At 53.2% G+C, this 463,030-nt stretch overlaps 2 protein-coding genes across 3 annotated transcripts; both read left to right on the forward strand.

Annotated features, from left to right (window-relative positions):
• The first annotated feature begins 16,485 nt into the window (after window positions 1–16,485).
• LOC138522041 (class II histocompatibility antigen, M beta 1 chain) lies at window positions 16,486–373,357 on the forward strand. 2 transcript variants are annotated; one of them, XM_069635265.1, is made up of 6 exons: window positions 16,486–16,849; window positions 192,949–193,245; window positions 201,437–201,668; window positions 356,878–356,994; window positions 367,105–367,140; window positions 367,900–373,357. In XM_069635265.1, exons 1-5 carry the CDS (start codon window positions 16,612–16,614, stop codon window positions 367,109–367,111), a joined length of 891 nt encoding a protein of 296 aa, XP_069491366.1. In that variant the 5' UTR covers window positions 16,486–16,611; the 3' UTR covers window positions 367,112–367,140; window positions 367,900–373,357. The 2 variants fall into 2 exon arrangements, with proteins under 2 accessions (XP_069491366.1, XP_069491365.1); XM_069635264.1 differs by having other exon boundaries at window positions 16,490–16,849; window positions 201,437–201,724.
• A 14,200-nt stretch (window positions 373,358–387,557) lies between these two features.
• On the forward strand, window positions 387,558–389,234 carry LOC138520586 (skin secretory protein xP2-like). Its single transcript, XM_069632917.1, has one exon. It carries the CDS (start codon window positions 387,558–387,560, stop codon window positions 389,232–389,234), a length of 1,677 nt encoding a protein of 558 aa, XP_069489018.1.
• Window positions 389,235–463,030: the final 73,796 nt, after the last annotated feature.

Here is a 463,030-nt window from a genome sequence, read left to right on the forward strand (position 1 = left end):
CCCTGCGCCTATTCAACGCTAACCCGAACCGCGGAAACTACGACAACTATGACGCAGCCAAAACCACGCTCACTAACATGTTCGAACCCGACCTCAACCCAGATTACGAGCGTTTCCATTTCTGCATGGCAAGGCAACGGGAGAAAGAAACAGTAGACAAATTTCACGCTCGCCTTCGTGAAATGGCGGTAGGCTGTGAATTCCCAGACGAAGAATTTGCGATCCGTCTCCAGATCATCAACGGGATATCCTCTGAAAAACTAAGAAGGGCCACACTATCTGAGAGAAACATACGCCTGTCCCGTATCCTCGAGATGGCGCGACTCCGCGAACAAACGGATGACCAGGTAGCGATTATGAAAGCAGCGATCCAAAGACTGCCAATGGATAGCCCCGGGCCCACAGAAGATGTTGCAGCCATCTCCAGACACCAGAGAAATCGCACGAAACAAGGCCAGAAACCCCACCCATCACAGGGGCGAGACAGGAACTGCAAATGGTGCGGAGGTCAAGGGCACAGAGGCGAATCCTGCCCCGCATGGGGATCCACGTGCAGAAAATGCAATCGCCTCAACCACTACGCTGCGGTCTGCCTAAACCCGCCGAACCAGAGCGATAAAGACACGGCCCCATGACCAACACAAGAGCGCCGGAAGAAGTTTGCACCCAGAGAATCTTCTTCCCAACATGCACGAAAAGGGAAAGCCAGAGCCGTTGATGACTCCCAAAGGTCCCCAGACACGAGCGACAGTGACGACAGCGACAGTAGCGCATCCCCCGAAAAGAGAGACAAGGGAAGACGGAAGAAAGGAAGTAGACAAGTACATCGTGTACACCTAATATCAGCTGTTGACCCACATCGGTCTCGACGGAGGAAGAGACCATCGTGCACAGTCCTCTCCAACGGGGAACCGCTAAAAGTAGTCATTGACACTGGCGCAACTGTGAACGTTATGCCAGTAGTAGCATTCAACAGACTTCAACCGAAACCCAATCTCCACAAGAAGAAAGTCAGGCTGTATGCCTACGGAAGTAAGAGACCCCTGCCCATGCAAGGATCCTTCAAGTCAGACTTTGCCCACAAGAACACCAACTGCCGTGCACGCATCTACGTAGTGGATGCCGGATGCGAGACGCTACTGAGCTGCAAAACAGCAGAGAAGCTGAAACTAATACACTTCTCTTTCGACCTCAAACACGACGAACTCAGCAACCTACTACAACAGCACAGAAAACTATTCCAGGGCATTGGATGCCTAAAGGGGAGAACCATCAAGCTCCACATAGACCCCACCATTGAACCGAAGGCAGTGCGACATCGACAGATTCCATTTCACCTGAGAGGCGCTGTGGAGAAAGAACTAGCCAAGCTCGAGGAAGCAGGAATCATAGAACGGACATCTGGACCGACCCTGTGGGTCTCGCCCATGGTAGTAGCCCAGAAACCCAAACAGCCAGACGCGGTAAGAATATGCATAGATATGAGGCTCCCTAACGTAGCCATCGGAAGAGAATGCCACGTAACCCCCACAATAGATGAGCTCATCGTAGACCTCACCGGGGCAACAGTCTTTAGTAAGCTTGACCTCAGATCAGGCTATCACCAGCTAAGATTATCCAGAGAATCAAGGTACATCACTACTTTTTCTTCTCACCTCGGCCTGATGAGGTACAAAAGACTCAATTTTGGGATATCATCTGCTGCGGAGGTGTTCCAGCACGAAATCCGCAAGGTCATCGCAGGATTAGAAGGCACCACCAACATCAGTGATGATATCCTTGTATACGCACCGAACAAGAAAGAACACTACAGGCGACTAGCGGCAGTCCTGAAGAGGCTAGAAGAAGCAGGCCTAACCCTCAACGCAGAAAAGTGCGAATTCGACAAAGATGAACTATATTTCTTTGGCTACATTTTCAGCGCAGAAGGTGTGTCCCCTGACCCGTCTAAAGTACAAGACATAAAAGACACCAAGGCACCACAATCAGCCTCAGAGGTGAGGAGCTTCATGGGGATGGCGACCTACTGCGCACGGTTCATTCCTGACCTCGCCAGCATTGCAAGTCCACTCAGAGATTTAACAAAGAAAGACCAGACGTGGGAATGGACCGCGACTCATCAACAAGCGTTCCAACAAATTAAAGACACTCTGTCCACCTCCACCACCATGGCTTTCTTCAACATAGAAAGGCAGACTGAACTCCTCGTTGATGCCAGCCCAGTTGGCCTGGGAGCAGTGTTAACACAAACTGACAATGAAGGGAAGGTGTTCCCCATCGCGTTTGCCAGTCGAGCTCTCACAAAACCCGAACAGAACTATGCACACATAGAGAAGGAAGCCCTAGCCATCTTGTGGGGGTGCCGTCATTTCAAAGTGTACCTGCTAGGCAAGCAGGCGAAAGTCTTTTCAGATCACAAACCTCTGATACCAATCTTCCAAGGCTCTGCCCCTCATCCGCCTGCACGCATAGAAAAATGGATGCTGCAGCTACAGCCCTACAATATCGAAGTTGAATATCGCCCGGATCAGACAAACCGGCAGACTACCTGTCCTGACACCCGAGGCCCGCTACAAACAATGAACAACGCCATGCGAAAGAGACTGAGGAGCACGTCTGTCAGGTAGTCGCCTGCGCGAGACCGCGAGCCCTAACTCTGCACGAAGTGGCGTGTGAGACAGAGGCGGACACCATCCTACAGCACACAACTGCCGCTGCCCAATCAAGGAATTGGAAGAACTACCTCACGTCGATGGCCCAACGCACAACACCGGCACAGGTCAAACTCAGAGCTCTGTTCGGGATCAGGCACGAACTCTTGGTGGCCCCGGAAGGGCTACTGCTAAAAGGACACCGAATCATATTACCTGAGTCCCTTGAGGAGAGAGCCCTCCGACTTGCTCACAGTGGACACCAAGGCATCGTCAAGACCACTGCGTACCTTAAGTCCAGGATGTGGATGCCGAACATGCAGCAAAGGGTAGTAGAGCTAGTGGAGTCCTGCGCGGCCTGTCAAGCATCCAGAAGACCAGAAAACCCTGAACCGATTAGCAGTGTCCCTAGAAGCTGCAGACACTGGGATGCAGTTAGCATGGACCACTGCACAATCGCCAGCGAAGAATACCTACTCGTGGTGATCGACGAGTTTAGCAGATATCCCGAAGTGGAACACGTGGCATCCACTAACGCCGAAACCACTATCCTCACGCTAGAAAAGATATTCGCCACACATGGAATTCCGAGAAAGGTGAAGAGCGACAACGGACCATCATTCACCAGTCAGGAACTACGCGAATACTTCAAAGAAGCAAACGGCAAACACCAGCGAATTACCCCAAGATGGCCCCAAGCAAATGGAGATGCTGAACGATTCATGGGGTCACTCAAAAAAGTCATCAGGATCGCCAAGGAGCAAGGGCGCCCGTGGTTGAAAGCAGTATATCGGTTTCTGAGAACACACAGGCAAACCCCGCACTCCGCCACGGGAATCAGCCCAGCCGCTCTCATGCTCGGAGTACCCATACAAGCGGAACTTCCTATACACCCCCAGTGGACAGCCCCAGAACCGGACATCCCAGCAATGGATGCCACGAGGCTGAGGCGAAATGAACAGGAAAGCGTTGCCAGACGAGCTTGCCACAGGGAAGTGACCCCAGGGGACACCGTCATCGTCAGAAACCGAGCACCGCCTAAGAAAATGTCGCTCAACTTCGAGCTTCAACCATGGACAGTTAGTACCACCAATCACAGCATGGTCACCGCTACCCGAGGGGGAGAGACAGTAACAAGAAACATATCACACTTCCGGAAAGTACCCCCGAACTGTGGGAAGAACATCCAACGACTCCGAGGGGTGAAGCGGGAACAACACACACACCCCGAATGCCAACACCACCGGGTAGTCTTGTCACACCAAGAATCTCAGACGGACCACACCCGCAAGAAGAGAGAGCTGAAGCAGAGATTCCCGAGGGAGACACACCAAGGGAGAGAAGCACTCGGTACCGTCTGAGAGAAAAGCCCAAACCATCGTCCCGCCTCCAAGGATACGTAGTAGACGGGATCTACCGTCAGAAACTCACACCAAGATGAACCCTGAATGCAGTAAGCGAGACCATGTGCATATAAAGTGTGTCTCAGTTCATATGTAACACCAGCCCGAAATGTTTGTTGCTAACAGCAATAGAAAATATCTCCAAGTTGGGGAGGAATGTGGTGTCACGTGGCCGGCTACGGCAAGGTCACGTGACACGGTGTAAAAATAAAGGATTCACCGGAACTGGTGGTATGACGCCAGTCCGGGTTTAAGCACCACCCGAATGAGTCGTGTCTCTTCTGTGCTGCGACCCGCCCCTGCGCAGCGTCATTGGGCAGGCCTGCCCAAGCTTCAGCGCCATGCGGGGAACCGCCGCACATAACATCACACCGTGGGCCCTCCTGCTCTGTCTTTCCCCTTCTCCTGACTCCCGTGTGCCCCCTGCTGTGGCTTCTCTTTTCCCCTCAGCCCCCCTCCTTGCTGGGGCCCTTCCACGCACCCAATCACCTCCTCCCGTGGGCCCTCCTGCTCTGTCTTTCCCCTTCTCCTGACTCCCGTGCGCCCCCTGCTGTGGCTTCTCTTTTCCACTCAGCCCCCCCTTGCTGTGGCTCTTCCCCCACTCCTCCCGCCCCTCGCGCACCCAATGTGTTCATGAAACAACTAATGACTTTGCTTTTTACTGAAAAATGTATAAATAAATAAATAAATATGACTCCAGTAACGTTTCCTTAAAAAGTAAATGTACTTTTTTTGTACATCAATATTCATATAGAAAATATTCATTCATATTACATATTTCCAATTACATTTGTTTGTTCGGAACGAATTAAATGCTCAAAGAAAAGAATATGTTTTTTTCATAAGTGTATCTTCAGAATCTAGGAAACACAATAGATGGTCTAGCCATACACAAATGAATCCTGCACAATTTCACTAATTGACGTATTCATAGTAAGTGTAGTTTCCCGGTATCTTGCACTTCTGCTCTACGCGTTTCGGGAAACATTCCCTTCTTCAGGAGCTGCTATTTCACTGTGATCCTTATTCTTTCTGTTCTAGAATTAATCATATAGCATCATATATTAGTGTCCATTCTGTTGTCCGATTATCTACAATAATTCAGTCTGTGGTATACTCTTAGAGATCAATATTCACCTGGATGATGCTGCGTTGATCAGGAGTGTAATTCAATATGTATAATTTTCTCTTGTTCAAACTTCTTAAAGTAAATCTGTTTCCTACTATAGATAGTGGCGGTGTGATTAATAAAAAGAAGAGGCTGTTTCCTGCCTATTCAAAAGAAGCTACGTGCTGATAAAATTAGCTCCAGGTTATAGAGAATATACCTGTCGTTAGTGGCCAAAAGATCCCGCTGTCTGTTTGTAAAGTTTGGCTTAGTCTTTTGTGTATCTTCCACTATCACAATCCATACGTTAAGTTTTGTATCCAGTTTCTTTCTATAGATCAGGCAAATAAACTTTGTCATAGATATTTATAGCCTATTATTGGATATACCAAATTACAATGTCCAATTTTATACAACAATTCTTCCCTACTGGTGGTATTAATATCTGGAGTTCCTACTTTTGTGTCTATAATTGTCCACTAGTCTGGGCGGTATAGTCTGCATTCTGCAATAAGATTGAAGGTAAGGTAATATACTAAGGTCCCCCATCTGACCTATTACCCCAGAGTGGTTTTCTAACTGGTTAGTGCCTTAACTCACCCTTACGCATCTTGTTTGTGTGGCAAATGCTTTATTTTGCAACCGCGAGAGGCGCGAGTTGCAAAATGGCCGCTTTTTATTGATGCACGTCATCACGCCACAACGTGGTGATGTCATAAGTTTGTTTAAAATAGTCACATCTGTTTTTTTGATACGTTATCATCAATGCGTACATTGTCCCATGGAGAGACATAAATGCTTATCCCCTGATTGGTACATTATTCATGATTTAATACATTTGAATGCTTAGTTAGTGTGTGGGTCCATTTTAAGAACTCCATTCATGGGTCTGTATTTACTCCTCCACTCCTGATGGTATTCAAAATCTCCTGTTTCCAGGATTACTCAACTACGATGCTTATTGATACTAGATACCCAATATTTTTGTTGGTGGATATATACATGTGATACTCCCTAATGACGTGGACGTTCAACTATATCAGTTATATTAGACGGTTGGACTAAATCATAGTGTTGTATTGATAATATAGAAACCCAGGTTTAACCTTACCTATTGCATCATCCTGATGATCATTGTCAAGGATATGCTCACAATCGCATGGGATAGCCCCTCTGTCAATGAGAATTCATTATGTGTTTAATGGTTATGCCAACAGTTGTTCCTAACGGTAAATAATATTGACATATTAGTGGTCTCAACATTGAAAAGTACAATGAATCGTGTTGTCAACATTTACCAAATTCATGTCATTGTTATTAGTTCACTCCTTTGTTTCTTTGGTATGAAATGTATAATCAAAACTGAATGAAAAATTAATTACAAGGTATACCAGCTATTAGTAATCTCTCAGATACATGCAGTATATTGAATGACAATCATGGTTTCGTAAATGGTTGCCCAGAGGGAACCTGTCAGTCGCTTTCCTTGAGGTATGTCCCACATATAAGATTCTGCACGGGCAGCTCAAGCCATATATAATTGATTTAGTGTCACAATTCGCAAAATCCTTCAATTTGATTGTATTTCCTTTTTTAGGGTGTCTGACATACCCACCTCTCATGACAATATTGCAAATATTGCAATTTAAGCAGGGGTATGTCCCTGTTTTCTTCGTGCTTAGTGTTTGTTGTTTTTCTTTTGGTTGTCTCTCTACTTTTACCAACTCATCTTCCCGATTCCGTCCCCTTTTGTAAGCTATGATTGGTGCTCTTGGGAATAGTTGGTGAAGCTGTGGACCCAGTTCAATGAGTCGCCAATTTTTCTTAATTAGTCTGGTCACATGAATATCTTAATGCATACAAGAAGGGAATCTCTTTGGATTAAGTCTTTACAATTTCCAGATTTCACTTTGTGTGGGATAGCCCCTCTTTATGTCCCTTTCAATTTTTCAATCTCAATTTCCAATGTATCCTCCGATGAAATTATCCTTTTTAGGCGACAAAATTGACTATAAGGTAGATTGTGTTTTAAGTGTTGTGGGTGATGACTCTGAAGGTGTAATGCATTGTTCACATCTGTTTTTTTATGGTAAATATTGGTTATTATTTCGTTGCCCTTAATCTCTAGTTCCACATCCAGAAAGTGCAATGTTTGTGTGCCCACTTCCATGGTGAACCTAATCCGTTCATGGATCGAGTTTATATCCTCACGAAATGTGTCCAAATCCGTTCGATTCCCCCTCCAGATGACAAACACGTTGTCAATATACCTTTTCCAGGTGACGATATTCAGAGTCCACTTCTCATAGGACACAATGGTTGTAGTTTCCAAGTGATTCATGAATAAGTTTGCATAAGCTGGTGCCATTGATGACCCCATGAATGTTCCCGAAGCTTGTAGGTAGAATTGTGTTTTATATCTGAAGAAATTGTTCACTAATATTATTTTGCTTAATTCCAAAATGAAAATGTTATTGAATTCACAGCGGTTTCCTCTCAGTAAGGCCCATTCAAGGGCATCCAGACCATCCTTGTGTTGAATCGAGGTATAAAGACTTTGCACATCAAATGATACTAACTGGTCTGTCTCTCGTATATCTGTCAATTCCCGCATTGAATTAAGAAAATCAGTAGTGTCCCTTATGTACGTGTCCGTTGCCTCCGCCCAGCCCCGTTTCTTGGCCCGGGTGAAGCGGACGATTGCCCGGGGCGCAATCAGATCCCTGTGCTGGCTTCCTCTCCTTCCTACCCGGGGCAGATCAGAGGGAACCTACACTGTCTGGGCGAAACCAGAACCAGTGGCAGTATTCGTCCCATACGGTCTGGTGCCTTCTATCAACTCTGAATGACTAGGTTCTGCATACCAAACTTCTGTTTGTAGTCTGGGATCATGTTTACACCCAGGGCCGGTTTGTCTCCTGAGTTGGTGTGTTTCGTAGCAGCGACAGTCCACACTGGGCCATTCTTTCTACCAGGGTCGATGCACCATATTAACATTCACTTCCTGTGTTTCCAAAAGGAAAGGGAACTCGGGAAACTGCAGCGATGCATGTCCATTAGTACTTTTTATGACCTGGGCATCTATTAGCAGTACCTGGCAAATGCCTAAAACGTATACACAAGCCAACAACTGTTAGCTTTGCCAATGATTTTTATTTACAGGACTTCACTGATGGACATGAACAGTGCTTATAAATCGATTGACTAAAGGCAGGCCTGGTTAAGACATGTTTACTACATCAGTAGAGTTTATAGCTCAAATTAAGTCATTAACTTTCAGAAGACTGCTTTGAAAAAACACTGGCATGTACTTCAAGTGCAAACTTTGATGTTAAGGCTTGAATAAAGAGAGCTGAAAGAGTTTCCTTCTTGCTCAGTACATTGACAGGCCAACTCTAGCGTGAACCAGACAACTGGATCCTTTCGCCAGTACTGCCATAGCACCTGGCACTTGCCTTGTTCACTTGGGGGAATACAAGTGGATGCTTTGTAAACACTTTATTCCTCCCTTATTTCACCAAAAATGATCCTCGGTAACCACCCAGGTAATTTATGATTACATCAAAATGTGAGGAGTTATGAACTAGAGGAGCAACTCATGAGGGAGCCAATGACCAGAGAGGTGATGGGCCATATGAACCAAGGACCAGAGGAGGGAGATCAACCAGGTTGCCCAAGACCAGAAGGGCGACTGAGCAGAGAAGTGTGACTCACAAGGGAGTCAAGGACCAGAGGGGTGACAGAAAAGCAGAGCAACTCACAAGGGCCTTGCTGCCAAGTGGGGGGCCCATGCCATGCGTGACGCCATGAGCCAGTCCTGGGTTTTCACTTTGCATGGTAGTCTTTCTAGGCCCAAACTTATAATGGGAAGAACACAAATACCAGTCCTAGCATTTAACAGGAGGTGCACTGGCTCAGCGTCACGAAGGACATGGCACTGCCTGGCAGGTATGCAAGGGAGCCAAGGACCAGAGGAGAGTGACGAATTGAGAACCAGTTGGATGATGGACCAGAAAGGATGCAAAAAGTAAATGATCTGCTTTTATAAGTCACACATACAAGAAATTAAAATAGACACTAATTGTTAGAAAATTAAAAAGCAATTTTAATAAAAAGTTCTTGAATAACAATGTAATCAAACCTGTTTCATGTGTATAACAGTGATTTCTTGACGTTGGGTAGGAGCTACTTAACCGCAGGTTATAGTTTGGGAGAGGCGCGATTGCCGAGCGCGAGGGGGAGGCGCAATTTAGTGTTTCGCCCGGGGCACCAAATGGACTAGAAACTGCCCTGCCTCCACCAATGGTTGAAGAGCTTTGTCCACATATATGGCTAGCGGGTTAACAATACTTTCCGTGCCCGCTACAACGGGTCTGAGTGGGGGTTTGTTCGAATATTTATGAATTTTTGGTAATCCCTAGAATAACAGAGTGATTGGGTAATTGTTAGTTAAAAATGTCATTGTTTTTTTCAGATATCCAGTCATACTCTTGCGCTTTCACCAGGGTATCTTATATACTCTTGGCTACCTCCTTGGTTGAATCCTGGTCTATTTTAATGTATGTGTTCTCTTCATCTAATAATGCTCTAATCTGGATGTCATAAAATTCAGTGTCCATGATAACAATGGCTCCCCCTTTATCCGCAGGTTTTAGGGTTAGGGTCGGGTCATCAGCTAGATGTCTGATTAATTGGCTTTGGTGTCATCTGATGTTGTATCCCTTATCCTTGGTAAAGTTCACTGCTCTCAACTCTTTGAGCATCTGACTTTCAAACATCTTTATGGCTAAATTGTTGATCTGGGGATAAAAATATCTTTTAGCTTTAATTTCCAAATAGTCATGTTCATTCATTCATGATATGATATGATATGATATGGCATTTATAACGCACCTATACACAAGTGTTTCGAGGCGCGACGAGGCAGGGGAGGGGAACAAAGGGAGGACAGACAACGATCCTACTTGGCCAGGTGTAATTCAGATCGCGCAAGTGCGTGCGTCCTTCGAATGATGGTTGGGTATCAAAAAATACCTTCAATTTAATTTTCCTCGTCAATCTCTGTAGGTTTATTTTTTCTTCCAGAAGGTTCGAGTTCTGTGATGGAATGAAAGATAATCCTAAATGTAGCATATCTAGTTGGGTTTTTGTGAGCATTTTTGAAGAAATAGTGAATACTAACTGTTCGGTTTGTTTCTCGATCTTAGGTTTCTTGTTGCCTCTTCGTGTTATCTTCTGTCTAAAAAAGGTGTAGACTGGTGGCCATTAGATGTTGATGCCTCCTGTGATGTGTGTAAGTTTGATGTTGGTGTTGGTCCAATGTTGGTATTTCTGGTTTCCTCCCCACTTGTTGGAGCTTCACTGCTAGGATCGCTTTCCTCTTGACCAGATGGTTTTGGTTTCGATGGTGGTCTTCTATGGGGAGTCGGTCTCATTTGGCCATAATGTTCCTGCCATGTATAGGCAATGTCTTGAGAGTAATCTAAGGTGTCCCTTCAAAATGTTCTTACTTTTTCTCTGTCCGATGTCTTTCTTGTAACTCTCAAGGGTGTTGTTGACATCCTCTCATATTGTTTTCAGATCTTCAGTACTTTTGAAGGTGGCTAAAGATTCGCTCAGTTTTTCTATCTCTTTGTAAAGACCATTCACTGATTTTGATAATTCCTCTATAGTCAGGAGGAGTAGATCTAATGAACATTTATTTAGAATATGTTCCCACCTTTTTACAAAGTCGGGGTTATCCTTGAAGAGTGTGGGTGTGAGGTATACCCATAAGCCTTGTGGGATCCTTTGCGCCCGATAGTTTAGTTCAGTTTAGTTTAGTTTATTATTTGTATTGCGCTCCAGACCCGAGGGTATTCAGGCGCAAGGCATAAGGATATTCAAAGCTTGGTTACAACATGTAAAATACAATTATGTGCAAGTGCCGCTTGGTTACATGTTGGCACAATGAAGTTACGATATATACAGGCGGGTACATTGATGGCATGCATAGTTTTACACAGTGGTTGGTGCATGCGGTGTAGAGAGAGGTGCCAGGCAAAGTCAGCAAGGTATATGCCTAGATGTCTGCATCTTTGAGCCAACTGGTGATGCTTTGACGGAACTTGTGATAGCATTGATTGATTCTTAGAGGGGAAGGTAGTGAGTTCCATAGGAGTGCTGCCTTGACCTGGAAGCTGCTGCCTCCTATTTTGACATGTTTGTATCTGGGGATCCAGAGGTAGTTGGTGTTGGCGAGTCTGGTGATTCTTGTGGTAGGCTTCAAAGTGAATCTGTCGGATAGGTAGCGGGGTGCTGCATTGTTCAAGCATTTGTGCGTGAGGGAGGCAGTTTTTAGTTTTATTTTGTCGTGAGTGGAGAGCCAGTTGTTGGCTCTTCTGGTGTTAGAGATATGTTCTCTCTTGGGGATTCCTAGGGCTGCTCTTAGCGCATTATTTTGTAGGAGTTGGATTTTTTTGATGGTTTGTTTATTGGCTCCTATGTATAGCGCGTTGCAGTAGTCCAGCCTGGATAAGATGAGGGCTCTGGCTAGGGTGATGCAACTGTCCTGAGACAGGAAGGCCTTGCCTGCTCTGATCAACTTGCATGTGTATGCCGTGGCCGAGGCCAAGGCATTGACCTGCTTGCTGAGGGAGAGAGTGGAGTCCAGATAGAAACCCAGTGTTTTGACCTCCTTGGCGACAGTAATAATATTATTGTCTATGTTGAATGCTGAGTATTCGGGGCTGAGTTTTTTGAGGGTCGAGGGAGTGCCCAGGATGATGATCTCTGTTTTGTCATCATTCAGGCATAGACCGTGGGTGGCCATCCATGCCTGGATGATGAGATATATCCTGTTCACCAATGCCAAATCCTTGTCGTAATCACCGGTAAGCGGTAGGAGAATCTGAGTGTCATCTGCATAGTTAGTGTAGGTGACACCCAGAAGGTCCAGATTGTCGAACAGGGGCCTGGTAAAGATATTGTAGAGGGTGGGTGAGACGCAAGATCCCAGGGGCACTCCGCAAGTTATGGGGATGGGGTTGGCTGCTGCCATAGGAGAGAAGACTCTCATAGTCCTGTTGGTTAGGAATGATTGTATCCATGCAGTGGCTTCTTCGGAGAAATGAGCTGCCGAATCCAGATGGCTGCATAGGACCCTGTGGTCGACCAGGTCGAAGGCAGCTGATAAATCTAGGAGCAGAAGGAGGGCTGATTTTCCTTCATCCCGGAGTTCATCTATCTGTGACTTGAGGTCTATGAGAGCTGTTTCTGTCCCATGTTGGGGCCGGAAGCCTGATTGCCTAGTTCCTAGTAGAGAGTTGGTTTCCAAGTATTTTTGTATCTGGGAGTATGCCATTTTATCTAGGATCTTTAGGAGAAACGGCACTGTAGTAATCGGGCGGTAATTGGTGGGTATTAGTGGGTCTAGGGACTGCTTTTTCAGTAGAGGAAGCACCCATGATTCTTTGAGGTTGGATGGGATGGTATTGGTGGAGAAGGATGAGTTGATATGTTTCGTGATAAAGGGGGCCAGAACTCTGGCTGCATCCTTTAGAAGTTGAGCGGGGCATAAGTCTCCTTGACAGTTGGTGGGTTTGAGAGATAGTATGGTATTTTCTGTTTCTTTTATGGTGACTTTGGAAAACTTGAATCTGGGGTGATTGGTAGAGTTACTTGGCTGCTCTAGGTTGACGCTAATGGGTTTGTTGCCGGCAAGTGTGGCTTTTTTCTTGGCTATTTTTATTTGAAGGGTAGTGACTTTGTTGGCTAGAGATTGCTGTATGCAGTTGTCTGGCACAGGGATGTTGGAGCACCAGAGTTGGTCTTTGATGCAGTTGTCTGGCACCGGGATGTTGGAGCACCAGAGTTGGTCTTTGATGCAGTTGTCTGGCACCAGGATGTTGGAGCACCAGAGTTGGTCTTTGATGCAGTTGTCTGGCACCGGGATGTTGGAGCACCAGAGTTGGTCTTTGATGCAGTTGTCTGGCACAGGGATGTTGGAGCACCAGAGTTGGTCTTTGATGCAGTTGTCTGGCACAGGGATGTTGGAGCACCAGAGTTGGTCTTTGATGCAGTTGTCTGGCACAGGGGTGGGCGCTTCTAGCTCCTTGAGGATGACAAAGAGTTATTTTGTGCTAGAGTTGGCTTGGGCAATTCTAGCGTTGTAGGATTCGCGTTTAGCTAGGATGATTTCTTTTTTGTATAGGGCTGTGATGGAGCAGAGGTTGGCTTTGTTTTCGTCAGAAGGTTGTGCTCGCCAGGATGTCTCACAGTGCCTTTTTTGTTTGCACAATGATTTTAGGTATGGGGTGTACCATGAATTGAGATGGGCTTTGGGTTTGCTTTGTCTAAGTTTGAGTGGTGCAATAGAGTCTAGAGATGTGGTCATGATGTGGTTAAATTTCTTAACCATAGCTTTGGGGTCCAGGTTTTCCGGGATGGCGTTGAGTGTAGGGAGGATGAGGGGTAGCAGTTTGTCACAGGTGATGTTTTTCTTGTTCCGGGTGGGAATGGACGGAGCTAGGGGTGTGGGAGCCAAGGTAGGTTTGGCGGCAGTTAGGGTAAAGGTTATGAGGTGGTGATCTGTCCAGATCTGGGGGGATATGGAGGCTATCGTGCCGTTGTAGTTGTAGTCTGCTACCCAGTCCAGGGTTCTGCCTTTGTTGTGTGAGGGGGTGAGCACTCTTTGGGTAAATCCTTGTTCCTCTAGGATACTAGCCACATTGGATGCATGTGTGTCTTTGGGGTCGTTATAACCTAAGTTCAAGTCGCCTAGTAGTAGGACTTGAGATGAGTTTTTTAGATTATTCGAGATGATATTTGATATGTCATCTTCAAAGGTCCCAATGGGGCCTGGAGGTCTATAGACCAAGTATATTGTGAGAGTCTGGGTGTTATTTATGCTTAGTTTGGCTGTCAAGAGCTCACATGAGTTGATGACTGGGGATGGCACTAGTCTGCAAGGTAGATTGTTTCTTATTATGAGTGCAGTGCCTCCACCTCGAGTGTCGGTTCTGTCTGATCGCAGTATGGTGTATCCGTTTGGTATGGCCAGTGAGAGGCCGGGTCCTGCTGCGGCGTGTAGCCAAGATTCGGTGACTGCTAGGAAGTCTAGATGTTCAGAGTGGATGATGTCTGCTATATCTGAAGCGTGTGCAACTAGCGATCTAGAGTTTATTAGGCCACCCATGAGGTTAGGTTTGTTTATCTTTGGAAAGGTGGGACTAGTTGTAGTTTGGGTCTTGGAGGGGGGGTTGTTGGTGGTGGTCGGATTGGGCCAGTGTTCTGTTGTTCGTTTGTTAGAGGATGTCAGGGTTCTAGCTAGTGGTTCATAGAGTTTTGCAAGTCTTGAGCGGAGTCTGCCCTTCCTCTCGATGGTATTGCAGGGTAGAGTGTTATGTGGTTGGGCGTTGCAGGTGGCAATCAGTTGGCCAGGGTTTGTTAGCGTGGTTGAGAGGTAGTGACATGGTGTTGTAGTGAGTGGTGTGGTATTGGTACGTTGCTAGTACTAGGAGCAGGATGTGTATGATACTTGTTGTGTGGGAGGTGGGGAGCAGGATGCACAGGGGTGTGTGCATTGTTGGTATGGGTGCTGTAGGCGGGAGAGCCTGTATCCAATTCTGAGTTGATGTACTGACTACTGAATACAGATAGTACTGTGCCAATGTAGTAGCGTGGAGTTTCTGTGATAGTTCTCTCCTGATGACTCTTTCTAGTTGTAATGTCAGTTTCTCCGGGTTTGTCGCTGTAGGTCTATTACTTTCAATCTCTTTTATCAGCCCTAGAATACGATTCGCTTCCTTTTCATCAAACGCAAGCGTTATCGCGCGTTTACCCGTTATCCTATTGATCTTTGAAGAAGACGTAGCCTGCCTTCTTCCGAAGTGGGTGCTGCCTAGGTTATTCTGTCACCCCCTGCTGCTAGGGGATATTCAGCAGACCTAGTCACTGAGAAACTAGGAGCACGCCTTTGGTGTTTGATGAATGTTTAGGTTTTTAGGATAGATAGTGGGGTGCAAGGGAGATAAACCAGCCCTGACACCGGGTGGTATCGACGATAAAGAACCATCAGATGCCCACAAACTTGTGGAGCCCTCCCGCCCCCACATACACCCAATGATTGCTTTTTACTGAAAAAATAAAAAATAAATAAATATCACTCCAGTAACGTTTCCTTAAAAAGAAAATGTACTTATTTTGTATTTCAATATTCATATAGAAAATATATGAATTCATAGTACATGTGTCCAATTACATTTGATCATTAAAGCGCAAAGAAAAGAAACATTTGCTGTGTCTTTCCCCTTCTCCTGACTCCTGTGCTCCCCCTGCCGTGGCCTCTCTTTCCCCCTCAGCACCCCCCAGGCCCCTGCTGTGGCCCTTCCCCACTCCCCCATCACCCCCTCCCGTGGGCCCTCCTTCTGTCCCCTTCTCCTGACTCCTGTGCGCCCCCTGCCGTGGCTTCTCTTTCCCCCTCAGCACCCCCCCCACCCCCCTGCTGTGGCCCTTCCCCCCTCCCCTCCTCCCGTGGGCCCTCCTTCTGTCCCCTTCTCCTGACTCCTGTGCGCCCCCTGCCGTGGCTTCTCTTTCCCCCTCAGCACCCCCCCACCCCCCTGCTGTGGCCCTTCCCCCCTCCCCTCCTCCCGTGGGCCCTCCTTCTGTCCCCTTCTCCTGACTCCTGTGCGCCCCCTGCTGTGGCTTCTCTTTCCCCCTCAGCACCCCCCCCACCCCCCTGCTGTGGCCCTTCCCCCCTCCCCTCCTCCCGTGGGCCCTCCTTCTGTCCCCTTCTCCTGACTCCTGTGCGCCCCCTGCCGTGGCTTCTCTTTCCCCCTCAGCACCCCCCACCCCCCTGCTGTGGCCCTTCCCCCCTCCCCTCCTCCCGTGGGCCCTCCTTCTGTCCCCATCTCCTGACTCCTGTGCGCCCCCTGCCGTGGCCTCTCTTTCCCCCTCAGCACCCCCCAGGCCCCTGCTGTGGCCCTTCCCCCCTCCCCTCCTCCCGTGGGCCCTCCTTCTGTCCCCATCTCCTGACTCCTGTGCGCCCCCTGCCGTGGCTTCTCTTTCCCCCTCAGCTCCCCCCCCCCCCCCCTGTTATGGCCCTCCCCTCCTCCCGTGGGCCCTCCTTCTGTCCCCATCTCCTGACTCCTGTGCGCCCCCTGCCGTGGCCTCTCTTTCCCCCTCAGCACCCCCCAGGCCCCTGCTGTGGCCCTTCCCCCCTCCCCTCCTCCCGTGGGCCCTCCTTCTGTCCCCATCTCCTGACTCCTGTGCGCCCCCTGCCGTGGCTTCTCTTTCCCCCTCAGCTCCCCCCCCCCCCTGTTATGGCCCTCCCCTCCTCCCGTGGGCCCTCCTTCTGTCCCCTTCTCCTGACTCCCCTGCTGTGGCCCCTCCTCCCCCGAGCTGCCAGTCCCCTCTGGGTGGTTGCAGCCCGGCAGGGCTCCTCGCACTCTCAGGCTTCACCCAGTGACTGATGACGGGCAGAGCCCGGCCGCCCATTGGCTGGCACCACCCATTGTGGGGGAGGCCCAGGGAGCAGGGCGCCACCCCGGACTGGAGAGAGCGAGCATTGCTGGAGCTGTGTGGACACCCCTGGGACCGGAGGTTAGAGAGCGGCAGACACCCCCTGTGTGAGCCCTCTGAAGCCATGTACCTGAGCAGGGCCACCCTGCTGCCCTTCCTGTTCGTCATCATTTGCCCCATCGCTTCAGGTGCGTGTACCCTGTACTCCGAACTGGTGGGATACCTCAGTGAGTAAATGCATCTGCGGTGTAATCTTCAGTGTAACGTCTTCTTCTTCTTCTTAATTATCGGAAGCGTGGGCGGACCCACGCAGGCGCTTCCCCATCCTATAACGTCAAATCGCAGCTTTTAGTCCTAGTGGGATAGCTCTGCAGGCTGAAGGGGTGGCTGCGGTGATTTCTAAGTAACTTGTAGTGCATAGCTTTTAGTCCTAGTGGGATAGCTCAGCAGGCTCAAGGAGTGGCTGCGGTGACTTGTAAGTAACCCGTAGTGCATAGATTTGCCCTAGTGGGATAGCTCAGCAGGCTGAAGGAGTGGCTGCGGTGACTTGTAAGTAACCCGTAGTGCATAGATTTGCCCTAGTGGGATAGCTCAGCAGGTTGAAGGGGTGGGTGCGGTGACTTGTAAGTAACCCGTAGTGCATAGATTTGCCCTAGTGGGATAGCTCAGCAGGTTGAAGGGGTGGGTGCGGTGACTTGTAAGTAACCCGTAGTGCATAGATTTGCCCTAGTGGGATAGCTCAGCAGGCTGAAGGAGTGGCTGCGGTGACTTGTAAGTAACCCGTAGTGCATAGATTTGCCCTAGTGGGATAGCTCAGCAGGTTGAAGGGGTGGGTGCGGTGACTTGAAAGTAACCCGTAGTGCATAGATTTGCCCTAGTGGGATAGCTCAGCAGGCTGAAGGAGTGGCTGCGGTGACTTGTAAGTAACCCGTAGTGCACAGATTTGCCCTAGTGGGATAGCTCAGCAGGTTGAAGGGGTGGGTGCGGTGATTTTTAAGTAACTCGTAGAGCACAGATTTGCTTCCGGAGATAGTTGAAGTGCAGCCTGCATGTGACAGGTTCCATTTTAGTTCTGAACTGACCGCCACCCAGAGAGGTCAAAGCCAAGACTCCAGGAGCACGCGGCTGTGGTGCAGTTCTCCACTGACATGCCGTGTGATTTTAGGCAGCTGACTTTATGGTCGGCAGCCCCAACTCTCTATTCCTACCATGGGCTCATGAGGTCAGGATAATATGAGCGCACGTAGATCAGCGGGTCTGCTTCACCGCTGACATGACGTGTGATCCTCGGCAAGGTTCGCTGTCTCTATTGAATGAAGGTGAGAGGGGCACTGGGCAGTCTCTTCAGATGGGCGCTTATGGGGACCCGGCCGCTGTATTATAGTGCTCCTTGGATGTGGGCCAGATTAGTTCAGAGCAATCACCCCTGTCCAGAGGCGCGAGCCGTGGCTCACACCGAGTAACCGTACCCTTCCAGACCAGGGATTCGCGGACGTTTTCCTGCTGGTGGTTCCGATAGGAGGCTCTAACTTGACCCACAGTCAGCAGGGGGCGCTCTCGGCATTCCGAGGCTGCCGTGGGGACTTTCCTCAGTCTCGGGAAGCCCCGGGAAGTGAAAGTGTCTAGAGGTTTGTGTCACGGCCAGGATCTCCGACCCTGTGGAGACATGCGGGGGCGTATGCAACGTATGGACCCTGGGGGGCGCTCAGCATCATATACTCCAGGCACACTTAAACAGCAAGAAACCGAAAGCGCAACAGCTGCAGAATCTGAGCCCTGCGCTGCTGCAGCAGGACCAGAGCACTGCGCTGCTGCAGGACCCGAGCACTGCGCTGCTGCAGGACCCGAGTACTGCGCTGCTGCAGGACCCGAGCACTGCGCTGCTGCAGGACCCGAGCACTGCGCTGCTGCAGGACCCGAGCACTGCGCTGCTGCAGGACCCGAGCACTGCGCTGCTGCAGGACCCGAGTACTGCGCTGCTGCAGAACCCGAGCACTGCGCTGCTGCAGGACCCGAGCACTGCGCTGCTGCAGGACCCAAGGACTGCGCTGCTGCAGGACCCGAGCACTGCGCTGCTGCAGGACCCGAGCACTGCGCTGCTGCAGGACCCGAGCACTGCGCTGCTGCAGGACCCGAGCACTGCGTTGCTGCAGGACCCGAGCACTGCGCTGCTGCAGGACCCGAGCACTGCGCTGCTGTAGGACCCGATTACTGCGCTGCTGCAGGACCCGAGAACCGCGCTGCTGCAGGACCCGATTACCGCGCTGCTGCAGGACCCGAGAACCGCGCTGCTGCAGGACCCGAGTACTGCGCTGCTGCAGGACCCGAGCACCGCGCTGCTGCAGAACCCGAGTACTGCGCTGCTGCAGGACCCGAGCACCGCGCTGCTGCAGGACCCGAGTACCGCGCTGCTGCAGAACCCGAGCACCGCGCTGCTGCAGGACCCGAGCACCGCGCTGCTGCAGAACCCGAGCACCGCACTGCTGTAGGACCCGATTACTGCGCTGCTGCAGGACCCGAGAACCGCGCTGCTGCAGGACCCGAGAACCGTGCTGCTGCAGGACCCGAGTACTGCGCTGCTGCAGGACCCGAGAACCGTGCTGCTGCAGGACCCGAGTACTGCGCTGCTGCAGGACCCGAGCACTGCACTGCTGCAGGACCCGAGCACTGCGCTGCTGCAGGACCCGAGCACTGCGCTGCTGCAGGACCCGAGCACTGCGCTGCTGTAGGACCCGAGTACTGCGCTGCTGCAGGACCCGAGCACTGCGCTGCTGCAGGACCCGAGTACTGCGCTGCTGCAGACCCCGAGCACTGCGCTGCTGCAGGACCCGAGCACTGCGCTGCTGCAGGACTCGAGGACTGCTTGTAGGACCCGAGCACTGCGCTGCTGCAGGACCCGAGTACTGCGCTGCTGCAGGACCCGAGAACCGCGCTGCTGCAGGACCCGAGTACTGCGCTGCTGCAGGACCCGAGCACCGCGCTGCTGCAGGACCCGAGTACTGCGCTGCTGCAGGACCCGAGCACCGTGCTGCTGCAGGACCCGAGTACCGCGCTGCTGCAGAACCCGAGCACCGCGCTGCTGCAGGACCCGAGCACTGCTGCAGGACCCGAGAACCGCGCTGCTGCAGGACCCGAGTACTGCGCTGCTGCAGGACCCGAGCACCGCGCTGCTGCAGGACCCGAGTACTGCGCTGCTGCAGAACCCGAGCACCGCGCTGCTGCAGAACCCGAGCACCGCGCTGCTGCAGGACCCGAGCACTGCGCTGCTGCAGGACCCGAGCACCGCGCTGCTGTAGGACCCGAGTACTGCACTGCGCTGCTGTAGGACCCGAGTACTGCGCTGCTGCAGAACCCGAGGACTACACAGCTGCCTCAAAACCGTTTAAAACAACAAGAAAACCATAACGTAAAACTATTTATTAAAGTTAGAACTATGCGCCGATTTCCTTAAATGTATACTATTTTTTGCGGAGCTGCAATTAGAAATGAGCGCAAAACAAATGAAATGATGTATGCCAGCTCCTTCCGACGTCATACAATGAATGCATGGGCAGAGCAGAGGCCTGGACTCTGAGAGTCAGGCAGGGGCCCGACTTCTGCTCACCCTCAAGTCCAGGGCTTGCAGTATTCTTTCAGGGAGTTGGGAGGGCCCCAGTATAAGCAGGTCAACCACATAAAGCAGTCTTTTGATATCTGCGACATGCATGCATTCTGTGTCATGCATCAGAACATGACGTATCACCATATCAAAGAATAGCTAAGGCTCCGCAACTAAGAACGCAGAAGAGAGTATAAGACATTTTGATTTGACCCCTACCTAGTGTGCTTTGCTCAGTCAGTCCTTGCTTTAAGGCTCACAGCACATTGCATTCTGGTACTTGTAGTCTTGTATTTTCTGGCAGGAAAATAAAAACAAAAATAGTGTAGAGGGGTGAAGAATGACACCTGCTAAAAAGCTGGAACATGAAGAACATGCCAAGCTCTACCCAGGACCACCTGCGAGCTTTGCTGCTGCACTTGTGTGATGCAGTGTGTGTGCGTATGCTGCACTTTCAGTGTGACTGTCTTGAGCTCCCCCTTTTCCAGACCCCAAGGATACTTGCAACTTACAGAATTGAGGTCCAGAGCGCATTCTTATGCCCAATCTGAAAAGGGACGCGTCTGAAATGCAGACAGGCATTCCATGCAGGGTGGCGGTGCCCTGGCATGAAAAAAGACCCGTCTGAAATGCAGACGGGCATTCCATGCAGGGTGGCAGGCCTGGCATGAAAACCGACCTGCCTGAAATACAGACACATCAAGTCATCATAGAGGCCAGCTATAAGAAGTGAATAGAATGCAGGCGGAGCCGCCATTGCACAGAAACTGGACATTGGCATCATGAAATAGTCAGCCAAAGAATCATTGAGAAAGAATGAAAAGCTGTGTCGCAGTAGACGAGCAGGCTTCTGGAGCTGCGTTGGGAGGCTGTCTGGCCTGAAGTCAAGAACTGAGAAGTCGAGGTCAGCAATCTACGCTGAAGAAGAAGGAGTGTGCGGAGGATGAATACTCTTGCGGTAAGGTGCAAGAAAGAACACAAAGGATGCCAAGTCTTAATTCATTTAAAGCAATTAAAAGCTTGCAGAATAAGCAGCATCCTGGTCTCTTGTCACGTGAGTCAAGGATGGAAATAGAGTTTGAACTTGGAGTTCCAGGCACGATAGCGAGTGCCCTCACTCCCATGCATTCCCAGGACGAGGATACTCTGCAAGGCCAAGTACAAAGACAATTTCATGGCAGAAGACATGGGTGATGAGAGATGTTGGGCTAATTGGGTGGTGAGGTAGCTTCATGTCCTATCTCCCTGCACCTGGGTTTTGGCTTAGATGCTGCTAATTGAACGGAATGTTCCAGACAAGGCACAAGCGTGCCAAACTAATTGTATTAGTCCGTATAACGAAGGACCCTATAGCTTGAGAAACCAATGAAACACTGTGTAACTGATTTGTCTTAAAATGGCATGTATGAAGAGGTAGGCATAAGTTGTCCACCTGATATTGGATAGCCAATAACAACCCTAGCTCCTATATGATTGTATATCTAGATGTGTCCCTTCACCAATCCCGACCCTTGATAGGTTTTTCACTATTGCCACGTAGTATGATGTCACTGTGACGCATAAAGAAGTATATCATTGTATTTTTTGTGGAAATCACTGAGAGAATGAGTCTACGTCCGTCGATGTTCGTTGTACACTCCCTATTTTAGATTATGTATTTATTTATTTATTCATTTATATAGCGCATAAAACCCAGAGGTATCTAGGTGCTTATACTTAAGAGATTAGTTGCAGTGCTTCAGGTTACAGCAAGGAAGCGCAAGAGGTGAATACATCAAAGAGGAACCTACATAAGTGATAGATCACACGCAAAGTGCAGAAGAGAGCTCAGATGCGCAGATACATGATGCTAACCCCACGTTGCAGGGCGGCAGCAGCGCACAAATGCACAAGTCAATTAGGCGGCAGATACATGATGCTAACCCCACGTTGCAGGGCGGCAGCAGCGCACAAATGCACAAGTCAATTAGGCGGCAGATACATGGAGCCTAGACCCACGTTGCAGGGTGGCAGCAGCACACAAATGCAAAAGTCAATTAGGCGGCAGATACATGATGCTAACCCCACGTTGCAGGGCGGCAGCAGCACACAAATGCACAAGTCAGTTAGGCGGCAGATACATGATGCTAACCCCACGTTGCAGGGCGGCAGCAGCACACAAATGCACAAGTCAATTAGGCGGCAGATACATGAGGCCTAACCCCATGTTGCAGGGCGGCAGCAGCACACAAATGCACAAGTCAATTAGGAGGCAGATACATGGAGCCTAGCTCCACGTTGCAGGGCGGCAGCAGCACACAAATGCACAAGTCAATTAGGCGGCAGATACATGAGGCCTAGCCCCATGTTGCAGGGCGGCAGCAGCACACAAATGCACAAGTCAATTAGGCGGCAGATACATGAGGCCTAGCCCCATGTTGCAGGGCGGCAGTAGCATACAAATGCACAAGTCAATTAGGCGGCAGATACATGGAGCCTAGCCCCATGTTGCAGGGCGGCAGCAGCACACAAATGCACAAGTCAATTAGGCGGCAGATACATGGAGCCTAACTCCATGTTGCAGGGCGGCAGCAGCACACAAATGCACAAGTCAATTAGGTGGCAGATACATGGAGCCTAACTCCATGTTGCAGGGCGGCAGCAGCACACAAATGCAAAAGTCAATTAGGCGGCAGATACATGATGCTAACCCCACGTTGCAGGGCGGCAGCAGCACACAAATGCACAAGTCAATTAGGCGGCAGATACATGGAGCCTAACCCCACGTTGCAGGGCGGCAGCAGCATACAAATGCAAAAGTCAATTAGGCGGCAGATACATGGAGCCTAACTCCATGTTGCAGGGCGGCAGCAGCACACAAATGCAAAAGTCAATTAGGCGGCAGATACATGATGCTAACCCCACGTTGCAGGGCGGCAGCAGCACACAAATGCACAAGTCAATTAGGCGGCAGATACATGGAGCCTAACCCCACGTTGCAGGGCGGCAGCAGCACACAAATGCAAAAGTCAATTAGGCGGCAGATATATGATGCTAACCCCACGTTGCAGGGCGGCAGCAGCACACAAATGCACAAGTCAATTAGGTGGCAGATACATGAGGCCTAGCCCCACGTTGCAGGGCGGCAGCAGCACACAAATGCAAAAGTCAATTAGGCGGCAGATACATGGAGCCTAGCCCCATGTTGCAGGGCGGCAGCAGCATACAAATGCACAAGTCAATTAGGCGGCAGATACATGGAGTCTAACTCCATGTTGCAGGGCGGCAGCAGCACACAAATGCACAAGTCAATTAGGCGGCAGATACATGAGGCCTAGCCCCATGTTGCAGGGTGGCAGCAGCATACAAATGCAAAAGTCAATTAGGCGGCAGATACATGGAGCCTAACTCCATGTTGCAGGGCGGCAGCAGCACACAAATGCACAAGTCAATTAGGCGGCAGATACATGGAGCCTAACTCCATGTTGCAGGGCGGCAGCAGCACACAAATGCACAAGTCAATTAGGCGGCAGATACATGGAGCCTAACTCCATGTTGCAGGGCGGCAGCAGCACACAAAAGCAAAAGTCAATTAGGCGGCAGATACATGATGCTAACCCCACATTGCAGGGCGGCAGCAGCACACAAATGCACAAGTCAATTAGGCGGTAGATACATGGAGCCTAACCCCACGTTGCAGGGCGGCAGCAGCATACAAATGCAAAAGTCAATTAGGCGGCAGATACATGGAGCCTAACTCCATGTTGCAGGGCGGCAGCAGCACACAAATGCAAAAGTCAATTAGGCGGCAGATACATGATGCTAACCCCACGTTGCATTGCGGAAGCAGCATACAAATGCACAAGTCAATTAGGCGGCAGATACATGGAGCCTAACCCCACGTTGCAGGGCGGCAGCAGCACACAAATGCAAAAGTCAATTAGGCGGCAGATACATGATGCTAACCCCACGTTGCAGGGCGGCAGCAGCACACAAATGCACAAGTCAATTAGGTGACAGATACATGAGGCCTAGCCCCACGTTGCAGGGCGGCAGCAGCACACAAATGCAAAAGTCAATTAGGCGGCAGATACATGGAGCCTAACCCCACGTTGCAGGGCGGCAGCAGCACACAAATGCAAAAGTCAATTAGGCGACAGATACATGGAGCCTAGCCCCATGTTGCAGGGCGGCAGCAGCATACAAATGCACAAGTCAATTAGGCGGCAGATACATGGAGCCTAGCCCCATGTTGCAGGGCGGCAGCAGCATACAAATGCACAAGTCAATTAGGCGGCAGATACATGGAGTCTAACTCCATGTTGCAGGGCGGCAGCAGCACACAAATGCACAAGTCAATTAGGCGGCAGATACATGGAGCCTAGCCCTATGTTGCAGGGCGGCAGCAGTGTACAAATGCACAAGTCAATTAGGCGGCAGATACATGGAGCCTAGCCCCATGTTGCAGGGCGGCAGCAGCATACAAATGCAAAAGTCAATTAAGTGACAGATACATGGAGCCTAGCCCCATGGTGCAGGCGGCAGCAGCATACAAATGCAAAAGTCAATTTGGCGGCAGATACATAGAGCCTAACCCCATGGTGCAGGGCGGCAGCAGCATACAAATGCACAAGTCAATTAGGCGGCAGATACATGGAGTCTAACTCCATGGTGCAGGGCGGCAGCAGCATACAAATGCACAAGTCAATTAGGTGGCAGATACATGGAGCCAAGCCCCATGGTGCAGGGCGGCAGCAGCACACAAATTCACAAGTCAATTAGGTGGCAGATACATGGAGCCAAGCCCCATGGTGCAGGGCGGCAGCAGCATACAAATTCACAAGTCAATTAGGCGGGTACTATTGGGCATGGAAGAATAAGAAAAGGGGAGGGGTAGGGGGAGAGGAAATCAGGGAGGGCAGGGGGGAGGACATTAAGGGGCCAGAAGGCGGGGGCAGGGCACACAACAGCATCACGGTGGACCAGAGGGTTGTGGGGGGCACACAGAAGCATCACAGGGGACCAGAGGGTGTGGGGGGCACACAGCAGCATCACGGGGGGCTGGGGTGGTGCTGGGGGGCACACAGCAGCATCACGGGGGACCCAGGCAGTGGGGAAGGGGCACACAGCAGCATCAGAGGGGACCGGGGGGTGGGGGCACACACAGCAGCATCACGGGGGACCGGGGGGTGGGGACACACACAGCAGAATCATGGGGGACCAGGGGGGATGGGGGGCACACACAGCAGCATCACGGGGGACCAGGGGGGATGGGGGACACACAAAGCAGCATCACAGGGGACCAAGTGGGGGTGGGAAGCGTACCTGAAGCAGACAGGGCCTTTTTCGCAGGCCTTTGTCTGTGGGCTGGCTCCTGCCTGCCGGCGGTTACAATTGGTTAAGGAGGACGGCTGTTGCTAGGCGATGGTCAACAATGGCTTTGCCTTGTTAATAAAACAGAAACTTGCCATCTTCTTGAGTTTGTCCTGTTATTTGGACTCAGAATTGTTCTGGTGTAATCCCATCCAGTAACAGATGCACATTCCAAGGGCCATAAGCTCAAAAGCAATCAATAATAATAAGATTAATAATAATCCCTGTTCTCTGGCTCCATGTCCTACCTGCCCCCATGCTACCCCCCCCAACCCCATCTCACCACTGTGTTCTCTTTCTGTGCCTGGGTCCAGGCCCGGTCCCACCTCCGTTCTATCACTCCCCTCCCATCCTTCCACTGTGTTCTCTTTCTTTGCCTGGCTCCATGCCTGGTCCCACCCCCATGCCATATCTCTCCCCTCCCCCAACCCATTTCTCCACTGTGTTTTCTTTCTGTGCCTGGCTCCATGCCTGGTCCCACCTCTATGCCATCTCTCTCCCCTCCCCCATACCCTTTCTCCACTGTGTTCTCTTTCTGTGCCTGGCTCCATGCCTGGACCTACCTCTATGCCATCTCTCCCCCTCCCCATACCCTTTCTCCACTGTGTTCTCTTTCTGTGCCTGGCTCCAGGCCTGGTCCCACCTCTATGCCATCTCTCTCCCCTCCCCCATCCTGCACATACAGTATATGCAATGACTGTACATACAGTATATATGCAATGACTGTTCATATAATACATGGTAAGCCTGCACATACAATACATGCTAAACCTGCCCTGTAACAATATGTGTTGAGGACCGCTATTAATACGGGAAGGACCGTCTCCCCCCAGTTAAAGCGCCACACCAAATACTGTTATTCCTGTAATATTTAGTTTGCTTAGCCCTGTCTGAACCGCATATAATATCACCAAGGCTTTTCTCACCCTGTGCCACACTAAGCCTAGTACCAGGTCGGGGTATTGAGAAAATAGATATTTTTTTATTAACAAATGGTTTTAATAGATCTCAAGAAAACACTTAATTTACACACGTCACTTTCTCTGTGGCCTCCAAATCAAAACACAACAGATGGGACACTTTTTGTTTTGAATCGGTACCGAATCCGAATCAGGTTTACTCTTTTTATCTCCTGTCCCACGAACTCCAAATTAATAAATCGCACAATGCTTTGCAATATCACAGAACCATCAGGCACACAACGCGTTGCAATATCACAGAACCATCAGGCGCACAACGCGTTGCAATATCACAGAACCATCAGGCGCACAATGCGTTGCAATATCCCAGTACAATCAGGCGCACAATGCGTTGCAATATCACAGTACCATCAGGCACACAATGCGTTGCAATATCACAGTACAATCAGGCACACAATGCGTTGCAATATCACAGAATGCAATATCACAGAACCATCAGGCACACAAAGCGTTGCAATATCACAGAACCATCAGGCGCACAATGCGTTGCAATATCACAGAACCATCCGGCACACAACGCGTTGCAATATCACAGTACAATCAGGCGCACAATGCGTTGCAATATCACAGAATGCAATATCACAGAACCATCAGGCACACAAAGCGTTGCAATATCACAGAACCATCAGGCGCACAATGCGTTGCAATATCACAGAACCATCAGGCACACAACGCGTTGCAATATCACAGAACCATCAGGCGCACAATGCTTTGCAATATCAAAGAACCATCAGGCACACAATGCTTTGCAATATCACAGAACCATCAGGCACACAACGCGTTGCAATATCACAGAACCATCAGGCGCACAACGCGTTGCAATATCACAGAACCATCAGGCGCACAATGCGTTGCAATATCACAGAACCATCAGGCACACAATGCGTTGCAATATCACAGTACAATCAGGCACACAACGCGTTGCAATATCACAGTACAATCAGGCGCACAATGCGTTGCAATATCACAGAATGCAATATCACAGAACCATCAGGCACACAAAGCGTTGCAATATCACAGAACCATCAGGCGCACAATGCGTTGCAATATCACAGAACCATCAGGCACACAACGCGTTGCAATATCACAGAACCATCAGGCGCACAATGCTTTGCAATATCAAAGAACCATCAGGCACACAATGCTTTGCAATATCACAGAACCATCAGGCGCACAATGCGTTGCAATATCACAGTACAATCAGGCGCACAATTGAACACAATGCGTTGCAATATCACAGAACCATCAGGCGCACAATGCGTTGCAATATCACAGAACCATCAGGCGCACAATGTGTTGCAATATCACAGTACAATCAGGCACACAACGCGTTGCAATATCACAGTACAATCAGGCGCACAATGCGTTGCAATATCACAGAATGCAATATCACAGAACCATCAGGCACACAAAGCGTTGCAATATCACAGAACCATCAGGCGCACAATGCGTTGCAATATCACAGAACCATCAGGCACACAACGCGTTGCAATATCACAGAACCATCAGGCACACAATGCGTTGCAATATCACAGAACCATCAGGCGCACAATGCGTTGCAATATCACAGAACCATCAGGCGCACAATGCTTTGCAATATCAAAGAACCATCAGGCACACAATGCTTTGCAATATCACAGAACCATCAGGCGCACAATGCGTTGCAATATCACAGTACAATCAGGCGCACAATTGAACACAATGCGTTGCAATATCACAGAACCATCAGGCGCACAATGCGTTGCAATATCACAGAACCATCAGGCGCACAATGCTTTGCAATATCAAAGAACCATCAGGCACACAATGCTTTGCAATATCACAGAACCATCAGGCGCACAATGCGTTGCAATATCACAGTACAATCAGGCGCACAATTGAACACAATGCGTTGCAATATCACAGAACCATCAGGCACACAACGCGTTGCAATATCACAGAACCATCAGGCGCACAATGCGTTGCAATATCACAGAACCATCAGGCACACAACGCGTTGCAATATCACAGAACCATCAGGCGCACAATGCGTTGCAATATCACAGAACCATCAGGCACACAATGCTTTGCAATATCACAGAACCATCAGGCGCACAATGCGTTGCAATATCACAGAATGCAATATCACAGAACCATCCGGCACACAATGCGTTGCAATATCACAGAACCATCAGGCGCACAATGCTTTGCAATATCAAAGAACCATCAGGCACACAATGCTTTGCAATATCACAGAACCATCAGGCACACAATGCTTTGCAATATCAAAGAACCATCAGGCACACAATGCGTTGCAATATCACAGAACCATCAGGCGCACAATGCGTTGCAATATCACAGAACCATCAGGCGCACAATGCGTTGCAATATCAAAGAACCATCAGGCACACAATGCTTTGCAATATCACAGAACCATCAGGCGCACAATGCGTTGCAATATCACAGTACAATCAGGCGCACAATTGAACACAATGCGTTGCAATATCACAGAACCATCAGGCACACAACGCGTTGCAATATCACAGAACCATCAGGCGCACAATGCGTTGCAATATCACAGAACCATCAGGCACACAACGCGTTGCAATATCACAGAACCATCAGGCGCACAATGCGTTGCAATATCACAGAACCATCAGGCGCACAATGCGTTGCAATATCACAGAACCATCAGGCACACAACGCGTTGCAATATCACAGTACAATCAGGCGCACAATTGAACACAATGCGTTGCAATATCACAGAACCATCAGGCACACAACACGTTGCAATATCACAGAACCATCAGGCGCACAATGCGTTGCAATATCACAGAACCATCAGGCACACAATGCGTTGCAATATCACAGAACCATCAGGCGCACAATGCTTTGCAATATCAAAGAACCATCAGGCACACAATGCTTTGCAATATCACAGAACCATCAGGCACACAATGCTTTGCAATATCACAGAACCATCAGGCGCACAATGCGTTGCAATATCACAGAACCATCAGGCGCACAATGCGTTGCAATATCACAGAACCATCAGGCGCACAATGCGTTGCAATATCACAGAACCATCAGGCACACAATGCTTTGCAATATCAAAGAACCATCAGGCACACAATGCTTTGCAATATCACAGAACCATCAGGCACACAATGCTTTGCAATATCAAAGAACCATCAGGCACACAATGCTTTGCAATATCAAAGAACCATCAGGCGCACAATGCGTTGCAATATCACAGAACCATCAGGCGCACAATGCGTTGCAATATCACAGAACCATCAGGCGCACAATGCGTTGCAATATCACAGAACCATCAGGCACACAATGCTTTGCAATATCAAAGAACCATCAGGCACACAATGCTTTGCAATATCACAGAACCATCAGGCACACAATGCTTTGCAATATCAAAGAACCATCAGGCACACAATGCTTTGCAATATCAAAGAACCATCAGGCACACAATGCTTTGCAATATCACAGAACCATCAGGCACACAATGCGTTGCAATATCACAGTACAATCAGGCGCACAATTGAACACAATGCGTTGCAATATCACAGAACCATCAGGCACACAACGCGTTGCAATATCACAGAACCATCAGGCGCACAATGCGTTGCAATATCACAGAACCATCAGGCACACAACGCGTTGCAATATCACAGAACCATCAGGCGCACAATGCGTTGCAATATCACAGAACCATCAGGCGCACAATGCGTTGCAATATCACAGAACCATCAGGCACACAACGCGTTGCAATATCACAGAACCATCAGGCGCACAATGCGTTGCAATATCACAGAACCATCAGGCGCACAATGCGTTGCAATATCACAGAACCATCAGGCACACAACGCGTTGCAATATCACAGAACCATCAGGCGCACAATGCGTTGCAATATCACAGAACCATCAGGCACACAACGCATTGCAATATCACAGAACCATCAGGCGCACAATGCGTTGCAATATCACAGAACCATCAGGCGCACAATGCGTTGCAATATCACAGTACAATCAGGCGCACAATGCATTGCAATATCAAAGAACCATCAGGCGCACAATGCGTTGCAATATCACAGAACCATCAGGCACGCAACGCGTTGCAATATCACAGAACCATCAGGCGCACAACGCGTTGCAATATCACAGAACCATCAGGCGCACAGCGCGTTGCAATATCACAGAACCATCAGGCGCACAATGCGTTGCAATATCACAGAACCGTCAGGCGCACAATGCGTTGCAATATCACAGAACCATCAGGCACACAATGCGTTGCAATATCACAGAACCATCAGGCACACAATGCGTTGCAATATCACAGAACCATCAGGCACACAACGCGTTGCAATATCACAGAACCATCAGGTGCACAACGCGTTGCAATATCACAGAACCATCAGGCGCACAATGCGTTGCAATATCACAGAATGCAATATCACAGAACCATCCGGCACACAATGCGTTGCAATATCACAGAACCATCAGGCACACAATGCATTGCAATATCACAGAACCATCAGGCACACAACGCGTTGCAATATCACAGAACCATCAGGTGCACAACGCGTTGCAATATCACAGAACCATCAGGCGCACAACGCGTTGCAATATCACAGAACCATCAGGCACACAATGCGTTGCAATATCACAGAACCATCAGGCGCACAATGTGTTGCAATATCACAGAACCATCAGGCGCACAATGCGTTGCAATATCCCAGTACCATCAGGCGCACAATGCGTTGCAATATCACAGAATGCAATATCACAGAACCATCAGGCACACAATGCGTTGCAATATCACAGAACCATCAGGCCCACAATGCGTTGCAATATCACAGAATGCAATATCACAGAACCATCAGGCACACAATGCGTTGCAATATCACAGAACCATCAGGCACACAACGCGTTGCAATATCACAGTACAATCAGGCGCACAATGCGTTGCAATATCACAGAACCATCAGGCACACAATGCGTTGCAATATCACAGAACCATCAGGCACACAATGCGTTGCAATATCACAGAACCATCAGGCGCACAACGCGTTGCAATATCACAGTACAATCAGGCGCACAACGCGTTGCAATATCACAGTACCATCAGGCGCACAATGCGTTGCAATATCACAGTACAATCAGGCGCACAATGCGTTGCAATATCACAGAACGCAATATCACAGAACCATCAGGTGCACAATGTGTTGCAATATCACAGAACCATCAGGCACACAACGCGTTGCAATATCACAGTACAATCAGGCGCACAATGCGTTGCAATATCACAGTACCATCAGGCGCACAATGCGTTGCAATATCACAGAATGCAATATCACAGTACCATCAGGCGCACAATGCGTTGCAATATCACAGAATGCAATATCACAGAACCATCAGGCACACAAAGCGTTGCAATATCACAGTACAATCAGGTGCACAATGTGTTGCAATATTACAGTACCATCAGGCACACAATGCGTTGCAATATCACAGAACCATCAGGCGCACAACGCGTTGCAATATCACAGAACCATCAGGCGCACAATGCGTTGCAATATCCCAGTACCATCAGGCGCACAATGCGTTGCAATATCACAGAACCATCAGGCGCACAATGCGTTGCAATATCACAGAATGCAATATCACAGAACCATCAGGCACACAATGCGTTGCAATATCACAGAACCATCAGGCGCACAATGCGTTGCAATATCACAGAACCATCAGGCGCACAATGCGTTGCAATATCACAGAACCATCAGGCGCACAATGCGTTGCAATATCCCAGTACCATCAGGCGCACAATGCGTTGCAATATCACAGAACCATCAGGCGCACAACGCGTTGCAATATCACAGTACAATCAGGCGCACAACGCGTTGCAATATCACAGTACAATCAGGCACACAACGCGTTGCAATATCACAGTACAATCAGGCGCACAATGCGTTGCAATATCACATAATGCAATATCACAGAACCATCAGGCACACAATGCGTTGCAATATCACAGAACCATCAGGCGCACAACGCGTTGCAATATCACAGAACCATCAGGCGCACAATGCGTTGCAATATCCCAGTACCATCAGGCGCACAATGCGTTGCAATATCACAGAACCATCAGGCGCACAATGCGTTGCAATATCACAGAATGCAATATCACAGAACCATCAGGCACACAATGCGTTGCAATATCACAGAACCATCAGGCGCACAATGCGTTGCAATATCACAGAACCATCAGGCACAAAATGCGTTGCAATATCACAGAACCATCAGGCGCACAATGCGTTGCAATATCACAGAACCATCAGGCGCACAATGCGTTGCAATATCCCAGTACCATCAGGCGCACAATGCGTTGCAATATCACAGAACCATCAGGCGCACAACGCGTTGCAATATCACAGTACAATCAGGCACACAACGCGTTGCAATATCACAGTACAATCAGGCGCACAATGCGTTGCAATATCACAGAATGCAATATCACAGAACCATCAGGCACACAATGCATTGCAATATCACAGAACCATCAGGCGCACAATGCGTTGCAATATCACAGAACCATCAGGCACACAACGCGTTGCAATATCACAGTACAATCAGGCACACAATGCGTTGCAATATCACAGAATGCAATATCACAGAACCATCAGGCACACAATGCGTTGCAATATCACAGTACAATCAGGCGCACAATGCCTTGCAATATCACAGAATGCAATATCACAGTACCATCAGGCGCACAATGCGTTGCAATATCACAGAACCATCAGGCGCACAATGCGTTGCAATATCACAGAATGCAATATCACAGAACCATCAGGCACACAATGCGTTGCAATATCACAGAACCATCAGGCGCACAATGCGTTGCAATATCACAGAACCATCAGGCACACAATGTGTTGCAATATCACAGAACCATCAGGCACACAATGCGTTGCAATATCACAAAACCATCAGGCGCACAATGCGTTGCAATATCCCAGTACCATCAGGCGCACAATGCGTTGCAATATCACAGAACCATCAGGCGCACAACGCGTTGCAATATCACAGTACAATCAGGCACACAACGCGTTGCAATATCACAGAACCATCAGGCGCACAATGCTTTGCAATATCAAAGAACCATCAGGCACACAATGCTTTGCAATATCACAGAACCATCAGGCACACAATGCGTTGCAATATCACAGAACCATCAGGCACACAATGCGTTGCAATATCACAGAACCATCAGGCGCACAATGCGTTGCAATATCACAGAACCATCAGGCACACAATGCGTTGCAATATCACAAAACCATCAGGCGCACAATGCGTTGCAATATCCCAGTACCATCAGGCGCACAATGCGTTGCAATATCACAGAACCATCAGGCGCACAACGCGTTGCAATATCACAGTACAATCAGGCACACAACGCGTTGCAATATCACAGAACCATCAGGCGCACAATGCTTTGCAATATCAAAGAACCATCAGGCACACAATGCTTTGCAATATCACAGAACCATCAGGCACACAATGCGTTGCAATATCACAGAACCATCAGGCACACAATGCGTTGCAATATCACAGAACCATCAGGCACACAAAGCGTTGCAATATCACAGTACAATCAGGTGCACAATGTGTTGCAATATTACAGTACCATCAGGCGCACAATGCGTTGCAATATCACAGAACCATCAGGCGCACAATGCTTTGCAATATCAAAGAACCATCAGGCACACAATGCTTTGCAATATCACAGAACCATCAGGCGCACAATGCGTTGCAATATCACAGTACAATCAGGCGCACAATTGAACACAATGCGTTGCAATATCACAGAACCATCAGGCACACAACGCGTTGCAATATCACAGAACCATCAGGCGCACAATGCGTTGCAATATCACAGAACCATCAGGCACACAACGCGTTGCAATATCACAGAACCATCAGGCGCACAATGCGTTGCAATATCACAGAACCATCAGGCGCACAATGCGTTGCAATATCACAGAACCATCAGGCACACAACGCGTTGCAATATCACAGAACCATCAGGCGCACAATGCGTTGCAATATCACAGTACAATCAGGCGCACAATTGAACACAATGCGTTGCAATATCACAGAACCATCAGGCACACAACACGTTGCAATATCACAGAACCATCAGGCGCACAATGCGTTGCAATATCACAGAACCATCAGGCACACAATGCGTTGCAATATCACAGAACCATCAGGCGCACAATGCTTTGCAATATCAAAGAACCATCAGGCACACAATGCTTTGCAATATCACAGAACCATCAGGCACACAATGCTTTGCAATATCACAGAACCATCAGGCGCACAATGCGTTGCAATATCACAGAACCATCAGGCGCACAATGCGTTGCAATATCACAGAACCATCAGGCGCACAATGCGTTGCAATATCACAGAATGCAATATCACAGTACCATCAGGCGCACAATGCGTTGCAATATCACAGAACCATCCGGCACACAATGCGTTGCAATATCACAGAACCATCAGGCGCACAATGCGTTGCAATATCACAGAATGCAATATCACAGAACCATCCGGCACACAATGCGTTGCAATATCACAGAACCATCAGGCGCACAATGCGTTGCAATATCACAGAACCATCAGGCACACAATGCTTTGCAATATCAAAGAACCATCAGGCACACAATGCTTTGCAATATCACAGAACCATCAGGCACACAATGCTTTGCAATATCAAAGAACCATCAGGCACACAATGCTTTGCAATATCAAAGAACCATCAGGCGCACAATGCGTTGCAATATCACAGTACCATCAGGCGCACAATGCGTTGCAATATCACAGAATGCAATATCACAGTACCATCAGGCGCACAATGCGTTGCAATATCACAGAATGCAATATCACAGAACCATCAGGCACACAAAGCGTTGCAATATCACAGTACAATCAGGTGCACAATGTGTTGCAATATTACAGTACCATCAGGCACACAATGCGTTGCAATATCACAGAACCATCAGGCGCACAACGCGTTGCAATATCACAGAATGCAATATCACAGAACCATCAGGCACACAATGCGTTGCAATATCACAGAATGCAATATCACAGAACCATCAGGCACACAATGCGTTGCAATATCACAGAACCATCAGGCGCACAATGCGTTGCAATATCACAGAACCATCAGGCGCACAATGCGTTGCAATATCACAGAACCATCAGGCGCACAATGCGTTGCAATATCCCAGTACCATCAGGCGCACAATGCGTTGCAATATCACAGAACCATCAGGCGCACAACGCGTTGCAATATCACAGTACAATCAGGCGCACAACGCGTTGCAATATCACAGTACAATCAGGCACACAACGCGTTGCAATATCACAGTACAATCAGGCGCACAATGCGTTGCAATATCACATAATGCAATATCACAGAACCATCAGGCACACAATGCGTTGCAATATCACAGAACCATCAGGCGCACAACGCGTTGCAATATCACAGAACCATCAGGCGCACAATGCGTTGCAATATCCCAGTACCATCAGGCGCACAATGCGTTGCAATATCACAGAACCATCAGGCGCACAATGCGTTGCAATATCACAGAATGCAATATCACAGAACCATCAGGCACACAATGCGTTGCAATATCACAGAACCATCAGGCGCACAATGCGTTGCAATATCACAGAACCATCAGGCACAAAATGCGTTGCAATATCACAGAACCATCAGGCGCACAATGCGTTGCAATATCACAGAACCATCAGGCGCACAATGCGTTGCAATATCCCAGTACCATCAGGCGCACAATGCGTTGCAATATCACAGAACCATCAGGCGCACAACGCGTTGCAATATCACAGTACAATCAGGCACACAACGCGTTGCAATATCACAGTACAATCAGGCGCACAATGCGTTGCAATATCACAGAATGCAATATCACAGAACCATCAGGCACACAATGCATTGCAATATCACAGAACCATCAGGCGCACAATGCGTTGCAATATCACAGAACCATCAGGCACACAACGCGTTGCAATATCACAGTACAATCAGGCACACAATGCGTTGCAATATCACAGAATGCAATATCACAGAACCATCAGGCACACAATGCGTTGCAATATCACAGTACAATCAGGCGCACAATGCCTTGCAATATCACAGAATGCAATATCACAGTACCATCAGGCGCACAATGCGTTGCAATATCACAGAACCATCAGGCGCACAATGCGTTGCAATATCACAGAATGCAATATCACAGAACCATCAGGCACACAATGCGTTGCAATATCACAGAACCATCAGGCGCACAATGCGTTGCAATATCACAGAACCATCAGGCACACAATGTGTTGCAATATCACAGAACCATCAGGCACACAATGCGTTGCAATATCACAAAACCATCAGGCGCACAATGCGTTGCAATATCCCAGTACCATCAGGCGCACAATGCGTTGCAATATCACAGAACCATCAGGCGCACAACGCGTTGCAATATCACAGTACAATCAGGCACACAACGCGTTGCAATATCACAGAACCATCAGGCGCACAATGCTTTGCAATATCAAAGAACCATCAGGCACACAATGCTTTGCAATATCACAGAACCATCAGGCACACAATGCGTTGCAATATCACAGAACCATCAGGCACACAATGCGTTGCAATATCACAGAACCATCAGGCGCACAATGCGTTGCAATATCACAGAACCATCAGGCACACAATGCGTTGCAATATCACAAAACCATCAGGCGCACAATGCGTTGCAATATCCCAGTACCATCAGGCGCACAATGCGTTGCAATATCACAGAACCATCAGGCGCACAACGCGTTGCAATATCACAGTACAATCAGGCACACAACGCGTTGCAATATCACAGAACCATCAGGCGCACAATGCTTTGCAATATCAAAGAACCATCAGGCACACAATGCTTTGCAATATCACAGAACCATCAGGCACACAATGCGTTGCAATATCACAGAACCATCAGGCACACAATGCGTTGCAATATCACAGAACCATCAGGCACACAAAGCGTTGCAATATCACAGTACAATCAGGTGCACAATGTGTTGCAATATTACAGTACCATCAGGCGCACAATGCGTTGCAATATCACAGAACCATCAGGCGCACAATGCTTTGCAATATCAAAGAACCATCAGGCACACAATGCTTTGCAATATCACAGAACCATCAGGCGCACAATGCGTTGCAATATCACAGTACAATCAGGCGCACAATTGAACACAATGCGTTGCAATATCACAGAACCATCAGGCACACAACGCGTTGCAATATCACAGAACCATCAGGCGCACAATGCGTTGCAATATCACAGAACCATCAGGCACACAACGCGTTGCAATATCACAGAACCATCAGGCGCACAATGCGTTGCAATATCACAGAACCATCAGGCGCACAATGCGTTGCAATATCACAGAACCATCAGGCACACAACGCGTTGCAATATCACAGAACCATCAGGCGCACAATGCGTTGCAATATCACAGTACAATCAGGCGCACAATTGAACACAATGCGTTGCAATATCACAGAACCATCAGGCACACAACACGTTGCAATATCACAGAACCATCAGGCGCACAATGCGTTGCAATATCACAGAACCATCAGGCACACAATGCGTTGCAATATCACAGAACCATCAGGCGCACAATGCTTTGCAATATCAAAGAACCATCAGGCACACAATGCTTTGCAATATCACAGAACCATCAGGCACACAATGCTTTGCAATATCACAGAACCATCAGGCGCACAATGCGTTGCAATATCACAGAACCATCAGGCGCACAATGCGTTGCAATATCACAGAACCATCAGGCGCACAATGCGTTGCAATATCACAGAATGCAATATCACAGTACCATCAGGCGCACAATGCGTTGCAATATCACAGAACCATCCGGCACACAATGCGTTGCAATATCACAGAACCATCAGGCGCACAATGCGTTGCAATATCACAGAATGCAATATCACAGAACCATCCGGCACACAATGCGTTGCAATATCACAGAACCATCAGGCGCACAATGCGTTGCAATATCACAGAACCATCAGGCACACAATGCTTTGCAATATCAAAGAACCATCAGGCACACAATGCTTTGCAATATCACAGAACCATCAGGCACACAATGCTTTGCAATATCAAAGAACCATCAGGCACACAATGCTTTGCAATATCAAAGAACCATCAGGCGCACAATGCGTTGCAATATCACAGAACCATCAGGCGCACAATGCGTTGCAATATCACAGAACCATCAGGCGCACAATGCGTTGCAATATCACAGAACCATCAGGCACACAATGCTTTGCAATATCAAAGAACCATCAGGCACACAATGCTTTGCAATATCACAGAACCATCAGGCACACAATGCTTTGCAATATCAAAGAACCATCAGGCACACAATGCTTTGCAATATCAAAGAACCATCAGGCACACAATGCTTTGCAATATCACACACCCATCAGGCACACAATGCGTTGCAATATCACAGTACAATCAGGCGCACAATTGAACACAATGCGTTGCAATATCACAGAACCATCAGGCACACAACGCGTTGCAATATCACAGAACCATCAGGCGCACAATGCGTTGCAATATCACAGAACCATCAGGCACACAACGCGTTGCAATATCACAGAACCATCAGGCGCACAATGCGTTGCAATATCACAGAACCATCAGGCGCACAATGCGTTGCAATATCACAGAACCATCAGGCACACAACGCGTTGCAATATCACAGAACCATCAGGCGCACAATGCTTTGCAATATCAAAGAACCATCAGGCACACAATGCTTTGCAATATCACAGAACCATCAGGCACACAATGCTTTGCAATATCAAAGAACCATCAGGCACACAATGCTTTGCAATATCAAAGAACCATCAGGCACACAATGCTTTGCAATATCACAGAACCATCAGGCACACAATGCGTTGCAATATCACAGTACAATCAGGCGCACAATTGAACACAATGCGTTGCAATATCACAGAACCATCAGGCACACAACGCGTTGCAATATCACAGAACCATCAGGCGCACAATGCGTTGCAATATCACAGAACCATCAGGCGCACAATGCGTTGCAATATCACAGTACAATCAGGCGCACAATGCATTGCAATATCAAAGAACCATCAGGCGCACAATGCGTTGCAATATCACAGAACCATCAGGCACACAACGCGTTGCAATATCACAGAACCATCAGGCGCACAACGCGTTGCAATATCACAGAACCATCAGGCGCACAGCGCGTTGCAATATCACAGAACCATCAGGCGCACAATGCGTTGCAATATCACAGAACCGTCAGGCGCACAATGCGTTGCAATATCACAGAACCATCAGGCACACAATGCGTTGCAATATCACAGAACCATCAGGCACACAATGCGTTGCAATATCACAGAACCATCAGGCACACAACGCGTTGCAATATCACAGAACCATCAGGTGCACAACGCGTTGCAATATCACAGAACCATCAGGCGCACAATGCGTTGCAATATCACAGAACCATCAGGGGCACAATGCATTGCAATATCACAGAACCATCAGGCACACAACGCGTTGCAATATCACAGAACCATCAGGCGCACAATGCGTTGCAATATCACAGAATGCAATATCACAGAACCATCCGGCACACAATGCGTTGCAATATCACAGAACCATCAGGCACACAATGCATTGCAATATCACAGAACCATCAGGCACACAACGCGTTGCAATATCACAGAACCATCAGGCGCACAACGCGTTGCAATATCACAGAACCATCAGGCGCACAACGCGTTGCAATATCACAGAACCATCAGGCGCACAATGCGTTGCAATATCACAGAACCATCAGGCGCACAATGTGTTGCAATATCACAGAACCATCAGGCGCACAATGCGTTGCAATATCCCAGTACCATCAGGCGCACAATGCGTTGCAATATCACAGAATGCAATATCACAGAACCATCAGGCACACAATGCGTTGCAATATCACAGAACCATCAGGCGCACAATGCGTTGCAATATCACAGAATGCAATATCACAGAACCATCAGGCACACAATGCGTTGCAATATCACAGAACCATCAGGCACACAACGCGTTGCAATATCACAGTACAATCAGGCGCACAATGCGTTGCAATATCACAGAACCATCAGGCACACAATGCGTTGCAATATCACAGAACCATCAGGCACACAATGCGTTGCAATATCACAGAACCATCAGGCGCACAACGCGTTGCAATATCACAGTACAATCAGGCGCACAACGCGTTGCAATATCACAGTACCATCAGGCGCACAATGCGTTGCAATATCACAGTACAATCAGGCGCACAATGCGTTGCAATATCACAGAACGCAATATCACAGAACCATCAGGTGCACAATGTGTTGCAATATTACAGTACCATCAGGCACACAATGCGTTGCAATATCACAGAACCATCAGGCACACAACGCGTTGCAATATCACAGAACCATCAGGCACACAATGCATTGCAATATCACAGAACCATCAGGTACACAACGCGTTGCAATATCACAGAACCATCAGGCGCACAACGCGTTGCAATATCACAGAACCATCAGGCGCACAACGCGTTGCAATATCACAGAACCATCAGGCGCACAATGCGTTGCAATATCACAGAACCATCAGGCGCACAATGTGTTGCAATATCACAGAACCATCAGGCGCACAATGCGTTGCAATATCCCAGTACCATCAGGCGCACAATGCGTTGCAATATCACAGAATGCAATATCACAGAACCATCAGGCACACAATGCGTTGCAATATCACAGAACCATCAGGCGCACAATGCGTTGCAATATCACAGAATGCAATATCACAGAACCATCAGGCACACAATGCGTTGCAATATCACAGAACCATCAGGCACACAACGCGTTGCAATATCACAGTACAATCAGGCGCACAATGCGTTGCAATATCACAGAACCATCAGGCACACAATGCGTTGCAATATCACAGAACCATCAGGCACACAATGCGTTGCAATATCACAGAACCATCAGGCGCACAACGCGTTGCAATATCACAGTACAATCAGGCGCACAACGCGTTGCAATATCACAGTACCATCAGGCGCACAATGCGTTGCAATATCACAGTACAATCAGGCGCACAATGCGTTGCAATATCACAGAACGCAATATCACAGAACCATCAGGTGCACAATGTGTTGCAATATTACAGTACCATCAGGCACACAATGCGTTGCAATATCACAGAACCATCAGGCACACAACGCGTTGCAACATCACAGTACAATCAGGCGCACAATGCGTTGCAATATCACAGTACCATCAGGCGCACAATGCGTTGCAATATCACAGAATGCAATATCACAGTACCATCAGGCGCACAATGCGTTGCAATATCACAGAATGCAATATCACAGAACCATCAGGCACACAATGCGTTGCAATATCACAGTACAATCAGGTGCACAATGTGTTGCAATATTACAGTACCATCAGGCACACAATGCGTTGCAATATCACAGAACCATCAGGCGCACAACGCGTTGCAATATCACAGAACCATCAGGCGCACAATGCGTTGCAATATCCCAGTACCATCAGGCGCACAATGCGTTGCAATATCACAGAACCATCAGGCGCACAATGCGTTGCAATATCACAGAATGCAATATCACAGAACCATCAGGCACACAATGCGTTGCAATATCACAGAACCATCAGGCGCACAATGCGTTGCAATATCACAGAACCATCAGGCGCACAATGCGTTGCAATATCACAGAACCATCAGGCGCACAATGCGTTGCAATATCCCAGTACCATCAGGCGCACAATGCGTTGCAATATCACAGAACCATCAGGCGCACAACGCGTTGCAATATCACAGTACAATCAGGCGCACAACGCGTTGCAATATCACAGTACAATCAGGCACACAACGCGTTGCAATATCACAGTACAATCAGGCGCACAATGCGTTGCAATATCACAGAATGCAATATCACAGAACCATCAGGCACACAATGCGTTGCAATATCACAGAACCATCAGGCGCACAACGCGTTGCAATATCACAGAACCATCAGGCGCACAATGCGTTGCAATATCCCAGTACCATCAGGCGCACAATGCGTTGCAATATCACAGAACCATCAGGCGCACAATGCGTTACAATATCACAGAATGCAATATCACAGAACCATCAGGCACACAATGCGTTGCAATATCACAGAACCATCAGGCGCACAATGCGTTGCAATATCACAGAACCATCAAGCACAAAATGCGTTGCAATATCACAGAACCATCAGGCGCACAATGCGTTGCAATATCACAGAACCATCAGGCGCACAATGCGTTGCAATATCCCAGTACCATCAGGCGCACAATGCGTTGCAATATCACAGAACCATCAGGCGCACAACGCGTTGCAATATCACAGTACAATCAGGCACACAACGCGTTGCAATATCACAGTACAATCAGGCACACAACGCGTTGCAATATCACAGTACAATCAGGCGCACAATGCGTTGCAATATCACAGAATGCAATATCACAGAACCATCAGGCACACAATGCATTGCAATATCACAGAACCATCAGGCGCACAATGCGTTGCAATATCACAGAACCATCAGGCACACAACGCGTTGCAATATCACAGTACAATCAGGCACACAATGCGTTGCAATATCACAGAATGCAATATCACAGAACCATCAGGCACACAATGCGTTGCAATATCACAGTACAATCAGGCGCACAATGCCTTGCAATATCACAGAATGCAATATCACAGTACCATCAGGCGCACAATGCGTTGCAATATCACAGAACCATCAGGCGCACAATGCGTTGCAATATCACAGAATGCAATATCACAGAACCATCAGGCACACAATGCGTTGCAATATCACAGAACCATCAGGCGCACAATGCGTTGCAATATCACAGAACCATCAGGCACACAATGCGTTGCAATATCACAGAACCATCAGGCACACAATGCGTTGCAATATCACAGAACCATCAGGCGCACAATGCGTTGCAATATCCCAGTACCATCAGGCGCACAATGCGTTGCAATATCACAGAACCATCAGGCGCACAACGCGTTGCAATATCACAGTACAATCAGGCACACAACGCGTTGCAATATCACAGTACAATCAGGCACACAACGCGTTGCAATATCACAGTACAATCAGGCGCACAATGCGTTGCAATATCACAGAATGCAATATCACAGAACCATCAGGCACACAATGCGTTGCAATATCACAGAACCATCAGGCGCACAACGCGTTGCAATATCACAGAACCATCAGGCGCACAATGCGTTGCAATATCCCAGTACCATCAGGCGCACAATGCGTTGCAATATCACAGAACCATCAGGCGCACAATGTGTTGCAATATCACAGAATGCAATATCACAGAACCATCAGGCACACAATGCGTTGCAATATCACAGAACCATCAGGCGCACAATGCGTTGCAATATCACAGAACCATCAGGCACACAATGCGTTGCAATATCACAGAACCATCAGGCGCACAATGCGTTGCAATATCACAGAACCATCAGGCGCACAATGCGTTGCAATATCCCAGTACCATCAGGCGCACAATGCGTTGCAATATCACAGAACCATCAGGCGCACAACGCGTTGCAATATCACAGTACAATCAGGCACACAACGCGTTGCAATATCACAGTACAATCAGGCACACAACGCGTTGCAATATCACAGTACAATCAGGCGCACAATGCGTTGCAATATCACAGAATGCAATATCACAGAACCATCAGGCACACAATGCGTTGCAATATCACAGAACCATCAGGCGCACAATGCCTTGCAATATCACAGAATGCAATATCACAGAACCATCAGGCACACAACGCGTTGCAATATCACAGTACAATCAGGCGCACAATGCCTTGCAATATCACAGAATGCAATATCACAGAACCATCAGGCGCACAATGCGTTGCAATATCACAGAACCATCAGGCACACAATGCGTTGCAATATCACAGAACCATCAGGCACACAATGCGTTGCAATATCACAGAACCATCAGGCGCACAATGTGTTGCAATATCCCAGTACCATCAGGCGCACAATGCGTTGCAATATCACAGAACCATCAGGCGCACAACGCGTTGCAATATCACAGTACAATCAGGCACACAACGCGTTGCAATATCACAGTACAATCAGGCACACAACGCGTTGCAATATCACAGTACAATCAGGCGCACAATGCGTTGCAATATCACAGAATGCAATATCACAGAACCATCAGGCACACAATGCGTTGCAATATCACAGAACCATCAGGCACACAACGCGTTGCAATATCACAGTACAATCAGGCACACAATGCGTTGCAATATCACAGAATGCAATATCACAGAACCATCCGGCACACAATGCGTTGCAATATCACAGAACCATCAGGCGCACAATGCCTTGCAATATCACAGAACCATCAGGCGCACAATGCCTTGCAATATCACAGAACCATCAGGCGCACAATGCCTTGCAATATCACAGAATGCAATATCACAGAACCATCAGGCACACAACGCGTTGCAATATCACAGTACAATCAGGCGCACAATGCCTTGCAATATCACAGAATGCAATATCACAGTACCATCAGGCACACAATGTGTTGCAATATCCCAGTACAATCAGGCACATTGTCATGTGGTTATCAGCTTGGAAAGTACACAGGCATTTATACATTCAATTTGAATGTGGGCTTCATTTCTCTGCGCCCAAAATACATGCATTTGAGAACACACTTTGTTGGTAAAATGCTTTAAATTAATAGAACACTTTTTGCAAAGCCTGCACATACAGTACACACAATGACTGCACATACAGTATATATGCAATGACTGTACATATAGTACATGCGAAGCCTGCACATGCAGTACATGCTTACTCTACACTTACAGTACCCGCTAGGCCTGCACATACATTACACGCAAAGACTGCACATACAGTATATATGCAATGACTGGACATATAGTACATGCGAAGCCTGCACATACAGTACATGCTTACTCTACACTTACAGTACCCGCTAGGCCTGCACATACATTACACGCAAAGACTGCACATACAGTATATGCAACGACTGTAGATATAGTACATGCTATGCCTGCACATACAGTACATGCTAAGCCTGCACATACAATATATGCAATGACTGTTCATATAGTACATGCTAATCCTGCAAATACATTATATGCTAAGCCTGCACATAAAGTACATGCTAACTCTGCACTTACAGTACATGCAAAGCCTGCACATACAATATATGCAATGTCTGTACATATAGTACATGCTAGGCCTGCTCATACAGTACATGCCATACCTGCACATACCCATGACCAGGGTCTCCTACAGGGCAAATACTATCTTGTAACAAATAAACAGAGTAAGAGTCCATTTCTTTGCTGGTAATCTCTTTTGCAACATGTTCCTGTGTGCAGGTGACATCGGCTTTGGTACCCGCTGCTAAGAGGTTATTTACACATTGAATTGGTAGAATCTCCTATCTCCTTTCTGCCTGACCTTCTTGCTCCCTCCCCCAAGGCTTGCAATCGTGGGGTCCTCATCGATAGCGCCCTCCGACTGCCACAATTCATCACTATCACTGCCTCTGCTGCTCGTATTAACCTCCTCAACATAAGGAACATTTGTCGGGTCCTTACTAACCACCTTACAGACACCCTAATCTCCCAATCCCACCTGCCAACAGCATGCTGGTTGGGTCTCCATGCACAACCACTCCTTCTCGCAGTCTCAGTCTACACAGCTATCAATGGTCTTGCTCCTCAGTGCCTGTGTGAAAGTATCTCAGTTTACTCACTTTCTTGTTCCCTCCGAACCGCCTTTGCACTCATCCTCACCGTCCCGTACCCTCTCTGTACCTCCTCCCGCATCCACTCTTTCTCCCTACTTGCCCCACTCCACTGGAACCCACCGCCCATAGCAATGAAAGCCTGCCTGACTGTGGATTTCTTCAAAGCTCGGCTTAAACTTCACTTACTTACCAAAGAGGGAGCTCTGCCTGCCTCTACCCCGCCACCCTGGGTCTATGAGGAAAGATTTTATCCATTTCAGAGCTGTGCCAGAAATGCATGCCCAACTGTGGCGGTGCTGGATGATGGTCAATGGTCTCATGCTCCTGTCTCAAAGCTGAGCGTTGGTCCTCACCCATCGCTGCCAGTCAGGATGGGTGCTGGGCCTCGTGTGGGCCCTAGGCCTGATGCCAGTCATGGGGGGTGTTATGGTCCATCAGGTTGTGTTAAAGGCATTCACCCTCTCCCCATCTCAGTGATCTTTCCCAGGAAGCACCGATCAGAGATGAGGGTCCGGCACGCGGCGACTGATGGGGAACCCTACACAATGGAAGGAAAACAGGTATGGGAATAAACGGACGTCAGTTCTCCTTAATGGCTGGGGAGTATGCTTAGCAGCGTGCCATCCTTTCACTTGTCTATGCCAACCTCTCTAACGAGCTAGATTAAATAACATTTGAGGGAATGGAATCCCTTCTATTTCCTTCATCACGGTTTGGTGAGTCCTCTGTGTGAGAGGGACATGAAAGCTGCTGTCGCTGCTTCAATAATGCACCTCAGCCATTCCCTAGCAGCTGAATCCTCTTTGATAAGGCCTTTGGACAGCCATTAATGATATATCTTCCATGGTATCTGCAGCTGGTATCAGCAACGTGTTCATGTGATTACATCCGGCTCTCCCCATGATCTCTGATGTATCTTAATATTGAAACAGCGGCACCCCTGACCTCCTTGCTGATGGCCTCCCTATGCACGTGCCAAGACCAAGCTGTTCAATTAAAAGTACTCTAGAACCAATGCTAGTGTCCACTTATGAACTAATATCATATGCCTACGTGCATGTAAGGTAGCCATAGCCTGCAATAAGCCATTGCAAGGACTAGCCAGGCGTGACACTTAGAATTGTGAAGACGAGCCACGCGTCACACTTAGAATTGTGAAGATTAGACACGCATCACATTCAGATAGAATTGTGAAGATTAACCACGCGTCACACTTAGAATTGTGAAGATTAGCCACGTATCACATTTAGATAGAATTGCAAAGACTAGCAGCGTGTCACACTTAGAACTGTGAAGATTAGCCATGCATCACACTTAGATAGAATTGTGAAGATTAACCATGCGTCACACTTAGAACTGTAAAGATTAGACACGCGTCACACTTAGATAGAATTGTGAAGATTAACCACGCGTCACACTTAGAATTGTGAAGAATATCCACATATCACATTTAGAGAGAATTGCAAAGTCTGGCAGCATGTCACACTTAGATAGAATTGTGAAGACTAACCACGCATCACACTTAGAATTGTGAAGATTAGCCACGTATCACATTTAGATAGGATTGCAAAGACTAGCCATGCATCACATTTAGAGACGATTGCAAAGGCTAGCAACGCATCACACTTAGATAGAATTGTGAAGACTAGCCATGCATCACATTTAGAGACAATTGCAAAGACTAGCAACGCATCACACTTAGAATTGTGAAGACTAGCCTCAAGTCACACTTAGATTTGTGAAGACAAGCCAGACGTGACACTTAGATCTGTGAAGATTATTCATGCATCACATTTAGATTGAATTGCAAGGACTAGCCAGGCGTGACGCTTATAATTGTGAAGACTAGCCATGTGTTACACTTAGATTTGTGAACATTAGCCACATATCACATTTAGAGAGAATTGCAAAGTCTGGCAGCGTGTCACACCTAGATAGAATTGTGAAGACTAACCACGCGTCTGTCATGATGCCTACCTCCAAGGAGCCAGGTCCGACTTAGCAACCCCAGAGGCAGGCATCATTTCCCCCAGGGGAGGGCCAGCGGGCCCAAGCTGGGGCCCTTTGGACGCAGTCCTGGCGCCTTAGGCACCAGGCTCATGTTGGACCTCTGTCCTGGCGCCTTAGGCGCCAGGCTCATAAAGCTAGACATGTGTTCAAGTGTTTTAATGTGCACTTACCTGATGCAGACCATGCTGCCACATCCAGGCCCTCTTGAGGCCTGAATAGGAACTACTTTACCTGTGGGACTACTTTCCACCCGGGTGTGGTCGGGGAAGGATACATACCTGATCGGAGGAAGAATACACACTTGGAACTTCTTCCAAAGCTATTTAAACCACACCCGATCAGCAACTCACGCTTCGCGTTGTTCTGCTCCTCGCAGCTGGATGCTCACTGTGTCAGCTCCTGCATCTGGACTTCAGCCACGCCTGTCAGCATCCTGGGTCACCTGCAAAGGGAGACAAGAGACCTACCAGCTAATCTGCACCACGGAGATATCACCGACGATCCTGAAAGGGAAGCCATCATTTTTAAAAGCATTTCGTTACGATCGCTGCAGCGCTGCATTTCACTCACCTTTCCTGGGTTCCTCCATCTTCAGCAGCGATCATCCGGATACACAGCCACTTCCCAGAGCCTAGAGAAAAAGACAAGAATAAGAGGTGAGAGAAGGAAGGGAATAGGAAAAGCTCAGTTTCCTTCTAAGACTTACCTGTTGGGTCATTCCCATTTCATTTCGGGTCTTGCTGCTTCCAAGCAGGACCCAGGCCCCTATGTGGAAAACAGACAAAGACATTAGATGAGCGAATGCAAAAACATTACCTGAGCGCTCATCTAGGACTTACCAGATCTTTACTGGAACTGCACGTTTCACTTCGGGTCGGCGCCATATTTCTGGCATTCCGAACCCCGGCCCCTAGGGGGAAAAGACATCAACATCAGCGCTTTGTTGCAAGAAGTCTCCAAAGGAATCTTCATTCATCACCTGAAAAAAGACAATGAACATTATTATTTAAAGCTTGAACTTTTGAACTTGCAACAGAACTTTTACAGCGCCTTACCAGTATAATCAAGTTTACCTGAACTCCCATCCAACCTCAATCCAGTGAAGTAACTGGGTTCAACGCGCCCCTGCATCAGAAGCAGGATGGAGAGCTCGTCCTTTCAGACCCTAAGGTGAGACTTCACGGGGAATCGTGAAAGGGTATCGTGGAGGGTTGGAAGAGAGTGGGAGGCTTGAGCATAACTCAGTCAGTAGGTAATACTCCCTTTTCACGCACAGGGGAATATTCCTGCGAGCCGGAGAAGCCCGAGTAGAGGGCCCTTCCTGTCCATCTTCAGAGTCCTGCGCTTCACCATTGAAGAAGCATCAGCACTCAAAGCCAGACCTGCGCCTCCGTGGGAATCAGGTGAGCGTTACAGAACGCGAAGCCTACCCACAATTTCCCACCCGGGCGCTATGGAGACTTCCGAGACTGACCAGCTGGCCCAGCTTTTGGGGGAATTACGGGCAGAGGTGCACTCAGCCCGCCAGGAGACTAACGCTCTCAAAAGAGAACTGATCTTATCTAAGGAAAGAACTGATGACCTAGCCAAAAGGTTATTACAGGCCCAGGCAGGCCACACTCCTTTATCTAATTCCGGAGACATTTCCACATCAATGGGTTTGAGTAACCCGGTACAAATTAATCTACCTGGACACATGCCTTTGGCCCCGCCTGAACGTTTTGCGGGGGATCCCAAGAAATATGCCGTCTTTATGAACCAATGTCGTTTACACTTTCTATGCAGACCCGGAGCCTTCCCTAACGACCAGACCAAGGTAGGCTTTATACTATCTTACCTCAGTGGCAGTGCTGCCGATTGGTCTATTCCATTGGTAAATCAGGATGATCCCATTCTCCAGAATTTTCAGGGCTTCCAGGCCAGCATGGAAAGATTGTTCGCTCAACACTCTCAAGGACAGGCCCTTGATAACAAACTGCTATCCTTATGACAAGGTAATCAGGATCTTCTGTCCTACATAGCCACCTTTAACAGACTGGTTGTGGAAACTGGATGGCCAGAAAGCAAAAGGATCACATTGTTTCATCGAGGCCTGCGCGGAGAGCTTAAGGATGTTCTAGCTCAGATAGTAAACCCACCCCAGGTCTGCGCAGACTACATTGACTTGGTGGTTCAACTTGATCACAGACTTCAAAATAGAAAAGCAGATCGGTTCAAGTATGAAAACCGAGCACCGATCAAAACCCACGCTAACTCCAAGAGTACCGACGTATCTGAACCTATGCAAATCGGTGGTGTTAAAGGACCATTAACGCAGAAAGAACGAGAGAGAAGGCGGCAAATGCAACTTTGTCTGTATTGCGGGACTTCCGGTCACTTTCTTCGAAATTGTCCAGTTAAACCACTTAAGAAGGTGGTTGGAGCTACTGATAACGAATTAGTGACACCTGATTCGGGAAACGACCTAGCCCGACAAGCGTAGGGGTCCGCTTGCCGAGCTTGAAAACTAACTCTTTGACCTCGCATTTTGTCATGCCAATGGTGCTCGTGGACCCAAAACAGCCTCAGCAGTTGCATGCTATAAAAGCATACATCGACAGTGGAGCTATTGGAAATTACATAGACCGTGAATTGGCTTCCAGGATTAAGCTTCCTCTCCGCCCGAAAGTAACCCAAGATGTCATTACTACAGTAGATGGAACCGAAATAGCCTCAGGGCCTGTAACGCATTCCACTGTTGAAGTGACACTGGTGGGTCAGGATGGACATCGGGAAGCAATTGTGTTTGATGTGATGAAGGCCCCACAATTTCAAGTAATTCTTGGAATTCCTTGGTTAGAAACACATAATCCCAGAATTGACTGGCGAGCAAAGAAGATAAGTTTTCCTGATTGTGAACCAACTTGTTATCCAAGAAATCCAGCTATGGGTCTAGCCACAGCAACTTCCACCCCTGTACAGTTACCGTCAGAATACCAAGAATTCCAAGACGTTTTTCAGAAAGAACAGGCTAACACGTTACCTCCCCATCGGTCTTATGATTGCCAGATCGATCTGGTACCCAATGCTCAACTACCTTGTAGTAGGATTTATGCTCTTACGGAACCTGAGAACCTGCATTTGCGTCAGTATTTAGATCAGTACCTAGCCAATGGTTTTATTCGCCCGTCCAAGTCACCTGTCTCTTCAGCTCTGTACTTCGTGCCAAAAAAAGAAGGCGACCTTAGAACGTGTATAGATTATCGCGCCCTAAATCAAATAACGATTAAGAATCGTTATCCTTTGCCCTTGATCCCTGAGCTTATCGACCAGGTGAAAGACGCTTGTGTGTACACCAAGTTAGATCTCCAAGGAGCTTATCACCTGGTGCGCATAAAAGAAGGCGACGAATGGAAGACTGCATTCCGCACCAAATTTGGGCTCTTCGAATATCAGGTGATGCCCTTCGGTTTGTGCAATGCACCTGCCGCCTTTCAGTACTTTATGAATGATGTTCTTCAGGAACTTATCGATGTCTGCATCATTGTTTACATTGACGACATCCTGGTGTACTCTTCTTCAGAATCTGATCACAGAAAACATGTTAGGGCAGTTCTTGAGAAACTGTGCCAGCACAGACTATTTGCAAAACTCGAAAAATGCGTTTTTCATACCACAGAAGTTGAGTTTCTCAGATTCATCCTGACACCTCAAGGAGTCCGAATGGACTCGCGAAAGGTGGACGCCATCCTCAAATGGCCATCTCCAAGCTCGGTGAAGGGTGTTCAGAGCATGCTCGGCTTTGCCAATTTCTATCGAAGATTCATCCCGGAATTTTCCCGAACAGTCCAACCCATCACCGCTCTCCTAAAGAAAAACAAACGCTTCGAATGGACTCTTGAAGCCGAACAAGCCTTCCAGGACCTGAAAACCAAATTCACCTCTGCACCTGTATTGAAGCACCCGCACCTAGATCTCCCGTACATAGTGGAAACCGATGCTTCCAGTTTGGCCATGGGAGCTGTCCTGTCGCAAAGAGACCCAAAAACTAACCAACTACACCCAGTGGCCTTTTGGTCCAGAAAATGTTCTCCTCCTGAAATCAACTACACAATTACCGATAAAGAGTTACTGGCCATCAAATCTGCTTTCAAGGCTTGGCGTCACTATCTTCTCGGGGCAAGACACACCATCACCGTAATTACGGACAACAGAAACTTACAGTATTTAAAGACGGCCAAAGCTCAATCTTCACGACAACTCTGATGGGCTCTATTCTTTGCGGAATTTGATTTTGTAATTACCTATCGCCCTGGCTGCAAGAATGGAAAAGCAGACGCCTTATCCCGGATTGGCATGGAAGAACCTAATTCGAGCTTAGAACCTGTTCCCATCATACCTGAGCAAAGAATCTTAGGCTTAACTTCATTGCAATCTATTGAGGATATCCAAATGCAAGTAAAACAACTTCTAGACTCTTCAACCTTACTGGAATGGAGTCAAAAGGGTCCTCATTACACCGTTAAGGATGACTTACCCTACTTCCAGGAGCGATTGTTTCTGCCGAGTAAAGAATTGCAAGAACTTGTTATTGCCCATCATCATGAATCTTTAATGGAAGGACACCCTGGTATCGCTAATACGGAGGAAAAAATCAAACGCCACTTCTGGTGGACTTCTTGGAGAAAAGACATAAAGTCTTTTGTACTGTCTTGTGGAATTTGCGCCCAAAACAAGGCTCAAAAGAAAAGGCCAGCCGGCCTACTTCAACCCTTGGATATTCCACCGGCACCATGGCACACCCTGTCAATGGACTTTATAACAGATCTGCCTCCTTGTGCTGGTTACAACACAATCCTTGTAATTGTGGACCTATTCTCCAAAATGGCCCACTTTATCCCTTTAAAGGGTTTGCCTTCAGCTTCCACCTTGGCCAAGGAATTCCTGGAGAATATAGTTCGCATACATGGTTTCCCTTCCATTTTAGTCTCGGATCGTGGAAGTCAATTTATCTCACATTTTTGGAAGAAGTGTTGCCAACTAGCACAAATAGATGTGCGGTTATCCACGAGCCACCACCCCCAGACCGACGGACAAACCGAGAGAACCAATCAGACTCTCGAGCAATATCTTCGGTGCATGTTACACCAATCCGAGTTAAATTGGAAAGACATCCTTTGGATCGCAGAATATGCATACAACAATTCAATGCATTCTGGAACCGGACAAACCCCCTTTTATACTTTGTATGGTCACCATCCTCGGACCTCTGATCTAGATCCACCTCTGACCCTGGAAATGCCCGCAGTAAATCATCTGCATTCCACAATAACCCGAGCCTTCAAAGAAGCTGCAACTCATTTACAGCAAGCCAAGAAAAAGTATAAAGAAAACGCTGATTTGCACCGAAGTAAAACTCCTCCTTACCAAGTAGGAGACCAGGTATGGCTAGCAACTAAACATTTACCCCTCAAGGGCCCGCGAACCTTCAATCCCAGATTCATAGGACCTTATCCCATCAAAGCTATAATCAACCCAGTGGCCTTTAAACTGGATCTACCGTCCAACATGCGTATTCATCCAGTTTTTCATGCATCACTTTTGAAGCCAGTACAACCAGGAACCCGATTGTCCAAGCCTCCAGATCCAGTTCAAATTGAAGGGGAATTAGAATTCGAAGTTAAAGACATTTTAGACTTTAGGTGGGAAAGTCAAAACTCTTCTATCTTGTTGACTGGAAGGGATATGGACCTCAGGAGAGATCGTGGGAGCCGAATAACCATGTCCACGCACCTCGATTAGTACAAAGGTTTCACCGGAGATTTCCGAACAAGCCCAAACCCCCGGAGGGAAGAACCTTGGGAGGGGCCTTGAGGGGGGGTATTGTCATGATGCCTACCTCCAAGGAGCCAGGTCCGACCCAGCAACCCCAGAGGCAGGCATCATTTCCCCCAGGGGAGTGCCAGCGGACCCAAGCTGGGGCCCTTTGGACGCAGTCCTGGCGCCTTAGGCGCCAGGCTCATGTTGGACCTCTGTCCTGGTGCCTTAGGCGCCAGGCTCATAAAGCTAGACATGTGTTCAAGTGTTTTAATTTGCACTTACCTGATGCAGACCATGCTGCCACATCCAGGCTCTCTTGAGGCCTGAATAGGAACTACTTTACCTGTGGGACTACTTTCCACCCGGGTGTGGTCGGGGAAGGATACATACCTGATCGGAGGAAGAATACACACTTGGAACTTCTTCCAAAGCTATTTAAACCACATCCGATCAGCAACTCACGCTTCGCGTTGTTCTGCTCCTCGCAGCTGGATGCTCACCGTGTCAGCTCCTGCATCTGGACTTCAGCCACGCCTGTCAGCATCCTGGGTCACCTGCAAAGGGAGACAAGAGACCTACCAGCTAATCTGCACCACGGAGACATCACCGACGATCCTGAAAGGGAAGCCATCATTTTTAAAAGCATTTCGTTACGATCGCTGCAGCGCTGCATTTCACTCACCTTTCCTGGGTTCCTCCATCTTCAGCAGCGATCATCCGGATACACAGCCACTTCCCAGAGCCTAGAGAAAAAGACAAGAATAAGAGGTGAGAGAAGGAAGGGAATAGGAAAAGCTCAGTTTCCTTCTAAGACTTACCTGTTGGGTCATTCCCATTTCATTTCGGGTCTTGCTGTTTCCAAGCAGGACCCAGGCCCCTATGTGGAAAAAAGACAAAGACATTAGATGAGCGAATGCAAAAACATTACCTGAGCGCTCATCTAGGACTTACCAGATCTTTACTGGAACTGCACGTTTCACTTCGGGTCGGCGCCATATCTCCGGCATTCCGAACCCAGGCCCCTATGGGGAAAAGACATCAACATCAGCGCTTTGTTGCAAGAAGTCTCCAAAGGAATCTTCATTCATCACCTGAAAAAAGACAATGAACATTATTATTTAAAGCTTGAACTTTTGAACTTGCAACAGAACTTTTACAGCGCCTTACCAGTATAATCAAGCTTACCTGAACTCCCATCCAACCTCAATCCAGTGAAGTAACTGGGTTCAACGCGCCCCTGCGTCAGAAGCAGGATGGAGAGCTCGTCCTTTCAGACCCTAAGGTGAGACTTCACATGGAATCGTGAAAGGGTATCGTGGAGGGTTGGAAGAGAGTGGGAGGCTTGAGCATAACTCAGTCAGTAGGTAATACTCCCTTTTCACGCACAGGGGAATATTCCTGCGAGCCGGAGAAGCCCGAGTAGAGGGCCCTTCCTGTCCATCTTCAGAGTCCTGCGCTTCACCATTGAAGAAGCATCAGCACTCGAAGCCAGACCTGCGCCTCCGTGGGAATCAGGTGAGCGTTACAGCGTCACACTTAGAATTGTGAAGATTAGCCACGTATCACATTTAGATAGAATTGCAAAAGCTAGCAGCGTGTCACACTTAGAACTGTGAAGATTAGCCACGCATCACACTTAGATAAAATTATGAAGATTAACCACGCGTCACACTTAGAATTGTGAAGATTATCCATGTATCACATTTAGAGAGAATTGCATAGTCTGGCAGCGTGTCACACTTAGATAGAACTGTGAAGACTAACCACGCATCACACTTAGATTTGTGAACATTACCATGCGTCACATTTAGATAGAATTGCAAAGACTAGCCATGCATCACATTTAGAGACGATTGCAAAGACTAGCAACGCATCACACTTAGATAGAATTGTGAAGACTAGCCATGCATCACATTTAGAGACGATTGCAAAGACTAGCAATGCATCACACTTAGATAGAATTGTGAAGACTAGCCATGCATCACATTTAGAGACAATTGCAAAGACTAGCAACACATCACACTTAGATAGAATTGTGAAGACTAGCCACAAGTCACACTTAGATTTGTGAAGACAAGCCAGACGTGACACTTAGATCTGTGAAGATTATCCATGCATCACATTTAGATTGAATTGCAAGGACTAACCAGGCGTGACGCTTAGAATTGTGAAGACTAGCCACGTGATACACTTAGATTTGTGAACATTAGCCATGCATCACACTTAGATAGAATTGTGAAGACTAGCCATGCATCACATTTAGAGACAATTGCAAAGACTAGCAACACATCACACTTAGATAGAATTGCAAAGACTAGCAGCACGTCACACTTAGAAAGAATTGTGAAGATTAACCACAGGTCACACTTAGATTTGTGAAGATTAGCCACGAGTAACATTTGGATAGATTGTGAAATTGTGATGCTGGAAATGCATTGGAGGGACAGGACCTCCGTATCCTTGTCCTTTACTGCTTGTTATCATGTGTTCTGTCATGTTTTCCACGCAGGAGTTCATGTGGGACTCCTGGCGGTGCAGCTCTCTCTTTTGGATTGGTGTACAGACCAATGGGATACCCTTATGGCACCCATGGGTGGAGGTACAACCCTGTGCCCCTAGTGTATGTTTTTGGGCACCTGTGTGTGGCCCACAGAGCAGGGTACGGGCTGGTGGCAGCTCTTTGCTGAATTGACTGGTGCCTTGAGCGTCCTCCATTTTGGGATGCCCAGACCCTGTTATTGGAATCGGTAGATTCCTGAAGTAGACAAGATGGCCCCCGTGGCCTCTTGCCTTCCATCGACTGTTACCTTGATCTTCCCGAAGTCCCGGGAAGCCCTGACTCTGTCCCTTCCCCCTGACTGGCTGTTGGGTGGAAGTTCCATATATGGTAATGTGGGGAAGTGCCGACCAGACTGGCTGGAGCCATCCCAACGACTGTATGTTGTGGGTACGCCTGTGGGTGTGACCTGGGTGAATGGAGTGTGTGACGAATCTACACTTCTTGTTGTGCATGTCTGGTTTCTGGTGTTTGACACAATGACTGAGACAGCCCTGCCCGAAACTGGTATGAATGCAGTGTGTAGTGTTGAATGGCGTGATACTTGTCCGAATCCACATTCTGTGTTGTGAGTGTCTGGATGGAGAAGAATGGCCTGAATGCACCGTGCGCCTGATTGGCTGACAGACTGCTGAATGCCCTTCGTAGTGATTGGATGCTTGAGTGTGACCCAGGGGAATGAATGGGAGATCAACAGTATATCTGGGGACCTCTCACTGCTAGGAAGTGTGTTCAGAAGTGTTCAGAAGCTGAAGTCCAAACTACGAAGAGTAACTGGAGTGAAACCGAAGCTTGACCTTGAAGCCCTGCTGGAAGGGGAGAATTGCTGTTGCTGTTCTTCCTCAATCTGAAAGCTGCGTGTCTCCAAGGACTGACCCAGAGAGGACCTGATAAGGCGCCCTCTTCCTGAGCTACAAGGGACCATCGTGCACCTGCTGATCTTGGCCAAAGCTCCCTGGTAGACAGACCTACAAAAAGGCTGCCGACCCGAGACAGGGACTGCCGCGGAATCCCAAAGAGAAGCGCCCGGACTGTTGTCCACCACTGTCGCCGACCGGCGTCGCCAACTGGAGCCGCGTGCTACCATTGCCTAAGAACTCTTGATCCAAGGATGCTCTAGTCTTCATCATCGCCCGTCTTATCCCGCTGGAGGAGGCCTGACTGTCGACGCGCCGAGGAGCATCCGCCGGTGGGTTTCCCGCCACCCAAAGACCACAGAGACACCGACGACTCGATGCCCTCGCTGGGCCACAGCTCTTCAAACTCTTTGCAGTCCAGTACTATCGACATCGAGGTGCCCCGCACGCCTCTTCCTTGCAAGGCGTTTACGCTTCCCCGTCGAGGAGCACCGCTAGGAAAGAAGCTGCCACTTCACCGCCGTAGTTCACCCGGTTCTCCGTCAGACGTTCGATGACCCGTGACTCCTGTTTTAAAGGGAGGGCACTCAAGAAGGGCTGTCGATTTCTCGACGAGGAACGCTACAGCGCCAGGTACTTTGGGGTTGCTGAATTATTGGAAAGACTCTTGTGAACAATATATGGACTGGGCTTGTGATATCTTTATTCTACAGGTTGCCCAGGTGGGGGGATCTCCACACAAAACTGAAGGTATCGGGGCCAGTATTCTGCCAATTGTTCTAACCAACTGCTTTCCTCTTATATCTATTGTTGGTTTCCCTTACAAACTGATTTGTGTGACATTTAACCGTACAATTGATGCATTTTAAAGAGATCTAATAGTAATTGTGGTACCACATAGAACTGTATATTTGCCATTATAGATAACTGAGTACAAAATGAGTTATCGTGATATTGTACATAACCTTGAATATTAATTATATAAAGACTTTATTTTAACTAATACAGTGTGCGGACATTCCTTTGTGGGTGGGGCTACACTGTACTTAAGAACCAGCTCGCATCACCTCTTGAGAAGCTGGGCCTTGATTGCTCGACCACGTACCAATAATAGAGAAACTTGGCAGGGGTCCTCTGTGCCTCTCCTCTACCAAATAGAGAGCAGGAGTACAGAACCGCCCTCCGGTCTTTACAGAAATTAACCATGCTTATCACTAATTGTGAAAATTAGTTGTCCGTTACACTAGATAGAATTGTGTGGACTAGCCCCCTAGAAGAATTTAGAGAGTAGCCAATGTACTAACCACTCCGCTCCTGCTCCCCTCCAACACACCACCCTAATACTATACACACCCACTGGGCTAGCCGAATTTTACACAAACACACACCCGACATAAGTAAGACTTGTATAAAACAAACAATCCCTGACACTGGACCTTACCCCTATGGATACAACAAACCAGTGCACAACAACCACAATCTTAAATACCAGTCAATCTACACATAAAACACACACACACAACTTAACAAACAATCCCTGACACTGGACCTTACCCCTATGGATACAACAAAGCAGTGCACAACAACCACAACCTTAAAACCAGCCAACCTACACATAAAATACACACACACACATACACACACACACACACACCCAACTTAACAAACATTCACATAGAAAACAACCTAAGCATTGGGCTTTACCCATACTGATACAACAAGCCAGTGCACGGAACCAACCATCTTGAAGCCAACACACGCAGACGCCAGTTCTCCAGGTTCTGGACCTATCCTATCCCTCTACCCTCACTAACCAACCCTGTCCTCTTTCTTGCAGAGCCACACGAGCCCCTGGAGACTGCCCCTGGCTGGTAGCGGTGCACTGTATAAATCAACATAACGTAACTTATTAGCCTGTCCCTTCCATCTCTGTGAAATTAGCCAAATGACCCTTAATTTCCATCTTTAGCGACTTCTGGACTCTTAAACCCTTTTCTGGCTGCCTTCCTCTCAGCCCGGGCACCGGCTCTGTAGATGACCTATGCATGGCCATTGATGTCGACAGTATTGCTGCCCTGATTATGCTGGATCTTCTAGCAGAGTTGGATATGGTGGACCGTGACATGCTTCTGGAGTGCACGCGGGGTGTAGTTGTGGTGGCCTTAGACGACCTATGCATGGCCAGCGATGTTGACAGTATTGCCGCCCTGATGATGCCGGATCTTCTAGCAGAGTTGGTTATGGTGGACCTTGACATGCTTCTGGAGTGCACGCGGGGTTCTACTCTTGCTCCAAATGAACCAAACTCTGGGTTGCAACACTTGACAGGTTAGGGAGTGTGTGGAGGTGTAGACTGGGGAGTGGCCCAGAATGTGCTCAAGTTTACCTCAGGTCATGGTCTTGGGTGGCAGGGCTTACCTATGGGGTCCTCCTCAATGCTTCGGCAGCGCAGACCCTGGGGTTTGGGTCTGACCAGGATCTCACTCTTACGTCTGTATGAAGTAACTGTCTCATGGAACGTTCTGAAGATAGTACTGTTCCTACCCTGCCATGATGTCTCTCCATCTCAGTGCGGCACAGCACTCTCCCTCGGCCTCCCGGGCAATCGATCTTGCAGCTCATTCACGACCCTGCTGTTTCTCTGCTCATTGGGCCCCCCCCCCCCAGACTGCCCCTTCACTGGGCAGGCTGCACTGGCTCGCAGTCAGGAAAAGAGCACTTTTAAATCCCACTGTTGGCTACATTTGATCTTTTGCAGCAAAAATCTCTCCTTCATGATTTCAACAACCACAATCACACCCCCTTCCCTCCCTGCACACCTCTGCGAGAGGGCTGGACAGGACCCCCGAGAGGGGAAAAGCCATTACACATCTATAGCACTGCCTCTGTAGTCTGGGTCCAGGCGGGTTGGTTGCCCAATAGGGAGCGTTTCCTCTCTCGCCCGGTCGTTGGGTCGACTGCTGGACCGCGGCAGTGAGTGCAGCCCCATCGTGTTTAGTTACTGGGGCTCCAGACATTGAGGCGGCTTGGGCGTCAACCCTCTCAGAGATTCTCGCAAGTTCACTAACCTCTTCTATCGAGAGGGGCTTTTTCAACAACTGTTTCTTGAGGGTGGGCGACAGGCAGCCCTCAATTATTCACAGTCTGATGGCCTTGTCCAAGGAGAATGCATGGAACTGGCAATGGGCCCCTTTGACCCTTAGTCTGGTAATGAACACATGAACTGTCTCTTCAGGTTTTTGCGTGCACTGATTGTATATATATCTCTGATAGTCTCTGCTCGGTTCAATGATGAGTCATTTGTTCAGGGCAGTGATTAGAGAGGCAAAATCTGGCTGGTCTGCTGCTGGAATGGTTTTTACTATGGTCTAAACCTCACTGCCAACTAGATTGAGGAATACGTCGTGCAGGTGGGGTGAGTCACCTTCCCCCGATCCCCTTACAAAGTGATGGAAGTCCTCCATCCAGTCTCTCCACCGGTGCCCCTCGTTGGCTTGTGGGGTCATTGAAAAAGGAAGGGGCATGCGTAGCATGACAGACTTGGTGCTGCGGGCAGGGGGCGGCGTATTAGGGTTGCTCATGGTAGCTGGTGAGTCTTACAATGCCCTGCTGTGTCTTCTTGTGTTTGTTGGTGCTGCACTCCCTCTTCACGTGGGGTTCATTTGGGGCTGGGCCACGTTTGGGTGCAGTGGCATCCACTGGCTCTGCTGCTGAAATGTGTGTAGGGCCTAGGCGGGAACGTTCCAAACAGAACACACGGAGTGCGCAGACAGTCAAAGGAGGGCCCGGCGGGAGTCACCAGCTGGGAACGTCTGAGGAGCGCGGTGGGATCACCCACTCTGGAGGAGTGCTTTTCTCGTGAGCTGGAGAGGTCCTCGTCGCCAGATGTTGCCCAGTTGGGCCTTCCAATAATAGGACACAGGAGACCGGAGTTCATGGAAACACGTCTAACTTTATTCAAGTACAAACTGGAACTGCCTGTTCCAACTGCACTCCTCCCCTCATGGCTGACGTCGACAGTTACGTCCCAGGGCCCTTCCGCCTTAGCCTTAAAGGGGCAGAGTCAGGCAACACTCCCCAGTGTTGCAATATGCTCACAGGAGGCCAGGGCGGGGGTCGCTCGTGCAGACTCCAGGACTCCAGCGTGCAGTGTGTGAACTTCCCTGCAACATGACGTGGATGGGAGCAGAGGTGCAAAGGCACAAACACATTAATCAAGACTGGTCCCGTCTTTTCCTCCCTCTCCTGTACCCCTGGTATGTAGCCTCCAGCAGGGGCGCCGAGTGCGCGAGATCTCGGCCGCCGGGGCACCCCCCAGGAAGGCAATCTGCACTAGAGCTTCCTATACTTTTAATGCAACGTCCTGAAAATAAATTGAAAAGTTGGGTCTCCTGGCCATCAGTATCCCCTCTCTACGTGCCCCTCCATATGTACCCTCAGTAGACCATACCATTGTATAGAGGCGGCGTGGTCTAAAGGCGCATAGTGAGACAGTACATGTATGACTGTATTATTACACACATGCTTCCAGCTGAGCCTCCGTGTCCTCAGGGCATAATACACGGATTTATATCGGATTGGGCTCAACTTTGCCAGCAGATTCACTCCCTAGAGGATGCCCGTGATCAGAATCCTGTCACACAGGGCCCCCTGCCCGCAGCTCGTCTACAGGGGCTCCTGCTCGTCTGGGTGCAGAGTGAAGGCAGGAGCACAGATGCAGAGTCAGGTCCCTTGAAACACCGGGCGCCCAATCCCCCCAAAAATGGGACATCTAGAAATAGCACAGAGGATCTGTCTCGTTTTGGAAAATATGCAAGTCATTGTATCAAGCAATGGCTCCTCTGTAACACCCGTTCACCCTCCCTAAATCTTCACTGTTTCCCCAGACCCTCCGCTCCCATCCTGCCCTAGACTGGGTGATCAGCTCTTCCCTGTTTCCTCCTCTGGTTGCTAGGTCCCCAGACACTCCACTCCCCACCCTGCCTGAGACTGGGTGATCGGCTCTTCACTGTTTCCTCCTCTGGTCGCTAGGTCAGCAGACCCTCCACTCCCCATCCTGCCCGAGACTGGGTGATCGGCTCTTCACTGTTTCCTCCTCTGGTTGCTAGGTCCCCAGACCCTCCACTCCGCACCCTGCCTGAGACTGGGTGATCGGCTGTTCCCTGTTTCCTCCTCTGGTTGCTAGGTCCGCAGACTCTCCACTCCCCACCCTGCCTGAGACTGGGTGATCGGCTCTTCACTGTTTCCTCCTCTGGTCGCTAGGTCAGCAGACCCTCCACTCCCCATCCTGCCCGAGACTGGGTGATCGGCTCTTCACTGTTTACTCCTCTGGTTGCTAGGTCCCCAGACCCTCCACTCCGCACCCTGCCTGAGACTGGGTGATCGGCTGTTCCCTGTTTCCTCCTCTGGTTGCTAGGTCCGCAGACTCTCCACTCCCCACCCTGCCTGAGACTCTGTGATCGGCTCTTCACTGTTTCCTCCTCTGGTTGCTAGGTCCCCAGACACTCCACTCCCCACCCTGCCTGAGACTGGGTGATCGGCTCTTCACTGTTTCCTCCTCTGGTTGCTAGGTCCCCAGACACTCCACTCCCCACCCTGCATGAGACTGGGTGATCGGCTCTTCACTGCTCCTCCTCTGGTTGCTAGGTCCCCAGACACTCCACTCCCCACCCTGCCTTAGACTGGGTGATCGGCTCTTCACTGTTTCCCCCTCTGGTTGCTAGGTCCCCAGACACTCCACTCCCCACCCTGCCTGAGACTGGGTGATCGGCTCTTCACTGTTTCCTCCTATGGTTGCTAGGTCCCCAGACACTCCACTCCCCACCCTGCCGGAGACTGGGTGATCGGCTCTTCACTGTCTCCTCCTATGGTTGCTAGGTCCGCAGACCCTCCACTCCCCACCCTGCCTGAGGCTGGGTGATCGGCTCTTCACTGTTTCCTCCTCTGGTTGCTAGGTCCGCAGACACTCCACTCCCCACCCTGCCTGAGACTCGGTGATCGGCTCTTCACTGTTTCCTCCTCTGGTCGCTAGGTCCGCACCCTCCACTCCCCACCCTGCCTGAGACTGGGTGATCGGCTCTTCGCTGTTCCTCCTCTGGTCGCTAGGTCCGCAGACCCTCCACTCCTCACCCTGCCTGAGACTGGGTGATCGGCTCTTCGCTGTTTCCTCCTCTGGTCGCTAGGTCCGCAGACCCTCCACTCCCCACCCTGCCTGAGACTGGGTGATCGGCTCTTCGCTGTTTCCTCCTCTGGTTGCTAGGTCCGCAGACCCTCCACTCCCCACCCTGCCTGAGACTCAGTGATCGGCTCTTCACTGTTTCCTCCTCTGGTTGCTAGGTCCACACCTTGCACTCCCCACCCTGCCTGAGACTGGGTGATCGGCTATTCACTGTTTCCTCCTCTGGTTGCTAGGTCCGCAGACCCTCCGCCCCCCACCCTGCCTGAGACTCAGTGATCGGCTCTTCACTGTTTCCTCCTCTGGTTGCTAGGTCCACAACTTGCACTCCCCACCCTGCCTGAGACTGGGTGATAGGCTGTTCCCTGTTTCCTACTCTGGTTGCTAGGTCCGCAGACTCTCCTCTCCCCAACCTGCCTGAGACTCTGTGATCGGCTCTTCACTTTTTCCTCCTCTCGTTGCTAGGTCCCCAGGCCCTCCACTCCCCACCCTGCCTGAGACAGGGTGATCGGCTCTTCGCTGCTTCCTCCTCTGGTTGCTAGGTCCCCAGGCCCTCCACTCCCCACCCTGGCTGAGACTGAGTGATCGGCTCTTCACTGTTTCCTCCTCTGGTTGCTAGGTCCCCACTGGGTGATCGGCTCTTCGCTGTTTCCTCCTCTGGTCGCTAGGTCCGCAGACCCTCCACTCCCCACCCTGCCTGAGACTGGGTGATCGCCTCTTCGCTGTTTCCTCTTCTGGTCGCTAGGTCCGCAGACCCTCCGCTCCCCACCCTGCCTGAGACTCAGTGATCGGCTCTTCACTGTTTCCTCCTCTGGTTGCTAGGTCCGCAGACACTCCACTCCCCACCCTGCCTGAGACTCAGTGATCGGCTCTTCACTGTTTCCTCCTCTGGTTGCTAGGTCCGCACCCTCCACTCCTCACCCTGTCTGAGACTGAGTGATCGGCTGTTCCCTGTTTCCTCCTCTGGTTGCAAGGTCCGCAGACCCTCCGCTCCCCACCCTGCCAGAGACTCAGTGATCTGCTCTTCACTGTTTCCTCCTCTGGTTGCTAGGTGCCCAGACCCTCCACTCCCCACCCTGCCTGAGACTCTGTGATCGGCTCTTCACTTTTTCCTCCTCTGGTTGCTAGGTCCCCAGGCCCTCCACTCCCCACCCTGCCTGAGACTGGGTGATCGGCTCTTCACTGTTTCCTCCTCTGGTTGCTAGGTCCCCACTGGGTGATCGGCTCTTCCCTGTTTCCTCCTCTGGTCGCTAGGTCCGCAGACCCTCCTCTCCCCACCCTGCCTGAGACTGGGTGATAGGCTGTTCCCTGTTTCCTCCTCTGGTTGCTAGGTCCGCAGACTCTCCTCTCCCCAACCTGCCTGAGACTCTGTGATCGGCTCTTCACTTTTTCCTCCTCTGGTTGCTAGGTCCCCAGGCCCTGCACTCCCCACCCTGCCTGAGACTGGGTGATCGGCTCTTCGCTGCTTCCTCCTCTGGTTGCTAGGTCACCCAGGCCCTCCACTCCCCACCCTGGCTGAGACTGGGTGATCGGCTCTTCACTGTTTCCTCCTCTGGTTGCTAGGTCCCCACTGGGTGATCAGCTCTTCGCTGTTTCCTCCTCTGGTCGCTAGGTCCGCAGACCCTCCACTCCCCACCCTGCTTGAGACTGGGTGATCGCCCCTTCACTGTTTCCTCTTCTGGTCGCTAGGTCCGCAGACCCTCCACTCATCACCCTGCCTGAGACTCGGTGATCGGTTCTTCGCTGTTTCCTCCTCTGGTTGCTAGGTCTGCAGACCCTCCACTCCCCACCCTGCCTGAGACTGGGTGATCGGCTCTTCACTGTTTCCTCCTCTGGTTGCTAGGTCCCCAGACCCTCCACTCCCCACCCTGTCTGAGACTAGGTGATCGGCTGTTCCCTGTTTCCTCCTCTGGTTGCTAGGTCCGCAGACCCTCTGCTCCCCACCCTGCCTGAGACTCAGTGATCGGCTCTTCACTGTTTCCTCCTCTGGTTGCTAGGTCCACACCCTCCACTCCCCACCCTGCCTGAGACTGGATGATCGGCTATTCACTGTTTCCTCCTCTGGTTGCTAGGTCCGCAGACCCTCCACTCCCCACCGTGCCTGAGACTGGGTGATCGGCTCTTCACTGTTTCCTCCTCTGGTTGCTAGGTCCCCAGACCCTCCACTCCCCACCCTGTCTGAGACTGGGTGATCGGCTGTTCCCTGTTTCCTCCTCTGGTTGCTAGGTCCGCAGACCCTCTGCTCCCCACCTTGCCTGAGACTCAGTGATCTGCTCTTCCCTGTTTCCTCCTCTGGTTGCTAGGTCCCCAGGCCCTCCACTCCCCACCCTGCCTGAGACTGGGTGATCGGCTCTTCACTGTTTCCTCCTCTGTTTGCTAGGTCCCCAGACCCTCCACTCCCCACCCTGTCTGAGACTGGGTGATCGGCTGTTCCCTGTTTCCTCCTCTGGTTGCTAGGTCTGCAGACCCTCCGCTCCCCACCATGCATGAGACTCAGTGATCTGCTCTTCACTGTTTCCTCCTCTGGTTGCTAGATCCCCAGACCCTCCACTCCCCACCCTGCCTGAGACTGGTTGATAGGCTGTTCCCTGTTTCCTCCTCTGGTTGCTAGGTCCGCAGACTCTCCTCTCCCCAACTTGCCTAAGACTCTGTGATCGGCTCTTCACTTTTTCCTCCTCTGGTTGCTTGGTCCCCAGGCCCTCCACTCCCCACCCTGGCTGAGACTGGGTGATCGGCTCTTCACTGTTTCCTCCTCTGGTTGCTAGGTCCCCACTGGGTGATCGGCTTTTTGCTATTTCCTCCTCTGGTCGCTAGGTCCGCAGACCCTCCACTCCCCACCCTGCCTGAGACTGGGTGATCGCCTCTTCACTGTTTCCTCTTCTGGTCGCTAGGTCTGCAGACCCTCCACTCATCACCCTGCCTGAGACTCGGTGATCGGCTCTTCGCTGTTTCCTCCTCTGGTCGCTAGGTCTGCAGACCCTCCACTCCCCACCCTGCCTGAGACTGGGTGATCGGCTCTTCACTGATTCCTCCTCTGGTTGCTAGGTCCCCAGACCCTCCACTCCCCACCCTGCCTGAGACTGGGTGATCGGCTGTTCCCTGTTTCCTCCTCTGGTTGCTAGGTCCGCAGACCCTCCACTCCCCACCCTGCCTGAGACTGGATGATCGGCTCTTCACTGTTTCCTCCTCTGGTTGCTAGGTCCGCAGACCCTCCACTCCCCACCCTGCCTGAGGTTGGGTGATCGGCTCTTCACTGTTTCCTCCTCTGGTTGCTAGGTCCCCAGACCCTTCGCTCCCCACCCTGTCTGAGACTGGGTGATCGGCTGTTCCCTGTTTCCTCCTCTGGTTGCTAGGTCCGCAGACCCTCCGCTCCCCACCCTGCCTGAGACTCAGTGATCTGCTCTTCCCTGTTTCCTCCTCTGGTTGCTAGGTCCCCAGACCCTCCACTCCCCACCCTGTCTGAGACTGGGTGATCGGCTGTTCCCTGTTTCCTCCTCTGGTTGCTAGGTCCCCAGACCCTCCACTCCCCACCCTGCCTGAGACTGGGTGATCGGCTCTTCCCTGTTTCCTCCTCTGGTTGCTTGTAAATCCCTTGCTGCCAAACTGCCCATCCCTGCTGTTACCTCTCCAGTGCCTTGTATCTCTTGTTCCCTCACTATGTTCCCTGATTCCTATTTACTTCCCGAATCTAGGTCAGCGCTCACCTAATACCCCAATAATAATTATATTAATAATATTTGTATCTAGAAAAGTGACTTCCAGGGAGCTGTTCTGCAGCACAGAGAACCCGCTGGACAGCTAGAAAGCATACCTCTGACCCTACCGTATGACCAGTGCTGGAAATGGGGAACATGTCCTGGGAACCCTCTCATCCTTGGAGGGGTTGGGCTGAGGGACATCATCAGTACAGTATCTCTTCACTGAACCCAGTCCTGGGGATTTGCATACAAGCAAAGAGCATTGTGGGAACATAAGTATGCCCAGAAGTTTACATTTGAAAACGTGTCTTATTGTGATTCAGTAATAACCTGTTTACACACACACACGCACCCAGCACACACCCCTTCTGCCCACCCACCCAGCCGTCTGGGCAGCTACAGCACGCCTGTGAGGCTTTGGCTCTTTCTCCGAGTCTACTGAAAGTGTCTGTTTGTTGAAACGTGGGTTGCTCGCGCATGTGATAACTCGGCTTCAGGACAGATCTCGCTGGGAGTATCCGGTTCTGAAGCCGAGTTGTCACATGGACAAGCAACCCGCGCTTCATGGAAGAGAAGACGCGGCAGTGCTGCGGAGTCTTGCTTGTTGAAGGGTGAGGGTGAGGGTCGTGGGCGAGCCATGTCTTGATGGAGCCCCTCTCTGTCATGTTCTGCCCATTTCCTGTGCTGTCAACTCAACGTGCCCCCACACATTGTACAACCACCGGGCCTGAAAGAGCTTGTCATTGTGAAAGAAGAAGCAAGCATTTCTTTTCTGTTCCAGTTTGAGGTAAATATATGCAAGTGAGACAGCGGGCATTCAAAACGCCATCTCGCATCTGCCTGGGCCTGGTACAAACGAGCGAGGGGGGGGGGGGGGGCTTCTGTGCTTCTGTTCTGCACAACGACCCATCGCGAACTGTGCACAACCTTTGTTTGGCGCAAAATGGCATGCATTGCAGTAAAGGCAGTCTTGAGAATCTGGCGCCGGGTGCTGAGGCCAGATTCACACAAGTATCGAATGATGCCACAGACTCAAACGATGTCAGTACGCCTCTGTCGCACAACGCCTCGTGTAGGCTGTGAGTAAGCACGTGTACCAAGAGAAGGCGGAGTGAAAAACCTACGAGGCGCATTTAAAAGAGCGGAATGAAAAACAGGACATTTTGGTGCGTCTGCTCTGGCGCCGCCATTTGGGCGCAGACTCTTTCCCCTGATTGCGCTGGTAATGCGTACAGGCACGCAGTTCACCAATGAAACATACATATAACCTTAAACAAGTACAGTGCACACATGAATACACCTGCGAGGATATGCATAAACGTACCTATTTTAATATATACACAAACACACTCCATACACATCCAGTGCCCATTTGGCACGAGAGCCTTTTACACAACGGCTACAAAGTCAGCCGCGTCTAAACTTCCCTCGCGCCAAATGGCCGGGGCCGAATTTGCTCTTGCGCTAATTTGGCCGCGCCGAAAGGGTCCCTGCGCCCAAAGTGGTGTGCCCAAATGGTCGGCGCCAAAAAGCCAGAGCCAAAACGTGATGTACCGTACACCCGCTCACAGCCTATCATCAGCCAGCCTCTGCTGACATCTAGCGGCCATTAATGATACATCAATTCGATGGAAGACTGGACGTTTGCCTTCTACCTCTGTCCATGCCAGCAGTTGGTCCTAAAGTGACACCTATGAGCCAAAAACGGCGAATATTTAGTAGTCTGGCAGACATTAGCACTTCACAACAGTTCAGTCTTGATGGCATTGGCCCCCTCCCTTGGAGACGTTCATATTAATGACTTTTGTGGAGGTGTCTGCAGTTTATTCATGTGTATTTCCTATGCAGCTCCTGCATTAGACAGCACGGCCAGCCAGATGGGAAACACCTGTGTATTGTCCCCCTAAACAGACTGTACTCCCCCCTTGATATAATGTCAAAGGTTAAGGGGTAAGAACCAACCTAAATGCTTGGAACAGGGTAACCTCTGGACAAGCCGGGCCAATCAAGGTAGCGATGGCAGGCGGTCAAGCCTAAGGGCCTCATTCCCAGTAGGGCGCAAAGGGATACCGGGCACTGTTAAGGACATCAGTGCCAGTAATCCCTTTGCACCCTACTACGAGTTCCCTTAGCGGGAGCCGCAAAGGGACCAGGGAGCAAATAACGGTACCGCCATTTGCGGTATCGTTATTAGCTCCCTCCCCATTCCCATTTGAGCCCTATGGGGGCTCAAATGGGAATGGGGATTGCCTTTTTCAATATGGACTTACCAGTCCCGCAAAGGTCGGACTACACAGGTAAGTCCCCATTGAACCAGGTCGGAGTCGGTACCGGTATGGGAGGTAGTCATGGCGCAAATAGCGCCATGACTTCCACCATACTCGGAATGAGGCCCAAACTCTCAAGAGGGGTGAGGGTGAATGAAAGACCTCAATGAGCACACAAAGCAAGGACACTTACAAATTACTCCAGACAGGTGTTATATTAAAAATAAAGACACATTTATTACAAGGCCTTTGTAACATAGACCATAGCAAAGAATCACAGTAACACTAAAGTAAACCAATACATCAACATCAACACAATATATATACAAGACCAATGGGGTATAAGGGGTTAAAAGCACAAAATATGTAGACCACCTAGATGGGGAGGAAAACAGGCAGTGCGAGTAATCTTTAGACCCAATTCAACATCCAGAATACACCTAACTAGGAGGCAGTCCAAGCCCTACGAAGAGAGGAGCCTTATGCTCAATAGTACATGCACACGCTTGTGCCAATGGACAAAACAGGGTCTCTTCAAGGGTCTCTAGCAGCTCAGGAATGTGGATTAGGCAATGAAGAACAAGTTCCCACTATTCAAGCAGGACCTCCACTTGAAGGCAGAGGCAGTTTGAGAGTGCAGGATGGAGTTGCTATTTCCCAATAGCTGTGGAAAGGAAAGGGGCCCTCAGGGGCCACTTCGTGCGTAAAAGTGGGCTCCTGCGCTAGGGGCCACCGGTTGGGGTAGGGACTACTCACCGGTCCCCGATGCAGGCAGACCCAAACTTCGCCAGTACAGTCCACTTAGATTGAATGCGACAATCAGAACGTTTCGTCACTGTATAGTTTCCGAGATATAGCGGGGATTCCCAAACGGGACAGTGGCGATTTTTCCGCTCCGGGTGGAGGAATCAGCCCAATTCCACTGCAGCAGGCTTCAGGGTCAAGGGGGTCACAAATGCAGCGAACTTGCACAGGTCGTTGCCACAGCAGGGCAACAAGGAAACTGTGTTTACTCCGGTCCGGGCGCACTCGTCTCACTTCAGACTTGGGAATGCCAAGTGTACCAAATTCGGTGTGAGAGTTCTGTGGACACAGAGCAGGCAGTTTACCAAGTTTCTAGTGCCTCCTCGAAACAGCGGCGGTATCAGAGCAAACGTACCGTGTAACCTGGTCATCCCAGTGGTTGGCCCAGGGACACTTCCGAAGAGGCTTACTTCCAGGGTTTGTTGAAGGTGCCGAGAATAGTTGATCCCACTATTCCAATGGGTCGAAGCGTCTTCGCAGACCTTCTAGGACGATCAGATGCAGAGGGGTCCCATGGGACGACAGCAGGCTCAGGGTGCCAAACCTTCCAGCGGGTCACCAGCGGTTCCTTGACTCGGCTTCTTGTTGCAGGATACTTGGCTCCTTATCCTTTGTTCGTGTGAACTCAGGAGATTAACATGGTAGTGGTGTTTTCAGCCACCTCTTATCCAAAGTTCCCTCCGCGCCAAAACAGAGAGGACCCAATGGGAGATCTGCTCACAAACACACACTCCATACGTGGACCAATCATGGACCACGGTAGTCCCAGGCATTCAGGACACTCCAGACTCTCCGGCACCCAGGATGTGTATTGGGAACAGACATCCCAGCCCACATCCTGGAGGCAAACACACAAGGCATGCAGAAGCTCACGAAAGCTTTGGGTTTCGCGGGAAAGTGCATGACCAAATAAGGACTGACCCGGGTCGGTTCGACCTGGGGAAGGTGAAGGGGCAAGATGGCCAAAGGACAGGACAAAGAACCTCGTGGCATGGCCATTTTGGAGCCAGGCCACCTATTCGTGCAAAACGCGGTAGGTGCGGTTAACATGGCAAGAAAGGGTTAAAAATATAAGAAAACGATAGCTGCCACCAGTCCTGTCCGTGACACATCTGCACAGTTCATAAAAAGTCCAGCAAGAGTTTCTAGGGCCTTTGGAATGACTAGAGACCCAAGTGCACTGTAAGATAAGTTACATTGCACACCTGTTACATGTTGCACAAAAGTTGCAACATGAGGAAAGGACTAAGGGAAACAAAGTCTCCCAGTACTGACTGTCTTAAGGGCATGTCAGTTTCCCCATAAAAAGTGAGCGAAAGCCCAGAGGAGTGCAGCTGAGGGCTGTGCTTCTTTAGTCAAGGGTGCAAAACAGCAGCAAAAAGTTTGGGGGTTGACACATGGAGGGAAAATTACATTCAATTATGAAATATTTCCTAACAGACATCACAGACATGTTACATGTATGCACTACTGCTATCCCCCAGTTTACTGTGTGCCTCACTCCTGTATGGGCAAAACTATACTCTTCTGACAAGCTCTAATGTGAAAGAAACGTTTACATGTGTTTTTACCACAGATTTTTTCATTGCTGTTTCATTTGTGAATTTTCACTACTTTTCAATTCAGTACAACAGCTATATGTGTGGGGAGAATCGCCCATAGCCTCCCATTAGCCCCCAACATTAACCCCCCTAATCCCTTTTCCTACACTTACCATCTGCAGAGTTTTTTCAATGAAATATTGTAGGAATGTGTCAGGTAAATATTCTGCAGTGAAAACACTGGATACCAGAGAAACACGTGCAAGGAGTAACTTTGCAATTTATTCCAGGTACTAATCGTAAAGCTGCAATAGTTTGCATGCAATGTTAAATGCTTATGTAATTTCCTGGCGTAGCACGGATGTTACCAAACAAATCCATGGCTTAACCCTTTAACTGCTGGACTATTATGCATTTCTTTGTAAATAATATGAACATACATAAACACTTGGGGCCTGATTCATGGAATTTTTCAGCACAGAAAATTGGCACTTTGTGCACCAAACCGGGTGCGAAATCCAGTTTGTCGATTCATGGAATCAACTGTGCAGTACTTTTTCGTACTATGCAGGGACCTTCGCGCAGGCTCGGCACGTCTCTGCGAGAGACTGAGTGCCTTACACGCGACACCACGCAGAGTGTGGGCATGGCTTGCACAGAGGGCAGGGTAAGGGGCGGAACTCAAAAAATGAGGAAGAACAATGGTAAATATGGGCATTACGAGGTGCGGCCCGCAGGCAGTCCATCACATGCCCACAAATGCATGGAACAAGACGTATTCATTGTTCCGACCGCGCAACCTCTCGTCAGGTAAAAGGCCACGCACAGCCCTCATTAAATAAATAAATAAAAATAAAATTCGATCCACCACCGGAAGACAGGTATACATACACTTGCACATAGGATTCACCATGCAGAGGTGAGATCACATGTTGCATTCAGGGGTGCCTGTAACCAGCTGCGGTACCGATCTAACTTAGGGGTTCGCATATGCAATGCAGCGGGGTGCAGGAACGGTTTACGGAGGTTTGTACGCAGGCTCATCTGAGTTTCACCTGAGTTATGGAATTTTGTATGCATGTTGACAGGATGCAGATAACAGTTACGGGGGAGCCCGCGCAGTATACCCAAGTTGCAGACCTGGTTGCGGGAAATCCAACGCACTATTTCAAGGGTGCATGTGTTTGTGCCCGAGGAGCATGTAAAGGTAGCTGTTTCTGGCTGTTTTTGCTTTGCGTGTGGACGTGTTGGTGGCGTTCGGGCCGCGACTTGCATTACCTTGCACAAACAATTCCATGAACACATGGAGCACGCAGGAAAACTTCTGCGCACGGGCTCGCGCAGAGTCATTCTCGGCACGCAGGCTTTGCAGGATCTATGCACACTTTTCCATGAATCGGGCCCTTAGCCAGTAAGCAAACATTTGAGCAGGGAGCAAAATACACCTTGAAACACCCTTAGTTGTATAGCCGCCTTACAAATATCCAATAAACACACACGGGGCTCATGTTCATGAGAGCCGTAACATGACTAGACGGCGTAAAAGCCTTGAGCAAGGCTTTAACCTCTCCCGTTCATGCCACGGCTCATTTTCATTCATTTGTGAGGTGTGGCAGAACACAACTTGCTTTTTTGCTGCTCACTTCCTCTCTGTCCTACAAATGCTCCATGGATTTTCATGCTGGTGCCAATGCACTTTCACAGGGATCCATTGTAGACTCTCCCTGCAAATGCCAGCATGCCAGGCAGCGTGCACAGTTACAATTAAACCCTCCCCAACATGCTCGCATGTCGGGCATGGTTTCATTGTATTTGTGAACACTGCTTATCCTGTGCACATGGTAAACAGTGTTCACAATTGAAATTAAACTCTCCTTGACATGGTTAAGTTGTAATTTTGAGTTCCGCTCGCCACATGGCTATCGGTGCTCCCACTGAAAAGTATGCCAGGCAGTGTTCACTCACTTTGCACCGCAGAGTGCAATTGTGAACGGCAATCCCCAGCATACACGCTTGTACGCCACCCTTTGCCCTTTACATTTGCACCCTGCAGTGTAAATCACAAAAATGTGGCGACAGGGACCTGGCTACCCCTGAGTGTAAACGTGGCAGGCCACTGCCGTCAAATTATGCCTGGGAGCAAAATTAACTCCAGGGGGTCCTAGTAAAGCTGTTGGAGTAGCGTAGCAAGGCGTAAAAACGAGGTGTAAAGCTGTTTACACCTTGCTGTATATGGGTGCTGCAGATTTTCCAAAGGTTTTGAAGGCAGAGTGGGAGACGGGAGGGGAAATGCCTTTCCACCTCCTGCTTCCCATTCTGCGTGCAAATCCTGTTTTACGCCTTCGTGTGATTTTCATGCTGGCATAAAACCAAAGGATTCATTTGAAATGCAGGTGGATTCCCTAGGAATCCATATGCAGCTGCCTTCTGACAAACAGAATTTACAAGGAGGAGTTCCTTTTTTACGTGAAGAGGAGAGTGGATTTCTCCTGACTTTACTCTTCAGTAACCCCCTTCATCTTGTCAATGTTTAAAATTGCATGCAGGGGAGCCAGCCGTCTTTAAGAGCTAATGTTAGGGGTCCATCGCATGCAATGATCATTTTTTATATAAAAAAGACCCCCACGGTGGGGCTGGTGTAACTGTTGTGTTTCACTGGAAACTAAAATGGGAAGTTAGCTAGAGCTCGCTTTCTGTTTTGCATTAAAACATTCACCGGTCGCTACTATTTTTTGCACCATCAGTGATGTAACTTCCTGTGATGTCATCATGCTCAAAGGTAATGCTACAGCCCTTACTTTAATGTTGTGTGGGCCAAATGCCATGTGATGTCACTTCCTGTGATATATGCCTAATGGCTGTGCCGCTAGCCCTGGCATGTTGGTAAATGTATGTCACCGCTCTCTGCCTGTCTTTCCACCCTCTCCCATGCGCTGACAGCTCTGTGTCCTATTCCTCTAGGTGCCTTCGTCCTACAGATGTTTGGGGCTGCGATGTCACCGCTCGCTGCCTTGTCTTTCTGCCCTCTCCCAGCCGCTGTCTGACAGCTCTGTGTCCTATTCCTCTAGGTGCCTTCGTCCTACAGATGTTTGGGGGCTGTGATGTCACCGCTCGCTGCCCTGTCTTTCCGCCCTCTCCCATGCGCTGTCTGACAGCTCTGTGTCCTGTTCCTCTAGGTGCCTTCGCCCTACAGATGTTTGGGGGCTGTGATGTCACCGCTCGCTGCCCTGTATTTCCGCCCTCTCCCATGCGCTGTCTGACAGCTCTGTGTCCTATTCCTCTAGGTGCCTTCGTCCTACAGACGTTTGGGGGCTGTGATGTCACCGCTCTCTGCCCTGTATTTCCGCCCTCTCCCATGCGCTGTCTGACAGCTCTGTGTCCTGTTCCTCTAGGTGGCTTCGTCCTACAGATGTTTGGGGGCTGTGATGTCACAGCGCTCTGCCCTGTCTTTCCGCCCTCTGCCATGCGCTGTCTGACAGCTCTGTGTCCCGTTCCTCTAGGTGCCTTCGTCCTACAGATGTTTGGGGGCTGCGATGTCACCGCTCTCTGCCCTGTCTTTCCGCCCTCTCCCATGCGCTGTCTGACAGCTCTGTGTCCCGTTCCTCTAGGTACCTTCGTCCTACAGATGTTTGGGGGCTGCGATGTCACCGCTCTCTGCCCTGTCTTTCCGCCCTCTCCCATGCGCTGTCTGACAGCTCTGTGTCCTATTCCTCTAGGTGCCTTCGTCCTACAGATGTTTGGGGCTGTGATGTCACCGCTCTCTGCCCTGTCTTTCCACCCTCTCCCATGCGCTGTCTGACAGCTCTGTGTCCTATTCCTCTAGGTGCCTTCGTCCTACAGATGTTTGGGGGCTGTGATGTCACCACTCTCTGCCCTGTCTTTCCGCCCTCTCCCATGCTCTGTCTGACAGCTCTGTTTCCTATTCCTCTAGGTGCCTTCGTCCTACAGATGTTTTGGGGCTGTGATGTCACCGCTCTCTGCCCTGTATTTCCGCCCTCTCCCATGCGCTGTCTGACAGCTGTGTGCCCTATTCCTCTAGGTGCCTTCGTCCTACAGATGTTTGGGGGCTGCGATGTCACCGCTCTCTGCCCTGTATTTACGCCCTCTCTGACAGCTCTGTGTCCTATTCCTCTAGGTGCCTTCTTCCTACAGATGTTTGGGGGATGCAATGTCACCGCTCTCTGCCCTGTATTTCCGCCCTCTCCCATGCGCTGTCTGACAGCTCTGTGTCCTATTCCTCTAGGTGCCTTCGTCCTACAGATGTTTGGGGGCTGTGATGTCACCGCTCTCTGCCCTGTCTTTCCGCCCTCTCCCATCCGCTGTCTGACAGCTCTGTGTCCTATTCCAATAGGTGCCTTCGTCCTACAGATGTTTGGGGGCTGTGATGTCACCGCTCTCTGCCCTGTCTTTCCGCCCTCTCCCATGCGCTGTCTGACAGCTCTGTGTCCTATTCCTTTAGGTGCCTTCATCCTACAGATGTTTGGGGGCTGTGATGTCACCGCTCTCTGCCCTGTCTTTCCGCCCTCTCCCATGCGCTGTCTGACAGCTGTGTGCCTTATTCCTCTAGGTGCCTTCGTCCTACAGATGTTTGGGGGCTGTGATGTCACCGCTCTCTGCCCTGTCTTTCCGCCCTCTCCCATGCGCTGTCTGACAGCTCTATGTCCTATTCCAATAGGTGCCTTCGTCCTACAGATGTTTGGGGGCTGTGATGTCACCGCTCTCTGCCCTGTCTTTCCGCCCTCTCCCATGCCCTGTCTGACAGCTCTGTGGCCCATTCCTCTATGTGCCTTCGTCCTACAGATGTTTGGGGGCTGTGATGTCACCGCTCTCTGCCCTCTCCCATGCGTTGTCTGACAGCTCTGTGTCCTATTCCTCTAAGTGCCTCCGTCCTACAGATGTTTGGGGGCTGTGATGTCACCGCTCTCTGCCCTGTCTTTCCGCCCTCTCCCATGCGCTGTCTGACAGCTCTGTGTCCCGTTCCTCTAGGTGCCTTCATCCTACAGATGTTTGGGGGCTGTGATGTCACCGCTCTCTGCCTTGTCTTTCCGCCCTCTTCCTTGCGCTGTCTGACAGCTCTGTGTCCTATTCCTCTAGGTGCCTTCGTCCTACAGATGTTTAGGGGCTGTGATGTCACCGCTCGCTGCCCTGTCTTTCCGCCCTCTCCCATGCGTTGTCTGACAGCTCTGTGTCCTGTTCCTCTAGGTGCCTCCGTCCTACAGATGTTTGGGGGCTGTGATGTCACCGCTCTCTGCCCTGTATTTCCGCCCTCTCCCATGCGCTGTCTGACAGCTCTGTGTCCTATTCCTCTAGGTGCCTTCGTCCTACAGATGTTTGGGGGCTGTGATGTCACCGCTCTCTGCCCTGTCTTTCCACCCTCTCCCATCCGCTGTCTGACAGCTCTGTGTCCTATTCCAATAGGTGCCTTCGTCCTACAGATGTTTGGGGGCTGTGATGTCACCGCTCTCTGCCCTGTCTTTCCGCCCTCTCCCATGCGCTGTCTGACAGCTCTGTGTCCTATTCCTTTAGGTGCCTTCATCCTACAGATGTTTGGGGGCTGTGATGTCACCGCTCTCTGCCCTGTCTTTCCGCCCTCTCCCATGCGCTGTCTGACAGCTGTGTGCCTTATTCCTCTAGGTGCCTTCGTCCTACAGATGTTTGGGGGCTGTGATGTCACCGCTCTCTGCCCTGTCTTTCCGCCCTCTCCCATGCGCTGTCTGACAGCTCTATGTCCTATTCCAATAGGTGCCTTCGTCCTACAGATGTTTGGGGGCTGTGATGTCACCGCTCTCTGCCCTGTCTTTCCGCCCTCTCCCATGCCCTGTCTGACAGCTCTGTGGCCCATTCCTCTATGTGCCTTCGTCCTACAGATGTTTGGGGGCTGTGATGTCACCGCTCTCTGCCCTCTCCCATGTGTTGTCTGACAGCTCTGTGTCCTATTCCTCTAAGTGCCTCCGTCCTACAGATGTTTGGGGGCTGTGATGTCACCGCTCTCTGCCCTGTCTTTCCGCCCTCTCCCATGCGCTGTCTGACAGCTCTGTGTCCCGTTCCTCTAGGTGCCTTCATCCTACAGATGTTTGGGGGCTGTGATGTCACCGCTCTCTGCCTTGTCTTTCCGCCCTCTTCCTTGCGCTGTCTGACAGCTCTGTGTCCTATTCCTCTAGGTGCCTTCGTCCTACAGATGTTTGGGGGCTGCGATGTCACTGCTCTCTGCCCTGTCTTTCCGCCCTCTCCCATGCGCTGTCTGCCAGCTCTGTATCCCATTCCTCTAGGTGCCTTCGTCCGACTGATGTTTGGGGGCTGTGATGCCACCGCTCTCTGCCCTGTCTTTCCGCCATCTCCCATGCGCTGTCTGACAGCTGTGTGTCCTATTCCTCTAGGTGCCTTCGTCCGACAGATGTTTGGGGGCTGTAATGTCACAGCTCTCTGCCCTGTCTTTCCGCCATCTCCCATGCGCTGTCTGACAGCTGTGTGCCCTATTCCTCTAGGTGCCTTCATCCTACAGATGTTTGGGGGCAGTGATGTCACCGCTTTCTGCCCTGTCTTTCCGCCCTCTCCCATGTGCTGTGTGACAGCTGTGTGTCCCATTCCTCTAGGTGCCTTCGTCCTACAGATGTTTGGGGGCTGTGATGTCACCGCTCTCTGCCCTGTCTTTCCGCCCTCTGCCATGCGCTGTCTGACAGCTCTGTGTCCCATTCCTCTAGGTGCCTTCATCCTACAGATGTTTGGGGGCTGTGATGTCACCGCTTTCTGACCTGTCTTTCCGCCCTCTCCCATGTGCTGTGTGACAGCTGTGTGTCCCATTCCTCTAGGTGCCTTTGTCCTACAGATGTTTGGGGGCTGTGATGTCACCGCTCTCTGCCCTGTCTTTCCGCCCTCTCCCATGCGCTGTCTGACAGCTCTGTGTCCTATTCGTCTAGGTGCCTTCGTCCTACAGATGTTTGGGGGCTGTGATGTCACCGCTCACTGCCCTGTCTTTCCGCCCTCTCCCATGCGCTGTCTGACAGGTCTGTGTTCTATTCCTCTAGGTGCCTTCGTCCTACAGATGTTTGGGGGCTGTGATGTCACCGCTCTCTGCCCTGTCTTTCCGCCCTCTCCCATGCGCTGTCTGACAGCTCTGTGTCCTATTCCTCTAGGTGCCTTCGTCCTACAGATGTTTGGGGGCTGTGATGTCACCGCTCTCTGCCCTGTCTTTCCGTCCTCTGCCATGCGCTGTCTGACAGCTCTGTGTCCTATTCCTCTAGGTAGGTGCCTTCGTCCTACAGATGTTTGTGGGCTGTGATGTCACCGCTCTCTGCCCTGTCTTTCTGCCCTCTCCCATGCGCTGTCTGACAGCTCTGTGTGCCCTATTCCTCTAGGTGCCTTCGTCCTACAGATGTTTGGGGGCTGTGATGTCACCGCTCTCTGCCCTGTCTTTCCGCCCTCTCCCATGTGCTATCTGACAGCTCTGTTTCCTATTCCTCTAGGTGCCTTCGTCCTACAGATGTTTGGGGCTGTGATGTCACCGCACGCTGCCCTGTCTTTCCGCCCTCTCCCATGCGCTGTCTGACAGCTCTGTGTCCTATTCCTCTAAGTGACTTCGTCCTACAGATGTTTAGGGGCTGTGATGTCACCGCTCGCTGCCCTGTCTTTCCGCCCTCTCCCATGCGCTGTCTGACAGCTCTGTGTCCTATTCCTCTAGGTGCCTTCGTCCTACAGATGTTTGGGGGCTGTGATGTCACCGCTCGCTGCCCTGTCTTTCCGCCCTCTCCCATGCGCTGTCTGACAGCTCTGTGTCCTATTCCTCTAGGTGCCTTGGTCCTACAGATGTTTGGGGGCTGTGATGTCACCGCTCACTGCCCTGTCTTTCCGCCCTCTCCCATGCGCTGTCTGACAGCACTGTGTCCTATTCCTCTAGGTTCCTTGGTCCTACAGATGTTTGGGGGCTGTGATGTCACCGCTCTCTGCCCTGTCTTTCCGCCCTCTCCCATGCGCTGTTTGACAGCTCTGTTTCCTATTCCTCTAGGTGCCTTCGTCCTACAGATGTTTGGGGGCTGTGATGTCACCGCTCTCTGCCCTGTATTTCCGCCCTCTCCCATGCGCTGTCTGACAGCTCTGTGTCCTTTTCTTCTAGGTGCCTTCGTCCTACAGATGTTTGGGGGCTGTGATGTCACCGCTCTCTGCCCTGTCTTTCTCCCCTCTCCCAGCCGCTGTCTGACAGCTCTGTGTCCTATTCCTCTAGGTGCCTTCGTCCTACAGATGTTTGGGGCTGTGATGTCACCGCTCTCTGCCCTGTCTTTCCGCCCTCTCTCATGCGCTATCTGACAGCTCTGTGTCCTATTCCTCTAGGTAGGTGCCTTCGTCCTACAGATGTTTGTGGGCTGTGATGTCACCGCTCTCTGCCCTGTCTTTCTGCCCTCTCCCATGCGCTGTCTGACATCTCTGTGTCCTAGTCCTCTAGGTGCCTTCGTCCTACAGATGTTTGGGGGCTGTGATGTCACCCCTCTCTGCCCTGTCTTTCCGCCCCCTCCCATGCGCTGTCTGACATCTCTGTGTCCTAGTCCTCTAGTGCCTTCGTCCTACAGATGTTTGGGGGCTCTGATGTCACCGCTCTCTGCCCTGTCTTTCCGCCCTCTCCCATGCGCTGTGTGACAGCTCTGTGTCCTATTTCTCTAGGTGCCTTCGTCCTATAGATGTTTGGGGGCTGTGATGTTACCGCTCTCTGCCCTGTCTTTCCGCCCTCTCCCATGCGCTATCTGACAGCTCTTTGTCCTATTCCTCTAGGTGCCTTCATCCTACAGATGTATGGAGGCTGCGATGTCACCGCTCTGTGCCCTGTCTTTCCGCCCTCTCCCATGCGCTGTCTGACAGCTCTGTGTCCTATTCCTCTAGGTGCCTTCGTCCTACAGATGTTTGGGGGCTGTGATGTCACCGCTCTCTGCCCTGTCTTTCCGCCCTCTCCCATGCGCTGTCTGACAGCTCTGTGTCCTATTCCTCTAGGTGCCTTCGTCCTACAGATGTTTGGGGGCTGTGATGTCACTGCTCTCTGCCCTGTATTTCCGCCCTCTCCCATGCGCTGTCTGACAGCTCTGTGTCCTATTCCTCTAGGTGCCTTCTTCCTACAGATGTTTGGGGGCTGCGATGTCACCGCTCTCTGCCCTGTATTTCCGCCCTCTCCCATGCGCTGTCTGACAGCTCTGTTTCCTATTCCTCTAGGTGCCTTCGTCCTACAGATGTTTGGGGGCTGTGATGTCACCGCTCTCTGCCCTGTATTTCCGCCCTCTCCCATGCGCTGTCTGACAGCTCTGTGTCCTTTTCTTCTAGGTGCCTTCGTCCTACAGATGTTTGGGGGCTGTGATGTCACCGCTCTCTGCCCTGTCTTTCTCCCCTCTCCCAGCTGCTGTCTGACAGCTCTGTGTCCTATTCCTCTAGGTGACTTCGTCCTACAGATGTTTGGGGGCTGTGATGTCACCGCTCTCTGCCCTGTCTTTCCGCCCTCTCTCATGCGCTATCTGACAGCTCTGTGTCCTATTCCTCTAGGTAGGTGCCTTCGTCCTACAGATGTTTGTGGGCTGTGATGTCACCGCTCTCTGCCCTGTCTTTCTGCCCTCTCCCATGCGCTGTCTGACATCTCTGTGTCCTAGTCCTCTAGGTGGCTTCGTCCTACAGATGTTTGGGGGCTGTGATGTCACCCCTCTCTGCCCTGTCTTTCCGCCCTCTCCCATGCGCTGTCTGACATCTCTGTGTCCTAGTCCTCTAGGTGCCTTCGTCCTACAGATGTTTGGGGGCTCTGATGTCACCGCTCTCTGCCCTGTCTTTCCGCCCTCTCCCATGCGCTGTGTGACAGCTCTGTGTCCTATTTCTCTAGGTGCCTTCGTCCTATAGATGTTTGGGGGCTGTGATGTCACCGCTCTCTGCCCTGTCTTTCCGCCCTCTCCCATGCGCTATCTGACAGCTCTGTGTCCTATTCCTCTAGGTGCCTTCATCCTACAGATGTATGGAGGCTGCGATGTCACCGCTCTGTGCCCTGTCTTTCCGCCCTCTCCCATGCGCTGTCTGACAGCTCTGTGTCCTATTCCTCTAGGTGCCTTCGTCCTACAGATGTTTGGGGGCTGTGATGTCACCGCTCTCTGCCCTGTATTTCCGCCCTCTCCCATGTGCTGTCTGACAGCTCTGTGTCCTATTGCTCTAGATGCCTTCGTCCTACAGATGTTTGGGGGCTGCGGTGTCACCGCTCTCTGCCCTGTATTTCCGCCCTCTCCCATGCGCTGTCTGACAGCTCTGTGTCCTATTCCTCTAGGTGCCTTCTTCCTACAGATGTATGGGGGCTGCGATGTCACTGCTCTCTGCCCTGTCTTTCCGCCCTCTCCCATGCGCTGTCTGACAGCTCCGTGTCCTATTCCTCTAGGTGCCTTCGTCCTACAGATGTTTGGGGGCTGCGATGTCACCGCTCTTTGCCCTGCCTTTCCGCCCTCTCCCATGCGCTGTCTGACAGCTCTGTGTCCTATGCCTCTAGGTGCCTTCGTCCTACAGATGTTTGGGGGCTGCGATGTCACCGCTCTCTGCCCTGTCTTTCCGCCCTCTCCCATGCGCTGTCTGACAGCTCTGTGTCCTATTCCAATAGGTGCCTTCGAACTACAGATGTTTGGGGGCTGTGATGTCACCGCTCTCTGCCCTGTCTTTCCGCCCTCTCCCATGCGCTATCTGACAGCTCTGTGTCCTATTCCAATAGGTGCCTTCGTCCTACAGATGTTTGGGGGCTGTGATGTCACCGCTCTCTGCCCTGTCTTTCCGCCCTCTCCCATGCGCTGTCTGACAGCTCTGTGTCCTATTCCAATAGGTGCCTTCGTCCTACAGATGTTTGGGGGCTGTGATGTCACCGCTCTCTGCCCTGTCTTTTCGCCCTCTCCCATGCGCTGTCTGACAGCTCTGTGTCCTATTCCAATAGGTGCCTTCGTCCTACAGATGTTTGGGGGCTGTGATGTCACCGCTCTCTGCCCTGTCTTTCTGCCCTCTCCCATGCGCTGTCTGACAGCTCTGTGTCCTATTCCTCTAGGTGCCTTCGTCCTACAGATGTTTGGGTGCTGTGATGTCACCGCTCGCTGCCCTGTCTTTCCGCCCTCTCCCATGCGCTGTCTGACAGCTCTGAGTCCTATTCCTCTAGGTGCCTTCGTCCTACAGATGTTTGGGGGCTGTGATGTCACCCCTCTCTGCCCTGTCTTTCCGCCCTCTCCCATGCGCTGTCTGACATCTCTGTGTCCTAGTCCTCTAGGTGCCTTCGTCCTACAGATGTTTGGGGGCTGTGATGTCACCGCTCTCTGCCCTGTCTTTCCGCCCTCTCCCATGCGCTATCTGACAGCTCTGTGTCCTATTCCAATAGGTGCCTTCGTCCTACAGATGTTTGGTGGCTGTGATGTCACCGCTCTCTGCCCTGTCTTTCCGCCCTCTCCCATGCGCTGTCTGACAGCTCTGTGTCCTGTTCCTCTAGGTGCCTTCGTCCTACAGATGTTTGGGGGCTATGATGTCACCACTCTCTGCCCTGTCTTTCCGCCCTCTCCCATGCACTGTCTGACAGCTTTGTGTCCTATTCCTCTAGGTGCCTACGTCCTACAGATGTTTGGGGGCTGTGATGTCACCGCTCTCTGCCCTGTCTTTCTCCCCTCTCCCAGCCGCTGTCTGACAGCTCTGTTCCTATTCCTCTAGGTGCCTTCGTCCTACAGATGTTTGGGGGCTATGATGTCACCATTCTCTGCCCTGTCTTTCCGCCCTCTCCCATGCGCTGTCTGACAGCTCTGTGTCCTATTCCTCTAGGTGCCTTCGTCCTACAGATGTTTGGGGGCTGTGATGTCACCGCTCTCTGCGCTGTATTTCCGCCCTCTCCCATGCGCTGTCTGACAGCTCTGTGTCCTATTCCTCTAGGTGCCTTCTTCCTACAGATGTTTGGGGGCTGCGATGTCACCGCTCTCTGCCCTGTATTTCCGCCCTCTCCCATGCGCTGTCTGACAGCTCTGTGTCCTATTCCTCTAGGTGCCTTCGTCCTACAGATGTTTGGGGGCTGTGATGTCACCGCTCTCTGCCCTGTATTTCCGCCCTCTCCCATGCGCTGTCTGACAGCTTTGTGTCCTATTCCTCTAAGTGACTTCGTCCTACAGATGTTTGGGGGCTGCGATGTCACCGCTCTCTGCCCTGTATTTCCGCCCTCTCCCATGTGCTGTCTGACAGCTCTGTGTCCTATTGCTCTAGATGCCTTCGTCCTACAGATGTTTGGGGGCTGCGGTGTCACCGCTCTCTGCCCTGTATTTCCGCCCTCTCCCATGTGCTGTCTGACAGCTCTGTGTCCTATTCCTCTAGGTGCCTTCTTCCTACAGATGTTTTGGGGGCTGCGATGTCACCGCTCTCTGCCCTGTATTTCCGCCCTCTCCCATGCGCTGTCTGACAGCTCTGTGTCCTATTCCTCTAGGTGCCTTCGTCCTACAGATGTATGGGGGCTGCGATGTCACTGCTCTCTGCCCTGTCTTTCCGCCCTCTCCCATGCGCTGTCTGACAGCTCCGTGTCCTATTCCTCTAGGTGCCTTCGTCCTACAGATGTTTGGGGGCTGCGATGTCACCGCTCTTTGCCCTGCCTTTCCGCCCTCTCCCATGCGCTGTCTGACAGCTCTGTGTCCTATGCCTCTAGGTGCCTTCGTCCTACAGATGTTTGGGGGCTGCGATGTCACCGCTCTCTGCCCTGTCTTTCCGCCCTCTCCCATGCGCTGTCTGACAGCTCTGTGTCCTATTCCAATAGGTGCCTTCGTCCTACAGATGTTTGGGGGCTGTGATGTCACCGCTCTCTGCCCTGTCTTTCCGCCCTCTCCCATGCGCTATCTGACAGCTCTGTGTCCTATTCCAATAAGTGCCTTCGTCCTACAGATGTTTGGGGGCTGTGATGTCACCGCTCTCTGCCCTGTCTTTCTGCCCTCTCCCATGCGCTGTCTGACAGCTCTGTGTCCTATTCCTCTAGGTGCCTTCGTCCTACAGATGTTTGGGGGCTGTGATGTCACCGCTCTCTGCCCTGTCTTTCTCCTCTCTCCCAGCCGCTGTCTGACAGCTCTGTTCCTATTCCTCTAGGTGCCTTCGTCCTACAGATGTTTGGGGGCTATGATGTCACCACTCTCTGCCCTGTCTTTCCGCCCTCTCCCATGCGCTGTCTGACAGCTTTGTGTCCTATTCCTCTAGGTGCCTACGTCCTACAGATGTTTGGGGGCTGAGATGTCACCGCTCTCTGCCCTGTCTTTCCGCTCTCTCCCATGCGTTGTCTGACAGCTTTGTGTCCTATTCCTCTAAGTGCCTTCGTCCTACAGATGTTTGGGGGCTGTGATGTCACTGCTCGCTGCCCTGTCTTTCCGCCCTCTCCCACGTGCTGTCTGACAGCTCTGTGTCCCATTCCTCTAGGTGCCTTCGTCCTACAGATGTTTGGGGGCTGTGATGTCACCGCTCTCTGCCTTGTCTTTCCGCCCTCCTTCTTGTGCTGTCTGACAGCTCTGTGTCCTGTTCCTCTAGGTGCCTTCGTCCTACAGATGTTTGGGGGCTGTGATGTCACCGCTCTCTGCCCTGTCTTTCCGCCCTCTCCCATGCGTTGTCTGACAGCTCTGTGTCCTGTTCCTCTAAGTGCCTCCGTCCTACAGATGTTTGGGGGCTGTGATGTCACCGCTCTCTGCCCTGTCTTTCCGCCCTCTCCCATGAGCTGTCTGACAGCTCTGTGTCCCGTTCCTCTAGGTGCCTTCGTCCTACAGATGTTTGGTGGCTGTGATGTCACCACTCTCTGCCCTGTCTTTCCGCCCTCTCCCATGCGCTGTCTGACAGCTCTGTGTCCTATTCCTCTGGGTGCCTTCGTCCTACAGATGTTTGGGGGCTGTGATGTCACCGCTCTCTGCCCTGTCTTTCCGCCCTCTCCTATGCGCTGTCTGACAGCTCTGTGTCTTATTCCTCTAGGTGCCTTCGTCCTATAGATGTTTGGGGGCTGTGATGTCACCGCTCGCTGCCCTGTCTTTCCGCCCTCTGCCATGCGCTGTCTGACAGCTCTGTGTCCTATTCCTCTAGGTGCCTTCGTCCTACAGATGTTTGGGGGCTGTGATGTCACCGCTCTCTGCCCTGTCTTTCCGCCCTCTCCCAGGCGCTGTCTGACAGCTGTGTGCCTTATTCCCCTGGGTGCCTTTGTCCTACAGATGTTTGGGGGCTGTGATGTCACCGCTCTCTGCCCTGTCTTTCCGCCCTCTCCCATGCGCTGTCTGACAGTTCTGTGTCCTATTCCAATAGGTGCCTTCGTCCTACAGATGTTTGGGGGCTGTGATGTCACCGCTCTCTGCCCTGTCTTTCCGCCCTCTCCCATGCGCTGTCTGACAGCTCTGTGACCCATTCCTCTATGTGCCTTCGTCCTACAGATGTTTGGGGGCTATGATGTCACCACTCTCTGCCCTGTCTTTCCGCCCTCTCCCATGCGCTGTCTGACAGCTTTGTGTCCTATTCCTCTAGGTGCCTTCGTCCTACAGATGTTTGGGGGCTGTGATGTCACCGCTCTCTGCCCTGTCTTTCCGCTCTCTCCCATGCGTTGTCTGACAGCTTTGTGTCCTATTCCTCTAAGTGCCTTCGTCCTACAGATGTTTGGGGGCTGTGATGTCACTGCTCTCTGCCCTGTCTTTCCGCCCTCTCCCACATGCTGTCTGACAACTCTGTGTCCCATTCCTCTAGGTGCCTTCGTCCTACAGATGTTTGGGGGCTGTGATGTCACCACTCTCTGCCTTGTCTTTCCGCCCTCTTCCTTGTGCTGTCTGACAGCTCTGTGTCCTGTTCCTCTAGGTGCCTTCGTCCTACACATGTTTGGGGGCTTTGATGTCACCGCTCTCTGCCCTGTCTTTCCGCCCACTCCCATGTGTTGTCTGACAGCTCTGTGTCCTGTTCCTCTAAGTGCCTCCGTCCTACAGATGTTTGGGGGCTGTGATGTCACCGCTCTCTGCCCTGTCTTTCCGCCCTCTCCCATGAGCTGTCTGACAGCTCTGTGTCCCGTTCCTCTAGGTGCCTTCGTCCTACAGATGTTTGGTGGCTGTGATGTCACCGCTCTCTGCCCTGTCTTTCCGCCCTCTCCCATGCGCTGTCTGACAGCTCTGTGTGCCTTATTCCCCTGGGTGCCTTTGTCCTACAGATGTTTGGGGGCTGTGATGTCACCGCTCTCTGCCCTGTCTTTCCGCCCTCTCCCAGGCGCTGTCTGACAGCTGTGTGCCTTATTCCCCTGGGTGCCTTTGTCCTACAGATGTTTGGGGGCTGTGATGTCACCGCTCTCTGCCCTGTCTTTCCGCCCTCTCCCATGCGCTGTCTGACAGTTCTGTGTCCTATTCCAATAGGTGCCTTCGTCCTACAGATGTTTGGGGGCTGTGATGTCACCGCTCTCTGCCCTGTCTTTCCGCCCTCTCCCATGCGCTGTCTGACAGCTCTGTGACCCATTCCTCTATGTGCCTTCGTCCTACAGATGTTTGGGGGCTATGATGTCACCACTCTCTGCCCTGTCTTTCCGCCCTCTCCCATGCGCTGTCTGACAGCTTTGTGTCCTATTCCTCTAGGTGCCTTCGTCCTACAGATGTTTGGGGGCTGTGATGTCACCGCTCTCTGCCCTGTCTTTCCGCTCTCTCCCATGCGTTGTCTGACAGCTTTGTGTCCTATTCCTCTAAGTGCCTTCGTCCTACAGATGTTTGGGGGCTGTGATGTCACTGCTCTCTGCCCTGTCTTTCCGCCCTCTCCCACGTGCTGTCTGACAACTCTGTGTCCCATTCCTCTAGGTGCCTTCGTCCTACAGATGTTTGGGGGCTGTGATGTCACCACTCTCTGCCTTGTCTTTCCGCCCTCTTCCTTGTGCTGTCTGACAGCTCTGTGTCCTGTTCCTCTAGGTGCCTTCGTCCTACACATGTTTGGGGGCTTTGATGTCACCGCTCTCTGCCCTGTCTTTCCGCCCACTCCCATGTGTTGTCTGACAGCTCTGTGTCCTGTTCCTCTAAGTGCCTCCGTCCTACAGATGTTTGGGGGCTGTGATGTCACCGCTCTCTGCCCTGTCTTTCCGCCCTCTCCCATGAGCTGTCTGACAGCTCTGTGTCCCGTTCCTCTAGGTGCCTTCGTCCTACAGATGTTTGGTGGCTGTGATGTCACCGCTCTCTGCCCTGTCTTTCCGCCCTCTCCCATGCGCTGTCTGACAGCTCTGTGTCCTATTCCTCTAGGTGCCTTCGTCCTACAGATGTTTGGGGGCTGTGATGTCACTGCTCTCTGCCCTGTCTTTCCGCCCTCTCCCATGCGCTGTCTGACAGCTCTGTGTCCTATTCCTCTAGGTGCCTTCGTCCTATAGATGTTTGGGGGCTGTGATGTCACCGCTCGCTGCCCTGTCTTTCCGCCCTCTGCCATGCGCTGTCTGACAGCTCTGTGTCCTATTCCTCTAGGTGCCTTCGTCCTACAGATGTTTGAGGGCTGTGATGTCACCGCTCTCTGCCCTGTCTTTCCACCCTCTCCCATGCGCTGTCTGACAACTCTGTGTCCTATTCCTCTAGGTGCCTTCGTCCTACAGATGTTTGGGGGCTGTGATGTCACCGCTCTCTGCCCTGTATTTCCGCCCTCTCCCATGCGCTGTCTGACAGCTCTGTGTCCCATTCCTCTAGGTGCCTTCGTCCGACAGATGTTTAGGGGCTGTGATGTCACCGCTCGCTGCCCTGTCTTTCCGCCCTCTCCCATGCGCTGTCTGACAGCTCTATGTCCTATGCTTCTAGGTGCCTTCGTCCTACAGATGTTTGGCGGCTGCAATGTCACTGCTCGCTGCCCTGTCTTTCCGCCCTCTCCCATGCGCTGTCTGACAGCTCTGTGTCCTATTCCTCTAGGTGCCTTCGTCCTACAGATGTTTGGGGGCTGTGATGTCACCGCTCTCTGCCCTGTCTTTCCGCCTTCTCCCATGCACTGTCTGACAGCTCTGTGTCCTGTTCCTCTAGGAGCCTTCGTCCTACAGATGTTTGGTGCTGTGATGTCACCGCTCGCTGCCCTGTCTTTCCGCCCTCTCCCATGCGCTGTCTGACAGCTCTGTGTCCTATTCCTCTAAGTGACTTCGTCCTACAGATGTTTAGGGGCTGTGATTTCACCGCTCGCTGCCCTGTCTTTCCGCCCTCTCCCATGTGCTGTCTGACAGCTCTGTGTCCTATTCCTCTTGGTGCCTTCGTCCTACAGATGTTTGTGGGCTGTGATGTCACCGCTCGCTGCCCTGTCTTTCCGCCCTCTCCCATGCGCTGTCTGACAGCTCTGTGTCCTATTCCTCTAGGTGCCTTGGTCCTACAGATGTTTGGGGGCTGTGATGTCACCGCTCGCTGCCCTGTCTTTCCGCCCTCTCCCATGCGCTGTCTGACAGCTCTGTGTCCTACTCCTCTAGGTGCCTTGGTCCTACAGATGTTTGGGGGCTGTGATGTCACCGCTCTCTGCCCTGTCTTTCCGCCCTCTCCCATGCGCTGTCTGACAGCTCTGTTTCCTATTCCTCTAGGTGCCTTCGTCCTACAGATGTTTGGGGGCTGTGATGTCACCGCTCTCTGCCCTGTATTTCCGTCCTCTCCCATGCGCTGTCTTACAGCTCTGTGTCCTTTTCCTCTAGGTGCCTTCGTCCTACAGATGTTTGGGGGCTGTGATGTCACCGCTCTCTGCCCTGTCTTTCTCCCCTCTCCCAGCTGCTGTCTGACAGCTCTGTGTCCTATTCCTCTAGGTGCCTTCGTCCTACAGATGTTTGGGGCTGTGATGTCACTGCTCGCTGCCCTGTCTTTCCGCCCTCTCCCATGCGCTGTCTGACAGCTCTGTGTCCTATTCCTCTAAGTGACTTCGTCCTACAGATGTTTAGGGGCTGTGATGTCACCGCTCGCTGCCCTGTCTTTCCGCCCTCTCCCATGCGCTGTCTGACAGCTCTGTGTCCTATTCCTCTAAGTGCCTTCGTCCTACAGATGTTTGGGGGCTGTGATGTCACCGCTCGCTGCCCTGTCTTTCCGCCCTCTCCCATACGCTGTCTGACAGCTCTGTGTCCTATTCCTCTAGGTGCCTTGGTCCTACAGATGTTTGGGGGCTGTGATGTCACCGCTCGCTGCCCTGTCTTTCCGCCCTCTCCCATGCGCTGTCTGACAGCTCTGTGTCCTATTCCTCTAGGTGCCTTGGTCCTACAGATGTTTGGGGGCTGTGATGTCACCGCTCTCTGCCCTGTCTTTCCGCCCTCTCCCAGGCGCTGTCTGACAGCTCTGTTTCCTATTCCTCTAGGTGCCTTCGTCCTACAGATGTTTGGGGGCTGTGATGTCACCGCTCTCTGCCCTGTATTTCCACCCTCTCCCATGCGCTGTCCGACAGCTCTGTGTCCTTTTCCTCTAGGTGCCTTCGTCCTACAGATGTTTGGGGGCTGTGATGTCACCGCTCTCTGCCCTGTCTTTCTCCCCTCTCCCAGCCGCTGTCTGACAGCTCTGTGTCCTATTCCTCTAGGCGCCTTCGTCCTACAGATGTTTGGGGGCTGTGATGTCACCGCTCTCTGCCCTGTCTTTCCGCCCTCTCTCATGCGCTATCTGACAGCTCTGTGTCCTATTCCTCTAGGTAGGTGCCTTCGTCCTACAGATGTTTGTGGGCTGTGATGTCACCGCTCTCTGCCCTGTCTTTCTGCCCTCTCCCATGCGCTGTCTGACATCTCTGTGTCCTAGTCCTCTAGGTGCCTTCGTCCTACAGATGTTTGGGGGCTGTGATGTCACCCCTCTCTGCCCTGTCTTTCCGCCCTCTCCCATGCGCTGTCTGACATCTCTGTGTCCTAGTCCTCTAGGTGCCTTCGTCCTACAGATGTTTGGGGACTCTGATGTCACCGCTCTCTGCCCTGTCTTTCCGCCCTCTCCCATGCGCTGTGTGACAGCTCTGTGTCCTATTTCTCTAGGTGCCTTCGTCCTATAGATGTTTGGGGGCTGTGATGTTACCGCTCTCTGCCCTGTCTTTCCGCCCTCTCCCATGCGCTATCTGACAGCTCTGTGTCCTATTCCTCTAGGTGCCTTCGTCCTACAGATGTATGGAGGCTGCGATGTCACCGCTCTGTGCCCTGTCTTTCCGCCCTCTCCCATGCGCTGTCTGACAGCTCTGTGTCCTATTCCTCTAGGTGCCTTTGTCCTACAGATGTTTGGGGGCTGTGATGTCACAGCTCTCTGCCCTGTCTTTCCGCCCTCTCCCATGCGCTGTCTGACAGCTCTGTGTCCTATTCCTCTAGGTGCCTTCGTCCTACAGATGTTTGGGGGCTGTGATGTCACCGCTCTCTGCCCTGTATTTCCGCCCTCTCCCATGCGCTGTCTGACAGCTCTGTGTCCTATTCCTCTAGGTGCCTTCTTCCTACAGATGTTTGGGGGCTGCGATGTCACCGCTCTCTGCCCTGTATTTCTGCCAACTCCCATGCGCTGTCTGACAGCTCTGTGTCCTATTCCTCTAGGTGCCTTCGTCCTACAGATGTTTGGGGGCTGTGATGTCACCGCTCTCTGCCCTGTATTTCCGCCCTCTCCCATGCGCTGTCTGACAGCTTTGTGTCCTATTCCTCTAAGTGACTTCGTCCTGCAGATGTTTTGGGGCTGCGATGTCACCGCTCTCTGCCCTGTATTTCCGCCCTCTCCCATGCGCTGTCTGACAGCTCTGTGTCCTATTCCTCTAGGTGCCTTCGTCCTACAGATGTTTGGGGGCTGCGGTGTCACTGCTCTCTGCCCTGTATTTCCGCCCTCTCCCATGCGCTGTCTGACAGCTCTGTGTCCTATTCCTCTAGGTGCCTTCTTCCTACAGATGTTTGGGGGCTGCGATGTCACCGCTCTCTGCCCTGTATTTCCGCCCTCTCCCATGCGCTGTCTGACAGCTCTGTGTCCTATTCCTCTAGGTGCCTTCGTCCTACAGATGTTTGGGGGCTGCGATGTCACTGCTCTCTGCCCTGTCTTTCCGCCCTCTCCCATGCGCTGTCTGACAGCTCCGTGTCCTATTCATCTAGGTGCCTTCATCCTACAGATGTTTGGGGGCTGCGATGTCCCCGCTCTCTGCCCTGCCTTTCCACCGTCTCCCATGCGCTGTCTGACAGCTCTGTGTCCTATGCCTCTAGGTGCCTTCGTCCTACAGATGTTTGGGGGCTGCGATGTCACCGCTCTCTGCCCTGTCTTTCCGCCCTCTCCCATGCGCTGTCTGACAGCTCTGTGTCCTATTCCAATAGGTGCCTTCGTCCCACAGATGTTTGGGGGCTGTGATGTCACCGCTCTCTGCCCTGTCTTTCCGCCCTCTCCCATGCGCTGTCTGACAGCTCTGTGTCCTATTCCAATAGGTGCCTTCGTCCTACAGATGTTTGGGGGCTGTGATGTCACCGCTCCCTGCCCTGTCTTTCTGCCCTCTCCCATGCGCTGTCTGACAGCTCTGTGTCCTATTCCTCTAGGTGCCTTCGTCCTACAGATGTTTGGGGGCTGTGATGTCACCGCTCTCTGCCCTGTCTTTCCGCCCTCTCCCATGCGCTGTCTGACAGCTGTGTGCCTTATTCCTCTAGGTGCCTTCGTCCTACAGATGTTTGGGGGCTGTGATGTCACCGCTCTCTGCCCTGTCTTTCCGCCCTCTCCCATGCGCTGTCTGACAGCTCTGTGTCCTATTCCAATAGGTGCCTTCGTCCTACAGATGTATGGGGGCTGCGATGTCACTGCTCTCTGCCCTGTCTTTCCGCCCTCTCCCATGCGCTGTCTGACAGCTCCGTGTCCTATTCCTCTAGGTGCCTTCGTCCTACAGATGTTTGGGGGCTGCGATGTCACCGCTCTTTGCCCTGCCTTTCCGCCCTCTCCCATGCGCTGTCTGACAGCTCTGTGTCCTATGCCTCTAGGTGCCTTCGTCCTACAGATGTTTGGGGGCTGCGATGTCACCGCTCTCTGCCCTGTCTTTCCGCCCTCTCCCATGCGCTGTCTGACAGCTCTGTGTCCTATTCCAATAGGTGCCTTCGTCCTACAGATGTTTGGGGGCTGTGATGTCACCGCTCTCTGCCCTGTCTTTCCGCCCTCTCCCATGCGCTATCTGACAGCTCTGTGTCCTATTCCAATAGGTGCCTTCGTCCTACAGATGTTTGGGGGCTGTGATGTCACCGCTCTCTGCCCTGTCTTTCTGCCCTCTCCCATGCGCTGTCTGACAGCTCTGTGTCCTATTCCTCTAGGTGCCTTCGTCCTACAGATGTTTGGGGGCTGTGATGTCACCGCTCTCTGCCCTGTCTTTCTCCTCTCTCCCAGCCGCTGTCTGACAGCTCTGTTCCTATTCCTCTAGGTGCCTTCGTCCTACAGATGTTTGGGGGCTATGATGTCACCACTCTCTGCCCTGTCTTTCCGCCCTCTCCCATGCGCTGTCTGACAGCTTTGTGTCCTATTCCTCTAGGTGCCTACGTCCTACAGATGTTTGGGGGCTGAGATGTCACCGCTCTCTGCCCTGTCTTTCCGCTCTCTCCCATGCGTTGTCTGACAGCTTTGTGTCCTATTCCTCTAAGTGCCTTCGTCCTACAGATGTTTGGGGGCTGTGATGTCACTGCTCGCTGCCCTGTCTTTCCGCCCTCTCCCACGTGCTGTCTGACAGCTCTGTGTCCCATTCCTCTAGGTGCCTTCGTCCTACAGATGTTTGGGGGCTGTGATGTCACCGCTCTCTGCCTTGTCTTTCCGCCCTCTTCCTTGTGCTGTCTGACAGCTCTGTGTCCTGTTCCTCTAGGTGCCTTCGTCCTACAGATGTTTGGGGGCTGTGATGTCACCGCTCTCTGCCCTGTCTTTCCGCCCTCTCCCATGCGTTGTCTGACAGCTCTGTGTCCTGTTCCTCTAAGTGCCTCCGTCCTACAGATGTTTGGGGGCTGTGATGTCACCGCTCTCTGCCCTGTCTTTCCGCCCTCTCCCATGAGCTGTCTGACAGCTCTGTGTCCCGTTCCTCTAGGTGCCTTCGTCCTACAGATGTTTGGTGGCTGTGATGTCACCACTCTCTGCCCTGTCTTTCCGCCCTCTCCCATGCGCTGTCTGACAGCTCTGTGTCCTATTCCTCTGGGTGCCTTCGTCCTACAGATGTTTGGGGGCTGTGATGTCACCGCTCTCTGCCCTGTCTTTCCGCCCTCTCCTATGCGCTGTCTGACAGCTCTGTGTCTTATTCCTCTAGGTGCCTTCGTCCTATAGATGTTTGGGGGCTGTGATGTCACCGCTCGCTGCCCTGTCTTTCCGCCCTCTGCCATGCGCTGTCTGACAGCTCTGTGTCCTATTCCTCTAGGTGCCTTCGTCCTACAGATGTTTGGGGGCTGTGATGTCACCGCTCTCTGCCCTGTCTTTCCGCCCCCTCCCAGGCGCTGTCTGACAGCTGTGTGCCTTATTCCCCTGGGTGCCTTTGTCCTACAGATGTTTGGGGGCTGTGATGTCACCGCTCTCTGCCCTGTCTTTCCGCCCTCTCCCATGCGCTGTCTGACAGTTCTGTGTCCTATTCCAATAGGTGCCTTCGTCCTACAGATGTTTGGGGGCTGTGATGTCACCGCTCTCTGCCCTGTCTTTCCGCCCTCTCCCATGCGCTGTCTGACAGCTCTGTGACCCATTCCTCTATGTGCCTTCGTCCTACAGATGTTTGGGGGCTATGATGTCACCACTCTCTGCCCTGTCTTTCCGCCCTCTCCCATGCGCTGTCTGACAGCTTTGTGTCCTATTCCTCTAGGTGCCTTCGTCCTACAGATGTTTGGGGGCTGTGATGTCACCGCTCTCTGCCCTGTCTTTCCGCTCTCTCCCATGCGTTGTCTGACAGCTTTGTGTCCTATTCCTCTAAGTGCCTTCGTCCTACAGATGTTTGGGGGCTGTGATGTCACTGCTCTCTGCCCTGTCTTTCCGCCCTCTCCCACGTGCTGTCTGACAGCTCTGTGTCCCATTCCTCTAGGTGCCTTCGTCCTACAGATGTTTGGGGGCTGTGATGTCACCACTCTCTGCCTTGTCTTTCCGCCCTCTTCCTTGTGCTGTCTGACAGCTCTGTGTCCTGTTCCTCTAGGTGCCTTCGTCCTACACATGTTTGGGGGCTTTGATGTCACCGCTCTCTGCCCTGTCTTTCCGCCCACTCCCATGCGTTGTCTGACAGCTCTGTGTCCTGTTCCTCTAAGTGCCTCCGTCCTACAGATGTTTGGGGGCTGTGATGTCACCGCTCTCTGCCCTGTCTTTCCGCCCTCTCCCATGAGCTGTCTGACAGCTCTGTGTCCCGTTCCTCTAGGTGCCTTCGTCCTATAGATGTTTGGGGGCTGTGATGTCACCGCTCGCTGCCCTGTCTTTCCGCCCTCTGCCATGCGCTGTCTGACAGCTCTGTGTCCTATTCCTCTAGGTGCCTTCGTCCTACAGATGTTTGAGGGCTGTGATGTCACCGCTCTCTGCCCTGTCTTTCCACCCTCTCCCATGCGCTGTCTGACAACTCTGTGTCCTATTCCTCTAGGTGCCTTCGTCCTACAGATGTTTGGGGGCTGTGATGTCACCGCTCTCTGCCCTGTATTTCCGCCCTCTCCCATGCGCTGTCTGACAGCTCTGTGTCCCATTCCTCTAGGTGCCTTCGTCCGACAGATGTTTAGGGGCTGTGATGTCACCGCTCGCTGCCCTGTCTTTCCGCCCTCTCCCATGCGCTGTCTGACAGCTCTGTGTCCTATGCTTCTAGGTGCCTTCGTCCTACAGATGTTTGGCGGCTGCAATGTCACTGCTCGCTGCCCTGTCTTTCCGCCCTCTCCCATGCGCTGTCTGACAGCTCTGTGTCCTATTCCTCTAGGTGCCTTCGTCCTACAGATGTTTGGGGGCTGTGATGTCACCGCTCTCTGCCCTGTCTTTCCGCCTTCTCCCATGCACTGTCTGACAGCTCTGTGTCCTGTTCCTCTAGGAGCCTTCGTCCTACAGATGTTTGGTGCTGTGATGTCACCGCTCGCTGCCCTGTCTTTCCGCCCTCTCCCATGCGCTGTCTGACAGCTCTGTGTCCTATTCCTCTAAGTGACTTCGTCCTACAGATGTTTAGGGGCTGTGATGTCACCGCTCGCTGCCCTGTCTTTCCGCCCTCTCCCATGTGCTGTCTGACAGCTCTGTGTCCTATTCCTCTTGGTGCCTTCGTCCTACAGATGTTTGGGGGCTGTGATGTCACCGCTCGCTGCCCTGTCTTTCCGCCCTCTCCCATGCGCTGTCTGACAGCTCTGTGTCCTATTCCTCTAGGTGCCTTGGTCCTAAAGATGTTTGGGGGCTGTGATGTCACCGCTCGCTGCCCTGTCTTTCCGCCCTCTCCCATGCGCTGTCTGACAGCTCTGTGTCCTACTCCTCTAGGTGCCTTGGTCCTACAGATGTTTGGGGGCTGTGATGTCACCGCTCTCTGCCCTGTCTTTCCGCCCTCTCCCATGCGCTGTCTGCCAGCTCTGTTTCCTATTCCTCTAGGTGCCTTCGTCCTACAGATGTTTGGGGGCTGTGATGTCACCGCTCTCTGCCCTGTATTTCCGTCCTCTCCCATGCGCTGTCTTACAGCTCTGTGTCCTTTTCCTCTAGGTGCCTTCGTCCTACAGATGTTTGGGGGCTGTGATGTCACCGCTCTCTGCCCTGTCTTTCTCCCCTCTCCCAGCTGCTGTCTGACAGCTCTGTGTCCTATTCCTCTAGGTGCCTTCGTCCTACAGATGTTTGGGGCTGTGATGTCACTGCTCGCTGCCCTGTCTTTCCGCCCTCTCCCATGCGCTGTCTGACAGCTCTGTGTCCTATTCCTCTAAGTGACTTCGTCCTACAGATGTTTAGGGGCTGTGATGTCACCGCTCGCTGCCCTGTCTTTCCGCCCTCTCCCATGCGCTGTCTGACAGCTCTGTGTCCTATTCCTCTAGGTGCCTTCGTCCTACAGATGTTTGGGGGCTGTGATGTCACCGCTCGCTGCCCTGTCTTTCCGCCCTCTCCCATACGCTGTCTGACAGCTCTGTGTCCTATTCCTCTAGGTGCCTTGGTCCTACAGATGTTTGGGGGCTGTGATGTCACCGCTCGCTGCCCTGTCTTTCCGCCCTCTCCCATGCGCTGTCTGACAGCTCTGTGTCCTATTCCTCTAGGTGCCTTGGTCCTACAGATGTTTGGGGGCTGTGATGTCACCGCTCTCTGCCCTGTCTTTCCGCCCTCTCCCAGGCGCTGTCTGACAGCTCTGTTTCCTATTCCTCTAGGTGCCTTCGTCCTACAGATGTTTGGGGGCTGTGATGTCACCGCTCTCTGCCCTGTATTTCCACCCTCTCCCATGCGCTGTCCGACAGCTCTGTGTCCTTTTCCTCTAGGTGCCTTCGTCCTACAGATGTTTGGGGGCTGTGATGTCACCGCTCTCTGCCCTGTCTTTCTCCCCTCTCCCAGCCGCTGTCTGACAGCTCTGTGTCCTATTCCTCTAGGCGCCTTCGTCCTACAGATGTTTGGGGGCTGTGATGTCACCGCTCTCTGCCCTGTCTTTCCGCCCTCTCTCATGCGCTATCTGACAGCTCTGTGTCCTATTCCTCTAGGTAGGTGCCTTCGTCCTACAGATGTTTGTGGGCTGTGATGTCACCGCTCTCTGCCCTGTCTTTCTGCCCTCTCCCATGCGCTGTCTGACATCTCTGTGTCCTAGTCCTCTAGGTGCCTTCGTCCTACAGATGTTTGGGGGCTGTGATGTCACCCCTCTCTGCCCTGTCTTTCCGCCCTCTCCCATGCGCTGTCTGACATCTCTGTGTCCTAGTCCTCTAGGTGCCTTCGTCCTACAGATGTTTGGGGACTCTGATGTCACCGCTCTCTGCCCTGTCTTTCCGCCCTCTCCCATGCGCTGTCTGACAGCTCTGTGTCCTATTTCTCTAGGTGCCTTCGTCCTATAGATGTTTGGGGGCTGTGATGTTACCGCTCTCTGCCCTGTCTTTCCGCCCTCTCCCATGCGCTATCTGACAGCTCTGTGTCCTATTCCTCTAGTTGCCTTCGTCCTACAGATGTATGGAGGCTGCGATGTCACCGCTCTGTGCCCTGTCTTTCCGCCCTCTCCCATGCGCTGTCTGACAGCTCTGTGTCCTATTCCTCTAGGTGCCTTTGTCCTACAGATGTTTGGGGGCTGTGATGTCACAGCTCTCTGCCCTGTCTTTCCGCCCTCTCCCATGCGCTGTCTGACAGCTCTGTGTCCTATTCCTCTAGGTGCCTTCGTCCTACAGATGTTTGGGGGCTGTGATGTCACCGCTCTCTGCCCTGTATTTCCGCCCTCTCCCATGCGCTGTCTGACAGCTCTGTGTCCTATTCCTCTAGGTGCCTTCTTCCTACAGATGTTTGGGGGCTGCGATGTCACCGCTCTCTGCCCTGTATTTCTGCCAACTCCCATGCGCTGTCTGACAGCTCTGTGTCCTATTCCTCTAGGTGCCTTCGTCCTACAGATGTTTGGGGGCTGTGATGTCACCGCTCTCTGCCCTGTATTTCCGCCCTCTCCCATGCGCTGTCTGACAGCTTTGTGTCCTATTCCTCTAAGTGACTTCGTCCTGCAGATGTTTTGGGGCTGCGATGTCACTGCTCTCTGCCCTGTATTTCCGCCCTCTCCCATGCGCTGTCTGACAGCTCTGTGTCCTATTCCTCTAGGTGCCTTCGTCCTACAGATGTTTGGGGGCTGCGGTGTCACTGCTCTTTGCCCTGTATTTCCGCCCTCTCCCATGCGCTGTCTGACAGCTCTGTGTCCTATTCCTCTAGGTGCCTTCTTCCTACAGATGTTTGGGGGCTGCGATGTCACCGCTCTCTGCCCTGTATTTCCGCCCTCTCCCATGCGCTGTCTGACAGCTCTGTGTCCTATTCCTCTAGGTGCCTTCGTCCTACAGATGTTTGGGGGCTGCGATGTCACTGCTCTCTGCCCTGTCTTTCCGCCCTCTCCCATGCGCTGTCTGACAGCTCCGTGTCCTATTCCTCTAGGTGCCTTCATCCTACAGATGTTTGGGGGCTGCGATGTCCCCGCTCTCTGCCCTGCCTTTCCACCGTCTCCCATGCGCTGTCTGACAGCTCTGTGTCCTATGCCTCTAGGTGCCTTCGTCCTACAGATGTTTGGGGGCTGCGATGTCACCGCTCTCTGCCCTGTCTTTCCGCCCTCTCCCATGCGCTGTCTGACAGCTCTGTGTCCTATTCCAATAGGTGCCTTCGTCCTACAGATGTTTGGGGGCTGTGATGTCACCGCTCTCTGCCCTGTCTTTCCGCCCTCTCCCATGCGCTGTCTGACAGCTCTGTGTCCTATTCCAATAGGTGCCTTCGTCCTACAGATGTTTGGGGGCTGTGATGTCACCGCTCCCTGCCCTGTCTTTCTGCCCTCTCCCATGCGCTGTCTGACAGCTCTGTGTCCTATTCCTCTAGGTGCCTTCGTCCTACAGATGTTTGGGGGCTGTGATGTCACCGCTCTCTGCCCTGTCTTTCTCCCCTCTCCCAGCCGCTGTCTGACAGCTCTGTTCCTATTCCTCTAGGTGCCTTCGTCCTACAGATGTTTGGGGGCTGTGATGTCACCGCTCCCTGCCCTGTCTTTCTGCCCTCTCCCATGCGCTGTCTGACAGCTCTGTGTCCTATTCCTCTAGGTGCCTTCGTCCTACAGATGTTTGGGGGCTATGATGTCACCACTCTCTGCCCTGTCTTTCCGCCCTCTCCCATGCGCTGTCTGACAGCTTTGTGTCCTATTCCTCTAGGTGCCTTCGTCCTACAGATGTTTGGGGGCTGTGATGTCACCGCTCTCTGCCCTGTCTTTCCGCTCTCTCCCATGCGTTGTCTGACAGCTTTGTGTCCTATTCCTCTAAGTGCCTTCGTCCTACAGATGTTTGGGGGCTGTGATGTCACTGCTCTCTGCCCTGTCTTTCCGCCCTCTCCCACGTGCTGTCTGACAGCTCTGTGTCCCATTCCGCTAGGTGCCTTTGTCCTACAGATGTTTGGGGGCTGTGATGTCACCGCTCTCTGCCTTGTCTTTCCGCCCTCTTCCTTGTGCTGTCTGACAGCTCTGTGTCCTGTTCCTCTAGGTGCCTTCGTCCTACAGATGTTTGGGGGCTATGATGTCACCGCTCTCTGCCCTGTCTTTCCGCCCTCTCCCATGAGCTGTCTGACAGCTCTGTGTCCCGTTCCTCTAGGTGCCTTCGTCCTACAGATGTTTGGTGGCTGTGATGTCACCGCTCTCTGCCCTGTCTTTCCTATCTCTCCCATGTGCTGTCTGACAGCTCTGTGTCCTATTCCTCTAGGTGCCTTCGTCCTACAGATGTTTGGGGGCTGTGATGTCACCGCTCTCTGCCCTGTCTTTCCGCCCACTCCCATGCGTTGTCTGACAGCTCTGTGTCCTGTTCCTCTAAGTGCCTCCGTCCTACAGATGTTTGGGGGCTGTGATGTCACCGCTCTCTGCCCTGTCTTTCCGCCCTCTCCCATGAGCTGTCTGACAGCTCTGTGTCCCGTTCCTCTAGGTGCCTTCGTCCTACAGATGTTTGGTGGCTGTGATGTCACCGCTCTCTGCCCTGTCTTTCCGCCCTCTCCCATGCGCTGTCTGACAGCTCTGTGTCCTATTCCTCTAGGTGCCTTCGTCCTACAGATGTTTGGGGGCTGTGATGTCACCGCTCGCTGCCCTGTCTTTCCGCCCTCTGCCATGCGCTGTCTGACAGCTCTGTGTCCTATTCCTCTAGGTGCCTTCGTCCTACAGATGTTTGGGGGCTGTGATGTCACCGCTCTCTGCCCTGTCTTTCCACCCTCTCCCATGCGCTGTCTGACAACTCTGTGTCCTATTCTTCTAGGTGCCTTCGTCCTACAGATGTTTGGGGGCTGTGATGTCACTGCTCTCTGCCCTGTATTTTCGCCCTCTCCCATGCGCTGTCTCACAGCTCTGTGTCCCATTCCTCTAGGTGCCTTCGTCCGACAGATGTTTAGGGGCTGTGATGTCACCGCTCGCTGCCCTGTCTTTCCGCCCTCTCCCATGCGCTGTCTGACAGCTCTGTGTCCTATTCCTCTAGGTGCCTTCGTCCTACAGATGTTTGGGGGCTGTGATGTCACCGCTCGCTGCCCTGTCTTTCCGCCCTCTCCCATGCGCTGTCTGACAGCTCTGTGTCCTATTCCTCTAGGTGCCTTGGTCCTACAGATGTTTGGGGGCTGTGATGTCACCGCTCGCTGCCCTGTCTTTCCGCCCTCTCCCATGCGCTGTCTGACAGCTCTGTGTCCTATTCCTCTAGGTGCCTTGGTCCTACAGATGTTTGGGGGCTGTGATGTCACCGCTCTCTGCCCTGTCTTTCCGCCCTCTCCCATGCGCTGTCTGACAGCTCTGTTTCCTATTCCTCTAGGTGCCTTCGTCCTACAGATGTTTGGGGGCTGCGATGTCACCGCTCTCTGCCCTGTATTTCCGTCCTCTCCCATGCGCTCTTACAGCTCTGTGTCCTTTTCCTCTAGGTGCCTTCGTCCTACAGATGTTTGGGGGCTGTGATGTCACCGCTCTCTGCCCTGTCTTTCTCCCCTCTCCCAGCCGCTGTCTGACAGCTCTGTGTCCTATTCCTCTAGGTGCCTTCGTCCTACAGATGTTTGGGGGCTGTTATGTCACCGCTCTCTGCCCTGTCTTTCCGTCCTCTCTCATGCGCTATTTGACAGCTCTGTGTCCTATTCCTCTAGGTAGGTGCCTTCGTCCTACAGATGTTTGTGGGCTGTGATGTCACCGCTCTCTGCCCTGTCTTTCTGCCCTCTCCCATGCGCTGTCTGACAGCTCTGTGTGCCCTATTCCTCTAGGTGCCTTCGTCCTACAGATGTTTGGGGGCTGTGATGTCACCGCTCTCTGCCCTGTCTTTCCGTCCTCTCTCATGCGCTATCTGACAGCTCTGTGTCCTATTCCTCTAGGTAGGTGCCTTCGTCCTACAGATGTTTGTGGGCTGTGATGTCACCGCTCTCTGTCCTGTCTTTCTGCCCTCTCCCATGCGCTGTCTGACATCTCTGTGTCCTAGTCCTCTAGGTGCCTTCGTCCTACAGATGTTTGGGGGCTGTGATGTCACCCCTCTCTGCCCTGTCTTTCCGCCCTCTCCCATGCGCTGTCTGACATCTCTGTGTCCTAGTCCTCTAGGTGCCTTCGTCCTACAGATGTTTGGGGACTCTGATGTCACCGCTCTCTGCCCTGTCTTTCCGCCCTCTCCCATGCGCTGTGTGACAGCTCTGTGTCCTATTTCTCTAGGTGCCTTCGTCCTATAGATGTTTGGGGGCTGTGATGTTACCGCTCTCTGCCCTGTCTTTCCGCCCTCTCCCATGCGCTATCTGACAGCTCTGTGTCCTATTCCTCTAGGTGCCTTCGTCCTACAGATGTATGGAGGCTGCGATGTCACCGCTCTGTGCCCTGTCTTTCCGCCCTCTCCCATGCGCTGTCTGACAGCTCTGTGTCCTATTCCTCTAGGTGCCTTTGTCCTACAGATGTTTGGGGGCTGTGATGTCACAGCTCTCTGCCCTGTCTTTCCGCCCTCTCCCATGCGCTGTCTGACAGCTCTGTGTCCTATTCCTCTAGGTGCCTTCGTCCTACAGATGTTTGGGGGCTGTGATGTCACCGCTCTCTGCCCTGTATTTCCGCCCTCTCCCATGCGCTGTCTGACAGCTCTGTGTCCTATTCCTCTAGGTGCCTTCTTCCTACAGATGTTTGGGGGCTGCGATGTCACCGCTCTCTGCCCTGTATTTCTGCCAACTCCCATGCGCTGTCTGACAGCTCTGTGTCCTATTCCTCTAGGTGCCTTCGTCCTACAGATGTTTGGGGGCTGTGATGTCACCGCTCTCTGCCCTGTATTTCCGCCCTCTCCCATGCGCTGTCTGACAGCTTTGTGTCCTATTCCTCTAAGTGACTTCGTCCTGCAGATGTTTTGGGGCTGCGATGTCACCGCTCTCTGCCCTGTATTTCCGCCCTCTCCCATGCGCTGTCTGACAGCTCTGTGTCCTATTCCTCTAGGTGCCTTCGTCCTACAGATGTTTGGGGGCTGCGGTGTCACTGCTCTCTGCCCTGTATTTCCGCCCTCTCCCATGCGCTGTCTGACAGCTCTGTGTCCTATTCCTCTAGGTGCCTTCTTCCTACAGATGTTTGGGGTCTGCGATGTCACCGCTCTCTGCCCTGTATTTCCGCCCTCTCCCATGCGCTGTCTGACAGCTCTGTGTCCTATTCCTCTAGGTGCCTTCGTCCTACAGATGTTTGGGGGCTGCGGTGTCACTGCTCTCTGCCCTGTATTTCCGCCCTCTCCCATGCGCTGTCTGACAGCTCTGTGTCCTATTCCTCTAGGTGCCTTCTTCCTACAGATGTTTGGGTGCTGCGATGTCACCGCTCTCTGCCCTGTATTTCCGTCCTCTCCCATGCGCTCTTACAGCTCTGTGTCCTTTTCCTCTAGGTGCCTTCGTCCTACAGATGTTTGGGGGCTGTGATGTCACCGCTCTCTGCCCTGTCTTTCTCCCCTCTCCCAGCCGCTGTCTGACAGCTCTGTGTCCTATTCCTCTAGGTGCCTTCGTCCTACAGATGTTTGGGGGCTGTTATGTCACCGCTCTCTGCCCTGTCTTTCCGTCCTCTCTCATGCGCTATTTGACAGCTCTGTGTCCTATTCCTCTAGGTAGGTGCCTTCGTCCTACAGATGTTTGTGGGCTGTGATGTCACCGCTCTCTGCCCTGTCTTTCTGCCCTCTCCCATGCGCTGTCTGACAGCTCTGTGTGCCCTATTCCTCTAGGTGCCTTCGTCCTACAGATGTTTGGGGGCTGTGATGTCACCGCTCTCTGCCCTGTCTTTCCGTCCTCTCTCATGCGCTATCTGACAGCTCTGTGTCCTATTCCTCTAGGTAGGTGCCTTCGTCCTACAGATGTTTGTGGGCTGTGATGTCACCGCTCTCTGTCCTGTCTTTCTGCCCTCTCCCATGCGCTGTCTGACATCTCTGTGTCCTAGTCCTCTAGGTGCCTTCGTCCTACAGATGTTTGGGGGCTGTGATGTCACCCCTCTCTGCCCTGTCTTTCCGCCCTCTCCCATGCGCTGTCTGACATCTCTGTGTCCTAGTCCTCTAGGTGCCTTCGTCCTACAGATGTTTGGGGACTCTGATGTCACCGCTCTCTGCCCTGTCTTTCCGCCCTCTCCCATGCGCTGTGTGACAGCTCTGTGTCCTATTTCTCTAGGTGCCTTCGTCCTATAGATGTTTGGGGGCTGTGATGTTACCGCTCTCTGCCCTGTCTTTCCGCCCTCTCCCATGCGCTATCTGACAGCTCTGTGTCCTATTCCTCTAGGTGCCTTCGTCCTACAGATGTATGGAGGCTGCGATGTCACCGCTCTGTGCCCTGTCTTTCCGCCCTCTCCCATGCGCTGTCTGACAGCTCTGTGTCCTATTCCTCTAGGTGCCTTTGTCCTACAGATGTTTGGGGGCTGTGATGTCACAGCTCTCTGCCCTGTCTTTCCGCCCTCTCCCATGCGCTGTCTGACAGCTCTGTGTCCTATTCCTCTAGGTGCCTTCGTCCTACAGATGTTTGGGGGCTGTGATGTCACCGCTCTCTGCCCTGTATTTCCGCCCTCTCCCATGCGCTGTCTGACAGCTCTGTGTCCTATTCCTCTAGGTGCCTTCTTCCTACAGATGTTTGGGGGCTGCGATGTCACCGCTCTCTGCCCTGTATTTCTGCCAACTCCCATGCGCTGTCTGACAGCTCTGTGTCCTATTCCTCTAGGTGCCTTCGTCCTACAGATGTTTGGGGGCTGTGATGTCACCGCTCTCTGCCCTGTATTTCCGCCCTCTCCCATGCGCTGTCTGACAGCTTTGTGTCCTATTCCTCTAAGTGACTTCGTCCTGCAGATGTTTTGGGGCTGCGATGTCACCGCTCTCTGCCCTGTATTTCCGCCCTCTCCCATGCGCTGTCTGACAGCTCTGTGTCCTATTCCTCTAGGTGCCTTCGTCCTACAGATGTTTGGGGGCTGCGGTGTCACTGCTCTCTGCCCTGTATTTCCGCCCTCTCCCATGCGCTGTCTGACAGCTCTGTGTCCTATTCCTCTAGGTGCCTTCTTCCTACAGATGTTTGGGGTCTGCGATGTCACCGCTCTCTGCCCTGTATTTCCGCCCTCTCCCATGCGCTGTCTGACAGCTCTGTGTCCTATTCCTCTAGGTGCCTTCGTCCTACAGATGTTTGGGGGCTGCGATGTCACTGCTCTCTGCCCTGTCTTTCCGCCCTCTCCCATGCGCTGTCTGACAGCTCCGTGTCCTATTCCTCTAGGTTCCTTCATCCTACAGATGTTTGGGGGCTGCGATGTCCCCGCTCTCTGCCCTGCCTTTCCACCGTCTCCCATGCGCTGTCTGACAGCTCTGTGTCCTATGCCTCTAGGTGCCTTCGTCCTACAGATGTTTGGGGGCTGCGATGTCACCGCTCTCTGCCCTGTCTTTCCGCCCTCTCCCATGCGCTGTCTGACAGCTCTGTGTCCTATTCCAATAGGTGCCTTCGTCCTACAGATGTTTGGGGGCTGTGATGTCACCGCTCTCTGCCCTGTCTTTCCGCCCTCTCCCATGCGCTGTCTGACAGCTCTGTGTCCTATTCCAATAGGTGCCTTCGTCCTACAGATGTTTGGGGGCTGTGATGTCACCGCTCCCTGCCCTGTCTTTCTGCCCTCTCCCATGCGCTGTCTGACAGCTCTGTGTCCTATTCCTCTAGGTGCCTTCGTCCTACAGATGTTTGGGGGCTGTGATGTCACCGCTCTCTGCCCTGTCTTTCTCCCCTCTCCCAGCCGCTGTCTGACAGCTCTGTTCCTATTCCTCTAGGTGCCTTCGTCCTACAGATGTTTGGGGGCTGTGATGTCACCGCTCCCTGCCCTGTCTTTCTGCCCTCTCCCATGCGCTGTCTGACAGCTCTGTGTCCTATTCCTCTAGGTGCCTTCGTCCTACAGATGTTTGTGGGCTATGATGTCACCACTCTCTGCCCTGTCTTTCCGCCCTCTCCCATGCGCTGTCTGACAGCTTTGTGTCCTATTCCTCTAGGTGCCTTCGTCCTACAGATGTTTGGGGGCTGTGATGTCACCGCTCTCTGCCCTGTCTTTCCGCTCTCTCCCATGCGTTGTCTGACAGCTTTGTGTCCTATTCCTCTAAGTGCCTTCGTCCTACAGATGTTTGGGGGCTGTGATGTCACTGCTCTCTGCCCTGTCTTTCCGCCCTCTCCCACGTGCTGTCTGACAGCTCTGTGTCCCATTCCGCTAGGTGCCTTTGTCCTACAGATGTTTGGGGGCTGTGATGTCACCGCTCTCTGCCTTGTCTTTCCGCCCTCTTCCTTGTGCTGTCTGACAGCTCTGTGTCCTGTTCCTCTGGGTGCCTTCGTCCTACAGATGTTTGGGGGCTGTGATGTCACCGCTCTCTGCCCTGTCTTTCCGCCCTCTCCCATGAGCTGTCTGACAGCTCTGTGTCCCGTTCCTCTAGGTGCCTTCGTCCTACAGATGTTTGGTGGCTGTGATGTCACCGCTCTCTGCCCTGTCTTTCCGCCCTCTCCCATGCGCTGTCTGACAGCTCTGTGTCCTATTCCTCTAGGTAGGTGCCTTCGTCCTACAGATGTTTGTGGGCTGTGATGTCACCGCTCTCTGCCCTGTCTTTCTGCCCTCTCCCATGCGCTGTCTGACATCTCTGTGTCCTAGTCCTCTAGGTGCCTTCGTCCTACAGATGTTTGGGGGCTGTGATGTCACCCCTCTCTGCCCTGTCTTTCCGCCCTCTCCCATGCGCAGTCTGACATCTCTGTGTCCTAGTCCTCTAGGTGCCTTCGTCCTACAGATGTTTGGGGACTCTGATGTCACCGCTCTCTGCCCTGTCTTTCCGCCCTCTCCCATGCGCTGTGTGACAGCTCTGTGTCCTATTTCTCTAGGTGCCTTCGTCCTATAGATGTTTGGGGGCTGTGATGTTACCGCTCTCTGCCCTGTCTTTCCGCCCTCTCCCATGCGCTATCTGACAGCTCTGTGTCCTATTCCTCTAGGTGCCTTCGTCCTACAGATGTATGGAGGCTGCGATGTCACCGCTCTGTGCCCTGTCTTTCCGCCCTCTCCCATGCGCTGTCTGACAGCTCTGTGTCCTATTCCTCTAGGTGCCTTTGTCCTACAGATGTTTGGGGGCTGTGATGTCACAGCTCTCTGCCCTGTCTTTCCGCCCTCTCCCATGCGCTGTCTGACAGCTCTGTGTCCTATTCCTCTAGGTGCCTTCGTCCTACAGATGTTTGGGGGCTGTGATGTCACCGCTCTCTGCCCTGTATTTCCGCCCTCTCCCATGCGCTGTCTGACAGCTCTGTGTCCTATTCCTCTAGGTGCCTTCTTCCTACAGATGTTTGGGGGCTGCGATGTCACCGCTCTCTGCCCTGTATTTCTGCCAACTCCCATGCGCTGTCTGACAGCTCTGTGTCCTATTCCTCTAGGTGCCTTCGTCCTACAGATGTTTGGGGGCTGTGATGTCACCGCTCTCTGCCCTGTATTTCCGCCCTCTCCCATGCGCTGTCTGACAGCTTTGTGTCCTATTCCTCTAAGTGACTTCGTCCTGCAGATGTTTTGGGGCTGCGATGTCACCGCTCTCTGCCCTGTATTTCCGCCCTCTCCCATGCGCTGTCTGACAGCTCTGTGTCCTATTCCTCTAGGTGCCTTCGTCCTACAGATGTTTGGGGGCTGCGGTGTCACTGCTCTCTGCCCTGTATTTCCGCCCTCTCCCATGCGCTGTCTGACAGCTCTGTGTCCTATTCCTCTAGGTGCCTTCTTCCTACAGATGTTTGGGGTCTGCGATGTCACCGCTCTCTGCCCTGTATTTCCGCCCTCTCCCATGCGCTGTCTGACAGCTCTGTGTCCTATTCCTCTAGGTGCCTTCGTCCTACAGATGTTTGGGGGCTGCGATGTCACTGCTCTCTGCCCTGTCTTTCCGCCCTCTCCCATGCGCTGTCTGACAGCTCCGTGTCCTATTCCTCTAGGTGCCTTCATCCTACAGATGTTTGGGGGCTGCGATGTCCCCGCTCTCTGCCCTGCCTTTCCACCGTCTCCCATGCGCTGTCTGACAGCTCTGTGTCCTATGCCTCTAGGTGCCTTCGTCCTACAGATGTTTGGGGGCTGCGATGTCACCGCTCTCTGCCCTGTCTTTCCGCCCTCTCCCATGCGCTGTCTGACAGCTCTGTGTCCTATTCCAATAGGTGCCTTCGTCCTACAGATGTTTGGGGGCTGTGATGTCACCGCTCTCTGCCCTGTCTTTCCGCCCTCTCCCATGCGCTGTCTGACAGCTCTGTGTCCTATTCCAATAGGTGCCTTCGTCCTACAGATGTTTGGGGGCTGTGATGTCACCGCTCCCTGCCCTGTCTTTCTGCCCTCTCCCAGCCGCTGTCTGACAGCTCTGTTCCTATTCCTCTAGGTGCCTTCGTCCTACAGATGTTTGGGGGCTGTGATGTCACCGCTCCCTGCCCTGTCTTTCTGCCCTCTCCCATGCGCTGTCTGACAGCTCTGTGTCCTATTCCTCTAGGTGCCTTCGTCCTACAGATGTTTGGGGGCTATGATGTCACCACTCTCTGCCCTGTCTTTCCGCCCTCTCCCATGCGCTGTCTGACAGCTTTGTGTCCTATTCCTCTAGGTGCCTTCGTCCTACAGATGTTTGGGGGCTGTGATGTCACCGCTCTCTGCCCTGTCTTTCCGCTCTCTCCCATGCGTTGTCTGACAGCTTTGTGTCCTATTCCTCTAAGTGCCTTCGTCCTACAGATGTTTGGGGGCTGTGATGTCACTGCTCTCTGCCCTGTCTTTCCGCCCTCTCCCACGTGCTGTCTGACAGCTCTGTGTCCCATTCCGCTAGGTGCCTTTGTCCTACAGATGTTTGGGGGCTGTGATGTCACCGCTCTCTGCCTTGTCTTTCCGCCCTCTTCCTTGTGCTGTCTGACAGCTCTGTGTCCTGTTCCTCTAGGTGCCTTCGTCCTACAGATGTTTGGGGGCTGTGATGTCACCGCTCTCTGCCCTGTCTTTCCGCCCTCTCCCATGAGCTGTCTGACAGCTCTGTGTCCCGTTCCTCTAGGTGCCTTCGTCCTACAGATGTTTGGTGGCTGTGATGTCACCGCTCTCTGCCCTGTCTTTCCGCCCTCTCCCATGCGCTGTCTGACAGCTCTGTGTCCTATTCCTCTAGGTGCCTTCGTCCTACAGATGTTTGGGGGCTGTGATGTCACCGCTCTCTGCCCTGTCTTTCCGCCCACTCCCATGCGTTGTCTGACAGCTCTGTGTCCTGTTCCTCTAAGTGCCTCCGTCCTACAGATGTTTGGGGGCTGTGATGTCACCGCTCTCTGCCCTGTCTTTCCGCCCTCTCCCATGAGCTGTCTGACAGCTCTGTGTCCCGTTCCTCTAGGTGCCTTCGTCCTACAGATGTTTGGTGGCTGTGATGTCACCGCTCTCTGCCCTGTCTTTCCGCCCTCTCCCATGCGCTGTCTGACAGCTCTGTGTCCTATTCCTCTAGGTGCCTTCGTCCTACAGATGTTTGGGGGCTGTGATGTCACCGCTCGCTGCCCTGTCTTTCCGCCCTCTGCCATGCGCTGTCTGACAGCTCTGTGTCCTATTCCTCTAGGTGCCTTCGTCCTACAGATGTTTGGGGGCTGTGATGTCACCGCTCTCTGCCCTGTCTTTCCACCCTCTCCCATGCGCTGTCTGACAACTCTGTGTCCTATTCTTCTAGGTGCCTTCGTCCTACAGATGTTTGGGGGCTGTGATGTCACTGCTCTCTGCCCTGTATTTTCGCCCTCTCCCATGCGCTGTCTCACAGCTCTGTGTCCCATTCCTCTAGGTGCCTTCGTCCGACAGATGTTTAGGGGCTGTGATGTCACCGCTCGCTGCCCTGTCTTTCCGCCCTCTCCCATGCGCTGTCTGACAGCTCTGTGTCCTATTCCTCTAGGTGCCTTCGTCCTACAGATGTTTGGGGGCTGTGATGTCACCGCTCGCTGCCCTGTCTTTCCGCCCTCTCCCATGCGCTGTCTGACAGCTCTGTGTCCTATTCCTCTAGGTGCCTTGGTCCTACAGATGTTTGGGGGCTGTGATGTCACCGCTCGCTGCCCTGTCTTTCCGCCCTCTCCCATGCGCTGTCTGACAGCTCTGTGTCCTATTCCTCTAGGTGCCTTGGTCCTACAGATGTTTGGGGGCTGTGATGTCACCGCTCTCTGCCCTGTCTTTCCGCCCTCTCCCATGCGCTGTCTGACAGCTCTGTTTCCTATTCCTCTAGGTGCCTTCGTCCTACAGATGTTTGGGGGCTGCGATGTCACCGCTCTCTGCCCTGTATTTCCGTCCTCTCCCATGCGCTCTTACAGCTCTGTGTCCTTTTCCTCTAGGTGCCTTCGTCCTACAGATGTTTGGGGGCTGTGATGTCACCGCTCTCTGCCCTGTCTTTCTCCCCTCTCCCAGCCGCTGTCTGACAGCTCTGTGTCCTATTCCTCTAGGTGCCTTCGTCCTACAGATGTTTGGGGGCTGTTATGTCACCGCTCTCTGCCCTGTCTTTCCGTCCTCTCTCATGCGCTATTTGACAGCTCTGTGTCCTATTCCTCTAGGTAGGTGCCTTCGTCCTACAGATGTTTGTGGGCTGTGATGTCACCGCTCTCTGCCCTGTCTTTCTGCCCTCTCCCATGCGCTGTCTGACAGCTCTGTGTGCCCTATTCCTCTAGGTGCCTTCGTCCTACAGATGTTTGGGGGCTGTGATGTCACCGCTCTCTGCCCTGTCTTTCCCCCCTCTGCCATGCGCTGTCTGACAGCTGTGTGCCTTATTCCTCTAGGTGCCTTCGTCCTACAGGTGTTTGGGGGCTGTGATGTCACCGCTCTCTGCCCTGTCTTTCCGCCCTCTCCCATGCGCTGTCTGACAGCTCTGTGTCCTATTCCTCTAGGTGCCTTCGTCCTACAGATGTTTGGGGGCTGTGATGTCACCGCTCTCTGCCCTGTCTTTCCGCCCTCTCCCATGCGCTGTCTGACAGCTCTGTGTCCTATTCCTCTAGGTGCTTTCGTCCTACAGATGTTTGGGGGCTGTGATGTCACCGCTCTCTGCCCTGTCTTTCCGCCCACTCCCATGCATTGTCTGACAGCTCTGTGTCCTGTTCCTCTAAGTGCCTCCGTCCTACAGATGTTTCGGGGCTGTGATGTCACCGCTCTCTGCCCTGTCTTTCCGCCCTCTCCCATGAGCTGTCTGACAGCTCTGTGTCCCGTTCCTCTAGGTGCCTTCGTCCTACAGATGTTTGGTGGCTGTGATGTCACCGCTCTCTGCCCTGTCTTTCCGCCCTCTCCCATGCGCTGTCTGACAGCTCTGTGTCCTATTCCTCTAGGTGCCTTCGTCCTACAGATGTTTGGGGGCTGTGATGTCACCGCTCGCTGCCCTGTCTTTCCGCCCTCTGCCATGCGCTGTCTGACAGCTCTGTGTCCTATTCCTCTAGGTGCCTTCGTCCTACAGATGTTTGGGGGCTGTGATGTCACCGCTCTCTGCCCTGTCTTTCCACCCTCTCCCATGCGCTGTCTGACAACTCTGTGTCCTATTCTTCTAGGTGCCTTCGTCCTACAGATGTTTGGGGGATGTGATGTCACCGCTCTCTGCCCTGTATTTCCGCCCTCTCCCATGCGCTGTCTCACAGCTCTGTGTCCCATTCCTCTAGGTGCCTTCGTCCGACAGATGTTTAGGGGCTGTGATGTCACCGCTCGCTGCCCTGTCTTTCCGCCCTCTCCCATGCGCTGTCTGACAGCTCTGTGTCCTATGCTTCTAGGTGCCTTCGTCCTACAGATGTTTGGCGGCTGTGATGTCACCGCTCTCTGCCCTGTCTTTCCGCCTTCTCCCATGCGCTGTCTGACAGCTCTGTGTCCTGTTCCTCTAGGTGCATTCGTCCTACAGATGTTTGGGGCTGTGATGTCACCGCTCGCTGCCCTGTCTTTCCGCCCTCTCCCATGCGCTGTCTGACAGCTCTGTGTCCTATTCCTCTAAGTGACTTCGTCCTACAGATGTTTGGGGCTGTGATGTCACCGCTCGCTGCCCTGTCTTTCCGCCCTCTCCCATGCGCTGTCTGACAGCTCTGTGTCCTATTCCTCTAAGTGACTTCGTCCTACAGATGTTTAGGGGCTGTGATGTCACCGCTCGCTGCCCTGTCTTTCCGCCCTCTCCCATGCGCTGTCTGACAGCTCTGTGTCCTATTCCTCTAGGTGCCTTCGTCCTACAGATGTTTGGGGGCTGTGATGTCACCGCTCTCTGCCCTGTCTTTCCGCCCTCTCCCATGCGCTGTCTGACAGCTCTGTGTCCTATTCCTCTAGGTGCCTTCGTCCTACAGATGTTTGGGGGCTGTGATGTCACCGCTCTCTGCCCTGTCTTTCTGCCCTCTCCCATGCTCTGTCTGACAGCTCTGTGTCCTATTCCTCTAGGTGCCTTCGTCCTACAGATGTTTGGGGGCTGTGATGTCACCCCTCTCTGCCCTGTCTTTCCGCCCTCTCCCATGCGCTGTCTGACAGCTCTTTGTCCTATTTCTCTAGGTGCCTTCGTCCTACAGATGTTTGGGGGCTGTGATGTCACCGCTCTCTGCCCTGTCTTTCCGCCCTCTCCCATGCGCTGTCTGACAGCTCTGTGTCCTGTTCCTCTAGGTGCCTTCGTCCTACAGATGTTTGGGGGCTGTGATGTCATCGCTCTCTGCCCTGTTTTTCCGCCCACTCCCATGCGTTGTCTGACAGCTCTGTGTCCTGTTCCTCTAAGTGCCTCCGTCCTACAGATGTTTGGGGGCTGTGATGTCACCGCTCTCTGCCCTGTCTTTCCGCCCTCTCCCATGAGCTGTCTGACAGCTCTGTGTCCCGTTCCTCGAGGTGCCTTCGTCCTACAGATGTTTGGTGGCTGTGATGTCACCGCTCTCTGCCCTGTCTTTCCGCCCTCTCCCATGCGCTGTCTGACAGCCTGTGTCCTATTCCTCTAGGTGCCTTCGTCCTACAGATGTTTGGGGGCTGTGATGTCACCGCTCTCTGCCCTGTCTTTCCGCCCACTCCCATGCGTTGTCTGACAGCTCTGTGTCCTGTTCCTCTAGGTGCCTTCGTCCTACAGATGTTTGGGGGCTGTGATGTCACCGCTCTCTGCCCTGTCTTTCCACCCTCTCCCATGCGCTGTCTGACAACTCTGTGTCCTATTCCTCTAGGTGCCTTCGTCCTACAGATGTTTGGGGGCTGTGATGTCACCGCTCTCTGCCCTGTATTTCCGCCCTCTCCCATGCGCTGTCTCACAGCTCTGTGTCCCATTCCTCTAGGTGCCTTCGTCCGACAGATGTTTAGGGGCTGTGATGTCACCGCTCGCTGCCCTGTCTTTCCGCCCTCTCCCATGCGCTGTCTGACAGCTCTGTGTCCTATGCTTCTAGGTGCCTTCGTCCTACAGATGTTTGGCGGCTGCGATGTCACTGCTCGCTGCCCTGTCTTTCCGCCCTCTCCCATGCGCTGTCTGACAGCTCTGTGTCCTATTCCTCTAGGTGCCTTCGTCCTACAGATGTTTGGGGGCTGCGATGTCACCGCTCTCTGCCCTGTCTTTCCGCCTTCTCCCATGCGCTGTCTGACAGCTCTGAGTCCTGTTCCTCTAGGTGCCTTCGTCCTACAGATGTTTGGGGCTGTGATGTCACCGCTCGCTGCCCTGTCTTTCCGCCCTCTCCCATGCGCTGTCTGACAGCTCTGTGTCCTATTCCTCTAAGTGACTTCGTCCTACAGATGTTTAGGGGCTGTGATGTCACCGCTCGCTGCCCTGTCTTTCCGCCCTCTCCCATGCGCTGTCTGACAGCTCTGTGTCCTATTCCTCTAGGTGCCTTCGTCCTACAGATGTTTGGGGGCTGTGATGTCACCGCTCGCTGCCCTGTCTTTCCGCCCTCTCCCATGCGCTGTCTGACAGCTCTGTGTCCTATTCCTCTAGGTGCCTTGGTCCTACAGATGTTTGGGGGCTGTGATGTCACCGCTCGCTGCCCTGTCTTTCCGCCCTCTCCCATGCGCTGTCTGACAGCTCTGTGTCCTATTCCTCTAGGTGCCTTGGTCCTACAGATGTTTGGGGGCTGTGATGTCACCGCTCTCTGCCCTGTCTTTCCGCCCTCTCCCATGCGCTGTCTGACAGCTCTGTTTCCTATTCCTCTAGGTGCCTTCGTCCTACAGATGTTTGGGGGCTGTGATGTCACCGCTCTCTGCCCTGTATTTCCGTCCTCTCCCATGCGCTCTTACAGCTCTGTGTCCTTTTCCTCTAGGTGCCTTCGTCCTACAGATGTTTGGGGGCTGTGATATCACCGCTCTCTGCCCTGTCTTTCTCCCCTCTCCCAGCCGCTGTCTGACAGCTCTGTGTCCTATTCCTCTAGGTGCCTTCGTCCTACAGATGTTTGGGGGCTGTTATGTCACCGCTCTCTGCCCTGTCTTTCCGCCCTCTCTCATGAGCTATCTGACAGCTCTGTGTCCTATTCCTCTAGGTAGGTGCCTTCGTCCTACAGATGTTTGTGGGCTGTGATGTCACCGCTCTCTGCCCTGTCTTTCTGCCCTCTCCCATGCGCTGTCTGACAGCTCTGTGTGCCCTATTCCTCTAGGTGCCTTCGTCCTACAGATGTTTGGGGGCTGTGATGTCACCGCTCTCTGCCCTGTCTTTCCCCCCTCTCCCATGCGCTGTCTGACAGCTGTGTGCCTTATTCCTCTAGGTGCCTTCGTCCTACAGATGTTTGGGGGCTGTGATGTCACCGCTCTCTGCCCTGTCTTTCCGCCCTCTCCCATGCGCTGTCTGACATCTCTGTGTCCTAGTCCTCTAGGTGCCTTCGTCCTACAGATGTTTGGGGGCTCTGATGTCACCGCTCTCTGCCCTGTCTTTCCGCCCTCTCCCATGCGCTGTGTGACAGCTCTGTGTCCTATTTCTCTAGGTGCCTTCGTCCTACAGATGTTTGGGGGCTGTGATGTCACCGCTCTCTGCCCTGTCTTTCTCCCCTCTCCCAGCGCTGTCTGACAGCTCTGTGTCCTATTCCTCTAGGTGCCTTCGTCCTACGGATGTTTGGGGGCTGTGATGTCACCGCTCTCTGCCCTGTCTTTCCGCCCTCTCCCATGCGCTGTCTGACAGCTGTGTGCCTTATTCCTCTAGGTGCCTTCGTCCTACAGATGTTTGGGGGCTGTGATGTCACCGCTCTCTGCCCTGTCTTTCCGCCCTCTCCCATGCGCTGTCTGACAGCTCTGTGTCCTATTCTAATAGGTGTCTTCGTCCTACAGATGTTTGGGGGCTGTGATGTCACCGCTCTCTGCCCTGTCTTTCCGCCCTCTCCCATGCACTGTCTGACAGCTCTGTGACCCATTCCTCTATGTGCCTTCGTCCTACAGATGTTTGGGGGCTATGATGTCACCACTCTCTGCCCTGTCTTTCCGCCCTCTCCCATGCGCTGTCTGACAGCTTTGTGTCCTATTCCTCTAGGTGCCTTCGTCCTACAGATGTTTGGGGGCTGTGATGTCACCGCTCTCTGCCCTGTCTTTCCGCTCTCTCCCATGCGTTGTCTGACAGCTTTGTGTCCTATTCCTCTAAGTGCCTTCATCCTACAGATGTTTGGGGGCTGTGATGTCACTGCTCTCTGCCCTGTCTTTCCGCCCTCTCCCACGTGCTGTCTGACAGCTCTGTGTCCCATTCCGCTAGGTGCCTTCGTCCTACAGATGTTTGGGGACTCTGATGTCACCGCTCTCTGCCCTGTCTTTCCGCCCTCTCCCATGCGCTGTGTGACAGCTCTGTGTCCTATTTCTCTAGGTGCCTTCGTCCTATAGATGTTTGGGGGCTGTGATGTTACCGCTCTCTGCCCTGTCTTTCCGCCCTCTCCCATGCGCTATCTGACAGCTCTGTGTCCTATTCCTCTAGGTGCCTTCGTCCTACAGATGTATGGAGGCTGCGATGTCACCGCTCTGTGCCCTGTCTTTCCGCCCTCTCCCATGCGCTGTCTGACAGCTCTGTGTCCTATTCCTCTAGGTGCCTTTGTCCTACAGATGTTTGGGGGCTGTGATGTCACAGCTCTCTGCCCTGTCTTTCCGCCCTCTCCCATGCGCTGTCTGACAGCTCTGTGTCCTATTCCTCTAGGTGCCTTCGTCCTACAGATGTTTGGGGGCTGTGATGTCACCGCTCTCTGCCCTGTATTTCCGCCCTCTCCCATGCGCTGTCTGACAGCTCTGTGTCCTATTCCTCTAGGTGCCTTCTTCCTACAGATGTTTGGGGGCTGCGATGTCACCGCTCTCTGCCCTGTATTTCTGCCAACTCCCATGCGCTGTCTGACAGCTCTGTGTCCTATTCCTCTAGGTGCCTTCGTCCTACAGATGTTTGGGGGCTGTGATGTCACCGCTCTCTGCCCTGTATTTCCGCCCTCTCCCATGCGCTGTCTGACAGCTTTGTGTCCTATTCCTCTAAGTGACTTCGTCCTGCAGATGTTTTGGGGCTGCGATGTCACCGCTCTCTGCCCTGTATTTCCGCCCTCTCCCATGCGCTGTCTGACAGCTCTGTGTCCTATTCCTCTAGGTGCCTTCGTCCTACAGATGTTTGGGGGCTGCGGTGTCACTGCTCTCTGCCCTGTATTTCCGCCCTCTCCCATGCGCTGTCTGACAGCTCTGTGTCCTATTCCTCTAGGTGCCTTCTTCCTACAGATGTTTGGGGGCTGCGATGTCACCGCTCTCTGCCCTGTATTTCCGCCCTCTCCCATGCGCTGTCTGACAGCTCTGTGTCCTATTCCTCTAGGTGCCTTCGTCCTACAGATGTTTGGGGGCTGCGATGTCACTGCTCTCTGCCCTGTCTTTCCGCCCTCTCCCATGCGCTGTCTGACAGCTCCGTGTCCTATTCCTCTAGGTGCCTTCATCCTACAGATGTTTGGGGGCTGCGATGTCCCCGCTCTCTGCCCTGCCTTTCCACCGTCTCCCATGCGCTGTCTGACAGCTCTGTGTCCTATGCCTCTAGGTGCCTTCGTCCTACAGATGTTTGGGGGCTGCGATGTCACCGCTCTCTGCCCTGTCTTTCCGCCCTCTCCCATGCGCTGTCTGACAGCTCTGTGTCCTATTCCAATAGGTGCCTTCGTCCTACAGATGTTTGGGGGCTGTGATGTCACCGCTCTCTGCCCTGTCTTTCCGCCCTCTCCCATGCGCTGTCTGACAGCTCTGTGTCCTATTCCAATAGGTGCCTTCGTCCTACAGATGTTTGGGGGCTGTGATGTCACCGCTCCCTGCCCTGTCTTTCTGCCCTCTCCCATGCGCTGTCTGACAGCTCTGTGTCCTATTCCTCTAGGTGCCTTCGTCCTACAGATGTTTGGGGGCTGTGATGTCACCGCTCTCTGCCCTGTCTTTCTCCCCTCTCCCAGCCGCTGTCTGACAGCTCTGTTCCTATTCCTCTAGGTGCCTTCGTCCTACAGATGTTTGGGGGCTGTGATGTCACCGCTCTCTGCCCTGTCTTTCCGCCCTCTCCCATGCGCTGTCTGACAGCTGTGTGCCTTATTCCTCTAGGTGCCTTCGTCCTACAGATGTTTGGGGGCTGTGATGTCACCGCTCTCTGCCCTGTCTTTCCGCCCTCTCCCATGCGCTGTCTGACAGCTCTGTGTCCTATTCCAATAGGTGCCTTCGTCCTACAGATGTTTGGGGGCTGTGATGTCACCGCTCTCTGCCCTGTCTTTCCGCCCTCTCCCATGCGCTGTCTGACAGCTCTGTGACCCATTCCTCTATGTGCCTTCGTCCTACAGATGTTTGGGGGCTATGATGTCACCACTCTCTGCCCTGTCTTTCCGCCCTCTCCCATGCGCTGTCTGACAGCTTTGTGTCCTATTCCTCTAGGTGCCTTCGTCCTACAGATGTTTGGGGGCTGTGATGTCACCGCTCTCTGCCCTGTCTTTCCGCTCTCTCCCATGCGTTGTCTGACAGCTTTGTGTCCTATTCCTCTAAGTGCCTTCGTCCTACAGATGTTTGGGGGCTGTGATGTCACTGCTCTCTGCCCTGTCTTTCCGCCCTCTCCCACGTGCTGTCTGACAGCTCTGTGTCCCATTCCGCTAGGTGCCTTTGTCCTACAGATGTTTGGGGGCTGTGATGTCACCGCTCTCTGCCTTGTCTTTCCGCCCTCTTCCTTGTGCTGTCTGACAGCTCTGTGTCCTGTTCCTCTAGGTGCCTTCGTCCTACAGATGTTTGGGGGCTGTGATGTCACCGCTCTCTGCCCTGTCTTTCCGCCCTCTCCCATGAGCTGTCTGACAGCTCTGTGTCCCGTTCCTCTAGGTGCCTTCGTCCTACAGATGTTTGGTGGCTGTGATGTCACCGCTCTCTGCCCTGTCTTTCCGCCCTCTCCCATGCGCTGTCTGACAGCTCTGTGTCCTATTCCTCTAGGTGCCTTCGTCCTACAGATGTTTGGGGGCTGTGATGTCACCGCTCTCTGCCCTGTCTTTCCGCCCACTCCCATGCGTTGTCTGACAGCTCTGTGTCCTGTTCCTCTAAGTGCCTCCGTCCTACAGATGTTTGGGGGCTGTGATGTCACCGCTCTCTGCCCTGTCTTTCCGCCCTCTCCCATGAGCTGTCTGACAGCTCTGTGTCCCGTTCCTCTAGGTGCCTTCGTCCTACAGATGTTTGGTGGCTGTGATGTCACCGCTCTCTGCCCTGTCTTTCCGCCCTCTCCCATGCGCTGTCTGACAGCTCTGTGTCCTATTCCTCTAGGTGCCTTCGTCCTACAGATGTTTGGGGGCTGTGATGTCACCGCTCGCTGCCCTGTCTTTCCGCCCTCTGCCATGCGCTTTCTGACAGCTCTGTGTCCTATTCCTCTAGGTGCCTTCGTCCTACAGATGTTTGGGGGCTGTGATGTCACCGCTCTCTGCCCTGTCTTTCCACCCTCTCCCATGCGCTGTCTGACAACTCTGTGTCCTATTCTTCTAGGTGCCTTCGTCCTACAGATGTTTGGGGGCTGTGATGTCACTGCTCTCTGCCCTGTATTTTCGCCCTCTCCCATGCGCTGTCTCACAGCTCTGTGTCCCATTCCTCTAGGTGCCTTCGTCCGACAGATGTTTAGGGGCTGTGATGTCACCGCTCGCTGCCCTGTCTTTCCGCCCTCTCCCATGCGCTGTCTGACAGCTCTGTGTCCTATTCCTCTAGGTGCCTTCGTCCTACAGATGTTTGGGGGCTGTGATGTCACCGCTCGCTGCCCTGTCTTTCCGCCCTCTCCCATGCGCTGTCTGACAGCTCTGTGTCCTATTCCTCTAGGTGCCTTGGTCCTACAGATGTTTGGGGGCTGTGATGTCACCGCTCGCTGCCCTGTCTTTCCGCCCTCTCCCATGCGCTGTCTGACAGCTCTGTGTCCTATTCCTCTAGGTGCCTTGGTCCTACAGATGTTTGGGGGCTGTGATGTCACCGCTCTCTGCCCTGTCTTTCCGCCCTCTCCCATGCGCTGTCTGACAGCTGTTTCCTATTCCTCTAGGTGCCTTCGTCCTACAGATGTTTGGGGGCTGCGATGTCACCGCTCTCTGCCCTGTATTTCCGTCCTCTCCCATGCACTCTTACAGCTCTGTGTCCTTTTCCTCTAGGTGCCTTCGTCCTACAGATGTTTGGGGGCTGTGATGTCACCGCTCTCTGCCCTGTCTTTCTCCCCTCTCCCAGCCGCTCTCTGACAGCTCTGTGTCCTATTCCTCTAGGTGCCTTCGTCCTACAGATGTTTGGGGGCTGTTATGTCACCGCTCTCTGCCCTGTCTTTCCGCCCTCTCCCATGCGCTGTCTGACATCTCTGTGTCCTATTCCTCTAGGTGCCTTCGTCCTACAGATGTTTGGGGGCTGTGATGTCACCGCTCGCTGCCCTGTCTTTCTGCCCTCTCCCATGCGCTGTCTGACAGCTCTGTGTGCCCTATTCCTCTAGGTGCCTTCGTCCTACAGATGTTTGGGGGCTGTGATGTCACCGCTCTCTGCCCTGTCTTTCCCCCCTCTGCCATGCGCTGTCTGACAGCTGTGTGCCTTATTCCTCTAGGTGCCTTCGTCCTACAGGTGTTTGGGGGCTGTGATGTCACCGCTCTCTGCCCTGTCTTTCCGCCCTCTCCCATGCGCTGTCTGACAGCTCTGTGTCCTATTCCTCTAGGTGCCTTCGTCCTACAGATGTTTGGGGGCTGTGATGTCACCGCTCTCTGCCCTGTCTTTCCGCCCTCTCCCATGCGCTGTCTGACAGCTCTGTGTCCTATTCCTCTAGGTGCCTTCGTCCTACAGATGTTTGGGGGCTGTGATGTCACCGCTCTCTGCCCTGTCTTTCCGCCCACTCCCATGCATTGTCTGACAGCTCTGTGTCCTGTTCCTCTAAGTGCCTCCGTCCTACAGATGTTTCGGGGCTGTGATGTCACCGCTCTCTGCCCTGTCTTTCCGCCCTCTCCCATGAGCTGTCTGACAGCTCTGTATCCCGTTCCTCTAGGTGCCTTCGTCCTACAGATGTTTGGTGGCTGTGATGTCACCGCTCTCTGCCCTGTCTTTCCGCCCTCTCCCATGCGCTGTCTGACAGCTCTGTGTCCTATTCCTCTAGGTGCCTTCGTCCTACAGATGTTTGGGGGCTGTGATGTCACCGCTCGCTGCCCTGTCTTTCCGCCCTCTGCCATGCGCTGTCTGACAGCTCTGTGTCCTATTCCTCTAGGTGCCTTCGTCCTACAGATGTTTGGGGGCTGTGATGTCACCGCTCTCTGCCCTGTCTTTCCACCCTCTCCCATGCGCTGTCTGACAACTCTGTGTCCTATTCTTCTAGGTGCCTTCGTCCTACAGATGTTTGGGGGATGTGATGTCACCGCTCTCTGCCCTGTATTTCCGCCCTCTCCCATGCGCTGTCTCACAGCTCTGTGTCCCATTCCTCTAGGTGCCTTCGTCCGACAGATGTTTAGGGGCTGTGATGTCACCGCTCGCTGCCCTGTCTTTCCGCCCTCTCCCATGCGCTGTCTGACAGCTCTGTGTCCTATGCTTCTAGGTGCCTTCGTCCTACAGATGTTTGGCGGCTGTGATGTCACCGCTCTCTGCCCTGTCTTTCCGCCTTCTCCCATGCGCTGTCTGACAGCTCTGTGTCCTGTTCCTCTAGGTGCATTCGTCCTACAGATGTTTGGGGCTGTGATGTCACCGCTCGCTGCCCTGTCTTTCCGCCCTCTCCCATGCGCTGTCTGACAGCTCTGTGTCCTATTCCTCTAAGTGACTTCGTCCTACAGATGTTTGGGGCTGTGATGTCACCGCTCGCTGCCCTGTCTTTCCGCCCTCTCCCATGCGCTGTCTGACAGCTCTGTGTCCTATTCCTCTAAGTGACTTCGTCCTACAGATGTTTAGGGGCTGTGATGTCACCGCTCGCTGCCCTGTCTTTCCGCCCTCTCCCATGCGCTGTCTGACAGCTCTGTGTCCTATTCCTCTAGGTGCCTTCGTCCTACAGATGTTTGGGGGCTGTGATGTCACCGCTCTCTGCCCTGTCTTTCCGCCCTCTCCCATGCGCTGTCTGACAGCTCTGTGTCCTATTCCTCTAGGTGCCTTCGTCCTACAGATGTTTGGGGGCTGTGATGTCACCGCTCTCTGCCCTGTCTTTCTGCCCTCTCCCATGCTCTGTCTGACAGCTCTGTGTCCTATTCCTCTAGGTGCCTTCGTCCTACAGATGTTTGGGGGCTGTGATGTCACCCCTCTCTGCCCTGTCTTTCCGCCCTCTCCCATGCGCTGTCTGACAGCTCTTTGTCCTATTTCTCTAGGTGCCTTCGTCCTACAAATGTTTGGGGGCTGTGATGTCACCGCTCTCTGCCCTGTCTTTCCGCCCTCTCCCATGCGCTGTCTGACAGCTCTGTGTCCTGTTCCTCTAGGTGCCTTCGTCCTACAGATGTTTGGGGGCTGTGATGTCATCGCTCTCTGCCCTGTTTTTCCGCCCACTCCCATGCGTTGTCTGACAGCTCTGTGTCCTGTTCCTCTAAGTGCCTCCGTCCTACAGATGTTTGGGGGCTGTGATGTCACCGCTCTCTGCCCTGTCTTTCCGCCCTCTCCCATGAGCTGTCTGACAGCTCTGTGTCCCGTTCCTCTAGGTGCCTTCGTCCTACAGATGTTTGGTGGCTGTGATGTCACCGCTCTCTGCCCTGTCTTTCCGCCCTCTCCCATGCGCTGTCTGACAGCCTGTGTCCTATTCCTCTAGGTGCCTTCGTCCTACAGATGTTTGGGGGCTGTGATGTCACCGCTCTCTGCCCTGTCTTTCCGCCCACTCCCATGCGTTGTCTGACAGCTCTGTGTCCTGTTCCTCTAAGTGCCTCCGTCCTACAGATGTTTGGGGGCTGTGATGTCACCGCTCTCTGCCCTGTCTTTCCGCCCTCTCCCATGCGCTGTCTGACAGCTCTGTGTCCTATTCCTCTAGGTGCCTTCGTCCTACAGATGTTTGGGGGCTGTGATGTCACCGCTCGCTGCCCTGTCTTTCCGCCCTCTGCCATGCGCTGTCTGACAGCTCTGTGTCCTATTCCTCTAGGTGCCTTCGTCCTACAGATGTTTGGGGGCTGTGATGTCACCGCTCTCTGCCCTGTCTTTCCACCCTCTCCCATGCGCTGTCTGACAACTCTGTGTCCTATTCCTCTAGGTGCCTTCGTCCTACAGATGTTTGGGGGCTGTGATGTCACCACTCTCTGCCCTGTATTTCCGCCCTCTCCCATGCGCTGTCTCACAGCTCTGTGTCCCATTCCTCTAGGTGCCTTCGTCCGACAGATGTTTAGGGGCTGTGATGTCACCGCTCGCTGCCCTGTCTTTCCGCCCTCTCCCATGCGCTGTCTGACAGCTCTGTGTCCTATGCTTCTAGGTGCCTTCGTCCTACAGATGTTTGGCGGCTGCGATGTCACTGCTCGCTGCCCTGTCTTTCCGCCCTCTCCCATGCGCTGTCTGACAGCTCTGTGTCCTATTCCTCTAGGTGCCTTCGTCCTACAGATGTTTGGGGGCTGCGATGTCACCGCTCTCTGCCCTGTCTTTCCGCCTTCTCCCATGCGCTGGCTGACAGCTCTGAGTCCTGTTCCTCTAGGTGCCTTCGTCCTACAGATGTTTGGGGCTGTGATGTCACCGCTCGCTGCCCTGTCTTTCCGCCCTCTCCCATGCGCTGTCTGACAGCTCTGTGTCCTATTCCTCTAAGTGACTTCGTCCTACAGATGTTTAGGGGCTGTGATGTCACCGCTCGCTGCCCTGTCTTTCCGCCCTCTCCCATGCGCTGTCTGACAGCTCTGTGTCCTATTCCTCTAGGTGCCTTCGTCCTACAGATGTTTGGGGGCTGTGATGTCACCGCTCGCTGCCCTGTCTTTCCGCCCTCTCCCATGCGCTGTCTGACAGCTCTGTGTCCTATTCCTCTAGGTGCCTTGGTCCTACAGATGTTTGGGGGCTGTGATGTCACCGCTCGCTGCCCTGTCTTTCCGCCCTCTCCCATGCGCTGTCTGACAGCTCTGTGTCCTATTCCTCTAGGTGCCTTGGTCCTACAGATGTTTGGGGGCTGTGATGTCACCGCTCTCTGCCCTGTCTTTCCGCCCTCTCCCATGCGCTGTCTGACAGCTCTGTTTCCTATTCCTCTAGGTGCCTTCGTCCTACAGATGTTTGGGGGCTGTGATGTCACCGCTCTCTGCCCTGTATTTCCGTCCTCTCCCATGCGCTCTTACAGCTCTGTGTCCTTTTCCTCTAGGTGCCTTCGTCCTACAGATGTTTGGGGGCTGTGATATCACCGCTCTCTGCCCTGTCTTTCTCCCCTCTCCCAGCCGCTGTCTGACAGCTCTGTGTCCTATTCCTCTAGGTGCCTTCGTCCTACAGATGTTTGGGGGCTGTTATGTCACCGCTCTCTGCCCTGTCTTTCCGCCCTCTCTCATGAGCTATCTGACAGCTCTGTGTCCTATTCCTCTAGGTAGGTGCCTTCGTCCTACAGATGTTTGTGGGCTGTGATGTCACCGCTCTCTGCCCTGTCTTTCTGCCCTCTCCCATGCGCTGTCTGACAGCTCTGTGTGCCCTATTCCTCTAGGTGCCTTCGTCCTACAGATGTTTGGGGGCTGTGATGTCACCGCTCTCTGCCCTGTCTTTCCCCCCTCTCCCATGCGCTGTCTGACAGCTGTGTGCCTTATTCCTCTAGGTGCCTTCGTCCTACAGATGTTTGGGGGCTATGATGTCACCGCTCTCTGCCCTGTCTTTCCGCCCTCTCCCATGCGCTGTCTGACAGCTCTGTGTCCTATTCCTCTAGGTGCCTTCGTCCTACAGATGTTTGGCGGCTGTGATGTCACCGCTCTCTGCCCTGTCTTTCCGCCCTCTCCCATGCTCTGTCTGACAGCTCTGTGTCCTATTCCTCTAGGTGCCTTCGTCCTACAGATGTTTGGGGGCTGTGATGTCACCCCTCTCTGCCCTGTCTTTCCGCCCTCTCCCATGCGCTGTCTGACATCTCTGTGTCCTAGTCCTCTAGGTGCCTTCGTCCTACAGATGTTTGGGGGCTCTGATGTCACCGCTCTCTGCCCTGTCTTTCCGCCCTCTCCCATGCGCTGTGTGACAGCTCTGTGTCCTATTTCTCTAGGTGCCTTCGTCCTACAGATGTTTGGGGGCTGTGATGTCACCGCTCTCTGCCCTGTCTTTCTCCCCTCTCCCAGCGCTGTCTGACAGCTCTGTGTCCTATTCCTCTAGGTGCCTTCGTCCTACGGATGTTTGGGGGCTGTGATGTCACCGCTCTCTGCCCTGTCTTTCCGCCCTCTCCCATGCGCTGTCTGACAGCTGTGTGCCTTATTCCTCTAGGTGCCTTCGTCCTACAGATGTTTGGGGGCTGTGATGTCACCGCTCTCTGCCCTGTCTTTCCGCCCTCTCCCATGCGCTGTCTGACAGCTCTGTGTCCTATTCTAATAGGTGTCTTCGTCCTACAGATGTTTGGGGGCTGTGATGTCACCGCTCTCTGCCCTGTCTTTCCGCCCTCTCCCATGCGCTGTCTGACAGCTCTGTGACCCATTCCTCTATGTGCCTTCGTCCTACAGATGTTTGGGGGCTATGATGTCACCACTCTCTGCCCTGTCTTTCCGCCCTCTCCCATGCGCTGTCTGACAGCTTTGTGTCCTATTCCTCTAGGTGCCTTCGTCCTACAGATGTTTGGGGGCTGTGATGTCACCGCTCTCTGCCCTGTCTTTCCGCTCTCTCCCATGCGTTGTCTGACAGCTTTGTGTCCTATTCCTCTAAGTGCCTTCATCCTACAGATGTTTGGGGGCTGTGATGTCACTGCTCTCTGCCCTGTCTTTCCGCCCTCTCCCACGTGCTGTCTGACAGCTCTGTGTCCCATTCCGCTAGGTGCCTTCGTCCTACAGATGTTTGGGGGCTGTGATGTCACCGCTCTCTGCCTTGTCTTTCCGCCCTCTTCCTTGTGCTGTCTGACAGCTCTGTGTCCTGTTCCTCTAGGTGCCTTCGTCCTACAGATGTTTGGGGGCTGTGATGTCACCGCTCTCTGCCCTGTCTTTCCGCCCACTCCCATGCGTTGTCTGACAGCTCTGTGTCCTGTTCCTCTAAGTGCCTCCGTCCTACAGATGTTTGGGGGCTGTGATGTCACCGCTCTCTGCCCTGTCTTTCCGCCCTCTCCCATGAGCTGTCTGACAGCTCTGTGTCCCATTCCTCTAGGTGCCTTCGTCCTACAGATGTTTGGTGGCTGTGATGTCACCGCTCTCTGCCCTGTCTTTCCGCCCTCTCCCATGCGCTGTCTGACAGCTCTGTGTCCTATTCCTCTAGGTGCCTTCGTCCTACAGATGTTTGGGGGCTGCGATGTCACCGCTCTCTGCCCTGTCTTTCCGCCCTCTCCCATGCGCTGTCTGACAGCTCTGTGTCCTATTCCAATAGGTGCCTTCGTCCTACAGATGTTTGGGGGCTGTGATGTCACCGCTCTCTGCCCTGTCTTTCCGCCCTCTCCCATGCGCTATCTGACAGCTCTGTGTCCTATTCCAATAGGTGCCTTCGTCCTACAGATGTTTGGGGGCTGTGATGTCACCGCTCTCTGCCCTGTCTTTCTGCCCTCTCCCATGCGCTGTCTGACAGCTCTGTGTCCTATTCCTCTAGGTGCCTTCGTCCTACAGATGTTTGGGGGCTGTGATGTCACCGCTCTCTGCCCTGTCTTTCTCCTCTCTCCCAGCCGCTGTCTGACAGCTCTGTTCCTATTCCTCTAGGTGCCTTCGTCCTACAGATGTTTGGGGGCTATGATGTCACCACTCTCTGCCCTGTCTTTCCGCCCTCTCCCATGCGCTGTCTGACAGCTCTGTGTCCTATTCCAATAGGTGCCTTCGTCCTACAGATGTCTGGGGGCTGTGATGTCACCGCTCTCTGCCCTGTCTTTCCGCCCTCTCCCATGCGCTGTCTGACAGCTTTGTGTCCTATTCCTCTAGGTGCCTACGTCCTACAGATGTTTGGGGGCTGAGATGTCACCGCTCTCTGCCCTGTCTTTCCGCTCTCTCCCATGCGTTGTCTGACAGCTTTGTGTCCTATTCCTCTAAGTGCCTTCGTCCTACAGATGTTTGGGGGCTGTGATGTCACTGCTCGCTGCCCTGTCTTTCCGCCCTCTCCCACGTGCTGTCTGACAGCTCTGTGTCCCATTCCTCTAGGTGCCTTCGTCCTACAGATGTTTGGGGGCTGTGATGTCACCGCTCTCTGCCTTGTCTTTCCGCCCTCTTCCTTGTGCTGTCTGACAGCTCTGTGTCCTGTTCCTCTAGGTGCCTTCGTCCTACAGATGTTTGGGGGCTGTGATGTCACCGCTCTCTGCCCTGTCTTTCCGCCCTCTCCCATGCGTTGTCTGACAGCTCTGTGTCCTGTTCCTCTAAGTGCCTCCGTCCTACAGATGTTTGGGGGCTGTGATGTCACCGCTCTCTGCCCTGTCTTTCCGCCCTCTCCCATGAGCTGTCTGACAGCTCTGTGTCCCGTTCCTCTAGGTGCCTTCGTCCTACAGATGTTTGGTGGCTGTGATGTCACCACTCTCTGCCCTGTCTTTCCGCCCTCTCCCATGCGCTGTCTGACAGCTCTGTGTCCTATTCCTCTGGGTGCCTTCGTCCTACAGATGTTTGGGGGCTGTGATGTCACCGCTCTCTGCCCTGTCTTTCCGCCCTCTCCTATGCGCTGTCTGACAGCTCTGTGTCTTATTCCTCTAGGTGCCTTCGTCCTATAGATGTTTGGGGGCTGTGATGTCACCGCTCGCTGCCCTGTCTTTCCGCCCTCTGCCATGCGCTGTCTGACAGCTCTGTGTCCTATTCCTCTGGGTGCCTTCGTCCTACAGATGTTTGGGGGCTGTGATGTCACCGCTCTCTGCCCTGTCTTTCCGCCCTCTCCCAGGCGCTGTCTGACAGCTGTGTGCCTTATTCCCCTGGGTGCCTTTGTCCTACAGATGTTTGGGGGCTGTGATGTCACCGCTCTCTGCCCTGTCTTTCCGCCCTCTCCCATGCGCTGTCTGACAGTTCTGTGTCCTATTCCAATAGGTGCCTTCGTCCTACAGATGTTTGGGGGCTGTGATGTCACCGCTCTCTGCCCTGTCTTTCCGCCCTCTCCCATGCGCTGTCTGACAGCTCTGTGACCCATTCCTCTATGTGCCTTCGTCCTACAGATGTTTGGGGGCTATGATGTCACCACTCTCTGCCCTGTCTTTCCGCCCTCTCCCATGCGCTGTCTGGCAGCTTTATGTCCTATTCCTCTAGGTGCCTTCGTCCTACAGATGTTTGGGGGCTGTGATGTCACCGCTCTCTGCCCTGTCTTTCCGCTCTCTCCCATGCGTTGTCTGACAGCTTTGTGTCCTATTCCTCTAAGTGCCTTCGTCCTACAGATGTTTGGGGGCTGTGATGTCACTGCTCTCTGCCCTGTCTTTCCGCCCTCTCCCACGTGCTGTCTGACAGCTCTGTGTCCCATTCCTCTAGGTGCCTTCGTCCTACAGATGTTTGGGGGCTGTGATGTCACCACTCTCTGCCTTGTCTTTCCGCCCTCTTCCTTGTGCTGTCTGACAGCTCTGTGTCCTGTTCCTCTAGGTGCCTTCGTCCTACAGATGTTTGGGGGCTTTGATGTCACCGCTCTCTGCCCTGTCTTTCCGCCCACTCCCATGCGTTGTCTGACAGCTCTGTGTCCTGTTCCTCTAAGTGCCTCCGTCCTACAGATGTTTGGGGGCTGTGATGTCACCGCTCTCTGCCCTGTCTTTCCGCCCTCTCCCATGAGCTGTCTGACAGCTCTGTGTCCCGTTCCTCTAGGTGCCTTCGTCCTACAGATGTTTGGTGGCTGTGATGTCACCGCTCTCTGCCCTGTCTTTCCGCCCTCTCCCATGCGTTGTCTGACAGCTCTGTGTCCTATTCCTCTAGGTGCCTTCGTCCTACAGATGTTTGGGGGCTGTGATGTCACCGCTCGCTGCCCTGTCTTTCCGCCCTCTGCCATGCGCTGTCTGACAGCTCTGTGTCCTATTCCTCTAGGTGCCTTCGTCCTACAGATGTTTGAGGGCTGTGATGTCACCGCTCTCTGCCCTGTCTTTCCACCCTCTCCCATGCGCTGTCTGACAACTCTGTGTCCTATTCCTCTAGGTGCCTTCGTCCTACAGATGTTTGGGGGCTGTGATGTCACCGCTCTCTGCCCTGTATTTCCGCCCTCTCCCATGCGCTGTCTGACAGCTCTGTGTCCCATTCCTCTAGGTGCCTTCGTCCGACAGATGTTTAGGGGCTGTGATGTCACCGCTCGCTGCCCTGTCTTTCCGCCCTCTCCCATGCGCTGTCTGACAGCTCTGTGTCCTATGCTTCTAGGTGCCTTCGTCCTACAGATGTTTGGCGGCTGCAATGTCACTGCTCGCTGCCCTGTCTTTCCGCCCTCTCCCATGCGCTGTCTGACAGCTCTGTGTCCTATTCCTCTAGGTGCCTTCGTCCTACAGATGTTTGGGGGCTGTGATGTCACCGCTCTCTGCCCTGTCTTTCCGCCTTCTCCCATGCACTGTCTGACAGCTCTGTGTCCTGTTCCTCTAGGAGCCTTTGTCCTACAGATGTTTGGTGCTGTGATGTCACCGCTCGCTGCCCTGTCTTTCCGCCCTCTCCCATGCGCTGTCTGACAGCTCTGTGTCCTATTCCTCTAAGTGACTTCGTCCTACAGATGTTTAGGGGCTGTGATGTCACCGCTCGCTGCCCTGTCTTTCCGCCCTCTCCCATGTGCTGTCTGACAGCTCTGTGTCCTATTCCTCTTGGTGCCTTCGTCCTACAGATGTTTGGGGGCTGTGATGTCACCGCTCGCTGCCCTGTCTTTCCGCCCTCTCCCATGCGCTGTCTGACAGCTCTGTGTCCTATTCCTCTAGGTGCCTTGGTCCTACAGATGTTTGGGGGCTGTGATGTCACCGCTCGCTGCCCTGTCTTTCCGCCCTCTCCCATGCGCTGTCTGACAGCTCTGTGTCCTACTCCTCTAGGTGCCTTGGTCCTACAGATGTTTGGGGGCTGTGATGTCACCGCTCTCTGCCCTGTCTTTCCGCCCTCTCCCATGCGCTGTCTGACAGCTCTGTTTCCTTTTCCTCTAGGTGCCTTCGTCCTACAGATGTTTGGGGGCTGTGATGTCACCGCTCTCTGCCCTGTCTTTCTCCCCTCTCCCAGCTGCTGTCTGACAGCTCTGTGTCCTATTCCTCTAGGTGCCTTCGTCCTACAGATGTTTGGGGCTGTGATGTCACTGCTCGCTGCCCTGTCTTTCCGCCCTCTCCCATGCGCTGTCTGACAGCTCTGTGTCCTATTCCTCTAAGTGACTTCGTCCTACAGATGTTTAGGGGCTGTGATGTCACCGCTCGCTGCCCTGTCTTTCCGCCCTCTCCCATGCGCTGTCTGACAGCTCTGTGTCCTATTCCTCTAGGTGCCTTCGTCCTACAGATGTTTGGGGGCTGTGATGTCACCGCTCGCTGCCCTGTCTTTCCGCCCTCTCCCATACGCTGTCTGACAGCTCTGTGTCCTATTCCTCTAGGTGCCTTGGTCCTACAGATGTTTGGGGGCTGTGATGTCACCGCTCGCTGCCCTGTCTTTCCGCCCTCTCCCATGCGCTGTCTGACAGCTCTGTGTCCTATTCCTCTAGGTGCCTTGGTCCTACAGATGTTTGGGGGCTGTGATGTCACCGCTCTCTGCCCTGTCTTTCCGCCCTCTCCCAGGCGCTGTCTGACAGCTCTGTTTCCTATTCCTCTAGGTGCCTTCGTCCTACAGATGTTTGGGGGCTGTGATGTCACCACTCTCTGCCCTGTATTTCCACCCTCTCCCATGCGCTGTCTGACAGCTCTGTGTCCTTTTCCTCTAGGTGCCTTCGTCCTACAGATGTTTGGGGGCTGTGATGTCACCGCTCTCTGCCCTGTCTTTCTCCCCTCTCCCAGCCGCTGTCTGACAGCTCTGTGTCCTATTCCTCTAGGCGCCTTCGTCCTACAGATGTTTGGGGGCTGTGATGTCACCGCTCTCTGCCCTGTCTTTCCGCCCTCTCTCATGCGCTATCTGACAGCTCTGTGTCCTATTCCTCTAGGTAGGTGCCTTCGTCCTACAGATGTTTGTGGGCTGTGATGTCACCGCTCTCTGCCCTGTCTTTCTGCCCTCTCCCATGCGCTGTCTGACATCTCTGTGTCCTAGTCCTCTAGGTGCCTTCGTCCTACAGATGTTTGGGGGCTGTGATGTCACCCCTCTCTGCCCTGTCTTTCCGCCCTCTCCCATGCGCTGTCTGACATCTCTGTGTCCTAGTCCTCTAGGTGCCTTCGTCCTACAGATGTTTGGGGACTCTGATGTCACCGCTCTCTGCCCTGTCTTTCCGCCCTCTCCCATGCGCTGTGTGACAGCTCTGTGTCCTATTTCTCTAGGTGCCTTCGTCCTATAGATGTTTGGGGGCTGTGATGTTACCGCTCTCTGCCCTGTCTTTCCGCCCTCTCCCATGCGCTATCTGACAGCTCTGTGTCCTATTCCTCTAGGTGCCTTCGTCCTACAGATGTATGGAGGCTGCGATGTCACCGCTCTGTGCCCTGTCTTTCCGCCCTCTCCCATGCGCTGTCTGACAGCTCTGTGTCCTATTCCTCTAGGTGCCTTTGTCCTACAGATGTTTGGGGGCTGTGATGTCACAGCTCTCTGCCCTGTCTTTCCGCCCTCTCCCATGCGCTGTCTGACAGCTCTGTGTCCTATTCCTCTAGGTGCCTTCGTCCTACAGATGTTTGGGGGCTGTGATGTCACCGCTCTCTGCCCTGTATTTCCGCCCTCTCCCAAGCGCTGTCTGACAGCTCTGTGTCCTATTCCTCTAGGTGCCTTCTTCCTACAGATGTTTGGGGGCTGCGATGTCACCGCTCTCTGCCCTGTATTTCTGCCAACTCCCATGCGCTGTCTGACAGCTCTGTGTCCTATTCCTCTAGGTGCCTTCGTCCTACAGATGTTTGGGGGCTGTGATGTCACCGCTCTCTGCCCTGTATTTCCGCCCTCTCCCATGCGCTGTCTGACAGCTTTGTGTCCTATTCCTCTAAGTGACTTCGTCCTGCAGATGTTTTGGGGCTGCGATGTCACCGCTCTCTGCCCTGTATTTCCGCCCTCTCCCATGCGCTGTCTGACAGCTCTGTGTCCTATTCCTCTAGGTGCCTTCGTCCTACAGATGTTTGGGGGCTGCGGTGTCACTGCTCTCTGCCCTGTATTTCCGCCCTCTCCCATGCGCTGTCTGACAGCTCTGTGTCCTATTCCTCTAGGTGCCTTCTTCCTACAGATGTTTGGGGGCTGCGATGTCACCGCTCTCTGCCCTGTATTTCCGCCCTCTCCCATGCGCTGTCTGACAGCTCTGTGTCCTATTCCTCTAGGTGCCTTCGTCCTACAGATGTTTGGGGGCTGCGATGTCACTGCTCTCTGCCCTGTCTTTCCGCCCTCTCCCATGCGCTGTCTGACAGCTCCGTGTCCTATTCCTCTAGGTGCCTTCATCCTACAGATGTTTGGGGGCTGCGATGTCCCCGCTCTCTGCCCTGCCTTTCCACCGTCTCCCATGCGCTGTCTGACAGCTCTGTGTCCTATGCCTCTAGGTGCCTTCGTCCTACAGATGTTTGGGGGCTGCGATGTCACCGCTCTCTGCCCTGTCTTTCCGCCCTCTCCCATGCGCTGTCTGACAGCTCTGTGTCCTATTCCAATAGGTGCCTTCGTCCTACAGATGTTTGGGGGCTGTGATGTCACCGCTCTCTGCCCTGTCTTTCCGCCCTCTCCCATGCGCTGTCTGACAGCTCTGTGTCCTATTCCAATAGGTGCCTTCGTCCTACAGATGTTTGGGGGCTGTGATGTCACCGCTCCCTGCCCTGTCTTTCTGCCCTCTCCCATGCGCTGTCTGACAGCTCTGTGTCCTATTCCTCTAGGTGCCTTCGTCCTACAGATGTTTGGGGGCTGTGATGTCACCGCTCTCTGCCCTGTCTTTCTCCCCTCTCCCAGCCGCTGTCTGACAGCTCTGTTCCTATTCCTCTAGGTGCCTTCGTCCTACAGATGTTTGGGGGCTGTGATGTCACCGCTCTCTGCCCTGTCTTTCCGCCCTCTCCCATGCGCTGTCTGACAGCTGTGTGCCTTATTCCTCTAGGTGCCTTCGTCCTACAGATGTTTGGGGGCTGTGATGTCACCGCTCTCTGCCCTGTCTTTCCGCCCTCTCCCATGCGCTGTCTGACAGCTCTGTGTCCTATTCCAATAGGTGCCTTCGTCCTACAGATGTTTGGGGGCTGTGATGTCACCGCTCTCTGCCCTGTCTTTCCGACCTCTCCCATGCGCTGTCTGACAGCTCTGTGACCCATTCCTCTATGTGCCTTCGTCCTACAGATGTTTGGGGGCTATGATGTCACCACTCTCTGCCCTGTCTTTCCGCCCTCTCCCATGCGCTGTCTGACAGCTTTGTGTCCTATTCCTCTAGGTGCCTTCGTCCTACAGATGTTTGGGGGCTGTGATGTCACCGCTCTCTGCCCTGTCTTTCCGCTCTCTCCCATGCGTTGTCTGACAGCTTTGTGTCCTATTCCTCTAAGTGCCTTCGTCCTACAGATGTTTGGGTGCTGTGATGTCACCGCTCTCTGCCCTGTCTTTCCGCTCTCTCCCATGCGTTGTCTGACAGCTTTGTGTCCTATTCCTCTAAGTGCCTTCGTCCTACAGATGTTTGGGGGCTGTGATGTCACTGCTCTCTGCCCTGTCTTTCCGCCCTCTCCCACGTGCTGTCTGACAGCTCTGTGTCCCATTCCGCTAGGTGCCTTTGTCCTACAGATGTTTGGGGGCTGTGATGTCACCGCTCTCTGCCTTGTCTTTCCGCCCTCTTCCTTGTGCTGTCTGACAGCTCTGTGTCCTGTTCCTCTAGGTGCCTTCGTCCTACAGATGTTTGGGGGCTGTGATGTCACCGCTCTCTGCCCTGTCTTTCCGCCCTCTCCCATGAGCTGTCTGACAGCTCTGTGTCCCGTTCCTCTAGGTGCCTTCGTCGTACAGATGTTTGGTGGCTGTGATGTCACCGCTCTCTGCCCTGTCTTTCCGCCCTCTCCCATGCGCTGTCTGACAGCTCTGTGTCCTATTCCTCTAGGTGCCTTCGTCCTACAGATGTTTGGGGGCTGTGATGTCACCGCTCTCTGCCCTGTCTTTCCGCCCACTCCCATGCGTTGTCTGACAGCTCTGTGTCCTGTTCCTCTAAGTGCCTCCGTCCTACAGATGTTTGGGGGCTGTGATGTCACCGCTCTCTGCCCTGTCTTTCCGCCCTCTCCCATGAGCTGTCTGACAGCTCTGTGTCCCGTTCCTCTAGGTGCCTTCGTCCTACAGATGTTTGGTGGCTGTGATGTCACCGCTCTCTGCCCTGTCTTTCCGCCCTCTCCCATGCGCTGTCTGACAGCTCTGTGTCCTATTCCTCTAGGTGCCTTTGTCCTACAGATGTTTGGGGGCTGTGATGTCACCGCTCGCTGCCCTGTCTTTCCGCCCTCTGCCATGCGCTGTCTGACAGCTCTGTGTCCTATTCCTCTAGGTGCCTTCGTCCTACAGATGTTTGGGGGCTGTGATGTCACCGCTCTCTGCCCTGTCTTTCCGCCCTCTCCCATGCGCTGTCTGACAACTCTGTGTCCTATTCTTCTAGGTGCCTTCGTCCTACAGATGTTTGGGGGCTGTGATGTCACTGCTCTCTGCCCTGTATTTTCGCCCTCTCCCATGCGCTGTCTCACAGCTCTGTGTCCCATTCCTCTAGGTGCCTTCGTCCGACAGATGTTTAGGGGCTGTGATGTCACCGCTCGCTGCCCTGTCTTTCCGCCCTCTCCCATGCGCTGTCTGACAGCTCTGTGTCCTATTCCTCTAGGTGCCTTCGTCCTACAGATGTTTGGGGGCTGTGATGTCACCGCTCGCTGCCCTGTCTTTCCGCCCTCTCCCATGCGCTGTCTGACAGCTCTGTGTCCTATTCCTCTAGGTGCCTTGGTCCTACAGATGTTTGGGGGCTGTGATGTCACCGCTCGCTGCCCTGTCTTTCCGCCCTCTCCCATGCGCTGTCTGACAGCTCTGTGTCCTATTCCTCTAGGTGCCTTGGTCCTACAGATGTTTGGGGGCTGTGATGTCACCGCTCTCTGCCCTGTCTTTCCGCCCTCTCCCATGCGCTGTCTGACAGCTCTGTTTCCTATTCCTCTAGGTGCCTTCGTCCTACAGATGTTTGGGGGCTGCGATGTCACCGCTCTCTGCCCTGTATTTCCGTCCTCTTCCATGCGCTCTTACAGCTCTGTGTCCTTTTCCTCTAGGTGCCTTCGTCCTACAGATGTTTGGGGGCTGTGATGTCACCGCTCTCTGCCCTGTCTTTCTCCCCTCTCCCAGCCGCTGTCTGACAGCTGTGTCCTATTCCTCTAGGTGCCTTCGTCCTACAGATGTTTGGGGGCTGTTATGTCACCGCTCTCTGCCCTGTCTTTCCGTCCTCTCTCATGCGCTATTTGACAGCTCTGTGTCCTATTCCTCTAGGTAGGTGCCTTCGTCCTACAGATGTTTGTGGGCTGTGATGTCACCGCTCTCTGCCCTGTCTTTCTGCCCTCTCCCATGCGCTGTCTGACAGCTCTGTGTGCCCTATTCCTCTAGGTGCCTTCGTCCTACAGATGTTTGGGGGCTGTGATGTCACCGCTCTCTGCCCTGTCTTTCCCCCCTCTCCCATGCGCTGTCTGACAGCTGTGTGCCTTATTCCTCTAGGTGCCTTCGTCCTACAGGTGTTTGGGGGCTGTGATGTCACCGCTCTCTGCCCTGTCTTTCCGCCCTCTCCCATGCGCTGTCTGACAGCTCTGTGTCCTATTCCTCTAGGTGCCTTCGTCCTACAGATGTTTGGGGGCTGTGATGTCACCGCTCTCTGCCCTGTCTTTCCGCCCTCTCCCATGCGCTGTCTGACAGCTCTGTGTCCTATTCCTCTAGGTGCCTTCGTCCTACAGATGTTTGGGGGCTGTGATGTCACCGCTCTCTGCCCTGTCTTTCCGCCCACTCCCATGCATTGTCTGACAGCTCTGTGTCCTGTTCCTCTAAGTGCCTCCGTCCTACAGATGTTTCGGGGCTGTGATGTCACCGCTCTCTGCCCTGTCTTTCCGCCCTCTCTCATGAGCTGTCTGACAGCTCTGTGTCCCGTTCCTCTAGGTGCCTTCGTCCTACAGATGTTTGGTGGCTGTGATGTCACCGCTCTCTGCCCTGTCTTTCCGCCCTCTCCCATGCGCTGTCTGACAGCTCTGTGTCCTATTCCTCTAGGTGCCTTCGTCCTACAGATGTTTGGGGGCTGTGATGTCACCGCTCTCTGCCCTGTCTTTCCGCCCTCTCCCATGCGCTGTCTGACAGCTCTGTTTCCTATTCCTCTAGGTGCCTTCGTCCTACAGATGTTTGGGGGCTGCGATGTCACCGCTCTCTGCCCTGTATTTCCGTCCTCTTCCATGCGCTCTTACAGCTCTGTGTCCTTTTCCTCTAGGTGCCTTCGTCCTACAGATGTTTGGGGGCTGTGATGTCACCGCTCTCTGCCCTGTCTTTCTCCCCTCTCCCAGCCGCTGTCTGACAGCTGTGTCCTATTCCTCTAGGTGCCTTCGTCCTACAGATGTTTGGGGGCTGTTATGTCACCGCTCTCTGCCCTGTCTTTCCGTCCTCTCTCATGCGCTATTTGACAGCTCTGTGTCCTATTCCTCTAGGTAGGTGCCTTCGTCCTACAGATGTTTGTGGGCTGTGATGTCACCGCTCTCTGCCCTGTCTTTCTGCCCTCTCCCATGCGCTGTCTGACAGCTCTGTGTGCCCTATTCCTCTAGGTGCCTTCGTCCTACAGATGTTTGGGGGCTGTGATGTCACCGCTCTCTGCCCTGTCTTTCCCCCCTCTCCCATGCGCTGTCTGACAGCTGTGTGCCTTATTCCTCTAGGTGCCTTCGTCCTACAGGTGTTTGGGGGCTGTGATGTCACCGCTCTCTGCCCTGTCTTTCCGCCCTCTCCCATGCGCTGTCTGACAGCTCTGTGTCCTATTCCTCTAGGTGCCTTCGTCCTACAGATGTTTGGGGGCTGTGATGTCACCGCTCTCTGCCCTGTCTTTCCGCCCTCTCCCATGCGCTGTCTGACAGCTCTGTGTCCTATTCCTCTAGGTGCCTTCGTCCTACAGATGTTTGGGGGCTGTGATGTCACCGCTCTCTGCCCTGTCTTTCCGCCCACTCCCATGCATTGTCTGACAGCTCTGTGTCCTGTTCCTCTAAGTGCCTCCGTCCTACAGATGTTTCGGGGCTGTGATGTCACCGCTCTCTGCCCTGTCTTTCCGCCCTCTCTCATGAGCTGTCTGACAGCTCTGTGTCCCGTTCCTCTAGGTGCCTTCGTCCTACAGATGTTTGGTGGCTGTGATGTCACCGCTCTCTGCCCTGTCTTTCCGCCCTCTCCCATGCGCTGTCTGACAGCTCTGTGTCCTATTCCTCTAGGTGCCTTCGTCCTACAGATGTTTGGGGGCTGTGATGTCACCGCTCGCTGCCCTGTCTTTCCGCCCTCTGCCATGCGCTGTCTGACAGCTCTGTGTCCTATTCCTCTAGGTGCCTTCGTCCTACAGATGTTTGGGGGCTGTGATGTCACCGCTCTCTGCCCTGTCTTTCCACCCTCTCCCATGCGTTGTCTGACAACTCTGTGTCCTATTCTTCTAGGTGCCTTCGTCCTACAGATGTTTGGGGGCTGTGATGTCACCGCTCTCTGCCCTGTATTTCCGCCCTCTCCCATGCGCTGTCTCACAGCTCTGTGTCCCATTCCTCTAGGTGCCTTCGTCCGACAGATGTTTAGGGGCTGTGATGTCACCGCTCGCTGCCCTGTCTTTCCGCCCTCTCCCATGCGCTGTCTGACAGCTCTGTGTCCTATGCTTCTAGGTGCCTTCGTCCTACAGATGTTTGGCGGCTGTGATGTCACCGCTCTCTGCCCTGTCTTTCCGCCTTCTCCCATGCGCTGTCTGACAGCTCTGTGTCCTGTTCCTCTAGGTGCATTCGTCCTACAGATGTTTGGGGCTGTGATGTCACCGCTCGCTGCCCTGTCTTTCCGCCCTCTCCCATGCGCTGTCTGACAGCTCTGTGTCCTATTCCTCTAAGTGACTTCGTCCTACAGATGTTTGGGGCTGTGATGTCACCGCTCGCTGCCCTGTCTTTCCGCCCTCTCCCATGCGCTGTCTGACAGCTCTGTGTCCTATTCCTCTAAGTGACTTCGTCCTACAGATGTTTAGGGGCTGTGATGTCACCGCTCGCTGCCCTGTCTTTCCGCCCTCTCCCATGCGCTGTCTGACAGCTCTGTGTCCTATTCCTCTAGGTGCCTTCGTCCTACAGATGTTTGGGGGCTGTGATGTCACCGCTCTCTGCCCTGTCTTTCCGCCCTCTCCCATGCGCTGTCTGACAGCTCTGTGTCCTATTCCTCTAGGTGCCTTCGTCCTACAGATGTTTGGGGGCTGTGATGTCACCGCTCTCTGCCCTGTCTTTCTGCCCTCTCCCATGCTCTGTCTGACAGCTCTGTGTCCTATTCCTCTAGGTGCCTTCGTCCTACAGATGTTTGGGGGCTGTGATGTCACCCCTCTCTGCCCTGTCTTTCCGCCCTCTCCCGTGCGCTGTCTGACAGCTCTTTGTCCTATTTCTCTAGGTGCCTTCGTCCTACAGATGTTTGGGGGCTGTGATGTCACCGCTCTCTGCCCTGTCTTTCCGCCCTCTCCCATGCGCTGTCTGACAGCTCTGTGTCCTGTTCCTCTAGGTGCCTTCGTCCTACAGATGTTTGGGGGATGTGATGTCATCGCTCTCTGCCCTGTTTTTCCGCCCACTCCCATGCGTTGTCTGACAGCTCTGTGTCCTGTTCCTCTAAGTGCCTCCGTCCTACAGATGTTTGGGGGCTGTGATGTCACCGCTCTCTGCCCTGTCTTTCCGCCCTCTCCCATGAGCTGTCTGACAGCTCTGTGTCCCGTTCCTCTAGGTGCCTTCGTCCTACAGATGTTTGGTGGCTGTGATGTCACCGCTCTCTGCCCTGTCTTTCCGCCCTCTCCCATGCGCTGTCTGACAGCCTGTGTCCTATTCCTCTAGGTGCCTTCGTCCTACAGATGTTTGGGGGCTGTGATGTCACCGCTCTCTGCCCTGTCTTTCCGCCCACTCCCATGCGTTGTCTGACAGCTCTGTGTCCTGTTCCTCTAGGTGCCTCCGTCCTACAGATGTTTGGGGGCTGTGATGTCACCGCTCTCTGCCCTGTCTTTCCGCCCTCTCCCATGCGCTGTCTGACAGCTCTGTGTCCTATTCCTCTAGGTGCCTTCGTCCTACAGATGTTTGGGGGCTGTGATGTCACCGCTCGCTGCCCTGTCTTTCCGCCCTCTGCCATGCGCTGTCTGACAGCTCTGTGTCCTATTCCTCTAGGTGCCTTCGTCCTACAGATGTTTGGGGGCTGCGATGTCACTGCTCGCTGCCCTGTCTTTCCGCCCTCTCCCATGCGCTGTCTGACAGCTCTGTGTCCTATTCCTCTAGGTGCCTTCGTCCTACAGATGTTTGGGGGCTGCGATGTCACCGCTCTCTGCCCTGTCTTTCCGCCTTCTCCCATGCGCTGTCTGACAGCTCTGTGTCCTGTTCCTCTAGGTGCCTTCGTCCTACAGATGTTTGGGGCTGTGATGTCACCGCTCGCTGCCCTGTCTTTCCGCCCTCTCCCATGCGCTGTCTGACAGCTCTGTGTCCTATTCCTCTAGGTGCCTTCGTCCTACAGATGTTTGGGGGCTGTGATGTCACCGCTCGCTGCCCTGTCTTTCCGCCCTCTCCCATGCGCTGTCTGACAGCTCTGTGTCCTATTCCTCTAGGTGCCTTGGTCCTACAGATGTTTGGGGGCTGTGATGTCACCGCTCGCTGCCCTGTCTTTCCGCCCTCTCCCATGCGCTGTCTGACAGCTCTGTGTCCTATTCCTCTAGGTGCCTTGGTCCTACAGATGTTTAGGGGCTGTGATGTCACCGCTCGCTGCCCTGTCTTTCCGCCCTCTCCCATGCGCTGTCTGACAGCTCTGTGTCCTATTCCTCTAGGTGCCTTCGTCCTACAGATGTTTGGGGGCTGTGATGTCACCGCTCGCTGCCCTGTCTTTCCGCCCTCTCCCATGCGCTGTCTGACAGCTCTGTGTCCTATTCCTCTAGGTGCCTTGGTCCTACAGATGTTTGGGGGCTGTGATGTCACCGCTCGCTGCCCTGTCTTTCCGCCCTCTCCCATGCGCTGTCTGACAGCTCTGTGTCCTATTCCTCTAGGTGCCTTGGTCCTACAGATGTTTGGGGGCTGTGATGTCACCGCTCTCTGCCCTGTCTTCCCGCCCTCTCCCATGCGCTGTCTGACAGCTCTGTTTCCTATTCCTCTAGGTGCCTTCGTCCTACAGATGTTTGGGGGCTGTGATGTCACCGCTCTCTGCCCTGTATTTCCGTCCTCTCCCATGCGCTCTTACAGCTCTGTGTCCTTTTCCTCTAGGTGCCTTCGTCCTACAGATGTTTGGGGGCTGTGATATCACCGCTCTCTGCCCTGTCTTTCTCCCCTCTCCCAGCCGCTGTCTGACAGCTCTGTGTCCTATTCCTCTAGGTGCCTTCGTCCTACAGATGTTTGGGGGCTGTTATGTCACCGCTCTCTGCCCTGTCTTTCCGCCCTCTCTCATGAGCTATCTGACAGCTCTGTGTCCTATTCCTCTAGGTAGGTGCCTTCGTCCTACAGATGTTTGTGGGCTGTGATGTCACCGCTCTCTGCCCTGTCTTTCTGCCCTCTCCCATGCGCTGTCTGACAGCTCTGTGTGCCCTATTCCTCTAGGTGCCTTCGTCCTACAGATGTTTGGGGGCTGTGATGTCACCGCTCTCTGCCCTGTCTTTCCCCCCTCTCCCATGCGCTGTCTGACAGCTGTGTGCCTTATTCCTCTAGGTGCCTTCGTCCTACAGATGTTTGGGGGCTATGATGTCACCGCTCTCTGCCCTGTCTTTCCGCCCTCTCCCATGCGCTGTCTGACAGCTCTGTGTCCTATTCCTCTAGGTGCCTTCGTCCTACAGATGTTTGGGGGCTCTGATGTCACCGCTCTCTGCCCTGTCTTTCCGCCCTCTCCCATGCGCTGTGTGACAGCTCTGTGTCCTATTTCTCTAGGTGCCTTCGTCCTACAGATGTTTGGGGGCTGTGATGTCACCGCTCTCTGCCCTGTCTTTCTCCCCTCTCCCAGCGCTGTCTGACAGCTCTGTGTCCTATTCCTCTAGGTGCCTTCGTCCTACGGATGTTTGGGGGCTGTGATGTCACCGCTCTCTGCCCTGTCTTTCCGCCCTCTCCCATGCGCTGTCTGACAGCTGTGTGCCTTATTCCTCTAGGTGCCTTCGTCCTACAGATGTTTGGGGGCTGTGATGTCACCGCTCTCTGCCCTGTCTTTCCGCCCTCTCCCATGCGCTGTCTGACAGCTCTGTGTCCTATTCTAATAGGTGTCTTCGTCCTACAGATGTTTGGGGGCTGTGATGTCACCGCTCTCTGCCCTGTCTTTCCGCCCTCTCCCATGCGCTGTCTGACAGCTCTGTGACCCATTCCTCTATGTGCCTTCGTCCTACAGATGTTTGGGGGCTATGATGTCACCACTCTCTGCCCTGTCTTTCCGCCCTCTCCCATGCGCTGTCTGACAGCTTTGTGTCCTATTCCTCTAGGTGCCTTCGTCCTACAGATGTTTGGGGGCTGTGATGTCACCGCTCTCTGCCCTGTCTTTCCGCTCTCTCCCATGCGTTGTCTGACAGCTTTGTGTCCTATTCCTCTAAGTGCCTTCATCCTACAGATGTTTGGGGGCTGTGATGTCACTGCTCTCTGCCCTGTCTTTCCTCCCTCTCCCACGTGCTGTCTGACAGCTCTGTGTCCCATTCCGCTAGGTGCCTTCGTCCTACAGATGTTTGGGGGCTGTGATGTCACCGCTCTCTGCCTTGTCTTTCCGCCCTCTTCCTTGGGCTGTCTGACAGCTCTGTGTCCTGTTCCTCTAGGTGCCTTCGTCCTACAGATGTTTGGGGGCTGTGATGTCACCGCTCTCTGCCCTGTCTTTCCGCCCACTCCCATGCGTTGTCTGACAGCTCTGTGTCCTGTTCCTCTAAGTGCCTCCGTCCTACAGATGTTTGGGGGCTGTGATGTCACCGCTCTCTGCCCTGTCTTTCCGCCCTCTCCCATGAGCTGTCTGACAGCTCTGTGTCCCATTCCTCTAGGTGCCTTCGTCCTACAGATGTTTGGTGGCTGTGATGTCACCGCTCTCTGCCCTGTCTTTCCGCCCTCTCCCATGCGCTGTCTGACAGCTCTGTGTCCTATTCCTCTAGGTGCCTTCGTCCTACAGATGTTTGGGGGCTGTGATGTCACCGCTCTCTGCCCTGTCTTTCCGCCCACTCCCATGCGTTGTCTGACAGCTCTGTGTCCTGTTCCTCTAAGTGCCTCCGTCCTACAGATGTTTGGGGGCTGTGATGTCACCGCTCTCTGCCCTGTCTTTCCGCCCTCTCCCATGAGCTGTCTGACAGCTCTGTGTCCCGTTCCTCTAGGTGCCTTCGTCCTACAGATGTTTGGGGGCTGTGATGTCACCGCTCTCTGCCCTGTCTTTCCACCCTCTCCCATGCGCTGTCTGACAACTCTGTGTCCTATTCCTCTAGGTGCCTTCGTCCTACAGATGTTTGGGGGCTGTGATGTCACCGCTCTCTGCCCTGTATTTCCGCCCTCTCCCATGCGCTGTCTCACAGCTCTGTGTCCCATTCCTCTAGGTGCCTTCGTCCGACAGATGTTTAGGGGCTGTGATGTCACCGCTCGCTGCCCTGTCTTTCCGCCCTCTCCCATGCGCTGTCTGACAGCTCTGTGTCCTATGCTTCTAGGTGCCTTCGTCCTACAGATGTTTGGCGGCTGCGATGTCACTGCTCGCTGCCCTGTCTTTCGGCCCTCTCCCATGCGCTGTCTGACAGCTCTGTGTCCTATTCCTCTAGGTGCCTTCGTCCTACAGATGTTTGGGGGCTGTGATGTCACCGCTCTCTGCCCTGTCTTTACGCCTTCTCCCATGCGCTGTCTGACAGCTCTGTGTCCTGTTCTTCTAGGTGCCTTCGTCCTACAGATGTTTGGGGCTGTGATGTCACCGCTCGCTGCCCTGTCTTTCCGCCCTCTCCCATGCACTGTCTGACAGCTCTGTGTCCTATTCCTCTAAGTGACTTCGTCCTACAGATGTTTGGGGCTGTGATGTCACCGCTCGCTGCCCTGTCTTTCCGCCCTCTCCCATGCGCTGTCTGACAGCTCTGTGTCCTATTCCTCTAAGTGACTTCGTCCTACAGATGTTTAGGGGCTGTGATGTCACCGCTCGCTGCCCTGTCTTTCCGCCCTCTCCCATGCGCTGTCTGACAGCTCTGTGTCCTATTCCTCTAGGTGCCTTCGTCCTACAGATGTTTGGGGGCTGTGATGTCACCGCTCGCTGCCCTGTCTTTCCGCCCTCTCCCATGCGCTGTCTGACAGCTCTGTGTCCTATTCCTCTAGGTGCCTTGGTCCTACAGATGTTTGGGGGCTGTGATGTCACTGCTCGCTGCCCTGTCTTTCCGCCCTCTCCCATGCGCTGTCTGACAGCTCTGTGTCCTATTCCTCTAGGTGCCTTCGTCCTACAGATGTTTGGGGGCTGTGATGTCACCGCTCTCTGCCCTGTCTTTCCGCCCTCTCCCATGCGCTGTCTGACAGCTCTGTGTCCTATTCCTCTAGGTGCCTTCGTCCTACAGATGTTTGGGGGCTGTGATGTCACCGCTCTCTGCCCTGTCTTTCCGCCCTCTCCCATGCTCTGTCTGACAGCTCTGTGTCCTATTCCTCTAGGTGCCTTCGTCCTACAGATGTTTGGGGGCTGTGATGTCACCCCTCTCTGCCCTGTCTTTCCGCCCTCTCCCATGCGCTGTCTGACATCTCTGTGTTCTAGTCCTCTAGGTGCCTTCGTCCTACAGATGTTTGGGGGCTCTGATGTCACCGCTCTCTGCCCTGTCTTTCCGCCCTCTCCCATGCGCTGTGTGACAGCTCTGTGTCCTATTTCTCTAGGTGCCTTCGTCCTACAGATGTTTGGGGGCTGTGATGTCACCGCTCTCTGCCCTGTCTTTCCGCCCTCTCCCATGCGCTGTCTGACAGCTCTGTGCCCTATTCCTCTAGGTGCCTTTGTCCTACAGATGTTTGGAGGCTGCGATGTCACCGCTCTGTGCACTTTCTTTCCGCCCTCTCCCATGCGCTGTGTGACAGCTCTGTGTCCTATTTCTCTAAGTGCCTTCGTCCTACAGATGTTTGGGGGCTGTGATGTCACCGCTCTCTGCCCTGTCTTTCCGCCCTCTCCCATGCGCTGTCTGACAGCTCTGTGTCCTATTCCTCTAGGTGCCTTCGTCCTACAGATGTTTGGGGGCTGTGATGTCACCGCTCTCTGCCCTGTCTTTCCGCCCACTCCCATGCGTTGTCTGACAGCTCTGTGTCCTGTTCCTCTAAGTGCCTCCGTCCTACAGATGTTTGGGGGCTGTGATGTCACCGCTCTCTGCCCTGTCTTTCCGCCCTCTCCCATGAGCTGTCTGACAGCTCTGTGTCCCGTTCCTCTAGGTGCCTTCGTCCTACAGATGTTTGGGGGCTGTGATGTCACCGCTCTCTGCCCTGTCTTTCCACCCTCTCCCATGCGCTGTCTGACAACTCTGTGTCCTATTCCTCTAGGTGCCTTCGTCCTACAGATGTTTGGGGGCTGTGATGTCACCGCTCTCTGCCCTGTATTTCCGCCCTCTCCCATGCGCTGTCTCACAGCTCTGTGTCCCATTCCTCTAGGTGCCTTCGTCCGACAGATGTTTAGGGGCTGTGATGTCACCGCTCGCTGCCCTGTCTTTCCGCCCTCTCCCATGCGCTGTCTGACAGCTCTGTGTCCTATGCTTCTAGGTGCCTTCGTCCTACAGATGTTTGGCGGCTGCGATGTCACTGCTCGCTGCCCTGTCTTTCGGCCCTCTCCCATGCGCTGTCTGACAGCTCTGTGTCCTATTCCTCTAGGTGCCTTCGTCCTACAGATGTTTGGGGGCTGTGATGTCACCGCTCTCTGCCCTGTCTTTACGCCTTCTCCCATGCGCTGTCTGACAGCTCTGTGTCCTGTTCTTCTAGGTGCCTTCGTCCTACAGATGTTTGGGGCTGTGATGTCACCGCTCGCTGCCCTGTCTTTCCGCCCTCTCCCATGCACTGTCTGACAGCTCTGTGTCCTATTCCTCTAAGTGACTTCGTCCTACAGATGTTTGGGGCTGTGATGTCACCGCTCGCTGCCCTGTCTTTCCGCCCTCTCCCATGCGCTGTCTGACAGCTCTGTGTCCTATTCCTCTAAGTGACTTCGTCCTACAGATGTTTAGGGGCTGTGATGTCACCGCTCGCTGCCCTGTCTTTCCGCCCTCTCCCATGCGCTGTCTGACAGCTCTGTGTCCTATTCCTCTAGGTGCCTTCGTCCTACAGATGTTTGGGGGCTGTGATGTCACCGCTCGCTGCCCTGTCTTTCCGCCCTCTCCCATGCGCTGTCTGACAGCTCTGTGTCCTATTCCTCTAGGTGCCTTGGTCCTACAGATGTTTGGGGGCTGTGATGTCACTGCTCGCTGCCCTGTCTTTCTGCCCTCTCCCATGCGCTGTCTGACAGCTCTGTGTCCTATTCCTCTAGGTGCCTTCGTCCTACAGATGTTTGGGGGCTGTGATGTCACCGCTCTCTGCCCTGTCTTTCCGCCCTCTCCCATGCGCTGTCTGTCAGCTCTGTGTCCTATTCCTCTAGGTGCCTTCGTCCTACAGATGTTTGGGGGCTGTGATGTCACCGCTCTCTGCCCTGTCTTTCCGCCCTCTCCCATGCTCTGTCTGACAGCTCTGTGTCCTATTCCTCTAGGTGCCTTCGTCCTACAGATGTTTGGGGGCTGTGATGTCACCCCTCTCTGCCCTGTCTTTCCGCCCTCTCCCATGCGCTGTCTGACATCTCTGTGTTCTAGTCCTCTAGGTGCCTTCGTCCTACAGATGTTTGGGGGCTCTGATGTCACCGCTCTCTGCCCTGTCTTTCCGCCCTCTCCCATGCGCTGTGTGACAGCTCTGTGTCCTATTTCTCTAGGTGCCTTCGTCCTACAGATGTTTGGGGGCTGTGATGTCACCGCTCTCTGCCCTGTCTTTCCGCCCTCTCCCATGCGCTGTCTGACAGCTCTGTGCCCTATTCCTCTAGGTGCCTTCGTCCTACAGATGTTTGGAGGCTGCGATGTCACCGCTCTGTGCACTTTCTTTCCGCCCTCTCCCATGCGCTGTGTGACAGCTCTGTGTCCTATTTCTCTAAGTGCCTTCGTCCTACAGATGTTTGGGGGCTGTGATGTCACCGCTCTCTGCCCTGTCTTTCCGCCCTCTCCCATGCGCTGTCTGACAGCTCTGTGCCCTATTCCTCTAGGTGCCTTCGTCCTACAGATGTTTGGAGGCTGCGATGTCACCGCTCTGTGCACTGTCTTTCCGCCCTCTCCCACGTGCTGTCTGACAGCTCTGTGTCCCATTCCGCTAGGTGCCTTCGTCCTACAGATGTTTGGGGGCTGTGATGTCACCGCTCTCTGCCTTGTCTTTCCGCCCTCTTCCTTGTGCTGTCTGACAGCTCTGTGTCCTGTTCCTCTAGGTGCCTTCGTCCTACAGATGTTTGGGGGCTGTGATGTCACCGCTCTCTGCCCTGTCTTTCCGCCCACTCCCATGCGTTGTCTGACAGCTCTGTGTCCTGTTGCTCTAAGTGCCTCCGTCCTACAGATGTTTGGGGGCTGTGATGTCACCGCTCTCTGCCCTGTCTTTCCGCCCTCTCCCATGAGCTGTCTGACAGCTCTGTGTCCCGTTCCTCTAGGTGCCTTCGTCCTACAGATGTTTGGTGGCTGTGATGTCACCGCTCTCTGCTCTGTCTTTCCGCCCTCTCCCATGCGCTGTCTGACAGCTCTGTGTCCTATTCCTCTAGGTGCCTTCGTCCTACAGATGTTTGGGGGCTGTGATGTCAACGCTCTCTGCCCTGTCTTTCCGCCCACTCCCATGCGTTGTCTGACAGCTCTGTGTCCTGTTCCTCTAGGTGCCTCCGTCCTACAGATGTTTGGGGGCTGTGATGTCACCGCTCTCTGCCCTGTCTTTCCGCCCTCTCCCATCAGCTGTCTGACAGCTCTGTGTCCCGTTCCTCTAGGTGCCTTCGTCCTACAGATGTTTGGTGGCTGTGATGTCACCGCTCTCTGCCCTGTCTTTCCGCCCTCTCCCATGCGCTGTCTGACAGCTCTGTGTCCTATTCCTCTAGGTGCCTTCGTCCTACAGATGTTTGGGGGCTGTGATGTCAACGCTCTCTGCCCTGTCTTTCCACCCTCTCCCATGCGCTGTCTGACAACTCTGTGTCCTATTCCTCTAGGTGCCTTCGTCCTACAGATGTTTGGGGGCTGTGATGTCACCGCTCTCTGCCCTGTATTTCCGCCCTCTCCCATGCGCTGTCTCACAGCTCTGTGTCCCATTCCTCTAGGTGCCTTCGTCCGACAGATGTTTAGGGGCTGTGATGTCACCGCTCGCTGCCCTGTCTTTCTGCCCTCTCCCATGCTCTGTCTGACAGCTCTGTGTCCTATGCTTCTAGGTGCCTTCGTCCTACAGATGTTTGGCGGCTGCGATGTCACTGCTCGCTGCCCTGTCTTTCCGCCCTCTCGCATGCGCTGTCTGACAGCTCTGTGTCCTATTCCTCTAGGTGCCTTCGTCCTACAGATGTTTGGGGGCTGCGATGTCACCGCTCTCTGCCCTGTCTTTCCGCCTTCTCCCATGCGCTGTCTGACAGCTCTGTGTCCTGTTCCTCTAGGTGCCTTCGTCCTACAGATGTTTGGGGCTGTGATGTCACCGCTCGCTGCCCTGTCTTTCCGCCCTCTCCCATGCGCTGTCTGACAGCTCTGTGTCCTATTCCTCTAAGTGACTTCGTCCTACAGATGTTTGGGGCTGTGATGTCACCGCTCGCTGCCCTGTCTTTCCTCCCTCTCCCATGCGCTGTCTGACAGCTCTGTGTCCTATTCCTCTAAGTGACTTCGTCCTACAGATGTTTAGGGGCTGTGATGTCACCGCTCGCTGCCCTGTCTTTCCGCCCTCTCCCATGCGCTGTCTGACAGCTCTGTGTCCTATTCCTCTAGGTGCCTTCGTCCTACAGATGTTTGGGGGCTGTGATGTCACCGCTCGCTGCCCTGTCTTTCCGCCCTCTCCCATGCGCTGTCTGACAGCTCTGTGTCCTATTCCTCTAGGTGCCTTGGTCCTACAGATGTTTGGGGGCTGTGATGTCACCACTCGCTGCCCTGTCTTTCCGCCCTCTCCCATGCGCTGTCTGACAGCTCTGTGTCCTATTCCTCTAGGTGCCTTGGTCCTACAGATGTTTGGGGGCTGTGATGTCACCGCTCTCTGCCCTGTCTTTCCGCCCTCTCCCATGCGCTGTCTGACAGCTCTGTTTCCTATTCCTCTAGGTGCCTTCGTCCTACAGATGTTTGGGGGCTGTAATGTCACCGCTCTCTGCCCTGTATTTCCGTCCTCTCCCATGCGCTCTTACAGCTCTGTGTCCTTTTCCTCTAGGTGCCTTCGTCCTACAGATGTTTTGGGCTGTGATGTCACCACTCTCTGCCCTGTCTTTCTCCCCTCTCCCAGCCGCTGTCTGACAGCTCTGTGTCCTATTCCTCTAGGTGCCTTCGTCCTACAGATGTTTGGGGGCTGTTATGTCACCGCTCTCTGCCCTGTCTTTCCGCCCTCTCTCATGCGCTATCTGACAGCTCTGTGTCCTATTCCTCTAGGTAGGTGCCTTCGTCCTACAGATGTTTGTGGGCTGTGATGTCACCGCTCTCTGCCCTGTCTTTCTGCCCTCTCCCATGCGCTGTCTGACAGCTCTGTGTGCCCTATTCCTCTAGGTGCCTTCGTCCTACAGATGTTTGGGGGCTGTGATGTCACCGCTCTCTGCCCTGTCTTTCCCCCCCTCTCCCATGCGCTGTCTGACAGCTCTGTGTCCTATTCCTCTAGGTGCCTTGGTCCTACAGATGTTTGGGGGCTGTGATGTCACCGCTCGCTGCCCTGTCTTTCCGCCCTCTCCCATGCGCTGTCTGACAGCTCTGTGTCCTATTCCTCTAGGTGCCTTGGTCCTACAGATGTTTGGGGGCTGTGATGTCACCGCTCTCTGCCCTGTCTTTCCGCCCTCTCCCATGCGCTGTCTGACAGCTCTGTTTCCTATTCCTCTAGGTGCCTTCGTCCTACAGATGTTTGGGGGCTGTGATGTCACCGCTCTCTGCCCTGTATTTCCGTCCTCTCCCATGCGCTCTTACAGCTCTGTGTCCTTTTCCTCTAGGTGCCTTCGTCCTACAGATGTTTGGGGGCTGTGATGTCACCGCTCTCTGCCCTGTCTTTCTCCCCTCTCCCAGCCGCTGTCTGACAGCTCTGTGTCCTATTCCTCTAGGTGCCTTCGTCCTACAGATGTTTGGGGGCTGTTATGTCACCGCTCTCTGCCCTGTCTTTCCGCTCTCTCCCATGCGTTGTCTGACAGCTTTGTGTCCTATTCCTCTAGGTGCCTTCGTCCTACAGATGTTTGGGGGCTGTGATGTCACCGCTCTCTGCCCTGTCTTTCCGCCCTCTCCCATGCGCTGTCTGACAGCTCTGTGACCCATTCCTCTATGTGCCTTCGTCCTACAGATGTTTGGGGGCTATGATGCCACCGCTCTCTGCCCTGTCTTTCCGCTCTCTCCCATGCGTTGTCTGACAGCTTTGTGTCCTATTCCTCTAGGTGCCTTCGTCCTACAGATGTTTGGGGTCTGTGATGTCACTGCTCTCTGCCCTGTCTTTCCGCCCTCTCCCACGTGCTATCTGACAGCTCTGTGTCCCATTCCGCTAGGTGCCTTCGTCCTACAGATGTTTGGGGGCTGTGATGTCACCGCTCTCTGCCTTGTCTTTCCGCCCTCTTCCTTGTGCTGTCTGACAGCTCTGTGTCCTGTTCCTCTAGGTGCCTTCGTCCTACAGATGTTTGGGGGCTGTGATGTCACCGCTCCCTGCCCTGTCTTTCCGCCCACTCCCATGCGTTGTCTGACAGCTCTGTGTCCTGTTCCTCTAAGTGCCTCCGTCCTACAGATGTTTGGGGGCTGTGATGTCACCGCTCTCTGCCCTGTCTTTCCGCCCTCTCCCATGAGCTGTCTGACAGCTCTGTGTCCCGTTCCTCTAGGTGCCTTCGTCCTACAGATGTTTGGTGGCTGTGATGTCACCGCTCTCTGCCCTGTCTTTCCGCCCTCTCCCATGCGCTGTCTGACAGCTCTGTGTCCTATTCCTCTAGGTGCCTTCGTCCTACAGATGTTTGGGGGCTGTGATGTCACCGCTCTCTGCCCTGTCTTTCCGCCCACTCCCATGCGTTGTCTGACAGCTCTGTGTCCTGTTCCTCTAAGTGCCTCCGTCCTACAGATGTTTGGGGGCTGTGATGTCACCGCTCTCTGCCCTGTCTTTCCGCCCTCTCCCATGAGCTGTCTGACAGCTCTGTGTCCCGTTCCTCTAGGTGCCTTCGTCCTACAGATGTTTGGTGGCTGTGATGTCACCGCTCTCTGCCCTGTCTTTCCGCCCTCTCCCATGCGCTGTCTGACAGCTCTGTGTCCTATTCCTCTAGGTGCCTTCGTCCTACAGATGTTTGGGGGCTGTGATGTCACCGCTCCCTGCCCTGTCTTTCCGCCCACTCCCATGCGTTGTCTGACAGCTCTGTGTCCTGTTCCTCTAAGTGCCTCCGTCCTACAGATGTTTGGGGGCTGTGATGTCACCGCTCTCTGCCCTGTCTTTCCGCCCTCTCCCATGAGCTGTCTGACAGCTCTGTGTCCCGTTCCTCTAGGTGCCTTCGTCCTACAGATGTTTGGTGGCTGTGATGTCACCGCTCTCTGCCCTGTCTTTCCGCCCTCTCCCATGCGCTGTCTGACAGCTCTGTGTCCTATTCCTCTAGGTGCCTTCGTCCTACAGATGTTTGGGGGCTGTGATGTCACCGCTCTCTGCCCTGTCTTTCCGCCCACTCCCATGCGTTGTCTGACAGCTCTGTGTCCTGTTCCTCTAAGTGCCTCCGTCCTACAGATGTTTGGGGGCTGTGATGTCACCGCTCTCTGCCCTGTCTTTCCGCCCTCTCCCATGAGCTGTCTGACAGCTCTGTGTCCCGTTCCTCTAGGTGCCTTCGTCCTACAGATGTTTGGTGGCTGTGATGTCACCGCTCTCTGCCCTGTCTTTCCGCCCTCTCCCATGCGCTGTCTGACAGCTCTGTGTCCTATTCCTCTAGGTGTCTTCGTCCTACAGATGTTTGGGGCTGTGATGTCACCGCTCGCTGCCCTGTCTTTCTGCCCTCTGCCATGCGCTGTCTGACAGCTCTGTGTCCTATTCCTCTAGGTGCCTTCGTCCTACAGATGTTTGGGGGCTGTGATGTCACCGTTCTCTGCCCTGTCTTTCCACCCTCTCCCATGCGCTGTCTGACAACTCTGTGTCCTATTCTTCTAGGTGCCTTCGTCCTACAGATGTTTGGGGGCTGTGATGTCACCGCTCTCTGCCCTGTATTTCCGCCCTCTCCCATGCGCTGTCTCGCAGCTCTGTGTCCCATTCCTCTAGGTGCCTTCGTCCGACAGATGTTTAGGGGCTGTGATGTCACCGCTCGCTGCCCTGTCTTTCCGCCCTCTCCCATGCGCTGTCTGACAGCTCTGTGTCCTATGCTTCTAGGTGCCTTCGTCCTACAGATGTTTGGCGGCTGCGATGTCACTGCTCGCTGCCCTGTCTTTCCGCCCTCTCCCATGCGCTGTCTGACAGCTCTGTGTCCTATTCCTCTAGGTGCCTTCGTCCTACAGATGTTTGGGGGCTGTGATGTCACCGCTCTCTGCCCTGTCTTTCCGCCTTCTCCCATGCGCTGTCTGACAGCTCTGTGTCCTGTTCCTCTAGGTGCCTTCGTCCTACAGATGTTTGGGGCTGTGATGTCACCGCTCGCTGCCCTGTCTTTCCGCCCTCTCCCATGCGCTGTCTGACAGCTCTGTGTCCTATTCCTCTAAGTGACTTCGTCCTACAGATGTTTGGGGCTGTGATGTCACCGCTCGCTGCCCTGTCTTTCCGCCCTCTCCCATGCGCTGTCTGACAGCTCTGTGTAGTATTCCTCTAAGTGACTTCGTCCTACAGATGTTTAGGGGCTGTGATGTCTCCGCTCGCTGCCCTGTCTTTCCGCCCTCTCCCATGCGCTGTCTGACAGCTCTGTGTCCTATTCCTCTAGGTGCCTTCGTCCTACAGATGTTTGGGGGCTGTGATGTCACCGCTCGCTGCCCTGTCTTTCCGCCCTCTCCCATGCGCTGTCTGACAGCTCTGTGTCCTATTCCTCTAGGTGCCTTGGTCCTACAGATGTTTGGGGGCTGTGATGTCACCGCTCGCTGCCCTGTCTTTCCGCCCTCTCCCATGCGCTGTCTGACAGCTCTGTGTCCTATTCCTCTAGGTGCCTTGGTCCTACAGATGTTTGGGGGCTGTGATGTCACCGCTCTCTGCCCTGTCTTTCCGCCCTCTCCCATGCGCTGTCTGACAGCTCTGTTTCCTATTCCTCTAGGTGCCTTCGTCCTACAGATGTTTGGGGGCTGTGATGTCACCGCTCTCTGCCCTGTATTTCCGTCCTCTCCCATGCGCTCTTACAGCTCTGTGTCCTTTTCCTCTAGGTGCCTTCGTCCTACAGATGTTTGGGGGCTGTGATGTCACCGCTCTCTGCCCTGTCTTTCTCCCCTCTCCCAGCCGCTGTCTGACAGCTCTGTGTCCTATTCCTCTAGGTGCCTTCGTCCTACAGATGTTTGGGGGCTGTTATGTCACCGCTCTCTGCCCTGTCTTTCCGCCCTCTCTCATGCGCTATCTGACAGCTCTGTGTCCTATTCCTCTAGGTAGGTGCCTTCGTCCTACAGATGTTTGTGGGCTGTGATGTCACCGCTCTCTGCCCTGTCTTTCTGCCCTCTCCCATGCGCTGTCTGACAGCTCTGTGTGCCCTATTCCTCTAGGTGCCTTCGTCCTACAGATGTTTGGGGGCTGTGATGTCACCGCTCTCTGCCCTGTCTTTCCCCCCTCTCCCATGCGCTGTCTGACAGCTGTGTGCCTTATTCCTCTAGGTGCCTTCGTCCTACAGATGTTTGGGGGCTGTGATGTCACCGCTCTCTGCCCTGTCTTTCCGCCCTCTCCCATGCGCTGTCTGACAGCTCTGTGTCCTATTCCTCTAGGTGCCTTCGTCCTACAGATGTTTGGGGGCTGTGATGTCACCGCTCTCTGCCCTGTCTTTCCGCCCTCTCCCATGCTCTGTCTGACAGCTCTGTGTCCTATTCCTCTAGGTGCCTTCGTCCTACAGATGTTTGGGGGCTGTGATGTCACCCCTCTCTGCCCTGTCTTTCCGCCCTCTCCCATGCGCTGTCTGACATCTCTGTGTCCTAGTCCTCTAGGTGCCTTCGTCCTACAGATGTTTGGGGGCTCTGATGTCACCGCTCTCTGCCCTGTCTTTCCGCCCTCTCCCATGCGCTGTCTGACAGCTCTGTGTCCTATTTCTCTAGGTGCCTTCGTCCTACAGATGTTTGGGGCTGTGATGTCACCGCTCTCTGCCCTGTCTTTCCGCCCTCTCCCATGCGCTGTCTGACAGCTCTGTGCCCTATTCCTCTAGGTGCCTTCGTCCTACAGATGTTTGGAGGCTGCGATGTCACCGCTCTGTGCACTGTCTTTCCGCCCTCTCCCACGTGCTGTCTGACAGCTCTGTGTCCCATTCCGCTAGGTGCCTTCGTCCTACAGATGTTTGGGGGCTGTGATGTCACCGCTCTCTGCCTTGTCTTTCCGCCCTCTTCCTTGTGCTGTCTGACAGCTCTGTGTCCTGTTCCTCTAGGTGCCTTCGTCCTACAGATGTTTGGGGGCTGTGATGTCACCGCTCTCTGCCCTGTCTTTCCGCCCACTCCCATGCGTTGTCTGACAGCTCTGTGTCCTGTTCCTCTAAGTGCCTCCGTCCTACAGATGTTTGGGGGCTGTGATGTCACCGCTCTCTGCCCTGTCTTTCCGCCCTCTCCCATGAGCTGTCTGACAGCTCTGTGTCCCGTTCCTCTAGGTGCCTTCGTCCTACAGATGTTTGGTGGCTGTGATGTCACCGCTCTCTGCCCTGTCTTTCCGCCCTCTCCCATGCGCTGTCTGACAGCTCTGTGTCCTATTCCTCTAGGTGCCTTCGTCCTACAGATGTTTGGGGGCTGTGATGTCACCGCTCTCTGCCCTGTCTTTCCGCCCACTCCCATGCGTTGTCTGACAGCTCTGTGTCCTGTTCCTCTAAGTGCCTCCGTCCTACAGATGTTTGGGGGCTGTGATGTCACCGCTCTCTGCCCTGTCTTTCCGCCCTCTCCCATGAGCTGTCTGACAGCTCTGTGTCCCGTTCCTCTAGGTGCCTTCGTCCTACAGATGTTTGGTGGCTGTGATGTCACCGCTCTCTGCCCTGTCTTTCCGCCCTCTCCCATGCGCTGTCTGACAGCTCTGTGTCCTATTCCTCTAGGTGTCTTCGTCCTACAGATGTTTGGGGCTGTGATGTCACCGCTCGCTGCCCTGTCTTTCTGCCCTCTGCCATGCGCTGTCTGACAGCTCTGTGTCCTATTCCTCTAGGTGCCTTCGTCCTACAGATGTTTGGGGGCTGTGATGTCACCGTTCTCTGCCCTGTCTTTCCACCCTCTCCCATGCGCTGTCTGACAACTCTGTGTCCTATTCTTCTAGGTGCCTTCGTCCTACAGATGTTTGGGGGCTGTGATGTCACCGCTCTCTGCCCTGTATTTCCGCCCTCTCCCATGCGCTGTCTCACAGCTCTGTGTCCCATTCCTCTAGGTGCCTTCGTCCGACAGATGTTTAGGGGCTGTGATGTCACCGCTCGCTGCCCTGTCTTTCCGCCCTCTCCCATGCGCTGTCTGACAGCTCTGTGTCCTATGCTTCTAGGTGCCTTCGTCCTACAGATGTTTGGCGGCTGCGATGTCACTGCTCGCTGCCCTGTCTTTCCGCCCTCTCCCATGCGCTGTCTGACAGCTCTGTGTCCTATTCCTATAGGTGCCTTCGTCCTACAGATGTTTGGGGGCTGTGATGTCACCGCTCTCTGCCCTGTCTTTCCGCCTTCTCCCATGCGCTGTCTGACAGCTCTGTGTCCTGTTCCTCTAGGTGCCTTCGTCCTACAGATGTTTGGGGCTGTGATGTCACCGCTCGCTGCCCTGTCTTTCCGCCCTCTCCCATGCGCTGTCTGACAGCTCTGTGTCCTATTCCTCTAAGTGACTTCGTCCTACAGATGTTTGGGGCTGTGATGTCACCGCTCGCTGCCCTGTCTTTCCGCCCTCTCCCATGCGCTGTCTGACAGCTCTGTGTCCTATTCCTCTAAGTGACTTCGTCCTACAGATGTTTAGGGGCTGTGATGTCACCGCTCGCTGCCCTGTCTTTCCGCCCTCTCCCATGCGCTGTCTGACAGCTCTGTGTCCTATTCCTCTAGGTGCCTTCGTCCTACAGATGTTTGGGGGCTGTGATGTCACCGCTCGCTGCCCTGTCTTTCCGCCCTCTCCCATGCGCTGTCTGACAGCTCTGTGTCCTATTCCTCTAGGTGCCTTGGTCCTACAGATGTTTGGGGGCTGTGATGTCACCGCTCGCTGCCCTGTCTTTCCGCCCTCTCCCATGCGCTGTCTGACAGCTCTGTGTCCTATTCCTCTAGGTGCCTTGGTCCTACAGATGTTTGGGGGCTGTGATGTCACCGCTCTCTGCCCTGTCTTTCCGCCCTCTCCCATGCGCTGTCTGACAGCTCTGTTTCCTATTCCTCTAGGTGCCTTCGTCCTACAGATGTTTGGGGGCTGTGATGTCACCGCTCTCTGCCCTGTATTTCCGTCCTCTCCCATGCGCTCTTACAGCTCTGTGTCCTTTTCCTCTAGGTGCCTTCGTCCTACAGATGTTTGGGGGCTGTGATGTCACCGCTCTCTGCCCTGTCTTTCTCCCCTCTCCCAGCCGCTGTCTGACAGCTCTGTGTCCTATTCCTCTAGGTGCCTTCGTCCTACAGATGTTTGGGGGCTGTTATGTCACCGCTCTCTGCCCTGTCTTTCCGCCCTCTCTCATGCGCTATCTGACAGCTCTGTGTCCTATTCCTCTAGGTAGGTGCCTTCGTCCTACAGATGTTTGTGGGCTGTGATGTCACCGCTCTCTGCCCTGTCTTTCTGCCCTCTCCCATGCGCTGTCTGACAGCTCTGTGTGCCCTATTCCTCTAGGTGCCTTCGTCCTACAGATGTTTGGGGGCTGTGATGTCACCGCTCTCTGCCCTGTCTTTCCCCCCTCTCCCATGCGCTGTCTGACAGCTGTGTGCCTTATTCCTCTAGGTGCCTTCGTCCTACAGATGTTTGGGGGCTGTGATGTCACCGCTCTCTGCCCTGTCTTTCCGCCCTCTCCCATGCGCTGTCTGACAGCTCTGTGTCCTATTCCTCTAGGTGCCTTCGTCCTACAGATGTTTGGGGGCTGTGATGTCACCGCTCTCTGCCCTGTCTTTCCGCCCTCTCCCATGCTCTGTCTGACAGCTCTGTGTCCTATTCCTCTAGGTGCCTTCGTCCTACAGATGTTTGGGGGCTGTGATGTCACCCCTCTCTGCCCTGTCTTTCCGCCCTCTCCCATGCGCTGTCTGACATCTCTGTGTCCTAGTCCTCTAGGTGCCTTCGTCCTACAGATGTTTGGGGGCTGTGATGTCACCGCTCTCTGCCCTGTCTTTCCGCCCTCTCCCATGCGCTGTCTGACAGCTCTGTGCCCTATTCCTCTAGGTGCCTTCGTCCTACAGATGTTTGGAGGCTGCGATGTCACCGCTCTGTGCACTGTCTTTCCGCCCTCTCCCACGTGCTGTCTGACAGCTCTGTGTCCCATTCCGCTAGGTGCCTTCGTCCTACAGATGTTTGGGGGCTGTGATGTCACCGCTCTCTGCCTTGTCTTTCCGCCCTCTTCCTTGTGCTGTCTGACAGCTCTGTGTCCTGTTCCTCTAGGTGCCTTCGTCCTACAGATGTTTGGGGGCTGTGATGTCACCGCTCTCTGCCCTGTCTTTCCGCCCACTCCCATGCGTTGTCTGACAGCTCTGTGTCCTGTTCCTCTAAGTGCCTCCATCCTACAGATGTTTGGGGGCTGTGATGTCACCGCTCTCTGCCCTGTCTTTCCGCCCTCTCCCATGAGCTGTCTGACAGCTCTGTGTCCCGTTCCTCTAGGTGCCTTCGTCCTACAGATGTTTGGTGGCTGTGATGTCACCGCTCTCTGCCCTGTCTTTCCGCCCTCTCCCATGCGCTGTCTGACAGCTCTGTGTCCTATTCCTCTAGGTGCCTTCGTCCTACAGATGTTTGGGGGCTGTGATGTCACCGCTCTCTGCCCTGTCTTTCCGCCCACTCCCATGCGTTGTCTGACAGCTCTGTGTCCTGTTCCTCTAAGTGCCTCCGTCCTACAGATGTTTGGGGGCTGTGATGTCACCGCTCTCTGCCCTGTCTTTCCGCCCTCTCCCATGAGCTGTCTGACAGCTCTGTGTCCCGTTCCTCTAGGTGCCTTCGTCCTACAGATGTTTGGTGGCTGTGATGTCACCGCTCTCTGCCCTGTCTTTCCGCCCTCTCCCATGCGCTGTCTGACAGCTCTGTGTCCTATTCCTCTAGGTGCCTTCGTCCTACAGATGTTTGGGGGCTGTGATGTCACCGCTCGCTGCCCTGTCTTTCCGCCTTCTGCCATGCGCTGTCTGACAACTCTGTGTCCTATTCCTCTAGGTGCCTTCGTCCTACAGATGTTTGGGGGCTGTGATGTCACCGCTCTCTGCCCTGTATTTCCGCCCTCTCCCATGCGCTGTCTGACAGCTCTGTGTCCCATTACTCTAGGTGCCTTCGTCCGACAGACGTTTAGGGGCTGTGATGTCACCGCTCGCTGCCCTGTCTTTCCGCCCTCTCCCATGCGCTGTCTGACAGCTCTGTGTCCTATGCTTCTAGGTGCCTTCGTCCTACAGATGTTTGGCGGCTGCGATGTCACTGCTCGCTGCCCTGTCTTTCCGCCCTCTCCCATGCGCTGTCTGACAGCTCTGTGTCCTATTCCTCTAGGTGCCTTCGTCCTACAGATGTTTGGGGGCTGTGATGTCACCGCTCTCTGCCCTGTCTTTCCGCCTTCTCCCATGCGCTGTCTGACAGCTCTGTGTCCTGTTCCTCTAGGTGCCTTCGTCCTACAGATGTTTGGGGCTGTGATGTCACCGCTCGCTGCCCTGTCTTTCCGCCCTCTCCCATGCGCTGTCTGACAGCTCTGTGTCCTATTCCTCTAAGTGACTTCGTCCTACAGATGTTTGGGGCTGTGATGTCACCGCTCGCTGCCCTGTCTTTCCGCCCTCTCCCATGCGCTGTCTGACAGCTCTGTGTCCTATTCCTCTAAGTGACTTCGTCCTACAGATGTTTAGGGACTGTGATGTCACCGCTCGCTGCCCTGTCTTTCCGCCCTCTCCCATGCGCTGTCTGACAGCTCTGTGTCGTATTCCTCTAGGTGCCTTCGTCCTACAGATGTTTGGGGGCTGTGATGTCACCGCTCGCTGCCCTGTCTTTCCGCCCTCTCCCATGCGCTGTCTGACAGCTCTGTGTCCTATTCCTCTAGGTGCCTTGGTCCTACAGATGTTTGGGGGCTGTGATGTCACCGCTCGCTGCCCTGTCTTTCCGCCCTCTCCCATGCGCTGTCTGACAGCTCTGTGTCCTATTCCTCTAGGTGCCTTGGTCCTACAGATGTTTGGGGGCTGTGATGTCACCGCTCTCTGCCCTGTCTTTCCGCCCTCTCCCATGCGCTGTCTGACAGCTCTGTGTCCTATTCCTCTAGGTGCCTTCGTCCTACAGATGTTTGGGGGCTGTGATGTCACCGCTCTCTACCCTGTCTTTCCGCCCTCTCCCATGCTCTGTCTGACAGCTCTGTGTCCTATTCCTCTAGGTGCCTTCGTCCTACAGATGTTTGGGGGCTGTGATGTCACCCCTCTCTGCCCTGTCTTTCCGCCCTCTCCCATGCGCTGTCTGACATCTCTGTGTCCTAGTCCTCTAGGTGCCTTCGTCCTACAGATGTTTGGGGGCTCTGATGTCACCGCTCTCTGCCCTGTCTTTCCGCCCTCTCCCATGCGCTGTGTGACAGCTCTGTGTCCTATTTCTCTAGGTGCCTTCGTCCTACAGATGTTTGGGGGCTGTGATGTCACCGCTCTCTGCCCTGTCTTTCCGCCCTCTCCCATGCACTGTCTGACAGCTCTGTGCCCTATTCCTCTAGTTGCCTTCGTCCTACAGATGTTTGGAGGCTGCGATGTCACCGCTCTGTGCACTGTCTTTCCGCCCTCTCCCATGCGCTGTGTGACAGCTCTGTGTCCTATTTCTCTAGGTGCCTTCGTCCTACAGATGTTTGGGGGCTGCGATGTCACCGCTCTCTGCCCTGTCTTTCTGCCCTCTCCCATGCGCTGTCTGACAGCTCTGTGCCCTATTCCTCTAGGTGCCTTCGTCCTACAGATGTTTGGAGGCTGCGATGTCACCGCTCTGTGCACTGTCTTTCCGCCCTCTCCCACGTGCTGTCTGACAGCTCTGTGTCCCATTCCGCTAGGTGCCTTCGTCCTACAGATGTTTGGGGGCTGTGATGTCACCGTTCTCTGCCCTGTCTTTCCACCCTCTCCCATGCGCTGTCTGACAACTCTGTGTCCTATTCTTCTAGGTGCCTTCGTCCTACAGATGTTTGGGGGCTGTGATGTCACCGCTCTCTGCCCTGTATTTCCGCCCTCTCCCATGCGCTGTCTCACAGCTCTGTGTCCCATTCCTCTAGGTGCCTTCGTCCGACAGATGTTTAGGGGCTGTGATGTCACCGCTCGCTGCCCTGTCTTTCCGCCCTCTCCCATGCGCTGTCTGACAGCTCTGTGTCCTATGCTTCTAGGTGCCTTCGTCCTACAGATGTTTGGCGGCTGCGATGTCACTGCTCGCTGCCCTGTCTTTCCGCCCTCTCCCATGCGCTGTCTGACAGCTCTGTGTCCTATTCCTCTAGGTGCCTTCGTCCTACAGATGTTTGGGGGCTGTGATGTCACCGCTCTCTGCCCTGTCTTTCCGCCTTCTCCCATGCGCTGTCTGACAGCTCTGTGTCCTGTTCCTCTAGGTGCCTTCGTCCTACAGATGTTTGGGGCTGTGATGTCACCGCTCGCTGCCCTGTCTTTCTGCCCTCTGCCATGCGCTGTCTGACAGCTCTGTGTCCTATTCCTCTAGGTGCCTTCGTCCTACAGATGTTTGGGGGCTGTGATGTCACCGTTCTCTGCCCTGTCTTTCCACCCTCTCCCATGCGCTGTCTGACAACTCTGTGTCCTATTCTTCTAGGTGCCTTCGTCCTACAGATGTTTGGGGGCTGTGATGTCACCGCTCTCTGCCCTGTATTTCCGCCCTCTCCCATGCGCTGTCTCACAGCTCTGTGTCCCATTCCTCTAGGTGCCTTCGTCCGACAGATGTTTAGGGGCTGTGATGTCACCGCTCGCTGCCCTGTCTTTCCGCCCTCTCCCATGCGCTGTCTGACAGCTCTGTGTCCTATGCTTCTAGGTGCCTTCGTCCTACAGATGTTTGGCGGCTGCGATGTCACTGCTCGCTGCCCTGTCTTTCCGCCCTCTCCCATGCGCTGTCTGACAGCTCTGTGTCCTATTCCTCTAGGTGCCTTCGTCCTACAGATGTTTGGGGGCTGTGATGTCACCGCTCTCTGCCCTGTCTTTCCGCCTTCTCCCATGCGCTGTCTGACAGCTCTGTGTCCTGTTCCTCTAGGTGCCTTCGTCCTACAGATGTTTGGGGCTGTGATGTCACCGCTCGCTGCCCTGTCTTTCCGTCCTCTCCCATGCGCTGTCTGACAGCTCTGTGTCCTATTCCTCTAAGTGACTTCGTCCTACAGATGTTTGGGGCTGTGATGTCACCGCTCGCTGCCCTGTCTTTCCGCCCTCTCCCATGCGCTGTCTGACAGCTCTGTGTCCTATTCCTCTAAGTGACTTCGTCCTACAGATGTTTAGGGGCTGTGATGTCACCGCTCGCTGCCCTGTCTTTCCGCCCTCTCCCATGCGCTGTCTGACAGCTCTGTGTCCTATTCCTCTAGGTGCCTTCGTCCTACAGATGTTTGGGGGCTGTGATGTCACCGCTCGCTGCCCTGTCTTTCCGCCCTCTCCCATGCGCTGTCTGACAGCTCTGTGTCCTATTCCTCTAGGTGCCTTGGTCCTACAGATGTTTGGGGGCTGTGATGTCACCGCTCGCTGCCCTGTCTTTCCGCCCTCTCCCATGCGCTGTCTGACAGCTCTGTGTCCTATTCCTCTAGGTGCCTTGGTCCTACAGATGTTTGGGGGCTGTGATGTCACCGCTCTCTGCCCTGTCTTTCCGCCCTCTCCCATGCGCTGTCTGACAGCTCTGTTTCCTATTCCTCTAGGTGCCTTCGTCCTACAGATGTTTGGGGGCTGTGATGTCACCGCTCTCTGCCCTGTATTTCCGTCCTCTCCCATGCGCTCTTACAGCTCTGTGTCCTTTTCCTCTAGGTGCCTTCGTCCTACAGATGTTTGGGGGCTGTGATGTCACCGCTCTCTGCCCTGTCTTTCTCCCCTCTCCCAGCCGCTGTCTGACAGCTCTGTGTCCTATTCCTCTAGGTGCCTTCGTCCTACAGATGTTTGGGGGCTGTTATGTCACCGCTCTCTGCCCTGTCTTTCCGCCCTCTCTCATGCGCTATCTGACAGCTCTGTGTCCTATTCCTCTAGGTAGGTGCCTTCGTCCTACAGATGTTTGTGGGCTGTGATGTCACCGCTCTCTGCCCTGTCTTTCTGCCCTCTCCCATGCGCTGTCTGACAGCTCTGTGTGCCCTATTCCTCTAGGTGCCTTCGTCCTACAGATGTTTGGGGGCTGTGATGTCACCGCTCTCTGCCCTGTCTTTCCCCCCTCTCCCATGCGCTGTCTGACAGCTGTGTGCCTTATTCCTCTAGGTGCCTTCGTCCTACAGATGTTTGGGGGCTGTGATGTCACCGCTCTCTGCCCTGTCTTTCCGCCCTCTCCCATGCGCTGTCTGACAGCTCTGTGTCCTATTCCTCTAGGTGCCTTCGTCCTACAGATGTTTGGGGGCTGTGATGTCACCGCTCTCTGCCCTGTCTTACCGCCCTCTCCCATGCTCTGTCTGACAGCTCTGTGTCCTATTCCTCTAGGTGCCTTCGTCCTACAGATGTTTGGGGGCTGTGATGTCACCCCTCTCTGCCCTGTCTTTCCGCCCTCTCCCATGCGCTGTCTGACATCTCTGTGTCCTAGTCCTCTAGGTGCCTTCGTCCTACAGATGTTTGGGGGCTCTGATGTCACCGCTCTCTGCCCTGTCTTTCCGCCCTCTCCCATGCGCTGTCTGACAGCTCTGTGTCCTATTTCTCTAGGTGCCTTCGTCCTACAGATGTTTGGGGCTGTGATGTCACCGCTCTCTGCCCTGTCTTTCCGCCCTCTCCCATGCGCTGTCTGACAGCTCTGTGCCCTATTCCTCTAGGTGCCTTCGTCCTACAGATGTTTGGAGGCTGCGATGTCACCGCTCTGTGCACTGTCTTTCCGCCCTCTCCCACGTGCTGTCTGACAGCTCTGTGTCCCATTCCGCTAGGTGCCTTCGTCCTACAGATGTTTGGGGGCTGTGATGTCACCGCTCTCTGCCTTGTCTTTCCGCCCTCTTCCTTGTGCTGTCTGACAGCTCTGTGTCCTGTTCCTCTAGGTGCCTTCGTCCTACAGATGTTTGGGGGCTGTGATGTCACCGCTCTCTGCCCTGTCTTTCCGCCCACTCCCATGCGTTGTCTGACAGCTCTGTGTCCTGTTCCTCTAAGTGCCTCCGTCCTACAGATGTTTGGGGGCTGTGATGTCACCGCTCTCTGCCCTGTCTTTCCGCCCTCTCCCATGAGCTGTCTGACAGCTCTGTGTCCCGTTCCTCTAGGTGCCTTCGTCCTACAGATGTTTGGTGGCTGTGATGTCACCGCTCTCTGCCCTGTCTTTCCGCCCTCTCCCATGCGCTGTCTGACAGCTCTGTGTCCTATTCCTCTAGGTGCCTTCGTCCTACAGATGTTTGGGGGCTGTGATGTCACCGCTCTCTGCCCTGTCTTTCCGCCCACTCCCATGCGTTGTCTGACAGCTCTGTGTCCTGTTCCTCTAAGTGCCTCCGTCCTACAGATGTTTGGGGGCTGTGATGTCACCGCTCTCTGCCCTGTCTTTCCGCCCTCTCCCATGAGCTGTCTGACAGCTCTGTGTCCCGTTCCTCTAGGTGCCTTCGTCCTACAGATGTTTGGTGGCTGTGATGTCACCGCTCTCTGCCCTGTCTTTCCGCCCTCTCCCATGCGCTGTCTGACAGCTCTGTGTCCTATTCCTCTAGGTGCCTTCGTCCTACAGATGTTTGGGGGCTGTGATGTCACCGCTCGCTGCCCTGTCTTTCCGCCTTCTGCCATGCGCTGTCTGACAACTTTGTGTCCTATTCCTCTAGGTGCCTTCGTCCTACAGATGTTTGGGGGCTGTGATGTCACCGGTCTCTGCCCTGTATTTCCGCCCTCTCCCATGCGCTGTCTGACAGCTCTGTGTCCCATTACTCTAGGTGCCTTCGTCCGACAGATGTTTAGGCACTGTGATGTCACCGCTCGCTGCCCTGTCTTTCCGCCCTCTCCCATGCGCTGTCTGACAGCTCTGTGTCCTATGCTTCTAGGTGCCTTCGTCCTACAGATGTTTGGCGGCTGCAATGTCACTGCTCGCTGCCCTGTCTTTCCGCCCTCTCCCATGCGCTGTCTGACAGCTCTGTGTCCTATTCCTCTAGGTGCCTTCGTCCTACAGATGTTTGGGGGCTGTGATGTCACCGCTCTCTGCCCTGTCTTTCCGCCTTCTCCCATGCGCTGTCTGACAGCTCTGTGTCCTATTCCTCTAGGTAGGTGCCGTCGTCCTACAGATGTTTGTGGGCTGTGATGTCACCGCTCTCTGCCCTGTCTTTCTGCCCTCTCCCATGCGCTGTCTGACAGCTCTCTGTGCCCTATTCCTCTAGGTGCCTTCGTCCTACAGATGTTTGGGGGCTGTGATGTCACCGCTCTCTGCCCTGTCTTTCCTCCCTCTCCCATGCGCTGTCTGACAGCTGTGTGCCTTATTCCTCTAGGTGCCTTCGTCCTACAGATGTTTGGGGGCTGTGATGTCACCGCTCTCTGCCCTGTCTTTCCGCCCTCTCCCATGCGCTGTCTGACAGCTCTGTGTCCTATTCCTCTAGGTGCCTTCGTCCTACAGATGTTTGGGGGCTGTGATGTCACCGCTCTCTGCCCTGTCTTTCCGCCCTCTCCCATGCTCTGTCTGACAGCTCTGTGTCCTATTCCTCTAGGTGCCTTCGTCCTACAGATGTTTGGGGGCTGTGATGTCACCCCTCTCTGCCCTGTCTTTCCGCCCTCTCCCATGCGCTGTCTGACATCTCTGTGTCCTAGTCCTCTAGGTGCCTTCGTCCTACAGATGTTTGGGGGCTCTGATGTCACCGCTCTCTGCCCTGTCTTTCCGCCCTCTCCCATGCGCTGTGTGACAGCTCTGTGTCCTATTTCTCTAGGTGCCTTTGTCCTACAGATGTTTGGGGGCTGTGATGTTACCGCTCTCTGCCCTGTCTTTCCGCCCTCTCCCATGCGCTGTCTGACAGCTCTGTGTCCTATTCCAATAGGTGCCTTCATCCTACAGATGTTTGGGGGCTGTGATGTCACCGCTCTCTGCCCTGTCTTTCCGCCCTCTCCCATGCGCTGTCTGACAGCTCTGTGTCCTATTCCAATAGGTGCCTTCGTCCTACAGATGTTTGGGGGCTGTGATGTCACCGCTCTCTGCCCTGTCTTTCTGCCCTCTCCCATGCGCTGTCTGACAGCTCTGTGTCCTATTCCTCTAGGTGCCTTCGTCCTACAGATGTTTGGGGGCTGTGATGTCACCGCTCTCTGCCCTGTCTTTCTCCCCTCTCCCAGCCGCTGTCTGACAGCTCTGTGTCCTATTCCTCTAGGTGCCTTGGTCCTACAGATGTTTGGGGGCTGTGATGTCACCGCTCGCTGCCCTGTCTTTCCGCCCTCTCCCATGCGCTGTCTGACAGCTCTGTGTCCTATTCCTCTAGGTGCCTTGGTCCTACAGATGTTTGGGGGCTGTGATGTCACCGCTCTCTGCCCTGTCTTTCCGCCCTCTCCCATGCGCTGTCTGACAGCTCTGTGTCCTATTCCTCTAGGTGCCTTCGTCCTACAGATGTTTGGGGGCTGTGATGTCACCGCTCTCTGCCCTGTCTTTCCGCCCTCTCCCATGCTCTGTCTGACAGCTCTGTGTCCTATTCCTCTAGGTGCCTTCGTCCTACAGATGTTTGGGGGCTGTGATGTCACCCCTCTCTGCCCTGTCTTTCCGCCCTCTCCCATGCGCTGTCTGACATCTCTGTGTCCTAGTCCTCTAGGTGCCTTCGTCCTACAGATGTTTGGGGGCTCTGATGTCACCGCTCTCTGCCCTGTCTTTCCGCCCTCTCCCATGCGCTGTGTGACAGCTCTGTGTCCTATTTCTCTAGGTGCCTTCGTCCTACAGATGTTTGGGGGCTGTGATGTCACCGCTCTCTGCCCTGTCTTTCCGCGCTCTCCCATGCACTGTCTGACAGCTCTGTGCCCTATTCCTCTAGGTGCCTTCGTCCTACAGATGTTTGGAGGCTGCGATGTCACCGCTCTGTGCACTGTCTTTCCGCCCTCTCCCATGCGCTGTGTGACAGCTCTGTGTCCTATTTCTCTAGGTGCCTTCGTCCTACAGATGTTTGGGGGCTGCGATGTCACCGCTCTCTGCCCTGTCTTTCTGCCCTCTCCCATGCGCTGTCTGACAGCTCTGTGCCCTATTCCTCTAGGTGCCTTCGTCCTACAGATGTTTGGAGGCTGCGATGTCACCGCTCTGTGCACTGTCTTTCCGCCCTCTCCCACGTGCTGTCTGACAGCTCTGTGTCCCATTCCGCTAGGTGCCTTCGTCCTACAGATGTTTGGGGGCTGTGATGTCACCGCTCTCTGCCTTGTCTTTCCGCCCTCTTCCTTGTGCTGTCTGACAGCTCTGTGTCCTGTTCCTCTAGGTGCCTTCGTCCTGCAGATGTTTGGGGGCTGTGATGTCACCGCTCTCTGCCCTGTCTTTCCGCCCACTCCCATGCGTTGTCTGGCAGCTCTGTGTCCTGTTCCTCTAAGTGCCTCCGTCCTACAGATGTTTGGGGGCTGTGATGTCACCGCTCTCTGCCCTGTCTTTCCGCCCTCTCCCATGAGCTGTCTGACAGCTCTGTGTCCCGTTCCTCTAGGTGCCTCCGTCCTACAGATGTTTGGTGGCTGTGATGTCACCGCTCTCTGCCCTGTCTTTCCGCCCTCTCCCATGAGCTGTCTGACAGCTCTGTGTCCTATTCCTCTAGGTGCCTTCGTCCTACAGATGTTTGGGGGCTGTGATGTCACCGCTCTCTGCCCTGTCTTTCCGCCCACTCCCATGCGTTGTCTGACAGCTCTGTGTCCTGTTCCTCTAAGTGCCTCCGTCCTACAGATGTTTGGGGGCTGTGATGTCACCGCTCTCTGCCCTGTCTTTCCGCCCTCTCCCATGAGCTGTCTGACAGCTCTGTGTCCCGTTCCTCTAGGTGCCTTCGTCCTACAGATGTTTGGTGGCTGTGATGTCACCGCTCTCTGCCCTGTCTTTCCGCCCTCTCCCATGCGCTGTCTGACAGCTCTGTGTCCTATTCCTCTAGGTGCCTTCGTCCTACAGATGTTTGGGGGCTGTGATGTCACCGCTCACTGCCCTGTCTTTCCGCCCTCTGCCATGCGCTGTCTGACAGCTCTGTGTCCTATTCCTCTAGGTGCCTTCGTCCTACAGATGTTTGGGGGCTGTGATGTCACCGCTCTCTGCCCTGTCTTTCCACCCTCTCCCATGCGCTGTCTGACAACTCTGTGTCCTATTCCTCTAGGTGCCTTCGTCCTACAGATGTTTGGGGGCTGTGATGTCACCGCTCTCTGCCCTGTATTTCCGCCCTCTCCCATGCGCTGTCTCACAGCTCTGTGTCCCATTCCTCTAGGTGCCTTCGTCCGACAGATGTTTAGGGGCTGTGATGTCACCGCTCGCTGCCCTGTCTTTCCGCCCTCTCCCATGCGCTGTCTGACAGCTCTGTGTCCTATGCTTCTAGGTGCCTTCGTCCTACAGATGTTTGGCGGCTGCGATGTCACTACTCGCTGCCCTGTCTTTCCGCCCTCTCCCATGCGCTGTCTGACAGCTCTGTGTCCTATTCCTCTAGGTGCCTTCGTCCTACAGATGTTTGGGGGCTGCGATGTCACCGCTCTCTGCCCTGTCTTTCCGCCTTCTCCCATGCGCTGTCTGACAGCTCTGTGTCCTGTTCCTCTAGGGGCCTTCGTCCTACAGATGTTTGGGGCTGCGATGTCACCGCTCGCTGCCCTGTCTTTCCGCCCTCTCCCATGCGCTGTCTGACAGCTCTGTGTCCTATTCCTCTAAGTGACTTCGTCCTACAGATGTTTGGGGCTGTGATGTCACCGCTCGCTGCCCTGTCTTTCCGCCCTCTCCCATGCGCTGTCTTACAGCTCTGTGTCCTATTCCTCTAAGTGACTTCGTCCTACAGATGTTTAGGGGCTGTGATGTCACCGCTCGCTGCCCTGTCTTTCCGCCCTCTCCCATGCGCTGTCTGACAGCTCTGTGTCCTATTCCTCTAGGTGCCTTCGTCCTACAGATGTTTGGGGGCTGTGATGTCACCGCTCGCTGCCCTGTCTTTCCGCCCTCTCCCATGCGCTGTCTGACAGCTCTGTGTCCTATTCCTCTAGGTGCCTTGGTCCTACAGATGTTTGGGGGCTGTGATGTCACCGCTCTCTGCCCTCTCTTTCCGCCCTCTCCCATGCGCTGTCTGACAGCTCTGTTTCCTATTCCTCTAGGTGCCTTTGTCCTACAGATGTTTGGGGGCTGTGATGTCACCGCTCTCTGCCCTGTATTTCCGTCCTCTCCCATGCGCTCTTACAGCTCTGTGTCCTTTTCCTCTAGGTGCCTTCGTCCTACAGATGGTTGTGGGCTGTGATGTCACCGCTCTCTGCCCTGTCTTTCTGCCCTCTCCCATGCACTGTCTGACAGCTCTGTGTGCCCTATTCCTCTAGGTGCCTTCGTCCTACAGATGTTTGGGGGCTGTGATGTCACCGCTCTCTGCCCTGTCTTTCTGCCCTCTCCCATGCGCTGTCTGACAGCTCTGTGTGCCCTATTCCTCTAGGTGCCTTCGTCCTACAGATGTTTGGGGGCTGTGATGTCACCGCTCTCTGCCCTGTCTTTCCCCCCTCTCCCATGCGCTGTCTGACAGCTGTGTGCCTTATTCCTCTAGGTGTCTTCGTCCTACAGATGTTTGGGGGCTATGATGTCACCGCTCTCTGCCCTGTCTTTCCGCCCTCTCCCATGCTCTGTCTGACAGCTCTGTGTCCTATTCCTCTAGGTGCCTTCGTCCTACAGATGTTTGGGGGCTGTGATGTCACCCCTCTCTGCCCTGTCTTTCCGCCCTCTCCCATGCTCTGTCTGACATCTCTGTGTCCTAGTCCTCTAGGTGCCTTCGTCCTACAGATGTTTGGGGGCTCTGATGTCACCGCTCTCTGCCCTGTCTTTCCGCCCTCTCCCATGCGCTGTGTGACAGCTCTGTGTCCTATTTCTCTAGGTGCCTTCGTCCTACAGATGTTTGGGGGCTGTGATGTCACCGCTCTCTGCCCTGTCTTTCTCCCCTCTCCCAGCCGCTGTCTGACAGCTCTGTGTCCTATTCCTCTAGGTGCCTTCGTCCTACAGATGTTTGGGGGCTGTTATGTCACCGCTCTCTGCCCTGTCTTTCCGCCCTCTCTCATGCGCTATCTGACAGCTCTGTGTCCTATTCCTCTAAGTGACTTCGTCCTTCAGATGTTTGGGGCTGTGATGTCACCGCTCGCTGCCCTGTCTTTCCGCCCTCTCCCATGCGCTGTCTTACAGCTCTGTGTCCTATTCCTCTAAGTGACTTCGTCCTACAGATGTTTAGGGGCTGTGATGTCACCGCTCGCTGCCCTGTCTTTCCGCCCTCTCCCATGCGCTGTCTGACAGCTCTGTGTCCTATTCCTCTAGGTGCCTTCGTCCTACAGATGTTTGGGGGCTGTGATGTCACCGCTCGCTGCCCTGTCTTTCCGCCCTCTCCCATGCGCTGTCTGACAGCTCTGTGTCCTATTCCTCTAGGTGCCTTGGTCCTACAGATGTTTGGGGGCTGTGATGTCACCGCTCTCTGCCCTGTCTTTCCGCCCTCTCCCATGCGCTGTCTGACAGCTCTGTTTCCTATTCCTCTAGGTGCCTTTGTCCTACAGATGTTTGGGGGCTGTGATGTCACCGCTCTCTGCCCTGTATTTCCGTCCTCTCCCATGCGCTCTTACAGCTCTGTGTCCTTTTCCTCTAGGTGCCTTCGTCCTACAGATGTTTGTGGGCTGTGATGTCACCGCTCTCTGCCCTGTCTTTCTGCCCTCTCCCATGCGCTGTCTGACAGCTCTGTGTGCCCTATTCCTCTAGGTGCCTTCGTCCTACAGATGTTTGGGGGCTGTGATGTCACCGCTCTCTGCCCTGTCTTTCTGCCCTCTCCCATGCGCTGTCTGACAGCTCTGTGTGCCCTATTCCTCTAGGTGCCTTCGTCCTACAGATGTTTGGGGGCTGTGATGTCACCGCTCTCTGCCCTGTCTTTCCCCCCTCTCCCATGCGCTGTCTGACAGCTGTGTGCCTTATTCCTCTAGGTGCCTTCGTCCTACAGATGTTTGGGGGCTATGATGTCACCGCTCTCTGCCCTGTCTTTCCGCCCTCTCCCATGCTCTGTCTGACAGCTCTGTGTCCTATTCCTCTAGGTGCCTTCGTCCTACAGATGTTTGGGGGCTGTGATGTCACCCCTCTCTGCCCTGTCTTTCCGCCCTCTCCCATGCTCTGTCTGACATCTCTGTGTCCTAGTCCTCTAGGTGCCTTCGTCCTACAGATGTTTGGGGGCTCTGATGTCACCGCTCTCTGCCCTGTCTTTCCGCCCTCTCCCATGCGCTGTGTGACAGCTCTGTGTCCTATTTCTCTAGGTGCCTTCGTCCTACAGATGTTTGGGGGCTGTGATGTCACCGCTCTCTGCCCTGTCTTTCTCCCCTCTCCCAGCCGCTGTCTGACAGCTCTGTGTCCTATTCCTCTAGGTGCCTTCGTCCTACAGATGTTTGGGGGCTGTTATGTCACCGCTCTCTGCCCTGTCTTTCCGCCCTCTCTCATGCGCTATCTGACAGCTCTGTGTCCTATTCCTCTAGGTAGGTGCCGTCGTCCTACAGATGTTTGTGGGCTGTGATGTCACCGCTCTCTGCCCTGTCTTTCTGCCCTCTCCCATGCGCTGTCTGACAGCTCTCTGTGCCCTATTCCTCTAGGTGCCTTCGTCCTACAGATGTTTGGGGGCTGTGATGTCACCGCTCTCTGCCCTGTCTTTCCTCCCTCTCCCATGCGCTGTCTGACAGCTGTGTGCCTTATTCCTCTAGGTGCCTTCGTCCTACAGATGTTTGGGGGCTGTGATGTCACCGCTCTCTGCCCTGTCTTTCCGCCCTCTCCCATGCGCTGTCTGACAGCTCTGTGTCCTATTCCTCTAGGTGCCTTCGTCCTACAGATGTTTGGGGGCTGTGATGTCACCGCTCTCTGCCCTGTCTTTCCGCCCTCTCCCATGCTCTGTCTGACAGCTCTGTGTCCTATTCCTCTAGGTGCCTTCGTCCTACAGATGTTTGGGGGCTGTGATGTCACTCCTCTCTGCCCTGTCTTTCCGCCCTCTCCCATGCGCTGTCTGACATCTCTGTGTCCTAGTCCTCTAGGTGCCTTCGTCCTACAGATGTTTGGGGGCTCTGATGTCACCGCTCTCTGCCCTGTCTTTCCGCCCTCTCCCATGCGCTGTGTGACAGCTCTGTGTCCTATTTCTCTAGGTGCCTTTGTCCTACAGATGTTTGGGGGCTGTGATGTTACCGCTCTCTGCCCTGTCTTTCCGCCCTCTCCCATGCGCTGTCTGACAGCTCTGTGTCCTATTCCAATAGGTGCCTTCATCCTACAGATGTTTGGGGGCTGTGATGTCACCGCTCTCTGCCCTGTCTTTCCGCCCTCTCCCATGCGCTGTCTGACAGCTCTGTGTCCTATTCCAATAGGTGCCTTCGTCCTACAGATGTTTGGGGGCTGTGATGTCACCGCTCTCTGCCCTGTCTTTCTGCCCTCTCCCATGCGCTGTCTGACAGCTCTGTGTCCTATTCCTCTAGGTGCCTTCGTCCTACAGATGTTTGGGGGCTGTGATGTCACCGCTCTCTGCCCTGTCTTTCCGCCCTCTCCCATGCGATGTCTGACAGCTGTGTGCCTTATTCCTCTAGGTGCCTTCGTCCTACAGATGTTTGGGTGCTGTGATGTCACCGCTCTCTGCCCTGTCTTTCCGCCCTCTCCCATGCGCTGTCTGACAGCTCTGTGTCCTGTTCCTCTAGGTGCCTTCGTCCTACAGATGTTTGGGGGCTGTGATGTCACCGCTCTCTGCCCTGTCTTTCCGCCCACTCCCATGCGTTGTCTGACAGCTCTGTGTCCTGTTCCTCTAAGTGCCTCCGTCCTACAGATGTTTGGGGGCTGTGATGTCACCGCTCGCTGCCCTGTCTTTCCGCCCTCTCCCATGCGCTGTCTGACAGCTATGTGTCCTATTCCTCTAGGTGCCTTGGTCCTACAGATGTTTGGGGGCTGTGATGTCACCGCTCTCTGCCCTGTCTTTCCGCCCTCTCCCATGCGCTGTCTGACAGCTCTGTTTCCTATTCCTCTAGGTGCCTTCGTCCTACAGATGTTTGGGGGCTGTGATGTCACCGCTCTCTGCCCTGTATTTCCGTCCTCTCCCATGCGCTCTTACAGCTCTGTGTCCTTTTCCTCTAGGTGCCTTCGTCCTACAGATGTTTGGGGGCTGTGATGTCACCGCTCTCTGCCCTGTCTTTCTCCCCTCTCCCAGCCGCTGTCTGACAGCTCTGTGTCCTATTCCTCTAGGTGCCTTCGTCCTACATATGTTTGGGGGCTGTTATGTCACCGCTCTCTGCCCTGTCTTTCCGCCCTCTCTCATGCGCTATCTGACAGCTCTGTGTCCTATTCCTCTAGGTAGGTGCCGTCGTCCTACAGATGTTTGTGGGCTGTGATGTCACCGCTCTCTGCCCTGTCTTTCTGCCCTCTCCCATGCGCTGTCTGACAGCTCTCTGTGCCCTATTCCTCTAGGTGCCTTCGTCCTACAGATGTTTGGGGGCTGTGATGTCACCGCTCTCTGCCCTGTCTTTCCCCCCTCTCCCATGCGCTGTCTGACAGCTGTGTGCCTTATTCCTCTAGGTGCCTTCGTCCTACAGATGTTTGGGGGCTGTGATGTCACCGCTCTCTGCCCTGTCTTTCCGCCCTCTCCCATGCGCTGTCTGACAGCTCTGTGTCCTATTCCTCTAGGTGCCTTCGTCCTACAGATGTTTGGGGGCTGTGATGTCACCGCTCTCTGCCCTGTCTTTCCGCCCTCTCCCATGCTCTGTCTGACAGCTCTGTGTCCTATTCCTCTAGGTGCCTTCGTCCTACAGATGTTTGGGGGCTGTGATGTCACCCCTCTCTGCCCTGTCTTTCCGCCCTCTCCCATGCGCTGTCTGACATCTCTGTGTCCTAGTCCTCTAGGTGCCTTCGTCCTACAGATGTTTGGGGGCTCTGATGTCACCGCTCTCTGCCCTGTCTTTCCGCCCTCTCCCATGCGCTGTGTGACAGCTCTGTGTCCTATTTCTCTAGGTGCCTTTGTCCTACAGATGTTTGGGGGCTGTGATGTTACCGCTCTCTGCCCTGTCTTTCCGCCCTCTCCCATGCGCTGTCTGACAGCTCTGTGTCCTATTCCAATAGGTGCCTTCGTCCTACAGATGTTTGGGGGCTGTGATGTCACCGCTCTCTGCCCTGTCTTTCCGCCCTCTCCCATGCGCTGTCTGACAGCTCTGTGTCCTATTCCAATAGGTGCCTTCGTCCTACAGATGTTTGGGGGCTGTGATGTCACCGCTCTCTGCCCTGTCTTTCTGCCCTCTCCCAAGCGCTGTCTGACAGCTCTGTGTCCTATTCCTCTAGGTGCCTTCGTCCTACAGATGTTTGGGGGCTGTGATGTCACCGCTCTCTGCCCTGTCTTTCCGCCCACTCCCATGCGTTGTCTGACAGCTCTGTGTCCTGTTCCTCTAAGTGCCTCCGTCCTACAGATGTTTGGGGGCTGTGATGTCACCGCTCTCTGCCCTGTCTTTCCGCCCTCTCCCATGAGCTGTCTGACAGCTCTGTGTCCCGTTCCTCTAGGTGCCTTCGTCCTACAGATGTTTGGTGGCTGTGATGTCACCGCTCTCTGCCCTGTCTTTCCGCCCTCTCCCATGCGCTGTCTGATAGCTCTGTGTCCTATTCCTCTAGGTGCCTTCGTCCTACAGATGTTTGGGGGCTGTGATGTCACCGCTCGCTGCCCTGTCTTTCCGCCCTCTGCCATGCGCTGTCTGACAGCTCTGTGTCCTATTCCTCTAGGTGCCTTCGTCCTACAGATGTTTGGGGGCTGTGATGTCACCGCTCTCTGCCCTGTCTTTCCACCCTCTCCCATGCGCTGTCTGACAACTCTGTGTCCTATTCCTCTAGGTGCCTTCGTCCTACAGATGTTTGGGGGCTGTGATGTCACCGCTCTCTGCCCTGTATTTCCGCCCTCTCCCATGCGCTGTCTCACAGCTCTGTGTCCTATTCCTCTAGGTGCCTTCGTCCTACAGATGTTTGGGGGCTGTGATGTCACCGCTCTCTGCCCTGTATTTCCGCCCTCTCCCATGCGCTGTCTCACAGCTCTGTGTCCCATTACTCTAGGTGCCTTCGTCCGACAGATGTTTAGGGGCTGTGATGTCACCGCTCGCTGCCCTGTCTTTCCGCCCTCTCCCATGCGCTGTCTGACAGCTCTGTGTCCTATGCTTCTAGGTGCCTTCGTCCTACAGATGTTTGGCGGCTGCGATGTCACTGCTCGCTGCCCTGTCTTTCCGCCCTCTCCCATGCGCTGTCTGACAGCTCTGTGTCCTATTCCTCTAGGTGCCTTCGTCCTACAGATGTTTGGGGGCTGTGATGTCACCGCTCTCTGCCCTGTCTTTCCGCCTTCTCCCATGCGCTGTCTGACAGCTCTGTGTCCTGTTCCTCTAGGTGCCTTCGTCCTACAGATGTTTGGGGCTGTGATGTCACCGCTCGCTGCCCTGTCTTTCCGCCCTCTCCCATGCGCTGTCTGACAGCTCTGTGTCCTATTCCTCTAAGTGACTTCGTCCTACAGATGTTTGGGGCTGTTATGTCACCGCTCGCTGCCCTGTCTTTCCGCCCTCTCCCATGCGCTGTCTGACAGCTCTGTGTCCTATTCCTCTAAGTGACTTCGTCCTACAGATGTTTAGGGGCGGTGATGTCACCGCTCGCTGCCCTGTCTTTCCGCCCTCTCCCATGCGCTGTCTGACAGCTCTGTGTCCTATTCCTCTAGGTGCCTTCGTCCTACAGATGTTTGGGGGCTGTGATGTCAACGCTCGCTGCCCTGTCTTTCCGCCCTCTCCCATGCGCTGTCTGACAGCTCTGTGTCCTATTCCTCTAGGTGCCTTGGTCCTACAGATGTTTGGGGGCTGTGATGTCACCGCTCGCTGCCCTGTCTTTCCGCCCTCTCCCATGCGCTGTCTGACAGCTCTGTGTCCTATTCCTCTAGGTGCCTTGGTCCTACAGATGTTTGGGGGCTGTGATGTCACCGCTCTCTGCCCTGTCTTTGTCCCCTCTCCCAGCCGCTGTCTGACAGCTCTGTGTCCTATTCCTCTAGGTGCCTTCGTCCTACAGATGTTTGGGGGCTGTGTTAGGGAGAATTCTCTGTTTAGGCTGAATTTCCCTACCTAGTGAGTCCCCCAGCAGCTTTGCTGGATTTCTGGGGTTTCTTTTTTCTCCTGCCAAGAATGAGACTCTTTTACCCTCACTCTTGGGCATGTTTGAAGTGTGTTTTCTTAGTTAAACCTTGTGTTGAATGGGCTATGGGGTCTTTTACTCCATAGGGCCTCATGTATTTTTGTGATGTGGGTTACACCGCACCCTCTGTGCAGTAACCCAGTGGTGTCCTAGGGACTCCCCAACATAGACCCCATACCCTGGGACTGACTACTGTCTCCCAGGGCATGTAAAGTCACCAAAGACTTTACTAGTCTTGAATCCTGAACAGAACCAGTACAAACCATCATATTGTGGACGTACTGGCTGGGGCAATTCGATTGCCCCAGGGTCTGTTAGTCGAAGGGGCACGTCTCCGTCCCCCCTGATCGAGTTTTGGCTGGTGGCAGTGGAAACTTCTTTTTATATTCAACCGCGAATATTTTCCTATGGGATTTCCCATTGTTTTAGGCTAACACATTTAATTATTTATTTACGGTAGCCTCAAACATACCGCCGGTTTATATATTTATTATTATAACTCCGGTTGGGATTTTTTGCCAAAACCTGATTCTAAAATGGCGTTGGCGTTCGCCTCTGTAACTCTGACCCAAAGTGGAGCCCTTTGTTCCACTTTTGGCGGGCTTCTCCACAGAAGCCCTCCAAAGTGGTGCCACTCTGTCTGGGGTACTTAGGAGGGGTGGAGGGGGATTTAGGCACCCTGGACTGAGTTACCTTGGTAACTCAAGTCGCACTCCGTCCTGATTGGCCCAAGTGGTGAGCCGGCCGGCTCACCACTTAGCATGTTTGAGTGACAGCTAGGCTGGGTGAATGGGGGCTTGCTGCATAAAAGCAGGGCTTTGGGGACTGGAACTTCAGAAGTCGCCACAGGACCAAGAATCCGACGAGGGAAGAGCTGAGCCGACCTGCTACGACGACACCACCCGGTGGAGCCCTGCTGAACCGTCTCACCACTTTTCCCAACGACCGAGGAGAACTCTTAACGGAGTGGCTCCTTCCCTTGACTGGTGGGGACAACCAGTTTTCACCTTCTTTCCGCTTCTTCGAGGTATCTCGTGGCCGCCTTGCCCGTGCCAAGCACCCCGGCAACCGGAATACCACACTTTTACCACAACCGCGAAAGTCGATACAACCCTTTAACCGGAGGACTCCGCGGCTGGTTTCTTCCCGGGCAGTGCAACGACCTTCTTCTTCTGCTCTTCAGCGAGAACTTCTTCTTCCCTGACCGACGTCGAGCCTTGCTGCCACTGCCTGGAACAACTGCCACCGCTGGAGGATCCTTCCCGTTTAAGGTACCGTGTTCCGCCTGGCTTCCCTTGCCACCGACTGTACGGGGTAGTTTTAGCCCCCAGCTTTTGAACCTGGGAGTGCCTGGGACACCCTGGCTAAACTTTCTAAGCCTCTCTAAACTCTTTCTGAACTCTTTTGCAAGACTCTGAATCCCTAATAACTGTGTGATCTTGGGCACATTTTCGCTCTGTCTGCTCTAAGAGTGGGCCCTGCCTAGTGACTTTTGCTCACCTGTGACTTTGTGCTTCTTTGAGCCTACTGAAAGTGTTCTTGACCTTAGAGTGGTGTGTTTATCCTAATTCTGCTCTTTTTCCCTCCCCTTTTTGAACCACTAGAGTGTCATCTAACGTTAAGCACTCACCTCTGTTTGAATTATGTGGTGTTAACCAAGAGTTGTCTAGTTAGGAATAAGGGTTGGGACTGCTTTCCATATAACTGTGTTTGAAGTGGTTTACTATATATTGCTAGAGTGTTTTCAACTTATGTGTTCTTAAAAATAAATAACTATATACTTTTGAAACCAAGCTCTGGTCAGTGTTTGCTTGTACTATTGTGTTTGAGTACCTATTGTGTATACTTTGCATACTGCCTAACTCTTCTTGAGGGAAGTCTGACTGCTCAGCCACAGCTACCAGGTAAATCTGGGTGGTGCAGACTGCTACCAAGTGGGTTTACTGCTATACCTGTAGTCTTAAATCTTTTGCAGTGTTCCCTAAGGGAACTGCACAGGTTTCTGCCTAACACTGGTGTACAGCGGTGGGATTTGTATTGAGTATACATTTTGGTGTGCTTTAGATACCTTAGTGCAACTAACCACAAAGCTTAGCACTGTAAAAGTAATCCTCTAACATGTCAGTTATAGGAAGCTATAGTCAAGAGTCCCTTGCAGCCAAAACTGCTGATTGTTTAAGAGTGCTCTGTAAACATAAGGATCTCATGACTAAGGGCAAGAAAATGGAGCTGATTGAAAGATTGTTAGCTAACCAAAGTCTGGGTGATGGTTCAGAGGAACCTACCACCCCAGCAAATGTAGATGACAGTATTGAAATTGACATAGAACAAAATGTTGATGATTTTGAGGAAGAGTCAGAAGAGGAGGGTGAGGCTGTTGTGACTGTCCCCCCTAGGCCTCTGCCTGCTCTACCTGCTGTGCCTACTGGGCCTTTACCAGGTCCCACATTTAGTCCTCAGTACTATGAACTAGAGAAAATGAAACTAGAATTGGAGTATAAAAAACTTAATGCTCAAACTGAAAAAGGAACTAAGGCTAAGGGAAATGGAGCTCAAGCATGAGCTAGAAATGAAGAAATTGTCTGTTGAGAATGCTTCTCTCTCTGGCTCCTCTAGAAGTTCCAGTCCTAAAAGACCCCGGATGCCTAAAGAATTGGTTGGTATGTATGAGCCTAAGTTGGATGTGTTGGATTGGTTGTCTCTGTTTGAATATAATCATGGGCTCCAGAACATCACAGGAAATGACTTACTCAGCTGGTTGTTCTCTAGGCTTCCCCCTGTTGCAACTGATGTGGTAATGGAGATGGGGGAGGAGGATAAAAAGGACTATGAATGTGTGAAACTAGCTTTGATTTCCCAGTATCTTAAGAGGTTTAGGAGCCTCAAAAAGCATGATGGTACCCCTTGGGCTACCTGGGTGAGTGAAGGGTTGAAAAACTTAGAGGGATGGATTAAGGGTTACAAGGTGAACACTTATGAAGGTATGAAGAATTTGTTTATGTTGGAGACTATTTATGATGCCTGCTCTCCTGAGCTCAGACAACACTTGGCTGATTCCAAGGAATTAGATTCCCGGAAACTAGCTAAGGCTGCTGACTTGTGGGTTGCCAACCGGGCCACTCACAAGGACTCTGGGGTAACTCAGAAAAAGGATGGGGAGAAACAGCCTAAAAAGGACTCCAAAGAGAATTCTAATACTACAAATTCCAAAGAGGGCCCCAAACAAAACTATAAGGGTAAGCCACAAGGGAAACCAAATCAGGCTAGTGTACCTTCTGGTCCCAGGCCAGAAGGAGGTCAGAACAAGCCTCCATTCCAGCGAGCCTTTGGCTCATGCTTTGTTTGTAAGGCTACTGACCATGTGAAAGGAGATCCCAGATGTAAGGGTAAACCTTCAGGGGTCCAGCTTGCCTCCTTAGCCTTCGCTCCAGAAGAGGAAGTACATATGGCAAGTGGAAACTTTCTATTACTGGCTGATGAACCCACTGGAGTCTCAGCTAGTGTTTCTTTAGTCTCTCTGGGGTTGTGGGAACAACAGAACTTAGATGTCTATAACTCTATCCCAGATAATACTAAAGAGTATTATAAGGACAGTGTCCAGGTGAATGGTCAGGAGACTCCTGCCATTAGGGACACTGGAGCCAGCATAACTGTGGTGGATGAATCATTTTTCAAGGCAGAGGATGTTGCTAAGGCACCCAAATGCCTCACCAAGTTAGCTGGTGGGCCTGTGCAGATGTGTCCCCAGTTACCAGTTCTCATCCAATGTAATGATATGGCTGTGAAAATACCTGTCAGTGTACAATGTGAAGTGCCAGGTAAGGTTCTGTTGGGTAATGACCTCAAAGCTCTTGGAGTTGTGTCCCATACCCCCAGACCACCTAGCAAAAGGTTACAGGAGCTCACAAAACCTGCAAGAGAGAAAACCCTGAGAGGGTTATCTCAGGAGATGATGACAGAAATCACTCCTCTCCCACTGGAGCAACTTACTGCAGTAACAACCAGATCAGGAGCAAAGGGGCAACCCAAGACTCCTAGGAAAAAGCCAGCAGCAAGCACTCCAGTGCTTCCAACAAGGACTTCCCCTAGGTTGTCCAAAGTTACACCTGTAACTCCACCTCCAGCTGAGGCTGAGAGGGAGGTACAACCCTGTGTGGTTGAGCTAGAAGGAGGCCCAAACCTTATTGGAGGTTTGGACCCTGAGGACCATCCTGAGCTGCAGTCTTTACTGGCAGAAGGTGGACCTAGCAGGGCAGCTTTTCGTAAGGGGCAAAGAGAATGTCCAACTCTGGAAGGTCTCCGCCACCAGGCAGCTTCTCAGGCTGATGGGCAAGAGCCTGGGAAGTATAGGTTACACTGGGAAGATGGCCTCTTCTACAGTGAACCAACTGAGTCTGAACCTGGAGACTACAAGCGCCTTGTAGTCCCCCAAGAGAACAGACAACAGTTCTTACAACTAGCCCATGAGATACCTTTGGCTGGTCACTTGAGTTTCAAGAAGACCAAGGAAAGGCTCTCTCTCTACTTTTATTGGCCAAAAATGGGGGCTGAAGTAGATAGATATTGTAAGAGCTGCCATACCTGCCAGACTTCTGGTAAGGTTGGTTCCAAGAATGTGGCACCTTTAGTGCCTCTCCCAGTTGTGGGAGTCCCATTTGAGAGGGTAGGGATTGACATTGTTGGTCCCCTTGATCCCCCAACCTCCTCAGGCAACAGGTTTATACTTGTTGTAGTAGACCATGCTACTAGGTACCCTGAGGCAATTCCTATGAGGACTGTTACGGCTCCGGCTGTGGCTAAGGCCCTCCTTGGTATTTTTACCAGGGTTGGGTTTCCTAAGGAAGTAATCTCTCACAGGGGGTCAAACTTTATGTCCCACTACATGAAAGCCATGTGGAAAACCTGTGGAGTTAGTTACAAGTTCTCAACAGCATACCACCCTCAAACAAACGGGTTGGTTGAAAGGTTTAACAGAACCATGAAGAGCATGATAGGTGCTTTAGAGGAACCCCTTAAAAAGAAGTGGGACCTTCTACTGCCATGCCTTCTCTTTGCTTATAGAGAAGTCCCTCAGGAGGGAGTAGGTTATTCTCCCTTTGAGCTTCTCTATGGCCATCCGGTCAGAGGTCCATTGGCCCTGATTAAGGAGGGATTGGAAGGTGCTCCTCCCCTCAAGCCAGTCAGAGTGACTGACTATGTGATAGGTCTCCGGAGGAGAATGTCACACATGATGGCAGAAGCAAGTGACAACTTGAAAGCTGGTCAAGCTCTGGTCAAACATTGGCATGACCAGAAGGCTAACATGGTTGAGTTTACTCAAGACCAGCTAGTTCTAGTTATGCTCCCAACAAGGCAGAGGGCCTTGCAAGACAAATGGATGGGACCCTTCAAGATTGTGGGAAAACTTGGAGAGGTCAACTATCTGGTGGATCTGGGCAGACCCAGGGAAGCTCCTAGAGTCTTCCACACCAACAGACTAAAAGCATACATCTCCAGACCTGACGTAGGAGCCTTGCTTCTAGCTTCAGCTGCAGAGGAAGAAGAGAGTGAATCTCTCCCTGATCTCCTCAGAGGTGTGCCTTTAGACGAAAAAGTTGAAGGGGTCAATCTCTCTTCAGACCTGATACCTGAGCAACAGGAGGAGTGCAAATCTATGTTAAATCAGTTTGCCTCCCTGTTCTCACTGTCACCAGGCTTAACCCCTTGGGGCCAGCATGATATACTCACTGGTGACTGTCTGCCAGTCAAAAGCAGAGGGTACAGAATGTCAGAACACATCAGAACCCACATCAAAGGAGAGGTCAAGAAGATGCTTGATCTCGGGGTAATAGAGCCCTCTACTAGTCCATGGTCTAGCCCAGTTGTGTTAGTACCAAAGGCAGGATCCAAAGACTTGAGATTCTGTGTGGACTATAGAGCTCTAAATGCAGTCACCAAGACTGATGCCCACCCTTTGCCCAGGACAGATGAGTTGGTGGATAAACTTGGTGCAGCCAAGTACCTCAGCACATTTGACCTTACGTCAGGCTATTGGCAAATAGCCCTGACAGACCATGCCAAGGAGAAAACTGCATTTTCAACCCCAGTTGGCTTGTACCAGTTTAAGGTCATGCCTTTTGGATTAAAAAATGCACCTGCCACATTCCAAAGGATGGTGAACCAAGTTCTGGCTGGGATGGAAGATTTCTGCATGGCATACTTGGATGACATTGCAGTTTTCAGCCACTCCTGGGAGGAACATGTGAACCACCTAGGACATGTGTTGCAGGCTCTTGAACAGGCCCATTTGACAATCAAAGCCAGTAAGTGCCAGATTGGTCAAAGTAAAGTGGTCTACCTTGGACATGAGGTAGGAGGTGGAGAAATAAGGCCCTTGCTCAGCAAGATTGAAGCTGTGCAAAATTGGACAACACCAACTACTCAAACCCAAGTGAGAGCCTTCCTAGGCCTCACTGGGTATTACAGGAATTTCATTGAGAACTATGGGACCATAGCTTCTCCACTGAATGTAATCTCCTCTCCTAAATTCCCTAAAAAGGTAAAATGGAATGAGGAGTGCAATCAGGCCTTTGAAAAACTGAAGAGAGCTCTTTGCCAAGCTCCAGTATTAAGAGCTCCTGACTACCACCAAACTTTCATTGTACAAACTGATGCTTCCAATGTAGGTATAGGTGCAGTTCTAAGCCAACTGGATGAGAAGGGTAGGGAGCACCCCATTTGCTTCATCAGTAGAAAACTGAAGGATCCTGAGACAAGGTGGGCAACAATCGAAAGAGAATGCTTTGCTATTGTGTGGGCACTGAAGAAGTTTAGGCCATACTTGTATGGTTCTACTTTTGTTATTCAGACTGACCACCAACCCTTGAGATGGTTAATGCAAATAAAAGGGGAAAATCCAAAACTATTGAGATGGTCAATCTGCCTGCAAGGGTTTGATTTCACCATTGAGCACAGGTCAGGGTGTCACCATCAAAATGCTGATGGACTCTCTAGGATGTATATCATCGACTAGAGGTATGAGGTTCATCCAGGAGTGGATTAAATCCTCCTGTCCCTTAGTCTGGGGGGGGGGGCGAGTGTTAGGGAGAATTCTCTGTTTAGGCTGAATTTCCCTACCTAGTGAGTCCCCCAGCAGCTTTGCTGGATTTCTGGGGTTTCTTTTTTCTCCTGCCAAGAGTGAGACTCTTTTACCCTCACTCTTGGGCATGTTTGAAGTGTGTTTTCTTGGTTAAACCTTGTGTTGAATGGGCTATGGGGTCTTTTACTCCATAGGGCCTCATGTATTTTTGTGATGTGGGTTACACCGCACCCTCTGTGCAGTAACCCAGGGGTGTCCTAGGGACTCCCCAACATAGACTCCATACCCTGGGACTGACTACTGTCTCCCAGGGCATGTAAAGTCACCAAAGACTTTACTAGTCTTAAATCCTGAACAGAACCAGTACAAACCATCATATTGTGGACGTACTGGCTGGGGCAATTTGATTGCCCCAGGGTCTGTTAGTCGAAGGGGCACGTCTCCGTCCCCCCTGATCGAGTTTTGGCTGGTGGCAGTGGAAACTACTTTTTATATTCAACCGCAAATATTTTCCTATGGGATTTCCCATTGTTTTAGGCTAACACATTTAATTATTTATTTACGGTAGCCTCAAACATACCGCCGGTTTATATATTTATTATTATAACTCCGGTTGGGATTTTTTGCCAAAACTTGATTCTAAAATGGCGTTGGCGTTCGCCTCTGTAACTCTGACCCAAAGTGGAGCCCTTTGTTCCACTTTTGGCGAGCTTCTCCACAGAAGCCCTCCAAAGTGGTGCCACTCTGTCTGGGGTACTTAGGAGGGGTGGAGGGGGATTTAGGCACCCTGGACTGAGTTACCTTGGTAACTCAAGTCGCACTCCGTCCTGATTGGCCCAAGTGGTGAGCCGGCCGGCTCACCACTTAGCATGTTTGAGTGACAGCTAGGCTGGGTGAATGGGGGCTTGCTGCATAAAAGCAGGGCTTTGGGGACTGGAACTTCAGAAGTCGCCACAGGGCCAAGAATCCGACGAGGGAAGAGCTGAGCCGACCTGCTACGACGACACCACCCGGTGGAGCCCTGCTGAACCGTCTCACCACTTTTCCCAACGACCGAGGAGAACTCTTAACGGAGTGGCTCCTTCCCTTGACTGGTGGGGACAACCAGTTTTCACCTTCTTTCCGCTTCTTCGAGGTATCTCGTGGCCGCCTTGCCCGTGCCAAGCACCCCGGCAACCGGAATACCACACTTTTACCACAACCGCGAAAGTCGGTACAACCCTTTAACCGGAGGACTCCGCGGCTGGTTTCTTCCCAGGCAGTGCAACGACCTTCTTCTTCTGCTCTTCAGCGAGAACTTCTTCTTCCCTGACCGACGTCGAGCCTTGCTGCCACTGCCTGGAACAACTGCCACCGCTGGAGGATCCTTCCCGTTTAAGGTACCGTGTTCCGCCTGGCTTCCCTTGCCACCGACTGTACGGGGTAGTTTTAGCCCCCGGCTTTCGAACCTGGGAGTGCCTGGGACACCCTGGCTAAACTTTCTAAGCCTCTCTAAACTCTTTCTGAACTCTTTTGCAAGACTCTGAATCCCTAATAACTGTGTGATCTTGGGCACATTTTCGCTCTGTCTGCTCTAAGAGTGGGCCCTGCCTAGTGACTTTTGCTCACCTGTGACTTTGTGCTTCTTTGAGCCTACTGAAAGTGTTCTTGACCTTAGAGTGGTGTGTTTATCCTAATTCTGCTCTTTTTCCCTCCCATTTTTGAACCACTAGAGTGTCATCTAACGTTAAGCACTCACCTCTGTTTGAATTATGTGGTGTTAACCAAGAGTTGTCTAGTTAGGAATAAGGGTTGGGAATGCTTTCCATATAACTGTGTTTGAAGTGGTTTACTATATATTGCTAGAGTGTTTTCAACTTATGTGTTCTTAAAAATAAATAACTATATACTTTTGAAACCAAGCTCTGGTCAGTGTTTGCTTGTACTATTGTGTTTGAGTACCTATTGTGTATACTTTGCATACTGCCTAACTCTTCTTGAGGGAAGTCTGACTGCTCAGCCACAGCTACCAGGTAAATCTGGGTGGTGCAGACTGCTACCAAGTGGGTTTACTGCTATACCTGTAGTCTTAAATCTTTTGCAGTGTTCCCTAAGGGAACTGCACAGGTTTCTGCCTAACAGGCTGTTATGTCACCGCTCTCTGCCCTGTCTTTCCGCCCTCTCTCATGCGCTATCTGACAGCTCTGTGTCCTATTCCTCTAGGTAGGTGCCTTCGTCCTACAGATGTTTGTGGGCTGTGATGTCACCGCTCTCTGCCCTGTCTTTCTGCCCTCTCCCATGCGCTGTATGACAGCTCTGTGTGCCCTATTCCTCTAGGTGCCTTCGTCCTACAGATGTTTGGGGGCTGTGATGTCACCGCTCTCTGCCCTGTCTTTCCCCCCTCTCCCATGCGCTGTCTGACAGCTGTGTGCCTTATTCCTCTAGGTGCCTTCGTCCTACAGATGTTTGGGGGCTGTGATGTCACCGCTCTCTGCCCTGTCTTTCCGCCCTCTCCCATGCGCTGTCTGACAGCTCTGTGTCCTATTCCTCTAGGTGCCTTCGTCCTACAGATGTTTAGGGGCTGTGATGTCACCGCTCTCTGCCCTGTCTTTCCGCCCTCTCCCATGCTCTGTCTGACAGCTCTGTGTCCTATTCCTCTAGGTGCCTTCGTCCTACAGATGTTTGGGGGCTGTGATGTCACCCCTCTCTGCCCTGTCTTTCCGCCCTCTCCCATGCGCTGTCTGACATCTCTGTGTCCTAGTCCTCTAGGTGCCTTCGTCCTACAGATGTTTGGGGGCTCTGATGTCACCGCTCTCTGCCCTGTCTTTCCGCCCTCTCCCATGCGCTGTGTGACAGCTCTGTGTCCTATTTCTCTAGGTGCCTTCATCCTACAGATGTTTGGGGGCTGTGATGTCACCGCTCTCTGCCCTGTCTTTCCGCCCTCTCCCATGCGCTGTCTGACAGCTCTGTGCCCTATTCCTCTAGGTGCCTTCGTCCTACAGATGTTTGGAGGCTGCGATGTCACCGCTCTGTGCACTGTCTTTCCGCCCTCTCCCATGCGCTGTGTGACAGCTCTGTGTCCTATTTCTCTAGGTGCCTTTGTCCTACAGATGTTTGGGGGCTGTGATGTCACCGCTCTCTGCCCTGTCTTTCCGCCCTCTCCCATGCGCTGTCTGACAGCTCTGTGCCCTATTCCTCTAGGTGCCTTCGTCCTACAGATGTTTGGAGGCTGCGATGTCACCGCTCTGTGCACTGTCTTTCCGCCCTCTCCCACGTGCTGTCTGACAGCTCTGTGTCCCATTCCGCTAGGTGCCTTCGTCCTACAGATGTTTGGGGGCTGTGATGTCACCGCTCTCTGCCTTGTCTTTCCGCCCTCTTCCTTGTGCTGTCTGACAGCTCTGTGTCCTGTTCCTCTAGGTGCCTTCGTCCTACAGATGTTTGGGGGCTGTGATGTCACCGCTCTCTGCCCTGTCTTTCCGCCCACTCCCATGCGTTGTCTGACAGCTCTGTGTCCTGTTCCTCTAAGTGCCTCCGTCCTACAGATGTTTGGGGGCTGTGATGTCACCGCTCTCTGCCCTGTCTTTCCGCCCTCTCCCATGAGCTGTCTGACAGCTCTGTGTCCCGTTCCTCTAGGTGCCTTCGTCCTACAGATGTTTGGTGGCTGTGATGTCACCGCTCTCTGCCCTGTCTTTCCGCCCTCTCCCATGCGCTGTCTGACATCTCTGTGTCCCATTCCGCTAGGTGCCTTCGTCCTACAGATGTTTGGGGGCTGTGATGTCACCGCTCTCTGCCTTGTCTTTCCGCCCTCTTCCTTGTGCTGTCTGACAGCTCTGTGTCCTGTTCCTCTAGGTGCCTTCGTCCTACAGATGTTTGGGGGCTGTGATGTCACCGCTCTCTGCCCTGTCTTTCTCCCCTCTCCCAGCCGCTGTCTGACATCTCTGTTCCTATTCCTCTAGGTGCCTTCGTCCTACAGATGTTTGGGGGCTGTGATGTCACCGCTCTCTGCCCTGTCTTTCCGCCCACTCCCATGCGTTGTCTGACAGCTCTGTGTCCTGTTCCTCTAAGTGCCTCCGTCCTACAGATGTTTGGGGGCTGTGATGTCACCGCTCTCTGCCCTGTATTTCCGCTCTCTCCCATGCGCTGTCTGACAGCTCTGTGTCCTATTCCTCTAGGTGCCTTCGTCCTACAGATGTTTGGGGGCTGTGATGTCACCGCTCTCTGCCCTGTCTTTCCGCCCACTCCCATGCGTTGTCTGACAGCTCTGTGTCCTGTTCCTCTAAGTGCCTCCGTCCTACAGATGTTTGGGGGCTGTGATGTCACCGCTCTCTGCCCTGTCTTTCCGCCCTCTCCCATGAGCTGTCTGACAGCTCTGTGTCCCGTTCCTCTAGGTGCCTTCGTCCTACAGATGTTTGGTGGCTGTGATGTCACCGCTCTCTGCCCTGTCTTTCCGCCCTCTCCCATGCGCTGTCTGACAGCTCTGTGTCCTATTCCTCTAGGTGCCTTCGTCCTACAGATGTTTGGGGGCTGTGATGTCACCGCTCGCTGCCCTGTCTTTCCGCCCTCTGCCATGCGCTGTCTGACAGCTCTGTGTCCTATTCCTCTAGGTGCCTTCGTCCTACAGATGTTTGGGGGCTGTGATGTCACCGCTCTCTGCCCTGTCTTTCCACCCTCTCCCATGCGCTGTCTGACAACTCTGTGTCCTATTCCTCTAGGTGCCTTCGTCCTACAGATGTTTGGGGGCTGTGATGTCACCGCTCTCTGCCCTGTATTTCCACCCTCTCCCATGCGCTGTCTCACAGCTCTGTGTCCCATTACTCTAGGTGCCTTCGTCCGACAGATGTTTAGGGGCTGTGATGTCACCGCTCGCTGCCCTGTCTTTCCGCCCTCTCCCATGCGCTGTCTGACAGCTCTGTGTCCTATGCTTCTAGGTGCCTTCGTCCTACAGATGTTTGGTGGCTGCGATGTCACTGCTCGCTGCCCTGTCTTTCCGCCCTCTCCCATGCGCTGTCTGACAGCTCTGTGTCCTATTCCTCTAGGTGCCTTCGTCCTACAGATGTTTGGGGACTGTGATGTCACCGCTCTCTGCCCTGTCTTTCCGCCTTCTCCCATGCGCTCTCTGACAGCTCTGTGTCCTGTTCCTCTAGGTGCCTTCGTCCTACAGATGTTTGGGGCTGTGATGTCACCGCTCGCTGCCCTGTCTTTCCGCCCTCACCCATGCGCTGTCTGACAGCTCTGTGTCCTATTCCTCTAAGTGACTTCGTCCTACAGATGTTTGGGGCTGTTATGTCACCGCTCGCTGCCCTGTCTTTCCGCCCTCTCCCATGCGCTGTCTGACAGCTCTGTGTCCTATTCCTCTAAGTGACTTCGTCCTACAGATGCTTAGGGGCGGTGATGTCACCGCTCGCTGCCCTGTCTTTCCGCCCTCTCCCATGCGCTGTCTGACAGCTCTGTGTCCTATTCCTCTAGGTGCCTTCGTCCTACAGATGTTTGGGGGCTGTGATGTCAACGCTCGCTGCCCTGTCTTTCCGCCCTCTCCCATGCGCTGTCTGACAGCTCTGTGTCCTATTCCTCTAGGTGCCTTGGTCCTGCAGATGTTTGGGGGCTGTGATGTCACCGCTCGCTGCCCTGTCTTTCCGCCCTCTCCCATGCGCTGTCTGACAGCTCTGTGTCCTATTCCTCTAGGTGCCTTGGTCCTACAGATGTTTGGGGGCTGTGATGTCACCGCTCTCTGCCCTGTCTTTCCGCCCTCTCCCATGCGCTGTCTGACAGCTCTGTTTCCTATTCCTCTAGGTGCCTTCGTCCTACAGATGTTTGGGGGCTGTGATGTCACCGCTCTCTGCCCTGTATTTCCGTCCTCTCCCATGCGCTCTTACAGCTCTGTGTCCTTTTCCTCTAGGTGCCTTCGTCCTACAGATGTTTGGGGGCTGTGATGTCACCGCTCTCTGCCCTGTCTTTCTCCCCTCTCCCAGCCGCTGTCTGACAGCTCTGTGTCCTATTCCTCTAGGTGCCTTCGTCCTACAGATGTTTGTGGGCTGTGATGTCACCGCTCTCTGCCCTGTCTTTCTGCCCTCTCCCATGCGCTGTATGACAGCTCTGTGTGCCCTATTCGTCTAGGTGCCTTCGTCCTACAGATGTTTGGGGGCTGTGATGTCACCGCTCTCTGCCCTGTCTTTCCCCCCTCTCCCATGCGCTGTCTGACAGCTGTGTGCCTTATTCCTCTAGGTGCCTTCGTCCTACAGATGTTTGGGGGCTGTGATGTCACCGCTCTCTGCCCTGTCTTTCCGCCCTCTCCCATGCGCTGTCTGACAGCTCTGTGTCCTATTCCTCTAGGTGCCTTCATCCTACAGATGTTTAGGGGCTGTGATGTCACCGCTCTCTGCCCTGTCTTTCCGCCCTCTCCCATGCTCTGTCTGACAGCTCTGTGTCCTATTCCTCTAGGTGCCTTCGTCCTACAGATGTTTGGGGGCTGTGATGTCACCCCTCTCTGCCCTGTCTTTCCGCCCTCTCCCATGCGCTGTCTGACATCTCTGTGTCCTAGTCCTCTAGGTGCCTTCGTCCTACAGATGTTTGGGGGCTCTGATGTCACCGCTCTCTGCCCTGTCTTTCCGCCCTCTCCCATGCGCTGTGTGACAGCTCTGTGTCCTATTTCTCTAGGTGCCTTCGTCCTACAGATGTTTGGGGGCTGTGATGTCACCGCTCTCTGCCCTGTCTTTCCGCCCTCTCCCATGCGCTGTCTGACAGCTCTGTGCCCTATTCCTCTAGGTGCCTTCGTCCTACAGATGTTTGGAGGCTGCGATGTCACCGCTCTGTGCACTGTCTTTCCGCCCTCTCCCATGCGCTGTGTGACAGCTCTGTGTCCTATTTCTCTAGGTGCCTTCATCCTACAGATGTTTGGGGGCTGTGATGTCACCGCTCTCTGCCCTGTCTTTCCGCCCTCTCCCATGCGCTGTCTGACAGCTCTGTGCCCTATTCCTCTAGGTGCCTTCGTCCTACAGATGTTTGGAGGCTGCGATGTCACCGCTCTGTGCACTGTCTTTCCGCCCTCTCCCACGTGCTGTCTGACAGCTCTGTGTCCCATTCCGCTAGGTGCCTTCGTCCTACAGATGTTTGGGGGCTGTGATGTCACCGCTCTCTGCCTTGTCTTTCCGCCCTCTTCCTTGTGCTGTCTGACAGCTCTGTGTCCTGTTCCTCTAGGTGCCTTCGTCCTACAGATGTTTGGGGGCTGTGATGTCACCGCTCTCTGCCCTGTCTTTCCGCCCACTCCCATGCGTTGTCTGACAGCTCTGTGTCCTGTTCCTCTAAGTGCCTCCGTCCTACAGATGTTTGGGGGCTGTGATGTCACCGCTCTCTGCCCTGTCTTTCCGCCCTCTCCCATGAGCTGTCTGACAGCTCTGTGTCCCGTTCCTCTAGGTGCCTTCGTCCTACAGATGTTTGGTGGCTGTGATGTCACCGCTCTCTGCCCTGTCTTTCCGCCCTCTCCCATGCGCTGTCTGACAGCTCTGTGTCCTATTCCTCTAGGTGCGTTCGTCCTACAGCTGTTTGGGGGCTGTGATGTCACCGCTCTCTGCCCTGTCTTTCCGCCCACTCCCATGCGTTGTCTGACAGCTCTGTGTCCTGTTCCTCTAAGTGCCTCCGTCCTACAGATGTTTGGGGGCTGTGATGTCACCGCTCTCTGCCCTGTCTTTCCGCCCTCTCCCATGAGCTGTCTGACAGCTCTGTGTCCCGTTCCTCTAGGTGCCTTCGTCCTACAGATGTTTGGTGGCTGTGATGTCACCGCTCTCTGCCCTGTCTTTCCGCCCTCTCCCATGCGCTGTCTGACAGCTCTGTGTCCTATTCCTCTAGGTGCCTTCGTCCTACAGATGTTTGGGGGCTGTGATGTCACCGCTCGCTGCCCTGTCTTTCCGCCCTCTGCCATGCGCTGTCTGACAGCTCTGTGTCCTATTCCTCTAGGTGCCTTCGTCCTACAGATGTTTGGGGGCTGTGATGTCACCGCTCTCTGCCCTGTCTTTCCACCCTCTTCCATGCGCTGTCTGAAAACTCTGTGTCCTATTCCTCTAGGTGCCTTCGTCCTACAGATGTTTGGGGGCTGTGATGTCACCGCTCTCTGCCCTGTATTTCCGCCCTCTCCCATGCGCTGTCTCACAGCTCTGTGTCCCATTCCTCTAGGTGCCTTCGTCCGACAGATGTTTAGGGGCTGTGATGTCACCGCTCGCTGCCCTGTCTTTCCGCCCTCTCCCATGCGCTGTCTGACAGCTCTGTGTCCTATGCTTCTAGGTGCCTTCGTCCTACAGATGTTTGGCGGCTGCGATATCACTACTCGCTGCCCTGTCTTTCCGCCCTCTCCCATGCGCTGTCTGACAGCTCTGTGTCCTATTCCTCTAGGTGCCTTCGTCCTACAGATGTTTGGGGGCTGTGATGTCACCGCTCTCTGCCCTGTCTTTCCGCCTTCTCCCATGCGCTGTCTGACAGCTCTGTGTCCTGTTCCTCTAGGTGCCTTCGTCCTACAGATGTTTGGGGCTGTGATGTCACCGCTCGCTGCCCTGTCTTTCCGCCCTCTCCCATGCGCTGTCTGACAGCTCTGTGTCCTATTCCCCTAAGTGACTTCGTCCTACAGATGTTTGGGGCTGTGATGTCACCGCTCGCTGCCCTGTCTTTCCGCCCTCTCCCATGCGCTGTCTGACAGCTCTGTGTCCTATTCCTCTAAGTGACTTCGTCCTACAGATGTTTAGGGGCTGTGATGTCACCGCTCGCTGCCCTGTCTTTCAGCCCTCTCCCATGCGCTGTCTGACAGCTCTGTGTCCTATTCCTCTAGGTGCCTTCGTCCTACAGATGTTTGGGGGCTGTGATGTCACCGCTCGCTGCCCTGTCTTTCCGCCCTCTCCCATGCGCTGTCTGTGTCCTATTCCTCTAGGTGCCTTGGTCCTACAGATGTTTGGGGGCTGTGATGTCACCGCTCGCTGCCCTGTCTTTCCGCCCTCTCCCATGCGCTGTCTGACAGCTCTGTTTCCTATTCCTCTAGGTGCCTTCATCCTACAGATGTTTGGGGGCTGTGATGTCACCGCTCTCTGCCCTGTATTTCCGTCCTCTCCCATGCGCTCTTACAGCTCTGTGTCCTTTTCCTCTAGGTGCCTTCGTCCTGCAGATGTTTGGGGGCTGTGATGTCACCGCTCTCTGCCCTGTCTTTCTCCCCTCTCCCAGCCGCTGTCTGACAGCTCTGTGTCCTATTCCTCTAGGTGCCTTCGTCCTACAGATGTTTGGGGGCTGTTATGTCACCGCTCTCTGCCCTGTCTTTCCGCCCTCTCTCATGCGCTATCTGACAGCTCTGTGTCCTATTCCTCTAGGTAGGTGCCTTCGTCCTACAGATGTTTGTGGGCTGTGATGTCACCGCTCTCTGCCCTGTCTTTCTGCCCTCTCCCATGCTCTGTCTGACAGCTCTGTGTGCCCTATTCCTCTAGGTGCCTTCGTCCTACAGATGTTTGGGGGCTGTGATGTCACCGCTCTCTGCCCTGTCTTTCCGCCCTCTCCCATGCGCTGTCTGACAGCTCTGTGTCCTATTCCTCTAGGTGCCTTCGTCCTACAGATGTTTGGGGGCTGTGATGTCACCGCTCTCTGCCCTGTCTTTCTGCCCTCTACCATGCTCTGTCTGACAGCTCTGTGTCCTATTCCTCTAGGTGCCTTCGTCCTACAGATGTTTGGGGGCTGTGATGTCACCCCTCTCTGCCCTGTCTTTCCGCCCTCTCCCATGCGCTGTCTGACATCTCTGTGTCCTAGTCCTCTAGGTGCCTTCGTCCTACAGATGTTTGGGGGCTCTGATGTCACCGCTCTCTGCCCTGTCTTTCCGCCCTCTCCCATGCGCTGTGTGACAGCTCTGTGTCCTATTTCTCTAGGTGCCTTCGTCCTACAGATGTTTGGGGGCTGTGATGTCACCGCTCTCTGCCCTGTCTTTCTCCCCTCTCCCAGCCGCTGTCTGACAGCTCTGTGTCCTATTCCTCTAGGTGCCTTCGTCCTACAGATGTTTGGGGGCTGTTATGTCACCGCTCTCTGCCCTGTCTTTCCGCCCTCTCTCATGCGCTATCTGACAGCTCTGTGTCCTATTCCTCTAGGTAGGTGCCTTCGTCCTACAGATGTTTGTGGGCTGTGATGTCACCGCTCTCTGCCCTGTCTTTCTGCCCTCTCCCATGCGCTGTCTGACAGCTCTGTGTGCCCTATTCCTCTAGGTGCCTTCGTCCTACAGATGTTTGGGGGCTGTGATGTCACCGCTCTCTGCCCTGTCTTTCCCCCCTCTCCCATGCGCTGTCTGACAGCTGTGTGCCTTATTCCTCTAGGTGCCTTCGTCCTACAGATGTTTGGGGGCTGTGATGTCACCGCTCTCTGCCCTGTCTTTCTGCCCTCTCCCATGCGCTGTCTGACAGCTCTGTGTCCTATTCCTCTAGGTGCCTTCCTCCTACAGATGTTTGGGGGCTGTGATGTCACCGCTCTCTGCCCTGTCTTTCCGCCCTCTCCCATGCTCTGTCTGACTGCTCTGTGTCCTATTCCTCTAGGTGCCTTCGTCCTACAGATGTTTGGGGGCTGTGATGTCACCCCTCTCTGCCCTGTCTTTCCGCCCTCTCCCATGCGCTGTCTGACATCTCTGTGTCCTAGTCCTCTAGGTGCCTTCGTCCTACAGATGTTTGGGGGCTCTGATGTCACCGCTCTCTGCCCTGTCTTTCCGCCCTCTCCCATGCGCTGTGTGACAGCTCTGTGTCCTATTTCTCTAGGTGCCTTCGTCCTACAGATGTTTGGGGGCTGTGATGTCACCGCTCTCTGCCCTGTCTTTCCGCCCTCTCCCATGCGCTGTCTGACAGCTCTGTGCCCTATTCCTCTAGGTGCCTTTGTCCTACAGATGTTTGGAGGCTGCGATGTCACCGCTCTGTGCACTGTCTTTCCGCCCTCTCCCATGCGCTGTCTTACAGCTTTGTGTCCTATTCCTCTAGGTGCCTTCCTCCTACAGATGTTAGGGGGCTGTGATGTCACCGCTCTGTGCCCTGTCTTTCCGCCCTCTCCCATGCGCTGTCTGACAGCTCTGTGCCCTATTCCTCCAGGTGCCTTCGTCCTACAGATGTTTTTGGGGGCTGTGATGTCACTGCTCGCTGCCCTGTCTTTCCGCCCTCTCCCATGCGCTGTCTGACAGCTCCGTGTCCTATTCCTCTAGGTGCCTTCGTCCTACAGATGTTTGGGGGCTGTGATGTCACCGCTCTCTGCCCTGTCTTTCCGCCCTCTCCCATGCGCTGTCTGACTGCTCTTTGTCCTATTCCTCTAGGAGCCTTCGTCCTACAGATGTTTGGGGGCTGTGCCAGAGAGGACAGCTTTGAGAGCATGACTTCCATCAACATGCTGGTCTTTAACAAGCAGGTGCTGGCAACCTACAGTGATAAGCTGAATAAGTTCGTCCCCTGCTCCGCAGCCGAGGGGTGCATTCCACAGGTGCAGCAGGCCATCACGCAGGTCACCAACTACCTAAATAAGGATGGCAACACCAGCCTCAGGATGGAAGCCAAAATCCAGGCCTGCTACTCCAACGTCAAGCGCTTCTGGAGGGACACGGCGCAGAAGACAAGTGAGTGGCTCATTCAACCTGACTAATCCAAAGCGCAGGATCCCAGCCCTTCCAGTGAGTGCCTTCCAAGCCCCACCCCTGCTCAGGAGCCCATCCCTTCCAGTGAGTGCCTTCCAAGTCCCACCCCTGCTCAGGAGCCCAGCCTTTCTAATGACAGTAAGTGCCCTCCAAGCCCCACCCCTGCTCAGGAGCCCACCCCTTCCAGTGGCAGTGAGTGTCCTCCAAGCCCCACCCCTGCTCAGGAGCCCACCCCTTCCAGTGGCAGTGAGTGCCCTCCATGCCCCACCTCTGCTCAGGAGCCCAAGCCCTTCCAGTGAGTGCCTTCCAAGCCCCACCCCTGCTCAGGAGCCCACCCCTTCCAGTGGCAGTGAGTGCCCTCCAAGCCCCACCCCTGCTCAGGAGCCCAAGCCCTTCCAGTGAGTGCCTTCCAAGCCCCACCCCTGCTCAGGAGCCCAGCCCTTCCAGTGGCAGTGAGTGCCTTCCAAGCCCCACCCCTGCTCAGGAACCCAGCCTTTCTAATGGCAGTGAGTGCCCTCCAAGCCCCACCCCTGCTCAGGAGCCCAGCCCTTCCAGTGGCAATGAGTGCCCTCCAAGACACATCCCTGCTCAGGAGCCCAAGCCCTTCCAGTGGCAGTGAGTGCACTCCAAGACATACCCCTGCTCAGGAGCCCAAGCCCTTCCAGTGAGTGCCTTCCAAGCCCCACCCCTGCTCAGGAGCCCACCCCTTCCAGGGGCAGTGAGTGCACTCCAAGACACACCCCTGCTCAGGAGCCCAAGCCCTTCCAGTGGCAGTGAGTGCCCTCCAAGACACACCCCTGCTCAGAAGCCCAAGCCCTTCCAGGGGCAGTGAGTGCCCTCCAAGCCCCACCCCTGCACAGGAGCCCAGCCCTTCCAGTGAGTGCCTTCCAAGCCCCACCCCTGCTCAGGAGCCCAAGCCCTTCCAGGGGCAGTGAGTGCCCTCCACGACACACCCCTGCTCAGGAGCCCAAGCCCTTCCAGTGGCAGTGAGTGCCCTCCACGACACACCCCTGCTCAGGAGCCCAAGCCCTTCCAGTGGCAGTGAGTGCACTCTAAGCCCCACCCCTGCTCAGGAGCCCAGCCCTTCCAGTGGCAGTGAGTGCCCTCCAAGCCCCACCCCTGCTCAGGAGCCCAGCCCTTCCAGTGGCAGTGAGTGCCCTCCACGACACACCCCTACTCAGGAGCCCAAGCCCTTCCAGTGGCAGTGAGTGCCCTCCAAGCCCCACCCCTGCTCAGGAGCCCAGCCCTTCCAGTGGCAGTGAGTGCCCTCCAAGCCCCACCCCTGATCTGGAGCCCAGCCTTCAAGTGGCAGTGAGTGCACTCCAAGACACACCCCTGCTCAGGAGCCTAAGCCCTTCCAGGGGCAGTGAGTGCACTCCAAGAAAAACCCCTGCTCAGGAGCCTAAGCCCTTCCAGTGGCAGTGAGTGCACGCCAAGACACACCCCTGCTCAGGAGCCTAAGTCCTTTTAGGGGTAGTGAGTGCACTCCAAGACACACCCCTGCTCAGGAGCCTAAGCCCTTCCAGTGGCAGTGAGTGCACTCCAAGCCCCACCCCTGCTCAGGAGCCAAGCCTTTCTAATGGCACTGAGTGCCCTCCAAGACACACCCCTGCGCAGGAGCCCAAGCCCTTCCAGGGGCAGTGAGTGCCCTCCAAGCCCCACCCCTGCTCAGGAGCCCAGCCCTTCCAGTGAGTGCCTTCCAAGCCCCACCCCTGCTCGGGAGCCCAGCCCTTCTAGTGGCAGTGAGTGCCCTCCAAGCCCAACCCCTGCTCAGGAGCCCAGCCCTTCCAGTAGCAGTGAGTGCACTCCAAGACACACCCCTGCTCAGGAGCCCAGCCCTCCCAGTGGCAGTGAGTGCACTCCAAGACACACCCCTGCTCAGGAGCCCAAGCCCTTCCAGTGGCAGTGAGTGCCCTCCGAGCCCCACCCCTGCTCAGGAGCCCAGCCCTTCCAGTGGCAGTGAGTGCCCTCCAAGGCCCACCCCTGCTCAGGAGCCCACCCCTTCCAGGGGCAGTGAGTGCACTCCAAGACACACCCCTGCTCAGGAGCCCAAGCCCTTCCAGTGGCAGTGAGTGCCCTCCAAGACACACCCCTGCTCAGGAGCCCAAGCCCTTCCAGGGGCAGTGAGTGCCCTCCAAGCCCCACCCCTGCTCAGGAGCCCAGCCCTTCCAGTGAGTGCCTTCCAAGCCCCACCCTTGCTCAGGAGCCCAAGCCCTTCCAGGGGCAGTGAGTGCCCTCCACGACACACCCCTGCTCAGGAGCCCAAGCCCTTCCAGTGGCAGTGAGTGTCCTCCACGACACACCCCTGCTCAGGAGCCCAAGCCCTTCCAGTGGCAGTGAGTGCCCTCCACGACACACCCCTGCTCAGGAGCCCAAGCCCTTCCAGGGGCAGTGAGTGCACTCCAAGCCCCACCCCTGCTCAGGAGCCCAGCCCTTCCAGTGGCAGTGAGTGCCCTCCAAGCCCCACCCCTGCTCAGGAGCCCAGCCCTTCCAGTGGCAGTGAGTGCCCTCCACGACACACCCCTGCTCAGGAGCCCAGCCCTTCCAGTGGCAGTGAGTGCACTCCAAGACACACCCCTGCTCAGGAACCCAAGCCCTTCCAGTGGCAGTGAGTGCGTTACAAGCCCCACCCCTGCTCAGGAGCCCAGCCCTTCCAGTGGCAGTGAGTGCCCTCCAAGCCCCACCCCTGCTCAGGAGCCCACCCCTTCTAGGGGCAGTGAGTGCACTCCAAGACACACCCCTGCTCAGGAGCCCAAGCACTTCCAGTGGCAGTGAGTGCCCTCCAAGACACACCTCAGGAGCCCAAGCCCTTCCAGGGGCAGTGAGTGCACTCCAAGCCCCACCCCTGCTCAGGAGCCCAGCCCTTCCAGTGAGTGCCTTCCAAGCCCCACCCCTGATCAGGAGCCCAAGCCCTTCCAGGGGCAATGAATGCCCTCCACGACACACCCCTGCTCAGGAGCCCAACCCCTTCCAGTGGCAGTGAGTGCCCTCCACGACACACCCCTGCTCAGGAGCCCAAGCCCTTCCAGTGGCAGTGAGTGCCCTCCATGACACACCCCTGCTCAGGAGCCCAAGCCCTTCCAGGGGCAGTGAGTGCACTCCAAGCCCCACCCCTGCTCAGGAGCCCAGCCCTTCCAGTAGCAGTGAGTGCCCTCCAAGCCCCACCCCTGCTCAGGAGCCCAGCCTTCCAGTGGCAGTGAGTGCCCTCCAAGCCCCACCCCTGCTCAGGAGCCCAGCCCTTCCAGTGGCAGTGAGTGCCCTCCAAGCCCCACCCCTGCTCAGGAGCCCAGCCCTTCCAGTGGCAGTGAGTGCCCTCCAAGCCCCACCCCTGCTCAGGATCCCAGCCCTTACAGTGAGTGCCCTCCAAGCCCCACCCCTGCTCAGGAGCCCAGCCCTTCCAGTGGAAGTGAGTGCCCTCCATGACACACCCCTGCTCAGGAGCCCAAGCCCTTCCAGGGGCAGTGAGTGCACTCCAAGACACACCCCTGCTCAGGAGCCCAAGCCCTTCCAGGGACAGTGAGTGCACTCCAAGACACACCCCTGCTCAGGAGCCCAGCCCTTCCAGTGGCAGTGAGTGCACTCCATGACACACCCCTGCTCAGGAGCCCAAGCCCTTCCAGTTGCAGTGAGTGCCCTCCAAGCCCCACCCCTGCTCAGGAGCCCAGCCCTTCCAGTGGCAGTGAGTGCCCTCCAAGCCCCACCCCTGCCCAGGAGCTCAGCCCTTCTAATGGAAATGAGTGCACTCCAGGCACCGCCCTTTCCCAGGTACCTAGACCATCCAATGGTAATGAGTGCCTTCCAAGACTCACTCATGATCAGAAGCCCAGCCTTTCCAATGGCAGTGAGTGCCCTCCAAGCCCCACTCCTGCCCAGGAGCCCATCCCTTGCAGTGGCAGTGAGTGCACGCCAAGCCCCACCCCTGCCCAGGAGCCCAGCCCTTCTAATGGAAATGAATGCCCTCCAAGCCCTACCCCAGCTCGGGAACTCAGCCTTTCCAGTGGCAGCGACTGTTAGGCAGAATCACATGCAGTACCCTTGGGGTACACTACACACAATTAAGACTACAGGAGTAAGCACAGTCTCACCTTTGGTACAAGCCTGTACTACACAGTTATGTGGTGGCAGTGGCTGAGCAGCCAGACTTATCTCAAGAGGGTTGTGAGCAGTACAAGAGGTTACACAAAGGACTTGCAATCACAGTAGTTCAAACAAACACTTACTCAAGGTTTCTTGGTAAAGTAATATACATTTATTTACCCATTTAGTTAGAAAACATTCCACTAGTAAGAAGCAGCTCAAATCACACTTTAATACACTACAGTACACAACCAATACGTTTCTGAACAAGTTAGGCTCCCCTGAAGTGGGAGCAAAATGGCACTTCAGTAACTTTCAAAAGGGGTAGAAAGACAAAGGTTATAAGAATCAAAGCACAATTACTTTCAGAGGCAGGGCAAATAGTTTCAGTTCACTACAAGAGGCAATTCAATTCAATAGGCCTGGGCTAAAGTCAATGGTTCAGTGTCTTGGATAGGATAGCACAGTTCTGGTAGTAAACAGTTAAGTCTTTGCCAATGTTCTTAGAAGTAGTATGCCAGAAAAAGAGTTACATGTCGGATTAGGAGCAAACAAGACTCCAAAGTGGGGAAAGTTTCACAAACTTTCACCGCGGCAGAAAGGATTTCCACACCGCGTTTGCACAGTACCTTATGGATGAAGAAAAGCTGTAGCTGAGGCAGTTGTTCCTGGCAGTTCCTGCAGATCTCGCTGTTCCTGAGCGTCAGTCATGGGGACAAGAGGGAGGACATCAGGGAGCTTCGGGCACCTCCCTCACATCATGTCCACCCCAGACACTCAGGCGCCAGAGGAGGGCTTGAGCACTGAAGCCAGCCAAAGGCCATCGGACAAAGGGACCAAACCTGATTTGGCGCGCAGAGTTAAACACAAGAAGGACCTTTCCTAAAAGAAACAGCAAAAAAAGATGACCAGAGTCTGTTTTTACAGAGGGGTCTTGGGCGCCATATTGAAAAACATGGCTGACCTGATTTTTAGCTACCGGTGTTCGCTGTCAGGAAAAATCATGGTAGTTTCATCTAAACCACTGCCGCCAGCCAGGAAAGAGTAACATTTGACTGTGACATGAGTGTTTAGACATACGGGATGCTAGGCAACCCCTCCAGCACTCTATAGGAAGATAGTTTGTACTGGGTCTATGAATTTAAAAAGACTAGCAAAGTCAATTTAACTTTACAAGCACTGGGAGATAGTAGTCAGTCCCAGAGAAGGTATTTAAACCTTGGGGAGACTGAACGACATCCCTGTGCCACTGCACTGAAGGTGCTGTGTGACACACAAGAAAAAGATGATGCCTATGGAGTTGTCTAATACTCCATATCCAAAGAAACAAACACAGAAAACACATTGAAAATGAAAAGTTCAAAGTCCAAAGATATAGCAAAAGAGCTGGAGGGCTCTAAGGTAGAGTGACTGACGCACTTGGGTGAGAATTCTGCAGAGCAGCGACTGCTTTCCAAACTCCAGCCCTGCATGGGAGCCATCCACGTCTCTTGGCTGTGAGTGCCCTCCAAGCCCCACTCAAGCCCAGCCCATCAAGTGGCTGTGGATGTCATAGATCAGAAGTCAAGCTCTTTGAGTGATGCTCCTAACCCTCCGTCCCCTCCCCACCTCTCCCTTACTGCCCTGGAGTCCTGCCCTTCCAATGGGCCTCTGTTCACCAGCACATTTCTCTGCCACTGACTCTCTGTTTGACCTCAGAGGAGTGTGTTCCCGTCCATTTGCTTGTTTTGGACCCCACGCCTTGGTTCCCAAGAAGAGCCCAGTCCATGAATTAAACCTCTACACCTTGGGCTAAACCAATGCAAGTTCAGGAATGAAGCAGCAGAGAGACCCACCAAGGAAAGGTCAAGGGAATGACTGAGGGCAAGCCAGCTGCAAGGAATGGGCAAGCCAATGTAGTGCCTGGGCAGGCCGATGGAGCGGACCCCTCTAGTTCTTCCCTGAGGGGGCCCTGGGCCTCTTTGGACTTCTCAGATCCCCTATTCTTAATGCACACTTCAGCCTTCACACACACTCAGCAGTGGGATTTACTTCTTAGTTACCAACCTCAGAGAGCATCTGTTAGGCGGGAGGATCCAGTGTCCACGTGACCCGGAAGCTCAGTGTCTCTGCCCCACATAACCCGGAAGATGATCAGTGTCTGCCCCATTGCCCTCAGAACCGATTTAGAGCCAAATGAATGGAAGCAGCGGGACATTGCTTAAGTCTGCACATCCTGCCTGATTCAAACCACAGCTACTCCTCAGGCTCCTAGTGACCACATGCCATGCCCCTCACCTGCCTCTGATCCTCAGTCCAACGATGAATCCGGGCATGACTCACTGCGTGACCTCATGCAAGTCTTTCCCTAACTCAAGCTCTGCCCCTGAACCCCAACATACCTCAGTCAAGCCCTAACTCAGGTGGACCACGGGGGGTGTCTTCCCCTATACTGGGCACCTGCTCTAATCCTCATTTCCAATGTCCCTCAGTCAATCGCTAACTGTGTGGCCTTTGCACAGCTCTGGTCCTGAATTCAAGTGTGCCTTACTGAATCTATGCTAGTCTTTTCACCTCCCATGTGCTCTTGAATTCCAGCATACCTTAGTCAAACCCTTACACAGTGTGACCTCAGGTGAGTCGCTTGCCCCCCCGTGCTCTTGAATTCCAGCTTACCTTAGTCAAACCCTTACTCAGTGTGACCTCAGGTGAGACTCTTGCCCCCCTGTGCTCTTGAATCCCAGCACACCTTAGTCAGACCCTTACTCAGTGTGACCTGAGGCGAGTCTCTTGCCCCCCCCGTGCTCTTGAATTCCAGCATACCTTAGTCAAACCCTTACTCAGTGTGACCTCAGGTGGGTCTCTTGCCCACCCCCTGTGCTCTTCAATTCCAGCATAAATTAATCAGATCCTTACTCAGTGTGACCTCAGGTGAGTCTTTTCTCCTCCCCTCTGCTCTTGAATCTCAGCATACCTTAGTCAAACCCTCACTCAGTGTAATCTTAGGTTAGTCTTTTCACCTCCCATCTACTCATGAATCCCAGCCCATCTTAGTCAAATGCTTACTCAGTGTGATCTTAGGTAGGTCTTTTCACCTTCCCTCTACTCATGAATCCCAGCACATCTTAGTCAAACCCTTACTCAGCGTGACCTCAGGTCTTTTCTCCTCCCCTCTTCTCGTGAATCCCAACATACCTTAGTCAAACCCTTAATCAGTGTGACCTCAGGTGAGTCTTTTCCCCTACCCTCTGCTCTTGAATCTCAGCATTCCTTAGTCAAGCGCTTACTCAGTGTGATCTTAGGTAGGTCTTTTCACCTCCCCTCTACTCATGAATCTCAGCATACCTTAGTCAAACCCTTACTCAGTGTGACCTCATGTCTTTTCCCCTCCCCTCTGCCCTTGAATCTTAGCATTCCTTAGTCAAACGCTTACTCTGTGTGATCTTAGGTAGGTCTTTTCACCTTCCCTCTACTCATGAATCCCAGCACATCTTAGTCAAACCCTTACTCAGTGTGACCTCATGTCTTTTCCCCTCCCCTCTGCCCTTGAATCTTAGCATTCCTTAGTCAAGCGCTTACTCAGTGTGATCTTAGGTAGGTCTTTTCACCTCCCCTCTACTCATGAATCTCAGCATACCTTAGTCAAACCCTTACTCAGTGTGACCTCATGTCTTTTCCCCTCCCCTCTGCCCTTGAATCTCAGCATTCCTTAGTCAAACGCTTACTCCGTGTGATCTTAGGTTAGTCTTTTCACCTCCCATCTACTCATGAATCCCAGCCCATCTTAGTCAAACGCTTACTCTGTGTGATCTTAGGTAGGTCTTTTCACCTTCCCTCTACTCATGAATCCCAGCACATCTTAGTCAAACCCTTACTCAGCGTGACCTCAGGTCTTTTCTCCTCCCCTCTTCTCGTGAATCCCAACATACCTTAGTCAAACCCTTACTCAGCGTAATCTTAGGTGAGTCTTTTCTAATATCCTCTGCTCTTGAATCCCAACATACCTTGGTAGGAATTATCTTGGGGTGCCCTCTAGATGGTTTTCCTGGGGTGTGCTACTAAACACCCTCACGCAGCCCTATGTTGTACTTTGAGCCCCTTGTCTTTTTCTCCCCAGGCATCCCTACTGTGCGGATTGCCCCCATTGAACCTGTGAATGAAGGCGACCCGGCCGTGCTGGTCTGCTATGTATCCGACTTCTACCCAGACCCCATCGGCATCACTTGGCTAAAGAACGGCGTCCCCATGGGCCCAAACATGACCACCAGCATCGTGCGCTCCAATGGGAACTGGAGCTACCAGGCCCAGGTCTATCTGGAGCTGATCCCGGGACCAGGCCCAGCAGACGAGTATGAGTGCTGGGTGGAGCATAGCAGCCTGGGCGAGCTTGCGGTGGAGAAGTGGAGTAAGAGTCTGGGGGTTCACAAAGTCGGACTTGGGAGCCCTAGGGTGCCAAGCAGTAGTGTTTAGGGTGGGGGTACACATGAGTCTGAGCAGGTCCATAGTGAGGGAGTGGAGTAAGATACTATAGGGGCACATGGGAGGGCACTGGAGTCTGAAAGGGCCCATATGGAGGATGTGGAGTAAGATACTATAGGGGCACACAGGAGGACACTGGAGTCTGAGAGGCACATAGTGAGGGAGTGGAGTAAGACACTATAGGGGCACATGGGAGGGCACTGGAGTCTGAGTGGGCCCATAGTGAGGGAGGGGAGTAAGACACTATAGGGGCACATGGGAGGGCACTGGAGTCTGAGAGGGACCATATGGAGAGGATGTGGAGTAAGGTACTATAGGGGCACACAGGAGGGAACTGGAGTCTGAGTGGGACCATAGTGAGGGAGTGGAGTAAGGTACTATAGGGGCATATGGGAGGGCACTGGAGTCTGAGCGGTCCCATAGTGAGGGAGTGGAGTGAGATACTATATGGGCACACGGAAGGGCACAGGAGTCTGAGTGGGTTCATAGTGAGGGAGTGGAGTGAGATACTATATGGGCACACGGGAAGGCACTGGAGTCTGAGTGGGTCCATAGTGAGGGAGTGGAGTGAGATACTATAGGGGCACATGGGAGGGCACTGGAGTCTGAGTGGGACCATAGTGAGGGAGTGGAGTAAGGTACTATAGGGGCATATGGGAGGGCACTGGAGTCTGAGCGGTCCCATAGTGAGGGAGTGGAGTGAGATACTATATGGGCACACGGAAGGGCACAGGAGTCTGAGTGGGTTCATAGTGAGGGAGTGGAGTGAGATACTATATGGGCACACGGGAAGGCACTGGAGTCTGAGTGGGTCCATAGTGAGGGAGTGGAGTGAGATACTATATGGGCACATGGGAAGGCTCTGGAGTCTGAGTGGGCCCATATGGAGGGAGTGGAGTAATATACTATAGGGGCACATGGGAGGGCACTGGAGTCTGAATGGGCCCATAGTGAAGGAGTGGAGTAATATACTATAGGCGCACACTGGAGGGCGCTGGAGTCTGAGTGGGCCCATAGTGAGGGAGTGGAGTAAGGTACTATAGGGGCAAATGAGAGGGCACTGGAGTCTGAGTGGGTCCATATGGAGGGAGTGGAATAAGGTACTATAGGGGCCCATGGGAGGGCACTGGTGTCTGAGAGGCCCATAGTGAGGGAGTGGAGTGAGATACTATAGGGGCACACGGGAGGGCACTGGAGTCTGAGAGGCCCATAGTGAGGGAGTGGAGTAAGATACTATAGGGGCACATGTGAGGGCACTGCAGCCTGAGAGGGCCCATAGTGAGGGAGTGGAGTAAGATACTATAGGGGCACATGGGAGGGCATTGGAGTCTGAGAGGCCCATAGTGAGGGAGTGGAGTAAGATACTATAGGGGCACATGGGAGGGCACTGCAGCCTGAGTGGGACCATAGTGAGGGAGTGGAGTAAGATACTATAGGGGCACATGGGAGGGCACTGGAGACTGAATGGGCCTATAGTGAGGGAGTGGAGTGAAATACTATAGGGGCATATGGGAGGGCACTGGAGTCTGAGAGGCCCATTGTGAGGTAGTGGAGTAAGATACTATAGGGGCACATGGGAGGGCACTGGAGTCTGAGAGGCCCATATTCAGGGAGTGGAGTAAGGTACTATAGAGGCACACAGGAGGACACTGGAGTCTGAGTGGGCCCATAGTGAGGGACTGGAGTAAGATACTATAGGGGCACATGGGAGGGCACTGGAGTCTGAGCGGGCCCATAGTGAGGGAGTGGAGTAAGATACTATAGGGGCACATGGAAGGGCACTGGAGTCTGAGCAGATCCATAGTGAGGGAGTGGAGTAAGACCCTATAGGGGCACATGGGAGGGCACTGGAGTCTGAACGGGCCGACAGCGAGGAAGTGGAGTAATATACTATAGGTGCACAAGGGAGGGCACCGGAGTCTGAGTGGGCCCATAGTGAGGGAGTGGAGTAAGGTACTATAGGGGCAAATTAGAGGGCACTGGAGTCTGAGTGGGTCCATATGGAGGGAGTGGAATAAGGTACTATAGGGGCCCATGGGAGGGCACTGGTGTCTGAGAGGCCCATAGTGAGGAAGTGGAGTGAGATACTATAGGGGCACACGGGAGGGCACTGGAGTCTGAGAGGCCCATTGTGAGGGAGTGGAGTAAGATACTATAGGGGCACATGTGAGGGCACTGCAGCCTGAGAGGACCCATAGTGAGGGAGTGGAGTAAGATACTATAGGGGCACATGGGTGGCACTGGAGACTGAATGGGCCTATAGTGAGGGAGTGGAGTGAGATACTATAGGGGCATATGGGAGGGCACTGGAGTCTGAGGCCCATTGTGAGGTAGTGGAGTAAGATACTATAGGGGCACATGGGAGGGCACTGGAGTCTGAGAGGCCCATATTCAGGGAGTGGAGTAAGGTACTATAGAGGCACACAGGAGGACACTGGAGTCTGAGAGGCCCATAGTGAGGGAGTGGAGTAAGATACTATAGGGGCACATGGGAGGGCACTGGAGTCTGAGTGGGCCCATAGTGAGAAGTGGAGTAAGATACTATAGGGGCACATGGGAGGGCACTGGAGTCTGAACAGGCCCATAGTGAGGGAGTGGAGTAAGATACTATAGGGGCACATGGAAGGGCACTGGAGTCTGAGCAGATCCATAGTGAGGGAGTGGAGTAAGACCCTATAGGGGCACATGGGAGGGCACTGGAGTCGGAGTGGGCCCATATGGAGGATGTGGAGTAAGATACTATAGGGGCACACGGGAGGACACTGGAGACTGAGTGGGCCCATAGTGAGGGAGTGGAGTGAGATACTATAGGGGCACATGGGAGGACATTGGAGACTGAGTGGGCCCATAGTGAGGGAGTGGAGTAATGTACTATAGGGGCACATGGGAGGGCACTGGAGTCTGAGTGGGCCCCTATGGAGGATGTGGAGTAAGATACTATAGGGGCACATGGGAGGACACTGGAGACTGAGTGGGCCCATAGTGAGGGAGTGGAGTGAGATACTATAGGGGCGCACAGGAGGGCACTGGAGTCTGAGTGTCCCCATAGTGAGGGAGTGGAGTAAGATACTATAGGGGCACACAGGAGGGCACAGGAGTCTGAGTGTCCCCATAGAGAGGGAGTGGAGTAAGATACTATAGGGGCACACAGGAGGGCACAGGAGTCTGAGTGGGTCCATAGTGAGGGAGGGGAGTAAGACACTATAAGGGGACATGGGAGGGCACTGGAGTCTGAGAGGGCCCATATGGAGGATGTGGAGTAAGATACTATAGGGGCACACGGGGGGACACTGGAGACTGAGTGGGCCCATAGTGAGGGAGTGGAGTGAGATACTATAGGGGCACATGGGAGGACATTGGAGACTGAGTGGGCCCATTGTGAGGGAGTGGAGTAATGTACTATAGGGGCACACGGGAGGGCACGGGAGTCTGAGCGGGCCCATAGTGAGGGAGTGGATTAAGATACTATAGGGGCACATGGGAGGGCACGGGAGTCTGAGTGGGCCCATAGTGAGGGAGTGGAGTAAGATACTATAGGGGCACACGGGAGGGCACTGGAGTCTGAGTGTCCCCATAGTGAGGGAGTGGAGTAAGATACTATAGGGGCACACAGGATTTCACAGTAGTCTGAGTGGGTCCATAGTGAGGGAGTGGAGTGAGATACTATATGGGCACATGGGAAGGCACTGGAGTCTGAGTGGGTCCATAGTGAGGGAGTGGAGTGAGATACTATATGGGCACACGGAAGGGCACGGGAGTCTGAGTTGGTTCATAGTGAGGGAGTGGAGTAAGATATTATATGGGCACACGGGAAGGCACAGGAGTCTGAGCAGGCCCATAGTGAGCGAGTGGAGTAAGATACTATAGGGGCACACGGGAGGGCACTGGAGTCTGAGTGTCCCCATAGTGAGGGAGAGGGATAAGATACTATAGGGGCACACAGGAGGGCACAGGAGTCTGAGTGGGTCCATAGTGAGGGAGTGGAGTGAGATACTATATGGGCACAAGGGAAGGCACTGGAGTCTGAGTGGGTCCATAGTGAGGGAGTGGAGTGAGATACTATATGGCTATATGGGCACATGGAAGGGCACGGGAGTCTGAGTGGGTCCATAGTTAGGGAGTGGAGGAAGATACTATAGGGGCACACCGGAGGGCACTGGAGTCAGAGTGGACAGATAGTCAATGAATGGAGTAAGCTACTACAGGGGCACATGGAGGGTACGGAGGCTGAGTGGGCCCATAGTGAGGGAGTGGAGTAACATACTATAGGGGCACATGGGAGGACACTGGAGACTGAGTGGGTCCATAGTGAGGGAGTGGAGTGAGATACTATAGGGGCAAATGGGAGGGCAATGGAGTCTGAGTGGGCCCATAGTGAGGAAGGGGAGTAAAATACTATAGGGCCACATGGGAGGGCACTGGAGTCTGAGAGGCCCATATTCAGGGAGTGGAGTAAGATACTATAGGGGCATATGGGAGGGCACTGGAGTCTTAGTGGGACCATAGTGAGGGAGTGGAGTAAGGTACTATAGGGGCACACAGGAGGGCACAGGAGTCTGAGTGGGTCCATATTGAGGGAGGGGAGTAAGACACTATAAGGGGACATGGGAGGGCACTGGAGTCTGAGAGGGCCCCTATGGAGGATATGGAGTAAGATACTATAGGGGCACACTGGGGGACACTGGAGACTGAGTGGGCCCATAGTGAGGGAGTGGAGTGAGATACTATAGGGGCACATGGGAGGACATTGGAGACTGAGTGGGCCCATAGTGAGGGAGTGTAGTAATGTACTATAGGGGCACATGGGAGGGCACTGGAGTCTGAGTGGGCCCCTATGGAGGATGTGGAGTAAGATACTATAGGGGCACAAGGGAGGACACTGGAGACTGAGTGGGCCCATATGGAGGATGTGGAGTAAGATACTATAGGGGCACACGGGAGGACACTGGAGACTGAGTGGGCCCATAGTGAGGGAGTGGAGTGAGATACTATAGGGGCACATGGGAGGACATTGGAGACTGAGTGGGCCCATAGTGAGGGAATGTAGTAATGTACTATAGGGGCACATGGGAGGGAACTGGAGTCTGAGTGGGCCCCTATGGAGGATGTGGAGTAAGATACTATAGGGGCACACGGGAGGACACTGGAGACTGAGTGGGCCCATAGTGAGGAAGTGGAGTGAGATACTATAGGGGCACATGGGAGGACATTGGAGACTGAGTGGGCCCATAGTGAGGGAGTGGAGTAATGTACTATAGGGGCACATGGGAGGGCACTGGAGTCTGAGTGGGGCCCTATGGAGGATGTGGAGTAAGATACTATAGGGGCACACGGGAGGGCACGGGAGTCTGAGCGGGCCCATAGTGAGGGAGTGGATTAAGATACTATAGGGGCACATGGGAGGGCACGGGAGTCTGAGTGGGCCCATAGTGAGTGAGTCGAGTAAGATACTATAGGGGCACACAGGAGGGCACTGGAGTCTGAGTGTCCCCATAGTGAGGGAGTGGAGTAAGATACTATAGGGGCACATAGGAGGGCACAGGAGTCTGAGTGGGTCCATAGTGAGGGAGTGGAGTGAGAAACTATATGGGCACAGGGGAAGGCACAGGAGTCTGAGTGGGTCCATAGTGAGGGAGGGGAGTAAGACACTATAAGGGGACATGGGAGGGCACTGGAGCCTGAGAGGGCCCATATGGAGGATGTGGAGTAAGATACTATAGGGGCACACGGGAGGACACTGGAGACTGAGTGGGCCCATAGTGAGGGAGTGGAGTGAGATATTATAGGGGCACATGGGAGGACATTGGAGACTAAGTGGGCCCATAGTGAGGGAGTGGAGTAATGTACTATAGGGGCACATGGGAGGGCACTGGAGTCTGAGTGGGCCCCTATGGAGGATGTGGAGTAAGATACTATAGGGGCACACGGGAGGGCACGGGAGTCTGAGCGGCCCCATAGTGAGGGATTGGATTAAGATACTATAGGGGCACATGGGAGGGCACGGGAGTCTGAGTGGGCCCATAGTGAGGGAGTGGAGTAAGATACTATAGGGGCACATGGGAGGGCACTGGAGTCTGAGTGGGCCCCTATGGAGGATGTGGAGTAAGATACTATAGGGGCACACGGGAGGGCACGGGAGTCTGACCGGGCCCATAGTGAGGGATTGGATTAAGATACTATAGGGGCACATGGGAGGGCACGGGAGTCTGAGTGGGCCCATAGTGAGGGAGTGGAGTAAGATACTATAGGGGCACACATGAGGGCACAGGAGTCTGAGTGGGTCCATAGTGTCTGAGTGGAGTGAGATACTATATGGGCACACGGGAAGGCACTGGAGTCTGAGTGGGTCCATAGTGAGGGAGTGGAGTGAGATACTATAGGGGCACACGGGAGGGCACTGGAGTCTGTGTGTCCCCATAGTGAGGGAGTGGAGTAGGATACTATAGGGGCACACAGGAGGGCACAGGAGTCTAAGTGGGTCCATAGTGAGGGAGGGGAGTAAGACACTATAAGGGGACATGGGAGGGCACTGGAGTCTGAGAGGGCCCATATGGAGGATGTGGAGTAAGATACTATAGGGGCACACGGGGGGACACTGGAGACTGAGTGGGCCCATAGTGAGGGAGTGGAGTGAGATACTATTGGGGCACATGGGAGGACATTGGAGACTGAGTGGGCCCCTATGGAGGATGTGGAGTAAGATACTATAGGGGCACACGGGAGGGCACGGGAGTCTGAGCGGGCCCATAATGAGGGAGTGGATTAAGATACTATAGGGGCACATGGGAGGGCACGGGAGTCTGAGTGGGCCCATAGTGAGGGAGTGGAGTAAGATACTATAGGGGCACACAGGAGGGCACAGGAGTCTGAGTGGGTCCATAGTGAGGGAGTGGAGTGAGATACTATATGGGCACATGGGAAGGCACTGGAGTCTGAGTGGGTCCATAGTGAGGGAGTGGAGTGAGATACTATATGGGCACACGGAAGGGCACGGGAGTCTGAGTGGGTTCATAGTGAGGGAGTGGAGTAAGATATTATAGGGGCACACGGGAAGGCACAGGAGTCTGAGCAGGCCCATAGTGAGGGAGTGGAGTAAGATACTATAGGGGCACACGGGAAGGCACTGGAGTCTGAGTGGTCCATAGTGAGGGAGTGGAGTGAGATACTATATGGGCACACGGAAGGGCACGGGAGTCTGAGTGGGTCCATAGTGAGGGAGTGGAGGAAGATACTATAGGGGCACACCGGAGTCTGAGTGGGCAGATAGTGAAGGAATGGAGTAAGCTACTACAGGGGCACATGGGAGGGTAGGGGAGGCTGAGCGGGCCCATAGTGAGGGAGTGGAGTAACATACTATAGGGGCACATGGGAGGACACTGGAGACTGAGTGGGTCCATAGTGAGGGAGTGGAGTGAGATACTATAGGGGCATATGGGAGGGCAATGGAGTCTGAGTGGGCCCATAGTGAGGAAGGGGAGTAAAATACTATAGGGGCACATGGGAGGGCACTGGAGTCTGAGAGGCCCATATTCAGGGAGTGGAGTTAGATACTATAGGGGCATATGGGAGGGCACTGGAGTCTGAGTGGGACCATAGTGAGGGAGTGGAGTAAGGTACTATAGGGGCATATGGGAGGGCACTGGAGTCTGAGTGGGCCAATAGTGAGGGAGTAGAGTAAGGTACTATAGGGCATACGGGAGGGCACTGGAGTCTGAGTGGGCCCATATTCAGGGAGCGGAGTAGGGTACGAGTGGAGTAAGGTACTATAGGGGCACACAGGAGGACACTGGAGTCTGAGTGGGCCCATAGTGAGGGAGTGGAGTAAGATACTATAGGGGCACACGGGAGGGCACTGGAGTCTGAGTGGGCTCATAGTGAGGTAGTGGAGTAAGATACTATAGGGGCACATGGGAGGGCACTGGAGTCTGAGAGGCCCATATTCAGGGAGTGGAGTAAGGTACTATAGGGGCATATGGGACGGCACTGGAGTCTGAGTGGGCCCATAGTGAGGGAGTGGAGTAAGATACTATAGGGGCACATGGGAGGGCACTGGAGTCTGAGAGGTCCATATTCAGGGAGTGGAGTAAGGTACTATAGGGGCACACAGGAGGACACTGGAGTCTGAGTGGGCCCATAGTGAGGGCGTGGAGTAAGGTACTATAGGGGCAAATGGGAGGGCACTGGAGTCTGAGTGGGTCCATATGGAGGGAGTGGAAAAAGGTACTATAGGTGCCCATGAGAGGGCACTGGTGTCTGAGAGGGCCCATAGTGAGGGAGTGGAGTAAGATACTATAGGGGCACACAGGAGGGCACTGAAGTCTGAGAGGCCCATAGTGAGGGAGTGGAGTAAGATACAATAGGGGCACATGGGAGGGCACTGGAGTCTGAGTGGTCCCATAGTGAGAAGTGGAGTAAGATACTATAGGGGCACATGGGAGGGCACTGGAGTCTGAACGGGCCCATAGTGAGGGAGTGGAGTAAGGTACTATAGGGGCAAATGGGAGGGCACTGGAGTCTGAGTGGGTCCATATGGAGGGAGTGGAATAAGGTACTATAGAGGCCCATGGGAGGGCACTGGAGTCTGAGAAGCACATAGTGAGGGAGTGGAGTAAGATACTATAGGGCACACGGGAGGGCACTGAAGTCTGAGAGGCCCATAGTGAGGAAGTGGAGTAAGATACTATAGGGGCACATGGGAGGGCACTGGTGTCTGAGAGGGCCCATAGTGAACGAGTGGAGTAAGATACTATAGGGGCACACGGGAGGGCACTGAAGTCTGAGAGGCCCATAGTGAGGGAGTGGAGTAAGATACTATAGGGGCAAATGGGAGGGCACTGGAGTATGAACGGGCCCATAGTGAGGGAGTGGAGTAAGGTACTATAGGGGCAAATGGGAGGGCACTGGAGTCTGAGTGGGTCCATATGGAGGGAGTGGAATAAGGTACTATAGGGGCACACGGGAGGGCACTGGATTCTGAGCGGGCAGATAGTGAAGGACTGGAGTAAGCTACTACAGGGACACACGGGAAGGCACAGGAGTCTGAGAGGCCCATATTCAGGGAGTTGAGTATGGTACTATAGGGGCATATGGGAGGGCACTGGAGTCTGAGTGGGCCCATATTTAGGGAGTGGAGTAAGGTACGAGTGGAGTAAGGTACTATAGGGGCACACAGGAGGACACTGAAGTCTGAGTGGGCCCATAGTGAGGAAGTGGATTGAGGTACTATAGGGGCACATGGGAGGGCACTGGAGTCTGATCGGGCCCATAGTGAGGGAGTGGAGTAAGATACTATAGGGGCACATGGGAGGGCACTGGAGTCTGAGCGGGCCCATAGTGAGGGAGTGGAGTAAAATACTATAGGGGCACATGGGAGGGCACTGGAGTCTGAGAGGCCCATATTCAGGGAGAGGAGTAAGTTACTATAGGGGCATATGGGAGGGCACTGGAGTCTGTGTGGGCCCATCTTCCTGGAGTAAAGTAAGGTACGAGTGGAGTAAGGTACTATAGGGGCACACAGGAGGACACTGGAGCCTTAGAGGCACATAGTGAGGGAGTGGAGTAAGACAATATATGGGCACATGGGAGGGCACTGGAGTCTGAGTGGGCCCATATTGAGGAAGGGGAGTAAGACACTATAGGGGCACATGGGAGGGCACTGGAGTCTGAGAGGCCCATAGTGAGGGAGTGGAGTAAGGTACTATAGGGGCACACAGGAGGACACTGGAGTCTGAGTGGGCCCATATGGAGGGAATGGAGTAAGGTACTATAGGGGCACACGGGAGGGCACTGGAGTCTGAGTGGGCCCATAGTGAGGGAGTGGAGTAAGATACTATAGGGGCACACGGGAGGGCACTGGAGTCTGAGAGGGTCCATAGTGAGGGAGTGGAGTAAGATACTATAGGGGCACATGGGAGGGCACTGGAGTCTGAGCGGGCCCATAGTGAGGGAGTGGGGTAAGATACTATAGGGGCACATGGGAGGGCACTGGAGTCTGAGTGGGTCCATATGGAGGGAGTGGAGTAAGGTACTATAGGGGCATATGTGAGGGCACTGGAGTCTGAGCAGGTCCATATGGAGGATGTGGAGTAAGATACTATAGGGGCACACGGGAGGGCACTGGAGTCTGAGTGGGCCCATAGTGAGGGAGTGGAGTAAGATACTATAGTGGCACACGGGAGGGCACTGGAGTCTGAGAGGGTCCATAGTGATGTGGAGTAAGATACTATAGGGGCACATGGGAGGGCACTGGAGTCTGAGCGGGCCCATAGTGAGGTAGTGGGGTAAGATACTATAGGGGCCCATGGGAGGGCACTGGATTCTGAGTGAGCCCATAGTGAGGGAGTGGAGTAAGACTATAGTGGCACACAGGAGGGCACAGGAGTCTGAGAGGGCCCATAGTGAGGGAGTGGAGTGAGATACTATATAGGCACACAGGAGGGCACAGGAGTATGAGCAGGCCCATAGTGAGGGAGTGGAGTAAGATACTATAGGGGCACACGGGAGGGCAATGGAGTCTGAGAGGGTCCATAGTGAGAGAGTGGAGTAAGATACTATAGAGGCACATGGGAGGGCACTGGAGTCTGAGAGGCCCATAGTTGGGGAGTGGAGTAAGATACTATAGGGGCACATGGGAGGGCACTGGAGTCTGAGAGGCCCATAGTGAGGGAGGGGAGTAAGACACTATAGGGGCACATGGGAGGGCACTGGAGACTGAATGGGCCCATAGTGAATGAGAGGAGCAAGATACTATAGGGGCGCACGGGAGGGCACTGGAGTCTGAGCGGGCAGATAGTGAAGGACTGGAGTAAGCTACTACAGGGGCACACAGGAAGGCACAGGAGTCTGAGAGGCCCATATTCAGGGAGTTTAGTATGGTACTATATACGGGCATATGGGAGGGCACTGTAGTCTGATTGGGCCCATATTCAGGGAGTGGAGTAAGGTACGAGTGGAGTAAGGTACTATAGGGGCACACAGGAGGACACTGGAGTCTGAGTGGGCCCATAGTGAGGGAGTGGAGTGAGGTACTATAGGGGCACATGGGAGGGCACTGGAGTCTGATCGGGCCCATAGTGAGGGAGTGGAGTAAGATACTATAGGGGCACATGGGAGGGCACTGGAGTCTGAGTGGGCCCATAGTGAGGGAGTGGAGTAAGATACTATAGGGGCACACGGGAGGACACTGGAGACTGAGTGGGCCCATAGTGAGGGAGTCGAGTGAGGTGTACTATAGGGGCACATGGGAGGGCACTGGAGTCTGAGCGGTCCCATTGTGAGGGAGTGGAGTAAGATACTATAGGGGCACATAGGAGGGCACTGGAGTCTGAGTGGGCCCATAGTGAGGGAGTGGAGTAAGATACTATAGGGGCACATGGGAGGGCACGGGAGTCTGAGTGGGCCCATAGTGAGGGAGTGGAGTAAGATACTATAGGGGCACACGGGAGGGCACTGGAGTCTGAGTGTCCCCATAGTGAGGGAGTGGAGTAAGATACTATAGGGGCACACAGGAGGGCACAGGAGTCTGAGTGGGTCCATAGTGAGGGAGTGGAGTGAGATACTATATGGGCACATGGGAAGGCACTGGAGTCTGAGTGGGTCCATAGTGAGGGAGTGGAGTGAGATACTATATGGGCACACGGAAGGGCACGGGAGTCTGAGTGGGTTCAAAGTGAGGGAGTGGAGTAAGATATTATAGGGGCACACGGGAAGGCACAGGAGTCTGAGCAGGCCCATAGTGAGGGAGTGGAGTAAGATACTATAGGGGCACACAGGAGGGCACAGGAGTCTGAGAGGCCCATAGTTGGGGAGTGGAGTAAGATACTATAGGGGCACATGGGAGGGCACTGGAGTCTGAGAGGCCCATAGTGAGGGAGGGGAGTAAGACACTATAGGGGCACATGGGAGGGCACTGGAGACTGAATGGGCCCATAGTGAATGAGAGGAGCAAGATACTATAGGGGCGCACGGGAGGGCACTGGAGTCTGAGCGGGCAGATAGTGAAGGACTGGAGTAAGCTACTACAGGGGCACACAGGAAGGCACAGGAGTCTGAGAGGCCCATATTCAGGGAGTTTAGTATGGTACTATATACGGGCATATGGGAGGGCACTGTAGTCTGAGTGGGCCCATATTCAGGGAGTGGAGTAAGGTACGAGTGGAGTAAGGTACTATAGGGGCACACAGGAGGACACTGGAGTCTGAGTGGGCCCATAGTGAGGGAGTGGAGTGAGATACTATAGGGGCACACGGGAGGGCACTGGAGTCTGAGTGTCCCCATAGTGAGGGAGTGGAGTAAGATACTATAGGGGCACACAGGAGGGCACAGGAGTCTGAGTGGGTCCATAGTGAGGGAGGGGAGTAAGACACTATAAGGGGACATGGGAGGGCACTGGAGTCTGAGAGGGCCCATATGGAGGATGTGGAGTAAGATACTATAGGGGCACACGGGGGGACACTGGAGACTGAGTGGGCCCATAGTGAGGGAGTGGAGTGAGATACTATAGGGGCACATGGGAGGACATTGGAGACTGAGTGGGCCCATAGTGAGGGAGTGGAGTAATGTACTATAGGGGCACATGGGAGGGCACTGGAGTCTGAGTGGGCCCCTATGGAGGATGTGGAGTAAGATACTATAGGGGCACACGGGAGGGCACGGGAGTCTGAGCGGGCCCATAGTGAGGGAGTGGATTAAGATACTATAGGGGCACATGGGAGGGCACGGGAGTCTGAGTGGGCCCATAGTGAGGGAGTGGAGTGAGATACTATATGGGCACATGGGAAGGCACTGGAGTCTGAGTGGGTCCATAGTGAGGGAGTGTAGTGAGATACTATATGGGCACACGGAAGGGCATGGGAGTCTGAGTGGGTTCATAGTGAGGGGGTGGAGTAAGATATTATAGGGGCACACGGGAAGGCACAGGAGTCTGAGCAGGCCCATAGTGAGGGAGTGGAGTAAGATACTATAGGGGCACACGGGAGGGCACTGGAGTCTGAGTGTCCCCATAGTGAGGGAGTGGAGTAAGATACTATAGGGGCACACAGGAGGGCACAGGAGTCTGAGTGGGTCCATAGTGAGGGAGTGGAGTGAGATACTATATGGGCACACGGGAAGGCACTGGAGTCTGAGTGGTCCATAGTGAGGGAGTGGAGTGAGATACTATATGGGCACACGGAAGGGCACGGGAGTCTGAGTGGGTCCATAGTGAGGGAGTGGAGGAAGATACTATAGGAGCACACCGGAAGGCACTGGAGTCTGAGTGGGCAGATAGTGAAGGAATGGAGTAAGCTACTACAGGGGCACATGGGAGGGTACGGGAGGCTGAGCGGGCCCATAGTGAGGGAGTGGAGTAACATACTATAGGGGCACATGGGAGGACACTGGCGACTGAGTGTGTCCATAGTGAGGGAGTGGAGTGAGATACTATAGGGGCATATGGGAGGGCAATGGAGTCTGAGTGGGCCCATAGTGAGGAAGGGGAGTAAAATACTATAGGGGCACATGGGAGGGCACTGGAGTCTGAGAGGCCCATATTCAGGGAGTGGAGTAAGATACTATAGGGGCATATGGGAGGGCACTGGAGTCTGAGTGGCACCATAGTGAGGGAGTGGAGTAAGATACTATAGGGGCACACGGGGGGACACTGGAGACTGAGTGGGCCCATAGTGAGGGAGTGGAGTGAGATACTATAGGGGCACATGGGAGGACATTGGAGACTAAGTGGGCCCATAGTGAGGGAGTGGAGTAATGTACTATAGGGGCACATGGGAGGGCACTGGAGTCTGAGTGGGCCCCTATGGAGGATGTGGAGTAAGATACTATAGGGGCACACGGGAGGGCACGGGAGTCTGAGCGGGCCCATAGTGAGGGATTGGATTAAGATACTATAGGGGCACATGGGAGGGCACGGGAGTCTGAGTGGGCCCATAGTGAGGGAGTGGAGTAAGATACTATAGGGGCACATGGGAGGGCACTGGAGTCTGAGTCGGCCCCTATGGAGGATGTGGAGTAAGATACTATAGGGGCACACGGGAGGGCACGGGAGTCTGACCGGGCCCATAGTGAGGGATTGGATTAAGATACTATAGGGGCACATGGGAGGGCACGGGAGTCTGAGTGGGCCCATAGTGAGGGAGTGGAGTAAGATACTATAGGGGCACACATGAGGGCACAGGAGTCTGAGTGGGTCCATAGTGTCTGAGTGGAGTGAGATACTATATGGGCACACGGGAAGGCACTGGAGTCTGAGTGGGTCCATAGTGAGGGAGTGGAGTGAGATACTATAGGGGCACACGGGAGGGCACTGGAGTCTGTGTGTCCCCATAGTGAGGGAGTGGAGTAAGATACTATAGGGGCACACAGGAGGGCACAGGAGTCTAAGTGGGTCCATAGTGAGGGAGGGGAGTAAGACACTATAAGGGGACATGGGAGGGCACTGGAGTCTGAGAGGGCCCATATGGAGGATGTGGAGTAAGATACTATAGGGGCACACGGGGGGACACTGGAGACTGAGTGGGCCCATAGTGAGGGAGTGGAGTGAGATACTATTGGGGCACATGGGAGGACATTGGAGACTGAGTGGGCCCCTATGGAGGATGTGGAGTAAGATACTATAGGGGCACACGGGAGGGCACGGGAGTCTGAGCGGGCCCATAGTGAGGGAGTGGATTAAGATACTATAGGGGCACACAGGAGGGCATAGGAGTCTGAGTGGGTCCATAGTGAGGGAGTGGAGTGAGATACTATATGGGCACATGGGAAGGCACTGGAGTCTGAGTGGGTCCATAGTGAGGGAGTGGAGTGAGATACTATATGGGCACACGGAAGGGCACGGGAGTCTGAGTGGGTTCATAGTGAGGGAGTGGAGTAAGATATTATAGGGGCACACGGGAGGGCACGGGAGTCTGAGCGGGCCCATAGTGAGGGAGTGGATTAAGATACTATAGGGGCACATGGGAGGGCACGGGAGTCTGAGTGGGCCCATAGTGAGGGAGTGGAGTAAGATACTATAGGGGCACACAGGAGGGCACAGGAGTCTGAGTGGGTCCATAGTGAGGGAGTGGAGTGAGATACTATATGGGCACATGGGAAGGCACTGGAGTCTGAGTGGGTCCATAGTGAGGGAGTGGAGTGAGATACTATATGGGCACACGGAAGGGCACGGGAGTCTGAGTGGGTTCATAGTGAGGGAGTGGAGTAAGATATTATAGGGGCACACGGGAAGGCACAGGAGTCTGAGCAGGCCCATAGTGAGGGAGTGGAGTAAGATACTATAGGGGCACACGGGAAGGCACTGGAGTCTGAGTGGTCCATAGTGAGGGAGTGGAGTGAGATACTATATGGACACACGGAAGGGCACGGGAGTCTGAGTGTCCCCATAGTGAGGGAGTGGAGTAAGATACTATAGGGGCACACAGGAGGGCACAGGAGTCTGAGTGGGTCCATAGTGAGGGAGTGGAGTGAGATACTATATGGGCACACGGGAAGGCACTGGAGTCTGAGTGGTCCATAGTGAGGGAGTGGAGTGAGATACTATATGGGCACACGGAAGGGCACGGGAGTCTGAGTGGGTCCATAGTGAGGGAGTGGAGGAAGATACTATAGGAGCACACCGGAAGGCACTGGAGTCTGAGTGGGCAGATAGTGAAGGAATGGAGTAAGCTACTACAGGGGCACATGGGAGGGTACGGGAGGCTGAGCGGGCCCATAGTGAGGGAGTGGAGTAACATACTATAGGGGCACATGGGAGGACACTGGCGACTGAGTGTGTCCATAGTGAGGGAGTGGAGTGAGATACTATAGGGGCATATGGGAGGGCAATGGAGTCTGAGTGGGCCCATAGTGAGGAAGGGGAGTAAAATACTATAGGGGCACATGGGAGGGCACTGGAGTCTGAGAGGCCCATATTCAGGGAGTGGAGTAAGATACTATAGGGGCATATGGGAGGGCACTGGAGTCTGAGTGGCACCATAGTGAGGGAGTGGAGTAAGATACTATAGGGGCACACGGGGGGACACTGGAGACTGAGTGGGCCCATAGTGAGGGAGTGGAGTGAGATACTATAGGGGCACATGGGAGGACATTGGAGACTAAGTGGGCCCATAGTGAGGGAGTGGAGTAATGTACTATAGGGGCACATGGGAGGGCACTGGAGTCTGAGTGGGCCCCTATGGAGGATGTGGAGTAAGATACTATAGGGGCACACGGGAGGGCACGGGAGTCTGAGCGGGCCCATAGTGAGGGATTGGATTAAGATACTATAGGGGCACATGGGAGGGCACGGGAGTCTGAGTGGGCCCATAGTGAGGGAGTGGAGTAAGATACTATAGGGGCACATGGGAGGGCACTGGAGTCTGAGTCGGCCCCTATGGAGGATGTGGAGTAAGATACTATAGGGGCACACGGGAGGGCACGGGAGTCTGACCGGGCCCATAGTGAGGGATTGGATTAAGATACTATAGGGGCACATGGGAGGGCACGGGAGTCTGAGTGGGCCCATAGTGAGGGAGTGGAGTAAGATACTATAGGGGCACACATGAGGGCACAGGAGTCTGAGTGGGTCCATAGTGTCTGAGTGGAGTGAGATACTATATGGGCACACGGGAAGGCACTGGAGTCTGAGTGGGTCCATAGTGAGGGAGTGGAGTGAGATACTATAGGGGCACACGGGAGGGCACTGGAGTCTGTGTGTCCCCATAGTGAGGGAGTGGAGTAAGATACTATAGGGGCACACAGGAGGGCACAGGAGTCTAAGTGGGTCCATAGTGAGGGAGGGGAGTAAGACACTATAAGGGGACATGGGAGGGCACTGGAGTCTGAGAGGGCCCATATGGAGGATGTGGAGTAAGATACTATAGGGGCACACGGGGGGACACTGGAGACTGAGTGGGCCCATAGTGAGGGAGTGGAGTGAGATACTATTGGGGCACATAGGAGGACATTGGAGACTGAGTGGGCCCCTATGGAGGATGTGGAGTAAGATACTATAGGGGCACACGGGAGGGCACGGGAGTCTGAGCGGGCCCATAGTGAGGGAGTGGAGTAAGGTACTATAGGGGCAAATGAGAGGGCACTGGAGTCTGAGTGGGTCCATATGGAGGGAGTGGAATAAGGTACTATAGGGGCACATGGGAGGGCACTGGAGTCTGAGCGGGCCCATAGTGAGGGAGTGGGGTAAGATACTATAGGGGCACATGGGAGGGCACTGGAGTCTGAGTGGGTCCATATGGAGGGAGTGGAGTAAGGTACTATAGGGGCATATGTGAGGGCACTGGAGTCTGAGCAGGTCCATATGGAGGATGTAGAGTAAGATACTATAGGGGCACACGGGAGGGCACTGGAGTCTGAGCGGGCCCATCGTGAGGGAGTGGAGTAAGATACTCTAGGGGCACACGGGAGGGCACTGGAGTCTGAGTGGGCCCATATTGAGGGAGGGGAGTAAGACACTATAGGGGCACACAGGAGGACACTGGAGTCTGAGTGGGCCCATATGGAGGGAATGGAGTAAGGTACTATAGGGGCACACGGGAGGGCACTGGAGTCTGAGTGGGCCCATAGTGAGGGAGTGGAGTAAGATACTATAGTGGCACACGGGAGGGCACTGGAGTCTGAGAGGGTCCATAGTGATGTGGAGTAAGATACTATAGGGGCACATGGGAGGGCACTGGAGTTTGAGCGGCCCATAGTGAGGTAGTGGGGTAAGATACTATAGGGGCCCATGGGAGGGCACTGGATTCTGAGTGAGCCCATAGTGAGGGAGTGGAGTAAGACTATAGGGGCACACAGGAGGGCACAGGAGTCTGAGAGGGCCCATAGTGAGGGAGTGGAGTGATATACTATATAGGCACACAGGAGGGCACAGGAGTATGAGCAGGCCCATAGTGAGGGAGTGGAGTAAGATACTATAGGGGCACACGGGAGGGCAATGGAGTCTGAGAGGATCCATAGTGAGAGAGTGGAGTAAGATACTATAGAGGCACATGGGAGGGCACTGGAGTCTGAGAGGCCCATAGTTGGGGAGTGGAGTAAGATACTATAGGGGCACATGGGAGGGCACTGGAGTCTGAGAGGCCCATAGTGAGGGAGGGGAGTAAGACACTATAGGGGCACATGGGAGGGCACTGGAGACTGAATGGGCCCATAGTGAATGAGAGGAGCAAGATACTATAGGGGCGCACGGGAGGGCACTGGAGTCTGAGCGGGCAGATAGTGAAGGACTGGAGTAAGCTACTACAGGGGCACACAGGAAGGCACAGGAGTCTGAGAGGCCCATATTCAGGGAGTTTAGTATGGTACTATATACGGGCATATGGGAGGGCACTGTAGTCTGAGTGGGCCCATATTCAGGGAGTGGAGTAAGGTACGAGTGGAGTAAGGTACTATAGGGGCACACAGGAGGACACTGGAGTCTGAGTGGGCCCATAGTGAGGGAGTAGAGTGAGGTACTATAGGGGCACATGGGAGGGCACTGGAGTCTGATCGGGCCCATAGTGAGGGAGTGGAGTAAGATACTATAGGGGCACATGGGAGGGCACTGGAGTCTGAGTGGGCCCATAGTGAGGGAGTGGAGTATGATACTATAGGGGCACACGGGAGGGCACTGGAGACTGAGTGGGCCCATAGTGAGGGAGTCGAGTGAGGTACTATAGGGGCACATGGGGGGCACTGGAGTCTGAGCGGTCCCATAGTGAGGGAGTGGAGTAAGATACTATAGGGGCACATAGGAGGGCACTGGAGTCTGAGTGGGCCCATAGTGAGGGAGTGGAGTAAGATACTATAGGGGCACATGGGAGGGCACGGGAGTCTGAGTGGGCCCATAGTGAGGGAGTGGAGTAAGATACTATAGGGGCACACGGGAGGGCACTGGAGTCTGAGTGTCCCCATAGTGAGGGAGTGGAGTAAGATACTATAGGGGCACACAGGAGGGCACAGGAGTCTGAGTGGGTCCATAGTGAGGGAGTGGAGTGAGATACTATATGGGCACATGGGAAGGCACTGGAGTCTGAGTGGGTCCATAGTGAGGGAGTGGAGTGAGATACTATATGGGCACACGGAAGGGCACGGGAGTCTGAGTGGGTTCATAGTGAGGGAGTGGAGTAAGATATTATAGGGGCACACGGGAAGGCACAGGAGTCTGAGCAGGCCCATAGTGAGGGAGTGGAGTAAGATACTATAGGGGCACACAGGAGGGCACAGGAGTCTGAGTGGGTCCATAGTGAGGGAGTGGAGTGAGATACTATATGGGCACACGGGAAGGCACTGGAGTCTGAGTGGGTCCATAGTGAGGGAGTGGAGTGAGATACTATAGGGGCACACGGGAGGGCACTGGAGTCTGAGTGTCCCCATAGTGAGGGAGTGGAGTAAGATACTATAGGGGCACACAGGAGGGCACAGGAGTCTGAGTGGGTCCATAGTGAGGGAGGGGAGTAAGACACTATAAGGGGACATGGGAGGGCACTGGAGTCTGAGAGGTCCCATATGGAGGATGTGGAGTAAGATACTATAGGGGCACACGGGGGGACACTGGAGACTGAGTGGGCCCATAGTGAGGGAGTGGAGTGAGATACTATAGGGGCACATGGGAGGACATTGGAGACTGAGTGGGCCCATAGTGAGGGAGTGGAGTAATGTACTATAGGGGCACATGGGAGGGCACTGGAGTCTGAGTGGGCCCCTATGGAGGATGTGGAGTAAGATACTATAGGGGCACACGGGAGGGCATGGGAGTCTGAGCGGGCCCATAGTGAGGGAGTGGATTAAGATACTATAGGGGCACATGGGAGGGCACGGGAGTCTGAGTGGGCCCATAGTGAGGGAGTGGAGTGAGATACTATATGGGCACATGGGAAGGCACTGGAGTCTGAGTGGGTCCATAGTGAGGGAGTGTAGTGAGATACTATATGGGCACACGGAAGGGCATGGGAGTCTGAGTGGGTTCATAGTGAGGGAGTGGAGTAAGATATTATAGGGGCACACGGGAAGGCACAGGAGTCTGAGCAGGCCCATAGTGAGGGAGTGGAGTAAGATACTATAGGGGCACACGGGAGGGCACTGGAGTCTGAGTGTCCCCATAGTGAGGGAGTGGAGTAAGATACTATAGGGGCACACAGGAGGGCACAGGAGTCTGAGTGGGTCCATAGTGAGGGAGTGGAGTGAGATACTATATGGGCACACGGGAAGGCACTGGAGTCTGAGTGGTCCATAGTGAGGGAGTGGAGTGAGATACTATATGGGCACACGGAAGGGCACGGAGTCTGAGTGGGTCCATAGTGAGGGAGTGGAGGAAGATACTATAGGAGCACACCGGAAGGCACTGGAGTCTGAGTGGGCAGATAGTGAAGGAATGGAGTAAGCTACTACAGGGGCACATGGGAGGGTACGGGAGGCTGAGCGGGCCCATAGTGAGGGAGTGGAGTAACATACTATAGGGGCACATGGGAGGACACTGGCGACTGAGTGGGTCCATAGTGAGGGAGTGGAGTGAGATACTATAGGGGCATATGGGAGGGCAATGGAGTCTGAGTGGGCCCATAGTGAGGAAGGGGAGTAAAATACTATAGGGGCACATGGGAGGGCACTGGAGACTGAGAGGCCCAAATTCAGGGAGTGGAGTAAGATACTATAGGGGCATATGGGAGGGCACTGGAGTCTGAGTGGGACCATAGTGAGGGAGTGGAGTAAGGTACTATAGGGGCATATGGGAGGGCACTGGAGTCTGAGCGGGCCCATAGTGAGGGAGTGGAGTAAGGTACTATAGGGGCATACGGGAGGGCACTGGAGTCTGAGTGGGCCCATATCCTGGGAGTGGAGTAAGGTACGAGTGGAGTAAGGTACTATAGGGGCACACAGGAGGACACTGGAGTCTGAGTGGGCCCATAGTGAGGGAGTGGAGTAAGATACTATAGGGGCACACGGGAGGGCACTGGAGTCTGAGTGGGCCCATAGTGAGGTAGTGGAGTAAGATACTATAGGGGCACATGGGAGGGCACTGGAGTCTGAGAGGCCCATATTCAGGGAGTGGAGTAAGGTACTATAGGGGCATATGGGACGGCACTGGAGTCTGAGTGGGCCCGTTGTGAGCGAGTGGAGTAAGATACTATAGGGGCACATGGGAGGGCACTGGAGTCTGAGAGGTCCATATTCAGGGAGTGGAGTAAGGTACTATAGGGGCACACAGGAGGACACTGGAGTCTGAGTGGGCCCATAGTGAGGGAGTGGAGTAAGGTACTATAGGGGCAAATGGGAGGGCACTGGAGTCTGAGTGGGTCCATATGGAGGGAGTGGAATAAGGTACTATAGGTGCCCATGAGAGGGCACTGGTGCCTGAGAGGGCCCATAGTGAGGGAGTGGAGTAAGATACTATAGGGGCACACAGGAGGGCACTGAAGTCTGAGAGGCCCATAGTGAGGGAGTGGAGTAAGATACTATAGGGGCACATGGGAGGGCATGGGAGTCTGAGTGGGCCCATAGTGAGGGAGTGGAGTGAGATACTATATGGGCACATGGGAAGGCACTGGAGTCTGAGTGGGTCCATAGTGAGGGAGTGTAGTGAGATACTATATGGGCACACGGAAGGGCATGGGAGTCTGAGTGGGTTCATAGTGAGGGAGTGGAGTAAGATATTATAGGGGCACACGGGAAGGCACAGGAGTCTGAGCAGGCCCATAGTGAGGGAGTGGAGTAAGATACTATAGGGGCACACGGGAGGGCACTGGAGTCTGAGTGTCCCCATAGTGAGGGAGTGGAGTAAGATACTATAGGGGCACACAGGAGGGCACAGGAGTCTGAGTGGGTCCATAGTGAGGGAGTGGAGTGAGATACTATATGGGCACACGGGAAGGCACTGGAGTCTGAGTGGTCCATAGTGAGGGAGTGGAGTGAGATACTATATGGGCACACGGAAGGGCACGGGAGTCTGAGTGGGTCCATAGTGAGGGAGTGGAGGAAGATACTATAGGAGCACACCGGAAGGCACTGGAGTCTGAGTGGGCAGATAGTGAAGGAATGGAGTAAGCTACTACAGGGGCACATGGGAGGGTACGGGAGGCTGAGCGGGCCCATAGTGAGGGAGTGGAGTAACATACTATAGGGGCACATGGGAGGACACTGGCGACTGAGTGGGTCCATAGTGAGGGAGTGGAGTGAGATACTATAGGGGCATATGGGAGGGCAATGGAGTCTGAGTGGGCCCATAGTGAGGAAGGGGAGTAAAATACTATAGGGGCACATGGGAGGGCACTGGAGTCTGAGAGGCCCATATTCAGGGAGTGGAGTAAGATACTATAGGGGCATATGGGAGGGCACTGGAGTCTGAGTGGGACCATAGTGAGGGAGTGGAGTAAGGTACTATAGGGGCATACGGGAGGGCACTGGAGTCTGAGTGGGCCCATATCCTGGGAGTGGAGTAAGGTACGAGTGGAGTAAGGTACTATAGGGGCACACAGGAGGACACTGGAGTCTGAGTGGGCCCATAGTGAGGGAGTGGAGTAAGATACTATAGGGGCACACGGGAGGGCACTGGAGTCTGAGTGGGCCCATAGTGAGGTAGTGGAGTAAGATACTATAGGGGCACATGGGAGGGCACTGGAGTCTGAGAGGCCCATATTCAGGGAGTGGAGTAAGGTACTATAGGGGCATATGGGACGGCACTGGAGTCTGAGTGGGCCCATTGTGAGGGAGTGGAGTAAGATACTATAGGGGCACATGGGAGGGCACTGGAGTCTGAGAGGTCCATATTCAGGGAGTGGAGTAAGGTACTATAGGGGCACACAGGAGGACACTGGAGTCTGAGTGGGCCCATAGTGAGGGAGTGGAGTAAGGTACTATAGGGGCAAATGGGAGGGCACTGGAGTCTGAGTGGGTCCATATGGAGGGAGTGGAATAAGGTACTATAGGTGCCCATGAGAGGGCACTGGTGCCTGAGAGGGCCCATAGTGAGGGAGTGGAGTAAGATACTATAGGGGCACACAGGAGGGCACTGAAGTCTGAGAGGCCCATAGTGAGGGAGTGGAGTAAGATACAATAGGGGCATATGGGAGGGCAATGGAGTCTGAGTGGGCCCATAGTGAGGAAGGGGAGTAAAATACTATAGGGGCACATGGGAGGGCACTGGAGTCTGAGAGGCCCATATTCAGGGAGTGGAGTAAGATACTATAGGGGCATATGGGAGGGCACTGGAGTCTGAGTGGGACCATAGTGAGGGAGTGGAGTAAGATACTATAGGGGCACACGAGGGGGACACTGGAGACTGAGTGGGCCCATAGTGAGGGAGTGGAGTGAGATACTATAGGGGCACATGGGAGGACATTGGAGACTAAGTGGGCCCATAGTGAGGGAGTGGAGTAATGTACTATAGGGGCACATGGGAGGGCACTGGAGTCTGAGTGGGCCCCTATGGAGGATGTGGAGTAAGATACTATAGGGGCACACGGGAGGGCACGGGAGTCTGAGCGGGCCCATAGTGAGGGATTGGATTAAGATACTATAGGGGCACATGGGAGGGCACGGGAGTCTGAGTGGGCCCATAGTGAGGGAGTGGAGTAAGATACTATAGGGGCACATGGGAGGGCACTGGAGTCTGAGTCGGCCCCTATGGAGGATGTGGAGTAAGATACTATAGGGGCACACGGGAGGGCACGGGAGTCTGACCGGGCCCATAGTGAGGGATTGGATTAAGATACTATAGGGGCACATGGGAGGGCACGGGAGTCTGAGTGGGCCCATAGTGAGGGAGTGGAGTAAGATACTATAGGGGCACACATGAGGGCACAGGAGTCTGAGTGGGTCCATAGTGTCTGAGTGGAGTGAGATACTATATGGGCACACGGGAAGGCACTGGAGTCTGAGTGGGTCCATAGTGAGAGAGTGGAGTGAGATACTATAGGGGCACACGGGAGGGCACTGGAGTCTGTGTGTCCCCATAGTGAGGGAGTGGAGTAAGATACTATAGGGGCACACGGGGGGACACTGGAGACTGAGTGGGCCCATAGTGAGGGAGTGGAGTGAGATACTATTGGGGCACATGGGAGGACATTGGAGACTGAGTGGGCCCCTATGGAGGATGTGGAGTAAGATACTATAGGGGCACACGGGAGGGCACGGGAGTCTGAGCGGGCCCATAGTGAGGGAGTGGATTAAGATACTATAGGGGCACACAGGAGGGCATAGGAGTCTGAGTGGGTCCATAGTGAGGGAGTGGAGTGAGATACTATATGGGCACATGGGAAGGCACTGGAGTCTGAGTGGGTCCATAGTGAGGGAGTGGAGTGAGATACTATATGGGCACACGGAAGGGCACGGGAGTCTGAGTGGGTTCATAGTGAGGGAGTGGAGTAAGATATTATAGGGGCACACGGGAGGGCACGGGAGTCTGAGCGGGCCCATAGTGAGGGAGTGGATTAAGATACTATAGGGGCACATGGGAGGGCACGGGAGTCTGAGTGGGCCCATAGTGAGTGAGTGGAGTAAGATACTATAGGGGCACACAGGAGGGCACAGGAGTCTGAGTGGGTCCATAGTGAGGGAGTGGAGTGAGATACTATATGGGCACATGGGAAGGCACTGGAGTCTGAGTGGGTCCATAGTGAGGGAGTGGAGTGAGATACTATATGGGCACACGGAAGGGCACGGGAGTCTGAGTGGGTTCATAGTGAGGGAGTGGAGTAAGATATTATAGGGGCACACGGGAAGGCACAGGAGTCTGAGCAGGCCCATAGTGAGGGAGTGGAGTAAGATACTATAGGGGCACACGGGAAGGCACTGGAGTCTGAGTGGTCCATAGTGAGGGAGTGGAGTGAGATACTATATGGGCACACGGAAGGGCACGGGAGTCTGAGTGGGTCCATAGTGAGGGAGTGGAGGAAGATACTATAGGGGCACACCGGAGGGCACTGGAGTCTGAGTGGGCAGATAGTGAAGGAATGGAGTAAGCTACTACAGGGGCACATGGGAGGACACTGGAGACTGAGTGGGTCCATAGTGAGGGAGTGGAGTGAGATACTATAGGGGCATATGGGAGGGCAATGGAGTCTGAGTGGGCCCCTAGTGAGGAAGGGGAGTAAAATACTATAGGGGCACATGGGAGGGCACTGGAGTCTGAGAGGCCCATATTCAGGGAGTGGAGTAAGATACTATAGGGGCATATGGGAGGGCACTGGAGTCTGAGTGGGACCATAGTGAGGGAGTGGAGTAAGATACTATAGGGGCATATGGGAGGGCACTGGAGTCTGAGTGGGCCAATAGTGAGGGAGTGGAGTAAGGTACTATAGGGCATACGGGAGGGCACTGGAGTCTGAGTGGGCCCATATTCAGGGAGTGGAGTAAGGTACGAGTGGAGTAAGGTACTATAGGGGCACACAGGAGGACACTGGAGGATGAGTGGGCCCATAGTGAGGGAGTGGAGTAAGATACTATAGGGGCACACGGGAGGGCACTGGAGTCTGAGTGGGCTCATAGTGAGGTAGTGGAGTAAGATACTATAGGGGCACATGGGAGGGCACTGGAGTCTGAGAGGCCCATATTCAGGGAGTGGAGTAAGGTACTATAGGGGCATATGGGACGGCACTGGAGTCTGAGTGGGCCCATAGTGAGGGAGTGGAGTAAGATACTATAGGGGCACATGGGAGGGCACTGGAGTCTGAGAGGTCCATATTCAGGGAGTGGAGTAAGGTACTATAGGGGCACACAGGAGGACACTGGAGTCTGAGTGGGCCCATAGTGAGGGCGTGGAGTAAGGTACTATAGGGGCAAATGGGAGGGCACTGGAGTCTGAGTGGGTCCATATGGAGGGAGTGGAATAAGGTACTATAGGTGCCCATGAGAGGGCACTGGTGTCTGAGAGGGCCCATAGTGAGGGAGTGGAGTAAGATACTATAGGGGCACACAGGAGGGCACTGAAGTCTGAGAGGCCCATAGTGAGGGAGTGGAGTAAGATACAATAGGGGCACATGGGAGGGCACTGGAGTCTGAGTGGTCCCATAGTGAGAAGTGGAGTAAGATACTATAGGGGCACATGGGAGGGCACTGGAGTCTGAACGGGCCCATAGTGAGGGAGTGGAGTAAGGTACTATAGGGGCAAATGGGAGGGCACTGGAGTCTGAGTGGGTCCATATGGAGGGAGTGGAATAAGGTACTATAGGGGCCCATGGGAGGGCACTGGAGTCTGAGAAGCACATAGTGAGGGAGTGGAGTAAGATACTATAGGGCACACGGGAGGGCACTGATGTCTGAGAGGCCCATAGTGAGGAAGTGGAGTAAGATACTATAGGGGCACATGGGAGGGCACTGGTGTCTGAGAGGGCCCATAGTGAACGAGTGGAGTAAGATACTATAGGGGCACACGGGAGGGCACTGAAGTCTGAGAGGCCCATAGTGAGGGAGTGGAGTAAGATACTATAGGGGCACATGGGAGGGCACTGGAGTATGAACGGGCCCATAGTGAGGGAGTGGAGTAAGGTACTATAGGGGCAAATGGGAGGGCACTGGAGTCTGAGTGGGTCCATATGGAGGGAGTGGAATAAGGTACTATAGGGGCACACGGGAGGGCACTGGATTCTGAGCGGGCAGATAGTGAAGGACTGGAGTAAGCTACTACAGGGGCACACGGGAAGGCACAGGAGTCTGAGCGGGCCCATAGTGAGGGAGTGGAGTAAGGTACGAGTGGAGTAAGGTACTATAGGGGCACACAGGAGGACACTGAAGTCTGAGTGGGCCCATAGTGAGGAAGTGGATTGAGGTACTATAGGGGCACATGGGAGGGCACTGGAGTCTGATCGGGCCCATAGTGAGGGAGTGGAGTAAGATACTATAGGGGCACATGGGAGGGCACTGGAGTCTGAGCGGGCCCATAGTGAGGGAGTGGAGTAAAATACTATAGGGGCACATGGGAGGGCACTGGAGTCTGAGTGGGCCCATAGTGAGGGAGTGGAGTAAGATACTATAAGGGCACATGGGAGGGCACTGGAGTCTGAGAGGCCCATATTCAGGGAGAGGAGTAAGTTACTATAGGGGCATATGGGAGGGCACTGGAGTCTGAGTGGGCCCATCTTCCTGGAGTCAAGTAAGGTACGAGTGGAGTAAGGTACTATAGGGGCACACAGGAGGACACTGGAGCCTGAGAGGCACATAGTGAGGGAGTGGAGTAAGACAATATATGGGCACATGGGAGGGCACTGGAGTCTGAGTGGGCCCATATTGAGGGAGGGGAGTAAGACTCTATAGGGGCACATGGGAGGGCACTGGAGTCTGAGAGGCCCATAGTGAGGGAGTGGAGTAAGGTACTATAGGGGCACACAGGAGGACACTGGAGTCTGAGTGGGCCCATATGGAGGGAATGGAGTAAGGTACTATAGGGGCACACGGGAGGGCACTGGAGTCTGAGTGGGCCCATAGTGAGGGAGTGGAGTAAGGTACTATAGGGGCACACGGGAGGGCACTGGAGTCTGAGAGGGTCCATAGTGAGGGAGTGGAGTAAGATACTATAGGGGCACATGGGAGGGCACTGGAGTCTGAGCGGGCCCATAGTGAGGGAGTGGGGTAAGATACTATAGGGGCACATGGGAGGGCACTGGAGTCTGAGTGGGTCCATATGGAGGGAGTGGAGTAAGGTACTATAGGGGCATATGTGAGGGCACTGGAGTCTGAGCAGGTCCATATGGAGGATGTAGAGTAAGATACTATAGGGGCACACGGGAGGGCACTGGAGTCTGAGCGGGCCCATCGTGAGGGAGTGGAGTAAGATACTCTAGGGGCACACGGGAGGGCACTGGAGTCTGAGTGGGCCCATATTGAGGGAGGGGAGTAAGACACTATAGGGGCACACAGGAGGACACTGGAGTCTGAGTGGGCCCATATGGAGGGAATGGAGTAAGGTACTATAGGGGCACACGGGAGGGCACTGGAGTCTGAGTGGGCCCATAGTGAGGGAGTGGAGTAAGATACTATAGTGGCACACGGGAGGGCACTGGAGTCTGAGAGGGTCCATAGTGATGTGGAGTAAGATACTATAGGGGCACATGGGAGGGCACTGGAGTTTGAGCGGCCCATAGTGAGGTAGTGGGGTAAGATACTATAGGGGCCCATGGGAGGGCACTGGATTCTGAGTGAGCCCATAGTGAGGGAGTGGAGTAAGACTATAGGGGCACACAGGAGGGCACAGGAGTCTGAGAGGGCCCATAGTGAGGGAGTGGAGTGATATACTATATAGGCACACAGGAGGGCACAGGAGTATGAGCAGGCCCATAGTGAGGGAGTGGAGTAAGATACTATAGGGGCACACGGGAGGGCAATGGAGTCTGAGAGGATCCATAGTGAGAGAGTGGAGTAAGATACTATAGAGGCACATGGGAGGGCACTGGAGTCTGAGAGGCCCATAGTTGGGGAGTGGAGTAAGATACTATAGGGGCACATGGGAGGGCACTGGAGTCTGAGAGGCCCATAGTGAGGGAGGGGAGTAAGACACTATAGGGGCACATGGGAGGGCACTGGAGACTGAATGGGCCCATAGTGAATGAGAGGAGCAAGATACTATAGGGGCGCACGGGAGGGCACTGGAGTCTGAGCGGGCAGATAGTGAAGGACTGGAGTAAGCTACTACAGGGGCACACAGGAAGGCACAGGAGTCTGAGAGGCCCATATTCAGGGAGTTTAGTATGGTACTATATACGGGCATATGGGAGGGCACTGTAGTCTGAGTGGGCCCATATTCAGGGAGTGGAGTAAGGTACGAGTGGAGTAAGGTACTATAGGGGCACACAGGAGGACACTGGAGTCTGAGTGGGCCCATAGTGAGGGAGTGGAGTGAGGTACTATAGGGGCACATGGGAGGGCACTGGAGTCTGATCGGGCCCATAGTGAGGGAGTGGAGTAAGATACTATAGGGGCACATGGGAGGGCACTGGAGTCTGAGTGGGCCCATAGTGAGGGAGTGGAGTATGATACTATAGGGGCACACGGGAGGGCACTGGAGACTGAGTGGGCCCATAGTGAGGGAGTCGAGTGAGGTACTATAGGGGCACATGGGAGGGCACTGGAGTCTGAGCGGTCCCATAGTGAGGGAGTGGAGTAAGATACTATAGGGGCACATAGGAGGGCACTGGAGTCTGAGTGGGCCCATAGTGAGGGAGTGGAGTGAGATACTATAGGGGCACATGGGAGGGCACGGGAGTCTGAGTGGGCCCATAGTGAGGGAGTGGAGTAAGATACTATAGGGGCACACGGGAGGGCACTGGAGTCTGAGTGTCCCCATAGTGAGGGAGTGGAGTAAGATACTATAGGGGCACACAGGAGGGCACAGGAGTCTGAGTGGGTCCATAGTGAGGGAGTGGAGTGAGATACTATATGGGCACATGGGAAGGCACTGGAGTCTGAGTGGGTCCATAGTGAGGGAGTGGAGTGAGATACTATATGGGCACACGGAAGGGCACGGGAGTCTGAGTGGGTTCATAGTGAGGGAGTGGAGTAAGATATTATAGGGGCACACGGGAAGGCACAGGAGTCTGAGCAGGCCCATAGTGAGGGAGTGGAGTAAGATACTATTGGGGCACACAGGAGGGCACAGGAGTCTGAGTGGGTCCATAGTGAGGGAGTGGAGTGAGATACTATATGGGCACACGGGAAGGCACTGGAGTCTGAGTGGGTCCATAGTGAGGGAGTGGAGTGAGATACTATAGGGGCACACGGGAGGGCACTGGAGTCTGAGTGTCCCCATAGTGAGGGAGTGGAGTAAGATACTATAGGGGCACACAGGAGGGCACAGGAGTCTGAGTGGGTCCATAGTGAGGGAGGGGAGTAAGACACTATAAGGGGACATGGGAGGGCACTGGAGTCTGAGAGGTCCCATATGGAGGATGTGGAGTAAGATACTATAGGGGCACACGGGGGGACACTGGAGACTGAGTGGGCCCATAGTGAGGGAGTGGAGTGAGATACTATAGGGGCACATGGGAGGACATTGGAGACTGAGTGGGCCCATAGTGAGGGAGTGGAGTAATGTACTATAGGGGCACATGGGAGGGCACTGGAGTCTGAGTGGGCCCCTATGGAGGATGTGGAGTAAGATACTATAGGGGCACACGGGAGGGCATGGGAGTCTGAGCGGGCCCATAGTGAGGGAGTGGATTAAGATACTATAGGGGCACATGGGAGGGCACGGGAGTCTGAGTGGGCCCATAGTGAGGGAGTGGAGTGAGATACTATATGGGCACATGGGAAGGCACTGGAGTCTGAGTGGGTCCATAGTGAGGGAGTGTAGTGAGATACTATATGGGCACACGGAAGGGCATGGGAGTCTGAGTGGGTTCATAGTGAGGGAGTGGAGTAAGATATTATAGGGGCACACGGGAAGGCACAGGAGTCTGAGCAGGCCCATAGTGCGGGAGTGGAGTAAGATACTATAGGGGCACACGGGAGGGCACTGGAGTCTGAGTGTCCCCATAGTGAGGGAGTGGAGTAAGATACTATAGGGGCACACAGGAGGGCACAGGAGTCTGAGTGGGTCCATAGTGAGGGAGTGGAGTGAGATACTATATGGGCACACGGGAAGGCACTGGAGTCTGAGTGGTCCATAGTGAGGGAGTGGAGTGAGATACTATATGGGCACACGGAAGGGCACGGGAGTCTGAGTGGGTCCATAGTGAGGGAGTGGAGGAAGATACTATAGGAGCACACCGGAAGGCACTGGAGTCTGAGTGGGCAGATAGTGAAGGAATGGAGTAAGCTACTACAGGGGCACATGGGAGGGTACGGGAGGCTGAGCGGGCCCATAGTGAGGGAGTGGAGTAACATACTATAGGGGCACATGGGAGGACACTGGCGACTGAGTGGGTCCATAGTGAGGGAGTGGAGTGAGATACTATAGGGGCATATGGGAGGGCAATGGAGTCTGAGTGGGCCCATAGTCAGGAAGGGGAGTAAAATACTATAGGGGCACATGGGAGGGCACTGGAGACTGAGAGGCCCAAATTCAGGGAGTGGAGTAAGATACTATAGGGGCATATGGGAGGGCACTGGAGTCTGAGTGGGACCATAGTGAGGGAGTGGAGTAAGGTACTATAGGGGCATATGGGAGGGCACTGGAGTCTGAGCGGGCCCATAGTGAGGGAGTGGAGTAAGGTACTATAGGGGCATACGGGAGGGCACTGGAGTCTGAGTGGGCCCATATCCTGGGAGTGGAGTAAGGTACGAGTGGAGTAAGGTACTATAGGGGCACACAGGAGGACACTGGAGTCTGAGTGGGCCCATAGTGAGGGAGTGGAGTAAGATACTATAGGGGCACACGGGAGGGCACTGGAGTCTGAGTGGGCCCATAGTGAGGTAGTGGAGTAAGATACTATAGGGGCACATGGGAGGGCACTGGAGTCTGAGAGGCCCATATTCAGGGAGTGGAGTAAGGTACTACAGGGGCATATGGGACGGCACTGGAGTCTGAGTGGGCCCGTTGTGAGCGAGTGGAGTAAGATACTATAGGGGCACATGGGAGGGCACTGGAGTCTGAGAGGTCCATATTCAGGGAGTGGAGTAAGGTACTATAGGGGCACACAGGAGGACACTGGAGTCTGAGTGGGCCCATAGTGAGGGAGTGGAGTAAGGTACTATAGGGGCAAATGGGAGGGCACTGGAGTCTGAGTGGGTCCATATGGAGGGAGTGGAATAAGGTACTATAGGTGCCCATGAGAGGGCACTGGTGCCTGAGAGGGCCCATAGTGAGGGAGTGGAGTAAGATACTATAGGGGCACACAGGAGGGCACTGAAGTCTGAGAGGCCCATAGTGAGGGAGTGGAGTAAGATACTATAGGGGCACATGGGAGGGCATGGGAGTCTGAGTGGGCCCATAGTGAGGGAGTGGAGTGAGATACTATATGGGCACATGGGAAGGCACTGGAGTCTGAGTGGGTCCATAGTGAGGGAGTGTAGTGAGATACTATATGGGCACACGGAAGGGCATGGGAGTCTGAGTGGGTTCATAGTGAGGGAGTGGAGTAAGATATTATAGGGGCACACGGGAAGGCACAGGAGTCTGAGCAGGCCCATAGTGAGGGAGTGGAGTAAGATACTATAGGGGCACACGGGAGGGCACTGGAGTCTGAGTGTCCCCATAGTGAGGGAGTGGAGTAAGATACTATAGGGGCACACAGGAGGGCACAGGAGTCTGAGTGGGTCCATAGTGAGGGAGTGGAGTGAGATACTATATGGGCACACGGGAAGGCACTGGAGTCTGAGTGGTCCATAGTGAGGGAGTGGAGTGAGATACTATATGGGCACACGGAAGGGCACGGGAGTCTGAGTGGGTCCATAGTGAGGGAGTGGAGGAAGATACTATAGGAGCACACCGGAAGGCACTGGAGTCTGAGTGGGCAGATAGTGAAGGAATGGAGTAAGCTACTACAGGGGCACATGGGAGGGTACGGGAGGCTGAGCGGGCCCATAGTGAGGGAGTGGAGTAACATACTATAGGGGCACATGGGAGGACACTGGCGACTGAGTGGGTCCATAGTGAGGGAGTGGAGTGAGATACTATAGGGGCATATGGGAGGGCAATGGAGTCTGAGTGGGCCCATAGTGAGGAAGGGGAGTAAAATACTATAGGGGCACATGGGAGGGCACTGGAGTCTGAGAGGCCCATATTCAGGGAGTGGAGTAAGATACTATAGGGGCATATGGGAGGGCACTGGAGTCTGAGTGGGACCATAGTGAGGGAGTGGAGTAAGGTACTATAGGGGCATATGGGAGGGCACTGGAGTCTGAGCGGGCCCATAGTGAGGGAGTGGAGTAAGGTACTATAGGGGCATACGGGAGGGCACTGGAGTCTGAGTGGGCCCATATCCTGGGAGTGGAGTAAGGTACGAGTGGAGTAAGGTATTATAGGGGCACACAGGAGGACACTGGAGTCTGAGTGGGCCCATAGTGAGGGAGTGGAGTAAGATACTATAGGGGCACACGGGAGGGCACTGGAGTCTGAGTGGGCCCATAGTGAGGTAGTGGAGTAAGATACTATAGGGGCACATGGGAGGGCACTGGAGTCTGAGAGGCCCATATTCAGGGAGTGGAGTAAGGTACTATAGGGGCATATGGGACGGCACTGGAGTCTGAGTGGGCCCATTGTGAGGGAGTGGAGTAAGATACTATAGGGGCACATGGGAGGGCACTGGAGTCTGAGAGGTCCATATTCAGGGAGTGGAGTAAGGTACTATAGGGGCACACAGGAGGACACTGGAGTCTGAGTGGGCCCATAGTGAGGGAGTGGAGTAAGGTACTATAGGGGCAAATGGGAGGGCACTGGAGTCTGAGTGGGTCCATATGGAGGGAGTGGAATAAGGTACTATAGGTGCCCATGAGAGGGCACTGGTGCCTGAGAGGGCCCATAGTGAGGGAGTGGAGTAAGATACTATAGGGGCACACAGGAGGGCACTGAAGTCTGAGAGGCCCATAGTGAGGGAGTGGAGTAAGATACAATAGGGGCATATGGGAGGGCAATGGAGTCTGAGTGGGCCCATAGTGAGGAAGGGGAGTAAAATACTATAGGGGCACATGGGAGGGCACTGGAGTCTGAGAGGCCCATATTCAGGGAGTGGAGTAAGATACTATAGGGGCATATGGGAGGGCACTGGAGTCTGAGTGGGACCATAGTGAGGGAGTGGAGTAAGATACTATAGGGGCACACGGGGGGACACTGGAGACTGAGTGGGCCCATAGTGAGGGAGTGGAGTGAGATACTATAGGGGCACATGGGAGGACATTGGAGACTAAGTGGGCCCATAGTGAGGGAGTGGAGTAATGTACTATAGGGGCACATGGGAGGGCACTGGAGTCTGAGTGGGCCCCTATGGAGGATGTGGAGTAAGATACTATAGGGGCACACGGGAGGGCACGGGAGTCTGAGCGGGCCCATAGTGAGGGATTGGATTAAGATACTATAGGGGCACATGGGAGGGCACGGGAGTCTGAGTGGGCCCATAGTGAGGGAGTGGAGTAAGATACTATAGGGGCACATGGGAGGGCACTGGAGTCTGAGTCGGCCCCTATGGAGGATGTGGAGTAAGATACTATAGGGGCACACGGGAGGGCACGGGAGTCTGACCGGGCCCATAGTGAGGGAGTGGAGTAAGATACTATAGGGGCACACATGAGGGCACAGGAGTCTGAGTGGGTCCATAGTGTCTGAGTGGAGTGAGATACTATATGGGCACACGGGAAGGCACTGGAGTCTGAGTGGGTCCATAGTGAGGGAGTGGAGTGAGATACTATAGGGGCACACGGGAGGGCACTGGAGTCTGTGTGTCCCCATAGTGAGGGAGTGGAGTAAGATACTATAGGGGCACACGGGGGGACACTGGAGACTGAGTGGGCCCATAGTGAGGGAGTGGAGTGAGATACTATTGGGGCACATGGGAGGACATTGGAGACTGAGTGGGCCCCTATGGAGGATGTGGAGTAAGATACTATAGGGGCACACGGGAGGGCACGGGAGTCTGAGCGGGCCCATAGTGAGGGAGTGGATTAAGATACTATAGGGGCACACAGGAGGGCATAGGAGTCTGAGTGGGTCCATAGTGAGGGAGTGGAGTGAGATACTATATGGGCACATGGGAAGGCACTGGAGTCTGAGTGGGTCCATAGTGAGGGAGTGGAGTGAGATACTATATGGGCACACGGAAGGGCACGGGAGTCTGAGTGGGTTCATAGTGAGGGAGTGGAGTAAGATATTATAGGGGCACACGGGAGGGCACGGGAGTCTGAGCGGGCCCATAGTGAGGGAGTGGATTAAGATACTATAGGGGCACATGGGAGGGCACGGGAGTCTGAGTGGGCCCATAGTGAGGGAGTGGAGTAAGATACTATAGGGGCACACAGGAGGGCACAGGAGTCTGAGTGGGTCCATAGTGAGGGAGTGGAGTGAGATACTATATGGGCACATGGGAAGGCACTGGAGTCTGAGTGGGTCCATAGTGAGGGAGTGGAGTGAGATACTATATGGGCACACGGAAGGGCACGGGAGTCTGAGTGGGTTCATAGTGAGGGAGTGGAGTAAGATATTATAGGGGCACACGGGAAGGCACAGGAGTCTGAGCAGGCCCATAGTGAGGGAGTGGAGTAAGATACTATAGGGGCACACGGGAAGGCACTGGAGTCTGAGTGGTCCATAGTGAGGGAGTGGAGTGAGATACTATATGGGCACACGGAAGGGCACGGGAGTCTGAGTGGGTCCATAGTGAGGGAGTGGAGGAAGATACTATAGGGGCACACCGGAGGGCACTGGAGTCTGAGTGGGCAGATAGTGAAGGAATGGAGTAAGCTACTACAGGGGCACATGGGAGGACACTGGAGACTGAGTGGGTCCATAGTGAGGGAGTGGAGTGAGATACTATAGGGGCATATGGGAGGGCAATGGAGTCTGAGTGGGCCCCTAGTGAGGAAGGGGAGTAAAATACTATAGGGGCACATGGGAGGGCACTGGAGTCTGAGAGGCCCATATTCAGGGAGTGGAGTAAGATACTATAGGGGCATATGGGAGGGCACTGGAGTCTGAGTGGGACCATAGTGAGGGAGTGGAGTAAGATACTATAGGGGCATATGGGAGGGCACTGGAGTCTGAGTGGGCCAATAGTGAGGGAGTGGAGTAAGGTACTATAGGGCATACGGGAGGGCACTGGAGTCTGAGTGGGCCCATATTCAGGGAGTGGAGTAAGGTACGAGTGGAGTAAGGTACTATAGGGGCACACAGGAGGACACTGGAGGATGAGTGGGCCCATAGTGAGGTAGTGGAGTAAGATACTATAGGGGCACACGGGAGGGCACTGGAGTCTGAGTGGGCTCATAGTGAGGTAGTGGAGTAAGATACTATAGGGGCACATGGGAGGGCACTGGAGTCTGAGAGGCCCATATTCAGGGAGTGGAGTAAGGTACTATAGGGGCATATGGGACGGCACTGGAGTCTGAGTGGGCCCATAGTGAGGGAGTGGAGTAAGATACTATAGGGGCACACAGGAGGGCACTGAAGTCTGAGAGGCCCATAGTGAGGGAGTGGAGTAAGATACAATAGGGGCACATGGGAGGGCACTGGAGTCTGAGTGGTCCCATAGTGAGAAGTGGAGTAAGATACTATAGGGGCACATGGGAGGGCACTGGAGTCTGAACGGGCCCATAGTGAGGGAGTGGAGTAAGGTACTATAGGGGCAAATGGGAGGGCACTGGAGTCTGAGTGGGTCCATATGGAGGGAGTGGAATAAGGTACTATAGGGGCCCATGGGAGGGCACTGGAGTCTGAGAAGCACATAGTGAGGGAGTGGAGTAAGATACTATAGGGCACACGGGAGGGCACTGATGTCTGAGAGGCCCATAGTGAGGAAGTGGAGTAAGATACTATAGGGGCACATGGGAGGGCACTGGTGTCTGAGAGGGCCCATAGTGAACGAGTGGAGTAAGATACTATAGGGGCACACGGGAGGGCACTGAAGTCTGAGAGGCCCATAGTGAGGGAGTGGAGTAAGATACTATAGGGGCACATGGGAGGGCACTGGAGTATGAACGGGCCCATAGTGAGGGAGTGGAGTAAGGTACTATAGGGGCAAATGGGAGGGCACTGGAGTCTGAGTGGGTCCATATGGAGGGAGTGGAATAAGGTACTATAGGGGCACACGGGAGGGCACTGGATTCTGAGCGGGCAGATAGTGAAGGACTGGAGTAAGCTACTACAGGGGCACACGGGAAGGCACAGGAGTCTGAGAGGCCCATATTCAGGGAGTTGAGTATGGTACTATAGGGGCATATGGGAGGGCACTGGAGTCTGAGTGGGCCCATATTTAGGGAGTGGAGTAAGGTACGAGTGGAGTAAGGTACTATAGGGGCACACAGGAGGACACTGAAGTCTGAGTGGGCCCATAGTGAGGAAGTGGATTGAGGTACTATAGGGGCCCATGGGAGGGCACTGGAGTCTGATCGGGCCCATAGTGAGGGAGTGGAGTAAGATACTATAGGGGCACATGGGAGGGCACTGGAGTCTGAGCGGGCCCATAGTGAGGGAGTGGAGTAAAATACTATAGGGGCACATGGGAGGGCACTGGAGTCTGAGTGGGCCCATAGTGAGGGAGTGGAGTAAAATACTATAAGGGCACATGGGAGGGCACTGGAGTCTGAGAGGCCCATATTCAGGGAGAGGAGTAAGTTACTATAGGGGCATATGGGAGGGCACTGGAGTCTGAGTGGGCCCATCTTCCTGGAGTCAAGTAAGGTACGAGTGGAGTAAGGTACTATAGGGGCACACAGGAGGACACTGGAGTCTGAGAGGCCCATAGTGAGGGAGTGGAGTAAGGTACTATAGGGGCACACAGGAGGACACTGGAGTCTGAGTGGGCCCATATGGAGGGAATGGAGTAAGGTACTATAGGGGCACACGGGAGGGCACTGGAGTCTGAGTGGGCCCATAGTGAGGGAGTGGAGTAAGGTACTATAGGGGCACACGGGAGGGCACTGGAGTCTGAGAGGGTCCATAGTGAGGGAGTGGAGTAAGATACTATAGGGGCACATGGGAGGGCACTGGAGTCTGAGCGGGCCCATAGTGAGGGAGTAGGGTAAGATACTATAGGGGCACATGGGAGGGCACTGGAGTCTGAGTGGGTCCATATGGAGGGAGTGGAGTAAGGTACTATAGGGGCATATGTGAGGGCACTGGAGTCTGTGCAGGTCCATATGGAGGATGTGGAGTAAGATACTATAGGGGCACACGGGAGGGCACTGGAGTCTGAGCGGGCCCATCGTGAGGGAGTGGAGTAAGATACTCTAGGGGCACACGGGAGGGCACTGGAGTCTGAGTGGGCCCATATTGAGGGAGGGGAGTAAGACACTATAGGGGCACACAGGAGGACACTGGAGTCTGAGTGGGCCCATATGGAGGGAATGGAGTAAGGTACTATAGGGGCACACGGGAGGGCACTGGAGTCTGAGTGGGCCCATAGTGAGGGAGTGGAGTAAGATACTATAGTGGCACACGGGAGGGCACTGGAGTCTGAGAGGGTCCATAGTGATGTGGAGTAAGATACTATAGGGGCACATGGGAGGGCACTGGAGTTTGAGCAGCCCATAGTGAGGTAGTGGGGTAAGATACTATAGGGGCCCATGGGAGGGCACTGGATTCTGAGTGAGCCCATAGTGAGGGAGTGGAGTAAGACTATAGGGGCACACAGGAGGGCACAGGAGTCTGAGAGGGCCCATAGTGAGGGAGTGGAGTGATATACTATATAGGCACACAGGAGGGCACAGGAGTATGAGCAGGCCCATAGTGAGGGAGTGGAGTAAGATACTATAGGGGCACACGGGAGGGCAATGGAGTCTGAGAGGATCCATAGTGAGAGAGTGGAGTAAGATACTATAGAGGCACATGGGAGGGCACTGGAGTCTGAGAGGCCCATAGTGAGGGAGGGGAGTAAGACACTATAGGGGCACATGGGAGGGCACTGGAGACTGAATGGGCCCATAGTGAATGAGAGGAGCAAGATACTATAGGGGCGCACGGGAGGGCACTGGAGTCTGAGCGGGCAGATAGTGAAGGACTGGAGTAAGCTACTACAGGGGCACACAGGAAGGCACAGGAGTCTGAGAGGCCCATATTCAGGGAGTTTAGTATGGTACTATATACGGGCATATGGGAGGGCACTGTAGTCTGAGTGGGCCCATATTCAGGGAGTGGAGTAAGGTACGAGTGGAGTAAGGTACTATAGGGGCACACAGGAGGACACTGGAGTCTGAGTGGGCCCATAGTGAGGGAGTGGAGTGAGGTACTATAGGGGCACATGGGAGGGCACTGGAGTCTGATCGGGCCCATAGTGAGGGAGTGGAGTAAGATACTATAGGGGCACATGGGAGGGCACTGGAGTCTGAGTGGGCCCATAGTGAGGGAGTGGAGTGAGATACTATATGGGCACACGGAAGGGCACGGGAGTCTGAGTGGGTCCATAGTGAGGGAGTGGAGGAAGATACTATAGGGGCACACCGGAGGGCACTGGAGTCTGAGTGGGCAGATAGTGAAGGAATGGAGTAAGCTACTACAGGGGCACATGGGAGGACACTGGAGACTGAGTGGGTCCATAGTGAGGGAGTGGAGTGAGATACTATAGGGGCATATGGGAGGGCAATGGAGTCTGAGTGGGCCCCTAGTGAGGAAGGGGAGTAAAATACTATAGGGGCACATGGGAGGGCACTGGAGTCTGAGAGGCCCATATTCAGGGAGTGGAGTAAGATACTATAGGGGCATATGGGAGGGCACTGGAGTCTGAGTGGGACCATAGTGAGGGAGTGGAGTAAGATACTATAGGGGCATATGGGAGGGCACTGGAGTCTGAGTGGGCCAATAGTGAGGGAGTGGAGTAAGGTACTATAGGGCATACGGGAGGGCACTGGAGTCTGAGTGGGCCCATATTCAGGGAGTGGAGTAAGGTACGAGTGGAGTAAGGTACTATAGGGGCACACAGGAGGACACTGGAGGATGAGTGGGCCCATAGTGAGGGAGTGGAGTAAGATACTATAGGGGCACACGGGAGGCCACTGGAGTCTGAGTGGGCTCATAGTGAGGTAGTGGAGTAAGATACTATAGGGGCACATGGGAGGGCACTGGAGTCTGAGAGGCCCATATTCAGGGAGTGGAGTAAGGTACTATAGGGGCATATGGGACGGCACTGGAGTCTGAGTGGGCCCATAGTGAGGGAGTGGAGTAAGATACTATAGGGGCACATGGGAGGGCACTGGAGTCTGAGAGGTCCATATTCAGGGAGTGGAGTAAGGTACTATAGGGGCACACAGGAGGACACTGGAGTCTGAGTGGGCCCATAGTGAGGGCGTGGAGTAAGGTACTATAGGGGCAAATGGGAGGGCACTGGAGTCTGAGTGGGTCCATATGGAGGGAGTGGAATAAGGTACTATAGGTGCCCATGAGAGGGCACTGGTGTCTGAGAGGGCCCATAGTGAGGGAGTGGAGTAAGATACTATAGGGGCACACAGGAGGGCACTGAAGTCTGAGAGGCCCATAGTGAGGGAGTGGAGTAAGATACAATAGGGGCACATGGGAGGGCACTGGAGTCTGAGTGGTCCCATAGTGAGAAGTGGAGTAAGATACTATAGGGGCACATGGGAGGGCACTGGAGTCTGAACGGGCCCATAGTGAGGGAGTGGAGTAAGGTACTATAGGGGCAAATGGGAGGGCACTGGAGTCTGAGTGGGTCCATATGGAGGGAGTGGAATAAGGTACTATAGGGGCCCATGGGAGGGCACTGGAGTCTGAGAAGCACATAGTGAGGGAGTGGAGTAAGATACTATAGGGCACACGGGAGGGCACTGATGTCTGAGAGGCCCATAGTGAGGAAGTGGAGTAAGATACTATAGGGGCACATGGGAGGGCACTGGTGTCTGAGAGGGCCCATAGTGAACGAGTGGAGTAAGATACTATAGGGGCACACGGGAGGGCACTGAAGTCTGAGAGGCCCATAGTGAGGGAGTGGAGTAAGATACTATAGGGGCACATGGGAGGGCACTGGAGTATGAACGGGCCCATAGTGAGGGAGTGGAGTAAGGTACTATAGGGGCAAATGGGAGGGCACTGGAGTCTGAGTGGGTCCATATGGAGGGAGTGGAATAAGGTACTATAGGGGCACACGGGAGGGCACTGGATTCTGAGCGGGCAGATAGTGAAGGACTGGAGTAAGCTACTACAGGGGCACACGGGAAGGCACAGGAGTCTGAGAGGCCCATATTCAGGGAGTTGAGTATGGTACTATAGGGGCATATGGGAGGGCACTGGAGTCTGAGTGGGCCCATATTTAGGGAGTGGAGTAAGGTACGAGTGGAGTAAGGTACTATAGGGGCACACAGGAGGACACTGAAGTCTGAGTGGGCCCATAGTGAGGAAGTGGATTGAGGTACTATAGGGGCCCATGGGAGGGCACTGGAGTCTGATCGGGCCCATAGTGAGGGAGTGGAGTAAGATACTATAGGGGCACATGGGAGGGCACTGGAGTCTGAGCGGGCCCATAGTGAGGGAGTGGAGTAAAATACTATAGGGGCACATGGGAGGGCACTGGAGTCTGAGTGGGCCCATAGTGAGGGAGTGGAGTAAAATACTATAAGGGCACATGGGAGGGCACTGGAGTCTGAGAGGCCCATATTCAGGGAGAGGAGTAAGTTACTATAGGGGCATATGGGAGGGCACTGGAGTCTGAGTGGGCCCATCTTCCTGGAGTCAAGTAAGGTACGAGTGGAGTAAGGTACTATAGGGGCACACAGGAGGACACTGGAGCCTGAGAGGCACATAGTGAGGGAGTGGAGTAAGACAATATATGGGCACATGGGAGGGCACTGGAGTCTGAGTGGGCCCATATTGAGGGAGGGGAGTAAGACTCTATAGGGGCACATGGGAGGGCACTGGAGTCTGAGAGGCCCATAGTGAGGGAGTGGAGTAAGGTACTATAGGGGCACACAGGAGGACACTGGAGTCTGAGTGGTCCCATATTGAGGGAATGGAGTAAGGTACTATAGGGGCACACGGGAGGGCACTGGAGTCTGAGTGGGCCCATAGTGAGGGAGTGGAGTAAGGTACTATAGGGGCACACGGGAGGGCACTGGAGTCTGAGAGGGTCCATAGTGAGGGAGTGGAGTAAGATACTATAGGGGCACATGGGAGGGCACTGGAGTCTGAGCGGGCCCATAGTGAGGGAGTGGGGTAAGATACTATAGGGGCACATGGGAGGGCACTGGAGTCTGAGTGGGTCCATATGGAGGGAGTGGAGTAAGGTACTATAGGGGCATATGTGAGGGCACTGGAGTCTGAGCAGGTCCATATGGAGGATGTGGAGTAAGATACTATAGGGGCACACGGGAGGGCACTGGAGTCTGAGCGGGCCCATCGTGAGGGAGTGGAGTAAGATACTCTAGGGGCACACGGGAGGGCACTGGAGTCTGAGTGGGCCCATATTGAGGGAGGGGAGTAAGACACTATAGGGGCACACAGGAGGACACTGGAGTCTGAGTGGGCCCATATGGAGGGAATGGAGTAAGGTACTATAGGGGCACACGGGAGGGCACTGGAGTCTGAGTGGGCCCATAGTGAGGGAGTGGAGTAAGATACTATAGTGGCACACGGGAGGGCACTGGAGTCTGAGAGGGTCCATAGTGATGTGGAGTAAGATACTATAGGGGCACATGGGAGGGCACTGGAGTTTGAGCGGCCCATAGTGAGGTAGTGGGGTAAGATACTATAGGGGCCCATGGGAGGGCACTGGATTCTGAGTGAGCCCATAGTGAGGGAGTGGAGTAAGACTATAGGGGCACACAGGAGGGCACAGGAGTCTGAGAGGGCCCATAGTGAGGGAGTGGAGTGATATACTATATAGGCACACAGGAGGGCACAGGAGTATGAGCAGGCCCATAGTGAGGGAGTGGAGTAAGATACTATAGGGGCACACGGGAGGGCAATGGAGTCTGAGAGGATCCATAGTGAGAGAGTGGAGTAAGATACTATAGAGGCACATGGGAGGGCACTGGAGTCTGAGAGGCCCATAGTTGGGGAGTGGAGTAAGATACTATAGGGGCACATGGGAAGGCACTGGAGTCTGAGAGGCCCATAGTGAGGGAGGGGAGTAAGACACTATAGGGGCACATGGGAGGGCACTGGAGACTGAATGGGCCCATAGTGAATGAGAGGAGCAAGATACTATAGGGGCGCACGGGAGGGCACTGGAGTCTGAGCGGGCAGATAGTGAAGGACTGGAGTAAGCTACTACAGGGGCACACAGGAAGGCACAGGAGTCTGAGAGGCCCATATTCAGGGAGTTTAGTATGGTACTATATACGGGCATATGGGAGGGCACTGTAGTCTGAGTGGGCCCATATTCAGGGAGTGGAGTAAGGTACGAGTGGAGTAAGGTACTATAGGGGCACACAGGAGGACACTGGAGTCTGAGTGGGCCCATAGTGAGGGAGTGGAGTGAGGTACTATAGGGGCACATGGGAGGGCACTGGAGTCTGATCGGGCCCATAGTGAGGGAGTGGAGTAAGATACTATAGGGGCACATGGGAGGGCACTGGAGTCTGAGTGGGCCCATAGTGAGGGAGTGGAGTATGATACTATACGGGCACACGGGAGGGCACTGGAGACTGAGTGGGCCCATAGTGAGGGAGTCGAGTGAGGTACTATAGGGGCACATGGGAGGGCACTGGAGTCTGAGCGGTCCCATAGTGAGGGAGTGGAGTAAGATACTATAGGGGCACATAGGAGGGCACTGGAGTCTGAGTGGGCCCATAGTGTGGGAGTGGAGTAAGATACTATAGGGGCACATGGGAGGGCACGGGAGTCTGAGTGGGCCCATAGTGAGGGAGTGGAGTAAGATACTATAGGGGCACACGGGAGGGCACTGGAGTCTGAGTGTCCCCATAGTGAGGGAGTGGAGTAAGATACTATAGGGGCACACAGGAGGGCACAGGAGTCTGAGTGGGTCCATAGTGAGGGAGTGGAGTGAGATACTATATGGGCACATGGGAAGGCACTGGAGTCTGAGTGGGTCCATAGTGAGGGAGTGGAGTGAGATACTATATGGGCACACGGAAGGGCACGGGAGTCTGAGTGGGTTCATAGTGAGGGAGTGGAGTAAGATATTATAGGGGCACACGGGAAGGCACAGGAGTCTGAGCAGGCCCATAGTGAGGGAGTGGAGTAAGATACTATAGGGGCACACAGGAGGGCACAGGAGTCTGAGTGGGTCCATAGTGAGGGAGGGGAGTAAGACACTATAAGGGGACATGGGAGGGCACTGAGTCTGAGAGGGCCCATATGGAGGATGTGGAGTAAGATACTATAGGGGCACACGGGGGGACACTGGAGACTGAGTGGGCCCATAGTGAGGGAGTGGAGTGAGATACTATAGGGGCACATGGGAGGACATTGGAGACTGAGTGGGCCCATAGTGAGGGAGTGGAGTAATGTACTATAGGGGCACATGGGAGGGCACTGGAGTCTGAGTGGGCCCCTATGGAGGATGTGGAGTAAGATACTATAGGGGCACACGGGAGGGCATGGGAGTCTGAGCGGGCCCATAGTGAGGGAGTGGATTAAGATACTATAGGGGCACATGGGAGGGCACGGGAGTCTGAGTGGGCCCATAGTGAGGGAGTGGAGTGAGATACTATATGGGCACATGGGAAGGCACTGGAGTCTGAGTGGGTCCATAGTGAGGGAGTGTAGTGAGATACTATATGGGCACACGGAAGGGCATGGGAGTCTGAGTGGGTTCATAGTGAGGGAGTGGAGTAAGATATTATAGGGGCACACGGGAAGGCACAGGAGTCTGAGCAGGCCCATAGTGAGGGAGTGGAGTAAGATACTATAGGGGCACACGGGAGGGCACTGGAGTCTGAGTGTCCCCATAGTGAGGGAGTGGAGTAAGATACTATAGGGGCACACAGGAGGGCACAGGAGTCTGAGTGGGTCCATAGTGAGGGAGTGGAGTGAGATACTATATGGGCACACGGGAAGGCACTGGAGTCTGAGTGGTCGATAGTGAGGGAGTGGAGTGAGATACTATATGGGCACACGGAAGGGCACGGGAGTCTGAGTGGGTCCATAGTGAGGGAGTGGAGGAAGATACTATAGGAGCACACCGGAAGGCACTGGAGTCTGAGTGGGCAGATAGTGAAGGAATGGAGTAAGCTACTACAGGGGCACATGGGAGGGTACGGGAGGCTGAGCGGGCCCATAGTGAGGGAGTGGAGTAACATACTATAGGGGCACATGGGAGGAAACTGGCGACTGAGTGGGTCCATAGTGAGGGAGTGGAGTGAGATACTATAGGGGCATATGGGAGGGCAATGGAGTCTGAGTGGGCCCATAGTGAGGAAGGGGAGTAAAATACTATAGGGGCACATGGGAGGGCACTGGAGACTGAGAGGCCCAAATTCAGGGAGTGGAGTAAGATACTATAGGGGCATATGGGAGGGCACTGGAGTCTGAGTGGGACCATAGTGAGGGAGTGGAGTAAGGTACTATAGGGGCATATGGGAGGGCACTGGAGTCTGAGCGGGCCCATAGTGAGGGAGTGGAGTAAGGTACTATAGGGGCATACGGGAGGGCACTGGAGTCTGAGTGGGCCCATATCCTGGGAGTGGAGTAAGGTACGAGTGGAGTAAGGTACTATAGGGGCACACAGGAGGACACTGGAGTCTGAGTGGGCCCATAGTGAGGGAGTGGAGTAAGATACTATAGGGGCACACGGGAGGGCACTGGAGTCTGAGTGGGCCCATAGTGAGGTAGTGGAGTAAGATACTATAGGGGCACATGGGAGGGCACTGGAGTCTGAGAGGCCCATATTCAGGGAGTGGAGTAAGGTACTATAGGGGCATATGGGACGGCACTGGAGTCTGAGTGGGCCCATTGTGAGGGAGTGGAGTAAGATACTATAGGGGCACATGGGAGGGCACTGGAGTCTGAGAGGTCCATATTCAGGGAGTGGAGTAAGGTACTATAGGGGCACACAGGAGGACACTGGAGTCTGAGTGGGCCCATAGTGAGGGAGTGGAGTAAGGTACTATAGGGGCAAATGGGAGGGCACTGGAGTCTGAGTGGGTCCATATGGAGGGAGTGGAATAAGGTACTATAGGTGCCCATGAGAGGGCACTGGTGCCTGAGAGGGCCCATAGTGAGGGAGTGGAGTAAGATACTATAGGGGCAAACAGGAGGGCACTGAAGTCTGAGAGGCCCATAGTGAGGGAGTGGAGTAAGATACTATAGGGGCACATGGGAGGGCACGGGAGTCTGAGTGGGCCCATAGTGAGGGAGTGGAGTGAGATACTATATGGGCACATGGGAAGGCACTGGAGTCTGAGTGGGTCCATAGTGAGGGAGTGTAGTGAGATACTATATGGGCACACGGAAGGGCATGGGAGTCTGAGTGGGTTCATAGTGAGGGAGTGGAGTAAGATATTATAGGGGCACACGGGAAGGCACAGGAGTCTGAGCAGGCCCATAGTGAGGGAGTGGAGTAAGATACTATAGGGGCACACGGGAGGGCACTGGAGTCTGAGTGTCCCCATAGTGAGGGAGTGGAGTAAGATACTATAGGGGCACACAGGAGGGCACAGGAGTCTGAGTGGGTCCATAGCGAGGGAGTGGAGTGAGATACTATATGGGCACACGGGAAGGCACTGGAGTCTGAGTGGTCCATAGTGAGGGAGTGGAGTGAGATACTATATGGGCACACGGAAGGGCACGGGAGTCTGAGTGGGTCCATAGTGAGGGAGTGGAGGAAGATACTATAGGAGCACACCGGAAGGCACTGGAGTCTGAGTGGGCAGATAGTGAAGGAATGGAGTAAGCTACTACAGGGGCACATGGGAGGGTACGGGAGGCTGAGCGGGCCCATAGTGAGGGAGTGGAGTAACATACTATAGGGGCACATGGGAGGACACTGGCGACTGAGTGGGTCCATAGTGAGGGAGTGGAGTGAGATACTATAGGGGCATATGGGAGGGCAATGGAGTCTGAGTGGGCCCATAGTGAGGAAGGGGAGTAAAATACTATAGGGGCACATGGGAGGGCACTGCGGTCTGAGAGGCCCATATTCAGGGAGTGGAGTAAGATACTATAGGGGCATATGGGAGGGCACTGGAGTCTGAGTGGGACCATAGTGAGGGAGTGGAGTAAGGTACTATAGGGGCATATGGGAGGGCACTGGAGTCTGAGCGGGCCCATAGTGAGGGAGTGGAGTAAGGTACTATAGGGGCATACGGGAGGGCACTGGAGTCTGAGTGGGCCCATATCCTGGGAGTGGAGTAAGGTACGAGTGGAGTAAGGTACTATAGGGGCACACAGGAGGACACTGGAGTCTGAGTGGGCCCATAGTGAGGGAGTGGAGTAAGATACTATAGGGGCACACGGGAGGGCACTGGAGTCTGAGTGGGCCCATAGTGAGGTAGTGGAGTAAGATACTATAGGGGCACATGGGAGGGCACTGGAGTCTGAGAGGCCCATATTCAGGGAGTGGAGTAAGGTACTATAGGGGCACACAGGAGGACACTGGAGTCTGAGTGGGCCCATAGTGAGGGAGTGGAGTAAGGTACTATAGGGGCAAATGGGAGTGCACTGGAATCTGAGTGGGTCCATATGGAGGGAGTGGAATAAGGTACTATAGGTGCCCATGAGAGGGCACTGGTGCCTGAGAGGGCCCATAGTGAGGGAGTGGAGTAAGATACTATAGGGGCACACAGGAGGGCACTGAAGTCTGAGAGGCCCATAGTGAGGGAGTGGAGTAAGATACTATAGGGGCACATGGGAGGGCACGGGAGTCTGAGTGGGCCCATAGTGAGGGAGTGGAGTGAGATACTATATGGGCACATGGGAAGGCACTGGAGTCTGAGTGGGTCCATAGTGAGGGAGTGTAGTGAGATACTATATGGGCACACGGAAGGGCATGGGAGTCTGAGTGGGTTCATAGTGAGGGAGTGGAGTAAGATATTATAGGGGCACACGGGAAGGCACAGGAGTCTGAGCAGGCCCATAGTGAGGGAGTGGAGTAAGATACTATAGGGGCACACGGGAGGGCACTGGAGTCTGAGTGTCCCCATAGTGAGGGAGTGGAGTAAGATACTATAGGGGCACACAGGAGGGCACAGGAGTCTGAGTGGGTCCATAGTGAGGGAGTGGAGTGAGATACTATATGGGCACACGGGAAGGCACTGGAGTCTGAGTGGTCCATAGTGAGGGAGTGGAGTGAGATACTATATGGGCACACGGAAGGGCACGGGAGTCTGAGTGGGTCCATAGTGAGGGAGTGGAGGAAGATACTATAGGAGCACACCGGAAGGCACTGGAGTCTGAGTGGGCAGATAGTGAAGGAATGGAGTAAGCTACTACAGGGGCACATGGGAGGGTACGGGAGGCTGAGCGGGCCCATAGTGAGGGAGTGGAGTAACATACTATAGGGGCACATGGGAGGACACTGGCGACTGAGTGGGTCCATAGTGAGGGAGTGGAGTGAGATACTATAGGGGCATATGGGAGGGCAATGGAGTCTGAGTGGGCCCATAGTGAGGAAGGGGAGTAAAATACTATAGGGGCACATGGGAGGGCACTGGAGTCTGAGAGGCCCATATTCAGGGAGTGGAGTAAGATACTATAGGGGCATATGGGAGGGCACTGGAGTCTGAGTGGGACCATAGTGAGGGAGTGGAGTAAGGTACTATAGGGGCATATGGGATGGCACTGGAGTCTGAGCGGGCCCATAGTGAGGGAGTGGAGTAAGGTACTATAGGGGCATACGGGAGGGCACTGGAGTCTGAGTGGGCCCATATCCTGGGAGTGGAGTAAGGTACGAGTGGAGTAAGGTACTATAGGGGCACACAGGAGGACACTGGAGTCTGAGTGGGCCCATAGTGAGGGAGTGGAGTAAGATACTATAGGGGCACACGGGAGGGCACTGGAGTCTGAGTGGGCCCATAGTGAGGTAGTGGAGTAAGATACTATAGGGGCACATGGGAGGGCACTGGAGTCTGAGAGGCCCATATTCAGGGAGTGGAGTAAGGTACTATAGGGGCATATGGGACGGCACTGGAGTCTGAGTGGGCCCATTGTGAGGGAGTGGAGTAAGATACTATAGGGGCACATGGGAGGGCACTGGAGTCTGAGAGGTCCATATTCAGGGAGTGGAGTAAGGTACTATAGGGGCACACAGGAGGACACTGGAGTCTGAGTGGGCCCATAGTGAGGGAGTGGAGTAAGGTACTATAGGGGCAAATGGGAGGGCACTGGAGTCTGAGTGGGTCCATATGGAGGGAGTGGAATAAGGTACTATAGGTGCCCATGAGAGGGCACTGGTGCCTGAGAGGGCCCATAGTGAGGGAGTGGAGTAAGATACTATAGGGGCACACAGGAGGGCACTGAAGTCTGAGAGGCCCATAGTGAGGGAGTGGAGTAAGATACAATAGGGGCACATGGGAGGGCACTGGAGTCTGATTGGGCCCATAGTGAGAAGTGGAGTAAGATACTATAGGGGCACATGGGAGGGCACTGGAGTCTGAACGGGCCCATAGTGAGGGAGTGGAGTAAGGTACTATAGGGGCAAATGGGAGGGCACTGGAGTCTGAGTGGGTCCATATGGAGGGAGGGGAATGAGGTACTATAGGGGCCCATGGGAGGGCACTGGAGTCTGAGAAGCACATAGTGAGGGAGTGAAGTAAGATACTATAGGGCACACGGGAGGGCACTGAAGTCTGAGAGGCCCATAGTGAGGAAGTGGAGTAAGATACTATAGGGGCACATGGGAGGGCACTGGTGTCTGAGAGGGCCCATAGTGAGGGAGTGGAGTAAGATACTATAGGGGCACACGGGAGAGCACTGAAGTCTGAGAGGCCCATAGTGAGGGAGTGGAGTAAGATACTATAGGGGCACATGGGAGGGCACTGGAGTCTGAACGGGCCCATAGTGAGGGAATGGAGTAAGGTACTATAGGGGCAAATGGGAGGGCACTGGAGTCTGAGTGGGTCCATATGGAGGGAGTGGAATAAGGTACTATAGGGGCACACGGGAGGGCACTGGAGTCTGAGCGGGCAGATAGTGAAGGACTGGAGTAAGCTACTACAGGGGCACACGGGAAGGCACAGGAGTCTGAGAGGCCCATATTCAGGGAGTTGAGTATGGTACTATAGGGGCATATGGGAGGGCACTGGAGTCTGAGTGGGCCCATATTCAGGGAGTGGAGTAAGGTACGAGTGGAGTAAGGTACTATAGGGGCACACAGGAGGACGCTGAAGTCTGAGTGGGCCCATAGTGAGGAAGTGGAGTGAGGTACTATAGGGGCACATGGGAGGGCACTGGAGTCTGATCGGGCCCATAGTGAGGGAGTGGAGTAAGATACTATAGGGGCACAAGGGAGGGCACTGGAGTCTGAGCGGGCCCATAGTGAGGGAGTGGAGTAAGATACTATAGGGGCACATGGGAGGGCACTGGAGTCTGAGTGGGCCCATAGTGAGGGAGTGGAGTAAGATACTATAAGGGGACATGGGAGGGCACTGGAGTCTGAGAGGCCCATATTCAGGGAGTGGAGTAAGTAACTATAAGGGCATATGGGAGGGCACTGGAGTCTGAGTGGGCCCATCTTCCTGGAGTCAAGTAAGGTACGAGTGGAGTAAGCTACTATAGGGGCACACAGGAGGGCACAGGAGTCTGAGTGGGTCCATAGTGAGGGAGTGGAGTGAGATACTATATGGGCACACGGGAAGGCACTGGAGTCTGAGTGGTCCATAGTGAGGGAGTGGAGTGAGATACTATATGGGCACACGGAAGGGCACGGGAGTCTGAGTGGGTCCATAGTGAGGGAGTGGAGGAAGATACTATAGGAGCACACCGGAAGGCACTGGAGTCTGAGTGGGCAGATAGTGAAGGAATGGAGTAAGCTACTACAGGGGCACATGGGAGGGTACGGGAGGCTGAGCGGGCCCATAGTGAGGGAGTGGAGTAACATACTATAGGGGCACATGGGAGGACACTGGCGACTGAGTGGGTCCATAGTGAGGGAGTGGAGTGAGATACTATAGGGGCATATGGGAGGGCAATGGAGTCTGAGTGGGCCCATAGTGAGGAAGGGGAGTAAAATACTATAGGGGCACATGGGAGGCCACTGGAGACTGAGAGGCCCATATTCAGGGAGTGGAGTAAGATACTATAGGGGCATATGGGAGGGCACTGGAGTCTGAGTGGGACCATAGTGAGGGAGTGGAGTAAGGTACTATAGGGGCATATGGGAGGGCACTGGAGTCTGAGCGGGCCCATAGTGAGGGAGTGGAGTAAGGTACTATAGGGGCATACGGGAGGGCACTGGAGTCTGAGTGGGCCCATATCCTGGGAGTGGAGTAAGGTACGAGTGGAGTAAGGTACTATAGGGGCACACAGGAGGACACTGGAGTCTGAGTGGGCCCATAGTGAGGGAGTGGAGTAAGATACTATAGGGGCACACGGGAGGGCACTGGAGTCTGAGTGGGCCCATAGTGAGGTAGTGGAGTAAGATACTATAGGGGCACATGGGAGGGCACTGGAGTCTGAGAGGCCCATATTCAGGGAGTGGAGTAAGGTACTATAGGGGCATATGGGACGGCACTGGAGTCTGAGTGGGCCCATTGTGAGGGAGTGGAGTAAGATACTATAGGGGCACATGGGAGGGCACTGGAGTCTGAGAGGTCCATATTCAGGGAGTGGAGTAAGGTACTATAGGGGCACACAGGAGGACACTGGAGTCTGAGTGGGCCCATAGTGAGGGAGTGGAGTAAGGTACTATAGGGGCAAATGGGAGTGCACTGGAATCTGAGTGGGTCCATATAGAGGGAGTGGAATAAGGTACTATAGGTGCCCATGAGAGGGCACTGGTGCCTGAGAGGGCCCATAGTGAGGGAGTGGAGTAAGATACTATAGGGGCACACAGGAGGGCACTGAAGTCTGAGAGGCCCATAGTGAGGGAGTGGAGTAAGATACTGTAGGGGCACATGGGAGGGCACGGGAGTCTGAGTGGGCCCATAGTGAGGGAGTGGAGTGAGATACTATATGGGCACATGGGAAGGCAATGGAGTCTGAGTGGGTCCATAGTGAGGGAGTGTAGTGAGATACTATATGGTCACACGGAAGGGCATGGGAGTCTGAGTGGGTTCATAGTGAGGGAGTGGAGTAAGATATTATAGGGGCACACGGGAAGGCACAGGAGTCTGAGCAGGCCCATAGTGAGGGAGTGGAGTAAGATACTATAGGGGCACACGGGAGGGCACTGGAGTCTGAGTGTCCCCATAGTGAGGGAGTGGAGTAAGATACTATAGGGGCACACAGGAGGGCACAGGAGTCTGAGTGGGTCCATAGTGAGGGAGTGGAGTGAGATACTATATGGGCACACGGGAAGGCACTGGAGTCTGAGTGGTCCATAGTGAGGGAGTGGAGTGAGATACTATATGGGCACACGGAAGGGCACGGGAGTCTGAGTGGGTCCATAGTGAGGGAGTGGAGGAAGATACTATAGGAGCACACCGGAAGGCACTGGAGTCTGAGTGGGCAGATAGTGAAGGAATGGAGTAAGCTACTACAGGGGCACATGGGAGGGTACGGGAGGCTGAGCGGGCCCATAGTGACGGAGTGGAGTAACATACTATAGGGGCACATGGGAGGACACTGGCGACTGAGTGGGTCCATAGTGAGGGAGTGGAGTGAGATACTATAGGGGCATATGGGAGGGCAATGGAGTCTGAGTGGGCCCATAGTGAGGAAGGGGAGTAAAATACTATAGGGGCACATGGGAGGGCACTGGAGTCTGAGAGGCCCATATTCAGGGAGTGGAGTAAGATACTATAGGGGCATATGGGAGGGCACTGGAGTCTGAGTAGGACCATAGTGAGGGAGTGGAGTAAGGTACTATAGGGGCATATGGGAGGGCACTGGAGTCTGAGCGGGCCCATAGTGAGGGAGTGGAGTAAGGTACGAGTGGAGTAAGGTACTATAGGGGCACACAGGAGGACACTGGAGTCTGAGTGGGCCCATAGTGAGGGAGTGGAGTAAGATACTATAGGGGCACACGGGAGGGCACTGGAGTCTGAGTGGGCCCATAGTGAGGTAGTGGAGTAAGATACTATAGGGGCACATGGGAGGGCACTGGAGTCTGAGAGGCCCATATTCAGGGAGTGGAGTAAGGTGCTATAGGGGCATATGGGACGGCACTGGAGTCTGAGTGGGCCCATTGTGAGGGAGTGGAGTAAGATACTATAGGGGCACATGGGAGGGCACTGGAGTCTGAGAGGTCCATATTCAGGGAGTGGAGTAAGGTACTATAGGGGCACACAGGAGGACACTGGAGTCTGAGTGGGCCCATAGTGAGGGAGTGGAGTAAGGTACTATAGGGGCAAATGGGAGGGCACTGGAGTCTGAGTGGGTCCATATGGAGGGAGTGGAATAAGGTACTATAGGTGCCCATGAGAGGGCACTGGTGCCTGAGAGGGCCCATAGTGAGGGAGTGGAGTAAGATACTATAGGGGCACACAGGAGGGCACTGAAGTCTGAGAGGCCCATAGTGAGGGAGTGGAGTAAGATACAATAGGGGCACATGGGAGGGCACTGGAGTATGATTGGGCCCATAGTGAGAAGTGGAGTAAGATACTATAGGGGCACATGGGAGGGCACTGGAGTCTGAAAGGGCCCATAGTGAGGGAGTGGAGTAAGGTACTATAGGGGCAAATGGGAGGGCACTGGAGTCTGAGTGGGTCCATATGGAGGGAGTGGAATGAGGTACTATAGGGGCCCATGGGAGGGCACTGGAGTCTGAGAAGCACATAGTGAGGGAGTGAAGTAAGATACTATAGGGCACATGGGAGGGCACTGAAGTCTGAGAGGCCCATAGTGAGGAAGTGGAGTAAGATACTATAGGGGCACATGGGAGGGCACTGGTGTCTGAGAGGGCCCATAGTGAGGGAGTGGAGTAAGATACTATAGGGGCACACGGGAGGGCACTGAAGTCTGAGAGGCCCATAGTGAGGGAGTGGAGTAAGATACTATAGGGGCACATGGGAGGGCACTGGAGTCTGAACGGGCCCATAGTGAGGGAATGGAGTAAGGTACTATAGGGGCAAATGGGAGGGCACTGGAGTCTGAGTGGGTCCATATGGAGGGAGTGGAATAAGGTACTATAGGGGCACACGGGAGGGCACTGGAGTCTGAGCGGGCAGATAGTGAAGGACTGGAGTAAGCTACTACAGGAGCACACGGGAAGGCACAGGAGTCTGAGAGGCCCATATTCGGGAGTTGAGTATGGTACTATAGGGGCATATGGGAGGGCACTGGAGTCTGAGTGGGCCCATATTCAGGGAGTGGAGTAAGGTACGAGTGGAGTAAGGTACTATAGGGGCACACAGGAGGACGCTGAAGTCTGAGTGGGCCCATAGTGAGGAAGTGGAGTGAGGTACTATAGGGGCACATGGGAGGGCACTGGAGTCTGATCGGGCCCATAGTGAGGGAGTGGAGTAAGATACTATAGGGGCACATGGGAGGGCACTGGAGTCTGAGTGGGCCCATAGTGAGGGAGTGGAGTAAGATACTATAGGGGCACATGGGAGGGCACTGGAGTCTGAGTGGGCCCATAGTGAGGGAGTGGAGTAAGATACTATAAGGGGACATGGGAGGGCACTGGAGTCTGAGAGGCCCATATTCAGGGAGTGGAGTAAGTAACTATAAGGGCATATGGGAGGGCACTGGAGTCTGAGTGGGCCCATCTTCCTGGAGTCAAGTAAGGTACGAGTGGAGTAAGCTACTATAGGGGCACACAGGAGGACACTGGAGTCTGAGAGGCACATAGTGAGGGAGTGGAGTAAGACAATATATGGGCACATGGGAGGGCACTGGAGTCTGAGTGGGCCCATATTGAGGGAGGGGAGTAAGACACTATAGGGGCACATGGGAGGGCACTGGAGTCTGAGAGGCCCATAGTGAGGGAGTGGAGTAAGGTACTATAGGGGCACACAGGAGGACACTGGAGTCTGAGTGGGCCCATATGGAGGGAATGGAGTAAGGTACTATAGGGGAACACGGGAGGGCACTGGAGTCTGAGTGGGCCCATAGTGAGGGAATGGAGTAAGATACTATAGGGGCACACGGGAGGGCACTGGAGTCTGAGAGGGTCCATAGTGAGGGAGTGGAGTAAGATACTATAGGGGCACACGGGAGGGCACTGGAGTCTGAGTGGGCCCATAGTGAGGGAGTGGAATAAGATACTATAGGGGCACACGGGAGGGCACTGGAGTCTGAGTGGGCCCATATGGAGGGAGTGGAGTAAGGTACTATAGGGGCATATGGGAGGGCACTGGAGTCTGAGCAGGTCCATATGGAGGATGTGGAGTAAGACACTATAGGGGCCCATGGGAGGGCACTGGATTCTGAGTGAGCCCATAGTGAGGGAGTGGAGTAAGACTATAGGGGCACACAGGAGGGCACAGGAGTCTGAGTTGGCCCATAGTGAAGGAGTGGAGTGAGATACTATATAGGCACACGGGAGGGCACAGGAATATGAGCAGGCCCATAGTGAGGGAGTGGAGTAAGATACTATAGGGGCACACGGGAGGGCACTGGAGTCTGAGAGGGTCCATAGTGAGAGAGTGGAGTAAGATACTATAGAGGCACATGGGAGGGCACTAGAGTCTGAAAGGCCCATAGTGGGGGAGTGGAGTAAGATACTATAGGAGCACATGGGAGGGCACTGGAGTCTGAGAGGCCCATAGTGAGGGAGGGGAGTAAGACACTATAGGGGCACATGGGAGGGCACTGGAGACTGAATGGGCCCATAGTGAATGAGAGGAGCAAGATACTATAGGGGCACATGGGAGGGCACTGGAGTCTGAGCGGGCAGATAGTGAAGGACTGGAGTAAGCTACTACAGGGGCACACGGGAAGGCACAGGAGTCTGAGAGGCCCATATTCAGGGAGTTGAGTATGGTACTATAGGGGCATATGGGAGGGCACTGTAGCCTGAGTGGGCCCATATTCAGGGAGTGGAGTAAGGTACGAGTGGAGTAAGGTACTATAGGGGCACACAGGAGGACACTGGAGTCTGAGTGGGCCGATAGTGAGGGAGTGGAGTGAGGTACTATAGGGGCACATGGGAGGGCACTGGAGTCTGATCGGGCCCATAGTGAGGGAGTGGAGTAAGATACTATAGGGGCACATGGGAGGGCACTGGAGTCTGAGTGGGCCCATAGTGAGGGAGTGGAGTAAGATACTATAGGGGCACACGGGAGGGCACTGGAGACTGAGTGGGCCCATAGTGAGGGAGTCGAGTGAGGTACTATAGGGGCACATGGGAGGGCACTGGAGTCTGAGCGGTCCCATAGTGAGGGAGTGGAGTAAGATACTATAGGGGCACATGGGAGGGCACTGGAGTCTGAGTGGGCCCATAGTGAGGGAGTGGAGTAAGATACTATAAAGGCACATGGGAGGGCACTGGAGTCTGAGAGGCCCATATTCAGGGAGTGGAGTAAGTTACTTTAAGGGCATATGGGAGGTCACTGGAGTCTGAGTGGGCCCATACTCAGGGAGTGCAGTAAGGTACGAGTGGAGTAAGGTACTATAGGGGCACACAGGAGGACACTGGAGTCTGAGTGGGCCCATAGTGAGGGAGTGGAGTAAGATACTATAGGGGCACATGGAAGGGCACTGGAGTCTGAACGGGTCCATAGCGAGGGAGTGGAGTAATATACTATAGGGGCACATGGGAGGGCACTGGAGTCTGAGTGGGCCCATAGTGAGAAGTGGAGTAAAATACTATAGGGGCACATGGGAGGGCACTGGAGTCTGAGCGGATCCATAGTGAGGGAGTGGCGTAAGACACTATAGGGGCACATGGGAGGGCACTGGAGTCTGAGTGGGCCCATAGTGAGGGAGGGGAGTAAGACACTATAGGGGCACATGGGAGGGCACTGGACTCTGAGAGGGCCCATATGGAGGATGTGGAGTAAGATACTGTAGGGGCACACAGGAGGGCACTGGAGTCTGAGAGGCCCATAGTGAGGGAGTGGAGTAAGATACTATAGGGGCACATGGAAGGGCACTGGAGTCTGAACGGGTCCATAGCGAGGGAGTGGAGTAATATACTATAGGCACACACGGGAGGGCGCTGGAGACTGAGTGGGCCCATAGTGAGGGAGTGGAGTAAGGTACTATAGGGGCAAGTGGGAGGGCACTTGAGTATGAGTGGGCCCATATGGAGGGAGTGGAGTAAGATACTATAGGGGCACATGGGAGGGCACTGGAGTCTGAACGGGCCCATAGCGAGGGAGTGGAGTAATATACTATAGGTGCACATGGGAGGGCGCTGGAGTCTGAGTGGGCCCATAGTGAGGGTGTGGAGTAAGGTACTATAGGGGCAAATGGGAGGGCACTGGAGGCTGAGTGGGTCCATATGGATGGAGTGGAATAAGGTACTATAGGGGCCCATGGGAGGGCACTGGTGTCTGAGAGGCCCATAGTGAGGGAGTGGAGTGAGATACTATAGGGGCACACGGGAGGGCACGGGAGTCTGAGTGGGCCCATAGTGAGGGAGTGGAGTAAGATACTAGAGGGGCACACGGGAGGGCACTGGAGTCTGAGAGGCCCATAGTGAGGGAGTGGAGTAAGATCCTATAGGGGCACATAGGAGGGCACTGCAGCCTGAGTGGGCCCATAGTGAGGGAGTGGAGTAACATACTATAGGGGCACATGGGAGGACACTGGAGACTGAATGGGCCTATAGTGAGGGAGTGGAGTGAAATACTATAGGGGCATATGGGAGGGCACTGGAGTCTGAGAGGCCCATTGTGAGGTAGTGGAGTAAGATACTATAGGGGCACATGGGAGGGCACTGGAGTCTGACAGGCCCATATTCAGGGAGTGGATTAAGGTACTATAGAGGCACACAGGAGGACACTGGAGTCTGAGTGGGCCCATAGTGAGGGAGTGGAGTAAGGTACTATAGGGGCAAATGGGAGGACACTGGAGTCTGAGTGGGTCCATATGGAGGGAGTGGAATAAAGTACTATAGGGGCCCATGGGAGGGCACTGGTGTCTGAGAGGGCCCATAGTGAGGGAGTGGAGTAAGATACTATAGGGGCACACAGGAGGGCACTGGAGCCTGAGTGGGCCCATAACGAGGGAGTGGAGTAAGATACTATAGGGGCACATGGGAGGGCACTGGAGACTGAATAGGCCCATAGTGGGGGAGTGGAGTGAGATACTATAGGGGCATATGGGAGGGCACTGGAGTCTGAGAGGCCCATATTCAGGGAGTGGAGTAAGGTACTATAGAGGCATATGGGAGGGCACTGGAGTCTGAGCAGGTCCATATGGAGGATGTGGAGTAAGACACTATAGGGGCCCATGGGAGGGCACTGGATTCTGAGTGAGCCCATAGTGAGGGAGTGGAGTAAGACTATAGGGGCACACAGGAGGGCACAGGAATCTGAGTGGGCCCATAGTGAGGGAGTGGAGTGAGATACTATAGAGGCACATGGGAGGGCACTGGAGTCTGAGAGGCCCATAGTGGGGGAGTGGAGTAAGATACTATAGGGGCACATGGGAGGGCACTGGAGTCTGAGAGGCCCATAGTGAGGGAGGGGAGTAAGACACTATAGGGGCACATGGGAGGGCACTGGAGACTGAATGGGCCGGTAGTGAATGAGAGGAGCAAGATACTATAGGGGCACACGGGAGGGCACTGGAGTCTGAGCGGGCAGATAGTGAAGGACTGGAGTAAGCTACTACAGGGGCACACGGGAAGGCACAGGAGTCTGAGAGGCCCATATTCAGGGAGTTGAGTATGGTACTATAGGGGCATATGGGAGGGCACTGTAGCCTGAGTGGGCCCATATTCAGGGAGTGGAGTAAGGTACGAGTGGAGTAAGGTACTATAGTGGCACACAGGAGGACACTGGAGTCTGAGTGGGCCCATAGTGAGGGAGTGGAGTGAGGTACTATAGGGGCACATGGGAGGGCACTGGAGTCTGATCGGGCCCATAGTGAGGGAGTGGAGTAAGATACTATAGGGGCACATGGGAGGGCACTGGAGTCTGAGTGGGCCCATAGTGAGGGAGTGGAGTAAGATACTATAGGGGCACACGGGAGGGCACTGGAGACGGAGTGGGCCCATAGTGAGGGAGTCGAGTGAGGTACTATACGGGCACATGGGAGGGCACTGGAGTCTGAGCGGTCCCATAGTGAGGGAGTGGAGTAAGATACTATAGGGGCACATGGGAGGGCACTGGAGTCTGAGTGGGCCCATAGTGAGGGAGTGGAGTAAGATACTATAAGGGCACATGGGAGGGCACTGGAGTCTGAGAGGCCCATATTCAGGGAGTGGAGTAAGGTACTTTAGGGGCATATGGGAGGTCACTGGAGTCTGAGTGGGCCCATATTCAGGGAGTGGACTAAGGTACGAGTGGAGTAAGATACTATAGGGGCACATGGGAGGGCACTGGAGTCTGAGTGGGCCCATAGTGAGGGAGTGGAGTAAGATACTATAGGGGCATGCGGGAGGGCACCAGAGTCTGAGTGGGCCCATAGTGAGAAGTGGAGTAAGATACTATAGGGGCACATGGGAGGGCACTGGAGTCTGAGCGGATCCATAGTGAGGGAGTGGAGTAAGACACTATAGGGGCACATGGGAGGGCACTGGAGTCTGAGTGGGCCCATAGTGGGGGAGTGGAGTAAGATACTATAGGAGCACATGGGAGGGCACTGGAGTCTGAGAGGCCCATAGTGAGGGAGGGGAGTAAGACACTATAGGGGCACATGGGAGGGCACTGGAGACTGAATGGGCCCATAGTGAATGAGAGGAGCAAGATACTATAGGGGCACATGGGAGGGCACTGGAGTCTGAGCGGGCAGATAGTGAAGGACTGGAGTAAGCTACTACAGGGGCACACGGGAAGGCACAGGAGTCTGAGAGGCCCATATTCAGGGAGTTGAGTATGGTACTATAGGGGCATATGGGAGGGCACTGTAGCCTGAGTGGGCCCATATTCAGGGAGTGGAGTAAGGTACGAGTGGAGTAAGGTACTATAGGGGCACACAGGAGGACACTGGAGTCTGAGTGGGCCCATAGTGAGGGAGTGGAGTGAGGTACTATAGGGGCACATGGGAGGGCACTGGAGTCTGATCGGGCCCATAGTGAGGGAGTGGAGTAAGATACTATAGGGGCACATGGGAGGGCACTGGAGTCTGAGTGGGCCCATAGTGAGGGAGTGGAGTAAGATACTATAGGGGCACACGGGAGGGCATTGGAGACTGAGTGGGCCCATAGTGAGGGAGTCGAGTGAGGTACTATAGGGGCACATGTGAGGGCACTGGAGTCTGAGCGGTCCCATAGTGAGGGAGTGGAGTAAGATACTCTAGGGGCACATGGGAGGGCACTGGAGTCTGAGTGGGCCCATAGTGAGGGAGTGGAGTAAGATACTATAAAGGCACATGGGAGGGCACTGGAGTCTGAGAGGCCCATATTCAGGGAGTGGAGTAAGTTACTTTAAGGGCATATGGGAGGTCACTGGAGTCTGAGTGGGCCCATACTCAGGGAGTGCAGTAAGGTACGAGTGGAGTAAGGTACTATAGGGGCACACAGGAGGACACTGGAGTCTGAGTGGGCCCATAGTGAGGGAGTGGAGTAAGATACTATAGGGGCACATGGAAGGGCACTGGAGTCTGAACGGGTCCATAGCGAAGGAGTGGAGTAATATACTATAGGGGCACATGGGAGGGCACTGGAGTCTGAGTGGGCCCATAGTGAGAAGTGGAGTAAAATACTATAGGGGCACATGGGAGGGCACTGGAGTCTGAGCGGATCCATAGTGAGGGAGTGGCGTAAGACACTATAGGGGCACATGGGAGGGCACTGGAGTCTGAGTGGGCCCATAGTGAGGGAGGGGAGTAAGACACTATAGGGGCACATGGGAGGGCACTGGACTCTGAGAGGGCCCATATGGAGGATGTGGAGTAAGATACTGTAGGGGCACACAGGAGGGCACTGGAGTCTGAGAGGCCCATAGTGAGGGAGTGGAGTAAGGTACTATAGGGGCAAATGGGAGGGCACTGGAGGCTGAGTGGGTCCATATGAATGGAGTGGAATAAGGTACTATAGGGGCCCATGGGAGGGCACTGGTGTCTGAGAGGCCCATAGTGAGGGAGTGGAGTGAGATACTATAGGGGCACACGGGAGGGCACGGGAGTCTGAGTGGGCCCATAGTGAGAGTGTGGAGTAAGGTACTATAGGGGCAAATGGGAGGGCACTGGAGGCTGAGTGGGTCCATATGGATGGAGTGGAATAAGGTACTACAGGGGCCCATGGGAGGGCACTGGTGTCTGAGAGGCCCATAGTGAGGGAGTGGAGTGAGATACTATAGGGGCACACGGGAGGGCACGGGAGTCTGAGTGGGCCCATAGTGAGGGAGTGGAGTAAGATACTAGAGGGGCACACGGGAGGGCACTGGAGTCTGAGAGGCCCATAGTGAGGGAGTGGAGTAAGATCCTATAGGGGCACATAGGAGGGCACTGCAGCCTGAGTGGGCCTATAGTGAGGGAGTGAAGTGAAATACTATAGGGGCATATGGGAGGGCACTGGAGTCTGAGAGGCCCATTGTGAGGTAGTGGAGTAAGATACTATAGGGGCACATGGGAGGGCACTGGAGTCTGACAGGCCCATATTCAGGGAGTGGATTAAGGTACTATAGAGGCACACAGGAGGACACTGGAGTCTGAGTGGGCCCATAGTGAGGGAGTGGAGTAAGGTACTATAGGGGCCCATGGGAGGGCACTGGTGTCTGAGAGGGCCCATAGTGAGGGAGTGGAGTAAGATACTATAGGGCCACACAGGAGGGCACTGGAGCCTGAGTGGGCCCATAACGAGGGAGTGGAGTAAGATACTATAGGGGCACATGGGAGGGCACTGGAGACTGAATAGGCCCATAGTGAGGGAGTGGAGTGAGATACTATAGGGGCATATGGGAGGGCACTGGAGTCTGAGAGGCCCATTGAGGTAGTGGAGTAAGATAGGGGCATATGGGAGGGCACTGGAGTCTGAGAGGCCCATATTCAGGGAGTGGAGTAAGGTACTATAGAGGCATATGGGAGGGCACTGGAGTCTGAGCAGGTCCATATGGAGGATGTGGAGTAAGACACTATAGGGGCCCATGGGAGGGCACTGGATTCTGAGTGAGCCCATAGTGAGGGAGTGGAGTAAGACTATAGGGGCACACAGGAGGGCACAGGAATCTGAGTGGGCCCATAGTGATGGAGTGGAGTGAGATACTATAGAGGCACATGGGAGGGCACTGGAGTCTGAGAGGCCCATAGTGGGGGAGTGGAGTAAGATACTATAGGGGCACATGGGAGGGCACTGGAGTCTGAGAGGCCCATAGTGAGGGAGGGGAGTAAGACACTATAGGGGCACATGGGAGGGCACTGGAGACTGAATGGGCCCATAGTGAATGAGAGGAGCAAGATACTATAGGGGCACACGGGAGGGCACTGGAGTCTGAGCGGGCAGATAGTGAAGGACTGGAGTAAGATACTACAGGGGCACACGGGAAGGCACAGGAGTCTGAGAGGCCCATATTCAGGGAGTTGAGTATGGTACTATAGGGGCATATGGGAGGGCACTGTAGCCTGAGTGGGCCCATATTCAGGGAGTGGAGTAAGGTACGAGTGGAGTAAGGTACTATAGTGGCACACAGGAGGACACTGGAGTCTGAGTGGGCCCATAGTGAGGGAGTGGAGTGAGGTACTATAGGGGCACATGGGAGGGCACTGGAGTCTGATCGGGCCCATAGTGAGGGAGTGGAGTAAGATACTATAGGGGCACATGGGAGGGCACTGGAGTCTGAGTGGGCCCATAGTGAGGGAGTGGAGTAAGATACTATAGGGGCACACGGGAGGGCACTGGAGACGGAGTGGGCCCATAGTGAGGGAGTCGAGTGAGGTACTATAGGGGCACATGGGAGGGCACTGGAGTTTGAGCGGTCCCATAGTGAGGGAGTGGAGTAAGATACTATAGGGGCACATGGGAGGGCACTGGAGTCTGAGTGGGCCCATAGTGAGGGAGTGGAGTAAGATACTATAAGGGCACATGGGAGGGCACTGGAGTCTGAGAGGCCCATATTCAGGGAGTGGAGTAAGGTACTTTAGGGGCATATGGGAGGTCACTGGAGTCTGAGTGGGCCCATATTCAGGGAGTGGAGTAAGGTACGAGTGGAGTAAGATACTATAGGGGCACATGGGAGGGCACTGGAGTCTGAGTGGGCCCATAGTGAGGGAGTGGAGTAAGATACTATAGGGCCATGCGGGAGGGCACCAGAGTCTGAGTGGGCCCATAGTGAGAAGTGGAGTAAGATACTATAGGGGCACATGGGAGGGCACTGGAGTCTGAGCGGATCCATAGTGAGGGAGTGGAGTAAGACACTATAGGGGCACATGGGAGGGCACTGGGGTCTGAGTGGGCCCATAGTGAGGGAGGGGAGTAAGACGCTATAGGGGCACATGGGAGGGCACTGGAGTCTGAGAGGGCCCATATGGAGAATGTGGAGTAAGATACTGTAGGGGCACACAGGAGGGCACTGGAGTCTGAGAGACCCATAGTGAGGGAGTGGAGTAAGATACTATAGGGGCACATGGAAGGGCACTGGAGTCTGAACGGGTCCATAGCGAGGGAGTGGAGTAATATACTATAGGCACACACGGGAGGGCGCTGGAGACTGAGTGGGCTCATAGTGAGGGAGTGGAGTAAGGTACTATAGGGGCAAATGGGAGGGCACTGGAGTCTGAGTGGGCCCATATGGAGGGAGTGGAGTAAGATACTATAGGGGCACATGGGAGGGCACTGGAGTCTGAACGGGCCCATAGCGAGGGAGTGGAGTAATATACTATAGGTGCACATGGGAGGGCGCTGGAGTCTGAGTGGGCCCATAGTGAGGGTGTGGAGTAAGGTACTATAGGGGCAAATGGGAGGGCACTGGAGTCTGAGTGGGTCCATATGGAGGGAGTGGAATAAGGTACTATAGGGGCCCATGGGAGGGCACTGGTGTCTGAGAGGCCCATAGTGAGTGAGCGGAGTGAGATACTATAGGGGCACACGGGAGGGCACGGGAGTCTGAGTGGGCCCATAGTGAGGGAGTGGAGTAAGATGCTAGAGGGGCACACGGGAGGGCACTGGAGTCTGAGAGGCCCATAGTGAGGGAGTGGAGTAAGATCCTATAGGGGCACATGGGAGGGCACTGCAGCCTGAGTGGGCCCATAGTGAGGGAGTGGAGTAACATACTATAGGGGCACATGGGAGGACACTGGAGACTGAATGGGCCTATAGTGAGGGAGTGGAGTGAAATACTATAGGGGCATATGGGAGGGCACTGGAGTCTGAGAGGTCCATTGTGAGGTAGTGGAGTAAGATACTATAGGGGCACATGGGAGGGCACTGGAGTCTGACAGGCCCATATTCAGGGAGTGGATTAAGGTACTATAGAGGCACACAGGAGGACACTGGAGTCTGAGTGGGCCCATAGTGAGGGAGTGGAGTAAGGTACTATAGGGGCAAATGGGAGGGCACTGGAGTCTGAGTGGGTCCATATGGAGGGAGTGGAATAAGGTACTATAGGGGCCCATGGGAGGGCACTGGTGTCTGAGAGGGCCCATAGTGAGGGAGTGGAGTAAGATACTATGGGGCACACAGCAGGGCACTGGAGCCTGAGTGGGCCCATAGCGAGGGAGTGGAGTAAGATACTATAGGGGCACATGGGAGGGCACTGGAGACTGAATAGTCCCATAGTGAGGGAGTGGAGTGAGATACTATAGGAGCATATGAGAGGGCACTGGAGTCTGAGAGGCCCATTGAGGTAGTGGAGTAAGATAGGGGCATATGGGAGGGCACTGGAGTCTGAGAGGCCCATATTCAGGGAGTGGAGTAAGGTACTATAGAGGCACACAGGAGGACACTGGAGTCTGAGTGGGCCCATAGTGCGGGAGTGGAGTAAGGTACTATAGGGGCAAATGGGATGGCACTGGAGTCTGAGTGGGTCCATATGGAGGGAGTGGAATAAGGTACTATAGGGGCCCATGGGAGGGCACTGGTGTCTGAGCAGATCCATAGTGAGGGAGTGGAGTAAGACACTATAGGGGCACATGGGAGGGCACTGGAGTCTGAGAAGGCCCATATGGAGGATGTGGAGTATGATACTATAGGGGCACACGGGAGGGCACTGGAGTCCGAGAGGGTCCATAGTGAGAGAGTGGAGTAAGATACTATAGAGGCACATGGGAGGGCACTGGAGTTTGAGAGGCCCATAGTGGGGGAGTGGAGTAAGATACTATAGGGGCACATGGGAGGGCACTGGAGTCTGAGAGGCCCATAGTGAGGGAGGGGAGTAAGACACTATAGGGGCACATGGGAGGGCACTGGAGACTGAATGGGCCCATAGTGAATGAGAGGAGCAAAATACTATAGGGGCACACAGGAGGGCACTGGAGTCTGAGCGGGCAGATAGTGAAGGACTGGAGTAAGCTACTACAGGGGCACACGGGAAGGCACAGGAGTCTGAGAGGCCCATATTCAGGGAGTTGAGTATGGTACTATAGGGGCATATAGGAGGGCACTGTAGCCTGAGTGGGCCCATATTCAGGGAGTGGAGTAAGGTACGAGTGGAGTAAGGTACTATAGGGGCACACAGGAGGACACTGGAGTCTGAGTGGGCCCATAGTGAGGGAATGGAGTGAGGTACTATAGGGGCACATGGGAGGGCACTGGAGTCTGATCGGGCCCATAGTGAGGGAGTGGAGTAAGATACTATAGGGGCACATGGGAGGGCACTGGAGTCTGAGTGGGCCCATAGTGAGGGAGTGGAGTAAGATACTATAGGGGAACACGGGAGGGCACTGGAGACTGAGTGGGCCCATAGTGAGGGAGTCGAGTGAGGTACTATAGGGGCACATGGGAGGGCATTGGAGTCTGAGCGGTCCCATAGTGAGGGAGTGGAGTAAGATACTATAGGGGCACATGGGAGGGCACTGGAGTCTGAGTGGGCCCATAGTGAGGGAGTGGAGTAAGATACTATAAGGGCACATGGGAGGGCACTGGAGTCTGAGAGGCCCATATTCAGGGAGTGGAGTAAGGTACTTTAAGGGCATATGGGACGTCACTGGAGTCTGAGTGGGCCCATATTCAGGGAGTGGAGTAAGGTACGAGTGGAGTAAGGTACTATAGGGGCACACAGGAGGACACTGGAGTCTGAGTGGGCCCATAGTGAGGGAGTGGAGTAAGATACTATAGGGGCACATGGGAGGGCACTGGAGTCTGAGTGGGCCCATAGTGAGGGAGTGGAGTAAGATACTATAGGGGCATGCAGGAGGGCACCAGAGTCTGAGTGGGCCCATAGTGAGAAGTGGAGTAGGATACTATAGGGGCACATGGGAGGGCACTGGAGTCTGAGCGGATCCATAGTGAGGGATTGGAGTAAGAAACTATAGGGGCACATGGGAGGGCACTGGAGTCTGAGTGGGCCCATAGTGAGGGAGGGGAGTAAGACACTATAGGGGCACATGGGAGGGCACTGGAGTCTGAGAGGGCCCATATGGAGGATGTGGAGTAAGATACTGTAGGGGCACACAAGAGGGCACTGGAGTCTGAGAGGCCCATAGTGAGGGAGTGGAGTAAGATACTATAGGGGCACATGGAAGGGCACTGGAGTCTGAACGGGTCCATAGCGAGGGAGTGGAGTAATATACTATAGGCACACACGGGAGGGCGCTGGAGACTGAGTGGGCCCATAGTGAGGGAGTGGAGTAAGGTACTATAGGGGCAAATGGGAGGGAACTGGAGTCTGAGTGGGCCCATATGGAGGAAGTGGAGTAAGATACTATAGGGGCACATGGGAGGGCACTGGAGTCTGAACGGGCCCATAGCGAGGGAGTGGAGTAATATACTATAGGTGCACATGGGAGGGCGCTGGAGTCTGAGTGGGCCCATAGTAAGAGTGTGGAGTAAGGTACTATAGGGGCAAATGGGAGGGCACTGGAGTCTGAGTGGGTCCATATGGAGGGAGTGCAATAAGGTACTATAGGGGCCCATGGGAGGGCACTGGTGTCTGAGAGGCCCATAGTGAGGGAGTGGAGTGAGATACTATAGGGGCACACGGGAGGGCACGGGAGTCTGAGTGGGCCCATAGCGAGGGAGTGGAGTAAGATACTAGAGGGGCACACGGGAGGGCACTGGAGTCTGAGAGGCCCATAGTGAGGGAGTGGAGTAAGATCCTATAGGGGCACATGGGAGGGCACTGCAGCCTGAGTGGGCCCATAGTGAGGGAGTGGAGTAACATACTATAGGGGCACATGGGAGGACACTGGAGACTGAATGGGCCTATAGTGAGGGAGTGGAGTGAAATACTATAGGGGCATATGGGAGGGCACTGGAGTCTGAGAGGCCCATTGTGAGGTAGTGGAGTAAGATACTATAGGGGCACATGGGAGGGCACTGGAGTCTGACAGGCCCATATTCAGGGAGTGGATTAAGGTACTATAGAGGCACACAGGAGGACACTGGAGTCTGAGTGGGCCCATAGTGAGGGAGTGGAGTAAGGTACTATAGGGGCAAATGGGAGGGCACTGGAGTCTGAGTGGGTCCATATGGAGGGAGTGGAATAAGGTACTATAGGGGCCCATGGGAGGGCACTGGTGTCTGAGAGGGCCCATAGTGAGGGAGTGGAGTAAGATACTATAGGGGCACACAGGAGGGCACTGGAGCCTGAGTGGGCCCATAGCGAGGGAGTGGAGTAAGATACTATAGGGACACATGGGAGGGCACTGGAGACTGAATAGGCCCATAGTGAGGGAGTGGAGTGAGATACTATAGGGGCATATGGGAGGGCACTGGAGTCTGAGAGGCCCATTGAGGTAGTGGAGTAAGATAGGGGCATATGGGAGGGCACTGGAGTCTGAGAGGCCCATATTCAGGGAGTGGAGTAAGGTACTATAGAGGCATATGGGAGGGCACTGGAGACTGACAAGGTCCATATGGAGGATGTGGAGTAAGACACTATAGCGGCCCATGGGAGGGCACTGGATTCTGAGTGAGCCCATAGTGAGGGAGTGGAGTAAGACTATAGGGGCACACAGGAGGGCACAGGAGTCTGAGTGGGCCCATAGTGAGGGAGTGGAGTGAGATACTATATAGGCCCATGGGAGGGCACTGGAGTCTGAGTGGGCCCATAGTTGGGGAGTGGAGTAAGATACTATAGGGGCACATGGGAGGGCACTGGAGTCTGAGAGGCCCATAGTTGGGGAGTGGAGTAAGATACTATAGGGGCACATGGGAGGGCACTGGAGTCTGAGAGGCCCATAGTGAGGGAGGGGAATAAGACACTATAGGGGCACATGGGAGGGCACTGGAGACTGAATGGGCCCATAGTGAATGAGAGGAGCAAGATACTATAGGGGCACACGGGAGGGCACTGGAGTCTGAGCGGGCAGATAGTGAAGGACTGGAGTAAGCTACTACAGGGGCACACGGGAAGGCACAGGAGTCTGAGAGGCCCATATTCAGGGAGTTGAGTATGGTACTATAGGGGCATATGGGAGGGCACTGTAGCCTGAGTGGGCCCATATTCAGGGAGTGGAGTAAGGTACGAGTGGAGTAAGGTACTATAGGGGCACACAGGAGGACACTGTAGTCTGAGTGGGCCCATAGTGAGGGAGTGGAGTGAGGTACTATAGGGGCACATGGGAGGGCACTGGAGTCTGATCGGGCCCATAGTGAGGGAGTGGAGTAAGATACTATAGGGGCACATGGGAGGGCACTGGAGTCTGAGTGGGCCCATAGTGATGGAGTGGAGTAAGATACTATAGGGGCACACGGGAGGGCACTGGAGACTGAGTGGGCCCATAGTGAGGGAGTCGAGTGAGGTACTATAGGGGCACATGGGAGGGCACTGGAGTCTGAGCGGTCCCATAGTGAGGGAGTGGAGTAAGATACTATAGGGGCACATGGGAGGGCACTGGAGTCTGATTGGGCCCATAGTGAGGGAGTGGAGTAAGATACTATAAGGGCACATGGGAGGGCACTGGAGTCTGAGAGGCCCATATTCAGGGAGTGGAGTAAGGTACTTTAGGGGCATATGGGAGGTCACTGGAGTCTGAGTGGGCCCATATTCAGGGAGTGGAGTAAGGTACGAGTGGAGTAAGGTACTATAGGGGCACACAGGAGGACACTGGAGTCTGTGTGGGCCCATAGTGAGGGAGTGGAGTAAGATACTATAGGGGCACATGGGAGGGCACTGGAGTCTGAGTGGGCCCATAGTGAGGGAGTGGAGTAAGATACTATAGGGGCATGCGGGAGGGCACCAGAGTCTGAGTGGGCCCATAGTGAGAAGTGGAGTAAGATAGTATAGGGGCACATGGGAGGGCACTGGAGTCTGAGCGGATCCATAGTGAGGGAGTGGAGTAAGACACTATAGGGGCACATGGGAGGGCACTGGAGTCTGAGTGGGCCCATAGTGAGGGAGGGGAGTAAGACACTATAGGGGCACATGGGAGGGCACTGGACTCTGAGAGGGCCCATATGGAGGATGTGGAGTAAGATACTGTAGGGGCACACAGGAGGGCACTGGAGTCTGAGAGGCCCATAGTGTGGGAGTGGCGTAAGATACTATAGGGGCACATGGAAGGGCACTGGAGTCTGCACGGGTCCATAGCGAGGGAGTGGAGTAATATACTATAGGCACACACGGGAGGGCGCTGGAGACTGAGTGGGCCCATAGTGAGGGAGTGGAGTAAGGTACTATAGGGGCAAATGGGAGGGCACTGGAGTCTGAGTGGGCCCATATGGAGGGAGTGGAGTAAGATACTATAGGGGCACATGGGAGGGCACTGGAGTCTGAACGGGCCCATAGCGAGGGAGTGGAGTAATATACTATAGGTGCACATGGGAGGGCGCTGGAGTCTGAGTGGGCCCATAGTGAGGGAGTGGAGTAAGATACTATAGGGGCACACGGGAGGGCACGGGAGTCTGAGTGGGCCCATAGTGAGGGAGTGGAGTAAGATACTAGAGGGGCACACGGGAGGGCACTGGAGTCTGAGAGGCCCATAGTGAGGGAGTGGAGTAAGATCCTATAGGGGCACATGGGAGGACACTGCAGCCTGAGTGGGCCCATAGTGAGGGAGTGGAGTAACATACTATAGGGGCACATGGGAGGACACTGGAGACTGAATGGGCCTATAGTGAGGGAGTGGAGTGAAATACTATAGGGGCATATGGGAGGGCACTGGAGTCTGAGAGGCCCATTGTGAGGTAGTGGAGTAAGATACTATAGGGGCACATGGGAGGGCACTGGAGTCTGACAGGCCCATATTCAGGGAGTGGATTAAGTACTATAGAGGCACACAGGAGGACACTGGAGTCTGAGTGGGCCCATATTGAGGGAGTGGAGTAAGGTACTATAGGGGCAAATGGGAGGGCACTGGAGTCTGAGTGGGTCCATATGGAGGGAGTGGAATAAGGTACTATAGGGGCCCATGGGAGGGCACTGGTGTCTGAGAGGGCCCACAGTGAGGGAGTGGAGTAAGATACTATAGGGGCACACAGGAGGGCACTGGAGCCTGAGTGGGCCCATAGCGAGGGAGTGGAGTAAGATACTATAGGGGCACATGGGAGGGCACTGGAGACTGAATAGGCCCATAGTGAGGGAGTGGAGTGAGATACTATAGGGGCATATGGGAGGGCACTGGAGTCTGAGAGGCCCATTGAGGTAGTGGAGTAAGATAGGGGCATATGGGAGGGCACTGGAGTCTGAGAGGCCCATATTCAGGGAGTGGACTAAGGTACTATAGAGGCACACAGGAGGACACTGGAGTCTGAGTGGGCCCATAGTGCGGGAGTGGAGTAAGGTACTATAGGGGCAAATGGGATGGCACTGGAGTCTGAGTGGGTCCATATGGAGGGAGTGGAATAAGGTACTATAGGGGCCCATGGGAGGGCACTGGTGTCTGAGAGGGCCCATAGTGAGGGAGTGGAGTAAGATACTATAGGGACACACGGGAGGGCACTGGAGTCTGAGAAGACCCATATGGAGGATGTGGAGTATGATACTATAGGGGCACACGGGAGGGCACTGGAGTCCGAGAGGGTCCATAGTGAGAGAGTGGAGTAAGATACTATAGAGGCACATGGGAGGGCACTGGAGTTTGAGAGGCCCATAGTGGGGGAGTGGAGTAAGATACTATAGGGGCACATGGGAGGGCACTGGAGTCTGAGAGGCCCATAGTGTGGGAGGGGAGTAAGACACTATAGGGGCACATGGGAGGGCACTGGAGACTGAATGGGCCCATAGTGAATGAGAGGAGCAAAATACTATAGGGGCACACGGGAGGGCACTGGAGTCTGAGCGGGCAGATAGTGAAGGACTGGAGTAAGCTACTACAGGGGCACACGGGAAGGCACAGGAGTCTGAGAGGCCCATATTCAGGGAGTTGAGTATGGTACTATAGGGGCATATAGGAGGGCACTGTAGCCTGAGTGGGCCCATATTCAGGGAGTGGAGTAAGGTATGAGTGGAGTAAGGTACTATAGGGGCACACAGGAGGACACTGGAGTCTGAGTGGGCCCATAGTGAGGGAATGGAGTGAGGTACTATAGGGGCACATGGGAGGGCACTGGAGTCTGATCGGGCCCATAGTGAGGGAGTGGAGTAAGATACTATAGGGGCACATGGGAGGGCACTGGAGTCTGAGTGGGCCCATAGTGAGGGAGTGGAGTAAGATACTATAGGGGAACACGGGAGGGCACTGGAGACTGAGTGGGCCCATAGTGAGGGAGTCGAGTGAGGTACTATAGGGGCACATGGGAGGGCACTGGAGTCTGAGCGGTCCCATAGTGAGGGAGTGGAGTAAGATACTATAGGGGCACATGGGAGCGCACTGGAGTCTGAGCGGGCCCATAGTGAGGGAGTGGAGTAAGATACTATAAGGGCACATGGGAGGGCACTGGAGTCTGAGAGGCCCATATTCAGGGAGTGGAGTAAGGTACTTTAAGGGCATATGGGAGGTCACTGGAGTCTGAGTGGGCCCATATTCAGGGAGTGGAGTAAGGTACGAGTGGAGTAAGGTACTATAGGGGCACACAGGAGGACACTGGAGTCTGAGTGGGCCCATAGTGAGGGAGTGGAGTAAGATACTATAGGGGCACATGGGAGGGCACTGGAGTCTGAGTGGGCCCATAGTGAGGGAGTGGAGTAAGATACTATAGGGGCATGCAGGAGGGCACCAGAGTCTGAGTGGGCCCATAGTGAGAAGTGGAGTAAGATACTATAGGGGCACATGGGAGGGCACTGGAGTCTGAGCGGATCCATAGTGAGGGATTGGAGTAAGAAACTATAGGGGCACATGGGAGGGCACTGGAGTCTGAGTGGGCCCATAGTGAGGGAGGGGAGTAAGACACTATAGGGGCACATGGGAGGGCACTGGAGTCTGAGAGGGCCCATATGGAGGATGTGGAGTAAGATACTGTAGGGGCACACAAGAGGGCACTGGAGTCTGAGAGGCCCATAGTGAGGGAGTGGAGTAAGATACTATAGGGGCACATGTAAGGGCACTGGAGTCTGAACGGGTCCATAGCGAGGGAGTGGAGTAATATACTATAGGCACACACGGGAGGGCGCTGGAGACTGAGTGGGCCCATAGTGAGGGAGTGGAGTAAGGTACTATAGGGGCAAATGCGAGGGAACTGGAGTCTGAGTGGGCCCATATGGAGGGAGTGGAGTAAGATACTATAGGGGCACATGGGAGGGCACTGGAGTCTGAACGGGCCCATAGCGAGGGAGTGGAGTAATATACTATAGGTGCACATGGGAGGGCGCTGGAGTCTGAGTGGGCCCATAGTAAGAGTGTGGAGTAAGGTACTATAGGGGCAAATGGGAGGGCACTGGAGTCTGAGTGGGTCCATATGGAGGGAGTGCAATAAGGTACTATAGGGGCCCATGGGAGGGCACTGGTGTCTGAGAGGCCCATAGTGAGGGAGTGGAGTGAGATACTATAGGGGCACACGGGAGGGCACGGGAGTCTGAGTGGGCCCATAGTGAGGGAGTGGAGTAAGATACTAGAGGGGCACACGGGAGGGCACTGGAGTCTGAGAGGCCCATAGTGAGGGAGTGGAGTAAGATCCTATAGGGGCACATGGGAGGGCACTGCAGCCTGAGTGGGCCCATAGTGAGGGAGTGGAGTAACATACTATAGGGGCACATGGGAGGACACTGGAGACTGAATGGGCCTATAGTGAGGGAGTGGAGTGAAATACTATAGGGGCATATGGGAGGGCACTGGAGTCTGAGAGGCCCATTGTGAGGTAGTGGAGTAAGATACTATAGGGGCACATGGGAGGGCACTGGAGTCTGAAAGGCCCATATTCAGGGAGTGGATTAAGGTACTATAGAGGCACACAGGAGGACACTGGAGTCTGAGTGGGCCCATAGTGAGGGAGTGGAGTAAGGTACTATAGGGGCAAAAGGGAGGGCACTGGAGTCTGAGTGGGTCCATATGGAGGGAGTGGAATAAGGTACTATAGGGGCCCATGGGAGGGCACTGGTGTCTGAGAGGGCCCATAGTGAGGGAGTGGAGTAAGATACTATAGGGGCACACAGGAGGGCACTGGAGCCTGAGTGGGCCCATAGCAAGGGAGTGGAGTAAGATACTATAGGGGCACATGGGAGGGCACTGGAGACTGAATAGGCCCATAGTGAGGGAGTGGAGTGAGATACTATAGGGGCATATGGGAGGGCACTGGAGTCTGAGAGGCCCATTGAGGTAGTGGAGTAAGATAGGGGCATATGGGAGGGCACTGGAGTCTGAGAGGCCCATATTCAGGGAGTGGAGTAAGGTACTATAGAGGCATATGGGAGGGCACTGGAGACTGAGCAGGTCCATATGGAGGATGTGGAGTAAGACACTATAGCGGCCCATGGGAGGGCACTGGATTCTGAGTGAGCCCATAGTGAGGGAGTGGAGTAAGACTATAGGGGCACACAGGAGGGCACAGGAATCTGAGTGGGCCCATAGTGAGGGAGTGGAGTAAGATACTATAGAGGCACATGGGAGGGCACTGGAGTCTGAGAGGCCCATAGTTGGGGAGTGGAGTAAGATACTATAGGGGCACATGGGAGGGCACTGGAGTCTGAGAGGCCCATAGTGAGGGAGGGGAATAAGACACTATAGGGGCACATGGGAGGGCACTGGAGACTGAATGGGCCCATAGTGAATGAGAGGAGCAAGATACTATAGGGGCACACGGGAGGGCACTGGAGTCTGAGCGGGCAGATAGTGAAGGACTGGAGTAAGCTACTACAGGGGCACACGGGAAGGCACAGGAGTCTGAGAGGCCCATATTCAGGGAGTTGAGTATGGTACTATAGGGGCATATGGGAGGGCACTGTAGCCTGAGTGGGCCCATATTCAGGCAGTGGAGTAAGGTACGAGTGGAGTAAGGTACTATAGGGGCACACAGGAGGACACTGGAGTCTGAGTGGGCCCATAGTGAGGGAGTGGAGTGAGGTACTATAGGGGCACATGGGAGGGCACTGGAGTCGGATCGGGCCCATAGTGAGGGAGTGGAGTAAGATACTATAGGGGCACATGGGAGGGCACTGGAGTCTGAGTGGGCCCATAGTGAGGGAGTGGAGTAAGATACTATAGGGGCACACGGGAGGGCACTGGAGACTGAGTGGGCCCATAGTGAGGGAGTCGAGTGAGGTACTATAGGGGCACATGGGAGGGCACTGGAGTCTGAGCGGTCCCATAGTGAGGGAGTGGAGTAAGATACTATAGGGGCACATGGGAGGGCACTGGAGTCTGATTGGGCCCATAGTGAGGGAGTGGAGTAAGATACTATAAGGGCACATGGGAGGGCACTGGAGTCTGAGAGGCCCATATTCAGGGAGTGGAGTAAGGTACTTTAGGGGCATATGGGAGGTCACTGGAGTCTGAGTGGGCCCATATTCAGGGAGTGGAGTAAGGTACGAGTGGAGTAAGGTACTATAGGGGCACACAGGAGGACACTGGAGTCTGTGTGGGCCCATAGTGAGGGAGTGGAGTAAGATACTATAGGGGCACATGGGAGGGCACTGGAGTCTGAGTGGGCCCATAGTGAGGGAGTGGAGTAAGATACTATAGGGGCATGCGGGAGGGCACCAGAGTCTGAGTGGGCCCATAGTGAGAAGTGGAGTAAGATAGTATAGGGGCACATGGGAGGGCACTGGAGTCTGAGCGGATCCATAGTGAGGGAGTGGAGTAAGACACTATAGGGGCACATGGGAGGGCACTGGAGTCTGAGTGGGCCCATAGTGAGGGAGGGGAGTAAGACACTATAGGGGCACATGGGAGGGCACTGGACTCTGAGAGGGGCCATATGGAGGATGTGGAGTAAGATACTGTAGGGGCACACAGGAGGGCACTGGAGTCTGAGAGGCCCATAGTGTGGGAGTGGCGTAAGATACTATAGGGGCACATGGAAGGGCACTGGAGTCTGCACGGGTCCATAGCGAGGGAGTGGAGTAATATACTATAGGCACACACGGGAGGGCGCTGGAGACTGAGTGGGCCCATAGTGAGGGAGTGGAGTAAGGTACTATAGGGGCAAATGGGAGGGCACTGGAGTCTGAGTGGGCCCATATGGAGGGAGTGGAGTAAGATACTATAGGGGCACATGGGAGGGCACTGGAGTCTGAACGGGCCCATAGCAAGGGAGTGGAGTAATATACTATAGGTGCACATGGGAGGGCGCTGGAGTCTGAGTGGGCCCATAGTGAGGGTGTGGAGTAAGGTACTATAGGGGCAAATGGGAGGGCACTGGAGTCTGAGTGGGTCCATATGGAGGGAGTGGAATAAGGTACTATAGGGGCCCATGGGAGGGCACTGGTGTCTGAGAGGCCCATAGTGAGGGAGTGGAGTAAGATACTATAGGGGCACACGGGAGGGCACGGGAGTCTGAGTGGGCCCATAGTGAGGGAGTGGAGTAAGATACTAGAGGGGCACACGGGAGGGCACTGGAGTCTGAGAGGCCCATAGTGAGGGAGTGGAGTAAGATCCTATAGGGGCACATGGGAGGGCACTGCAGCCTGAGTGGGCCCATAGTGAGGGAGTGGAGTAACATACTATAGGGGCACATGGGAGGACACTGGAGACTGAATGGGCCTATAGTGAGGGAGTGGAGTGAAATACTATAGGGGCATATGGGAGGGCACTGGAGTCTGAGAGGCCCATTGTGAGGTAGTGGAGTAAGATACTATAGGGGCACATGGGAGGGCACTGGAATCTGACAGGCCCATATTCAGGGAGTGGATTAAGGTACTATAGAGGCACACAGGAGGACACTGGAGTCTGAGTGGGCCCATAGTGAGGGAGTGGAGTAAGGTACTATAGGGGCAAATGGGAGGGCACTGGAGTCTGAGTGGGTCCATATGGAGGGAGTGGAATAAGGTACTATAGGGGCCCATGGGAGGGCACTGGAGTCTGACAGGCCCATATTCAGGGAGTGGATTAAGGTACTATAGAGGCACACAGGAGGACACTGGAGTCTGAGTGGGCCCATAGTGAGGGAGTGGAGTAAGGTACTATAGGGGCAAATGGGAGGGCACTGGAGTCTGAGTGGGTCCATATGGAGGGAGTGGAATAAGGTACTATAGGGGCCCATGGGAGGGCACTGGTGTCTGAGAGGGCCCATAGTGAGGGAGTGGAGTAAGATACTATAGGGGCACATGGGAGGGCACTGGAGTCTGAACGGGCCCATAGCGAGGGAGTGGAGTAATATACTATAGGCGCACACGGGAGGGTGCTGGAGTCTGAGTGGGCCCATAGTGAGGGAGTGGAGTAAGGTACTATAGGGGCACATGGGAGGGCACTGGAGTCTGAGTGGGCCCATAGTGAGGGAGTGGAGTAAGATACTATAGGGGCTCGCGGGAGGGCACCAGAGTCTGAGTGGGCCCATAGTGAGAAGTGGAGTAAGATACTATAGGGGCACATGGGAGGGCACTGGAGGCTGAGCGGATCCATAGTGAGGGAGTGGAGTAAGACACTATAGGGGCAAATGGGAGGGCACTGGAGTCTGAGTGGGTCCATATGGAGGGAGTGGAATAAGGTACTATAGGGGCCCATGGGAGGGCACTGGAGTCTGACAGGCCCATATTCAGGGAGTGGATTAAGGTACTATAGAGGCACACAGGAGGACACTGGAGTCTGAGTGGGCCCATAGTGAGGGAGTGGAGTAAGGTACTATAGGGGCAAATGGGAGGGCACTGGAGTCTGAGTGGGTCCATATGGAGGGAGTGGAATAAGGTACTATAGGGGCCCATGGAAGGGCACTGGTGTCTGAGAGGGCCCATAGTGAGGGAGTGGAGTAAGATACTATAGGGGCACATGGGAGGGCACTGGAGTCTGAACGGGCCCATAGCGAGGGAGTGGAGTAATATACTATAGGCGCACACGGGAGGGTGCTGGAGTCTGAGTGGGCCCATAGTGAGGGAGTGGAGTAAGGTACTATAGGGGCACATGGGAGGGCACTGGAGTCTGAGTGGGCCCATAGTGAGGGAGTGGAGTAAGATACTATAGGGGCACGCGGGAGGGCACCAGAGTCTGAGTGGGCCCATAGTGAGAAGTGGAGTAAGATACTATAGGGGCACATGGGAGGGCACTGGAGGCTGAGCGGATCCATAGTGAGGGAGTGGAGTAAGACACTATAGGGGCACATGGGAGGGCACTGGAGTCTGAGAGGGCCCATATGGAGGATGTGGAGTAAGATACTATAGGGGCACACAGGAGGGCACTGGAGTCTGAGAGGCCCATAGTGAGGGAGTGGAGTAAGATACTATAGGGGCACATGGAAGGGCACTGGAGTCTGAACGGGTCCATAGCGAGAGAGTGGAGTAATATACTATAGGCGCACACGGGAGGGCGCTGGAGTCTGAGTGGGCCCATAGTGAGGGAATGAACTAAGGTACTATGGGGGCAAATGAGAGGGCACTGGAGTCTGAGTGGGCCCATATGGAGGGAGTGGAATAATATACTATAGGGGCACATGGGAGGGCACTGGTGTCTGAATGGGTCCATATGGAGGGAGTGGAATAAGGTACTATAGGGCCCATGGGAGGGCACTGGTGTCTGAGAGGCCCATAGTGAGGAAGTGGAGTGAGATACTATAGGGGCACACAGGAGGGCACGGGAGTCTGATAGGGCCCATAGTGAGGGAGTGGAGTAAGATACTATAGGGGCACATGGGAGGGCACTGCAGCCTGAGTGGGCCCATAGTGAGGGAGTGGAGTAAGATACTATAGGGGCACATGGGAGGGCACTGGAGACTGAATGGGCCTATAGTGAGGGAGTGGAGTGAAATACTATAGGGGCATATGGGAGGGCACTGGAGTCTGAGAGGCCCATTGTGACGTAGTGGAGTAAGATACTATAGGGGCACATGGGAGGGCACTGGAGTCTGAATGGGCCCATAGTGAGGGAGTGGAGTAAGATACTATAGGGGCACATTTGAGGGCACTGGAGTCTGAGTGGGCCAATAGTGAGGGAGTGGAGTAAGATACTATAGGGGCACATGGAAGGGCACTGGAGTCTGAGCAGATCCATAGTGAGGGAGTGGAGTAAGACCCTATAGGGGCACATGGGAGGGCACTGGAGTCTGAGTGGGCCCATAGTGAGGGAGGGGAGTAAGACACTATAGGGGCACATGGGAGGGCACTGGAGTCTGAACGGGCCGACTGCGAGGGACTGGAGTAATATACTATAGGCGCACAGGGAGGGCGCCAGAGTCTGAGTGGGCCCATAGTGAGGGAGTGGAGTAAGGTACTATAGGGGCAAATGGGAGGGCACTGGAGTCTGAGTGGGTCCATATGGAGGGAGTGGAATAAGGTACTATAGGGCCCATGGGAGGGCACTGGTGTCTGAGACGCCCATAATGAGGGAGTGGAGTGAGATACTATAGGAGTACACGGGAGGGCACTGGAGTCTGAGAGGCCCATAGTGAGGGAGTGGAGTAAGATACTATAGGGGCACATGTGAGGGCACTGCAGCCTGAGAGGGCCCATAGTGAGGGAGTGGAGTAAGATACTATAGGGGCACATGGGTGGCACTGGAGACTGAATGGGCCTATAGTGAGGGAGTGGAGTGAGATACTATAGGGGCACATGGAAGGGCACTGGAGTCTGAGCAAATCCATAGTGAGGGAGTGGAGTAAGACCCTATAGGGGCACATGGGAGGGCACTGGAGTCGGAGTGGGCCCATATGGAGGATGTGGAGTAAGATACTATAGGGGCACACGGGAGGACACTGGAGACTGAGTGGGCCCATAGTGAGGGAGTGGAGTGAGATACTATAGGGGCACATGGGAGGACATTGGAGACTGAGTGGGCCCATAGTGAGGGAGTGGAGTAATGTACTATAGGGGCACATGGGAGGGCACTGGAGTCTGTGTGGGCCCCTATGGACGATGTGGAGTAAGATACTATAGGGGCACACGGGAGGACAATGGAGACTGAGTGGGCCCATAGTGAGGGAGTGGAGTGAGATACTATAGGGGCACATGGGAGGACATTGGAGACTGAGTGGGCCCATAGTGAGGGAGTGGAGTAATGTACTATAGGGGCACATGGGAGGGCACTGGAGTCTGAGTGGGCCCCTATGTAGGATGTGGAGTAAGATACTATAGGGGCACATGGGAGGGCACAGGAGTCTGAGTGGGCCCATAGTGAGGGAGTCGAGTAAGATACCATAGGGGCACACGGGAGGGCACTGGAGTCTGAGTGTCCCCATAGTGAGGGAGTGGAGTAAGATACTATAGGGGCAGACAGGAGGGCACAGGAGTCTGAGTGGGTCCATAGTGAGGGAGTGGAGTGAGATACTATATGGGCACACGGGAAGGCACTGGAGTCTGAGTGGGTCCATAGTGAGGGAGTGGAGTGAGATACCATCGGGGCACACGTGAGGGCACTGGAGTCTGAGAGGCTCATAGTGAGGGAGGGGAGTAAGATACTATAGGGGCACATGGGAGGGCACTGGAGTCTGAGTGGGCCTATAGTGAGAAGTGGAGTAAGACCCTATAGGGGCACATGGGAGGGCACTGGAGTCGGAGTGGGCCCATATGGAGGATGTGGAGTAAGATACTATAGGGGCACACGGGAGGACACTGGAGACTGAGTGGGCCCATAGTGAGGGAGTGGAGTGAGATACTATAGGGGCACATGGGAGGACATTGGAGACTGAGTGGGCCCATAGTGAGGGAGTGGAGTAATGTACTATAGGGGCACATGGGAGGGCACTGGAGTCTGTGTGGGCCCCTATGGACGATGTGGAGTAAGATACTATAGGGGCACACGGGAGGACAATGGAGACTGAGTGGGCCCATAGTGAGGGAGTGGAGTGAGATACTATAGGGGCACATGGGAGGACATTGGAGACTGAGTGGGCCCATAGTGAGGGAGTGGAGTAATGTACTATAGGGGCACATGGGAGGGCACTGGAGTCTGAGTGGGCCCCTATGGAGGATGTGGAGTAAGATACTATAGGGGCACATGGGAGGGCACAGGAGTCTGAGTGGGCCCATAGTGAGGGAGTCGAGTAAGATACCATAGGGGCACACGGGAGGGCACTGGAGTCTGAGTGTCCCCATAGTGAGGGAGTGGAGTAAGATACTATAGGGGCAGACAGGAGGGCACAGGAGTCTGAGTGGGTCCATAGTGAGGGAGTGGAGTGAGATACTATATGGGCACACGGGAAGGCACTGGAGTCTGAGTGGGTCCATAGTGAGGGAGTGGAGTGAGATACCATAGGGGCACACGGGAGGGCACTGGAGTCTGAGAGGCTCATAGTGAGGGAGGGGAGTAAGATACTATAGGGGCACATGGGAGGGCACTGGAGTCTGAGTGGGCCCATAGTGAGAAGTGGAGTAAGATACTATAGGGGCACATGGGAGAGCACTGGAGTCTGAACAGGCCCATAGTGAGGGAGTGGAGTAAGATACTATAGGGGCACATGGAAGGGCACTGGAGTCTGAGCAGATCCATAGTGAGGGAGTGTAGTAAGATACTATAGGGGCACATGGGAGGGCACTGCAGCCTGAGTGTGCCCATAGTGAGGGAGTGGAGTGATATACTATAGGGGCACATGGGAGGACATTGGAGACTGAGTGGGCCCATAGTGAGGGAGTGGAGTAATGTACTATAGGGGCACATGGGAGGGCACTGGAGTCTGAGTGGGCCCCTATGGAGGATGTGGAGTAAGATACTATAGGGGCACACAGGAGGGCACTGGAGTCTGAGCGGGCCCATAGTGAGGGAGTGAATTAAGATACTATAGGGGCACATGGGAGGGCATGGGAGTCTGAGTGGGTCCATAGTGAGGGAGTGGAGTGAGATACTATATGGGCACACGGGAAGGCACTGGAGTCTGAGTGGGTCCATAGTGAGGGAGTGGAGTGAGATACTATAGGGGCACACGGGAGGGCACTGGAGTCTGAGTGTCCCCATAGTGAGGGAGTGGAGTAAGATACTATAGGGGCACACAGGAGGGCACAGGAGTCTGAGTGGGTCCATAGTGAGGGAGGGGAGTAAGACACTATAAGGGGACATGGGAGGGCACTGGAGTCTGAGAGGCCCATATTCAGGGAGTGGAGTAAGGTACTTTAGGGGCATATGGGAGGTCACTGGAGTCTGAGTGGGCCCATATTCAGGGAGTGGAGTAAGGTACGAGTGGAGTAAGGTACTATAGGGGCACACAGGAGGACACTGGAGTCTGTGTGGGCCCATAGTGAGGGAGTGGAGTAAGATACTATAGGGGCACATGGGAGGGCACTGGAGTCTGAGTGGGCCCATAGTGAGGGAGTGGAGTAAGATACTATAGGGGCATGCGGGAGGGCACCAGAGTCTGAGTGGGCCCATAGTGAGAAGTGGAGTAAGATACTATAGGGGCACATGGGAGGGCACTGGAGTCTGAGCGGATCCATAGTGAGGGAGTGGAGTAAGACACTATAGGGGCACATGGGAGGGCACTGGAGTCTGAGTGGGCCCATAGTGAGGGAGTGGAGTGAGGTACTATAGGGGCACATGGGAGGGCACTGGAGTCTGATCGGGCCCATAGTGAGGGAGTGGAGTAAGATACTATAGGGGCACATGGGAGGGCACTGGAGTCTGAGTGGGCCCATAGTGAGGGAGTGGAGTAAGATACTATAGGGGCACACGGGAGGGCACTGGAGACTGAGTGGGCCCATAGTGAGGGAGTCGAGTGAGGTACTATAGGGGCACATGGGAGGGCACTGGAGTCTGAGCGGTCCCATAGTGAGGGAGTGGAGTAAGATACTATAGGGGCACATGGGAGGGCACTGGAGTCTGATTGGGCCCATAGTGAGGGAGTGGAGTAAGATACTATAAGGGCACATGGGAGGGCACTGGAGTCTGAGAGGCCCATATTCAGGGAGTGGAGTAGGGTACTTTAGGGGCATATGGGAGGTCACTGGAGTCTGAGTGGGCCCATATTCAGGGAGTGGAGTAAGGTACGAGTGGAGTAAGGTACTATAGGGGCACACAGGAGGACACTGGAGTCTGTGTGGGCCCATAGTGAGGGAGTGGAGTAAGATACTATAGGGGCACATGGGAGGGCACTGGAGTCTGAGTGGGCCCATAGTGAGGGAGTGGAGTAAGATACTATAGGGGCATGCGGGAGGGCACCAGAGTCTGAGTGGGCCCATAGTGAGAAGTGGAGTAAGATACTATAGGGGCACATGGGAGGGCACTGGAGTCTGAGCGGATCCATAGTGAGGGAGTGGAGTAAGACACTATAGGGGCACATGGGAGGGCACTGGAGTCTGAGTGGGCCCATAGTGAGGGAGGGGAGTAAGACACTATAGGGGCACATGGGAGGGCACTGGACTCTGAGAGGACCCATATGGAGGATGTGGAGTAAGATACTGTAGGGGCACACAGGAGGGCACTGGAGTCTGAGAGGCCCATAGTGTGGGAGTGGCGTAAGATACTATAGGGGCACATGGAAGGGCACTGGAGTCTGCACGGGTCCATAGCGAGGGAGTGGAGTAATATACTATAGGCACACACGGGAGGGCGCTGGAGACTGAGTGGGCCCATAGTGAGGGAGTGGAGTAAGGTACTATAGGGGCAAATGGGAGGGCACTGGAGTCTGAGTGGGCCCATATGGAGGGAGTGAAGTAAGATACTATAGGGGCACATGGGAGGGCACTGGAGTCTGAACGGGCCCATAGCGAGGGAGTGGAGTAATATACTATAGGTGCACATGGGAGGGCGCTGGAGTTTGAGTGGGCCATAGTGAGGGTGTGGAGTAAGGTACTATAGGGGCAAATGGGAGGGCACTGGAGTCTGAGTGGGTCCATATGGAGGGAGTGGAATAAGGTACTATAGGGGCCCATGGGAGGGCACTGGTGTCTGAGAGGCCCATATTGAGGGAGTGGAGTAAGATACTATAGGGGCACACAGGAGGGCACGGGAGTCTGAGTGGGCCCATAGTGAGGGAGTGGAGTAAGATACTAGAGGGGCACACGGGAGGGCACTGGAGTCTGAGAGGCCGATAGTGAGGGAGTGGAGTAAGATCCTATAGGGGCACATGGGAGGGCACTGCAGCCTGAGTCGGCCCATAGTGAGGGAGTGGAGTAACATACTATAGGGGCACATGGGAGGACACTGGAGACTGAATGGGCCTATAGTGAGGGAGTGGAGTGAAATACTATAGGGGCATATGGGAGGGCACTGGAGTCTGAGAGGCCCATTGTGAGGTAGTGGAGTAAGATACTATAGGGGCACATGGGAGGGCACTGGAATCTGACAGGCCCATATTCAGGGAGTGGATTAAGGTACTATAGAGGCACACAGGAGGACACTGGAGTCTGAGTGGGCCCATAGTGAGGGAGTGGAGTAAGGTACTATAGGGCCAAATGGGAGGGCACTGGAGTCTGAGTGGGTCCATATGGAGGGAGTGGAATAAGGTACTATAGGGGCCCATGGGAGGGCACTGGAGTCTGACAGGCCCATATTCAGGGAGTGGATTAAGGTACTATAGAGGCACACAGGAGGACACTGGAGTCTGAGTGGGCCCATAGTGAGGGAGTGGAGTAAGGTACTATAGGGGCAAATGGGAGGGCACTGGAGTCTGAGTGGGTCCATATGGAGGGAGTGGAATAAGGTACTATAGGGGCCCATGGGAGGGCACTGGTGTCTGAGAGGGGCCATAGTGAGGGAGTGGAGTAAGATACTATAGGGGCACATGGGAGGGCACTGGAGTCTGAACGGGCCCATAGCGAGGGAGTGGAGTAATATACTATAGGCGCACACGGGAGGGTGCTGGAGTCTGAGTGGGCCCATAGTGAGGGAGTGGAGTAAGGTACTATAGGGGCACATGGGAGGGCACTGGAGTCTGAGTGGGCCCATAGTGAGGGAGTGGAGTAAGATACTATAGGGGCACGCGGGAGGGCACCAGAGTCTGAGTGGGCCCATAGTGAGAAGTGGAGTAAGATACTATAGGGGCACATGGGAGGGCACTGGAGGCTGAGCGGATCCATAGTGAGGGAGTAGAGTAAGACACTATAGGGGCACATGGGAGGGCACTGGAGTCTGAGAGGGCCCATATGGAGGATGTGGAGTAAGATACTATAGGGGCACACAGGAGGGCACTGGAGTCTGAGAGGCCCATAGTGAGGGAGTGGAGTAAGATACTATAGGGGCACATGGAAGGGCACTGGAGTCTGAACGGGTCCATAGCGAGAGAGTGGAGTAATATACTATAGGCGCACACGGGAGGGCGCTGGAGTCTGAGTGGGCCCATAGTGAGGGAATGAACTAAGGTACTATGGGGGCAAATGAGAGGGCACTGGAGTCTGAGTGGGCCCCTATGGAGGGAGTGGAATAATATACTATAGGGGCACATGGGAGGGCACTGGTGTCTGAATGGGTCCATATGGAGGGAGTGGAATAAGGTACTATAGGGCCCATGGGAGGGCACTGGTGTCTGAGAGGCCCATAGTGAGGAAGTGGAGTGAGATACTATAGGGGCACACAGGAGGGCACGGGAGTCTGATAGGGCCCATAGTGAGGGAGTGGAGTAAGATACTATAGGGGCACATGGGAGGGCACTGCAGCCTGAGTGGGCCCATAGTGAGGGAGTGGAGTAAGATACTATAGGGGCACATGGGAGGGCACTGGAGACTGAATGGGCCTATAGTGAGGGAGTGGAGTGAAATACTATAGGGGCATATGGGAGGGCACTGGAGTCTGAGAGGCCCATTGTGACGTAGTGGAGTAAGATACTATAGGGGCACATGGGAGGGCACTGGAGTCTGAATGGGCCCATAGTGAGGGAGTGGAGTAAGATACTATAGGGGCACATGGGAGGGCACTGGAGTCTGAGTGGGCCCATAGTGAGGGAGTGGAGTAAGATACTATAGGGGCACATGGAAGGGCACTGGAGTCTGAGCAGATCCATAGTGAGGGAGTGGAGTAAGACCCTATAGGGGCACATGGGAGGGCACTGGAGTCTGAGTGGGCCCATAGTGAGGGAGGGGAGTAAGACACTACAGGGGCACATGGGAGGGCACTGGAGTCTGAACGGGCCGACTGCGAGGGACTGGAGTAATATACTATAGGCGCACAGGGAGGGCGCCGGAGTCTGAGTGGGCCCATAGTGAGGGAGTGGAGTAAGGTACTATAGGGGCAAATGGGAGGGCACTGGAGTCTGAGTGGGTCCATATGGAGGGAGTGGAATAAGGTACTATAGGGCCCATGGGAGGGCACTGGTGTCTGAGAGGCCCATAATGAGGGAGTGGAGTGAGATACTATAGGAGTACACGGGAGGGCACTGGAGTCTGAGAGGCCCATAGTGAGGGAGTGGAGTAAGATACTATAGGGGCACATGTGAGGGCACTGCAGCCTGAGAGGGCCCATAGTGAGGGAGTGGAGTAAGATACTATAGGGGCACATGGGTGGCACTGGAGACTGAATGGGCCTATAGTGAGGGAGTGGAGTGAGATACTATAGGGGCACATGGAAGGGCACTGGAGTCTGAGCAAATCCATAGTGAGGGAGTGGAGTAAGACCCTATAGGGGCACATGGGAGGGCACTGGAGTCGGAGTGGGCCCATATGGAGGATGTGGAGTAAGATACTATAGGGGCACACGGGAGGACACTGGAGACTGAGTGGGCCCATAGTGAGGGAGTGGAGTGAGATACCATAGGGGCACATGGGAGGACATTGGAGACTGAGTGGGCCCATAGTGAGGGAGTGGAGTAATGTACTATAGGGGCACATGGGAGGGCACTGGAGTCTGTGTGGGCCCCTATGGACGATGTGGAGTAAGATACTATAGGGGCACACGGGAGGACAATGGAGACTGAGTGGGCCCATAGTGAGGGAGTGGAGTGAGATACTATAGGGGCACATGGGAGGACATTGGAGACTGAGTGGGCCCATAGTGAGGGAGTGGAGTAATGTACTATAGGGGCACATGGGAGGGCACTGGAGTCTGAGTGGGCCCCTATGGAGGATGTGGAGTAAGATACTATAGGGGCACATGGGAGGGCACGGGAGTCTGAGTGGGCCCATAGTGAGGGAGTCGAGTAAGATACTATAGGGGCACACGGGAGGGCACTGGAGTCTGAGTGTCCCCATAGTGAGGGAGTGGAGTAAGATACTATAGGGGCAGACAGGAGGGCACAGGAGTCTGAGTGGGTCCATAGTGAGGGAGTGGAGTGAGATACTATATGGGCACACGGGAAGGCACTGGAGTCTGAGTGGGTCCATAGTGAGGGAGTGGAGTGAGATACCATAGGGGCACACGGGAGGGCACTGGAGTCTGAGAGGCTCATAGTGAGGGAGGGGAGTAAGATACTATAGGGGCACATGGGAGGGCACTGGAGTCTGAGTGGGCCCATAGTGAGAAGTGGAGTAAGATACTATAGGGGCACATGGGAGAGCACTGGAGTCTGAACAGGCCCATAGTGAGGGAGTGGAGTAAGATACTATAGGGGCACATGGAAGGGCACTGGAGTCTGAGCAGATCCATAGTGAGGGAGTGTAGTAAGATACTATAGGGGCACATGGGAGGGCACTACAGCCTGAGTGTGCCCATAGTGAGGGAGTGGAGTGATATACTATAGGGGCACATGGGAGGACATTGGAGACTGAGTGGGCCCATAGTGAGGGAGTGGAGTAATGTACTATAGGGGCACATGGGAGGGCACTGGAGTCTGAGTGGGCCCCTATGGAGGATGTGGAGTAAGATACTATAGGGGCACACAGGAGGGCACAGGAGTCTGAGCGGGCCCATAGTGAGGGAGTGAATTAAGATACTATAGGGGCACATGGGAGGGCATGGGAGTCTGAGTGGGTCCATAGTGAGGGAGTGGAGTGAGATACTATATGGGCACACGGGAAGGCACTGGAGTCTGAGTGGGTCCATAGTGAGGGAGTGGAGGGAGATTCTATAGGGGCACACGGGAGGGCACTGGAGTCTGAGTGTCCCCATAGTGAGGGAGTGGAGTAAGATACTATAGGGGCAGACAGGAGGGCACAGGAGTCTGAGTGGGTCCATAGTGAGGGAGTGGAGTGAGATACTATATGGGCACACGGGAAGGCACTGGAGTCTGAGTGGGTCCATAGTGAGGGAGTGGAGTGAGATACCATAGGGGCACACGGGAGGGCACTGGAGTCTGAGAGGCTCATAGTGAGGGAGGGGAGTAAGATACTATAGGGGCACATGGGAGGGCACTGGAGTCTGAGTGGGCCCATAGTGAGAAGTGGAGTAAGATACTATAGGGGCACATGGGAGAGCACTGGAGTCTGAACAGGCCCATAGTGAGGGAGTGGAGTAAGATACTATAGGGGCACATGGAAGGGCACTGGAGTCTGAGCAGATCCATAGTGAGGGAGTGTAGTAAGATACTATAGGGGCACATGGGAGGGCACTGCAGCCTGAGTGTGCCCATAGTGAGGGAGTGGAGTGATATACTATAGGGGCACATGGGAGGACATTGGAGACTGAGTGGGCCCATAGTGAGGGAGTGGAGTAATGTACTATAGGGGCACATGGGAGGGCACTGGAGTCTGAGTGGGCCCCTATGGAGGATGTGGAGTAAGATACTATAGGGGCACACAGGAGGGCACTGGAGTCTGAGCGGGCCCATAGTGAGGGAGTGAATTAAGATACTATAGGGGCACATGGGAGGGCATGGGAGTCTGAGTGGGTCCATAGTGAGGGAGTGGAGTGAGATACTATATGGGCACACGGGAAGGCACTGGAGTCTGAGTGGGTCCATAGTGAGGGAGTGGAGTGAGATTCTATAGGGGCACACGGGAGGGCACTGGAGTCTGAGTGTCCCCATAGTGAGGGAGTGGAGTAAGATACTATAGGGGCACACAGGAGGGCACAGGAGTCTGAGTGGGTCCATAGTGAGGGAGGGGAGTAAGACACTATAAGGGGACATGGGAGGGCACTGGAGTCTGAGAGGCCCATATTCAGGGAGTGGAGTAAGGTACTTTAGGGGCATATGGGAGGACACTGGAGTCTGTGTGGGCCCATAGTGAGGGAGTGGAGTAAGATACTATAGGGGCACATGGGAGGGCACTGGAGTCTGAGTGGGCCCATAGTGAGGGAGTGGAGTAAGATACTATAGGGGCATGCGGGAGGGCACCAGAGTCTGAGTGGGCCCATATTGAGAAGTGGAGTAAGATACTATAGGGGCATATGGGAGGGCACTGGAGTCTGAGCGGATCCATAGTGAGGGAGTGGAGTAAGACACTATAGGGGCACATGGGAGGGCACTGGAGTCTGAGTGGGCCCATAGTGTGGGAGTGGAGTGAGGTACTATAGGGGCACATGGGAGGGCACTGGAGCCTGATCGGGCCCATAGTGAGGGAGTGGAGTAAGATACTATAGGGGCACATGGGAGGGCACTGGAGTCTGAGTGGGCCCATAGTGAGGGAGTGGAGTAAGATACTATAGGGGCACACGGGAGGGCACTGGAGACTGAGTGGGCCCATAGTGAGGGAGTCGAGTGAGGTACTATAGGGGCACATGGGAGGGCACTGGAGTCTGAGCGGTCCCATAGTGAGGGAGTGGAGTAAGATACTATAGGGGCACATGGGAGGGCACTGGAGTCTGATTGGGCCCATAGTGAGGGAGTGGAGTAAGATACTATAAGGGCACATGGGAGGGCACTGGAGTCTGAGAGGCCCATATTCAGGGAGTGGAGTAAGGTACTTTAGGGGCATATGGGAGGTCACTGGAGTCTGAGTGGGCCCATATTCAGGGAGTGGAGTAAGGTACGAGTGGAGTAAGGTACTATAGGGGCACACAGGAGGACACTGGAGTCTGTGTGGGCCCATAGTGAGGGAGTGGAGTAAGATACTATAGGGGCACATGGGAGGGCACTGGAGTCTGAGTGGGCCCATAGTGAGGGAGTGGAGTAAGATACTATAGGGGCATGCGGGAGGGCACCAGAGTCTGAGTGGGCCCATAGTGAGAAGTGGAGTAAGATACTATAGGGGCACATGGGAGGGCACTGGAGTCTGAGCGGATCCATAGTGAGGGAGTGGAGTAAGACATTATAGGGGCACATGGGAGGGCACTGGAGTCTGAGTGGGCCCATAGTGAGGGAGGGGAGTAAGACACTATAGGGGCACATGGGAGGGCACTGGACTCTGAGAGGGCCCATATGGAGGATGTGGAGTAAGATACTGTAGGGGCACACAGGAGGGCACTGGAGTCTGAGAGGCCCATAGTGTGGGAGTGGCGTAAGATACTATAGGGGCACATGGAAGGGCACTGGAGTCTGCACGGGTCCATAGCGAGGGAGTGGAGTAATATACTATAGGCACACACGGGAGGGCGCTGGAGACTGAGTGGGCCCATAGTGAGGGAGTGGAGTAAGGTACTATAGGGGCAAATGGGAGGGCACTGGAGTCTGAGTGGGCCCATATGGAGGGAGTGGAGTAAGATACTATAGGGGCACATGGGAGGGCACTGGAGTCTGAACGGGCCCATAGCGAGGGAGTGGAGTAATATACTATAGGTGCACATGGGAGGGCGCTGGAGTCTGAGTGGGCCATAGTGAGGGTGTGGAGTAAGGTACTATAGGGGCAAATGGGAGGGCACTGGAGTCTGAGTGGGTCCATATGGAGGGAGTGGAATAAGGTACTATAGGGGCCCATGGGAGGGCACTGGTGTCTGAGAGGCCCATAGTGAGGGAGTGGAGTAAGATACTATAGGGGCACACGTGAGGGCACGGGAGTCTGAGTGGGCCCATAGTGAGGGAGTGGAGTAAGATACTAGAGGGGCACACGGGAGGGCACTGGAGTCTGAGAGGCCCATAGTGAGGGAGTGGAGTAAGATCCTATAGGGGCACATGGGAGGGCACTGCAGCCTGAGTGGGCCCATAGTGAGGGAGTGGAGTAACATACTATAGGGGCACATGGGAGGACACTGGAGACTGAATGGGCCTATAGTGAGGGAGTGGAGTGAAATACTATAGGGGCATATGGGAGGGCACTGGAGTCTGAGAGGCCCATTGTGAGGTAGTGGAGTAAGATACTATAGGGGCACATGGGAGGGCACTGGAATCTGACAGGCCCATATTCAGGGAGTGGATTAAGGTACTATAGAGGCACACAGGAGGACACTGGAGTCTGAGTGGGCCCATAGTGAGGGAGTGGAGTAAGGTACTATAGGGCCAAATGGGAGGGCACTGGAGTCTGAGTGGGTCCATATGGAGGGAGTGGAATAAGGTACTATAGGGGCCCATGGGAGGGCACTGGAGTCTGACAGGCCCATATTCAGGGAGTGGATTAAGGTACTATAGAGGCACACAGGAGGACACTGGAGTCTGAGTGGGCCCATAGTGAGGGAGTGGAGTAAGGTACTATAGGGGCAAATGGGAGGGCACTGGAGTCTGAGTGGGTCCATATGGAGGGAGTGGAATAAGGTACTATAGGGGCCCATGGGAGGGCACTGGTGTCTGAGAGGGCCCATAGTGAGGGAGTGGAGTAAGATACTATAGGGGCACATGGGAGGGCACTGGAGTCTGAACGGGCCCATAGCGAGGGAGTGGAGTAATATACTATAGGCGCACACGGGAGGGCACTGGAGTCTGAGAGGGCCCATAGTGAGGGAGTGGAGTAAGGTACTATAGGGGCACATGGGAGGGCACTGGAGTCTGAGTGGGCCCATAGTGAGGGAGTGGAGTAAGATACTATAGGGGCACGCGGGAGGGCACCAGAGTCTGAGTGGGCCCATAGTGAGAAGTGGAATAAGATACTATAGGGGCACATGGGAGGGCACTGGAGGCTGAGCGGATCCATAGTGAGGGAGTAGAGTAAGACACTATAGGGGCACATGGGAGGGCACTGGAGTCTGAGAGGGCCCATATGGAGGATGTGGAGTAAGATACTATAGGGGCACACAGGAGGGCACTGGAGTCTGAGAGGCCCATAGTGAGGGAGTGGAGTAAGATACTATAGGGGCACATGGAAGGGCACTGGAGTCTGAACGGGTCCATAGCGAGAGAGTGGAGTAATATACTATAGGCGCACACGGGAGGGCGCTGGAGTCTGAGTGGGCCCATAGTGAGGGAATGAACTAAGGTATATGGGGGCAAATGAGAGGGCACTGGAGTCTGAGTGGGCCCATATGGAGGGAGTGGAATAATATACTATAGGGGCACATGGGAGGGCACTGGTGTCTGAATGGGTCCATATGGAGGGAGTGGAATAAGGTACTATAGGGCCCATGGGAGGGCACTGGTGTCTGAGAGGCCCATAGTGAGGAAGTGGAGTGAGATACTATAGGGGCACACAGGAGGGCACGGGAGTCTGATAGGGCCCATAGTGAGGGAGTGGAGTAAGATACTATAGGGGCACATGGGAGGGCACTGCAGCCTGAGTGGGCCCATAGTGAGGGAGTGGAGTAAGATACTATAGGGGCACATGGGAGGGCACTGGAGACTGAATGGGCCTATAGTGAGGGAGTGGAGTGAAATACTATAGGGGCATATGGGAGGGCACTGGAGTCTGAGAGGCCCATTGTGACGTAGTGGAGTAAGATACTATAGGGGCACATGGGAGGGCACTGGAGTCTGAATGGGCCCATAGTGAGGGAGTGGAGTAAGATACTATAGGGGCACATGGGAGGGCACTGGAGTCTGAGTGGGCCCATAGTGAGGGAGTGGAGGAAGATACTATAGGGGCACATGGAAGGGCACTGGAGTCTGAGCAGATCCATAGTGAGGGAGTGGAGTAAGACCCTATAGGGGCACATGGGAGGGCACTGGAGTCTGAGTGGGCCCATAGTGAGGGAGGGGAGTAAGACACTATAGGGGCACATGGGAGGGCACTGGAGTCTGAACGGGCCGACTGCGAGGGACTGGAGTAATATACTATAGGCGCACAGGGAGGGCGCCAGAGTCTGAGTGGGCCCATAGTGAGGGAGTGGAGTAAGGTACTATAGGGGCAAATGGGAGGGCACTGGAGTCTGAGTGGGTCCATATGGAGGGAGTGGAATAAGGTACTATAGGGCCCATGGGAGGGCACTGGTGTCTGAGAGGCCCATAATGAGGGAGTGGAGTGAGATACTACAGGAGTACACGGGAGGGCACTGGAGTCTGAGAGGCCCATAGTGAGGGAGTGGAGTAAGATACTATAGGGGCACATGTGAGGGCACTGCAGCCTGAGAGGGCCCATAGTGAGGGAGTGGAGTAAGATACTATAGGGGCACATGGGTGGCACTGGAGACTGAATGGGCCTATAGTGAGGGAGTGGAGTGAGATACTATAGGGGCACATGGAAGGGCACTGGAGTCTGAGCAAATCCATAGTGAGGGAGTGGAGTAAGACCCTATAGGGGCACATGGGAGGGCACTGGAGTCGGAGTGGGCCCATATGGAGGATGTGGAGTAAGATACTATAGGGGCACACGGGAGGACACTGGAGACTGAGTGGGCCCATAGTGAGGGAGTGGAGTGAGATACTATAGGGGCACATGGGAGGACATTGGAGACTGAGTGGGCCCATAGTGAGGGAGTGGAGTAATGTACTATAGGGGCACATGGGAGGGCACTGGAGTCTGTGTGGGCCCCTATGGACGATGTGGAGTAAGATACTATAGGGGCACACGGGAGGACACTGGAGACTGAGTGGGCCCATAGTGAGGGAGTGGAGTAATATACTATAGGCGCACACGGGAGGGCACTGGAGTCTGAGAGGGCCCATAGTGAGGGAGTGGAGTAAGGTACTATAGGGGCACATGGGAGGGCACTGGAGTCTGAGTGGGCCCATAGTGAGGGAGTGGAGTAAGATACTATAGGGGCACGCGGGAGGGCACCAGAGTCTGAGTGGGCCCATAGTGAGAAGTGGAGTAAGATACTATAGGGGCACATGGGAGGGCACTGGAGGCTGAGCGGATCCATAGTGAGGGAGTAGAGTAAGACACTATAGGGGCACATGGGAGGGCACTGGAGTCTGAGAGGGCCCATATGGAGGATGTGGAGTAAGATACTATAGGGGCACACAGGAGGGCACTGGAGTCTGAGAGGCCCATAGTGAGGGAGTGGAGTAAGATACTATAGGGGCACATGGAAGGGCACTGGAGTCTGAACGGGTCCATAGCGAGAGAGTGGAGTAATATACTATAGGCGCACACGGGAGGGCGCTGGAGTCTGAGTGGGCCCATAGTGAGGGAATGAACTAAGGTACTATGGGGGCAAATGAGAGGGCACTGGAGTCTGAGTGGGCCCATATGGAGGGAGTGGAATAATATACTATAGGGGCACATGGGAGGGCACTGGTGTCTGAATGGGTCCATATGGAGGGAGTGGAATAAGGTACTATAGGGCCCATGGGAGGGCACTGGTGTCTGAGAGGCCCATAGTGAGGAAGTGGAGTGAGATACTATAGGGGCACACAGGAGGGCACAGGAGTCTGATAGGGCCCATAGTGAGGGAGTGGAGTAAGATACTATAGGGGCACATGGGAGGGCACTGCAGCCTGAGTGGGCCCATAGTGAGGGAGTGGAGTAAGATACTATAGGGGCACATGGGAGGGCACTGGAGACTGAATGGGCCTATAGTGAGGGAGTGGAGTGAAATACTATAGGGGCATATGGGAGGGCACTGGAGTCTGAGAGGCCCATTGTGACGTAGTGGAGTAAGATACTATAGGGGCACATGGGAGGGCACTGGAGTCTGAATGGGCCCATAGTGAGGGAGTGGAGTAAGATACTATAGGGGCACATGGGAGGGCACTGGAGTCTGAGTGGGCCCATAGTGAGGGAGTGGAGTAAGATACTATAGGGGCACATGGAAGGGCACTGGAGTCTGAGCAGATCCATAGTGAGGGAGTGGAGTAAGACCCTATAGGGGCACATGGGAGGGCACTGGAGTCTGAGTGGGCCCATAGTGAGGGAGGGGAGTAAGACACTATAGGGGCACATGGGAGGGCACTGGAGTCTGAACGGGCCGACTGCGAGGGACTGGAGTAATATACTATAGGCGCACAGGGAGGGCGCCAGAGTCTGAATGGGCCCATAGTGAGGGAGTGGAGTAAGGTACTATAGGGGCAAATGGGAGGGCACTGGAGTCTGAGTGGGTCCATATGGAGGGAGTGGAATAAGGTACTATAGGGCCCATGGGAGGGCACTGGTGTCTGAGAGGCCCATAATGAGGGAGTGGAGTGAGATACTATAGGAGTACACGGGAGGGCACTGGAGTCTGAGAGGCCCATAGTGAGGGAGTGGAGTAAGATACTATAGGGGCACATGTGAGGGCACTGCAGCCTGAGAGGGCCCATAGTGAGGGAGTGGAGTAAGATACTATAGGGGCACATGGGTGGCACTGGAGACTGAATGGGCTTATAGTGAGGGAGTGGAGTGAGATACTATAGGGGCACATGGAAGGGCACTGGAGTCTGAGCAAATCCATAGTGAGGGAGTGGAGTAAGACCCTATAGGGGCACATGGGAGGGCACTGGAGTCGGAGTGGGCCCATATGGAGGATGTGGAGTAAGATACTATAGGGGCACACGGGAGGACACTGGAGACTGAGTGGGCCCATAGTGAGGGAGTGGAGTGAGATACTATAGGGGCACATGGGAGGACATTGGAGACTGAGTGGGCCCATAGTGAGGGAGTGGAGTAATGTACTATAGGGGCACATGGGAGGGCACTGGAGTCTGTGTGGGCCCCTATGGACGATGTGGAGTAAGATACTATAGGGGCACACGGGAGGACAATGGAGACTGAGTGGGCCCATAGTGAGGGAGTGGAGTGAGATACTATAGGGGCCCATAGTGAGGGAGTGGAGTAATGTACTATAGGGGCACATGGGAGGGCACTGGAGTCTGAGTGGGCCCCTATGGAGGATGTGGAGTAAGATACTATAGGGGCACATGGGAGGGCACGGGAGTCTGAGCGGATCCATAGTGAGGGAGTGGAGTAAGACACTATAGGGGCACATGGGAGGGCACTGGAGTCTGAGTGGGCCCATAGTGAGGGAGTGGAGTGAGGTACTATAGGGGCACATGGGAGGGCACTGGAGTCTGATCGGACCCATAGTGAGGGAGTGGAGTAAGATACTATAGGGGCACATGGGAGGGCACTGGAGTCTGAGTGGGCCCATAGTGAGGGAGTGGAGTAAGATACTATAGGGGCACACGGGAGGGCACTGGAGACTGAGTGGGCCCATAGTGAGGGAGTCGAGTGAGGTACTATAGGGGCACATGGGAGGGCACTGGAGTCTGAGCGGTCCCATAGTGAGGGAGTGGAGTAAGATACTATAGGGGCACATGGGAGGGCACTGGAGTCTGATTGGGCCCATAGTGAGGGAGTGGAGTAAGATACTATAAGGGCACATGGGAGGGCACTGGAGTCTGAGAGGCCCATATTCAGGGAGTGGAGTAAGGTACTTTAGGGGCATATGGGAGGTCACTGGAGTCTGAGTGGGCCCATATTCAGGGAGTGGAGTAAGGTACGAGTGGAGTAAGGTACTATAGGGGCACACAGGAGGACACTGGAGTCTGTGTGGGCCCATAGTGAGGGAGTGGAGTAAGATACTATAGGGGCATGCGGGAGGGCACCAGAGTCTGAGTGGGCCCATAGTGAGAAGTGGAGTAAGATACTATAGGGGCACATGGGAGGGCACTGGAGTCTGAGCGGATCCATAGTGAGGGAGTGGAGTAAGACACTATAGGGGCACATGGGAGGGCACTGGAGTCTGAGTGGGCCCATAGTGAGGGAGGGGAGTAAGACACTATAGGGGCACATGGAAGGGCACTGGAGTCTGCACGGGTCCATAGCGAGGGAGTGGAGTAATATACTATAGGCACACACGGGAGGGCGCTGGAGACTGAGTGGGCCCATAGTGAGGGAGTGGAGTAAGGTACTATAGGGGCAAATGGGAGGGCACTGGAGTCTGAGTGGGCCCATATGGAGGGAGTGGAGTAAGATACTATAGGGGCACATGGGAGGGCACTGGAGTCTGAACGGGCCCATAGCGAGGGAGTGGAGTAATATACTATAGGTGCACATGGGAGGGCGCTGGAGTCTGAGTGGGCCCATAGTGAGGGTGTGGAGTAAGGTACTATAGGGGCAAATGGGAGGGCACTGGAGTCTGAGTGGGTCCATATGGAGGGAGTGGAATAAGGTACTATAGGGGCCCATGGGAGGGCACTGGTGTCTGAGAGGCCCATAGTTAGGGAGTGGAGTAAGATACTATAGGGGCACACGGGAGGGCACGGGAGTCTGAGTGGGCCCATAGTGAGGGAGTGGAGTAAGATACTAGAGGGGCACACGGGAGGGCACTGGAGTCTGAGAGGCCCATAGTGAGGGAGTGGAGTAAGATCCCATAGGGGCACATGGGAGGGCACTGCAGCCTGAGTGGGCCCATAGTGAGGGAGTGGAGTAACATACTATAGGGGCACATGGGAGGACACTGGAGACTGAATGGGCCTATAGTGAGGGAGTGGAGTGAAATACTATAGGGGCATATGGGAGGGCACTGGAGTCTGAGAGGCCCATTGTGAGGTAGTGGAGTAAGATACTATAGGGGCACATGGGAGGGCACTGGAATCTGACAGGCCCATATTCAGGGAGTGGATTAAGGTACTATAGAGGCACACAGGAGGACACTGGAGTCTGAGTGGGCCCATAGTGAGGGAGTGGAGTAAGGTACTATAGGGGCAAATGGGAGGGCACTGGAGTCTGAGTGGGTCCATATGGAGGGAGTGGAATAAGGTACTATAGGGGCCCATGGGAGGGCACTGGAGTCTGACAGGCCCATATTCAGGGAGTGGATTAAGGTACTATAGAGGCACACAGACGGACACTGGAGTCTGAGTGGGCCCATAGTGAGGGAGTGGAGTAAGGTACTATAGGGGCAAATGGGAGGGCACTGGAGTCTGAGTGGGTCCATATGGAGGGAGTGGAATAAGGTACTATAGGGGCCCATGGGAGGGCACTGGTGTCTGAGAGGGCCCATAGTGAGGGAGTGGAGTAAGATACTATAGGGGCACATGGGAGGGCACTGGAGTCTGAACGGGCCCATAGCGAGGGAGTGGAGTAATATACTATAGGCGCACACGGGAGGGTGCTGGAGTCTGAGTGGGCCCATAGTGAGGGAGTGGAGTAAGGTACTATAGGGGCACATGGGAGGGCACTGGAGTCTGAGTGGGCCCATAGTGAGGGAGTGGAGTAAGATACTATAGGGGCACGCGGGAGGGCACCAGAGTCTGAGTGGGCCCATAGTGAGAAGTGGAGTAAGATACTATAGGGGCACATGGGAGGGCACTGGAGGCTGAGCGGATCCATAGTGAGGGAGTAGAGTAAGACACTATAGGGGCACATGGGAGGGCACTGGAGTCTGAGAGGGCCCATATGGAGGATGTGGAGTAAGATACTATAGGGGCACACAGCAGGGCACTGGAGTCTGAGAGGCACATAGTGAGGGAGTGGAGTAAGATACTATAGGGGCACATGGAAGGGCACTGGAGTCTGAACGGGTCCATAGCGAGAGAGTGGAGTAATATACTATAGGCGCACACGGGAGGGTGCTGGAGTCTGAGTGGGCCCATAGTGAGGGAATGAACTAAGGTACTATGGGGGCAAATGAGAGGGCACTGGAGTCTGAGTGGGCCCATATGGAGGGAGTGGAATAATATTCTATAGGGGCACATGGGAGGGCACTGGTGTCTGAATGGGTCCATATGGAGGGAGTGGAATAAGGTACTATAGGGCCCATGGGAGGGCACTGGTGTCTGAGAGGCCCATAGTGAGGAAGTGGAGTGAGATACTATAGGGGCACACAGGAGGGCACGGGAGTCTGATAGGGCCCATAGTGAGGGAGTGGAGTAAGATACTATAGGGGCACATGGGAGGGCACTGCAGCCTGAGTGGGCCCATAGTGAGGGAGTGGAGTAAGATACTATAGGGGCACATGGGAGGGCACTGGAGACTGAATGGGCCTATAGTGAGGGAGTGGAGTGAAATACTATAGGGGCATATGGGAGGGCACTGGAGTCTGAGAGGCCCATTGTGACGTAGTGGAGTAAGATACTATAGGGGCACATGGGAGGGCACTGGAGTCTGAATGGGCCCATAGTGAGGGAGTGGAGTAAGATACTATAGGGGCACATGGGAGGGCACTGGAGTCTGAGTGGGCCCATAGTGAGGGAGTGGAGTAAGATACTATAGGGGCACATGGAAGGGCACTGGAGTCTGAGCAGATCCATAGTGAGGGAGTGGAGTAAGACCCTATAGGGGCACATGGGAGGGCACTGGAGTCTGAGTGGGCCCATAGTGAGGGAGGGGAGTAAGACACTATAGGGGCACATGGGAGGGCACTGGAGTCTGAACGGGCCAACTGCGAGGGACTGGAGTAATATACTATAGGCGCACAGGGAGGGCGCCAGAGTCTGAGTGGGCCCATAGTGAGGGAGTGGAGTAAGGTACTATAGGGGCAAATGGGAGGGCACTGGAGTCTGAGTGGGTCCATATGGAGGGAGTGGAATAAGGTACTATAGGGCCCATGGGAGGGCACTGGTGTCTGAGAGGCCCATAATGAGGGAGTGGAGTGAGATACTATAGGAGTACACGGGAGGGCACTGGAGTCTGAGAGGCCCATAGTGAGGGAGTGGAGTAAGATACTATAGGGGCACATGTGAGGGCACTGCAGCCTGAGAGGGCCCATAGTGAGGGAGTGGAGTAAGATACTATAGGGGCACATGGGTGGCACTGGAGACTGAATGGGCCTATAGTGAGGGAGTGGAGTGAGATACTATAGGGGCACATGGAAGGGCACTGGAGTCTGAGCAAATCCATAGTGAGGGAGTGGAGTAAGACCCTATAGGGGCACATGGGAGGGCACTGGAGTCGGAGTGGGCCCATATGGAGGATGTGGAGTAAGATACTATAGGGGCACACGGGAGGACACTGGAGACTGAGTGGGCCCATAGTGAGGGAGTGGAGTGAGATACTATAGGGGCACATGGGAGGACATTGGAGACTGAGTGGGCCCATAGTGAGGGAGTGGAGTAATGTACTATAGGGGCACATGGGAGGGCACTGGAGTCTGTGTGGGCCCCTATGGACGATGTGGAGTAAGATACTATAGGGGCACACGGGAGGACAATGGAGACTGAGTGGGCCCATAGTGAGGGAGTGGAGTGAGATACTATAGGGGCACATGGGAGGACATTGGAGACTGAGTGGGCCCATAGTGAGGGAGTGGAGTAATGTACTATAGGGGCACATGGGAGGGCACTGGAGTCTGAGTGGGCCCCTATGGAGGATGTGGAGTAAGATACTATAGGGGCACATGGGAGGGCACAGGAGTCTGAGTGGGCCCATAGTAAGGGAGTCGAGTAAGATACTATAGGGGCACACGGGAGGGCACTGGAGTCTGAGTGTCCCCATAGTGAGGGAGTGGAGTAAGATACTATAGGGGCAGACAGGAGGGCACAGGAGTCTGAGTGGGTCCATAGTGAGGGAGTGGAGTGAGATACTATATGGGCACACGGGAAGGCACTGGAGTCTGAGTGGGTCCATAGTGAGGGAGTGGAGTGAGATACCATAGGGGCACACGGGAGGGCACTGGAGTCTGAGAGGCTCATAGTGAGGGAGGGGAGTAAGATACTATAGGGGCACATGGGAGGGCACTGGAGTCTGAGTGGGCCCATAGTGAGAAGTGGAGTAAGATACTATAGGGGCACATGGGAGAGCACTGGAGTCTGAACAGGCCCATAGTGAGGGAGTGGAGTAAGATGCTATAGGGGCACATGGAAGGGCACTGGAGTCTGAGCAGATCCATAGTGAGGGAGTGTAGTAAGATATTATAGGGGCACATGGGAGGGCACTGCAGCCTGAGTGTGCCCATAGTGAGGGAGTGGAGTGATATACTATAGGGGCACATGGGAGGACATTGGAGACTGAGTGGGCCCATAGTGAGGGAGTGGAGTAATGTACTATAGGGGCACATGGGAGGGCACTGGAGTCTGAGTGGGCCCCTATGGAGGATGTGGAGTAAGATACTATAGGGGCACACAGGAGGGCACTGGAGTCTGAGCGCGCCCATAGTGAGGGAGTGAATTAAGATACTATAGGGGCACATGGGAGGGCATGGGAGTCTGAGTGGGTCCATAGTGAGGGAGTGGAGTGAGATACTATATGGGCACACGGGAAGGCACTGGAGTCTGAGTGGGTCCATAGTGAGGGAGTGGAGTGAGATACTATAGGGGCACACGGGAGGGCACTGGAGTCTGAGTGTCCCCATAGTGAGGGAGTGGAGTAAGATACTATAGGGGCACACAGGAGGGCACAGGAGTCTGAGTGGGTCCATAGTGAGGGAGGGGAGTAAGACACTATAAGGGGACATGGGAGGGCACTGGAGTCTGAGAGGGCCCATATGGAGGATGTGGAGTAAGATACTATAGGGGCACACTGGGGGACACTGGAGACTGAGTGGGCCCATAGTGAGGGAGTGGAGTGAGATACTATAGGGGCACATGGGAGGACATTGGAGACTGAGTGGGCCCATAGTGAGGGAGTGGAGTAATGTACTATAGGGGCACATGGGAGGGCACTGGAGTCTGAGTGGGCCCCTATGGAGGATGTGGAGTAAGATACTATAGAGGCGCACAGGAGGGCACGGGAGTCTGAGCGGGCCCATAGTGAGGGAGTGGAGTAATGTACTATAGGGGCACATGGGAGGGCACTGGAGTCTGAGTGGGCTCCTATGGAGGATGTGGAGTAAGATACTATAGGGGCGCACAGGAGGGCACAGGAGTCTGAGCGGGCCCTTAGTGAGGGAGTGGATTAAGATACTATAGGGGCACATGGGAGGGCACGGGAGTCTGAGTGGGCCCATAGTGAGGGAGTGGAGTAAGATACTATAGGGGCACACGGGAGGGCACTGGAGTCTGAGTGTCCCCATAGTGAGGGAGTGGAGTAAGATACTATAGGGGCACACAGGAGGGCACAGGAGTCTGAGTGGGTCCATAGTGAGGGAGTGGAGTGAGATACTATATGGGCACATGGGAAGGCACTGGAGTCTGAGTGGGCCCATATGGAGGGAGTGGAGTAATATACTATAGGGGCACATGGGAGGGCACTGGAGTCTGAATGGGCCCATAGCGAGGGAGTGGAGTAATATACTATAGGCGCACACTGGAGGGCGCTGGAGTCTGAGTGGGTCCATATGGAGGGAGTGGAATAAGGTACTATAGGGCCCATGGGAGGGCACTGGTGTCTGAGAGGCCCATAGTGAGGGAGTGGAGTAAGATACTATAGGGACACACGGGAGGGCATTGGAGTCTGAGAGGCCCATTGTGAGGGAGTGTAGTAAGATACTATAGGGGCACATGGGAGGGCACTGCAGCCTGAGTGGGCCCATAGTGAGGGAGTGGAGTAAGATACTATAGGGGCACATGGGAGGGCACTGGAGACTGAATGGGCCTATAGTGAGGGAGTGGAGTGAAATACTATAGGGGCACATGGGAGGGCACTGGAGTCTGAGAGACCCATATTCAGGGAGTGGAGTAAGGTACTATAGAGGCACACAGGAGGACACTGGAGTCTGAGTGGGCCCATAGTGAGGGAGTGGAGTAAGATACTATAGGGGCACATGGGAGGGCACTGGAGTCTGAGCGGGCCCATAGTGAGGGAGTGGAGTAAGATACTATAGGGGCACATGGAAGGGCACTGGAGTCTGAGCAGATCCATAGTGAGGGAGTGGAGTAAGACCCTATAGGGGCACATGGGAGGGCACTGGAGTCTGAACAGGCCGATAGCGAGGAAGTGGAGTAATATACTATAGGTGCACAAGGGAGGGCGCCGGTGTCTGAGAGGCCCATATTCAGGGAGTGGAGTAAGGTACTATAGAGGCACACAGGAGGACACTGGAGTCTGAGTGGGCCCATAGTGAGGGAGTGGAGTAAGCTACTATAGGGGCAAATGGGAGGGCACTGGAGTCTGAGTGGGTCCATATGGAGGGAGTGGAATAGGGGCCCATGGGAGGGCACTGGTGTCTGAGAGGGCCCATAGTGAGGGAGTGGAGTAAGATACTATTGGGGCACACGGGAGTCTGAGTGTCACCATAGTGAGGGAGTGGAGTAAGATACTATAGGGGCACACAGGAGGGCACAGGAGTCTGAGTGGGTCCATAGTGTGGGAGTGGAGTGAGATACTATATGGGCACATGGGAAGGCTCTGGAGTCTGAGTGGGCCCATATGGAGGGAGTGGAGTAATATACTATAGGGACACATGGGAGGGCACTGGAGTCTGAATGGGCCCATAGCGAGGGAGTGGAGTAATATACTATAGTTGCACACTGGAGGGCGCTGGAGTCTGAGTGGGCCCATAGTGAGGGAGTGGAGTGAGGTACTATAGGGGCACATGGGAGGGCACTGGAGTCTGAGTGGGCCCATAGTGAGGGAGTGGAGTGAGGTACTATAGGGGCACATGGGAGGGCACTGGAGTCTGAGTGGGCCCATATGGAGGCAGTGGAGTAAGGTACTATAGGGGCACATGGGAGGGCACTGGAGTCTGAGTGGGCCCATAGTGAGGGAGTGGAGTGAAGTACTATAGGGGCACATGGGAGGGCACTGGAGTCTGAGTGGGCCCATAGTGAGGGAGTGGAGTGAGGTACTATAGGGGCACATGGGGGGGCACTGGAGTCTGAGTGGGCCCATAGTGAGGGAGTGGAGTGAGGTACTATAGGGGCACATGGGAGGGCACTGGAGTCTGAGTGGGCCCATAGTGAGGGAGTGGAGTAAGACTCTATAGGGGCACATGGGAGGGCACTGGAGTCTGAGTGGGCCCATAGTGAGGGAGTGGAGTAAGGTACTATAGGGGCAAATGGGAGGGCACTGGAGTCTTAATGGGCCCATAGTGAGGGAGTGGAGTGAGATACTATAGGGGCACACGGGAGGGCACTGGAGTCTGAACGGGCCCATAGTGAGGGAGTGGAGTAAGGTACTATAGGGGCAAATGGGAGGGCACTGGAGTCTTAATGGGCCCATAGTGAGGGAGTGGAGTGAGGTACTATAGGGGCACATGGGAGGGCACTGGAGTCTGAGTGGGTCCATATGGAGGCAGTGGAGTAAGGTACTATAAGGGCACATGGGAGGGCACTGGAGTCTGAGTGGGCCCATAGTGAGGGAGTGGAGTGAGGTACTATAGGGGCACATGGGAGGGCACTGGAGTCTGAGTGGGCCCATAGTGAGGGAGTGGAGTGAGGTACTATAGGGGCACATGGGAGGGCACTGGAGTCTGAGTGGGCCCATAGTGAGGGAGTGGAGTGAGGTACTATAGGGGCACATGGGAGGGCACTGGAGTCTGAAAGGCCCATAGTGAGGGAGTGGAGTAAGATACTATAGGGGCACATGGGAGGGCACTGGAGTCTGAGTGGGCCCATAGTGAGAAGTGGAGTAAGATACTATAGGGGCACATGGGAGGGCACTGGAGTCTGAACGGGCCCATAGTGAGGGAGTGGAGTAAGATACTATAGGGGCACATGGAAGGGCACTGGAGTCTGAGCGGATCCATAGTGAGGGAGTGGAGTACGATACTATAGGGGCACATGGGAGGGCACTGGAGTCTGAGTGGGCCCATAGTGAGAAGTGGAGTAAGATACTATAGGGGCACACGGGAGGGCACTGAAGTCTGAAAGGCCCATAGTGAGAGAGTGGAGTAAGATACTATAGGGGCACACGGGAGGGCACTGAAGTCTGAGAGGCCCATAGTGAGGGAGTGGAGTAAAACACTATAGGGGCCCATGGGAGGGCACTGGTGTCTGAGAGGGCCCATAGTGAGGGGGTGGAGTAAGATACTAAAGGGGCACACGGGAGGGCACTGGAGTCTGAATGGTCCCATAGTGAGGGAGGGGAGTAAGACACTATAGGGGCACACAGGAGGGCACTGGAGTCTGAAAGGCCCATAGTGAGGGAGTGGAGTAAGATACTATAGGGGCACATGGGAGGGCACTGGAGTCTGAGTGGGCCCATAGTGAGGAGTGGAGTAAGATACTATAGGGGCACATGGGAGGGCACTGGAGTCTGAACGGGCCCATAGTGAGGGAGTGGAGTAAGATACTATAGGGGCACATGGAAGGGCACTGGAGTCTGAGCGGATCCATAGTGAGGGAGTGGAGTACGATACTATAGGGGCACATGGGAGGGCACTGGAGTCTGAGTGGGCCCATATGGAGGCAGTGGAGTAAGGTACTATAGGGGCACATGGGAGGGCACTGGAGTCTGAGTGGGCCCATATGGAGGCAGTGGAGTAAGGTACTATAGGGGCACATGGGAGGGCACTGGAGTCTGAGTGGGCCCATATGGAGGCAGTGGAGTAAGGTACTATAGGGGCACATGGGAGGGCACTGGAGTCTGAGTGGGCCCATAGTGAGGGAGTGGAGTGAGGTACTATAGGGGCACATGGGAGGGCACTGGAGTCTGAGTGGGCCCATATGGAGGCAGTGGAGTAAGGTACTATAGGGGCACATGGGAGGGCACTGGAGTCTGAGTGGGCCCATAGTGAGGGAGTGGAGTGAGGTACTATAGGGGCACATGGGAGGGCACTGGAGTCTGAGTGGGCCCATAGTGAGGGAGTGGAGTGAGGTACTATAGGGGCACATGGGAGGGCACTGGAGTCTGAGTGGGCCCATATGGAGGCAGTGGAGTAAGGTACTATAGGGGCACATGGGAGGGCACTGGAGTCTGAGTGGGCCCATATGGAGGCAGTGGAGTAAGGTACTATAGGGGCACATGGGAGGGCACTGGAGTCTGAGTGGGCCCATAGTGAGGGAGTGGAGTGAGGTACTATAGGGGCACATGGGAGGGCACTGGAGTCTGAGTGGGCCCATAGTGAGGGAGTGGAGTGAGGTACTATAGGGGCACATGGGAGGGCACTGGAGTCTGAGTGGGCCCATATGGAGGCAGTGGAGTAAGGTACTATAGGGGCACATGGGAGGGCACTGGAGTCTGAGTGGGCCCATAGTGAGGGAGTGGAGTGAGGTACTATAGGGGCACATGGGAGGGCACTGGAGTCTGAGTGGGCCCATAGTGAGGGAGTGGAGTGAGGTACTATAGGGGCACATGGGAGGGCACTGGAGTCTGAGTGGGCCCATAGTGAGGGAGTGGAGTAAGACTCTATAGGGGCACATGGGAGGGCACTGGAGTCTGAGTGGACCCATAGTGAGGGAGTGGAGTGAGGTACTATAGGAGCACATGGAAGGGCACTGGAGTCTGAGTGGGCCCATAGTGAGGGAGTGGAGTGAGGTACTATAGGGGCACATGGGAGGGCACTGGAGTCTGAGTGGGCCCATATGGAGGCAGTGGAGTAAGGTACTATAGGGGCACATGGGAGGGCACTGGAGTCTGAGTGGGCCCATAGTGAGGGAGTGGAGTGAAGTACTATAGGGGCACATGGGAGGGCACTGGAGTCTGAGTGGGCCCATAGTGAGGGAGTGGAGTGAGGTACTATAGGGGCACATGGGGGGGCACTGGAGTCTGAGTGGGCCCATAGTGAGGGAGTGGAGTGAGGTACTATAGGGGCACATGGGAGGGCACTGGAGTCTGAGTGGGCCCATAGTGAGGGAGTGGAGTAAGACTCTATAGGGGCACATGGGAGGGCACTGGAGTCTGAGTGGGCCCATAGTGAGGGAGTGGAGTAAGGTACTATAGGGGCAAATGGGAGGGCACTGGAGTCTGAGTGGGCCCATATGGAGGGAGTGGAGTAAGATACTATAGGGGCACATGGGAGGGCACTGGAGTCTGAACGGGCCCATAGCGAGGGAGTGGAGTAATATACTATAGGTGCACATGGGAGGGCGCTGGAGTCTGAGTGGGCCCATAGTGAGGGTGTGGAGTAAGGTACTATAGGGGCAAATGGGAGGGCACTGGAGTCTGAGTGGGTCCATATGGAGGGAGTGGAATAAGGTACTATAGGGGCCCATGGGAGGGCACTGGTGTCTGAGAGGCCCATAGTTAGGGAGTGGAGTAAGATACTATAGGGGCACACGGGAGGGCACGGGAGTCTGAGTGGGCCCATAGTGAGGGAGTGGAGTAAGATACTAGAGGGGCACACGGGAGGGCACTGGAGTCTGAGAGGCCCATAGTGAGGGAGTGGAGTAAGATCCCATAGGGGCACATGGGAGGGCACTGCAGCCTGAGTGGGCCCATAGTGAGGGAGTGGAGTAACATACTATAGGGGCACATGGGAGGACACTGGAGACTGAATGGGCCTATAGTGAGGGAGTGGAGTGAAATACTATAGGGGCATATGGGAGGGCACTGGAGTCTGAGAGGCCCATTGTGAGGTAGTGGAGTAAGATACTATAGGGGCACATGGGAGGGCACTGGAATCTGACAGGCCCATATTCAGGGAGTGGATTAAGGTACTATAGAGGCACACAGGAGGACACTGGAGTCTGAGTGGGCCCATAGTGAGGGAGTGGAGTAAGGTACTATAGGGGCAAATGGGAGGGCACTGGAGTCTGAGTGGGTCCATATGGAGGGAGTGGAATAAGGTACTATAGGGGCCCATGGGAGGGCACTGGAGTCTGACAGGCCCATATTCAGGGAGTGGATTAAGGTACTATAGAGGCACACAGACGGACACTGGAGTCTGAGTGGGCCCATAGTGAGGGAGTGGAGTAAGGTACTATAGGGGCAAATGGGAGGGCACTGGAGTCTGAGTGGGTCCATATGGAGGGAGTGGAATAAGGTACTATAGGGGCCCATGGGAGGGCACTGGTGTCTGAGAGGGCCCATAGTGAGGGAGTGGAGTAAGATACTATAGGGGCACATGGGAGGGCACTGGAGTCTGAACGGGCCCATAGCGAGGGAGTGGAGTAATATACTATAGGCGCACACGGGAGGGTGCTGGAGTCTGAGTGGGCCCATAGTGAGGGAGTGGAGTAAGGTACTATAGGGGCACATGGGAGGGCACTGGAGTCTGAGTGGGCCCATAGTGAGGGAGTGGAGTAAGATACTATAGGGGCACGCGGGAGGGCACCAGAGTCTGAGTGGGCCCATAGTGAGAAGTGGAGTAAGATACTATAGGGGCACATGGGAGGGCACTGGAGGCTGAGCGGATCCATAGTGAGGGAGTAGAGTAAGACACTATAGGGGCACATGGGAGGGCACTGGAGTCTGAGAGGGCCCATATGGAGGATGTGGAGTAAGATACTATAGGGGCACACAGCAGGGCACTGGAGTCTGAGAGGCACATAGTGAGGGAGTGGAGTAAGATACTATAGGGGCACATGGAAGGGCACTGGAGTCTGAACGGGTCCATAGCGAGAGAGTGGAGTAATATACTATAGGCGCACACGGGAGGGTGCTGGAGTCTGAGTGGGCCCATAGTGAGGGAATGAACTAAGGTACTATGGGGGCAAATGAGAGGGCACTGGAGTCTGAGTGGGCCCATATGGAGGGAGTGGAATAATATTCTATAGGGGCACATGGGAGGGCACTGGTGTCTGAATGGGTCCATATGGAGGGAGTGGAATAAGGTACTATAGGGCCCATGGGAGGGCACTGGTGTCTGAGAGGCCCATAGTGAGGAAGTGGAGTGAGATACTATAGGGGCACACAGGAGGGCACGGGAGTCTGATAGGGCCCATAGTGAGGGAGTGGAGTAAGATACTATAGGGGCACATGGGAGGGCACTGCAGCCTGAGTGGGCCCATAGTGAGGGAGTGGAGTAAGATACTATAGGGGCACATGGGAGGGCACTGGAGACTGAATGGGCCTATAGTGAGGGAGTGGAGTGAAATACTATAGGGGCATATGGGAGGGCACTGGAGTCTGAGAGGCCCATTGTGACGTAGTGGAGTAAGATACTATAGGGGCACATGGGAGGGCACTGGAGTCTGAATGGGCCCATAGTGAGGGAGTGGAGTAAGATACTATAGGGGCACATGGGAGGGCACTGGAGTCTGAGTGGGCCCATAGTGAGGGAGTGGAGTAAGATACTATAGGGGCACATGGAAGGGCACTGGAGTCTGAGCAGATCCATAGTGAGGGAGTGGAGTAAGACCCTATAGGGGCACATGGGAGGGCACTGGAGTCTGAGTGGGCCCATAGTGAGGGAGGGGAGTAAGACACTATAGGGGCACATGGGAGGGCACTGGAGTCTGAACGGGCCAACTGCGAGGGACTGGAGTAATATACTATAGGCGCACAGGGAGGGCGCCAGAGTCTGAGTGGGCCCATAGTGAGGGAGTGGAGTAAGGTACTATAGGGGCAAATGGGAGGGCACTGGAGTCTGAGTGAGTCCATATGGAGGGAGTGGAATAAGGTACTATAGGGCCCATGGGAGGGCACTGGTGTCTGAGAGGCCCATAATGAGGGAGTGGAGTGAGATACTATAGGAGTACACGGGAGGGCACTGGAGTCTGAGAGGCCCATAGTGAGGGAGTGGAGTAAGATACTATAGGGGCACATGTGAGGGCACTGCAGCCTGAGAGGGCCCATAGTGAGGGAGTGGAGTAAGATACTATAGGGGCACATGGGTGGCACTGGAGACTGAATGGGCCTATAGTGAGGGAGTGGAGTGAGATACTATAGGGGCACATGGAAGGGCACTGGAGTCTGAGCAAATCCATAGTGAGGGAGTGGAGTAAGACCCTATAGGGGCACATGGGAGGGCACTGGAGTCGGAGTGGGCCCATATGGAGGATGTGGAGTAAGATACTATAGGGGCACACGGGAGGACACTGGAGACTGAGTGGGCCCATAGTGAGGGAGTGGAGTGAGATACTATAGGGGCACATGGGAGGACATTGGAGACTGAGTGGGCCCATAGTGAGGGAGTGGAGTAATGTACTATAGGGGCACATGGGAGGGCACTGGAGTCTGTGTGGGCCCCTATGGACGATGTGGAGTAAGATACTATAGGGGCACACGGGAGGACAATGGAGACTGAGTGGGCCCATAGTGAGGGAGTGGAGTGAGATACTATAGGGGCACATGGGAGGACATTGGAGACTGAGTGGGCCCATAGTGAGGGAGTGGAGTAATGTACTATAGGGGCACATGGGAGGGCACTGGAGTCTGAGTGGGCCCCTATGGAGGATGTGGAGTAAGATACTATAGGGGCACATGGGAGGGCACAGGAGTCTGAGTGGGCCCATAGTAAGGGAGTCGAGTAAGATACTATAGGGGCACACGGGAGGGCACTGGAGTCTGAGTGTCCCCATAGTGAGGGAGTGGAGTAAGATACTATAGGGGCAGACAGGAGGGCACAGGAGTCTGAGTGGGTCCATAGTGAGGGAGTGGAGTGAGATACTATATGGGCACACGGGAAGGCACTGGAGTCTGAGTGGGTCCATAGTGAGGGAGTGGAGTGAGATACCATAGGGGCACACGGGAGGGCACTGGAGTCTGAGAGGCTCATAGTGAGGGAGGGGAGTAAGATACTATAGGGGCACATGGGAGGGCACTGGAGTCTGAGTGGGCCCATAGTGAGAAGTGGAGTAAGATACTATAGGGGCACATGGGAGAGCACTGGAGTCTGAACAGGCCCATAGTGAGGGAGTGGAGTAAGATGCTATAGGGGCACATGGAAGGGCACTGGAGTCTGAGCAGATCCATAGTGAGGGAGTGTAGTAAGATATTATAGGGGCACATGGGAGGGCACTGCAGCCTGAGTGTGCCCATAGTGAGGGAGTGGAGTGATATACTATAGGGGCACATGGGAGGACATTGGAGACTGAGTGGGCCCATAGTGAGGGAGTGGAGTAATGTACTATAGGGGCACATGGGAGGGCACTGGAGTCTGAGTGGGCCCCTATGGAGGATGTGGAGTAAGATACTATAGGGGCACACAGGAGGGCACTGGAGTCTGAGCGCGCCCATAGTGAGGGAGTGAATTAAGATACTATAGGGGCACATGGGAGGGCATGGGAGTCTGAGTGGGTCCATAGTGAGGGAGTGGAGTGAGATACTATATGGGCACACGGGAAGGCACTGGAGTCTGAGTGGGTCCATAGTGAGGGAGTGGAGTGAGATACTATAGGGGCACACGGGAGGGCACTGGAGTCTGAGTGTCCCCATAGTGAGGGAGTGGAGTAAGATACTATAGGGGCACACAGGAGGGCACAGGAGTCTGAGTGGGTCCATAGTGAGGGAGGGGAGTAAGACACTATAAGGGGACATGGGAGGGCACTGGAGTCTGAGAGGGCCCATATGGAGGATGTGGAGTAAGATACTATAGGGGCACACTGGGGGACACTGGAGACTGAGTGGGCCCATAGTGAGGGAGTGGAGTGAGATACTATAGGGGCACATGGGAGGACATTGGAGACTGAGTGGGCCCATAGTGAGGGAGTGGAGTAATGTACTATAGGGGCACATGGGAGGGCACTGGAGTCTGAGTGGGCCCCTATGGAGGATGTGGAGTAAGATACTATAGAGGCGCACAGGAGGGCACGGGAGTCTGAGCGGGCCCATAGTGAGGGAGTGGAGTAATGTACTATAGGGGCACATGGGAGGGCACTGGAGTCTGAGTGGGCTCCTATGGAGGATGTGGAGTAAGATACTATAGGGGCGCACAGGAGGGCACAGGAGTCTGAGCGGGCCCTTAGTGAGGGAGTGGATTAAGATACTATAGGGGCACATGGGAGGGCACGGGAGTCTGAGTGGGCCCATAGTGAGGGAGTGGAGTAAGATACTATAGGGGCACACGGGAGGGCACTGGAGTCTGAGTGTCCCCATAGTGAGGGAGTGGAGTAAGATACTATAGGGGCACACAGGAGGGCACAGGAGTCTGAGTGGGTCCATAGTGAGGGAGTGGAGTGAGATACTATATGGGCACATGGGAAGGCACTGGAGTCTGAGTGGGCCCATATGGAGGGAGTGGAGTAATATACTATAGGGGCACATGGGAGGGCACTGGAGTCTGAATGGGCCCATAGCGAGGGAGTGGAGTAATATACTATAGGCGCACACTGGAGGGCGCTGGAGTCTGAGTGGGTCCATATGGAGGGAGTGGAATAAGGTACTATAGGGCCCATGGGAGGGCACTGGTGTCTGAGAGGCCCATAGTGAGGGAGTGGAGTAAGATACTATAGGGACACACGGGAGGGCATTGGAGTCTGAGAGGCCCATTGTGAGGGAGTGTAGTAAGATACTATAGGGGCACATGGGAGGGCACTGCAGCCTGAGTGGGCCCATAGTGAGGGAGTGGAGTAAGATACTATAGGGGCACATGGGAGGGCACTGGAGACTGAATGGGCCTATAGTGAGGGAGTGGAGTGAAATACTATAGGGGCACATGGGAGGGCACTGGAGTCTGAGAGACCCATATTCAGGGAGTGGAGTAAGGTACTATAGAGGCACACAGGAGGACACTGGAGTCTGAGTGGGCCCATAGTGAGGGAGTGGAGTAAGATACTATAGGGGCACATGGGAGGGCACTGGAGTCTGAGCGGGCCCATAGTGAGGGAGTGGAGTAAGATACTATAGGGGCACATGGAAGGGCACTGGAGTCTGAGCAGATCCATAGTGAGGGAGTGGAGTAAGACCCTATAGGGGCACATGGGAGGGCACTGGAGTCTGAACGGGCCGATAGCGAGGAAGTGGAGTAATATACTATAGGTGCACAAGGGAGGGCGCCGGTGTCTGAGAGGCCCATATTCAGGGAGTGGAGTAAGGTACTATAGAGGCACACAGGAGGACACTGGAGTCTGAGTGGGCCCATAGTGAGGGAGTGGAGTAAGCTACTATAGGGGCAAATGGGAGGGCACTGGAGTCTGAGTGGGTCCATATGGAGGGAGTGGAATAGGGGCCCATGGGAGGGCACTGGTGTCTGAGAGGGCCCATAGTGAGGGAGTGGAGTAAGATACTATTGGGGCACACGGGAGTCTGAGTGTCACCATAGTGAGGGAGTGGAGTAAGATACTATAGGGGCACACAGGAGGGCACAGGAGTCTGAGTGGGTCCATAGTGTGGGAGTGGAGTGAGATACTATATGGGCACATGGGAAGGCTCTGGAGTCTGAGTGGGCCCATATGGAGGGAGTGGAGTAATATACTATAGGGGCACATGGGAGGGCACTGGAGTCTGAATGGGCCCATAGCGAGGGAGTGGAGTAATATACTATAGTTGCACACTGGAGGGCGCTGGAGTCTGAGTGGGCCCATAGTGAGGGAGTGGAGTGAGGTACTATAGGGGCACATGGGAGGGCACTGGAGTCTGAGTGGGCCCATAGTGAGGGAGTGGAGTGAGGTACTATAGGGGCACATGGGAGGGCACTGGAGTCTGAGTGGGCCCATATGGAGGCAGTGGAGTAAGGTACTATAGGGGCACATGGGAGGGCACTGGAGTCTGAGTGGGCCCATAGTGAGGGAGTGGAGTGAAGTACTATAGGGGCACATGGGAGGGCACTGGAGTCTGAGTGGGCCCATAGTGAGGGAGTGGAGTGAGGTACTATAGGGGCACATGGGGGGGCACTGGAGTCTGAGTGGGCCCATAGTGAGGGAGTGGAGTGAGGTACTATAGGGGCACATGGGAGGGCACTGGAGTCTGAGTGGGCCCATAGTGAGGGAGTGGAGTAAGACTCTATAGGGGCACATGGGAGGGCACTGGAGTCTGAGTGGGCCCATAGTGAGGGAGTGGAGTAAGGTACTATAGGGGCAAATGGGAGGGCACTGGAGTCTTAATGGGCCCATAGTGAGGGAGTGGAGTGAGATACTATAGGGGCACACGGGAGGGCACTGGAGTCTGAACGGGCCCATAGTGAGGGAGTGGAGTAAGGTACTATAGGGGCAAATGGGAGGGCACTGGAGTCTTAATGGGCCCATAGTGAGGGAGTGGAGTGAGGTACTATAGGGGCACATGGGAGGGCACTGGAGTCTGAGTGGGTCCATATGGAGGCAGTGGAGTAAGGTACTATAAGGGCACATGGGAGGGCACTGGAGTCTGAGTGGGCCCATAGTGAGGGAGTGGAGTGAGGTACTATAGGGGCACATGGGAGGGCACTGGAGTCTGAGTGGGCCCATAGTGAGGGAGTGGAGTGAGGTACTATAGGGGCACATGGGAGGGCACTGGAGTCTGAGTGGGCCCATAGTGAGGGAGTGGAGTGAGGTACTATAGGGGCACATGGGAGGGCACTGGAGTCTGAAAGGCCCATAGTGAGGGAGTGGAGTAAGATACTATAGGGGCACATGGGAGGGCACTGGAGTCTGAGTGGGCCCATAGTGAGAAGTGGAGTAAGATACTATAGGGGCACATGGGAGGGCACTGGAGTCTGAACGGGCCCATAGTGAGGGAGTGGAGTAAGATACTATAGGGGCACATGGAAGGGCACTGGAGTCTGAGCGGATCCATAGTGAGGGAGTGGAGTACGATACTATAGGGGCACATGGGAGGGCACTGGAGTCTGAGTGGGCCCATAGTGAGAAGTGGAGTAAGATACTATAGGGGCACACGGGAGGGCACTGAAGTCTGAAAGGCCCATAGTGAGAGAGTGGAGTAAGATACTATAGGGGCACACGGGAGGGCACTGAAGTCTGAGAGGCCCATAGTGAGGGAGTGGAGTAAAACACTATAGGGGCCCATGGGAGGGCACTGGTGTCTGAGAGGGCCCATAGTGAGGGGGTGGAGTAAGATACTAAAGGGGCACACGGGAGGGCACTGGAGTCTGAATGGTCCCATAGTGAGGGAGGGGAGTAAGACACTATAGGGGCACACAGGAGGGCACTGGAGTCTGAAAGGCCCATAGTGAGGGAGTGGAGTAAGATACTATAGGGGCACATGGGAGGGCACTGGAGTCTGAGTGGGCCCATAGTGAGGAGTGGAGTAAGATACTATAGGGGCACATGGGAGGGCACTGGAGTCTGAACGGGCCCATAGTGAGGGAGTGGAGTAAGATACTATAGGGGCACATGGAAGGGCACTGGAGTCTGAGCGGATCCATAGTGAGGGAGTGGAGTACGATACTATAGGGGCACATGGGAGGGCACTGGAGTCTGAGTGGGCCCATATGGAGGCAGTGGAGTAAGGTACTATAGGGGCACATGGGAGGGCACTGGAGTCTGAGTGGGCCCATATGGAGGCAGTGGAGTAAGGTACTATAGGGGCACATGGGAGGGCACTGGAGTCTGAGTGGGCCCATATGGAGGCAGTGGAGTAAGGTACTATAGGGGCACATGGGAGGGCACTGGAGTCTGAGTGGGCCCATAGTGAGGGAGTGGAGTGAGGTACTATAGGGGCACATGGGAGGGCACTGGAGTCTGAGTGGGCCCATATGGAGGCAGTGGAGTAAGGTACTATAGGGGCACATGGGAGGGCACTGGAGTCTGAGTGGGCCCATAGTGAGGGAGTGGAGTGAGGTACTATAGGGGCACATGGGAGGGCACTGGAGTCTGAGTGGGCCCATAGTGAGGGAGTGGAGTGAGGTACTATAGGGGCACATGGGAGGGCACTGGAGTCTGAGTGGGCCCATATGGAGGCAGTGGAGTAAGGTACTATAGGGGCACATGGGAGGGCACTGGAGTCTGAGTGGGCCCATATGGAGGCAGTGGAGTAAGGTACTATAGGGGCACATGGGAGGGCACTGGAGTCTGAGTGGGCCCATAGTGAGGGAGTGGAGTGAGGTACTATAGGGGCACATGGGAGGGCACTGGAGTCTGAGTGGGCCCATAGTGAGGGAGTGGAGTGAGGTACTATAGGGGCACATGGGAGGGCACTGGAGTCTGAGTGGGCCCATATGGAGGCAGTGGAGTAAGGTACTATAGGGGCACATGGGAGGGCACTGGAGTCTGAGTGGGCCCATAGTGAGGGAGTGGAGTGAGGTACTATAGGGGCACATGGGAGGGCACTGGAGTCTGAGTGGGCCCATAGTGAGGGAGTGGAGTGAGGTACTATAGGGGCACATGGGAGGGCACTGGAGTCTGAGTGGGCCCATAGTGAGGGAGTGGAGTAAGACTCTATAGGGGCACATGGGAGGGCACTGGAGTCTGAGTGGACCCATAGTGAGGGAGTGGAGTGAGGTACTATAGGAGCACATGGAAGGGCACTGGAGTCTGAGTGGGCCCATAGTGAGGGAGTGGAGTGAGGTACTATAGGGGCACATGGGAGGGCACTGGAGTCTGAGTGGGCCCATATGGAGGCAGTGGAGTAAGGTACTATAGGGGCACATGGGAGGGCACTGGAGTCTGAGTGGGCCCATAGTGAGGGAGTGGAGTGAAGTACTATAGGGGCACATTGGAGGGCACTGGAGTCTGAGTGGGCCCATAGTGAGGGAGTGGAGTGAGGTACTATAGGGGCACATGGGGGGGCACTGGAGTCTGAGTGGGCCCATAGTGAGGGAGTGGAGTGAGGTACTATAGGGGCACATGGGAGGGCACTGGAGTCTGAGTGGGCCCATAGTGAGGGAGTGGAGTAAGACTCTATAGGGGCACATGGGAGGGCACTGGAGTCTGAGTGGGCCCATAGTGAGGGAGTGGAGTAAGGTACTATAGGGGCAAATGGGAGGGCACTGGAGTCTTAATGGGCCCATAGTGAGGGAGTGGAGTGAGATACTATAGGGGCACACGGGAGGGCACTGGAGTCTGAACGGGCCCATAGTGAGGGAGTGGAGTAAGGTACTATAGGAGCAAATGGGAGGGCACTGGAGTCTTAATGGGCCCATAGTGAGGGAGTGGAGTGAGGTACTATAGGGGCACATGGGAGGGCACTGGAGTCTGAGTGGGTCCATATGGAGGCAGTGGAGTAAGGTACTATAAGGGCACATGGGAGGGCACTGGAGTCTGAGTGGGCCCATAGTGAGGGAGTGGAGTGAGGTACTATAGGGGCACATGGGAGGGCACTGGAGCCTGAGTGGGCCCATAGTGAGGGAGTGGAGTGAGGTACTATAGGGGCACATGGGAGGGCACTGGAGTCTGAGTGGGCTCATAGTGAGGGAGTGGAGTGAGGTACTATAGGGGCACATGGGAGGGCACTGGAGTCTGAAAGGCCCATAGTGAGGGAGTGGAGTAAGATACTATAGGGGCACATGGGAGGGCACTGGAGTCTGAGTGGGCCCATAGTGAGAAGTGGAGTAAGATACTATAGGGGCACATGGGAGGGCACTGGAGTCTGAACGGGCCCATAGTGAGGGAGTGGAGTAAGATACTATAGGGGCACATGGAAGGGCACTGGAGTCTGAGCGGATCCATAGTGAGGGAGTGGAGTACCATACTATAGGGGCACATGGGAGGGCACTGGAGTGTGAGTGGGCCCATAGTGAGAAGTGGAGTAAGATACTATAGGGGCACACGGGAGGGCACTGAAGTCTGAGAGGCCCATAGTGAGAGAGTGGAGTAAGATACTATAGGGGCACACGGGAGGGCACTGAAGTCTGAGAGGCCCATAGTGAGGGAGTGGAGTAAAACACTATAGGGGCCCATGGGAGGGCACTGGTGTCTGAGAGGGCCCATAGTGAGGGGGTGGAGTAAGATACTAAAGGGGCACACGGGAGGGCACTGGAGTCTGAACGGGCCCATAGTGAGGGAGGGTAGTAAGACACTATAGGGGCACATTGGAGGGCACTGGAGTCTGAGAGGGCCCATTTGGAGGATGTGGAGTAAGATACTATAGGGGCACACGGGAGGGCACTGGAGTCTGAGAGGCTCATCGTGAGGGAGTGGAGTAAGATACTATAGGGGCACACAGGAGGGCACTGGAGTCTGAAAGGCCCATAGTGAGGGAGTGGAGTAAGATACTATAGGGGCACATGGGAGGGCACTGGAGTCTGAGCAGGCCCATAGTGAGAAGTGGAGTAAGATACTATAGGGGCACATGGGAGGGCACTGGAGTCTGAACGGGCCCATAGTGAGGGATTGGAGTAAGATACTATAGGGGCACATGGAAGGGCACTGGAGACTGAGCGGATCCATAGTGAGGGAGTGGAGTACGATACTATAGGGGCACATGGGAGGGCACTGGAGTCTGAGTGGGCCCATAGTGAGAAGTGGAGTAAGATACTATAGGGGCACATGGGAGGGCACTGGAGTCTGAAAGGCCCATAGTGAGGGAGTGGAGTAAGATACTATAGGGGCACATGGGAGGGCACTGGAGTATGAAAGGCCCATAGTGAGGAAGTGGAGTATGATACTATAGGGGCACATGGGAGGGCACTGGAGTCTGAGTGGGCCCATAGTGAGAAGTGGAGTAAGATACTATAGGGGCACATGGGAGGGCACTGGAGTCTGAACGGGCCCATAGTGAGGGAGTGGAGTAAGATACTATAGGGGCACATGGGAGGGCACTGGAGTCTGAGTGGGCCCATAGTGAGGGAGGGGAGTAAGACACTATAGGGGCACATGGGAGGGCACTGGAGTCTGAGAGGGCCCATATGGAGGATGTGGAGTAAGATACTATAGGGGCACACGGGAGGGCACTGGAGTCTGAGAGGCCCATCGTGAGGGAGTGGAGTAAGATACTATAGGGGCACACCGGATGACGCTGGAGTCTGAGAGGGCCCATAGTGAGGGAGTGGAGTAAGATACTATAGAGGAATATGGGAGGACACTGGAGACTGAGTGGGCCCATAGTGAGGGAGTGGAGTGAGATACTATAGGGGCACATGGGAGGACATTGGAGACTGAGTGGGCCCATAGTGAGGGAGTGGAGTAAGATACTATAGGGGCACATGGGAGGGCACTGGAGTCTGAGTGGATCCATAGTGAGGGAGTGGAGTAAGATACTATAGGGGCACATGGGAGGGCACTGGAGTCTGAGAGGGCCCATATGGAGGATGTGGATTAAGATACTATAGGGGCACACGGGAGGGCACTGGAGTCTGAGAGGCCCATCGTGAGGGAGTGGAGTAAGATACTATAGGGGCACACAGGATGACGCCGGAGTCTGAGAGGGCCCATAGTGAGGGAGTGGAGTAAGATACTATAGAGGCATATGGGAGGACACTGGAGACTGAGTGGGCCCATAGTGAGGGAGGGGAGGAAGAAACTATAGGGGAACATGGGAGGGCACTGGAGTCTGAGTGGGCCCATAGTGAGGTAGTGGAGTAAGATACTATAGGGGCACATGGGAGGACACTGGAGTCTGATAGGCCCATATTCAGGGAGTGGAGTAAGGTACTATAGGGCATATGGGAGGGCACTGGAGTCTGAGTGGGCCCATAGTGAGGGAGTGGAGTAAGATACTATAGGGGCACATGGGAGGGCACTGGAGTCTGAGAGGTCCATATTCAGGGAGTGGAGTAAGGTACTATAGAGGCACACAGGAGGACACTGGAGTCTGAGTGGGCCCATAGTGAGGGAGTGGAGTAAGGTACTATAGGGGCAAATGGGAGGGCACTGTAGTCTGAGTGGGTCCATAGGGAGGGAGCGGAGTAAGATACAAAAGGGGCACATGGGAGGGCACTGGAGTCTGAGTGGGCCCATAGTGAGAAGTGGAGTAAGATACTATAGGGGCACACGGGAGGGCACTGAAGTCTGAGAGGCCCATAGTGAGGAAGTGGAGTAAGATACTATAAGGGCACATGGGAGGGCACTGGAGTCTGAGTGGGCCCATAGTGAGGGAGTGGAGTGAGGTACTATAGGGGCACATGGGAGGGCACTGGAGTCTGAACGGGCCCATAGTGAGGCAGTGGAGTAAGGTACTATAGGGGCACATGGGAGGGCACTGGAGTCTGAGTGGGCCCATATGGAGGCAGTGGAGTAAGGTACTATAGGGGCACATGGGAGGGCACTGGAGTCTGAGTGGGCCCATATGGAGGCAGTGGAGTAAGGTACTATAGGGGCACATGGGAGGGCACTGGAGTCTGAGTGGGCCCATATGGAGGCAGTGGAGTAAGGTACTATAGGGGCACATGGGAGGGCACTGGAGTCTGAGTGGGCCCATATGGAGGCAGTGGAGTGAGGTACTATAGGGGCACATGGGAGGGCACTGGAGTCTGAGTGGGCCCATAGTGAGGGAGTGGAGTGAGGTACTATAGGGGCACATGGGAGGGCACTGGAGTCTGAGTGGGCCCATATGGAGGCAGTGGAGTAAGGTACTATAGGGGCACATGGGAGGGCACTGGAGTCTGAGTGGGCCCATAGTGAGGGAGTGGAGTGAGGTACTATAGGGGCACATGGGAGGGCACTGGAGTCTGAGTGGGCCCATAGTGAGGGAGTGGAGTGAGGTACTATAGGGGCACATGGGAGGGCACTGGAGTCTGAGTGGGCCCATATGGAGGCAGTGGAGCAAGGTACTATAGGGGCACATGGGAGGGCACTGGAGTCTGAGTGGGCCCATAGTGAGGGAGTGGAGTGAGGTACTATAGGGGCACATGGGAGGGCACTGGAGTCTGAGAGGGCCCATAGTGAGGGAGTGGAGTGAGGTACTATAGGGGCACATGGGAGGGCACTGGAGTCTGAGTGGGCCCATATGGAGGCAGTGGAGTAAGGTACTATAGGGGCACATGGGAGGGCACTGGAGTCTGAGTGGGCCCATAGTGAGGGAGTGGAGTGAGGTACTATAGGGGCACATGGGAGGGCACTGGAGTCTGAGTGGGCCCATAGTGAGGGAGTGGAGTGAGGTACTATAGGGGCACATGGGAGGGCACTGGAGTCTGAGTGGGCCCATAGTGAGGGAGTGGAGTGAGGTACTATAGGGGCACATGGGAGGGCACTGGAGTCTGAGTGGGCCCATAGTGAGGGAGTGGAGTAAGACTCTATAGGGGCACATGGGAGGGCACTGGAGTCTGAGTGGGCCCATAGTGAGGGAGTGGAGTGAGGTACTATAGGGGCACATGGGAGGGCACTGGAGTCTGAGTGGGCCCATATGGAGGCAGTGGAGTAAGGTACTATAGGGGCACATGGGAGGGCACTGGAGTCTGAGTGGGCCCATAGTGAGGGAGTGGAGTGAAGTACTATAGGGGCACATGGGAGGGCACTGGAGTCTGAGTGGGCCCATAGTGAGGGAGTGGAGTGAGGTACTATAGGGGCACATGGGGGGGCACTGTAGTCTGAGTGGGCCCATAGTGAGGGAGTGGAGTGTGGTACTATAGGGGCACATGGGAGGGCACTGGAGTCTGAGTGGGCCCATAGTGAGGGAGTGGAGTAAGACTCTATAGGGGCACATGGGAGGGCACTGGAGTCTGAGTGGGCCCATAGTGAGGGAGTGGAGTAAGGTACTATAGGGGCAAATGGGAGGGCACTGGAGTCTTAATGGGCCCATAGTGAGGGAGTGGAGTGAGATACTATAGGGGCACACGGGAGGGCACTGGAGTCTGAACGGGCCCATAGTGAGGGAGTGGAGTAAGGTACTATAGGGGCAAATGGGAGGGCACTGGAGTCTTAATGGGCCCATAGTGAGGGAGTGGAGTGAGGTACTATAGGGGCACATGGGAGGGCACTGGAGTCTGAGTGGGTCCATATGGAGGCAGTGGAGTAAGGTACTATAAGGGCACATGGGAGGGCACTGGAGTCTGAGTGGGCCCATAGTGAGGGAGTGGAGTGAGGTACTATAGGGGCACATGGGAGGGCACTGGAGTCTGAGTGGGCCCATAGTGAGGGAGTGGAGTGAGGTACTATAGGGGCACATGGGAGGGCACTGGAGTCTGAGTGGGCCCATAGTGAGGGAGTGGAGTGAGGTACTATAGGGGCACATGGGAGGGCACTGGAGTCTGAAAGGCCCATAGTGAGGGAGTGGAGTAAGATACTATAGGGGCACATGGGAGGGCACTGGAGTCTGAGTGGGCCCATAGTGAGAAGTGGAGTAAGATACTATAGGGGCACATGGGAGGGCACTGGAGTCTGAACGGGCCCATAGTGAGGGAGTGGAGTAAGATACTATAGGGGCACATGGAAGGGCACTGGAGTCTGAGCGGATCCATAGTGAGGGAGTGGAGTACGATACTATAGGGGCACATGGGAGGGCACTGGAGTCTGAGTGGGCCCATAGTGAGAAGTGGAGTAAGATACTATAGGGGCACACGGGAGGGCACTGAAGTCTGAGAGGCCCATAGTGAGAGAGTGGAGTAAGATACTATAGGGGCACACGGGAGGGCACTGAAGTCTGAGAGGCCCATAGTGAGGGAGTGGAGTAAAACACTATAGGGGCCCATGGGAGGGCACTGGTGTCTGAGAGGGCCCATAGTGAGGGGGTGGAGTAAGATACTAAAGGGGCACACGGGAGGGCACTGGAGTCTGAATGGTCCCATAGTGAGGGAGGGGAGTAAGACACTATAGGGGCACATTGGAGGGCACTGGAGTCTGAGAGGGCCCATTTGGAGGATGTGGAGTAAGATACTATAGGGGCACACGGGAGGGCACTGGAGTCTGAGAGGCCCATCGTGAGGGAGTGGAGTAAGATACTATAGGGGCACACAGGAGGGCACTGGAGTCTGAAAGGCCCATAGTGAGGGAGTGAAGTAAGATACTATAGGGGCACATGGGAGGGCACTGGAGTCTGAGTGGGCCCATAGTGAGAAGTGGAGTAAGATACTATAGGGGCACATGGGAGGGCACTGGAGTCTGAGTGGGCCCATATGGAGGCAGTGGAGTAAGGTACTATAGGGGCACATGGGAGGGCACTGGAGTCTGAGTGGGCCCATATGGAGGCAGTGGAGTAAGGTACTATAGGGGCACATGGGAGGGCACTGGAGTCTGAGTGGGCCCATATGGAGGCAGTGGAGTAAGGTACTATAGGGGCACATGGGAGGGCACTGGAGTCTGAGTGGGCCCATAGTGAGGGAGTGGAGTGAGGTACTATAGGGGCACATGGGAGGGCACTGGAGTCTGAGTGGGCCCATAGTGAGGGAGTGGAGTGAGGTACTATAGGGGCACATGGGAGGGCACTGGAGTCTGAGTGGGCCCATATGGAGGCAGTGGAGTGAGGTACTATAGGGGCACATGGGAGGGCACAGGAGTCTGAGTGGCCCCATAGTGAGGGAGTGGAGTGAGGTACTATAGGGGCACATGGGAGGGCACTGGAGTCTGAGTGGGCCCATAGTGAGGGAGTGGAGTGAGGTACTATAGGGGCACATGGGAGGGCACTGGAGTCTGAGTGGGCCCATAGTGAGGGAGTGGAGTGAGGTACTATAGGGGCACATGGGAGGGCACTGGAGTCTGAGTGGGCCCATAGTGAGGGAGTGGAGTAAGACTCTATAGGGGCACATGGGAGGGCACTGGAGTCTGAGTGGGCCCATAGTGAGGGAGTGGAGTGAGGTACTATAGGGGCACATGGGAGGGCACTGGAGTCTGAGTGGGCCCATAGTGAGGGAGTGGAGTGAGGTACTATAGGGGAACATGGGAGGGCACTGGAGTCTGAGTGGGCCCATATGGAGGCAGTGGAGTAAGGTACTATAGGGGCACATGGGAGGGCACTGGAGTCTGAGTGGGCCCATAGTGAGGGAGTGGAGTGAAGTACTATAGGGGCACATGGGAGGGCACTGGAGTCTGAGTGGGCCCATAGTGAGGGAGTGGAGTGAGGTACTATAGGGGCACATGGGAGGACACTGGAGTCTGAGTGGGCCCATAGTGAGGGAGTGGAGTGAGGTACTATAGGGGCACATGGGAGGGCACTGGAGTCAGAGTGGGCCCATAGTGAGGGAGTGGAGTAAGACTCTATAGGGGCACATGGGAGGGCACTGGAGTCTGAGTGGGCCCATAGTGAGGGAGTGGAGTAAGGTACTATAGGGGCAAATGGGAGGGCACTGGAGTCTTAATGGGCCCATAGTGAGGGAGTGGAGTGAGATACTATAGGGGCACACGGGAGGGCACTGGAGTCTGAACGGGCCCATAGTGAGGGAGTGGAGTAAGGTACTATAGGGGCAAATGGGAGGGCACTGGAGTCTTAATGGGCCCATAGTGAGGGAGTGGAGTGAGGTACTATAGGGGCACATGGGAGGGCACTGGAGTCTGAGTGGGTCCATATGGAGGCAGTGGAGTAAGGTACTATAAGGGCACATGGGAGGGCACTGGAGTCTGAGTGGGCCCATAGTGAGGGAGTGGAGTGAGGTACTATAGGGGCACATGGGAGGGCACTGGAGTCTGAGTGGGCCCATAGTGAGGGAGTGGAGTGAGGTACTATAGGGGCACATGGGAGGGCACTGGAGTCTGAGTGGGCCCATAGTGAGGGAGTGGAGTGAGGTACTATAGGGGCACATGGGAGGGCACTGGAGTCTGAAAGGCCCATAGTGAGGGAGTGGAGTAAGATACTATAGGGGCACATGGGAGGGCACTGGAGTCTGAGTGGGCCCATAGTGAGAAGTGGAGTAAGATACTATAGGGGCACAAGGGAGGGCACTGGAGTCTGAACGGGCCCATAGTGAGGGAGTGGAGTAAGATACTATAGGGGCACATGGAAGGGCACTGGAGTCTGAGCGGATCCATAGTGAGGGAGTGGAGTACCATACTATAGGGGCACATGGGAGGGCACTGGAGTGTGAGTGGGCCCATAGTGAGAAGTGGAGTAAGATACTATAGGGGCACACGGGAGGGCACTGAAGTCTGAGAGGCCCATAGTGAGAGAGTGGAGTAAGATACTATAGGGGCACACGGGAGGGCACTGAAGTCTGAGAGGCCCATAGTGAGGGAGTGGAGTAAAACACTATAGGGGCCCATGGGAGGGCACTGGTGTCTGAGAGGGCCCATAGTGAGGGGGTGGAGTAAGATACTAAAGGGGCACACGGGAGGGCACTGGAGTCTGAACGGGCCCATAGTGAGGGAGGGGAGTAAGACACTATAGGGGCACATTGGAGGGCACTGGAGTCTGAGAGGGCCCATTTGGAGGATGTGGAGTAAGATACTATAGGGGCACACGGGAGGGCACTGGAGTCTGAGAGGCTCATCGTGAGGGAATGGAGTAAGATACTATAGGGGCACACAGGAGGGCACTGGAGTCTGAAAGGCCCATAGTGAGGGAGTGGAGTAAGATACTATAGGGGCACATGGGAGGGCACTGGAGTCTGAGCGGGCCCATAGTGAGAAGTGGAGTAAGATACTATAGGGGCACATGGGAGGGCACTGGAGTCTGAACGGGCCCATAGTGAGGGAGTGGAGTAAGATACTATAGGGGCACATGGAAGGGCACTGGAGTCTGAGCGGATCCATAGTGAGGGAGTGGAGTACGATACTATAGGGGCACATGGGAGGGCACTGGAGTCTGAGTGGGCCCATAGTGAGAAGTGGAGTAAGATACTATAGGGGCACATGGGAGGGCACTGGAGTCTGAAAGGCCCATAGTGAGGGAGTGGAGTAAGATACTATAAGGGCACATGGGAGGGCACTGGAGTATGAAAGGCCCATAGTGAGGGAGTGGAGTATGATACTATAGGGGCACATGGGAGGGCACTGGAGTCTGAGTGGGCCCATAGTGAGAAGTGGAGTAAGATACTATAGGGGCACATGGGAGTGCACTGGAGTCTGAACGGGCCCATAGTGAGGGAGTGGAGTAAGATACTATAGGGGCACATGGGAGGGCACTGGAGTCTGAGTGGGCCCATAGTGAGGGAGGGGAGTAAGACACTATAGGGGCACATGGGAGGGCACTGGAGTCTGAGAGGGCCCATATGGAGGATGTGGAGTAAGATACTATAGGGGCACACGGGAGGGCACTGGAGTCTGAGAGGCCCATCGTGAGGGAGTGGAGTAAGATACTATAGGGGCACACCGGATGACGCTGGAGTCTGAGAGGGCCCATAGTGAGGGAGTGGAGAAAGATACTATAGAGGAATATGGGAGGACACTGGAGACTGAGTGGGCCCATAGTGAGGGAGTGGAGTGAGATACTATAGGGGCACATGGGAGGACATTGGAGACTGAGTGGGCCCATAGTGAGGGAGTGGAGTAAGATACTATAGGGGCACATGGGAGGGCACTGGAGTCTGAGTGGATCCATAGTGAGGGAGTGGAGTAAGATACTATAGGGGCACATGGGAGGGCACTGGAGTCTGAGAGGGCCCATATGGAGGATGTGGATTAAGATACTATAGGGGCACACGGGAGGGCACTGGAGTCTGAGAGGCCCATCGTGAGGGAGTGGAGTAAGATACTATAGGGGCACACAGGATGACGCCGGAGTCTGAGAGGGCCCATAGTGAGGGAGTGGAGTAAGATACTATAGAGGCATATGGGAGGACACTGGAGACTGAGTGGGCCCATAGTGAGGGAGGGGAGGAAGAAACTATAGGGGAACATGGGAGGGCACTGGAGTCTGAGTGGGCCCATAGTGAGGTAGTGGAGTAAGATACTATAGGGGCACATGGGAGGACACTGGAGTCTGATAGGCCCATATTCAGGGAGTGGAGTAAGGTACTATAGGGCATATGGGAGGGCACTGGAGTCTGAGTGGGCCCATAGTGAGGGAGTGGAGTAAGATACTATAGGGGCACATGGGAGGGCACTGGAGTCTGAGAGGTCCATATTCAGGGAGTGGAGTAAGGTACTATAGAAGCATATGGGAGGACACTGGAGACTGAGTGGGCCCATAGTGAGGGAGGGGAGGAAGAAACTATAGGGGAACATGGGAGGGCACTGGAGTCTGAGTGGGCCCATAGTGAGGGAGTGGAGTAAGACTCTATAGGGGCACATGGGAGGGCACTGGAGTCTGAGTGGGCCCATAGTGAGGGAGTGGAGTAAGGTACTATAGGGGCAAATGGGAGGGCACTGGAGTCTTAATGGGCCCATAGTGAGGGAGTGGAGTGAGATACTATAGGGGCACACGGGAGGGCACTGGAGTCTGAACGGGCCCATAGTGAGGGAGTGGAGTAAGGTACTATAGGGGCAAATGGGAGGGCACTGGAGTCTTAATGGGCCCATAGTGAGGGAGTGGAGTGAGGTACTATAGGGGCACATGGGAGGGCACTGGAGTCTGAGTGGGTCCATATGGAGGCAGTGGAGTAAGGTACTATAAGGGCACATGGGAGGGCACTGGAGTCTGAGTGGGCCCATAGTGAGGGAGTGGAGTGAGGTACTATAGGGGCACATGGGAGGGCACTGGAGTCTGAGTGGGCCCATAGTGAGGGAGTGGAGTGAGGTACTATAGGGGCACATGGGAGGGCACTGGAGTCTGAGTGGGCCCATAGTGAGGGAGTGGAGTGAGGTACTATAGGGGCACATGGGAGGGCACTGGAGTCTGAAAGGCCCATAGTGAGGGAGTGGAGTAAGATACTATAGGGGCACATGGGAGGGCACTGGAGTCTGAGTGGGCCCATAGTGAGAAGTGGAGTAAGATACTATAGGGGCACAAGGGAGGGCACTGGAGTCTGAACGGGCCCATAGTGAGGGAGTGGAGTGAGGTACTATAGGGGCACATGGGAGGGCACTGGAGTCTGAAAGGCCCATAGTGAGGGAGTGGAGTAAGATACTATAGGGGCACATGGGAGGGCACTGGAGTCTGAGTGGGCCCATAGTGAGAAGTGGAGTAAGATACTATAGGGGCACATGGAAGGGCACTGGAGTCTGAGCGGATCCATAGTGAGGGAGTGGAGTACCATACTATAGGGGCACATGGGAGGGCACTGGAGTGTGAGTGGGCCCATAGTGAGAAGTGGAGTAAGATACTATAGGGGCACACGGGAGGGCACTGAAGTCTGAGAGGCCCATAGTGAGAGAGTGGAGTAAGATACTATAGGGGCACACGGGAGGGCACTGAAGTCTGAGAGGCCCATAGTGAGGGAGTGGAGTAAAACACTATAGGGGCCCATGGGAGGGCACTGGTGTCTGAGAGGGCCCATAGTGAGGGGGTGGAGTAAGATACTAAAGGGGCACACGGGAGGGCACTGGAGTCTGAACGGGCCCATAGTGAGGGAGGGGAGTAAGACACTATAGGGGCACATTGGAGGGCACTGGAGTCTGAGAGGGCCCATTTGGAGGATGTGGAGTAAGATACTGTAGGGGCACACGGGAGGGCACTGGAGTCTGAGAGGCTCATCGTGAGGGAATGGAGTAAGATACTATAGGGGCACACAGGAGGGCACTGGAGTCTGAAAGGCCCATAGTGAGGGAGTGGAGTAAGATACTATAGGGGCACATGGGAGGGCACTGGAGTCTGAGCGGGCCCATAGTGAGAAGTGGAGTAAGATACTATAGGGGCACATGGGAGGGCACTGGAGTCTGAACGGGCCCATAGTGAGGGAGTGGAGTAAGATACTATAGGGGCACATGGAAGGGCACTGGAGTCTGAGCGGATCCATAGTGAGGGAGTGGAGTACGATACTATAGGGGCACATGGGAGGGCACTGGAGTCTGAGTGGGCCCATAGTGAGAAGTGGAGTAAGATACTATAGGGGCACATGGGAGGGCACTGGAGTCTGAAAGGCCCATAGTGAGGGAGTGGAGTAAGATACTATAAGGGCACATGGGAGGGCACTGGAGTATGAAAGGCCCATAGTGAGGGAGTGGAGTATGATACTATAGGGGCACATGGGAGGGCACTGGAGTCTGAGTGGGCCCATAGTGAGAAGTGGAGTAAGATACTATAGGGGCACATGGGAGTGCACTGGAGTCTGAACGGGCCCATAGTGAGGGAGTGGAGTAAGATACTATAGGGGCACATGGGAGGGCACTGGAGTCTGAGTGGGCCCATAGTGAGGGAGGGGAGTAAGACACTATAGGGGCACATGGGAGGGCACTGGAGTCTGAGAGGGCCCATATGGAGGATGTGGAGTAAGATACTATAGGGGCACACGGGAGGGCACTGGAGTCTGAGAGGCCCATCGTGAGGGAGTGGAGTAAGATACTATAGGGGCACACCGGATGACGCTGGAGTCTGAGAGGGCCCATAGTGAGGGAGTGGAGTAAGATACTATAGAGGAATATGGGAGGACACTGGAGACTGAGTGGGCCCATAGTGAGGGAGTGGAGTGAGATACTATAGGGGCACATGGGAGGACATTGGAGACTGAGTGGGCCCATAGTGAGGGAGTGGAGTAAGATACTATAGGGGCACATGGGAGGGCACTGGAGTCTGAGTGGATCCATAGTGAGGGAGTGGAGTAAGATACTATAGGGGCACATGGGAGGGCACTGGAGTCTGAGAGGGCCCATATGGAGGATGTGGATTAAGATACTATAGGGGCACACGGGAGGGCACTGGAGTCTGAGAGGCCCATCGTGAGGGAGTGGAGTAAGATACTATAGGGGCACACAGGATGACGCCGGAGTCTGAGAGGGCCCATAGTGAGGGAGTGGAGTAAGATACTATAGAGGCATATGGGAGGACACTGGAGACTGAGTGGGCCCATAGTGAGGGAGGGGAGGAAGAAACTATAGGGGAACATGGGAGGGCACTGGAGTCTGAGTGGGCCCATAGTGAGGTAGTGGAGTAAGATACTATAGGGGCACATGGGAGGACACTGGAGTCTGATAGGCCCATATTCAGGGAGTGGAGTAAGGTACTATAGGGCATATGGGAGGGCACTGGAGTCTGAGTGGGCCCATAGTGAGGGAGTGGAGTAAGATACTATAGGGGCACATGGGAGGGCACTGGAGTCTGAGAGGTCCATATTCAGGGAGTGGAGTAAGGTACTATAGAGGCACACAGGAGGACACTGGAGTCTGAGTGGGCCCATAGTGAGGGAGTGGAGTAAGGTACTATAGGGGCAAATGCGAGGGCACTGTAGTCTGAGTGGGTCCATAGGGAGGGAGCGGAGTAAGATACAAAAGGGGCACATGGGAGGGCACTGGAGTCTGAGTGGGCCCATAGTGAGAAGTGGAGTAAGATACTATAGGGGCACACGGGAGGGCACTGAAGTCTGAGAGGCCCATAGTGAGGAAGTGGAGTAAGATACTATAGGGGCACATTGGAGGGCACTGGTGTCTGAGAGGGCCCATAGTGAGGGAGTGGAGTAAGATACTATAGGGGCACATGGGAGGGCACTGGAGTCTGAACGGGCCCATAGTGAGGGAGTGGAGTAAGATACTATAGGGGCACACGGGAGGGCACTGAAGTCTGAGAGGCCCATAGTGAGGGAGTGGAGTAAGACACTATAGAGGCCCATGGGAGGGCACTGGTGTCTGAGAGGGCCCATAGTGAGGGAGTGGAGTAAGATACTATAGGGGCACATGGGAGGGCACTGGTGTCTGAGAGGGCCCATAGTGAGGGAGTGGAGTAAGATACTATAGGGGCACACGGGAGGGCACTGAAGTCTGAGAGGCCCATAGTGAGGGAGTGGAGTAAGATACTATAGGGGCACATGGGAGGGCGCTGGAGTCTGAACGGCCCATAGTGAGGGAGTGGAGTAAGGTACTATAGGGGCAAATGGGAGGGCACTGGAGTCTGAGTGGGTCCATATGGAGGGAGTGGAATAAGGTACTATAGGGGCACATGGGAGGGCACTGGAGTCTGAACGGGCCCATAGTGAGGGAGTGGAGTAAAATACTATAGGGGCACAGGGGAGGGCACTGAAGTCTGAGAGGCCCATAGTGAGGGAGTGGAGTAAGACACTATAGGGGTCCATGGGAGGGCACTGGTGTCTGAGAGGGCCCATAGTGAAGGAGTGGAGTTAAACACTATAGGGGCCCATGGGAGGGCACTGGTGTCTGAGAGGGCCCATAGTGAGGGGGTGGAGTAAGGTACTATAGGGGCAAATGGGAGGGCACTGGAGTCTGAGTGGGTCCATATGGAGGGAGTGGAATAAGGTACTATAGGGGCCCATGGGAGGGCACTGGTGTCTGAGAGGGCCCATAGTGATTGAGTGGAGTAAGATACTATAGGGGCACACGGGAGGGCACTGAGGTCTGAGAGGCCCATAGTGAGAGAGTGGAGTAAGATACTATAGGGGCACACGGGAGGGCACTGAAGTCTGAGAGGCCCATAGTGAGGGAGTGGAGTAAGATACTATAGGGGCACACGGGATGGCACTGAAGTCTGAGAGGCCCATAGTGAGGGAGTGGAGTTAAACACTATAGGGGCCCATGGGAGGGCACTGGTGTCTGAGAGGGCCCATAGTGAGGGGGTGGAGTAAGATACTAAAGGGGCACACGGGGGGCACTGGAGTCTGAACGGGCCCATAGTGAGGGAGTGGAGTTAAACACTATAGGGGCCCATGGGAGGGCACTGGTGTCTGAGAGGGCCCATAGTGAGGGGGTGGAGTAAGATACTAAAGGGGCACACGGGGGGCACTGGAGTCTGAACGGGCCCATAGTGAGGGAGTGGAGTAAGATACTATAGGGGCACATGGGAGGGCACTGGAGTCTGAAAGGCCCATAGTGAGGGAGTGGAGTAAGATACTATAGGGGCACATGGGAGGGCACTGGAGTATGAAAGGCCCATAGTGAGGGAGTGGAGTAAGATACTATAGGGGCACATGGGAGGGCACTGGAGTCTGAGTGGGCCCATAGTGAGAAGTGGAGTAAGATACTATAGGGGTACATGGGAGGGCACTGGAGTCTGAACGGGCCCATAGGGAGGGAGTGGAGTAAGACACTATAGGGGCACATGGAAGGGCACTGGAGTCTGAGCAGATCCATAGTGAGGGAGTGGAGTAAGATACTATAGGGGCACATGGGAGGGCACTGGAGTCTGAGTGGGCCCATAGTGAGGGAGGGGAGTAAGACACTATAGGGGCACATGGGAGGGCACTGGAGTCTGAGAGGGCCCATATGGAGGATGTGAAGTAAGATACTATAGGGGCACACGGGAGGGCACTGGAGTCTGAGAGGTCTATCGTGAGGGAGTGGAGTAAGATACTATATGGGCACACAGGATGACGCTGGAGTGTGAGAGGGCCCATAGTGAGGGAGTGGAGTAAGATACTATAGAGGCATATAGGAGGACATTGGAGACTGAGTGGGCCCATAGTGAGGGAGTGGAGTAAGATACTATAGGGGCACATGGGAGGGCACTGGAGTCTGAGCGGATCCATAGTGAGGGAGTGGAGTAAGATATTATAGGGGCACATGGGAGGGCACTGGAGTCTGACTGGGCCCATAGTGAGGGAGGGGAGTAAGACACTATAGGGGCACATTGGAGGGCACTGGAGTCTGAGAGGGCCCATATGGAGGATGTGGAGTAAGATACTATAGGGGCACACGGGAGGGCACTGGAGTCTGAACGGGCCCATAGTGAGGGAGTGGAGTAAGATACTATAGGGGCACATGGGAGGGCACTGGAGTCTGAAAGGCCCATAGTGAGGGAGTGGAGTAAGATACTATAGGGGCACATGGGAGGGCACTGGAGTATGAAAGGCCCATAGTGAGGGAGTGGAGTATGATACTATAGGGGCACATGGGAGGGCACTGGAGTCTTAGTGGGCCCATAGTGAGAAGTGGAGTAAGATACTATAGGGGCACATGGGAGGGCACTGGGGTCTTAGTGGGCCCATAGTGAGAAGTGGAGTAAGATACTATAGGGGAACACGGGAGGGCACTGGAGACTGAGTGGGCCCATAGTGAGGGAGTGGAGAAAAATACTATAGGGGCACATGGGAGGGCACTGGAGTCTGAAAGGCCCATAGTGAGGGAGTGGAGTATGATACTATAGGGGCACATGGAAGGGTACTGGAGTCTGAGCAGATCCATAGTGAGGGAGTAGAGTAAGATACTATAGGGGCACATGGGAGGGCACTGGAGTCTTAGTGGGCCCATAGTGAGAAGTGGAGTAAGATACTATATGGGCACACAGGATGACGCTGGAGTCTGAGAGGGCCCATAGTGAGGGAGTGGAGTAAGATACTATAGAGGCATTTAGGAGGACATTGGAGACTGAGTGGGCCCATAGTGAGGGAGTGGAGTAAGATACTATAGGGGCAAATGGGAGGGCACTGGAGTCTGAGCGGATCCATAGTGAGGGAGTGGAGTAAGATATTATAGGGGCACATGGGAGGGCACTGGAGTCTGACTGGGCCCATAGTGAGGGAGGGGAGTAAGACACTATAGGGGCACATTGGAGGGCACTGGAGTCTGAGAGGGCCCATATGGAGGATGTGGAGTAAGATACTATAGGGGCACACGGGAGGGCACTGGAGTCTGAACGAGCCCATAGTGAGGGAGTGGAGTAAGATACTATAGGGGCACATGGGAGGGCACTGGAGTCTGAAAGGCCCATAGTGAGGGAGTGGAGTAAGATACTATAGGGGCACATGGGAGGGCACTGAAGTATGAAAGGCCCATAGTGAGGGAGTGGAGTATGATACTATAGGGGCACATGGGAGGGCACTGGAATCTTAGTGGGCCCATAGTGAGAAGTGGAGTAAGATACTATAGGGGCACATGGGAGGGCACTGGAGTCTGAAAGGCCCATAGTGAGGGAGTGGAGTAAGATACTATAGGGGCACATGGGAGGGCACTGGAGTATGAAAGGCCCATAGTGAGGGAGTGGAGTATGATACTATAGGGGCACATGGGAGGGCACTGGAGTCTGAGTGTGCCCATAGTGAGAAGTGGAGTAAGGTACTATAGGGGCACATGGGAGGGCACTGGAGTCTGAACGGGCCCATAGTGAGGGAGTGGAGTAAGGTACTATAGGGGCAAATCGGAGGGCACTGGAGTCTGAGTGGGTCCATATGGAGGGAGTGGAATAAGGTACTATAGGGGCACATGGGAGGGCACTGGAGTCTGAACGGGCCCATAGTGAGGGAGTGGAGTAAAATACTATAGGGGCACACGGGAGGGCACTGAAGTCTGAGAGGCCCATAGTGAGGGAGTGGAGTAAGACACTATAGGGGTCCATGGGAGGGCACTGGTGTCTGAGAGGGCCCATAGTGAAGGAGTGGAGTAAGATACTATAGGGGCACATGGGAGGGCACTGGAGTCTGAACGGGCCCATAGTGAGGGAGTGGAGTAAGGTACTATAGGGGCAAATGGGAGGGCACTGGAGTCTGAGTGGGTCCATATGGAGGGAGTGGAATAAGGTACTATAGGGGCCCATGGAAGGGCACTGGTGTCTGAGAGGGCCCATAGTGAGGGAGTGGAGTAAGATACTATAGGGGCACACGGGAGGGCACTGAAGTCTGAGAGGCCCATAGTGAGGGAGTGGAGTAAGTTACTATAGGGGCACATGGGAGGGCACTGGAGTCTGAGTGGGCCCATAGTGAGAAGTGGAGTAAGATACTATAGGGGCACACGGGAGGGCACTGAAGTCTGAGAGGCCCATAGTGAGAGAGTGGAGTAAGATACTATAGGGGCACACGGGAGGGCACTGAAGTCTGAGAGTCCCATAGTGAGGGAGTGGAGTAAAACACTATAGGGGCCCATGGGAGGGCACTGGTGTCTGAGAGGGCCCATAGTGAGGGGGTGGAGTAAGATACTAAAGGGGCACACGGGAGGGCACTGGAGTCTGAAGGGGCCCATAGTGAGGGAGGGCAGTAAGACACTATAGGGGCACATTGGAGGGCACTGGAGTCTGAGAGGGCCCATATGGAGGATGTGGAGTAAGATACTATAGGGGCACACGGGAGGGCACTGGAGTCTGGGAGGCCCATCGTGAGGGAGTGGAGTAAGATACTATAGGGGCACACAGGAGGGCACTGGAGTCTGAACGGGCCCATAGTGAGGGAGTGGAGTAAGATACTATAGGGGCACATGGGAGGGCACGGAAGTCTGAAAGGCCCATAGTGAGGGAGTGGAGTAAGATACTATAGGGGCACATGGGAGGGCACTGGAGTCTGAGTGTGCCCATTGTGAGAAGTGGAGTAAGCTACTATAGGGGTACATGGGAGGGCACTGGAGTCTGAACGGGCCCATAGGGAGGGAGTGGAGTAAGACACTATAGGGGCACATGGAAGGGCACTGGAGTCTGAGCAGATCCATAGTGAGGGAGTGGAGTAAGATACTATAGGGGCACATGGGAGGGCACTGGAGTCTGAGTGGGCCCATAGTGAGGGAGGGGAGTAAGACACTATAGGGGCACATGGGAGGGCACTGGAGTCTGAGAGGGCCCATATGGAGGATGTGAAGTAAGATACTATAGGGGCACACGGGAGGGCACTGGAGTCTGAGAGGTCTATCGTGAGGGAGTGGAGTAAGATACTATATGGGCACACAGGATGACGCTGGAGTGTGAGAGGGCCCATAGTGAGGGAGTGGAGTAAGATACTATAGAGGCATATAGGAGGACATTGGAGACTGAGTGGGCCCATAGTGAGGGAGTGGAGTAAGATACTATAGGGGCACATGGGAGGGCACTGGAGTCTGAGCGGATCCATAGTGAGGGAGTGGAGTAAGATATTATAGGGGCACATGGGAGGGCACTGGAGTCTGACTGGGCCCATAGTGAGGGAGGGGAGTAAGACACTATATGGGCACATTGGAGGGCACTGGAGTCTGAGAGGGCCCATATGGAGGATGTGGAGTAAGATACTGTAGGGGCACACGGGAGGGCACTGGAGTCTGAACGGGCCCATAGTGAGGGAGTGGAGTAAGATACTATAGGGGCACATGGGAGGGCACTGGAGTCTGAAAGGCCCATAGTGAGGGAGTGGAGTAAGATACTATAGGGGCACATGGGAGGGCACTGGAGTATGAAAGGCCCATAGTGAGGGAGTGGAGTATGATACTATAGGGGCACATGGGAGGGCACTGGAGTCTTAGTGGGCCCATAGTGAGAAGTGGAGTAAGATACTATAGGGGCACATGGGAGGGCACTGGGGTCTTAGTGGGCCCATAGTGAGAAGTGGAGTAAGATACTATAGGGGAACACGGGAGGGCACTGGAGACTGAGTGGGCCCATAGTGAGGGAGTGGAGAAAAATACTATAGGGGCACATGGGAGGGCACTGGAGTCTGAAAGGCCCATAGTGAGGGAGTGGAGTATGATACTATAGGGGCACATGGAAGGGTACTGGAGTCTGAGCAGATCCATAGTGAGGGAGTAGAGTAAGATACTATAGGGGCACATGGGAGGGCACTGGAGTCTTAGTGGGCCCATAGTGAGAAGTGGAGTAAGATACTATATGGGCACACAGGATGACGCTGGAGTCTGAGAGGGCCCATAGTGAGGGAGTGGAGTAAGATACTATAGAGGCATTTAGGAGGACATTGGAGACTGAGTGGGCCCATAGTGAGGGAGTGGAGTAAGATACTATAGGGGCACATGGGAGGGCACTGGAGTCTGAGCGGATCCATAGTGAGGGAGTGGAGTAAGATATTATAGGGGCACATGGGAGGGCACTGGAGTCTGACTGGGCCCATAGTGAGGGAGGGGAGTAAGACACTATAGGGGCACATTGGAGGGCACTGGAGTCTGAGAGGGCCCATATGGAGGATGTGGAGTAAGATACTATAGGGGCACACGGGAGGGCACTGGAGTCTGAACGAGCCCATAGTGAGGGAGTGGAGTAAGATACTATAGGGGCACATGGGAGGGCACTGGAGTCTGAAAGGCCCATAGTGAGGGAGTGGAGTAAGATACTATAGGGGCACATGGGAGGGCACTGAAGTATGAAAGGCCCATAGTGAGGGAGTGGAGTATGATACTATAGGGGCACATGGGAGGGCACTGGAATCTTAGTGGGCCCATAGTGAGAAGTGGAGTAAGATACTATAGGGGCACATGGGAGGGCACTGGAGTCTGAAAGGCCCATAGTGAGGGAGTGGAGTAAGATACTATAGGGGCACATGGGAGGGCACTGGAGTATGAAAGGCCCATAGTGAGGGAGTGGAGTATGATACTATAGGGGCACATGGGAGGGCACTGGAGTCTGAGTGTGCCCATAGTGAGAAGTGGAGTAAGATACTATAGGGGCACATGGGAGGGCACTGGAGTCTGAACGGGCCCATAGTGAGGGAGTGGAGTAAGGTACTATAGGGGCAAATCGGAGGGCACTGGAGTCTGAGTGGGTCCATATGGAGGGAGTGGAATAAGGTACTATAGGGGCACATGGGAGGGCACTGGAGTCTGAACGGGCCCATAGTGAGGGAGTGGAGTAAAATACTATAGGGGCACACGGGAGGGCACTGAAGTCTGAGAGGCCCATAGTGAGGGAGTGGAGTAAGACACTATAGGGGTCCATGGGAGGGCACTGGTGTCTGAGAGGGCCCATAGTGAAGGAGTGGAGTAAGATACTATAGGGGCACATGGGAGGGCAGTGGAGTCTGAACGGGCCCATAGTGAGGGAGTGGAGTAAGGTACTATAGGGGCAAATGGGAGGGCACTGGAGTCTGAGTGGGTCCATATGGAGGGAGTGGAATAAGGTACTATAGGGGCCCATGGAAGGGCACTGGTGTCTGAGAGGGCCCATAGTGAGGGAGTGGAGTAAGATACTATAGGGGCACACGGGAGGGCACTGAAGTCTGAGAGGCCCATAGTGAGGGAGTGGAGTAAGTTACTATAGGGGCACATGGGAGGGCACTGGAGTCTGAGTGGGCCCATAGTGAGAAGTGGAGTAAGATACTATAGGGGCACACGGGAGGGCACTGAAGTCTGAGAGGCCCATAGTGAGAGAGTGGAGTAAGATACTATAGGGGCACACGGGAGGGCACTGAAGTCTGAGAGTCCCATAGTGAGGGAGTGGAGTAAAACACTATAGGGGCCCATGGGAGGGCACTGGTGTCTGAGAGGGCCCATAGTGAGGGGGTGGAGTAAGATACTAAAGGGGCACACGGGAGGGCACTGGAGTCTGAAGGGGCCCATAGTGAGGGAGGGGAGTAAGACACTATAGGGGCACATTGGAGGGCACTGGAGTCTGAGAGGGCCCATATGGAGGATGTGGAGTAAGATACTATAGGGGCACACGGGAGGGCACTGGAGTCTGGGAGGCCCATCGTGAGGGAGTGGAGTAAGATACTATAGGGGCACACAGGAGGGCACTGGAGTCTGAACGGGCCCATAGTGAGGGAGTGGAGTAAGATACTATAGGGGCACATGGGAGGGCACGGAAGTCTGAAAGGCCCATAGTGAGGGAGTGGAGTAAGATACTATAGGGGCACATGGGAGGGCACTGGAGTCTGAGTGGGCCCATAGTGAGAAGTGGAGTAAGCTACTATAGGGGCACATGGGAGGGCACTGGAGTCTGAACGGGCCCATAGTGAGGGAGTGGAGTAAGATACTATAGGGGCACATGGAAGGGCACTGGAGTCTGAGCGGATCCATAGTGAGGGAGTGGAGTACGATACTATAGGGGCACATGGGAGGGCACTGGAGTCTGAGTGGGCCCATAGTGAGAAGTGGAGTAAGATACTATAGGGGCACATGGGAGGGCACTGGAGTCTGAAAGGCCCATAGTGAGGGAGTGGAGTAAGATACTATAGGGGCACATGGGAGGGCACTGGAGTATGAAAGGCCCATAGTGAGGGAGTGGAGTATGATACTATAGGGGCACATGGGAGGGCACTGGAGTCTGAGTGGGCCCATAGTGAGAAGTGGAGTAAGATACTATAGGGGCACATGGGAGGGCACTGGAGTCTGAACGGGCCCATAGTGAGGGAGTGGAGTAAGATACTATAGGGGCACATGGGAGGGCACTGGAGTCTGAGAGGGCCCATAGTGAGGGAGGGGAGTAAGACAATATAGGGGCACAGGGGAGGGCACTGGAGTCTGAGAGGGCTCATATGGAGGATGTGGAGTAAGATACTATAGGGGCACATGGGAGGGCACTGGAGTCTGAGAGGCCCATCGTGAGGGAGTGGAGTAAGATACTATAGGGGCACACCGGATGACGCTGGAGTCTGAGAGGGCCCATAGTGAGGGAGTGGAGTAAGATACTATAGAGGAATATGGGAGGACACTGGAGACTAAGTGGGCCCATAGTGAGGGAGTGGAGTAAGATACTATAGAGGAATATGGGAGGACACTGGAGACTAAGTGGGCCCATAGTGAGGGAGTGGAGTAAGATACTATAGGGGCACATGGGAGGGCACTCGAGTCTGAGTGGATCCATAGTGAGGGAGTGGAGTAAGATACTATAGGGGCACATGGGAGGGCACTGGAGTCTGAGAGGGCCCATATGGAGGATGTGGAGTAAGATACTATAGGGGCACACGGGAGGACACTGGAGTCTGAGAGGCCCATCGTGAAGGAGTGGAGTAAGATACTATAGGGGCACACAGGATGACGCTGGAGTCTGAGAGGGCCCAAAGTGAGGGAGTGGAGTAAGATACTATAGAGGCATATGGGAGGACACTGGAGACTGAGTGGGCCCATAGTGAGGGAGTGGAGTGAGATACTATAGGGGCACATGGGAGGGCACTGGAGTCTGAGTGGGCCCATAGTGAGGGAGTGGAGTAAGATACTATAGGGGCACACAGGAGGGCACTGGACTCTGTTAGGGCCCATAGTGAGGGAGGGGAGGAAGAAACTATAGGGGAACATGGGAGGGCTCTGGAGTCTGAGCTGGCCCCTATGGAGGATGTGGAGTAAGATACTATAGGGTCACATGGGAAGGTACTGGAGTCTGAGCGAGTCCATATGGAGGATGTGGAGTAAGATACTATAGGGGCACATGGGTGGGCACTGAAGTCTGAGAGGCCCATAGTGAGGGAGTGGAGTAAGATACTATAGGGGCACATGGGAGGGCACTGGAATCTGAGCTGGACCCTATGGAGGATGTGGAGTAAGATACTATAGGGTCACATGGGAAGGTACTGGAGTCTGAGTGTCCCCATAGTGAGGGAGTGGAGTAAGACTCTATAGGGGCACATGGGAGGGCACTGTAGTCTGAGAGGGCCCATAGTGAGGGAGTGGAGTAAGATACTATAGGGGCACATGGGAAGGTACTGGAGTCTGAGCGAGTCCATATGGAGGATGTGGAGTAAGATACTATAGGGGCACACGGGTCGGCACTGAAGTCTGAGAGGCCCATAGTGAGGGAGTGGAGTAAGATACTATAGGGGCACATGGGAGGGCACTGGAATCTGAGCTGGACCCTATGGAGGATGTGGAGTAAGATACTATAGGGTCACATGGGAAGGCACTGGAGTCTGAGTGTCCCCATAGTGAGGGAGTGGAGTAAGACTCTATAGGGGCACATGGGAGGGCACTGTAGTCTGAGAGGGCCCATAGTGAGGGAGTGGAGTAAGATACTATAGGGGCACATGGGAGGGCACTGGAGTCTGAGTGGGCCCATAGTGAGGGAGTGGAGTAAGACACTATAGGGGCCCATGGGAGGGCACTGGTGTCTGAGAGGGCCCATAGTGAGGGAGTGGAGTAAGATACTATAGGGGCACACGGGAGGGCACTGTAGTCTGAGAGGGCCCATAGTGAGGGAGTGGAGTAAGATACTATAGGGGCACATGGGAGGGCACTGGAGTCTGAGTGGGCCCATAGTGAGGGAGTGGAGTAAGACACTATAGGGGCCCATGGGAGGGCACTGGTGTCTGAGAGGGCCCATAGTGAGGGAGTGGAGTAAGATACTATAGGGGCACACGGGAGGGCACTGGAGTCTGAGAGGCCCATAGTGAGGGAGTGGAGTAAGATTCTATAGGGGCACATGGGAGGGCACTGGAGTCTGAGAGGCCCATAGTGAGGGAGTGGAGTAAGATACTATAGGGGCACATGGGAGGGCACTGGAGTCTGAACGGGCCCATAGTGAGGGAGTGGAGTAAGGTTCTATAGGGGCAAATGGGAGGGCACTGGAGTCTTAATGGGCCCATAGTGAGGGAGTGGAGTGAGATACTATAGGGGCACACGGGAGGGCACTGGAGTCTGAACGGGCCCATAGTGAGGGAGTGGAGTAAGATACTATAGAGCACACGGGAGGGCACTGGAGTCTGAACGGGCCCATAGTGAGGGAGTGGAGTAAGATACTATAGCGGCACATGGAAGGGCACTGGAGTCTGAGCGGATCCATAGTGAGGGAGTGGAGTGAGATACTATAGGGGCACATGGAAGGGCACTGGAGTCTGAGCGGATCCATAGTGAGAGATTGGAGTAAGATACAATAGGGCACACGGGAGGGCACTGGAGTCTGAGAGACCCATAGTGAGGGAGTGGAGTAAGGTACTATAGGGGCACATGGGAGGGCACTGGAGTCTGAGTGGGCCCATATGGAGGCAGTGGAGTAAGGTACTATAAGGGCACATGGGAGGGCACTGGAGTCTGAGTGGGCCCATAGTGAGGGAGTGGAGTGAGGTACTATAGGGGCACATGGGAGGGCACTGGAGTCTGAGTGGGCCCATAGTGAGGGAGTGGAGTGAGGTACTATAGGGGCAAATGGGAGGGCACTGGAGTCTGAGTGGGTCCATATGGAGGGAGTGGAATAAGGTACTATAGGGGCCCATGGAAGGGCACTGGTGTCTGAGAGGGCCCATAGTGAAGGAGTGGAGTAAGATACTATAGGGGCACATGGGAGGGCACTGGAGTCTGAACGGGCCCATAGTGAGGGAGTGGAGTAAGGTACTATAGGGGCAAATGGGAGGGCACTGGAGTCTGAGTGGGTCCATATGGAGGGAGTGGAATAAGGTACTATAGGGGCCCATGGAAGGGCACTGGTGTCTGAGAGGGCCCATAGTGAGGGAGTGGAGTAAGATACTATAGGGGCACACGGGAGGGCACTGAAGTCTGAGAGGCCCATAGTGAGGGAGTGGAGTAAGTTACTATAGGGGCACATGGGAGGGCACTGGAGTCTGAGTGGGCCCATAGTGAGAAGTGGAGTAAGATACTATAGGGGCACACGGGAGGGCACTGAAGTCTTAGAGGCCCATAGTGAGAGAGTGGAGTAAGATACTATAGGGGCACACGGGAGGGCACTGAAGTCTGAGAGGCCCATAGTGAGGGAGTGGAGTAAAACACTATAGGGGCCCATGGGAGGGCACTGGTGTCTGAGAGGGCCCATAGTGAGGGGGTGGAGTAAGATACTAAAGGGGCACACGGGAGGGCACTGGAGTCTGAAGGGGCCCATAGTGAGGGAGGGGAGTAAGACACTATAGGGGCACATTGGAGGGCACTGGAGTCTGAGAGGGCCCATATGGAGGATGTGGAGTAAGATACTATAGGGGCACACGGGAGGGCACTGGAGTCTGGGAGGCCCATCGTGAGGGAGTGGAGTAAGATACTATAGGGGCACACAGGAGGGCACTGGAGTCTGAACGGGCCCATAGTGAGGGAGTGGAGTAAGATACTATAGGGGCACATGGGAGGGCACGGAAGTCTGAAAGGCCCATAGTGAGGGAGTGGAGTAAGATACTATAGGGGCACATGGGAGGGCACTGGAGTCTGAACGGGCCCATAGTGAGGGAGTGGAGTAAGATACTATAGGGGCACATGGAAGGGCACTGGAGTCTGAGCGGATCCATAGTGAGGGAGTGGAGTACGATACTATAGGGGCACATGGGAGGGCACTGGAGTCTGAGTGGGCCCATAGTGAGAAGTGGAGTAAGATACTATAGGGGCACATGGGAGGGCACTGGAGTCTGAAAGGCCCATAGTGAGGGAGTGGAGTAAGATACTATAGGGGCACATGGGAGGGCACTGGAGTATGAAAGGCCCATAGTGAGGGAGTGGAGTATGATACTATAGGGGCACATGGGAGGGCACTGGAGTCTGAGTGGGCCCATAGTGAGAAGTGGAGTAAGATACTATAGGGGCACATGGGAGGGCACTGGAGTCTGAACGGGCCCATAGTGAGGGAGTGGAGTAAGATACTATAGGGGCACATGGGAGGGCACTGGAGTCTGAGAGGGCCCATAGTGAGGGAGGGGAGTAAGACACTATAGGGGCACAGGGGAGGGCACTGGAGTCTGAGAGGGCTCATAAGGAGGATGTGGAGTAAGATACTATAGGGGCACATGGGAGGGCACTGGAGTCTGAGAGGCCCATCGTGAGGGAGTGGAGTAAGATACTATAGGGGCACACCGGATGACGCTGGAGTCTGAGAGGGCCCATAGTGAGGGAGTGGAGTAAGATACTATAGAGGAATATGGGAGGACACTGGAGACTAAGTGGGCCCATAGTGAGGGAGTGGAGTGAGATACTATAGGGGCACATGGGAGGACATTGGAGACTGAGTGGGCCCATAGTGAGGGAGTGGAGTAAGATACTATAGGGGCACATGGGAGGGCACTCGAGTCTGAGTGGATCCATAGTGAGGGAGTGGAGTAAGATACTATAGGGGCACATGGGAGGGCACTGGAGTCTGAGAGGGCCCATATGGAGGATGTGGAGTAAGATACTATAGGGGCACACGGGAGGACACTGGAGACTGAGTGGGCCCATAGTGAGGGAGTGGAGTGAGATACTAAAGGGGCACATGGGAGGGCACTGGAGTCTGAGTGGGCCCATAGTGAGGGAGTGGAGTAAGATACTATAGGGGCACACAGGAGGGCACTGGACTCTGTTAGGGCCCATAGTGAGGGAGGGGAGGAAGAAACTATAGGGGAACATGGGAGGGCTCTGGAGTCTGAGCTGGCCCATATGGAGGATGTGGAGTAAGATACTATAGGGTCACATGGGAAGGTACTGGAGTCTGAGCGAGTCCATATGGAGGATGTGGAGTAAGATACTATAGGGGCACATGGGTGGGCACTGAAGTCTGAGAGGCCCATAGTGAGGGAGTGGAGTAAGATACTATAGGGGCACATGGGAGGGCACTGGAATCTGAGCTGGACCCTATGGAGGATGTGGAGTAAGATACTATAGGGTCACATGGGAAGGTACTGGAGTCTGAGTGTCCCCATAGTGAGGGAGTGGAGTAAGACTCTATAGGGGCACATGGGAGGGCACTGTAGTCTGAGAGGGCCCATAGTGAGGGAGTGGAGTAAGATACTATAGGGGCACATGGGAAGGTACTGGAGTCTGAGCGAGTCCATATGGAGGATGTGGAGTAAGATACTATAGGGGCACACGGGTGGGCACTGAAGTCTGAGAGGCCCATAGTGAGGGAGTGGAGTAAGATACTATAGGGGCACATGGGAGGGCACTGGAATCTGAGCTGGACCCTATGGAGGATGTGGAGTAAGATACTATAGGGTCACATGGGAAGGTACTGTAGTCTGAGTGTCCCCATAGTGAGGGAGTGGAGTAAGACTCTATAGGGGCACATGGGAGGGCACTGTAGTCTGAGAGGGCCCATAGTGAGGGAGTGGAGTAAGATACTATAGGGGCACATGGGAGGGCACTGGAGTCTGAGTGGGCCCATAGTGAGGGAGTGGAGTAAGACACTATAGGGGCCCATGGGAGGGCACTGGTGTCTGAGAGGGCCCATAGTGAGGGAGTGGAGTAAGATACTATAGGGGCACACGGGAGGGCACTGTAGTCTGAGAGGGCCCATAGTGAGGGAGTGGAGTAAGATACTATAGGGGCACATGGGAGGGCACTGGAGTCTGAGTGGGCCCATAGTGAGGGAGTGGAGTAAGACACTATAGGGGCCCATGGGAGGGCACTGGTGTCTGAGAGGGCCCATAGTGAGGGAGTGGAGTAAGATACTATAGGGGCACACGGGAGGGCACTGGAGTCTGAGAGGCCCATAGTGAGGGAGTGGAGTAAGATTCTATAGGGGCACATGGGAGGGCACTGGAGTCTGAGAGGCCCATAGTGAGGGAGTGGAGTAAGATACTATAGGGGCACATGGGAGGGCACTGGAGTCTGAACGGGCCCATAGTGAGGGAGTGGAGTAAGGTTCTATAGGGGCAAATGGGAGGGCACTGGAGTCTTAATGGGCCCATAGTGAGGGAGTGGAGTGAGATACTATAGGGGCACACGGGAGGGCACTGGAGTCTGAACGGGCCCATAGTGAGGGAGTGGAGTAAGATACTATAGAGCACACGGGAGGGCACTGGAGTCTGAACGGGCCCATAGTGAGGGAGTGGAGTAAGATACTATAGCGGCACATGGAAGGGCACTGGAGTCTGAGCGGATCCATAGTGAGGGAGTGGAGTGAGATACTATAGGGGCACATGGAAGGGCACTGGAGTCTGAGCGGATCCATAGTGAGAGATTGGAGTAAGATACAATAGGGCACACGGGAGGGCACTGGAGTCTGAGAGACCCATAGTGAGGGAGTGGAGTAAGGTACTATAGGGGCACATGGGAGGGCACTGGAGTCTGAGTGGGCCCATATGGAGGCAGTGGAGTAAGGTACTATAAGGGCACATGGGAGGGCACTGGAGTCTGAGTGGGCCCATAGTGAGGGAGTGGAGTGAGGTACTATAGGGGCACATGGGAGGGCACTGGAGTCTGAGTGGGCCCATAGTGAGGGAGTGGAGTGAGGTACTATAGGGGCACATGGGAGGGCACTGGATTCTGAGTGGGCCCATAGTGAGGGAGTGGAGTGAGGTACTATATGGGCACATGGGAGGGCACTGGAGTCTGAGTGGGCCCATAGTGAGGGAGTGGAGTGAGGTACTATAGGGGCACATGGGAGGGCACTGGAGTCTGAACGGATCCATAGTGAGAGATTGGAGTAAGATACAATAGGGCACACGGGAGGGCACTGGAGTCTGAGAGACCCATAGTGAGGGAGTGGAGTAAGGTACTATAGGGGCACATGGGAGGGCACTGGAGTCTGAGTGGGCCCATATAGAGGCAGTGGAGTAAGGTACTATGAGGGCACATGGGAGGGCACTGGAGTCTGAGTGGGCCCATAGTGAGGGAGTGGAGTGAGGTACTATAGGGGCACATGGGAGGGCACTGGAGTCTGAGTGGGCCCATAGTGAGGGAGTGGAGTGAGGTACTATAGGGGCACATGGGAGGGCACTGGAGTCTGAGTGGGCCCATAGTGAGGGAGTGGAGTGAGGTACTATAGGGGCACATGGGAGGGCACTGGAGTCTGAGAGACCCATAGTGAGGGAGTGGAGTGAGGTACTATAGGGGCACATGGGAGGGCACTGGAGTCTGAGTGGGCCCATAGTGAGGGAGTGGAGTGAGGTACTATAGGGGCACATGGGAGGGCACTGGAGTCTGAGTGGGCCCATATGGAGGCAGTGGAGTAAGGTACTATAGGGGCACATGGGAGGGCACTGGAGTCTGAGTGGGCCCATATGGAGGCAGTGGAGTAAGGTACTATAGGGGCACATGGGAGGGCACTGGAGTCTGAGTGGGCCCATATGGAGGCAGTGGAGTAAGGTACTATAGGGGCACATGGGAGGGCACTGGAGTCTGAGTGGGCCCATATGGAGGCAGTGGAGTAAGGTACTATAGGGGCACATGGGAGGGCACTGGAGTCTGAGTGGGCCCATAGTGAGGCAGTGGAGTAAGGTACTATAGGGGCACATGGGAGGGCACTGGAGTCTGAGTGGGCCCATATGGAGGCAGTGGAGTAAGGTACTATAGGGGCACATGGGAGGGCACTGGAGTCTGAGTGGGCCCATAGTGAGGGAGTGGAGTGAGGTACTATAGGGGCACATGGGAGGGCACTGGAGTCTGAGTGGGCCCATAGTGAGGGAGTGGAGTGAGGTACTATAGGGGCACATGGGAGGGCACTGGAGTCTGAGTGGGCCCATATGGAGGCAGTGGAGTAAGGTACTATAGGGGCACATGGGAGGGCACTGGAGTCTGAGTGGGCCCACATGGAGGCAGTGGAGTAAGGTACTATAGGGGCACATGGGAGGGCACTGGAGTCTGAGTGGGCCCATAGTGAGGGAGTGGAGTGAGGTACTATAGGGGCACATGGGAGGGCACTGGAGTCTGAGTGGGCCCATAGTGAGGGAGTGGAGTGAGGTACTATAGGGGCACATGGGAGGGCACTGGAGTCTGAGTGGGCCCATAGTGAGGGAGTGGAGTGAGGTACTATAGGGGCACATGGGAGGGCACTGGAGTCTGAGAGACCCATAGTGAGGGAGTGGAGTGAGGTACTATAGGGGCACATGGGAGGGCACTGGAGTCTGAGTGGGCCCATAGTGAGGGAGTGGAGTGAGGTACTATAGGGGCACATGGGAGGGCACTGGAGTCTGAGTGGGCCCATATGGAGGCAGTGGAGTAAGGTACTATAGGGGCACATGGGAGGGCACTGGAGTCTGAGTGGGCCCATATGGAGGCAGTGGAGTAAGGTACTATAGGGGCACATGGGAGGGCACTGGAGTCTGAGTGGGCCCATATGGAGGCAGTGGAGTAAGGTACTATAGGGGCACATGGGAGGGCACTGGAGTCTGAGTGGGCCCATATGGAGGCAGTGGAGTAAGGTACTATAGGGGCACATGGGAGGGCACTGGAGTCTGAGTGGGCCCATATGGAGGCAGTGGAGTAAGGTACTATAGGGGCACATGGGAGGGCACTGGAGTCTGAGTGGGCCCATAGTGAGGGAGTGGAGTGAGGTACTATAGGGGCACATGGGAGGGCACTGGAGTCTGAGTGGGCCCATATGGAGGCAGTGGAGTAAGGTACTATAGGGGCACATGGGAGGGCACTGGAGTCTGAGTGGGCCCATAGTGAGGGAGTGGAGTGAGGTACTATAGGGGCACATGGGAGGGCACTGGAGTCTGAGTGGGCCCATAGTGAGGGAGTGGAGTGAGGTACTATAGGGGCACATGGGAGGGCACTGGAGTCTGAGTGGGCCCATATGGAGGCAGTGGAGTAAGGTACTATAGGGGCACATGGGAGGGCACTGGAGTCTGAGTGGGCCCATATGGAGGCAGTGGAGTAAGGTACTATAGGGGCACATGGGAGGGCACTGGAGTCTGAGTGGGCCCATAGTGAGGGAGTGGAGTGAGGTACTATAGGGGCACATGGGAGGGCACTGGAGTCTGAGTGGGCCCATAGTGAGGGAGTGGAGTGAGGTACTATAGGGGCACATGGGAGGGCACTGGAGTCTGAGTGGGCCCATATGGAGGCAGTGGAGTAAGGTACTATAGGGGCACATGGGAGGGCACTGGAGTCTGAGTGGGCCCATAGTGAGGGAGTGGAGTGAGGTACTATAGGGGCACACGGGAGGGCACTGGAGTCTGAGAGGCCCATAGTGAGGGAGTGGAGTAAGATACTATAGGGGCACACGGGAGGGCACTGGAGTCTGAGAGGCCCATAGTGAGGGAGTGGAGTAAGATTCTATAGGGGCACATGGGAGGGCACTGGAGTCTGAGAGGCCCATAGTGAGGGAGTGGAGTAAGATACTATAGAGGCACATGGGAGGGCACTGGAGTCTGAACGGGCCCATAGTGAGGGAGTGGAGTAAGGTACTATAGGGGCAAATGGGAGGGCACTGGAGTCTTAATGGGCCCATAGTGAGGGAGTGGAGTGAGATACTATAGGGGCACACGGGAGGGCACTGGAGTCTGAACGGGCCCATAGTGAGGGAGTGGAGTAAGATACTATAGAGCACACGGGAGGGCACTGGAGTCTGAACGGGCCCATAGTGAGGGAGTGGAGTAAGATACTATAGCGGCACATGGAAGGGCACTGGAGTCTGAGCGGATCCATAGTGAGGGAGTGGAGTGAGATACTATAGGGGCACATGGAAGGGCACTGGAGTCTGAGCGGATCCATAGTGAGAGATTGGAGTAAGATACAATAGGGCACACGGGAGGGCACTGGAGTCTGAGAGACGCATAGTGAGGGAGTGGAGTAAGGTACTATAGGGGCACATGGGAGGGCACTGGAGTCTGAGTGGGCCCATATGGAGGCAGTGGAGTAAGGTACTATAAGGGCACATGGGAGGGCACTGGAGTCTGAGTGGGCCCATAGTGAGGGAGTGGAGTGAGGTACTATAGGGGCACATGGGAGGGCACTGGAGTCTGAGTGGGCCCATAGTGAGGGAGTGGAGTGAGGTACTATAGGGGCACATGGGAGGGCACTGGAGTCTGAGTGGGCCCATAGTGAGGGAGTGGAGTGAGGTACTATAGGGGCACATGGGAGGGCACTGGAGTCTGAGTGGGCCCATAGTGAGGGAGTGGAGTGAGGTACTATAGGGGCACATGGGAGGGCACTGGAGTCTGAACGGATCCATAGTGAGAGATTGGAGTAAGATACAATAGGGCACACGGGAGGGCACTGGAGTCTGAGAGACCCATAGTGAGGGAGTGGAGTAAGGTACTATAGGGGCACATGGGAGGGCACTGGAGTCTGAGTGGGCCCATATAGAGGCAGTGGAGTAAGGTACTATAAGGGCACTGGAGTCTGAGTGGGCCCATAGTGAGGGAGTGGAGTGAGGTACTATAGGGGCACATGGGAGGGCACTGGAGTCTGAGTGGGCCCATAGTGAGGGAGTGGAGTGAGGTACTATAGGGGCACATGGGAGGGCACTGGAGTCTGAGTGGGCCCATAGTGAGGGAGTGGAGTGAGGTACTATAGGGGCACATGGGAGGGCACTGGAGTCTGAGAGACCCATAGTGAGGGAGTGGAGTGAGGTACTATAGGGGCACATGGGAGGGCACTGGAGTCTGAGTGGGCCCATAGTGAGGGAGTGGAGTAAGGTACTATAGGGGCACATGGGAGGGCACTGGAGTCTGAGTGGGCCCATATGGAGGCAGTGGAGTAAGGTACTATAGGGGCACATGGGAGGGCACTGGAGTCTGAGTGGGCCCATATGGAGGCAGTGGAGTAAGGTACTATAGGGGCACATGGGAGGGCACTGGAGTCTGAGTGGGCCCATATGGAGGCAGTGGAGTAAGGTACTATAGGGGCACACGGGAGGGCACTGGAGTCTGAGTGGGCCCATATGGAGGCAGTGGAGTAAGGTACTATAGGGGCACACGGGAGGGCACTGGAGTCTGAGTGGGCCCATATGGAGGCAGTGGAGTAAGGTACTATAGGGGCACATGGGAGGGCACTGGAGTCTGAGTGGGCCCATAGTGAGGGAGTGGAGTGAGGTACTATAGGGGCACATGGGAGGGCACTGGAGTCTGAGTGGGCCCATATGGAGGCAGTGGAGTAAGGTACTATAGGGGCACATGGGAGGGCACTGGAGTCTGAGTGGGCCCATAGTGAGGGAGTGGAGTGAGGTACTATAGGGGCACATGGGAGGGCACTGGAGTCTGAGTGGGCCCATAGTGAGGGAGTGGAGTGAGGTACTATAGGGGCACATGGGAGGGCACTGGAGTCTGAGTGGGCCCATATGGAGGGAGTGGAGTAAGGTACTATAGGGGCACATGGGAGGGCACTGGAGTCTGAGTGGGCCCATATGGAGGCAGTGGAGTAAGGTACTATAGGGGCACATGGGAGGGCACTAGAGTCTGAGTGGGCCCATAGTGAGGGAGTGGAGTGAGGTACTATAGGGGCACATGGGAGGGCACTGGAGTCTGAGTGGGCCCATAGTGAGGGAGTGGAGTGAGGTACTATAGGGGCACATGGGAGGGCACTGGAGTCTGAGTGGGCCCATATGGAGGCAGTGGAGTAAGGTACTATAGGGGCACATGGGAGGGCACTGGAGTCTGAGTGGGCCCATAGTGAGGGAGTGGAGTGAGGTACTATAGGGGCACATGGGAGGGCACTGGAGTCTGAGTGGGCCCATAGTGAGGGAGTGGAGTGAGGTACTATAGGGGCACATGGGAGGGCACTGGAGTCTGAGTGGGCCCATAGTGAGGGAGTGGAGTGAGGTACTATAGGGGCACATGGGAGGGCACTGGAGTCTGAGTGGGCCCATAGTGAGGGAGTGGAGTAAGACTCTATAGGGGCACATGGGAGGGCACTGGAGTCTGAGTGGGCCCATAGTGAGGGAGTGGAGTGAGGTACTATAGGGGCACATGGGAGGGCACTGGAGTCTGAGTGGGCCCATAGTGAGGGAGTGGAGTGAGGTACTATAGGGGCACATGGGAGGGCACTGGAGTCTGAGTGGGCCCATATGGAGGCAGTGGAGTAAGGTACTATAGGGGCACATGGGAGGGCACTGGAGTCTGAGTGGGCCCATAGTGAGGGAGTGGAGTGAGGTACTATAGGGGCACATGGGAGGGCACTGGAGTCTGAGTGGGCCCATAGTGAGGGAGTGGAGTGAGGTACTATAGGGGCACATGGGAGGGCACTGGAGTCTGAGTGGGCCCATAGTGAGTGAGTGGAGTGAGGTACTATAGGGGCACATGGGAGGGCACTGGAGTCTGAGTGGGCCCATAGTGAGGGAGTGGAGTAAGACTCTATAGGGGCACATGGGAGGGCACTGGAGTCTGAGTGGGCCCATAGTGAGGGAGTGGAGTAAGGTACTATAGGGGCAAATGGGAGGGCACTGGAGTCTTAATGGGCCCATAGTGAGGGAGTGGAGTGAGATACTATAGGGGCACACGGGAGGGCACTGGAGTCTGAACGGGCCCATAGTGAGGGAGTTGAGTAAGGTACTATAGGGGCAAATGGGAGGGCACTGGAGTCTTAATGGGCCCATAGTGAGGGAGTGGAGTGAGGTACTATAGGGGCACATGGGAGGGCACTGGAGTCTGAGTGGGTCCATATGGAGGCAGTGGAGTAAGGTACTATAAGGGCACATGGGAGGGCACTGGAGTCTGAGTGGGCCCATAGTGAGGGAGTGGAGTGAGGTACTATAGGGGCACATGGGAGGGCACTGGAGTCTGAGTGGGCCCATAGTGAGGGAGTGGAGTGAGGTACTATAGGGGCACATGGGAGGGCACTGGAGTCTGAGTGGGCCCATAGTGAGGGAGTGGAGTGAGGTACTATAGGGGCACATGGGAGGGCACTGGAGTCTGAGTGGGCCCATAGTGAGGGAGTGGAGTGAGGTACTATAGGGGCACATGGGAGGGCATGGGAGTCTGAGTGGGCCCATAGTGAGGGAGTGGAGTAAGATACTATAGGGGCACACGGGAGGGCACTGGAGTCTGAGTGTCCCCATAGTGAGGGAGTGGAGTAAGATACTATAGGGGCACACAGGAGGGCACAGGAGTCTGAGTGGGTCCATAGTGAGGGAATGGAGTGAGATACTATAGGGGCACATGGGAGGGCACAGGAGTCTGAGTGGGCCCATAGTGAGGGAGTGGAGTGAGGTACTATAGGGGCACATGGGAGGGCACTGGAGTCTGAGTGGGCCCATAGTGAGGGAGTTGAGTGAGGTACTATAGGGGCACATGGGAGGGCACGGGAGTCTGAGTGGGCCCATAGTGAGGGAGTGGAGTAAGATACTATAGGGGCACACGGGAGGGCACTGGAGTCTGAGTGTCCCCATAGTGAGGGAGTGGAGTAAGATACTATAGGGGCACACAGGAGGGCACAGGAGTCTGAGTGGGTCCATAGTGAGGGAGTGGAGTGAGGTACTATAGGGGCACATGGGAGGGCACTGGAGCCTGAGTGTCCCCATAGTGAGGGAGTGGAGTAAGATACTATAGGGGCACACGGGAGGGCACTGGAGTCTGAGTGTCCCCATAGTGAGGGAGTGGAGTAAGATACTATAGGGGCACACGGGAGGGCACTGGAGTCTGAGTGTCCCCATAGTGAGGGAGTGGAGTAAGATACTATAGGGGCACACAGGAGGGCACAGGAGTCTGAGTGGGTCCATAGTGAGGGAGTGGAGTGAGGTACTATAGGGGCACATGGGAGGGCACTGGAGTCTGAGTGTCCCCATAGTGAGGGAGTGGAGTAAGATACTATAGGGGCACATGGGAGGGCACTGGAGTCTGAGTGGGCCCATAGTGAGGGAGTGGAGTGAGGTACTATAGGGGCACATGGGAGGGCACTGGAGTCTGAGTGGGCCCATATGGAGGCAGTGGAGTAAGGTACTATAGGGGTACATGGGAGGGCACTGGAGTCTGAGTGGGCCCATATGGAGGCAGTGGAGTAAGGTACTAAAGGGGGACATGGGAGGGCACTGGAGTCTGAATGGGCCCATATGGAGGCAGTGGAGTAAGGTACTATAGGGGCACATGGGAGGGCACTGGAGTCTGAGTGGGCCCATATGGAGGCAGTGGAGTAAGGTACTATAGGGGCACATGGGAGGGCACTGGAGTCTGAGTGGGCCCATATGGAGGCAGTGGAGTAAGGTACTATAGGGGCACATGGGAGGGCACTGGAGTCTGAGTGGGCCCATAGTGAGGGAGTGGAGTGAGGTACTATAGGGGCACATGGGAGGGCACTGGAGTCTGAGTGGGCCCATATGGAGGCAGTGGAGTAAGGTACTATAGGGGCACATGGGAGGGCACTGGAGTCTGAGTGGGCCCATAGTGAGGGAGTGGAGTGAGGTACTATAGGGGCACATGGGAGGGCACTGGAGTCTGAGTGGGCCCATAGTGAGGGAGTGGAGTGAGGTACTATAGGGGCACATGGGAGGGCACTGGAGTCTGAGTGGGCCCATATGGAGGCAGTGGAGTAAGGTACTATAGGGGCACATGGGAGGGCACTGGAGTCTGAGTGGGCCCTTATGGAGGCAGTGGAGTAAGGTACTATAGGGGCACATGGGAGGGCACTGGAGTCTGAGTGGGCCCATAGTGAGGGAGTGGAGTGAGGTACTATAGGGGCACATGGGAGGGCACTGGAGTCTGAGTGGGCCCATAGTGAGGGAGTGGAGTGAGGTACTATAGGGGCACATGGGAGGGCACTGGAGTCTGAGTGGGCCCATATGGAGGCAGTGGAGTAAGGTACTATAGGGGCACATGGGAGGGCACTGGAGTCTGAGTGGGCCCATAGTGAGGGAGTGGAGTGAGGTACTATAGGGGCACATGGGAGGGGACTGGAGTCTGAGTGGGCCCATAGTGAGGGAGTGGAGTGAGGTAATATAGGGGCACATGGAAGGGCACTGGAGTCTGAGTGGGCCCATAGTGAGGGAGTGGAGTGAGGTACTATAGGGGCACATGGGAGGGCACTGGAGTCTGAGTGGGCCCATAGTGAGGGAGTGGAGTAAGACTCTATAGGGGCACATGGGAGGGCACTGGAGTCTGAGTGGGCCCATAGTGAGGGAGTGGAGTGAGGTACTATAGGGGCACATGGGAGGGCACTGGAGTCTGAGTGGGCCCATAGTGAGGGAGTGGAGTGAGGTACTATAGGGGCACATGGGAGGGCACTGGAGTCTGAGTGGGCCCATATGGAGGCAGTGGAGTAAGGTACTATAGGGGCACATGGGAGGGCACTGGAGTCTGAGTGGGCCCATAGTGAGGGAGTGGAGTGAAGTACTATAGGGGCACATGGGAGGGCACTGGATCTGAGTGGGCCCATAGTGAGGGAGTGGAGTGAGGTACTATAGGGGCACATGGGAGGGCACTGGAGTCTGAGTGGGCCCATAGTGAGGGAGTGGAGTGAGGTACTATAGGGGCACATGGGAGGGCACTGGAGTCTGAGTGGGCCCATAGTGAGGGAGTGGAGTAAGACTCTATAGGGGCACATGGGAGGGCACTGGAGTCTGAGTGGGCCCATAGTGAGGGAGTGGAGTAAGGTACTATAGGGGCAAATGGGAGGGCACTGGAGTCTTAATGGGCCCATAGTGAGGGAGTGGAGTGAGATACTATAGGGGCACACGGGAGGGCACTGGAGTCTGAACGGGCCCATAGTGAGGGGGTGGAGTAAGGTACTATAGGGGCAAATGGGGGGGCACTGGAGTCTTAATGGGCCCATAGTGAGGGAGTGGAGTGAGGTACTATAGGGGCACATGGGAGGGCACTGGAGTCTGAGTGGGTCCATATGGAGGCAGTGGAGTAAGGTACTATAAGGGCACATGGGAGGGCACTGGAGTCTGAGTGGGCCCATAGTGAGGGAGTGGAGTGAGGTACTATAGGGGCACATGGGAGGGCACTGGAGTCTGAGTGGGCCCATAGTGAGGGAGTGGAGTGAGGTACTATAGGGGCACATGGGAGGGCACTGGAGTCTGAGTGGGCCCATAGTGAGGGAGTGGAGTGAGGTACTATAGGGGCACATGGGAGGGCACTGGAGTCTGAGTGTCCCCATAGTGAGGGAGTGGAGTAAGATACTATAGGGGCACACAGGAGGGCACAGGAGTCTGAGTGGGTCCATAGTGAGGGAGTGGAGTGAGATACTATAGGGGCACATGGGAGGGCACTGGAGTCTGAGTGGGCCCATAGTGAGGGAGTGGAGTGAGGAACTATAGGGGCACATGGGAGGGCACTGGAGTCTGAGTGGGCCCATAGTGAGGGAATGGAGTGAGGTACTATAGGGGCACATGGGAGGGCACGGGAGTCTGAGTGGGCCCATAGTGAGGGAGTGGAGTAAGATACTATAGGGGCACACGGGAGGGCACTGGAGTCTGAGTGTCCCCATAGTGAGGGAGTGGAGTAAGATACTATAGGGGCACACAGGAGGGCACAGGAGTCTGAGTGGGTCCATAGTGAGGGAGTGGAGTGAGGTACTATAGGGGCACATGGGAGGGCACTGGAGCCTGAGTGTCCCCATAGTGAGGGAGTGGAGTAAGATACTATAGGGGCACACGGGAGGGCACTGGAGTCTGAATGTCCCCATAGTGAGGGAGTGGAGTAAGATACTATAGGGGCACACGGGAGGGAACTGGAGTCTGAGTGTCCCCATAGTGAGGGAGTGGAGTAAGATACTATAGGGGCACACAGGAGGACACTGGAGTCTGAGTGGGTCCATAGTGAGGGAGTGGAGTGAGATACTATAGGGGCACATGGGAGGACATTGGAGACTGAGTGGGCCCATAGTGAGGGAGTGGAGTGAGGTACTATAGGGGCACATGGGAGGGCACTGGAGCCTGAGTGTCCCCATAGTGAGGGAGTGGAGTGAGGTACTATAGGGGCACACGGGAGGGCACTGGAGTCTGAGTGTCCCCATAGTGAGGGAGTGGAGTAAGATACTATAGGGGCACACGGGAGGGCACTGGAGTCTGAGTGGGTCCATAGTGAGTGAGTGGAGTAAGATACTATAGGGGCACACAGGAGGACACTGGAGTCTGAGTGGGTCCATAGTGAGGGAGTGGAGTGAGGTACTATAGGGGCACATGGGAGGGCACTGGAGTCTGAGTGGGCCCATAGTGAGGGAGAGGAGTGGAATAAGATACTGTACAGAGGCACACAGGACTCCACCTAATTGAGGTTTCCTCTAGCACCTGTTGGCTTTCGGTGCACACCTACATCCAGCTCCCTCCTCCTGCAGACCCTCCCCATCTTAAGCGCCTGACTTGAAAGTCTGATTAATGAATGTAAGTGTGCCAGTCTGGAAGATATATTCTGGGTTTGGACACACACTATAGCGCTGCGCAGGGGCTGAGCCACTAGCGCCTTTCTTTTGTAAAGCCACGGCCTTCTGGGAAGCTGCGTGAAAAGGCACTGGAATGTTTGATTCTCAGGACACCCTGAGGGATTGTGATGTCGCCACCGGATGTTGTGATATTGACGCTCTCCCTTTTCCCCATCTCTACTCTTCTCTGCCCCATCATCCGCCATCTTGGCAGAGCTCGGCCTCACACAGCTGCAGAAGATCAAAATCAGCCTCTCGGTGGTGGTCCTGGCCCTGGGCCTCATCTTCCTCCTGTCTGGACTCATCGTCTGGAGGAAGTCCCGTGCTGCTGGTGAGTGTGGCCGTAGGACACGTGGAGAGTGTTTGCAGGGAGTCAGCTTGCGTGCTCTGCTCTTAGAGAGCCTGATTCGTTGGAGCACTCGTGTGGAGTGTGATGTGCTGGAGTGCTCACACCAAATGGTATCATACTTGCCAACCCTACAGATTTAGGCAGTAGGCTACTGCTTTTTAAGCAGTCCTATCGCCTACAGATTTGGATGACAGATCCCACTGCTTTTTACAGGGGCAGGTAATGTAAGTGACTCTAAGGCAGGCTGCAGGACAAAGCATGCAACACATTAATTTGTACAGTAGGCTGGTAGGTGATTACTTTGAGTGATGGGCCCAGACCAATCCAGTGACCTGACAGCTACAAGACTCTGCCCTGCACTCTGGCCGGGACAGGCCTTACGTGAACCACCAGTGAAGGCAAGTGGCAGAGTGTACCACCATCACACAGCATCTGCATATCAGACTGAGGAGGGTATCAGTCTCCAGGTTGTTCAGTTATTCATCTTGCACTGCAGGAATACATATGTACTGCCTGGGCTGCTGCTACAGAGCAGTGGCAAACCTTGCCTACCAGCTCTGTGTGATTACCTTCTGTGTAATTGAATTTGGTGTTAACTTACCATTCAGAATTATACATTTTTATCATTTGAACATCTTTCCTTGTGCTTTTTGATGGGTTGTGTATTTTGGAATGCTTCAATGGTGCCAACAATCTGTGTTTTGTATTTTCCTGTGATGTCATTGTTATGCAAATTATTATTTTTGAAACTTGAAAAATCCCACATCTTTTTGGTCACAGAATGTTGGCAAGTATGTAGTATGTGCAGTAATGTGCACAGGGAGTTGGATGTGTTGGTACCCTAATGGTGAGTGTCATTTATTGGAGAAGTCCCAGGACATGGGATGTGCTGGTGTGCTCTCAGCCTGTGTGATGTGTTGGTGTACTTACACGGCATGGGATGTGCTGAGCCATTCATAGGGAGTGTAATGTTCTGGAGAGCACACAGGGAGTGTAGTGTGCTGGAGCATGTACAGGGAGTGTGATGTAGTGGAACACTTACAGGGCATGTAATGTGCACAGGGAGTGTGATGTGATGGAGTGCTATATGGTGGACCACTGGTATGGAGTGTGATGTGTTTGTAGCACTCACAAAGCATGGGATCTGCTGGAGCACACACATGAAGTGTGATATGTTGGAGCACCCTTAGGGAGTGAGATGTCCTAGAGAACTTGCAGGGAATGTGCTTTTCTGGATGTTTTACAGCGAGGGTGATGTATTGGAGAGGTCACAGGTCATGGGATGTGCTGGAGCACTCTCATGGCATGGGATCTGCTGAAGCACACACAGGAAGTGATATATGTTGGAGTACCCTTAGGGAGTGAGATGTCCTGGAGAACTTGCAGGGAATGTGGTTTTTTGTATGTCTTACAGCGAGGGTGATGTATTGGAGAGGTCACAGATCATGGGATGTGCTGGAGCACTCTCATGGCATGGGATCTGCTGAAGCACAAACAGGAAGTGTGATATGTTGGAGCACCCTTGGGGAGTGAGATGTCCTGGAGAACTTGCAGGGAATGTGGTTTTTTGGATATCTTACAGCGAGGGTGATGTATTGGAGAGGTCACAGATCATGGGATGTGCTGAAGCACGCACAGGAAGTGTGATATGTTGGAGCACCCTTAGGGAGTGAGATGTCCTGGAGAACTTGCAGGGAATGTGGTTTTTTGGATGTCTTACAGCGAGGGTGATGTATTGAAGAGGTCACAGATCATGGGATGTGCTGGAGCACTCTCATGGCATGGGACCTGCTGAAGCACACACAGGAAGTGTGATATGTTGGAGCACCCTTAGGGAGTGAGATGTCCTGGAGAACTTGCAGGGAATGTGGTTTTTTGGATGTCTTACAGCAAGGGTGATGTATTGGAGAGGTCACAGATCATGGGATGTGCTGGAGCACTCTCAGGGCATGGGATCTGCTGAAGTACACACAGGAAGTGTGATGTGTTGGAGCAGCCTCAGAGAGTGAGATGTCCTGGAGAACTTGCAGGGAATGTGGGCTTTTGGAACTCTTACAGCGAGGATGATGTATTGGAGAGGTCACAGATCATGGGATGTACTGGAGCACTCACAGGGCATGGGATCTGCTGAAGCACTCACAGGGAGTGTGATGTGTTGGAGCACCCATCAGGGAGTGAGATGTCCTGGAGAACTTGCAGGGAATGTGGTCTTTTGGATCTCTTACAGCGAGGGTGATGTATTGGAGAGGTCACAGGACATAGGATCTGCTGGAACGCTCTCAGGGCATGGGATCTGCAGAAGCACTCACAGGAAGTGTGATGTGTTGGAACACCCACAGGGAGTGCGATGTCCTGGAGAACTTGCAGGGAATGTGGGCTTTTGGAACTCTTACAGCGAGGGTGATGTATTGGAGGGACCACAGGACATGGGATGTGCCTGCGAGCTCTCAGGCAGTGTGATGGGTTGGAGTGCACATAGGCAGTGTGATGTACTGGATCTTTTATAGGGTGTGTGATGTCCTGGAGTGCTCACAAGGAGTTGTATATAGAGCTAAGAGAGAGTATTCGTTTTTGGAGCAGTGACAGTGTGTGGGACGTGTTACTCTCACAATAAATGTTGACTTGGACCGTCAGTGTTGGCTAATAGGGGTACGGTTGCTTGTTGGCTTGAAGGGGCGGTGCTGGGTGTTGCCACTGACAGGTGACGCTGCGGGTTTGCTTTTCTTGCAGTGTTGTGTGTTGCCTTTAACAGACGATACTGAGTTATGGCTGAGGCTGGCAGTGTCGGCTTTGGCCAGGGGGGTGGGTGTTGGCTCTGATGACCCTGGTAGTTGGTGTTGGCTGTGACACGCAATGCTGGCTCAGAGTGGCCTTGCTGGGCTTTGGCTCTGGCCGCTGATTATTGGTGTTGGCTCTGAGAGGCCTTGTTGGCCCTGGCAGGAGATGTTGGGTGTTGGCTCTGGAAATCAGTGATCCATAATATATGTTGGCTCTGAGAGGCCGAGTTGGCCCTGGCAGGAGATGTTGAGTGTTGGCTCTGGAAATCAGTCATCCATAGTATATATTGGCTCTGAGAGGCCGAGTTGGCCCTGGCAGAATATGTTGGGTGTTGGCCCTGGAAATCAGTGATCCATAGTATGTGTTGGCTCTGGGGGGGCCTTGTTGGCCCTGACAAGAGATGTTGGGTGTTGGCTCTGGAAATCAGTGATCCATAGTATATGTTGGCTCTGGGAGGCCTTGTTGGCCCTGGCAGGAGATGTTGGGTGTTGGCTCTGGAAATCAGTAATCCATAGTATATGTTGGCTCTGGGAGGCCTTGTTGGCCCTGGCAGGAGATGTTGGGTGTTGGCTCTGGAAATCAGTGATCCATAATATGTGTTGGCTCTGAGAGGCCAAGTTGGCCCTGGCAGGAGATGTTGGGTGTTGGCTCTGGAAATCAGTGATCCATAGTATGTGTTGGCTCTGGGGGGGCCTTGTTGGCCCTGACAAGAGATGTTGGGTGTTGGCTCTGGAAATCAGTGATCCATAGTATATGTTGGCTCTGGGAGGCCTTGTTGGCCCTGGCAGGAGATGTTGGGTGTTGGCTCTGGAAATCAGTAATCCATAGTATATGTTGGCTCTGGGAGGCCTTGTTGGCCCTGGCAGGAGATGTTGGGTGTTGGCTCTGGAAATCAGTAATCCATAGTATATGTTGGCTCTGAGAGGCCAAGTTGGCCCTGGCAGGAGATGTTGGGTGTTGGCTCTGGAAATCAGTTATCCATAATATATGTTGGCTCTGAGAGGCTGAGTTGGCCCTGGCAGGAGATGTTGGGTGTTGGCTCTGGAAATCAGTGATCCATAGTATATGTTGGCTCTGGGAGGCCTTGTTGGCCCTGACAGGAGATGTTGGGTGTTGGCTCTGGAAATCAGGGATCCATAATATATGTTGGCTCTGAGAGGCTGAGTTGGCTTTGACAGATGGTGGTGGCGCAAACAGATGATGCAGGGTGTTGGTTCTCAGTGTTGATTACTAGAGATGATGTGGCGTTTTGGCTTTGACAGGCAATGCTGGATGTTGGATCTGACAGACAATGCTGGGTTTTGACTTTGGCAGACAGTGCTGGATGTTGGATTTGACAGGTAATGTAGGTTTTGGCATCTGGCAAGCCGTATTGACTACTGAGAATGCCGGGTGGTGTTGGGAATGGAGTGATGGTTCTGAGGGGTAGTGTTGGGTGTTGGATTTAACATACAATGTTGTGCATTGGCCCTGCCAGGTGGTGTTGCCTCTTGGTTCTGATCGTATGTGCTGGTGAGTGGCTCTTGTGGTGTGGAAGCTCTAAATGTGGTACATGCTGGGGATGCCCACCGTGCTACATGCCGGTGACAAGTTTTGGTGGTTGGGCGGCTCTCACTGTGCTACATGCTGGGGACAGGTTTTGGTAGTAGGGTGGCTCTCACCATGCTACATGCTGGAGACATGTTTCGGTGGTTGGGTGGCTCTCACCGTGCTACATGCCGGTGACAGGTTTTGGTGGTTGGGAAGCTCTCACTGTGCTACATGCTGGTGACAGGTTTTGGTGGTTGGCTGGCTTTCACTGTGCTATATTCTGTGGACAGGTTTTGGTAGTTGGGTGGCTCTCACTGTGCTACATGCTGGTGACAGGTTTTGGTGGTTTGGCGGCTCTCACCATGCTACATGCTGGGGACAGGTTTTGGTGGTTCGGCAGCTCTCACCGTGCTGCATGCCAGAGACAGGTTTTGGTGGTTGGGCGGCTCTCACCATGCTACATGCTGGGGACAGGTTTTGGTTGTTCGGCGGCTCTTACTGGGATCCATGCTGGGGACAGGTTTTGGTGGTTGGGCAGCTCTCACCGTGCTACTTGCTGAGGACAGGTTTTGGTGGTTGGGCAGCTCTCACCATGCTACATCCTGGGGACAAGTTTTGGTGGTTGGGTGGCTCTCACCATCCTACATGCTGGGGACAAGTTTTGGTTGTTGGGTGGCTCTCTCCCTGCATCATGCTCGAGGCAGGTTTTGTTGGTTGGGTGGCTCTAACCATGCTACATGCTGGGGACAGGCTTTAGTGGTTGGGTGGCTCTCTCCCTGCTACATGCCGGGGACAGGTTTTGGTGGTGGGCCGTCTTCACCATGCTACATGCCAGGGACAGGTTTCGGCGGTTGGGCATCTCTCACCATGCTACATGCTGGGGACAGGTTTTGCTGGTTCGGAGGCTCTCATTGTGCTACATGCTGGGGACAGGTTTTGATCATTGGGCATCTCTTACTGTGCTACATGCCAGTGACAGATTTTGGTGGTTGGGTGGCTCTCACCGTGCTTCATGCTGGGGACAGGTTTGGGTTGTTGGGCAGCTCTCACTATGCTACATGCTGGGGACTGGTTCTGCTGGTTGGGCGGTTCTCACTGTGCTACTTGCTGGGGACATGTCTTGGAGGTTGGGTGGCTCTCACTATGCTACATGCTGGGGACAGGTTTGGGTGGCTGGGCGGCTCCCACCATGCTACATGCTGGGGACAGGTTTTGGTGGTTGGGCAGCTCTCGCCGTGCTACATGCTGGGGACAGGTTTGGTGGTTGGGTGGCTTTCACCGTGCTACATCCTGGGGACAGGTTTTGGTGGTTGGGTGGCTCTCACCATGCAACATGCTGGGGACAGGCTTTGGTGGTTGGGTGGGTCTCTCCTTGCTACATGCTGGGGACAGATTTTGGTGGTTGTGTGGCTCTCACCGTGGTACATGCTGGGGAAAGGTTTTGCTGGTTGGGTAGCTTTCACCATGCTACATGCTGGGGACAGGTTTTGGTGGTTGGGTGGCTCTCACCATGCTACATCCTGGGGACAGGTTTTGGTTGTTGGGCAGCTCTCACCATGCTACATGCTGGGGACAGGTTTGGGTGGTTGGGTGGCTCCCACTGTGCTACATGTTGGTGACAGGTTTTGGTGGTTGGGCGCCTCTCTCCCTGCTACATGCCAGGGATGGGTTTTGGTGGTTGGGCAGCTCTCACCATGCTACATGCTGAGGACAGGTTTTGGTGGTTGGATGGCTCTCACCGTGCTACATGCTGGGGACAGGTTTTGGTGGTTGGGTGGCTCTCACCCTGCTACATGCTAGGGACATGTTTTGGTGGCTGGATGGCTCTCTCCCTGCTACATGCTGGGGACATGTTTTGGTGGCTGGGCAGCTCTCCCCATGCTACATGCTGGGGACAGGCTTTAGTGGTTGGGTGGCTCTCTCCCTGCTACATGCTGGGGACAGGTTTTGGTGGTTGGGTGGCTCTCACCCTGCTACATGCTGGGGCAGGCTTTGGTGGTTGGGTGGCTCTCTCCCTGCTACATGCTGGGGCAGGCTTTGGTGGTTGGGTGGCTCTCTCCCTGCTACATGTCGGGGACAGGTGCTGGTGGTTGGGCAGCTTTCACCATGCTACATGCAGGGGACAGGTTTTGGTAGTTGGGTGGCTCTCACCATGCTACATGCTGGGGACATGTTTTGGTGGTTGGGTGGCTCTCATCGTGCTACATGCTGTGGACAGGTTTTGGTGGTTGGGCGGCTCTCACCATGCTACATGCTGAGGACAGGTTTTGGTGGTTGGATGGCTCTCACCATGCTACATGCTGGGGACAGGTTTTGGTGGTTGGGTGGCTCTCACCCTGCTACATGCTGGGGACATGTTTTGGTGGCTGGGTGGCTCTCTCCCGGCTACATGCTGGGGACATGTTTTGGTGGCTGGGCAGCTCTCCCCGTGCTGCATGCTGGGGACAGGCTTTAGTGGTTGGGTGGCTCTCTCCCTGCTACATGCCGGGGACATGTTTTGGTGGTTGGGTAGCTCTCACCATGCTACATGCTGGGGACAGGTTTTGGTGGTTGGGTGGCTTTCACCCTGCTACATGCTGGGGCAGGCTTTGGTGGTTGGGTGGCTCTCTCCCTGCTACATGTCGGGGACAGGTGCTGGTGGTTGGGCAGCTTTCACCATGCTACATGCTGGGGACAGGTTTTGGTGGTTGGGCGGCTCTCACTGTGCTTCATGCTGGGGACAGGTTTTGGTGGTTGGGTGGCTCTCACTATGCTACATGCTGGGGACATGTTTTGGTGGTTGGGTGGCTCTCATCGTGCTACATGCTGTGGACAGGTTTTGCTGGTTGGGCAGCTCTTACCATGCTACATGCTGGGGACAGGTTTTGGTGGTTGGGTGGCTCTCACCCTGCTACATGCTGGGGACATGTTTTGTTGGTTGGGCAGCTCTCACTGTACTACATGCTCGGGACAGGTTTTGGTGGTTGGGTGGCTCCCACCGTGCTACAGGTCAGTGAGATGTTTTGGTGGTTGGGCAGCTCTCACCATGCTACATGCCGGTGTGAGGTTTTGGTGGTTGGGCTGCTCTCAATGTACTACATGCTGGGGACAGGTTTTGGTAGTTAAGTGGCTTTCACAATGGTGGTTGGGCAGCTCTCACCGTGCTACATGCCGGTGATGCTTTGGGTGGTTAGGTGGCTCTCACCATGCACATTGTGAGTGGCAGGTTTTGGTGGTTGGGGCAGCTCTCTCCATGGTACATGCCAGAGACAAGTTTTGGTGGTTGGGCAGCTCTCACCATGCCACATGCTGGGGACAGGTTTTGGTGATTGGGCGGCTCTCACTGTGCTACATGCTGGTGACAGGTTTTGGTGGTTGGCCGGCTCTCACTGTGCTACATGCTGGTGACAGGTTTTGGTGGTTGGGTGGCTCTCACCGTGTTACATGCCGGTGACAGGTTTTGGTGGTTGGGCGGCTCTCACTATGCTACATGCTGGGGACAGGTTTTGGTGGTTGGGTGGCTCTCACCATGCTACATGCTGTGGACAGGTTTTGGTGGTTGGGCAGCTCTCACCATACTACATGCTGGGGACAGGTTTCGCTGGTTGGGTGGCTCTCACTGTACTACATGTTGGGGACATGTTTTGGTAGTTGGGCGTCTCTCAACATGCTGCATGCTGGGGACAGGTTTTGGTGGTTAGGCGGCTCTCACTGTGCTACATGCTGGGGACAGGCTTTGGTGGTTGGGTGGCTCTATCCCTGCTATATGCTGGGGACAGGTTTTGGTGGTTGGGCGGCTCTCACCATGCTACATGCTGGGGACAGGTTTTGATGGTTGGCCGGCTCACCGTGCTGCATGCTGGGACAGGTTTTTCTGGTTGGGTGGCTCTCACTGTGCTACATGTCGGTTATAGGTTTTGGTGGTTGGGCGGCTCTCACTGTGCTACATGCTGGGGACAAGTTTTGGTGGTTGGGCGGCTCTCACTGTTCTACATGCTCGGGACAGGTTTTGATGGTTGGCCGGCTCACCGTGCTGCATGCTGGGGACAGGTTTTTCTGGTTGGCCGGCTCACCGTGCTACATGCTTGGGACAGGTTTTTCTGGTTGGGCAGCTCTCACTATGCTACATGTCGGTTATAGGTTTTGGTGGCTGGGCAGCTTTCACTGTGCTACTGGTTGGGGACAGGTTTTGGTGGTTGGGTGGCTCTCACCATGCTACATGCCGGTGAAAGGTTTTGGTGGTTCGGTGGCTTTCACCATGCTACATGCCGGTGACAGGTTTTGGTGGTTGGGCGGCTTTCACGATGCTACATGCTGGGGACAGGTTTTGGTGGTTGGGTGGCTCTCACCATGCTACATACTGGGGACATATTTTGGTGGTTGGGTGGCTCTCACCGTGTTACATGCCGGTGACAGGTTTTGGTGGTTGGCCGGCTTTCACCATGCTACATGCTGGGGACAGGTTTTGGTGGTTGGGCGGCTCTCACCGTGCTACATACTGGGGACATGGTTTGGTGGTTGGGTCGCTCTCACCGTGTTACATGCCGGTGACAGGTTTTGGTGGTTGGGCGGCTTTCACCATGCTACATGCTGGGGACAGGTTTTGGTGGTTCGGTGGCTTTCACCGTGCTACATGCTGGGGACAGCTTTTGGTGGTTGGGCGGCTCTCACCGTGCTACATACTGGAGACAGGTTTTGGTGGTTGGGTGGCTCTCACCGTGTTACATGCCGGTGACAGGTTTTGGTGGTTGGGCAGCTCTCGCTGTGCTACATGCCGGTGACAGGTTTTGGTGGTTGGGTGGCTCTCACCGTGCTACCTGCTGGTGACAGGTTTTGGTGGTTGGGCGGCTCTCACCGTGTTACATGCCGGTGACAGGTTTTGGTGGTTGGGCAGCTCTCGCTGTGCTACCTGCTGGGGACAGGTTTTGGTGGTTGGGTGGCTCTCACTGTGCACATTGTGGTGACAAGTTTTGGTGGTTGAGTCGCTTTCACTGTGCTACATGCCGGTTATAGGTTTTGGTGGTTGGGTGGCTCTCACTGTGCACATTGTGGTGACAGGTTTTGGTGGTTGGGTTGCTCTCACTGTGCTACATGCCGGTGACAGGTTTTGGTGGTTGGGTGGCTCTCACCGTGTTACATGCCGGTGACAGGTTTTGGTGGTTGGGTCGCTCTCACTATGCTACATGCCGGTGACAGGTTTTGGTGGTTGGGCGGCTCTCACCGTGCTACCTTGTGGTGACAGGTTTTGGTGGTTGGGTCGCTCTCACTGTGCACATTGTGGTGACAGGTTTTGGTGGTTGGGTCGCTCTCACTGTGCACATTGTGGCGACAGGTTTTGGTGGTTGGGCAGCTCTCGCTGTGCTACATACTGGGGACAGGGTTTGGTGGTAGGGCCGCTCTCACCGTGTTACATGCCAGTGACAGGTTTTGGTGGTTGGGCGGCTTTCACCATGCTACATGCTGGGGACAGGTTTTGGTGGTTGGATGGCTTTCACCGTGCTATATGCTGGGGACAGCTTTTGGTGGTTGGGCGGCTCTCACCGTGCTACATACTGGAGACAGGTTTTGGTGGTTGGGGGGCTCTCACCGTGTTACATGCCGGTTACAGGTTTTGGTGGTTAGGCAGCTCTCGCTGTGCTACCTGCTGCGGACAGGTTTTGGTGGTTGGGTGGCTCTCACTGTGCACATTGTGGTGACAGGTTTTGGTGGTTGGGTCGCTCTCACTGTGCTACATGCCGGTTATAGGTTTTGGTGGTTAGGTGGCTCTCACCATGCACTCTGCGTGCACTTCTTTTTCTCTTGTAGGGTATGAGCGCATCCCAGGATCCAGTTATCCCGAAGGTGATGTATATGGCTCACCGCGCTCCTAACTGTCACCTGTTCTCTTCATGTCCACTCACTTTCGCCTTTCCTGCTGTCCCATGGGTAAAGGGAGAGTCTCCATGCCCCTCCGCACTCTCTTCCTCTTCTTGTCTGCGTTGGTTATGCATGCAAGGAAAGAGTCCCCAAGCCACTTGGCAGTCTTTTCTATTTTTTTTATACATTGTACTTCTGCTTATTTGTTTTTCTTTTTTTTAATAGCAACTTCTTCCAACCTCTCTAGTAGGTCATTCTGTCTCTGTACTCATCTGTGTATTACTTTTATTTCTATATGTATTGTTGAAACACCTGCCCTCCTTTCAGTATGTCTTTTATGTTCATCTTTCATCACTAGTGACTTTATCTTTTCTGTTTATCCCTGCCTACAGCCGGCTCTGTCTTGTATTCCTTTTATTGTTAGATGTTGAGGGCATTCACAGCTTCGGGGCATCATGTGTTGTCCATGTGTTGTCTTACCTTTATGAATGTTGGCCACGCTCTTTATTCCGGCTCATGGTTACGACGCTAGAAGGCGCACACTACTGAATGTTATTATTGTGCAGAGGGAAGGCCAAATAAATCTCCGCTTCATGGTAGCTGTGGTATATAGGTAGATGGGTTTAAGGCATGCGGTGCATAGGCTTTAAGCTGCCCCCCGCCCCAGCCAGTCCCTTTGTGTGGCTCTTTCCGAGGGTACGGTCAGAAGGATTCCTCACTCCTTTTCCTTTCCTCCTTTCTCAGTCTCCTAGAAGCAGAGCCTCGAGGCACAGGCAGCACAGCCCATCATTCGACCGTTAGGCCCTCCACACCTTCCTCTGCTTGAGCTGGATTTCCAAGACTTACCTCATTCTCTCCGCCCACTCCACTCAGTCCAGCCGGGTTGTCTCCTGCCGGATTCACGATCCGTTGCATTATGGGTCGGCAAAGGTGTGGCGTTACCTGCTACCGCTGAAGAGGACATGGCAGAGCTTTACGCTTGGTGACTCCAGGAAGCATCATGAGAACCAGTGGCTGCAAGAGAAGGGATGCAACTTTTCCATCGGGTCATCAGATCCTGAGCTCAGAGAGATGACTTATCAAATGTTGGAGGAGATGTATGTAAATGGTGTTGGAACCAGAGGATTTATTGGCTTCCCTGGTGATTGGGCCTTCTGACAGAACTCTATAAGTGTTCTCCGGGAGACCGTGAATTCGCCTGCTCAGTGGTCGGGCCTGCAAATAGACTGAAGGGGTTTCAACCTTCATCATCATATCTTTCGGTGATGGTGCCATGAGGCACACTCCGCTGTCAGAGTTCAGATGCAGAGTAACATTGGCTCATCAGATTAGCAGGACACTGACACTGTTTCGGCACAGCCTTCCGGCACTTTACCCTGCAAGGGGTAGACCGTTGCCTGCCCGGATAGTAATCGGGAAGGTCCTCAAGGGCTTTTGCTCAGATGCCGCCTGGTCCTTCTAGCCCAGTTTAGTTGCAGAACACCCTCTCCCCATCACAGAGACCTGAAGATCCTACATTGCCCTGTGCCTGCCACTCCTCCCCTATGCCTGCCACTCTTCCTCTATGCCTGCCACTCTTTGCTGCATTCCTACATTCCCCTATGCCTGCCACTCTTCCCCTATGCCTGCCACTTTTTGCTGCATTCCTACATTCCCCTATGCCTGCCACTCTTCCCCTATGCCTGCCACTCTTTGCTGCATTCCTACATTCCCCTATGCCTGCCACTCTTCCCCTATGCCTGCCACTCTTTGCTGCATTCCTACATTCCCCTATGCCTGCCACTCTTTGCTTCATTACTACATTTCCCTTTGCCTGCCACTCCTCCCCTTTGCCTGCCACACTTCCCCTATGCCTGCCACTCTTTGCTGCATTCCTACATTCCCCTATGCCTGTCACTCTTTTCTGCATTTCTACATTCCCCTATGCCTGCCACTCTTTGCTGCATTCCTACATTCCCCTATGCCTGCCACTCTTTGCTGCATTCCTACATTCCCCTATGCCTGCCGCGCTTCCCCTATGCCTGCCACTCTTTTCTTCATTACTACATTTCCCTTTGCTTGCCACTCCTCCCCTTTGCCTGCCACACTTCCCCTATGCCTGCCACTCTTTGCTGCATTAGTACCCGGCGAGGGTCAATGAGCTTGTAATAACCATGCTCATTGGCCCCTTCCGGGGCATTACCCAGCTGACAAGAACTTACCTGATGAGGGATGTGTGCCGCATCTCTCGCAGCTCCTTTTGTTCTTCCTGTCAGACTGCCATGGAAATGGAGAAGGGACTACGTGTAGTCCCTTCTCCCGTTCCATGGTGGCCATTTTCTTTGTTTACTATGGCCACCACGGAAATGTCTGCAGCATTTCTTTTTCTTTATTTTTTTTGTTGCGAAACACAAAATGCCTCGCAACTGAAAAAAACACTCTTTTTTTTAAATTGCATATGGTTTGTGCAAAACCTTTACAAAAGAAGTTTAACGACTTATAATAGAATGAAAAACCAGAGTAATACAGTTACATACAATTCTCTAAAAACAGCAAAGTAAAAATGTATCTTTCAACCAACATGTTGACTGCAAATTACCATCATATAGTGTGCAAAACATTGCAAGTACAAAACAATAGCAAGCATATGCTTGAGGGCCACAGCACAAGAGCTCAGTACAGCAAAGCACGTTTTGTAGAAAAGGGAGATTACGTGGTTAAACATAGTCAATCCAATTAAATCACATTTGGCATCAATTCCTTGTTAATAGTGGTTAAGATAATCAAAGAAACATTTTCCCCCACATACATCTCAACCAGAGAAAGTTTCTTGAGCAGCTGGCATCACCAACATTATGTTTACCAAGAAACGTCATTCTTTCTGATCCAAAGAAGGAATATGTGATGACAAGATGTTGGAGTGTTTCTATTTGATTTACCTCAGAACAAAATCGACACGTTATGTCTGACCCCTCAGTCCGGATTTTATTCCAATGTTTCATCCGTTCTCTGGTGCGGACCTGCATACATTTGAATCGCATATAGATCTGGTGCTCTTTCACATGGAAAGCACTGCAAGTATGCACTCTGTGATGTTCTTTTTCTAATAAAACAGGCATATGCCTGTTGCAGACTATATTTACTTAGTGCATCAATGGTACAAGACCAGTCAAAACAGTAGAGCTTTTTTTTTCACCGTTTCTGGTCGGAGAATCAGTTCCTGCTCCTCAGCACTGATCCCTGCCAATACATGCATCAAGGACGGTAGAGAATCTCCACTCAGCATATGACCTAAATCTTCATATGGCGAGTTTCTCGGAGGAATGATGATTTTGGAATAATTGTTTCGTAATCTCCATTGATGTTTGGAGAATAGTGAACAAATTCCCACTTCTTGTCTAACGAGAGGATTTGGTACTGATTTGGCAGTCACCTGCGTCGCTTTCCAAATGCGACCCTGCAGTTGAGTTAGAAAGTCGCCCATGTCTAACAGACACATATCCAGTCCATTTAATGAGATGGACTCCATTTTAAGAGTGTAAAATTCAATGCCTGGAGCAAGAGAGGATTTACAGTATTTTTTGTACAATACTTTCATTTGGGAGAGAAACAGCCTGAATGTGTGCGTGAGTGAGTTTCTCCACATAATGGAGAAGAAGTATCACACAAGTTGTCCCCGAGGCAGCACACTGTGGAAACACACGTTCAATTATGTTGCCTTCCATCGTCCACGTCATTGTTTTGATTTTTTTCCTACCAGCATAGACAACAAGCTTTGATTTCTCTGCATTGGGGTGTAAGTTAAATTAATAGGAATATGCCATGAAAATCTGAAGTTTGCTTTGAAGCCCAAAGGGAGTTTTATTAAAAAAGATTAAATCATCTGCAAATGTCATCCAATTAATGTGTAGTTTGCCCAATCTAACAGGAAAAGTGTTGTGTTTTTGCCATATACCATCGAGAACGCTCAAGTAGAGATTAAACAGGGTTGATGCCAAATGACATCCGTGTTTAACTCCTATGGACATTGGAATTCAGTTAATGCTCCTTCTTGATTAATACGTACACGATAACTAGTGTTTTGGTGTAGCATCGAAATTAACGCAATTACGTTGGCAGAGATACCCTACGTGGCCACTTTATTCCATAGGAGAGCTTGAATTACGCATTTGAATGCCGAAGACATGTCGAGTGATGCCATGTATATAGGTCCACTTGCTGATTTTTTAACTGTTTCAAGAAGGTAGGACAAAATGGTTGCATTTAGAGCCGTGCCCATTCTTTTGTGAAACCCAATCTGGAAACGCGACAGGATGGTATTATCTTGAATAATATTTTCTAGATCATTAAGAATGAGGATAGAAGAGGAGGCATCCGTTAAAGCGATAGGCCTATAGTTAGATGAATTTGAAGGATTCCTATCTTAAAGATTGGTATTATTAGGGATTGGAGCCATGATTCAGGGACACGTTTCAATCTGAAGATGAGATTGTACTTAATTTTCAAAATTGAAGCTCATAACAGAGGATCCGATTTTAGAACACATGACGGAATACCGTCTGGGCCAGCTGCTTTGGAATAGTTCAGCTTGGAGATAGCCCACTGCACATCCTTGATATTCCATGGCAGAGTTCTAAAGTTGAATTATCTTAGCCGGGGCCAGTGATGTGAGCATATGCAGGGGGTGTTTGGCGAGTTTGCATATAGTGACAAACCCACACCTCAGCGGGAATGGAGTAGTCCATGGACACGACAGTGTGGTTAGATACATCTCTCATAAGAGCCCAAATAGATTTATTATTGTGTTTACATAGATATTTGATCATGCTCTGTCAGCAATATGCATCTGAATTTTTAATGATTTATTCTATTCTTGTGGGTTTGTATAATCTGATTTTTACGCCGAATATGTTGTTCCGCTGGAAGTCAGCAGGCCAGAAGTTCCCTCCATGTTTTGTTTTTGATCCATTTGGAGCTTGCAACGGCTGGATTGTATGTGTGTAATTTACATGCAGAGTTTACCTGGGTATGCCTGACGAGTTTATGGAGAACACTTCTAATAGAATCGTTAATGAGATTCTCAGCTTGCTGAAGGCCTGACGCACAAATATAAACTCCTTCCATAATCAACAAATGTTTTGTGAATGAAGCAGTAAAGTGGAGACATAGTTTATTATTCCACCAAAGGGAGAGTCCTGATCGCTCAAATTCTAATAACGAAAGAGCGGCATTATTTCGTGTGTCAAAGATCTATGATTGATATTGAGTTTGATGATCATGTGATCACCTAAGCACGGATTAAATGTTGTCACATTTTCACATCTCTTTACAAAATGTTAAGAAACATAAACATAATCTATGTGAGATTTGAGATACCCTCTTTGCCAAGTAAAGTTATGGTCCACTCCATCAAAAACCACCATGTGGATATCCCATTCATGGAAGAAAGTGCCCCAGCTATGACCTCTAGCAACAGAAGCCAAGTTACACTTTGAAAAGCTTAAAGGTTGCTTAGAGATGGTGCCACCAGCACAATTACAATTAACGTCGCCACCAATAACAACCAAATAATTGGGATTGTGGTGGTTGGCATTCTCAAGGATTTTAGCTAGTTCAAAAATTGCGGATAAAACAACCTTCATAGGATTCCAATAGAGACTAATAATGAGAAAGATGGTGTTCCCAGTGTCCTGTAGAATTAGTTCTATAACCAACAGCTCCTCAAGAGAAATGATCGTCTAAGTGTTAGCTTTTAAATTGTTGTTAACCAAAACCACAAGCCCCCCTAAAGGTCTACCAAGAGAATCTATTTTAGCTAATGAGGTATAGTTTGTGTTGACTTTTAAATAGAATTGCTGAAGCTTCCTAGTTTCCTCTACTAAAATGACTGTAGGCTTGTTAATGGATTCAAGTGAATTAAACCATAAAGACAAGTTCTTAAAACCACCGGAATTCCATGATATGAACCTCGGCACTTGCATGCTACTTTTGGGAGTGCCCCTGTTTAATTGATAAGACTGTTTTCATCAAAGGTTACCCCATCACCAGTTCTGAATGGAACTGGCCAGGCAAGATAGTTGGTTAAGCATATTTTCGTTTGATGTAATTGCGATGATATTGTTTGACTGTTTTATGTTTGATTCCACAATTTCTTTGTCATGAGTCTCAATAAATGCATTAGCTTCTTCCTTAGAGTTCAGCAAAGTAAGGTGAAGCCCCAGCAGCAAGAGGTCTGTACGTTGTTTCCAAATTCCTTTTGTAATAATGAGTGAGTGAAGTTGACATATCATACGGTTGTTATTTTTCAGAGACAATGTCACCCAGCCAATGTCCTCAGAGTGAGTTCAATATCCTCAATCATGGAATTTGATTAAAAGTGTTGAGAATGAAAGATCGATTAATTCTGTCAGTTCCATTAATTTTGATGTCACTCTCCCACCCAAGAGTTTTAGATGTCGGGGGATTCAAGGAGATAGATTTTGACATATTAATGATTGACCTGATGCGTCTTTTAAAGAATCTACTTTTTAAAATGCCATTTGGGCTAGTACACACTTGAGGAATCAAATCACCTACAATATTTGTGTTCATGTTTAAATGTGGAATTGGTTCCTCTGAGGTATTTAATTTGGGATTAATAGATGCAGACAAGCCTTTAGCAATCGGAATACCACATGCTTGTTCCTTTCCCGTGATTGGGAAGAAGTTAAACATTTTAGTTTGTTTAATGCCACTACCCCCACAAAGACGGTGAGTAGGTAAAGACATCGGGCCTCATTACGACCCTGGCGGAACTCGAAAAACGATGGCGGAAATGTAATACCGCCATCGAATACCGCTCGTTGCGATTATGACCCGTCACCGTAAAGTACGATGCCATTAGCGACACCGCAGTGAACGGCAACGCTAACTGCACCAAGTACGCGCACGCGCGCCTTGCAAAACCGCAATTTCTGCCATGGCGCAACGGTACGCGAATTATGACCCTAGCGGACATGCACTGAACGCCATCAAGCATGGCGGAAAGTACCATTCCGCCATGGGGAGAAATACGGCAACGTGAACCAACCGTAAATGGCCCTACTGAGTGCCTGTACTCCACTCCCTGGCCACATTACACAACTCCTCGCAGGCGCAATGAAGTCACACCATGCAACCAGTGAAATGCACAAGTCACCCATGCATGCCAACGTAGAAATGCATGCAGGGGCTCCAAGTGCCTTGTGAGTGGCCATCCATATTCGGCATGTCACCATTGCCGTACTGACGCAGCACAGGCATGTGAAGGTTCAAGTACACCAAAATGAACAGAAAGATTACATGACACAAAACAGCAACAGTCCCCCATCGCTTGCCACCAGTGTAAGGCAACATCCAAAGCAGTATCCTGAGGGAGATTGCACCAGCCCTGTACTCTTGCCATTAAACAAACCAACCATCAGCATAAGCATGTACCACACAAGTTGGCAGAGTGACTGAGCAGCCAGGCTCATCTCAAGAGGGGCCAATGGGAGCTGCAGGGCACAGATGGCACAAATACAGAAGCTATTCCAATGGACATGACCTCAGCCTCCCTCCAACAAACGTACGCAAACACAGGCACCTGTGACCAGCCATATACAGAAAATCCCACCATTCCACCAATCGACCTGGCTGACCGCCATCAGTTGGGCAAAAGCTAATCCCCCGCCCCTGAGCATGACATCATTAAAACAGTCACAATGGCAGCCCCTATCCGTGACCATACTGTGCTACGTAGGCAAACGCGGCCAGTACAGTACCACGCAACTCAACTCAGAAGGCGGAACACAATGCAGGACATCTCACAATACATAGCGCCACAAATCGGAATATGCTACATTACCTGCAAAGAATAACGCAACACGGCAAATATCGGAATAGAATTTTAATGCACATCCAAATCACAAAGGCCATTCAGCTATTTGCACATTAACTCCAAAACATCAATCATCACCGAGGGCTGCATCTGCAATAAATGACCAGCTTCCACTTGTGTGACGCCCTGTTCCTTCATGGTACACAGGGCCTACATCAACGTTCAAAAAGGCAACATGGAAGCGCCTAGAACCGCAGGGCCGTCCCATGAGGTAGGCACTAGTCCAGCTGAAAGGCAGAAATGTTGCACCTAGCCACCAGTACTGCGTATGGGCATGTGGCCCATTGGCGATCGTCCCATAAGATCGTAATGGTGCTCCACTGATTAACTCGAAGCTGCAGGTGTCGAGAGTAAAACCCATCTGGAGGAGTGGCGTACAGATGGCAGCTGCAAAAGGGCAGGAGATACCTGTCACCCAAATGAAACAAAAAATAACCGTATGGCCTTCAGGACTTCTGATGTATTACACACTTCATACAACACACTAAATCCACAACCATATGCATGCTAGCCCGCTCCAAAGGAATATATACACCCCGAAATCACTAGCGAATCATAACAAAATAAATCGAGGAGAATACACCATAACTAACGTTTGTTTGTGTGCATGCGTCCGTTAAGACAGAACCCATTACATGGGATTAGTAACGTGCATAGACACAAGTGTATGAAGGCAAGTCGCGACAGGGAGGATCCAACAAGGGCAGATAGACGTTGGTCCCACTATGGCAGCTTTGCATCACATAGCGCAGGGTAAGGAGATCTATTCCAAAAACCCATGTACATGGCAGACTCTAAATCAAACCATCTGTCCATGCATCCATTCATCATTCCCTCATCCCGCCATGAAATCGCATGAAGATTCACTCACATAATATTTGAAACTTCCATTGCGTCTGTGCGTAATGCAGTCTGCAAAAACCACAGTGCTCCTGGCCGGATCTGTAGTGTTGTGAAGTAACATGGATTTGGGAACGTCCTGCCTTATCGTCCACTACGCTATTGCGCATCCCATTCAATTCATATCATTCATTGCTTGCTCGTTATGGGCCCTGTCCCAAGGACATTCAACAATAGAACGTTATATTTCCATGCAGACCTGTGTGCGTCTCCTCGCCGCTAGTTGAAAACCAAAAGCGCTGTCCTTCGAATTCCTCATTTGCAACATCACGTCGAAAAGGCTTCTGTGAACGCTTGCATTCACAATTACATCTATGTAGTGCGGCTGTGTGTGATAATGCTAACTGGCTACATTCACAAATGGGACGCCACGCCTGTCGGTGAAGTTCGTTACAGTGCTGCATGAGGGTCCTCCGTCGATCGAGTCCTACATTCCACTGACCCTTCACAAGGTTGTTCGCGACAACAAATATAGTATGTGTAACAATGGGACCATAGCATAATATACATTCAAAGTACATTCCACTGCCATCGGGATTTGATACATGATTGCAATTGCAAGATGCCATGCGGCAAAATGCAGCGTTACGTGCGGGACGTGCTCGCCCAAAAGGGATTGCAGCTGCCACAGGTTCAATTAATCAGCACAGGTGGAGGCCATACAGCCTGACAGCACATAAATTGCACACCCAACCCCCTCCCACAACCACACCCACTCCAAAATGCTACCGGCAGGACTAGCGATGTTGGCCCTGGGGGACCTGATAGCACTGCAAGTACTACAACTACAAGAAGATGACGAACACCAACTGCTACAACAACCGCACGCACAGAGGAGACGCAGGAGGAGGAGGGCAGGGCAGGGTCAGCAAGGCCCACAAGCACAGCCACTACCACCACGCAGGCAGCCCGCAGTCCCACGCCTCCGAGCCAATCCGTTCGACCTCACTGCTGATCAGATCCACACCCTCTACCGTTAGGACCGGGACACCATAATCGCCATTGTGGACATGACACACGCTGACCTTGTCAGCATGATAGATAGCCCAACCGCCATCCCACCCCTACTGAGGTTGGTGTCTGTACTCCACTTCCTGGCCACAGGCACCTACCAGCACACAGTCGGACAGTTGCATGGCATTTCACAGCCACTGTTCTCACGGACACTATTCCAAGTGCTCGATGCCCTCCTGAAGCACGCTGACGACTACATCACACTACCACGCACGGACCAGGAGATTACCAACGCAAAAGTGGGATTCCATGCACTTGGCGGCATCCCGGGTTGCCATCGACTGCACCCATGTGGAATTGGTTGTCCCACATGCCATGGAGGTCCAGTACCGCAACCGGAAACAATATCATTCTATCAATGTACAAATGGTGTGTGACTCCAACAGGATCTTTACACATTGTTGTGCCCGATTTCCTGGATCTACCCATGATTCTATGGTCCTGAGGAACTCTAGAATACCACGCTACATGGAGCGACACGCAGGGCACAGATCCTGGCTACTCGGTGAGTCTCATTTCATGCATGACATTGTGGCCCATGTGATGCATCAATGACCTGCCAGGAAGGGGGGGGGATGCGTACATAGCAATCTCATTCCACTGACATCCTTTATTGTCCACATACAGGTGATGCCGGGTATCCACTGAAGAGATGGCTCCTTATACCACTCCGGAACCCACAGAACCAGCATGAGGAGGACTACAACCATGCCCACTCACGTACCCGTGTAGTTATAGAACAGGCATTCGGCCTACTGAAGGCTCGTTTCCGCTGCCTCAGCAGGTCTGGCGGGGCACTCCTGTACCGCCATGAGAAGGTGGCAAAGATGGTCATGGCATGTGTCATGCTACACAACATGTGCGTACGTAGGAATGTGGCCATGCCCCCTGACGAGGAACTGCATGCACCTGAAGATGGTCATGATGAAGGTGGGGATGTGGCGGCACCTCAAGGAGTCTGTGAGGCACGTGAAATCCGACTGAGCATCATAGATGCATGCTTCTAGCACTCACGCATGGTGCCTATTACATGGAAAGGGGACTTGTGGCACTGTGTGTGTGTAGTACATGCACATTGTGGACTGTACGCCTATGAAGGCCTCGTACGCAAAGATCAATGTCCACACATCTCATTGGATGAATATGTAGAAATGTATTGCTAATGTGAATTGATTTATACACCCAATGGACCCGCCACCCAGAAAAGCCCAACACACCCCCTCCACCCTCCTACCTCCCCCCCGAACACCAGTGTCCAAAGATGCATATTGTCCGTGGGTTGACGCTATTGCAAGCCCCCTCTCCGGGTATCAGGGGCACCCCTGCCTGTGGAGCGCAGGTTCCTGCCAGATCTACGTTGGGGGCTGCCCTGGACGGAACTTGCAACGGATGATGTCTCTGCCTGCTCACGTCCATGCATGTCCCTAAGGGTTTGTGAGAGCTCAGTGAGCACACGGCGCACAGCGGCAAGTTCACCACATACGTCTTTGGACGTCAAATGCAGTTCCCCCCTCAGGCTCTCGGTGCTTCTCTCCATTTGTGCTCTCAGGATCTCGGTGCTTCTCTCCATTTCTCCCCTCAGGCTCTCAGTACTTTGCTCTATTTGTGCCCTAGGTGTCTCAGTGGATGTTTCAATGGCTGCCCTAGAACCCCCACATTCATCAGCATGCTCCTTGAGGAGCGTGGCCAGTTGCTGCTGTTGCACGATCAGCTGGTCGAGGGACTGTTGCCTCTGCTGGCCCATGCCCATTTGCGGTGGTGTGACAGAGGGGCTGCTCACCACATGTTGCCTTGCCACAGGGCTTGTGGGGGTTGGCCAGTCGTCGTCTTGTGGGTGCCCCTGCGTGGTTTCCTCATGGTGTACGGGAAGAAACAAACAGGGGGATTGAGACAGGTCATGGATGGGTCCCACATCACAAGCACCGTTTTCTGTGTCGGAGCATGCTGGCATGACAGCAGTGTCACCTATGGTGCTGCTACCACCAGAAGCAGTGCCATCTGAAACATCCTTTGGGGGGACCTGTGGTGCTGGTGTTGTGGACATGCTGGCTGCTGGGGTGCCTGTTGCAGTCCCCTCCAGTGTGCTGCCACTTGATTTCTGCTGCTGCCGTGTCTTGATCCGTGCAGCTGAGGTGGAGGGTCTTTGGCCGTTGGTCTTGGCCCTCTTTGCAGGTGTGCTGGTAGGGGTGTCCTGCAGCTCGTCGTTGGAATCGGACCCTGTGGTGGAGTAAAGGAGGGCGAGCGTTATTTATGGGTCTGTGGAAATTGGAATGGCAATGTATCACATGCATTGGGGTGGTACATGAGGGTGATTTGGGTCAGGGCCTTGGAGGTGGTCTCATTTTTGTGTGGATTGAGGATGCATTTGTTTGGCAGCCTGCAGTTAGGGGGTGCCTGCTGCACGTGTAGAGGGTGGTTTTAGGATTTTAGATTATTTATTTATTTATTCTGACTTTTAGAGGGTGCTATCAGGCCAGAGTATGTGGACGTTCTCCTGGACATGTGTTTCTGTTGCACTATGTGGACACATGGTACTTCACATGATTGGACATTGTGGTTTTAGCATAGTTTTATTTGGCCAACCTACCTGATTCTCCGGATGTCGGCACTCCTTTCTCCATCCCTCCGACTCCCTCTATGCTCTCCATTCCTATGGTGGAGGCACAGATTTCCTCCCAGGGGGTCAACTTGATGGGTGAATCCGATCCTCCCCCGGTAGCTGTGGCGATGTTTCTGTTAGCAGAAAGTATGCTCCGGACGCGTATCCGCAAGTCGTCCCATCGCTTTCTGCATTGCTGTGGGTTGCGGGGTGCGGTCCCCACCGCACTTACACGCTGTGCCACCAGGGCCCATATTTCCTTCTTGTTTGCAAGGGCCGTCCTGGTCATTTGCGTGGAGAAGACGACGGCGGCATTCTCCTGGAGGGTCTCTGTGAGCACGGTCAGTTCCTCATGGGAGAAGTGGACCTGCCGCTTGCGATCACACGCTTTCTTAGCTACTTTTCCCATATTTATTTTTTTAACTGGAGTGGCTTACGGGTTGGGATGTGTCTCAGGGTCGGATTTTTTATGGTTGTGTTGGGATTCTCATTTTATAGGTGTACGCCGTGCTGTTTCCCGTTCCGGCTACATGTTTTTGCTTCCGTTTCCGTATATTTACGGTGACTGTAATTTGCGCTACCCGCTCATTACGGTGACCGCTAAGATGGGTGGCGGAATTGCACCTAGTGCGGCGTACGACGGCGGTAAGGGGCGTTTTGGGGTCATTTCCGCCATCGCAGGCTTTCCGATTCCGCCATGGCGCAATGCTCGTGCCCGATGGGTCGGAATTGGCCGCACTTTACTCCATCGTGCAATGGCGGAAACGCTATTTACGCTATGGCGGTCAGGTCTGTTGCTTTCCGCCAGGGTCGTAATGAGGCCCATCGAGTCTACTGACTGCATGCACAGCTGTGCATTGGAGTCAGTCCCTGTTGCATTGTATGAATTGCCAATTGTAACTTTTTTTGTTTGTCCATTTGGTGATTGAGTCAGTTTTCATGTAAGTCATTTTGGCTTTCTTCGTTGAGCTGATTTAAATCTATAATCTCGTCCTCTTTGGACAAGTTGCCTACGTTCTTAACAGGGGAATTGTGTCCCGTTATTTTACACATCGGCTGATTTTTAGATTTTTTTTAGGGACAGATCAGTTTGATTGTTTCTTGGCTCGGAGCCCTCTACGCTTAATTCTCAGAGCAAAGAAGGTCTCTGGTGTCATAGAGGTTTGAGAAGCAGGTACAAGAGGTGATTTGTTTGACAGATTCCTATCAGATGTTTTATCTATTTATTCCATCAAATCCGTCAGAGGGGAAGGACTACTGGGAGCAGCATAACCTATGACCTCTTCATCTGTTTGTGAAATCCGTTTCCTACATTCCCCTTTGCCTGCCACTCCTCCCCTATGCCTGTCACTCTTCCCCTATGCCTGCCACTCTTCCCCTATGCCTGCCACTCCTCCCCTACGCCTGCCACTCTTCCCCTATGCCTGTCACTCTTCCCCTATGCCTGCCACTCCTCCCCTACGCCTGCCACTCTTCCCCTATGCCTGCCACTCCTCCCCTACGCCTGCCACTCTTCCCCTATGCCTGCCACTCCCCCTACGCCTGCCACTCTTCCCCTATGCCTGCCACTCTTCCCCTGTGCCTGCCACTCCCCCCTACGCCTGCCACTCTTCCCCTACGCCTGCCACTCCTCCCCTACGCCTGCCACTCTTCCCCTATGCCTGCCACTCTTCCCCTTTGCGTGCCACTCTTCCCCTACGCCTGCCACTCCTCCCCTACGCCTGCCACTCTTCCCCTATGCCTGCCACTCTTCCCCTATGCATGCCACTCCTCCCCTACGCCTGCCACTCTTCCCCTATGCCTGCCACTCTTCCCCTTTGCGTGCCACTCTTCCCCTATGCCTGCCACTCCCCCCTACGCCTGCCACTCTTCCCCTATGCCTGCCACTCTTCCCCTTTGCGTGCCACTCTTCCCCTATGCCTGCCACTCCCCCTATGCCTGCCACTCTTCCCCTATGCCTGCCACTCCCCCCTACGCCTGCCACTCTTCCCCTATGCCTGCCACTCTTCCCCTTTGCGTGCCACTCTTCCCCTATGCCTGCCACTCCCCCCTACGCCTGCCACTCTTCCCCTATGCCTGCCACTCTTCCCCTTTGCGTGCCACTCTTCCCCTATGCCTGCCACTCCCCCCTACGCCTGCCACTCTTCCCCTACGCCTGCCACTCTTCCCCTATGCCTGCCACTCTTCCCCTTTGCGTGCCACTCTTCCCCTATGCCTGCCACTCCCCCCTACGCCTGCCACTCTTCCCCTATGCCTGCCCCTCTTCCCCTATGCCTGCCACTCCTCCCCTACGCCTGCCACTCTTCCCCTATGCCTGCCACTCTTCCCCTATGCCTGCCACTCCTCCCCTACGCCTGCCACTCTTCCCCTATGCCTGCCACTCCCCCCTACGCCTGCCACTCTTCCCCTATGTCTGCCACTCCCCCCTACGCCTGCCACTCTTCCCCTATGCCTGCCACTCTTCCCCTTTGCGTGCCACTCTTCCCCTATGCCTGCCACTCCCCCCTACGCCTGCCACTCTTCCCCTATGCCTGCCCCTCTTCCCCTACGCCTGCCACTCCTCCCCTACGCCTGCCACTCTTCCCCTATGCCTGCCACTCTTCCCCTATGCCTGCCACTCCTCCCCTACGCCTGCCACTCTTCCCCTATGCCTGCCACTCTTCCCCTTTGCGTGCCACTCTTCCCCTATGCCTGCCACTCCCCCCTACGCCTGCCACTCTTCCCCTATGCCTGCCCCTCTTCCCCTATGCCTGCCACTCCTCCCCTACGCCTGCCACTCTTCCCCTATGCCTGCCACTCCTCCCCTATGCCTGCCACTCCTCCCCTATGCCTGCCACTCCTCCCCTATGCCTGCCACTCTTCCCCTATGCCTGCCACTCTTCCCCTTTGCGTGCCACTCTTCCCTATGCCTGCCACTCCCCCCTATGCCTGCCACTCTTCCCCTATGCCTGCCACTCTTCCCCTTTGCGTGCCACTCTTCCCCTATGCCTGCCACTCCCCCCTATGCCTGCCACTCTTCCCCTATGCCTGCCACTCCCCCCTACGCCTGCCACTCTTCCCCTATGCCTGCCACTCTTCCCCTTTGCGTGCCACTCTTCCCCTATGCCTGCCACTCCCCCCTATGCCTGCCACTCTTCCCCTATGCCTGCCACTCTTCCCCTTTGCGTGCCACTCTTCCCCTATGCCTGCCACTCCCCCTACGCCTGCCACTCCTCCCCTATGCCTGCCACACCCCCCTACGCCTGCCACTCTTCCCCTATGCCTGCTACTCTTCCCCTATGCCTGCCACTCCCCCCTACGCCTGCCACTCTTCCCCTATGCCTGCCACTCCCCCCTACGCCTGCCACTCTTCCCCTATGCCTGCCACTCTTCCCCTTTGCCTGCCACTACCCCCTACGCCTGCCGCTCCTCCCCTACACCTGCCACTCTTCCCCTATGCCTGCCACTCCTCCCCTATGCCTGCCACTCATTGCTGCATAGCCACAGTCTGAGACCTCTGCTGTTATTTTGAGTTATTGTAGGACTGGAATTGCCTGGGAGAAGGGGGTACACTTCAGGTGAGGTCTCTTGTCTTATCAACATTTAGAATGTAACCATCTCCCTGACATTTACAGGTAAAAGCAGAGATGAACAAGACCCCCCAGATAAAAGTGGGTGTCATCCTTGTACTACCAGAAATAATGTGCAGTTCGCCTGGGGTCAGAGAGAGACCTTCATCCTTAATCATCAGCCCACCTCTTGCCAAGGGCATCGAAGAAATCCCCAAGTTACGCCCCATCCCTTCCTCCCCCGCCATGGGGTGCCATCAGCAGCACCCCGCTGTGCTGACTCTCCGGGGGCGCTCTCAAGCCTTTGACATAGTTCAACTTCAAGTCAAGTTAATTATTCAGCAAAACAGGCTTTAACAGTGTAAGAATAAAAAACAAAGTACAACGTGGCCAATACAATTCACAATTAACTATTTTTTCGAATCCACATCTTACTTGAATATCATGCTGACACACAGAGTCAGGAGCCCATCTGCCTCTAATGACTGTGACAGGAGCCCCTCCACCTCTAATGACTGTGGCAGGAGCCCCTCCGCATCTAATGACTGTGGCAGGAGCCCCTCCGCCTCCATTTACTGCAGCTGGAGCCCCTCTGCCTCTAATGACTGTGACAGGAGCCCCTCCACCTCTAATGACTGTGGCAGGAGCCCACCTCTAATGACTGTGGCAGGAGCCCCTCTGCCTCCAATGACTGTGAGAGGAGCCCCTCTGTCTCTAATGATTGTGGCAGGAGCCCCTCCGCCTCCAAAGACTGCGGCTGGAGCCCCTCTGCCTCTAATGACTGTGGCTGGAGCCCCTCTGCCTCTAATGACTGTGGCAGTAGTCCCTCTGCCTCTGATGACTGTGGCTGGAGCCCCTCAGCCTCTAATGACTGTGGCTGGAGGCCCTCTGCCTCTAATGACTGTGGCAGGAGCCCCTTTGCCTCTAATGACTGCGGTTGGAGCCCTCTGCCTCTTTATGACTGTGGCTGGAGCCCCTCTGCACCTAATGACTGTGGCAGGAGCCCCTCCACCTCTAATGACGGTGGCTGGAGCCCCTCTGCCTCTAGTGACTGTGGTTGGTGCCCCTCTGCCTCTAGTGACTGTGGCAGGAGCCCTGCTGCCTCTAATGAGTGTGGCTGGAGCCTCTTTGCCTCTAATGACTGTGGCAGGAGCCCCTCCGCCTCTAATGACTGTGGCAGGAGCCCCTCCACCTCTAATGGCTGTGGCAGGAGCCCCTCTGCCTCTAATGACTGTGGCTGGAGCCCCTCTGCACCTAATGACTGTGGCAGGAGCCCCTCCGCCTCTAATGACTGTGGCAGGAGCCCCTCTGGCTCTAATGACTGTGGTAGGAGCCCCTCCACCTCTAATGGCTGTGGCAGTAGTCCCTCTGACTCTAATCACTGTGGCAGGAGCCCAGCTGCCTCTAATGACTGCGGCAGGAGCCCCTCTGCCTCTAATGACTGTGGCTGGATCCCCTGCGCCTCCAATGACTGCGGCTGGAGCCCCTCTGCCTCTAATGACTGTGGCAGGAGCCCCTCTGCCTCTAATGACTGTGGCAGTAGTCCCTCTGCCTCTAATGACTGTGGCTGGAGCCCCTCTGCTTCTATTGACTGCGGCTGGAGCCCCTCTGCCTCTAATGACTGTGGCTGGAGCCACTCTGCCTCTAATGACTGTGGCAGGAGCCCCTCTGCCTCTAATGGCTATTGCAGGAGCCCCTCTGCCTCTAATGACTGTGGCAGGAGCCTCTCCCCCTCTAATGACTGCAGCAGGAGCCCCTCCGCCTCTAATGACTGTGGCACTAGCCCCTCTGCCTCCAATGACTGCGGCTGGAGCCCCTCTGCCTCTAATGACTGTGACAGGAGCCCCTCCACCTCTAATGACGGTGGCTAGAGCCCCTCTGCCTCTAGCGACTGTGGTTGGTGCCCCTCTGCCTCTAATGACTGTGGCAGGAGCCCTGCTGCCTCTAATGACTGTGGCTGGAGCCTCTTTGCCTCTAATGACTGTGGCAGGAGCCCCTCCACCTCTAATGACTGTGGCAGGAGCCCCTCCACCTCTAATGGCTGTGGCAGGAGCCCCTCTGTCTCTAATGACTGTGGCTGGAGCCCCTCTGCACCTAATGATTGTGGCAGGAGCCCCTCTGCCTCTAATGACTGTGGCAGGAGCCCCTCTGGCTCTAATGACTGTGGTAGGAGCCCCTCCACCTCTAATGGCTGTGGCAGTAGTCCCTCTGACTCTAATGACTGTGGCTGGAGCCCCTCCACCTCTAATGACTGTGGCTGGAGCCCCTTTGCCTCTAATGACTGTGGCAGGAGCCCTGTTGCCTCTAATGACTGTGGCTGGAGCCCCTTTGCCTATAATGACTGCGGCAGGAGCCCCTCCGCCTCTAATGACTGCGGCAGGAGCCCCTCCGCCTCTAATGACTGTGGCAGGAGCCTATCCACCTCCAATAACTGCGGCTGGAGCCCCTCTGCCTCTAATGACTGTGGCAGGAGCCCCTCTGCCTCTAATGACTGTGGCAGGAGCCCCTCTGCCTCTAATGACTGGTTGGAGCCCCTCGGCCTCTAATGACTGCGGGTGGAGCCCCTCTGCCTCTAATGACTGTGGCAGGAGCCCCTCCGCCTCTAATGACTGTGGCAGGAGCCCCTCTGCCTCTAATGACTGTGGCAGGAGCCCCTCCGCCTCTAATGACTGTGGCAGGAGCCCCTCCACCTCTAATGGCTGTGGCAGGAGCTCCTCTGCCTCTAATGACTGTGGCTGGAGCCCCTCTGCACCTAATGACTGTGGCAGGAGCCCCTCCGCCTCTAATGACTGTGGCAGGAGCCCCTCTGGCTCTAATGACTGTGGTAGGAGCCCCTCCACCTCTAATGGCTGTGGCAGTAGTCCCTCTGACTCTAATCACTGTGGCAGGAGCCCAGCTGCCTCTAATGACTGCGGCAGGAGCCCCTCTGCCTCTAATGACTGTGGCTGGATCCCCTGCGCCTCCAATGACTGCGGCTGGAGCCCCTCTGCCTCTAATGACTGTGGCAGGAGCCCCTCTGCCTCTAATGACTGTGGCAGTAGTCCCTCTGCCTCTAATGACTGTGGCTGGAGCCCCTCTGCTTCTATTGACTGCGGCTGGAGCCCCTCTGCCTCTAATGACTGTGGCTGGAGCCACTCTGCCTCTAATGACTGTGGCAGGAGCCCCTCTGCCTCTAATGGCTATTGCAGGAGCCCCTCTGCCTCTAATGACTGTGGCAGGAGCCTCTCCCCCTCTAATGACTGCAGCAGGAGCCCCTCCGCCTCTAATGACTGTGGCACTAGCCCCTCTGCCTCCAATGACTGCGGCTGGAGCCCCTCTGCCTCTAATGACTGTGACAGGAGCCCCTCCACCTCTAATGACGGTGGCTAGAGCCCCTCTGCCTCTAGTGACTGTGGTTGGTGCCCCTCTGCCTCTAATGACTGTGGCAGGAGCCCTGCTGCCTCTAATGACTGTGGCTGGAGCCTCTTTGCCTCTAATGACTCTGGCAGGAGCCCCTCCACCTCTAATGACTGTGGCAGGAGCCCCTCCACCTCTAATGGCTGTGGCAGGAGCCCCTCTGCCTCTAATGACTGTGGCTGGAGCCCCTCTGCACCTAATGACTGTGGCAGGAGCCCCTCTGCCTCTAATGACTGTGGCAGGAGCCCCTCTGGCTCTAATGACTGTGGTAGGAGCCCCTCCACCTCTAATGGCTGTGGCAGTAGTCCCTCTGACTCTAATGACTGTGGCTGGAGCCTCTCCGCCTCTAATGACTGTGGCTGGAGCCCCTTTGCCTCTAATGACTGTGGCAGGAGCCCTGTTGCCTCTAATGACTGTGGCTGGAGCCCCTTTGCCTATAATGACTGCGGCAGGAGCCCCTCCGCCTCTAATGACTGCGGCAGGAGCCCCTCCGCCTCTAATGACTGTGGCAGGAGCCTGTCCGCCTCCAATAACTGCGGCTGGAGCCCCTCTGCCTCCAATGACTGTGGCAGGAGCCCCTCTGCCTCTAATGACTGTGGTTGGAGCCCCTCTGCCTCTAATGACTGCGGTTGAAGCCCCTCTGCCTCTAATGACTGTGGCAGGAGCCCCTCTGCCTCTAATGACTGTGGAAGGAGCCCCTCTGCCTCTAATGACTGTGGCTGGAGCCCCTCCACCTCTAATGACTATGGCTGGAGCCCCTTTGCCTCTAATGACTGTGGCAGGAGCCCTGCTGCCTCTAATGACTGTGGCTGGAGCCCCTTCGCCTCAAATGACTGCAGCAGGAGCCCCTCCACCTCTAATGACTGCGGCAGGAGCCCCTCCGCCTCCAATGACTGCGGTTGGAGCCCCTCTGACTCTAATGACTGTGGCATGAGCCCCTCTGCCTCTAATGACTGTGGTTGGGGCCCCTCTGCCTCTAATGACTTCGGATGGAGCCCCTCTGCCTCTAGTGACTGTGGTTGGTGCCCCTCTGCCTCTAATGACTGTGGCAGGAGCCCTGTTGCCTATAATGACTGTGGCTGGAGCCCCTCTGCCTCTAGTGACTGTGGTTGGTGCCCCTCTGCCTCTAATGACTGTGGCAGGAGCCCTGCTGCCTATAATGACTGTGGCTGGAGCCCCTTTGCCTCTAATGACTGTGGCAGGAGCCCCTCTGCCTCTAATGACTGTGGCAGGAGCCCCTCCACCTCTAATGGCTGTGGCAGGAGCCCAGCTGCCTCTAATGACTGTGGCTGGAGCCCCTCTGCCTCTAATGACTGCGGCAGGAGCCCCTCTGCCTCTAATGACTGCGACAGGAGCCCCTGCGCCTCTAATGACTGTGGCAGGAGCCCCTCCACCTCCAATGACTGCGGCTGGAGCTTCTCTGCCTCTAATGACTGTGGAAGGAGCCCTGCTGCCCCTAATGACTGTGGCTGGTGCCCCTTTGCATCTAATGACTGTGGCAGGAGCCCCTCCACCTCTAATGACTGTGGCAGGAGCCCCTCCGCCTCTAATCACTGTGGCAGGAGCCCAGCTGACTCTAATGACTGCGGCAGGAGCCCCTCTGCCTCTAATGACTGTGGCTGGATCCCCTGCGCCTCCAATGACTGCGGCTGGAGCCCTTCTACCTCTAATGACTGTGGCAGGAGCCCCTCTGCCTCTAATGACTGGTTGGAGCCCCTCAGCCTCTAATGACTGCGGGTGGAGCCCCTCTGCCTCTAATGACTGTGGCAGGAGCCCCTCCGCCTCTAATGACTGTGGCAGGAGCCCCTCTGCCTCTAATGACTGTGGCTGGAGCCCCTCTGCCTCTAATGACTGTGACAGGAGCCCCTCCACCTCTAATGACTGTGGCAGGAGCCCCTTCGCCTCTAATGACTGTGGCTGGAGTCCCTTTGCCTCTAATGACTGTGGCAGGAGCCCTGCTGCCTCTAATGACTGTGGCTGGAGCCTCTTTGCCTCTAATGACTGTGGCAGGAGCCCCTCCGCCTCTTATGACTGTGGCAGGAGCCCCTCCACCTCTAATGGCTGTGGCAGGAGCCCAGCTGCCTCTAATGACTGTGGCTGGAGCCCCTCTGCCTCTAATGACTGCAACAGGAGCCCCTATGCCTCTAATGACTGTGGCAGGAGCCCCTCCGCCTCCAATGACTGCGGCTGGAGCCCCGCTGCCTCTAATGACTGTGGTTCGTGCCCCTCTGTCTCTAATAACTGTGGAAGGAGCCCTGCTGCCTCTAATGACTGTGACTGGTGCCCCTTTGCCTCTAATGACTGTGGCAGGAGCTCCTCCGCCTCTAATGACTGCGGCAGGAGCTCCTCCACCTCTAATGACTGTGGCAGGAGCCCAGCTGCCTCTAATGACTGCGGCTGGAGCCCCTCTACCTCTAATGACTGTGGCAGGAGTCCCTCTGCCTCTAATGACCGTGGTTGGAGCCCCTCTGCCTCTAATGACTGTGGCTGGAGCCCCTCTGCCTCTAATGACTGTGGCTGGAGCCCCTATGCCTCTAATGACTGTGGCAGGAGCCCCTCTGCCTCTAATGACTGTGGCTGGAGCCCTACTGCCTCTAATGACTGTGGCAGGAGTCCCTCTGCCTCTAATGACTGTGGTTGGAGCCCCTCTGCCTCTAATGACTGTGGCTGGAGCCCCTCTGCCTCTAATGACTGTGGTTGGAGCCCCTCTGCCTCTTACGACTCTGGCTCGAGCTCTCCATCTTAGCCTCCTAGGTGGACCCCAGCCCCCATCTCAGAGGCCGCGGGTGCTTCCAGATGTCGACGGAGGCACAACCAACCATCACTCTCTCACTGTCAGGTTGTAGGCTGCCTGCCACGGTCTCATCCACAGTGTTAGCATGTTGAAGGCTGCCTGCCACGGTCTCATCTACAGTGTTAGGGTGTTCAGACCCTGTCGTGTTAAAGGCCACCTGCCACAGGCTCATCCACAGTGTTAGGGTGTTCAGACACTGTTGTGTTGAAGGCAGTCTGCCACAGTCTCATCCACACTGTTAGCGTGTTCAGACACTGGCCCTCATTACGACCCTGGCGGAAATCGGAAAACGATGGCGGAGATGCAATACCGCCATCGAATAGCGCTCGGTGCGACTATGACCCGCCACCGCAAAGTACGAAGCCATTAGCAACACCGTAGTGAACGCCAACGCTAACTGCACCAAGTACGCGCGCGCGCGCCATGCCAAACCGTAAATACCACCATGGCGCAAGGGTACGCGAATTCCGACCCTAGCGGACATGTACCTAACGCCATCAAGCATGGCGGAAAGCACCATTCCGCCATGGTGAGAAGTACGGCATCGCGAATCAACCGTAAACGGCCCCACTGAGTGCCTGTACACCGCTCCCTGCCCACAAAGTACAACTCCTCGTAGGTGCAATGAAGTCACAATGCTACCAGTGAAATGTACAAGTCACCCATGCATGCCAACGAACAAAAGATCCACAAGAGGGGCCAATGGGAGCTGCAGGGGACAGATGGCACGAATACAGAAGCCATTCCAATGGACATGACCACATTCCCCCCCCCCGAAACGCACGCAAACACAGGCACCTGTGACCAGCAATATTCCGAAAATCACAACATTCCACCAGTCCACCTGGCTGACCGGCGTCTGTTACACAAAACCCAATCCCCCGCCCCTGAGCATGACAACATTCAAACAGTCATATTGGCAGCCCCCATCCCTGACCTCACTGGGCTCCGTAGGCAAACGCGTCCAGCACAGTACCACGCGACTATACTCCGAAACCAGAACCCAATGCAGATCTCCTCACAACACATGGCTCCCCAAATAGGAATATGCCACATCACTCGCAAAGAAGAACGCTACACGTCCCATATCAGAATAGAAATTTAATGCACAACCAAATCACCAAGCTCATACAGCCATTAGTCCATGAACTACAAAACACATATCACCATCGTGGGCTGCATCCGCAAGGAATGACCAGCTACTACTTGTGTGACGCCCTGTTCCATCATGGTACACAGAGCCACATTCACGTACGAAAAGGCAACATGGAAGCGCACAGAACCGCAGGCCCGTCCCAATGGGGAGGCACTAGTCCAACTGAAAGGCCGAAATGTTGCTCCGAGCCACTAGTACTCCGTAAGGGCATGTGGGCCATTGGCGATCGTCCCATAAGATCGTAATGCTGCTCCACTGATGAACACGAAGCAGCAGGTGTCGGGAGTAAACGCCATCTGCAGGAGTGGCATACAGATGGCAGTGGCAAAAGGGGAGGAGATACCTGTCAACCAAAAGAAAAGAAAAAGAACAGAATGGCCATCAGAACTACATTCGAACAACTCACTCCAATGACCACACTAAATCCACAGCCATATGCATGCTAGCCCACTCCAAAGGATCATCACCACCCCAAAACCACTTGCGACTCATAACTATCTATATCGAGGTGTAAACACCATCCAAAACGAGTGTACCTGTGCATGCGTCTGTCAAAACAGATTCCATCAGATGGGAATGTTAACGTGCATGGACACAAGTGTCTGAAGGCGCGTCGAGACAGGGAGGGCTCAACAAGGCCAGATAGACGATGGTCCCACTATGGCAGCCCTGCATCACATAGCGCAGGGGAGGCGGATAGATCCCAAGAAGCCCTGTACATGGCAAACCCTGTATCAAATCACCTGCCCATGCATCCATTCATCATTCCCTCATCCTGTTATAAAAACGCCTGAATATTTACTCACAAAACATTCGGAATTTCCATTGAGTCTGTGCGTCATGCAGCCTGCAAAATCCACAGTGTCCCAGACCGTAATTTCAGTGATGTGAAGTTACATGAATTTCGGAACGTCCGGCCTCATCGCCCACGTCACAATTGCGCATCCCAAACTATTCATATCAATCATTGCTTCCTCGCCATGGCCTCTGTCTCAAGGACATCGAACAATAGAACGTTATATTTGCAGTCAGACCTGTGGGCATCTCCCCGGCGCTAGCTGAAAACCGAAAGCGCCGGCCTTCGAATTCCTCATTTGCAACATCACGTCGAAAAGGCATCTGTGGCCGTTTGAAATCACAAATTAATCCATCTAGTGCAGCTGTGTGTGAAAATGTCAACTGCCATCACCCAGTAATGGGACGCCCCGCCCGTCGTTGCAACTCGGTACAGTGATGCATGAGGGCCCACCGTTACTCGAGTACTACGTTCCACTAACCCATCACAAGTCTGTTCGCGACTGCAAAGATTGTATGTGAAACAATGGGACCATAGCCGATTGTACATATCTACAAATGTTACACGGTCATCGGGTACAAATACATGATTGCAATAGCAAGATGCCGTTCCTCGAATAGCAGCGTTGTGTGCGGGACGTGCTCGCCCAAAGGGGAGAGCAGCTTGCACAGGTGGAATGAATCACCACAGGTGGAGGCCATACAGCCTGAAAACACATAAAATGCACACCCAGTCTCCTCCCACAACCACACCCACTCCGAAATGCTACCGGCAGGACTCGCGATGTTGGCCCTGGGGGACCTGATAGCACTGCAAGTACTCCAACTCCAAGAAGAAGACGAACACCAACTACAACCGGCCGCACGGAGGAGACGCAGGAGGAGGAGGAGGCCAAGGCAGGGCCCGCAAGGGCCGCCAGCACAGCCACTACCACCACGCAGGCAGCCCGCAATCCCACGCCTCCGAGCACATCCGTTCAACCTCACTGATGAGCAGATCCACACCCTCTACCGTTTGGACCGGGACACCATAGCCGCAATAGTGGACATGACACAGGCTGACCTTGTCAGCATGATAGACAGCCCAACCGCCATCCCACCCCTACTGAAGGTGGTGTCTGTACTCCACTTCCTGGCCACGGGGACCTACCAGCACACAGTCGGACAGTTGCATGGCATTTCTCAGCCACTGTTCTCACGGACACTATTGCAAGTGCTCGATGCCCTCCTGAAGCACGCAGACGACTACATCTCTCTACCACGCTCGGAGCAGGACATTACCAACACAAAAGTGGGATTCCATGCACTTGCCGGCATACCGGGTTGCATTGGTGCCATCGACTGCACCCATGTGGAATTGGTCGTCCCACATGCCATGGAGGCCCAGTACCGCAACCGAAAACAATATCATTCCCTGAATGTACAGATGGTGTGTGACTCCAACAGGATCATTACACATTGTTGTGCCAGATTCCCTGGATCAACCCATGATTCTATGGTCTTGAGGAACTCTACTATACCACGCTACATGGAGCGACACGCAGGGAACAGATCCTGGCTACTCGGTGAGTCTCTTTTCATGCATGATGATGCGGGGTATGTGATGCGGCAATGACCTGGCAGGAAGGGGGTGGGGGTGTGCGTACGTAGCAATGGCATTCCACATCATACGTTTATCGTCCACATACAGGTGATGCTGGGTATCCACTGAAGAGATGGCTCCTCACACCAGTTCGGAACCCACGGAACCAGCAAGAGCAGGACTACAACCATGCCCACTCACGTACCCGTGTAGTCATTGAAGAGGCATTCGGCCTACTGAAGACTCGTTTCCGCTGCCTCAGCAGGTCTGGCGGGGCACTCCTGTACCGCCATGAGAAGGTTGCAAAGATGGTGATGGCATGTGTCATGCTCCACAACATGTGCGTACGTAGAAATGTGCCCATGCCCCCTGACGCAGAACTGCAAGCACCTGATGATGGTCCTGATGAGGGTGGGGATGTGGCAGCACCTCAAGGAGTCTGCGAGGCACCGGAGGGCCGTGACATTCGTCAGCATCTCATTGATGCATGCTTCTAGCACTCACGCCTGGTGGCTGATACATGGACACGGGACTCGTGGCACTGTGTGTGTCTGGTACATGCACAATATGCACTATACGCCTAGGATGGCCTAGTACATTATGATCATTGTCGACACATCTCATTGGTTGATCACGGACTTGTTTATGGCATATGTGATATCATGTTGAACACACTATCGACCCGCCACCCAAGTGAGCCCAACACACCCCCTCCACCCTCCTACCTCCCCCCGAACACCAGTGTCCAAGGATGCTCATTGTCAGTGGGCTGTCGCTATTGCAAGCCCCCTCTGCGGGTGTCAGGGGCACCCCTGCCTGTGGAGCGCAGGTTCCTCCCAGATCTACGTTGGGGGCTGCCCTGGACGGAACTTGCAACGGATGATGTCTCTGCCTGCTCACGTCCATGCATGTCCCTAAGGGTTTGTGAGAGCTCCGTGAGCACACGGCGCACTGCGGCAAGTTCGGCACATACGTCTTTGGACGTCGCATGCAGTTCCCCCCTCAGGCTCTCGGTGCTTCTCTCCATTTGTGCCCTTAGTGTCTCTGTACCTCTCTCCATTTCTGCCCTGAGTGTCTCAGTTGATGTTTCTATGTCTGCCTTAGTGCGCCCACATTCATCGGCATGGTCCTTGAGGAGCGTGGCCAGTTGCTGCTGTTGCCCGATTAACTGGTCGAGGGACTGTTGCCTCTGCTGGGCCATGGCCATTTGCGGGGGTGTCACAGAGGGGCTGTTGACCTCATGTTGCCTTGCCACAGGGCTTGGGGGGGATGGCCAGTCGTCGTCTTGTGGGTGCCCCTGCGTGGTATTCTCATGTTGTACGGGATGGGACAGACAGGGGGATTGGGACAGGTCATGGATGGATCTGACTTCGACATCCCCGTCTTCTGTGTCGGAGCATGCTGCCATCAATGGGGTGTCACCTATGGTGCTGCTGCCACCAGAGCCAGTGCCTTCTGTGGCATCCATTGGGGGGACCTGTGGTGGTGGTGTTGTGGGCATGCTGGCTGCTGGGGTGCCTGTTGATGTTCCCTCCTCTGTGCTGCCACCTGATTTGTGCTGCTGCCGTGTCTTGATGCGTGCAGCTGAGGTGGAGGGTCTTTGGCCGTTGGTCTTGGCCCTCTTTGCAGGTGTGCTGGTAGGGGTGTTCTGTTGCTCGTCGTTTGGATCGGACCCTGTGGTGGAGTAAAGGAGGGCGAGGGTTATTATTGGGTCTGTGGGTATTGGAATGGCATTGTATCACATGCTTTGGGGTGGTAAATGAGGGTGATTTGGGTCGGGGCCTTGGAGGTGCTTTCATTTGTGTGTGGGGTGAGGGTGCAGTTGTTTGGCAGCCTGCAGTTAGGGTGTGCCTGCTGGACGTGTGGTGGGTGTTTTAGGGGTTTTTAATTATTTATGTATTTATTGTGGTTTTAAAGTCCGCTATGAGGGCGATGTGTGTGGACGTTCTCCTGGACATGTGTTTCTGTTGCACTATGTGGACACATGGTTCTTCACATGATTGGACATTGTGGATTTAGCATTGTTTTATCTGGCCCACCTACCTGATTCTTCTGATGTCTGCACTCCTTTCTCCATCCCTCCGACTCCCTCAATGCTCTCCATTCCGATGGTGGAGGCACAGATTTCTTCCCAGGGGGTCAACTTGATGGGTGACTCAGGACCTCCCCCGGTGGCTGTGGCAATGTTGCGGTTGGCAGAGAGTATGCTGCGGACGCGTATCCGCAGGTCGTCCCACCGCTTTCTGCATTGCTGTGGGGTGCGGGGTGCGGTCCCCACCGCGCTTACCCGCTGTGCCACCAGAGCCCATATGGCCTTCTTGTTCGCAAGTGCCGTCCTGGTCATTTGCGTGGAGAAGACGACGGCAGCATTCTCCTGGAGGGTCTCTGTTAGCACGGTGAGTTCCTCACGGGAGAAGTGGACCTGCCGCTTGCGGTCGCACGCTTTCTTCGCTACTTTTCCCATTTTTCTTGGTTTCGCTAGGGTGGATGACGGGTTGGGGTGTGTCTCAGGGTAGTGTTTTTAGTGGTTGTGTGGTTTTAGTGGTTTTATAGGTGTACGGCGGGATGTTTCCCGTTCCGGGGCCATGTATTTGCTTCCGTTTCCGTATATTTCCGGTCACCGTACTTTCCGGTAGGCGCACTCTGCGGTTTCCGCTGTGATGGGTGGCGGTATTGCACCTAGGGCGCCGTACGGCGGCGGTGTGGGCCGTTTTGGGGTCATTTCCGCCATCGCGGACTTTGCACTTCCGCCATGGCGTGGTGCTCGTGCCCGATGGGTCGGAATGGACCGCTCTTTGCTCCTTCGTGCAATGGCGGAAACGCTATTTACGCTGTTGCGGTCCGGTCAGTCACTTTCCGCCAGGGTCGTAATGAGGGCCACTGTCATGTTGAAGGCCGCCTGCCACGGTTTCATCCACAGTGTTAGCATGTTCAGACACTGTCGTGTTGAAGGCCGCCTGTCACAGTCTCATCCACAGTGTTAGCGTGTTCAGACACTGTTGTGTTGAAGGCGCCTGCCACGGTCCCCTCCACAGTGTTAGCGTGTTAAGACACTGTCATGTTGAAGGCCGCCTGCCACGGTTTCATCCACAGTGTTAGTGTGTTCAGACACTGTCATGTTGAAGGGCGCCTGCCATGGTCTCACCACAGTGTTAGTGTGTTTAGACACTGTCATGTTGAAGGCCGCCAGCCACATTCTCATCCACAGTGTTAGCGTGTTCAGGCACTGTCATGTTGAAGGGCGCCTGCCATGGTCTCACCACAGTGTTAGCGTGTTCAGACACTGTTGTGTTGAAAGACGCCTGCCATGGTCTCACCACAGTGTTAGCGTCTTCAGAGAGGATCTGCCCTTGGAATGCTAAATGGTAAATATTTAAACACTGAGGGTCAGATTCTCCCATTCATTGTTGGCACAGGTGATGAGATTTGCTGGGAGAACCCAGCACGAGTTTCCCACTGACTGGGCATCCCACGGTCACCCCTACTGCATATCCCGACGGGAGCGCATTGGGTGCATCGTGGGCCAGGCTTGCAATCTGGAGAGGTGGGCCCCGGAGGGAGAGGATCGCACCGCCAATTGGAAGGGGCATGCCGCAGTCTAGAGAACCCTGCCATGGAGCCAGATCCAGGTTCAAGGGAGGGCAGTAAATGCCAAGACAGACAATATCACAACTAGGACCTGTACCAGCAGGAAAGGGAGGGCAAGCTCCTGGCATCTCGCAGCTCTGGCCTTCCCGCCGGCTCTTGGGGGGAGAAGCTTCGGGCCACCCTTGGAGCAAGTCCCATCAGGAGAGTGCGCAAGTTGCCGGTGACTCTGCTCGGCACAAGGTTTCCTCCTCCAGGAATGGAATGTTTCATCAGGGGTCTTCCAGGAGATATGTTCTGAGTTCAGGACTCCATCTCCGGATCTTTGTGCCTCCCAAGAGAATGCAGCAGTTCCATCCTTTTGTTCCATATTCCTTTTCTGGGGAGCATGGGGGTGGATGCTATGTTTCTAACCTCGCTCTTGAGCCACTCCCATGCCTTTCCACCAGTTCCCTTTATTAGCAAGTTGTCCCAAAAACTAGGGCTCCCAGAGCAGAGCTGCTCTAGGTAGTGTCTTATTGACCACAGAGGTCCTGGTTTCCTCTTCTCCTGGAAATGACAGGGACCCAGGTTTGGCGACACATGCACAGATCCTCCCCAGGTTTGGCTACACATACGTAGATCCTCTGCTCCTGGAAATGGCAGGGACCCATGTTTGGCTACACATGCGCAGATCCTCCCCAGGTTTGGCTACACATGCACAGATCCTCCCCAGTCTCAGATCAGGGAGAAGTTCTTAAGCCCAGCTGGTGGAAGGGGAGGGTCTGCAAATTGAGAGGCAGAGCCCGTGTAGCAATGGCAGCTCAAATCTTCCGGCATCTGGCAAACCACAAATCCCAGGTGGCCCTGGGACCAGAAATAACATTTCTCGCCTTTCCTGCGGTATCCCAGAGGTCATGCCATTTCTCCAAGATGGCTTTGCTAAGTGGCTGGTGGTGTCATCTCCGCGGGCTCAGTGGTTGTCATTGGGGCCTTCAGTGAGCCCTGGGAGGGTTTATTGGAAAGGCTCTCGGTGTCCAGGATTGGACACCTTTCTGGGGTTCCACCTTGGGTTCGCCCATTAGTCCTCAGGGCTCCAGAGCTAATACATTTGATTGATTTCCGGTGTTTGACCCTTAAGATGGTGTTCCTGGTGGCCATTAACTTGGCGAGGAGGTTGGGGACATGGGGACCTTTCAGCTTCTCCTAACTTTCTAGTCTTCCGGAGGCCCTCATTCTAAAATGGGACTCTTAATTTCTTGCTAAGATCCATTTGAAATGTCTTTGTTCTCCAGAAGTCATTTTCTCTGATTTTACCCAGAGGCCTCCACTCCTGGCAAAGAGCTGTGGCGCCAGCTGGAAGTCTGACGCCCCTTCCCTGCTCTCTCCGAAAGTCAGACCATTTCTTTGTAACTTTAGGTGTGGCCAGAGCAGGATGAAGGCCTCACACACCCTTCTCCATAGGTGAATAGATTTGCTATGAAGTCTCGGATATGCCCCTTTCAGCCAGGGGTCAGTGCTGGTCTACTGGGGTCATCACAGTCACCTGGGCAGACACCCTAGGAGACCCTCTGGTGGATATCTGTTGGGCAGTCACCTGGGCAGACACCCCAGGTGTCCCTCTGGTGGATATCTGTTGTGCAGTCACCTGGGCATGAACGACCAAAGAAAATATCAAGGCTTAGTACCACCAAAATGAAATACGGCAATCACGAGTTCAGAGTTATAAGTATACTTTTTAATCAAAGTACAGATAGCTCTCTGGCTCTCAAGCGCCTCGTAGTGTGTACCAGCAGACACTGTGAGGGGAGAGAGTGCTGGACATCACAAGCTCACATTATTTATACTCTTTTCCCCAGTCCCGGTTACATTGTCCAGCCCCTCTCCAAGTTACTTAGTTGCTAGAGTTCATGCCCAGTTCACATGACAAATACAGCAATGTTGTTTTCTGGTTTAAGACATGTTTCTCTACACACAGAGTACAATGATGATAAACTTTGTTCTGTTCGGCCAATGTAGATCTTTCCTTATTCTTGAGCTTAAAGTAAGTCCAGTTTCAAGAGATGAACACAAAGGGTTTCTGCCAAAGCACGCGGTTTTAGTTACTTAGCATTCTGTTCCGTTGTTTGAATGAGGATGAAGCTGTGGGTGCAGACAACACTTAAATTGCAGTTCATTTTGGCTACAAGGTTTCTTTGCACAGAACAAACATTCTGCTTTAGGCAGCCTCAGCATGTTGACATAGTCCAAATTTCATTCAGCTCAGCTGAGGCCGGAATAACACATAGTCCAGTTTGAGACAGAAACAGAAACTAATCAAAATGGCGGACGTTTCTAAAATGGCGGTTTTAGTCAATTCTATTCAGGGCATTTTAGACATGGTTTTCTGTACAATGCGAATGTGCTTAGGCCAATGTTCATAACCAGATGGTTTTATGCAAATATGGTTTAACAAACCCTCCCTTTGGCCTAAGCCAAGAGCATTACTCAAACATTCGTATTATTCAAAAACCATGCATCAATGTCCGTATATCCTGAATCGCATTCTTCAAAAAGATCAATCGCTATTAATTCTTTGATGGTAATATCCTGCATTAGTAAGGTATTGGTAGCTTTTTCAGGCATATGTATCTCAGGTCCTAGTGTACCTATTGTTTGTGCACAACATCTTCCTTTCATAGAACATATGACAGGGAGACATTGAATACAGCAACAACAAAACAGTATAATACCAAGAATTATCTTAAGGACTGCAAAGATTTTCCAACCCCATGATCGCAATAAGTCCCAGAATCAAGCCCTAAGATTCCAGTTTCCCTCTGGGACATGTACTTCAGTACTCAAGGTATGTAGATTTTGAATTGCTTTGAATATAGTAGGGGAGGAGTTGGGTACAAAAACATAACATGCAGATCCCACCATTTTGCATACCCCACCACGCTCAGCTAGGATGATGTCTAACACCATCCTATTTTGGAGGGCTACTAATCTAATTGCCTTTTGCTCCATCGTCAAATTGTACAAAATATCGGGGGTCCTATTGATGGCCTTTTCCAGTACCCTTGCTAGTCTTTTGATATCCTCAGAATTCATTATCTGTCCCCAGAATGGCACAAAGGATTTTGCAACATCACCCAAGACTTGTGAAGGAGTATCACCATTCTCATCCCACCTGGGATGAGCTTTAGAGATTTCAAAGATGGTAGCAACATATACTCCTGGCAACAATATACCTAAGTAGCAAATACCCTACCAATCTCTGGGTAACCATGGATATGCCTCATTGCCGCAAACAAATTAAACAGGGACTCCTACATACAAAGGTCTGTGCTTACTGGTTAGATGTACAATGCTAGTACTACCCTGAAATGTACCCATTGGCTGAGAACCTTCTCTTTGTATGCAGAAAGGAACAGAGTTGGAACTATGATTGATAGTATAGGAAGGAGGCATGGCATCCCGGTTGCTTACGGGAGCCATTTTGAAGGAAATCAATGATTGAAAAGGTCTAGCGAGTTTATCAGAAGGCCTAATAGAAGCAACATTGAGCTTGCTCCTATTTGCAAAGAGAGAACATCCTAAAGGTGTTAAGACTTTCTTTTCAAATTCATTAAGATTAGTCCCCTCAAAATTGCCAGTAATTCTGTCTTCCAACGACCAAAGAATAATGCTCTAAGTGAGGCATAGCAGGCAGTGGTTAAAGGAAGAGGATGAATATACCAGCCCAAGCCATTTGCCCCATGTTGCAGCAAATGTGAACACACCCAGCAATTCATTTTGTTCAGAATCGCATGGGTAGCGTTCATAATCATTAAGAGAGTATTATTATGGTAACCCTTTGTATGTTGGAAGTCTCGAGGAGTAAGAGTGTGCAGAAGCACAGAGGGTGGAGACACAGTGGGGATTTTTCAAGTGGGTAGCAGAATATCGAGCGGATGCACTTTTTCCAGGTACCAAAAACCAAGTGTACATATAATTATTAAACAAATTACTATTGTGACCAGCAAACAGTGGGTCCTCAGGGACCATGACCTTCGATGAACAGAGTCATCATTATATAAGTGACCAGTATCTTTTTCAGTACGAGTGGGTTTAGGTATGGACATTTCTTTCTCAGAGTCCGTTAAGAAGCCTCTCCGTTAGGCTTTTTTAGTTCATCCGTCGGTGGCTCCTGACCACGTGGCCCATGTTGATTGAAGGTAACTTTGTCGGTGCCTGCCTCTTATTTGATGCTGCAGAGGAGTGACGAGGGACTGGCTCAACAATGGTCTCTTGTGGGAACAGCCGATGCTGTACTGTAAGTTCGATGTCGAGGTCGCAGATCGTACCTTAAGACTCTAGGTACAGTGTGATCTGCAAACAGAGCGTCGTCATTTCCTGAAGGCAATGAAGACAATGAGGAAGGAGAAGCAAGATTGCTTGATACTGAAGAAGAATTCTAAGAAGAAGCAACAATCTCTGCAGGCCCCACGGACTCAGGAAGGTCTTTCGTAGACAAAGCAGCAGTCTCCCCAGGCCCCACGAGCTCAGGAAGGTTTTCCGGGACACCCTTGGTGTCAATTACAGCAGGCTGGTTGTGAGTATCAAGATCACCACTTCCCTTCTCCTTGCCTTTGTCGTAGGCCAGAGGAAAAGAAATCCTCTTCACATGCATCGTGTGGATCCAGTTCTTCTTGTCAGTGACTTGAACAGCAGTCTGTTTGGCCAAGAGGACTTGATGTGGTCCTCTCCAGTGAGATGCGAGACAGGAGGCTCTTTCAAAGGCCTTCAATAACACCCAGTCACCAGGTCGAAGTCAATGATCTGGGCCCTCGCACTTTGTTGGAAGGGCTTCTCGCTCCTGTTGATGAATCAAATACAACTTTTGAGTTAACGGGTCACAATATTCAGAAAGAATCACATGCTCCACCTCTTTTAGCAGTTTGGGTTTTGGTATCTTCCATATGTTGGCTGGTCTCCCCATGACAATTTCATAAGGAGAGAGCCCTGTCTTTGATTGTGCAGTCGTCTGCATAGATAATAAGGCTATTGGTAAGGCATCAGGCCATTTCAAGTTGCTCTGAGTGCAAACCTTTGCAATCTTATTATTTAATATGCCGTTACAGCGTTCTATAAATATGGCACACTGAGCATGCCTGGCTGAATGGAACCGTTTATCGATCTGTAATCCCACGCATACTTGCAGGATGACAGCAGCGATAAAATGTGGACCATTATCCGACCAGATGACCCTCGGCAGACCAAACTTAGGAAAATATTCCTTATGCATGACTTTTGCCGTTGACATTGCTGTGGCATCTCTTAGAGGAAAAGCTTCAACCCATTTACTAAAACCGCAGATAACTACCAAAACATATTTATAATTTTGAAACGCTCCATTTCAATAAAATCAAAATGTATAACCTCAAATGACATGGATGGGGGACTAAAACTACCCTTTGGTGTCGATGTACCTTTGCCCATATTATGCTGTAAGCATACCATGCAACTTTGAACAAAAAGGTCAGCAGTTTTTTGAATATTGGTATTATACCATACAGGATCTAACAATTTGCAAATCTTTTTGGCACATGTGTGTTGTACCATGAGCCATTGTCACCATAGCGGTAACATAAGCATTGGGTAGCATCCATTTTTGTTTTTCATTATCTACCCAACAACCCTCATCATCTAAACTTGCTGGACCCTCAGCCCACTGTTTAATTTCATCTGGAGTGGCATCAGCCTGAATTTCCTTTATGCAACCAATTCCTTCATCTATCACACAGGTGTTAGTGACCCCTTTTGTTGATTCCAACACATATATCTTGGAATGAAAATCGGTGGCAGTCTGTTTGGGTACTCTATATCGGAGCAAGGTGGACCAGTGGACAGGGATGACACTTAAAGTTTTTATTCAAATATAACTTTTTTAATATTTCGTCAATATAAATTTCACATAATTCATGTATGTATGATATAAAATCATAAAACCAAATAATTCATTCCATCAATTTAGCATTCGTATCTCATACAGTCACTCTTAATGCCATACTCTCACTTTTCAACCATCATCAATAAAACCAATTTGGCATGTCAAGGCGGTGTAAACTACTGCTCTTGATACAGTCTTCCTTAATTTTTTCATATACTGGTCCATAATATCAGGTGTCAAAAATCTGGTATTTTTTGTTAGTCCAGATGCACACTGCAAATCGTCGACACGTGTTTCGGTCACAAAAGACCTTCTTCAGGACGTAGGGCACAGAGAAAAAACTCTTCCCTTTACAGAGGTGTATAGGCCAATGTTTATTCTATAAAAAAACATACAAATACATACATCAGAGGAGTGTCATCGCTATTTTATTTCAGCGGTGACTAGTATTGTCACAAAAAGGGTATCTATGCAATAGAATCACCAGGGTCCACTCACCCCCAAAACCAACTCTAGGGTAAGCAAGTTGACTGTCGGAATCAAGCCTCCACAGGACTCTATAGTATTTCAGACATCCTGTGGATTAAACAAAAAACACCACTAGGTCTATTTGTGCTCACCAAAAATAGGTAACACCAAATTAGCCTGCCATGCTTAAGTCTGTTTAAAAACAATGTTTAAAAACAATACAAGCAATATACCAGAAGTTCACTTACAAGCACTGTTGATTTATGTGATAAAGCATTCACACGCCTACGGCACAATCCACTGTTATATTCCAATTGTTGTGTCCAGTTGGTACACCTATGGACCAATTCACAGACCCAAACCAGGTTTACACCACTAAGGGAAATAGAGAAAACATGACACTCAGTCAAATATGAGATCTTGCTATCCCGTAACACTACTTGGTTATATTACATCTGCCAGCCCTCAATTCTCACAAACTTAAATCACCATGGTGGCAGAATCCCTCTGAATCAGATCTAATACATTCCCAAAGAGAATCCTAATATCACGCTTATACTGTCTCACGTGTAATCATATAACACATGCGGCGTTCAACAAAACATGCTGTGTTCCATAACACATGCTCAATGCTGTCCCCTCATCCAGCGTAGTTATTCTATATACGGGGTGTGGGACGCTTCAGGTTTATTGCTGTGTTCAAGAATACATGCTCGATGCTGTCCCCCCTATCCTGTATGATTGTTCTGTGAACGGAGTGCGGACGATTCAAGTTTACTCGTGTGTGCCACGTTTTCACATACAGATTAGATAGAGGCTAAGCAACAATGCTGCCCCCCCATCCAGCATGACTATAATGAGTACAAAACTTGCGTCACGCATTCAAGTTGGATCCACACCATTAAATCCAAAGTAGCATTTTCCGCGGACTTACCAGTACAAGCTCGTGGCATTCAGAAAACAGTCCAGCGGCACGTCTCTCCTCTCGTTCGAAATGAACGCGGACATCCTCTTGTTTTGTAAACAAACGAACGACACAGAAGAGGGACTCCAATAGATCCCACAACGGCCACAGTGTAACACAATCTCAATCACCAAAAAATTTCTCGAAGGACGCTCCGGAAACAAACAAGGGACTACTACATGTAAAACTGGCAGCCATCTTGTCGGATGTGTAACTAAAGAATATGCAATTAGACAACAATGTTTTAATCGTTACTCATGGTAAACAAACACTTCATGCTGTGATAAATAATCACAACACGTAGCCGTGTGACACCTAGTAATCGAAATGTAAAGAATACAATAGGGCCATATTCAAAACCTCCATAACATGATGAGGGGAAAGCCCCCTGATGGTCAAAACGGGGTCATCAGTATATTTAAATGGTTCGTACTGTTCATGTAGTTGTTATAGTCTATTCACCATCATTTTCAATATGTTCTGACAAGGTGATCCATACCTAAGCATTTAATTATGACCCAAGGTCTAATATTCAACAATGTGAAGAATATACCAACGTTCTTAGTGCATGCATTCATTTTAAACCAATTACATTGTACATTCATGTAACAGTGCTAGGCAAAAAAAAGCAGGACATATACAGAAAATGAATGCAACACAGGTCTCCTAATCTTCTCTCAGTTGTGTACAACCAACTTGTTCCACTCTACTGAAACATTAAGTCCGTTCCTGACCGTGTCTAGAGTATAAATCCATTTCTGTTCGATACGATGTAGTGTTGTCCCCACATCACCTCCTCTCATATTATTCTTTACATGTTGAAGTACAAACCAACGTAAATCTGTGTCTTTATGCTGGAATTTAACAAAGTGCTCCACAAGAGGTTTATCGGCCACTTTATTTATTATGCAGCTTCTATGTTCTGAAATTCGTTGTCTGACCTCCCGTGTCGTTTTCCCCACATACAACAGTTGGCACGGGCATTTGATAACATAAATAACATTTTTAGTCAGACATTTGGTATGACATTTCATTTGCCAGACTTTTTCCCCGTACTTGAACTCTCGTATAGTTGTAGTAAGTGGACAAGCCACACATTTGCCACATTTATAGTAATCAAGAATCGGGGGCAATCCCCATTGATTGTTAATAGTTCATCGATGATGTCTTTTTAATTAGGAGGGGGTCTGTGGTGTCCTTAATGGAATTTCATGATTGGCTAAACCAATGTGATATGAACATCAAATCTACGATTGAGTATAGTCATTGTCAAGTACGTTTTTTGGATCTAGTAAGTAAGAAATCTGGGAACCAACTTATTACTACTCTTTTCAAAAAACCCACTGACAAGAATTCCCTTCTTCATTTCAACAGTTTTCATCCGTCTAGTTTATGCCAGAACCTTCCTTATGGACAGTTCCTGCGCATAAGGAGGAACTGTGCGGAAAAAGACGAGTTCAAGGTACACGCAGAACAGTTTAAAGAGAGACTTGCGAGTAGAGGGTACCCGAGGAGACTGATTAAAGATCAAATGAAAAGAGCTGAATATACGAATCGAGATATATGTCTTACAACTCGAGAAAAGAGAAGGGGGGAGCGTCTTGTATGTGTAACAACATTTAACCCTGTAAGTGGTGATATAAAAATCATCATTAACAAACATTGGAACCTGATAAAACAACCAGGGTCACTTACTCAGAAACCGATGTTTGCCTTCAAACGGAACCAAAATCTAAGACAGAGATTAGTACATACCTATAGAGAACCAAAGACAGACCAAACTATTAACAATCAATGGGGATTGCCCCCGATTCTTGGCCACTATAAATGTGGCAAATGTGTGGCTTATCCACTTACTACAACTATACGAGAGTTCAAGTACGGAAAAAAGTCTGGCAAATGAAATGTCATAACAATTGTCTGACTAAAAATGTTATTTATGTTATCAAATGCCCGTGCCAACTGTTGTATGTGGGGAAAACGACACGGGAGGTCAGACAACGAATTTCGGAACATAGAAGCAGCATAAGAAATAAAGTGGCCGATAAACCTCTTGTGGAGCACTTTGTTAAATTCCAGCATAAAGGCACAGATTTGCGTTGGTTTGTACTTCAACATGTAAAGAATAATATGAGAGGAGGTGATGTGGGGACAACACTACATCGTATCGAACAAAAATGGATTTATACTCTAGACACGGTCAGGAACGGACTTAATGTTTCAGTAGAATGGAACAAGTTGGTTGTAAACACTCATGATAGTCATGCTGGATGGGGCGGCAGCATTGTTGCTTAGCCTCTATCTAATCTGTATGTGAAAACGTGGCGCACACGAGTAAACTTGAATCGTCCCGCACTCTGTTCACAGAACAATCATGCAGGATGGGGGGGGCAGCATCGAGCATGTGTTCTTGAACACAGCAATAAACCTGAAGCGTCCCGCACCCCGTATATAGAATAACTATGCTGGATGAGGGGACAGCATTGAGTTTGTGTTATGGAACACAGCATGTTTTGTTGAACGCCGCATGTGTTATATGATTACACGTGAGACAGTATAAGCGTGATATTAGGATTCTCTTTGGGAATGTATTAGATCTGATTCAGAGGGATTCTGCCACCATGGTGATTTAAGTTTGTGAGAATTGAGGGCTGGCAGATGTAATATAACCAAGTAGTGTTACGGGATAGCAAGATCTCATATTTGACTGAGTGCCATGTTTTCTCTATTTCCCTTAGTGGTGTAGACCTGGTTTGGGTCTGCAAATTGGTCCATAGATGTACCAACTGGACACAACAATTGGAATAAAACAGTGGACTGTGCCGTAGGCGTGTGAATGCTTTATCACATAAATCAACAGTGCTTGTAAGTGAACTTCTGGTATATTGTTTGTATTGTTTTTAAACATTGTTTTTAAACAGATTTAAGCATGGGAGGCTAATTTGGTGTTACCTATTTTTGGTGAGCACAAATAGACCTAGTGGTGTTTTTTGTTTAATCCACAGGATGTCTGAAATACTATAGAGTCCTGTGGAGGATTGATTCCGACAGTCAACTTGCTTACCCTAGAGTTGGTCTTGGGGGTGAGTAGACCCTGGTGATTCTATTGCGTAGATACCCTTTTTGTGACAATACTAGTCACCGCTGAAATAAAATAGGGATGACACTCCTCTGATGTATGTATTTGTATGTTTTTTTATAGAATGAACATTGGCCTATACACCTCTGTAAAGGGCCGAGTTTTTACTCTGTGCCCTACGTCCTGAAGAAGGTCTTTTGTGACCGAAACACATGTCGAGGATTTGCAGTGTGCATCTGGACTAACAAAAAATACCAGATTTTTTACACCTGATATTATGGACCGGGTCACCAGTATATGAAAAAATTAAGGAAGACTGTATCAAGAGCAGTTGTTTACACCACCTTGACATGCCAAATTGGTTTTATTGCTGATGGTTGAAAAGTGAGAGTATGGGATTAAGAGTGACTGTATGAGATACGAATGCTAAATTGATGGAATGAATTATTTGGTTTTATGATTTTATATCATACATACATGAATTATGTGAAATTTATATTGACGAAATATTTAAAAAGTTATATTTGAATAAACACTTTAAGTGTCATCCCTGTCCACTGGTCCACCTTGCTCCGATATAATGTACTTTACCTGAAGGACCAGGGACCAGAATTGCAGGTTTGCCCCTTTCTTATACTTGTTTGGGTATTCTGTCAGCAAAAGCGTTTCCTTTTCCCACATCGTCCGTTACTTTCTGACATGCACTTCATTATTGCTAACTGTGTAGGAAGAGCAAGTGCTGAAAGTAGCCGAACTATTAGAGTGCCATGCTGTATCTTAGTTCCATTCGAGGTCAAGAAACCTCTCTCAGCCCATAGTCGGCCAAAGTTGTGAACTACCCCAAAGGCATACTGGCTACCTGTATATATGTTCACACTAAGCCCTTCAGAAAGTTCATAAGCTCTAATCAATTCAATAATCTCTGCGGCCTGCGCAGAATTATGCGCCTTTCATTTGGTCTCCACTATAGTGCTTAATGTAGTGATTGCATAAGCAGCAGGGGATGTACCATCCGGTAGTTTAAAGCAGGAGCCATCGCAAAATAGCTCCCCTTTTGCATCTTTTAAAGGTGTATCACTTAGGTCAATTCAGCCCTTAGTCTCTTGTTCTGTGGTATAGAGGCAGTCATGTGACATTTTGTCACTGCAAGCAGTTTCTTTCGGAAGAGGCAATATTTTGGCCGGATTTAATGAGCAACATGTCTTAATTTGGATATGTGGTGCAAATAGAATCCGCTCGTACCTTGTTAGTCGTGCTGATGTGAGATGTTGCATCTCCGTTATCTTTAATAGAAAATCTACAGAGTGAGGTACCATCACGGTTAAAGAGTGACCCAGAACCATACCCTCACTTTGTTTTACAGATGCAGCGGCTCTCAAACATCTCAGCAAAGCGCATGCAACAGGGTCTAACGTGGAGGAAAAATAACCACATGGGCGATTTTTACCCCCATGTTCCGCGTTAAAACAGCCAAAGCACATCCATCACATTCATGAACATACAACACAAAGGCCTTTTCATAGTTTGCTGTGCCCAAAACTGGCACTGAACACAACGCAGCCTTGAGCAGATCAAATGTTTTCTACCAATCCATGTTCCATGGTAAGGGCAAAGAAATGCCCTTCTTTGTCAATGCCAACATAGGTTTTATCATTAATGAAACGTTCGGGATCCACTGTCTGCAGTATGAAGCCATGCCTATCAAGGCTCTGACCTCTTTCTGTGTATTTGGGACAGACATGCTAGAGATGCTTTGTATCTGTTCAGGTGTCAGTCTTCTTCCATCCTTCGACAGACGATAGCCTAAATAGGTGACTTCCTGTTGACAATACTGAAACTTTTTTAATGAATTCTTATGCCCATGTTCTGCTAAATGAATAAGCAGCAACACGGTGCCCTCCTTGCAAGCAACTTCAGAATCTGCAGCTCGAAGCAGATCGTCTACATACTGCAACCACGTGCAAGTAGAAGGTAACTCAAGTGTATCAAGCTGTTCTTTCAACGCTCTACTTTAGATGCTTGGACTCTCAGTGTACCCTTGTGGCACACGAGTGAATGTAAATGAGCGTCCCCCTAGGGTGAACGTGAACAAATATCTACTGTCAACATGTCCAGGAATACTGAAAAAGGCATTCTTTAAATCCACAACACTAAAATGAGTAGCTAAGAGTGGAATCATGGTCAATATTGTAGTAACATCAGGTACGATCGGAAACTGTGGGGCAACAACCTTATTAATAGGGCATAAATCAATAATAAAGCGGAAAGGAATCACATTTTGCCCTTTCTTATACGCAGGTAGAATCAGACTATTACACACGCTCCCTGCAATTTCCTCAATCACACCGATGTGTACAAAATCAGAAATAATACTTTTCAAATCCTGCTCACCTTCAACCAAAATCTTATATTGCGGAATATGCGGTAATTTAACACCTGGTTTCAATACAATTTTAACTGATTCAATTTGCAAAATACCTACAGCATTGTCATTGACTGCCCATAGACATGTCGGAACCTTATTAAGTTCAGGTGGTAAAGGTCTAGACAAAATTGTGGAACTGAAGTTTGTTGAGACAAAATCGTTAAATGCACTCCACCCGGAGAACAGTAAATTACAGCATTCAATTGTTTCAACAAATTCAATCCCAACAAATTTTCACCCCAATTTGCCATTAGAAGAAATGGACATGAATCAGTAAATGGCCCCAGTGAAATCGGTACCGGCTGAGAGACCGGACTAACCACTGGTGTACCAGAGAACCCTACAGAAATGTTGTTCTGCCCTGACAGAGGAATATCTGGAACACGTGAATGATCAATGGAACACTTCTGTGCTCCTGTATCTATCAAAAATAGATGCTTCCTATTCCCCACCTTCATCTCAACGTAGGGCCCTTTCTGATCGACGGGAATAGAAACAGACTCTGTTTCGGGCTGTCCTAGCGGAACAGTATGTCATCAAATGCGAGATCTTCAGAAAAATAAACAGTCGAAGGATTATTAAAAATGTTCCCAATATTGACACTATGTTGCTGACTATCCTGTGAAGATGACTCTATTCTCATAGTACTGAGCCATATGTAATACTTCAGATCATGATTTTGCTTGCCAAGCGCTTTCAGACGTCATTATCTGTGATTGAATTTCAGGCAATAATCTGCATACAAACGTGTCTACAAATAGCCTTTTCCCTGACTCTGTACTCAAGTCTTGGCCACTAAAGTCTGAAAACACTTGCTCAAATCTGTTAAAATACTCAGTTGCACCCTCTGACTTCAATTGTACACAAGCCGTAAGCTTGTCCCATATGATTCTTTTCTCGGGATCCAGAGTTTTTAGTTTATCTACTATTCTGTCTGGCAACATTAGTATCACCTGTGGTGGTTTCTCACCAGCATTCCTTTCCCCATTTATTCGCACCAAGTTAACCCATGTATCACCCATTCCGACCTGATCATCTACAGTTCTAATCTGCTTCCATAAATCAGCAGGAAGGATCACGGGAAACAGCAAATCTATATTACTCAGCGTGAAAACGGATGAATGCAAGACAGATTCAATTTCTTTATAAAATCCTCTTGGATTCTTCCTAATATCTGGAATCGTTTGTCTAATGGTATTCACTTCCTGTCTAGAAAATGGGACATGAACAAACTGTGAGACATAATGTGCTTCAATAGTAGTGGCTGGTGTGCCTGCTGCAGCATTAGCCGGAACAAATGTCAGAGGAACCTCCCTCATTGGCAATTGAAAAATAGTCAATTCTGAACGCTTATTAAGCAACAAAGCTAAATCAAGTGACAAAGTAGTCAAAGCAGTATCGGGCAAAAATGTTCTCTTATAAATGACCATCAAATCTGCGGGACAACAAACCTTTCTTTTCAAAAACTCATCTTGTAGATACTCTACCATCACCTGTAAAACTTTCCTTTGCATTGCCGGAGCATACTGACTAAACGTGTCATGCACTTCAATGGGAGAAATTGAAACATCTGAAATCCATCTAAGAGCGTCTCTTGTGCAAATGCGCATGTCTTCATTCATTGGTTTCAATGGAGGAAGAAATTGTATCTGCACATATGAGGCTTCCCGTCCATTACCATCCAATTCATCTTTATGTAACCAATCTAGCTCCCTCTTAAACTCAAATACCTTCTCTACATGCTCATATACTTTCTCCACAGTGTCCCTTGTGCAGGCTAGGACATTCAAATCCCTCAACCCCTGTGGGACATTCATGTCCGTCAAATCACTCCAAATAACAGCCAAATGCGTTCCCATCCCTCTATCAAAATAGTCTGTTCGGGAATACTTTCTTGGACAGAAATCACAACTAAAACAGCTGATTCTTCACCCTCTTCTATATATTTTTTAGCCCAGGTATACAATTCTCTTTTTATAGCTTTAGATACTGTACCACGAGTCACTATTCTTGAATCAGCTCCCGCCCCTTCAATCTCTACAAGTGGAGCAGAACCACTTGGAAAAGAAAATTCAGATAAATCATGTTCAATAGGTAGCAGAGACACTACCGCTAGTGGTGGAGACGGAATTAAGGGAACGGCAACTGTCGGTAAGGGTGGAGGTGCAGGAGGAGGAACAACAACATGAAGAGGAGCAACAGCAGGAGGAGGAGGTACTACAACGGGAAGAGGCGCAACAGCGGGAAGAGGCAAAACAATGGGGAGAGGCACATAGGGAGGAGGTGCAGTTGTAACAGTTCTACGTTCATTCAACAATTTGTCAATTAGTTCATCTGACACATGAAAATCTTGAGACGGATATATCTTCTGTACATCAAGTGAAAAAGCCCTTTCCATGCTTCTAATAGATTCTGACTGTTTCTGTTGATCATGCAATAGTGCTTTCTCAGCATTAGCCATGTGCCTACGTGCATGCTTTTCTTTACTTCTGAGTTGCTGCATAGCTTCCTTTCTCCAATCTTTAATTGCATCAAATTCTGCAGGCCTAGCCTTTTTCTTCAACAATATAGATTCTCTTTTTTATAGGTGAGCAATCTCAAAACTACCATGAACTGGCCACTGAAGTTCGGAAGCATGTCTAGTTTGTCTGTGCCAAATCTCATTAAATACAATACTATTTAGGCCATACTTACAGTACATTAAACAAGCCGGCGACCCAACGGGTGGCGCCGGTTGGCCTTGTCTCAAATAATGTCTATCTCTGCTGAATAATACCCTGAAACAGGATGACAATTTCCCAGGCATGTCAGATTACTGGTGTTACCTGGCATTGTTTGTACTCGCGAGAACAAAACTGCAACCAATATCAGGATTCTTAGGAATCGGGGCACGACTCAACTGATTTCAAATTCTAAGGAGTTCCGATCGGATTACAAAGGATCATCATGGTTGGCGATTTTGGCAAAAATACCCGCCTCGATATGAGGACCCTCGTCAAGATGTCCTCTCGAACCGCTTGCTCACCGTCCAGGGATCGGATCGTGCAGTATTGTCAAGGTGTCGCATCTCATACAAGGGGCCCCTTCATTCTCTGATCCCAGTCCGATAGCCGCGTCTCCTTATCCAGCGAGGTGACATCAATCTTGAGGGTCCCTATTCGGGCGCCTTCTGAAAGACCAAAGGAAATATCAAGGCTTAGTACCACCAAAATTAAATATGCAAATCACAAGTTCAGAGTTATATGTATACTTTTTAATCAAAGTACAGATAGCTATCTGGCTCTCAAGCACCTCGCAGTGTGTACCAGCAGACACTGTGAGGGGAGAGAGTGCTGGACATCACAACGCTCACATTATTTATACTCTTTTCCCCAGTCCCGGTTACATTGTCCAGCCCCTCCCCAAGTTACTTAGTTGCTAGAGTTCATGCCCAGTTTGTAAAAGCAAAAGGAAATATCGAGGCTGAGTACCCCAAAGGAAATACACCAAACACTGGCTTATAAAGATTCACATATCTTTATTCTATGACTGTACAGTTTACAAAGAAACAAAGTATCAGATAGCTAACTGGCCCTCAGTACATCACAGCGAATACCAGCCCTTTCGTTGTGAGAAGTGAGAGGCACTGGACGTCTAAATAGTCACATCTTTTATACAGTTTCCAATCGAGATGTCCAGCCCCTCTGCAGGTTATTTATTCTTGGCCTAGGGTTCGTGCCGAGTTCACCTCTAGTTAGTGCAACTATATGCATGTGGATTACTACCAATTTGTATAACAATAAGTCACAATGGCAACAGTGTATCTTCGGATTTAACATTAAGCCTTAGTACACGTCCTATACAATGTAGTTCAACAAGTGTTCATGTTTAGTATTTACACAACATTGTATTTGATGTATGTTCATGGATTGGACTTGTTGGCGCGAGTAATCCTCAATCTACAGGTCAAATGTAGAACAAGGTCTCATTACACAACCCAAGCATTTAGACTATGGCAGTTTAGACATTAACCTATGTAAAGGTCAGGATGGCTAGTTTACAAGCAGGAGAACACTGTCCACCATTTTAGAATACAGAGTGACTTTGAGATGGAAATCAAAATGGCGGATGGACCTAAAATGGCGGCTAAGTCAATCTAAGGTCAGAACCTTGCAACGCAGATTTCTTCGCAGAGCGACTGGGTTTAGGCCAATATATACAATAAAGGAGGCGCAATATGTTATCCCGTTTAACAAACCATCCTTTTGGCCTCAGCCAAGCGCTAAACTACTTCTGGTCACTTTACGAGTAATTCCACGTCTCAAAGTCCATACATCCTGAATCACTATCGGAGATATCGATTGCCGTGAGGTCGGATACTGAGATTTCCTTCAGCACAAATTCATTGGAGCTTTTCACTGGGGCATATACCTTGTGCCCTAATGCACCCATCGCTTGTGCACAACATCCTCCTAACATCGAACACATACCAGGAAGACATTGTATACAGCAGCAAAGAAATAACAGAATACCTAAAATAATCAGCAAGACTGAAAGTAGCTTCCAATCCCAAGATCGTAGGAGGTCCCAGAACCAAGCACTGAGATCCCAGTTTCCCTCGGGAACATGCACTTCTAAACTGAGAACATGCATATTTTGAATCGCCCTAAAGATAGTTGGGGAGGAATCTGGCACGAAAACACAGCATGCAGACCCCACTAATTTACATGCCAAGTTCAGCCTGGATGACATCTAATCCCATCCGGTTCTGAAGTGCCACTAACCTTATTGCTTTCTGTTCTAACGTCATATTATAGAGTATATCAGTGGTCTGGTTGATGGTCCTCTCCAGTACTCTCGCTAGTCCCCTGATATCTTCTGAGTTCAATATTTGCCCCAAAATGGCGCAAAGGATTTAGCTACGTCACCCAGAACTTGTGCTGAAGTATCGCCATTCTCGTCCCGCCGTGGACGAGCCTTTGAAATCTCTACAGTGCTAGCAATGAATGACCCGGGTAACAGGATCCCTAAATAACAAGTTCCCTGCCAATCCCTGGGTAACCATGGAAATGCTACATTACCGCAAACAAAGTAGATAGGTTCGCCTACATACAAAGGTCTGTCCTCACTAGTCAAATTCGCAAGGTTGGGCAACCCTTAAAATCACCCATTGACTGAGTACCATTCCTCTTTATGCAGAAAGAAACTGAATCGGGGCTGTGGTTGACAGTATAAGAAGGAGGCATGGCATCCCTATTGCCTATAGGAGCCATCTTGAAGATCATAGATTGAAAAGGACGGGACAGTCTGTCAGAAGGCCTAATTGAAGCAACATTTGGCTTGCTCCTATTCGCAAAGAGTGAGCTTCCAACGGGGGTTAGAACACGTTTTTCAAAATCATTCAAGTTAGTCCAATCGAAGTTCCCTGAGATGCTATCATTCCATCGGCCAAAGAATAGTGCTCTAAGAGAAGCATAGCAAGCAGTTGTCAACGGTAAAGGATGAATACACCAACCTAGCCCCTTATCCCCATGTTGCGGTAAATGCAAATAAACCCAACAGTTGGACCTATTAAAAATTGCATGTGTAGCATTCATAATGAGTAATAGAGTGTTGTTGTGGTATGTCTGTGCTGAGAGTCTCTAGGAGATAAAGTATGCAGATGAATGAAAGGAGTATAACCAGTGGGTACATTTTCAGCGGGTAACACATTTTCAAACTGATGTACTTCTTCCAGATACCAGAATCCTAGGGAGTCAACACTATGTCATAAAGCCCAGGCTAAGCCCCCGGGGAAGGAACAAGTGTAAAGTGGTTGCAGGTACTGTAGGGGGAAGTGCCCTGAGCAGGTGTCATCTTTGCCCCTTTTGTAGGTGCACCTGGTGTAGTAAGAAAGGGGTTTCCAGGAGCAAAACCCAGGAAAAACTACAATTCCCATCAGCCTTGTGGCATAGAACTACAGTCCTGGCAGCCCGGATCCCGTGTATAAAGAAATCAGGCACACGGAGCCTGCAAAAGACCCAGGGAACGCCCAGGCCAACGCCCAAAGCAACTCGCATGCGCGAGACATCTGGAGCGCATGTGCAAGCTCCAAATCCCCGTTCGAGCTCAACGCTGCTGCCAAGAGGATGCATCTTGCAGAGCTCCAGCGAAGCCACTCGCGGGGCCGCCCTCGCTGCCGGAATACAATCGTCAGGCCCCGCGGCTTTAAAGATAAGTCAATTGTTTTAATCTAATGCTTGCCTGAAGAAACTAACGCTCATAAGAGGCTCTGGTTGCCACTTTCACAATCGAGGGAGCCTACCAAGTTCCAGGGAAGCTACGTGAACTAACTAATAACAATTACTAAACTGCCTGCCAATTTACACTCGCCAGTTGCGGGTGCTTGTGTAACACTATACTCGCCAGTTGCGGGTGCGTGCAAGATATTACTCGCCAGTTGCGGGTACTTGTGAGCAATCTGAATACGCACGAGAGCAAAGCTAATTTTCTCCTTTCTTGTCAGGAGCATTCCGCCACCCACAGCAACCTGATTCCACGGCACACAGTCTGCGGAGCTGGTGGGCGGAACGAGACTCGTTGGAAACCCAGAGCTAAGTCCTTTATTGTGATCAAAGTCTTGTGCTTTCTCTTGACGCTATTTAGAATTTCTTGCTGTTGTTTAAGGACCTGTAATCCTTGTGTATTAAGAGGGATAACTCAGTGTCTATGCTAAACTGAGTGCTGAACCTCACCGGCGAGTTGTGTGTGAGAAATCTATTAACGGAGCATAACTCTGTGTATGAGACAAACAGAGTGTTGAGTTCCTACAAAGGGTAACGCATGTATGAGATATGAATGCATGGGTGAATGTGTGTGAAAACTAAGCTGCAACGCCTGGGCAAAACAGAACAGACTCTTAATGGTCAGAGTCAAGGAGCATGCCTTTCCTAACATCCCCCTGCCTGTACACAACTTCTTCCTAACCCTCAACCCGGTTTCCCTACCACCCCGAAACCCATCCAATCCGTGGACCCTAACCCTCTTTCCCCGTGGGGGTCACGGCGTCCTGTGTTAAACCAATCCAGGCGCCAAGACCGTCAAGGGGAGGTAGGAGTTCTTGCTGCTTCTACGTTAGGACGAACCTCGCCTTGACAGAAGGGCAAAGCCACGTATATTCAATGCCCAAGTAGCACGAACTCAGTAGCCATGGAAGACATAGCTTGCGTCCTACATGAGTTAAAAGATGCTCTGGAGGCCACTTGGCGGGACTAGGCAACGCTAGCCACCAGGGTGCAGGAACTTACGGCGCAGGGGAGACCACTTCCGGATGGGCCCTCTCCTACTCCGGTGCAGGTCCAAGTAACCACAGAACCACCAATGCCTTTAGCCACCCCGGAGAGGTATGGGGGCAATCCACAGAAGTACTCCATTTTCATGACACAATGTCAATTACATTTCCTAACTAAGCCCACAGTCTTCCGTTCTGATCAGTCCCGTACTGCTTTCATAATCTCCTACCTTACCGGTGATGCCGCAGCATGGGCTACCCCCCGGTACAGAAGGACGATGCCATGTTATACGATTGGGCAGAATTTCAGGACAAATTTGGAAAACTGTTTAATCGAAGAGCAGCTTCCTTAATCCAAGACCGGGAACTACTCACATTATGACAGGGAAGCAAGGATCTCATCTCGTATGTAACAACATTCAATCGGTTGGTGGTTGAAGCCGAATGGCCTCACAAAAAAAGAATGGCCCTTTTTTACCAAGGGCTTAGGCAGGAATTAAAAGACCTGAAAGTGCAGGTAGATCCACAACCAACTACCTGCACAGGAATGATAGACCTAGCCTTACGTCTGGACCATCGACAAGGGGAGAGGAGACAAGACAGACGTAAATGGGAAAGTAGACAGAACCCAGCAAGAGCAGACTATCCAAGGGTATTAACCAGCTCAAGTAAAGCAGAAAAGACCCCAGAACCTATGCAAATTGGGATGATCCGAGGACCAATATCTAAGGAGGAAAGGGATAAGCGTAGAAGGGAAAAACTTTGTATTGTGGCAAGTCCGGGCATTTTGTAAGAGAGTGTTGGGCCAAGCCCAAAAATGCTCCATCGTTGGGAAACGCCAACGCTCGCCAGTGAAGAGGGCGGATCTGCTGAGCCAAAGTCATCACCACGCCCCTGTCCACACGTTGGGTAATGTGACACATGTTCACAAGTCCCATATCACAGTTACAGGCATCCTACAGACACGCCAAAAGGATCATGTGATCTCTCTTATGGAAGACTCAGGGGCTACTGGAAATTTTGTGGACATTTGTTATGCTGAAAAATTGGGATTACCGATAGCCCCCAAAGGTACTCAGGAAGCGGTCTGTTCTGTAGATGGGTCCCTATTGAAATCAGGACCGGTTACACAATAAATAGGGGAGATGATTCTGGACATCCAGGGGCATAAAGAACTCATCCAATTTGACGTAATCGTAGCTCCCCAGTTCGGCTTTATCCTGGGGCTACCTTGGCTTATACTGCATAACCCAGTTGTCAATTGGGCATGTGGTACGGTTTGCTTTTTTTCTAGTTATTGTAGTACTCATTGTACCAAGGGGGTGGGGTACATTGTACAGGTTCTAGGGGGCACACAAGGCGCCGAAACAGGACCACTAGAAGGTCTACCACAGGAGTACCAAGATTTCCAAGATGTCTTCAGCAAAACAGCTGCAGAAACTTTGCCATCACATCGGTCATTTGACTGTAGGATAGATCTGGAACCAGGAGCCGTGCTACCATGTAGCCGGATCTATGCGTTGACGGAAGCTGAGAACCAACACCTTAAGGAATACATAGAACCCAATTTGCGGAACGGTTTCATCCGGCATTCTACTTCACCCGTTTTCTCCCCGTTATTCTTCGTTCCGAAGAAAACCGGAGATCTCAGGACGTGCATCGATTACCGCACAGTAAACCGGATTACAGTTAAAAATCGATACCCTCTTCCACTCATACCAGTTCTGTTGGACCAAGTACAAGGAGCCACAATCTATACAAAGTTGGACCTACGGGGGGCTTATCATCTGATGTGGGTGCATGAAGGAGATGAGTGGAAGACTGCCTTCAGGACGAAATTTGGACTCTACAAGTATCAAGTCATGCCATTAGGTCTCTGCAATGCACCCGCCACCTTCCAGCACTTCTTGGACGAGGTTCTTCGAGGTTTCTTAGACATTTTCATTGTAGTTTACATTGACGATATCGTGATCTACTCTCAAAATATGGAGCAACATGTACAACATGTCAGATCTGTTTTACAGCGTTTGCGGGAACCCCACCTATTCGCCAAATTGGAGAAATGTACATTTCACTGTGCCACAGTGGAATTCCTCGGGTTCATCTTATCACCTGACGGGGTTAAAATGGATACACATAAAGTACAGGCGATTTTGGATTGGCCGGCCCCACGAAATGTCAAAGAACTACATTCAGTATTGGGGTTCGCAAATTTCTATCGTAGGTTCATCCAAGGGTTCGCACAGAAAAGCTTGGCCATCACCCGACTGCTCAAGAAAGGAAAACCATTTGTGTGGGATGCTGAGGCAGAACACAGTTTCAATCAGCTGAAGGAGGCCTTCACCTCGGCACCTGTCTTATTACATCCAGATCCAGCATTACCATTCCTGGTGGAAACCGATGCTTCAAGTTATGCTCTGGGGGCGATCCTTTCTCAACGAGATCAGTCAGGACAATTACATCCAGTAGCCTTCTACTCGAGAAAACTCAATTTGGTGGAACAAAGCTACACCATAGCAGATCGTGAACTACTCACCATTAAAGCTGCCTTCGCGGAATGGAGACACTATCGACTTGGGGCAAGACACACCATAATGGTGCTAAAAGATCACTGCAATCTCCAGTTCTTGAAGTCAGCACGGCCCTCACTCCATGACAGCTACGATGGGCCATGTACTTCGCAGACTTCGATTTCGTGGTAACATACCGGCCAGGGCGGAGAATAAAAAGGCGGATATACTCTCCAGGTACCCAGAATCACAGGCCCAAGCCAGAGTGGACGAGACAGCAAAACCCATAGTGTCCCCAACCAAGATCATAGGAAGTATAACTAATATGTTGTTAGAACAAATAGGAGATGCTATGACAGCTCAAGAGTTACTTCAATGGGAGGACCCGGGTCAGCGATGTACCCTGCAAGATGGTATACTATACCAGGGAAAAGCAGTATACCTGCCCACCAAGGCCTTGCGGACTCAAGTCCCAAATGGTGTCATGATTCCCCATTAGCTGGTCATCCGGGAGTAAATAAAACTCAAGAACTAATCCAACGGCACTATTGGTGGCCTAACCTACAAGAACACGTAACACAACGTGAAATATGTGCTCGTAACAAAATGGATCATAAGAAGCCAATGGGGTTACTTAGACCTCTGCCCACGCCATCGCAGCCATGGCATACTGTGTCACTGGATTTCATTGTGGAACTACCCCCAGATCGCGGTTATACCACAATGCTGGTGGTAATAGACTTGTTTCCAAACTCGCTCACTTTATACCTAGTTGCGATCTACCGACAGCAGGGGAGTTCGCAGATCTAGTCCTGCAACGTATAGTCCGTTTACATGGAATACCACAACACATTATCTCAGATCGTGGAACCCAGTTTACACCCAAGTTCTGGCGTCTCTTCTGTGATAAAATAGGTATACAACTGCAGATGTCCAGCAGTTACCATCCCGAGACAGACGGACAAACAGAACGACTAAATCAGACACTCGAGCAGTACCTTCGCTGTTTTATGCATGGAGCTGAAGAAGGGTGGGTGGAACTCCTATGGCTAGCAGAACTAGCATATGATAATTCCCAGCATACCTCCACGGGATTCTCACCATTCTTTGTGACCTCTGGATTCAATCCACACATACAACCAAGTGGTGCACACACCCCAGATACGCTGCCTTCAGTACAGACTAAAGTGGCCAAGTTAACACAAACCTGGAAGACGGTTCAACAAAATTTAAACACAGCTAAGAACGTATGAAAGAAGTATGCAGACAGGAAACGCCATATTAATCCAGAATATAAAGTAGGGGATAAAGTCTGGCTTTCAACATGACATTTACACTTACCTGGATCCCAAAAACTGAAACCCTGCTTCCTAGGTCCATTCCTCATTACACAAATTATTAACCCGGTGGCTATGCAGCTTCATCTTCCTGCTCGTATGAAAATCCATCCGGTGTTCCATGTGGTGCTTCTAAAACCAGCAGCCCCCCATATGCGCATGGAAAGACCACCACCTGTTATGGTAGAAGGGTACCCAGAATATGAGGTCCAAGCCATATTGAATTCAGAAGTGAAAAAAGGTCAGTAATTGTACCTGATTGACTGGGTGGGTTTTGGCCCCGAAGATAGATCATGGGAACCCGCCTCCAATGTGCATGCTCCTCGACTCTTGCGCCTGTTCCATCGCAACCATCCCACTAAACCCGGCCCTTCTGCAGGGAGGGGGTGTACTGTCATAAAGCCCAGGCTGAGCCCCCGGGGAAGGAACAAGTGTAAAGTGGTTACAGGTACTGTAGGGGAAAGTGCCCTGAGCAGGTATCATCTTTGCTCCTTTTGTAGGTGCACCTAGTGTTGTAAGAAAGGGGTTTCCAGGAGCACAACCCAGGAAAAACTACAATTCCCAGCAACCTTGTGGCATAGAACTACAGCCCTGGCAGCCCGGATCCTGTGTATAAATAAATCAGGCACACAGAGCCTGCAAAAGACCCAGGGAACGCCCCGCCCAACGCCCAAAGCAACGCGCATGCGCGAGACGTCTGGAGCGCATGCGCAAGCTCCAAATCCCCGTTCGCGCTCAACACTGCTGCTGAGAGGATGCATCTTGCAGAGCTCCAGCGAAGCCACTCGCGGGGCCGCCCTCGCTGCCGGAATACAATCGTCAGGCCCTGCAGCTTTAAAGATAAGTTAATTGTTTTAATCTAATGCTTGCCTGAAGAAACTAACGCTCATAAGAGGCTCTGGTTGCCAGTTTGACAATCGAGGGAGCCTACCAAGTTCCGGGGAAGCTACGTGAACTAACTAATAACAATTACTAAACTGCATGCCGATTTACACTCGCCAGTTGCGGGTGCTTGTGTAACACTATACTCGTCAGTTGCGGGTGCTTGTAAGATATTACTCGCCAGTTGCGGTTACTTGTGAGCAATCTGAATACGCACGAGAGCAAAGCTAATTATCTCCTTTCTTGTCAGGGGCATACCGCCACCCACAGCAACCTGATTCCACGGCCCACAGACTGCAGAGCCGGCGGGCGGAACGAGACTCGTTGGAAACCCAGAGCTAAGTCCTTTATTGTGATCAAAGTCTTGTGCTTTCTCTTGACGCTATTTAGAATTTCTTGCTGTTGTTTAAGGACCTGTAATCCTTGTGTATTAAGAGGGATAACTCAGTGTCTATGCTAAACTGAGTGCTGAACCTCACCCGGGAGTTGTGTGTGAGAAATCTATTTACGGAGCATAACTCTGTGTATGACACAAACAGAGTGTTGAGATCCTACAAAGGGTAACGCATGCATGAGATATGAATGCATGGGTGAATGTGTGTGAAAACTAAGCTGCAACATCTGGGCAAAACAGAACAGACTCTTAATGGTCGGAGTCAAGGAGCATGCCTTTCCTAACAATCCCCTGCCTGTCCACAACTTCTTCCTAACTCTAAACCCGGTTTCCCTACCACCCCGAAACCCATCCAATCCGTGGACCCTAACCCTCTTTCCCCGTGGGGGTCGCAGCGTCCTTTTTTAAACCAATCCAGGCACCAAGACCGTCAAGGGGAGGTAGGAGTTCTTGCTGCTTCTGCGTTGGGGCGAACCTCGCCTTGACACACTATCACTAAACAACAATACGTTTTCGGGGCCCACACATTTGAATGTTCGTTTCCGTGGCTGGTCACACAGTCTCTTATCTGTTCCGTACGAGCGGAAGAGGTTGCAGGCATTATTCTTCAAATGATTTACACCAATGTTTTTTTTGCTGGCGACCTCCAGGCCGAGCATCTTCTTAGTCCTTTCACAAACCCTAGCCAACAGAATCCCCTTATACACAAATGATCAGGCCAAAAAGGCAAGCCCTTTGATGATTTCCTTCGATGGCACAGCCGAACCGTGCAGTAGGTCTATTTCCTTGGACGCAGATCGTACCTTGTGATCCCCGGTACTGAGTGATCTGTGAACAACGTGTAGTTACTTCCCGATGGAAGCGACGAATCCAAAGCGAGATCTGATGCAAGATCCGGGACAAATTTTAAAGGCGAAACTGTTGGAGAGTGTGGAAGTGACATGGCTGTTTCCCCAGGCCCAACGGGCTCAGGGAGAGTCTCTGACGCACTCTTGATGCTGTTTACTGCTTCGTGATTGATGGTTGCAGTACTGGTGAGGGGTTCTGTATCTTCTGTAGCGTGTGGCACAGGGTGTGGAAGTCTCTTGACATGCGATCCGTGGATCCAGTGCTTCTTTCCTGCTACTCGCACTGCCATCTATGTGACCAGGAGGACCTGATGCGGGCCCCACCAACGAGGTATGAGGCAAGAGGATCGCTCATATGCCTTTGTGAGGACCCAGTCACCCGGCCGTATGCTGTGGCCAGGGCCCTCATACTTAACAGGTAAAGCCTCTCGCACCTGGTGATAAATCAAATACAGATTTTTTGTTAACTGGCCTCAGTAGTCAGAAATAAGTACATTTTCGACATCGCGTAAAGAACGGGGCCTTGGGACATTCAAAATCTTGGCTGGCCTGCCCATGACCATCTCAAAAGGAGAGAGCCCAGTCTTAGTTTGAGGGGTGGTCCTCATGGACAATAATACAATCGGCAAGGCATCCGGCCATTTTAGTTTGGTGCCGGCACACGTTTTAGCGAGCTTGTTCTTGATGATACAATTTTGTCTTTCTACCAGTCCAGCACTCTGTGCGTGTCTGGCCGAAGGGAACCGTTTATCGATCTGTAATCCCGCGCATATCTGCAGAATTACAGCAGTGATAAAATGTGGACCATTGTCCGACCAGATGACTCTTGGCAAACCAAATCTTGGAAAATATTCCTTCAGCATGGTCTTTGCCGTGGTCAGGGCTGTGGCATCTTTGACGGGAAAAGCTTCAACCCATTTGCTAAAGGCACAGATGACCGCTAACACGTATTTGAAATTCTGACAACGCGCCATTTCAATAAAGTCAAAAGGAATCACTTCAAAGGGGACAGAAGGTGGACCAAAACTACCCCTAGGAGTTGATGTGCCATTTCCCACATTGTGCTGCAAACAAATCATACACCCCTGAATGAAGTGTTCAGCTACCTTAGGGATTTTGTCATTTACCCACACATTTTGCAACATTTTGGTGACCTTACGAGCACAAATATGGGTAGGACCATGAGCCATAACAACCATCATCATAACATATGCGTCGGGCAATAACCACTTCCCTTCAACTTTGTCCACCCAACACCCATCATCATCCAATTTTCCCAAACCCTCGGCCCATTTCTTAGATTCCTCTAACGTGGCATCGGCTTGAATGTTCTTTACAGAGTCAATACCCTCATCCAAAGTACATGCATTTGTGGCTTCCCTTGAAGTATACATTTCTGAAGAGAGATCAGTGGCAGTCTGTTTGGCTATCTGGTCGGCGAAAGCGTTCCCTTTCCCGATATTATCTACAACCTTCTGATGTGCTGCGCATTTCATAATGGCTAGCTGAGTAGGGAGTGCAAGCATTGAGAGTAACCGTACTATCAAGGAGCCATGCTGGATTTTAGTGCCATGTGAGGTCAAGAAACCTCTTTCTGCCCAAAGTCTGCCGAAGTTGTGAACCACCCCAAAGGCATACTGACTGTCAGTATATATGTTTACGGTAAGCCCTTTGGAAAGTTCACAAGCTCGGGTCAATGATATAATCTCTGTGGCCTGCCCAGAGTTATGCGCGATTCATTTGGTCTCCATGACTGTGCTCAATGTGGTGATTGCATAAGCAGCTGTGGATGTACCATCAGGGTGTTTGAAACAGGAGCCATCACAAAACAGCTCCCCTTGTGGATTGTACAAAGGAGTGTCTTTCAAATCGATTCCGCCTTTGGTCTCTTGCTCTGTGGTGTAAAGGCAGTCATGTGACTCTTCATTACTGCAAGCAGTACCTTGCGGGGAAGGTAGAAATTCAGCCGGATTAAGAACACCACACCTCTTGATTTGGATGTGCGGTGCAAACAAGATCAATTTGTATCTCGTTAATCGTGCAGAGGTGAGGTGTTGCGTTTGTGTTCTGTTTAATAGAACACCTACAGAGTGAGGTACCATCAGGGTTAAAGCATGGCCTAGGGCCATTCCTTCGCTCTGTTTTACGGACGCAGCAGCGACAGCTCTCAAACATCTTGGAAAAGCGCATGCTACAGGATCAAGGGCGGAAGAAAAATAGCTGCACGGCCTATTCCTCCCTCCATGTTCCTGCGTTAACACAGCCAAAGCACATCCATCACATTCATGCATATACAACACAAAGGCCTTTTCATAGTTTGGTGTGCCCAAAACTGGTGCCGAGCACAATTCAGTCTTGAGCAGATCAAATGCTCGCTGGTGTTCCAAGTTCCACGGCAATGGCGAAGAAATGCCCTTCTTCGTCAAAGCCAACATTGGTTTAATCACTAAGGAGAAATTCAGGATCCACTGCCTACAGTAAGAAGCCATTCCTATCAAGGGTCTAACTTCCTTCTGTGTATTTCAGACAGACATGCTAGAAATTATTTTTATCCATTCAGGCGTCAACCTTCTTCCCTCCTTTGACAGGAGATAGCCTAAATAGGCGACCTCCTGTCAACAATATTGACATTTTTTAAGCGAAGCTTTGTGTCCATGTTGTGCCAGGTGAATAAGCAACAACACAGTGCCCTCCTTACAAGCGCTCTCTGAGCCTGATTCATGGAAGTGTTTTATAATGGTGCAATCCCATAGGAAATCGTTCCATGAATCAGGCCCTCTGAGTCAGCAGCTAAAAGTAAGTCGTCAACATATTGAAGCAGTGTACAAGTAGAGGGCAACTCAAGGGTAACGAGCTGCTCTTTCAAAGCCCTACTATAGATGCTAGGACTTTCCGTGTAACCTTGCGGTGCACGGGTAAAGGTAAATGAACGTCCCCCTAAGGTGAATGCGAACAAGTATCTACTGTCCTTATGTATAGGGATACTAAAGAAAGCGTTTTTAGATCCACAACACTAAAGTGAGTAGCTGAAGCCGGAATCATGGTCAATATTGTTGTCACATCAGGCACAATGGGAAATTGTGGAGCAACGATCTTATTAATGGCACGTAAATCAATAATGAAACGGAAGGGAATTGCATTATCGTCTTTTTTGTACACGGGCAAAATCGGACTATTGCACAAACTACCCGCAATTTCCTCAATCACCCCTTGATGCACAAAATCGGAGACAATGCATTTCAAAGCTTGCTCACCATCGACCGAGATCTTATACTGGGGAATACGTGGCAACTTTACTCCATGTTTCAGAATAATCTTAATGGACTCAATTTACAAAACACTGACATCATTGTCGTCAATTGCCCACAAACACTCCGGAACATTACTAAATTCCGGCAGCAAAGGTCTAGTCAAGAATTGAGAGACAGAAAGTTGCTGTGGTGAAATCGTCAAACGCACTCCATCAGAAGAACAATGAATGACCGCATTTAATTCTTTCAACAGATTCAACCCCAACAAATTCTCTCCACAATTCGTAGTCAAAAGGAATGGGCAGTGGTCTATAAATGGACCCAAAGAAATAGGTACCGGCGAAGAAACCGGACAGACGACTGGTGTGCCAGAAACCCTACAGAAACATTGGTTTGCCCAGACAGTGGAATGTTTGGAACCCATGAATGGTCAATGGAACACTTCTGCGCCCCTATATCTATCAAAAATAGATGTTTCCTATTTCCAACTGATATTTCAACATAGGGACCTTTCTGATTAACTGGAACAGGCATTCGTTCCAAACCCTGCTTCGGGCAATCCTAGCGAAACAGAATGTCGTCGAAAGGAAGTTCTTCAGAGAGGTAAGCAGCAGAAGGATGATCAAAAATGTTTCTGTTGTCCACACTAGGTGCCTGATTGTCCTGCGAAAAAGGTTGCTGCGAATCCTGTGAAAACTGACCTCTACCAGGACCCCCTACCCCTGGGCGGCCCCTGGATCATCTACCCATATTCCCAAATGTGCTATTCGACCTCTGCTGGAGGATCGGGCATTGTGCACGCCAATGACCCTCTTGTCTGCAATAAGCAGACTGGTTTATGTTTCCAGGACCCAATGGCGCATTTCCCTGTGGAACATACTGACCTCCAAATTGCGAATTACCCCCTCTAGGGCCTCTAACAATTTGCTGCAATAGTACTTTTGTCTTTAAGTCACCTTTTCTCTTTTCCACTCTTTCTTTTTCGTTATTGACACGATTCTCATAGTACTGAGCCATGTGCAGTACTTCTGACTGAGACTTTGCTTGCCAAGCGCTCTCGGAGGACATGATCTGTGACTGGATGTCAGGCAGCAATCCACGCACAAATGTATCCACGAATAGTCATTTCCCAGACTCTGTGCTTAAGTCTTGCCCACGGTAATCAGAAAATACTTGTTCGAACCGGTTAAAGAACTTGGTAGCACCCTCAGACTTCCCTTGGACACAGGCAGTAAGCTTGTCCCAAATAATTCTTCTTTCAGGAATTATAGTTTTCAATTTCGTAATTATTCTGTCAGGCAAAGTTAGTATTACCTGCGGTGGTCTATCACCAGCTGGTCTTTCTCTATCGAGTCTAGCCATAGTATCCCATGGGCCTCCTAACCCTGGTACATCATTCACAGTCCGAATCTGTTTCCATAAATCAACAGGTAGGAGTACGGGAAATAACAAATCAATATCACTTAGGGTGAATACTGATGATTGCAAAACGGACTCTATTTCTTTGTAGAACCCCGTCGGATTCTTCCTAATATCGGGAATAGACTGTTTGATGGTGTTCACTTCCTGTCTTGAGAACGGGACGTGAACGAACTGCGACACATAGTGTGCAGGGATATCTTGGGCAGGTGTACCTGCTGCAACATTAGCGGGAATCTCTACTTTTGGGACAAATGTCGGAGGAACCTCTCTCATAGGCAACTGAGAAGTAGGCAACTCTGAACCCTTACTAAGCAACAGAGCTAGATCGAGCGCTAAAGCAGCCGAAGAAGTGTCAAACGAAAAAAGCCCTCAATAACTCTGCGGGACAACAAATCTTTCTTTTTACGCATTCATCCTGTAGGTACTCTACCATTACCTGTATCACTTTCCCCTGCATTTCTGACGTATGTTGACTATATGTGTCATATACTTCAACGGGAGTTATCGACATGTCTGAAATCCACCTAATCGCATCCTTCGTACAAATTTGTGTTTCTCATTTATCGATTTACGACAAGGGGAAAACCGTTTCTGGACGAACATAACATCCAAACTATCACCATCTACATCTTCATTCTTTTACCTTTCCAACTCCCTTCTATACTCAAAAACCCTCTCGACGTGCTCTTGTACTTTCTCCGCAGTATCTCTAGAGAATGCTAAAGTATTCAGATCCCTTGACCCTTGTGGGAGATCTATATCACTTAGCCTGTTCCACATTACACATAAATGAATTCCTAATCCCTCAATAAAAACGTTTTTCTCACAAAAGTTGCCTAAATTACAAAGTGTGGCAAGAACATCAGCTTGTTCACCCTTCTCCATGCAATGCTTAGCCCATGCAGTCAACTCACGCTTTTTCTCTGAAGATACAGTATTACGAGTGACAACCCTCAATCACGCTCCCCGATCTACTACAAGCGGTGTAGAACCACTTGGAAGAGGGAGAGTAGGCACATTTTGAACATCTGGAAACAGAGGTACTATCACTGGCGCGGCAGGCAAACCCACCGGACCCGTAACAGCAGGCAAAGGTGGAGGAACAAGCGGAGGAGCAACGACAAGAGGAGGAACAATAGACGGAAGAAGAGGTACATTGAGAGGAGCAATAGGAGGAGCAGGAGGAACAACGAGAGGAGGAATAACAGCAGGAAGAGGAACATACGGAGGTGGAGCAGTGGCACCAGGCCTTCGTTCATTCAGAAGTTTGTCAATAAATTCATCGGATACATGAAAGTCTTTAGAAGGATAGATTTTCTGGATACTGAGTGAAAAAGCCCTATCCATATTCATAACTGACTCAGACTGTTTATTCTGGTCATATAACAACACTTTTTCAGCGTTTGCCATATGACGGCGCGCATGCTTTTCTCTACTCTTAAGCTGCTGCATAGCCTCTTTCTTCCATTTTTGTAATACATTGAATGCTGCAGGTCTAGCCTTTTTCTTCAATAATATAGATTCTAAATATTCAATACGAGGAATTTACAAACTACCATTGATTAGCCACTGAAGTTCGGAAGCATGTCTAGTTTGTCTGTGCCAAATATCATTAAATACTATACTACCAATGCCGTGCTTACAGTACATAGTACACGCCGGCGACCCCTTCATTGGCGCCGGTCGGCCAAATTCCAAAGATTGTCTGTCACTGCAGAATAACGTTCTGAAGCAGGCAGACAATTTCCCAGGCATATCAGAATACTGGTGTTACCTGGTCAATAATTGTACTTGCAAGTGCAATACGCCAGAACTAATTATCAGGATACTTAAGAATCGGGTCACGACTCACCTGATCAAATCCTAAGGAGGTCCGATATGATTACAAAATTCAAACTGAGGTCCCACGTGGTTGGTGATTTCAGAAAATCTGCCCGCCTCGATATATGGACCCTCGTCAAGATGCTGACTCGGACCGCATGCTCACCGTCCAGGGATTGGGTCGTGCAGCGCTGCTGTGGTGTCGCGTCTCATCCATTTTACACTGTCCAATGCCGGTCCGATAGCCGCGTCAACCTTCAACGAGCTGACATCAATCTTGAGGGTCCCTATTCGGCGCCATCTGTAAAATCAAAAGGAAATTTCAAGGCTGAGTACCCCAAAGGAAATGCACCAAACATGGGCTTATAAAGATTCACAGATCTTTATTCTATGACTGTACAGTTTACAAAGAAACAAAGTATCAAATAGCTATCTGGCCCTCAGTACATCACAGTGAATACCAGCCCTTTCGGTGTGAGAAGTGAGAGGTACTGGACGTCTAAATATTCACATCTTTTATACAGTTTCCAATCGAGATGTCCAGCCCCTCTGCAGGTTAATTATTCTCGGTCTAGGGTTCGTGCCGAGTTCACCTCTAGGTAGTCCAACTATATGCATGTGAATTACTTCCAATTTGTACAACAATAAGTCACAATGGCAACAGTGTATCTTCAGATTTAACGTTAAGCCTTAGTACACGTCCTATACAATGTAGTTCAACAGGTGTTCACATTTAGTATTTACACAACATTGTATTTGATGTATGTTCGTGGATCGGACTTGTTGGCGCGAGTAATCCTCAATCTACAGGTTAAATGTAGGACAAGGTTTCATTACACGACCCAAGCATTTAGCCTATGGGCCGTTTAGACATTAACCTATGTAAAGGTCAGGACGGCTAGTTTACAAGCAGGAGAACACTGTCCACCATTTTAGAATACAGAATGACTTTGAGATGAAAATCAAAATGGTGGATGGACCTAAAATGGCGGCTAAGTCGATCTACGGTCAGAACCTTGCAACACAGATTTCTTCGCAGAGCAACTGGGCTTAGGCCAATATATACAATAAAGGAGACGCAATATGATATCCCGTTTAACAAGTTCACATGACAAATATAGCAATGTTGTTTTCATGTTTAAGATATGTTTCTCTACACACAGAGTACAATGATGATAAACTTTGTTCTGTTCGGCCATGTAGATCTTTCCTTATTCTTGAGCTTAAAGTAAGTCCAGTTTCAAGAGATGAACACAAAGGGTTTCTGCCAAAGTGCACGGTTTTAGCTACTTAGCATTCTGTTCTGTGGTTTGAATGAGGATGAAGCTGTGGGTGCAGACAACACTTAAATTGCAGTTCATTTTGGCTACAAGGTTTCTTTGCACAGAACAAACATTCTGCTTTAGGCAGCCTCAGCATGTTGACATAGTCCAAAGTTCATTCAGCTCAGCTGAGGCTGGAAAAACACATAGTCCAGTTTGAGACAGAAACAGAAATGAATCAAAATGGCGGACGTTTCTAAATTGGCGGTTTTAGTCAATTCTATTCAGGACATTTTAGACGCGGTTTTCTGTACAATGCTAATGTGCTTAGGCCAATGTTCATAACCAGACGGTATTATGTGAATATGGTTTAACAGGCAGACACCCCAGGAGACCCTCTGGTGGATATCTGTTGTTCAGTCAACTGGGCAGACACCCCAGGAGTCCCTCTGGTGGATATCTGTTCGGCAGTCACCTGGGCAGGCACCCCAGGAGTCCCTCTGGTGGATATCTGTTGGGCAGTCACATGGGCAGACACCACAGGAGTCCCTCTGGTGGATATCTGTTGGGCAGTCACCTGGTCAGACACTCTAGGAGTCCCTCTGGTGGATATCTGTTGGGCAGCCACCTGGGCAGACACCCTAGGAGTCACTCTGGTGGATATCTGTTGGGCTATCAAAAAATGTGGGATCGCTATAAAGCTGTGTGCGCTTGTTCCCACTCTAAAAACTTGAAATGAACAGGTTGGCTGCAAGTTATATCCTACCCTCAAGCTTCCCACAAAGCTTGTAAAAAGTGAAAATTAGAATACAAGGTTCGGGCGGATATCTTGCCCTCTAACCATATATTTTTTAACTTTGGTTTCAGAAATTGTTATTTTTACAAGTCCATCCTTTTTATCCATAGATTACTTCCAAGTAAATCCAAAAAACCGCTGGCATAATATATCTCCAAAATGAGTGATTTTATTCTTCGAGCAAACACACAGCCGACACGTGTTTCGACCTCAGGTCGTTTTCAAGGCCCAAATGTTCTCCCTATATCTTTTTGATTTGACACGTGTTTCGACCTCAGGTTGTTTTCAAGGCCTTTAAATGATTCTCTATCCTGTATGGTTCTAACAAGTCATGGGTTCAATCCCACCTGCAAATTATGAAGTTCCTGCTTCAAGCGTCGTGGTCGTCCTCTCCCGAGGATTCGTGAATTATAAGTCAGCCCTATTGTTGGGCAGCCACCTTGGCAGACACCCTAGGAGTCCCTCTGCTGGATGTTTGTTGGACAGCAACATGGGCAGACACCCTAGGAGTCCCTCTGGTGGATATCTGTTGGGCAGCACCTGGGAAGACACCGTAGGAGTCCCTCTGGTGGATATCTGTTTGTCAGTCACCTGGGCAGACACCCTAGGAGTCCCTCTGGTGGATGTCTGTTGGGCAGTCACCTGAGCAGACACCACATGAGTCCCTCTGGTGGATATCTGTTGGGCAGTCGTCACCTGGGCAGGCGCCACAGGAGTCCCTCTGGTGGATATCTGTTGGGCAGTCACCTGAGCAGACACCACATGAGTCCCTCTGCTGGATATCTGTTTGGCAGCAACATGGGCAGACACCCTAGGAGTCCCTCTGGTGAATATATGTTGTGTAGCCACCTGGGCAGACACCCTAGGAGTCCCTCTCGTGGATATCTGTTGGGCAGTCACCTGGGCAGACACCCTAGGAGTCCCTCTGGTGGATATCTGTTGGGTAGTCACCTGGGCACACCCTTGGAGCCCCTCTGGTGTATATCGGTTGGGCAGTCACCTGGGCAGACACCCCCTCTGGTGGATATCTGTTGGGCAGTCACCTGGGCAGACACCCTTGGAGTTCCTCTGGTGGATATCCGTTGGGCAGCCACCTGGGCAGACACCCTAGGAGTCCCTGTGGTGGATATCTGTTGGGCAGTCACCTGGGCAGACATCCTAGGAGTCCTGTGGTGGATATCTGTTGGGCAGCAACATGGGCAGATCCTAGCCCTTTCATAAAGCAATACAGGCGAAATATTGTGCGCCGCCTCCTGTATGCTTAGCACGAGCCCTTTGAGCAGGGTGCCCGCTGAAGCCACAGGGCGTGCTTCCTATGATATACAATAAAGATGAAGGGGTGCGCTCTGCCTCAGAATGGTATCGCTGGTCTTCATTGGCCTCGTATTTCTCAAAAGTAAGCAGTGGGATGAAGGACCGGAGCTGTGGAGGTAATGGCCACATAATCCTTATTACTGCTAGTTCTAATCTTCTTTGTCCCAGTACTTATGACCCACCTCTTTGACAGGGATATGCAACCTTTGGCTAGCCAGATGTTATGACTACAACTCCCATCAACCCCCGCCATCAACTCCCATCAACCCTAGCCAGCATAGTCAATGGGGGAGCATTGTCGAGACCATCTGGTGAGCTATGGTGGCAAACCCCTATCTTTGGGATGGAAAGGCCCACGAGCCTTTCCATGGAAACGAATAAGGATTGTGGGTAAATGAGGCATGATATATCGCCAGAAATGGGGAGGAAAGGAACATTTTAAATTGGAAATTGGTCCAGGTATGGGAGGTGGAACGCCTGAAAAGTAAGTAATGTGACGAGGAAGAGAGTGACTAGGAGTAATAGGGATTATCAAGTAACTGAGGCATGGCCCTTAATTGGGCCGTTAAAAACAGTCAGTGTTTTAAATGCTGCTTATTTTTTGTCTTTAGTGCCTAACTAATAACCAGACCCGCCGGAGTGTATTTACTTGTGTTATAACTGCAGGTTCAGATTTGCTGTGAACTACACACGTTTTACAATGGGCCCTTGATATCCTCCATAGAATACGCCCAGTGCACCCCAAGAGCCAGCATTTGACCATTCAGATGCAAGCTCTGCAGCTGCTGTTTGCAGGTGTGTCTACAGCGAGACAGGTGGTGTGTGTGAAAGGTGTGGGGGAGGATTGGGGGGGTCGTGCTGAAAGCAGGGCTCGCCCCCTGGGAAAAGAAGTTGCAGAGGAGAACAGGGACAGAACGTGAGCAGAGTGAAGCCGAGCCTTGCCACCTTGCTTCCTTCCTGGAAAATACATCAATACCGGACCGCCATTTCCCTGCTCGCCGCAGGATGTCAGCATTGCACCATAAATCTGCTTAATTACTCCCAACACGTATACGAAATCCAAGGAAATCAAGTTGCACAAACCACCTCCCAGCCTTACTGTCCCCCGGCATCCAGAGTCAGAAATACTTGTGAACCCCTAAACTGATCATGCAAATGGACACATCCATCGCAGAAAGTGAGGGGGGCACGGCCCCAAAACTCCTAAGACCCGTGGGCTCCATGACTGAGTGCACAGTAGATTGCATGTTAACAGGTGGGGTCCCTGCTGTCACCCCAAACTATACTGCTACCTTATCTGCGCCTCAAAACCACCTTTAAATCAACACATAACTAATTACATCTGTTAACGATATATCAGTGGGAAACAGAACTTCAGAACCAAAGCACAATTCTCCCTTTCACATGGCGATAGACCTGGTCCTGGGATCGTGGGGTGTTATGCGAAAACACGGGGTTCACACGCCAACTTGCCGTTCACACTCCGCTCTATCCAAGAGAAACTTAGGCGTTTGGGGGCTGAGAAAACAGCTGGAAAAGTGAATAGCAACACAATATGCACTGCCAGGCAAACCTTCAGCCAGCAAAGGTTAGATAGAAAACACATCAAGACTGCAGAAGTCTCACCCCTGCCCCCCCAACCACCCCCCCCCCCCGAATCCGAAAAGAGCTCGGGATGCCACTGACACTGCTGGAGTCTCACACCTCCCCTGAGTCCTAAGAGGGCTCAAGATGCCTCTGACACTGCTGGAGTCCCGCTGACACCTCCCCTGATTCCTAAGAGGGCTTGAGATGCCACTGACACTGCTGGAGTCTCACACCTCCCCTGAGTCCTAAGAGGGCTCGGGATGCCACTGACACTGCTGGAGTCTCACACCTCCCCTGAGCCCTAAGAGGGCTCGAGATGCCACTCACACTGCTGGAGTCTCACAACTCCCCTGAGCCCTAAGAGGGCTCGAGATGCCACTGACACTGCTGGAGTCTCACACCTCCCCTGGTCCTAAGATGCCGCTGACGGTTTATAGTCATAATATAGAAAACATAATGCCGAAATACAAAAATGTCGAAAAAAAATGTCGAAAATGAATATGTCGAAAACATATACATATAACAGAAAAAGACAATTATTTGAGAAAAAAAATGTCGAAAAAAAAGTCGACCAGCAATGCTAACATACCAATGTAAAGTGTCAGCAATAGTAACGTTTTTATGGGGGGGTTCCCCCCAACCCCCCTCACCTGAACCCCCGCAGTCAACCCCCCCACCCCCAACCCATAACCATTTGACTATCTGTAAATAAAATACATTTTGACTAACGAAAACCCCACAAAATGAAGAGTAGTAAGGGTTAAACAAATAGGTGAAACCCACGAGTAAAGAACCTTGCCTAAATACCAAGGAACAGATGACGGTTGTGAAAAACCATCATTACCTGACAGAACCAAACGTCAGAGCGGACTACAGTACATTGAATACAGCTACTTCAGGCAAAAACAGGTAGTATTACCATAACAAATATGTAACTAGATATTAAATTTGAAAAGTATGTTACTATTAGTGTGTCACAAAAATAGTGTTTCAGATTGAAAATGACAGAAAAAGTGGAATATATAACTTCACAAAAGAGACGAAAACAACTGGTTTACAACGGATACATTTACAATAAGGAATCAGAAAAAAATGAACGCACATATTGGAAGTGCACTGAATATGGGAGAACAAAATGTACAGCACGGGTGATAAGTGAGGCTTCTAATATAAAAATAAAAGGAGAGCACAACCATCTTCCGCATAAAACAAATATAATAATAAAAAAAACTCTTCATGAGCTAAAAAGAAAGGCAGTCGAAAAACCAGGGCAAGCCAGCGGCTCTGTAATTGCGACAGTATATGGCAAGTTACCATTACACATATCAGCACAAATGCCTGGTGAAAAACACATGCAGCGAACAGTGAACCGAAAAAAGTAACAGAAAGAAAATCTCCCACCAGCACCTATGATATACAGTGATATAACCATCCCAAATGTGTTTAAATTAACTGAAAAAGGAGAACATTTGCACCATGCTACCATAGAAATGAAAGACGAAAAAATATTAATATTTTCAACGGCGACCAATTTCCAGCAACTTAGTCAAAGCGAAATGTGGCAAAGTGACGCAACATTCAAGGCATGCCCCCAACCATTTCAACAATTTTTTACAGTACATGGATCAATAAATAACAGACTCATATCACTAGTATATGTGTTGATGCCCAAGAAAAGCGAAGAGACTTACAAAATCGTGTTTCACAAAATTAAGGACAATGGGCCTCATTACACGGTAGGCGGTAAGGGAATACCGTTACCGGTAACGAAATACCGGTAACGGTATTTTCCCAAGCCGATCACGACCCGGACCCACCGCTATTAGTGGACCCGTAAAGTACGGCGCCACCAATAGCGGCGTGGCCGCTTGCGCGCGACCCCCACACCGTAAACAGCGCCTTGGCGCAAATAGCACGCAATCACAACCCATGCGTACACGGCAATACCGGCATCCCAAAGACCCAAAAAGCATGTACCGGCATGGCGCTAATAACAGCATCGAAAACCACACGTTAAGAGTCCTGAGCAGTGTTCCCATCTGCCCATCTGCCCCAGTTGGACACAACCAGCACAGGTGGAGTCAATGGAGACAGCCAGCACTAAAGAGCACACCACACCCCTTCCCACACCCCTTCCCACAGCAAGATGGTCCCAACACCAGCAGCCAGTGCCTTAAGTGGCACTACAAATTGAGCCGGGGCTCATCAAGGGGGCGTGGCCTAACGGCGGGGGTCCCGCTGGCCAGTTAGGCCACGCCCCCCCTGACGAGCCTCGGCTCAATGGTCTACTAGCACCCCTGCCAGGCAGCCTTTTGTAGAGATCAGCACCCTCTCCCCGTGGGGGAGACGGTGCTGATCTCTACATTTATATTCTATAGCCTTACCTGGCATGGGATAGCCCCTCGCCTATTCAGCCTTAATGGTGGCGCTGCCCCATGCCAGCTGGGGAGGGGCAGCGTCACCATTAAGGCTGAAAGGGTGAGGCCGCTGGAAACGGAGGCCTTTTCCTAAAGAATGAAACTCCCGCAAATCTGCGGGAGCTTCAGTATTTAGAAAGCAAGGCCTCTGCTTCCAGCGGCCTCACGTTGTCTCCATAATGGTGGCGCCGGCCCACGGGTATCCCTTGCTTAAAGGGATGCCTCGTAGGTGCGGCGCCACCATTATGGCGGAAAGGCATTTTTTTCTGAAGCCTGAAGCTCTCGCACACGAGCGAGAGTTTCAGGCTGTAGAAAAAAATGCCTTTTCGTGTAGTGCTGGGGCTGCCAGGGGAGATTAGTGGGCCCCGGCAGGGCCCCGCCTCAAAACGAAATTTCGGAGCCTGCCAGGGCCCAGCCCCGGCAGGCCCCGGCCCACTTAAAGCCCTGCCAGCAGCATGACATAGGCCTGCGTACATGACTGCAGTGCAGCACCAACAACAACAGGCAGCACCGAAGAGACGTAGGAGTAGGAGTAGGAGGAGGAGGCCGAGACCTGCGCAGCAAGCACCACCGGGGCACCCAGAAACACCACAAGGGCAGCCAACAAACCCCCGGAATCAAGGCGAAGATGACCATGGTATGTGTAAGGCACAACTAAATGTGCATCTGATAGAATGTGCCCATGGCACCATGCAAACACTAGATGAGCATGATGTGGATGTGGATGAGTATTGTCCAAATGGCCAGCCCGGACATGCAAGAGGCGATGGCATGGCGGGACAGGATCCGCGTCAGCATCGGAATCAGGAATAGCATCAGGAACAAAGGTGGAATATCATGCATGGAGAGACGTGCATTGTTGCCCTTGTGGCCGTCTTGAGGCCCACAAAGGGCCCTCTCCCAAAGAAAATCACACATACACAATGATGGAGACCATGCCTGTTTTTCAACTGCAGAAGAGTGTATTTTCAACATAACGTGTACAGAAAGTGCATAACCCCAACTGTGCAAACACCCTCCCCCCCTCCCCCCACAACACCCCCGAATACACCCTCTCCCCCTCCCCCCACAACACCCCCGAATACACCCTCCCCCCCTCCCCCCACAACACTCCCACGTGAGTTCCAAGGCGTGAACATGTCCTTCCCCAAATGTGGCCGATATTCCTTGTTGGCCCTATTTGTTGGCTCCTTCTTCGGGCGTTTGCGATGGTGTGCGCCTGAGGTTGCGCATAGAGCGGCGTAGGGGGCTTGTCTGCCGCGAACTCCCAGAGGAGGCTGGGCCTGTTTCCTCCTGGGTAGGGAGTGGACATCTGCCCTCAATCGCCTCCGCAATGCGGATCATGGCCTGCCTGAGTTGCCCCATCTCATTGCATATGCGGTTGGTGCATGCCTCCATGGCCTCCCTCGTCTGGCGTGCGAATGCACCAATGTCCTCCCTCAGGTGCCCTGTCTCTGCCACATGTTGACCTACCAGACCAGCCATTTTGGTCTGCCTCTGGTAGATGGCTGATAGGTCAAGTTCCTCGTTGTCTGCCGGTGGAATGGCTGATGCGCCTGGATCAATAGCACTGGCATCAGGCGTAGGTTCCAGGGGGCTCCATGACACATCATGTGTGTGGGCGGGCGATCCGCCTTGGCTGAACGGACCTGGTGAAAACATTGGGGATGCGAGTAAGTGGCGTCTGGGGATGGGGCTCTGACTCAGATCCTCATTCACCGGTGCTTCCTCCGCATCGGAAAGTGGCCCAGTGGCTGCTGCCTCACCCGTAGAGCTGGTGGCAGCAGAGTGCACTCCCTCCATGCTGCCTTCAATTGATGGGAGACACACTCCCGTGGTTACCACTACAGCGGCAGGCATGGCCTCTGGCTGCGTGGCACTGCTGCTCCTGCTGCCTTTGTCCCGGTCACTACTCTTGGGTCCCCTAGAGGATGTTGCGTGGTCCCCGGTGGCATCCCTCCTGGCTTTTTTCATGGGTGCGGGAGTGGGTGCTGACGTGCGTGGCTCCTCATTTTCCGTGTGTGATCCTGCAGGGGTGATAAGAAGGGTAAATCATCATCTATGGGTCTACCTGCATTATGGCATATGTATACGTCATGCAGTTTGATGCATTTTGGGGTCATCATTGTGGAGGCATGGAATGGGGATGTTGGCTGGCTCATGCATGATTGGCCCTGTGTTGGTGGGTATGTGATGATGCATGCATGTCTGTTTGTGGCTGGATCCACGGCATTCATATGGACACATGATTGTGGGACCCCTCACCCTTCACTGCGCATTTTTGGGTGCATACACTCACCTCCATCCGATGAAACGGCCACGCCATGCTCCATATCGCCGACCCCCTCTATCGACTCGACTCCTATTGTGGAGGCACATATCTCCTCCCACTCCTTCATCTTCAAGGGGGACTCTGCGCCACCTCCTGTGGCCATTGCCATGTTGCGGTTCACAGATAAAATGTTGCGCAGACGCACCCGGAGGTCGTCCCACCTTTTGCGGCATTCCCTGACACTCCGGGTGGTGGTGCCCACCGCACTGACTTTTAGCGCGACTTCGGCCCAGATGGCCTTCTTCTTAAGGAGGGCCTCCCGCCGCATATCGTTAACAAATACTACTCCTGCATTTGCAGCAAGTGTGGTGGTCAGCATCATTAGTTCCTCATTAGTGAACTTTTCTTTGCGCTGGCGATCAGCAGTTTTTTTAAGCGCCTTCGGCATCCTCGAGCTACCCGGTATGGTTCCTGGTCGGAGTTGCCTGGATATATGTCCTGGATGCAGAGGATGGCAATGGATTGTGTTTTTTGAAGATGGCCGCTGTGCTCTTTCCCGTTCCTGTGCGACGACGTAATTTCCGGTTCCGCTTTTTAACGGTGTGCGGTAATGGCGGTGTCCGCTATTTACGGGTAGCGGGAGGGCGGAGGCGCTATCGGCGGTTTTGCGGGTGCCGGTAAGGGGCTTTTTGAGGTATTTAGCGGCAGGGCGGAACGGTCATTTACGGCATGGCGCTATGCTCGTGTCCGCGTACTCGTGATGGGACGCTATTAGCGGCCTCTTGCGAGGGCGGACGCGCTAATGGCGCCATGCCGTAAAATTCCGATTTTTTCCGCCTACCGTGTAATGAGGCCCAATGTCCCAGATTCAAAACCGACAAATATAATCATGGATTTCGAAATAGCACAAATTAAAGCATTTTCTGCAATATATACAGACACAAACATACAAGGGTGTTTTTTCATTTTACTCAAGCCATTTGGAAGAAACTGCAAAAACTGGGACTAAGCACAAAATACACGGAGGACAGTACATATCAACATAACATAAAAAAACTTTTCAGATTGGCATTTGTTAAGGAGGATCACGTTATAAATTTTTACGAACATTTAATAGACAATGACTATTTTAAAAATCATGAGGAGGAAAATTCTGACTTTTTAGATTACATGGAGAACACTTGGTTAGGACAATTAACAAGGAGTGGCACAAGACGAAGGCCCAACTATAATGTAAAATTATGGAATTGCTACCAGGCCACATTAGAGGGGAGACAGAGAACTAATAATGCATTGGAAGGATGGCTTAGCCGAATTAATAAAAATGTCAACACAAAAAACCCAAATTTATGGCATTTTTTAAAAGAATTACAAAATGAACAATCCCATTAAGAATTGTGTCTATCATAAACCATTTCACTTGCAAACACAGAATTAAAAAGGAAAAATACAGAGACTACGAGCAGAAACTTGAGCAAATAGTACAAAAATGTAATCAAGATGACAAAGAAAACTACCTGGATTCTATAGCATACAATTTAAAGTGTTGAAAATACTCACGTTTTTGTAGATGCCACGATCCTGCATGGCAAATACCAAGAGTAGCCAAAAACACCGACCAAACAAATCCAAGGATCCCAAAGTCCAGAAGGCAATCCATAGGAAAATAAAAAATAACATCCAAGCAATACCCAAATCTGCGGTCAAAAGCAGTTAAATCCAGCGAACAAAAAAAAGTGAAAATCCAACAAGGCCCAAGAAAAAATCCACGATCCAACAAGAACAGTCCATAGGTCCAAAACAATCCATTAAATCCATGAAACCCCGAAAAAAATCCATTGAGTCCATGAAATCCTGTAAAAAAACATCCAAATCCTAAAAAACCAGGAACGGAGACCCGAACGCGACGGAAACGCATCCAAAATGGACTTTAAAAATGGTGCCCACGCATATGTAGACTTACACTACCTTACGTACAAATCAATAACAAATATCAACAAAAAGCACATTCCCATTTGTAATACGATAGCACCATCTAGCGGAGAAAACATAAGGAACAAGTTATTTACCTGTAACTGTTGTTCTCCAGCATGGGTCTGTCATGGATTCACATGCTCATGAATATTCCCCGTCGTCAGGCCAGGAATCCTCGGTAAAGAAAAAATCAGTATCAGTTTCGTTTCTGATTTGTCTTTCTTAGTAGTAACCAATCACTGATCTCTGGGTCATACTGCCCCCAGCCAATGACTGCCCTCTCCCTAAGCCCCTCCCCTGGCAGCCATCTTCAGATTTGGTAGCACGTGAAGTGGCAGTATGACCAAGTGAAGAGCCGCAGAGCGGTAGGAGGGAGGGTTCGCATGTGAATCCATGCCAGACCCATGCTGGAAAACAACAGTTACAGGTAAGTAACTTGTTCCTTCTCCAGCATGGGGTCTGGCATGGATTCATATGCTTATGAATATAAGAATACATAGCAGTATACACATGCACAACCACGGGAGGTGGCAAAGGCTCAACATTAAGCATTACATAAACTCAACATTAAGCACTCTTACCTCCTCACCAGGCCCACCTTCAGGCGAACAGGTTGCGCAGCACTGCTTGGCCAACTCTGGACTCCTCCCTGGAATCCCGGTTGACGCAGTAGAATCTCGTGAAGGTGTGCGTCGACCTCCACGTAGCAGCCCTGCAGATGTCCAGCAGGGGCACACCAGACAAGAACGCCGTGGTAGCAGCAATCGCTCTCGTCGAATGGGCTCTCGGACGGCCAGGCAACGGTCAGTTTGCCAACCGGTGACAGTGCATGATGCAGCCGGAGAGCCATCTGGAAATGGAAGCCTTCGAGAGAGCTTTCCCTTGGTTCACAGGTCCAAAGTTCACAAATAGCTGTGACGTCTTCCGAAAACTCTTCGTGCGGTCCACGTAGAACTTCAGCGCTCTAACCACATCCAGCGAGTGCAAAGTCCTCTCGGCCGGCGACAAAGGCAACGGGAAGAAATCTGGTAACACCAAGGGCTCATTGAGGTGGAAGTCCGACGGCACCTTGGGCATAAAGGAGGGGTGCGTCCTCAGCACCACCCTCGTGTAGTGAAAAGTCAAGTATGGAGGCTTGCAGGATAGGGCCTGGATCTCTCCCACTCGTCGTGCGGAGGTGATGGCCACAAGAAATGCTGTCTTCCACGACAGGAACTTCAACGGCGCCGAAATGCAGAGGCTCGAATGGCGCCCCCATGAGCCTGGACAGCACCACGTTGAGTTCCCACGCCGGGGCAGGAGCCTTCACCGGCGGGAACGATCGGAACAGTCCCTTCATAAATTCCTTCACCAGGCGATGAGACCACAAGGACGCCCGTCCCGTAGTTCTGGTGTAACGGGAGATCGCAGCCAGATGTATCTTGATGGAAGCGTGAGCTAGTCCAGCCTTGGCCAGCGACAGTAGGTACGGCAGTACTTGAGGGGCCGTAATCCGCAGAGGGTTCATCTTCTGTGCATGGCACCAGACAGAGAACCTCTTCCACTTATGTCCGTAGCACTTTAGAGTTGAGGACGCCCTGGCCTTTGCAAGAACCTCTCTGCAGTCAGCCGGGATATCGTACCCTCCAAACTCTAGTGCTGCAGGAGCCAGGCCTGCAAGTTAAGTGACTCTGGGTCGTGATGAAGGATGGCGCCTCCTTCACTGGAAAGAAGATCTGCGTCTGCCGGCAGCTTGACCGGTAGGGACGCCGACAAGCCCAGAAGGTCCGGGAACCAGATCTGCCTCGGCCATGCCGGTGCGATGAGGATCATCCTGCAACAGGACCTCTTGAGCTGGTTGATGAGTCGGAGGGAACGCATATAGGGACAGGCTGTCCCAGGGGAATGAGAAAGCATCGCCCATGCTCCTCGGTTGGGGAAACCTGCTGGCGAACCTCTGGCACTTGGAGTTTGTCGCCGTCGTGAACAGGTCGATCTGGGGTTTGCCCCATCGCTGAAAGAGTCGGTCCACTTGATCCTGACGTAGTTCCCACTCGTGGCACGAACGCAGCTCTCTGCTGAGTGAGTCAGCGATGGTGTTTTTTATCCCTGCCAGATGAAACGGCACCAGAAACATCCCTTGAGCAATGGCCCAATGCCACAGATCCTGAGCTTCCTTGGATAGGGCCGGGGATCTGGTTACTGCCCTGCTTCCGGATGTAGAACAACGTGGTGGGGTTGTCGGTGAAGATCCTCACCACCTTGCCCTTGAGGGATGGGAAAAAGGACCTGAGGGCCCAGAACACTGCCCGGAGCTCCAGGATGTTGATGTGGAGCAGCTTCTCCTCCGGGAGCCAAAGGCCTCTCGCGTGAAGATCTCCGGTGTGCGCTCCCCACCCCTCCAGGGAGGCATCTGTCGTCACCGTCGCCTGGTGGGCCGGGGTCTGAAAGTCTGTCCCTGCCGCTAGATGAGCGCGGGTGCCCCACCACGGATTGCTCGTCGGGCAGTGGCGTCGCTAGAGGGGTCTGGGGGGGCCGGGGCCCCCCCTGTGAAAACCTGTGCACCCCCCTGTTCCCCCCCTACCTAAGATGAGCAGTGATCATGTTCTCCCTTTACTTTTGTCTGTGCCCCCCTACTTTTGTCTTTGGCCCCCTCTGTGCCCCTCCTAAATTTTATTCCTGGCGACGCCACTGCTCGTCGGAATGTCTCGTTGAGAGGGATCCTGTCCTCGAAGCTGCCCGTCGCTTGAATCCAGCGGGCGTCAAGAAACTCCTGTAGAGGGCGCATCCGAAGCCTGCACAGGCGCACGAGATAAATGCAAGAGGACATCATCCCGAAGAGGAACTTGATGGACCTCACCATGGCCACGTCCGTGTCCAGCAGACGCTGCACCTTGCCTAGGATGGCCTTTGTCCTTTCCTCTGACGGCGAGGCCAGACGCGCCACTGTGTCGAGCTTGGCTTCCAGAAACAGTGCGACTTGAGGGGGGACCAGGTGGGACTTGGGGAAGTTGATGGAGAACCCCAGGTCCGTGAGCAGCTGGACGGTCTTCGATGTGTGTTCTACGGCAAGCTCCCTTGTCCTTGCGCGAATGAGCCAATCGTCCAGGTAGGGGTAGACGTGGATCCCCTGCAGGCGCAGCCGCGCTGCCACTGGAGCGAGGCACTTGGTGAAAACCCTGTGTACCGACTTCAATCCGAATGGGAGGGCCTTGAACTGGTAGTGCCGCCCTTGGACCACGAACCTGAGGAACTTCCGGTGTCCTTTTAGAATGGGAATGTGAAAGTATGCATCTTCCAAATCCAATGACAACAGGAAATCACCCTCCTCCAGCTGTCCCAGCACATGCTGGAGGGTGACCATCCGGAACTTCTGTGTCTTGATGTACTTGTTCAGTCGTCGCAGGTCTAGGATGGGTCGCCACCCCCCTGTCTTCATTTTTAACGAGGAAGTACCTTGAGTATACTCTGGAGCCCCGGAGCCTCTTTGGGACGAGCTCGATGGCACCTTTCTTGATCATCGCCCTTACCTCCAACAGTAGTTGAGGGACATGGTTTTCTTTCCTGGCCACGGGAGGAATGCAGAGGCACTTTTTTAGAAATTCGAGCGTGTGCCCCTGGGCCAGGGCGTCCAGCACCCAACGGTCAGTGGAGATGGACTCCCACACGCTGACGAACTTCGCCAGCCGGCCTAACACCGGGGTGCTTCGTGGGGGCCCGATGCCACGGTCGGTTCAATCTTGCTTGGAGGATGCCTTGCCGCCTTGGCCTCGTCCTCTATAGGCTTCCTGTGATGAGGAGCGGGCCGCTTGGCAGTACGTAGAGGAGCCACCGCCGAATCCCTTGGAGGCACCCTGCTTGCCTCTGGAGCTCCGAAAGGACGGCCTTCGTTGCTGGAGAACTCCTAGGGTCTTAGCTGCCTCCATGTCCGCCTTGATGGCTTGGAGGGACTCATCCACTGTTTTCCCAAGCAGGTTGTTCCCGTCGAACGGCATGTCCAAAACCTTAGCTTGTACGTCCTGGTGGAAATCCGTCGCCTTGAGCCACCCTCGTCGTCTGAGGCAAAAGCTGTTGCCTAGCTGGCGGAAACTGGTGTCGGCAATGTCCGTTGCCACCGTTATGGCATGGTCCGATGCCACCTCACCTTCCTGCAAGATCTCCAGGGCCTCAGCCCTTTTGTCGTCCGGTAGAAAGTCCAACAAGGGGGCAATCTTGTACCATAACTCCCTGTCGTAGCGGGCCACAATCCTGAGGATGTTGGCCGCTTTAATCGTTGTTGCCGCCGACGAGATAACTCGTCGTCCCATTGCATCCAGCTTCTTTCCTTCACCGTCCGGCGGGGAAGTTGACGTTGAGGCCGATGCCCCCCCGCTTTCTTCTTGGCCGCCACTGAGATGACCGAGTCAGGGGTCGGTTGCGCCCTAAGGCACAAAGGTGCCGCGTCGGGGACCGGGTACTTCTTCTCGTACCGATACCTCTTGGCAGGCATCGTAGACAGGTTCTTCAGAAGGGTGAGACCCCCGTCCCAGTTGTCATCCAACAGAGGCACGGCGAGGACTGTCTTCCTCTTGGCCTCGCGCCATTGGTAAAGGAAACCTTCCTTCTTCTTCTCTTCGGAGCAGAGCTGAAAAAGCTCAGATGCCCTGGCGATTATAGCGTGGAAAGACCCAATCTCGTCGGGCGGGGAGGCCCGGGCTGGAGGCGATGGGAGCTCCGTCCCATCGTCGTCGCCGTCGTCATCTGTACCCGTCGTGGCTTTGTCCGTTCCCATGTCATCCCCAGGTACAGGGGACGTGGGCAAAGGCTGAGCAGGCCGCGAGGACTGAAGAGGTGGGGCTGGATGGGTCCGTCTTCTCTTGTTTGGGGGACTTCCCGACGGGGCTGGCTCTGGCTCCTCCGTCGGGCCTGGTTCCGGCTCCTCTGTCGGTGGTAGGGGCAATCTCATCCTTATCTCCAAACATAAGGATTGTATTGCCAACAAAATGGCCGCCGAGTTGTCCTGCGGCTCCGGAAGTGACGGGCGCGACGGTTGACTAGGAACCTCGCCGGCGCCGCCGCTCTCGTCGTCCTCTTCGTCGGGATCCCTCCTGTGGGACCGGGCCTCTTCGATGCCCTCGTCGAGGCCCTCCAAGACTTCAACCAGTTCCTCCTCAGAGGCTGTGTCCGTGTCCACAATGGCCACTGACTCCCCCCCTCTTTTTCCACCGGGGTCTTCACGGGGGTCTTCTCGATGGGCCTGAAAGAGGCTTCCCTCCGCAGTGGCAGGGAAACTCTGGGCCCCGAGGTCACCTCCACTGGTGTAGCCTCCTCATGATGCGCCAGGGCTGCCGCGACTCCCTCGATAGAGGCCTTAGCCGGGTGAATCAAGGCCTTCACCACCTTCTGCGGGCCTGTGGTCTTCACCTTGGGGGGAGGGTCACCGCCTCGGTCCCCCTCGACTGGATCCTTCGAGACCGACCGGGGCCTCTCCAGAAGCTTCGCCAGGTTCCCGGCTTTCCTCTTCCCTGAGTCAGAGCGTTGGCTCGTGGTTGATGGTGCTGGAGAGCATGCGCCCTGCCTGGCAGCCGAGGAGCCCGACCATTTGGCACTCCCAGTGCCCGCAGACTCACGGTGCTTTGCCTTCTGTTGGGCCCCCGTCGCCGGGGCGCCCTCACAGGACTTAGAAGACCGCTCAGACTTCTTCTTCTTCTCACCTGACGGGCTCTTTCCTTCCAGCCAGTTGGAAAGATGAAGATGTCGATCCTTGATGGTCCATTCCGACATGTTCCCGCAAAACGCACAGTCCTTCTCCACGTGCGTTTTGTCCTCATGAAGGCAGTAGAGGCACTGCGAATGTTCATCCTCTTTGAACACATTCTGCAGCTGGCATCCAGGGAAAACCCTGAACAGCTTTCCGGGCGTCGAGCTTCTTTTCTCCTGGGCTATGTCTGGGGTAGGCCACAGAAACTTCTGGACTCCTCCAAGAAGCGTAACTCGACGAAAACTTCACCCTTGAGGGGTGTAGAAAAATCTGAAACGGGTCCCCGTTGTTCGGATGTTGTCACATCTCCTACACCTAACACCCCCTCTGCAAGTGCCACACCCCCACCCTCGGCCTTTTGCCATCCCACTCGCTCACATACACACCCGATTGCACGCACGTTCATGCACCCGTTCATTCATCATACCCGGGGTCTTACTCATAGACCTGGCATTTACCTTCCCTCCCGCTCCTGGCAGTTACACTGGAGGCTTCCACATCACCATTGTGCCCTGAATGGACCTCGGAGGATCCGCGCGTCACGCGTCACGTGACTCTCCATTGCAGCAATACTTTCGTATCACGTGATTACTGTCATCCCCATCACGTGATACGTCCTCACAACAACTCCGTATCACATGACTTCTGCCATCCCCATCACGTGATACGCCTTCATTGGTTAAAAGCTTCTGGAAAACAATGAGCGTCGCTTCACAGCTGTCTCCACCTGGATTCCGTGACGCTCGTTTCGCTTTTGACTTTACGGATTTGCTCGACCACGTTTTTTTTGTATCACGGATTGCCTTTGCCTTGCCCAAGTATTGACTTTGGATCACCAGTTACCGGACTACCTTTACCCAATCGGATTCCTATTGCCTTTGCTTCTTGTTACCTCGTTTTGGAACTGTTGGTTTTCTCGCTGCCTGACCATTGGACTGTCCCTGGTTTGCCCTACGGATTTTGTTTTTTGTCCTGGATTCTTGGTCTCTGGCCTCACACTGGGCGCTTGCCTGTCTACATACCCACCATCTGCCCTCCACCATTTGGGAAATTCCCAACGCCTCTCTGCTGTTATTGAGCATCTTTGCCAACACATTAGGTAAGTCATTTCGGATAATTTCCCTGGGGTTCTGCTCTTGCCAACTGCTCTGTGCTTATCCAATAACCTATTGCCTTACAGCGTTCGAGGGGTCCTTTTCCGGCTGTTCCCGAATCCAGGCCTACGAACCACTTCACCTGTGGCCTCAAAGACCACACAGGCAGTATTTCTGGTGTTGTCTGTGCGGTACTTGGGGACGGAGGTATTCTTACTCTGCACGACCATCAAGTCTGTAACAGACTGTGAAGCCTCTGGCCGTCGGAGTATGGATCCCTCCGTCGGGGACCCCGTGACCGCTTTAATGCAGGCCGTAGCGGTTCTCAGGACTGACATGGCCACAGCCACAGCCGCCATTCACCACCGCCTAGACCTCCTACAAAGCGCACATCATTCCCCGTCTGCGGACATCGAGCTTAGGGATACCACCCCTCCAGTCCAGGCCACACCTGCTCCCGCTCCTGCCCCTGTATTGATCCCAACCTCCTCTCCTCTTGCTGCCCCAGAACGCTTTCAGGGAGACCCACGGACCTACCGCACCTTCATAAATCAATGCAGACTCCATTTCTTGTGCAGACCTCAGGCCTTCCCCGATTCGGTTACGAAAGCTGCTTTTCTCTTGTCTCATCTATCAGGCATAGCGGCCACTTGGGCAAATCCGTTCTTAGAGGGCAACCATCCCGTCTTGTACAATTTTGAGCTTCTGGTCACAGAGATGGCTAAAGTGTTTGATACCCACTACAAGGCCCAGGCAAGGGACCTGGAACTATTGGACCTTACACAGGGCAAACATACATTGATCGAGTACATCACCCGGCATAACCAACTCGCAGCTGAAACCTCTTGGCCTGTGGAAAAGAAGGCGATTGTGTTTTACCGAGGACTCAGTGGTGCTATGAAGGACGCCCTTTCGGTGGTCCCTGCCCTTCCTTCTGTTTTCACAGACCTTGTAGACCTTGCCCTACAGGTGGACGCCCGCAAATCCGAACGAAGGATGGAATCCACGTTTGGGCAGCCATCTCCAGCACCATCTTCTGTCGGTTCCGAGCCCATGCAAATAGGCGGAATCCGCAGTCCCATAACACAGTCAGAACGTGAACGTCGAAGAACCAACAACGCTTGTTTCTATTGTGGTCTAAACGGACATTATGTAAAAGAATGCCCCCGCCGACCGAGAAATAAAGCGCCGGGTTTTCAGAAGGCTCGCCCATGATACCGGGGGCACCGGCGAGCCCATTCACGACCCCCGCTGACCCTGCATTTGGTCCTATCAGACCTATTACAGTACAAGCCCTACTGTAACCCACCAGAGAAATCATTCACGCTGTTCAGATAGTGATCGACTCCGGAGCCACGGGTTGTTTTATGGACATTGCGCTAGCACATCGTCTTAATCTACCTCTGATCCAAAAGGACCACCCCAAACTGGTACAGGCTGTTGATGGCACTTCTTTAGCCTCCGGCCCGATAAAACACCAAACCGCACCTTTGGAGGTGGTCATACAAGGTACCCACAAGGAACACTTGTCGTTCGACCTCATTACCACACCCCAGTTCGGGGTCATATTGGGAATACCCTGGTTGAAACACCATAACCCTTTAATCAACTGGGGTACGGGACAAGTGCTGTTTGAGTCAGAAGAATGCCAACTTTTTTGTGTCATAGAACCTGAGTCACCCTCATCTCCTGCCTCTATTCTCGGCGCTACGGCTTCCTCCCATATCAGTGACACGACACCTGACGGCACGTCAGCACACACCGTGGGAGCCGTTATGGCAGGCATTCCCAAGGAATACCATGATTACCACATGGTCTTTGATAAACCCGTAGCGGAAGGCCTACCTCCGCATAGGCCCTACGATTGCCCTATCGACCTCCTTCCAGAAGCTCCCATACCCAAGGGAAGGGTTTACTCGCTATCACCATCCGAGGAACAAACCCTAAAGGACTATATACAACAGGCCTTACGTTTGGGCCATATTCGGCCGTCCTGCTCTCCGGCTGCCAGTCCTATATTCTTTGTACCAAAGAAAGAGGGCGATTTGCGCCCATGCGTGGACTACAGGCGGTTGAATTCCATCACAATAAAGAACAGATATCCCATCCCACTTATTTCCACGCTCCTGGATAGGCTGACTAAGGCATCGATCTATACCAAACTAGACCTAAGAGGGGCATATAACCTGATCCGAATACGGCGCGGTGACGAATGGAAAACCGCGTTTTGTTCCCGACATGGGTTGTTTGAGTATACCGTAATGCCCTTCGGGCTTTGTAATGCACCTGCAACGTTCCAACGTTTCATCGATGACATTTTCTCTGATATCTTGGATACGTATGTGGTGGTCTATCTAGACGACATCCTGATTTTTTCTTCCTCTTTGGAGGACCATGTCTCTCATGTCAGGGAGGTCCTATCACGCCTCAAAAAGAACGCATTGTTTGCCAAACCCGAAAAAATGCTCGTTCCATGTCAGAGAGGTGGACTTCCTGGGTTTCCATATTTCTCCTGGGGGGCTATCGATGAATCAATCCAAGGTCCGTGCTGTCACAGAATGGCCAATCTCTGGCAACACCAAACAGTTACAATCCTTTATCGGCTTTGCTAACTTTTACCGACGATTCATAGTTGGGTTTTCTTCCATTGTATCTCCCTTGACAGCATTGACTAGCCCTCTTGTCCCTTTTATCTGGACCTCCATACACCAGAAGGCGTTTGATACTCTTAAATCTAGGTTTGTCTCAGCCCCTGTGTTGCAGCACCCTGACCCAGACTTACCGTATGTACTAGAAGCAGATGCTTCTTCGTTCGCCCTAGGTGCCGTGCTGTCCCAAACATGCCCTGCCACGGGCTGTTTACATCCGGTTGCTTACCATTCACAGAAGTTCTCCGCAGCCGAATCCCATTACACAGAACTGAGAAGGAACTCTTGGCCATAAAGGATGCCCTCCAGGTATGGCGGCACCACCTCATGGGGGCAAGGCACCAGACGATAGTGTACACAGACTATAAGAACCTCCAGGACTTGGTCTCGCTTAAATGCGCAAATAGCAGACAGGTGCGTTGGCACTTGTTCTTTGCTGCTTTTGACTTTGTGGTTAAGCACAGGCCGGGTCCAGCCCATGGCAAAGCTGACGCTCTTTCTCGCTCCCCTGGGGGGGAAACGTTGCCTCTGTTCCCAGACACGGTGTTAGGAAAGGGCCATGTCATATATCTATGCACACCATCCCCACCCATGCTTACGGCCATCAAGCAATGGGTTTCCCAACATCCCCATACACTCATTGAATGGGATATCGTACTTCAGGAGGGGTTGCCATTCATCCAGGGTAGATTGTACCTTCCCACGAGCGACGTCCGCAATCAGGCGCTTGCTTGGTCCCACGACGCTGCTATCAACGGCCATCCAGGGCAGCAACGTACTCTTGAGTTGTTACACCGTTGGTGTTGGTGGCCATCCATGAGACGGGACATAGAAAACTATGTTAACACCTGCTCAGTATGTGCTCAATGTAAGGCTCGTAGAGGACGTCCCTTGGGTTTACTCCAACCGCTACCTGTTCCCCCCAGGCCTTGGCATACCATCTCCATGGATCTTATTACAGACCTACCACGCAGACAGGGCTATGACACCATCTGGGTTATAGTAGATTCCTACACCAAAATGGCCCGCTTCATCCCCTGTACCGGCACTCCCTCAGCCCCGACCCTTGCCCGTCTGTTCTTTAAGGCTGTGTTTTGTCTTTTCGGTCTTCCGCAGGTTATTGTATCGGATCGTGGGTCACAGTTTACTTCCTGCTTCTGGCGTGCCCTTACCAAGCTCTTAGGCATTGATGCTCACTTTTCTTCTGCCTATCACCCAGAAAGCGACGGGCAGACGGAGAGAGTAAACCAGGCCCTGGAACAGTACCTGCGTTGTTTGACCCTCCAGTATCAGGATTCCTGGTTTAACCTACTCCATCTCGCTGAATTTGCATACAATAATGCCCGACATTCTGCTATGGGTTTCTCTCCTTTTTATTCTATGTACGGTCAACATCCCCGCACTCTCCCATTACCTGACCTCACTTCTGCCACTCCTGCTGCTGACGCCTGTGTTCGCGATCTGGCCGATGTCCATGCTCAAACCCTTGTCCATCTTCATGAGGCACAGGCAGTTATGAAATCAAAGGCTGATAGGAAGCGGACAGCAGCCCCTGATTATCACGTGGGTGATCGGGTATGGTTGTCGACCCGGCATTTACGCATCCCCGGTTGTCGCAAACTGTTGCCTCGCTTTATTGGTCCCTACAGAATCACTCGAGTCCTGAACCCTGTTGCTTTTCGCCTTGGGGTCCCTTCTGCCTGGCGGCTCCACCCGGTTTTTCATACTTCCCTCCTCAAACCCTGTCTTGCTCCTACCCGTATCACCACACCTCCTGCTCCCGTTTCGCTGTCCACCCCTGATGAGTTCGAGGTCAATGCCATCATGGGTTCTCGTCTTCACAGGGGTCGCCTTCAGTATCTCGTTGACTGGGTGGGTTATGGCCCTGAGGATTGCTCCTGGGTTCCCTCCTCTGATGTTCATGCCCCTCTCCTTGTTGCCCGGTTTCATAGGGATTGCCCTGCCTGCCCACGAGGTCGTGGGCCGTTGAGGGGGGACTCTGTCACGTCTCCTACACCTAACACCCCCTCTGCAAGTGCCACACCCCCACCCTCGGCCTCTTGCCGTCCCACTCGCTCACATACACACCCGATTGCATGCACGTTCATGCACCCGTTCAGTCATCATACCCGGGGGCTTACTCATAGACCTGGCATTTACCTTCCCTCCCGCTCCTGGCAGTTACACTGGAGGCTTCCACATCACCATGGTGCCCTGAATGGACCTCGGAGGATCCGCGCGTCACGCGTCACGTGACTCCCCATTGCAGCAATACTTTCGTATCACGTGATTACTGTCATCCCCATCACGTGATACGTCCTCACAACAACTCCGTATCACATGACTTCTGCCATCCCCATCACGTGATACGCCTTCATTGGTTAAAAGCTTCCGGAAAACAATGAGCGTTGCTTCACAGCTGTTTCCACCTGGATTCCGTGACGCTCGTTTCGCTTTTGACTTTACGGATTTGCTCGACCACGTTTTTTTTGTATCACGGATTGCCTTTGCCTTGCCCAAGTATTGACTTTGGATCACCAGTTACCGGACTACCTTTACCCAATCGGATTCCTATTGCCTTTGCTTCTTGTTACCTCGTTTTGGAACTGTTGGTTTTCTCGCTGCCTGACCATTGGACTGTCCCTGGTTTGCCCTACGGATTTTGTTTTTTGTCCTGGATTCTTGGTCTCTGGCCTCACGCTGGGCGCTTGCCTGTCTACATACCCACCATCTGCCTGTAACGCTCACCTGAATCCCTCGGAGGCGCAGGTCTGGGCTGGGGGTTCTCGGAGTCTTCTAGGGTCACGCGCAGGCCTCGAATGCCACCCTGGAAAGGCCCTCTCCTCACTGAGATCTTGATCTGAAGGGTGAGGTGTCTGCAATTGTGAGAGCAAGGGGTTAATAGGATATATAAGCCTGACAGGCAAGCTGACTCCCCTTCCTGGTAATCCCCACGTAGTTCGTAGGCTAAAGGTGCTCACCTTATATAGGTGAAAGCGGAGCTCTCCATCCTGCGTCTGTGCAGGGGCGCCAAAGCCAGTTACTTCACTGGTTAATTGTCCAGCCTCTTGGTTGCAGAGGATGAAGATTTGGAGCTAGGCCGTCGTTAGCAGCACGAACGGCGGTTGCTTGAATGGAGAGCGATGGAAATGCGAAGGTATTGCAGGCAAGTAAGTAAAAAATGTCAATTCGAAGTTTAAAGCACTTCTTAATGTCTCTTTTCCTTTTTCAGGTTGCAGAAGCAGCTGGGTAGAAAAATAGATGTCGAGGAATGCGCCGAGGAGTGAGAAAGATGAGAGCTGCCCAAAACACGTGCGTATGGATGGAGTTTTGTATTTCTTAATGATGTCCTTTTGTTTTGCAGATGCGAGTAGCAGCGTCGGCGGAGGCGAGAAGAATGCAGCGCAGGTAGGAAAAGTTTCACGAAGGTTACTAACCAATGTCCTTGCTTCCACAGGGTGCCGAAAAATGGAGAGCTGCAGCCCGTGGCTTGAGATGCACCGATGGATTGGGTAAGTGCTGCGCTGGTTTTATCTCGTGCTAACCTGGTGTTCTTTTCCCTTCTCAGATGCTGCAGAAGACAAAGATGGTATTTCAGAAGGTAAGATTACGGATTTCTCTTCCCTAGATGCAGAAGTTGCAGATTCTCTGGAGCTGACACGGTGAGCGTCCTGCTGCTATTGCAGAATAACGCGAAGCACGTTGCTCTGATCGGGCGTGGTTTAAATAGCCTACTGGAGTGCTTAGGTGTCTTCTTCCACAGCAGCCTCGCCCAGGAAAGAAGTCCCAGCTTCCAGAATAGTTCCAGTATCCAGTCCCAGGGAGTGGTGCTGGCCACACCCAGAAGGTAAAGTAGTTCCAGCCATGGATGGATGAGGATTTCATCCTGCAGGTGAGTGAGCAGCATGGTCTGCAGCAGGTAGGTCCACCCAAGCACCATTCCTTGCATCATGAGCCCGGCACGTCCTGTGCCGGGACTGGGTCCCCTTATGAGCCTGGCGCCACTGGCGCCAGGACAAGGTCCATAAGGCCCCTATGGGAGCCGATGGGTGCCTGGAAATGAAGTTGTGACCCGGCTTCCGAGGCAGTTGGGCTAAACCTGACTCCTTGGAGGCTGCGGTCATGACAGCATCCCCCCTCAAGGCCCCTCCCAAGCTTGTCTTTTCCGGAGGTTTTGGCTTGTTGGGAAAAGCCCGATGAAATTTTCGGACTAGACGAGGTGCATGTACATATTCTGAGGGTTCCCAAGATCTCTCCTGGGGTCCATATCCCTTCCAATCAATCAGGTAGTATAGTTTTGATTTGGAAATTTTGGAGTCCAAGATGTCTCGAATTTCAAATTCGGATTCTCCGTCAACTTGGATTGGCTCAGGAGGTTTAGTCAAACGGGTTCCGGGTTGCACAGGTTTCAGGAGAGAAACATGGAAGACAGGATGTATCTTCATTCGAGTAGGTAATTCTAGTTTGACAGCCACTGGGTTAATCATGGCCGTGATTGAGTAGGGCCCTAAATATCTTGGGTTGAAGGTGCGTGGCCCTTTTAAAGATAAATGTTTAGTGGACAGCCAGACTTGATCTCCTTTTTGATATTGAGGAGCCTCTTTTCGATGTTGGTCTGCTCCTTTTTTGTATGACTCTTTAGCTCGTTGAAGATGAGCTGTGGCTTCTTTAAATGCTTGAGTTATTGTCGAATGCAGATGGTCAACAGCAGGTGTTCCGAGAGCTTGAGGTGGGTCCAGATTTGAGGTTCGAGGATGACTTCCATACAGCAGGAAAAAAGGGGTTTTTCCCGTCCCAGAATGGATTGAATTATTGTAAGCGTATTCAGCAATCCAAAGGACATCCTTCCAAGTACCCTCGGATTGATGCAACATGCAGCGCAGATATTGTTCTAGAGTTTGGTTAGTTCTCTCAGTCTGCCCATCGGTTTGAGGATGATGGCTGGTGGAAAGTCGTACATCAATTTGTGCTAAACGACAACAACTCCGCCAAAAATGGGAAATAAATTGGCTCCCTCGGTCAGAGATTAGTACTGAAGGGAAACCGTGTAACCGGACAATGTTTTCAAGAAATTCTCGGGCTAGAATGGAAGCTGTAGGTAAACCCTTCAGTGGGATAAAATTAGCCATTTTTGAAAAAAGGTCTACGATCACTAGAATTGTGTTGTATCCGGAGCAAGGGGGTAAATCCGTGATAAAATCCATCGAGAGCGTGTGCCAAGGGCCTGGTGGAATGTCTATTGGACGTAATAATCCTGCTGGTTTTTCCTTCTGACTCTTGTTTTGTGCGCAGATACCACAAGAAGCCACAAACTCCTTAACATCTTTCCTCCAAGATGGCCACCAAAAATGCCTTTTAATTTTCTCTGAGGTTTTGGCAACTCCAGGATGTCCTTCCATTAGAGAATCATGGTAGCAGGTGATGACCTGTTTTTGTAAGTCAGCGCAGGGTAAGAATAGTCTTCCTTGGAAATACAATAGGTTCTGATCTATTGTAAAATCCTTTCCTTTCAATTGCCAATTCGATGAATCTTCGGGAGTTATGAGCTTATTGACCCTTGCTTTAATTTCTTCGAGGGATAATGTGTTGATTACTCCTAGTATCTTTTGTTCAGGAATTATTGGCACCGGCTCCGGATTAGCTGTAAGTTCGTCTACCCCTATCCGGGAAAGGGCGTCTGCTTTTCCGTTCCTAACGCCTGGTCGAAAAGTGATTACAAAATCGAATTCTGCGAAGAATAAAGCCCAGCGTAGTTGCCTCGAAGATTGAGCTTTAGCTGACTTCAGGTACTGGAGGTTACGGTGATCCGTGATTACAGTTACCGTGTGCCGGGCTCCCAAAAGATAATGCCGCCAGGCCTTAAAGGCGGACTTAATTGCCAAGAGTTCTTTGTCCGTAATTGTGTAGTTGATTTCAGGAGCCGAAAATTTGCGAGACCAAAAGGCTACAGGGTGTAACTGGTGCGTTTCGGGGTCTCTTTGTGACAGCACCGCCCCCATTGCAAGACTGGAAGCGTCTGTCTCAACGATGTAGGGAAGTTCTGGACGGGGATGCCTTAAGACTGGAGCAGAGATAAATTTGACTTTTAATTCTTGGAAGGCTTGTTCGGCTTCTGGAGTCCACTTGAATTTTTTATTCTTTTTCGGAAGAGCCGTGATAGGTTGGACTACCCGAGAGAATTCAGGAATGAACCTTCGGTAAAAATTAGCGAAGCCCAGCATGCTCTGCACACCTTTAACGGAAGTTGGGGAAGGCCATTTGGTGATAGCATCCACTTTTCTTGAGTCCATGTGAACTCCGTTGGGTGATAAGATGAACCCTAAAAATTCCACTTCCTTTGCGTGAAAGGTGCACTTCTCCAGTTTAGCAAACAAGCGGTGTTGGCGAAGTCTCTGTAAAACCGCTGTGACGTGTCTACGATGATCAGTTTCTGAGGCTGAGTATACCAGGATGTCGTCAATATAAACGACTACGCACACATCAATAAGTTCTCTGAGGACATCATTCATGAAATACTGGAAAGCGGCCGGTGCGTTACATAGTCCGAAGGGCATTACTTGATACTCAAATAATCCATATTTAGTGCGAAAGGCCGTCTTCCACTCGTCGCCCTCCTTAATGCGTACCAAATGGTAAGCTCCTCTGAGGTCTAACTTTGTGTATATGCAGGCGCCTTTTACCTGGTCCAATAATTCAGGAATCAATGGCAACGGGTATCGGTTTTTGACTGTAATCTGGTTCAGGGCGCGATAATCGATACACGTTCTTAGGTCACCTTCCTTTTTCGGGACGAAGAACAAAGCTGAGGAAGCCGGGGATTTCGAGGGGCGGATGAATCCGTTAGCCAAGTACTGGTCCAAGTATTGCCTGAGATGGAGGTTTTCTGGTTCAGTGAGGGCATATATTCTGCTGCACGGAGGGGTGGACCCAGGTATCAGGTCTATCTGGCAGTCGTATGACCGATGCGGTGGCAGGGTGTTGGCTTGATCTTTCTGAAAGACGTCGCTGAACTCTTGGTATTCCAGAGGTAATCGGGGGTCCTCGGAAGTGATGGCTGCTAGCTTGATTTCGGACTGAGGATAACAGGTTGAAGCGCATTCTGGAAACCGAATTACCTTGGCTCGCCAGTTTATCTGAGGATTGTGCTTTTCCAACCAAGGCATTCCCAGAATCACCTGAAACTGCGGGGCCTTGATTACATCAAACACAATCTTCTCCCGATGTCCGCCTTGACATAACAACGTTACCTCCATGGTGGTATGAGAAACTGGTCCGGAAGCTATTTCAGTACCATCCACTGTAGTGATTACGTCCTTTACCATCTTGGGACATAGGGGAAGATCCATCCTGGTAGCCAAGTCGTGGTCCACATAATTACCGATTGCTCCGCTATCAATGTATACTTTGATAGCATGCATGCGATCTGGTCTATTGGGACTTATGAGGACCATAGGCATAACCAAATGCGAGGTCAAGGAACTGGTTTTAATGCTCGGCAAGTGGACCTCTACGCTTGTCGGGCGAGGTCGTTTCCCGATTCCAGTTTCTCAGCATTTTTATCAGAAGCTCCTACGGTCTTCTTGACCGGTTTCACTGAGCAATCACGAAGGAAATGTCCAGAATTCCCACAGTATAGGCACAGCTGTAATTGCCTTCTTCTTTCCCGTTCTTTCTGAGTTAATGGTCCTTTTACTACTCCTATTTGCATTGGTTCCACGGAGTCATTCCCTTTAGCGGAGCTCTGAGGTCTTGAAAGTACCCGGGTTTCAAATCTGGATCGATCGGACTTCCTGTTCTGTAGCCGATGATCTAATTGGACCACTAGGTCGATATAATCTGAACAGTCTTGCGGCGGATTAACCACCTGTGCTAAAACGTCTTTAAGTTCCCCACGTAGGCCTCTGTAGAAGAGCGTGATTCTCTTATCTTCAGGCCACCTGGTCTCAACCACCAGTCTATTAAAGGACGCTATGTAAGCCAGGAGATCCTGATTACCTTGTCTGAGTGACAGGAGTTCAGTGTCCAAGGCCTGCCCCTGTGAATGTCTTGCGAACAACTTTTCCATACTGGTCTTAAAGTCTTGAAAGTGATAGAGGAGCGGGTCATCCTGTGTCACGAGAGGAATGGACCAATCTGCAGCACTACCGCTAAGATAGGAGAGTACAAACGCTACCTTGGCTTGGTCCGTTGGGAATGCGGCGGGTCTACACAGAAAGTGCAAGCGGCATTGATTGATGAATACTGCATATCGCTTTGGATCTCCGGAAAAACGTTCGGGCGGGGCCAAAGGCACATTCCCTGGCAGATTAATTTGCACCGGATTACTTGAAGTTGTAGGCGTGCCGCCCCCTCCATAGAGAGGCAGTGGCGTCTGTCCCGCTTGAGCCTGTAGCAACTGTCTGGCCAGATCATCAGTCCGTTCCTTGGCCATGATCAACTCCCTTCGTAAAGCGTTTGTTTCTTGGCGAGATGCGTGTACTTCTGCCCTTAGTTCCCCAAGCATTTGAGCCAGTTGATCTGTGTCTGAGGTTTCCATTGCGCCTGGGTGGGAATATTGCGGTAGGCTTCGCGTTCTGTAACGCTCACCTGAATCCCTCGGAGGCGCAGGTCTGGGCTGGGGGTTCTCGGAGTCTTCTAGGGTCACGCGCAGGCCTCGAATGCCACCCTGGAAAGGCCCTCTCCTCACTGAGATCTTGATCTGAAGGGTGAGGTGTCTGCAATTGTGAGAGCAAGGGGTTAATAGGATATATAAGCCTGACAGGCAAGCTGACTCCCCTTCCTGGTAATCCCCACGTAGTTCGTAGGCTAAAGGTGCTCACCTTATATAGGTGAAAGCGGAGCTCTCCATCCTGCGTCTGTGCAGGGGTGCCGAAGCCAGTTACTTCACTGGTTAATTGTCCAGCCTCTTGGTTGCAGAGGATGAAGATTCGGAGCTAGGCCGTCGTTAGCAGCACGAACGGCGGTTGCTTGAATGGAGAGCAATGGAAATGCGAAGGTATTGCAGGCAAGTAAGTAAAAAATGTCAATTCGAAGTTTAAAGCACTTCTTAATGTCTCTTTTCCTTTTTCAGGTTGCAGAAGCAGCTGGGTAGAAAAATAGATGTCGAGGAATGCGCCGAGGAGTGAGAAAGATGAGAGCTGCCCAAAACACGTGCGTATGGATGGAGTTTTGTATTTCTTAATGATGTCCTTTTGTTTTGCAGATGCGAGTAGCAGCGTCGGCGGAGGCGAGAAGAATGCAGCGCAGGTAGGAAAAGTTTCACGAAGGTTACTAACCAATGTCCTTGCTTCCACAGGGTGCCGAAAAATGGAGAGCTGCAGCCCGTGGCTTGAGATGCACCGATGGATTGGGTAAGTGCTGCGCTGGTTTTATCTCGTGCTAACCTGGTGTTCTTTTCCCTTCTCAGATGCTGCAGAAGACAAAGATGGTATTTCAGAAGGTAAGATTACGGATTTCTCTTCCCTAGATGCAGAAGTTGCAGATTCTCTGGAGTTGACACGGTGAGCGTCCTGCTGCTATTGCAGAATAACGCGAAGCACGTTGCTCTGATCGGGCGTGGTTTAAATAGCCTACTGGAGTGCTTAGGTGTCTCCTTCCACAGCAGCCTCGCCCAGGAAAGAAGTCCCAGCTTCCAGAATAGTTCCAGTATCCAGTCCCAGGGAGTGGTGCTGGCCACACCCAGAAGGTAAAGTAGTTCCAGCCATGGATGGATGAGGATTTCATCCTGCAGGTGAGTGAGCAGCATGGTCTGCAGCAGGTAGGTCCACCCAAGCACCATTCCTTGCATCATGAGCCCGGCACGTCCTGTGCCGGGACTGGGTCCCCTTATGAGCCTGGCGCCACTGGCGCCAGGACAAGGTCCATAAGGCCCCTATGGGAGCCGATGGGTGCCTGGAAATGAAGTTGTGACCCGGCTTCCGAGGCAGTTGGGCTAAACCTGACTCCTTGGAGGCTGCGGTCATGACACTGCCCTCCACCATTTGGGGAATTCCCAACGCCTCTCTGCTGTTATTGAGCATCTTTGCCAACACATTAGGTAAGCCATTTCTGATCATTTCCCTGGGGTTCTGACTTGCCAACTGCTCTGTGCTTATCCAATAACCTATTGCCTTACAGCGTTCGAGGGGTCCTTTTCCGGCTGTTCCCGAATCCAGGCCTACGAACCACTTCACCTGTGGCCTCAAAGACCACACAGGCAGTATTTCTGGTGTTGTCTGTGCGGTACTTGGGGACGGAGGTATTCTTACTCTGCACGACCATCAAGTCTGTAACAGATGTAGACACGGTGGAGCTTGAGGCTCTATTTGACCGAAAAATTAGAAAATCTCTTTGAAAAGCGCGAAAACGAAGCAAAAAGCTCGAGAGCTAAACAAGAGGACTCCCAACACTTGAGCGTGCGGTAAAAATCTGAAGATGGCTGCCAGGGGAGGGGCTTAGGGAGGGAGCAGTCATTGGCTGGGGGAAGTATGACCCAGAGATCAGTGATTGGTTACTACTAAGAAAGACAGATCAGAAACAAAACTGATACTGATTTTTTCTTTACCGAGGATTCCCGGCCTGACGACGGTGAATATTCATGAGCATGTGAATCCATGCCAGACCCCATGCTGGAGAAACTGATTGTTCAAAGTTAAAAAAACACTTCTACCTATTTATTATTTATCATTTATTTATTGTTATTATTATGTTTAAAATAAATAGTTATTTAAACTATATAGTTATTATAGAATCTATTTTAGCAATATACATATTGTAATGTTATTATTATTATTATTAAACGTATGTTACAATGTTACTGCTCAAAAAAATCAAATATGCTTAATAAAATATGTATAAATACTTACCCTTGCATGTAAAAGTATTCGAAAAAAATCGAAAGAAATTCGCATTTTTGTATTTTCGACATTTATATTTTCGAATCAATATTTTCGACATTATGACTTTTGAAATTATTACATTAAAAAATATGACTGCACACCGCCGCTGACACTGCTGGAGTCTCACACCTCCCCTGAGTCCTAAGAGGGCTTGGGATCCCGCTGACACTGCTGGAGTCTCACAACTCCCCTGAGCCCTAAGAGGGTTTGAGATGCCACTGACACTGTTGGAGTCTCACACCTCCCCTGAGTCCTAAGTGGGCTTGAGATGCCACTCACACTGCTGGAGTCTCACACCTCCCGTGAGTCCTAAGTGGGCTTGAGATGCCACTGACACTGCTGGAGTCTCACACCTCCCCTGAGTCCTAAGAGGGCTTGAGATGCCGCTGACACTGCTGGCGTCTCACACCTCCCCTGAGTCCTAAGAGGGCACGAGATGCCGATGACACTGCTGGAGTCTCACACCTCCCCTGAGTCCTAAGAGGGCTTCAGATGCCGCTGACACTGCTGGAGTCCCACTGACACCTCCCCTGAGTCCTAAGAGGGCTTGGAATGCCATTGACACTGTTGGAGTCTCACACCTCCCCAGAGTCCTAAGAGGGCTTGAGATGCCATTGACACTGCTCGAGTCGCACACCTTCCCTGAGTCCTAAGAGGGTTTGGGATGCCGCGGACACTGCTGGACTCTCACACCTCCCATAAATCCTAAGAGGGCTTGGGATGCCGATGACACTGCTGGAGTCTCACACCTCCCCTGAGTCCTAAGAGGGCTGGAGATGCCGCTGACACTGCTGGAGTCTCACACCTCCCCTGAGTCCTAAAAGGGCTCGAGATGCCGATCACACCTCCCCTGAGTCCTAAGAGGGCTTGAGATGCCGCTGAAACTGCTGGAGTCTCACACCTCCCCCGAGACCTAAGAGGGCTTCAGATGCCGCTGACACTGCTGGAGTCTCACACCTCCCCTGAGTCCTAAGAGGGCATGGGATGCCATTGACACTGTTGGAGTCTCACACCTCCCCTGAGTCCTAAGAGGGCTTGAGATTCCGATGACACTGCTGGAGTTTCACACCTCCCCTGAGTCCTAAGAGGGCTTGAGATGCTGATGACACTGCTGGAGTCTCACACCTCCCCTGAGTCCTAAGAGGGCTTCAGATGGCGCTGACACTGCTGGAGTCCCGCTGACACCTCCCCTGAGTCCTAAGAGGGCTTGAGATGCCATTGACACTGCTGAAGTCTCACACCTCCTCTGAGTCCTAAGAAGGTTTGGGATGCCGCTGACACTGCTAGACTCTCACACCTCCCATGAGTCCTAAGAGGGCTTGGGATGCCGATGACACTGCTGGAATCTCACACCTCACCTGAGTCCTAAGAGGGCTGGAGATGCCGTTGACACTGCTGGAGTCTCACACCTCCCCTGAGTCCTAAGAGGTTTTGGGATGCCACTGACACTGCTGGAGTTTCACACCTCCCCTGAGACCTAAGAGGGCTTGAGATGCCACTGACACTGCTGGAGTCTCACACCTCCCCTGAGTCCTAAGAGGGCTCGAGATGCCGATGACACTGCTGGAGTCTCACACCTCCCCTGAGTCCTAAGAGGGCACGAGATGCCGATGACACTGCTGGAATCTCACACCTCCCCTAAGTCCTAAGAGGGTTTCAGATGCTGCTGACAGTGCTGGAGTCCCGCTGACACCACCCCTGAGTCCGAAGAGGGCTTGAGATGCCATTGACACTGTTGGAGTCTCACACCTCCCCTGAGTCCTAAGAGGGCTTGAGATGCCATTGACACTACTGGAGTCTCACACCTTCCCTGAGTCCTAAGAGGGTTTGGGATGCCGCGGACACTGCTGTACTCTCACACCTCCCATGAGTCCTAAGAGGGCTTGGGATGCCGATGACGCTGCTGGAGTCTCAGACCTCCCCTGAGTCCTAAGAGGGCTGTAGATGCCGCTGACACTGCTGGAGTCTCACACCTCCGCTGAGTCCTAAGAGGGCTCGAGATGCCGATCACACTTCCCCTGAGTCCTAAGAGGGCTTGAGATGCCACTGACACTGCTGGAGTCTCACACCTCCCCTGAGACATAAGAGGGCTTGAGATGTCACTGACACTGCTGGAGTCTCACATCT

Source organism: Ambystoma mexicanum, chromosome 13 (genome assembly GCF_040938575.1).
Source record: "Ambystoma mexicanum isolate Mex_15411 chromosome 13, UKY_AmexF1_1, whole genome shotgun sequence".
Lineage (NCBI taxonomy): Eukaryota > Metazoa > Chordata > Amphibia > Caudata > Ambystomatidae > Ambystoma > Ambystoma mexicanum.

What these genes read in the sequence shown, in the direction of transcription:
- LOC138522041 (XM_069635264.1), top strand. Translation starts at nt 16,612, where the DNA reads ATGACGGGCAGAGCCCGGCCGCCCATTGGCTGGCACCACCCATTGTGG. An exon ending in CATTTGCCCCATCGCTTCAG is followed by an intron (nt 16,850 to 192,948) that starts GTGCGTGTACCC and finishes CTATTCCTCTAG; the next exon opens with GAGCCTTCGTCCTACAGATG. An exon ending in GGACACGGCGCAGAAGACAA is followed by an intron (nt 193,246 to 201,436) that starts GTGAGTGGCTCA and finishes TTTTCTCCCCAG; the next exon opens with GCATCCCTACTGTGCGGATT.
- LOC138520586 (XM_069632917.1), top strand. Translation starts at nt 387,558, where the DNA reads ATGACTGTGGCTGGAGCCCCTCTGCCTCTAGTGACTGTGGTTGGTGCC.